Source organism: Clarias gariepinus, chromosome 6 (assembly GCF_024256425.1).
Source record: "Clarias gariepinus isolate MV-2021 ecotype Netherlands chromosome 6, CGAR_prim_01v2, whole genome shotgun sequence".
In the NCBI taxonomy this organism is placed as follows: domain Eukaryota; kingdom Metazoa; phylum Chordata; class Actinopteri; order Siluriformes; family Clariidae; genus Clarias; species Clarias gariepinus.
The window spans coordinates 23,967,551-24,521,315 of record NC_071105.1 but is presented as its reverse complement, the minus strand read 5'-3'; the positions used below and the strand labels follow the sequence as shown (position 1 = coordinate 24,521,315).

At 37.8% G+C, this 553,765-nt stretch overlaps 20 protein-coding genes across 35 annotated transcripts in view; 10 read left to right on the top strand and 10 right to left on the bottom strand.

Moving 5' to 3' along the window:
- Positions 1 to 4,177: 4,177 nt before the first annotated feature.
- On the bottom strand, positions 4,178 to 7,504 carry tnni1b (troponin I type 1b (skeletal, slow)). The gene is made up of 6 exons (XM_053498413.1): positions 7,448 to 7,504; positions 7,155 to 7,286; positions 6,906 to 6,995; positions 6,634 to 6,810; positions 6,427 to 6,535; positions 4,178 to 4,475 (listed from the first exon to the last, which is right to left on the bottom strand). The coding sequence occupies exons 1-5, from the start codon at positions 7,454 to 7,456 to the stop codon at positions 6,431 to 6,433; spliced, it is 513 nt and encodes a 170-aa protein (XP_053354388.1). The 5' UTR covers positions 7,457 to 7,504; the 3' UTR covers positions 4,178 to 4,475; positions 6,427 to 6,430.
- A 6,231-nt stretch (positions 7,505 to 13,735) lies between these two features.
- csrp1b (cysteine and glycine-rich protein 1b) lies at positions 13,736 to 17,095 on the bottom strand. The gene is made up of 6 exons (XM_053498412.1): positions 17,041 to 17,095; positions 16,528 to 16,637; positions 15,619 to 15,787; positions 15,354 to 15,483; positions 15,127 to 15,220; positions 13,736 to 14,466 (listed from the first exon to the last, which is right to left on the bottom strand). The coding sequence occupies exons 2-6, from the start codon at positions 16,634 to 16,636 to the stop codon at positions 14,390 to 14,392; spliced, it is 579 nt and encodes a 192-aa protein (XP_053354387.1). The 5' UTR covers position 16,637; positions 17,041 to 17,095; the 3' UTR covers positions 13,736 to 14,389.
- Positions 17,096 to 35,047: 17,952 nt separating this feature from the next.
- Positions 35,048 to 42,558, top strand: LOC128526428 (uncharacterized). The gene is made up of 4 exons (XM_053498253.1): positions 35,048 to 35,121; positions 40,580 to 41,284; positions 41,445 to 41,536; positions 42,347 to 42,558. The coding sequence occupies exons 2-4, from the start codon at positions 40,584 to 40,586 to the stop codon at positions 42,556 to 42,558; spliced, it is 1,005 nt and encodes a 334-aa protein (XP_053354228.1). The 5' UTR covers positions 35,048 to 35,121; positions 40,580 to 40,583.
- A 6,955-nt stretch (positions 42,559 to 49,513) lies between these two features.
- Positions 49,514 to 116,750, top strand: nav1b (neuron navigator 1b). Of its 3 annotated transcripts, XM_053498004.1 has the most exons (29): positions 49,514 to 50,534; positions 58,182 to 58,284; positions 59,943 to 60,302; positions 84,585 to 84,723; positions 89,486 to 89,792; positions 92,150 to 92,897; positions 93,211 to 93,618; positions 93,880 to 93,921; positions 94,211 to 94,365; positions 94,581 to 94,757; positions 96,146 to 96,198; positions 96,429 to 96,452; positions 96,758 to 96,835; positions 98,426 to 98,509; positions 100,298 to 100,409; positions 100,531 to 100,652; positions 104,727 to 104,896; positions 105,030 to 105,192; positions 105,319 to 105,496; positions 106,542 to 106,633; positions 106,740 to 106,835; positions 107,107 to 107,275; positions 109,344 to 109,579; positions 110,341 to 110,495; positions 110,580 to 110,651; positions 110,805 to 111,001; positions 111,676 to 111,794; positions 112,816 to 113,013; positions 113,267 to 116,750. In XM_053498004.1, the coding sequence occupies exons 1-29, from the start codon at positions 49,877 to 49,879 to the stop codon at positions 113,351 to 113,353; spliced, it is 5,502 nt and encodes a 1,833-aa protein (XP_053353979.1). In that variant the 5' UTR covers positions 49,514 to 49,876; the 3' UTR covers positions 113,354 to 116,750. The 3 variants fall into 3 exon arrangements, with proteins under 3 accessions (XP_053353979.1, XP_053353980.1, XP_053353981.1); XM_053498005.1 differs by lacking the exon at positions 96,429 to 96,452; XM_053498006.1 differs by lacking the exons at positions 49,514 to 50,534; positions 58,182 to 58,284; positions 59,943 to 60,302 and adding an exon at positions 77,478 to 77,665.
- Positions 116,751 to 117,477: 727 nt separating this feature from the next.
- On the top strand, positions 117,478 to 128,771 carry mybphb (myosin binding protein Hb). Of its 2 annotated transcripts, XM_053497722.1 has the most exons (13): positions 117,478 to 117,745; positions 119,825 to 119,887; positions 120,167 to 120,301; positions 121,756 to 121,923; positions 123,891 to 123,979; positions 124,092 to 124,287; positions 124,628 to 124,767; positions 125,049 to 125,208; positions 125,588 to 125,724; positions 126,195 to 126,381; positions 127,495 to 127,525; positions 128,312 to 128,342; positions 128,482 to 128,771. In XM_053497722.1, exons 1-11 carry the CDS (start codon positions 117,520 to 117,522, stop codon positions 127,518 to 127,520), a joined length of 1,527 nt encoding a protein of 508 aa, XP_053353697.1. In that variant the 5' UTR covers positions 117,478 to 117,519; the 3' UTR covers positions 127,521 to 127,525; positions 128,312 to 128,342; positions 128,482 to 128,771. The 2 variants fall into 2 exon arrangements, with proteins under 2 accessions (XP_053353697.1, XP_053353698.1); XM_053497723.1 differs by lacking the exon at positions 119,825 to 119,887.
- Positions 128,772 to 135,650: 6,879 nt separating this feature from the next.
- LOC128526544 (synaptotagmin-2) lies at positions 135,651 to 191,015 on the top strand. Of its 5 annotated transcripts, none has more exons than XM_053498509.1 (9): positions 135,651 to 136,013; positions 168,619 to 168,858; positions 170,890 to 171,050; positions 173,612 to 173,743; positions 174,753 to 174,920; positions 178,289 to 178,456; positions 178,732 to 178,849; positions 179,712 to 179,845; positions 187,108 to 191,015. In XM_053498509.1, the coding sequence occupies exons 2-9, from the start codon at positions 168,645 to 168,647 to the stop codon at positions 187,321 to 187,323; spliced, it is 1,311 nt and encodes a 436-aa protein (XP_053354484.1). In that variant the 5' UTR covers positions 135,651 to 136,013; positions 168,619 to 168,644; the 3' UTR covers positions 187,324 to 191,015. The 5 variants fall into 5 exon arrangements, with proteins under 5 accessions (XP_053354484.1, XP_053354488.1, XP_053354483.1 ...); XM_053498513.1 differs by lacking the exon at positions 135,651 to 136,013 and adding an exon at positions 157,848 to 158,267 and having other exon boundaries at positions 173,621 to 173,743; XM_053498508.1 differs by lacking the exon at positions 135,651 to 136,013 and adding an exon at positions 157,849 to 158,267.
- Positions 191,016 to 201,768: 10,753 nt separating this feature from the next.
- On the top strand, positions 201,769 to 205,056 carry manbal (mannosidase beta like). The gene is made up of 3 exons (XM_053497768.1): positions 201,769 to 201,937; positions 202,208 to 202,372; positions 204,627 to 205,056. The coding sequence occupies exons 2-3, from the start codon at positions 202,223 to 202,225 to the stop codon at positions 204,738 to 204,740; spliced, it is 264 nt and encodes an 87-aa protein (XP_053353743.1). The 5' UTR covers positions 201,769 to 201,937; positions 202,208 to 202,222; the 3' UTR covers positions 204,741 to 205,056.
- A 1,787-nt stretch (positions 205,057 to 206,843) lies between these two features.
- LOC128526890 (nuclear factor of activated T-cells, cytoplasmic 2) lies at positions 206,844 to 218,317 on the bottom strand. 2 transcript variants are annotated; one of them, XM_053499094.1, is made up of 10 exons: positions 218,000 to 218,317; positions 216,574 to 217,480; positions 216,158 to 216,326; positions 214,205 to 214,407; positions 213,737 to 213,909; positions 213,225 to 213,365; positions 212,013 to 212,068; positions 211,793 to 211,925; positions 209,451 to 210,031; positions 206,844 to 208,659 (listed from the first exon to the last, which is right to left on the bottom strand). In XM_053499094.1, exons 1-10 carry the CDS (start codon positions 218,124 to 218,126, stop codon positions 208,657 to 208,659), a joined length of 2,493 nt encoding a protein of 830 aa, XP_053355069.1. In that variant the 5' UTR covers positions 218,127 to 218,317; the 3' UTR covers positions 206,844 to 208,656. The 2 variants fall into 2 exon arrangements, with proteins under 2 accessions (XP_053355069.1, XP_053355068.1); XM_053499093.1 differs by having other exon boundaries at positions 209,468 to 210,031.
- A 7,267-nt stretch (positions 218,318 to 225,584) lies between these two features.
- On the top strand, positions 225,585 to 236,681 carry LOC128526877 (E3 ubiquitin-protein ligase RNF182). Of its 3 annotated transcripts, XM_053499076.1 has the most exons (4): positions 225,585 to 225,806; positions 230,803 to 230,849; positions 234,504 to 234,761; positions 235,342 to 236,681. In XM_053499076.1, the coding sequence occupies exon 4, from the start codon at positions 235,343 to 235,345 to the stop codon at positions 236,102 to 236,104; it is 762 nt and encodes a 253-aa protein (XP_053355051.1). In that variant the 5' UTR covers positions 225,585 to 225,806; positions 230,803 to 230,849; positions 234,504 to 234,761; position 235,342; the 3' UTR covers positions 236,105 to 236,681. The 3 variants fall into 3 exon arrangements, with proteins under 3 accessions (XP_053355051.1, XP_053355049.1, XP_053355050.1); XM_053499074.1 differs by having other exon boundaries at positions 234,504 to 236,681; XM_053499075.1 differs by lacking the exon at positions 230,803 to 230,849 and having other exon boundaries at positions 234,504 to 236,681.
- A 3,947-nt stretch (positions 236,682 to 240,628) lies between these two features.
- Positions 240,629 to 242,693, top strand: zgc:109913 (regulator of G-protein signaling 9-binding protein). Its single transcript, XM_053497625.1, has 2 exons — positions 240,629 to 240,830; positions 242,149 to 242,693. The coding sequence occupies exons 1-2, from the start codon at positions 240,629 to 240,631 to the stop codon at positions 242,661 to 242,663; spliced, it is 717 nt and encodes a 238-aa protein (XP_053353600.1). The 3' UTR covers positions 242,664 to 242,693.
- Positions 242,694 to 243,291: 598 nt separating this feature from the next.
- Positions 243,292 to 246,584, bottom strand: ube2c (ubiquitin-conjugating enzyme E2C). Its single transcript, XM_053498917.1, has 7 exons — positions 246,512 to 246,584; positions 245,628 to 245,747; positions 244,238 to 244,265; positions 244,061 to 244,147; positions 243,759 to 243,963; positions 243,574 to 243,633; positions 243,292 to 243,478 (listed from the first exon to the last, which is right to left on the bottom strand). Exons 2-7 carry the CDS (start codon positions 245,729 to 245,731, stop codon positions 243,441 to 243,443), a joined length of 522 nt encoding a protein of 173 aa, XP_053354892.1. The 5' UTR covers positions 245,732 to 245,747; positions 246,512 to 246,584; the 3' UTR covers positions 243,292 to 243,440.
- Positions 246,585 to 246,868: 284 nt separating this feature from the next.
- Positions 246,869 to 261,146, bottom strand: LOC128526648 (deoxynucleotidyltransferase terminal-interacting protein 1). The gene is made up of 13 exons (XM_053498727.1): positions 260,764 to 261,146; positions 258,979 to 259,049; positions 258,731 to 258,827; positions 258,553 to 258,651; positions 258,399 to 258,464; positions 253,550 to 253,606; positions 253,323 to 253,384; positions 253,196 to 253,241; positions 253,048 to 253,106; positions 252,049 to 252,109; positions 251,885 to 251,956; positions 251,732 to 251,787; positions 246,869 to 247,821 (listed from the first exon to the last, which is right to left on the bottom strand). The coding sequence occupies exons 1-13, from the start codon at positions 260,845 to 260,847 to the stop codon at positions 247,713 to 247,715; spliced, it is 939 nt and encodes a 312-aa protein (XP_053354702.1). The 5' UTR covers positions 260,848 to 261,146; the 3' UTR covers positions 246,869 to 247,712.
- Positions 261,147 to 263,597: 2,451 nt separating this feature from the next.
- Positions 263,598 to 277,030, bottom strand: pcif1 (phosphorylated CTD interacting factor 1). Its single transcript, XM_053498721.1, has 16 exons — positions 276,939 to 277,030; positions 274,629 to 274,771; positions 274,067 to 274,191; positions 273,712 to 273,849; positions 273,372 to 273,517; positions 271,965 to 272,119; positions 271,150 to 271,297; positions 270,964 to 271,047; positions 270,768 to 270,867; positions 270,512 to 270,674; positions 267,736 to 267,911; positions 267,181 to 267,267; positions 266,900 to 267,084; positions 266,706 to 266,799; positions 266,426 to 266,601; positions 263,598 to 265,239 (listed from the first exon to the last, which is right to left on the bottom strand). Exons 2-16 carry the CDS (start codon positions 274,750 to 274,752, stop codon positions 264,951 to 264,953), a joined length of 2,190 nt encoding a protein of 729 aa, XP_053354696.1. The 5' UTR covers positions 274,753 to 274,771; positions 276,939 to 277,030; the 3' UTR covers positions 263,598 to 264,950.
- pltp (phospholipid transfer protein) lies at positions 276,477 to 292,353 on the top strand. 2 transcript variants are annotated; one of them, XM_053498724.1, is made up of 17 exons: positions 276,477 to 277,307; positions 277,871 to 278,526; positions 282,944 to 283,070; positions 283,181 to 283,280; positions 284,158 to 284,283; positions 284,490 to 284,645; positions 285,528 to 285,591; positions 285,677 to 285,740; positions 285,864 to 285,955; positions 286,090 to 286,266; positions 286,342 to 286,401; positions 286,605 to 286,769; positions 287,010 to 287,077; positions 290,294 to 290,336; positions 290,450 to 290,513; positions 291,507 to 291,583; positions 291,673 to 292,353. In XM_053498724.1, the coding sequence occupies exons 3-17, from the start codon at positions 282,959 to 282,961 to the stop codon at positions 291,745 to 291,747; spliced, it is 1,443 nt and encodes a 480-aa protein (XP_053354699.1). In that variant the 5' UTR covers positions 276,477 to 277,307; positions 277,871 to 278,526; positions 282,944 to 282,958; the 3' UTR covers positions 291,748 to 292,353. The 2 variants fall into 2 exon arrangements, with proteins under 2 accessions (XP_053354699.1, XP_053354701.1); XM_053498726.1 differs by lacking the exons at positions 276,477 to 277,307; positions 277,871 to 278,526 and adding an exon at positions 282,261 to 282,494.
- Positions 292,354 to 292,796: 443 nt separating this feature from the next.
- On the bottom strand, positions 292,797 to 300,427 carry ctsa (cathepsin A). Of its 2 annotated transcripts, none has more exons than XM_053498723.1 (15): positions 300,277 to 300,427; positions 299,904 to 300,064; positions 299,632 to 299,743; positions 299,347 to 299,397; positions 298,272 to 298,358; positions 297,875 to 298,030; positions 297,664 to 297,755; positions 297,155 to 297,239; positions 296,968 to 297,059; positions 296,452 to 296,530; positions 295,596 to 295,744; positions 295,420 to 295,495; positions 293,800 to 293,889; positions 293,613 to 293,714; positions 292,797 to 293,421 (listed from the first exon to the last, which is right to left on the bottom strand). In XM_053498723.1, exons 1-15 carry the CDS (start codon positions 300,340 to 300,342, stop codon positions 293,338 to 293,340), a joined length of 1,482 nt encoding a protein of 493 aa, XP_053354698.1. In that variant the 5' UTR covers positions 300,343 to 300,427; the 3' UTR covers positions 292,797 to 293,337. The 2 variants fall into 2 exon arrangements, with proteins under 2 accessions (XP_053354698.1, XP_053354697.1); XM_053498722.1 differs by having other exon boundaries at positions 299,904 to 300,121; positions 300,277 to 300,333.
- Positions 300,428 to 303,693: 3,266 nt separating this feature from the next.
- Positions 303,694 to 316,019, top strand: ncoa5 (nuclear receptor coactivator 5). 2 transcript variants are annotated; one of them, XM_053498292.1, is made up of 11 exons: positions 303,694 to 303,829; positions 307,189 to 307,491; positions 307,712 to 307,819; positions 309,494 to 309,548; positions 310,590 to 310,793; positions 312,494 to 312,606; positions 312,706 to 312,835; positions 313,034 to 313,233; positions 314,205 to 314,409; positions 314,561 to 314,652; positions 315,071 to 316,019. In XM_053498292.1, the coding sequence occupies exons 2-11, from the start codon at positions 307,329 to 307,331 to the stop codon at positions 315,757 to 315,759; spliced, it is 1,959 nt and encodes a 652-aa protein (XP_053354267.1). In that variant the 5' UTR covers positions 303,694 to 303,829; positions 307,189 to 307,328; the 3' UTR covers positions 315,760 to 316,019. The 2 variants fall into 2 exon arrangements, with proteins under 2 accessions (XP_053354267.1, XP_053354270.1); XM_053498295.1 differs by lacking the exons at positions 307,189 to 307,491; positions 307,712 to 307,819.
- A 7,501-nt stretch (positions 316,020 to 323,520) lies between these two features.
- Positions 323,521 to 492,035, bottom strand: slc12a5a (solute carrier family 12 member 5a). Of its 2 annotated transcripts, none has more exons than XM_053498296.1 (26): positions 491,733 to 492,035; positions 371,176 to 371,270; positions 370,463 to 370,594; positions 357,973 to 358,119; positions 349,729 to 349,783; positions 349,193 to 349,323; positions 341,175 to 341,422; positions 340,622 to 340,833; positions 340,296 to 340,463; positions 339,154 to 339,252; positions 338,738 to 338,795; positions 338,399 to 338,573; positions 337,439 to 337,557; positions 336,912 to 337,010; positions 336,535 to 336,654; positions 336,166 to 336,270; positions 335,141 to 335,309; positions 334,626 to 334,821; positions 330,455 to 330,624; positions 330,133 to 330,264; positions 329,837 to 329,944; positions 327,452 to 327,577; positions 326,122 to 326,312; positions 325,765 to 325,779; positions 325,487 to 325,620; positions 323,521 to 324,082 (listed from the first exon to the last, which is right to left on the bottom strand). In XM_053498296.1, the coding sequence occupies exons 1-26, from the start codon at positions 491,863 to 491,865 to the stop codon at positions 323,991 to 323,993; spliced, it is 3,429 nt and encodes a 1,142-aa protein (XP_053354271.1). In that variant the 5' UTR covers positions 491,866 to 492,035; the 3' UTR covers positions 323,521 to 323,990. The 2 variants fall into 2 exon arrangements, with proteins under 2 accessions (XP_053354271.1, XP_053354272.1); XM_053498297.1 differs by lacking the exon at positions 491,733 to 492,035 and adding an exon at positions 424,439 to 424,630.
- A 12,141-nt stretch (positions 492,036 to 504,176) lies between these two features.
- nat8l2 (N-acetyltransferase 8-like 2) lies at positions 504,177 to 508,347 on the top strand. Its single transcript, XM_053499101.1, has 2 exons — positions 504,177 to 504,267; positions 506,183 to 508,347. Coding segments are annotated over exons 1-2 (687 nt in total). The 5' UTR covers positions 504,177 to 504,266; the 3' UTR covers positions 506,869 to 508,347.
- Positions 508,348 to 515,937: 7,590 nt separating this feature from the next.
- LOC128526820 (1,25-dihydroxyvitamin D(3) 24-hydroxylase, mitochondrial) lies at positions 515,938 to 520,908 on the bottom strand. The gene is made up of 11 exons (XM_053498982.1): positions 520,593 to 520,908; positions 520,168 to 520,358; positions 519,957 to 520,050; positions 519,750 to 519,843; positions 519,478 to 519,569; positions 518,960 to 519,071; positions 518,431 to 518,576; positions 517,875 to 518,041; positions 517,171 to 517,249; positions 516,780 to 516,977; positions 515,938 to 516,691 (listed from the first exon to the last, which is right to left on the bottom strand). Exons 1-11 carry the CDS (start codon positions 520,833 to 520,835, stop codon positions 516,581 to 516,583), a joined length of 1,527 nt encoding a protein of 508 aa, XP_053354957.1. The 5' UTR covers positions 520,836 to 520,908; the 3' UTR covers positions 515,938 to 516,580.
- An 18,895-nt stretch (positions 520,909 to 539,803) lies between these two features.
- eya2 (EYA transcriptional coactivator and phosphatase 2) overlaps positions 539,804 to 553,765 on the bottom strand; it is a 19,357-nt gene continuing 5,395 nt past the window's right edge. The window contains exons 2-16 of one of the 2 annotated variants that reach the window (XM_053499081.1): positions 550,045 to 550,107; positions 549,894 to 549,928; positions 549,665 to 549,790; positions 549,185 to 549,301; positions 547,737 to 547,813; positions 547,316 to 547,502; positions 547,064 to 547,203; positions 546,625 to 546,708; positions 544,974 to 545,063; positions 542,932 to 542,990; positions 542,133 to 542,293; positions 541,905 to 542,019; positions 541,547 to 541,668; positions 541,351 to 541,451; positions 539,804 to 541,095 (exon numbers count right to left, since the gene is read on the bottom strand). In XM_053499081.1, the coding sequence (XP_053355056.1) occupies positions 541,015 to 541,095; positions 541,351 to 541,451; positions 541,547 to 541,668; positions 541,905 to 542,019; positions 542,133 to 542,293; positions 542,932 to 542,990; positions 544,974 to 545,063; positions 546,625 to 546,708; positions 547,064 to 547,203; positions 547,316 to 547,502; positions 547,737 to 547,813; positions 549,185 to 549,301; positions 549,665 to 549,767 (1,437 nt within the window). In that variant the 5' untranslated portion in view covers positions 549,768 to 549,790; positions 549,894 to 549,928; positions 550,045 to 550,107 and the 3' untranslated portion in view covers positions 539,804 to 541,014. The remainder of the gene's footprint in view (positions 541,096 to 541,350; positions 541,452 to 541,546; positions 541,669 to 541,904; positions 542,020 to 542,132; positions 542,294 to 542,931; positions 542,991 to 544,973; positions 545,064 to 546,624; positions 546,709 to 547,063; positions 547,204 to 547,315; positions 547,503 to 547,736; positions 547,814 to 549,184; positions 549,302 to 549,664; positions 549,791 to 549,893; positions 549,929 to 550,044; positions 550,108 to 553,765) is intronic. The other variant, XM_053499082.1, reaches the window with a different exon arrangement.

Genomic DNA, 553,765 nt, shown 5'->3' with positions numbered 1-553,765 from the left:
ACACAGCAGCAGCAGAAAGCATTTGGAGCAAGCCCACATTAAAATGCATGTTTTACCAGAGACTCAATAAGTCATTAAATAATAAAGACATCCTGATTCCCATTTACAAGTCAATTTGTTCAGGGAGCCACTTCCTTAGAAAAGCAAATATTTTTAATTAACTTGGAACACATATAATGTTTTCCTGTACAAGGTAATAAGCATATAATAGAGTGAAATGAATGTCAATTACCATTTTGTAAATTATTAGGACGATAGAAGTATCGCTGCATGCTACATGGGCTGGTTAATGCTCCCTTTGTACTCTAGGTATTTGTCTATAAAGGGGGTACGAGAATTTTTTTTTTTATGTTTTTGGGTTTTTTACATTGACAATATTTTAATAATGTAGTAATATATATACTTTTATTGGTCACCTATACTTTACAGCACAGTGAAATTCTTCACATATCTCAGCTTGTAAGAAAGCTAGGGTCAGAGTGCAAGGTCAGCCATGATACCAAACTCAACTGGAGTTTCTCACGTGCAATATCCATTTAGGCCTTGAGCAAATTTCTACAAAGAACACAGTGACGGCCGTGCTCCCAACAAATAAATGACATTCACTGTCTGATTTCTGGTTTTCTTATATGTTAGATTAGCCATTCAGATTTTTTCTTTGCATTTGTTACCTTACCTGTTTACTAGTATTTCCTATTACTATTTTGGATTTCTTCCTGGGGTTTGTTTATTTGGGGGATTTGATTATGTTTGCTTCTACTGTGTTTGACCTTGCACTGTTTTGGATTTGATTCAGAATTTTGACAATTTCTGACAATTGCATAAACAAACTGCACATGGATCTCACAAATGTGCAATGCAAGTGTTACAGAAGGCATAAAATGGATGCAATAATGAAAGTATGAACATGAGTAAAAGTTGGCCCGTGTGGTTCAGAAAATTTTGGAAAACGAGAAGAGCAACCGCCTGCTAGAACACATATTCAAAACCAGTCACTGAAGCACTTTCAACAGCACTTTGTCTCATTAGTAACTGCTTCTAAGTCATTCTGAAATACCTTTAAGCTGCTGGTGTTGTGTTTCGATCATTCATTACTGATAGTTACCGTGACCAGTGTGTTCATGTTCATGACTCACCTTACCGAAGCAAAACAAACTAGGGTGGAAAGCAAACCAGCTTCTAACACAGGGCTAGAGTGTGTGGAACAAGAGACTATACATCGCAACCTATCTTTTTTTATGTGAGGCTATGCTCAAGTCAACTAAGTAGAGACATACCTATATATATATTTTTTCTAGCTAAAGTACAAGAATTTAAAACTACTTTCACTCCTGGGTATAAAGCACCCATATCTATGGTAAAACATTGCACTAATGGATTTTATTTGTACTAAATTATATATTTTTTATATAGATTGTTACTTAAGCCTACTACTTTGCATGCAAATATTATTAATTACTGTACAGTATTTCTATCATTTTAGATGAATGTTTATGGTTAGGTTTTTTTTCAAGGTGTTATGCTAATACTGCAAAGAAGTAATGATAAAAGGTACATTTCGTACCTTTTAGTGCTGTGCTTTACTCTGATTATTACGTAATCTGTGGGGGAAAAAAGGAAGTTACAACAATGGTGATTAATGGGCAATTTATCTTTTAAAAGTAAGTAGCCTACTCTGTCATGTCATTGCGTGTTAAGTAATTAGATAAAAAAAGTCTTCTCTTTCCTTTGGCTGTTTAGACAAAGGCAATCAGACCCCACCACAACTGCTTAAGTGCTCAATGACTGAGCCACAAGAAAGGAATGCATTTCAAATGCAGCAACTAAAAAATGAATTTTAAGTAGTAAGTCATATGATCTTAGAGGGGGAAAAAAATGAAATTTTTCAGTTTTCCCTTTTGGTTTTCCCAGTTTTTTCGTCTGGGGAAAACTTTAACCCTTTAACCCTTTAATAATGCTCTAGGGTAGGATTTTTCTTTTGCAAATGGTTCGTTTAGATTGTCAGTACCATTATCTATACAAATATCTCTTGTGGAGAGGATCTTTTATCCTGCGAATGCGTCATGTTTAATGTATGCTAAATGTTTAGCCATCATGACAAGCAAAATAACTGTAGGCTGTATGTAAGGTTGAAGGAATGCTGATCGTGATATCCCCACTCTAAGACATACTAAACATTAACTTGACTAGATGCTTCAGGTGTCTTCAAACAGGAAAATCATGAAACTATAATGCATTCAACTATGTAAATTATTATATGTTTTATATATTCAAATAAAAAATGCTTTACAATCATGCAAAACATGATGCTAAATGGATGTTGGATTTTTTATTAACATGATTATGCATATTATTACATTCAACCATGTATAAGGTTTATATGTAAAATGTTCGTTAACATTTTTTAAAGGTTTTTAAAGGTGCGTCATATTTCTTCTTCTTCCCTCTACTACTACTACTACTACTACTAGGTAAGCCATTACTATGTAAAACAAGAAACAAATTAAAAATTTATTGTATGGTTAAATATTAGCTTTGCAGATTTTTGTAGTAATAAATCACTAATTGTATAACACTGTTTCTGTTAGGATCATATAGGTGAATGTTGATTAAAACAATGACAACAACAACAACAATAACAACAACAACAACAACAATAATAATAATAATAATAATAATAAAGTGCAGGCATAGCAAATTCTTTTTTTAAAAGATGAAAAATTCCCATGCTCTGATTTTTCAACGTCTTCAGATGGAACAATTCAAAATCCTCACCATAATTATTCACTAAGGTAATTGCCATACCTTTCAAACTGCCTTTCAAAACACCTTTCGAACAACTATTGTAAGTTACATTGTGACAAGGGCGTGTCTCCTGCATTTCATCAGATTGTTGAGCGTGAATGTTTGTCTCCAGTGCCACCTAGCATTATACAGTAGAAGCAGCATGTGAGCTCAACATTTCTCCCAGTTCTAGCAAGTCTGATCAATTGCTTTGGATGCGTGAGGCGAAAACTGTAAACAACATGTACAGGCTTGTGAGGATTCATTGGCTGATAATGTCTTGGCTTAATCTCTTTGCTTAAACATGTAATTAAAGTGGTAGTGCAAGCACAGGGCTATAGTTATTTTAATGAGCTTCAGTAACCGCTTTCTCCTGGTCAGGATGAGAATACACCATTGTAACACACAATGCACATAGACATTTACACCTGGGGGCAGGGTAGAGTAGCCAATCCACATACCGGTATGGCCTTGGAAGGTCAGAGGAAAGCAGAGAACCTTGTACACACGGTAACCTGAGATCAGAATCAAACCAAGGACCCTGGATGCAACCCTACCTCCTGCACCACCATGCTGTCTGGGCTGGGCATTTATTCAGCTAGCTTTAACCTTATTAATTTTTTCAGATTTTCAGATTTTTCAGTGAGCAATATTTAAAAATACACATAATGCATGGTATAATATGTAAAAATAAGATTCAAACACTATTGATAGATGACAGGTATCATGATAAAGTTTTCAATATTTTCTTAATTACTTTTATGCAGTGAGGCAGAACAGATTTAAAATGACCATGCGTCTGACATTTATTCACAAACTTAAAAAAAAGGGGGGAGGGGGGGGTAAAAAATATTATGCCATAATGAATTTCCATTTCCAGATACAGTCCTAAATAAACATAAGATTAGGCTTATTCTATAAATGTTGTTTTAGTAGCACGCTTTGAATCACATGTTTAGTTTGTTGCTTGTCATATGTCAAACATTTCCTAGAAAGTAATTGTTAGAACATAATGCCTTACGTGTAGTGTTGTAATGTGCTTTTGATGTAATGGTAAATGTGTTACCCATTTTCTTGGTTTGCTGTTCCCGCTGATGTTTTTGAAAGCTTTTGGTCATAAATATATGCATATCATAACCACAATGCAATTTCGAAATGAATAAGCTGTGAGGTGCTACATTATTTCTTACCCACCAGACGCAATATGAAACAAGCATGAACCTGTTTATTTACCCTATAAAATAGCTCTCATTTGGTTTAAATAATCTTTGGAGCCTCACCAACCATTTTAATCATGACTTTTAACTTGATCATTGAGCACATGAAAAAGGGGGAGTTATTGAATGTAGAGTATAGAGTGCACACACCACAAAAAAAAAAAAAACACATGAAGGATGTTTATAGAAATGTAATATAATTTTGAGAATGTCACTATTAAAACATCACATTCTTATGATTTGACAATTGCTGTTGTGGTCAACTCTGACCAAAACAGATTGTTTTCTGACACATAATCTAATCACACTTTATGTTACTTAGGCATTGAGAACACATAAACATCCAATTAGACAAGTAACATGCAATAAATGTATAACAGTAACATATAATGAAGATTGTAATATTATTAAAATTTAATTCAATAAAGCAAATGTCAGCATTGCCACATCAATACTCTGAATTGATTCCATATCCTGTGTAAAAGAAAAAAAAAACATTGTGTGGATTACTAAATGAGGAAGTCCAAAAACAACAAAAGTCATTAATAAAGTCAGTAATATAAAAACTGATTTGAAATTTAATTAAGAAACAAAGAGAAGTGGTATCAAATAGTCAGTAAAATTAACAATATTAGTTTAGTTATTTTATTCTTTCATTCATTATTTACTGTCCTTTTTTATTTTTCACCTTCCCACTTTTCCCATTTCATTGACTCCAGCACATGTTTCATCTTGTATCCATGTAATGTTGTACTCACCCAACATTTATAAACTCTTTTCTTCTTATATGACAATAAGAGGGCGTGTCCAAAAAATCTCTATGTGTTAAACTGGTCCCGGTATTTTGGGCTTAATATCAGTGCATAATGCAAGAGTGATCAAGATGTGACTGAAGTGTAGATTTTTAGCTTTAATTCAAGGAGTTTTATGAAAATATTGCATTACTTTATTTATAAATCACATACGTTTATATTCTCTTCATTTCCACAGGCTAATTATGAATAAAAGAACATTTTAATACTTTTTACTGGAATGACTGTCTGAAATCTGGAACCTATTAATGCAAACTTTTAATGCGTCTTTCTTCGGTTGCCACCAGCCCGTGACTCTTTCTGCCTTACATTTTGTCTACAATAAGGGAAAAACTGTTCAAGTGGGTTGAAGTCAGTTGACTGATTGGCTATTTAAGAACAGTCAACTTCTTTGCCTTAAGACGCTCTTGGCTTGTGTTCACATTGTTTTGCGTCCATCTATACTCTGAAGTTCCTTCATAATAGTTTGCAGCACTTTAATCAACCTGAGCAGAAAGATTTCTACACACATCAGAGTTCATTCTGCTATTTCTATCAGCAGTCACATCATCAATAAATACCAGTGACCTAGTTCCACTGGCAGACACACTTGCTCATAATTTTGCGTTCTGACATGTTTACAGATAATATGGTATAATTTGCACCATAAACTCTTCTTTTCCTTTCCCACAGCCCTTTGTCTCCCCATCATTCTGGCAGAAGTTAAAATTGATTTCATCTGTCCAAGGAATCATAAAACATTTTAAGATGTTTTTTAAGCAAGGTCTAATCTGTTTTTTTTTGTTGTTTTTTTTCAGTGTTGCAGTCTTTGCATCTTTAATGAAGTCTTTGTATTTATTTTCATGATGGATTTGTCTTAGGAATGAATTCTGAGATCACCAATTTTGGATGTTTTCCAAAGCCTTCCAGACCTTTTGGTGTTGCTAAGCTCACCGGTAAAGAATGTAATAAATTGTTGATTTGGCCACTCCTATGGTAGCAGTTTATGTTTAATTCTATCAGAAACCAGAGGGCTAGCCTTTAATTTCCCAAATTTGTAATTAAATGAAAAGACCACAATTAGTCATCAAACTGCTTATCAGTCAAATTTCCAATTAGTTTTGAGCTTTTGCAAATAGGGTGAATTTATATACAAGACTTTTGGTAATATTTTTAGTTAAAATGAAATGTCTACACATTTAAGTATTACTATCCAAATATTTATTGGCTCAACTGCACATTTGCATTGCACTAATTTTAAGTATTAAAAAAATGTACTTGTTCTTGTTAAATATTTTTTTTTATTTGTAGTGATTTTAAAAATATATATTTATAGTTAATTCTTTAGTTAAGACTGTAACGATTTAGTATTTATAATGTGCTTCATGGTGAACACTTAATTTTGACCTTTAATATTTGACCTTTAACAATTATTTCTTATTATTATGTCTACAGTTTGCAATACCGTATTTGCTTTCTGTGATTCATTAGCTTGTGTTCTTTTCATTTGGGTCTAGTGAGTTGCTGCTTTTGTAAGCCTACATCTGATCAGTACAGTATGTCATGTGTTTTATTCATGGTACAATTATCTTGTGGTGTCTATTAGAAAGTCACAAGGCTGGGTTATCACTCACTTGATCACTGCACAGGCCCTTTGGCAGCATCGAACATTTTCTTGCGGCCTTCCATTCCAGACATGGCCTCTACGTTTTTCCTCCAGTCACTAACCTCTACTGTTTTTTCCTGCAGGATAAATATACACATGGATATCAGTTTGCTACTCTTAGTTTTTATACAATTTTTGTTAAAGATGCACAGAAGGCCTTAGATTACTGCCCCACCTTCTCTGTGTCCTCTTTCTTGACGGATTTGAGGTTTGCTCTCAGATCTAATGACACCTTGTGTTTGGAGCCCAAGAGTGAACGCAGGATGGCATCTGCTGACACTCTCACTCTTCTCAGATTGGGCCTCTTAAACTTCCCTCTCAAGTCTAAGACCTTAATGTTTAGATCTTTTATCTGCATAAATAAGGCCATTGTGAGTTTCAGCCAGGATCATGCAAACAGTCTTTTGCTCATTTTCTCTTAAAACATGCATGCAGAAGAGTTTTAACCTCTCTGTTGTTATGCAGCACTTTGGCTTCGATATCGTAACGTTCCTCATCCACCACGTCTATCTTGGCATGGAGTTCTTGACACAATTCCTGTCCGTGGTGGGGAAAATGCAACGCGTACTTATTAGCTTTACAATGCATGCTTCTGGAATTCTCAGAAGCAGTAATTGGCGTAATATAGTGGATCTAATTATATGGATTCGGCTGTTTAAATCCATTTGTTTGTTGTGTGGATGTGTAAAGGCCTACCTGAAGCTCTGCAAGAGACATTCCACCAGTCTGAAGAGGAGGGGCTTTCTCTGCCAGATACAGCTCCTTCTCCTCCTCTATATCCAGCGCCTCCTGGTCTAGCATCTCTTTAGCTTTAGCAACCATCATGCTCTGCACCCAAAGACATACATGGACAACACAACAGAGTCCATATTTTTCACATTGAATAAGTCTTGGAGATAGTGATTTAATACATCTGTAATCATCTCCAGATTGCTACTCATTTACCAGTTCATGATTATGTTTCTCTGAAGTCTAATGCGCATACATACCTTTAGCATTAGCTTCCGTGAGGCTGAAATCTTTGACTTTTTCTGTGGATTATTAAACAAATTGCAGTTGTGGGATAAAACCAAATCTCAGAGCTGGTTCAATCAAATTAGTTCAAAAATATGTGCAAGAATATTGTACCATGCTATGTTAACGCAACTAAGTGATTTAATTGTGGAAAAATTTACATGTGGAGAAAAATCTGTTGTTATTTTTCAACATTATATTGCTATTTAATTTTTAAAGCAGTGTCTATTTCATTTTTTGCTTACAAACACCTGTTTGTACAAAAACACAAATAATGTAAATCACTTACCTCTTGCCTGCAAAGTGGGGGAAAAAATCATTAAATAGTGTTTAATGTAAATTAAAAATATTTTATTTTTTATTTTTTTACAAATAAAATACTAATCTTAAATCAGTTTTCTGCGATATAAAAAAAAGTTTTTATTTTCAGTTTTAACAATTATTTAAAACAGTTCGAGGAACTTATTTAAACTAAAATAGACACAAGAAGATAGGATGGAAAGTAAAAAAGGAACACAACTCACTCAGGCATCTTTATAATGTGGATTCAACCTAGAGGACAAAAATAAAAGCTTTTGTTACTAAAGCTCAGCACCATGGGGAGAATTAAGTGCTTTAGCCACTGAGACCAGGGGGGAAGAGGTCAGGTTGCAGCATCGAGGTTTCATTCATTACTAAGGCAACACAGACTAACAAGCACTGTCTGAAAGATTGGTTTGAATTTAAACAAATGATCTTTAATAAATTTGATTAGCACCCAAATACAACTGGAGGAATACTAAAAAAAATATTTTTAAAAAACGGATTTATTCTGGTATATTCTGTGAAAGCACTACTTTGAATATTAAAATATTTCATTAGAAAAAGCCTGTAACTTTGTGAAATGATCATACATTTTTTACCTAAAACTCAACACATGTTTATGTAATTTTAACATAATTATTAAATATCAGATCATCAAAGATTTAAACTGCTATACACTTTTAGCTCAGCATGGACCTAATTAGATCACTTTGCAATTCTGCAACTGTGGTATGATAACTTTGGCCACACACACACACACTCTCTAAAAAGAAAGTGTTGGCTGACACACACAGTGTACGGGGATAATGGCATGCCAACTATTTCAGATAACAATCCAGCTTTCTCCTGCTGATTTCCACCAGCGCTATGCCGTAAATAGACCTGCATAAAGCCTTTTAAAGACTTTATGTCTTCTGTGGCTTTTACAGAAACGAACATTTTGAACAAATGGCACTAACATGCTAATTATACTCTTGTATATAATCAATTTTGTGAATTTGTAATGTGTATTTTAAAGGTGGCTGGTGTGTCAGTTTAAGTGCTTGTCCAGCCTTCCTGTACTTTGAAAAATATTATTATTCTAATTTTAGCAAATTAAATATTTCATTTTCATAAGCTAGACTACTATTAAACAAGGCTGCTTGATTCCAAATTTTTATCACACAGCAGACAAGTTGACAGTGAAAAATACAACTTTTTATATTAACATTATTTTGAATTATACACAAATTATTAATTATTTTTCAGGTTTTCAGGTTTATTTTTATTCATTTAATCTTTTTTAAATATAAACAGCTAAAGTAACGGTATAGTCTTACCTTAAACACGGAGAAGGATGAAGGCATGCGCCACAAAATGATGCTCAGGAACAATGTCTCCTTCTTTTAAGCCAACCTCTTATTGTTCTTGCCTTGCTTCTTACTGGGAGATATTAATAGAAACACACACACACACACACACACACATATACACCTCTTATCCACCACTTGTGCTTCTAACTCTGCTTCTGGAGTTGGTCAACGATGACCAGCACCTACACTATCACTCTGTATGTGTGTACACTATCACTCTGTATGTGTGTACACTATCACTCTGTATGTGTGTACACTATCACCCTGTATGTGTGTACACTATCACCCTGTATGTGTGTACACTATCACTCTGTATGTGTGTACACCATCACTCTGTCTATGACTGACTTCGGCTCAGTCTCAACTAACAATAATTTACTTAAATCAGAGGAACAAGAACAAAAGCTATATGCAGATCAACATATCAGCATATATATCAGTCTCTAAAGCAATTTCCCTCTGGGATTAATAAAGTTCTTTGAATCTCGAATATGTATATCAGCATTTATTTTGTATTTTAATAAAAGTCTACTCACATCAATCAGCGTGGTACTAAATTAAAAGATTACTTCCTTCAGTATACATCAGTCTTATATTTAGTCTTTGGCACTAAATGCATACAGGATGCTGCAAAATAACCAGATATGAAAACTGAATGCCTTATTGAAACTAGCTTTAAATTTTTATATAATAAGTTAGGAAGGGAATTTCAGTAAGAGTCGTTTAATTGTTTTGGACTTCTTTTTTTTAAATTAAGGATTATGAACATGATCATAGTTTAATTAATAAATTATGCGAGCTTGCTTTCATAAAGGTCATGTTTGCACAGATATTGGGTTGTTATGCTAGCAATATAGCCATCTTACTGCACCATCTTACTGACATTTACGGTTCATTTAAAACAGTTGTTGTAGTGGCATTTCAGGGCTTTCAGAAGATTAATAGACATACAAGTGCCAAATTAAATACAATTTTAAAAAATGGACGAACATATGTTGATGCCTATCCTTCAGTCCACAAATGCCTTTTGAAAGCCCATTTAGAAACTATGGGCTATACTATCGTCCACTTTTCTGCATTGCCAGCCTCCACTCTTCTTGGAAGGCCTTTCACTAGATTTTGTAGCATGACCGTGGAGATTTGCTACTTTAACCACAAGAGAATTAATGAGGTCAGACCTGGTTCACAATTGGCATTCCAGTTCATCCAAAAAGTAGTGTCAGTTCAAGCTCCTTGCATTTCATTTGAACAGGACAGACAGAACCAACAAACATGTCTTTATGGACCTTGATTTACACATAGGGGTATTGTCACACCAGAACAGGTTTGGGCCAAACCCCTGGGCTCCACTAAAGGGAAATCTTAATGATAGCATGTATAAAGCTACCTTACATAATTGTGTAATTTCAGTTTCATGGCAACAGTTTGGGGAATTAGCAAATATGCAAATAGTATTGGAATGTCATGTTGTCACATTGTCACTTTGTCGCTCTTGTTTGCAAATTTGCACATGCACTTTTTGTTGTCTTCTTTGTATAAAAATGTAGATAGTTTTCTGTTTTCTGACTTAAAATGTAATCTGTCTTGTCTTAGCTAGCCAGCTAATTAGGTCTCTAAGTTGGCTAGTTAGGCTTATTTATATTGTTAGTTTATGTTGTCTTGTCTCAATTTGTCTTGTCTCAGCTAGCCAGCTTATTAGGTTTCTTAGGTACTGTAGCTAGTTAGTTTTTGTTAATTTATGTTGTATGTTGCACCTTAATCCTGGAGAAATGTTATTTCGTTTCACTGTGTACTAAACTGTATATAGTTGAAGTGACAATAAAAGCCTATTTGACTTGACTTGACTTGACTTGGAAAGATCCACAATAAAAATCTAATGATCAGGTGTCCACAAACTTTGCCATATCGGTGTATAATGTTTTTACAAACACTAAATGGTGGAGGGGAATCAAATCAGTTACGTATGCAATATTTTTGTGCCAATTTATGTATCGCCCCACTTTCTCACTTTTTTTTAATATGCATATAAATGTTTATGCTTATATATGTTTATGTTACAGTGTTGCCATTCCTCTCTAATTATACAGGTGATACACTTTAAACTACAGTATTCATATACTTGCAGGCAGCACAGCATCCCATGTGTTAGGAGTGAAATATTTGCTAATTATGTTTACAATTGTACTTACATCTGCAAACATTTTATATCTAATATCAAATAAAATCATGATGCTTAGGTATCAAGATAATATTGTATTGTTTAATGATTACAATTTCTACTTGGGCCCTAATCATATATATATATATATATATATATATATATATATATATATATATATATATATTTTTTTTTTTTTTTTTAAAGGTAAGGAACATTTTTGCCAATTATTACAAAGGTTTTAATAACTTTTTCATCCTGGATCTGCAAGAACATACAGCATATGTATGGGGACTTTTACCCTGTAGAAAAATCAGTATGTGCTTGCAGATGCACAATTCCATTACACAAAAATGTATGGAGAGAAGTCTCCATGTAGATTTGCAATGAAGTAGTTTTGTAGGGGATTATTTGTAAAGTTGCATAATACTAAATAATAATTCTAAATAATAATAATAATAATAATAATAATAATAATAATAATACATTTCCTCATGTATGGAGACTTTTGTAACACCCTCTATAACCCCTTGTTGGATTCGGTGGGTAAAATGGTTAGAAATCCCATCAGCACAGCTCCCCCTTCCCAACTAGTGTAACCAACTAAATGCAATCATGCATAGCATTTGCCCCATGCTCCTAATAGCTAAAAAGCTGGATAATACTCATTTAAATCACTCTATGCTCAGAACAGCTAAAAAAACAAAGGTTACAAATACCATATCTAGGAGTTGAGCATGGCTTGGCTTATTGTGTCTTCAAAGCCATAGGTTTCACCGAGAGGCTTAATGACCATCATTAGAGATGAGCTTCATCTTTGTGTGTCTCCCCATCCCAACCCACTGTCCCATAACATTGCTTTTGATTAAAATATTAACTGCAGACAGCTCAAATGTCTGTATCTTGATGACAGGAATGTAATACTGTTCATACAACGATGTGGCTAAACATAGTGCAGCATACCAGCTGATGCTGCCACTCGTGTCTGTGTGGATAATATGTGTATGCTAGGAGACCTATGAATGTTTAACTTTGATTGATGTCAATCACTGAACTCAACTTACCCTCTACCCCATAGAATATGTCATATCTAGAATGACTATTTGTTTGTAACAGGTTTCTGTTGTCACGATACTCGGATATCTGTGCCCTTGTTAACAAGCCTCTCTAGTAGCGGGGTAGCAGTGTAGGCTTTGTGTTTCCTCTATGATAAACCTACAAAGATTATCTAGAAGATTGTCAGTTCATATAACATCACTTTTGGCCACTGCACCCGGCAATTAATCTTTCAGAGGGTAATGGAAGCTCAGGAGACTCCAGAAACACTCAGCTGTGTTAAACACCTGTTAGGTTTCCTGACAAGGTCTTATCTATTGCATGTTGTTGGCAATACACCTTTTGGCCTAGATGTTACCCTGGATATTTTTCATGACAGTTGGGTTGTTTTTCATCATACCACAGTCCTTGTGTGCTAATAAGTCTGGTAATACAAAGTCTCATAACTGACTGCTGAAGTTATTTACAGGGTTATTAAACAAACTTTGCATTTTGAGTGATATATCTTTTTATTGCATGACAAGCCATTCCTCTCTAATGCTTCTTGTAAATTTCAGGCCTCCAGACATTCAGTTTGCGTGTGTATATGGATGTTCACACACACTGTCTTGTACCTGATCCAGCCAGCTAACTCTCCCTGGTAAATCCCAAATGGAAACAGTTGTGCTTTGGCGTGCCTTTATTTCTAAAGGGTAAAATGCATTTATTTTTAGCTTGAAACCTCTCATTATAGTTTAGCAAGGTCACAGAACAGTTAATAAGCACTTAGAATAAACAGAATGCTAATCATTCTTTTGGGTTGTTCATATGAGGACACTTTGATTTGAAAATGTTAATTCCCCTTCCCGTAACCTCCCAACCCCCTCCCCAAATTAAACATTAGATAGAGTTTTGTTTGTCATAAACAAAAGCTTTTCATTTTTCAGGGAACAAAAACTACTTTATAGATGCTGTCTGTGATGTGTAGATACAGACATGAATGTAAATCTGCCTTATAAGTCCTTGTAAAATTGCATGATATTGTGGCTGTATAAACTAACACCACCACACCAGATACTGAATTGATTTAGTTTATGTATTTAAATGCCAGCCAGAAGTATTATGATCACTGAGCTGTACCTATAACAACCCCCTCTAGTGGCAAAGCACTCTCTACTTTTTTCCTCATTCAAATCTGTGATGTTTTTGCTTTTACAAAAAAAAAAAAAAAAAAGCAAAATTGCTAATGAGGTACATATTTTTACTGAGGTCCTGTATTTCTGCTGACTTTTGCTAAAGTTTTGAAAATTTGTCACTTATCATCTCTCAGTCATGCATTCCATAATTCACTCAGCCAGCTGTGTATCTGTGGTTTCATGGCAGGGTGCAGACAGGCTCAGAGACATAATCCCCTATTGTTCATTAACAACACTCGCTGCTTTTTAATGTGTCAATGATGTCAGAAGTAAACAATCAGGTCATCTGCACATGTTTAACATGTCATCTTGTGTAGGAAGATTATAACAGTCTATAGACATCATTTTAGTATAATCATAACCGTTATTACTTACTTTACTATTAGGGATGTATTATGTTTCAGTTAGTTTCACATATAAAGAACAAAAATAATTTCCAATTTTATAATGTATATTGTGTTTTAATGCATAATATGGCACAGTGCGTTAATATGTTTTAAAGCACTAATGTGGCTCACTGCTGACTTGGTGGAACAAGCAAGCAATATTTATTTAAAATCCTTAATAAATTAGCTTTTTTGAAGCAGTTTTAAAAGATCATTTACCTCCCATGATTTTTATGATTCACTACGAACAGTAGAAATAAAACAGTATGAAAATTTCATCTGTTTTATAAATCCATCATTGAAATATATATTTCCATGCTGCTTTTGGAATTTAGTCCATGGAAAAATAATGTTCTTTTAATGAATAGTTAAATATTTAAAAGCATTTCCATGTGCAAATTGCAAGCACGTGTGACGGGTAGATGAAGTATGCAGAACTCAAAGCAGAGAGCTGGAGCAGATCCTCTTGTTCTTGCGTACTGCTTTCCTACTGGGCATGGGCTAGAGCTCCTGCACCCTGGCCGAACCCAAAACCCTTCGGACCAAAGTTTTTAGCATAGCAACCTGTAAATCCAAATCAATGACAAAGTTATACAAGTAAAATCCTCAGAATAATCCCTGACCTGTCAACCCCAAAGAGGAACAATGCATAGTCCTGCCAGGCTGGGGATGCGAGCAGTTGGGTAGTCACTAGGGATGTTAACTATGTATGTGTGTAAGGTTAGCTAAGTCACAGATACACTGAGATATATTTGTATTTACATTGACAGCAAGTAAAGCGGCTTCTTTCAAGTGAGAAATTTGATTTGAGATACCTCCCCATTCCAAATAACGGAGATGGGGAGGTGTTCATATAATAACCTCACTAACTGGGCAACTGACCATAATTCCAAATTGATATATAGAGTGAACAGGCTACTGTTTTTATCATCAAGAAAGATTGATATATTTTAAAGTGACAACACATAGCAGCGTTCTCCAGTGTCATAGAACCTACACAAAATACTTGGTATCAGTACAGAAATATCAAAATACTGTAAATGCTAATGTTCTTCCTGTTCTAACACGTCTATGCTATGTAAACGGCATGGTTATTAACAAACATATTCAGAGTCGTAGAGCTGTATTGTAACCACTAATGTACTCCAAGGGTAAGACTATGAAATGCTGGAATATTTGATATACTAATGTATTATAATGACTAATAGGTTACTGAATTCTCACCTTTGCAGTAGATTTCTCCATCCTTGTCTGCTAGTGTTGTGGACTCAAGGCTCTTTCCACATTTTGCACACCTGAAGCAGGTCTTATGCCATGACTAAAAGCAAAAGAAAAATCCTTACTTTGGATAATTTGCCAAATATTAATTCTTGTCCACTGAATGGTTGTAACATGGTATACTATTAACATATGTTAATACACACACAGGATACAGGAGAGAAGTCACTTACATTTCCAGCTCCCACCACTTTCTCTGCTGCATAAACAGCTTTGCCACAGCGAGGGCACACATCCGAGCTGCCAAATTTCTGTGCAAACTTAGAGGCATTGGGGTTGTTGGTAGGTTGATGTGGTGCTTGTCTGGGTGAGAAATATGTATCTTTTAGTAAGTATTTAAACCAAATTGATTCTGTCATGTTAATATAAAAACATGTATGTTCATTTAAAAACCACTTTTAACTAAATGAACTTTCACTATGACGATCTTCCACTTACTCCACAGGTTTGATTCCCAGTCCTTCACCAGTGTCCATACTCAAGGTTCCAGCACCGCCACCAAAACCATAGCCTTTTGGCCCATATTTTTTGCCGTAGCACGATTTGCAGTAGATCTCATCCACGTGTACAGCCACTGTGGTGCTGTCCAAATTCTTCCTGCACGCCACTGGATGGAAACAAAACGAAGAAGAAAGACAGCTGCTGAATTGCACAATGTAATGTGCTTTATTGGGATGTTAAAGTCTAGAAGGTATTTATCTACTATTTTAAAATTAGTTTCAAGCAGTGGGTATGTGGCTAGGGTCGTGTAAATTTCCATAACCTGCTCATTAGTAAAGACAGCAGCCAGGTTTTTACAAGTTCCAGAGTAAGCATTGTACTGAGGGTATTTAATGAAAAGCATGCTTTTAGCCTCGTTCAGACTTCAGACTTGCCCTAGACTTCAGACTTGAATAACACAGCATGTGATACAGTATGTGTCTCACAGTCAAGCATTCCTTTGTCTCCAGTGTGTGTAAATTATTTTCATTAGCAAAAAAAATTCTGAACTTCAGGCAACAAGTGACATCAGCGTTTTTGGCCCAAGGTTAGTTCAGCAACACTTTGTTTATATAGCTGATGCACTGCTACAGTTTTGTGAAAGACGCAGACATAGTATTGAGGAGGAGCACACTCTGGAGTCCCATATAAGGCATCCGCCACCAGAATGACGTTCATTTTTTTGACTTCCTAATATGGACACGTGTTAAAGTAGAGATGTTAGTCTTCATCACATGCAACCTAAGAATTCAAGGCATGCCATCTATCAGCATGGATATCTCAGAGGTCCTGAAATAGATTAGACAATATTAAGGAGATAGAAAGCCTTGCCTTTTCAAATCAACATTCTAGAAGCTGGTGACTTACTACAGAGAAAGCAGGACTTGTGGAAGTACTTCCCTTCACACTGGACTTCCTCTGCAAAGTACACAGTCTTCTGGCAACAGCCACACCTGTTTCCCCCTCCGAGGGGCATCCTGAACACACACACACACACACACACACACACACACACACACACGCACACACACACACACACACACACACAGAGTAAAATATCTAGAACAGGAAATCAACAAACAATTGGAGCAGGATGGAAATACGTAGTGCTACTCTAAATAACCTTGCATGGAACACCGTGGCTTCTTTTATTAATTCAGCCTTAGCTCAGCTACTGGTTTCACAGCTCACTTACAGGTTAGTCTAAATCTTTACAGACACATGGTATTTTTGCATCTTTTAAAGGTGGCATCACATACGAAAAAAATGTCAAAAAGTAGCCTGTAGCATCTTGACATAAAAACACTCTGGAAGAATGCAATACCATTGGATAACCTTATATCGGATAGCCTTATATCATCGAGCATCATTGTCACTTACCTGCAGTCTGTGTAGTGTTAGTGCTGTGGGTGGATGCAGCTGAAAAGGAATTGTGAAAACTTTACTGTTGTTCATGGCAATATCAGAGCGACAGGGTGGGAGAGAGGGAGAAAGTGGGCAGGACATGAGAGAAATGGGAGAGAGAGAGAGAGAGAGAGAGAGAGAGGCAGCACCCTAGCTGGAATGACGCAAAATTTTCTCATTCCACTCTTCATCTGGTTCCGTTCTCAGTTATTTTTTTGTTTTGTTTTAGCACAGCTATACTGCTATACCTTCTTAAACTCCTTACAGATGCTAAAGCTAATCCCTGGTGGTATTTGTTTATTTTGACCTGTTTATACATTAAGAGTTATTATTCCTTTAAATGGTTGGAATAAACAACCACTTGAACTTTCACCAGTGATTGATACAGTAGGTACTGATCCGTGAGCAAGGATTGCTTTCTAGTAGTTTTGCGCCCGAATGAGCTGGTCATAGCTGATAACATATTAGAATCCAGGTTGATCAGTGGATGTCCTGCTGTGTTGGTGTAGTCAGTGCTAGAGGTTCGCCTGTATTTCCATACAAGGTGTTTGTTATGTGATCCCGACTCTGCATGAATCCATCACACACTCATCCACTTACTCACTCTTTCCACAGGACACCACACAGATATGCTTATCTGCACCGGTCACACAAAAGATAACCATTCCAGCTACTATATTTTTTTCCTACTATAGATTTTCACAGAATGCAACCTTGTTGGTTTTTAGACTGGCTGAAGGTGTTTCAGCTTCCAGACAGTTCACACTCTTGGGAAAGTAAGAACAAGGTACAGGAAAGGTTTTTTATATTAAAAGGTAAATCACTATAGGGACACTCACTAAAAATAATAACATACTATTACAATTATTATTATTATTATTATTATTATTATTATTATTATTATTATAACAATATCTTTGGTTGAAGGGTTTTTTTTAGAGGGAGATAAACACAGCACCAATAGGAAATGATATTCATATTCATGCCAGAATTGAATTAAAAGCATGTCAGAACATTTAGTCCAGATTCTAAGCATGATTTATGCTCTGATGACAAAACAAATTCTTGGATGCAGACATTGTTCATTTAAAATGAAAAAAGACTTTAAACTGGCTGCAGATGGAGAGAGAGAGAGAGAGAGAATGCCACACACACACACACACACACATACACACATGATTATTATTTTTAATAATAAAGTTGAGGTTAAAAAGCAGCTGAGGCGAAACGTTTGCAAAATTTCCCCACAAGGTCAGAAATATCAGATTTTTCTATTCTTATGAAATTTTTTGTCAGCAACAAAATAAAGAACATAATATGTAAATAATATTTTTGCCCCTTAGCAAAAAAGGGGCTGTAACATAAAAAATACTTTTCCTTATGGAGACCAGTACCATGTCTAAACAAGGCCTAGTTTATCTTATGTTCCCTATATGGCGGCATGTGGTCTAAAGAGCTCGGTAAATGTTTACACACGAGTAAAGTGCATCGGGGGCTTGGTGGCTCAGTGGATAGCAATTTTGACTCATACTTCAAGGGTTTGAGGTTAAAATCTCACCTCTGGTCTGTATATTGGGAGTTTGCAGGTTCTTCTTGTGATTTGTGGATTTGTGAAACCTACAGTCCAAAGACATGCGTTGTAGGCTGATTGGTGTTTTTAAATGTCTAAATTGCCAACAGTAATTACTGATTTGATTGGTAATTATTTCCCCACTAATGTTAATGTGAACAAGGATCAGTGGCATAAAAAGACAATGAGGCTTATGTTTAAATGCATGACTTTTACTTTAGATGATGAGGCTGAGACTGACTTGGGTGACCGAAATGCTTACTCATTCACAGGATAGGTTTCACTTCTGGCTGAGAGACACACAAAAGGAAAACTGCCTATTAAACTACTCCTGATTTGAAACTAATAGCTCTCCATCTGATTAGCCCAGTAATGAGCTATAGAGCATGCTCAAGGACTACCCTACAAACTGCCTGACATTGTTGGCATGGTCCTCAACCTCCAGCTTTTCCAGTGTCTGTCCTCTACCAGCTGTTTGTGCCATACTCTCCTGTGCCCCCAATCCTCTTCTCCTTAGACACAGCAAGATCCAGCAGGTCTGTTTGATGGTCTGTAAGTAATGTCTGTAAGTGATGTCTGGGTCATGTGAGGTGGAAACCTTTACGTCAAGTGTTAACATCCAGGTAAGCAGAGACAGGGATAAGCAGACCAACAGGACAGTGTTTCTACTTCTTATTGGCTTCATTCCGTTACATGTATGCTGATTTCTTGGTTAACAGATAGACCTGCCTGCAGTTTTGTTGATCCACTTCCTGGTTGTCCCAGTAATGGTCTTAAGGACTTGGTCTTGGTGAAGTGCCCATGGACAGAATGTTTTGCAGGGTCTTTTACATTCCCTCCTGTACAAGAAGGTGTTTCTCCATTCTCCTTCCCACTCATGGTGACATCACAGATTCCTATCCTATTTTCTAGATAAACCCTCCTTCCACAAATCTTCCTTTAAGGATTTGGTGCTGCAGGCTCTGCCTGAAATATTGCATCCTTCAACATCCTCCCAGTCATCATTATGATGCCTGTGCTTGCCACACTGGGGTCACTTGATACAGTGCTCTGTAGATGTTCTCATCATCTGTGTCACAATTAACAAATGATAAAGAGCTTCAGTTTTTTTTTATGTTTCCATACAGCGTGGTGATGTTCAGGCTGCGATGCAATCTCTGCCACTTGTGGAGCTGACTTTTGACTTTTTTGTAAAGACCGCCACCACTTATATTTTAACGGCCCCAGGTAGATAAGGAACCGCTCTCCTGATAGATCCAGACCTTGAATTTCAGTGGAAACCAGATTTGTACAGATTCTTTCATCTGCACCTCTGCCACATATGTTAGCCAAATCTAGCCACAGCATGGTGAACTCTCCCTGCCATTTGTTGCTTCCCTGTGGAGCTATTTGACCACACCTACCTGTTCCAATCAACCCAGGACCCCTGGCATACCTCCCTTCTGCACTTATGTGTTAATATACAGTAGCTTTCACTCAGTACAAAGTTGGAGGGTTGCTCTGCAATATTGAAGAAGAATATATGTATTTGAATGTCAGAATTTGACCATGTGAAAGGTTTTAGCAGGTCACCATACATATTAAATCTAGCTATGTTGTTTCCCATGTCATTGTCATTTGCATGTGCTTGTGTATTAGTCACAGTTCGCATTACAAAGGAGAGAGCAGTAGGAAGAGAATACATTAATGTACAGTGGAATTCTGTTTCATATATTACATCAAGTAAATATACCACAAGTAATTGTAAAAAATAAAAATAAAAATAAAAACTATGCTCATATAATAAAGTCATATTTGCACATTTCTGCTCGTTTATTTTTGTATCTTTAGCCATCTTTAAGAATGACAGGGCATACCTGATATACGCTGGATATTTGATCCTTCAATCGAAAAGAGACAGAGGGCCTGAAACTCATCTTCAGTGGAGAGACACTGTGTGTGTGTGTGTGTGTGTGTGTGTGTGTGTGTGTGTGTGAGAGAGAGAGAGAGAGAGAGAGAGAGAGACAGAGAGAGAGACAGAGAGAGAGGGAGACTATTTCTAGTGCCCACTGGTCAACACACAACACAGTAGCCATTGTTGTGCTTGCTGCTGACCGGTGTGTTGATTCTGTGATAGAGGAGGGAGCAGAGCTTATTTTCTGCTTTATGAGGTATGCATAATTATTGGATTTCATTTTAAAAGAACAATAGTTTTGCCAGGATATGACCTCATTATATTGCTGTAAGTTAAATAATTTGCCTGAGTGTAATTCGGCTGTTACTGTAATAATGAAACTCTGTAGTGACCATTATATCTGAGTAGTTTATGACATTTGGTTTGTTTTCATCTTCACTAATCTGCTGATTTAATAGTATTATCATTGGGGGTATTTGGTGGAAACCTAATTATTTATTCAACTTAACCAATTACTTGTTGTGGTACGTTGGGGCCACTTACACGTCAGCCAATCAGCACTTGTCTTCCGGGTTTAAGGAGGATTTTTTTTTTATTGGCATACAGGAAATAAAATTCATTTTTGGGTTTGATTTCCATTTTAATTTTAAGAGAAAATGTATGGTTAGTACTGTAGTATGTTAGTACTACCTCCAAGGTGAAGGTTCAATTCCTGCTTCGTGTCTGGGGTTTGCATGTTCTCCCCATGCTTGCTTAGTGGGTTTCTCCAGATACTCCAGTTTGTGTATGTAAATGAGCATGTGAGTGTGTTTATGTGTGTATGTGCCCTGTGATGGATTGGCACCCAATCCAATCCATAGTTTATTATGTAGTATATATAGTATATATTTTCTATATCAGTAGAAGGATGCTGAGGTTTGAACTGCCAGGCTGGAGGTCTAGAGGAACACCAAATAGGAGATTTATGGATGCAGTGAGAGAGGACATGAAGTTAGTTGGGGTGAGAGAAGAGGATGCGGAGGATAGGGTTAAATGGAGGCAGATGATTCGCTGTGGCGACCCCTGAAAGGAAACAGCCGAAAGACAAAGAAGAAGATATATAGTATATATTTTTTTATAATTCTTTTAACATCAGACAATGTCGCAAGGCAGCTTTAAAAAAATTTAATTTCTGCATATAAAACTTTTTAAAAAAAATTACAAACAGGGCGGCACGGTGGTGTAGTGGTTAGCACTGTAGCACTGTCAATTCCGGTCTCTGTGTGCATGGAGTTTGCATTTTCTCCCTGTGCTTGGTGCGTTTCCTCCAGGTACTCTGGTTTCCTTCCACAGTCTAAAGATATGTAGATTGGATTAATTGGCCTTCCCAATTTGACCGTAGTGTGTGTGTGCCCTGCGATGAATTGGCCCCCCCAGGGTGTACTCTGCCTCGTGCCCTAAGCCTCCAGGGATAGGCTCCAGGTCCCCGAGACCCTGAATACTGAAAAAAGGGTTGTAAAAGGTTAGAGAGTGAGTGTATGCCAGAGTCCTGTTGCAGCACTACATTGCCCAGAATCCCAAAGAGATTTTCCGCCAATCAGGACTATCGCTATTACCATGGTATATGACTAACGACATCCTGTGGGATTGGTCCACTATTTCCTTGTTGAAATGTTAACTGTTGTCACTGAATTCAAGCAGGAATATTTAGACCCATTGCCAAGTCAGTTATAAATAAAAAATATCAAAATAAGAATAACGTTAAAATTAAAATATTGTCAGCAGAATTTCTGAATTAGGCGGGGAAAAACGAGTTAATGACGTCAATCGCAGCGCATTATGGGAAAAGTAGTTCTTCTCTGGCGTAAAGCCGTATACGCACTCTTAGACCTTTATTTTCTATTTGCTTTAAAACAATGCTCCTTATTATATATCTACGTCATTAATCTCGTAGATATTTGCCTTGGTTCGACACTTTGAAAGATTTTTTTGAAAAGGCTTCCATAACCAGTTCTGCCTAAAAGTGGGCGGTGAATCGGAAGTGAGTAGAGGCACGTGACTATAACGCTCTCTTTTATAAGCTAGAGGTCAAGTACATCGTGAACAGACATCCGGATAGCCGTTTTTAACGTGCCTCAAACCTCATTCTCGTGCCTTAAACCTTATCGCCTCTATTATAAACCTTTATTATCAAAATATTGAAGCAGGCCCAAGTGTGGTGTGCTGCGTTTTACATATGTATATTTTTATATGTAATTTAGCGGCCATCCCTACTGCTGCTGCAATGGTGTATTGTTGTTTCACAGAATGCCCAGAAGGAGGCGCCCTTACTCACTTATTAGATGATCTGCCTTTAACAAGACACACCCAACTTTTTTTTTTTAAAGGCTTTCAGTGACCATTCCCAACAATTCCTATCCCTCCTTTCCCCCCCAGACATAACATTCGTCTAATTACTTCTGTGTTTACTTGTCAGATGATTACATTCTTTATCCTACTGCATTTTCTCTCTAATGTTAAATCAGATTAGGCCCTGGCATGCATCATTACGTTGTATTATGTCCAATCTCGTTCATTTGAGCTTCCATTTTTGTCCTACAAGACAGCTATGCTTCACACATGCTCACATTTGGCTCTACTTGAAAACCTACCAGAATGAATTTGACAAAAAGGTTCATTCCTCTGTAATGGACTGGCACCCATCCAGGGTGTACCCCACTTTGTGCCCTAAGTCTCCTGAGATAGACTCCAAGCCCATCGCAACCCTGTCTACAGGATAAAGCAGTATGGAAGCTAAGTGAGTGAGATGAGTGAGTGAGTAAGGTTAATTTCTTTATTCTCAGATTAGTTTCAGACAAACAATGGCAATCTGAACTCTGCATGTTATCTCTATATTGTTCTGCACAATTCATGCATTTATCGCTATACCAAAATAGGGGCGTGCAGCATGATGGTGCAGCGGGTGCTGTTGCCGTCTCACTGCTCCATGATCCACACTTTGATCCTAATCTTCGATTTTGCTCTGTGTCGTTGTTCACACACTCTCAATATCATATTTGGTTTCTTTTGGGTTCTTCGGTTTCCTTCCACCTTTCAAAAACATGCAGATGGATTGGCTTTGCCAAATTTCTATCTTGGTGTAACTTAACGTTCACATTTAGCGTTCTTTGCATTGACTGAGGAGCCACATGACTCTGAACAGAATAAAATCATTTACTGAAGATTTAGTAGTTTTATTACAATTGCTGTGTACTTAATAATGTATAGATTTTAAATGTATAAAAAGGTTTGTTAGGGTATGCAGATATTTGTACAATATGTCTATTTACTATAATTGTGAGATGCACTGCAAACATTTTCTCTCAGCTGGGTGAGGTGGGTGGCAGACAGGCAGTGACTTTTTTTATTTTCTTTTAAAGTGAGTAATAGGTGCCATCTCTCAGGATCCACTCAACCTGTTACCATTAACACCACTTCAGTTGGAGAGAGACAGAAGTAGGTGTAAATAAGTATCACAGGGACTGTAATTAAAATCTTACAATTTTTCACCTAATGTGTGGAAGGTATGGACAATAGAGAGCAAAACCTTAATATTGAGTCAGCCAAAGAAATGTATACACACTTAAACAGTTGTCATTTATGCCCTCGAATTGAATAATTATAGCAGCATATATTTTTCATGTTGAAGTGTGTATACATTTATATGGCTGTCTCTATATACACATACTGTATATACTGTTTGTTTATATATATGATATGTATGTATCTCCCCATTTAAACTGGTGCATCTGACTTATGTATGAGATGATGCATGTTTAAAACATTTGCAGTTTTTGCAGCTTCGGATTGTCCTTTTAATTTATGTATTTGGAATCTCCTTGTCTTTTTACAGCACAATGTAATGTAATGGACCTTCGTCAGCATACGCTTCAGCTTCAGGCCCAGGTAAAAATATCCATCCGAGTTGGAAGTCAGCCAATGAGTCCATTTCCCGGCTAAGAAAATCAGTATTTCAATGCAGGCAGCGGTGTCGGCACAGTAGGAGCATTTTTAAAGAAGCCAGTTGCTTTTCCTCAGGCGCAGGGAAGGATGTAGAAGATTTTTCTTTTTAACAGTTGAAGCCCAGCAAACTGCTAATGTTGAAATATGTTTTAAATAGGGTGAAGACTGGACTCTGATAAGACACGGCATTTTTCATTTCAGCAGATCAATTGGGTTTATCGCGGCTGTACTGTCTGCTGAAGTCAGGAACCTGTGACTCCTTTGCGTGTGTCAGCATTTTACGTGGCATTGTAGCTGCTCCTCCCTTCTCAGTGAGTATATAACGACTCATACCAAAAGCAGATCACTCACAGCAAATGCTTTTTGTGTCCAAGTAAACCATCAGCTAATATATACATTTCTTTTATCTGTTTATATAGTAACCATACTTACTTAATACTAAAAAATGACTTTAAATGATTTCAATGTGAATGTACAATATAAAATGTGGGCTGTTTGGCTTATTCTACAAATTTCTTTTCTCTCCATGTTCATCTAATAATTTTTCTGCGCAGCTGAATTTTAACCATCATGTCCGGCCACACTGTTTATGTGGTTTTAAATGTACCTAAACCTACTAAACTAAAATAGAAATTTGGAGTCTTAAAGATTCTAGACTCAAAATCATTTTCATACAGTATGTTTATCAGTTCTTCCCTCCTAAGGGCATACTGTAGAAATAGAGACAAATTCATTAATTCATCTACCGAAATTTTTTTTTATCATGGTCAGGATTACAGTAGATCCAGAACTATTCTGAGAACTCTGTTTACAAAGGAGGAAAACACACTGTGTGATCCAGTAATCCATCACAGCACATTGCTGTGCATATATTCACACATTCTTTCATAAGTAAGAGCAATTTAGTGTCGCCAGTCCACCTACCTGCATGTTTTTGGAAGGTGTAACGAAACCACAAAACCTACCCACATAGAAAACACCGCGCAAACATATGAGGCCCTGAGCTCAGGGCTGAGCCCTTGTCCTGTGATGTGGTAAGATGTCCACTGCTTCGACCTGTTGAACCAAAAGAGAAACTGCTAATCAGAATTATTGGTATAATGGTTTATAATTTGCCACAAGGCTTATTTGTGCCAGCCCTAATACAGGGTAAAAAAAAATCCAGAAATACGTTGTATTGTGTTCGATTTGTGATGAAACTTCTTGTAGAAGAAGACTTTAAACACAGTATGATGATGAGACCCCTGGATGCCGTAATACATTTGAATGGTGCAAACATTTTAAAGGAGTCCGCACATTTGTGAATGACGATCACGGCCGAGGTGGCGCTGAGATTAGTCATTCTCGTGAACATTCACTGTGTAGAACACCTGACCCTCTTATGCAAAAGAAACATCTGTCTGGGGGAACTGTACACGCAGTCATTTTCTAACACCACTTGCACATTACAGGAACTAGGCTAGGAGTTATTGCCACATCCCCCGTACACTCTGGACCTTGTTCCAAGGCTTTTCCACATGTTTGGGACTTTAAAGGAGTTTCTGGGAGGTGATGTGAAGCAGGCAGTCTGATCAAGATTCAAAAACTTTCTACATTGACTTTCTACATTTAACTTTCTACGAGCATTAGTGATATGTCTATAACTGATGTAAGTGCATTAGTGTAGCAGGGGATTATATTGAGAAGTAAACTAAATAAGGTACTTTTACTCTCATAACAGTGTTCTGTTATTCTGCAGAATCAAAAGTCTTGATTGCCTTGAACGCTTTTTGTAGAACGCAAGCAGTCATGTGCATCCTTGTTGGTTGTCACAAGGCTGCGGTGTGAGTCCTGAGGGCTGATGCTGTTCTGGAAGCAGCCATAAACAATGTGCATTTGTCTCAATTGTCACTACTAACAACACAGGCTTCTGTACTGATTTTGAGGCTGTAGCACATACACATATTTCAGTATTGGAGCTAATGTCGTTATTACATATATATTTAACTTAATTTTGCTGAATAAAGTTTATTCAGTATATTTTGTGCTTAAAGATTTCCATGCAGTGGTATCAACTAAGACAAAATGTGAGAACGGAATCGCACAGCTGTTTCCCTTGAGGAAGTAGAACGAATCAGATTTCAGAGATTGCAATTTATTGTGAAACTGTCTTATTTGTTTCCCACAGACTAAACTGCAATCTGCCGTGTGACTGCAAAAAACCCTCAGAGCTAATAATGCTATAGCAACTGAGAAGCATGTGGTAATCAAGATTTACTTAGATATGAGCAGAACAAGAAATTTGTGCTAGAAAACCATTAGAAGCCCTTTCCCCTGAGAGCTACATGCACAGCATATGATTCACTGTCTGTGAATCATCAGTCAGCGCTCGAGCATTTGTGCTAGACAATCTGCTTTTTTGACACGCTGTTGTGTCCCAAGACAAACGATATCCTATGCTTGTGTGGAAAGTTGCCAGGAGACACACTTTGCCATAGAGATATTAGGAGGTATATGCTGAGGTCATGTCAAACGTAAAGAGACAATATACAGCGGGATGGGGGGATGTTATGTTTTGTTAAGAAAATATTTTAGGTACAGCGTCTGGTCCTGAACTATACATTATATATACCTACTGCAATATCTAGCATGCAAATCGGAAAATGGATTGAGGGTGAGTAAGAAAGGGCATTCATTATTGAATTCCTGAGCATTCCTGGAATCATATAAGAGATCACCTCATTAAAAAATCCTTTAAGTGTACCATCTAATATCTTTTTTTACTTAAGATTCTATTGTGTAAGCATATTTATGTAAATATGTTATTATCTGGATCAATTAAAATTTAACATTTATAAAGTCCTAAACGTAGAGCTGTTGTTATAGCCATACAGTCTTTCTTTCTTGGTTACCCTGTAATGAGTAATGCCCTTCCCTAGACACTCTGTCTCCTCTCTAATATTGACGCCATCAGGGATATTTACTGGCCCTCCCTTTTTTTGGGAACTTGCTACATAGTCAAGAATGATATTTTATGTACAGTCTTTGCTGTTTTACAAAAAAACTGAACTTAGGTTCTGAACATAGGTGGCACAGTGGCATAGTGGTTAGCGCTGTGGCCTTACACCTTCAGGGTCAAGGGTTCTGTATGTGTTTTGTGGAGTTTTTATGTTCTCCCCATGATTGGTGATAGTTTCCATCCACAGTCCAAACACTGGCAGATTAGGCTAAATGTCGTTTCCAGATTGCTCAGAGTGTATGAGGGTGTGTGCTTGTGCCCTGCAATGGATTAGGCTCCAGGCCCCCCATGACCCTGTACAGGATAAACAGTATAGAGACAGAGTGAGTAAGTGAAAAACCATATCTACTTTACAAAAATTTGTATCTTTGTACTTTTTTCAATAAATGCTTTATCTTGGCTAGGGTCATGGTGGAGCGAAAGCCTATGCTGGGAACACAGGGTGAGGGGTGGGAGTACTCCCTAGAGGCGATGCTGTAGTCCACTACAGTGACTAATATCCGAAAAACAAAAAATCACAAAAATCTCTTTTTATCAGCATGACTTTCAGCAGGCTACAAAACAGAAAAAATATAAATATGATATAAATATAATACTTTTTATATTATTTTTAAATATTTTAGAAGCTTGTTTTAATAAAAAAAAAATCTGGTTGCCAAGTGGCTTTTAAATACTTGACTATATTTGAAATACTATACATTTCAGGCTTAAACATCCGTCCTCAGTATTTATTTATTATAGCTTTTAATCTAAATTTAAGAAGGTTCAGCATTTCTTTACACTGTTTAATCTCTGCATACTACATATGCTGAGTTGCCAATTGGTCATATACATTTATCATCTGATTCTTTAAGACAGTGTGCAATGTGGTGCTCTCTTTTTGTACTATTGACCTAATTCTTCTCCTACGTACAGTAGCCTCTGAATAGAAGCCACCCACACAGCTAATTTCAGGGTTATTCTCTTTCTGTTTCACATTTAAACTGTGTCACTTGCATAAACACAATGATTATAAGGTTCCTCAGAATTTTCAGGGTAGCGACTGACTACAGTTTTCATTTTGGGTCTTGTAATATTGTTACTCTACCAGTGTGTAAATGTAGCGTGAAAGTGTGACGTTTACTTGTCCAACCATGACAAATGTCCTTAAAGACCACCTGGGGTTACTGTTAACACGAGTCGCCAGGATTATGGTTCTTGTAATATTAGAAATGTTTGTATAGATAAAATCTGATTTATGACTAAATTTATTATTTATATTATTTGGAACTCAAATCCTGCTTTTCCTCATCATTCTACACATAATAGTCCACAGGCACACCTTTCTTTTGGAAAATTCCTTCATTGTTCTTGCCAGAATCATTCAAGCTCAACCAGGATGGATGGGCAGCATCGTTGCACAGCCATTTTCAGGTCTCTACTGAAATTCGGTGAATGGAGTTAGGCACAGGTGGACTCTAGTCATGTTGTAGAAGCATCTCAAGGACCACTGATAGAAGTAGAATGCACCAGACCTCAAGTTTCATAACAAAGAGAGTCTGGATACTTATGTTACTGGGATATTTTATTCTTTATAATTATAAAAAAGACAGACAGACAGACAGACAGACAGACAGACAGATAGATAGATAGATAGATAGATAGATAGATAGATAGATAGATAGATAGAAAATTTAAAAAACTAGTATTTATGATAGTAACACAATGACAGGTTTGTAGGTATGATTGCACACTGTTGAGCTTACGTATAGTCAGTAGATACAACATAAATGTGAGAGACGACCAAAGTTACTAGTGCAATGATAAACCACAATAATATGTATAAGCGTATATAAGTCATCAGGAATATATTTTAAAAGATAAAAAAATAAAAGACAAAAGCAATACACTAATATAATACAAACTGAAATGCAGTAAGTTTATTTATATTGGCATAATTTGTAAACTTAATTTTAAGTGAGCATAAACTGAAGTTATGGAGGAAAGAGTTATGCGGGTAGCGCCGTGATGTAAATAGCAGATGAGCCTTAAGCCTAGACCCCCGGTCCACATGACCCTGTAGAGAGGTGTTGAAAACCCAAAGAGCTCCCGGGACAAAGGATTTCCTGAGTCTGTCAGTTGAGCGGCTTTGCAACAGAAGTCTTCCACTGAACATACTCTTCTGTTTGACAAAAGTGAGCAGTGGGTGGTCGGGTTGGCCATGATGGTCAGCACCTTGTTTAATTTCCTCCTCTCCAGTACTGCCTCATAAGAGTTCACCTCCAAAGCAGTTTCCCTGACCACCTTGTCTAAGTATGTGGCATCCCTGCTTTTGAGGCTACCTCCCCAGCGCACTACTACTAACATTTGCTGGCGCTTTTTGCAGATGTTTAAAGAACACAGTCCCCTCAGGAAAAACAACTGACACTGATTGTTCTTGTATAGATAGTCTGCATCGGGTACTTGTATGACTTCACCATTTTGACATCCACTCCCTCAGTGGAGTTAGGTAGCAGAGCAGACATGGACTGTCAAAAGTCAATCACCATCTCGTTGGTCTTGGTAATGTTCAGTTGTAGCTGGTTTAGAATGCACCAGGCCACAAAGTCCCTAACCAGATTTCTGTGCTTCCCCTCTTGTTCATCCTTAATACATCCCACAATGGCAGTATCATCTGCGAACCTCTGCATGTGGCATGCCAACAAGTTATATGTAAAGTTAGAGGTGTACTGAGTGAAAAGGAAAGAGGCAAGGATACTATGCTGAGGTGCTCATGTGCTGCTAACTAAGGTCTCGGAGATGCAGTTCCTCACATACTGTGACCATCTGTGAGGTTGTCTGTGATCCAGATCACCAAATTTGAATCCACCTGTATGTCAGTCAGCTCGTTCCTCAAAAAGAGGTGCTGGATTGTGTTGAAAGAAGGTGCTGGAGAGGTGAAAGAACATAATTCTCACAGCACCATTCCCCTTATTAGGGTGGATGGGGGTCTGATACAGCAGGTAGGGGATGGCACTGTCAACACCAACCTTCTGCTTATAGGCAAACTGCATCTATTTTATGAGTGATCTGAGGCCTGATGACATGGAGAAACAATTGTTCAAAAGACCTCATGATGTAAGACATCAGCGCCACAGGCCTGTAATCTTTGCGATTTTAGGCCTGCTCTTCTTCGGAACTTTGAAGGGTTGAAAATATACTAGAATGGCTCACTTAGTTCTTTGACACAGGCTCTCATCATTCTTAGACTTTTCCTATCCGAGCCACCAGCCCTGTTGCGGCGAAGACTCCTCGTTTCTCTTCTGACCTGTTGTACAGTGATGGTGGGGGACACTTTATGTAATTTGGTTTAAGACAGTAGTTGAGGGGGAGGGGAGTGGACATCATAACAGACCAGGAAGTAGTCAGTGAAGGCGAGAGGCTGATTGAAAACTGGTTGAACTCACTGGCCCTTACCACATCCCTATCTACAGTATAACATTGCCTCCCTTATGTTGTTGTCATGTTGTCAAGCCTTCTTTAGAGAAGATGCTTGACTTCGCTGGTAATGACTTGTTTTTAGGGGAGCAGCACACAGTTCTAACAGGCACTATTATTATTATTATTATTATTATTATTATTGTTGTTGTTGTTGTTGTTAACAAAACACCCCAAATACCGGTTTTTACTTTGTCATTTTGGAGCAGTGTAAAAAGTATTTAAATCTATTTTAAATTGAGTGTGAAACATACAAAATAAGGTAAACTTGAAAGGGGTAAAAACTTTCAACCGCCACTGTGTACAGACCTGGCAGAGGATCAGAGGACCTTATTGCATTGCTACTGCAACATGGTTGTAGTTGAAATATTATTTAAATAAATGTGTTAAGTACTGAAGCAGCAAAAGGAAGCAACCCTCCTTTTTTTAGTCATAATTTTTTTTATTATACTCAGTAAAGGGTAAAGTGGACGGGCGTACTGCTGTTCAGATGACTGTTAACGTAGCAACATTACTGTCTTACACGCATTGCTGGTGGTAACAAATGAAATATAAATTATTCACCAAATGAAAAAAAAATATATTCTTTTTAAATGGTACAACTGGGCTATACGAAGCTTAGATCCTGCACATAGATAGTAATTCAGAACCACAGCTAAAAGGAGAGCTAACCAGACTTTCCATCATTTAACTAGCATATTTAGCAAAGGTCTTCTTAAATGAAATGATTGGTTTAATTTAAACATTTAACTAGACTCTTTTGTTAGAACTAATGACATTTTCAAATTTATTTATGATTTCTCTTTGAAAGGAAAGGAGTTTAAACATAATCCTGACTGCAAAATTGCTGCAGCCATTTTAAGCTAATATATTGTTGCCAATATGTACTGTAATTCTGTAAGGATATATTATTCTTCTATTAAAATATACAGTCAACATTCCATAAATGTTGCTCTTTAATTATAAAAATATTAAAGAGCAAAATAATTGTAATGTTTATTACGGTACTCTACAGTAACTTGTGCTCAAACCTAGATTACAGGGTTACAGAATGTTTTACTTCTGTAAATCTGCAGGACTGCGGCTCTCTAGGACCGAACCTGCCTACTTGGGCATGTAGACATGATGATGTCAGATTTTCCAGCCATGTGTTCGTCTGTGTGCAATGTATCAAGAACAAATGGTTGAATATTTTAAAATGTATATCAAACTGTCATTTTAGCTACCTAATAAACTAATTACATTACAAAGTTTAGAAATAGTTCTCCTTCCTGAAGTATACTATTTTAAGGATATTCTGTTTTGTTGGCAGAACCATCTGCGTCAATGCTGTGGACGTCAAGGTTTACGTTTTTTGTTGTTTGTTTCAAAAGCCCCAACATTTTCCTGGTGTAGGTGTCTAATGGATGCACGCTACAGTGAATTTAAAGGCTGAAAACACATACAGTTTTACATGTCTGGTCTTAACCAGCTTAATAAAGGTTTAACATTCCCAGTCTGAAGATAGCTTATCCAAACATCTGCTACTGCAGCTGACCCTAGCTGCTTAAGCTAATCATAGGATTAATCAATTTGGCGCTAAAAAGAATAAAGAACATCTGAACATTAAGAAGTAGGATTTCTTTAACTGACTGATTAGTGTCTAATTCCTAACAGTAAATGAATAGCAGAGTTTTCTATGAAAAAAGGGCAGTACTTGCATGGTCAAGCTACTGTAGACAGTTACATTTATGATGCCAAAGCAAGGCATACTAACTTGAAGAATTTTGTGTTGCTTATATAATAAGTATGTTCAGACTGTTCTGTAGATGTCATACCCCAGATTTTTTCTGAACTCTTGCAAGTGTGGGAAGCATATAATTGTCTAGAATATCTTGTGTGCTATTGCATTATAATGTACCTTAGAGGTTTAAAGTTTACAAACCTAGACATTTTCCAGTATGACAATGCCCCGTGCCCGAAGTGACATCCATTAGGCACTTTGTGTCAAGGGTAAAGTAGAAGAACCCAATTGATCTGCATAGAATCCTGACCTCAACCTGAACTTCAGTCCTCCTGACATCAGTCCCTGACCTTATTAATGATTTTTTGGCTGAATAAGCACAAGAATGGAAAGCCATTCTAGAAGAAGCCCCAGTTGAAGGACAGTTAAAGGAGCAAAATGAATATGAATTCCATATAATTGCTATCCCTTTGGAAAGGCATGTTCATAAGCCTACAAGTGTAATGTTTAAACATAGCTACAGTTTAATTGTTCTGCTAAATTGTCCTTTCTATCTCTGTTCCTGTTCATGATTTCCTGGATTCCAAATTAAAAGATAATAATAAGAGGAAAAGGTTAATTTTTTTAAGATGGCTAAATGGCACTTGTTGAACTCAACCTTGTACAAACCAGTTTAATCATCTTTATCTAACTGTATAAATAATACAGATATTGATTGTCTAAACACCCATTAAACACCCATCAGCAAGCTGGGAATAAATTTTACTTCACTCTTGTGTAACTGTATGGCGGTGATAAATAACTTCATACTTACATCTCTAGTCTGCAGTTTACATAAAATTAATCTGCCTTTTTTTTCAGCCTGATGTTAAATATTCTCCTCTGTGCATTGTTCTTATATGTATAATGGAATCAGTCTCTAAGATTCCTCTGGAAAAGATAGACAGTGCGTTTTTAATTGTATTAGCTACATGACAAAGTGAGGGTGAAGCCTCCTTGGCTGTCAAGTGAATTGAGGGGCAATTGAATTAGGGACGTCTGGCTCTGGGAAGAGATACAGAGAAAGACATGCTAAAACCATGTCTCAGTTGTTTAAGGTTTACTGATGATGTCATACTTTACTTATGAGGTTTGGACCAAACTAATCTATACAGATTACCAACAAAAGTTATTGACTGTGAAGTTTTCCTCAGTTATTTGTATGTTGTTATTGGTTTTGGTCAAATGTTTTAGTTTATTGAATTCTGTTTGGACAATGGCAACACAGTAGGTTTGCTGATCAGTGCTACAGCATTATTCCAGTGTTTCTCCCACTTCCCCCCAAAAAAATAAGAAAGTGCAATGTTTGTGTATATAAATGAATGGATGATTGTCAAGGAATTAAGTAGTTGGCAGATTTCAATATTTGCAATTTGATGTATCATTCCTTATCTCTCTCTTTTCTCTCTCTCTACGTCTCCTGTTGTCTCTTCATTTCTTGTACTAAACTCCCTTTGAGCAAGAAGGATTTTGCCCAGTCTGTCATGCTCACTCTCAGGTCTGTTCCTTTCTATATTACCACATTATTTGTCTACATCTTTTAGTGACTAAACTGAATTGGACACAAAGAACTTGGGGGGGGGTAGTTCGTGTAGCATGATGTAGTTGTAAATTTTAATAAACAATACTCTAAAAACAATGACCCCTATTAATTTGAAGTGTTATTGTACACACACTAAGTGCGTCAGTGAAAGTTGTTTTAAAATTCCTATTATAGGTCTTTACTGACCTTTACTTAATATGGTTCCTATATAGCAGTATCCTTTATCTTGTTTAACTTCTCCTAAGGTTAAATATGATTGTATTCATGTGCTATTGTGATTGTACCTCCTTCAGGCATTGAAGGACCAGTGTGCATTTTTTCGGCTTATTCGAAACATTAGAAGTGATACGTCTCAAGGACAAGCTGTTTGATGATGAGGGGGTGACTCAAACTGAAGAGTGGTCGGAAGCTGAGAAGGAAATGACCCAGAGGGTTTTGGCATGATGTCATTACTACAAGAAATATGAGTCACTGGTAGGCACATGTGAGTGTAGTGGCAGCTATAGCTGAGTTTATGTCTAGTGTATGTGTGTAAGAGCACGTCTCTGTGTCACTTGCTGAGTTTAAAGGACGGATACAGAGAGCACAACTGAGAGAGGAAGAGGGAGAGAGAGAGAGCGCGAAATAAAGAGAGATCCCCACAGTCCAGATGTCTCTGCTCCCCTCCCGCACACATGGAGATAGCGGCACGTGGCTCTTCAAGGCTTTGTTAGGCAGCAATAAAGGTTTATTTCACCACTATGGATAAGAGTTGGCACAGCAACACAGGCATGCACCATTGTAAATTGGACTGCTACAGGACCTTACTGACATCTTAACCACAAAGGCATAAAAAGGATTACAGAGATTCCAGGTGAGAGTGCATTTTAAATAGATTTACTTTTAATTGTTTATTGTGAAATAATGTATCTCTCACAGTCTCTCTTTCTCCCTCTTTCTTTTTCTTTCTCTCTGCCTTTTTCTCCCGCTCATATATAAACCACTTAGTCACTGTTCAGAACTGTCTTGTCATAAGAAGCCAGTAGGGCACCTGTCTGGCCCTTGAGTGTATTTATACTACCTAGGATTGTCAGGTTATTGATTAATAAGAGACTTTTGCTTTTTAATTAATTTTGCTAAATAAATCATCTGCAATAATAATAATAATAATAATAATAATAATAATAATAATCTGGTTGTTGAAATTCCTTTTATGAACTGTCTGAGTCATTTATTTTATTTATAATTTTGTTATGATTTAAAATATTTTAGTAGTTTAGATAAAAAAATTATAAAGACAGAAATCTCATTTATTTATGATGTTTATTAATAAGTTGACTACATAATAGACACAGTAACTGAAAACGTGAAACATGACAGCCGTCAGAGTTAACTCAGCCCTCAGGGATTCCTCATTTAACAATCCCAAAAAGCTTTCTGTTCTAGTCATCTGCGGTAATGGAGAGTTTTTCGCCTAAAGATCTTTTTTGTACGTTTTTTGACTGGGTTCAAATGTCCAAATGAGAAAGTTGGGTGTCAGGTTAGTAATCCAGCCACATAAATGAAAAAAAACATTGCTATAGAAATGACCGAGACCAAGGTGCAAAAGGAACAATATTTTACTCAAAACATATAGTTATACTAAACTTCTTAAGGAAGTTTAAACCCTAAGATTAAGATTTGAATAACCTAATTTGTTATTGCCTCTCTCTAGCTTTAATATTACCCTTGACCATGTCCGATCACTTAGAGGTATAACTATGATTATGCACAAATACATTTATTTTTCTTCCATGAACATAGAGTAAATCAAATGACCTTAAATACAGTTGGCTGCACAAATCATTTAATGGAAAAATACATACTGTGCATGATTTTAAAAATATAGAGCTATAAAAAAAGGTTTAATAGATGTGGAACAGTTAAAAAACTGCCAGGAACAGGTTATGTGCGTTTACCGATAGAGTGGTAATTTTAGGCTTTTTGCATTTTTCTTTTTTTTCTTTTTTTTTTGCATTAGTGAGGCTATAATTACAGTACTGGCTCAAAAGAAAAAAACCAAAAATAATAAAAGGGGGGTAACATTTGGATTTAAATAGAAACATTTTTTTAAATAATTACTTCAGGGATTAATATGTTACTGCTGGCAACAAATACTTTATCACTAACTGATATAGTGTATAGCTTTACATTTTTACACAACCTTGTCTGCAGATGTATCTCATGGTTGTGGAAAAGACTTTTTAATGATAAAGGTGGAAAATATTGACCTGAATCAAGGAAAGAAAACAACTAAGAAAAAAATTACATGTATTTGGTTAAGAACTGCCCAATGCATTAATAAACTGACAACTTTCCTGGAAGTTGTAATGTGGTCAAAAAAACAAGTCCTTAATGACTGTGATTGGAGATTAGTTGAAAATTTAGTAAAATTGCATTCTGGGAAAAAAAAATTCAATAGAAATCTTAACTATGTTTACAAGTGAAAGTAAGACCATTTATAAACAGCTGTGTGGCCATGAGAAAACCACTTGTTAGTGAGGACAATCAGACAAAAAGCCTTCAGTTTGTTAGGGGGCATGATTGGACTTTGGAGCAATGTGAAAACAGTATATACTGAATTACCAGATTATCCCATTAATGCATTTTTTCTTTTCAGGTGGCACAGGCATATTCGAGTATGACAATCCAAAGATTCTTGAGGCTTAAATTGTGAAAGACTGGTTCTGGGAGGAATCACTTTTATACCTGAAGTTGCCTTAGCAGAGTCTTAAGCTTAACCCTATTTGAAAGTCTTTGGTGCATCCTGGAGACAAGATGCCGGTCTTAAGCAATCCTAGGAATTCTGTAAATTTAAGGTGCACTTAAAAATAATGGCATGATAAGCATTAAAGTAGTGACTGTGTTAAAAAGCAAACAGTAGAACAATTTATGAAGGACATTTGCTAGAATTGTGAGAATCTAGTGAAATGTATGTGCACTGGCGTGTATTTAAATAACAATATAACAGTCTGGGTTGATTCACACAACAATTTGGTTAACCAGAGCCATCTAATGTAGGTATAGTAATGGCTTAGCATAGGCATAGTTTTTTCCAGGGAAACAGGATGTTTAAGACAAATGTCTTTTATTAGATTAATATACACAAGTGTCAATGAGCCTTATGCACAGCTTCTATAACATTTTAAAGGATGAATTAAAAACACATTTCTTCCAAAAGATCAGATGTCAATTAGTTCATAAATTCCTTTATGTTAATCATAATCAAACCAATCCGTAAGCACATGTTTCAGGATGTGCAGATTGTCACTCTGAAAGAGACACATCAAAAAAATAAAAACAGGTCATTACAGAAGGGACAGCTGGTGTTATTGTTGTTTTATTCTTTACCATTATTATTGGTCAAGCCCAGGTGTCTGTTATTGAAGTTTAAATCTGTGTGTATTCTGTTTTATCTGTTTCATCTGTTGGACTGTTTAATTCTCAGTCTCTTCTCCTAATTAGGAACATGAAAAAAACAAAATCAGCCTGACCAAAAAGGCTGTTGCTTACAAGTTGGCTCGACTTTACTGAAGTAGGTAGGGACTAGAATGAAATAATCAAAAACAGCATTAAATTGAAAATGTATTTATAATATTGAAAAATATCAATGATAACATAACAACCTTAAACTCCACTAAATGGCCAGACATTTGTGGGCACCTAAATGTCATAACCATGTGCTTCTTGAATATTCCATTTCAGATGTAGTCTTTGCTTTTTGGAAAGGCTTTGCACTAGATTTTGGACCGTGGCTTAAGGGATTTGCCTCTTTAGCTACAACAGCATTAGTGACATCTGACACTGATGTAGGTGAGGAGGCCTGGGGAGGCTCCAATTTATCCCAAAAGCATAATGGTGTTGAGGTTAGGGATATTGTTCTGCTGGAACATGTTTGAGCCAGACCCCTTAAAATTTAAAGATACAGCATATTAAGACATTCTATCCGATGTGTACTTCCAACTTTGTGGTGACATATGAACATAATGGTCAGGCGTCGACAAACATTTGGCAATGTAATGTAGTTGTGTAAAATTTTGATAGATTTGGTTGAGGGCTGAGCAATACCACATGTCCACACTCACATTCACCCCAAGAAGCAGTGAATCCTAATGAGGCCCAAAACAAAAAGCCTGTGCTCCAGTGAGTGTTTAACTTTTCCCCCCTTAGGATAAGTTGTACTCGAATCTTTCATGAAAGCCCAAAAAAACCTTCAGAGAAAAGTTTCACACTGTCACCCAAGTGTGACACTGCTGTGAAATATCTGGTCACTTAAATCGCTAAAATGTTGAATTTCACCAAGAGTAAAAAATGATATAGACATATTGGTAAGAGTTGTTGCATTTTTGGAGAGGCCAGGCTTCCGACATCTAAAACTATCTCTTACCTTCAGGTAAGGTGACTGTGAAAATGAATAAATAGGAAAACTGGAAGGTAAATAACTCCATAGACAGCCTCTGTAATATACAGAGAAACCCTAGCAAGACTTTGTAAACATAAACTTCTAAAACAGAGCACACATGCACTGCATCTAATGAGGAACAGTTTGCACTAATGACGAGGTGGGGCTGGTAATTAGTAGACTGCTCAGGAGAAACGTCAGTAGAAAGAATGTTTTGTAAGATTGTCTGTGCACCTTACAGGCCTTTGCATTTGGGTACCTTTCATGAAAAAAAATAGAAATAAATAAAGAACAATGATGCAATACCAAAAAAGTAAATAAACAGCCAAACGAAATTCAATTCAGAATTTACTGAGCCTCCTTCTGAAATGCCTAACAAGATTGGATACACATGAAGAGGAGCGCTGATCTGCTCATTTTCCAACTGCATGTGGACTGCACTCTAAAAATGTCACTGAGATGGTCTTTTCAACAATTAATTACTGTGTTGATTTGGATTCATGCCTCGTTCATGAACTTGTGACTTGACCAACTCTTTAGTTTTAGACAAAGACAACTAGGATTAACAGTGAAAAATGTCCTGGTATTTTGGAGAACATATGATGCCATCAATCACCAGAACCTCTAGACCACTAGCTCCAAAAAAAGGTCCCAAAAGCATCAGTGATCTATCATCATATATTACATATAGGTATTTGGTTTGTCCACATGGTGACAAATCACAGATTTGACATATGAGCCTCCTTACATTATTGTATATACTTTACCCCAAATAAATAGGAGAGAGTCAAATGTAACTACTGTACAACATTTCTGTGAACTGAAGGCCCATAAAAAACTCTTTAAGGAGTTCATCTTAAAATATTCCTTATTTAAGATGACTTATATATAATTGCACTGTATTCATTATGGTAATAAGTGGAAAAACATTGTTAAACATTGTTATATATATATATATATATATATATATATATATATATATATATATATATATATATATATATATATATCTTTTATTATTATTATTATTATTATTATTTTCACCTGTTGGTGTAAAGTTTGATTAAGCCGTTGTGTTCAAGCTCTTTATCCATCCACCAACTGGATTTAAATATTTATCCATTTAAACAGCTTTAGTGTTTTTCAGCATAAGTATCTTCATCCAATCTTTCCAATTACTATTCTACTATTCAATATTTCAGATTTCTATTTTAGATTTCTTTTAGATTTATAAGTAAACATTCAATTCAATTCAATTTTATTTATATAGCACTTTTAACAATGGTCATTGTCTCAAAGCAGCTTCACAAAAAATTAAAGAATTTTTTTTTTTCTAGAAAAGAAAAGAAAAGAAAATATTTGGAAGTGTGTAAACATGCACACACCCACTTGAATATGCTGTTTCAAAGCAACAAGCAAAGCTTAACAGGACATTTTACTAATCCAACTACTGAGCCATAGCAAACTATACAGAATACCCTGACTAAAACAAACAGACAGGTTTGTGATAGTGCTTGACAGTTTTACATCAATTTCTTTCGGCATACTGATGATGTGAAAAATATAGACTATTAAATTTAAGAAAGTGTTATACAAAATGTACCTCTTAATAACTTTCCACAACCATCCATCCCTAAACTTCTCCTATTGTTTAAAATGTAGCTTTAAGGTAGCTCAAGCTACTTTTTTTGGAAGAGATTATTTCTCTAAGCCCCCTTTTTGTAATTTAAGCTCTCTTGTAATTTAAACCCTGATCCAATCCGTGTAAAAGAATTCTTCTGTAGTCCATCATAGTGCATGACAGTGTGTCTCCTTTTGACAGCTACACATGTATCAGTGTGATTCTTTGAGTAGAATAAAGCATTGTTGAATCTTGTCTTTGTCTTGTCAGCACCATGAGTACTAGAATAAAACCACTGTCTCAGGATCATAGTGGCTCTGGGATCCCTCTGCCCCGGACCATGAGCACCTTCTCCAAGCAGAACCCCAAGTTCTCAAGCGGCAACTTCCTGAGTTCACCTGCACAATATCAACCAGGTGGACGAACAGCTTCCTTATCGCCCTCCACGTCTAGCATTGGTAATTCTAAAGAGCTGCTAAAGGAAGCTTCATCAAGGATTCAGTACCAACTGCAGAGATCGGCTCCGCTCAAGACCTCATTTAACCACATGACCGGATCTCGCTCTGCCTACAGTAGTCCACGGGTTCCTAAAAGGGATACGCTACGCTCTAAAGACACGCTTGACCTCCGTAGAGTCCACGCAACCCAGGACAGGTTTGGAGACTTGACAAAGAATGGCAACAAAAACTGGAAAACTAATCAGGTACAGTTCAAGAGTCTGGACAATGCAGATGCTTCTTCATCTTCTCGTATAATAATGCAGGGCAGGCAGATGGGGAATGCTCGCCTCAGAACAACCAATGGGAATTTGATTTGGGGATCCTCTTCTGGTAATCGACCAGACTTTAACAAGCAAAGAATCAAATTTAAAAATGGAAGCACTGAGAGAGACCTGAACTCTTGCAAAAGCACGCCACAGAAAACTGCAGTAAGGGAATCGCCTCGTATGGCTGCAGTAGCACCTTTCAGATTCAGGTAAGGTGACTGAGTTAATGGCCACATTTGATTTATTTAATGCCCATGTATCTTATGCCAAGGAAAACATGCTTACATGATATCACTTACATTATTTTGTAAAATAAAAATACAAAATTGTGGTTTTTATTATTGCCATGTCCATGTCTCTGATCCCCAGGCTTCAGGTTCAGGAGGATGCAGACATGTCCTCTTTGGAGGATGTCAGCGACTGCTCCTCAGATTCCATGGAAGTGTGCTGTGAAGATTTGAGTAAGCCTTTCCTAAATTATCCAGAGTTCATGACCAGAATCTTACACTTGCTCTGTGACCTATTATTAAATGCCTTTGACTTTGAATGTGGACATAATGTCAGGCTGGCAAAATTAGATGTAATTACTGCCTGTGCAATTGCTAGGTGCAATGAGAGCATGCTATTTTGTCTCTATTTCCACATTTGGAGCCCTGCACAAGTCGGATGCACTACTTAAAGCTCGTTATACCTTTTATATGATACATTGTCCATGATTGTCAGTTACTGATAATATATTAACAGGAACATTAATAAGAACATTTGTACATATACATTCATATAATTATCTATTCGACATACTATATGAGAGCAGTATTAAATTATGCAGATACAGGCCAAGAACTTTAGTAACCATAGATTTTTTTTGTCTCCTCGTTCTGTCACTAACAACTGTGTCTAGAATGTCCTTTTCTTTTTCCAACCATGTACTGGCCAGTTTCAATGAGCCTGTGGCTACTCTATGCTCAAATTCCTGTTTTTGCCCAACAGGAGAGGAACATAATATGGTCTTCTGCCGTTGTAGCCCTTCCACTACAACATTCATGATATTGTGTATTCTAGGATGCTTTTTTGCTCACCACGTCTGTAAAGAGTGGTTATTTGAGTGAGTGTACCCTTCCTGTCATCTTAAACTAGTCTGGAAGTTCTCCACTGATCTCTCTTATCAAACGGCAGTTTCTGAAATACGCAAACCAGATCATCTGGAGATAGCAGCATTGCTCTGGTTCCTGAGATCACGTTTCCCCCATTCTGGTCTTTCTTGTGAACAGTGCCTCCATTGGCTGCCAGGGTAAATGCAGTTGTTCCTATATCAGTTAAAAGGATCATTAAAGTCAAATTCAGCCTTGTGATGAAGTTCGTCATGAATGAAGATGTAAACCCTTTTGACATTTACAGAAGATTTCAGATACAGTATGGTGCTGAGACACTTAGCCATTTTAAAGAAGCCTGTATGTCCATGAATGATGGTCTCTATCCCTGAACATTCAGTGAGTGTACACTCCTAGGAAAGATGGACTGGTATGATCACCAAAGATGTGTTATTTTTTGCAGGACAGTGCACGCCCTCATACTGCTCCCATCACACCACTTGCACATTACAGAAACTGATTACAGATCTAAGCATAAGTGAAACATTGGGATGAGTGTGTTAGGGTAGCAGGGGATTATATACTCAGCAAAAAAAGAAACGTCCTCTGACTTTCAACTGTTTTTACTTTCAGTAAACTTAATGTGTAAATATTTGTTTGAACACTAAAAGAGTCAACACCCTAAGACATAAACTAAAAATGTTTCACAATGTGTCCCTGAATGAAGGGAGGCTCAAAATCAAAAGTACCAGTCAGTATGTGGTGTGGCCACCAGCTGCCTGAAGTACTGCAGTGCATCTCCTCCTCATGGACTGCCTATTGCGGACAGTCTGAGCACTGATGGAGGGATTGTGTGTTCCTGATGTGACTCGGGCAGTTGTTGTGGCCATCCTGTACCTGTCACGCAGGTGTGATATTCGGATGTACCGATCCTGTGCAGGTGTTGTTACACGTGGTCTTCCACTGCGAGGATGATCAGCTGTCCTTCATGTCTCCCTGTAGCGCCGTCTTAGGCGTCTCACAGTGCGGATATGGCAAGTTATTGCCCTAGCCACATCAGCAGTCCTCATGCCTCCCTGCAGCATGCCTAATGCACGTTCACGCAGATGAGCAGGGACCCTGGGCATCTTTCTTTGGGTGTTTTTCACAGTCGGTAGACAAGTCTCTTAAGTGTCCTGCGTTTTTAGAACTGTGACCTTAAATGCCGACTTTCTGTAAGCTGTTAAGGTCTTAACGACCATTTCACAGGTGCATGTTAATTAATTGATTATGGTTAATTGAACATGCATGGAAAACATTGTTTAAACCCTTTGCAATAAAGGTATTTGAATTTTTACAACAATATTGTTGAAATACACAGTCCTGAAAAAGGGGCGTTCCTTTTTTTGCTGAGTATATATAAAATAAGCTCATAACTGTGTTCTGTTATTCTGCGAAATCAAACGTCCCAGTTTGACTTGAACATGTATATCACATATTTATTATATATATATATATATACAAATAAAATAACATGTATGCTAACAATGTTTCTTTATAACTAGCTTCCAGATGTTGGATTCCTTTTAGGTCATACTTTAATACTAATCTGATCTTAGTAATAAATAGTTCTAGCCGTGTAAATTACAGATCGGGGAAATGATAAAAACAGGTCATGTTTAACTTCTTTAAATTATTTGTCCAAGTTATTATTATTGCTTCTAGATAAATTGCCATTAAAAATACTTCATTTTACCTTTCCCCATTCAAAGCTCACCAAAGTATCTGCAGGTGTCGAGGTCTGTGTAAATCTGCACTCATGAGTAATGTTACTTTTTAAACATTACATAGACTTCTACAGGAAGATTGAAAGGTGGTTTCTGTAAAGCATCATTGCACACACACACACACACACACAACAACAACACCAAAAAAAAAAAAAAAAAAAAAGTCTTCCATTTTGTTTGGGTGTGTTAGTCCAAGTTGATCCTAGAGCAGATACTCACTCTGGTATTCTAAAGCAAAACTATGGATGAAATATGGATGTTGTCTCATTTTCTCATTTTCATTGTGCCAGGCCAGACTCCTTTATTCAGAGTAATTTGCAAGAACACATTCTTTCTTATCTGTTATCTCACTTGAATACTGACAGATAATTCTGTCCAGATACCTTACTTATCTTCCTTTTCCTATTAGTGTCTCTAACAGATTAAATGGATGTAAGTCTAAATGGATGTAAAATATTGTATTTGTTTAAGGGTAATTTTGCCAAATACGAATGTTTTGTTTCAGTTCAATATGTCTATTGATCGAGCAGGAAAGTTAAAAAAATATTATTCATTCCAGCATTGTGCTCGGTTTAGCCCTTGTAAAAATTATCGCTATAAATTAGCTTTATGTCTTTGCATCTGCAAGCTGCATCTGCATCTTTTCCCTTTTCTGATATTATATCCATGCTTTTTTCCGAAAGTGTAATAGCTCCCTGGATCATTAGGCTACAGATACAAGTTTATATTTATTTCTGGGTTTAAATGGAGTCACTCAGTCCAGTGGAACTTTAAGCTTTCCAGCACTTACTTGTGGGAATGCCTTCTTTTAAAAACATTGCATTACTTTAGTTAGAAATGTAGTTCTTAAAATAAGCTTAGGCAGGTCTAGGCTTTGACTTGGACATTTAGTAGTGGATTACTGCTGAATGTACTGCTTTACATTATGTAAATATAGTAATGGTAAAGACATTGGGCTGGAACATCAAGGCCACTTTCTTATTAATACAAATACATGGTTTGCGGCAATTTCCAAGCTTTGACAACATGGGAAAACAAACTCTAAACTCCTTATTGTCTACTCCTACTTTCCCAGAGTTTCAACATCCGTTGTGTAGCTTTGGAATATGATTAATCATCCCCAGTGCCAGAAAATTACTCCCTGCTTTTTCTTCACTGTTTTTCTAGGCCATCACTAACTGTGTTGCAAGAGGATGTAAATTTCATATGCAAGTTTCAGGCTCATCTGTCTGAAAGAGAATGTGAGTTTTAAAGAAAAAATGCATTTCGAAATATATAGGACATAATTTCCCATGGCTAACTTTTCCCTTAGACACTTATTTTGTGTTGGCCAGCATGAAAATGGGACGCAGGGCAATTACGGTTTCATACTAATATAGTTTAAATAATCAATGAAATGACTTAAGTAATGCCAAAGGTGACTCTTTAATATAATATCCACTGACAGATGTGTTTTAAAAGACTCTGGCGTATGGTTGTATATCACGCAATCCTAGATGATGGTAGCAAAGCATTGATCTTTAGTAATTATTCAAAGGGAGGCAGCTGTGAAGGTTTTAAAATGGTTGCAGGGTCAGACATGACATATGCCATCCTTTAAATCAGTAGACGAGATCTATGGATCCAATTTCACCCACTGCTACTTGGTCCGCGATTTGATGCCCCTCAGGGTTTGGGTCTTGGATTAAAAAAAAAAAACAGTTCTTTATGGTGAGGCTGTTGTTTACCCGTTTTCTTTTACATCACTGGGTTTTGCGCGAAAGCTTATTTTAAAAGAAAATCAAATGGTCCGTTGAAACGAAGCACACTGAGAATAAATATTATAATAGTAGTATTTTTTATTTCATTGCTATTTTAGATATACAACACTATTTATTTCTGCTTTAAAAAAAACAAGATGAAGGATATCTGTGCTTTTACCTGAGAAACAAATGTAGTGTACTAAGTTTTCAAAGAAAATGCACGAAAGTGTACATAAGAAAACTTATGTAGTGTTAAATGCAAATTATATTTTATGTTTTTATTAGTTGTTCTGCTGTATAATACTCAATACATTTTATTTTAATTATAAGAAATTTTCCAGTTCAGTGTTTTTAAATGTGCCAAAACTTTTGCACAGAACTATACACTTTATGTACAGATGTACAGTAAATAATATTCTTGTTTTTTTTTAGAATGAGTCTGTTTATATATACATATAGGTTTTCTGGCAACAGCCACACCTGTTTCCCCCTCCGAGGGGCATCCTGAACACACACACACACACACACATACGTACGTCAAACATGTCAAACACACCATACTAAAATCAATCAAGAGGCCAACTTTTTTGCCATTTTTGTCAGGTTTTGTCGTTTATTTCCATGGTGTAATGGCACAAACAGAGCAGTCATAGCCTTGGGGATGCTCACGTGTCTACTGACAGCTGTGCTGTTGGCCGGCTGTAGCCTTTCAATGGGCTACAGATGTGGGGGAAGCCTCTCCTGAGAAAGGGTGGTCACATCAGCCAGTGTCTAAAACTGTCTTAAATAGCATACTTTTGCACTATTGCAGACTTGTACAGAAGTGTACATTCCTGGAACTCATACCCTTCCCCAGCGCTACATACAGACAGCTCAAAAAGTCATTAACACTGGAAGCAAAATGGAGGCACAAAACCAAATGAGTGGAAAAAAAGCTGTTCCATTCACTTTGCACACATGTTAAATTAAGTCTCCAAACAACAACGTGGCACATGCAAACGAGGCACAGAGACACACAAACACACACGCACAAAATGAGAAACAGACTAGACTGGAGTGACATCCACATCTGGACCTCCTGGAACCTGAAACAGACTCCTCAAAACTAACACAAACACATACAGATGCACTCCCATCAGAAGAGTTAACGCAGCATGGAAGTGTTCACAGACAACCCAACCTCCCTTTCTCATTTCCTCACTTACTTACTCACTCACTCACTTTTAGCAACTGCTAGACTCCAAAATGGTTGCAAAGTGAATAGCAGTGCCAGGGCCTAATTCCCGATGGTGCTGTAACATAATTGGTGCTTGACTTCTCAGAGAAGTTGCAAACTGGGTGGTCAACAGCACAAGCATCCACTTGGAGTATAGCACTTGCACCAGTGCAGTTAGCATCCACATCAAGCTTAATTGGTTTTTCCAAAGTCTACAAATTACAGGGGAGGTGTATAATTAACGATGAATGACCGAATTACTTTCCTATAATATTATGTCCTAATGCATTTAATTTCTCTTATTCTACAGCAGTTTGCTGAAGATTACAAGTTTTATTGCATTAATGAACAACACGTTACGCTTTTTAACCCTTAGAGTCAGATATAATGTTATGGAAAAGTTGTAAGACAGCTTAGTGTTATTACTTATAGTACCTATAGGTATATAGCAGATAGAAAAAGTCTTTCCCTCATCAGCTTCTCTTTAATCTTTAATAAAATATTTTAAATATTTTAAATAAATACTGCATGCCAGGTCACGGAGATACTAGAAAGTCCCCTGTTGTAAAAAGGAACTTACTGACAAAGCCCAGACAACCTTGAGAATCCTTCCATAAATGTTATTTACCATAAACCTTTTAGGAAAAAAAAATTAACCCTAAAATATTATAAATATTGAATATCAACATATCGTTTGGTTTTGCGCACTGGTGGCTCAGTGGCCATCAGAAAGGTCTGGTTTCAATTTCCAGCCAGTTCCCAAAACCTCAGCCACTGGATGCAGAGCCAGTCCCAAGCCCAGATAAAATGTGAGGGTTGCGTCAGGAAGGGCATCGGATGGTCCACCGTGGCGACTCCTTGATGGGAGCAGCCGAAAGACCAACAACAACAACTTATCATTTGGCTTTGATTTACTACCAGCACTGTCAAAGGAAATTGATCACTTAAAACACTTTCTGATCAGCGGGATTTAATAGATTTAATAGAATTTAATATAATCAACAAAAACTGTGTCATCCCAGTTAAATGTATATATCTTCTAATAAAATCAATGTGTATGATTGGAGACATATTTCATCACAAGAACTTTATCAACATTTCTCTTTGTAGAACTTACTATGATAATTATTTTTTGCAGATATTATAGCGACTGTACAGTCAATATTTCTCTTGTTTTAAAATAAGCTTTTATACTTAATATCCTAAAGGAACTCCCTAGTATTGCTTCCTGTGGTGATCTCTACAGGAAGTTTGCTGTGCGCTCAGTGATGTCATCAGATGTAGCCAGTCACACAAGCAGCCTTCTGGTCGTAAAGAAAGACAATAGAGACTATTCTTTTAACTTCCTTTTAGCCCAAAGTAACATCAAATGGTTTGTGTGACTTTAGAATTACCCCCACAATCAGCATGGGGTTGACAAAGTATCTATATCTCAGTGGGAGAGCTTTAAGGCTTTCCTTTACACATAGTGCTAACCAGGTCAGTTGCCCCAGGCATTTTGCGAAGTACTCATTCTCGGTCATGCATGCTATGAATGATGAGAAACAAGGGCATTTGGAAAAGAAAAAAAGATGGAGGAGCTAATATCTACATTCGAAACCCTTTGTCGCCATTTTCACGGTGCATCATGGAGTGCTGGGGATCTACAAGCCTAATGCCTGTTGTGATGTCGGAAGCATGGTTGCTATGGAGACGGCTTTCCAGCAGAGCATTGTGGAGTACTCCACAGAGATATGTACACGGGCTGCCATGAACGATGCTCTTAGGGATCATCTCAAAATACCTCAGCTATAGCATGCATGTATAGGTCCTGCAAGAGGCTGAATGTCAAATGTTATACAAGAATGGCTGTTTTTTTTTTGTTGTTTTTTTGTAATAGAAATTGATAGATTCATTTTTTCTTGCTGAAGCTGAATTTGATTAAGCAACATTATGATTTTCTGCAGGATTTGAGGTCCATATTTAGATTGTTTAATGCAGGTTCAGCCTCTTTTTGCTTTGAGATTTTGCATAGCATTTCACAAAAGTGATAATGAAAATTCTGACTTGATTGGATTGATTAAACTATGTCCTACAAGCAGAACTGTCCAGTCATGTAGAAAATGAGATAAGATTTAAAATCCTTCTTTCCTTATTATTTAAATTTTAGTTTACTTTTCGCTCATATTTTATGGAATATTTAAATGCATGACACATTAGGGATGTGAATAAAACATGTTACCAATGATAATCGATGATTCAATATAATATCTTAGTTTAAATGGTATGAGGAGTCTTTTTACTCATCTAATACAGTAACAGTGAATTTAATGACTGTGCATTTCCAGTGGGGGAGGGGATGAGAGAACAAAGGGCTTGTGATAAATGTTGCGGAAACGAAATTAACTGATGTTCTATATTAAAGCTAGCTAAAATCAAAGCATGTCCTTAATCATCGCCCCCGTCTTCTCACACTTTCTGCTGAGAACCAGCGAAACATTGGTAAATGTTACCTAGTAAGAGAGAGGGAAAGAGTGAGGGAGGGGGAGGATGGAAGAGAAGAAAAGGGGGAGGGATTGTTGTTGCGTCTGCCTCTGCTGCTACCCGGTTGCTGTGCATTTCAGCTGTAGTAGGGTCTGGAGAAGGGAGGAGAGAAATGAATGAGAAAGAAAGAGAGCAGAGAGACAGAAAGAAAGGGAGAGCGAGGGCAGCAGTGAGGCAGCAGGCAGGCAGGAAGGCGTAAGGAAGAAAAAGCAAAGGGAGAACAGAATTAGCATTTTCTTCCTGCCTTCTCGGAGAGGGAGGAGGAAAGAAAGAACAAGCTGCGCCTGTGGATTCTCCTTCTTTCTCCTTTCTTTTATCCTCTCCTCCTTGCTGAAGCTGCTCTAAATGCTCTCCCATAGAGGGAGAGCTTTGGGGGTAGCATAGAAAAGGAGGTTGGCTTGCATTCTAGAGCTAGCTGAAGGCACGTGAACATACATCCCGGGCAGAAGGCAAAGTTGCAGGCATGGCTGCCAAAAGGGGCAAGTCAGGAGTACCACAGAATGTGGCACGGAGCGAGCTAAAGGTCTACCGTACGGGTAGCACAGAGGGACGCATACCTGTGCCCACCAACCTGCGCAAGCAAAGGTCTCTGACCAACCTAGCTGTTCTAACGGATGCTGAGAAGAAGATGCAGCTCTACGAACCCAAGTGGTGCGATGACATGGGTAAAGCCAGCACTAGCCACCTGAGGACGGGCAAGCCTAAACCAACAGGCGGTGGAGGAGGAGGTGGTGGAGGAGTAGGCGGAGGGCCTGGTAGTGCCCAGCTATCACGGAACCTGTCCAAGTCAGAACATTCTCTGTTCCAGGCCAAGCCCAAACCTTTTACCCCGCTTGCTGCTCCTGGTGCCTTGGGAAAGAACCAGAGCCGCATACCCCGCGGCCCTTATGCGGAAGTAAAGCCTCTTAGTAAAGCTGCAGATGATGTAAAGTCAGACGATGACATCCTTTCTAGCAAGGCAAAGGCTGCAGGAAAGAAGACTGCAGCTGGGGGCCAGGGGGACTCTGAGGCCAAAGGCCAAGGTGAGGAAGGTGGTGATAAGCCCTTTTTGAAGGTGGATCCAGAGCTAGTTGTAACAGTTCTTGGAGATCTGGAGCAGCTACTCTTCAGTCAGGTGCTTGGTAAGTACCTCACAGTGTGTTTTAAAAACAGTTGTGGTGTCTGCAGGTCTCCAAGCTTCAGCCAAATCTGCTCTAACAACCTAACCCAACCCAATCCAACCTAACCTAAATACAACTGGGGGAAAAATGCCTTCTGTAAGGTTTGGTGCATGGTGTTGACCAAGTCCTGACATTGCAACCTCAGTTACGGTGTTTGCCTTTGGACATTTTATAATGTTGACAGCCTTAAATCATATACTGGGAGAGATACATGGAGAAACAGCTGTGCACTACAGGGCATTGTTCTCTGTGCGGTCACATTATCATAATCTGCTGGCTGTCTAGCATGCTTGTCTTTCTTATGGAAAAATCGTAGCTCATGATGATCCCTGTATTTCATTTCATGAATGTTTTAAGCAGCTTGATGGCGGCATTTGACACACTGATGCTTTCTGTTGTCTGCCCACTGCAGTGCCTGAGTGTGTGCATGTGGGTGTGTGTATGTGTATGCTGGTTTTCAGGACTGGTGTTGCTCCACTCTGAGCTGTAATGAGGTAATGGCTGATATCAGGCGAGGGCTGAAGAGACAAGAGTAAAATAAATCAGGCTATATCGAACTCATTTTCAAATTACACAGATGCTCATTGTTATTTTCCTCGAAGCCATGTTTCTACAGCCATTAATATGCTGTGCAACATTGTCTGTGAATAGCAAGTATTGTTAAGACATACCTAGTTGCTAATCACCAAATATTTTTGAGCAGCCATTAAGGAACATAATGCAGTCTATCAGTCGATTTTAATGCATTATATTATGTGTCTCAGGACAAAATCTTCATGCAGTTGTTAGTCCATTGTCAATTTGACCTGTTTGGTTGTATTATATTTATCATTTCCTATAAAGATGTTTTGTTAGGTTTGGCTCGAATGTTCTTTTTTTTACTCTTCTTCAACATGTAAAAAGTGCATATGTCAGAAATAATAGTTTATTCTACTAACTATATGGGCAAGACAGGCAAATATTCTGTTTAAGAAAGCCTTTAGTTTTTTTAAATGCATGACCACTGTTAACTGTTTCCACCCTCTAAGCTGTTTGAAGGTACTAACCACAAAAGTAGCCAATTTCCTTATCTTTTACTCCTGCAGAAAATATTTTTACCTTTGTTTTAAAACTGGGATGCACAATTCAGAAATCATCCTATCATATTTGTGACAGCCCTGCTTTAATAATTTAGCTCATCTGAAAAACCAGACCATGGTGAGCCCATATCAGTGACCTTTATCTGGACACACTGTCTTCATAACTATCAGGAACATTACTTATGTTCATACCTACCTAAATAAACCAAAGAGATTCTCAGGATAACTTCGAGCATACCTGACTGTTAGGGCCAATAAAAAAAAAAATTGTGAGGTACTGTATATGCATCAGCAAACATGCTTCTCATAGTTATTTCAACACAACAAACCTAACTACTCAATTTTGTATCAATATATATGGTACATATAATTATATAATTAGCTGCCTGCCTAGCTGGGAAATAAATCAAGTATTATTTGATTCAATGCATTTCACTGGTTATAGGCCTGGTTATGTAGGCAAGCCTAGTGCATTTGGTTATTCTATAATTATTTTTGTAAATGTATACATTTCAGACAGATCTAGGTACACTGAATCATAAAAGGTTGAAACAAATCCATTATAAGGGTATCACATTGCCTAAATAAGATGACAGCATCTACTGTACCAAATGAATGTTCTGCTTTCTATTCTATGACACAATCAAAGCTTCTACACGGTGTAGATTATGTACCTGCATGCTTGTTGGACAGAGTACTAAAAGACTTGCCTCAGAGCTGCCAATTGTAAAATTGGCATAGTAATATTCACCGGTATTGCAGGGATAATATCGTATTATTATTATAAAAATTAATTACATTTGTAACCATAATAAATCTGCAGTATATTTAACATTGCCACAATTGTCCTTTGATATTTGTGATGTTACTGCTATCTGAAATGGATATGATGCTGAGTGTGCATCTGGACTGACCACACTGTTATATAGCACTTCATATTGCATTTTAAAAAACAATGATTACTTTTGTTATCCCTACATTTCACATATGTAGACATGTTTTCACAGTTCATATTATTCTATCAATTTTAAATGGCAAAATGTCTTGTAATTTGACTTGCCTTTCTAAACAGTTCTGGGTGGAAAAATTGTCTTCCATGCATAAATTATTAACAATATATTCTTAAGACATATACAGTTTGGCGGCATGATGGCTTAGTGATTGGCAGGGTTGCCTTGTACCTCCAGGTTTGATTCCTGCATCGGGTCTGTGTGAGTGGAGTTTGCATGTCACCTCGTGCTTGGTGGGTTTCCTCTGGGTTCTCCAGTTTCCTCCCACAGTCTAAAAATATGCAGATTAGGCTAATTGGTGTGTCTAAATTTCCCGTAGTGTGTGAATGTGTATGTAAATGTTGACCAAATGTCCTACCACGGTCGTACAAATGGGAATAAATACAACGGTCAACCACGGTCCCTAGTTGGACTCCTAGAAGTTCCTAATGGATGATGGAGGGCATATATAGTTTACCTTTTTAAAATATCATTTATGTAAAAAATATATGGCTTGTCCCTGTGTAGGAGTATGTGCATTAGTATCATCACCAAATAAATAAGGCAAATATACAAATTATAGCAAAGTTGTGCATTTTAGGACTATTACATTAATCAGTTAATGCAAAAGATTAAAGAAATCCTATATTTTTAAATGCAAGGTTTTTAACACAATTTCTTTGATACTATACATATAAGGTGCATGTGTGGGTATGTGTATGCAGTTACCAGAGATGCTCCACTGAGAATAGCAAATAGTCTAGACAGCAACAGAACTCTTTATAGTGTTTTAATAGTCTGAAGTCATTTGTATGTAATTTACATTTTACAGTATATCTACAAGAAACAGATACAAGTGTGGACACTATGCATGGCAAGACTTAAACATTTGTCTTGGTTTTTTATTCTGGATCATTAAAGTTGTTTGCAGGTTTCATTGTCACAATCGGTCCTTATTTAAATGACTTGCTGGCTAATGACAGTAAACTTTGGCCTGCATTCAACATATTGACTCAGGCAAAATGGGGCCCCTCCAACACCAGTCTATAAAGGGCTATTGCACCGTCTAGTTCAAATTTCAAGAACAAAAAGGTATAGTGACGGACACTGATCCAAAGTGATGGGAACACCCAACAAATATAGTGAAATAAGTCAAAAGTAAAGAACAGAAAACTGATATGAGAGTAAAAACTACCTTTATTTTTTTATATAATCCCCTGCTACACTGATGCACTTATCCCAGTGTTGCACTAGTGCTTAGATACCATCACGTTAGAAGGTTTTCTCAGCCTGGAGTCATGATCAGACACAAGCTTCACATCTAAAACGCTGGCCTCCCAGGAACTCTGTTGGGGATTTAACAATAACTTCCAGCCAAGTTCCAGGATCATCATTCCAGGACGTAAAGCGTTCTATAAAATGTTTGCACCATTCAAATTTTTTACTATGGCTAAGATTCTCATCTTCTTACTGCTTAGTGCTTTGAGTATTCTGTAAATGTCAATCGGTTTTACTTCTTCATTTGCAAGAAATTTCATCATAGGTCGTGGTTTGACATAAACACCCCTGGTATGTCAAGAATACACCACAAAAACCTAAATATTCAAGGATTTCAAATGTATTGTTCATCTCCCCACTTCCATAATGTACAGTATGTGAGTCTTTATAGAGTATAATTTCAACTATGCATTTGAGGGTTCTGTGACACGCACTCCAGCATAATGGACTTCTTTATGGACTTCTTCACTTGTAATCTTTCTCAATCATGCCAACAGAAACAGCATACTTACTCTTCTGTGGCGACCATATTGGGATAGAGAATAAAACATTGGTTTTCTGTGTGCATGCAGCTGCTATGTTACAGCATAGTGCAGCTGGACTGGGCTCTAGGCCCATGCAGAAACCCTGAGTGAAATATCTGCAGAAGGACAATGAGTTGAATTGAGAAGCAGACAAGAGAGAGAAACTTAAGAGCCTGTGGATACATTTGGCTCCTTGTACTTGGCTGTGGTGCACTGTACACAACAGACTTCGGTTGAGTTGGCAGCGTAAAAACAGGATGGTAAAAAGGATGGTCAGAAAAAAGAATCATGTAGCCAAGTCTAAAAGGCACAATGTGTCTTTGGTATTGCATTTCTTACAAAAGGAGAAATTAACATGCTGAGCATAAAGATTGTGTTTTGGTAGAATACACAATGAGGAACCTCACCATGTTTCGTTTTGAAACGAGCTAGGACACTGCAGTAAAGGCAAAGGGATACAGTATGAGAATAAAACTGCAGCTACAATTTTGGAATGGTTACATAAATACAAAGCTAATTGGGAAGCAGAAAGGCACTGCAGTATTTTTCCTGTTTTACCCTGTCACTGTCTGTATGAGTGACCTACTTCTACCACCCAGGAAGTAAATGTGTCGCTCTGGACTCAGTGACCTTAAAATTTTATTTCTGCACCATATGTTTCATCACACTAAGCTGTATAGTAGCATACTGTGCAAGCAAGCTTTGTTACATACTTGTGGCTCTATTTTGTATTAAACCTATACTGAAATTTGAGTGTAGTGTAACAGTCTTTCAGTTTCTCATCTACTTTCACGCGCCATTTAGATTTGTTGGCCACTGATGAGTTACATAATACCGAACACATTTATATAATATTTGCTCTGATTTATTTACAGGTTGCTTGTACATTGGAACTAGCATGGAAGATCAATTACATGCTTGAAATATCTCTGCCGATCACTGTTTAATTGACAAACTAAACTGATCTTGTACATAATTTACTATTTATATAACTGCAGTCCCTTGAGTGACTCCTAATTAGGACACTTGTTAATTCCTTAGCTCCCATGGGAATGATGTATGATTGACAAGGGATATTCAGTTCTACCGTAACCCTTTTACTGTCTTGGAGTCTCGCTTTCTATAGCCATTGATAATGTCAGAGCAGGCATCATGCCTGACTGCACTATGGAGTTGATTGACCATGGCATGCTGATCACCCATATAGGCCAGGTGACCAACCTGCACACAGAAAGTGGTTCATATAGTATGAGATACAAGTTTAATTTATAAATTTTTTAAATGGAAATGATGCATTGATGTACACCCCACTGTCCACACACTTTTACAGGGTTCATGCTGAAAGGAGGATTTTTAAAAGAGGAGACATGATTGATTGACTGACAACAGTAAATTACTTTTTAATCTTCATATGGTTTTTAAAACAGGCGTTTACACAGCTCATTTCTTGAGTGTGCCTACTTTTAATCCTCTGCATTAATACATTAGCGTAGCATTATCCTGTATGGGGTGATGGTCTAATTATTTCGCTCCTTCAGCTCTTTTTATGTGGATGGATATCTGGGCAAGAAAGTGTTGTGGCTTTTGAATTTGTTGCTATGCCAGGACCAAAGCATGACATTTAGGAAATGTCTTGATAACATTTGAAACGCTGTGTGTGGGCATGTGTTATTTAGCAGTAGTACTGTAGGAACAATCACTGCAGTCAGGTTAGCACATTTGACTTTATCCAATTTTAGCAATCTAGCTAATGGAAATACATTTTTCTATGATTTCTATCCGTGTTATACTCATTTTGTCTAGTTCTTTTTAACTTATTGGTTGTTTTTTTTTAATGTGTTATACAGAGTTGGGTTTTGTATACGTCGTATGTAGTTAATGTCAAAATTGCACATGTGGGACCTCAGATGTAACTATACTGCAGATTTACAATTTAGGCTTTGCTAGTTTTGATTTCTGATATTAGAGCTTGTCTTAGCTATGTTTGATTTTGCTTTGTTGTATGTGATATTGACTCACGTAAGTAGTCCAGCTTAACCATGATACTGTATGTCAGTCAGAGGTTTATGTTAATTTAAGGTTTGTGCGGTAAATACACCAGAAATGTATGGAATGCCATTAAACAATATTAAACACATAATACAGTATTCAGTGCAGTGAAAAATTACTTGCCCCCTTCCTGAATTTTTTAATTTGCATACTGTATTTGTTACACTTGAATGATTAAATCATAAAAGATATTAGTAAAATATTACACAAAGATCACCAGAGTGAATACAAAATGCAGTTTTTAAATAACAAAAACTTTGGTGCTTGTCTGTTACTGCATTTCATTGTTGAGTACGTGTACTATGCAGTGGCAATAAAGTTGTACCTCCCTACCTAAAAAAACGGTCCCCATTAACCTATTAACTGGTCGTGCACCAACTGCAATCAAGCATTTAAGATAACTGGCAATGACTCTTTCACATCGCAAAAATCTGGTCTTTGCAGAATAGTTTTAAATCAACCACATTAAAGGGTTTTCAGGCATGACCGGCCTGTTTAAGGTCATCTCAATCGGACTTTGACTAGGCCACTCCAAAACCTTAAAAACTTTTTTTTTTCTTTTTTTTGAGACATTCAGAGGCAAAGTTGCTTGTGTGTTTCGGATCATTGTCCTACTACCCAACCCAAACGCGTTTAAGCTAGAGGTCACAGACTAATAGCGGGACATCCTGCAAGATTTTATGCAGAATTCATGATTTCAAAGACTCCAGGTTCTGAAGCTGCAAAGCAGCCCCAGATCATCACACTACCACCACCATATTTGACTTTGTATGATGTTATTTTTATAAGATGCTGTTAGTTTTACGCCCGATGTAATGGGATGCGCACCTTCTAAAAAGTTAAACTTTCGTCTCATCAGTCCACAGAATATTTGCCCAAAAGTTCCAACAAGCCTTTGTGGATTTTTTTTGGTAAGCAGTGGCTTTTGTCTTGGAACTCTCCCAAGGATGCAATTTTTGCCCAGGTTTTTTTTTCTATTGTTGAATCATGAACACTGACCTTAACTGAGGCAAATGAGGCCTGCAGTTCTTTAGATGTTGTTCTGGGTTCTTTTATAAGCTCCTGGATAAGTCGTTGTTGTGCTCTTGGAGTAATTTTGGTAGGCTTACCACTCCTGGGAAGGTTCACCACTGTTCCAAGTTTTCTCTATTTGTGGATAATGGCTCTCACAGTGGTTTGCTGGAGACACAAAGCCATCGAAATGCCTTGGAAACTCATTCCAGCCTGATACATGTCAATTACTCTTTTCTTTTTTGTTCTTGAATTGGCAGTGTTGCTTTTTTAGGTCTTTTAGCATGCTACACATTGGTTCTATTTAAGTGATTTCTTAATTCAGGAGGTCTAGCAGTAATCAGGCCTGGGTGTGGCAGTGAAATGAACTCTTTCAAAAAACTCTTTCTAGATTTTCAAAAATCACAGGTCATTCATGATTTAGCAAGCGGGGAGGGGGGATTACTTTTTCACATTGGATCAGGTAGGTTCGGACAGGCTTTTTCCCTTAATACATTTTGTATTAAGTCAAATCATCTTAGGTTTAATATTAAAAGATTTTGCTGATCTCAATCATTTAAGTGTAACAAACATTCAAAAAAATAGGGAGCAAATACTTTTTCATAGAACTGTAACTATTGATTAATTTCTTAATTCTTACAGAAGTCACTGTAACTGAATTGTCTGTGTGATTGGCAGATCGAGAGTCTCAGAGGAAGCGTACAGTTCAGAATGTCCTGGATCTCAGGCAGAACCTGGAAGACACCATGTCCAGCCTGCGAGGGACCCAACTCAGCCACGGGTAAGAGAAGCACACATGCAAAATTATATTTTCACACATATTTTATATTTACAGAGAAACGGTTTGCTTGTTTGGGAAAGTTGCCAATTTTGCTGTCTAAATACCTGGCTTCAGTCCTTCACAAAGGCAAAAATGCTTGTACAGCTTTCACTGTCAATGCATGCCAAGCTCCCTTTTAAACTAATGTACTCTCTGTTCACCTCACATCTCTGAAGCCTTTAAGAGGAGAAAGAGAGAGAGATAGTCCACAAAACTCAGTATTTATATGAAAGGAAAGGCCAAAATCAATTCTATTGTCCTGATCTAGTTGTATCTTCTTGTCTCCTGAAGCTATATTGGACATGCTGGGCTTAGCAATGTCTCTATCTGCTGTCTTTTGATCTTTTTAGCCGCCTTCACCCTGATCCTAAGAGAACACTTAATATTTTGCTATGCTGTAGCTACATATCATATCCCTGTATATCCATATCATGCCTGTATAGCATCTCTTTTAAAAATCCAGCTAAGGAGTATCTGTTGTTTTGTGTTTACTGAGGAACCAACATCCAAGAAACATTTTTATGTTGACCAAAAACCTCAGAATTTCAGAAAAACCTCCAGTCGTAATTATAATATATAATTATACATGGATAAAAGTTTTTTCATGCATTGTACTTTAACAGACATGAAAAATACAGATCCTTTTTAGCTTGTTTGTAGTCTTGACCTTTTGTCTGGCTTTGTCCAAAAATGCAAATATGTTACTAAAGGTTATAAGCTTATCTAGGAATGCTAAGTAACATGTACTGAAATGAAATGATTTATTATAAAAGAAAGCATAAATTTTTGTGTTTCAAAACTCCTTTTTAGCATTGTATCATCAAATACTTCATTTGAGTGGATAGGGCATAAGGTTTACAGTGCTATTGATTCCAAAGGTAATTAAGAGCATGTAGCTGAGTACTTCCCACTTCTGCAGCTCAATAATCTCCACTTAGTCATCTCAGGGCATGTAATGGAGTGCCCAGAATTTCTCCCCACCCATGTTTATCCAGATTTTCCAGATTTCTTTATTCACGTCCTGAATGAAGTTAAAGTAATTCATTCCAACTTTTCTTAGTCCTATTGTTGCAGTAGTGACAGAATGACATGCACTCACATGTAAATCACTCATAAAATGACACATTGGAACAAAGTTATTCTCTGAGCAAAATGGTGGTTTAATTTATTATAATAACATTTCTGAGCCACTTATATTGAGTGTCATATGAATTGTCAGACCAGTGTCCTCTTTTAACGTTCCTGATCCTGTGATTGACATTTTTCTAGTGGGATCTGAATAAAAACAGCTTTATTCAAAGCCCTAGAGGAAATTCTTATAATATTTATTTGGGCAGTCACATTAGGTTATCCAACCTCCAGTCAGAGTGGAAAAGCCTCAGCAAAGGTCAGGTTCTGTATGCACACATACAGTGCATGCTTGATTTTGGATGACTGTTGGCAACAGCTGCGCTTCATCTTTCTTCATTTTGTCTCACAGAACAGAGTTGGGACTAATACATATATTTTTTAAATCTTTCATGCCGTCCCTAGTTGAGCAATGGATATTTATGATAGATATTTGATGGTTATTAGCCTATTTTAAAATTCAAAAAATCCATCTTCTCATTTTCTCTCAGTTGCCTGGACAGTAGCATGTGCTACGACAGTGATGACAACAATGCCCGTAGTGTCTCCAGCCTCTCCAACCGCTCCTCTCCACTGTCCTGGCGTCATGGCCAGGCCAGCCCCCGCCTTCAGGCTGGCGATGCACCCTCTTCCACTGGTTACCACCTGGGTACAAAAGTTGCATCCCAATACACCTCTCATACCATGCCTGCTCGCTGCTCGAGCCGCCTCAGCAACACCTCCCACATTGAACTTATCGAGAACCTGGATACAGGAGATGGAGATCTCAAATCTGGCTACTTGAGCGATTCTGACCTAATGAGCAAGAGTCTGAATGAGGATGATGATGACGATGATAATCTTGCCAACGGGTAAGGTCTTACTCCTGTTCTACAAAGATAGTGAAAGATAGGGTCTTTGGATGGTTGGTGGATTAGGGGTATGTGTAGCTATGAACTGGAAAGTTTTTTTTTATGCTTAGAATTGAACCACCTGCCACAATTGGCAGGCCTGAAAGGAAGCTTTAATGTGAAAATAATACCTCCACAGAAGTTAGACTTCGGCCAAAATTAAAAATAGTATCACAGCAGTCTCCAAAGCAACAGACTGAGAAGGCCAGCGAATACTCAAAGACAAGGTGGTGGTTAGATTCTGTCTCAGTTGTTAAAGCAAAGAGGAGACACAGATTGATTTTACAGATAGCTCCTGCTATAAACCAAACACAATGTTGAAAACAGCCTAACTTCTGATCATCATTATGGCGTAGAGTGTATTACTCAAACAGCAGGAGGAACTTGTCAGATGCAAGATTTTTTTAAATGTATTTCTCAGTCAAGTGCAGCCGTATTTAAAACAGTGCAAGCTGACATACAGATAAATAGCTGCTTTGTTTCTCCCGTATATACAGGAAGCTTAAGAGTGCAAGATTAAATCATGGAGCACACAAATCGGATAGAAATATGTCTCAATGAACACAAGAGATAATATTGTCTGTGTCTTTTTGATATGTTGTTGCATTACAGTTGTCCATATTCACTTTGTTGTGCAGCCTGCCACATTTAGTACTTGCTACATTGTGTTTGGATCAACTGGTTGTGGAAAGTTCTTCTCAAAGTATGCTGTGAAAGTGGTGGGCAACGTGCTCAGCAAATTAGATACTGTTTTCTACTGTTTCTTGCATCACCACTTCCTGGGCTGACCCAAAGACAAAATCTCTTAATTACTTGCTTCTGGCCATTGTCTCTTTTTGTTGAACTAGATACTTGTTATATGGGATTAGGAGGGTTTCTTTTCAATCAGAAATTGACCAGCAGGTCTTTGGGCTTAGCCATCTGCACAGGGCTCCAGCCTCACACAAAGCCATTCGAAAAACTGTTAAACCAGATCCATATTGTGCCCTCCCAACAATATGTCCTCTACTCACCCAACAATACAGAATAATCAGAGAACTTCAAGGCAAGTCAAGGCAGGTTACTTTATTGTCATGTACCCTGATATACAACGAAGTTCTAACTTGCATGCCATTCCTCAAGACCAAACAAAACAATACAGAGATATTTGCAGCACAAAGACGATACAGCATCCGTCCAACATCTAACCACAAAACACAAAAACACATACAACAAACAAACGGGAAGCACATTATAAAAATAGGCAAAGTTTTTTAAAAATGTCCAACGTTAAGAGCAAATGACATGACACCAAGTTGTATTTGAAGTTAAAACGGTAAACAGGAAATGAGAAAGGACTGTTCTCTGGGGCCTTCCTTTGTTGCTCACTACCTTTTTCTACTTATAGTTCCTTTGCCTTAACAAATTGTTGTCTGCTGGCCAGGAAGTCTGTGATCCATGAGATGAGATCATAGGGACACACACCTGCATTTCATCCAGTTTCCTTCCTTGCTGGGTTGACTGGATTGTGTTGAAAGCACTAAAAAAAACAGTTGAGTCCAAATAAGAGTAAGCTGTCTGCAGGATGTAAATAACTACATAGCCAACATGGGGCTGATACACAAGTCAAACTGGGTTCCATGATTCAAAAACAATAGAGTCTTGAGTGGACCATCTTCATGGTATTAGATGTCAGGGTTAGTGGTTGATAATTGCTGCGTCCCTTAATCTGACTCTTTTTAGCTATGGAGACTATGTACAGTGTTTTCCATAACTGAAGGACAAACACAGTTGTTGCTGCTGCTGAATAGGCATCGCTAATCCTGCTGATGACTGCTAATGTGTACTCTGTGAGCTGTGAGGAAGTGGGTAGTTGAGAGGTTAAGTGTGACAACCAACTGGTGGCCATGGAGGTGGATGATGAATAGCTGATGGCAGATGGTCAATCTCCATTTCCATTATCCTATTAGACTTTCTGGTTGTTCATACAAACCCTTAGATTGCAGGTAACCCAGAGTTCGGAAAATTGTCTTGATTGGTAATGGTGTTTTTATACAGAACTACAGTCCTCAACATTATTAATACAGCTGTTTACAGGGCCTGTAAAGCAAATCTTCCAGAGCTTTAGTGGCTTCATGTAACCGTCATGTTACTGTCCTTATAATTACAAGCTACTGTTGAAAAAAAAAAAGGCTGTACAAAGACATAAACAGAACTTGAATGTGGTCTGATCTGCCACATGTCTGCTGAACGGTGAAGCTGTAAACGTACCTCATTTTAGCATGCAGCAAGTCTTACAGTATGTTTTAGTGTGTCTGGTTGAGCAGCTAGGAAATAGATGGAGTCTAGGTACATTGTTAGAAGAATTAATAAGATTGTAATCCGTTAATTTATCCATGAAAGCAGCAGTATGGTGCTTTGTTGGTACTTTATATATAACTTAGTATACTTTGATTTTATTTATCATTTCTTGTCTAGGTTTTACCAAGAACCTCGCTTTCCCTTTTATGAGCCAATATGAGGCTAATATGTCCCATTTAGTTCAACACCAACCCTATTTTCAGAGTGTCTCCATTTCAGTTGTTCAAGTCTTAGGCCCTTCTCATCTGGGATTCAGAGCTGGATGTGTTAGAGTTGCCGTCATGTGTTATTGCAAAATAACATCACACTTGCAATGATGTATAGCACTTGCCTTTGGCTCATGCCTCATGATGTTATTCTCACTCCAACTCTTGTGTTCTGTTGTCAAGTCAGCTTTACTGTCAAATGGAATCAGGATGGAGAGTACAGAAAATGAAGTTCTTGTGCCAGAGCTTCTACATAGAGCTCCTACAGTTATAATAATGGTAGTCGGCTAAGAAATATAAGTCAGTTTCATCTATTAATAAAGTTTTGTTTAAATACATAATTAACATGTAGCTATAAAATGCCACAGCACCGTATCACACTTGGAGTTTTTAGGTTTGGTTATGTTGGTTGATCTTTTATTAATTCATTATTTATCATTCTATCCATGCATTGAGTGATTTTTTGTGGTATACTGACAAAGGTCACCCAGAATTATTTTGACCCTGGAAAATATAATATATAAAAGAATAAACTAGGAAAATCATTCATCTTGAGTAAAATCTTTACCAAACATCCTCAAACCCTGAACCACCACAATTGATGGTATCAGTTGTTTTTCTTTCTATAAAGATTCTTGCCAAACATGCTCATAGGGCTCATGTCCAGGAATTACAATGCTAACTGTACTTCTAATGATGCTTGAAGAAGTTTCAGTGCTCAAATTTTGTGAGACGATCTTTGGAAGGCCTTCACATAGTTTATTATGGATGTGCATTTCATAACATTTCATTAACATCGCTGATGTTAAAACATCAGTTATCTAATTCTGAACAAAATATAAACGCAGTACAGCTGTGGGAGGCAGTGTTTCCGACATGAAGCGAGCAGTGTGTCTGACATGCTGAGAAATCTTTCTACCTTGATGGTGTCCAAGCACTAGTGAAACACTGGGATACGTGCATTAGTGTAGCAGGGGAATATGGAAAGAAATGAAGGTAGTTTTCACTCTCATACCTGTGTTCTGTTAGTCTGTACAATCAAAAGTCCTGGTTTGACTTGAACACCCATCATACAATACAGTGTGTATGCCTGACCAAATACACATCACCATTATTATTTTGCATCAAGCAAAGAAAGCATTTGGAGATTTAAAATTACTGCCCAATACACTATTAAAAACCTCAAAGAATACTGCTAAAACAGCTTCACTGAAGAAATATGGTCAGAAAAAGTTGTGAATGGAGATCACTTGAAGACTTGGTAAGGTTTTTTTTAATTTGACAGAAGAAATAACAGGTAAACTGTTTAATAATGAAAGTAAGAGCATTTCACTTTGCTAGGAAGCATAAAGTTTGGGTTTGGAGAAATGGAAAAAGGTTGTGTGGTCTGATGAGTCTATATTTACCCTATTCCAGAGCAATGGGTGTGTCAGGGTAAAAAAAAAAAAGTTATACGTTTTTTTCTTTTTAATGGCACCGTCAAATTCCAAGACTTGTGTGAAACTGTGTCAAGTAGGAGCATGAAGAATCATTTAAATACATGATTTGGCTACCACTTTAGCAGAGCGATGTATGCAATTGAAATATGCAAAATTGTTCTGCATCAGCTTAACTTGTAATATGCCTGTTTGCTAGATTTTATTATCATAGGTTTGACTTTCCAGCTGTTTTAGTACTGTCCATTACAGGCAGTACTAAGAGCATCGTAAATGGTTGGTAAGGGGGGGTGGGGGTTTGGTTCTGAATTATTTAGGGTGCTCTATACTAAACGGGGGTCTTGGAACATGTATGTTAAGTCAGACGTTAGAGTGTTGGGTTCCTGTGTAAACGACCTAGGATTTGTATGCTGCCTTATTCAAAGTGGCTTGGAAGCAGTATTTGGCAAGTTGTAATAATGTAATTTCCCCGCTTGACATTTAAGGAAAAAACTTGGACGTCTACACAAAAATGTGTCTTTTGTTTTATTCTGTCAGAGAATGTAAAGCACCATTAAACGTTACTTTTACAGTTACCGGCCTAGGCGGCTATTGCTACTGTTCTATATAGTGAACTTCAAACTTCCAAGCAACATTTTGGACTGAAATTGCAGTACAGCAGCAATTTGGTATGGTAGACTAGCAGCAAGCTAACCGGCTAATGTAGGTGGGGATGACTGTAATATTGGTGATTACGTCAAAACAGTGATTACTATGTCAATGTTATAGATTTAACCAAGTAGTGTGTCTGTATATTTACTGACCTTAAAAGGGCACTTTCACAATATGTGCAGCCTGGGTGACTTAACCTGGAGTCTACTGCAGTGTCTGCTTTCTTTTTAAATTGTCTAAGATATAAAAATTTTGATAGTGCCTGCACCCCAAAGACGTACAGCTCCTCATTAGCACCTACAAGGAATTCTCCTCAGTAGTTGGTAATGCAGTCTTCCACAAAATTTTATGGCCGAGGGTCACCCATGATTCAGTAGTTCTCACCTGCATACTAAGAACTGCTGCTGTGTTCATAAAGATTGTCTTGTGCTTATCTCACGATAGGTTCATTTTTTACTCTTTTACTCACTTTTAGTACTATTTGACTTTTACTATTCTACACCTAAATAGTGTAATAATTTAGAAACCCAATATCACCCTCTTAAATGTGTTTCCTATCGTTTTTTTTCAGCGTTTTTATGTCAGCCTGTAGCCACTGCCACATCTGTTTTGAGGTTCTGTTTAATGATTAATGTAAATACTAATAAGACTAAACTGAGCCACACCGCTTATTAATTTTCAGTAACATGAGCTGAAATTCAATGCATATTTTAAAATATGCTTTAAAGGGCTTTAAAAATACTGCATACAGTATTACCCCTAATAGTGGCACAGCAGGTAGCATTGTTGCCTTACAATTGCGGGCTCCCTTGTTGTCCCTGAGCTCCGGTTACTGTTTGTGTCGAGTTTTGCATGTCCTTTCGATGTCTGCATATAAGTTTACTTCAGATTCTCTAGCTTTCTTTCCCATACCAAAACACAAACCAATAGCTGGATTTCTTATAACTTGGCCCCAGGTGTGAATGAGTGCAGCCTATAGACCGACCTCAACCCTGATCAGGAAAACAGTTACTTTGACAATTATTGCCGTTCTCTACAGGAAAACAGTTACTTTGACAATTATTGCCATTCTCTACTCTTAATTACTACATACAGTACATCACTACATCCATTTATACATATACATATTTTCTTTCCTTGGTCTACAAAAAGATCTGCCATGACCCATGTCCAGTTTAGTGTATTTAAATAAAACACACACATTAAATCAAACTAGAAATAAGACGCTTGTGTTAATATAGGGTCTTTATAAACTCTGATGTTCCTCTCCTAATTGTCATCCTCCAAACCTCTTAAAATGTAGACTGCATTTCTCAGCTGTATTTTTTAAACAATCCTTCAACCTTGAGTAATAAGAGCAAGTTCTTTAAAAAGCTAAATCTAATTAAAATGTTATTTCTGTGGTTTCATCATTTCTGTTATACTTTATTTCAAAGCTGTAAAATAGGCAGTAATGACCCAACAGGGAGCCTGGAGATAAACTATATGTGAGTGTAAAACCTAACAGAATTTTGGTCTCATTGCAGCAGTGAGATATGCATTTGACAGTTTTCTCATGTTTTAACCTTCGCAATAGTAGTTTAGGATCAATAAAAAATGGATGGGAAAAAATAAGCCACAGGACAGATAAATAATGACTATTGATTTATGTGCTTGGTCAAGAAAAGATGTAGATGGTGTTATGCACAACTACACAACATATTTTGTTTAGTTTTTGCTTTTTTTTTGCAAATCATTTATAACTCGTCATTTTATGCAACCTGAGTATCAGGGTTATATTCAGAAAGGAATTTTCCACATAAAAGTGCAGGTGTATATGCTTTCAAACTGATTAAAATCAAACTCTAGCCAGTGGTTACACACATCTACATGCAATCATGTTTTCAAGCCACAATCAGAACATTTTTCTCCTAACACAATCTATTTACCAAATCATTTCAAATCATCAGTCGTGTATTTGTGAGGATTGAGATCTGGGAAAATTGAAAGCCAAATTAACACCTCAAATTCTTTGTGACTATCAAAAAATGATTAAAGTAGGTGGTCACTTAAGCGGTTGAGGCTCTAGGTTGCTGTTGAGAGGGTCGGGGGTTCAAGCCCCACCACCACTGAGTCACCACTGTTGGGTCCTTTGGCAAGATCATTAACCTGTAACCCTACTCCCCAAACAACGCAGTGAATGCAGTGCCAGACCCAAGGCCAGTTTAAAAAAAAAAAATACGAGGACTGGAAGGGCATCGAAATCAAATGGATCAAATGATGCAATGTGGCAACCCCTAGAATAAAAAGAACAAAGCTTAAGAAAAAAAGGTTTATAATTTAAAATTAAATGTGATTTACCAGACCAGGAGACGGTCTTCCATTTCCCCATGGTTTGATTCTGAGACTTACATGCCCATGGTAGGTGCTTTTGGAATAGAGAGGGGTCAGCACGTATACTCTGACCGGTCTGCATCTATGCAGCCCCATGCTGTCTGAAGGTTCTGGCACCTTTCTATTATAGCTATCATTAACTTTATTCAGCAATTTGTGCTACAGTAGCTCTTTTGTAGCACTGGACCAGACACGCCAGCCTTCGCTCCCCATGTGTATCAATAAGCCTTGTGTGCCCATGACCCCATCGCAGGTTCACTGGTTGTCCTTTCTTGGTGCACTTTTAGTAGGTAATTAATGGTGCATAACCAGGAACACCCCACAAGACCTGCTGTTTGGCCCCAGTTGTTCTGCCTGAAATAATGAACGCCCTTTTCTGTGTGTGTTTCTGTTCATGGTGATAATCAATCAACAATTTGATAATGGCTTTGATCACTGGATAAGCACTTAAAAAAAAAATAACAGTCTGTTAGCATGACTGACACAAGTGAATAAGATAAGAAATTTGAAGTCAGATCAAATTCACCACTGTCCTGGTGTAGTGATTTGTGATCATTGCTATTATAAATACCCAATTTGGACTTAAGTCTTTCAAGTATTTTTCATTGATTCTTAGCATTCAAACAGCTGCAGTGTGTTTCCTATTTGTCTGGAATAAAAACCTGCAGCAACACCAGCCCTCTGCAGACAAGATTTGCCAACCTTTCCGTTCACTCATTTTACATTGTTTCTTTTACACACACCCTGTCTTTGGACATACTAATATTGTGCGCTGTCAGTTGTGCTTAATGAAATTGGACACAAAAGACAGCAGATCTTAGGCATCTGGCCTGGTCAGATCCGCCAGCCATCCATCCTTCTCCTGCAGTGGAAAAAAGAGTGCTCTGTTTGGTGTTTTTTTTAGCATTTAATGGATGGAGTGAGCTAATGCTTAAGACAAAGCATGATAACAGCCCACGCAGAATCCTCTTTTCTTATCACGGCACAGTGTTTAACACGCATGCTTTGAGCAGAAGCTCAGAGCTAAATCAAATAAGTGATCTTAAATTCGGATTAATATAGAATTGACATATATTTTAAAATATCAATCTGTATGATATCGGTGAATCTTTGATTATAGTCACCTGTAAACTGCTAATAAATTGCTGCATAATCTAAAGGGTGGGGATGGACAGTGTGAAAGAAATGATCCACCCAGTCTCTCTGCCTTTCTCTTTTTCTTTTTTGCTCGCTGCCTCTTTTCCTGTCTCTTCTTCTCTCGCTGTGCTGCAGCAGCGTGCCTCAGAGCATGCGGCACATGGATCAGGACATGTTGCCATAGCAACCATAGTAACCCCCCATCTTCAGTGTGACCCGATGAAAAGCAGTGTGGGTGTGTCAGTGTGTTAATGCGTGGATGTGACTGGAATCCTAATATAGACAGAAATAATAGAATATTCATGTACAGTGCAATAAAGTGACTTGATATGTTACATTACATCGCTCTTGTTCAGCTTGGCCAAACGCAGGAGGATATGTGCTCTCCATCAGAAAGACACAGCTATGTGGAATTATTAAGGATCAATGTGGAAGTGCAATATTTTAAGATTATAAATGGCAAGTTATAAACTGAATAGTAAACCTGTGTTGTTAAGGTGTAGTGCCAGTACAGCTATCATACCATCAGCTAGACAGCTGAACGTCAGGGGATGAAAGCGATCCTAGGACCGTTTATGTCACTAACACCCAATACACTCTGTTGCATGTTGGGGCATGTCTGGGAAAGTTCATAGAGTGTAGGTCATGCATGTCAGCAAGGTCAAGCTGGAACATGACTTGACGGAGTCTTTCTGTACAATCATCAAAGATTATTTTGGTGCCCTAATCAATTTATTTTGCCCATAGACAATGATATAAAGGAAATTATCTGTCTATGGAGTAAGCGAAAATAATCATCATAAAGTTAACAATTGTTCTAAGTTATTCTCACACAGTTCATTACCTCTTGCCTTGTACTTTGTCTATTTTGTATGTGACAAAGTACAGAAGGCTGTTATGTTTTCTCCAAAAAAACTGACTTTGCCTGATGAAATCGTCTTGCAGCGATTTTCCAGCCTAGTGATTAAAGAGAGAGGCAAAGACTAAACGCAGAACATCAGTGAAGCGTACTGACAGAGAGCATCATCAGCATGAGTGCTGCACTCTTGCCGCCTAAGGTCTATCATTTCCCTGGCCTTCTGCCACTTCGTTTTTAAAGGAACACTGATTCTGCTCCCCTTTGAACGAATCTATGGTTCAGATAAATTTATTTATTACAACATAGGTGTTGAAGTCAAAGTCAAAGTATAGTATGGCAACTATTTAGGCCTGCTCTGTGTTTAGGCAATAACGGCACTAATTTGAGTTGTGTGCGTGCATGTGTGTGTGTCCACAGTGGAAACAGTTCACCTATTTAAATAAAAAGACACTGGTCTGGCTTTGTTGCCTTACAGTAAAAAGCAGATAGGAGACACACCCCAAAGCAAAATATTACCTCATGATCCTGAACACAGGGTCGTTAATAAACGATTTAGCGTCACAATTTGGACACACAAAGTTATAAAAACATCAAGAGGCTTGTAATGAAAGAGTATACACTGAAAATGTTTTTCTTGTTCACCAATAAGTTATAAGGTTTGATGTGAGGCTGGGTTGTGCAGTGCGCACTTCTTTAAAGTCATGTGTGGTTTTAATTCAACTGAAATTGTCTGACCCACTATGTGATTAAATAATATGGTTATCTTCGCTCTTAACACTATGTAAGAAGCAAAACACTCTTCCCTTGAATAGTAGTAACAGTTGAAATGTGATCTTATGGATGTGTTGTACTAACATTGTTGATGTGTGTTGATACTGCTGTAAATCTGTAAGTCATAGACAGTGCAGTGTTAGTGGTGTTGGGTTGCTGTTGATGGGAAACTTCATTACGTCATTCAGCAGCTTAGCTACATTGACATCATCTACGGTGTGGTTGTAGGCACACAAATGAACCAATCAGGGCATAAAACAAGGTAACACAAATCAGTCACAAGTCAATATAATACAGTAAGAAGGAAACAGAGTAATATTTTTTATTACTTTTTTTATTCTTACTGATTTGTGCTCATTGTGGAATTTATATTATTATTAAGTTGTTCAGCTAGAGTACGCATAGTGGTCAGGAGAAGAGGTTGTTCTGTATTCTGTATTGCAAACTAAAGTATATTAGGTGGAACCATGAGTACAATCCGGTACTGTATACCACTAAATATACGCAGTTAAGGAAAGAGGGGAGAGCAGCTCCCTGCCAAAACCCACATTAAAAAAACAGTCATGGAAGCACATCTGCTAACATTATGTCATCTTTAACAACACTATGTCTCCTTACTTATTTCTTGTAAAGTTTCTAGTCCTAAATAGCTGCTGAACTGACCATGCTGTGCTTTGATCTTTCATTACTGATAGTTAACATGAGCGTAAGTTTCCACCAGCGTGCTGACAGGTTTATGACTCACCTCACTGCTTTGTTCATGGCTAACACGAACTCCCAAGCTAAAAGGAGTCTTATAAAAGTCTGAATCCCAAATCCCACTCTAGTCTGTGACCACGTGCACTGATTGGTGTGCAGTGTTGGGGGAGGTTACTTTTTAAAGTAACTAATAAAACTACAAAATTACTGTTTTTTTAAAGTAATCAGTTACATTACAGCGTTACTTTTTGATAAAAGTAACTAGTTAGAGTACTTTTCCATTGCAGAAAATGAAACTCCTTTGTGATTCCTCATGCTGTTGTTTTAGTCAAGACCTTTATAATTATTCTACCATCATCACTCAGTGAATTTTGGCCCATAATCTGTTAACTACTAATAGTGTACCCTATCTCACCTCAGCGGTTCCGCGCGGTGGCCGTAAGTATGGGTCATCATAATTTACCGCGAGTTTTGCCGCTGTGATTAGGTTTCCATCTTTCTGCGCGTTGGTCCTCGCATAGTCAAATCGTATAGGTGAGATAGGGGTATAACAGCAGGAATAACAGAGGGGGACGGGTTATCAGGGGCGGGGCTTGTAGGACGACTTTCACACACACACACACACACAAACGGATTGGAAATGACTGCTGTCTGGCTCATGGATTACATAAATTGTATGAATAATGGATTACATTTTTGAAAAAATAACTAAATACTTAAATGGCGGACCTAATGTGTCAGATTACTCGTTACATCAAAAAAGAAATCCAAGTACTCTTAACGCGTTACACCCAACACTGTTGGTGTGTGGAACAAGAAATCTATACCCTACATAGCGCACCAACATTTTACATTATTTGAGATTCGACCCCAGAACAGTTAGTTAGTTGCTGAGTCATTAAGCAGAGACATAGAGAGAAACCTACAAGTTTTACAGGACCGTCTACCAGCTCAATGGTTCATTCTCCTCGCATTTTGGCTACATAGTACCGGCAAGAATACGTTCCCCCATGGTAGGAAGTAAATACACTGGGGACTTGAATCTGCTTATGTTTGTGTGTTTATTGCTCTGTGTGTTTATTGTGAGTATACAAATGCTTGTATACTCAGGCTATCATATACATTGATGTGTTCTGTAAAAAGTTAAACTCATATAATAATGAGGAAACAGAAGCATGCAATTCTGGAAAAATAAGAGACGACCGCATGTTCTTTTCAAATCAGCATCTCTACAAGTCTGGCAACCATCTCATTTCAGTGTCTGTTGAATTCCAACACAAGCACACATCATTCTGCTTTATGTGGTTCTAATAGGCTGATCAACAGGATTTGAAAGGAAAAATTCTAAATGATGAAAAGAAGGGTTTAATCCTAGCTTTACTGGCACATATATACAGCGAGCGCCAAAGGTGAATCTCTACTGACAGGGGCGACCAAAAACTTATTCGAATGTCACTCAACACCTGCAGCATAACATCTTTAGTTGACCGAGTGACCTTCAAACGCAGTCGCAAAATGAAGTGAATTGCATGGCAAGGTGGGTTTGAAACATGTTCCTAGAGGTTGGACTGAAGTCCAATGAGAAAAGTGAAAGAAGGCTGAGGTTTGCAAAAAAATAAAAATTAGAGAACTGAAAGAAGATTATCTTCTCTAAAGACTTTGGCCAAAACCTGGTCATATTTTGGTTAGATGGAGAGGTGATCTCACACCAGGTGTGAAATGCGAAGGGGTGCTTCAGCAAGGTTGGGTAGTTTTGTTTTTGTAAAGGGTGCATAAATTAAATCATGGACAAGGTCATCATGGATCAACATTTGCTTCCTTTTGCTTGGTTTATGTTCCTTAACTCTGAGAATTGTTTTTTCACATCGGATAATGCTCCATGCCACAAGACCAGGTTAATTCACGTGTGAAAGGAAGACCGAGACTGTCATGGCAAGCTCAAACTTCAGATCTGAACCCCACTGAAAACCTTTGGAATGTGATCAAGTGGAAAACGGATAGTCATTGTCATGCCATGTCAATTTTTGCACAAATAGTGGCAATGTGAAAGCGTGGAGAGCATGCCAAGACATATTACAGGTGTTATTGCAAATGTGACCAAGCATTTTGATTTACTGATTTTTAAACTTTCTTTAGTTAAATTTTTTTTAGCATATTGTTAAAAATATATACATTATCTCGTTTTCTTTACATTATTTAAGACCACTGCGTCTTTTTATCATTTTATTAAAATTTGATTTTTGATAAATATTGTCAGTGGTTTATAGGATAAAAACAATGCTGTTCATTTTACCAAAACACAAAACCTGAGAACCTGATCATTTTGCAGTAGTCTCGTGTTTTTCCACACATGCTTGGGCTAAACTAAGTCTAAACTGCAAATTACTGTACTGTACTGAGCAGTTGAGTACTGTCAGAGTCCCTCCAGGGTACTGTACTTATGATTTAGTCATACTATTTAGAGGACACTATGCAGTTTGGGGTATAGCCTAATTCTCCCTGAGTGTGTATTGACTTAGTACTCAGAGCTATGAGATTAATGTACTATGAATTGTTCTTCCGCAAATTGCTTACAACAGCATTTTCTACCTGTGAGAGCATAATTTCAAAATCGTACTTAACGTAGCTTTAAAAATGATACAGGTGTGGTGATAAGGAAGTGAATAACAATTGTGGCCTTGATGAAATATTTCTTTGAAGTTGTCACCATGGTTGCAAGGCTGTTAAGGACAAATAATTGGCTCCATTTATTATATAGACAGTGGAAATTCCAGTTATTTTTTTCTAGACTAAAAAATAGCTACAGCAAATTACTTAAAGCTAATGTTAGCCACTTTTATAACCATAGAATTGTTATGCTCTATCATTTTTCTGTAGTCTTCTGCATTTTGTATTTCTGTGACTTAAGGAACAAAACTGTTAGAAGCATATGGTGCGTGGCAGCCATGTTTCTCAGTAACAGCTGAATAGTGGGCGCAGTGAGTACATCTGATAAGAGGATTTAGTAGCTGCTACATGAAGTAAATCTGATAATGCACAATAAAATGAACAGTGTTGGTGGAGATAATCTACCCTACAGTCATTGCATGAAACCACACCTAAATAAAGCAAATGCATCTGTTCTGTAATTATAATTTTGATGATGATGCTGCTGAGGTTAATAATAAGAAAGATAAAAACTATTAGCCATTCTTTACCGATTATAATCACATTGTCAAATGCACCAACTGAAGATTAAGAAAGATGAAGATGATGATGACAGCACTGCTTTTTCTTTCACCTCACAAATATGAATAATATGAAGTGAATAGAAATGGCTGCACTTTAACTTGCAAAGTTAAATATAATGCAATGTTAGGTGAAAGGCAACATGGCTAGAGGCAGTAGAGGCATTATGTCAAAAAAAAAGTTAGTCAGATAATAATAATAATAATAATAGATTTTTTTCCCCTGAAAATGGGAAAAGTTCCTTGTTTGAACACTGGGTGTCGCTATCACGTTAAACAGGATTTAAAAGCTGATCAGATCCCAATCTCTCTTCCCTTTCCTTGATAATAAAATTCTTATCCAGTTTATTTTTAACCATGCTCTTAGGTTTATGCAAGCACCAAAGTGACTAAAGATTTAATGTTAATGCCAGAGTTTTTAATCATGCTAGCTGAATAATTATTTCTGATTACAGAGGAAAATGACTGTTTAATTACCCTAATCTTGGGCCGTAAAGAAAGACTGGGCTATATTTAGCATGTGACATCTGTAAAATCTTTATTAACTTAAATATCTTCATTCAAGCATACAGTTAATTGTGCTTAATATTTTGCATGCTAACCTGGTTGCTGACCCTTTGTCTGTCACATAGTTCTGTTATTTAATTATTTCTTGGCACTATTACAGATAAAGCCCATGGCACGTGACATAATATATACTGTATACGTTTCTCCATCCGGTGTCTAATAAGAACAGTTTGAAAAGCCTGTCTTAGACATTTCTGGGTCAGTGCCCTTGGTCAAGCTGCTCTGCCTGACTCTAAGGAGTGTTGTAATAGGCAGATGTGCCTGTGTTTATCTGAACACTAACAACACTAATAAACAGCTTAGATAACATCTGTGCATTCATGCATGTTGTTTTTGTTTTTTTAATCTTATGGATTTGTATTGATGACCTATAGATGTACTGTAAATACAGCTGATAGTTTTAGCGTGTTTTCACATATAGTTCTTTTTAAATAAACGATCATCAGTCCTAAGTAAAATTTACCTGTGCTGGTTGTATTGCTTGTTTACAATACAAGTGACTTGAAAAGAGAAGCGGTTAGCATTTTTAGACCATTTGTTGCTTACACCATGACTTCTTTAGAGCTCAGAACCAAATGTGTAACAGTGAACACAGGATAATATCAGTCAAATTGGATATTAGTCATGTTGCTAAAAATAGAGAGAGAGAGATGTGTGAATTAATCGAATTTGGATAAAATACCAGAACTGCCTGAAAAAAGAAAGCAATGAGGAGAATTTTTTTTTTTTTTTAAACCATCAAAAATAGCACAAGGCCTAGTGTGTTTCTGACTGTTAGAGAAGCATTTGGAATAGACAAAATCAATGCATCTCTACATAAGTTACAACAGTATTATGTTATTATCCAGTTGCTGACATTATTATTATTATTATTATTATTATTATTATTACCTAATAACTAAAGCTCAACATGGCTAATTGCTAGTGACATAATTCAATTCAATTTTATTTATATAGCGCTTTTAACAGTGGACATTGTCTCAAAGCAGCTTCACAAAATGAAAAGAAAATTAAAAAAAAATTTGGAAGTGTGTATGTGTGAGAAAAATGTGTCTAGATAATAATGAGATGAATGAATGAATGAAATATATAAACTAATGACTCCATTGCCTCTATTCAAGTTGCTACTTAACACTTGTTTTCTTGGTGATAGGTCCAAAAGAACAATCATGGATCCAATCCATTAAACAACTTTATTTCACTCGATATTTTTTTCTATTAGGAGGTGAAACAAACTGCAGCCTAGTGTAAACAGCAAGCCTCAATTTCTTTTTACCATAAAACATGTAGCATACGGGGACCACTTTGTTTACACAAGACACGAATCAAGCAAGCCACAAAATAAACCACAAACGAACTGTACTGGGACCATGTATAGAGGTGGTCTGTGCGAGGTTCACTTGTGGGCCATTTTAAAGGGGCTCATTTGTTGTGTTCTCATATGAGCAAAAAATGCTGAGTCATCATTTGAAGCTTTCTAGCACCACTTGGAATGCTAACCAAGTGTGAAAACACCTGTATTTATCCTTATTTTCAGGGTACATTTACATAAAGGCAAGTGATAAAAAATTTATGGTGCTTTCTGTCTACAGACAAAATGACCTTGGTGACTAGAGGCTATGCATTCTAGAGGCAGTCCTCATACTACTCCCAACATGTGCTTATTGTCCCTATTGAGATGCATACATCCAGGGTGTGAATCATCTGGCCCACACACAGAATGTGTATTTGTGTGTCAGACATGGTCATTGAAAAGCCACCAACACACCAGAAAGAAGGAAGGGGGAGAGCGAAACAGTTTGAAGCTCTGCTTTAAGTAACCATGAGTCCAAAGTGCACATCATGGGCCGACCGAACTCCTAAATCTGTCCATATGATCGAGGAACACTGTGGCTAACATTTCACATACTTTCCACTTCAAACATTCATCTACATTCCCCTCTTCGTCTGTCTCTTTCATGTGGAAATCACTGGGTCCGTATTCAGACTAAAAACCTCTTCCAGGTCTCCCTGTTGAAATCTCACAGACAGGGAGGAAACTCTCCCCTACAAAGATGCACAGTGATGAATGTGTGGAAAGCCTTGTTGCGTTCGACCAAGTCTAGTGTGAGCTGTCGTCTGGAAAAACCATTACGTCTCACTCTTTCTGGCCTAGTCTAAACATTTAATGTGATGACCAGGATTAAAGACCTCCCATGATCTCTGTACAGCTAGTATTGTTAAAAGAGTGAGTCTTTCGTTGATATGGGAGAGCAAAAGGGAAGTGTTTGTTTTGCTCCTTCATGTTCCTCATTCCAAAAAAATCTCACTTGTGCAGTTACAAAGGGGCACTGTGTTTCAGTCCACAAACATAGCTTGTTGCGAATAAAACTGACTGGCGCAGATGGGACCGGTTGTACTGGTTTGTGTGTATTACATGCTATCTCAGGACTATGGGTTCCCTGTTAAATAAACTTCCCATCTGTCCAGCTTGGCATGAGGAAGCCCTTTTGTGTTTCAGTAGGAGCATGCTTGAAAAAAAAAAAAAAAAAAAGCCTAGTCAGCGTTATGATAAACATTTCCCAGATCAATTTGGTTAGAGTGTAGATGCAGGAATGAACTTATTTCATAATTTTTATAAGATAAAAAATTGTTAACCATATCGTTCAAGTGGACCATGCAGGAAAACACTTCACGCCCCGGAGCCTGAATGATAGCACAATGGATTTGAACTCAGAGACAGCGTGTTAATGTATTGATCACTTTGGGGTTGGAGACTTGAGACTTGTTGGCTAAGCGGTGTGATACATCTGGGTACAATTAGAAGAGAAAGAGAGGTGGAGACCGACGTGGTGGACATGTCTGGGGGTGTCGCCCATACACACACACACACACACACTCCAACAGAGAGAGAGAGTAACAGAGAGCGGATACATTACTCTCTGACTGAGAACCGTTTGAATGGGAGCGATTTGAATTCAACTCCAACCGTCGGATTATTTAAATCTGTAAAGATGAGCGCACGCGCTGACGCCCGTCACTTGAGGCCGCGCGTGAACAGGGGCGCGTTACATTTCATGTGAGTTAAACGCTTCTTTTCATTCATCTTTTTCTCTCATAAACGCAGCGTACAGTCTTAAAGCGAGGCTAATTTCTACACCCTCGCCAGCTTTAACTGCACAGGTTTACATGCACGGTACGGTACAGTACCGCTGCGTTCTTTTTTTCCCTACTTATGTATTGTTAAATTAAATTATTATTATTATCTAAGTACAGTTTAACTAGATTTAGGACAGTGGGTGCATTATTATTATTTTTTTTTGCTGTTTCGTTATGCTCGTGGTTATGCTGCCCGGAGTTTGGAATTTATCCGTTTAAAAAAAAAATGTGTTTACAGCTTGTTTTTAAGACGTTATGATAATCACAACGGTCACACACTGTTTGCATGAAGTTAGAGATATAGTGTGCGGCTGCGCAGGCGAGTTTCACTTCTCCTTCCTGCACTCCTCTACTTTTATACCTGAAACAGAAAAAAAAACAAAACAATCTTATTCTTAGTATAACTCCTGTAGTCATTTGTTATGTTAAACCTGAATAAGTATTATATCAGTACATCTCTTTACCTCTAGTGACAAAAGCATTTGAGCTTCTGTATCACCATTGAGGGTAGATAGACATAACACATTAACACATAATATTTTAACAGCAATAAAGGATGCACCCAAATGTACCATGATCATACTACTGTTTGTCTTCCTATATTTTTTAGATTTGAATGTACCACTATATTTTTAAGCATATTTAGAGGGTCTGTGCCAGAGAAAAATAGCTAGGAAACTTTAAATACACCTTTTTACTGTTGGGTAGAAACAACCTAGGTTCTGGACTGCCAACAAAATGCTTTTGTATGGGCATAGTAAGTTCCTGTTATCACTTGTTAAAGCCGTTTTCTTACCAGTCTCTTTCTTTTATGTTTGTTTTAAGTTAATAAGACAAAGAAGACAGTTTGCAGTTATATTACAGAGAACCAGGAAAGCAACCCGAAAGTACTCTGTTATGAAGCTTCTTTCGTGGCAGAAAACATGCCTAGCGTTACAAAGCAGACACTCCTGACTCCTTCTGTAAATGTTAGATAAACACCTGATACCGTTTCAATCGTTACACACTTTTCTTTGTTATGATAACAGCTCATTTCCTTAATTTATTTGCTATTATACTCTGATTATGCTGGTTCGGGACTGCCAACAAAATGCTTTTGTATGGGCATAGGGTTAGGGGCCTTGCTTAAGGGCCCAACAGTGGCAACCTGGCGGTGAACTCCCTGACTATTTGATCAGCAACCCAGAGCACCACCGCCTAAGGCCCTAACAGAGTTATAGATCAGTTTAAAGAAAAGTTGAAAACATAAACAGAGTAAAAACCTGTGCTACCTGGTCCTTCTTAAAGATGTCTTCAAGCTGTTAGATCTGTTGAAAGCTGCCATGTCATTCTATATTTAGGCACGCTGTTGCTCTTAAAGCCACCTAAGGAAAGCGAAAAAAGTATTAATAGCTAAATGTTCATTGCAAAAAATATATTATAAAACTATAGTCTTTTTACTTTTTACGTTTCTTTTCCTGCATGTCTATGTAATGATGTCATTTTAGCCTTGGGTTTAAGTTTTGATGCTGTAAAATTTGATATATTGCCTGTCTTAGTGTTCTGTATTTTAACTTTAAAGCATTACCTTTTCAGTTCAGTGTGGTAACATACATAAAGAGAGAAACATAACAGGATACACTGTTAAAGGAAAATAATTTGAGGCTCGGTGGTTAATTTGTGGTGTGAGGCAAAATAATAATCCACTTTTTTTTTCATGTTATAAAATGCATCAAAGTGTTTTACTCCTTAGAGATACTCCTCCTAAGATTTTAAATGTATTAATGGATGACCTGTTAAGAACTTTAACAATCTGTAGTTATGTTGTTATATTGTTGGGGAACGGCGATGAGACAAGTACGTTCCTGTTATCACTTGTTAAAGCCGTTGTTTCCTTACCAGTCTCTTTTTTTATGTTTGTTTTAAGTTAATAAGACAAAGAAGACAGTTTGCAGTTATATTACAGAGAACCAGGAAAGCAACCCGAAAGTACTCTGTTATGAAGCTTCTCTCGTGGCAGAAAACATGCCTAGCGTTACAAAGCAGACACTCCTGACTCCTTCTGTAAATGTTAGATAAACACCTGATACCGTTTCAATCGTTACACACTTTTCTTTGTTATAATAACAGCTCATTTCCTTAATTTATTTGCTATTATACTCTGATTATGTGGCAAGTCCACTAATGAGCCAGTGTGAGCGAACTGTGACTGGAGAAATGATAATGAATTAAAACGTGCACGTTAAAATAAACGTGTTTCAAATTACAGCTGGCTTCTCGGTCACAGCTTCTGTTATACAGATTTGAGAATTAAGTAGCACTGTGGTTTAAGGGTTTGTAAACACAAATAGCCTCTTTATAAAATCAGGTGCTCCCTGTGGTTATGTTTTGTTGATAATTGAGATTTATTTGCTACCATTTCAGTAATGCTGTTGACACCCTGTAATTTAAAGTGTCTCTTTGTTAACCTCCTTGGCATCCCAAAGAGTTCTCATAAACTTCCACTACATTACTGCACTAATCATTGACGTTTAAGAACATGTTGAATAGACTTAGCAAGATATTTTACAGCATGGACTTCAGCTTACTTCAAAGAGGGAATTGCAGCAGTTTTGATCAGTTTGAGGAAAACCAGAAAGGAATACAATGTCTAGATACGTTTGTGTTTAAAATCTCTCAGGTCAGATGAAGGCCAGAGTTGGATGCACACTCCTAATTAGTGAAGTTCTAAACTTTTAGGAATGGGATTTTTAAAAAGAAGTTTAGTGCAGCATGTTTGTCAAAGGAGCGTGTAAACTGACTCACACTTGGCTTGAAGGATAAAAGGTGGGAGTTGTCCCAAAGCTCCTGGTGCTTTTGGCATGGAGATTGAACTTGGGAGGAGTACAACACACTATAATAATTACCCCCATCCTCTGGCCAATATTTCAAACCCAAACAGCCACCCCGCTCAGTTATTTCTCATTTTCTTAAGTCACAGAACAAGCATATAAAAAGAAAGAGCCCACTTGGATCCAGTCCAGTGAAAACAAGGACTAGATTTTCACCCCCTTTTTTAAGTCTGGGGTCAGTTACTGCTGACCAACTAACTTTACTTTTCTGTCTATCTTTGCTCCATCTTATAGCCATATATCTTGACAAGCTGAAAGCGAAAAATCTGAATTACTACCCCACACACCTCAAAAGCATGTTAAACATCCCCAGCCATCGTCATAAACTGTCCATCAAGCATTTTTCTGTAGGAGTTTGACTTTGTAGACCAACTAAGCTGAGTATTTTAGGCTTTCTGCATTAAGCAATCGTAGCTGAATAGTCAGGTATTTAAAAGAAGCCCCAGTTTTATAGAGAAATCTGATTCTTTCAAGTGATCCAAGTGTAAGACTATATACCGCTTTTGTCTGTTAACTTGGACCTTGCAGTGTTAGTATTGTGTTATAACAAACATACACTGTATTTTCAAAAAAGAGACCTAAACTCATTCTTGTTTGCAAAAGCTTGGGTGAAATAAATCAGGAAAGGCAATCCTATTTCTACTTAAAGCAACCTTAGATTAACTGTCGTTTTCTTTCTTATCTGATTCCCTTCAAAACCTATATGTGATGTTTTAGTGGTCCTGTGGCAAGCACTGGAAATCTGGCAGTGGTTTTCACAGCTGTGCAAGTGAGATCTATAGGATTGTCACAGAGTGTTGAGAAAACAGTGGGTATCATGGCATTGTGTATTTTATATTCTATCTCTATAAGTATAGTTAAGGTTTTTCTTTACCTATACTGTGTATAATTCATGGGATCATAAAGGCCCATATTAAGGACAGCAGGGGTTGCGAGGGTTTTCTCAGTGCTTCAGTGTTTCTTAGAATGAGTGGAGTGGGCTCCGAGCCACCTCACGCGAGATCTTCGTTCATTGACGTACAGACTTTTTAAGACGTTGGCACCATTTAAATGTTTTATCGGAGAGTTTCAACTTTGTACTGTGCTTAAAGTGTTCTGTAACCATAAATTGGTTTGACTTGAATGCCCCTCATGTAAAAGGTAAAATTCTTTTTAAAAGAAGCACAGCAAAGAACATGTTCCATAGACAATTGTTTTAGACAGGTTAGTAAATTATATTTTTGTGTCTTTGCCTTTGATATGACCCCTATCTTTTTTCTGCAAATGTATAGTGAATGTTGCTGACGCACAGTCTTATGGTGTGCATGTCTCCAAAGTGCCACTCTTGCATTTTCAGAGTGTGCAAATGGAAACCTCTGTGGAAAGCGAATAAGAATCGTTGGTTGTTCTTGTGCTGTGGCTTTTGGAGAGCCACACAGCTACAGAGCTGTCTAAGCATGCCCATTCTCTCCCCAGCACTCACAACCTGTGATTAACACTAACTGCCGGCTTCATAATGCTGCCTTCCAAGATTCACCAGGATGTTTTTGTCTCCCCCCAGCATTTTAGCACTTCTAATTCCCTTTTTCCATCGGTGAAGACCGTGCTTAGCTTGTAACCGCTGAGCAATTTAGGCTCTGCAGGGGGGCCTTTCAATGTCCATGAAATGCTGATTGCTGACTGAAAATGTCAAATACAAATGAGAGACATTTAAGGTAATAAATGAAAAATGTAATAAACAAAAAAAAAGGAGTTATGTTAGAATGCAGAATACTTCTAAACATTTCATGAACATGCAGATGAAACAGTTCACATTGAGGGTTGTTTCACGAAAGGCATAACCCGATGAAATATTAACCCACCTTCATGAATCTTCAAAGTTAAGATGTTGCAGGTGTTGTTCAAGAAAACTGTTTATTCTTTTTGTAGTGCTTTTTAATGCCTTGCCCAGGGCCAAATGTAGCTTGATTACATTGAAATATTGAGCAGTTAAAGTGACTCTTTTAAAATAACAATAATGTATGAATTTCAAAAAGCAAAAGAGAAAATACTGTTAAGAAATTTATTTTTAATAACTTTTATGTTGAAACGTTTGTGGACACCTGACCAACACATCCTTAGGTGTTGTTTGGAACTTATTGCACATTCAGTTTCCCGTAACGTTATAATAAAGCTCCACTCTTTTTGGAAACCTTTGGGAAGGCAGGAAAGGGAATTTTAGACTCTGGAAAAATCAAGATAGTGATTTTGGGGTGGGATTTTGGTTTAGCTGATGACCTGCAATTCAAAACAAGATGCTGAGATCTGTGCAAAAACTGGAAGGTGGTCTGAAGGCGGAAACATGAAGTGATCGGCAAAGTAATGATATAAAGCTGTTTGCAGCTATTATCTTTTTGAGAGAGTGGATATAAAGGAACGAAAAAGCACCCAAAACTAACCCTTGTGGGATGTCTGTAGAAAATCCGCACGGAACACCTCATAAAATTCATCCCTGGATGCCAGTTTACATGATGGTGGATATACCCACCTTGGTGTATATATACATAAGTTACTCATGTACTCTAGTTATCTGCATGGACATTGGCAACTAATCTTACTAGCTGCTAACATTGAAGCAGCATGTCATTAGATTATTAAATGGAGTTTTCAGTCAGGTGGCTTTGACAAAGAGGTTATTGCCAAACTCAACTTAAAAGTACTCTACTGTCATTTTGTTTGCCTTACATTTCCAATCAGAGGGAGCTGTTTGTAAAAAGGTTGAGTATGTCACATAAAAACCTTAAGTTAACATTAGGTTTTTCATAAATACCTTTTCTTTGGTTGTGTCCTAACGCTGATCACATTGGAAATAAGGGTTAAAAAACGAAACTGAATGTCAGCAGTGAGAGCTGGGTTAGAAGCCCGGGTACACAAACACAAACCTCTGGAGGAGTTTTGTTTGTAACTGGGAAGAAAACAATCAGGGTGAAGCAATCTTTTTATTGGTAGGGCTACCACCATCCTGGGACTCGATTGTGCTGTTTATTTTGATAATTTTAAAAAATAAGTGAAATTGGAAACTGACTCTCTGTTTTTATTGGGGGGAGAAATACCAGGACATGAAATAAGGACGTCTCCATAGTCTGATTCTATAACAAACTCAAATGTTAAGAATGTAAATGTACATAAATTATATTAGTTCTTTGTGTATTTATAGTTTATCACCAAAATAAAATTTAAGATTTTTTTATGCATTATACTGCTCTAAATACAGATATAAAAAAAAGAATCTCAATGTGAATGCTTATTCATGTGTAGGACTGGATAGTGAAGACAAAATAGCTTATTATATATTGTGTGGACTGTTCGGTTATACTGTACGTTACAGGTTTCTCTATTATTATTATTATTATTATTGTTGTTGTTGCACATAGACCAATGTTCACGTGCATTGTGCTGTTGCTGTGTCCGTGTGTGTGATTTTTGGGTATTATGCAGTGTGAATCATGCCACTTTCATGCAGGGCAGTGGAATAATTCTGCCTGTCTGATTAGCAACAGCCAGATTGTCCTCTTACAAACCACATGGACACCCCACTGGCTGCAAACCCAGACAGGCCAGTGGAGTAGCATTGCCTTTCACAGCCAATGATTTCCAACCATTTCAATGTCATGAAACCTCACTTACACATGTGATTATTCATGTTGCATGTACCTTGCTAATGAATTGGAAGGGCGTGCTGTCTTTAGTATCCTGTCTGCTGCACATGCCACTTCAGGAGCAGCTGGGTGCTCAGCATGACTGTCTTTCAGTCTGGTCATATAGTGAAGATGCTTGATTGTTTACGATCCCTGGAGATTTTTTACAAAGTAACGTTGATCCTCTGTTTGGCTTTGAAATCGATTTACTAGATATAGCAAATAATATTTCTTACTAAATCATAGACATTGACTATTTAAAAGTTCTTAATTAACTTTTTTTTTGCTTTTGCTTTTTCCTGTCTCTTTGCAGGTGGGATGAGAGCAGCTCTATCAGCAGCGGTTTGAGTGATGGGTCTGATAATCTGAGCTCAGAGGATCTGAATGCTAGCTCTTCACTGAACTCACTCCCCACCACGCCAGTCGGCTCCCGAAGGAACTCGTCTGTCATGGTAAGCTTTCTGTACACGCTTTGAAGAGTCCTGCTTCCACACCATTACTAAACAACTGCTTTGACTACATAATGACTTATTATATGTAAGAAATAACAGTTTGGTTATGATTAAAAATCTAATAATCAAGCGTTGGGTGAGGAAGAAGCACATTAGCAGCCCCATATTTTTTTTTAATGTTTTATTCTAGGGAATAATGATATGGTTGTTATGCAAGTGATCGGATTTGTGTTACGTTGGGTTATACTGATAATATCTTTGAGTTTGGGTGGGTGATGATAGCAGTGGCTATGAAGGACCTCCTGTACTGCTGTTTGCTGTTCTGTGGTTGAATCAGTCTGGAGCTAAAAGTTCCCCGCTGTGTAGTCATATGTTTATGCTGGGTGTGAGAGACTTAACGCTACTGTCATGTTACTAATATTGCGAAATGTTCCTGAAACAAGTTAGTTCCTGTTATCATTAAACCTTTTAGCTATAAACAGTTGTTTCCCTGAACAACCCATCAAAAAAAATAACTTTTTTAACCGACCTAAAATAAATAAGAAAAAAAGGCTGCTTTTCATGTTACTGAAAAACCACAAAGCTCTCAAGATTTTCCAGAAACAGCCTTAATAGGCACCATATCAAAAATAACATTTTTAATCTATTTTTGAGGAATGTCTGCCATACAAGTTCTAGTTATAGAAACAAGAACACATGAGAGAGTACATTAATATAAAACTGACTTGTCTTGCGGTTGCCATTATTGTGGGATTAAAATAAATTGAGATTACAGTAAATTGCCTTCTGACCAATCAGTATTGAGTATTTAACAGTAGCAACAGTGTTAAGACCATTGTGGCCATACTGTTTCGATTGTAGTTAAAAAAAATAATAATAATAACATAAGCTAAAGAAAAGGTTGCCATATTGTATGTGCCCAGGTTTTAGTTTACTTTCAGTATAATCAGATATGTGGTTTACACAGTATACCAGAAACACAGCATCTTTCAGTAACATGCAACAGAGTAACATGTAGTGTACCATCATTCTCAGTGTGTTGGACCTTCCCGTTAAATTTCTTCATGGATTCCATAACATTCTAGTCCATGGTGATATGATTGCCTTATACAGTACCTGATTTTTCAGCTGCACCTTCATGCTGCGGATCTCTATGGTTTTACCACATCCCAAAAGTTTTCTTTTGAATTCAGATCCAGTGACTGGGAAGGTCACTAAAGAACACTGAACTCATTGTCATGTTCATAATGCCAGTTTAGGACAACTTCTGCTTTGTGACATGATGCGTTATCATTCTGAAATTAGCCGTGCAAAGACTGTAAATAGTAGAAATGAAGGCATGGCTGCTTAAATAGGCTGTGATGATTGATTAGTATTAATAGGCCCAAAGTGTGCCAGGAAACTATTCCCCGTGTCATTACACCACCTCCACCAGCCTGGACTGTTGACATAAGGCGGGTTTAGGCCATGGATTTATGCTGTTTTTCGCCAAAGTTTGAATATTGTGAAGCACTTTGTGATTGCAGATCTAGAAAAGTGTTAAATAAATATATTTGTTGTTGTTGGTCTTTCGGCTGCTCCTGTCGAGGGGTCGCCACTGCGCACCACAACTTGGCACAGGTTTTATGCCGGATGCCCTTCCTGACACAAGCCTCCCATTTTTATCCGGGCGGGGACCGGCACTGCTTCCAGTGGCTGGGGTTTGGGCATTGGCTGGGAAACTAACCTGGGCCTTCTGCATGGCAGACGAGGGACCTACCACTGAGCCACCAATGCCCTTATTATACAAATATAGACTTACTAATTTAAAGGACTTATGGGTGAGTCTGTGCCGACTGCAGCCTCATCTTTCCATTCCTAGCTGATAGAAGTGGAACCATAAAGTAATGTAAGGTTTGACGTGTTGAAATGCTTTTCCGTTCACCACATTTGCACAAAGTGGCCCCATGAGTAACTGCAGCCTTCATGTCAGCTCATTCTCAGGGCAGTCTCTGTTGACCTTTTTCCTTAAGAAGGTGTTTCTGTCTGTAGAACCTGATGTTTTAAGCATCCTATTCTGAGTAAACTGTGGAGACATTTCGTAGAGCAGTGTAAAATTTCAGGAGATCAGCAGTTATAGAAATACTCGCTACCAACAATCATACCATAGTCAAAAACACTGAGATTGCATTTTGTCCCCATGTTCTAAAAATGGCTTGAATGTAATGTGATGTATTGCACTGCTGCCATATGATTGGCTAAATTAGATAATTGCATGAATGAGAAAGGTTACAAGTGTTTTTTTTAATAAAGTGTTTAATGAGCATGTACCGCAGCCATGGTTTAGTACAATAAGGTGTGTTTAAATATGTTCTACTAATTACAAGAAAAAATAACTTTTGAAAAAAATGTTCTAAGTTGCATTTATTTTTGGTTATAAGTCCCAGCATTGATTGCTTTAATGTCATGCCATATGATTTATATGTGCAGTAATAAATTACGTATTGGAGCATTTATTACATAACTTTCCGGTGACGACTCAGGTGACGGTTATTTATAGACCGATTTATGATTTCCACCCCAAAATGACCCAAGTTCCCACATTCTCAGCAGAGCCACTGATGTAAAATTATTAGAAGCACATTTAAATGACTACTTTGCGCACTGACACTAGATTTTATGGGTCAGATTGTGGCCTTATTTATTTATGTATATTTACTGTTTGTGGATAGACACACTTATTTGTGTTAGGTTATGGGTCATATACCCGAATGCTCATGTTTCACTCATTTGTACAGTTCTGACCTCACAACACCCTGAAAATAATCATAAAAACCATGCAACACAGACATCAGAACCATGTGAGAGTCAGAATTAGGAGCATCTGCATAATTTTGCACATTGTTTTTCTTCCTGGGCCGAAATACATGCTAAACAGTGTTTACTGAAATCTTTGCTCAATAAGACTTAAAATTAAATAACAAGTGCAGAAATTCAGGCTCAGCAGGACCGAGGAGAAATAAAATCCCATTAATAGACTTGCAGGGTGGGTTGCTATGGCAATGTAGCCTACTCGAGATATGATAGATACATACAAGCTTTTATAACAGATTATTAAAGAGAGACAGGTTTTGGCATTAATCTTGATCTTTGTGGTACCATTTGATGTTAAGATTTGTCTGCATTTTTCAACCACTTCAGTCGTTCAGCAGTGCTGACAGGTTCATAAATGCCAATCACGCATCTTTCAGACCCATAGATAGCATGTATTGTATGGTTTCGTTTGCTTTAAGAGCTTTGAGCATTCCTAGCTGGCTTTTCCACGAAAGGAAAGATTACTTGTCAAGTGAACTTGCACATGGCTGAGCCATTTATATATTTCAAAGTATATTATTATCTTCAAGTCATTATGGTTGAATAGTCACCTAATTTATTTGACTGCTGTATTTCTCGTTTTCCATTACAGCCTACTTGAAAATGCAGTATCTTGCCATGTTTCATCATTATCATACCACAGACAGCACATGGCTAAGCAATAGAGTTACTTTATGAGCAAGCCATGTCTGAGATGTGGCATTTTCCACATATTAGTGAATATCATTGATTCTTGCGATTTTACTGGTATGTTAATTTAGGCGCATCTTCTGGGCTTTTTCTGTCTTAAATTCAGGCATAACGTTACAAAATTTTTAATGTTAGTCTGTAGACAGTCCAACTACGGCATGGTTGGTTATGCATATACCTATAGTAGCAGATGATAATAGTGATTATTATTTTCTACAAGAATACCGCTTAAGCAAGTCCAAACTGAAAAAAGACAGAAGACGATGGGCTGAATGGTATTTAGTATGGAGAGCTCCCTTAGTGTTTAGCTGTATTATCACACAGAGGAGCACATTACAATTACGATGATGGTTAACACTTCAGCAAGACAGGAAAAAGGATGCTCTATTAACAATGTTAATGTTTGTAAATATGGTTAATAATCCCCGCTTGTTGCAAAAATTAATGTATCAATTTTCCAAGCCCTAATATTATACATGGTTAGGATGCAGTGCCCCTCCTGCTTCTGCGCGAACTCCAACTATGGTTTCAGGGTAGTGCTTATAGATTGCACATTCGCTTTTATGTAAAAGAATTTCTGTGTAATTGTGCAATTCCATGCATCATCTTTGTGCATGTAATTTTGCAAAATGCATGAAATACGTGCACATTATTATATATGAACAGATTTTTAGTCATGCTGGCCACCATAAGACGTGTACCTAATGCAGACTGTATTAGAAGTGATCTCAGAATGCCGAAACCCACCTTTATACTTTATACTGACGCCTGCGCGCATAAACGGAAACACTTATCTGTTGGGATTTATTTTTACTTAAGTGCAGGTTAATTTTTTTCATTTTCACTTTTACTTATATTTTGTATTAATTATTTTTATGTATTTATTTTTTTGGGTTGCGAAGCGATTAATTTTAGTTTCCATTATTTCTTATGGGAAAATTTTTTTTTGGTTTATGAGCTTACTTCCAGGACGAATTATGCTGGTAATTCAAGGTTCCACTGTATATACCTATAAGGTTTTAACTAACTGCTGTGCAAAAGTCATGCATAGAAAGTGTTGAATGTGCCTGATTTAAAAAAAAAACAAAGCATTTGTTATTTATAAATTTAAGAGCCAGAGTACAATTTAGGTATTTATTATATAAAAATATTTTATTAAGGGTTCCAAGCAGCACAGTTGGATTTACTGAATGAATGATTTGTGTGTGTGTCTTGTCAGCTGCGTACAGATGCAGAGAAGCGCTCTCTGGTGGAAAGCGGTCTTGCTTGGTACAGCGAAGACAGCAAGGCCTTGCAGAAAGCAGACAGTGGAGCCTATGATACAGGCAGCCTGAAGACAGAGTCCTCCAACAAATACAGAAAGAGCAGACCATCAGAGGGCTCCGGGCAGGAGAAGACAGCAAGGCGAGAGCTTAAAAAGCCACAGAGCCTCGGACAGCCGGGGAGCTTCAAAAAGGGCCAAAATCCACCAGTGGGCATCACATCTCCAATCACACACACATCGCAAAGTGTGCTGAAAGTGGCAGGTGAGGAAGATGCATGCATTTCATCTTACTGGAGTTACATTTGTTGCAGTTACATGCAGTTACACATATATATGATCTATAAAAGCCATAAAAGATGAGACATTCTGATTAAGTCTTAATTTACAGCAAGTGTATAATAATAGAGACATACTGTACACACATATACACACCTGCAGCATTGTTGCATTCCTGCTCCACATCAAAGCATTTTTCTCATGACTTGATTATTGAGATAGGGTTTCTTCTGCATGATCTAGAGTATGCATATCAGCTAACATACAGACAGGAAAACGCCACGGCTTATCTGTGTTATTTTACCATATCTTCATTGCTCAGATCTTATCCAAATCATAAAACCTTTTTTGCTGTTTAAATGCACTGGCTCATTCCAAAAACGATAAGTATTAATAGGTGATATTATGACTTTTTTTCCCTCCGCTAGCCACTGCTGTCAAACATAAGCGCTCAAAATGAAGACCAGATGTAGTGTTGAACTCAGAATAATGTCTCTTCAGCAAATATCACTGTGCTATCACAGGAGGTGGAGGGAATCGCTCTGTAGTGGATGCCAGAATTTGATTAGCGCAAAGCCTTCGGGAGGATGGGAAGAGATCTTAATCCAGCACTCCTTACTCTATGTAGTGTCTTTACGTCTAGACAGCAGCTTTGCCTAATAAAGAAACCCGAACAATTGCTATGAATTAGGTGGTTATTGCATGTAGTTCTTATTTTACCTGTGAATAAGATGTCGTGTGACCAATTAATGGGAGATCTTTGACGTTTAATAAAAGCCAGAGACAGAGCACATTTAATTGATAGACAGTTGTGGTGCCTCACATCATTTTTAACATTTTATGAGTTAGTGTGTGGTCAGGTTTCGGTGTTGACACTAGGACATCGGCAGCTGTTGAGTCTCTCACTGGAAATTAGAAATGACAAAAAAAAAAAATTGTCTGTTTCATATTTTTTTTTATCAATTTGATTTCACTTTCCATTCACTTTCCAGTGGTCAGAGTGAATCCAGAGCCTCAGGAACACTGAGAGGCAGGAATACACCCTGTATGAGACGGCAGTCAATCGTAGTTGAACTAATTAATTTTGTTGAGTTATTTAATCACTTTCATTTAAAGACAATAAGTCTTGTTAATATAGATCATATAAAGTGTTTATTTATAGAGATATTTATATATATAATCCAAAATTGATACAACTGATAGACTGCAAATAAAGATATTACACTCATTAAGTACAGTACATTCAGAAAGTCTCAGCAGCGGTTTACGTGGAGTAGTAGTTGTGCGTCGACACGCTCTTGTTTAGCACCACTAGTCTGTTGTTTGTTCTTTGCTTAATGTCAGACGTGTATTTTTGTGTGAAAATGTTAAACATTAAAGAATGTTCTTCTAGTTAAACACATTTTTAAAGATTTAGTCCGTGGAAAATTTCAAGCGCCTTTTCCGGAGATAAGAATACTGCATTGCGATACTGTGCAAGATTTAATAAATAAATCCATGGGTGAGAATAATAACCGGTTTCATTAAATGGATATTTAGCCATAAACTACCCTCTCTATCCACTGCGGATGGACTTTTTGCTTTTTGAACACATGGTACGTGTTGTATTATTGGCACAGAAAACTAGAAACATTTATTGAAATTGTAGAACTCATATATATGAATACAGGCTAAGCAAGTGATGAACTTGTCTAGCATAACTCGAGTTTTTTTAGGCACATGCATTACTTGTACTTTTACTAGCAGCACGCACTTTACCTCAACCACTTAGGAACCATTCAACAAGCTTCCTAAAACAAGCTGACTGATTTCGGGTTAAGTCATACCCTGCCTGTAGCTGTTATACGAGTAAAATACAGCTGAATTTACTTCTGCCATGTTATTGTCATAGGCGATGCACAGCAACCATACAGCTGTTTTTTGGGGGTTTTTTGTGAAGTACTTAGGCTTCATGTTTTTTATGAGCTATTTGGGTTAGGTGTTGTCCTCTGTGACATTTCAGATGCTATCTGATTGTACTATGCCGTAAGTAAATACAGATGGGTTTGTGCTTACTTTTCTTTTCTGTCTACATGCTTCGACTTATAATAAGTAGATACAGATGCAAATGAGCTAATCTTTACCATGCTGGACACATAACCCAAACTAAGATAAGTGAAGTATTCTGAGATTGTTTGTCATTCAGTGGTGTACTTACGATACGTTTTTAGGTTCTTATTTTGCACAAAAAAAAAAAAAAATGAATGTGAGTTTTATGGAAAATCTCATTGATTAGCCAGGAAGTGTACTTTTTCAAAATCTTAAGTGATCTCAAATGTTTTATTTAATTTTTTTTTCTTTTAGCAACACCTAAAGGAGATGCTAAGGTCATGGATAAGCAGAAGTTGTCCCTGAAAACATCAGGCCTGCAACGTTCCCGCTCTGATGCAGGTCGGGACAGCGTAGAGCATCGCAAACCTCCCTCAGGCCTCGTCAAACCCACTGCAGGCAGCTTCGGCTACAGGAAAACCCCGACCACCGGCACGGCCACAGTAATGACAGCAGGAGGTACCACCATTTCCAGTGGGTCAGCCACAGTGGGCAAAACTCCTAAGTCCTCAGGCATCCCCACCAAGCCCGTGCCTGGAGGAGGGAGCCGAAAGAACAGCCTGGATGCCAGCAACGGTGAAAACGGCTTCTTAGCACCAAACGCTCGCGGCAGCATTCAGTATCGAAGTCTCCCTCGTCCTGCCAAGTCCAGTGCTATGAGTTTAACAGGACGAGCCACCTGTCGTCCTGTTAGCAGCAGCATTGATGCCAGTCTCCTTAGCCTCAAGCCCATGCCTACTTTACCTGCTACCATGCCGACTAGAGGGAAGGACGGAGGAAGCTTGAAGGCAGGCAGCCGCATAAGCAACATAGGGCCGGTTAACCAGACAGACAGGGAGAAGGAGAAGGAGAGGGCCAAGGCCAAAGCGGACCTGGAGAACAATTCTCTAAAGAGCGAGAACCAGAGAGAAAGCTGTGGAGACAATACAGAGCAGATCCACAGGACACGCAGGACCAGCACAAGCAAATACCCAGAACTGAGTTCTCCAACTACCACACCAAGGTAAGACACTCTTAATTAAAACAAGACAAGATAAGCAATCAGTAAGTAAATGGCAATTCTTCTGCCATTCAGCATTTTATAACCTGGTTGCAAAAATTTAAACATTTTATATTTACATAGTGGAAAACTATGCAGAGACATACATTTTCGTATCAGTTTAAGTGAATGATAAAATACTTTATCTTTAGGTTTGCTACTCAATTACTTAAGTCACAATACAGTACACAATATCTTCTGTTTTCATTGAGTTGCACTGATGGTATAATAAAGACTGTGTTTTATTAAAATGTGTAAATCTTTGTTAATGTAACAGAATACTGGCTAAGTCTCTTGCCCATCCTTCGAGCCTGGCACATCTGGACAAGGTGAACTCCAATAGCTTAGACTCATGTGTGACTATCGAAGACCTTCCCCCAAAGATTCCTCCCTACTCCAAGCTGCAGGATCTGGTGGGTTCGCGCGTGCCCAGCCGCCTTACACCCAGCCCAGCTCCAGTGCTCAACATCGACTCGCCGAGCTGCTTCTCCGGTCAGCCGCTTTCACTGAGCAGCTCCCCCCTCCTATACCCCAAGATGTCTGATGTCCACCGCAGCATGGAGTCCCTGTCTCTGCACATGAGCCTGCCACCCAGTGTGGAACTTAGAGACCAGAACGAGGCCACAACCAGGACTATGGGCACTTGGGGGGCAGGCACTCGTACATCAGTCACTTTAAATGACAGGTGGGATGAGTTGTAAGTGTTACAAGCAGAAACGGGGTATAGCGTAGGGGGGAGGTTTTACAGACCAGATTCTAAATACAGTTCATGCTTGTAAATAGCACCCTCTGTTGGTACAAGCACAAAATTGCTGTTAAATCCTACATTTTTTGAACATATTTAACATTGTAATTTAGTTAAGTGTAGTAAAATGTCTATTTATATGATGTATAACTTATGCTATAAGATGAGGTATTTATTTGTTTTTTTCTCTCCATGTGTTAGTTTACAAACTGACAGGAACACCTTACCCAAGCAAGGACTAAGGTACTCATACTTTAACTTTACATCTTTGCAATTAATGCTAGAGATTTACTTTATAAATACTATATAGATTTAAGCGATCAGATTCATGAAAGAATATAACATATTTTTTACACTTGCCTTTTTTTTCCCTTTAAAAATAAATGTCGCAAGGACATGAGTGATTTCATAGCTAGTTGGTTTGACCTTTTAAAGATTTTTCAGTATCAAGTTCATGGAGAAAATGAATAGGCAGTTTGCTTCTAGAACCGAATCTGTTCAGTGAATTCATGTTTGCATCGTGCTCCTGCAGTCGCTATAGCAGTAGCCAATCAGAAGTAGACGGGGAGAAGCGTCGCCACTCCCACACGATAATGAGCATGACCGAGTCCGAGAGCCCACCTCAGCTTCCATCACCCACTCACATGAGCCAGTCCTTTACTGGCAAAACACCACCAACCAATGTGGGTGAGTACGAGTATATCAACTGGCACAGCTTTTAAAATCAAGCAGTTTTCGTGGAAGGATTTAACATGACATTTATCTAAATTTTTAGATTTAAGCCTTTACATTTACATTTATGCTTTTGATCTCTTTTTTCTAATGTGCGCTGCAGTGCTGTCTAAGCCTACTATGTAGAGATGTGTGTATTAATCCATGTGTATTTTGTCTGTCTGTTGTAGTGGCTCCCATTACAGCCTCGAACACCACCCCTCGCATCACTCGTTCTAACAGCATCCCAGCCAACGAGGGCAGCTATGACCTGTATGCAAGTTCCCCATTAGGAAGCTCAATGTCACTGGCTGACAGGCCCAAGAGTATGATGCGCTCTGGATCCTTCCGGGAGCCGGGGGAGGATGGTAAGTCTTTCTATAAATGTTTTGTAGATCAGGAAGCTTTGATCTGCTAGCGTTATAATTATCGGTTAGTATTAAGATTTTAATTGCTTTTAATCCTTCACAGTATTGGTCATGGGTCTTGATAACTTTGTGATATAAGTAAAACCAAAATATATACAAAAATGGCATATATCTTATTTTTATCAAAACCTGTGCTTCGTTTGTGCAAGTCTATGTGTTTTGTTGTTGTGTGGCTTCCAGGAAAAATCCTAAGTTTCAGTTGGTGTAACTCAGTGGTACTAATCATCCAATTAACGTTTTTTTCGAAGTGGGTAGAGCAAGGAAAACACTAAAATGTACAAGGCAGAGGCCCTCCAGCCCTCCACTGGACCAACTGACCAAATCATATTATAGAAACTTATATGTATCGCACTGTGGCAAAACCTAATAAATAAAACTAAAACTTTCAGATAAATAAAATGTAGTTGTCTGCAGTTGTCATCAGGGTAAGGTGCCTCCAATGATTTTCAGGTGGTTCCTCTCTCTCTCTCTCTCTCTCTCTGTTACTCAACACTCAGAAAATGGCTCATTTTTCAAATATTTATTCTCCTGCTCTTTTCCGGTAGATTTGTTATATGTTAACACATAAATCACAATCATTTTTTCGTTCATTAGTCTCAGTAGATAATACAAACCAGACAAAGTTCCCAGTATGTTTATCAATACTAGGAGAATGAATTGTCAGGGACCACCTTTACGATATTATCACAATACCACCCAGGTCTGGATTCTATTTGAATTGAGATTTTGTAAGTATCATGATTTTATAAATATCCCAGTGCAGTATTTAAAAACATTTTTTTTAGAATTCCAAATGAACTTTATAATAATAAAAATGATAGGAAATGATAATTATTCTAAATTACTGTAGGATTATAAAGAAATATCAAAATTTTACCATCGCTAATTAAAAATACAGTATATTAAAAATAAATCGATTTAGGAATAAATGTGGCAGTGCAGGAATTGCCACACAAAAGAATCGCAATACGAAAGTAATGGAAGCTATGGTAAGTAAATCGATTTTCCCCCAATTTCTAGCAAATGTACATGAATTTCTGGTTGCTCTCCGGTAGCTATTTTATTTTCAGGTTTGTACTGACTTTTGTATATGCTGAGTATTTTTACTGAGTATGTCTATGCACATACTGTACCTGGTCATGCATCACATGTAATCATAAGATATGACAATACCTTATTTTTGTTGTTCTTTAAGTAATGTCCTTGACATTGATTTTCGTATTAGCTTATGAACGTAGTACAATTGTAGTTGCATCTTATATGGTCTTTTTAATGCCCCCCCTGATATCTTAATAATGCAGAGTATTTTGCTGTATATTCTTTTTCAGTCCATGGTTCTGTTCTATCCCTCGCCTCCAATGCTTCGTCCAACTACTCATCAGTAAGTACGAAGTGTCAAGAAGATAAAACAATGGCGAAATAGCTCCATTTTGTTACAATATTTCCAGGCTTTTATATCAATTATAAAATATGTGAACAGTACACATAATAAAGTTTAGTTAAATATATAAGGACAATGGCTCGAAATCTTTCTGTGCTGCTCTCGATCCTGAGCTTTTTCATTTTTTTCTTACTGCTCCCACCTCTATTTCTTGCATCTTGCGTTCTCAGACAGAGGAAAGAATGCAGGGAGAGGTAAGTCTGTCCTTTCAGCACTTTTCCCCTTTTCATGTTTATGTCTTTAATGCTTTATTCTTCACTTCATTAATTGGATTCTACTGTAAGAATATTATCTAGTCTAGTCCTGTTAGGACTTCTTTGTAAAAAAACTAACTGTTTAAATCAGACAATGTGTCTCAATCCTACTTGAATTTTATATAATAAGCTCACATTATTTTTGATCATATACTGTATATAAATATATAAAAAAATCCTCATCAGGCTCTGCTTTGGAAGTGGAGACTGAAGAACTAACAGCTGAAACTTCTCTTTCTTCACAGCAAATCCGAAAACTACGGCGTGAACTTGAAGTGTCTCAAGATAAAGTGGCAAACCTGACAAATCAGCTGTCTGCGAACGTATGTACTGAAACGTTCCAAACACTAGCAGCACAACTCATTTCCTGAAGCAGCTGCTTTCACTGAGACGTGCCTTGTTATGCTGTAACTTTTTATTTATTTGTTTTGGATGTGGTCTTGTCTGTGGTCTGTGCGAATGGCCTTTTGCTATTTTGTAAACATGTTTTCATGCACCATCATTCCTACAATTCAAAATTCATTAGCTTTAGGTTCTTCGATATAAAAACCTGTCTCCCGTTATTAGATGTAACATCAGGAGTGGTGCATCGGATAGCCATGTGCCAGGGAGACTTTGTCTTTGCTTTCTGGTTGGGAGGGATGGCGTATGTTTGGGCTGGTGTATGCCAACACGGGTAGATTGTACTTGCCGTATTCCTTGTGATGCAGCTATTCGAAAAGATGCAGTGGTTTTCAAGGATGTATGTGTTAAAGCTATCTGCCTGGTTGATTATTATTACACTATAGACCGAAGCTAGCTACTGAGCTACTTTATACCTAACAGTATAAAAAGTTTATTTTACAAATATTTTGTCATGTCATGAAATTAATCACTGTAAAGATTGTTGATGCATAGAGTTTCAATTTTCACTGATAACGTTCACTAACCTACATCAAGCAGCTCTCCCCTTCAAAGCTTTTTTTATTTTTATTTTTTGCCTACAGAACTGGGTTCAGGAAACATCAAGCAGTAGTATATTCCGGCACCTCTAGTGCACTGTTGCATCTTAGCAATATTTTAGGATTCTACTATCATGTTACTGATGATCTCAATCTGATCCCAGTACTGTCTTTACATGTGGGCGTGTGTATATGTGTGTGTGGGTGTGTGCGGAAACATGAGTAAGCAGTATAACCCTGACCCTAACACCACTGTCCCTCTCTCCTTGGCTGATGTCCTCTTCTGGCTGCGGGCTGGTTTGCGGGTCCTCGGGGGCTGCTCGCTCTAGCAGGCAGGCCAGGTTTGTTGGACTGTCATTTCCAGCCTGTCCCTTGTTGCTGTTGCATGACTTTAACCTCGCTCCCTTGCAGGCCCCCCCACCCCCAGCCCGGTGCTGGTTGATGATGTCGAGTGGAGCTCATTATCAGGTGTCATCTGGACGTTAGCTAAATGCTGATGATGTCATAGTTTTGTTAACAAGTACAATGTTTGTGGAAGGATAGCTCACGAGCAGTTGAGCCATACACACACATGCATAAGAGCTCCAAAATTGACTGTTATAATAATTAAGTGATTTATTACTTAAAACAATTCCAAATGTGCTAGGAAATGATAGGATGCACAGTGCTACTACACTCATTTTGTGGTGTTCCTTTAGTACAACATGCTAAATGCTGTGTGTGTTTGTGTGGAAAAATGCCAGACATTGTGGATTTATCCTTCCATCATCAAGTTCAGTTTCTATTCACCTCATCATGTCACCCCCTTCATGTTCCGCAGCCTTTTTGCATTGTCTTCTCCCATCCTCTCCAGCTTGGATAGAGAAGCATATACACACTTCACACACGTGTGTGTGTGTGTGTGTAAGGTGTATTCAGTATTGTTATGTGTGTCAATATCTGTCAAATACTAATGCTAGGATTTTATTGCAGGCAAACCTGGTGGCAGCTTTCGAACAGAGCCTAACGCTTATGACCGCTCGCCTACAGAGCCTGTCTGTCACCTCTGAGCAGAAGGTAAGTCTGTGTGTGTGTGTATGTGTGTGTGTGTGGGTGGGTGATGCGTTATTGCTCAATGTGCTAAGTATTTATCCTGTAGAGCAGACATTTAAATTTTTTACCCCGAGGCCCACTTTCCTGAGAACTTGCACATCTACAACTGACAACAAAAACATCTCGTCTGTACTCGGACTGCTGCAGCATATAATTAGAAAAACAGGCCAAGTTATCCTATTTGCCCAGTGCTTTCATTGTCCATGATTAAATGGCTAATAAAATGATCAAGAACAACATGAATCTAATAATACAGTAGAGCAGACAACTCTGAAGAATAATAATGCCTAGTCCCACACGATTGATCTGTAAAGTGCTTGACCGTGTCTGAGTGCTGACCGGTGCAGAAGAGCAAAGCAGACAAACTGCATTTATAATATCTATTCAGTTACCATCACCATTAGCACTACTTGTATTAACTTGTCTCTTTATATGCCTATTTTCTTTTTTTTTTTACGTAAGGAGAGGGTTTAAAGTTCAGCCTTGGTTAAAAAATTAGATTTTGCCTATTTTCTATGATTTTAAAGATTCTCCATTTACCTTTATGGGAATGTCGGGGTTTGACTAGGCAAATATCTATCGAAACACCTCCTTTTTTACTATAAAAAAGACATCTCTTGGCACAATAAAAAAAAATTATTCCAGCATGTGTCAGTGCAATGCTCCGAGGCAAAAATGTGTGAAGATTTGTAATGATCATTTTAAATATTTATTTTAGGTATTTTCCATCTTACCCCTATAAACTGAGCACCTCTGCTTGGGGGGGGCTAATAAATATTAGGGCAAAGATATTTAGACATTTCCCCACTATGAGCTCTACTTTTACATTTTTTGAGAACACACAAACTACATGAATTTAGAACATATAAAAAACTTATAATATAGCATAGGCCTTAAAAAACAATATTAATTGTTGCAAAGGTAGTTAAATACAGACAACAAATAATGGCACCATAAAAATGTTAAAGTGAGCATCCAGTTATGTGTTTGTTTCTAATTAAAATGTCTTATCTGAGTCATAAAGTTGGATGAACAACCCAGAAATAAAAATAAAAATGCCCCCTGGCTGGGACAGTGTGAACCAGTTAATGGATAGATAAAGATCTTCATACAATCCAATACCATCAAGGACACATTTACCCGGGGGTATATCTTGAGCCAGCTCTGAGTTACCCAGCAATTTGCATGTTGATTGTCATTCAGGATTTTTGTGAAATTCTGCTTGTGTCTTGATTTAGTTATTCTATTAAAAATAACTTTCATATGTGTTTAACGTTATGCTAGTCCTTGTCATGAATTAAAAGATGCTTTTAGCACTCGTGTTGGCTGCCTGCTTGAAGAGGATTGTTAAAGATTGTTTGTCTGCTTTCTGTTTCTGCTCTCTTTGAAAAACTGGTGGCCTGATTCAAATAGCAGTATCATGTTTTAAGTGTTCTGCTTTATAAACCACTTACACTGCTCCACTAATGAGCCCATGCTTTCTGGAGGCACTTAGTATTATCTCTCAAGGCACTAAGAGTGAAATTTAGGCCGTTTCTCCATTAGCCCATTGTAGAATTAGTATGGATGGGGAAGATAAAAGGTGAGAAAGAGAGAATGTGAAAGCTAGGCAGAGGGGAGCAGGGGGTTTAAACTAAAAGCCTGCAGCCCTAACTTTTGTAACTTTTGTCCCAGCGAATACAATGTTTAAAGTGTTATTTAATATATATGCATGTTAGTAATACCTGGATCTCATGTTTTCCTTCCTTTTAGGATGTTCAACTACAGGACCTGAGAGAGACGATTGATGATTTGAAATCCAAGAACACAGATACTCAGTCTATCATACATGGAGCACTCAACAACTCTGACTCTACGCCCAAAGGTCTGCGGCTTTTAATAGATACAGTGGAAATGACCTGAAGTTGATCAGTTTAAGTACTGATACTGGTACCGAAAACAATAGACTCATTGTCTGCCCCTTGTCACTGCCTGTCTCTCTCCAGAACTACAGATGAACAGACAGAACTCATCTGAGAGCATTGCCAGCATGAACAGTATCACCAGTCATTCCAGCTTGGGTAGCCTGAAGGAACAAGATGCCAAGAAAAAGAAGAAGAAAAGCTGGGTAAGATGATGGCTTATTTATTTATTTATTTATTGTACTTTTGGCCAAAGGACAGTCTGGCCATATTTTCCCCTGCAAGTTTTCTTGCCCATAATTACGATAATCTGGGCACACTAAAGTTAAATGCTCTTTATACTTCTCTGTAGGTTTGTCTGTTCCCATATTTCAATTTCTGTGCATGTGTTTTTCCCCCCTAGACATGCTGTTATGCATATGCAAGTCTGTTTAAATCACCTGTTTATTTATGATCACTTGACCATTACTGCAGACTTTCAGGTGGTTTATACAGGGACATAAATCTGTCTGTCACATACAGGTTTTAGTTGCCTTAAGCAAAAATGTAAGTTAGTTACAAAATGACAGGGCTGACAAAATACTGTCATGTTCTTTGCTTAATTACGAATGAGATACATGCATACATCACTGAATGAATTATTGACTCCAATTTGGAATTTTAGAAATGAATCGATTTCTTATCAGGTGACAAAGGAAACTGCAAAGTGTTAGGGTGTCATGAGCTAGCAGAAGTGCTACGGTGGTCCATGTTCTTCTTCCAAATTAAAGTTCTTCATTTGGTGTTTTGAAATGTAGTGACTGCAGTTATTAGCATATCCAAAAAAATATTTTTATTGTTTTTTCAACTCTAATAGAAACAAATAGCAGTTAAATAAGCAAAATAACAGAACCTCTAGTTTTTCCTTAAAAATTAAAACGTGTGATTCTTTTTTATCTAGTTTGTGATGATTAAAACACAGATAATTCAAAATGCTTCAACCTGTCACATTCAAGTTATCAATTATATTTTTATTATTTTTATCAGGTTCAGGTTCTTTCTCTCTTTCTTGCTTTCTCTATACAGGAATTATTGTGTGCTTTTTGCATTATGCATTAACAACATTAAGTATGAGTCTGATTTTTTTTTCCTGTGCCTTCCCTTTCTCTCCTTTAAGGTGTATGAGGTGAGTGATTTTTCCCAAATCCCACCATTCCCACCTAATCAGAAAAAAATCTATTTTCTTTCTGACCCTCCGTTTTCTGAGTGCTTTCACACTACTGACTCAGGCAAGGATCTCTGTACACTTTACCCCATAGTCCAGTACATGTGCCTAACACTCTCTATTGTGTCGGACACACATCTTGATACTGCACTGGAGTCCACTTGTAAAGCTGGTCTTGAGCATGGTACTGTGTACTCAAGCATGGTTTAAATTAAAAATGAAAGCCAGCTATATTTAAACCTGGAAGTGGCCCTTTGTTATGAACATGACATCATCAGTGCTGTCTGTCTCCTCCCATATCTGTGTGCATGTAGCATGCACTGATCTCTTTTTCTTTAACTACACAACCATTGCTGACCAAAATAGGAAAGAGTGTCATTCCAAGGTATCAATACTTGTACTCTCCTCTGCTTTATGTTTATTGCCGGTAAACAACCCGTTTAGGTGTATATTGCCACCTGCTGTATTGGAGAGGGTAAATACACAAGTTAACTCTGGTACGGAACATTATTACATAGCCTATGTGAAAGCTGGGTAGAGGAGAAGGGGTGCATTCATAATTGGGCACAATTTTGCCTAGTGTGAAAGCACCCTCAGATGAGTTCTTACCATTTAACGCTAATACCTCTTTATCTAATAGCATTTACAAAAGCAGGTTTACACTGTGTGCCCATATAAGGTGACACCATTTTGTAAGGGGATTACTGAAATCACTGGAATTGGGTTAAGCAACATTCCACTTTTTTATTAAAATAATATGATAAAATGATATTGCTGGACCACTCACTGAAGAAATGTGGTTGGGCAAAAATCATGATAGACCACAATCAGATATTACTTAAAAGCTTGGTGAAATTGCATCATTATCAGTAGAAATCACAGCTATGTTTAATAGTGAAAATAAGAGCATTTGTATACAGTCAGAGAAATTACAGCAGTGGGATGAAACAGCTACAGTGAGGCAAAAAAGTATTTAGTCAGCCACCAATTGTGCAAGTTCTCCCACTTAAAAAGATGAGAGAGGCCTGTGATTTTCATCATACGTAAACCTCAACTATGAGACACAAAATAAGAAAAAAAATCCAGATTACATTGTAGGATTTTTAAATAATTTATTTGTGGCTAGGCCACTCCAGGACCTTGAAATGCTTCTTACGAAGCCACTCCTTTGTTGCCTGGGCGATGTGTTTGGGATCATTGTCGTGCTGAAAGACCCAGCCATGTTTCATCTTTAATGCCCTTGCTGTTGGAAGGAGGTTTTCACTTAAAATCTCATGATACATGGACCCATTCATTCTTTCCTTTACACGGATCGTTTGTTTTGGTCCCTTTGCAGAAATACTGCCCCAAAGCATGATGTTTCCATCCCCATGCTTCACAGTGGGTATGGTGTTCTTTGGATGGAACTCAGCATTCTTTCTTCTCCAAACACGACTGAGAAGAGTTGAGTTTTTACCAAAAAGCTCTATTGGGGTTTTATCTGACCATATGATATTCTCCCAATCCTCTTTTGGATCATCCAAATGCTCTCTAGCAAACCTCAGACGGGCCTGGACATGTACTGGCTTAAGCAGGGGGACACGTCTGGCACTGCAGTATTTGAGCCCCTGGAGGCGCAGTGTGTTACTGATGGTAGCCTTTGTTACTTTGGTCCCAGCTCTCTGCAGGTCATTGACTAGGTCCCGTCGTGTGGTTCTGAGATTTTTACTCACAGTTTTGTGATCATTTTGAACCCACGGAGTGAGATCTTGCGTGTAGCCTCAGATCAGTGGTCCTGTATGTCTTCCATTTTCTAATAATTGCTCCCACAGTTAATTTCTTCACTGCAAGATTCTTACCTATTGCAGGTGAGGTGTCTTTTATATTGATAACAGATGCCATTAATACAGGTAACGCGTGGAGGACAGTGGAGCCTCTTAAAGGAGAAGTTACAGGTCTATGAGAGCCAGAAATCTAGCTTGTTTGTAGGTGACCAAATACTTATTTACGAATTAACTCAGTAAAAATCCTCCAATGTGGTTTTCCTGATTTTTTTTCTTATTTTGTCTCTCATAATTGAGGTATACCTATGATGAAAATTACAGGCCTCTCTCATCTTTTTAAGTGGGAGATCTTGCAAAATTGGTGGCTGACTAAATACATTTTTGCCCCACTGTATATGGCCATAGGGAAACCACTTTTCAGTGAGACTAATAGGAAACAAAAAAGCTGCAATTAGCTAGGGAACAAAAGATTGGCTTTTGGAGCAGTGGAATAAGGTCATGTGGTCTGATGAGACCAGATTGACCCTATTCCAGAGCAATGGGCACATCAGAGTAAGAATTAATGCACCCGTTATGCAGAGTGCCCACTGCACAAGCCCCTGGAGGCAGTGTTATGACATGCGGTTGCTTCAGTTGATCAGGTCTAAACTCAATGTTATGTGCCAATGTAGTGAAGTCCAAAGGCAACCAAGCAAAAATAGTAGTGTGCGTGACTTTGGTTTTGGCCAGGCAGTGTATTTTTTTATATACATAAAATCTGTTAAGACCAATAAAATTAAGGCTTAAATATGTTAAGACTGTAGGTTCCCTGGGTTATTTAGATCATACTTTCACAGTAACTGAAACAGATGTTTAACATTGTTTATTACGTGAGTTTGTGGTGAATTTGTTTACTTTTTGTTCTCATTTTATATCAATGTTATATTAGTAATTAAATTATGTAAACAGAATATTAGATGATCAGTGACTGTCAACATTTACAGTTTACAACAGCTTCTGTAGTTGGATTCTGCTTTGTGAGGACATGCTTATGAAGTCTTCCTGTTTACTTAAGATATTTTGATCTTTTTATCTGAAAAACTTCACGTCTTTTACTGTATGTCTTTATAGATAAGAGATGTATCTCATCACAATAAGCGGACATGCTCACTCATTCCATGAGCTTTTTGTGGTTCATCATTTGCTTTGTGTGTCTTCATTTACTTTCTCTTGTATTTTTTTTGTGCTATATTTTTTTTTTATGAGCAACTACACTGTATAGGAGTCACATTTTAATATACATCTATATGTTGTTCTCCTTTTTGTTTCTGTAGTTGAGAAGTTCCTTTAACAGGGCTTTCTATAAAAAGGGCTCAAAGTCGTATTCGGATATTGAGGAAATTGCTACTCCAGAGTCCTCAACTCCTTCCTCCCCTAAAATCCATCACGATGTGGAAAAAACACAATTCTCTCTAGATGCCTCGACTCCTGTCGCCTCCGCTGAGTAAGTGATAATTTCTTTACTGGATGTCATTTAGTTTTTACCAAGCGGAAAAATTTTAGCAGGCCTCATTTAGCAATGTTGCCTAAATGTACAAACTCCAACCAAGTTTAAGGAAAATGTGTTTTCATCTCAGGCTGGGTGACAGCAGTGAGGGCACAGACCCAGATGATAAGATGGTTTCCGAGCTGCGCTCTGAACTCTGGGAAAAGGAACGCAAACTTACAGATATCAGGCTGGAGGCCCTTGGTTCTGCTCACCAGCTGGAGCAGCTACAGGAAGCCATGAGCAAGATGCAGGTGTGTGAAGAAAATCAGAGTGCACACATGCACAACTTGCATGCAATACATTAGAAAATAAAGAACAGCAATAGCTCTTGGATAACATTAGAAATTTTATATTTGTGTAAATGTCTTCTCATACAGATGACTATAGAAAATTTAAAGGCAGAAAACGACCAGTTGAAGACTGGTGTCTCCAGACCTCCAAGCTCAACCTCCCAGTCTTCCGGTCTGGGTTCACTGGGCACCTTGTCACCACGGCAATCTGTGGCATCTCTTAGCAAAACCTTTAGCACGGGAGCACCTGAAAGCTTAAACACAGGTGAGGTGGAACCTATGTGCATACAGAACGCTTATCCTGTACGCAGGGGGTCGGAAGCCTATCCCAGGAGACTTAGGGCAAAAGGCGGGGCACACCTTGGAGAGGGTGCCAGTCATAACTCAAAAGTTGTATACCTTGGCTTTATTCATCAGCTTTATAACTATTTCTTATAACATTTGTTTTCTCACATAAAAAACAAAAGTGGCATTTACTTACTTGAACAAAAGTTTTAACATTTACATTTTTTTACTGATTAGTACATGTCTTTATGTCATCAGCTATAATTTATATTTCTAAACAAACTTAGCAAATTATTCAGCCCTACCACTCAAGATGCCAGTGTGTAAATAGTTTAGTGCGTACCACCTGGAGGATTATAAAGAAACAGTGATGTTTTACCGCCTTACATACCTCCATACTTTCAAAGCTCTACTTGACAATGAGCTGTGTTGAGCAGTTGTGAGTACACATGCATGTGGCTTCTAAAACAAGTGTGTCTCAAGACTAATTTGTGCCTGCTTTGTTTTGACACTGGTGTGTGTAATGAGTGGGTTTATAATGCAAGCGTCTATTAAATAATGTAACACTATAAAAATGTGTCTGTTGCACCACTTGGAAACGTGCACTTGGCACAGAATCAGTTATATCCAAGACTGATCACTAGTCATGATCAATTTCACTCACTTGTGAATTTATATCATACAAGTAGTTACCGATTTACGAATAAGTTCCGGAGCACATTTGTAAGTCTAATTTGTGTAAGTGAGTCTTATATGCCTTTGGCACAAATTTGTAATATAAAGAATACCAATCTACTTGACTAAATCTGTCCCCTTTCCCCATACTGCCATCATGTGGACAAAAAGCCTAAGGAAATTAATCTCACATTGAAATGTAAATGTCTTTGTGTCTTTAAATCGTGACGGGAGTCCCGAATGTCATTTTGTCTCAAAGCTGTTTTCCACTGTATTGGACTGTGAACTCTGTTTTGTTAAGGTTTTTTTAATTATTCACCATCAGGAAACTAATGACTTTTTCTTGGCAGATGTATTTCAAAGTCCTACCTCGACCCTGCAGAAGGATGAGAGCATTGTCAGAGTGCTAGTGCGCATAACCAACCAGCAAGTCTTAAATGAGGTATATTTCGCTACAACAGTCGAATTCTCAACAACTTTTTAGTTGTTTATATTCTTTTTGAGTAATATTTCTGTGCATAGCTCACAGCGCTTACCTTTTCACACAGGAGGCTAAACAGCTGGAATTCTTCATTGGCCTGGTCAAACTCAGTGGGCAGACTGATTGGGGCACGCTTGACTCTGCCATCTGCCAAGCTTTTAAAGTAAGTTGCAGGGCTGCAATCTGACACTACTGTAAAGTATTCATTATTCTCAGTATACAGTTTGGTTAATATATTGGTTGCAGTCTAACACTAATGTAAAGTATTCATTATTCTTGGTATACAACTTGGTTAACATACTGGTTAACACTAACATATAAAAATATACACATACTTATCAAAATTAGAATAATAGGAAAATTATAAAAACAATAGGATTTTTTTATGTTTGAAAAAGACGGTAATCATTAACTCATTTTTTATGTTCATTCAGGACTACTTGTCAGTGGTGGATCCGAGCTCCAGCCTGGGCCTGTCTCAGGACTCCATTTACAGCTACAGCCTCAGTCATCTGAAGAGGGTGCTAGGGTCTCAGCCCCCTGAAACTCAACCTGTACGCTGCCTTAGCAAGAGTTCCACCTGCATAAACATATCTCTCAAAGGTTAGTGGATCATATCAGGTTAGGCAAGTCACAATTATTCATGGGGGAAAAAATTACTGATATCTGTCACCCGAGATTTTGGCCATATTCTAAGGTTGCTTTCATGACTAGTAATCTGGTTCCTAATAACAATAATAATAATAATAATGCATTTTATTTATATAGGCGCCTTTCTACTCACCCAAGGTCACAATGGGTTCCTGAGTCCAAATCAAAGTAAAATCTTTTATTTTGGTTTGGTTGCTTTTTGTTTTGATTTGTTTTCTCACCGAAAACAATTAAACGACCTAAAAAGCAATTGAAAGAACAGGAAAAATGTAAACAAACCTCTGCAAATTAAGTGTAAAATCTTCAAAATCCCAGGAACACTGCACCACGGATTTGCATTCAGTATGTTACTAGGTAATTATATAAATGACTAGTATACACGGATGGAAAATTAACAAACTTTAAAATATCGACAAACAAAAACATCAAGAAATGTATCTTGCTATATATATTGTCTCCTTTAACCAGCAGCTTTATATGTTTGCAATTAAGGTTACCGAATATAAGTGATAAGTGATATAAGTGCAATTACTGCTATCTGTAAGTTTTATCGGCATCTGTAATTTCTGTTTTGAGTAAGCGTGTCTTTGATCAAGTCTGAATTTATGAGAAGAACTACAGCGTCTCAGTGGAGAGCATCATGAGCAACAGTGCTTTCTGTGCCACAAGCTATTTTGTTAATTGAAAAAAAAATGGGTTTCTTTTTAAGAAATGCTTCTGGGAACTCCTGTCACTGTTTATTTTAAGAAAAGGTTAAGAAGTTCTTCTTTAATTAAATGTGTGCTTAAAGGCCTTACAACAAAGTTTCATGTCGGAGTTTTCTGTTATTGTAAAATTTTAAATTTTTACTGGAAATGCATATTGGGTTCAGATATCAGTTATCAGTCTCTTTTATTACTAATTATTACTAAAACATATCGGTTGACCACTGGTCTTAATACCACAAACATACGGATAATATACAACCTTTACACTTGTGGGGAAAAATGAAGGAATTAATAAAAAATCTGCACTAATTGATCAAAACACTACCTCCAGAGGTTTGTACGTGTCCACTATGCATGATGGGTACATTGCTTCTTAGCCTGATGTCGGGTCAATCTTGTCTCATCAGACCACATTAACTTTTTTTCATTGCTCCGAAATCCAATCGTTATGCTCCCTAGCAAGGTTTTTCTGGTTAGACACTCTAACATGATTTTCTCATGGTTTGCAGCTGTTTAGTCCTAATCCTGTGAGTTATTACATTGTGTGTGTAGAAATGCTCTTACTTTCACTATTAAACATAACTTTAATTTCCTGCACCAAGCGTGCAAGTGATCTCTGATCATGCTCTTTCCTAATATTTTTCCCCTGTGTAGTTTATCGGTGTCTGCCTGCATATTCTTAACATTCTTATAAGCTTTGTGCTCATTCTGTTTGCCTGTTTTTGCATAAAATGTCAGTGTAAATCAGGGCGAGCACAGGGATGGAAACAAAAAAAAGGTTAATCCTGATTGGCTGTTTCAGATAATACACAAAAATTTATTTAGGTAGGAAAATTAATCATGTCTGTTTAATCTGATATTTTCAGAGGAGGAAATATCTCTTTTCAACCTTTTAAATGCTGTAGTAAAGATATATATATATATATATATATATATATATATTGATCAGACTCTTTCAAGGTTAAGTTTGCACTCTGCACTCATGGCAGTTTATAGAAGCAATGTGAGGTCGCTGTTGAAATAAACATCAGAAGGCTAAACTCATCCACTCCTTCTGTGGCCACTCAGCTCTCAGGGCCACCTGTTTCTTTCTATTGTTAGTGTTTCAATATTCTCGGTGAATTCCTTTCTTGCCACAACCTTAGACCCAACTAGAATTGTACTAATAAATTAATGATATGCTGTTCATTGATCAGGCTGATTTAATTATTTAGAGGCCAAAGACCTACATGATCTTTCTCTAGTTAGCACTTTGTGTGTCATAAAAGCACAGAGCCTTAATTCGTGACTGTATCTCTACTGTACTTCTGCAGGACTGAAGGAGAAATGTGTAGACAATGTAGTGTTTGAGACGCTTGTCCCAAAGCCTATGATACAGCACTACATAAGCCTGCTGCTGAAGCATAGACGCTTGATCCTGTCAGGGCCGAGCGGCACTGGGAAGTCTTACCTCTCCTCGCGTCTCGCTGAGTACCTGGTGGAGCGCAGTGCCCGAGAGATTACCCCTGGCATCGCAGTCTCCTTCAACATGCACCGTCAAACCTGCAAGGTACACCACACTGATCACATAGACTGAGCTTTCGATTCCCAAACATGTTTATTTTAAGGATGATGGAAATTTTTTTTTAAGCTTATGTAATTTTAAACACAGCATGAATTTTTTGGTTCTTTGTTCAAGGTTATTAAACATGACACCGCTATAGGCATCCTATGCCTTCGGAAAAAGCTGAAAACACAGACACTGAAAACACAGACAAAGAGATGCATATATATATATATACAAAGAAAATTATATTTTTTTGGTTGTAACAGATAAGAGGATAAATAAGGTTGCTGCTTAGGCTGTCCTTAAACAACCTATTTTTTATATTCTCTTACTTTGTCGGCTATTAATGTACAGTGCTGAAATCAAATCAAGTCTAAAATCAATTAACTTTTAATTAAAATATTATATGTCATATATATTTTATAATGGAAATGTCAGTATAACTGTTATAAAGTAATAATACAACGTTAAGGTTAAATTATGTTTTTATTTTTTTCCTGTTTTGTTGTTTGTTATTTTGCTGTTTTGTTGTTTGCAAACTGGATACCATGGAAGTGTATAGTTCTTCTAAATAGTCTCCATTTGATTAAATGCAAATGTTTTAGTGCTTAACTTGTATTTGAATTCCTCCAGAAAAGAAATTATATAATTATTTTATTTATATCACACTTTTATTTTACATAAAGAATTGTATATACTTTAATTTCAATTTAAACATTGGGTCTGCTTGTTATTTTTAACAAGAGTTTTTTGCTTATCTCCAGGACCTCCAACTTTACCTGTCTAATCTGGCAAATCAGATTGACCGGGAGACCAGTACAGCTGAAATCCCATTAGTTATCGTGCTAGATGACGTTCATGATGCTGCATCCATCAGTGAATTAGTGAATGGTGCTTTAACATGTAAATATCACAAATGGTGAGTCAATGCTCTAGTTTACTCCATCTTTCTCCATTCAAAAACACACAGCTTTATTAACATTTATAATATCTATTTTTTTAGTCCATACATTATAGGGACCACAAACCAGCCAGTGAAGATGACCCCCAACCACAGCCTGCACCTTAGCTTCAGGTGGGTGTCAATGCTGCATCATATCTAATCTAATATATAAAAGCACAGATTATGTAAGTGTGACTCCTGATTTTTGTGTTCAACAAACCTCATCTTGCATTAGCGATTGGCCACAGTCATTCCCTAAAGTCCCTGTTCCTTTTGACTTTGAAGGATGGTTATGTTCTCCAATAACGTGGAGCCAGCCAATGGCTTTCTGGTGCGCTACCTGCACAGGAAACTAATGGAATCTGAGGATCCCAGAAGCTTGACAAATGAGGATCTCCTGCGAGTGCTAGACTGGGTGCCCAAGCTCTGGTACCACCTCCACACCTTCCTGGAGAAGCACAGCACCTCTGATTTTCTTATCGGTAAGACCTTTTATCAATTTTGTTTACTGCTATAAAAATAAATGCACCAAAATCACAATACTGGGATTTTTTTTTTAATCATGCAGTCTTTATTCAAAAAAAGCAGTGAACAGCTTTTAAAAAAATCAGGACATTGGTTTTAAACACTGCTAAAGAATTGTAGAACTTAAGTTTATACTTATGCTAATACACTGGAAGTCACTGTTGTGACTTATTTTAGTTAAAGACAGTTCAGAAGTTTAAAGGTGGTTAATAGACTACGTACAAGAAACGCATTTAAATACTATGTAGAAAATGCTGACAGAGTCAACAGGAAATGCTTTAGGTTGATTTGATTTTATATACACTTATTTTGCAGCTGAGAGAAAGTGATCTGTAGAGAGTTTGTGGTTTTCTGCTATTTATAGAAGACACACAAGTCTGATTATCTGATTCATTAAAATTTTGTAATAGGTAGTCAGTAACTGTGTTTGTGACACACACACATGGTCATTATTCAAAGCTTCCAGTACACAACAAAAATCAATTTAATAATGGAATTAAAACTTTGCTTGTTGGCTTTGCTTGTCCTATTTTAGACAGTGACACTTATCATTCTGCTGTATAATACTGTATTATTTATGCAATTATTTTCGTTTTATATACATTATTTTGTCCCTGTGTTTGGGCTATAGGTCCATGCTTTTTCCTGTCCTGTCCGGTGACAGTTGAGGAGTTTCGCTGTTGGTTTATTGACCTGTGGAACCACTCAATCATTCCTTACCTGCAGGAGGGGGCCAAAGATGGTATCAAGGTGCATAATTTTCATCAGATTATAGTATAGTTTTATTAGAGTATTAAATCATATAGAACATGAACTATGAATCATTCAGGTATAAAAACATCTAACGCATGTGAACAAGTGAGAAACAGGTGCAGGTGATGACAGATGATCAGGTCGGTGATTAGTATACTGGTGATGATGAATGCTGATTGTTTGTAACAGATAAGAGGGTAAACGAGGTTGCTGTCACTTAAACAACCAATTTTTTAAATTATGTATTTAGGCACTGTGCAGCACTTTGCATTAAAACATTTCTACCCAATTCTTTAATTTAATCTACATAATTTAATTTCATTTAATATGAGGAAATGATGGGTGGCTTAGTGACATTTGCAAAGTAATGTATAATCTCTATCTTATCAAATATAATGTCAGTAGCATCACTCTGATTAAGGCTTCCTTAAGTTTAGAATTTTATGTTTTAAGTTTTTATTGTCATGTGCGTGAAGAGTGCTGTAAGCATTTGTATACAGGGTGGCAAAGAATTCTGGATCCAGGAAACAATCAAATGCTGTCAAAAAGCAACTTCTCTATGTGAAGAATCCTGTCTTACTTACAGCAAAACGAATTCTATTTGATGTTCTGTTTTTTTTTAAAGGCAAAGATGAATCTTTTGAAACCCTGTACAATGAAATAATTGTGCTACAGTAGCACACTTCTAGAGACTGGTACAAAAATATACAGACCGTAAACAATAAACAAAAATTATAATGTGTGCTCTAAACTCAAATAATAACCAACTAAACCAACTGCCAAAAAGTGACACCAGCAGAGATACTGCACATAGAAAGAAACAATCATACAAATGTTTGCGATACATAAGGAAATATGAAAGCATGAAGTATCTGAACTCTGATGTTTCTAGTTGTTCACTGCTCTCAGAGGTTTTTTTGAGCTAATCAAAACAAGTCAATCTGGGTCCACTCTATAACATTTTCTCTCTTCTTTAATCGTTGCATATATATGTAATCAGAGTGTTCTCTTGGCACAGGCACATGGTCAGAAGGCAGTGTGGGAGGACCCAGTGGAGTGGGTGCGGGACTCTCTCCCTTGGCCCTCTGCCCAGCAGGACCAGGCCAAGCTCTTCCATCTGCCTCCACCCAGCTCGGGGCCAGCCAGCCCTAGTCAAGCCGGAGATGAGCGGCCCCACAAAGAAACCCCTCCCAGCTCCATGGAGTCGGACCCATTGGTTAGTTATACCAATTTTTGTACAAACAAAACATTTTCAAAACATGTTTCGGTAGTGCGATATTTATATTAAAACTCTAGATAGACTGCATTACAAACGTTATGTAGAGTAGATGCTGTGCTAAATATCAATGTGCTTTCATTTAGATGGATAGTGAGCTACTTTCTTTACTGAAACACAATAGTGCTGTGACTTTATGTATAATATACCTTTTTAATCCTTCTCTCCCTGCTGTCTTTTATTTTTATTGCAGATGGCAATGCTGCTAAAACTGCAGGAGGCAGCCAATTATATTGAATCGCCAGAAAAAGAGGCAGACCCCAAACTGCCCACGCTATGAACACAAATATAGACTGAGCCTTCACTAATCTCTTTCATCTCTCCAGTGGTTCTGACAAAACTCAGCGGTCCTAATGCAAACTCCTGAAATATGTTCATTTCATAAATTACTAAAATGTCTGTATTCTTCTAACAGAGAACATACGTTTTTTTTCTTGGTTGGCTCACCTTGTTTTTGCTTTCCTGTTTATATAATAATGTATGTACATTGCAAGAATATTTGTTATAAAACGTGTCATAAAAGCCAATAGATACTTTTAGTCACAAGCAAATAGGTACTTTTGTTACAAACAGAAATATATAAGGCTTGTACCTGCAGATCATATACACTAAACAGTTTACATAAGGCATAATATGTTGTTCTTTTCATGAGCATTTACTGTTCCACTGCTGCCCACAGTACAACTCAAGGAAGCAGGCATTAACTGCTAATTGCTAGCATGCACAAAATGCGTTCACCTCACAGCTACTCCGTAAAGGAAAACAGCGTATCCAATTAAGCGCCATTTCTACGTGCAGACTTTTGCAGTGATGAGTGTGCAGTGTTGCTGCTGATCAAGCATGTCTGCCTGGCCATGTATTTCAGTGATTGTTTACCCAAAATGTAAACTGCATCCTAAAGGTTATGATTGTTTTGAACCACTAAACACCCTGGACTTTTTTTTTTTAAATAATTTCATTATTTCTGCCAGAAAATCATTTCGACAAACATAACTGCCATGAAAAAAAGGCAAAGTCTTGCAACATGTGCGCACCTGTCCCCTGTAGAGGGCAGTGTTCATTTTAAAATCTGCATTGCCACACTACTGGCAATGTCAGAGAAGTCACCATGAGCACTTCAACCATACATAGCGAAGAGCAGAGAGAGCTTTCATACAGATTGCAGTAGCTGAATGCTATTTCTGTAAGCTCTCTAAACAACATAACGTTTTTGTATTTTTACGTAATAGTACTGTGGTTAGATTTTATTCGGCTTTGAAACTAATCTCAGCTCAGGGGGTGGGTAATCTCAGGCATTCAGATATTATTATTTAAATAGTGTTGTACTCTTGGTTAAAGGCTCTCTTGTAGCATATGGTGCAAATATCTCAAAATGCAAAAAAACCAAATACTAAAGCATTCAGACCTGCTCAGTACCAGCCATGTGTTCGGAGTAGGAGATAAACTGCCCCTTCAGATGTGCATTAAGAGCTGCAAAAAGAGAATTCTAGAAAAGCATAGGATTTTGTTTTGATTTATTTGGTGCTATCCGACATCACCCACCTCGAGGAAAATGACTATTTTTCCATGCAGTGGTCTTATATTACCAGTATAGGTGCTTTATCTCAGTAAAATAGCCTTATGGTCTTACAGCTTACAATAACATTTTCATGAAGTAACTACCAGACACTAACTCTTCATCCAATAACTTTCTCTGCCTGTTTATGCACTCCTTTCTACTTCAAATGGCTGTTGCATGTCTTGGCATTATCCTTCATCTGATGTTGCCATCGACACTTATCATAAGCATATCATGATGGTATGTTACTGGTAATGATATTAAAGGTGTGGGCTGCTTTATCAGAAGATCTGACATTTATGCCCTGTAGTAAAAATATAAGGAATGAATACGCTTGGCTAGAGAATGTACTGCATAAACAAGAGAATGTGCAAATGCTCAAAATAAGCAGCAGTGGTGGACCAGTAATTTCCCTTACCTTTACCAGAAAACATAAAGCATATCAATGTATGCATGTTTACAGGCAAAACTGATTCGAGTGAATCAGTTGTAAAATTTGCATCATTCCAAATGGTTTCTGCATTGATATTTTAATTTTTGCCTTAAACACTGTATTCTTTCTTTGTTCATCAGTGTAAATATGTTACTGAGAGAAAAAGGAATTTTAAGGGTCTTAAAATGGTCATATAGGGTTTGTTGTCTAGATCAGTAAAAAGTGCCACAGAATCCTTTAGATAGGTATTACTTATATTCACATACAGTAAGATTGTCTATTTCTAAAGTTTTTTTGCGCTGCTATTCCCAACCTGCTGTGAAAGATGTCCATTTAATTACATCCCTTAAGACTTAGGATTGCTTGTCAGGGCTTTATTTGCCAAGCCCATGAAGTGGCTTCCTTTTCTTAAATCAGACTGGAGCACTTATGGCCCCATTTTCTAATCGTTAAAAAAATGCTACAAAGATGGTTTGGTCTTTATAATGTAACAGTATTATTGGTAATTTACCATAAAATTAAAATACAATTGAAAAAATATGGCTTAACTCAATTTCAAAATTTATTCTTCATGTATTTTATCTTGCATCATTGTATTTTATATGATGCAACTGATGAGAAGAAAATGAGTATTGCCAGCAAAGCCATCAGTTATACCTGTGCCTCATATTTGCCCCGTATAAAAAAGGATGTTGGTAACAGAAGCCATTGTGCTCTGTCTGCATCATGTCTCTGGTTCATGTGCCTGTAATTGTGATGGCTGTGTTGTGTTGTGCTGTGTCTCCCCAACAGGACTATTCAACAACTTACTGTTGACTTTGATTGTCAAAGAGGGAGTATGATAGTGACGCTTTTTTTCTGTTTGTTCTCTCTCTTTCTTTCTCTCAGCCGCACTTGCAGATTTTCTCAACCGCAGTACATCTAAGCTAGCTAAACTACCACATAAACTACAACCTGCCAGAGCAGTGATTATTATCCGTCATTTTATTGGAGAATTCTGAGATAATTACATTTGTACAAGGTAGTCGAATTGGGGGTCAGGAAACAAACAAAAAGTTAATTGTTTCTATGTTTGACCAAAGTTATTCTACAAAAATCATTTGATGCATCAGATCTGATCTAATTACATATCGCAGTGTACTAGATTTTTGTAAAATCTAGTTGGCTATAATGTTAGCCGTAGGTCAAAAGTTGTTGAACAGTCCACAAATTTCCATGCGATGCTTGTTATTAATTCAAAATTAAAATAGTCTACTATCAAAGATATGGTATCTAATGTAACTTGCAACGTGCAATAGATGTGCAATGGGTTTCTAAATGTTGTAAAAGCATGTCACCTTTGTGTGAAAATGAATTTGGAAATGGTCTACCTAATGTTTGGCCATTATAATAGGATATAGCCTTCTTGTTTGTAATTTACCCCAGATTATTGTTTAAACTGGTTAATTTTTAAATTTTTTTGTACATAATGTCATAATTGTATACATTGTAAATAGCCAAGTCATTTGCGACAACAATCATTTAGAATCAGAAACCTAGTAGAGGAATGTGGTTTGTAAAGGAGAGCCGGTGTGTTTGGAGTGGCCCTGTAAACTTGTGGGGAACTGGCATGCTATCAGAGGTCTCTGCATAACCACAATTCCAGCGTTATTCATCTGTCATAATAAAACCACACCATGTTCTTTACCCTTCGTTTATGCTTGTCTTATTTTATAATCTAGCCTACTCTATATATACTCTATATACATACATACTGTATATTCTTTTTTAAGTAACTTCTGTACTGAAGAAGCACTTTGTGATTTTTAGCACTGATGTATAAAACTATGAATTGAAATATGAAAACTAAAGAATTTGTGTGAGAAGTAACACATACAATTAATGGAATAAAACGATACAAGAAATGGAATAAGATGTGGGATATTATCAAATAAATATCAGTGTTATTGGACTTTTTATTGCAGTGGGAAAAATATTTAACTGTTAATCTGGTAAATTGCTTGGGGAAAGAAAGTGTTCTTGTGCCCGGCTGTTCCTCGTGTCCTGGTGGTGGGACAGATGGCAAAAATAATTAATAAATTAACTAATTAATTCGTGAATTAATATAAATTAATCAATTGATCGTTAAAATCATGTTATATCTTACTACATAATCGTACTCTATTGACATTTGTTCCTTTGTAATCATTGCATAGTATACAAAATATGCAGTAACCAGTAGCGCATGTTTTGATTACTATTTATTTGTATTTATTTATTGCGGGATAACCGTTGCTCTCCTGGCGCGTGAGATTCCAAGCACGTGCAAGACTCTGCGCGCCTCCTCACTGCCTCATGACGTAAATTAGTGGGCGGAGCCCTTAGCACCACGCGCACTATATATATACGTCCGCCTCGCTTCCGAGACGCAGTCGAAGGTGTGAACTTAGCAAGAGGTATCTTTCCTGCGGACAAAATGCCGGCCAAGCCAGCACCCATAAAGAAAGGGCTCAAGGCGGCGGTGAAGAAAGAGGCGCCAGCGAAGCCCGAACCTAAACCTGAGGCACCTCCAGCTGCAGCTCCACCCGCCGAAGCGCCTCCAGCTGAAGCTCCACCCGCCGAGGCTCCTCCAGCTGAAGCCCCACCTGCCGAGGCCCCTGCACCCGCGCCGGAAGCTCCACCAGCGGAGGTGCCCAAAGACGGTACTGCTCAGGGTCCTGACACCAACAACCCCAAACTCACTCTTCCTTTTTCCCAGGGCTCTAAAAACATTCTTTTTATTTTTTATTTATTTTTAATACTTTAGTGGCAAAGTGGAAAATAGTCCTTATTGAGCATGTTGTAAAGCACTAACACGCTAAGGAGAGTTCACTGACAGTATAAAACATTCAGTGTTAATTGGCATGATATAAGCGACTTAAAAGATCCACAGCTGTTTCCTGGAATTCTTTTGAACACCTCTGCAGTAGTCTATAAAACTTCTTATTAGGAAACAGAAGCCCATTTTTCTATTTTTACTCTACTTTAAGAAGCACTGTGAGAAATTTTTGCACCATTCTGTTGGACATATTCGGCATTTCTGGCTAGCACAAAACAGCTGAACGGTTATGTTGGAATGTTTTAGGGATCAGCTTTACTTAGCTGAAATCTGGAAGCTCTCGGTATTGCCAATATTTCTTTTGTTATGCCAGGGCATCAGTTTTATTAAGGAAAATGCACACATATATGTATATATATATATATATATATATATATATATATATATATATACACACACACACACACACACAAAATTTTAATTATTTAACAATAATGACACTTTTTGCACTAGTTTGTTTCAAGGTTTTAATCTTTCTTAAACTGTATCTTTAAGTACATCTGGTCTTAAATGAGACATTGTAAATATGAATTCAGCACTCCAGCTCTTTATTTAGCCCCCTGGTGATTCTAAGCCTAGGTGTAAATCTAAACCCTGATTAGATCTGTACCCTCTGGTTTATCTGTGCCATAAATACCCTTCTTCATCTTAAGTATCAATATCTCTCTGCATTTAAAACAGTCTATAACATTACAAATAAATTATTTTTATTAGGATGCGTAATGTACTCACGCAGTAAACTAGATTCGATTCATTTAATGTATTTTTCTTTAGCACGTGAATCCAATATTAAGATTAACTACATTTTTAGGATGTACGGGATCTGGTTAAAGTGCTGTTATAATGTAGAAACTTTTTAAGTAATATTTCATATTTAACAATAAACTGCCTCTGAGGGTAAAAAAAAAACATTACCTTATTTTTTTTCTCTCTTTGCAAGAATTACATTTTTTTTTTTCAGGCTAGATGTTATCAACTTCCCTGTTCTGAAAAGCTTCTAACTTTTACATTTCCTTTATATCTTACTGAGCTCATAAATGGATAGATGAACATGGGTTTCTTGCTATACTCAGGACTGGAGTTCACAACACCTGGTCTAGGCTTGTGTTTCACAGTCCAGTCTTTGAGAGATTACAGTTATAGTAAGCTATTCTTTTTGCACCATTTCAGCTCCCAACATAGATGAACCAAGTATTTAGTGTTAAAACTTGTATGGTTCACATGTGTGCATCCCATAAAGACTGGATCGGGTAAAAATTTTATTATTGTTGCCCATTTTTAAGTAAAGCGTTTTTCTTTGTATCATAATTTTTGTGCTTTAATGTCTGTCTGCAATTAGCCGATGCTGGTCGTGGCTAGGAAGACGCTGCACCCGCCTGCTGATGATTACTTGCTAGATTAGCACTGTGACTGATTTTCACACTGTGTAATAAGATAAGATACAACTTAAATGCCAAAGTCTTAAAAGCCAGATTATTCATAATACTAGGATTTTGTATGGATTTATTCAGAATGTAAAAAAAACTAATTTACCTAAGGATTCTATTGGGGACAGTGTTTACCTGATTAGCATTTTTTACTCCAGCATACCTGATTTAATTAAACAGTAATATTTGCAATATATTTGCTTGGCATGTTTGCAATTTGGATATTACAAAATTGTACTGTGTCCTGGACATCTTCTAGATTATGGAAATTTACTGGCATGTTTTTACTCCATTCTGCATCTCAAAGCATCTAAAAGTCAGCAATCTGAAAACTTCTGTTGCCTGCTGTAGGTGTGCTAGGAGCAAAAGTGGCCATCATTTAAGAAGTCTTTAATCTCTCATGCACTGCCTCATTCTATAGGAAGTTATGCTTGCTATCTGCTGCTTTCAATAAAGCTTTGCTTATTTAATAACAGCCCCTGCTGCAGAAGCTCCACCAGCTGAGGAGATCAAAGCTCCTACACCCCCTCCTCCTGCAGGTAAATGTGCTTCTTTTTGCTTCTCCACCTTAATGTTCATCAGCTTGGGTCATCCATGTGAATTTCCTGTGCAATGGCTCTGTTTAGTTGTCACGGTGTGTGTATGTGTGTGGGTGGATGGGTGTATGTGTTGCCTTTGGATCTTTGGATGGTTTTACGTTCCATTTTTTTGAAGCTTAATATTCCTGGGATAGGCATATCACAACGAAGCAGCTACTGAAAGAGAAATAAAGTACTTTTTTTTTTATTTTATTTTTTACATGTTGCTTGTTCTCCCAGAGCCTACCAGCGAGCCTCTGGAGTTGGTAATAGAGGATGTCAACGATGTTTCTGTCACTATCCAGTGGATACCTCCTGCTAACATTGGGAATGCTGGCTTGAATGGATACATTGTGGAATGCTGCAAGGAAGGAAGTAAGTCACTTTCATACTATGGGAAGGTCTGAGTGCTTGAAGCACCCTGTATCACCACACATTTCTCCACTCCAGTAAAGAGAAAATTATAACATGCAGGTTCATTGGTTGGTCAGACGTCTCAGTTGCACCTGTCCCCAAAATGTCATCAGTAGATTTATACCCACACCTATCTGATTGCCCTATAAGGACTGAGCACTGCCTTGGGAATGTTTTGCAGAGTACATCCTTATAGTAGTAACAGGTTCCAGTTTGAAAGCAAAAAAATAGTAAATATTAAATGAATTAAATTGAAAATATTACATTCTTTTTGATTTTATATCTCAATGTTTTCAAAGAGGTATGCAAATAATGGTGCAAGTACGTAGTGCAGGACAAAGCAGAGTATTCATTCTAGAAATAATATTCAGGGTTGTTAAGTTTTCTTATTCATGCTAAGGTCAAACCACTGACCGGTGAGGGGCATGGCATCTGTCAAGGAGTAAGATGCATTCAGCAGCAAGTGAACAGTCAGTTCTTAAAGTAATTATGTTGAAAGCAGGAAAATGGGCAAGTATAAGGATCTGAGTAACTTTCACAAGAACCAAATTGTGATAGCTAGACGTCTGGGTCAGGGCAGCTTCAAAACAGAAGGAACTTTCTGGGTGTTTATGGTATACAGTTGTTAGTGCCTATGAACAGTAGTCCAAGAAAGGACAACAGTGAATTAACACTAGGTCAAGGCTGGCCTGACTGCTCTGATGCCACAGTGGACCTACTGTAGCACAAATTGCTAAAAACCCTAATGCTGGCTATAGAACATGGACCACTGTGACACAGTGAACACTGTGCAGCTGCAGAACAGTAAGGTTGCCCTTACTGACCCCTGTCTATTAGAACATGGAGCATGGAGTCCTGGCATTCATGTTGATATTACTTTGACAAGTGCCACCCACCTAAACATTGTTGCAGATCAAGTATGCCCCACATAATCCACCCTGTCACACTGCTAAATGGTTTGAGGAACATGAGAGAGATCAAAGTATAGACTTGGCCTCAAAATTCACCAGATTTCAATCCAGTCAAGCATCTGCTAGACAAATAAGAGATCCATTCAGAGAACTAGTGAAGTCCATGCCTTGAGAGTGTGTTTTGTTATCACAAGGTGGACCCACATTAATATTAGGCAGGTGGTTTTAAAGTTATGACTGATCTGTCTATAATTTGAATTTGCTACAGTATTTTAGAATGCTTCATACCAAATTAAGTGACAAATATGAATTGTTTTTATATACAATGTCTGTCTTCCAAGCATTGTCTTCAAATTGTGTTTAGTTCTCAGCGAATAAAGTGTTTCTTGGCCAGTTCTGCCCTAAGCAAATTATGCACTGGGGTCTGAAGAACCAGTCTTTTTATTATGTATAATTAAAAAAAAAATTTTTTATCTTGTGCTTTGTACTTGTGTTTTGTTATAGCTAGTGATTGGAAAGCTGTTAATGATGAGCTCACCGTTTCCTGCCGCTACATCATTAAGAACCTGACCACTGGTGACCGTCTCAACATTAGGGTGGTAGCTGTGAATTCTGCTGGCCGCAGCAATCCTGCAACTTTACCTGATGCCATCCTGGTCAGAGAAGTTGTTGGTAAGTGCAGGTTTCCTGGCCAAGAAATTATACCTCTCTGCCACTTAATAATCTTGAACAATCACGTTTGATTAATATACCTAAGATAAGAATAGCTGAATTATGTTTATAAATTTATGGGAAAGAGGTGTGTGGAATTTATTTTTGAGTGTAAGTAGGCTCTGGCTGCTATACCGTTGAAACTCCTTGGCATAAGGGTACATCTTACTGACATGCTTGGCTCAGACTGACTGATGGGGTTGTCTTACAGATTTGAATATGTTACATCTAGTATGTTGTTAATCACACTGTGCTGGCATGAACACTACCAGAAGTCAGTTTGGAGCCAAAAAATATTTGATTGTACATAAGTTTTTTTCCTCCCATGTACAAAACAGTTGCTCAGGAGAATAATATACACTTAGAAAGAAAGCGCACACAGAATGGAAAGTCGGACTATATTTGATGGTAACTTGATTCCAATCTACGCACTAGTGGCAAGGTCTTTTCTAGCACAATGGCGATAGGTATTTTATGAATTAGATCTAAAAAATGAAGGATAACAATCACAAATCACAATTACAAATCAAGGGAAAATTGCTGGGAAGTGCTTTTCATTAACACGGATTACATGTGGAAGGTTTAACATGGCTTGAACAGACTGCATTCTGGAGCGGTGTCAAGCTACTTACCCCAAGAGCGATGGTGACAAATGTGAGCAGTTCATGTGTAGGGGGTGGGTGACATTCCCATGTGTTCTCACTCTGTGTCACAGCTGAAGGCATGTCGAGGTAGTATTTGCCAGAGACACTGGATTTATCTGGATACAGTCCATAGATTTGGAAAAACGGACCACAGGAAAAGCCACAATACAGGTGCTCAGATAGTGGGTGATGTTTAGGGAAGGTTTTAAAATAATATATTAATGTAATTACAGATACACGTGAACAGTATAACTTGCTGGCGGCAAGTTGATAACAAACGCCAGTGACTCCAGTGCAGATCAGTTTACACTAAGAATTTATGGCTGCATGTATGGTCTTGTATGCAAGTTAAGTGCTAAGGTAAAATAAGAGCACTCTCACTGAGATGACTTTTATACAACACCAAGCATAAGAAACTAGAAATATCAGTGGAGGGGGTTTGCCTTGATTTGTGAAACAATTTTGTAAATTCATGACAGAAACCCTTTTCTCCTGCATTTGCTCCTGGAGCTTAGTGTTTTGGTTACACAACGTAACTCAAGCTCTCCATCATACATCATAAGAGGGTCGGATGTGTCAGACTGGCCTATTTACAGCTGTGATGAGACAAACAGGCCTGTGGTCAGCATGTCCAATGGCCCAAAGTAGATTTGCAGTACAGTCTTGAGATAAGTTTATGATTCATATGGCAGAGAACAGGATTCATGATGTCATAAATGTTTGCTTCATTTTACAATTGTAATTGGAGAAATAATATCATTAATAATAATGACTCAGATTTTCAGCTTTTTCCTCTACCCAGATCATCAGATCATCATAAAGGTATTCAGCAGCAGATTCAGCTGGATTTAAGCCTGTAAGGATGTGTTGCTCTTAAAAGTTGAAGGCTAGCAGGCTAATTTTAACTCTGTAGGTCATGCAGTTAAAGGTTACCTTTAAAAACTGCTTATCTATCTATCTATCGATCTGTATATGGATTAATTTTAATATTTGATGAATATATTACAAATAGATAAACACCATAATAGAATGTCAATTTTTTTAAGTTCGACTGTGATGGACTACCTGGGTTACTTTGTGTGTTTGTGTGTAAATAAATGTGTATGTGTGAGAATCAGCTGATGTGATAGACTGCTTTGTTGTGTCCTCGTATCACTCCCAGTTCTTTGGGGATAGGCTCCAGATCCACTGCAACCCTGACAAAGCTAATGTTTCAATAAAGATGAATGAATTAATGAATGTATTTTGTAATCTGTGTGTAATTTTGGTTCTTATCTTCTATAGATCGCCCCAAGATTCGCCTGCCACGTTTCCTGAGGCAGCGTTATGTGGTGAAAGTTGGAGAGAAAGTCAACCTTGTCATCCCCTTCACTGTATGTGAGCCTTAAATAGCAGGTTCAGAAACTCCATAAGTGTACAACAGTTAATGCTTATGACTTTAAATTTAAATTGCAATAAATTTGATATACTGGTTCTCCTTTAAAGGGCAAACCCCAGCCTGTTGTGACCTGGACAAAGGATGGACAGCCCATTGACACCAAGAGAGTGAACATCCGCAATACTGACAGGGACAGCATCTTTTTTATCCGTGCATCTGAGCGAGCTGACTCTGGTGTCTATGAGATGTGTGTAAAAGTGGACAATCTTGAAGACAAAGTCCAGTGGACCCTGCAGATTATTGGTGAGCGTAGAGTTTGTGGCATAACATCATGATTTAAGGTCCTTGTCATTTTTTTTTTAAATAGGATTCATAGTCAGAGAGCTGCTCTTTACCTTGATTATACCCATACCTATATCTCAGTAAGAAACTTCTTTCTAACATTTGGCGAGAGACTTGTATTAAATCACAAGAAACACTGCAAAAGCCAAGTCAACATCCTTACTCTAATGTTGACACTCATTCATTCCTGTTCAAATGACCTTAACTTATAATGCCTCATAATGTCCCTAAGCAGCAGTTTGGTTCTGCTAAGGTGTCCCCAGGAAATTCTGACATTTTCAACATGATACTATTTCCACAGAACTGCCAGGTCCACCTGCAAGCATAAAGATTGTAGATAGCTGGGGGTTCAATGTTGCTTTGGAATGGACCGAGCCAAGGGATAATGGAAACACAGCTATCACTGGATATACAGTGCAGAAGGCTGACAAAAAGACTGGGGTAAGAGCTGATACTTATGTTATTAAATAATATAGTCACTGCAATCTACTGGATTTGATAGAAATCTTTTTCTGCTGTTTTAGATTTTTCAATAAAAAAATATACACATTCATTAATGTATTAAAATGTAAATTGTCTGCTTTGAGTTTATTTTATTAATTTGACACTCTAAATTACAAGTTAATTACAGTTATTTTAGTCCTGCTAGAACTTTATCCATATATTTTTTTTACCTGTACTGTAATTTTTACTCATCCAGTGTTGTTGTTTCCTTTCCACAGGAGTGGTTCACAGTGCTGGAACATTATCACAGGCTGAATGCCACTGTCTCTGACCTGATCATGGGAAATACTTATACTTTTAGGGTCTTCTCTGAGAACAAGTGTGGAATCAGCCAGGATGCCACTGTTACAAAAACCTCTGCCACCATCCAGAAGACAAGTAAAACTAAATGCCACTGGGTCTGGACCACTGAGCCATGTTGATCATGCCGATGCGACCCAGTCATAAACATGTTTTTACTGTTTGAAAAGTTGGTTTGATCAATATGGCTCGGTGTTCTCTGGTTTGGTGATTTGTACTTAGATTTGCCCTACTTTTTGTTTTATATTAAGTTTCACTTCTTGCACATTTACATTACTGTTAACATCTCAAAATTATACTACAATTATTGGTTTCAATTTACTATCATAACAAAAAAAAATTAACATGTATTTTAAGCATCTTTGAAATTATAAGTTAACACAAAAAGATTATTAGAATGTCCAGTGGAGCAGTGTTGCTATGGGGACATGTCTGACGTTCATGTTATTTTTATCAGGTATTGACTATAAACCACCAGACTACAAGGAACATATCTTCACTGAGGCTCCCAAGTTTACTACTAACATGCCAGACCGCTGCACCACTGTGGGCTACACAACCAAACTGTTGTGCTCTGTCAGGGGATCCCCTAAGGCATGTTAATTCACTTCAATTTTACTAGAATAGACTAAATCTAGTAAAAAAATATATAATTTAGGTAATAGGTATGTATATTATTGATTGTGATATACAGGCAGCAGCAACTCACCACTGTGTGGCTGTAATGGTCAAATTCGACTGGCGACTGAAAGCTGGCAGCTAGCTTATCTTAGTCTACAGCCAAATCCCTTAATAAAGTAATTACATAAAGTGAGTGGCATTGTTTCCTGTAGTTAAGACAGGCCTCTGACAGTGATCCGGCTATATATTACCTAAGGTATACCACAAGTGAGTATAACAATAATGCATAGTTGTGCTGCTGATTAATGTAACTTTAATTTATCCATCAACAAGCAATCAACAAATCATACATTTCAAAAACATATTTTAAGCAGTTGTATGTAGTTAGGAAGTATTGATAATATAATTACATTTCCTTTAATCCCATATTTTTCTCTCTGTAGCCCAAGATTCAGTGGATGAAGAACCAAATGATCATTGGTGATGACCCCAAGTTCAGGCAATTAAACAACCAGGGCATCTGCTCTCTGGAGATCCGCAAGCCCGGTAACTTTGATGGCGGTGTTTATACCTGCAGGGCCATCAATGAACATGGTGAGGCAGCCGTCACCTGCAAGCTGGAGGTCAAACGTAAGTCAACCAAGGCATAATAAGTGTAACAGTTGTAAATAAACAATACATGGTTTGATTTTAGCATAGCGTCTGAGGTAAATTAATGAATGTATGTAATGAACGTAAGAAATTTATTTACAGCTGATACAAATGGGGACCACACTCACACTAATGCTTATTTTATCATCAAATAAATGCGGGATTAGTCAGATTTGGGGATCCCGTTAAATTATAATATCAAATAAACCAATATCAATTCTCATGTTAAGCACCATATTATGATTGTTAAAAATGGCTAAATTCCACAATACTGTTAAATTCTTGAATTCGAACTGCGTGGATCTGAAAGTATTTCCGGATAGAATTCAGATTTATTATAGAATTCTGATTATGGGGTTATGTTAAATAAATAACAGATAAAAAAAGACATAAACAGATTTAAAGCATGGAGGGGGGAGAAGGATTTCTGCAGAGGGAAAGTCTTCAGGACAGAGCTCTGCACATTCTAGTTTCTTGGTAATATGACAAGCTAAATCCTTATAAATGCTACAACATAAGTAATCCATTTATAAATGCTACAACATAAGTAATATAACTAAGTTGTGTTGTGGAACATCCTCAAAACTAAGCAGTTGAAAAGCACAGAGTTGTGTTTGTTAATAAATGTTAAAATCACGTTGTGATTATTTTGACAGATTTCTATTGCAATTTATATTTAACTGCAAGCTATAGTTATTTTTAACCATTTACTTATTTAACTATTTACTTTACCATTTTGTATTTATTTGTATTTATCTATTATTGCAGCAAATAGCAAGGATGTTTGCTAAATATTTAGCACCTTAAAAGTATTGTAAAAAAAAATAAACAGGTACATAAATTATTGACAAATCCTGGATAAAATCCTTACTGTGCGTATATTACTGCAATCTTTTGTGATTAAGTAATAGCACAAGTTTATATCACATATTTTAGGTGATTTGGTAATTATCATGTGAAATTCTTTTTTTATAGTGTGTGTTGATGTCTGTCTGTTGTTGCACTTGTTCAGCATTTTAAACATGCTTTGATTGAATAACCTTCCACTCAGTTGTACTTGGGCTAACATGGAATGTTTTTCCTCCCATACAGAACCTGTGAATCCTGATGCTAAGTAAATAAGGTAAAAAGCTATGCCCACGTTGGTCAGTGTTTGTGGTGTGGTTCAGTTCAGACATTATATCTAAAATAAAGTATTAGATATACTAATATATTAATACTTTATAGTTAAACTTTATAGTTAAATAGTGAATCCCAATCAATTAACATCCACTGTGAGAATTGCTATTGGTATATCAAGATGCACACTCAAGGGACTAATATTTGTCTGGCCATAATAGGCTGAGGTGTTCCAGATAAGCAATTTAGAGTCTCAAGTACTTTACATATTTGGGGTTGGACAACTGTCTCTCCCTTGACCCCATCCCCCATTTGCTGACCATATAAGGTGGGTACTAAATTTGGATAGCGCAGTCTCTGGCACTGCAAGGTTTGGAGTTCTACCGCTACGTAAATTAAGTCTGGTGTGGCTCCATATGTGTAGAACAGGAAAGGAAATCACATTTCCCTGACTCATCACCCAGCTCCCCATTAGGCCCCAAGGAGCCTGCCATCATTCTCTGCCAGGTCTTACACTAATAACCTCTTCTGCCTACCTTCACTGCATGAACATTAAAATTCCCTGTGGGGGAAATTACAATTATTTGTCACGCTCATGGGGTGAGTATTGCGTTGTAATAATGGTAATGTATATGAACTTGATAAAAAAATGTAGTAGTTTTTATAGGTTTCATTTATACCTGTTGAAAAAAAGAGATAAAAACACAACAATGTATGTTGTTTCAGCTGTTTTAATTATTGCTCTAGGTCATTTATACCTGTTTATTTTGTTTGTCTACATTTGTTCTAGGCCCAAATTAGGATGACAGTTTGCACAAAAGGTAAATACTGACGTATGTGCTCACTCTGTCTATAGAGCATTGTGTCAAATCTCATGCATGTGATATGATGGGTTGTTGTCAAATCTATAAAAAAAACTGATGTGAGGTTTTCTTTTCTTTCTTCTCTTATTTTTTTTAGGATTTTGAAGACACCGGTTGTTGATGCAAAGAGAAAATGAACTGTACATATAAAAGAAATAACTTTTTCTTATGTAACACTTTGACTCACAAATAGAGCACATGTATAGGTACATCATGGACTGCCTGTGGTTGAGACATCAGTTTATTTGTTTCTATTTATGTATGTATCTTATGATACCTGGCACTGTCCTTATGATAAAGACTGATCAAGTTTTTGCCTGTTAATGGGATCATCTGGAGAAAATGGGAAAGATTTCAGTGTTTGTTAAAAATAAATGAATGCCTTCAGTTTGTTCTCATTGTTTTTTTTTTTTTCATCAATTATAATTAAAGTGTTCATCTATATTTATTGTTAACATGAGACTGTACACTGGTATATTTTTGAGATGGCTACACTTTCTCTGTTATGTATAGCCAGGGGTCAGAGATTTTATCACTGTTTTTAATAACATCATCGTGTGAATTATCAAACTCCTCTTATTATTTATTTATTATGAGATTAAGTGACTGGCAATTTGATAGGCATGATTTAAAAACCATGTTTATCACAAATTATAGGACATTACATTTTTGCATAAACTTTTTAAACACGGTGAATTTGAAATAAAAAAATATCTAACAGAATTTTAAATAAATGTTCATGGGAGTTTCTGGGAGGCCAGCATTTCAGACCTGAAGCTGCCAATTCAATGAAAAATGCTATTATGCTAATAAATGTATCAAGTTTAATATCTGCTTTGGGGTCTGTGGGTTAAAAGTTCAGAAGTAAATGGTTACAAGGGGTCAAAAAATATTATGGTATAAACATCAATCAGCCATAATATTAAAACCACCTATCTAATATTATGTAGCTCTAACTTCTCATAGAAAGGATTCCACAAGTGTTGTGATGGTGTGCTGTGGTATCTAGCACCAAGACATTGGCAGCAGATTCAATATTTTGAGAGGTGGGGACTTTATGGATCGGACTTGTTTGTTCAGCACATCCCACAGATATTTGGATAGTATCTAAGAAATTTGGGGGTGGAAGTCTACATATTGAACTCTTAGTCATTTCCTCAAACCATTCCTAAAAAATTTTTGCAGCGTAGCAGGTGACATTATCCTGATAAAAAAAAAGACCACTACTATTACAGAATAACATGGCCATGAAGGGGTGTACTTGGCTTGCAACAGTGTTTATGCAGGTGGTATGTGTCAAAGTAATATTCACATGAATGCTATGATCCAGGGTTTCCCACCAGAACATGGCACAGAGCATCACACTGCCTCTGCTGACTTGCCTTCTTCCACTTCTCTTCCTCCACAACCACCCTGCCATCCACATCAGGCCACCTTCTTCCATTGCTCCATGGTCCAGTTCTGATGCTCAGCTATGCAGAACCCAGACACAGCAACCTCTGTATTGTATCTTTCTATCACATCAAGCATCAAATCTTTCAACAATTTGTGCCACAGTAACTCTTAAAGTATGTGGACCAGATTGGCACTATACTTCACTAGTTAGTAGGTTTACTAGTTGTCCTTCCTTATACAGTACCACCTTTGGTAGGCACTAATCACTGCGTACCAGGAACACCTCACAAGACCTGCTGTTTTAAAGATTTTCTGATTAGCCGTCACAATTTGCCAATGGTTAAAGTTGGTCAGATTCCAACACTTGCCCATTTTTCCTGCTCATAGCAGAACAGTTTTGAGACCTGACGGTTTGCTTGCTTCCTAATATGTCCATCCCCATGACAGGGGCATTTTTACCAAAATATTATTTTTGTTATTAAAGTTATTTTCTTTTCACCTTTCAGTGGTTTTAATGTTATGGCTAATCAGTATATTTGCCTCATTTGCTAATATTACAAAAGATAGATTAGCATCATTAAATATATCTGTGATTTTTTTTATATATAAAAGGTGTGCCTGGTTGCCAAAGGTTTGACTCCTCTGCCATAAATGACAGAACAAAAGAGCTTTCAAACATGCTACATAGCAAGGCCGTACCAGATAAAACCTACCATAGCACAAAAGCCTTTGTATCAAGCCACCTAAGCAGTGGGGTCATGTCTTTTTCTACACACAGACTTTGGACTAAGCAAAGCTATGAACAGAAATAGAGTATCTGGGCTACACTGCACATGAATGCAACTCATACAACCTTCACTGGTACTCATTGCCAATTGTAAAGGGCACCATGCATGACGTCCATTATCATAGCTTCTTAGAGAGTCAGGCATAGTGTTACAAGATGTTCGTCATGTACCAGGCTATGGATATCTTATAGAGTAAATAGGACATACACTGAATATTGCATTAGTGCCAGTAGTCAAGCAGCGCCACCACATTAAAGGGTTCTACTTTCGCTGCCAGTGAAGACATGGCTAATGCGGAAGGATCAAAATCAAAAGGATTGTAGTGTCAGGTTGTCAACTGATGGCATTATAACAATTACTGGCCTGAGAAAGGCATTACATTTCACAAATGAGGACAACATTAGTAAATGTGAAATGTTTCATATTTTAGATTCCCAGACAGTAATGAATTTTGCAGATGGGGCGTGGGGAAAAATTTGTTGTAAATGTGCAGCCTTTTGCCATAATGCTGTGATTTTGTCTCTTAATTGGTGGCTTTCAGATTAAAGATCTCAGTGTGATTATTTGTCGACTAAAGAATTTCATCCCAAAACCACATCAGCTTTATAAAGAGCAGTTGAAAGTGCAGTTGAACCATACCTTGATGGGACGCTATATAATATGAAGCTTACCTGTGCATGTTCTATGGTTGGTATGGCTGTTAAAATGTACTGTTAATTACCTAATGCCATGTGTTTATCCAAACTTTTGACTGGCACTGTATATTCTAGTAAAATGTGAATAGGTCACAGATTTTATCATTTTGCTCTCATGCATTAGTTAGATTTATATTTAATTGAGAGCTGAGTAGGGAAGACGAGTGTAGTCAACAGCAGCATGGTAGTGGGAACTAGATGAAGAGAAACTAAGAGTCATACTAAACTGAGATTAAATTCTACAAGTTGGCTAGTTTTGTCAAATTAGCTTTGTTTAGCCCACAGCGCTTTATGTTTTGTTTTTTTTCAACTCCAACTACATTAATATTTCTCACTTTGATCGCATCTCAACTCATTTTTTTTTTTTTTTTTTTTTTACACTTATTGTAAATTGCTTTTGACTTATCTATTGCTGTTATAGTACTGAAGGCCCTTTTGTGTTTGTGCTGCAGGCTGTGTTATCCTGCACAGCAGGTGGTGTTGCTATTACACTAGCACATTCGACTTCATGCAGCATGTTCCCTCAGTTACCAGTCCCAAATACCAGTGTGTCTCTGTCAGATTTTTCCCGCCTTTGATCAACATAGACTCATGTAAAGGGAGGTAAAGTGACTACATCAACACTCACTCACTCACTCATGCATTCTCTATAAAGCTTATTGTGTACAGGGTCAAAGGAGGACTAGAGCCCATCCCAATCCATCGCAGGGCACAAGCATGCATGCACATTTACAGTACTCATCAAAGTGGGCAAAATGGTCACGCCAATAAGAATAATCTGCATGTCTTTGGAGTGTGGGATGAAACCAGAGCACCCAGGGGAAACCCACCAAACACGAGGAGAACATGCAAACTCCTCTTACACAGACTTCAAGGCAGGACTCGAACCCTTCACCCTGGAGGTGTGAGGCCACAGTGCAAACCTCTACATCATGCTGGTCTACACCAACACATTTTTAAAATATTCAGCTTGACGTTCACACCTACATGTGAGGTTGGAAATGTATTAATCGCCTACATACAGTATATTAAGCATCTTAAAAGGAGACTACTGTTTAACTGTGTGCTTTTAGTGAGCTGACACCCGGATAAAAATGGAAATAAAAAAATGCTCATTGACATTTCCTCTGACAGTTTAAGCACAATTTAAATTAAGCAATTAAGCTCAGTTTAGTTTAATTTAAAGTAATTTAATAATTGTGACAGGAGATGAAAAATGTTACAGCTAGAGGAAACTGGAACTGAAAAAGTGAAGAGAGCTGATGGACTGAAGGTCCTGCTCAGTCTGACTGGGACTCCAGCTCCCTCTGCTGTGTGAACAGACAATGACAAGTAGATAGAAGAATTAAGGAGTTTGTGAACAACAAAATCAATAATAATAATAATAAATCTCACATTACAATAGGCCTATTACACTGTATGGCCAATTTTTTTGGACACCTGACCACCACACCCATATGTACTTATTCAACATCCCTTTCCATTTGTATCCCCATTTTCAGTTATAATAACCTCCATGCTTCTGGAAAGACTTTTCTCTAGATTTTGGAGCACTGCTGTGGCAATTTGTGCTCACTCAGCTTCAAGAACAATGAGGTCCGGCACTGATTTTGGGCGAAGAGGTCTGATGCTCAGATGGTGTTCAATTCATTCCTATTTTAAACCACATATACTGTATAGGGTCATGTGGGCTGGGAGCATAACAAAAGGCACTAAGCTAACCCTTCGCAGGGCCACATACACACAACAGGCACTTTGGGAATTCCATTTAACCTAATTGCCACACACTATGCCACTGTGCCGCCAACAGTGTTGCAATTCATCCTAAAGGTGATCAGTGGGGTTGAGCTCAAGACTATGTGAAGGCCATTCAAAGTTCTTTCCTTCCAACCTTGGGAGAACATGTCTCCATGGACCTGGATTAATGCACAGAAGCACTATCATGCTAGAACATGCTTGGTACTTATACAATTGTGTGCTACCAAATTTGTAACAACAGGAAGACCCACATGAGTGTAAAGACAATATAAAAGACAATAATAATTTTGTCTTTAAACCACATACAGTATATATTTTTTAAAGTGGCTTTCTGTTTTGACATAATGTTTTATATTCCAGTGGTACAATAGCTGGTTCAGTGATGTTCACTGTTTTCATGAAAAGTTTACAAGCACATGGATTCAGATTAGTTGATGCACAGGAGGGAAAAATAAGTAAAAATAAAACAAACCACCAAGCAAACAATCAGGGAATCGGGATGGCCCAGATTATTCAACCAATATAATACATTATTTGAAACTGTGTTTTCTTTAAAATATAATAATAATTTGACATCAGGGCAATTGTGAGGAATCATGAGATCATGAGTTTGTCCTGCTAATCTAGTTTATCAGCTAGACAATTATTTAACTTTCAAGCCATCTAAAAGATGGAACAAATGTGTAAGCAGGTGGGAGTTAAGGCCCGCATTGAAGGTGGGCCAGAGAAATCCCACATTATCCACAGCGGCATAATTCTAGCCAAACATGAGCACCCTTTCCTTCACTGAATCAGTCGTTTCCTGTTTTTAACCACCTGATGAGTTGCATCCGGAATATCCTCAATATAGTTGTAAAGAAAACCTGCATGCACTTGCCTTTGGCAGATAATACTGGACATCCCATGAGTAAACAGTCTGTCATGATCTTCAACATGCAGCAGTGGTGTGTAGCTAATGGAGTACAAACATCCCTAACCAGTTTCTCATTGTCATTCCATTAGCTGTTTAAATTGCTGTTATTGTTTGCATCAATTAGTTCATTGAGGAAGGATGAAATAGATCTGATCAGGTTTAGGGAACACTCACGGCTGTTGTGTTAAGCCAGCTGAGCAAATAAATGATGCTCTTTGTTACATACACCAGAAAGCAAGTACATGATCCAACGACTTACTGAGTAGATCAGTGCTTATGAATGCATTACATCGTGCATGAATTTCTCCTTTAATTTATTAGACATCTGTCAAAAACTAAACCCTGCAGTGCCAAGGATTTCTCCAGATGTAGCAGAACAACACCATTTGGATGTCTGCTACTCTCTAAAAGGTTTTGCTGCCGCCTCAGTCTCTGGTAAATCTAATCACGGTCACTTTTGGGTCCGCATGTCCATTTGGCATTCAGAGACACAAGCCGAACCCCAGATGTTATTAGAGCATTGATTTCCCAACAGAAGTCATACCATCAGTCACAAATACCGAAACGGCCGTTGAGTGTTACCCCCTTAAAAACCTTTCAAGGAAGAACATTACGATTGTGTTAATTCTTTAAAATCTAAAATCACCATGGAGCTTAGATTTTGTACGTATTAATTAGGTATGGGCTGTAGTTGACGCGTCACAGAATTTCTCCTTCATAAAATCATTTATAGCTTTGCCCAGGAAGGCTTGCCTTTATATGATTGATTTCAGATGCTGATTGAGTGCATTTCATTAAAGCTGAGGCACCATGCAGCAAACCAGAAGAAACGAGCCAAAAGAACATAACCGCTGGATTTTTGTAGTCGAACTAAGAGAAACTAAATGTACCAGAGCTTTATTGACATTTTTACATATTCCTCTGAGCAGACACATATACTGTACCCCCATGCTGAGGCCAGACTTTTAGTGTTGGTGTGCAGCGAGGCTGATGAAAGCAAGCAGAAAGCGCATTATGGTGCAGTGGCTGCGCTGTAGTGAGAGAGAGGCTGACAATGAGTAATGAGGTTGCTGATGAAGCCAATTGTTGGTGTTATTCTGGAGTTTCTGACTGCAAAGCCTTGAAGTCTAGCGGCTGTTCTTCTAGTTCACCACAGTGTTGAATAATTTACAGACAACACATTACCTACATGCTGCTCTCAACAAAAAGCACAGGCAGACTGGGCTAGTGGTACTGCAGAACTACTGAAAAACACCTTCTTCCTCTCCATCTCCCTCCCTCCTCTCTCTCACACACACACACACGGTGGGATGCTGAGTGAGCAGGGGAATCTGCGGACAGTCTCCCGGCTGCCCCCTCCCACACACTAACACACACAAACACACACTGCTCACTTCCAGCTAGAGTCTGAAATCACATTCACACGTCTCCAAAACCGCATACAAGCGTCCTAATTAGTGCGGCTAAACACTAAACACTGTTAAGTGTGTAAGTGTGCGTTCATGCGGTTTGGGACGGAACCTACATACGGACTAATGTAGTAGGCATATGAACTACTGTAAGAGCGCGAAGGGGTGGGGCCACTTCAGAACGCGTGCGGCGAAGAAAAAAAAAAAAAACCTCGACCAATCAGAGAGAGGAATAGTTTTCGTTGGCCAATCAGAGCGCGCTGCCGGGAAATACAGCAGCGAAACGCCGGAGGCTGCGATGCTGTGAGAGGATTGCGGTGTGTGTGAGAATGAAAATGTGTATATCTGCGCATCCGCCGGTCCCAGAACTGAACGCCGTGAGGAGGAGGAAGCCACTGCTTTCAGGACGGAGTGTGTGCGCTTGAATGGGCGTTGAACAGCGGGGAGCTTAAGAGAAAGGGGGGGAAAACTGCAACAAAAAAACAAGAGAGAGCTGTTTATTTATTTATTTATTATTTATTTATTTATTATTTATTTTTAAGGAGGAGGATACACCAAAAGTGTGCTGAGACATTTCAGCTTTCCTCTCTGCAGCGCGACTCAGAGTGTCCTGCGACATTTGGAGAAGTTTGCTCTGCGCTCTCTGTCGCAGTCCACCTCCTCAGCCCAAGGTAAAGCATCCTCCTCTCTTAGCAAGAGTGATTGTCCTTATTTATTTTTATTTATTTATTTATTTATTTACCTGATGCTATTCAGTTTATTCAGCCCTGAGCTTTTTCCTTTTTCTTTCTTTCTCTTTTCTCTTTAGAAGTTTGTTTGGTTATAGACAATGAGAATGCACTGTAGAGAGCTGGATTGGTGCATGGATGAGTGTAGAGGGAGGGAGGGAGGGGTGATGGGGTGGAGATGGGGGGAGGGGGGTGTGATGGAGGAGGCTGTGGGGGAGGAGGGGGTAGTGTGTGTGGGGGGGGTTCTTCTCTACAGTCCAACTTTGTGTCCCCGCCCAGGCAAAGTCTGCTCTCTGCAGTGTCTGATTACATAAGAGCGGCCGATGTGTGGAGAATACAGAATAAGGGTCGGACAGGGTGGAACTGCCCCAGAACTGCCAACCCGAGAGTTAGACATGATATGAGGTGAGGTGAAGAGCCGCACATGACAGAGAACAGTTTATTAATGTTCATCATTTCCCAGCATATATCATGACCACCGCAACTACCAGCCTTGCCTAAAATGTAAAGTTACCTTCTTAAACGTAAAGAAGTAGACTTGATCCATGATTTTATTTACTTTACAAGATTACTGTAAGATCAAAGTGTATGCAGTACATCAAAGAACTGTCCTGAGTTTGCTCTATCTATCTATCTATCTATCTATCTATCTATCTATCTATCTATCTATCTGGCATTTAAGCTAGGTCAGCTGCTTTTTGCTGAGACAGCTTTTCTCCAGAGCAGCACTCACGTAGATGAGCTCCAGTCCCATAAATCTTGTGTCGCTTCTTTCCTTTGTGAAAATGCTAGGATGTGGATGAACCAAATCAGTTTTATCTTCTCATCTATATTAGTTTCTCCCTATGATTTTATGTGTCTGTGTGTGTTGTGCGTTCAGTCCTCATAGAAGGGCGGTTAAATCAGACCGGTCTGAGGTGAACGATAAGCAAACGCTAGCATTGTGCGTCCGATTCAATCAATCTCTTGGTGCTGCCACATGTAGAAATTCCCTCCCGGCACAATAGGATCTGCAGTGGTGTGATGAAAAAGGCAAGCAATTCAGGAGGTAATCTCATCGATTGCAGGGGATCAGGGAGAACAGCCGGTGAGGTATCAGACTGGGAACTGGAGGGCTGCAATTTATGCGTATGTATGTATAGCTTTTGCGGGCCAGGCATAATGAAGGCACTTGCTGAGATATAAAGCAGAGCCCACTGAAGGAGGCATCTCTCATGCGCACACATGCATGCGCACGTACACATCATTTACTGGATTCTGAATAGCGCTGGCCAGATGGTATTCTGTGTGTGTGTGTGTTTGTGTGTGTGTGTGTGTCTTTGCACAGGGCACTGAGGGGAACAACTCATCCACAGTATGTCTTTAAAGTGAATATCTAGTTGATGGCTCATGAAATTGAATCGGGTTTCCCTGTAGTAATAATGCTGCAGTTTCACACTGTGTATCAAAGTCATTCATGTGTGTCACTCACAATTACCACAGAGGGAATAAATACTATTATATAAAAAAACAGAAGAAGATTAAGAATAGAGAACTAACAAAGATGGCACGTTGGCGCAGTGGGTTGTATTATCTCCTCACAGCTCCACATTTACCCGGATCGATCCTGAGCTCAGGTTACTGTCTGTGGGGCATTTCAGATGTTCTCTAGTGACCGCGTGGGTTTTCTTTGGGTTCTCCGGTTTCCTCCCACCTCGTATCTTGCATGCATGTCTGACTCATGCCAAGTGATCGCAGGATTTGGATCGGCTGTGACCCTGAACAGGGTAAAGAAAGGATGAAGACAAAAAGAAATGCAAACAACGTTGTTAAAAAAAGAGAGAGATTTTCTTAAATTTTTTTATTAAAAAATGATTTTATTAATGGCTTAAAACATCATGGGCTGAGCATTAGAACATAATGATGTAGTTACATCAAAAAGCCTATTAGTTAGATTTTAGATAGCTAACTTATATTAATGCAAATGATAAACAGATCTTCTGTGGTATATTTTGATATAAATTACAAAAAGTAGTAACTTCCCTTTAAGTCAGGTTGCATCACACCAGCCTGTCCTTTCATTTTTTTATTCCTCATTTACCACAGCAATGTCATCCAAAACTATACACTATGAACAGCATTTTTTGTAAACACTTTTTTACTTATTACAAAATTGGTAATAGTTTTGTTTAATGTTGTGAAATGTCCACAAAGCGCGTTAGTTTCTGCTATCAATTACAGTAGCAGCTATAAACAATGAAATAAATTAACCAGAAATCCTTCTGGAACACCTGGAAAACTTTATCTGTAACTTTACTGGAACAGCTTTATCACTAATGGTGCAAAGCTTCTTCACTACTTCACTGGAGTCTAATTCTATAAACTGAAAGCAATTTTTTGTACTACAAGTTAAATTTTGTGTACTACAAGTTCTTGTATAAATCATTATAATAGAAATCATTTTTATTTTGAACAAGTGTGTTAATATTATCCATGTAGCCAACAGTAGTATCTGTGACTTACCTTCTTGATTACGTAGACCATTACTGTAAGTGTAAAGACAGTCTGCAAAGAAAATCTCAATTGATTAGGGGAATTTAAATGTCTTACAAAATGTTTTAAACACTCAGCCAAAATGTTTCATACTTGATGTAAGTATTTCTTAATATTTATTCGAAAATATATTTTACCCATTAAGGGAAAGCATGGTATAATATCGCTCAGATATTTTGATCCTGTGATTTAACGTTTAACAACAACTATTTTTATTTATTGCAAATGACTAAATGAAAAAATATTTATTATTAAATTGATTGTCTTATTGAAATAATATCAATCTATAAATTTCTTAATGTCTGCGATGGAGTGGCACCCTGTTCAGGCTGTAACCCTACGTCGTGCCCTAAGACCTCAGGCTCCTGGCCCCCTGCTCCCCTTAATGCAGGATAAGCGGTGTAAAAGACACATGACGAATGACAAAAGCTACATAAATAACTCTGTCACGTACAGTAACTCGAAAAGGCTTTATCCCAGTGCCAAGTGACTCAACATCGTATTATCTTACGTTTTACGCTTATGTTTTAAACACACTGTGGTTAATGTTCTCTCTTTTTTATATCTTATCTATAATAGCTCATTGTCATTAAGTATGATACAATAATGTGTATATGCTATGTACACTGTTATGGTTTACAGATTCGTCATGATTTATTTATTTATTTATTTATTTATTTTTCCCCGATTTTCTCCCTAATTTAGTCGTGGCCAATTTCTCCCCGTCACCAGGGGGCTCCCACATTAAGGCTACTACTATCATTTACTGCTTGCTTACTCACCATTAGGGGCGGAGAACCAGCGATCTCCGGATGATAGGGCGAGAACTTTACCACTGCGCCACTCGGAGCCCCCCATCTGTCATAATTTTAATTCAATTTTTGTCCACATATGATATTAAAATGTTCAAGCACTGTAATTATTGATCAAAATAAGGAAATTGTCAACTATGTTACCCACTAGTATACATAATCATGTTTAAGCTTTGAAACTAGCAGATATGGTGCGCCAAAGAAATTTACTTAATGTTTGTTCTGTTAAGAAAGATTCTTTTTTGTACTTTTGTACTTATATGAAATGTCCCCATATACTGCAGACATCTTTTTGAGATAGACTTTAAGGACGTATGTGACATAAGAAGAACGTATTAAAATCATTCTCATGGGTGGATCGGGAAACTGACGCAAGTGTTAATTTCCCCTAGGTATAAAGGCTTTTGGGACATCCTGTACAACATAAAATGAAGCAGTTTGATTTTGTTCTCAGTAAAATGTGGTATAACCAAGTTTCCATTATATAGCGTTTCTTTCTAAATTTGGCAAACAATGCTTAGATAATAAAACACTGAACTGATTTTGACGCCTAATTGTTGTAGCTTTAAAGGCAGATAAAGATGATATTTATAGTAACCAGTTATCGGTATCACCATCCATTTTTTCCATTTTTTTCCTTCTGACTGGTGCCCTTTACTCAGCTGTGTTTCATTTTGCATGCTGATGCCGTCCACTGCCATTCCATGTAGGATGTTTAATTCATGTCCATTTTTAAAGTCACTCTGTTCTCCATGTGACAGCACTTTCATTTTTCCCCGTCTTTAGTTTTAACAATCAGCTCCTCATGTCACAGCGTCCTAAACTCAGTAGCTCAACAATGATGTTAGGTGCACACTCGTGCTCAAACACCATGCTGGAGTTCCAATATCTCTAATAACTGCACTAAAACACGACTAACTTTGAATTCAGAAATCCTTTTATAATATTCACTACATGGATACTTTTACTCATGACTGTCTTAATGATGAATTATCTTTAGACGTGAATAATGTGAAAGCTGTAACGAAGGCAGGGCTGTAGCACATGATGTACTAATGGTTCATTGCCTCTGGGCTAAAAGAATTTCTGCTGACCAACAGAAAATTGGTGTGTGTGTGTGTTTGTGTGTGTGTGTGTGTGCGTGTGTGTGTCAGTCAATCTATGTGTGCTCCTGAATTCATTGATGACTGTGGCCTGCAGCAGCTCAGTCTGGCACAGTTACATATGGTCTCTGGTGCAGTGTGTACCCACTGTGTAACACACACATACACGCTGCACTGGCAGAGCCTTCATACACTGCTGCCAGATGCCTCTGTGGAATCATACATTTAAATGACTGGTTTTGATTTATGCCACATTGCTGTGTGCGCATGTGTGTGTGTGTGTGTGTGTGTGAGAGAGAAAGAGAGAGAGAGAGAGATGCATGGCATGAAGAAAAGCACTGCAAATGTTGCCGTGTGGTGATTATAAACGAGGACGGGAGGAGAAATTAATCAATGCTGAAGAGAATGAGCTAAACCAGACTCAACGAGATGGGTCCAGTTACAGCCTGAAGCCCTTTCCCCCCCTCAAATCCTATTTCTTTCTGCTACCCTTGAATGAGGAGGTGTTAAAGGAGGTGACCATATGGTATAAAGATCATGGGTAATCAATAAAGCAATAATCAATGCAGATGCTTTAGTGCCTGGTGAAAAGCTGATTATACTAGTTCTTTTTCCATTAGTAGCTTAAAAAGTGCTGAGATAACAATAACCCCTACTGGTGACATGTACAAGGGATGATTTGCCACTATGGTTACATTTCTTTAAGCTACAGATTGATAAGCATGTTGTAACAGTAAGCCTTTTAACACAGAGTAATCAAAAAGAAAACAAACAGGCAAGATTGGAAGGAAGAAAGGAAGGAAGAAAGGAGGGAAGGAAACATTAGTCAGTGATTTGTCATGTGAAATCATGCATGAGAACTCTAATTGAGGGAGGGAAAATGGCGCAAAGCCATGGAGCTCCAGCTGATTTACATTTTCCAGTATGTAGTAGAGTAGGTCCCCGGTGTACGATCGTTCAAGTTATGAATCTTCACAGTTACTAATGGAACACGGATCTAAGAACATCTAAGATGTGAAAAAATCGATGATCGATCTGGAAAATCTACAAGGAGATAGTGTTCACAGTCCAATACAGCTTGAAGAAAATGGCGTTTGTTCAAGCACACAGTAAACACCATGTAGCGTTTAGTGTTGTCTTCCTCCCAACCTCTTTCTGTCTTTGCCTTTGAACGAGGTCAGCTGACCACGCTGCGCCATTGTGATTACCCTCGTGATTTGGAGGCACAGTCCATCAGAGTATAATGTGGAACACCAAACCTGCGTTGTTGTTTTTTTATGCTTTACACTGTATTTCACTTTATGGGACTTACAAACAAATCCAACTTACGAACATGCTTCCCAAACAAAATTTGTTCGTAAGTTCACTGACATACTACTACAGGACATCAGACTTATTCTTTAGGTATATTTTTCCTGGTGTGTTGTTAATGGAATCTTTTCTGCAGAGGAAACTTAGATTACAGTTTTAACCAATGCTGAATAAAAATATGAAAATGCAATAAGATTAAAGGCCAAAATTAAATACTGTGCTGTTGAAAGGGATGCACAATATTGGCTAAAATTACAGTCTTTATTGAAGGGTGGCAGTGTGGCATAGTGGTTAGCTCTGTGGCCAAGCACCTCCACAGTCGAAGGATTAATTCCTGCCAGGAGTTAATTAATTCGTGCATGAAGTTTGCATGTTTTCCCCTTGCTTGGTGGGTTTCCACGCACAGTCCAAAAACATGCAGATTATGTTAATTGGCACTCTCAAATTGACCGTAGTGTCCTGAGACACTGAGATGGATTGACACCCATATCAGTGTTAATCCTGTCTTTTTAATTATTATTTTTTTTAAATATATTGTAATTAATTAATTTATAACTTTATCCTGGTTAGGGATGCAATGGCTCCCAAACCTAGCCCACACTGTGTGCGAGTAAACTTAAGAGATGACAAAAAAAAGACAGTACATCTTTAGAATTATTTACCCCTAGGTGCAAATTATGCTTGTGATTGAGGTGGTATGTACAACGTACATGTTAATTATATGTTACCACCTCTACCAAATGATAAAAAGCCCTTAATGCCTGGTCACACTACGGGGAGGATCACAAAGTTCCCATCCAATCCAAAAAATATCAAAGAAAGCAGCATTTATCAAGTTTGTGCTTCTTCCTAGCTATGTCCCTTTAAGGTTCTTAATGTGTCTAACATATTATCCCTTTGTTCCTATCACACACTTGATGATGCGCACACCATGTCCAATGAGATCGAACCAAGTTATCACTATGTCCGATCACCACGCTCTTACCAGGCACTTATCACTACTACTACATTGTCATTGTGTTTGGTGGGTTGGTTTAAATACCGAGACACACACAGTCCTTTTGTTTTTATCATATGCAGGTGTTAGCTTCATTGTTAACTGGTCAATGCCATTATTACTATGTAATTACTAAATTCTTCCTCTATCTTACTTTTACCAATTTCTCCACAGTTTTCTTTTAAATAATTCATCAATCATGTAGAGTGTAGTCAAAATACATATATAAAAAAGTGTATATAAAAATAAAATAATTCAGTGTATATATAGGTGAATGAGGATGAATATCAGTGGATAGACTTGTGCAAATTAAGATGTACAAATGAGTTACAGCAATTGAAAATGACAGCAGTGCAAAAGTGAGTGGTGCAAGACTGAGATAGGGAAGCTCAATATAGATAAGGGTACTTGATGAGTAGATAAATAAATATGACTGTAACCGTGAGTCTGTTATGAAGGAGAGCTACATGTACAACTGAAGATGAGTTAAAGCAGCATATTGCGCTGGAAACAAAGGATTTCCTGAGTCTGTCTGTAGAGCAGCTCTGTGATAGACATCTGCCACTGAACATGCTCTTCTTCTTGGCAAAAGCTTTATACAGAGGGTGACTGGTGTTTGGACAGTATTTCGTTCAAAGCCCTCCTTTCCAGCACAAGCTCCTGCAAGTCCATCTTAAAGGCAACAACAGATTTTGCTCTCCTAACCACCTTGTTCTCAAACTCAAAGGTGTCCATGCATTTAAGATTCCCTTCCCAGCACACTACAGCATAGAAAGAATACTGGCCACATCTTATTTCCAATTATTTAAGTACAAAGTGAGAACTTGGCTTAGTGTGCATGAGGTGTAATTCAGAATTTCTACTCTGGAGCTATGGATGGTCGCCATAACTCCATGTTCTTTAAGAAGTGATGGCGATTCAAGATGGCTCCAAACAGCTTCAGCAGCATCTTTTTATGCTGTAAATAAATTTTTTTTTAGATCATTCAACATACAGACATATCAGCTTGTTAAATCTAAAACATTGGCTATTGAGTTCTACAATCAAAATACATGACCCATCATGACTAGTTGACTAAGTTGCTGCCAACAAAAACCTGAACACTGAGGCATCCAAGGTTTCACACAGAGGTCACAAGTGAAGTAATTATGAGCTCCCATCTACCACCTCCAAGGTAAGTTTATTGCAGCACAACAATCTGATCCTTTTGGGAAGTGAGAGCAAACCTGGCAACCCACTCAGAAATAAAGAGAACGTTCAAAACACCACACAGACAGTAACATGAGCTCTGGAGTTGTAAGATGCCTTCCTCGCACCAGTTATAGTAGTAATTAAATCATTTACATAATAAAGCATTATTTTGTTAAATTTTATAAACAAAAGTTGAAAAAAGACTTCACGTGAAGCCATTCTTAATCTCAGCAAAGATGGATGCATGGATGGATGGATGAATGCCATAACAGTATAAATCCATCCAAATTGAATCAATAATGATCAATAAGCCATGTCAATGCATTTCATTCAGCAGATTATGTTTAATTAATTGACTAAGCCAAAAATCTCTATATTCATTCTAATGTCATAACAAGAACCAAAAGAGCTTGCGTTTAAGTAGTTTTCTTAATGAGCCTAATTTAAGAAATGAATATCAATGTAGCAGAATTAGTGGAGTGCTTTCTCTACTCCAAGCAGCGCATGTAAATGCTGTAAGAAAGTTAAATAGCAAAGTTAACACACGTCAGGCTTAGAAGGTGAAGGTGGATGTAAATGCAAATCTTTATTTTACTGAAATACAAACAAAACATTAATCAGCAAGAAAATAATATTCTTATATTTCTCATATCTCAAATAATATTCTTAAATAATATTCTCTTTGGGTGAAGAAAAACTGAAACATGACAATGAATGACACGCACAACATAAGCTTGACAATGAAACACTAAAAACAGGATACTGCTGGTAAAAAGGACACAATGAGATACAGGTTAAAGTGATCAGTGATGTAATGAAGTTACATGATAAAAACCCTCAAATTACAAACCGCAATCAGTAAAGAGAACTGGACCGTCATTCAAGAGGTCTCCTCACTTGTGAGGTCTTTTAAGCCAATAATAAAGTATCTATTCTTTATACTGTAGCTAAGGCTTATGGTGACTTATAAGGTAACGCATGAGAACTGTGTAAAGTGAAGTTAAAAGCTAACATGATGCTAGTTGGGGAGCAAAGTTTAAGGCAGAGCCAGAGATGGAAAGGAAATACATGAAGCAAGTTGGGGATTAAAGCCATGGAGCCAGAGGGGGGAGCAAAATCTTCCATGATGCCAGAGGGGATAGACATTCTACATGAAGCAAGAAAGTAGCGTGACATTCACCACAAAGCACAGGTGAGGAAAGACTTCGTAAGTGGAACCCTTGAGGAAGAACAACCCCCCAAAGAGACATGGAGGAAATGATGTCTAAAGTGCAGCCCGGTGATGTCCAGAATGGGAGATGTCATCCAAGGTGAAGCTGTGAGCCTAATGGTTTCCTCAGTGGAGTTAAAGATTTCATCTCCAGAGTCACGGGTCAAGAAGGAGTGGGCACTGCAGATTTTTTTCTGTGGCTTACAAGACGTCCTCTTTGTCCTCCATTTTAGCCATTACTTGTGAACCTGCTTAGTCATTCTCTGGCTTGATTATGATTTGCGAGGCTGGGCTATTGACCCTTGGTTGAGTTGGAGAGCCCAATCCATCAGCTTCTGGCTTGGGCACAGCTGTAAAGCTCCGGTGTGCTAGCTCCCCAACACAAATGCTTTGCAGGAGCTCAGTCATGAGTTGTTCTAGTTTGACCCAGAGTCAATCAAGCCACCTTTGGTTCTGGTTCTATGTCTCCCACATTTTTGATCAAGCTTTCGTTCAGGTTTCAGAGGCTAAGGAGTATGCAAAAAAAAAAAATATATATATTATATTATATAAAATATTATATATATATTAGCAAAATATAAGGACAATTTTACAAACTTTGAACAAAACAGAAGCTTGACAATGAAATGCTTAAAACAGGAACTTATATGATATACAGATTAATTGATATGTCATGTGCATTGCCTGATGGGAAATTATTGCCTGAAATTTTAAATCCGGAATCCATAAAGATCACCAGAAACTGATTTTTTTTTCGGTGATGTTATTTTTTGCTACCACGACAACACAAAATTAGTTGAAATAGGTTTGGTAATTTTAGGACAGAAGACAAATGTATCCCATTACTTTATTTGTTCCCTTTTTTCCAGGTTCTTGTCAAGAACTAATGTATTATTCAGCAATAATCATTTTTATGATTATGCTAATGTTGTTTTGGCAGCCTGAAAGCCATATCCATAAATACACCACTACAATTTGTGTTACTGTTTAATGCAGATAATTTGAATATTTGTCTTTAGTTATAACTTTTGGCGTGTAGAAAAAAAATCAATGCAGGTTTTACCGTGCAATTCGCTCTCATATTAAATAATTAATTTGTTTATCTCCAAAGTACTAGACAAAAAAAAAAAAAAACACGTTCAATATGTATAAAATGCATTCTAAAAAAGATCTTTACTATCAACAGGACTCAACTAAATAATGTATAACTTATTCTATAAGATTCCCGTCGATATGCCAGTCCCCTTACCTCTGTAGGGAAGCATGGCTCTGCATTTTAATTCAGCCATTTGGCATTTGCTTCTGTTGTAGACTCATTAATGTGTGATTGATGATGCGTGCAAACACCATGATCAAATTACCAGCTCAAACCACGAGCCAATAAAGTCAGGAGACCAGCTGCAGGAATCTCCAAGTTGCTGCATAATGAGTTGTACAATCCTGCTGCCCTCTTCTGGTATTCCACTATTAAAGAGAAGCTAATTTTCAGAAACGCCCCCAGAATGCTTTCCCAATCTGCTGATTCTGGATTTTTGTTTTTAGCTCATCACTGTACATGTGAATAATTCCACAACCAAGGATAGCTATTATAAACATACAGTATATGAGAGCTTTGCAGTCCTCTGCATATTAAACATATGGTCGTTTATGTGTTTCTCAAAATACCAATGCATGCTAAATAGGTTTGATCTAGTCTTTCTGTGGGCTAAGCCTTTTACAGGGTGTTCAGTCAACCTGACCCAGATCTAGATACTCTAGACACTCTAACTCCAGGGTTGATAAAGTGTCTCTCACCTTCCTACCTACAGTATCCCCAGACCACCTGAGCATACTATTTTGGGTGCCTGAAAGGGTAACAAAGTAAGTGTGTGTGACGGTGCATGCGATTGTGTGTGTGTGTGTGTGTGTATGTGTGTGTGTCACAGAGCCACAAAGGGTGTTAGAAAGAGTACATGTGGGCCAGGGTGCCTGACTGGCCTAATTTGTTCGACCTTCGTGCAGAAGGAAAAAAAAATAAGAAACGCACTGCAGAGGAGAACGCAGCCTAATTTGTGATACACGCTTCTGCCACCAAAAGGCTACGACTCTTCCTAACAACTCCCTGGCCTCTACAGTCAGCTTGAGTCAAATTGATCTGCTCAGCTGCTCATGAAACAACAGAACTCCATCACACCTTAACTGCAGTGCGGGTATTGATTGGTGTTACTATTAACAATGGTGGGGGGATAGGCACTTTATTTTCAGGGGTTGATAAGTGCTTTCAAGGACCAGTAATGTCTCAGGCTTAGTCATTTCTGTTTTTCTGACACGACTAGGTCTGTTATTTTTATTTCACGTTTGCCGATCAAGTCACATATCACATGTCAACATTACGCATGCTTGCTGTATAAGCCTTACTGGTTTGGGGTTTGTTATTTCGTGGCAGAGTATTTTTTTATCCATCTTTTAATTTTTTTATACTGATCAGGGTCAAGTTTAATTATATCCTTTACACACACACATATACATATACACACACATATGAGCACAGTCATGCACACCTAAGGGGTAGTCTTATCATAGTTTTCTACCAGTCAGTATCCATTAAGCTTAGCTAAAGATGTTCTCAGTTACAGTGGAGCTGTGAATCACTAAACCGTCGTGCTGCCCATGTCAGATCATACAGTATGTAATTGTTTGCATTCAATGTTTGCCTGAAATTTGAAATCCGGAATCCATAAAGATCACCAGAGTTTTTTTTTTCCGACAATGTTATGCCAGGCCTTTACTGCAGCTGTCTTCAGTACCTGCTGCTTCTAGGGGCATTTTGTCTTCAGCAAGATATTCATTATTAAATTTTAACTCCAGTGTACTGTTAGACAGCTAAAATAACAATAACTGTGTCGATGTTAAATTATTTTTGGTGGTGACGTTGAGGCTCTAAATATCACTGGATTGTATTAATAAGTAGTGGAAAGTCTTTTCTACTGACACAATAGTGTGTTTAACAGCTCTGGGGAAAGTTATGCCCAGGGATCATTCACATTTCCATTTTTTGATCAAGAACCCAATTAAAAGAAACTAGATCAGGCGATGCCAGTGGCTTTCCTGTAAGAAAATCTTTTAACCTGACTACCCAACCTGCTGGAAACGTGCAATTTGTTTTACAAAATAATCAAATATGGCTGCTGTTACTATTTTAATGTGAAGTTTGATTACATTAAAACAAGCCACAGTGAAGTGAAGTGTACATGCTATTTTTTAGTTTTTTGTTAGTGCTACATTATTGTGGCAGTTTATCAATAAAAATGGAAACGTTTCTGTCTACCTCTGCGGTTTCCTTAGTGACATTCAGTGACTGAATAGAAGTCATCATTTATTTACTAAATTATACTAAACGTATATTGGTCCAGACATGTGGTTGTAGAACATGCATAAGGTCTATTTGGGGTCATTTGTCCAAAAAAGCGCAGGTCTGTCTGTGTGGAGCTTACATGTCCTTTTTATGCTTGGTAGTCCGGTATCCAAACATGCAAAATATTTCTATTCCTATTCCACTATAGTGTGTTAAAAAGTGTGTGACTGTGTGGTGTGTGTGTGTGTGTGTGCGTGCTAGCGTACCCTAGAATCCAATGGCACTAGTGTGTATATCACCTGTTGTGTCCCCTTGTGTCACCTGGTGCCTTGTGTCACCTGGAATAGTCTCCACACCTTCGAAAAAGGCTAAATTATTACTTTATAAATATGAGCTGTCAAATCATAACCAGACAAATAATTGATAAATTGTTTTTGTTTGTTTAATGTTAATTTAACCACTTATTGTTTGTGATGACATAATAACTGATTCGAGCTGGAATTCCAACCTTGTCTTGCATTTATAAGTCATAGAAGTAAAAAAATATTATGCAGGGAAAAAAAATAATTGTCTGCTTTAAACAAAATGCATCATGCATAAGCAATATATATATCTATGAGTACACTAATAATAAATGAGTTTCATTTAAGAAAAGGAAGTTAGAATTTTTATTAAACTACTAGGCACAAAACAGTCAAAGAAATCCAAAAAGGCCACGGGAAATGACAATTAAAGTGATACTTAAAGTTTCTATCATATCAGTAATTAATTTTTCTTAAATAATTGAAATGATAATTTAAAAAATAGACTGTCATAACAAACATGCAACTTCTTGCATAAACAATTTGCAAATTAAGCGCCTTAAACCAATGTATTGCATGATGTTAGCACCATAACCAGTGTTGTTTTTAAAGTAGAATAAATGTCTTATGGCATATCATATTTGAATATGACTTTAATTAAAGTGTAAAGTCACAGGAGGGACAGTGAATCTGGTTTGGTTTACAATCCTCAGGGTATATAAAAAATGTTTCAAAGCAAATTAATAAAAGCCAGCATTATTCGAATTAAACCTGTAAGCCGTATCCTCTGAGCTATGGTAATCGAGCATGATATGTTTATTTGGACCGTGTGTTGAAGTGTTTCGCTCACATCAGCATGAAAGCAAGCATATATTCTTTCAGCAGATAAATATTGGTGGTTTTGGATGGAAGGTCATAGTGAAATGTATCTGAAAAGAATGAACAGATTTGTGTTTACTCCATTACCGGGCTTTTAGATTGTTTTTACTAAAGGAAGTCAGGTCAGAAAATCTTATGAGAAACCAGGCCTCTTTAATGAAGATGCAAACAAAAAGCCTTCTAGTGTCAAATAAAAAGACTAGTAGTTTAAGCTTATGACATTATATTGTGAAAAAGTAGTGTTGGAAATACAGGTGTTTGTGTCTCTGGAACCTACCCTAGACAGCTGCTTTCTATCAACAACCTCACAAATGTGTTTCCTAAAAGGGTTCCCTGTCCACTTCCTCATTACTTCTGCATTACCCAGGACATATTATTCAGCTTTTTCCTATCGCTACAGTGAGTTACATTGTACCTGCTATCTCATCTACACTAAAGTCTACTTTATATGATTCTTCTGATCTTATCCTTATCTGATGCTCAGACCACTTCATTTTTTATATTTCCTAACCTCTCTTGCACTCCCTGCTTATTCCATCATTATACTCACTAACAGTCCAGAAACACAAATAGGACCAAATCTTCTAGATAAAACATTGCACATACTGTCTCGTACCATACAAACACTTGAGCCATGGCAACCATCCCTTCAGATACATTGTTCATATACAGAGTTCTGTAATGTCTTTATTTTTTCTTGGCCTTTGTCCATTTTATACTAGGCCATATCAGAACATTTCATCTGCAAGGTCTGTCCTGATGCCCTTGTTGCAACCCTCCCATTCCTAACTGGGCTTGGGACTGGCACAGCATGCAGTGACTGAGCATAGGGATAAGGGTCAACCCAGGTGAATTTCACAAGATGTTGAAATCATTCCTTTGAGATTCTGGCTCTAGTTGACATGTTGTTGATAAATTCCAGAGGATTTTTATGGTGCACATTTATGCTATGAATCTTGTTTTTGCCCACATCCAAAAGATGTGGACTGGTGACCACTTACACCAATAAAGAACACAGTTTAAGACTTAAGGCTTTTGTTTTGTGACTTAATGCTTAATGCTTTAATGCTTCATTATCATGCTTGAAGGAGCAATTAGAAGATGAGAAATTGTAGCCATGTAAACGTACACAAGGTCACTGGTCAAGACACAGTACTTAAATAGGCATTGTTTTTTTTTTTTCTTTCCTTTAACTCACTTTGATTTGACTCCACCATTGGGTTGCTTTTACAGGAGATGTACAGATTTTAAATTATTTTCATAATTTATTTCAGTATGTATTACACAGTGGATGGTTTGTTGGTAAGCATTGTCACAGATGAACCAACGTGGACAGCCCCCGAAATCTACACACCATGTGACTTACGCCAACACTGGTAAGGTATACAGGGAGGGGGTTTGGGTAGTTCTGGGTTTATGACAAAATCCAAAAGTAAAATTTAGTTCAAAACATGTCAGTACGGAATTGCCAATAGATTTGTGGTATGAGACAGAAAAAAAAATGGCAATGATCCCGATGTGTCGTTCATGCTATATTTATAATGCCAGTTCAAGAAATTTGTCTGCCCAAATATGCCTTAAAAACTTACTGTAAAAAGAACTACAGCTAGAGATGTGAAGAGATTGCAGGGGAAATACACTGTACTTCTCAGCAAAACTGCTGTCATTGCTTTTCAGCTGTAATTTTTTAAGTAAGAGGGTAAAAGGATGCACTTTAGTAAAGGCTTATCCATTCGTAGCTCACAGTTTCTCCGGATAAATAGTGCACTAAGAGCATGTTTTTTAAAAACAATCCGAATTTAATTACTTTCTGTTTTTGTCTGTAAATCAATCAGTGCTGGTGCTGAGTCATAAATGAAAATTAGAACTATACTGAATTCATTCTGATCAGTGCCTGTGGTTCGGCGGTTAGTGCTGTTGCCTCAGAGCTCCAGGATTCCCGATTGAGTGCTGAGATACTCACACTACGTTTTGTGCAGTGTGAATTTTAAATGTTTTCCGTCAGGTTTCCTCCTACCAAAAACCATGTACTGTAGTAGACTTGGCGATTCTACACTGTGTGTGTGTGTGTGTGTGTGTGGTGCCCTGTAATAGACCAGCATCCCATCCGGGATGTATTCCTGCTTTCACAGGGTCCTAGGATCCCAGTGTGGATTCATTGTTAAGAATAAAACAGTTAATGGAAAAAATTGATAAAAGAGAAGTTTATCAAGTCCTCAGCTGCCTGAGGCGAATCGCAAGTCCATATGAATGCATAGCATAAAGATGTGTGCAGTGTGTCTGCTTTGGCTTGGGGCAGGGCTTATTTTCAGGCTAGTGAATATAAAAAGAAGCTGGTGATGACTTTGGTTTAAAATGGCTGCTACTACAGTTTTTCTTCTTTTTTAAAGTGTCAGAAACCACAAGAGCCATTCTGGTTAAGCTTAGTTACTTTACGATGTAAGTGGTAATGAGTTATTGTCTACATTTGCCCTAAATCAAACATAAATTCAAAAATAAAAACACTAAATTTCTTGACTAATGAACTGTGTTAGTTTAAATTGTAAAAAAAAAATATAAAAAAATTATAGTGGTATACTGTAATAAAATAATACGTTTTTAATGCGTTACCTTTGACTGCAACCAATGCATTATCACATTAAACTCGATGTGCTATAAGGAGGGATGCATTGTTCGTGTCCTCTGTTTGTTGCGTCGGTGAGTGAGCACAAAAGAGAAAGTCCTGCCTGCGCCCTCTAGCTTCACATTTCCTTGTTAAACCCCTGCATTGCAGCAGTACTTGCAGAAGCAGAAGGCACACGATTGAGAGAGAGAGTGAGAGAGAGAGAGAGAGAGCAGCTTTTATCTCTCCTCCCCACACTGGGAGAGAAAATGAAGTGTGGCGCAAATAACATCCATGAGAGGCTCAGGACACAAATGGCCTTCACCATGGCAAATTCCAGTATATCCCTTTAACCTCCATGTTTGTTCTGCGGTTGTTTTACACTCAGTCAGACAACAGAAGGATTTTGTCGACTTACCACTTCATACTCATAATAAATAACCGAGCCATGGCATGGAATTTGCTCTTACAAATTGGGCTCTCAGAGATCTTGTGCGTCTGTGATTTAGAATTATAAATCATTTATTGACCTTTCTGATTCCGACCCCTTCCATATGACTAAACACTGAAACATTTTAAAGAATTTTTCCCACACTCTGTTATTTCAGGCGTCTCCTCCAGTCAATATGATCCGATTCTTCAAGATAATACGCAGAGTGTCATAACAGTTATTATAATTTTGACCTCTGAAATTTGATATCAATAAAGGGTTCAATGTGCTCAAAGAGAAACTGATGAAATCCACAATGTTATCAGTGATTTTAATTTATTACTATTATAGAACTGAAATTGGCTGTCATATGATTTTAGAAAAGCTAGGAGGAAAATCGTACATCTGCTTTATTTCATCTCTATTATGTTAGAATTTGCTTTGCCATTAGCCAGAGGCAGGAAAAAAAATCTTAGCTTGAAAGCAAAATGTCAACAGACCTTTAAAAAAGCAAGCAAATAAATTGCACAGATTGCAACAGAAAGGTGTGACATAGTGTACTACACATATAACAGAAAGAGCAAAATTGTATTACATATATTTGAGATGTACAGCATTTACAGCATTCACTATCCTTCAGCTTCCATTACACTATTATATATTACGATCATCTTAGTTTATTTTAACATTTAGAATGTGAGTGTACTGTATGTGCCAAGCATTTCCTGCTTTACTTCATTGTCACTGCTGAAATGCTGGCCTCCCAGGAGCTCCATAGATATCCCACACAGGTGGAACTGGCTTGGAGTAAGGTCAGGGTTATACAGGATGGGTATGACAATAACTCCTTAATTCCTTTAAAGTGCAAGTGGTGCAGGTATGAGATTGTGCATTGTCTTTCAAAAACAACGTTTTTAATGATTAAACCAACGATAAACCAACGAATGATTTTCCATTAAAAGAAACGCCCATTAAAGGAGTTCCTGGTAAGCCAGAATTTCAAACGTGTAGCAGGCAGTCCGATCACGGGTCTGGTGTACTGAGAAAACTTTTTACCTTGATGGTATCCGAGCACAAGAGGAACAATGGGATGAGTGCATTAGAGTTTTTACTAGCACAACTGCTGTTCTGCAAAAGTCCTGGTTTGACTTGAAGATCATATGTGCCGGCTGATAGATTGACTTTATTAAATTGTCTCTAGGAATAAGTAAGTGTGTTAATGTATGTTCACAGTGCTCTGTACAGTATGTGGGTGTAAACCTCATGGTTTCACAAAATACAGTTTTTAATTTATAATTTAACGATTCTGAATTGCTGAATCTGATATCACACAATTATACAGTATAGTATGTGACCAGTTTTATTAAGAATGTGGAGCTGGCCTACTGTAATTCATAAATATTGATAATGAAAATAATTTTTCATATTTATCATATTTACAGTCAAAATATGTGTTATACACAAAAGTTTTTTGCCCTTTTTTAATTTATAATTAAGTGTAATCTATGCAGTGATTTTGTTGCCTTCAATCACTTAAGTCATTGCTTTTAAAGATCAATGAATTGATGTGTGAATGTTATATTCCTAGTGCCCAACCCAAGCCTGGAGCCCCAATCCAAGGTGTGTTCCCTTCTCCAGTGTTCCTGTGACTGGCTGTAGATCCACCTCAACTTAGAGAAGACGAATGAGTGATTGGCATACTTGTCAGCTGGCTCACTCTGTCTTCTACAAGAGTTTCTTCTATAGGAACAGGTCATTTATATTCTCATCAGGGTGACAGATAATGCACGACAACAATCTAGTTTCTCGCCAGCTGTTTTTGTGCTAAAACAAAAAACATTTTTGGCAAAGCCAATGCTGCGATGGACCGCTGACTATTTTAAAAGCATACCCTATAGTGTATATGCATACATAACCGCCACACACCCACGCACACAAACAGACATATGCATACATCTTTCTAAACAAAGAAGGAACCCCGTTTTCTGTGGAATAAATCATATGCCAATCAATAGGGGAGTCTCAGTGCTGAGAGCATTGGGTCTGGTCATGATTGCGAAATGTGATTGTGTCAACGCTTCACAGCCAAGAATCAAATGACTTCTCACTGGGAGGATGGAATATGTCTGAACATATCGTGGAAGATAGAAGATATCATAATACAATTTCCTATAGACAGACAGACAAACAGATAGATAGATAGAATGGATAGATAGATAGAATTCTAAAATGAAATAATAGATCAGATAATAATATGCTCAATGTTAATTAATATATGAGTCTTTTAGTCAGAGATAAAGTGGCCATGCCGCATAATTTCTGACAATTATTTATTCATAAAGATGTCTTACTACCAGACTACTCACGTTAATCCTGTGCCAAAATTAGACCTGTTCACAGCGTTTTGGGTTAATTAGATGGAAGTGAGCACACACATTTATGCATTATACTCTATATAGGGCAAATGTGGATGTGGGTTATGTTATCGTGCTTTTAGCAGTGACTCAGAGATTAAAAGGATCGCACGTCACCTATTAAATATAATAAAATCATCACTATTCTTGACTTTCTGAACATTTTTTTTTTTTTACATTTACATGGCTGATGAATCATTGCATTATAGGTATAGGGTATGGGTATAGGTACAGGTATAGCAACTGTATAGGAATAAGTGTGGATCATGAGCTAAGAATTAACATTGTCACTTTTATTACTTTTGCCTTGTGTTCAGATTGGCTAATTAAATTGGGAGTGGCAAGCTCTATGTGGTGAAAGATGATCCAGCGGAGTTGGCACCTTGTGGCACAGTGCCAGCATAGCACTCTGCTTCTTTTCACCCTCCGACACACACACACACACACACACACTAAGATATCCCTTCAGCAGCACAGACCGATAAGGCTATTACATCAGCCTGTTTTTAAAGCGTGAATTAAAATCTGTATGCTGCACTGATGAATACAGCCATTGGCAAATCTAATTAGCGAAATATTATATTTAGTAAACAGCTTTAATGTATTCCATAGACTTTATTCATTCATATTCATATGGATTTAAATACTCTCTCTCTCACTCTTTTGTATAATGTTCCCCTGTATAACAGGTTACACACACACACACACACACACACACACACACACACAGTCATGCAGTCCCATCCCCCCCCCCCCCCCCCCCAAAAAAAGAATTTATATATATATATATATATATATATATATATATATATATATATGCTTACTCTTGAACCAACAAACTGTTCAAATGATTTATCCCTACTCTCAGTATTCATATTACTGTGTTTAAACTTTAAAAATTGCAGTGTCACCAGCACATTTTTCTACAAACGTCCTTAGATATGTTAAAAATATATCTGGGCCGACACAATGTGCTCAATAATCTAATGTTTCTTTTAAAGCATTTATTTTGATAAAAGTCAAATCACTATCACTGCTTTGACAAACCAGTCTGCTGGATTGACAGCCAGGCCTGCCTCTTACTTCTGCATTATTAACAGCTCTATATCTCGAAATGACTCTTTTGGTCACTATTAAGAATATTCTCTGCAATACATGGAAGGAAAAATCTCAATTGCAGCATGGTTGGCCTGAACTAATAAAATGTTGGGATTTTATGACATGCATAAATCTTGTTGTTTCACACGAATGACTGTGGCGGGGAGATAAATGGGCTTGGCGACCACTGTGTAGTTTCAATTCCTAATAATGTGGGGGTGTGCAGGGTTTTAAAATATGCACTGCAGATGGATTGTAACTCCTGTTTTAGATGGAAACCAAAGAAGGCACTTTGTGTTACTTTGTATGCTTGAGGCCTGCCTGAAACCCAATTTAGTTTGACAAGAGGATGCGGGTAAACTGCACCACCTGGACATTTTTATAACATCTGTCCCAAACTTTCAAATGTGATTCATAGGAGAAAGAACAACAGTTCAGCAGTACCACATGCTTGTCATCTTAAGCTAGAAAGAAAAAGAATGCTTGTCAATGCTTCTAATCTTATAGTCCTAGAACAGTTCACAAAGCCTTCATGTTTCATTTTACTCATAATATTAATTCAGACAGATCATTGTATGCAGAATGCCACTATCTGTATGTTTTTGATGTTTATTGTTTATATGAATGTGAATCTATCGTAAGCACAGGTTTACCCAAACTGGATAGTTGAAGACTGAACAAAGTCCAGTTCACCTGTCCAGTTTCGGTGATGTTGTGCTCACAATAGACTCACATTCCTGTTCGTAATTGACAGACGTGGACCCTGATATGGTCTTCGGCCATTGTAGCCTACTCAAGACTATAAGGATTTAATCTTTATGTGTTCTTAGATGCTTTTCTGCTCCCCATGTGTGTATAGCGTGGTTAGTTAATTACCCCACCATCCCACGTTTGTTCCCCTCCAACATCTTTTATCATCAAAGCTTTTCTGCCTGCAGAATTATCCCTACTGTTTTTATTTTGTGCACCATTCTGTGCAAACTTAAATGCTGTTGTACATGTTAATGTCTCATATCTATATATAAATTTTAAATCTCTATATAAAACATCTCTCGCTCTCTCCCTCTTGTATTCAGAGTTCATTGTGTAAAAGGGTTACATAAATAAAATGCAGCTAAACTAAAATGAAAATCCCCAGAAATAAGTAGTTTCTGAAATAGCAAAACCAGCCTGTTTGACACTAGCAACCAAGTCTCAGAGATCATGTGGATTCATCTTGGACTGTGCTGCAGCCACGTGATTGGCTGATTGGATAACTGCATGAATGGCCAGGTGTGCATGTGTTCCCGTTAAAGTGTCCAGTGAGTGTAAATTACTGCAATACCCCACGACTGACAGATTTGTAAAAGTCTTTATTATACTGCGTCGCCGAGCGAGTAGTATGTTATTTAGCCTCTACAGTTTTGTTGTGAGCACACTGTTTGTCCCAGCCGCCTCTTTTCGCTTGCTAAACCAGTACCGTCCCAAAGGGAGGAGGATTTTTACATATTTATCATTTAAGATTGTCCTCCTGTACGCGTTTGGGCGTAGCTTTCTGCATGCAGCAGTGTGTGAGCAGCATCCTAAATGAGAGGAGAGAGAGAGAGAGAGAGAGAGAGAGAAAGCAGAGACACGGGAAGTAAATGAGTATTAGAAAGGAATCAAGGGAGAGCATGTGTCTATGTCAGTGTGAGAGAGAGAATTGAGGAGAGGTAATGAGACGGAGAGAGAGAGAGAAAGAGAGATGTGTGTGATAAAGGGTATGGGTGGTGTGATAACAGTGAGCGGACTCGTGTGTGTGTGTGTGTGTGTGTGTGTGTGTGTGTGATGGGGGTTACTGTGTGTGTGTCAGCGAGCTCTGCTGCAGTAGAGGGAAGTGAGGGGCGCTGCAGTTTGCTCTGATGGAAGAGTCATTGGGGGATGTTACCTCACCACTGAGACATTAAGTCCACCACTCTTTTTGGATGGGTGGGCTCACACTGGAAGGATAGAACCATTTCCTGGTAAGGGATTTCCCTTTTTTTCTTTCCTTTACTCTCTGTTTTTTCAAACTCCAAAATTGTATGCCACTGTTCCTTTGCATACTTTATACAAGATTCGTTTAATTTTTCCCTAGTTCTACATCGTTGCGGACCAATACAGCAATCACTGTTTGTAAACTTAGGAATGATTTCATTTACTGTTTAAAGCTCAAGTGGAATTTAAGAGATAAAGCTGTCACAGCTGATGCAGTAACACTGACAAGGACTGTAATTAATTATGCAATTCGCTAACGTAGCCGCAGTGGCAGGTCTCTAATAAAGAGCACGATGCAAGTTAGGAGAATGTAGTGATCACAGTAAACTGTACTATACAGGCCGTGCAAAGGTTAGGTTTTTTAGACATATATCTAGCATATGAGCGCTTCACTGCAATATGAGATAAATTCATTCTGGTAATTTTGAACACCAAATGATATTAGAGAATGAGAAAAAATGTTTGTGAATGTTTTCTTTGGGTAATTAAAGGGTGCTGAAACACACCAATACCAAAATATTGTACCAAATTGTTTTGGTCATATCAGTATGATTTTTTTAATAATTTTGCAAACCCTTATAAATACACCTTCCAAAGTTTTGTCAAAAATTACAAGCATACACTTGTGTTTATGCTTGTGACTGTGCAGTTTAGTCTAACAAACAATATGCTGGTTTTATATACACTGACCGGCCGAAAAAAAAAAAAAGTAAATATTTAATTGGACCACCTTTGGCTTTGATTACGACACATTTGCCGTGGCGTCGTTTCAAAAAGCTTATGCAATGACACAACATTTATTTCCATCCAAAGTGACATCAATTTCTCTCCAATAACTTGTATTAATGATGGGAGAGTCACGAAAGAGTGGTTCAGCGAGCTTAAGACATGCTGTATGGATTAACCCCAAAGATTCTCAGTGGTGTTAGGGTCTGCACACTGTGCTGTTATGCAGCCTGAACCATTATTTCACAATTTAAGCCAATGAAACCTGACATCTTGGAATATGCCATAAGGGAAGAAAAAAAATCTATTGATGGAAAAATCTGGTTATTTAACTGGTTATTAACCCAGTTTGTTCAGGTCATCAGCTGATCATCCAATTTTTGGGCATGACCTTCTAAAGCACCCCCAGATCACAACACTGCACAAACCGGCTTGTACAACTTGGTCCTAGGCATGATGGGAGCATCACTTTATCTACCTCTCTTCTCACCCTGATGCACCCGTCCAATTATGATCATTAAAAAAATAATAATCTAGACCACATTTATTCCTTGTAGATGATGGTTCAGCTCTATCCTTTCAGGTTTGAATATGCATTGCACAGTTCTAAATTCAATTTCAGTAGTTTCAGCAATCTATTTTTCTTTTCCTTGATACAGGCCAATAATTTAACCCTCCTGAAATAGATCAACATCTTTGCTATGACCACAGGATATGTTTTCTAACATGGTTATTTAAGGAGTGAGAAGCTACTCACTGCATCAGTTAGAGTTAAATAACTTGTTCCCAGCTGAAACATATTAATCACTGCAGTAATTATCCAGTGGAAGCTTCTTATCTATTTGCTTAGTTAAATCCATGTGGTACGAAATTTTTGGGCGAGCAGTGTATATTATTATATATTAAGTTTTGTTGCACACAAAACAATTTTAATTACAACAGTTGTTCAAGTTAATGAATAACATTTAAAACAAAACAAAAGTTCAGTTTGCAATGCATCATCAGCCTCCTCCTCCACCGCTTCAGGAGATGATGACGGCACCTTATCATCAAAGTCCTTGACTGCAGTAATAACTGCAATGCCAGGTGCCAATCTAAAAACAGACAATAGTTGAACACATTTAGTCCATTCCCAGCAAATGGTTTTTAGGCTTGCTTTACTAATCAAGTGACAAATATGCATTTTGTCCAAAAAAGGTGTACGTTCCAAAGAAGGATATATTGCTATTTGCAATATATATATATATATATATATATATATATATATATATATATATACTATATATAATGTTAACATGTTACAGTTAGCATGCAGTAATTTCCTTCATATAAACCAGGGTTCTGTATTAGAGTCAGTAAAGTGTCTCTGAGCCTCAGTGTTTGACCCCATAACATTTCTTTTCCGTAGACAATTTGTTCCAATAGATTCTCTTCTTCTGTCAGTAAGGCAGTGCATTAGAGGAGACACATACAGTAATATATTTGGTTAACCTTAAAAACATATATTTTCAAAAGTAGAGTTGGTGCCCTGGGTTAAAGTACTGATTTTTACTGACTGCATCTTGTGTCAGACCAGGACAAGCAATCATACAGCATTTACTCCAAAAGTGATTTTTATTCTCAGGATAACACACTGTGCAAAAACAAAAACCTGCAGTTGCACCAGGAATAATCATTTCAACTGTTAAGAATAATTATTACAAAAAGCTAATTAATATTAGATATTACTCAACAAAAATATTATATTTTATGTTGTATTTGATAATTTTCTTTCATTTTACTGTGGTCATTTTTGCAGTATAATTAAACATAGTGCAGACCAGCAAAGAAACATTTCCACAAGCTCACAACAGCTACCGAAGTTGGCAGATGAAGGCTAGAAAGTGTTTTTTCCAATACTCATAAAAGGCAGCAGATGTGTCTTTTTGAACTGCTTCTCATGTAACAGGGAGAGAGGAAAGTCATCTTTCTGAACCAATTATGCTATCTTACACTCCAGGCCATGGTTGGCTGTGATATCATCAGGATTTGAACCTGCAATCTCTCCCACTGATCAAGCAAAAGCTTAGCAGTGCCATCCAACAATCTTTTGTTAGGTTTTCATCTTGGTTTACTCCTCTGATTGCAGATAAACATGTTCACTATGATTTATGTGCATTTAAGATTCGTTTTGCAATACTAGCACAATGCTTAAACATATAAAGAACCATCATACCTGTTTGAGACATGCCAGCTGGATTACATAGGAACACATAGAACATAGGTTACGAAGGTGTTATATCATTTTAGTAATTTAGTAGTTCTATGTGTCCCTATATACAAATCCATTTTTCCCCAAATCCTGAAATCTATTTTTCCCAAAATTCACTGCTCTCTTCCACCTCTTAATAAAAAAAAAAATCAGTGAATCTTCACTGTCCAGAGCCTGGTACATTTAGTCAATAAACATGGTCAAAGACAGGCTATTTCCACAGAAATAAGCAACTGACCATTCATGAAGCATGTCCCAAATCTCCCTGGGAAAAACACATTAAATGACATGAACAAAACTTTTATTATGTTCCATGACCTCTTTTTAGTTCAGTGACTATATTTTGTTCTGAACGACTCATTGTGTAGCTGTGTTCAGAATTCCCCCACTGTGTATCAGTGTTCTAAATTCTGGAAACAAACAAACGCAAGTGCAGAGATCCAGATTTCAATCTGTATAATTCTGAAGCTCATGGCCATAAATGTATGCAAAAGATATCAGGCATCAAGTAAGCACTAGACTGACACTGCTTTTTCAAAATGTAATGCTTGCAAAATCTGCCAATATTTATTCCCAATAGTAAAGCATAAATAAGGCTCAAGGGCAACTTTTATTTATAACCACACATCCTCTAAACAACCTGGGTGCTCGGGAACAAAATATTGTAACAACACAAGAAATTGATGAAAATTGGATAAATCACCAGCCTGATCATCTTCCATCATCAACACCTCACTGATTCATGCCATTGGTTTGTGGTTAAATGATTAGTACGTCATTGTGTGGCTCAACCAACAAAAAACATTTCTCTGAAACCGGTCAAGTACAGGGACTGGACTGAAAGTGAGAGCGAAAAACAAGATTCAGTAGGAAGCTTGGAGAATTATTCCTCGATATTACCTAGTAATACAAGACGTTCTGGCACTTTGGAAGTTAAATATATAGAGAAATGGGGTGTGGGGCTCAAGACTTTTGTACAGCACTCCATATAGACACCTGATCCTATTTGACTACTGAACATCCCATTTCAGAATTAGTCCACTGTTGGTGGTATAATAACCTTCAATAAGCCTAAACCCCCCTTAGAAAGCTTTCATTTAAATTTGTGGGATATGGCTGTGGTGATTTGTCCATTCAGGTCATTTGCCCTGTCAGCCAGAGGAGAATCATTACTGTTCATCCCAAATGTGTTCAGTGGTGTTCTGACTACTCAAGTTCTTCCTGTCCTACCTTGGTGGATTACTTCTTTATAGAGCTCACTTTGAGCACGGGGGCACTGTCATGCTGTAACATGTTTGGATCACTTGATTCCAGTGAAGGACAATTTTAATCTTCTGTCATACAAAGGCATCCTATACAATTATGTGCTTTGCAGCCAGAGTCTGAAACAAACACATAGGCTATGTAAGCCTGACTAGCAGGTGTCCAAACTTTTGGCAATATACTGTGGTGTTTGTTCTAGAGATTTTTTTTCATCAATAGATCAGAGGAACAGACTGAGGGGAAATCCTTCCTCTTCCAGATGGTCTCTGTGTTACAGGAACGTAGAACATCCAGAGTGCAATATGTTGTTTTCAAAACAGAATACATTATGCATTTTAATATCTTCTCATTATATGACATTTTCGTATGACCGCAAGTTTAAAAGAATGTCTACTGTATAGTGTAATATCAGTCAGGTTTTGACAGAAGAAGAGGCTAGAGCTAGATTAAACACATTTGACTTTGAATGACCACAGCATCGCTGCAAGCCAGGAAGGTAATTAGGTACAGTATGTCCTTTCTCTATTTGGTCTATGGTGGCCTTGTGTTTAAGAATTCTGTCTTGAAACCTGTCCTTATTTTATTGTTGCCAACTTTGGCTTCATACCCTCTGCTCATTTTTTTTCTTTCAGAGGAGAAAGGGACATCAGCACAATTGTGTTATGTACTTGTTTTCATTTTGGATAGGACAGTATTTCTCAATCAGAACTCCATGTCCCACACATTCCAGTTTTTTTTTTCCGACAGCCATTTTAAAAGAAGCATTCATCTGATTCCACTGAGTGATTTGAAGTTTTTCAATTAATTGATCCATGTACAGTATGTAGTGCTCAAGTACCCAAGACTGAGACTGACCAGTTGGCAGGGCATTTTATGAGTTTCCAAGTCTGTTCTTAAGTGGTTCCTAAGCAAGGTTTAGACATTCAGCTTCATTATAAAATGTTGTAGGTTGTATTCAATAATATGTTGTAGGCTTTAGATCTACAGTAGTTGTAATTTAGTTCTGCAAATTGTGCTGCAGGGAGGATGCAGTGTAGAGGTTCAGAAGACTCTACATATAGCTAACTACAGTTCGTTGTCTAATATAGTTTTCACATATTATAATTTACCCCTTGTGAAGCTTTTTTTTTTCTTTTGGCCGGCTGCCACTTTGCTCAATCAGCTGTTACTGCTTAAAGGCTTGATTAAAAAAGGTATTAGACATTTGAAAGTTGCACTGTGTGTACTATATCAACTAAGGAGATATTAAATATTCCAGTTGTTCTAACAGACCATACATCTTTGATAAAAAAAAAATGAACCTTTAGTTTAGTACATTATTCTGTATATAGTAAATAGAGCCATTAATTTTAGTTTAAATAATCAAATACTTTTCTATTTCAGATTGCTTGTACATGTTGATTGTCATAATTCAGACAAATATAAGGCAGTGAATGTGTATCTCCTATCTAGAGATGTCAGGGTTAACGCCAGTGAGTTTGGCAGCCACATGGATCGCTTCTTTCCAATTGTCTTGCTTGATCATTTATCCGTTGCTGCGAAATTGCCTGTCTCCTAAACTCAGACAAATCACTTCTTCATCTCCCTGTCTCTCTGAGGGAGATTGAGAAACCAAGTGAAAGCTACATATGCTGTACACAGATTGTTTAGAGTACAGATCCGAGCTCAGCTTTTCAGTATTTCTGGTGACAAGTTTAAGAGGAATGGTGCTTTTGTATCTGTTATGTATTAGGTTCTAGTGTGTTAGTTGGTGGGAAAGCACTTTTATTTTTGCATAGATATAGCATACCTGCCTACCATACATTTCCATCATTTTAGTCCATGCAAGGGCAATAGACAAAAGCCAAGGCCCTGGTCTGTCAGGAACACTTTAAAATACCAAGTCCAAGTCTAGTGGGAAGCATTCTAATAAGAGTCTGTAGTGGCTGATAGGTTGTAAGAGTGAAAAGGGCAGACTCATCATATTCCCTGTGCAGGCAGAATGGAAAAAAAAACGATAGGATGTTGTCAATCAATACTTCAGCTATAGTGAGCAAATGTCAGTCTAACATGGCAAATATGCTCTGGAACAGTGGAGAATAGGCAGTGGATAACAGTTAAGGGGTGGAGGATTAGCAGAATCCATATTCCTTAAGGATGCTTAAGGAACCAGCTTCCAGAATGCTTAGAATCCTCTTTTAGAATACAGAGAAATAAGCAGCCTCATAATTATGATAAATGACAATAGTTTTGTTGTTGCAATTTAAAAACAAGTTGCAATTTAAAATGGAAGCTTATGCACTGTGCACTTTGCATGTCCTGAGTAATGATCTCATGTTATTCCTCTTCTGGCTCAAGACCATATCAATAGTAATCATGCTGGATCAATAGTAGCCATTTAGAATGTAACACATACACTCTCTCAGAGGGCACTGTTTTTTTATTATCTTTCGTCAGCTTTATATAACACAGCAAAGTTCATTCTCTCACTCGCTACCTGGCATATCACGAGCTCGAGGGACAGTGTAGTGCAAAAGTCAGTAAAGTGTAGTAAAGAGAGTTTACCAAATACACCAACTGCTCCTGAAAAAAAGAAGAAATATACCTCTTTCACACTCCTAGTTTTTCATCTTGTTTTTTAACCTCCTTGTGGTTTTTATACTTAGTTGAGCTTCTTTGGTGACTGGTAATGTTCAATATCCTGTGTCCAGATCTGATTTGTACCGCTTCATATGCATCAGCCTCTCTTAAATTTTTACATAAATAAATTAAGCTTTTTAAAGATAAGTCTAACAAAGAGTGACTCATTAGTATTTAGCCCTTGGCAATGTAGTAATAACACACTTATTCAATTATGTCAGCCCGTAACATTGCAATTTGTTTAGTTTTTATAAACAAAGTTCTGTACAAAGTGTTTAGTATACTTTGCTTTATGTTAATATAAATGTATAAAGCTGTGTAAGAATCTGATGGAGGTATTGGGAAGGAGACTTTGCATCGTCAACTCACAATTTATAGTGTCTGGATGTCAGCTGATGCTTAAGATTCATGTTCAATTTATTTAATGGAACACTCTGCTCCTAGAACTCTCTGCTCAGCCGATGGCCAAGACTTGACAATACTTTTTTTTTAGGCTTGTTTTTTCCCCCAACATCTGACAAAATGTTTAATAATAACAAAAGATACACAAAATTGTAACTTAAAAAAAAAAAAAAAAAAAACCTATTTAGCACTACGATCATTAAAAAAAAAAAATATGAGGTAGACTGGTCCTAGTCTGACACATAGCTAATAAGTCTCTTCAGTACCCACCCAGGAAGCTGTTCCTTCGTTTCGGATGTCTATTGAAGACATCACTATAAACCTGAAATAATAACAGTACCAATTCTTTCTCTTTTTGATCAACCTGAATATGGTTATGAACCATATAAATAATAGAGTTGCAACTGAAAAATAGAAGCTAACAAGTGCATTTAACATTCACTAGCAGCTAAAATTAGCTAGCGTTTAGTGCATTGTTGCTAAGCATTATGCTAACATAACGTTACAAATCGTATAGAAATGCTAGCACAATTAGCGTAGTGTTGTTTTATGTTTTCGCTACAAGACAAAAATACACAAACAGCTTTTAAAATAAGTACTGAGATTAGTATTACAAGTAATATTATTTAAATATATATTTCTTTACGGGCTAATGGAAAGTTAAGAAGAATAACAGATAGATCTTTTACCGTCTATGGTAAAAAAAAATGGTATGCCTGCAGATGTTGTGATTAATAAATATAATTTTGTGAATAATATTGTAATTATTCACAATTGGAAATATTATTAAATTAATTAAAAAATTTGGCATTTATTAAATATACTCTTATCCTCACCCATGAGAAAATCACTGTGAAGCACTCTCACTCATGAGAAAATTATATTACAGCAGAACCTTGGTTCACGAACGCCCCCGAGTGTGACCAAATCGTTTGACGACCAGAAATTTACCTAAAAGTTCTCTATGTTTGCGAACTTCACCTCGGAACACGCCCCAAAACCGCCACCTCAAGCTGCCCCTATGAGCTAAACAAAGGGATAAGTGTGTCATGAGTGTATCCACTCTTGTGCACAGTGCAGGGACATCCAAGTCTTTGCTGAGAAGTATCATCCAAACAAAGCTGTGGCAAACACCTGAGTGCTACACCTTATAAACGATGATACGGTGTCTTTTTTGTGCAGTGCATAAAAAAGTTATCTTTCTGGATACATGTTTAGTGAAAACAGCTGCCCCATATGAACCAGAGGCCAAGAAACAAAAATGAGAGAAAACCCCTGAAGGAGAATTACCCCGTGTTATTCCTTCCATATACTAACCTCCTCCCCAACCATATTCCTCTCCTCCATTCCTTCACATCAGTGAGTCTCCCTAAGGAAGGTGCACAAACAATACATGTAAAAATGAAGTGTTTGCTCTCTCCTGTACTTTTTATAGTTATATTTAGTGCTGTATTATTTTTGTATCCTTGTAAGGCTTTTTTATACGTTGTTTTATATTTTGTGACATAAGCAAAATAATTAATAATGAAGTATAGTTCATAGTGACAGAGAACAGATTGATTCTATTTACATGTCACATCAGGTTACGAACAGAACTTAGGAACGATTTATGTTCGTGAACCGAGGTTTCCACTTTATATGCTTTGACCCGAGAACGTTTGTCTTTATCGAATATGCTTATGAAATACATTTCTGAACTTAATACGGTGAGTTTTGGTGTAGTTTCCCACATTTAAATCCATTCTTAATTGCTGTTTTTTTTAGGCAAGTTTTTTGTCATTAGACCATGTAGAGGGTTCGTGTTTAATATTTGTCCTCAAGTGGGGTGATAACGGGTGATAAAGCCCACTTGTACTGCCCTGAAGGCGGTCCCCCCCCCTTTTTTTTTTCTTAGAAAAAGAACATTTCGATTTGTGCAAAGAAGAGCTGTATTTATTGTCAGTTTGGGATTACTAGAGAACAGTTGCTTTCACAGCTGTGATTATATTTGTACTTTTTCTTTTGCCATTTAATCAAGGTAAGTGAATTCAGGTTCTGTGGTTTATTGATTGCAACTACCAAAAATAAATAATAATAAAAAAAATATATTTTACATTGTAGTATTTGTAGTAGTACACTTGAGACAACTCGAAACAGAAAATCAGTAATAGTAGCGGTACCAAACCCTCCTTGATATACTTACACTGGTTGTTGGTACATAATAATTATAATCTATATAAATAAAAAGTTTATGTCTGTACATTGTTTAGAAGTTGCTCTTTCAATGAGATCTTTACTTTTCATACATTGGTGGACCTGAAACCGTTCTCAGGAAATTTTCTGTCTGTCTGTCTGTCTGTCTGTAAATCTGTATGTCTGTCCAGCCAGACTTGTCACAGCATCACACAAAAATAAATAGAGAAGTATGTTTTCACCCAAATTAATCCATTCAACATCCTCTACGCATACGAAGCCTACGAAAGTTTAAGATATAAATCTGAAAAATGGAAAACACTACCTTCTACTTCAGTCTTTGACATTGTCATATGAATCTCTTCAGATCAGATTACTGGATGAAAATCTTCAATCTTGCAATAGTAAATTAATAATGCACAGCTACTAAACAAGACAAGCCCTTTTAAGACAAATGTCTCTTGCCATTTGTGGTTGGAAAGCCTGATCCTGTTATGCCTCTCTGTGGTTTTCCACAGCACCGCTTCGCTGTCGTTGGTCTTTCGTACCTGCTTTCACACACATAGTCCAAAACTCCTTAGCTGCACCTGTTTCTCTTATATTGTTGTTTACATGCAGGCTTCACATTTATTTGTTGTAACCTTAAAGCACCACTGTTGAAAGATCATAAAGGTATATATTTCTTTCTACATTCTTAGTAGTACTGATTTAAGTGTCTTACTATAAATCTAAACTGCCCCCCGGAAGTCGGCTTCCTACCTACAGCAGCAGGTAGAAGTGTTAATATACTATGTAGATTCTTACAAGTCAGCCATTTTTTGTACAGGAAAACATTGAGTCTTTTCTATCTCAGGGATAGAAAATCTTCTATCTTCTATCTTTAATGAGTTTGTGTTCTCTTACAGGAACACTGAGTGCCTAGCTGGGGATCATGAAGTGGAACCTCTTCAAGAAGAAACCAGAAGCCATGGTGGGTCCTGAGCCCACAGGTTTGGGAACAAACCCACCCAGCACCATGACCATGGCCCCTGGCCCTGCTCTATCCACTGCAGCAGATAACTCCACAAAGTCTGGAGGCTCTTCCGTGGATGAGCTATTTGAGACGATCAGGAACAAATTCCTTAATGAGATCGAGACAATCCCATGTAAGTTTATCAAGTGTTTTTGTTGCTTTTGTGCTGAGTTGTGCAACACCTTATCTTTCAATTAAGTGAACATGCTACCTGGATCCAATGTGCTGACCAAACTGGCTCTTATCCAAAATACAATCATATGAGATGAAATTTATCATCATCATCAACATCATCACATACTCAGTTTACATCTAGCTGTCCACTGTGAAAGCTGCAAGGTTGGGAAGGCATTGTAAGTAGGCGATACGTGGTGTTACATACTGCATATCCTTATTGCTCAGTGTTCTATAACTGAAGTATTTGCTTGTGTTCATATGATTAGCATGGGTTCTTTATTATTATATATAATAGTTCTATTTATACATACATTTACATCATTTGGAAGATGCCCTGATTCAGAGCAACTTCCAAAAGTACTTTGTAGTCTGTTTGAGATACAGTGGGTGAAATAAGTATTTGCTCCCCTACAGATTTTCTAAGTTTGCCCAATTACAAAGAAATGAAGGGTCTATAATTTTTATCTTAGGTTTATGGATTGAGACAGAATATCAACCAAAAATCCAGAAAAAGCACATGATACAAATGCTATGAATTAAGTCGCATTTCAATGAGGGAAAATAGGTATTTCATTCCTTACCAACCAACAATAATTCTGCCTCTCACAGACTGGTTATGTGCTCTTGTGGTACACATATTAATTTAAGAAGTTGCTCCTAACAACAATGTGGTATGTGTATAAAAGCCACCTGTCCACAAAATCTCTATCTTCTATTCAAACCTCACCACCATCAGCAAGGCCAAAGAGCTGTCAAAGCAAGTGAGTAACAAGATTTTAGACCTGCACAAGGCTGGAATGGGCTACAAGACCATCAGCTAGAAGCTTGGTGAGAAGGGGGCAACTGCTGGAGCGATTTTTTACAAATGGAAGAAATACAGAGTAACCATTAATGGCCCTATATGCAAGATTTCACCTCCTGGAGTAAGAATAATCATGAGAAAAATGAGGGACCAGTTGGGAGCACAGTCTCCGAACAAACCATTGGTAACACAATACGCCTGCATGGATTGAATATCAAAATTGGGATTAACTGCTGTGGTCAGATGAGACCAAAATTGAGCTCTTTGTCATCAACTTGACTTGTTTTTTTGGGGGGAATAAAAATGCTGACTATGACACTAAGAACACCACAGTCCCTACAGTCAAGCACGGAGGTGGAAACATTACGCTTTGGGGCTGTTTTCTCTGCTAAAGGTACAGATTGACTTTGCAGCATTGAGGGGCCAATGGATAAGGCCATGTGTTGTAAAATTTTGGATGAGAACGTCCTGAAGATGGGTCGTGGATGGGTTCCAGCATGAAAATGACCCAAAACATACTGCCAAGGCAACTGAGGAGTGGCTCAAGAATAAGCACATTAAGGTCATGAAGTGGTCTAGCCAGTCTTTAGACCTTAATCCAATAGAAAATTCACAGAGAGAGCTGTAACTTTGCGGTGCCAAGCAACAGGCAAGAAACCTTAAACATTTAGAGAAAATCTGTAAAGAATAGTGGATCAAAATGCATCCCAAGATGTGTGCAAATCTGGTAAACAACTACAAGAAACATCTTCCCACTGTGCTTTCCAGCAAGGGTTTCTCCACCAAGTACTAAGACATGTTTTGCTTGAGGATCGAATACTTATTTCCCTCATTAAAATGCAACTTAATTCATAACATTTGTATCATTCGCTTTTTCTGGATTTTTGGTTGATATTCTATCTCTATCCTGTACCATAAACCTATGATAAAAATTATAGATCCTTATTTCCCCCACTGTACATATCTTCATGCTAATACAAATAGGTCAGGATCTAAGAATACCAGCATCAAAAACATTACAAATTAAGGTTTCAGTTCTTATTTTTAAATTAGTGGTCATGTAATGCTTAGTGAAAAGGTTGTTGTATTTTTTTGTATTTTTTTATTTTGTAGTTTATGTATTAATCTATAACCATTAATCTCTCCCTCTCTCTCATGTTACTTTGGTGTGTTGTTGTGTTACAGTGCCTCCCTGGGCACTGATTGCAATCGCCGTAGTGGCGGCTCTTCTCATCGTCACCTGCTGCTTTTGCATCATCAAGAAGTGCTGCTGCAAGAAAAAGAAGAACAAGAAAGGAAAGAAGGGCAAGGATGGCTTCAACATGAAGAATATGCAGGGTGGAGATGTATGTAAAATGAAAGAAGTTTAATGGATCCAACCCCCAAACAGATCACAATAAGCCTGAAAATTCTGTATGATATGCTCTACAGGGAAAACTACTTATAAGTCCTGCTTTTTGTATTGCATTGATGTATTCTTAGTGTTTTACAGTTAATAGTACAAAAGTGGAGCAGTCTAGCACAGTGGTTCTGCCCGCATAAGAGCCTGATGTAAATGAAAAGGATTTAGAAGTAACGCTGAGCTCTATCTGGAAATAAGAACAGATGTGTGTGAAAAAAAAGACCATCCAGTCATGTTATTTTGCGAATTCATTTACTGTGTTTGTGAGTAATGTGTCGTATCTCATTGTGTTCTCTGATGAGAAAAGACACGCTGACAAAGCAGGAATACTTTGTGCTTTGTTGCCACGTTTTGTGTTATGAAAAGTTTTAATAAATGCTTTTCTTGATTTTTTTTTGTATAAGTGATAGCAATTCAACTGAGTCAAGTGCTCATCGTTAGGGATCGCAACCAGAGTTCCTTTTGCACTGTGTCTTTTCTCAGACTGGTGTTCTTGGTGTTGATGTGGCTCTTTCTGCTGTCTCTCATTCTCTTCCTGGTGTGTCTCTTGAGTTCATCCTCTTCCTCTCTCTCTTTGCTCCCTTCCCTCCCGCTTTGTGTCTTGTATGTGCGTGCCACTTTGCGTGGCGCTCATGGCTGGCGGCACTACGGTAGGTGAACGGACGAACGGCTCAGCTCTTTGGCCGCCGAGTGCTAGCATATGCCATGCTGGGCAGGGGCTGAATACCAAATGGCTCCCTGTTGGGCATTTAGTGCACTATATAAGGTGCAGAAGCCTGGCTGTGTACAAAACTTTATACTACATGGTTTTGGACATAGCAAATACTTTCTAAAACCTATGTAGTGTACTTTATTTCGAATAAGGAGCCAGGTGGGATTTGGTCAGGGTTTGGCAGAACAGACATTGTAAATTCCTTGTTTTTTTCTGTCACTACTTGACAAGAAAGGGGAAAAAAAAACACAGGAAAGTTACAATGCAAATGATTATATGAATTGAACAATAATGACCGGATTAAACATATGATATGCGAATGAAATGACTCACTAATACTGACAGGTTATGGATTCTCGAATCAGAGGCAACCCATAAGACTTACAATGAATGCATGTGTTAAAGGGCATAGCTATTTTACAGTATCAGAAAAATAAATCTAACCATAACAGTTGCAGAATAACAGGCTGATACGACTTCTTTTAATATCGGGGTAAGGGGGGTAGACAACATGCAACAACCATTACAGTATTTGAGAGATTTCAGCATGCTATGCCCTTTAATTTGCTGCTATAGGGAGATCATTAGGAATGGGCTTGAGACTTACAATTTTTTTGGTGGCACTCTGCTAGGAGCACTCATAAACAGCAACATGCAAACATAATTCTCTTCTTTTCAATTAACAGAGAATTCATATTTCCACAAACAAGATCAAACTAAAGGGAACATAGACGGTCCATAATGACATACATTTTTTTAGTTGTTTAAATATCATGTCATGGTGGCTTAGTGGTTAGAACAAGGTGGGGGGTTAGATTTTTAATTTCTGATGGCAGTCCATCCATTTAGTTGTGTGATAGATAGACATATTCTTTTAAAATAAATTAGTTAAATATTTAGTTTTTAATTTTCACTAATCATGTACAAATTTAAGATGCAGTGATTTATTTAAAAACATAAATGTTCCCCATTAAATTGGTCATGTTTTGTTTTTTTATCTGCGATTGGTTACAGTATGAACGATGGAAAAAGAAAGAAAGAGTCAGCAAATTAAGACCCAGAAATAGCACAATTGAATCTGTTTCACTATAAAGCATATTTCTGCTCACTGGTTATTCCTGTGAGTGTTACTGCATATCAGTGAATTAGATCATGCTCATGAGAAAATGGGCCAGGCAGGACTAAATTATACACAGCAAGTTTGAACAGCAATTTCTGGGACTATTATCTTTAATTTGGTCTTGAACACATAATGATCTTTAATAATGAACATGAACATATATAAATATTAACAACAACAACAAAAATCTTACAGCATGGTAAGTAGGATTGGATGGGTTTACCAATGATAAATGATAAAACAAACATTGTCTTATGTGATTCATTACATGGATTAAAGGCAGGTTTTAAAGTGCCAGTAATACAAATAAAATCTAAACACATCAACTGTGCTTATAACACACAAAAGCTCAGTGTCAATAGCTTCCACTCATAGTGAATTATTATTTTTGGGGGGTAAAGCGATAAACGTCTGTGTGATTTCTAAAAGTGTCACCAAAAGAAATTGTGAGCTTAAGTCACTTGCAACATCCAGCCCTGAATGACTGCACTGGTACGAGGCTGCTGTGACAGGCGTATTGTTAGGAGAGGCTGGTAGGAGCACACTTACACCCTACTGCACCGAGAGGCTAACAGGAACCCTGAGCTTGTGGCATGCTGCAGACAGGAAGCATAAACATATGTATCTGAAATTCTGCTCTGACATTTCCATTTTCATGCACTTCCTCCTGCAGAAACAACAGGATGATGACGATGAAGACGGAGAAACAGGTTTAACTGAGGAAGAGAAGGAAGAAGAGGAAAAAGAGCAGGAGAAACTGGGCAAGCTGCAGTATTCTTTGGATTACGACTTCCAGGATAACAAGGTGTGATTTCCTGTATCAATGCACTGATTCTGCGGCACTGCAAGAATACATAAGATCATGCGCATACTGGTCAAGAGATTCAGTGTTCTAGTCAAACATCAGAACAGACAAAAATCATCACTAATCCTCACAGTTTGTTTTAAGTTTATGTTTACTGTTCCCGATGATTCTTGTCCTTTGCTGATGAAAATAATGAGGTCTTACTGTATACTGTTATAGCTGATCTACCTTTTGCATTTTGGGATGATTTACTGCTGTTTATCAATGCAACCAATGGTTCACTTTTTAGACATTCAGATGGGTCTCCAGGGTTTGTGTACAAATAATATGACAAAAAAATCCATGCTTTTTGTACTTTCATTTTTGTATTAGCCAGGGCTTAAACAAGCCAATTATTTTTTTTCCCTGTTGTGACCCTGTATAAGAAGATACCCATCCCTGACTTATGATCAGCTCTGTGGTTCTCAGGTGGGGTTGTGGGTTTAGCAGGAGTCCTTTTACATACTGTAGACACTAAAATGGAGCATTTAGAAGAGGAGTGAGTTAAAGCAAGTTTGTTGTATGAAATACTTATTATCTCAGAGGTATTTCAGATGGAGCATTAACAGGAACATCTTTGGGGACCTCTGAGACCTATTTCTTTAAATTGCTAAAGAAATAGGAAAATATATAGGACCTTTGTATTTCCAGCCAGCTCAAAGCAGTCAGGCTGTCGCCCGTAGAGCATTGTCAAATTATGTAAAACATCCATATTTTCCCTATTTTGATATTTGACATGAACAGTAAATGAAGCTCTTTATGATCTGTACCTTTATGCTTTTATTTGTCATGCTACTGACACATGATTGGCTGTTTTGGCAACTGCATAAATGCCCAGAAGTAATGGTATTCCTAATAAAGTATTAATAGTATCAACATTATGTATTATGAGGAAACTTATCTGAGACTGTTCTTCAAACTTTATCTAACAGTCTCGTGCTTTCTTTCCTCTTACTGATTTATTTGCCAGTTGACAGTGGGGATCTTGCAATGTGCTGACCTGATTTCCATGGACTCTGGAGGAACCTCAGACCCTTACGTTAAAGTGTTTCTCCTGCCTGACAAAAAGAAAAAGTTTGACACCAAGGTGCACAAAAAGACGCTGAATCCTGTGTTCAACGAGACGTTTGTTTTCAAGGTATTGTTTTCTTCTGTATTGGTATGAATAATATTCTATACTGCATTTATGTTCCAAAATCATAACATATAGATGAAAAAGTCACTGCACATCTATATATTAATCACAACCTGTAATTCATAGGAAATCTAAGATGTGATTTTGCCGTATACGAGAGAGTAAGAAAAGATGTGCATGACTTCATGTCTATTATTGAACTGTGCTAATGCAGTGAATTTACCACCTGGGGAGCTTCCCAGGCTCCTGAGTGTCCTACAGTAGAGGAGAACAAAAGCCTTTATACTTACTATGTATAGTGTGGAGTGCTAAAATTAGATATGAATTTCCCAGAGCACCTTCTAATGAACATTCTACAGATATACAGTATGTGTGGCAGCATGGGATCACATGATCAAATTTTGACACTTTCCACTGTATTGCAGTTCTCGAAATATACAGTCTTTCCTGTAATAAAATGTTCCTTCTACATTTGTAGACTATGAGACTGAAACCTTAAGGTCTTCAAGGCCTTCAGCGCAGGTTTTATTTTTCTTAAAGTAATAATAATTCTTGTCACTTGAATTAGTGTATTAGAAGCATTGCTATTCCTCTGATGCATCTTCTGTCTCTTTAGGACCCTTGCCAGTCTTTTTTAATCTAGGCTTTGTGTGTTTCTTCTGAATGTGTGATTTTTCTTTGTTCACGTTTTCATTAGACTGTAATCAGAGAGATTGTTAGTGCTGTTTGTTAGTAGCCGAGCGCACCTTTGTCCTCATAACACGTACACAATTTTTCATTCCAATACCCCTTCCCTATTTTTATTAGTTAACATTGGCTAGCAGGGGAGATTTATTCTCAGGCAGCTTTAAAGGTTTAAAGGTGGAATTCTGTCTTACATGTTACTTAAAGCAACTGATGTTGTGAATCAATCAATACACCCTACATTTTACTACTCCAACTTAGACCATTCTGTTTGTTTGTTTATACTGTAGGTTCTCTTGCGTGCCATACACTTTACTGAAGACTGGGTTAATTACAATAATGTGTATGAATTTCAACTAGAGTATGCAGATATTCTTTGTCCTTACTTGGAGAAAAAAGGGGCAGAGTGTTGATTTAGTTCTCTGCAGCAGCCTCACATCTATAGATATAATGCATGATTGGGAAATACACAGTTAACTTGCATGGCATGACTTTGTTTGTAGAAAGCTCACTGCTGTGGAGCTCACTGAAGGTCCAAGTCTAAAAGACACACTTACTGGAAACTGAATCTACTCATAGAAAGTAACATTACAAAAATCAAGGTTAGAATTGAAAACATGTAAGTTACCATTTTATCAATATTACTTAAACAAGGCTGCTCACACACAGTCACAGGGAGCACTGACCTTCATAAGTCAATGTGCCAAAAGACATCGTCCTGAGTACATCAGGAGCTGTGCAGCTGGTGCTATTCTGACCACGTGCGTTATCACGTCTGCTATCGCGGAAGGTGCTTGACACATTTTGAAAAGGATATATTTCAGAAGTTGCAGGAACGCTGGGAGCGCTATATTGCTATGCAAAAGGTCTATTGTGAAGGTAATAGTGTGTAAACATAGATAAATAAAGTATTTTCTTATTAACAGAGATCTTAAAACTTTTGATACCACCCCGCATTATGGGGTGTTCTTTTTTTCTTAATCTGTAGCTGTGTTCAGATGTGTATCCTTACCACAATTACCCCAGAAATACTGGAAAACCCTAGGAAAAACGCTAGTGATATTTTTTTCCAGACCAGGACCAGGCAGTAATTAAGCATGGGCAAATAAGCTCTGTTAATGTACTGCATGTTAATTACCACAGACTCTCTCCTGCTCAGGTGATTTTATTGTGTCCCACAGGATCCCAGTCCCAATACACATATCTTACCCAAAGGCCGTGTAAACCTTTCTAAAAATAACATTGCACCTCCTATTCATATTTGTATCTCTTTGGAACACATTTTCTCCTCAATATGAATAATAAAATTACGTTATGTTACAGCCCTAATCCACATCAGTCTCTGTCTCATTGCCGGTGTCACTAACATGAGTCTCATTATCGTCTTTTTACTCAATTTGTGTTAGTGCTTACCTAGCAATGTTTTAAACAGCTTTATGCAAAGCTGACTGCAATTACCATTGCATAATAAATTGTCTCCTAAGATGACTTTTCCAGGCAGACATCCATTGCAAGGACAAAAAATATTAATAATAGTAATAAAATACCCTTCCCGTTATTTTGGTGGACAACAAAACAAACAAAAAGTAAAAAGTGTCAAAGTTTATTATAGACAGAATTATTACATTTTTGCCAACATGCATTTTTTAATGTATTGATAAATCAGCATGCAGAGTACCTACATTAAGGTGGTTATGCTATACAAGTATATGCATAATGTTAATGTTCAGTTAAAAAAAAAAGAATCCTGTTGGTAAAACAAATCCAAAAATACCATTGTGCCGATATAGTTCTCTGACTTTTTCATCGCTGCTGGCATTCGTCAATTTGGCTCAAAAGTGATGTTGCTGCCTATAGTCACTAATGAGCTACACAGGGAACAGAAGGGCCTCTGGTGGTCGGCCGCACGTCTCAAACTCACTGCCTTTCTTTGAGAAAAATGATATGCGATATGAGAAAAAAACAGCCCCTTCATCTTCTAAGCATTGTTGGGCAGTAAGAAAAGCTGAGTACATATAAAAAAAAACACATTCCAGCCTTGCATGTATTGATGAAAGACAGAAAGCAAGACAGAGAGGAAACACAAGTATGGCCTTGTGGTGCACCTGATGATAATGAGAAAATGTGACAGATAGAGACCTAGAAACCCGTGAAACCTGTTTTTCAGAACGATGTGTTGACATTTACAGATTTATTCTATGGTTATGACTTTACTTGGGAAATAATTGTGTACAATAGGATCAAGCATTGGCAAGTAATAGCATAATACTGCTGACCTGCTTATCTAACATACAAGGTGACAAGTGTCATGGACAGCTGAGGAAAAGCATTATACTTCATTTAAATCCTTTTGGCAATAGTAAAATTAATGGAAAGCATGGACAAGGCATTTTAATTTTTTTCATTTTGTACATCTTAACCTTAGACCTTAGAAAACAGATTTTTTCAAATAGTAAAACTGCATCTGTCTAATGCAGAAGTAAATGTTTATTATTTTATATAACTCATTGCCTGAAGTGTGACAGTTTGAAAATGAAATTACAATTTAAAAGTTCTTTTTTTTTTTTTGCTGTTAAGGTTAGGCAATGTGGTAAATGTTTTTTACACATTCTTGGGGAATTTGACATATATTACAATGATCCTGTAAGCCAGATGTTGTATTGTATCTTGCTGATTTTCCTCATTAGGTCCCCTACCAGGAGCTGGGCGGAAAGACTCTGGTTATGTCTGTTTATGACTACGATCGCTTCTCCAAGCACGACATCATTGGTGAAGTCAAGCTGCCTATGAACACAGTGGACTTGGGACAGCCAATTGAGGAATGGAGAGACCTGGAAAGTGCCGAGAAGGAAGAGGTGAACTTTCTGATTATATATCACTACGACCTTGTTTTGACATAAATTGAAATTTTTGCATTGAAATCGAAATAAAAGCCTAGCTATTACTTACGCTCTACTACTGCTTTTGGTGACTCAATTTCATTTAAATTTACCATTATAAATTTACATAGAAATGTAGTGATTATAATTATCCAACAGCCCAGAAAGATAAGGAGCCATCCAATAATCTCATCCTTTCTTAAGTGCTAGTGTGTGCAATATTCTCATTTCCTTTTCTTTGTTCTGTACAGCCAGAGAAGCTTGGTGATATCTGCATTTCACTGCGGTACGTCCCTACTGCTGGTAAGCTGACTGTCTGCATTCTGGAGGCCAAAAACCTGAAGAAAATGGATGTGGGTGGACTATCTGGTGAGAAATATTGCCTCATAATGAAAAATAATTCTAGTCTGAAGGACAGTACTTATGTTATGATTGGTGTTCAAGTCAAACCAGGACTTGCGATGAAATTTCTGGTCAGTGAAGGTGTACAACGATTTGCACATGTACAGAAATCTTAAAGCACTTAAGTAAATGTTGCACACATTTTAAAGAAGGCCGTATGTCCATAACGACAAACCGGCTAAAGATGTTTGGAGCCCACTGCATTCGTTCTCATGAACATTCAGCGAGTAGAACACATGATCCTTGAAAACAATGGATAACTTGCTGACTTGTGGAAGAGACGCATCTGTCTATGGGAACTGTACACGTAATCATTCACGAACACCACTTGCACACTATTAGAACTTGGCTGGGAGTTATTGCCGCACCCCTGTACAGTCCGACCTGGCTTAAAGAGATTTAATATTTTTTGGGCCATTATTGTATATAATAATGATGTGTTTTTATTATATAATTTATAGTTATATATATTTTCATAACTCTGTTCTGTGATTCTGCATAATCAAAATTCTCAGTTTGACTTGAGCACCTTTTATACATTTAGAGTTTGTTGTAGGAGCAGTTTGTAATAACAGTTGGGAAGGTTATTTAAAAATCTGTTAAAGTTTACTGATTAACCGGTGAAATTAATAATGAACCTTTATACTTTTAAATAAAATCAATCCATAATTGCTTTCCAATAAGACAGGTGTTTTTTTTTTTTTTTTTGCTTTTTTCCCTAACTGAACAAAACATTACTATATACAGTATTTTATATACAGTATTTTGCTTTGAGTTCTGAAAAATCTAATACATGTTATTAATAACTTCTGGATAAATCTCTGGTCAGATCCATATGTGAAGATCCAACTGCTACAGAATGGTAAGCGTCTAAAGAAGAAAAAGACCACAGTGAAGAAGAATACACTGAACCCATACTACAATGAGTCCTTCAGCTTTGAGATCCCACTGGAACAGATGCAGGTATGATCTTTACAGGCTTTGCAGAAGATGAGTGTTAATCTGCGGTATAAAATATTGTTTGCTGACAGAATTCCAGATTCCAGGTTTAATTATTTTCCTTCCACTAAATAATAATAATAATAATAATAATAATTAGAAGAGGAAAATCATATAGAGTCATTTTTAAGCTCGAGATGCTTTCCAACAGACCCCCATCCCCCTCGCTAAAAAATATATAGAGCCAGGAAAGATTTTAAAAGTATTATAAGAAAGGAAACAAAGCTGAGTCTAAATGATCTTGAATCCAGAAAGTCAGTTTACTTAAAGTATGGTTATACGACTGCTTATGTTAATTTTCCAGGTGCATCATTCAGATTATACAAATTACCTGCATGTAGTTCATGCCTGTGAAGTTTATTTTCATCAGTAGATGTGTCTGGGATTGTTTTTTTTCCTGTAATGTCTAGACCACAAGTATTTCCCTTTAAGCCAGAGAAATAAAATGAGGACTGAAAAAAGAAACAGTGGAAGAATTTTTTTTTTTTTTTTTGCTATCAAAGGTAATATGATGCAACATAAAAGCAAGAGACCATTTTAAAGTGGAATATATATATATGATGAAAAAATGTCTAATAGGAGTCTAGACTATTGCCAAAATATTGCAGCATGAATAGTCCTAATCATAATGATGACATAACTCTTATGCAGATTTTACAAAATGGCTTCCACACTTATTATTCATTATAAGATTTTTTTTTTGCAGTCCTGGTCAGATAGAGGTAATACGCTCAGAGACAGAATATAATAAGACACTAGAATCAGAGTGAATATATTGGGGGTAGGGATGGAGAGGTTGAGCATGTTGTGAACAGGAATTTCAAAAGGATGCTGGTTGAAACCAGTAGCCTATGTAATATTATTTAGTGTATTATAGGAGAGATGTAAGCAGATTTTGCTGTATGAATGTGTCAGCTGCTGAATGTTTGATGAAGGACACCAGAAATCACAGAATTGCAGTATTCAAAGCCAGTGATAATGAAATTATGTAGCATTTTAGCAAGCCCTCAAATGTCAAAACTAGGAGAGTTATTAAAGGTAATGCCCAGGTTTCACAATGTTGAAGGCAATGTCTGAATATTTGCACATTAAGGATTCGCAATTAAATTAAAGCTTCACTTTTATCAAAAGATTAGAAGATTGGCGTTTATCCAAAGGGGCAACCTGCACTTCTGAAAAACTTCGTAGACGTAAACGTAGACGTGCCAAAACATGCAGTTCCACCAATGACCACTTTTAGCTAGCTCCACAAGTGAGTCAAACCCCATAGACCAACATGTTAAATCCTCTCACAAAAAAAACACTTCATTTCTAGATTTCAAATTTATCACAAATGTACAGGGGTGATTTTTATTTAACTTATCATTCAAATTACATTAAGTTATATTGTAAACTATTCATAATTAGGGGGTCATGGCTGATTTGAGTGACAAGTGCATTGCAGTTGTCAGACCGCTGGCCTCCTGCTGTGCATCACTTTAGCCAGCCAAATGACTGGAATCGATGAACTTGACTTCTCAGCTGTGTAGACCTTGCAGAGCATTTTTATTCACGGGATGAAGTGTAGGGTATGTCTAACGGTGTTCAATATAATTGAAAGTAATGTTAGAATATAAATTAATGGTAGCCACCTTAGCATTTTAGCTAAGCTAGCTAGCTTGTGGTAACTGAGGTCAGTAGTCATGTTTTCAAGCAATAGCCAGACTTTGTTCGGTTTGCCCAATTTCCAGTTTATGGAGCCGGCTCCTGTCCAGATGGTGACAACCAGAGCTCCCACAGTCATATGTCAAAATTACTCTTCAGAAAACATATGGGTTATGTCATAGGTGGTTTGTACAGTTCTTTTTATACTGTCTATGATTCATCCATAGCTACAGTATGGAGGCTACAGACACGCAAGAAGTAAAGAGACACCCACAGATCTGTGATAGAAATGTATGCATCAAAATCTGTTACATTTTAAACAAGCAAGATTTAGCTATTAATAATTATTATAAAATTTCTAGATTTTTCTTAAGCAGCTTTAGGAGCAACAGCTTAAGTAAACATGGGAAGAGAGGGTTATTCCCAACAGCACAAGATTTTTCAGGTCATGTCCCCAGGACGGTCAGCCCAACCTCAGATTGATCAACAATCTTTCCACCTTTAGAAGAAACAATATTCATGACAACAAATTTTGGTGCAGACATTATCATACTTTATTATTATCATAATACAATGGGGGTCTTTTCACATCTTGCATGTCTGTGTAATGTATATATGAGGTATGATATACAGTATGGTATATGGATGTGACGGATAATGCTATGCTTGAGTATCATCAGCAAAAAACTGAAAACAGATTACAAGACTGTATAATGTCACCTAAGTATAACAAGTAAATAATGATGAGGAAAAAGCCAAAAACAGATCCCTGGGGACCACCATGAGCTACTGTAAAACTTACAGATTCATGAGTAACAAAAATATCCTTGTTAATAAAAGCAGACAAGTGCTAAGTCTATGACACGAACAGCTGAGAGATGGCAAATGAATGTCATTATGTAACGTATTGCAGCACAGAGGTCATAACGATCCAGAATACTGATGCAGAGTCAGAAAAAAAAGAAATAAGTCTCTGTACTGTGTGAAAGTCAGATTGAATAGTTTCAGAAAGATTATTATCATTTAGTGACCATAAGGCCACAACCATTTCCCACACTTCAACCAGGAAAGGTTGATTGGTAATGCATTGATTGCTTTCAAGTAAGGCAGGGTCAAGATGAGGTTTCTCGAGAATGGTTTCGACAATTGCGGTTTTAAGAGCAGTAGGGACATATCCTGAATAAAGTGACATGTTAATGAGATTATAGGGGTGTAGAGATGACAGTGACACTTCTTAAGGGAAGGAGTGGGTGCATGATTAAGCAGGCAGGAAGACGCATTAGGCTGAATGATAAAATCGGAGATGGTGTTTGGCTCGGTAATGGAAAAAATGCTGTTAAGAGTTTATCAGGGGTTTTTAAGCAGCATATCACTGGTTTTGTGTGAGGGGAAGATTCCATAGAGGCCCTGATAAAATTTGCTAATTCATTAAAGAAGGTGAGAAGAGTGTCACAGTGATTGAACTCAATTGAACTACAAACTGCATCTGGGGAAGGTTAATTTTTATTCTTTTTAAATAATAGCAAAAGGACCAAGATGTGCAGCCATTTCTTTTGATTACTGAGGCAGAATTCAGCCTGAAGAGCTCAGAAGCAAACTGTCATAATATTGCAGTAATAAATAGAAACTTTCTTGGTTGGCTTGCTAATAGGAAAATTAAAAAAAAAAAAAAAAGCAATGACTTTGTGATCCGAAATCTCAATTACAGAATCAGAGACAGAAACCAGTGAAGCATATAAAATGTGTGTGAATGTGAGCAGGGAAATTAGCAAGCCGGATCACATTAAAACATGAAAGGACATTTTTTAAATTGACAAGTACCAGTTTGTATTAACATGAAAGTTACATTCCTCTAGCACTTAGGGCAGTTGAATAATTTGCGCAAGATGTTTATGGAGTATTTATTTGGTATTAGGTTAACATCACAGCAGTAACAGTGATGAGAGGAAGGATTATAATAAAACATAAAGAGGCTGGTAAATGCAAACGAAGTTACAAAGTTGTAATAATAAAGCTGAACAAATCCAAAATCATAGACAGATTGTTGTTGTTGGTCTTATGGCTGCTCCTGGCCAGGGGTCGCCACAGCGGAATATCTGGTCCGCACAACAGCTTGGCACGGGTTTTACGCCGGGTGCCCTTCCTGACGCAACCCTTCTATTTTATCCAGGCTTGGGACAAACAATAGACAGAGATGTTCTCTAAAACAGGCAGAGGTTCAGTCGAATATCAGGGGCACGAAAATCAGAACAAAGTCTAAGAACCAGGGAAACAAACAATACAAAAGGATTGGTAATGTCAGATAAATGTTTACCGAGCAAGATCTTTGTTATGACTATGACTGTGTTTATACACTATTCAGCCATAACATTAGCAGCACTGACAATTAACCTAACAACACAGATTAGCATTTATACAACAACAAACTGAGTACCTGCTCACCCATGTCCATGGGAAGCAAAAGCTAGGACAGGCTAGCTTTGATCCCACAGAAAAGCTAATACAGCAACAGAACACCCCGGGCACAACAGCCCTCCATACCCAGGCATAAAGCCCAAGGACACTAACATGGCCTCCAAACTCCCCAGATCCCTATCTGATTGAACACCAATGTAATGCACTGGTCAAACAAATCTTATCCACGGAGGTTCCACCCCACAACCCACAGTGCCCAACATATCCACTGCCAGCGTCCCAGTACCAGACACCACAGCACACCCCAGAGGCCCTGTGGAGTCATGCCAATTAATCCCTAGGTAGTTTTAATATTATGGCTGATCAGGGTATAGTGCAATTAAACTTGATAACTTGAAAAAATGTGTGTGTGATCAGAACCACAGGGAGGGTGAACATGACCTTGAGGTGTTCTGGTTGTCGTTCATGGTGATCATGCTTAAGGCCACACAGTACTTCTCCACAGGAAGTGGAGATTGTGGCAAAAGATGAGAGGATTCATGAGTGATATTCAGTGACATTATTCAAGTACTTACGTGTCTGTTATCAAGGGCCCTATTATAAATTACAGTGAACCTTGCAAACCTTGTGAGGGAATTGGGATGTGTATAGTCCTCGATGTCTTAGTGATTAAAAAAAAGAGTCCAAGGTTTTCTTTATTGGAGTGGATTAAGCAAGATGCTTTTTGGATGATGTAGTACTTATCACTGTTGCCTTGCACCTCTATGGTTGAGGGTTCAAATCTTGCTTCTACATACTCTGAATTTCTCTTTCAGTCCTAAGGCATAAGGTGTAGGATAATTGATGTTTTCCAATTGCCTGTAGTTTATGCTTGGGTGTATGGGTGTATAAGTGTATGTGTGTGTTTGCTTGTCCCCTGTGATGGGTTGGCACCCCATCTAGAGTGTACACCACATTGTCCAAGTCAAGTCAAGTAGGCTTTTATTGTCATTCCAACCATATACAGTTAAGTACACAGTGAAACAAAACAACGTTCCTCCAGGACCAACATAAATTAACAACACAACATAAATTAACACCACACTTTATTGAAAACCTAGCTAACTAAGAGATCTAATTACCTGACTAGCTCAGATATTACAGATTTACATCAGATATAACAGATTTACATTTTTAAGTTAACTTAAACTATCTATATCTATACAAAAAAGGCAACAACAACAAAAAAAAAACACTTTTCTTGTGCCGGCACGTCACTGCACAAGAAAAGTGGTTATGATAATGCATAGATAATGATTATCTCAAATAATAACAAGTACAATCACAAAATTTAGTGTCTGACAACACTTGATGAGTATAGATTATAATTGTAGAATATTGTATAATTTTACTTGCATGTATGTAGCATTATTAGATTTTGACAAGTACAGTTAATTGTATGCAAAGAAAAAGAAGGAAAGAAAAAAAAGCACTGTTACACTAATACACCAGTGATATTTGGCATTATAATATAATTTTATTAACCAAATCCCTGTATAAGAAAAACACTGGACAACAATACTGATGTCCTCACACCTTGCAGCAAAACTGAGTGAAGGAGAGCCGGTAAACAACCACGCAACAATTTTTCATGGTGCTGTGGCAACTACCATTTATCAAAACATCTCACTTACTACAAATGTGGTTGAAACATTGCAGGGTGGTTATAAGAGGGCTTTGGCAGGTTGATATTAATAAAACCTCAGATATTATTTTGTAAAAATGTGAAAATATGCATCTGACTTAAATTTGTCAACAACACTTCTTTACTCAAAGTGCTGGAAATGAAATAGTATGATTGTTCAGCTTTGACAATGTGTATACGAAGCACCACATTAGTCAAACTTGGAGAAAAATGCTCCAAGTTTAATGTATTTAATTTGGAACTCTTTATTCGGGGACTTGTTAAATCATTAGCCTGTACTGCGAAGACATTGAATTAGCTCTGGAAGTTATTAGTGTTAAATACAAACAAGTCTGCAGCAAGGCTTATCTCACTTTGTTGAAGGTTGTTGCTGATCGTGCTATTCGGAGAAAGCACATTTTCAGGGTCAGACGAGAAATTTTTTTTTTCCCCTGACATCTCCACATGGCTTATCAGCAGAAGCCGATTCCAGAAACCAATACTGATAAATTTGTGCTATCAGCTGGGACGTAACCTGGAGAGGGAAACCATGCGCACAAATGCAATACCCGTGAAAGTCCTTTCAATTATTTTGGGCTACAGGCACATTTCATAGAGATGCTTTGGATATAGCAGGCATGTCATAACCATCACTGAGTAGGATTATACCTACAGTGTTGGACAGCATCATTTTTCTTGGCCCACACTTTATCCTCTTTCTCTACACCAATACACCTCCCAATAAGATCCCTGGCTCTCCCAGCATCAAATATATGATAGACACAAATATTCTAATCACCAAATGAATTCAGTTACATAAATCCCAGTGGTTTCATTTTTGTGAGATACAAAGAAACCCCTGCCCTGGCTCGTTGCCCAGCTCTGCATTTCTCTGGCTCTTAATTACATGGATATTACAGTGGCATGTTCAAAGAAGGAGTGAAAGAGAGATGTTTAAGGTATAAACACATTTCAGTGGGGTATTTCACTTCTCTGAGATGTATTTTAACTTGTTAAAGAAATAGTAAAATATAGGACCTTTAAAAGTTATGCCTTAACAAAATAAACTGTTAACTATTTGTTAACAATAGCAAATTGTTAACACATTTTAAGCTCTCTTTATTATATACAAGCTTCCAGTTGAAAGTACAAACCATTGTCTTTTGCATGCATAAATCTCACAAATGCTCATAATTGGTTAGTGTCACTGTGTTTGACAGGAGTGTGAGAGTAATGCAATTCCAGAGAGTACAGCCAGTTTTGCTCCCTTGGATCCTGGTGATTTTGAACTTTTGACGATAGGCCGAATGGTTTTCTATTAAACAGTTTGGAAGCCAGGGATCCCAATTTTAACTTTTGAAACTTTACAGTTTATTCATAAAAAGCACTTTTAAAAACTTTTCCAATACCATGTTGAAACCAAACATCTTTCCTTGTTTTAAACAAACTATAAAACTGTAGATTTTTAAATGAGTTTTAATGCCGTGTCTGTCTTGCTTCCCAGAAAATCCTTGTGGTGGTCACTGTCTTTGACTATGACAAGATTGGTAAGAACGATGCCATCGGAAAGATCTTTATCGGCAGCAAGGCCTCGGGCACAGAGCTGAAGCACTGGTCCGACATGCTGGCCAACCCACGCCGCCCCATCGCTCAGTGGCACACCCTGAAGGAGGAAGAGGACATAGACGGCGCACTGGCTGCCCTCCATGCCAAGAAGTAACTCCACCTCTCTACAAAGTCTACTAATCAACTAACCTCCCTCCTCAACCTATCCAACCCAGCCACCAATGCATGAAAGCGACCAACCACTGCCCATGCCTACTCCAAATAATGTTCAGAATAACGTACTTGAAAAGGTCAACATTGCTGAATGTGAAAACTTCATGTCTCCCTAAAAAGCAGTTCATCCTGTAGTGTTTACTGAGTGGAAGCAGCGTGGTTGAAGACGACATGTTTTGATGTCCCAAAGCGTTTTTTTTTTTCAAAATATCACCCCATGCTCCTGCAACAGAGGGATATTTGCACATGGAATCATATAGCTTACATGAAACAGACATATTTATCTTCTCTGGTCAGTTACCATCAAAATTATTTGATTTAATCAAATGATATCACTGCATGTATATAAGAGCGATACAAATAAAATCACACTACCTGATAAAATATATTAAAATAGTACAGGAATAAAATATATGAACTATATCATGATATATGTTTTTCACTTTGTATGTATCAACAATTATTATAAGTTAATAATTGATAACTGTAATTGATGGCTATCCAAGATTGTCACATTTAGTGACATGAATTAAAAATTTAAAGTATTTTACCGGCACTGAGATTTAAAGCAAAATTTAGAAACCACATAATTTAGCCATACACTGGTATACATTACCAGGACATTGCTTATGAACAGTAAATCAAGTCAATGTTAAGTATTTACTTTAAAAAACATTTGAAAGATATGTAAATCTTAAAGGCTGCTAGATGTGATTTTAGCTTTTAGAAATTTAAAGGTGACTGTGCTACTAACATGACATAAGAGTCAGGGCTGCAGGGTTTTTGGAGCGATTTATAGCTCTTTTGTTACCAAAAAAATAAAAAAAGTCCTACAGTACCTTTTGAAAAATAGTGTAATAAGATGAAAATAAATTTACTCTAATACACCATATCTAAACCCTTAAATCTGATCTCAGTGCTGCAGATGTGTATTTCTGTAGGGTTTTAAAGAAAAAGAGATTATCCTGGCGGTATTGCCTTAGTAAATACGGACTCAATTCATCCATCTTAACATATCATTTAAACTGACCGAGAATGCTTTGTGAGAACAAACCACCCGCCACCGATTAATATGGCTGTTAATTCACAGAAGCTTCGAACCCATTTTCCATCATCTTGTATAATGTATTATATACATTTGAAGCCTCTGGTTAGTTCACTGCCTCGTTTGTTTGAAAGAAGGTTTGCCTACAACCACAAACAAACCCATTAAACACCATTTAATCAGAAGACATTTGAAATGCCAAAGTAATAACGCAGGTTTAATGGGAAGGGACGCAGTTCACTGGAGATGCGACACGCGCTGTCTCATCTCCGTTCTTTTACGTTAGAAGGGACAAGACGAGACGATAGGGCATACTTAGTTCGGTCCGTTAATGGGCACTTCTTTCCCTCTGCTCTCCTCTAATTGTGCTGTACATATGCATTGATAAACTTTGTTAATACAGCATGTGTCTGTACCTTGATGTACATAGAAGCATGTTTTGAAGATAGAGCATATATTGTGTATGTGTGGCATTTGTCATTTTGATAATAAAACGTAGAGGAAAAATACAATGACTGCACACTTTATTAAATTCCCCGAAGCGGGTATAGGAATAAATGTAAATCTTTAGCTGAAGATTTTAAAGCCTTTCAGGTTCCTTTATTATCCTTGTGATCTGAGGAGCGCTATGTGACAATTTTGGTATTTTTTTATCAAATGTGCCATATTACTGTGGTTGAGTTTGTGATTTCTTTGTTTATTTATGAGCTTTTCATGCTTTTATTTCTTTCTTTTTTGCACATTTTATGTCCAGTGGATGTTTCTTTGTCAAATTATTTTGTATTTGTTCAGTCTTGCTGATAAGTTATGTTATGTTTGGTTTATGAATGTAATATTCCGTTGTTGTTGTTGTTGTTGTTGTTGTTGTTTTCCAGTCAAAGAAATCTGTGTGTATTTACAATAAGGAAAGCTAAGTCAGAAGCCATATATGTGTGGTCCCTTTTCCACAAAACCTTATAATAAATAGAAGAAGAACATGTACCTCAGTGACGAAAAAGAAAAAAAAATCACACTCTTTGTACATCCCTTTTATTCAAAAGATGTGAAAGGAAATCTAAGTTTTAGAAAAGTAGCTGTCTGTTGAAAGGCAGTGCAATGCTTTATTTCTTTTAATGAACAGATCAGAAGAAGGCAGGACTCAAATCATGCTAGAGCCAGTTCACGCACACACATTTGTTAGTCATAGAGTATTTGTATGTTAGTGGTAGCTATCTCTACATCAGTGATCAGTGTAATCCAAAAACTAATTGATTTAGTGTTTCACATTAATCAGTACACAAATGCTTGCAAAAGATATGATGAGTAGAACAAGTCCAGTTCTAGTGATCCACATGTAACAGTGGCATGATTTTATTATGCAATGTGTGTCTATGTTAGTGTATGCCTGCGTGTGAGTGTGTGTGTCAAATGTATTTACATTAATCAATCAAGGTTTGAATTTTTGCCAGATGGCTAGAACTCATTTATGAGTGTCTTATAATTGATGAGAAAAATATATATATATCTATATTATAGATTATTAAAACAAAAATGTTGTTGTAAAAGCCTGTAATTTAATGTGATGTGTGATCCTTTTTTGTTTAGTTTAGTTTTTGTTTTCTCTTTCCTGACATCCAATTTTTTTTATTTTTGAAAGATCCTGTGCATTAATTTATGTAGGAGTTACACTGGGCCTTTTTAAAAGTTTAAAATGGTGACAGTGAAATGTCTGTCATTGGGAGGAGCTGTGACTAGCCTACTGTAAACGAGCATTTTCTTTTCATTTTAACCTGTGTGTATGGAAGCAGTACGAAAACCCCAACAGGCCCTGTCTTTGGTACAGTGCTTACATCATGAAACGTCTAGCAATGGATCTATTCCCCCACCCCATCTTAAATGTCTTCTTTTCTAAATTTCCATCAAAGATGTATTTTTGTCTCTGGAACATTTGCTTTAAAGTGATGTGAGCTTTTTCAGTCATGTCCAGCTGCCATGGACTTCTGTGCTGCTGCTTAGGACGTTGCAATAGGACCAATGAAAAAAAAAAATCTTTATGTTTTTTTTTTTGTGTGTGTGTGACACCATGATTGAAAAGCTACAGGGGATCATTAAACCCCTGCCAAGCAGACAACAAAATCCCAGTCTTCCCTGGGACACTGGATGCCAGATGACTGGCCCCTTGCCCATGCTAAGACATTTAATTTCACCACCTGTCCAGGCCAATATTAATGGCAGTCACTTACACCTATGCCATAATGTCAACACATGCTTACTAACATGATCTAACATACTCGTTCTCTGTATTCATTTCATGGTGAAACCATGTAAAAACGTTTCCAAAGACCTGCTCGTCCATTGTGTCTCGTGTAGAGGTACCTGTGTCAGTGATTCCTTTTGTGGATGCTTTGGCATGCTTTTATCTCTTACAGAGCAAAACCATTTACCATCAGAAGATAAACCTTTACTACACCTGTAGGTTATTGTTATTCTGTAAACCAATAATGTTCGTACTTGAAGAGATACCAGCCACTAAAAAAAAAGGTCTACATGCACATTCATCCATTGGTTATCGACTAGCTAATCATACGAAATAAAGTCTTTTAAATATCTTTGCGTGGAGTAGTATGTCAGTTCTTAACTACATTTCTATAAATTCTAAATACATTCTCCTATCTAAATGCTTACAAAAATATAAATGCATTATATTCATTTTATTTAGTGTTTCTAAGGTAATAAAGATCAAAACAAACAGGAATATCACACTGTGTTCGAGCAATGCAGTTATAGATCACCTAGTCAACTTATTTATACATCAGTTATATAATATATAGACCCCTATAATAAGTGCATGATATCATGATGCAATAAGAGTCTTAGTAAGAATAATAAGGTTTTTATTATTAGCATTCTTAATTCTTATTATTAGCATTCTTAATAGCATTATTATATTAGACATTCAAGTCATTTTAGTTCACTCTCTCTGTCCCTGGAAATAATGTACCTTGATTTTATAGTTAAACTATAAATCTGATCTCTCATTTCAAATACTTTAAACATAGCATACATAGTATAAGATTTTCAAGTTATAAGATTTCAGGTTCTTTTTTCTATATTAGCAATCTCAAAAATTTTTGTTAAGCCATTCATGTACTGTACAGTTGCAAATTCATGCAGTTATCCAATCAGCCAATCACATAGCAACTGATGCTTTTCTGCTCACCATGGGTTGTAAATAATGTTCATTTGAATTAGACTTCTTGTCAGTTTATACCAATCTGGTCATTGTCCTTTGAAACACAACTTGTTTCAGCCTACAACCCCGCTACACACAGTATGTGTTTTTTGTTGTTGTTTTCTACATCATTCTGTGTAGACACTTAAGACTGTTATATGTAAAATTCCCAGGAGATCAACAGTTTCTGAAATTCCCAAACCTTTTGGAACCAACAACCATGCCATGATTAAAGTGACAAGATGACACTATTCCGCATTCTGATGTGCACATTAATTGAAGTTCTTGATGATTTTTTGAATCATGCTACTGCCACATGATCAGTTTTGTCAGACTCAGAAAGCTACAACTCCCAATGCCTGGTTTCCGAATCACCTGACAACTGCAAACTCTTACACACAAAAGCAAAACTTTTCATTCCAATTTGTTGCTAAGGATTATTATTGATACTGCCTTTCAGTGTTTCCAACGCGGTGTTGTTTGTCTTACCTCCTTAGCCCTTAGCCTAACCCAGTACCTGCCGGTCATAAATCACTTGAACCTCACCTAATATTGAGATTGGGTTTCCCTTTTCTGTTCTGATTGTTTGGATACCCTTCTTAATAAACCCTTTTAACTCATGTCTCTGGAACACAATCATGAAAGGGTGTTTGAAAAACTTCATAAATTAACACCTGTGCAGGTGTTCCTATTAAAATGGAAAGTGAGTGGCTTAAAACAGACCAAAAAAATGCTACCTTGTTACTTTTTCATTAAAAGATCAAAGCTCTCAGAAATTAATACTATAAATTAATGTTGGTTTTCGATCTAACAAAGTTTACAAAAAATAAAATAAATAAATAAAGATTTCCACACACAAAAATGCACACACAAAGATTTTAATATACATTTTTTAGTTGTGTATTTCACACAATACAACAAAAGCACCACCAATACTCATTTATATAACTCACTTACTCACTCATCTTCTATACCGGGGACCTGGAGCCTATCCCAGGAGACTTCAGGCACAAGGCAGGGTACACCCTGGACAGGGTTCCAATCCATCACAGGGCACACACACATACACTCATTCACACACTACAGGCAATTTGGGAATGCCAAATAGCCTAACCTGCTGCATATCTTTGGACTGTGGGAGGAAACCGGAGTACCTGGAGGAAACCCACCAAGCATGGGGAGAACATGCAAACTTCATGCACACAGAGACGGGAATCGAGTCGGCCCTGGAATCGAACGCAGACCCTGGAGGTGCAAGGCGACAGTGCTAACCACTACACCACCATGCTGCCATTTGTATAACAATATTCAAATATAATATAATAATACACCAAATGGTTGAAAAGCAAATCTTATTGCTAAGCAATAATTTCTATCTACTCCAGACTGTACATCCACACAGACTTTCACTTAGTCACATGTCAAGTGATTACATACAGTCAAACACTTCCCAGGTATTATGCGCATTTGAGCTCATTTATTTACACACGCTTCATTGACGCATACAGTACTGTGTAAAAGTATTGGGACACCCCTCATTTCTTCATATTAAATGAAATGTAATTATGTAAATCAAATTTAAAAAATTGGTTTCCTCCAGATTCTCTGGTTTCCTCCCACAGCCCAAAGACATGCAGAGTAGGATAATTGGCATTTCCAAATTGCCCATTGTGTGTGTGTGTGCCCTGTGATGGACTGGCACCACATGACCCTGTACAGGATAAGCACTATACAATATAAAACAGTGGGTGAGTGAAAGTATTCCTTAAACTCAGAACATTTTCAGGCGTTTTGGCGCATTACTATGTTTAATATACGGGTCATTATTGTGCAATATAGAGTGACATATCATTTTTTTTGGACAACCTAAGCAAGATGAAAGAAAAAAACAATTTGATTTAATTTGAGCCAACTATATAGCTACAAAAATGACTGAGCAAAAAAAATTAAAAAGAAATAGCACAGCACAAATACATGAAATTGCACAATTCAAATAAATAAATTAATAATATTAAAAATAAGAAGAAGAAGACGAAGAGCATTTGGTGAGTTAGTCCTATATTTCGGCAGAATTATTTTTAAATATATATTTAATTCCAGTAAAAATAATTATTTTGGTCCTGTAACGACGCAGGTCTCACAAAGGGCAGAACCGCGCGAAAATGCTTTGCACTGTTTGGAACGGGCCGATCCGCGGCAGCTAACCCGCGGAGTTCTGAACAGGCAGAGGCGCGGCCAGTTATACACGCGGTTGCCAGGCAACGCCGCAATCAGCCTGAACGAGCCGCACCTGGCGGCGTGTTTACTTAAGGGTCCTGATGACGCCGCCCTTCGTGAGATTATTTAGGTAGCAGCGGTAAGGTATCAAGGCCGAAGGGAGAAAGAAAGAAAGAAAGAAAGAAAGTCTCTGTCGCAGAAAGACGACAGAGACCCAGCCTCTGCCTCAGACGCCGGCAAGAGAGAGAAAGTGAGCGAGCGCGATACGCCTTAGTTTAGCGTCCGCTCTCAGGTTAAAGTGCACAAAACACAAATCTCTCTGTCTTTCTCTGTCTCTCCTGTAAATCCTCGGTAAAGACGGAGGCACTGAGAAGATCTTATACGTTTTATTTTTAGTTATCCGAGCCCCGTCCGTCCTCGCGTGGACTGCGGTGCTCTGTTTATTTTTGTTTTCGGGTTCCTTTTGAGTTTTCTAATTAATAATCCCACGCCATCTCCAAATGGAAGGATTTTTGTTCGTTCTTCTCCTGTTTCACTGACCTCCTCTAAAGCCCTGCGTTAGGACTCTTATAAACATCTAAATATCTCGTGGTGGAGCTCTCCATACCGCACCACATAGGTTCTGCCTGACATCCATCTAGAAACCGAAATAACAGTTGTTTATGGTTTTATTGTTCTTTAATTGTTCCAATTATAAGCTGCTGGAATTGATCCATGTCATCTGAGTTTTAGAAATGGGAACAAATATTTTACTATGACCGACTGAAAGTGGCAAAAAAAATATATATTTTTAACAATCTCTGCAGCAACCTCATTTCCCCTCTTGTCTGTTCTAAACGCTCAGCTTCAGCATCACCAGTATACTAATCACATCATCATCTGTACTGTTTCTCACTGGTTTATGCCTTAAGTTAGATGTTTTTATGCTTAAATGATTCCTAGGTCACTGAGTGGCTTAACACACATTATTCTGATACTGCTCACATGCAGGAACTAGACTGAAACCGAGAGCCAAAAACTTGCCAAAAGTGAGAGCAACAAAAAAAAAAGTCCTTCAGGAAGCATGGAGAACTATTCTTCAAAACTACATTAAAATACAAGACAGTCTGGCCCTTTGGAAGCAAAATATATATATAAAAAAGACGGGTGGCTTAAAATTTTGCATCCTACTGTTTATATCCACAGTGAAAGAAGATCTATTTCTTATAATATCTTATATACTGCACAGACATGCATTAGACATCCAGACACTTGTAAATATGAACCTCATTACATTATTATATCTGCACTTGTTATTTACTATAAATATATACCACTTGTGCACATCTGGTTAGATGCTAACTGCATTTCATTGGATTTGTACATGTTCCTTGCACAATGACAGTAAAAATCGAATCTAATCTAACCTAATTTAAATGCAACCGTGGGTGTAATGAACATGAAGGAGTGTAATGTACTTTCTTGCTCACTGATTTTAATGTCTGGAAACAGACTAAGCAAACATTGTCTTTTCAAAGCACAAATTACGCAAAGGTACAAACGACAACACCATATATTATATTGGTCTGAACTAAAGAGCTTTTCTATGAACACAAGCTGAAAAAAATTTCAATCACCCATTGAGTTGCCATGGCCATGCTTTCTTTCATTTCTCCCATCTCTGCCTAGGTAGTTTATGCAGAAGGATACGCAGTCAATAAAGCAAAAGAGGAAAATGGTTTTCAGGGATTTTATTACAATAGCTGTTTATCATGCAGACCATACACAGTAGAAGGTTCTAAAGCTTGCATGTCAATTTTTTAAGAGTTAAACTAAGCTACCCGTTTCAGATTCAAGAAGCAGAGAATTCTTGCATGCATTTAATCTGTGTCAGAAATGTTATGCCTGTTCATTAAACATCCTATTTAAATAAAGAATATGAATAATACGCTGAACATTATGTCTGTAATGAATTAGCCCATGAACAGAGGGCTATTTATCTTTCAGAGAGGCAGACACATGGACAGATAAACCCTATGGTTATTTTTGCTCATCGATTCTCCTTCACTAGGCCACAAAAAAACAATTTCATGCCTTCCTTCTGCATCATCGTGTTTTTTTTTCCCCAATAGTGGTTTTCTGTACAATTTTACTGATGCTGAAAATATATGATGCACTAACAGTACACAATGTGCCCTGGTGCTTTTTTTCTATTGTTTTCCAGGGACATATGTTAGTGTCAGAAAGGAAGCCAGCCATGTCAGGAGTTGCAGATATAATTGGCTGTGTGGGTGAAATCCACATTCCCATCAAAGCACCACAGGAAACCAAATACGATCGTGTAAATAAAAAGTTTTTACAGCATCGGTGTCCAAGTAATGACAAAGGTTTAGGTCAAATTTCCATCTCAGATATGAGTGTAGCCTTTTTCTTGTCATGAAAAACATTTATGATTTAAAGCCGGGCTCTGCAAATGAGTTGAGCTGGGTTTGTCCACCTCCTACATTTAAACCTGTGACTCTTAATTGAACACACATGTCTCAGGATCAGATTTTGGCAGATACCCACTTAGTCATTATAGATGCACAACACGAATAGTATTAACAGATGAAAACGGTTTTGAAAGTATTGAAAGTCATGTTGAAAGTTAATGTAATGGATGACATGGTGGCATGATCGTCTTAAACCTCCAGGATAGAGGGTTGATTCTAGCCACTGGTCTGTGTGAGTATGTAGAGTTTTTATGTTCTCCCTGTGATTGGTGGGTTTTTCTCTGGGTACTCCAGTTTCCTCCCACAATCCAGATATGCATTGTAGGCTGATTGGTGTTTCCAAATTGGCCGTGTGTGACTGTGTGTGTGTTACACTGATAAAAATGTGACAGGGTGTTATACATTCTACAAAACTCTACATAATTAATTATAATAACATTAAAAACAATTAACATTAAGTTTGCCACCAGGGCAGCTCTGGCCCCATGGGCGTGACTCCTAAGGGCTTCTAGGGGTGTGTTCAGAGCGTTAGCGGCAGATGCTTTAGGTGCAATGCACTGGGAGGCCTCTATGGGTTGGGCTTGTTTGTGCGGTGATTATTACAAATAAATCTTGTTTAAATATATTTACAGAGCTGATGCAAATAGTTGCCTCAATTTTTTTAATAGAGCTAGATTTTTAAATGCACAATAGATCCTAAGTGACATTTCTTCCCCTTACAACAATAACCACTTTTGACATCATAGATAACTGAAGCGACCCATCACAGAGCAATGAGTTCAATTTAAGATAGAAACAGTGATTAAAAGGAATTTAGATGTGAGTAACCTCAAAGAGAAGAAGGATCGAAGGATATCTTGCTCTTGTGGCTAATGCTCATTTTAAAATATGATAACTATATGATAATATTATAATTTATCTTTGGTGTTTTATGAGCAATATATACAGAATATAGCCTGTTTAGCCATATGCATATACAGCAGTGTGTGAACTAATATATATTAATGAGAGGTTTGAAACCGATCATCAAAACTGTTTTTTTTTTTCATGCAGTAATACTGTTACGAATCTAAAATATTCTTGGTTAGACTGAACATTTCTTATTTTTTAGGAATGTGCCAAGATACTGAACAACCATCTGGGGGCTTTTTAGGGGGTAGAATATAAGAGATTCCACCAAAGGGGAAGAGAAACAGCTGTCCTCGTTGGAGGCAACAACATTTTAAAATGACTCCAATCAATTATTCATTACCACTCTCATATTTTACACTCTAAATTTTTTTTACCTCTGCTCGTCTCTGGGTAATAAGCCCCTATACTGTAGTTCTCTGTAAAAGCAGAAAACAGGGCACTTATTTTAATCAATAATACAAAAGAATTACTGGATAAAATCTGAACAGGAACGTTTACTACCAGTAAAATCTTCAACTGCTCAATTGCATCCTGTCTCAAATTTAAGTCGATTTGAATACGAACAGCCAAATGATCAACCGTGTAAATGTAAAAAAAAAAAAAAAAAGTATGCAGAGATGTCTGGAATGGGTCTCATTTTTCATTAAATTTTCTAATGGAGCCATTTAATGAGCATCTGATCTTTTCTAATTTAAGAATTTTCTTCAACCAAAATGTATGTGAAGGGGTACTGAAAATTTTCACATAAGCAGCACCATTCATCTGGGTAGCAGAGTTGCAAACCTTATAAAGGGTGCCTGTAAACAGGAGAGTGGTACTGTGGATGGAGTAACACTGAACAATGCGAACATAACATTAGGTTAAAAAAAAACATGACAATGACCTAAAGATTTCGCCCAGTAATCGTAAGCCATGACAAGACCAAAATTTGTCTCGGTGCTTGCTGGTGCCCTGAGACACCTGTCACACATTGAATTCACATCTTAATAGCTCTCAGGGAGCCGAACCTTCAAAAGATGGGTACTGCGTACAATTTTATACTTTACCAGTCCAAGTTTTGCACAAAGATATGATTAATTAATTTTTTTTGAAGAGCATCATTTAAAAGTTCCTCTCATTTCCTAACCTGTTTCCCAGAGTGTCTTGATGGGACACAAGGAAACCAAACACTGAGATTGAATCTGACTATAAATATGTGGCATGGTCGGTTTAAGGGTAAGCCTGGAACAAGACAGGACATTGAGAGAATCTTTTACTAACAAAGCTGCAGATCTATAAATACCTTAAAAACAGTTTATTGGGGGGCAAATCAAATTTCTTAGATAACTGTTTTAAGTGATTTAATGCCTAAGTTTTACCAAACAGTAAAGATTCTATCCACCAGAGACAGAGGCATGACTTGCCATTATTGGGGCATATATAGAATATGTTTGACTACAAGAAGCATCTTCCATTTTAAGCCAGGTAGGGGGATTGATATGAGTCAGACTGTAGCCAAAACTGTATTATTCTAAAATTGGCAGCCCAAAAAGCAAAACCTCAGATTAGGGAGAGCTATTCCCTGTAGTGCCTTTTGTCTCTAGAAATTGATTGCATATCCTTGTTTTTTATTATTATTATTTTTTTTTTAGCAAATAAAGCCAAAAATAGTGGTATTGATTTTCTGAAGAAGAAAAAAAGTTAGGGGGAAGGAAGGTGGGGACACAATGAAAGAAATAAAAAAATTTACAAACAATGTTCATTTTGATGGTATTAATTTTGTCAAATATAAGTTCAACACTGAGCAACAATTAAAGTCCTCTTGTACGCTGATCAAAAGCGGGGTGAAATTATCATTGTAAAGGTCCCTACATTTGTAGTTACTTGAGGCCCTACAGGTAATAAAGCCAGGTTTTACAATCTTGATGGCAGGCTATGTTGTGGGGATTCATGTGCCGACTTACTCAGAGAAAGTAGTTTGCTTTTATTCAAACTCAGTTTAAAACTAGATTGGAGCACCAAATGATTAAAGGATAGAGAGAGCCACAGGGGCAAACAGTAAGAAATCGGCAAAGTATACATAAAAAGGTCACCCGCATACAGAAATACTTGCTGTTCCACTCTGCTGCTGAGGATGCTGTAATACTGAGGCTCTGACAAAGCGTGATGGAGAGGGGTTTAATGGCTAAGGTAAACAGAAGCGGGTTTAAGGTGACGGTCTGCCGAGTGGAGCAGTGAAGTGAATTGGCTGATTAAGTATTATTGGTCCTCACTGAGGGCAGGGGGAATGAATACTGTGGTTTCACCCATGAGAGAAAGTTCTTTCTGAAGCCAAATTTCTCTAAAGTGTGAAAGAGATACCCCACACAATCGAATGCCTTTTTGGAAGCTAGAAATATCACAGCTTGTGAGACAGAGGCCATAGGAAGATGGTTGATTGTTTAACAAAGTTGTTCCAAGTTAAAATTAAAAAAGGAAAGTGCCTGTTTCTGGGTAATTTAAAAGAAATTAAAAAGATAATTAGATAAAATCATTGGACATGTCTATCAAAACAGGAACTAATTCATCTTGTTACTGTAAAACAGAAAACCATTAGGTTTTAAAGAAGGCCATACATCCGTGAATGTCGATCCCAGTCGAGGTGGATCGGAGCCCACAGTAGTCATCCCTGTAAACATTTAGTGAGAGGAATGCCTGAACCTTGAAAATTGACAGATAACTTGCAGACGAGACACATTTGTCTGTGTAAATCGTTCAGGAACATAATTTTCACATTACAGGAACTCGGCTGGGACCAGTCCTGACCTCACTGACCAGCAATTTGCGTATGTTTGTGCCATTAAAGAAGTTTCTGGGAGGCCAGCATTTCAGGCAGGAAGCAAGCAGTTCGATCATGGCTCAGGTGTAATGAGAAAACTTACCTTGATGGTATCCAAGCATCAGAGAAACAATTGGATATGTGTGTTAGTGTAGCAGGGCATTATATAGAGAAATAAATGGAGTTTTTGCTCTCATAACTGTGTTCTGTTTTACATGACAGGAAAAGTCCAGGTTTGACTTGAACACCTCATAACAAAATTTGATTTCCTGCCTTTTTCAGGGGCTTTTGTGTGCAGGCTTGGCTCCAGTTAGTGAAATGCAGCTCTGTGTATTGATAGCTCTCTTGTGCAATATATCTAACGCAACACCACAGGCGGATAAATAACTACTGAACAGAGTAGTTATTTATCATGGTCACTGAAAAGGCATAAAACATGGAAAAAATGACCTGCCTCAGTCTCTAGCAGCCAAAAAGAAGACAGGCATTTAAATGTTTTTTTTGCCATTTACAGCTTAACTTTTTTTTTTTTTATGTTTCTAAACAGCACCCCACGATGTACCAGACACTTTTATTGCACCAGACACTTTTATTGCAAAAGACATAATTACTTTCATAACCACCTACATTTTTCTGTACAGAAATTATCAGACTGCAGTGCAGTTTAGAGCTAAGTGAGAATTAGATTTTCTGGTTTTTATTGTAATTTATGTTTTCTTGCACAACTTTAACATGTAATGACTTAACATGCAGTAGCAGTAACTAAAGTCTCATGTTTTGATTAAACTGTTCACCTAGAGATTAATTTTTATTGTCAGCCATGACAGATTTGCTTATGACACAAATAAAAAGTCTTTGCCTTCTCCTTGGAGTGAAGACTAACCCAAGCTTTCCAGTGGAGGACTTTTTTCTTGGTTGTTTGCAGCAATACATCTAATGTATACAGTCATTTTGGAAATGTCGACCACCCCAGAGTGAAAGATCAGGTTTATTACTTGAGATTGTGTAGGTGTAGTAGATCATTAACAATTTATCTTTTAAAATACAAAATTGCTATAAAGAATCTACAATTTCTAAAGGTTTTTAATATAATACTTTAATTATAAGGTGTATAATTCTACTACATCCTGTTGAGCTAATAAGTGTAATGCAGAGCTAAAAACAGGATTACATTAATATGGACCTGAATATATAAAGCTTTAAACTTAGTCGACAATTTTCCAGATCAGTTAGCAGTGTCGCCTTGAACCTCCAGTGTCTGTGTGCATAAAGCCGTGTAGAAAACAAATGTACACCAGGGGGCGGTGTGTCACTTTTATTTCGGAGACACGTGCAACTACAGAGCAAGAGTGAAACAAAAGACCGGTTTACCGAAAATAATTGACTCTGTTTATTTAATTAAACTGTGAACTGTAGGCTCAAAGGCTCACGTGCGGCACTAATTAATTATTAATATCTGACATGTCATGGGTAAAACCTCAAACGTTTAATGCTGTGTAATGGTGAAACGCTATTGTAGTTCGTTATCTTAACGTACAACAAAATACTTTATTCATTTGTACTGCATTTGGCTGAAAACAAATCGTTTAAAGCAAAACAAGTTGCCTTGTGGCTTTTATACTTATAATTTATTACTAGTTGCGCTATTTTACCAGATCGTCCTAGTTAACGTTACAAATCTCTTTCCATATTTTTAGAGAGAACTAAATGATATCGCGACATAAATAGATCTGCCATATATGATTCAGCAAGCTGAATTAAGCTTCCGTCTATGGCGCATGCGCTCGAGTTTGCGCATGCGTGTTTGCGTAAAAGTCAACATTCACAACGTCAACTATTTCTGTTACACCGGATGTTGAACCATAAATACGGAGTACGGAAGAATTTAGCTGCGTTTAGAGTGTAAGTAGTACAATGTGTGCGTGTTTTTATATATTAATGTGATATTAATGGTGAGTTACTACATGCTTGTGTGGAGCTTGTACTTTTAGTGACTTTATGACGGAACTGATAAAGCCATGAAGTGGGTCAGAGCCACAGTGGAGCAGTGTGTTAGATAGCTTTACAGGCTATTAGTTTGGCTCGTTGTTGTGGTACTCCATCGCCACACATCATAGCGGGGATCTGTGCGAGTTGTGTTTCTCTGTATATAAACATGTCGTTTTTGTTCAGGCACAGATCAGCGCCATGTCTGGGGATTTGGATCTGTCGCCGCCGGAGGTTCCTGAGCCCACTTTTTTTGAGAGTGTTTTACGCTATGGCCTGTTTCTGGGAGCAATTTTTCAACTCGTCTGCATTTTAGCCATAATCATACCCACCTCCAAGAGCCACGATCAGGTAACAGCTGCAGCACATTACACCTAACCTACAGACTAGCAGTGTAATGTCTTTGTCTCTGTCTGTTTACTGCTGTACATGTCTGTATCAAAGTGTTGGTAACGCAGTAAACTCTTTTTTACAGAAAAGTAACTAAAGCACGCTCATTCAGCCTTCTTAGGAAGAAATTCAATCAATCAGTTGTCACAAGACTAGATCTATCCCAATAATTTGAGTTGTATTGCAGTCTTATGGCCAGAGTGACCCACAATCAGCATCCTTCCACCTCGAGTCACAATGCCACAATACAGGGGTAGCTCAGTGGTTAAGGCATTGGACTATGGTTCGGAAGATCCCAGGTTCAAACCCCACAATCACCAAGTAGCCACTGTTGGGCCCTTGAGCAAGGCCCTTAACCCTCAACTGCTCAGATGTGTAATGAATCTCTTATTGCTTATCTCTTATTACACCTCTGGATAAGAGCGACTTACAAAATGCCTAAATGTATACTGCTGATACTGTACAGGGCTGTAGGGGGCCTGGAGCCTATCCCAGAAACTTAGATCATGAGGCAGGGTACACCCTGCCCAATCCATCACTGGGCACACATTACAGGCAATTTGGGAACACCTATTAGCCTAATCTGCATATCTTTGGATTGTGGAAACCAGAAAAAAACCAACCAAACACTGGGAGAACATGCAAACTCCACACACGAACCTTGTAGGTGCAAGGCCACATTATTAACCACTATGCTACCATGCTGCCAGAGTCACTAGAGGAAATTCATAACATAACATGATGCATGATGGATACATCGCTACATGTGCTTCCTTTCTTACCCTGATGCACCCATGGCTTTTGGAATAGGGTCAGTCTGATCTTATTAGACGACACTACCTTTCCAATGTTTAGACCTTTATCCCTAGCAAATGGGAGCCTTTTCCAAGATTTAAGATTCAAAGAACTTTTTTTTATCCCAGAGGAAAATTGCTTTGTCTTGGTCATACAGTTGCATTGATAAATAATAATAATAATAATAATACAAAAAACAGAGACAAAAAAAAATTCAATAAATAAAATTAAAAGAAAAATACAATAAATAGAAGCAAAAATAAAACTGAATATAGCACACAGTTACATATTGCACTGAAAAAAATAATTTGTATACTGATATTGCACTTGAAATGTAGTATAAGTGAATAGAAAAGAATATTGCACAAATGTACTGATAATCAGATATTGCACTTGGACTTGGAAATTATCTAGAGTTGTGGGAACAGTAGTGCCAGAAAGTATTATTTAACATAACACAAAACGACACTTGCCACAACAGATTCAAAGACATCTGAAGAATGGCATTGCAGATGTTAAAAGACCTGAGCCTTCTCAGGAAGTAAACCGGCCTTTGTCCTTTCTTGTAGAGTGCCAGTGTGTTAACTGACTAGTCCAGTTTGTTATCCAGATGCACTCCCAAATATTTATACTCAGAGACCATGTCCACTGTCTCTCCCTGGACAAATCTTTCTCAGCGAATCTTTCTCATAAGTATTTTTCCAATTCTTCTCATTAACAAATGGTTTACTTAGAGCGGTCCCAATCCTGTCAGTTCCTTTTGCCCTGTGTTTGGTGAAATGCTCTTATCACTATTAAACTTGGGTGTTTTTTTCCTTTAATACAACTTCAGTAAATGTTTAAGTGATCTCCAGTTATTTATTTATGTATTTTGCCTGACTGCATATCTTTCTTGAAGTTGGTGGTCTAGCACTATCCTTTCAGAATTTAGTAATTATAAATTCAAAATCTCAGTAGTTCTTTGCTTGTCAATAATTTTACCCTACTGAAATGTTATTTTTTATTTTTTATTTTGGGCCAGGCACGCTGCTGAGAACTACTGAGATTTTGAATTTAGAAGAACATTTACAACAAAGAAAAAGAAAAAATAATAAATTAAATTGCAGAGATGGCACAGTATAGTGATCGAATGTTGTAAATAAATGTCATGTCGGTTACAGGATGGTCACCATCCTCAGCTCAAAAAGTCATTAGATTTTTTGCTAAGCTGAAGTAAATTCAAAAAGTCTTTATGTTGGAAAGACTGGTCCCAAAACTTGGATTTTTGAATTAAATAAATCCACCTCTGTCCCTCCAAAAAACCCTGAAAAATAAAACATGAAAATACCAAGAGAGAAATAACAGAAATGTTGTTATAATCCATTACAGTATTATATAAAAGATAATTTAAGGCTGGTCTGGTTTTTGCGTTTGATTACAGGAAGAGACTTCAGAACCAGTTGAACCGAAAACCTCTGAGCCAAGCAGAAAGCCCAAAGCACCTGCGCAACAAATCCGGCAAAAACTGAAAAAGGAGAGCAAGAAGAAAAGATAAGGCTGCCTGTGTGTAAACACGTGTGTGAGAACATGACATTTCGGTTTTGTTTTATGACAGAAAATATAACACACAGACAAAACACTAAAGTAAGACACTTTCACATGGACCACCCAAACTAAACACTAAACCTGACCTGACCCTGCAGTAGATCTACAACAGTAATCATATTTACACTAATACATACTTCATTCATTCATTAGCTTACTGTTATAAGCCCGGTGGATAAAACCTTATTTTGTATTTGCATATTTTAAACAATCATTTTGTATGTATTTGTGTATCTGTATAATAAATTTGACTGTTTTGGACCATTCTGGTTATCCTCTTGTAATGTGATCATTGCATAAATCAACACAGAGAGGTCTGTTTTTTGTGTTACATTGTTGAGAATTAACCAATTAACATTATTTAATTTATTATATAGTTTTAGAAACAATTAGCTGGTTTAACTATTCACGTGAATTGAATCAGTTTAATACAACCTTTAATAACTCAACAAATAAGCATTTAAATACCATCATCTAAGCCTTTTTGTTCCATCAGTTGAAAGTTCAGGAACAAAAGAACCTAATAGTTGGTATAAGTTTATTGTGACTTACTTGCTCACTCCCCAGTTCACTGTCTTTTAAACGGGATCCAGATTTACTTCAGATAATAATTATTTATTATTTAACAGAAAAAGAAATTTATACCTAGGAAAACTATGATCAGTGACTAGTCTAATATTGCCTATAATTTCAGCATCAATATAGTATAGTATAATATCTCAATTACTTTACTAAGATTTATATTGGAATATTTGCTCCTTCGTTCTTAGAAAGTGTATATACTTAAGGAAGTTCTTTGTACGTTTAAAAAGAACTTTAGCAAAAGTAAAACTGAGAAAGGTGCGGTCAGTCAACTTAAAACCACTGAAAGGGGCAGAACAGCAGGGGAGATTCCTCTAAGTCAGATTTAGCTGGAAGATGATGCAGACAACATTTGTGGTAAGGGATTTTTTTTTTTTACTTTTTCTATTGGATTGAGATTGAGACTGTGGATGCAATTTTAGTGCAGTCAACTTACTGTTATGTTTAAAAAGCAAGTTTAAGATGATTTTAGCTTTGTGACATTATTATCCTGTATTTAAGTGATGGACAGGAACAGCTAGCAATACTCGGGTAGGATGTGGCATTTAATAGATGCTCAGTTAGTACTACGGTACCCAATGTGAGCCAAGAAAATATCTACACCGTTCACAGCACCTCAACAGCTTGAACTGTGTAGACAAGGCAGGATGGCTCCATGTTTTTTATGTTGTTTACACCAAATTCTGACTGTACCATCCGAATATCATGGCAGAAACCGAGACTCGTAGTTCATCCGATTTTCTGTTGTCCGATTTTGGTAAGCCCATGAGAATTGTAGCCACAGTTTCCTGTTCTTAGCTGACAGGAGTGCCATCCGGTGTGGTCTTCTGCTGCTGTAGCCCATCTGTTTCAAGGTTTGTCACAGGTTTGAGGTTTTGTGCATTCAGAGAATGCATAATTGACATACCTCTGATATCAACTAGGCATTTTTGTCCACATAACTGCTACTTACTGGATATTTCCTCCTTTTCAGACCATTTTTAAATCATATAGATTGGTGTGCATGAAAATCTCAGTGGCTCAGCAGTTTCATAAATACTCAGACCCGCCCATATGGCAGAAACAACAAAATCACTTCAATCACTATTCTGTTCCATTCTGATCTCCGCAAAGTGTGTGTTAATGCGGCAGCTGAAATACTCCTAACATGCATTTTTCATACCTCAAACACCTTTCTTTTACTTCTTTGATAAATGTGCCATTTTAGAGTCTATGTAAATGAGCTACTGCCAGATTTTGCATAATAGATCCCCTTTAAAGTGACACATTAAGTCATAGCCACAGTCTGCATGTGTGCCAAATCGTCTGAAGGGAAGTGTAGGTCGTCTGCAGATTTGATAATTAAAATGTGTTCTAAAGGCAGTTTTACTTGGAGGCAATTATTTTAACATACACTGCTATTGATATTGTTCATGAATTAGTTAATGCATTAATAACCAGATCCTTTTGATACAATACAGCAAATTTTATTTGTATTCAATATACAATCATAAATATATATTCATAAAATGGACAATCATCCTAACTGGTGAAATAAGATAGCAAGGTACAATTTTAACTCGCTGATATATCATAGTTCTACTTTCTTTTGGACGTTAGAAAGTCCCTAAACTTATTATTGTTTATTAAAACTGAATAACATAATCACAGAAACTCAGGAACTGCTAAATAAAAGAGCATTCTGGCATAAAACTGGTATTTAGCATATGGTTTGTAGTATTTCTGTCGCATGGTATTGCACCTCGATTTTGTTGACTTTTCTCAACTTTCATTCAACACACAGGATGCATTACACATACATGACATACAATCAACAGGAAATCTCAAGAGTTTCTGATCCTGACTGGTAGCTAGCTTTAATCGTAGAGTGTTTCTACCTCATACTGTTCATGTAATTTCAATACTAGCAGAAGGCCACATACCTGAAAACTAACTGTGCTGTTTTCCACAAATGTCTAAAAACTTTTGGGGGTAAAAAAATATGTTGTTAGCGGCCGTAGGAAACGATAACGTAGCAAGAAAGACTATGGATATTTACACATATAGGTGGCAAATACTTCAGCAGACTGAAAGACTGACCACCTTGCAAATTTCTCAAACTGCCAAATTCCACCTATTGCAGACAAAAAGGACAAGTTGTCAAATTTCTCCGCCTCAAACAAGTAAGATGTCCAACTGAGGTAAAATGATACTGAGTTTCAATCCAAAATAGATTATCCAATATAATTAATCTAATATTATATTATATCTAATATATTAATTAATTAATTATTATAATCACTTTGTCCATCTGTCAACCTATCCTATCCTATTCTCTCATTAAAAATGCTTTAGGCTGAGTTGCGAGCCGTGAATGCACTGCTGACTTTACTAATTAATAAGAAGTGAATCTTCATCCTTGTAGGATTGCTTTGAGGGGACCAAACTGGTCCTTTCTTCACCTTCCTTAGAGTATCGGTCCAAATTTTGTTTGCAGACATCCACACGCTTCTGTTTATGGTCTTCAGTAAGTTATTTCGGCACTAGATACACCCTCAGACAACAAAAAATTTATCATGGCATGCTGCTCTTCTTTTGTGCAAATCACAAGCGAGGCATCCATTTTTGCTCACACCGCAGTTACATATGAACTGATGTATAAAGCAGTGACAAGAAAGACAGTGCGGCCAACAGAGGTTTTAATATACCCAGTGTTGAAAATCTTTCGAATCATCCTTGTAGCTAGCTAACTTTACCGTATCTGCCCATTTTGCCATGTTGTACTTAGGCTAGCTAATGTCTGTTACATCTACAGTACCTGCTACAAACAAGTTTATTAACTGACACTTTATTTTGAGAAGGCCTTCATGGGTTCCTACGTCTAATCATGTTCTTCCCTTTAACAGTTCCTGTTTGAGTTAAAACTTCATCATGACCATGCACTATGTACATTAAATAAGCACTCTCTGGCTATGCAAATTTAAAACTTGTTGAAGATGCTAACTTTCGTGTGGGTCCTAAGACAACATAATTTTGTAAGCAGTAGTTTGAATTTAAAGTTAATATGCTTACCCTAATTGGCTTAATATTCATAATCAGAAATATGCATCAGAAACCATGAGTATAATTAATAATCATCACCACGCCTTTAAAAACACTTTGATATGGGAAAAAAAAGATGTTAAGACTGATGAGTTGTCCACATGTTATGACCATCCCTTGGAAAAAGACTTTGGCTGATTTTCTCAGATCTAGCCATCACTGATCACTGGGATGGACAGTAAGATCTTTTCTGATTACTTCATTCACTGTGAAAAGAGAAAAAAAACAACATGTTGATGTCTGGAAAATTCTAAATGTTATAATTCTGCATAGAACATGAGCTTTAAGGGGGGGAATCAGCTTTACTGTGATGCACAGATGTTAAAATTGATGATATTCTTTCTGCAGGGGGCAGCACTGGGTCACAGTCATGTTTGTCTCACTGCAACCACCCAAGGCCTTGTTTTCTGTTGCTTAACATAGATGATAGTGGGCTAAAATTGGAAACTTTTCTACCACTTCAGTTTAAAAATAGAACAAGAACTGGCTTAATCAGGTAGCACCGTGCATTAAAGAGAAGGCAAAGTGCTGACACTTTTACACTCCTACGACAGCTGGTACAAGTCATTGACTTCCTTACACAAAATATAAACTAAATATATAATACCAAGCATTACTAATGCTAGTTCGTAGCTTTTTCAGTTCATCTTTTCAAAATAAGCGAATAAACTTGGATATATTATTAATGTGCCTATTTGTCCAGGGTGAAAGTGTAAACCATAAGAAGGGGGGTGTACAATCAATAGTCTTTTCATGCCTGCTCTGATCATTACAATGACAGAACTCAATAGTGATCTAGCTTTAGCAGTAGCTGTTTAAAACACTGACCTACATGATGCTGGCTGATAAGAAGCCACATTTTACACTCTCATGTACATTAAGCTATAATTTATGGGTTAAACCAGATACCAAATTTGCCAAATAAATGTATTTACAATTGTGGCCTAGCAGTAACATTCTAAGAAATTTTTATTAATCAAATAAAATTGTAACTAACCAAATTACCCCCCTCACCATCATCCAGGTAGGCTTGGTCCAGATTCTCCTGCTTAACTCTTACAGGACTGTTAGTTCTCTGTTGCTCCACAGGCTGTCTCTGGTTGTAGCTCTGCACCGGAGTGACTGCTCTCTGCCCAAAGCTTCTTTGATTAGCCACATCCAGGCTAGAAAACACACCAGCCTGGTAGCTGTGCCCAGCTATAATGTGCTGGTAACTGCTGGGCTTGAGATGAGAACCTGGATTCTGCACTATGGCAGGTGCCTGAGCAGAGCAGATAGATTGCATTCCAGGTACAGTGTGATCCAGGGGAGACTGGTAGTGACCAGGGCTGCTGCTCAGGGCTTCCACCTGGCTCTGGTAGAGGGCTGAAGGCTGATGAAGCTGGTACTCTGAGGCTGGAGGGTACAGGGTAGGGCTGTTGGTCCTCTGGGAAACCTGGCATGGCATGGCACAGCAGCTGGTTGGCAGCTGGGCAGTGTGATGGCACAGCTGTGCAGAGACACCTAATACCTGGGAGACACTGGAGCCAAGCTGTCCATACTGATACTCATCCACCGGCTCTGCTTTTATCAGTAGGCCTGGAAAAAATGCAATACATTGACATGGCTTTACACTTAGGCTGGTAATTTAACCTTCACAAACTAGAGCTTGAGTAGTGATAAGTGATAGTTGGAAAAGTTTTATTGAATGTCGTTTAAAGTGTACTTGAAACAACTTTGAATAGGAAAAGTAGAAAAACACCAGGAGCTATGATTGGTGTGGGCACAAGTTGTTGTACAGTACAGGGATATTGTTAATTTAATCTAGCATAATGTACATTTAAGTCATATTCTCATTTAGTTGATAGTTTAGTGGCCAGAATGATCACACATACAGTACATTGACAGGAACAGGAGCATCAAAATGTGCCACAAAGTTCTGCCAACCTTAAACCACTACACAAACACAAGGGAGAACGATATTTTCTTATTGCCATATGAAGTTAAGAATTGCCCATTCTTTAAAAAATCTACTCGTTATTATAATAATTCTATTCATTATTTCCCTAGATAAATATAATATTCCCCTAAAAAAAAATGTTTGTATGTCTGACTGAATTAGTATTTTTGTTTCAAATATCAACTACAAACTCTAAACATGTGGCTACTGTATGTTAATGCAGAATTTAGGCTGGTAAATGATGCATGAATCATTTTTCATTTACTATAAATTCAGTAAAGCTCTACCCACATAACCTCCACATAACTGCATGAAAAAGATCACATTTGTTGTGTCAGCGGCAGCAAAGGGTGTTATTTACTCTATACCGCCAAAATCTGATTGAATCTTATCAGAAGAATAGTGCTGAGTTGAGCCAGCAGCACAATCGGATGAGCATTTCGGGTTTTTATTAAAATAGCACAACTAAGCTCACATCCTGGTAATGCTAATACCAAGACTAAATTTGATCCAAACAACCTTATCTAGAGTAAATACAGAAGTGGGGTGCAACCTCCATCAGGACATGGGTGCTTGTAGCCCAGTATAGTAGTTAAGACATTGGACTTCTAATCAAGGTCATAAGTTCTTGATGAGTCATGAGATCACAGCACTACCATTCTGCCTCTATTGGGCCCCTACATCAACCCTCAACTACTCTGCTGTATAAATTAAATAATTATAATTAGCTCTGGACAAGGGTGTCTGCCAAATGGCATGAATGAAAAATTTAAAAAATGTTCTAGCATTGTCATTTATAACTAGGGGTAATCAAGTCAAACTGAGACTGGTGTCAAAATAACAGAACACAGTTACTCTGAACTACAACCAAGGTAGAAAGTTTTCTCAGTAAGCAAAGCCATAATCGGACTTCACCTCTAAAATGTTGGCCTCCCATGAACTCTTTTAATGGCCTGAACATGTATAAATCTTTTAGAGTGAAGTCAGGACTGTGTGGGGGATGTAACAGTACTGAATGTTTACAGGAACAACTGTAGTGTGCTCGGAGCCACCTCGGCCAGAATCACCTTTTACAGACGTATGGCCTACATACGTTTACACTATTTAAATGTTTTACAGCACATGCGGCTAAGAATCAAATCAACGCAATGCGCTTGAAGTCTTCGGTAAATGTCAAATGGTTTTACCCCTACATTCATGGAAAATTTCATCACAAGTCCTGGTTCGACTTGAATGCCTCTCTTACATTTAAAAATACAGTACATAACAGTATGGATGGTTTACACCTGCCATAACTAATTCCATAATAACTGCATTCACTGTTTTCTTGAAACCTGGTGAATATTTTTCCTGAAGTTTCTGGGTTTTTTGTTATGTGCTGAAAAAAGAAAATCAGTAACCTGGGAGAGGCACGTAGGTGAAATGTTGTGGTTGACTACGCTTCCTCTTCCCGTTCAGTACATAAAAGTTGACTTTGGCTGGGTGGTAGATGTTGGGGTCACGGTATGGAGGAATACCCACATACAGCATGTTCTGTGAGAAACAAAATATCCATTTAGATTCACAGATGGTGATACAGTCATATAATCTGCCCAAATGCTACAATGGCTAAGTACTTACTGTTTGACTTTTTTCTCTGTTGACTGTAGCTTCCATCTCCCATACCTCCAATCCATCTGTAAGAAGAAATAATCAAAGGATTAGAAATTGCTTTGTAATTTAGAGCAACAGCATGTTTCCCGTACATGACTCACTAAACTGAATGCTTTATTGTTAATTTTCCATTGCTCCTTTGCCGGTACTAACCACATAACTTTTCTTGAACACCTTTCACACCGAGAAACGTTAAATGTTGTTTTTTTTTTTTTTGTTCAGCACCACAACAAACTCGACTCCCACTGCATCCTTTCCATGACTCTGATGCACAGGCAAGTAAGCAGCGAGTCCCTTTCAAGTTCAGTATGTGAAGCACACCTCCCCTCACACCTCTGCTGGGTTGCCTACGCACTTTGAGAAGAGGAAAGGAAAGAGAAGACTCTGCTTGTAGATCGTATCGCTGCAAAACTAAACCACATCCGTTCGCTCCACACTGCACACCTCAATGGAAAATATCTCTGCATTTACCAATAAGTTATAAACTTTGTGGTGTGTTTACAAGGGGCTCTTTACACTGTCTCACACTGTCTTTGTGGTCTAAAATATCAGCTGGCCTACTGTTTTGTAATTTGGTATACATTGCTATAATTTATAATATTTACTAAAGGGATTTAACCACCACTTTTTATATTATTCGTTAATAAATATTTTTTTTTATTAAAAAATAGTAGTTCACAATTTGTAAGAAATTTATACCAAAGTATCTCAGTAGAAACTAACAAAAAAGACAAAACCTAATATTAGTTAAAAACTGCAGATTTTAGGAAATACAAAATCTTGATATATACATCCATATATCGATTACAGTAAAGTGGTTAGGTTTGAAGGATCTAAATGCATGGATTAAACTACTGAGCTCAGGAATTGAACTTTCTCTATAAACAAGCAGACTTGTGGTGTGCATGTGCATGCTGCTGCTTTGCAAGCCTGTTATCTATTTCCCGTTCTTACTCTGATGCACCAGAACTATGCTGACCAGACCAGACAGTATACAATGCAAACTCACACTAGCTCCTCATATGCAAAACAAGTCAATACACCTCCAAAAGCAAATCACATGCTAATGTTGCCTGCCAGCAAAGTACACGGCCCTGGAGGCTGAAACATTTAAACAACATTGGTGTGACTAATGAGTTATGAGTAATGAAGATTTGTCTTGTTAACCAAATGACATGCCTTGGGTTTTCTCAGTAAACAGCACTCTGGACTCAGAGGTGAAATTCTGACCAGTCAGAATCATCTGCTGTCCACCCAGCACCGAGCAGCGGTCTAAATCCTGCCTCTCCACAGCTGGAGATTCGTGTGCAGATCTCTGAGCTAGAATGTTTAAGAAAGGAAAACAAAATGAACCAGGTAATGTTTACTTAACGTGAAACAATCTGTAATGGGTTTTATTTTCAACCTAAAACTGCATTGGTTCAGCATCCATAATAAATATTATAGATATGTACAATAACTCATTAAAAACATTACATTGAGACAATTAAAAGCATAAAGGCCACAATAAGCATAGGTTGTTTAGAGGGGAAAAATTTGACAATGTTTACATTGCTATTTTAATTTATCTCTCATACAACACAGAGCCCTTTAAGTTTCTTCAAGTCAAATAAATCGCAAGGAAAATCATGATTAAAAAAGTGAGCCCTGTTACTGTTCCTGCAGATATAACTATGGTTTTAAGAACTTACAGCACTCAATGGGATGCGAGGCCACTTGGAGAGAAAGCAACTGGCCTCCTGGCTGCGGCACATGGACACGAAAGACCAGCCGAACACGTGTGTTTTTCCGCCCCACATCTGTCTCACCTTTCCGCAGTTCAATATCAGCATTCTTCAGCTTCAGTATTCCAGCACAGTCCACACTGAGTGTGAAACCCATGTTACATATGCATACAATAAATACTGAGTAATAGAGCATCTTTAAAAAAGGTTAATTTTACTGCAAATTAAAATGAGAGAATTAGTTTATCAGACTAAAGTAATCTGGCATTCAAATAATATGCGTTTTAACAGTCAAGATTTAATTTAAATCCAAGCATAACAATTTCTCTCGGTACGATTTTTCCCCTTAGAAAACATAAAAAATGTAATTTTAAAAATATAGAAAAAAATACATTTTAACATCATAAATTTATTAAAATCAGTCGGTTTTCTTACACTGCCCGCATGTTGTCTTTAGGTTCCAGTGGCAGCTCCAGAACCTTGGTTCCATTTAACATTCTCTCATGGCTGTTGGTGGTGACGGTTTTGCCAGTGATGCGGTGGACCTGGTAAAAGGCATGGGGCCTTATAGCTCTCTCGTCAGCTGTTCCAATGAAGACCTGCAGTGCCAGAGCTTCTCTGCCACTGTACCCATGCAACTATGGCCAACAGATTTTGGATAAAGTTTAAACTTTGCAGTTCAGATAATTTATTGGTTGATAACAAAGCAGCTGTTAAGAAGTCAATTAAGAATTGTACAAACCAATGTATAAAATGTCTATGATTATTGATAAAAGTGAATTATTTAATTAAATGATTAATAAAAAATAATAAGTTATTTTATATATATAAAATATTTCATATGCTTTTTCCATTGCTTTTATTTATATACTGATTTATTTACTGCATCTGGTGATGAGAGGTGACTTGCTGTCAATCATTTCTCTGACTGACAGAAGCTGTCACTGCTCAAGGCTAGCAAAAGTTAAGTCTAGATAATAATAATAATAATAATAATAATAATTTCTAACTTGTCTCAGCCAGCTGTCTATTTGCGTTATTAATTTCCGTACTGTTTGGTCACACCCATTCTTAAGATCACTGTTGTTCTCTGCTGTGCCATCTTGCAAATAGCTATAATACTTGAATGAAAAGAAAAGAAGGAAACACGTGTGCCAAATTCTGCTTTGCAATGGCAGAACATAAAGTAAAGTTTGGAGTTATTTGATGTTATATTTTATGAGGTTTATATACCCAAGAAACCTTTCATTTAATTTAAAACTAGTGAAATGGCTTTCAATCATATACTTTGTTGTTTTTGGATAAGCACTTGGTAATAATTTGTGAATCTCTTGATATTTCATCCAAACAAATTATGTTTCCTGTCCATACCATCGGATCAAAGTATATGGCTTGTTCACGTTTGTGCTAGCTTGTGTAAATCTATTCTTCATTCTGATCTTTTCAGACAATGTATTTCTGAGCAGCTTAGACACTGTCATAGCTTTTAGGTTCTGTGTAATAATGGTATTGAAAATATAATTCTTTTGAGTTATGTACCTTAATTCAGCTATTACCAAAAACAACCACCATAACAAAATTTTAAAGGACTGAGTATGATTTTGGTCTATCCTCCTAGTACAGTTCATTCATAGTGGTAGATAAATGACAACATAACTGTTGATCATATTATTTATATTTATATGATCCTAAGTATATATTTATTGCAATTATTTGAATAAATTTTTTTATTCTATGTATAAATATCAATGTGTTGATTATTTAACTACAGCGTTATCTATTTATTAGTCAATGTTAAGATTTAAAATGAATAAATGTGTACACTTTATGAATATATGAGTATTTCCTATTAATCGGTTTTGTAGAAACACTCACATAAACAAAAATTTAATGAACTACACTAACTGAGAAACGTGACAACAGGGTATTTTGTTAATTCATAATTAATTAATGTTTAATATGTTAAAGTAATGTAATTAATTAATTAGTAAGAATCAGTGATTCCCATATGCATATATGATTTCCCTACAAACTACTGAAATGTAAAGTACATGATAATTTTATTAATAAATAACTCTGTGGATGAACTGATGGTGAACTGAGAGGAAGGCTATATGCGAAAGGGAACAGAGTTCTCTCTGTTATAGTACAGGAAAAAGTACCGCAAAATATCATTTGCATAAAAGCGAGCAGCACCAGGCAGATAATGCTCACTTTGCTGTCTAACTAACAAATGACATCATTTCATAAATCTCAATGTCTCTCTCATCCCTCAGTCTCACACTCTTATTTTCTCCAGAATTCATTTACTCCCACTCTAAACCCCCACGTGCACCTACGTATACAGGTCAAGCTAAGTCTCTCTCACAAAACACACTCTCACTGTACCTGAACCACAGGATGTCCCCCTGATACTGCTTTAACAGCTCCTCTGCTTCCTTCAGTCTCATAGTGGGCTCTGTGGTGCTGTCTGGGTTGAACCTCTATATTCAGCTCGTATTGGTCTGTGCTGCTGGGAAGTGTCCACTCCAGAGCAGGCAGTGATGTCAGTGACATGCTACGAACCAACACACCGAAACTGTCACATTTGTATATCTCAGCAATCATGCTATAGTAACAGGAAATAGCTCACTAACATTCTGCAGGTTTCAATTTTTCATTAGATAACCTGATTACATAATTTTGTGCAAGCCCAAAAAGTTCATATTTCTAGATAATTTTTACCTGCCCAGATCATGAGGGTTAATGGTAATGCTCCTTATAATCAGTAATGGTCTAACACAATCTGTAATTAATTAATTTACCTGCACATGGCTGTGGGCATCTGATTGGACCAACCAATGGATGGCAAGACAAAGAGTGGTTCCATTATAGGTTCCCTCTTCACTTCAGGAAAATGCTCTGTTTGGCTGTAGATCGGGTACTCCTGATTAGGCCGTCCAATCTTGGTGGGCACTGGTTTAGCCAGGGGCCTGTTGAGACTGTCTACAAATTCATCCAGGTTAGCTGTTGGTCTACAAGGTTCGACAAACTCCTCTCGCACTGCATGAGGGGAAGGGCTTCGGGAGCGTGGGACCACCAGGGCAGGGTGCTGGTATTGCTCATAAGTGCGTTTTCCCTGAGGAGAAGTGGACCGTGAACCTGGGCGCGAAGAGGATGAAGACGAAGGCCTGCAGTTCAGGAAAGTCTCCTCTGTGATGCTGGTGCGTGGCGATGTAGTCGGAGAAGTGCGGGGCGAACCGGATGCATGGATTGCCTGAAGCCTTGGGCACAAGTCAGCCACTGTCATTGCAGCTAAACATCCACCGCCTGAAGCACTAGGAGAAACACAAGGTGAGGGCTGGGGTGAATACACCTCCGAGTGCCAGCTGGAGGACGTGCTACTTGCCGGGCTCAGGTTCTCCCTGTAGAGCAGGTTCTGGTACGGTGGCACAGCTAGACGCCGACTGATATCCACTGGTGCCGTTTGTACGTGCTCGCGCTGCTGCTGGTGTAGCTCTGAGCAGGTGATTTCAATACGGGGGCTAGCCTGGGCTGAGAGAGAGTGACTGAGAAGATCTCGCAGATCAGGGTGATGACAGGTGAGGAGGTCTTCAGAAGGTGGATTATAGTCAGGTTGATGGACAGAAAGATCGTTGTATGGAGCGTGGGCCTGGTCGCTATTGGATGAGGTTGGATTAGCGTCAAGATTTGACAGAGCATCGAGGTCATCTGCAGAGGAAGAGGAGCAACATGGAAATAAAAAGGGTCACAGTGAGGTTGCCATGCAGAAAGAGAGAGAGAAAGAGAGGAGATTTTTATGAGGTGAAGATGTCAAACTTCGCTCGCGCCATTTTGAAGTGGAAACTGAGCACATGCTCTGTTCAGTTTTATGGCAAGGAAAATGCTAACTCTTCCTTACATCTGTCTATATTAAACAAATACATTTACATTTCCAAACAAGTTCAGTATATTCCAGCTGTGTATGGAGAAAATCGTAATTGATTAATACAATAAGTTCAAATGAAACCTAAACAGTTACTATAAAGATAATAGGACAAATACGGGGTAATAGAGTAACTTTATAATTCTGATAGAACAGAGTACAAATAAGCACAACACATTACATTGATGACAAACATAAATAGAGTGAATGTGAAATAACAAAACACAAAAACCCAATGATGCACACACTCTCTGGATGTAACACTCCAGCTTTTTGTATCTAATAGATGGAGAAGGTTTACACACCTGGGTCATCATGTGGAATGTCATTTCCAGTTTGTCCGTAAAGAAACAGAGGGAAAGCAAAGTCCAGTTCGTCCTGGCCGCCTCCAGCAGCGAAGCCGACAGCACCGTTTTCACAATTGCTACTCATTGGGGGAAGTTCTCGTCTTTTTTTAACTCGATAAACTAACTGAAATAAATTAAAAACCAATTAAAAACTATAGCGGAAATACCAAAAAATCAACGGTTCCAGAGTTGCCGATAGTATGACCTTTAGCAGGTGAAGTGAAGTGACTATCAGACACGGTGATGTGGAGATGTACCGCCGACGCGCTGATTGTGATTGAGAGCGCGCAAAGAGCGCGAGCTCTTCAAAGAGCCCGACGACTTCCTGTTTTAAAAGAAACTCCTCTAAAAACTTGCGGTGAAGTGTTTCTCAACCACTCACACACACTAAACACGCAGCTTTATCAGTATTCTCTAGTGTCATGTACAGCACCAGTTATGTTATGACACTACATGCTATATATAAATAGCTTGAGAACGTAATTTCGAAAAAAAGAAAAAACAAGAAAGTCAATTAAAACGGTCAACTTTTCAGGGGAACAAAACACAAAAACTAGTCAAGTGTGTTTAAAACAACCGTCCTCAAATTACCCTACAGTACACATAATTCAGCCGTAAGATGGCGACATTGCATTGTGCCGTGGTGGGATTTTCCGTACACAACAAAACGCTCGTGAATAATATACGTGTGTGTGTGTGTGTGAATGACAAAACAGGTGTAGATGACTCGTTCAGTTATTTGTTTTCATGATAACCCCTGTCATTTTCATCTGCTCCTCTGGCTAGTTTCCTCCACTTCAGGCTCACTATAGTCTACATCACCCTCACTACACCTTATTGTACCTGTGAAGTACTCCATTACTGGGCCGAACAACTGTGACGAGCACACAGGCTTTCAAGCTAGTCAAATAATGTTCTACAATCTACTGTATTTGGCTTGACGTTATTTTTTACAACTTTTTTTTATCAGTCAGCTTGTTTATTTATGGGATTGATATTAAGTAGGCGCTCCTTTTGCCACCTAAACACTATTGATCTATGTGTTCTGACACCTTTCTATTGGAACCAGCATTAACCTTTCTATAATTTGACAAACAGTAGCTCCTCTATTGGATCGGACTACATGGACCAGCCTTCACCCCCTATGTGCAGCAGTGAGGCTTGGCCACCCCTTATCCTGTTGACATTTCACTGGTTTTCCTTCCTTGGCTCACTTTTACTATGTCCTAAACACTGCAGTTTTGAAGGTTCTCTGACCCAGTTGTCTAGCCATTACTGTTTGGCTTTTCTTACAGTAGCTACTGTTTCGAAATCTTATTACAATGGCATCTGGAAATGGGTGGGTTATATTAGGCAGCAAGAGAATTTTTTTCTGAAGTCGATGTACATTGAAGCAGAAAAAATTGGCAGTCAAAAAGATTTGAGTGACTATGACAAAGGCCAAATTGTGCTGGCTATAAGACTGTGTCCACAACTGCAGGTCTTGTGGAATGTTCCTGGTCTGGAGTGGTCAGGACCTACTAAAAAGCAATCAGAGAAAGGAAACCGGTAAACCGGGTCATAGGTGTCCAAGGCTTGCTAATGCACATGGGGAGTAAAAGCTTGCCTGTGTATAGTCCGATCCAAAGGAAGCCCCAGTGTAGATCAAATTGATGATAAGGTTAGTGCTGGTTGTGATAGAAAGGTGCATTACTGTAATGGTGGCAAAAGGGAGGACTTACTCAATATTAGGCAGGTGGTCATAATGTTATGGCTGATCAGTGTATAAGTCCTGAATCTACTACCAAACTAGTTTTGGCTACAGTTTAATATGTGACTTTGCAATAGGTTTAATCAGTCACCTCACACCTCCAGGGTTGGGGGTTTGAGCCCCATCTTTGTTCCTGTGTGCATAGTGTTTGCATATTCTCCCTATGATTGTTGTGTTTACTCTAGCTGTACATATGGTGGCTGTGTCCTGAGATGGGTTTGCACCCCATTCGGGGTGTACCCTACCTCATGCCTTAAGTTCTCTGCGATAGGCTCCAAGCCCCCTATGACCCTTGCCTGCAAGGAATTTAACCCCTGCATCATGACTGACTGATCAAGCCACGAACAGTAGATTATAGAACAGTACAAACAGTTTTTGCATTTTCTCTCATTTAGATATGAAGCTGGGATATGAGAGAAAATAAAAATGCACTGTGCTCTATCGTATACATGACAAGTAAAGGCCTACTATTTTTAATAGCCTTACACAAAAAATGTTAACAACTGCTAAAATGCAAAAAATAAAATAACTTTTTTGTATTTTACACTGTAATAATAAATCTGCCTAGTTAGATTGTGATCTGGTAAATTTGGTCTCCACGGCATTGATGAACCTTGAGTGCTTATGATTCTGTCACCAGTTTACTGGCATATAACTGATAATCAACATTGTCCAATTCACCTCGCCATGGTGTCCGTGTTGTGGCTGAAAGTGTAAGTTTACGGCAAAATATGTGTGGTTTACTGTAAAATATCTAGTTACTGACATGTATAGGTAAGTTATACTTCTAATTCTTGTGGACTTTTAACCAGACTATAAATCAAAATTCAATCTTCAGTCGATAAGTGCTGGAATTCATTGCACCCTGGGGACATCTGATCATGTAGATGAAGGTCATAATTTTTCAACATCCTCAATGAGGTTAAGTAATGGTACATGTAGTTATTGCAATAATGTAAGAAAAATAATGACTACAAGTCTACATGATGGTAAAATGCCCAGTTGTCCTGCACAGTATACACTATCTTGTTCTCTTTTGAACGGATGATATTGAGATGTATCTTCTACTTAAGCTCTGTAAAGCCTTCATACCAGCTCATATCTGAGGTGCTGTTAATTGTGATTTCTGAGGATGGTAACTTCTCCTCTGCATCAGATGGGTTCTGCAAACACACTTGACAATACTGTTCTTGCAAGAATTATTCCAGAATAGCTGACCTTTGTGCCTTAAAATAACAACTGACTGTTGTTGTTACAGCACTTAATTACATAATTCTATATGTGTTATTTCAAAGTTTTTAAATCTCCAGGATTTTTTCTAGAATGTAGATATATATATTACAAAAAAAATTTAAAACAAACTAACAAACATTTGAATGAATTAAAAAACATTTTATTTTTTAAGGTGTGTTCAAACTTTTGACTGGTACTGTACATATTTATTTATTTATTTATTTATTTATTTTATTTATTTGCATGTTATTGCTTACTGGCATCCTATGTGTCCACCCCCTTGATTTACTGTCTCAAATCTCTCTGCTAGATATTGGATTGTAAATGTGGGGGTTTGCCTATTCTTCCATATAAGCATTCTCCTGGTGAAGACAAATCCTAATGTATCTTATTCAACTATTTGTGTTTTTGGGAGGATCCATATAACGGTGTGATGTCCAAGTGTCCACAAACTTTGGCCATATTGTGTATTTGTTACCCTCATCTGTTTATTCACATGAGTGAAAAAATAACATTTGCAAAAATATTATAAAGTAAGACACCCATACCTTAGCCAGTAGGAAGATTTATGTGCAAGACAAAGGCAGGAATTTCGAGAAAATGTGAACTCTACTGAAAATGTTTATTAATTTAGCCCTAGCAATGCTTAAGCGGCAGGAATGTGTTAAATCAGTTGTGTAAAGGTTAATGCAGCAATTTATTGTCTAACCTTAGATCATTAAATGTGAATGCAGCAGCATATGTTTTAATTCAACACTGTAGATGCTAATGCAGTCAAGTATAGGTTAATTTGGCTCTATACATGTTAATGCAGCAGAATATTTATTCATTTGCCTCTGTAAATGTTGACGCAGCAGTGTGTGTGTGTGTGTGTGTGCTTGGATGTGCATGTGTACTGAGCTTTGTAATTGTTAATGCAGCAGTGTGGTAACTTGGCTCTGTAAATTTGAATGCAGCAGGGCATGACTTAATTGAGATCATTCATTCATTCATTCATTCATTCATTTTTTATACTGCCTTTTCTGTGTAGGGTCAGGGTTTGCCTGGAGCCTGTTTCAGGAAGCTCATGGCACAGGGTGAAAAACATTAAAGATAAGTAAATGTTAATTAATCTGTGTATCTGTTACAAAAGCATTTTTAAAATATTATTATCTACCACACAACACAGTGAAGGCCACAATCAATGTACAGTATAGACATAATGGGGCACTACAGTGACACACCAAGTTTAGGACATCCCTCCATGGTTAATAAAAAGGCATGACAAAACATATCAGGCAGGCTGTAGAAATAAGGACCCACAACATGATAATATCTGGCAAGGACTCGTCACTCTTTACATGTGAGAACAATCTCTATAGTATTCTTCACATGTATTAGCTATGAGGTACTGTGACTAGATGAAAGCCCTTATCATGGAAAAAAAAACAAACGTGAATAACCCATCTAAGTCTACATAGATTTTTGACCATACGTAAAATCACCCCATAAGTGATGAAGTCATGAGCCTCCCCTCATTTCTTTCTATTTCACTTCCAAAAAGTCAGACTGTCTTGTATTTTTATTATAGTCATGAACAAAAGTCCTCCAGGCTTCCTCAAGGACTTTTTGGCTTTCATTTTGGCAGGTTTTTGGCTCCCATTTAAGTCCGGTTCCTGGACTGGACTAGGTCTGGAGAAGTGTTTTTGTTTGTTAAGCCACACAGTGACCTATGAATCATTCAAGCTTAAAAAAAACCCATCTTATTAAGGTATGAACAAGTTAGAAAAATGATGACAGATGATTGGGCCAGTGATTAGTTTAATGGTGATGCTGAATGCTGAGTGGTTAGAACAGATGAAAGGGGAAATGAGGTTGCTGCCGAGGTTGTTACATAAACAACCAAATTTTAAATTATATCTTTAGGGAGTTTGCAGCCTGTCACAGTAAAACATTTGTTCCTATTGTTCCTTTAATTTAATGTGAAGAAATGACGAGTTGCTCAAGGCTTTTGCACAGTACTGTACGTTTGACAGAAAAACAGAACCTTTTCATCTGGGATTGAGGCTAAAGGTAATTATAAAAACCACCAAACACCAAACTATCTTGTCATAAAATCTGTAAACAGTTGTTGGATAGCTAACGATACATTTTTTACCATCTACTATGAGAACATTCCAGATAACAAACCCAATTTCAAGCTTATAAATATACATTTGGAGAGTTGAGGTACAGTATGTGTTAACTGAGCTTTGTAAATGGTAACAGAGCAATGTTAAGTAGGATCTATAATTGTTAATGATGTAATGTGCACTGGTGGCTCAGTTGTAGGTGTCCCGTCTGCCTTGCGAAAGGTCGAGTTCGATTCTCAGTCTGTGCCCGAACCCCTGCCACTGGATGCAGTGCCGGTCCCCATGCCAGAAGCAGCCAAAGACTAACAACAACAACAGTTGTTAATAATGTAATGTATGTATTAAATTGGCCATTTATATGTAAATACAACAGTGTAAATGTAAATACAATATTTTAATAAAAGGCAATATAAAATGTTGATGAAACTGTGTGTTTTAGCTCCATAGTGTAAAGTACGTTCTATAAACAATATTGCAGCAATGAATATTTTTTTGTCTCTCTCTCTCTCTCTCTCTCTCTCTCTGTTTTAATTTACATGCTTATAGAGTATGGTGCTTCTTTTGGTGTTTTTGCAACTGATAAGACATACTGTAAGAAATAGTACTGGTGGTAAATAAATTGTGTGCTTTATTTTGCAATTTTACACTTTACACATCAGACACACTTTTTCCAAAAGTTTGGAAGATACCAGTTTCCCATACTCAGTCCTCATAAGTGAACACACTGACTAATTTATTCATTTGATATAGAACAATAAGTTGTCTTTTAGGGAGGCTAGGCAAAAGGCCAGTCTAACCTGAATATCAGCCAGCTAATTTGAAATGAGAAAATGTAGGTACACCAATCCTCCATACCAAACTACAGTATTGAACTCACTATAGTAGTAGGTGGATGTTGCTAGATGTAGCTGCAGTGGGCCATGGGTTGCTATACACTGATGAAGCTAGCTTTAACCTTGCCAGCAACATGGTGCAGTGGAAGGAACATCATCAGACACAGTGTCATGTCCCTGGACAGCATGATGACAGCATCACTATGTGTGCAGCTGTTAGCCAGAATTTTTTTTCTTTATTATCATGCCACTCTTGGCTCCTATAACACTGCCCACATCATCACATTCCTTAACACTGTTCACAACATTTCCAGTGACCAGGGGAGTAGACAGTTTAGTTATATTGTAGTCTGGGACAATGCAGATTCCCACCATGCTGCTGCTGTATACAGTTGGTTCATTGCCCTCCCACAGTATATGGTATTTACTTGCTACCATACTGCACATACTCGATCCTAATTAATGGGCTCTTTTTGGCAGAGCTTTGTAAAATCTATAATTGGCGACCCCACCCATACATACACCTTCGACAGGTGATGAAGGCCTGTGATGACAATATGTCACTCCAGACTGTACTTCACTTGCTGTATGGCCAGAGAAAACATTGCTTGTGAAGTCAATAAAACACTGTGACCAGATCCAAATAGGATTTTTTTCCCCTTTTATTTTACAATTACAGGCTTATTTCTGCTCTCTTTCTTTATAGGATAAACACAGAATGTGTTTTTTGTTACTGTTGATGAAAAAAAAATGCAACAAAAATTGAAAAAAACTATTGTATTTGTATTTTATATTGACCATACTGAATTTATTTTACATAGTTACAATTATATATAATTGGTCAAAATACATATACATATGAGTGCTATGACAAAATTCTCTTCACCCTGTAGAAAAAAATGCAATATTTTCCAGTTATTACATCAGTGTGGAGTTGGCATGTAGGGAATATTCAATTGATATTTGTGTGCTCTCCTGGTGCTCCGGTTTCCTCCCACAGTCCAAAAACATGCAGATTGGACAAGTTGGCATTTTCAAATTGCCCTTAGCATGTGAATGTGTGGGGGATTGTGTGTCCTGTGATGTTGGACTGGCACCCGATCCAGGGTTTTCCACGCAGGGGTTGCCTCGTGGCCTGGGTCTCCTAGAATAGGCTCCAGGGCCCTCGCCACCCTGTATATAGGATAAAGTGGTATAGACGTGGTATAGACAACGAATTAGTGAGTTTTGAAAGAAATGTGTGAGCATTTCTGCACCTTGGGTAATGCTTAAGTGTTTTTAAAAATGAACAATAGTTTAAGTAATTGAGGTAGCACTGGTTAAAAAAATAGGACACGTTAATTGTATGTGTGTGTGTGTGTGTGTGTGTGTGTGTGTGTGTGTGATTAATTCAGGTATGTAAATCTTAATGCAGCAATGTGTGTGTGTGAGAGAGTTAATGCAGCTGTCTGTATGAGTTAATTCAGGTATGTAAATGTTAATGCAGCAGAGAGAGAGAGAGAGTGAGAGAGATAGAGAGAGAGTGCGCGCGCGCGTGTGTTAATGCAGCAGTGTATGTGTTAATTATATGAACTCTCGTGCTCGCGCTCGGTAGGTCGCCGCTCTGGCCGCCGGCTCGTGCGTGTTGCCACAGTAACCGGTTTGTGAGTTGGAATGCTGTAGCGCTACCGCAGTGATCAGTGAGGGGGATGGAGCGATACCGCTCGGCCTCATCCGACAACGGCATCCTGATCGACATGGACCCTGACTCACCACGGCACACTGGACAGGGACGTGTTGCTCGCTCGAGCTCCTGATCCTCACCAGGCTTCTCCCATGCCCTGATCAGGGGCAGAGGGGTAAGTACACTAATCTTCCCCGAGCATAAACATGTCAGCTGACCTTAAAGCGGCTGAGAAGCGGAGAGTGCATTTGATGCAGATATTCCTGTCGTCGACGCCATTTGATTTTGCCCGTAGCTACAACACGGGGGACATGTGAATGCGGTGTGATCGGTCTGAGGCTCCGGAGTTGATCGAAGCAACAGGGACGCACCTTGTTTTCACGTAGGCTGATGGCAGCGACTGGATCAGTCTGCGGTGTTTTTTTTTTGTTGTTGTTGTTGTTTGTTTGTTTTAATCTTTTGCTTTTCCGTGTGTATTAGCCTGGATTGCGGTGTTGACGACTAGAGCAGGGCTATGAGGATTATTAAAGGCGGCGTGTTCAGGTCCATCGTTCTCTAGCCATGTCGTGGGGAAATGTGTCATGCAGTATAAACGGCATGTACCTGTTGGACCGGGGCAACACGTGAACCGAAATCGGAACTTTTCATCATTATGATCAGTCGAGGTTGTTAATTAATTGGACCGTCTTTTAAAGGAGTGAGCGGTGAGTGTAGGTTACTGACGTCACATAGGGGAACAAACAGGCAAAACACGAACGCCTTTAATCGACCCTTTAACTCCAGAGCCAAGCCTCAAGCCAGACAATTTATCCTGGGAGCTTTAATTAAGCTAGAAAATTGGACTAGGCCATAGGTTTTTGTTGTTGTTGTTGTTTTTTAACCTCTCTTATACCCTTATATATTTTAATCTTTTGCTGATTTGTTGAAAACCTAATTGAAATGTTATTAAATGCTGTTTGATGACAGTAGTTTTTTTCCCTACTTTGTGTGCATGTTCTGTTTTGAAACCCTTCTGAAAGGGAAAGGCAAGACAGCTAAATGACAAGTTAAAAACAAGTCTTATTATTATTATTATTATTATTATTAATTACTGATCAACAAATGTGACAGTCAAGTTTAAGGACAATATGGTTATTTTTATGTGGTCTCATTGCCCTCTCTTTGTAACAAAAAAACTTATTTGGATAGTTACCAGTTATTACATTTCTGAAGGTGGTCTGATATCAAACATAGCATCACCTTCTACTTAGACCTGTTAACAGTTTTTGAGTGCTTGATTGAACTTTTTTTCTATAAAATGTTTAGACACCTGTACAGTACACAGTTTGAATGATATATTCATTTAAATGTTGATCCAGCTGTAAATATAATAAACACCGAACATACAAATGACCCTGAATAAATAAATGAAATGGTAAGGATGAGAAGGTCAGGAACACATCTAAGGCGAGTGACACTGCACCTTAATTTATTTCTCACTCTTGCAGATTTTTTTAGAGACATGCATAGAGTATGAGCTAGTCTCTTACGGACATGGGCACCATTCAGTCTTATTAATAGACACACACTATAGGTTTGGACATAAAGACATGTTTCTTTTCTCTGAGCCCTCAAGTAGGGAGTGATATCAAAACTAGGCCACTCATGACCTTTCAGTCAGTTCGACAGCTCTGAGCTGACAGTGGGGTGGACAAGAGTGGATTTATCAGGCACTTCCTGTCCCATGTGAGAGTGCCACCAAGCTGTCCCATCAAATAACAATGCTAAGAGAGAGGAGTCAGCTCCTTACTGCAGGTTGTTCTTTAGAGAGACGGGAGATAAATATAGAATGTGGCTCACACCCAAAACTCTTGAGCAGACCTGCAAGACGACCTGTTATATTTGCCAATAGTAATTGTGTCTTGGTAAAAATAGTGTAAAAAACTCTTTGTTGTTCTTTGGATGTGTTAAATTATCCTGTGCGGTAGAAGGTTTTATGTGATGTTGAAATGGGCTTGTTTTGATTTGGCAATTGTTCCACTGCAGTAAATGCATGGCATACGCTTTCATTCAAAATAACTAACAAATGAGGAATATTCCATTACAAGCATGTAAACCTGCCTGTTTTGCGTTGAAAGTCCTGGGATTTGTGCTCAAGAACTTAGAATGTTAACTTTAACTTCAACAAACCATACTGTATTATATTATGACACTATGTTATTTTTCTACAATAATTTTAGAAGTATTAAATTGTATATATATATATATATATAAACTCATTTTGTATAAATTTGTATAATTCTGGGAACTCAGAAAAGAGGTTTGTCGAAAATGCAGACATTAGAGTTCTCCTGGGCAATATGAAGAGAGGGAGACAGTTCAAATTAAATGCCCCATTAAAATTAAACATTCCAGTGCTTCACTGATCAATTTTTCATGCAGCCCATCTTGCAGTTCGTCAAAGGTCCTAATAGCTGGATCACCCACTTTATTGCATGTTTATTTCCCTCCAAATTATAGTTGTTAATAATAATAATAATAATAATAATAATAATAATATTATTATAATTTTGTTGTTGTTGGTGTTGGTGTTGTTAATACTTCCACAAAAATATTGAGAGCAATTTGTTACCATTTATTGTATAAAATTCTAAAGACAGCTAAAAAAAAATGATTTGTTGACGATGCAATGTTTGTTTGAATTTGGCCAGACCCAAAATAATAGGGAAAATAAATGCCACTAGTAATTTGGAGGGAATTAAGTGTAAAGGTGGTGGCAGTGTGGCATAGTGGTTGGCACTACGTCATAAATGTGTGCGTGTGTGCATGTTTTTCCCATTTCCAATCACAATCCAAGGACATTCAGAGTAGCGTAATTGGTGCTCCCAAATTGCCTACAGTACGTGAATGAGTGTCTTTGTGCTCTGAGATGGATTGTCACCCTGTCCTGAGTGTACATCACCTGGTGCCTAAAGTCTCTTGGACTTCCAGTGACCCTGTACAGTATAAGCGGTATAGAGAATGAATGAAGGCAATCTAAAAGTTTCCCATCAGTCTTGCATACTGTGTTGACATCGTGACATGCCACAAAATCATCTCAATGTCCTTGCTCTTGGTTTCTTAGAATGTAGAGGGTAAACACTGGATCTATAAGTACACTACAATTACCCAGCCACAACACTACAACCACCACCAGGTGAATTGAATTAATTATATACCTCTAAGTGTTCTTCAGCTTGATTTATTAATATTCAATGTAGAATCCTTATATGTTGTATATAGAGCACTAGAACATGGTATCACTATCAGACAGGGTTCCAAGTCAAACTCCTTTAGATAAGTGTGGGTCAGTGTGTCATCCGAGGAACGCTTAAGATGTAACAAAAAAGTGTATAATTTCTTTGTGATGCAGGTTTTCACAGTTTTATTGATGTGGCTTCTTAAGGTTTCAAACTCATTCAGCAACTGGGACTAATTGAAACACATTAAATAACCACCTGGGACTGAATGGCTTATACTGCTGAATATTGAATATATGTTTCTTGGGATTTACAAGATTGCACACCAAGGGAATAACCTATCAAGTGTTGTAGATGTCCACTTAAGCACCCATCTCTTTTCTAGTTTATAGTCTATTATAATTTATTACAGTGTCTTCTTAATTGATGTCTCTGGGGGTTTATTGAATTGTCCAGGAATTTTTACCCTTTTTGTCTCCTTGATATAATGTTGAGTCAAATTGGTTTTAATGAAAATTTATGGTATCTTAGACACTAGATTTCTTTGATATAGGTTGTACGATTAATCTCAGCGCTGAGAGTGCCAAGTAAGCAACACATTCAGAGAGAATTCTGTTGCATCCCAATCTACATAAAGCGTACTAAATATCATGTCTAAATAATAGTGACACAATTTGGGAATGCCTGATTTTATAAGAGGTCTTTGTACTGTATGCTGTAGCACAACAATTTCTCTTTACTAGAGCTAAAAGGGCCAGCATGACAATGCCACTGTGCACAAAACAAGCTTGATGAAAAAATGATTTCAGGAAGAATTTTAGTCTCATGAACAGAGGATGAATTCAACCCCACTGAACGCCTTTAGGATGAACTGCACCAAGTGTCTACTCATAGGACTCGTGTGGCGGAATAAACAAAAATTCCACAATCACGTTCTAAATTCAATCCAGTGGAAAACCTACCTGTAGAATGGAAGTTACTATAACAGCAAAGAGAGACTAAATATTGAATAAGACGTTCAGCAAATGCATGTGGGTATGATGTCAGGTGTCCACAAACTTTTAGCCATAAGCAGTATAATTGTATGCTTTCCTCATTATTCTTTTCACAATATTACAAATATTTTAAGAATAATACAGGAATAATATTTTACAGTGTACATGAACATGACTGTCACATTTACTGAGCATTACAGTAGGTGAAATCTAAAAACCACAGAAGTCACCTGTGGGTTGGTATAAATGTGCATTTCAGTGACATAGCATTACAAAAAAGGTGGGATAATGATGTGAATTTACATGTTTTTTCTAATGCTCCTCACAGCTCCAAAGCTAATCCATGTAAACCTGGTTGCATCTATTCCACCTAGTCTGTTTTGTTTTCTGCAAGTATGTTGTTTTTCAGCCAGTAAAAATGGTTTAAACTACATCAGTTCTTTTTTCCGAGTATTATACAGTATTAAAATCTTTCACTTTTAGATGACCAGATCTTGAATATCACCATGGAGTTGAACTTCATTTTGGCCCATAGTTTGAGTGAAGTAAACTTCGATAGCATCCCAAAAACCCAGAAACAACTCTGCCTGTGAATAGCAGTCATCATATCAAATCATTTTTTTATTAATCAATTCATATGTAACAACATAATGCAGCTTTAAGTACATTTAAATGAGTTTAAAAAGCTGTTTTAGACTGATTAATAGAGAATAGAGTAACTATGTAGCTGACCTGATTTCGACTGCATTAACTAACACTGTAATAGATTAACTTTTCTGCTTTGTCAGTGTACAGTGTGGAGTTTTTAAGTAAACTTTAGCTACCAAAGCTGAAAGACACATGCATTTTCCAAGAAGTCAAAAGTATAATTCAGTACACAAATTGATTACATTTCATTAATGCTTCCAATTATTTCTGAAGTGCTTTAATAGTGAATTACTTCTTCTTCCTGTTTCAGCTACTGTTGTCTGGGGGTCAAATGAATCTGGACCCTGTGTGCGGCAGGTGAGGATTCTGTCACCAGTCTGAACCACAAATGACTTGAATTGTCAATTAAATAATTAATTAGAATATATATTTTGGGTTTGCAGCAGTGACTTTATATAGTCATGTTCAAAAGTTGATATTTTCTCTTTTATATTTATTTGTGTAAAAACATAAAGTAAATTATTTGATTGTAGAGGGTCTCAGTATTAGGCACATAAACCCACTTTTTCACTGTATAATTCACAAAAATGAAGCCAAAAAGAAAAAAAAAAAACATGTAGGGATACTAATTATCCCCTTACTGCTTTCACAGGAAAGGGAAAAAAGGCTTAGACATAAGTAAGTGTTGCTTGGCCAAAAAACAAACTTACCACCTCATACGCACTGCCAAGCACGGCGGTGAAGGGGTGATGATTCGGGCTTGGCTTGTAGCCACAGGACCTGGGCACCTTGCAGTTATTGAGTCGACCATGAACTCCTCCGTATACCAGAGTGTTGTAGAGGCAAATGTGAGGCCATCTGTCCAACAGCTAAAGCTTAGTCGAAATCACGTCATGCAACAGGACACTGATCTATAACACCCTAGATAATCTCCATCAGAATGAGTAAAAAATCAAGGTTGTGGTCACGACCAAGTCCAGACCTCAAACCAAATGAAATGCTGTGGTGAGACCTTAAGAGAGCTGTGAATAAACAAGTGACCAAAAACAATGCAGTGATGTTGAGGCAATGTTATAAAGAATGCTGTGAGAGACTGATGAAGTAATACAGGAAACGATTGCTGCTAAAGGTGGACCTACAAGCTATTGAATTATGGGGTATTTATTATTGCCCGCATGTTTTTTCTTTTTGGCTGAATTTTTATGAAATAAATAAAGGAACAGAGAAAAAAGGTATATATTGTTGTTCATCTGAGGTTGTATTTGCTTTTTTTTTTACACACACACAAGAACAGAATAAAAAAGGGGTACTATTTTTTAAACACGACTGTGAATATTGCAGTTTATTATTAGTCAGTGATGAGTTATCACACAGAAATGCAACAGTTGTTTGCATGAGACATAAAAACATAAACGTCTTCTACATGTAACTATTCTGTTACCAAAACCCTTGTAAAAATAGAAAACTACTGCAAACTACTGTACGGTACATGTTTGCATAAGAGAAAGGCAAATCATATAAGGGCATTTTGATTTATTATAATTTTTGAAAAATAAATTAAGGTTTTGTCTTGATATGTTGACATTGCTAAAAGCTTGTAATCTATTCTGGTTCTGTATCAACCTGCTGGACAAAGGCAATATGCTTGACACATTAGATTGTTCTTAACTGCAATATCCACTAACATTAGACATCTTAGAGTTTTTGTTATTTTTTGTCAAGCAGTGTATAAGCATGAAGCAATTATTAGTAAAATTAAACTTATATATACATATAAGTGGTAAAGTTGATCAAATATAAAAATGAGCAATTGATAAATAAGAGTACAGTACATTATATATTTTTTAACCTATACAAATTTGGGAAATTGCAAAAAAAAAAAAAAAAAAACACTCTGTCGTTATATTATATGTACATATGTATAAGTCTTTTGTTGTATTGGGGATTATTAAGGACTGTAGATAATAAAGGATTTGTGAAAATCACATATGATTTTTTAAAAGAAACATGCTCCCAAAAACAGTATGGATATTGGCACAGAATGGCTGGTTTGTGTAATTTTCGACCACAGGACAGGAACACAGATGGTGTTTGTTACGTTGTTGGCATCTCTACCTGTACATCTCTGCCATTCTTGCACATTAAAACACACTCAATGAGCATGCATAAAAAACATGAGCTCTTATGCAACATTTGGTCTTTCATAGATTTTGATGTTTCTAATCAAAAACTGTGATAATCATGATTATGATTTTATTATTATTTTTTTTTTGGTTGTTTGTTTTGTTTTTTTGGGACCGAGATTTCCGTATCAGCCTAAGCTCTCGGGAATGTCTTATTATAGACCTTTGAGCTGTGTGTCTGCTGGCTTGTGTTGCACAACAGGACGGAGGTCAGGCTAGGATGCTGAAGTCCTTGTAATTCCACTCGGGATAAAGCTCCTAAACAAAGACGGACATGTAAAATGGGGAAAAAATGAATGCGCACATACAGGTGTTTTCCTCAATAAACTAGCTTTTTTTAAATTTAAAATTTCAGTGTAAATTTCCGTACAGTGCAGTAAACATGTAGCGCTGAAAGAATCAGCTACATTGATTACTAAGCTAAATGTAGATGTGCCCTCAGGCATGTATTGGCTTGTTGCATTTTTAATAGTGAAATCAGCCTGCCGGGACTACGCCTTTTTATCCATGGCATCTCTACATTCTAGACATCAGGACAAAACCCATTGGCTTGTGTTCAGTAAATCCCATACTGCAATTTATGTAAGCTTTTTGCATCATGTCCCCTGGAGACAAGCTGCCATACAAAGTGACAGTCATAATTTCTGTCTCCTCTCTCCTTACGGGGTTGGATGTGTGCATGTTTGTGTGTTGTGTGAGACCAAGATGGAGTAGTATACTCTTTATCACAGTCATCAAGGGTATTTGGTGGTGCTGGTGGGGGGCTATGTGGTATATTAGGCTCACTGTGTTTCCTTCAGCATGGATTTGCTATTTATAGTTTAGCTCAAATTCTAACAACCTGCACTCGGAGATTGTGTGTGTGTGTGTGTGTGTGAGAGAGAGAGAAAGTGAGACAGAGAGACTCACACAGGGGGGCTACTTTGTGGTAAAGCAGATGTTTGTATAGTTGAGTTATAACCGTAGATGTGGGTTTCTGTAGTCCTGCCCATTTACACCACCATTTATCTGTGCAAGCTTCTCATCCTGGACCACATCATGCTACACCTGCTGCATCCATGGAATTTTGTCAGCACATTTGAGGAGCCTGTGCAGTTTTTCAGTCCTCTTGTTAAGTGGCATAAAATAACACCACTGCAATTCTGTCCGATTCTACGTATATCACAAATGACAATCAAAATGACACACACAATCCCAGTTATAAAGTAAGTGGCACATTTATATAGCTGAAAGTATGGGCTTGATAAAAGAGAAGGAAAGGAATAAACATGGTCTAGGCACAGTGTAAGGTGTTTTTTTTTACCCATGAAGGTCAAATCAAGGATTCCTCCTGTCTTAAGAATAAAAAGCTCACAGCTCACACTGGATGTGATCCTGGTCAGCCTGGTGCCTGTGCCATGAGATCAGGTTGTTTATATTGAGCTACAGCTGCCAAAAAATTGCTGGTGATTTGTTTGTTATCCTCAAAACTGCAAAAAAAAAGAAGATGTTTTTCATTTTTTCAAAATTTTTCAAATTATCTCATTTTGCTGTAAAATTGCTCATATGGTAATTTCAGTGTTAAAAAACTGATGTATCAGCGCATTAGAGTTAATAACACTGACCAAACGAAATAAAAAGAATAAATAGTTTACCTTTTCTCGATTTTTAGAGATTCACTCATGGGAATATCAGTAACATTTACTGTGAGAATATAATGACAGCAACATTGCTGTTAGTGAACCCTTTATTGAAACCGTTAGATACTATAATTATTTATGAATGTACTATATTTTTATTAGGATTGTTAATTATGCCTGTCGCTTTTTTGTCTGTGTTCTTGTTTCAGGACAAAGCAAACGTCTGCATCTTGTTGTCCTCTGAAGAGTCGCAGCTCCATATTCGATGGACTTAAAATGTGTTCTTTTCAATCCTCATTAACTCTTGACACGATCAAGACTCCAATCCATTTCCCCCAGTTTAAATATTACTCATGGATGTCCCGTCAGCAGCAGTTCTATCTCAGGATCGTGAACTAGAATGAATTGAAAACAGCAGCGGTTTATCAACGGCCTGGACCATTTCATTAGCACCTCTTCCATAACCAGTATTTAATTATTTGTCACATGTTCGTTACAGCACAGTGAATTTTTTTTCTTCTTTCGCATATCCCAATTAGGAAACTAGGGTCAGAGCACAGGGTCAGACAGCTTACAGCACCCCTGCAGCAGATAGGGTTAAGGGCGATGCTGGGGCTCGAACCCTCGACCTTCCGATCAGTAACCCAGTAAACCACAGCCTTAACCGACTGAGCCACCACTGCCTAATTTACTGCTTGTCATTATGTTCTTGTCTCCAAGGAAAACACCTCAGTATATATTTGTATAATGTAAAGTATATATGATGCACGAAAAAGTCTGTGTGCATGTATTACTGTGAAAATGTGTGATTATAATAATGTTTTCCAGGCCATCAGTGTTTAATTGATTTATAGTTTCCACTGTTTACAAGCTATTGTCCTGTATATGGCTGTCATCATCAGAGCATTATAAATGCTGTACTAAAAAATGAGGCCCGGCTGTTAATGCACAATCTGACAAAAAAGTCAGGAGAACATTTTCCTGGGCAGTTAAATACCGATCTGTTGTTACATTTCAAAATCCCCATTGCATTCCCTACATTCTCAGGATGAGTAACAAGTCAGACTCAGAAGGCATGGTCTACACGGTGGAAGAACTAGAATGCAAGATATGCTACAGCCGCTACGATGCCCGCGCTCGCAAGCCGAAGTTATTGGCGTGCCTGCACCGTGTCTGCGCTCGGTGCTTGAAGAAGATGGCTGAGATGGAATCATCACCTGGCACCGTCAGCTGCCCGTTCTGCCGCCATCAGACACATGTACCCGATGAGGAAATCTGGCTCCTGCAGGATGACAGTAACATCCTGGCCATCCTGTCCTACCAGGAGCGAGTGCGGAAGAGCGGCTCGATGCCTGTGGGTGAGGTTCTGCTCACCCCAAACAGTCTAAGTGGTGGAGAAATAGGAACAAGTGGAGAAGGAGGAGGAGGAGGAGAGCAGGCCCACAGTTCCTCTGACTGCCTGGTCATCACTATCATGGAGGTTCCAGGCGAGTCAACTTCACCCGACTCCACCGGAATGCTGAACATGGTGCGTCTGTATCGGCCGCCTAGCTTGGACTCGCTGCCATGCCACGTGCCTGTGCAGAAGTGGCGGGCGTGGACGTCGCGCTCTGTGCCGCGGTTTGTCATGGGCTTCCTTTGCCTGCTGTACTTCAGCTCGCTGCCCCTGGGCATCTACCTGCTCATGATTCAGCAACTCACACTGGGAGTGATCCTGGTCAGCCTGGTGCCCTCTACCCTCGTCCTCTGCGTGTTCTATGGCTTCTGTCAGTGCCTGTGCCATGAGATCATGGAGGCCATCGCTACATAGGTTGTGTGTGATTCATCAGTCTTTAAACAGTGTGTACCAAGCCAAAATCACAGATATGTCATTCTGCTCTGATAGCTCATCTACTGTTGCACTGGAATATACCAGCATTTAGAAGTGAACTTTCAACCATCTTCAGTTCATACAAAGGGCAATACATACTATACATTTGAATGAGCTGTTACATCCTGACATCCGGTGCAGGTTGTTTGTATTGAGCTACGGCTGCCAAAAAATTGCTGTTGATTTGTTTGTTTGTTTGTTTGTTTGTTGGTTTGTTTCTATTCTGTACCTGTTAGCTCAGGCTTAACATGACTGTGATCCTTTTACATAACACTAATAAGGGAATGAGAATCATATCTTTCATGGAAAACTATGGACTTTGTTCCATAACGTGAAATATGTCCTCCCTACTTTTGACAATCCATTTGTTGTGTAACTTTACAATATCGTCTCCATATACTTGTCAAAGTTCCTAGTTGCCTTTGTAAGGCATGCGAAGTCCCAAGCTATATTTTAATGTTGTATATATGAAATAATGTGTTTGTCATTGCTATGAGAATGAGCAAATGCCTTCAGATCATCCAAACTGTTAATGGATATTCAATAAAGATTGGAAATACAATCTAATGGATATTGGTTCATGACATTGTAAGTCGCAAATGGCAATACATGAACAGGATGCAGGCTTGGGGAAGTATTTAGTAAATATACTAAAAGTAGTTCAAAAGTACTACTAAAGTAAAAAGTAGTTCAGCTAGTCTAAATTTTAAAAATCTTCAGTTCCGCTATTGTAGAAGTCCTCTGTTGTAGTTCATCCAGTCACATACAGTATATATATTTTTTACTATTAAATTTAAATAAAATTGCTATTTTGGGCATGTTATTCTTTGACACACCAGGTTGTTTCTAACAAAAAAATTTTTTTGGAAAAATACTATATAACCTTTATATATTTTAGAAGCTTCAAACCTTTATGTTTTAGCAAAGCAAAATGCGCTGTGACAAGCCAGCACGGTCGCTTCTTCCTGTCATGTGATCAGTGAAGCTAGACTACTCCCTGTTCTACACATTGGCTAATGTGGGTGGTTTAAAGGTATTTAAAATGTTTATGGAAAATGTTGAAGCCATGAAATAACATTTATAATCTATCACTGCCTTTGCAGTCACTCCAGCAGTAATAGGAATGTGCAGGTGGACGTGCAGCACTTAATGTCCACAATATGTTCTGTAAAATAGGATGTTATGCAATTGGCATGTTGTTTGAACATGGTATATACTTAACAAAGCTCCATGGGTTGCATAATATACGCACTGTGGTAAAGCAGAGAATTAATTTTACAAAACGGTAAATGTGCATAAGTGTACAAGAGGTGTATAAGGAAAGGTGTTGGTTAAATGGAACTTGCCTGTACTATGATAGGGAGCAGTTCCTATGAAACTAGAACTAGTTACAGTTAAAATTATTGTGAATACAAAATATTTTTGTATTTTTTGCTTTTTAACACCATTGTGCAAGACACCATGCACAAAACTGCAATCAGTTTGCAATGCTTCTTGCCTTATTTAAAAAAAAAAATATATATATATATATATATATATATATATATATATATATTACCATTTCTCTCAAACATTGTTCACAAATCAGTCTAAATGTGTGATAGTGAGCACTTCTGCTTTGCTGAGATAATCCATCCCACCTCACAGGTGTGCCACATCAAGATGCTGATCTGACATCATGAGTAGTGCACAGGTGTACCTTATACTGCCCACAATAAAAGGCCACCCTGGAATGTGCAGTTTTTTGCTTTATTGGGGGTCTGGGGACTCAGAACCGGTCAGTATCTGGTGTGACCACCATTTGCCTCATGCAGTGCAACACATCTTATTCGCATAGAGTTTATCAGATTCTCAATTGTGGCCTGTGGAATGTTGGTCCACTCCTCTTCAATGGCTGTGTAAAGTTGTTGGATATTAGTGGGAACTGGTACACGCTGTCGTATACGCCGGTCAAGCTCATCCCAAACATGCTCAACGGGCGACATGTCCGGTGAGTATGCTGGCCATGCAAGAACTGGGACATTTTCAGCTTCCAAGAATTGTGTACAGATCCTTGCAACATGGGGCCGTGTATTATCTTGCTGAAACATGAGGTGATGTTCATGGATGTATGGCACAACAATGGGCCTCAGGATCTCATCACGGTATCTCTGTGCATTCAAAATGCCATCAATAAAATGTACCTGTGTTCTTCGTCCATAACAGATGCCTGCCCATACCATAACCCCACCACCACCATGGGCCACTCGAGCCACAACATTGACATCAGCAAAGCGCTCACCCACACGACGCCACACACACTGTCTGCCATCTGCCCTGAACAATGTAAACCGAGATTCATCCGTGAAGAGAACACCTCTCCAACGTGCCAGACGCCATCGAATGTGAGCATTTGCCCACTCAAGTCTGTTACGGCGACGAGCTGGAGTCAGGTCAAGTCCCCGATGAGGATGACGAGCATGCAGTTGAGCTTCCCTGAGACGGTTTCTGACAGTTTGTGCAGAAATTGTTTGGTTATGCAAACCAATTGTTTCAGCAGCTGTCTGAGTGGCTGGTCTCAGACGATCTTGGAGGTGAACCTGCTGGATGTGGAGGTCCTGGGCTGGTGTAGTTACACGTGGTCTGCGGTTGTGAGGCCGGTTGGATGTACTGCCATATTTTCTGAAACGCCTTTGGAGACGGCTTATGGTGGAGAAATGAACATTCAATGCACGAGCAACAGATCTGGTTGACATTCCTACTGTCAGCATGCCAATTGCACGCTCCCTCAATGCTTGTGGCATCTGTGGCATTTTGCTGTGAGACAAAACTGCACATTCCAGGGTGGCCTTTTATTGTGGGCAGTATAAGGTACACCTGTGCACTACTCATGATGTCAGATCAGCATCTTGATGTGGCACACCTGTGAGGTGGGATGGATTATCTCAGCAAAGCAGAAGTGCTCACTATCACACATTTAGACTGATTTGTGAACAATGTTTGAGAGAAATGGTAATACTGTGTATCTGGAATGAATTTTAGATCTTTAAGTCCATCTCATGATAAATCGGAGCAGAAACAAAAGTGTTGCGTTTATATTTTTGTTCAGTGTATATTCCCCTCAAAACTGCAAAAAAATGGAGTTATCTCATTTTGCTGTGAAATTGCTTATATGTTAATTTGAGTGTTAAAAAGCAGAGCATTTGAGTTAATAACACTGACCAAACGTTGTAATGTGAAGCAAAACATAAGCACATGGCCGGTTTTATTGCCATAATCTGAATCAGGCATTAACAGGTGACAGTTGTCACTATTCAGTCATGTTAGTTGCTCAATTAAGTGAGAGCGTAGGTTGTGTGGAATTGATTTATTAAATCTAAATTCCCAAAAAATAAAAACAACAGAAATGTAAAATCAATAATGTGATGTATGAAAACGAGTGCCTAATGTTAAGAAACAGCTTATTGCAGCTCTGATGTTTTGCTAACTGAATAAGCTAATACGAGGGAGGTTGCTGAGGATACTACACCTGCGGGATGGTGACAGTGTCAAGGGTCCTCCACATCCACTGCGTTCAAACAAGCCTGTAGAGCCACAGGGGGGTCATCAAAGGATCCCGGCCTGTTCCCTTGCAGTCCCACGCAGTTCTCCCAGATGGCAATTAAGTGTGCCTAAAGCACACACAGAAAACATAGCGACAATGGAAGCCAAACATGGATGTAACCTTGTTCAACATAGAGAGCACTCCTCTTTCCATGATTGTGGGTTTATTTTAAGAAGAGGTCTCCCTCAGACATGTGACGTTGCAGCCATTTGCTTTGGAGAGCATCAGCTGCACTGCTCGGGACTAATTGAAGAAAATCTCCCTGAAGACCAACAGCTTCCATGAAGCCATCGGAAAGGACGTGGAGTATAGGGTGATTACATAGTGTTTGCCAAGAGTCAGCTCAGAGACAGTGAAGCTGAGATGTGAGACTGACAACACAGTGCTGAGGATGAGAAGAAATTATGGCGTTCTAAATGAAACTAAGGTTAGAATATTTTTCAACTATGTGGGTTTACTTATTAATTATATTAGATTATAATTTAGGGGAAGCTTTATTCTATACAAGCTGTTACAACTGATGTTGATTTCTTACTGGTAGTGGATCATATTTATGCAATTTCATATAAGAATGGATCATGAAATGAATTGCCTAATGTATCTAATTATTATTTTAAATCCATATTCAAAAAAATTTGAAGAAATTAATATTATACTAAACTTTAATCTATAACGAATTTTTGGCATCCAGAAAACAAATTATACATTTTATAATCTGGTTTTGGTAAAATGTAGAAATAGGAATATTTACCATTTATGTAATACAGGAATAAACTTCGGCAAATATTGCACTTATTTTTGGAAGACGTTCCATCTGACGCTGTGCCCAAGAACCCAGTTCCAGATGTGCTAAAACTTTAACCAATTGTGGTCGGTGGAGCATGAATCGTTGGCGGAGGTCGGTGGGAGAGATCCAGGCCAGGAAGAGGAGAGTGAGTGAGTGCGAGCAGGCGCAGGCCGCCCTCAGCAAACTCACCGCCTGCTTCCAGCAAATGGCCACCTGTTTGGGGAGTAACACAGACAGCAGTCTTCTGAGAGACGAGCTGGAGGAAACCAGGGGACACGCGCATAAAATATGTATGGGTAAGAGAGCAGAGCCACCTTACAAGGCTTTTCTAACAGAAATACACAGTGAAAGGGATTGTCTGCTTGTAATTACAGGGCCATGCAGAAATTATTAATGTGCTTCAGATTACTAAAAGAAAAACACAGGCATGAATGTACTTAGTCTCGAATGTACTTAACACTAAAAGCAATCCAGTTTCAAGGTGTATGTCTTCTTACCCCACTGATAATGAGTCATTAAACTACAATTTTCTCATATGAGTATTTTTTCTTTTCTTAATATTTTCAACTTTCACACCTATGTTTATTAAAACATGAGTTGAATAAGATATACCGTATTTGTTTAAGCAAATTACAGCAAATTAAACTGTGCTGAACAGATGACTATTTTTGAAATGTAGTTTTGGTTTATATTATATACACTACCAGGCAAAAGTTTGGACACCATCTAATTCTCAGATCTTACCTGATTTTTTTTTCTTGCTATATTCTAAACGAATGCTGAAGGCATCCAAAATATGCAAGAATCATCTATTGATATTGAGATGTGTTTGCTCTTATGCCTTCATAACAGCTCTATTATGAGGTGTTGTTAATTGGTGATTTTTGAGCAGTGGCTGGTAACTCTACTTGAACTTCTCTGCAGCAGAGGTAAGTTTTGGTCTTTCCTTCCTGGGATGGTCTTCATGAGAGCCAGTTTCATCATGATGCTTGACGGGTTTGCGAATGCACTTGAGAATACTGCTCTTGCGAAGAACTGTTCCAGAACAGTGGACCTTCGTGTCTTGAAATAATGACTGACTGTTGCTGTTGTTACTTAATTACCTAATGCAATATATTATTTCACAGTTTGGAAAAAAAATCCAGTATTGTTCTAGAAAAAAATTAATCTAAATAAATCCAAACTTATGTCCAAACTTTTGACTGGTACTTCATAAAAATGTATATTTTATAGGCATACATAAACTTTCATTTATATTAACTCAAACAAGGGCGTTTATCAGTGGCAGCTTTAATTTTTCAGCATAATTACAGCAATACTGGTAATAATGTCCTGGCATGTTTTGTTCACCCTGAATTATAGTTATTAGCCAGCAGACAAACTGTATGGGCAAAAAAAGAAACTTAATCTTTGATAAATCCAAGAAAATGAAACATTATACTGATTAGACACCGTACTGTACCTGCAGTATTTCATCACACAAGCTAAAGATGTGCATAAACTTTATGGCTAGTTACTTAACTAACGATTTGAAAGGCAAAAGCTGATTAAATATTGAAGAAAGAAAGATGAGAGCAGTTTTGTTTGGCTTTGTTTATCATGCTCGTGTTACAGGGCTGCACGGGAGGTTGCTGGAGCTAATGGTTGAGACAGAGCAAAGCCAGGACAAGCATGTCGAGCGGCTCTGGGTGCTGCTCCTGTCTGCCTTGGAGAACTTCCAGCAGGAGCTCAAGAGGGTCACTGTGCTCCAGGAACTCTTTCCCATCGCTCAGCAGAAGGACAGACAGGCTCTGGTTAACACAGGTGCCCTTGCAGGAGGCACTGAGGTGGCAGGTCGCGCTGTCACCGTGCAGAGCCCCTGGGTGGCAACAGAGTGCAAGGAGAAGCCTGACCTGCAGGGCCACGTGTTGGAGGTTGAGACCCTGCTTCAGGAAATGCTGCAAAGGGTAAATGTGCCACTGTGGTCAGTGGAGCCAATGCAGAAAATCTGGTCTGAGGAAACACAGGAGGAGGATGATGACACCTTGGAGGAGATGATGGAGGTGGAAGTGGTGTCACAGGAGGGAAAATCAGGCTGCTGCAGTCATTTCAACTGTAAGCTAGGATGCATATTCTGTTTGCTCAACTAGTGCCATTTTGGACCATGTAGCTAATAAGAAATCAGTCTTCAGTCTCTAATTAATTTGGCATGTCTTGCTTTTTGTAACAAAATCACGATTAATCATGATCCATCTGGCAACTTCCATGCTCTCATTATATTCCATGATGCGCAGTAGGATGGCTGAATTTTCACACAAACGCTACAATACTGCCCACTATCTGTAAGTACTACAGACACAAATGGAACTGCAGATCACATTAAGAATGGGATTATGTTAAGGGGGGCAAAATAATCATGGCATAATTATCCCCAATTTATCAGAAACTTAACTAAATTGATTAAACTGCATCATAATCTTTCAGTGAGATCAATATGAATGCTTTAGCACAGATGTTCTTAAACAGCTCAGGGACACATTCCTGTAACTTTCCAGATTCTCTACAGCACATTTATTTCATAAATACTATAATCTGCACAATAAAACTTTGTCCATCTAATATTTCTATTCCCTGCAACATGATACATGAGGTTTATGGTTACATTATTTATTTAGCTTGCATGTTAAATAAGTTAAGGCTTAGATTAAATCCCCACTACTGCATTAAACTAATAGAGACAGTATTTGGGTCTAATAATAAAAGTCCAACTACTGAATATCATTTTATTGAGACAGGTTTATTTAACATACAAATATAATACAGAACACATTGAGAATTTAAATTTACATAGTCTTGGGCAAAAGGAAAGAAGTGAGGTCACATAGTGAGATAAAAAGCGAAGAGGCAGACATGCTCAGTTTCATCAGTCAATTCTTATAGGTTGCGTGCAAATGGGTTTTGAAGGCTGCAATAAGAAAACATAGAAAGTGATGACTTCCTCTCATGAAATGCCACAATAGTATATATACATTACTTGGTCTGAACAGCGTAACTACTTACCTTCTTGGTTATCCCATAATTCTGCAGCTGCAGAGTTCATAGGACTATCATTGTTGGGTTCTTTAAACAGAAGGGAGGTAGAGAGAGATAACAGACGAAGTTATTAGATTTTACTTCTACTTACAACAATAATAATAAAAATAAATGACAGTAAAGTGTGCCTCTTAAGGTTTAAGAAATATTACCTCCAAGTAAACTCTGAATGGACAGCAGAATAGATCGAACATCATAAAGAGCAGACCATTTCTCCTTCAAAATGTCTAAGCAAATAAACCCATTTTCGTCAACGTTCGGATGAAAACAAGATGTGATGAACTTCACCCGAGGAGCGTTGTACGGATATCCGCTAGGAAACTCCAAAGAGAGCTTATACCTCAAACCTTCATACACCTTAACAGAAAAAAAGAAGATAATTACAGTTTAAACTTGAATGTCTGCAACTTAAACTGTGCTTATGAGAGAATAAATATAAAAGCCTAAAGCTTACTGTTCCTTGAGCGCCATCTATTGTTCCAATCCATTTGAATAGATTGTCAGACTCTGGGAATGCTGAAATACCCTTGTCTCCTGACATCTGCAATGCATCAAATATTATTAATAATCAATTAATTAAATAATTTTTTTAACACAATGTGAAGAGTAAAAGGGCATTCTGTGAACTCACCATGAGCGTCATCAACTCTTGCTGAAGCCTGGAAGAAGCGGAAGACACGAACAACATTTAGGAATTTGCACATATTTAGTACCAAATATCCTAGACTAAAATAAAACACATTTAAAATAATCCTAAATGACAATATATCTATTAAATTTGACATATTGCAGTGCTTGTATTACCTGCATCACTTTTTCCAACCCCTATGGACTACACTACAACCATTCTACCCAGTTGTGTTCCATTTTATTAATAATAATTATATGTTTTGATAAAGTCACAAATGCGAAAAACCTGAAGTTACAGAAACATCATAACATTCGTCATCTACAATAATCAGTTTGGCACTGGATCCCTGTCAGTCCCGAGACACTGCACGTGAGGAAAATTGGTAGAGAAGCTTGCCACTAAGGATTTTGATTTAGTTGATTCTTTGGTTAACCCACACAGACAGAATAAAGTATAAAGGAGTGAACTCTGGAGATGTGAGAAAAGGACTGTCCAGGTTTTAATGGTGCATTATTCTGAAGTGTGTGGGTGTATGTACATACATGTATTAGAGATGGGGTGGATTCTCTTGTGTGGCAATTTTACATAGCCACAATGACTCCAAAATCATTATTTTTTTTACATTTATCATAAAGATGAACCAGTCGATTGGACAGTGACCAGAATTGTCTGGTTTTCAGATTGATCGTCTGTGTCCGGTGATTGGCTGATCAGCCTCAGATATAACCAATTCTGTACATAGGACAGAATGAATGAATCTCCAGAAACTTAAGTGGTGCAAAAGAAACATTTTTATGGTGGTTCACTGCACGTAGTAAAAGGCTCCAACCTTTATCTCCCACCAACATGCTCATTATCAAATATATATATATTTTTTTTTTACTTTGGAGGTGTTAGAAGGCAGTAAAACATCGCCGTTTGTTTGTAATCCTACAGGTGGCGCTCTCTGAACTATTTGCACTTTTTTTTCCATGAGAAAGGAGTGAATTATTTGCCAAGTCTCTTTAGAAATAATAATTATGCCGGATGACTTACATGATACTCAATAAAAATTTAGCTTTTTGCTTAATTGAATTTTAAGTTAAAAGTTGAACTCTTGTATTTAAGTTAGTTTGTATTGCTTTACCTCTGTGCTTGTTTTTTTTTAGGAACAGACTACATTTAACCATTAAACGTGATAAGGTTTAACATTCTGATAGAATCAGAAGAAAATGTATAGAGCCATAATACGGAATCGGCACCATGGTATCGTGATAATATCGTATCAAAAGGTGACTGGTGATTCCCATCCATAATATACACACACAACATGTTGAGCACTGAGTGTGTGTGCGCGCGTGCGTGGGTGTCTCCCAGCTGGTTTGATGGCGACCACTCGTCACTTACACACCTTTTAGTAACAGAGCCCTTGGACACATTTCCGGTGGTTTCGTTTCCCTTTAACGCGGCTGTAGAAGAAGCTGCAGCAGCAGGGTCCAGGTTCTGAGAGGCCATCGCGTAACACTAGAGTCTAAAAAAAAAAAAGCACAAACACCAGCTCACCCTTCAGTTATTCAACAAGTGTCCTAAACACAGATAGCTGCTTAACGTTTAAACCAGAAGCGGTTCGTTGGTTAGATGCGAAACAAAATCACCGCTGCTGAAGAATCTTACAGACGTTTAGTGCAGATGCTTGAAAACACTCACTCGCCTCTATAGACTGCTTTTAGACTGAGAGAACAGAGGATAATTCTACCTCGCCTGCGCTCTCTAATTCATTTCACATTTTAAAAAAAGCTTAGTCTGGCTAAATAAATGATTTACCTGAACGCACTTTTGATTTACTTCTTGATAGTCCGAGTCTAAGACAGATCCAAGTCTGAGAGAGGTGTGGAAGCTCAAACCGGCTTCGCTAGCATCGTCATTAAGACCTTAACGTTCGTTAGCATTTAGCTCAACGCAATCACAACACCCGGAAGTTAACGCCAAAGACAACTAATTAACCAAGTGAACAATTATTAATATTATTATATATATTTTTTTCAAAACACACATTTAGCGTATCTAAACCGAAATGTCATAACTATCAGCATAAGAATATTATTGACGTTACCCGGTGTAATGTTAGCTAACTCGGCTAACATTAATGTCTAGAACAAATCAGCTACATGGTTTAAAACAAATAACTCTAATTTAAACAAAATCTCTCCGATTACATGGTTAGCTTGTATTGGTGTATATTTAAATATCAGTCATGTAGTCGAACATTAAAGTTTATAATAAAACCCACATTACCAGCTAAATGCAGTCCTCTCGCTAACAGCACTGCTGGACGAGTTCACAATCAGATTTTAAAAATCATATCCCGCCCCCCCGTTTAAACTTACTTTCTCAAAACCGTAACCCCACCCCCAGCCAACTGCGTCCACCAATCACAGCAGAGTTTATAGAACAAACTTGGGCTGGCCTTAACGACCCGACATGACGCACGTTACAAAGCCTACAAACTGATTGGGCGACGCGTTCGCATGGGCGTGTCTATAACCGTTGCTGACCATGCAGCAGAACAGAAGAAACAGATTGCTTATGCTTACATTTGGTAAAACGTCTCATAAAGGGAAGAAGAAGGAGAAAAAACAAAAACAAACGGCGCAGAATATAAGGACTTTTATTTCGCACCACAAACCCCTCAATTTTCAATATAAAACATGTAACTAAGGCTAGGCATATCAAACACATTTTATTTCTCTAGAACCAGCAGACATCAGTCAAAAAATGTGCCACTTCTTATTACCATACTGCAGTAAAGCTACATCTGTTAAAGAAAAGTCTCCTTACCTAAAAGTAACCTAAATTCCCTTTTTTTTGTAAATCGCAAATACAGAAAAAACAAATCCCCACAGATTCTCTGGCATCATGTAAAACCTGTCACATCCCATCAGAAGGTATTTCAAGGTAACACAAACTTAAAGAAAAAAAAAAGGGCTCAATGACACTATCCGTAAATGCATACATGTGCAGACACATCATACAAAACCTATGTAAGAAAATACATATGTACACGTACTTATGGACATTTAAAGCTACTTTTGTGATTAAGGTGAAAAAAAGATTCTATTTGATATCATCTCTAATAATACTGAGTTGTTAAACCTTAACTGTTCACAATTTTTCACACAAAGGGAAAACTGTTAAGCTTGATTGTAAGATCAAGATCTATTGTGTAATAAGAAACCAAAAAATTAAAAGAAATTAAAATAATATAACCAAGACATCTTTTCCTCAACATGGCCTGGTCCCATAGTCTGCTATTGCTATGCCATTAGGTATTGTGTGGATCAAAGTAAGTCAGTCTCCGGAGCTGTGTTTCCTAACCGTTTATCAAGGAATATATTTATTATTCTTTAAAGTATTTTATACCATATGGACCGCGAGTTGATCGTAGATCAGAATTTGTACCCTTAAAAACTGTTTACGGTGCTAAGCTCCTAATTCTTTAATCCTTCTCAGATCTCTGAGCTTCCATGGTCTTCTGCATCTTCTCTACCATCCAAGTAGGCACAATGAAGGGCTTCAACTCATCCAATCTCAATTCTGGACAGTCTCTAGGGATTTAAAAGAGAGACAAATATTCATTAGGTATTTAACTATTTACAAAAAAGTTTAGCTAAATATCAATTAGTGTTAGGAAGCTTAATTAGCTAACAGTATTTTCCAAATGTCATAAAAACAAAATGTCCTGTAACACTGCAAAGGTTTCAGTGATAAAGCCAACCCAAGACTGGAAAAAATCAAATGCGCAAAAACACTATTTTACCCAGAATAAAAAAGATGATATCGTGATTTTATTGTCATCCAGATAAACCCTGTCAGCAATTCCCCCCTCTCCTTCCTGAGGAAACTACAGACCAAATTAGCTACTCTGTTTTTGACCAACTCTGGTGGGGTCTGATAATTTTAGTCTAGTCGAGGTAGTCCAGGTACAAACCACTGTGCTGGCAGATGCTGTGTCTTGCCTTAGGGGAAAACAGTGGCAACAATGTGCAACTTTTCTAGAAACAAAGGGATAAACAGTTGCAATTCCTTAATTATCTTTAGACGATTAGATGCTGTCATATAAATCAACAAACAAAACAATCAATAATAAAAGAAAAATTCTATACCCAAGGTGCTAATATTACCACACATTTAATAGCATATGTCTATGTGACAGAAACAGCCAAATGTGTAGGATGTGAGAAAACTCACAGTCTTGCTCGTCCAATGTTAATTCATTTGGTCCCACAGACCACTTTCACAATACACACAACAACAAGCTTTTAAAATAGTTACTTTAAACCTCACTGAACATCATCCGAACTAGAAATGGCATTAGGTTTTATGATTAGATCAGAAAGTGGCCATGAAATCTGTGGCTAGTCTTTCTGGGTGTTTTTTATGAAGACTATGAGGACGTTGTTGAATCCACTAATTGCTAGGATATTCTGGCCCAAAACCCAGGGTGTCATTTTTCTAGTATTGTAGTCCACCCAAACCGAGAACAAGACCACCCAAACCGAGAACAGAGTGTACCGAGGCTGAGACAAGGCCAAGGCAAGGCAAAACCATGTAAAACCAAGACCAGACAAGACTGGTATATCACACATTTACAATAAAATGTGGAACATACAAATCATAGGCACTAAAATCTGCCTGGAAAATCCATGTTCGCATTAAAACACCAACAGAAAACAAATAAATATGCCTATTTATTTCTCTACCATAAGAAATCTCTTGATAAAATAATCAAAAGAAATTTCAGACAAAATTTTTTTTTTTTTTTTTTGAGCACACAGATATAATTAAACTGTATCTAATTAACATTTCTATGTTTTACTTTCCAACTTAAACAATATATTTTTTGTGCAAGCATCATGAAATGAGATTTCTTTTTACTTTCCCTATTAATCCACATTAAATACACAAAAGTTTAAAATGAGAAATGAGTCAAGCTATTGATTGCAGTTAAATAAAGCAGTCAAAATTATGACATTAACAAATAAATCAGACAATTCAGAGACCATTTATTTATATAATTCTGTAGTTGTGGTCTTGTCTTAGTCTCAGACAAGGTAGACTCATAAAACTCATGCATAATGTCCACTGTATAAGCCTCTGAAGGCAGTGTTATGATCTGGAGTTGTTTCAGTCGGTCAAGTCTAGGATGAGCAGAATTACGTGGCAATAAAATTAGGTGAGATGATGCCATGAATATACTTAAAGACCATGTTATGACATCTATGTTTTTCCCCTGATGGCACAGGCACATATTCCAGGAAAGAGGGGTTCTGTAGAATTATGTTTAGAACTTTAAACATTCACTGGCGATCAGTAAAAGTCCTTGAGATGTGCTGGAGAACTTCCCTGTCATCCATACAAGATCTCAGACAACTCTAATATTGTTTAAACAATGCAATGGTGAATACCTGCACTTATCAACATAAGGTTTGTGACTAAATATGGATTGGAGTGATCTATGAGGGAAGGGTTGGCACATGCACCGTTGCTGATGGGCACACTGCATCAGTTTTCTTTCTAATTAAGTCTTGGCCAGTTCGCCCCTCTCATACAACAGCTACAAACCAGAGAGTGGCAAAAAAACAAAAACAAAAAAAAACTGCGAGTGCAAATTTGGACACATATGTAAATAAGATCAGTCCCAGTATGAGTCTTAGATACACATTTATAAAACTTGTTCTACATATGCTTTGATAAATGAGTCCTTTGGTTTCCTCTGCCAAAATTAAACACAAATTAACAAACATATTTAACATGAAAAAGCAATGACATGCGATGTCTTTGCCAGTCTCTAGATTTAAACTAAACTCAGCAAAAAAAGAAACGTCCCTTTTTCAGGACTGTGTATTTCAACAATAATGTTGTAAAAATCCAAATAACATCACAGATCTTTATTGTAAAGGGTTTAAACAATGTTTTCCATGCATGTTCAATTAACCATAATCAAGTTAAGACCTTAACAGCTTACAGAAAGTAGGCATTTAAGGTCACAGTTCTAAAAACGCAGGACATTAAAGAGACTTGTCTACCGACTGTGAAAAACACCCAAAGAAAGATGCCCAGGGCCCCTGCTCATCTGCGTGAACGTGCATTAGGCATGCTGCAGGGAGGCATGAGGACTGCTGATGTGACTAGAGCAATAAATCTCCATGTCCGCACTGTGAGACGCCTAAGACAGCGCTACAGGGAGACAGGAAGGACAGCTGATCATCCTCGCAGTGGAAGACCACGTGTAACAACACCTGCACAGGATCGGTACATCCGAATATCACACCTGCGTGACAGGTACAGGATGGCCACAACAACTGCCCGAGTCACACCAGGAACACACAATCCCTCCATCAGTGCTCAGACTGTCAGCAACAGGCTAAGAGAGGCTGGACTGCGGGCTTGTAGGCCTGTTGTAAGGCAGGTCCTTACCAGACATCACCAGCAACAACGCCGCCTATGGGCACAAACCCACCTTCGCTGGACCAGACAGGAGTGGCAAAAAGTTACACCGAGGCCTGTACCCTGGAGCGGGATCGATTTGAAAGTGGGGGGTCCGTCATGGTCTGGGGCGGTATTTTACATCGCCATCGGATTGAGCTTGTTGTCATCGCAGGCAATCTCAATGCCTTGCGGTACAGGGAAGACATTCTCCTTCCTCATGTGGTACCCTTTATGCATGCTTATCCGGATATGATCCTCCAGCAGGACAATGCCACCAGCCATACCCGTTCTGTGCGTGAGTTTCTGCATGACAGCAATGTCAGTGTTCTGCCATGGCCAGCAAAGAGCCCGGATCTCAATCCCATTGAGCACGTCTGGAACCTGTTGGATCGCAGGGTGAGGGCTAGGGCCATTCCCCCCAGAAATGTCCAGGAACTTGCAGGTGCCTTGGTGGAAGAGTGGGGTAACATCTCACAGCAAGAACTGATAAATCTGGTCCAGTCCATGAGGAGGAGATGCACCGCAGTACTTCAAGCAGTTGGTGGCCACACCAGATACTGACTGGTACTTTTGATTTTAAGCCTCTCTTCATTCAGGGACACATTGTGAAACATTTTTAGTTTATGTCTTATGGTGTTGACTCTAAGTGTACAAATATTTACACATTAAGTTTACTGAAGGTAGAAACAGTTGAAAGTCAGAGGACGTTTCTTTTTTTGCTGAGTTTATATTAAAAACCTGTGGTCATTAAAAGGAGAGGTCAACCTAGACAAAATTAATTTCTGATCATCTGGACAGATGCAGCTTTATCCTGGTCAGGGCCACAGTGGACTTGGGTGTCTTTCCCAGTCTTAGTTTACGCTGCAAATATCACTCTTTGCGTGTGTTATTCTTTTTGCTTATACCTTGAAGGGTACTAAAATAAGTATTAAATGCTTAGTTACTTAACCTACAGTCTTGTCGAACATTAACTAATGCTTTACACAAGATAGAGACACTATAGTGGGTTTTTTAGTATGAACTTACTTGTATTCTTCACTTAGAGCAAGGTCTTGAATGTCTTCTTCGATTAGTAGATATGCCTAAAATATTAAATGCATTAGGTTTTTTGAAAATTTCTAGAACAGTTTCTTTTCTTTTTTCTTTTTAATTATTCTGTCTTCATATAAAGATTCTTACCATCTTTCCACCCGTGGCTCTCATGTGTTGCCGTTCTGCAAGCCATTGCTTATCCTGAGCATCAGCAGCATACTGAAAAACACAGACATTGAGCAATTCTTCTTTTTTTAATCAACAATAACAGAAGAAATAAATCCCACTGTAAACACAGATTTTCTCAGTACCTTAAAAAGATCTGCATGTTTAATATAGATCCTTCCCCTGGTGCCTCCCATTCCCAGAGCCCTGAAATTAAAATTAGCATTAGTTTTATTTTCCACACAACCAAACAGAGCAGTATGTATTGTATGTATTCTATTATTTTACTATAGGACAGGTGTTCAAGGTAAAACGGAACTTATGATTGTGTGGAATAGGAGAATGCAGTTATGAGAGTTAAAACTCTTTATTTCTCCATATAATCTCCTCCTACACTAATACACTTATCTCAGCGTTTCACTAGTTCTTGGATACCATCAGAGCAGAAAGTTCTCTGGTGGCTTAAACATGTAAGAATGGCTTGGATAGGGTTATGACTGTACAGGGGATGTGTCAATAACTTCTAATGTGCAAGTAATCATCAATGATTGTGTGTATAGTTCCTATAGACTGTTGCATCTTTTACGCGAATTGGCAACAAGTTATCTGTCGATTTTCAAGGATCAGGCATTCCACTAACTGAATGTCCACAGGCACAACTTCAGTTGTTGTTGTTAGTGGTCTTTCGGCTGCTCCCGGCAAGGGGTCGCACAGCGGAATATCCGGTCGCACAACAACTTGGCACAGGTTTTACGCCGGACACAACCCTCCAATTTTATCTGGGCTTGGGACCGGCACTGCATCCAGTGGCTGGGGGGTTTGGGCACTGGCTGGGAATCGAACCCGGGCCTTCCGCATGGCAGGCGAAACACCTACCACTGAGCCACCAGTGCCCTCTACAGGCACAACTTCAGTGGACTTCAAAATTCCTGCGCCGAGATCATCATTCAGACATATCCTGGGCCGAGATCATCATTCACAGACATACGCCATTTTTTTAAAAGTTGGCAACATCCAAACGGTTTACTGCGGATAAGAGTCTGTGCTTCAAGTCCAGGTTTGGCTTAAACGCTTCATTACTTTCTCAAACTCTTCATATTACAGTAACCATTGCATAATGTTAATGATAATAAACAAACCCTTACTTGTTTGCCCTGGATCCTAAAACAAATGTGCTTTTATCAGACAGCCTGGCGGGGTCCCACTGCAAAAGTAAGTAGCAAATTTTAAAGGTTTCTATTGTCTGACTATACATAGCCTATTACTACACAATCACACATCACATCTTTTTACCTTAGGTCCTTCTCGCTTTATTGGCTCAGCTATTTTAGGCTTAATCCTACAGAAAATAAAATAACATTTCTGAGAATAAAAAAAAACTACACTTTTTACCACTTGTAAGATCATAATTAATACTTACGGTGCACTATATGGTATAGTCCTGTCATAAGCTAGAGTCGGCAGTGGGGGGCGTCCCTTCCGCTTAAACAGAACCAAAAGTGAAAGTAAATATTCAAACAATTTAATAAAGACACAGATTTTGTAAACCAACATGTGAGTGAACAAATCAACCTGCCATTACATTTGACCTTTTTATTTCCTGATACTGAAGTAGTTTATGACCAAAGATGACTTTATTAAATGTACCTTTTTAGGGATCGGGCTTCCTCTTTGGCTGGAATCATCATCCATCTGTCGTGAGCGCTGAAGAATGAAAACTTTTAGTGAAACCAAAGAAGTTTACATTCCATACTAAATAATTATGACTAACAAATTAATCTTATTATATAATCAGTTCACTTGATGAACTTGATGGCAACCCATCGACAGTGGGACTTAAACCCAGAATCTCAGATCCGAAAATCAACAACCTAGAGTCTTAGCTGCCTGAGCCACCACTGCCACGTCTTACATTTAATGTATTAATGTATTCTGGTAAAAATAGTTCACCGTGAAGGTAGCTTTTTCGTCTTATCTAAACTTCAACCTAAAAGCTCTTTTTTTTTTTTTTATATAATGAAACTTGCTGTTCAGCACACCTGGTAATATTTACTCAGTTATCCTATTCTCCATGCTAAACGTACCATTATCCCGTGAAATGGTGGAGCTGAAGTCATTCGACAAGGAACAACTGTGACACATTCAGAGTATGACATCACACATCAGAACAGCAAGAAGCTGATTTTAAAAGGACAGAGGAAAGACGTAATGTGAGGCTTAAGAAAATTAACGAGCTAGGGCAAACTAAACTTTGGAAAAGATATGGACAAGCCGAGCTGTCAGCTACTATATCTGCGGCAGAGACAGCTTGTGAACGCGCCATCACCATGTCTGTCAATACCCTCGGCTATAGTATGCAACTGGAACTCTTGATGAGACTGGTGAAAGCGGCAACCTCTTCCCAAGTCTCTGGAAGAGCAGAGTAAGAGAGTCATGCATGCAAGCTGAAAGAGTTTAGCAATGAGTGTGAAGCAAGAAAAATTCAATTTGCACATACTCAAAGGATTACAGAGAATGCACGAGCATCAGAAACCAATGTGAAAAATCAGATGGATGTGATAGCATCTGCAGCGCAGATTATGCCAGTAGTAAAAATTAAACCTACAAGTTTACCTACGTTTAGTGGTAATAAGAGGGACTTCTACTGCTGGAAGAGAGACTGGAAAAACCTCTAAAGACAAGGGGAACCCACAGGGTTGACTGAAGTTAAAAAGATTCAACAAGTGGACAGCATTGACAACAAGACTGCCAAAAAGCTCAGGCTTTCCTCCTACAACACAGCTGCCGACATCTTCAGTGTGTTGGAGAACCACTATGGAAACAGAACCACAATCGTCGTGAAAATTGTTTAGAAGCTAGAAAGGATTCCTGGTGTGACAGAGAATCAGCCGAGGAGGGCTATAGAGTTAATCCAAATGATAGAAAAAGCACTGGCAGATTTCATGGACCTTGGAAATATCAGCGCAATCAAGAATCTGCATGTGAAAAAGTCCATTGAGAGCAAGTTACCCGAGTTTCTGAAAAGACAATGATTGGTCTACATGACGGATCCTAAAATGGCATCACACCAGAGAAACACTTCAATGCACTACTAAAATTCCTAAGAAAGAAGAAGAAATTCTTGAAAGGCTTGAGCAGCTCAAAATCTCAGAAAAAGCAGAAAGGCCAGAAAAGAAGTCTGAAAAGTAACAACGAAATTTTCTACAAAAAGTGGATGCGTCGTATGTGGAGAAGAGAAGCATAGAGACAAAATCTTCTTCTGCAAAAAGTTCAAAGAACTAAAACTAGCACAGAAGAATTCCATTGTAAAGGAACTGGGTGCGTGTAAAAAGTGCTGGGGATGTCACAAGGATGGTGACAGGTGCGACGACAACTATCTTTGCAGTAACAAAGACTGTAAAATGGGAGCCTCGTCAGACCACCATAACCTCCTTTGTCCAAAAGGGGAAACTCAAGGACATGGGTGGGGGAGGAGCCATCACCAGAGACCCCAGGAAAGGAAGCAGATTTACAGATGAGCAGAAGGAGCTTCTGGCTGACCTCTCACCAGAACGACCAGAAAAGTTCAAAGCATTCACCATCAAAGCTAAGATGGTAGACTGCTCTGAGAGAGACAAAATGGAACTTTAAGTCGAGTCAAAACTCACGAGGGGACCGTAAATGCCCTTCAGTTGATCTGTTATGGGTTAGAGGAGATCACCAAAGTCCACAGAAGTGTAACTCCAGAGCAACTTAAAAAATTCTTTCCAGGCACGAGCTCAAAGAATTGAAATAGCCGAAGAAGACTGAACTCCTTATCAGCCACTGAGAGGGGAACCTCGCGCCACAAAAAATTTAAGTGCTGGGAGATCTCGTTCTTTGAGACAGTCTGTTGGAAAAAAGACTGTCCCATAGATGTTTGAGAAGGTGGATATGACAGCAAAATGCATCTCAGACTCATGTGCTTGGTTCATGAGGGCAGCTGCAGTCAAGTATGAGGTAATCTTTGAAAAGGCTGAAGCTCCAAATATCCCCAAAGTAATCCAAAGACAGAAAAGTCATGTAACTAAAACAGAAACCTCACTGGCAAGTAACCAGAATTTTCTTGAGTGGTGGAAGTGGGACAGTATCGGAGCGGCCTGTGAACCAAAGTGTGGTGGGTGCCGTTGTGGTAACCGTCAGCCTGGAGGAAAAGAAATGACTATAGCAGAAGAGAAGGAACTTAAGATCATAAGAAAGGGTCTCACCTATGTTAAAATTCTCCACACTGGGATACAAAGTATCCATTGATTCAGGACCCATCCACCCTTCCATACAACAGAAACGGGGTGGAAAGTGCTTTTCTTAGAGAGCACCAGAATGGCAAGGTATTTCTACAGCTCAGGTCCACGATATGGTCAAAAGAGGAGCAGCGATGAAACTCACCAAAGAAGAGACTGAGAAGTGGAAGGGACGAGTTTGGTATGTCAGCCACTTAGTGGCACCAAACCCACACTCAACAACCACTCCGGTGTGGGTGGTCTAGAACAGTAGCCAAAAATTCAATGGACTGAGCATAAATTCTCTCTCTACCAGATGGACTCAACCCTATCAGAGCTGTCTTGCTTCGATTTAGAAAGAGAGTATTTGCTGCTCTTGGAGATTTTAAGATGATGGCTCGAAGAGCGTGAAGTGCATCTCCACAAGTTCCTTTGGAGAGATATGGAAGAAAAAGAAATAGGCAAGTATGCCATAACAAAGGTCGACATCAGAGATCGCACTACTGGATGCATCGCGCAATTAGCTATGCGTGAAACAGCGCGATTGGCAAAGTTTACTCATTTGAAAGAGAAGGGCAGAGTACTGCGGAGGATAGCTACGTTGATGACATCCTCACATCCCACAATGACCAGGAGAGACTGACCATGATAATAAATGGACTTGAAGAGATTCTGACAACTGAGTGCGCTGACAACTGATTTGCACTCAAGCCATGGGTTAGGTCAGGGCAAAATGGGAGGCAAGTGACTGGTGCACCAACTTAAAGTCAAGCGATTATACTGTACTTCCGAACCAGATGAAAAAAGAAGAAAATAAACCTTTAAGAACAGGGTACTTGGTAGATGAGGGCAAACTCTACATCATGACTTCTATTAACTTCCCAAAAAGGAAAAGGCCAGAACATTCTTAAAAGTGAAGAGAAACCGAAAACATCCAACCCATTGATCAGGAGACAGCTACTGTACTAAGTTGCTGGGCTCCATGACCCGATTGGTCTGATTGCCTGGTGCAATTCTTGTCAGAAAGGCATTTCAAGAGACAGGAAATGGGAGCTTAACTCGACAAACAGACCTTGAAGGTTCCAGATCTTCTTTGCAAACAGGGTTGGGGAAATCCAAAAGGCTGAGCCAGCGAGTGACTGGTGGTGAAACCCAAGAAAATGGCCCTGGAAAATCGATCCTGCAAGTTCTCGTTACAGGAATGGGGGAGCAGAGACTACTGTTCGCAATGGCTTTACCAGCAAGCACCACAAACAAAACAGAGAAGGTCATTAAGAAGTTGACAAACAAGATTGTCAAACAAAGTTGTCTTGGTTCCTACAGTAGAACTGGCAGAAGGAAAGTATGAACTACTTGGGTTCAAGAACCAGTAGTTTAAGTGGGAGGTGTAAAGCTAAAATAAGTGAAATGGTGGAGCTGAAGTCAAAGATACAGACTCAACATAAAAGCACCATCTGTGACAGAGAATCGCCACCTCACAGTCTCTACCGCTAAGTAACTATGATGTAACAGTATGGGGTCTGTGCATTAAAACCTGCGTGTAAGTCAAGAAACTGCAGTCAGTAACATGTGAGACAGGGAAGCGCATCGTTGCTGGTGATCTCAGGGACGCTGATGGTATGATAATACTGCTCTTGACTTATATGAAGGACTGATTATCACTTGAATCTGAGTCATTTGATATTTGATTTAATTAATATTGTGATCAATACAAGAGAGAAACAAGCAAAAATCATAACATAACATGGGTTACTAAGTGTAATTTTCATGTATTCACAATAAAATGCAATGTGATGTTTATTACATTATTGCTAAACAGTTCATGGATCAACATGTGTTAAGCTTGCTTAAATAATTTAGTTGTATTCGTTAAAATTTTATTTAACTAATATTTATTAGAAGTAGTAATTTTAGCTATTAATTATCAGAAATAGTGATGTACCTTTTTTGTGGTTTTTCATTTAAGGTTATCGACCACTTAATTAAATCCACTTTGAATGGTTGTTGTGTAACCTGCTAAGCTGTCAGACACAAGAATTAAAAGTGATTCCAGAGTTGATCCTCATGTTCCCTTGTAGTTGGCTACTGGGTTTTTTCAGGTTTGAAGCAGAAGTTGATGTGCAAATTTTCAGATAACTCGTCACATATGATTAATTTGCGTTTAGAAAAATAGTAATGCCTTAAAATGTCTAGATTAATCACGCGTTTACGCATTAATATTGACATCCTTACTTCAGACACAACTGACTGATTCTTACCTTTGTAGCAGGATCAAAAAGAGGTCTTTGAACAGTTTTCTCTGCCTCAGGAAAGAGCTGTTTGGCCTAGATGAAAAGATGTTCTTGTTCTTAACAAACACTCTTTCTTTATATATTTCCAAAAGAGTTAATTAAAGAAGTGTAGTTTACTTACATGCTCCAAGCAGTTTCGACATGCCTCTCTGATGAGTTGATCAGTCTGTACATCCTCCCCTATGTTCTCCTTCACGTTGCTCGCTGCTTTCTCAAAAAACTGCGCAAAGGAAGCACAACCGATGTCGCTGCCCATTCAATACTCAATTTCCTTGTCATGATACCCATAGAGCACTTACCTTCATATACTTTTTAAAGACTGCCAAAATGTCATCATTGAAGCTGGGCTGCAGCACAGTCCGCAAGAGGTCCATAGAAATGACAGGATCTGTATAACTAGCAGCCACACAGAGGCTGATTACTGTCAGTAACTGTCAGAAACCTGACATCATAGGCTTTGTACAATTTACAGCTAGACGTCAGGACGCCTTAAAATATCTGGAAGACATAACAATTAATGAACTGAAATAAGTATGTTCAGAGTTACCTTACAGCCATCTGTGAGCGTCTACCTCTGCGCTGAACCTGTCTGTGCTTGATCATGATGTTCCAGGGGTTCTAATGGACAAGAAAAAAATGTTTACAAATTTGGTGGATAAAGACAGAATACTTTAGTACTTTAGACTGCGCAAAAATCATAAGCAGTCATATCAAATATCTGTAGCCATAAAACTAGGCTACACGATCCTATTTTGGCATGTATTGTGGTTGCAATAAATGTCAATATGTCTAAATATAAAATACAATTATATCTATTAAATCAACTATGTTTAGACTAACAGAAAATGTCACAAATAATCACATTAAAAGGATGTTTGCCAATATGTATTTAGCACCACAAAGGTTATTTTAAACAATTAATTAATTCCCAAATGAATTATCTCTAATAAATTGTAGCCAATTAAATGATTGCACAGGTCCATATAGCAACACAAATTGCTTTAAACAACTTCCACAAATGTCCTGCAACTGACAGTTTAATTAATATTCCTTGCACACAAAAATATTCTGTCCATTTATTTATTTATTTATTTTTTTTTATTTCCCATTCCTTTCCACTGAGGGAAAAACATTGGGCCCAGTCATCTTATTTTCAGTTCTTGAGGTTTGGATAATCGTCATTTAATTTAAGAAAGCAGTCAAAGTGGCTAATAAATACAACAACTCAGTAACAATACAGCACCAGTCCGAAGTCTAAACACACATACTCATTTATTTATTTTACATAGAAGCGGTCAAAACTACGAAATAATATATGAAAATGTGAAAAAAAGGTGTTAATGCTTGTCTCCCACAGAGCCACACAGAGACCTAGGAATTATTCAAGCATTTAAAAAAAAAAAATCTAACGTAAGGCATGAACCAGTCAGAAACAGGTGCAGATGATGACAGATCATCAGATTAACATGCTAGTGATGCTGAATGCTGAGTGGATGGAACAGACGAGAGGGAAAATTAGGTTGCTGATGAGGTTGTTACGTAAACAACCTGTTTTAGAATCGGATATATGGGCACTTTGTCAAATGCGACAGACAAACATTGGACACACTTTCTAAATCCATGGTATTTCCTGACTTTTCTTTTTTCCTATAGTGTAAAACTATTCTGAAGGCATTGAAAGTAATAATAATATTAATTTCCTTTGAACAGAGATGTGTCTGCTACTCATGATCTTCATTAAAGCCTTCATAATGGCTTTAATCATTTTTTCAAATTCACTAGACAATACTGTTCTTACAAGAACTACCCCAGAACAGTTGACCTTCATGTCCTAAAATAACAGCTGACTGTTGTTACTGTTACTTAAATTACATACGTGTTATTTAATAGTTTTCAGAAAACAAATCCAAACTTTTGACAGGTACGGTGAATATACAGTACTTAATGCATAGCTGCTTTCTGCTTGAGGTAGGACACACACACACACACAGTATGCTGCAGCTCAGTCTGACACTGTTCAGGAAGTGACAGAGACACTTCTGCCAAACAACTTTATAAACTCTACTCACTGCCATACTAAACAGTACTAGTTATGGTTAACTAAAACCCTATGCTGCGTGCGGTATTTTAAATTCGCGTCCAATGGTGGTTTTAAAGACTAAATAACTGTAATAGGGTTGGTAAAATAATAATATTGGAAAAACATAATGACAGTCTTCTCTACAGCTCAATAAAAGGGGGGCAAGCGGGGTGAGAGTGTGCGAGAAAAAGAGAGAGGTAGAAAGAAAAAGAGAGAGAGCGCGCGCTTCCTCCCTCCGGCTGTGTGACTCACCACGGACTGAAGCTGTTGCTGCTGCTCGCCAGCCTCCTGCTGCTGGAGCCACTCTCTGCGCCCCTCACTCCTGTGCGCTCCCATTACTGCTGCACTCACTCCTTTACTCACTTAACAGCGTTTTATTTTTGTGATCGTGGGAGAGTTCTCAGCTCACAACTGCGTGTCTAGCTTGTTTAATACGAGCTGACAGCGAGCAAGAGCTAAATTCTCTTTTGGACTAACCGTTTAAAAATATTCCGCTGTGCACTTCAAACCAATCTGCCACATTGTTAAAATCTCCTAATTAAATCGATTTTAAACAAAAGATCAGAAACTTCTTTAAATCTAACGTGTTTCTATGTCAGCGAACGGAGCCCCAAAAAACCCTGCTGTCTACTAAAATGACTTCAATAATCAACTTCCGGTTACAAGGCAGTGTCTTTCAAAGTAAAAGCCTGCGCATGCGCGTCCATTTCCAGGCCGGGCTTAAACGATGAGGTTATTTGTACCGACTGTTCCGCCATTACAGTAGAGGCATTTAAACTACAGCGTTAGAGAACCTCAGATTGGGCAAGTCAAATATTCAGTAGAATAGAATTAAACCGAAAGTGAAATGGACTGTAACAATACACTGAAGAAGTAAAACAGGCTTGTGACTTTTTGAAACAACAAATAAGAGCCCTTCCATCATTGCAGTGGGTGACAGAGCAGGGGAAAAAACACAAAAATGTGCAGGGCAGGGGGTCCAGTAAGACCAGGGTTGAGAACAACTGCTATATGGTATAGGAACATGAAAAAGAATACCTGAAAGTTTAGTACGCACACAAGTTCTTCAAGCTTCCTAATCCTAATCCAAAGTCCAAAAACTATATTACTTATTACTACAGTTATTGGCAGCACAGTGGCATTGTGGTTAGCACTGGTTAGGACCTCCACGGTTAGGGTTCAATCTGTGTGCATGTTCTGCTTATGCTCGGTGGGTTTCCTCTGGGTGCTTCTGTTTCCTCCCCCAGTCCAATGACATGCAGACTATGCTAACTGGCATGCCTAAATTGCCAAGTGTGTGAATGTTGGATTGCAGTGATTTATATGCGAGCTAATAGAAATTCATTTAACCCTAACTGATGCAATAAGAAGCCTCTGATTTGTGAAACAACCATGTTGGACGATGTATCTCATGTTTGTGAAAAAGATATTACTGTATCAGAAGGGTAAAGTTTTGCCTGTATTAAGCAAAGAAAACAACTAAGGAGGTTGCTAAAATTACTGGAATTTGAGCTAAGAGCTGTTCAACACATTATTAAAACCTAAAATAAGAATAGTGGAGCATATGGAGAACTGTCAACTTCAAAATGAGGCTTCCATCATAAAGATCAATGTAAGCAGCGGAAAAGATCATGTGGTCTGATGAGTTCAGATGAGTTCTATTCCAGATTGATGGGTGTCAGGGGGAAGGGAAGTGCATCAAGCGATGCATTGTGCCTACTGTAAAAGCCAAGTGTTATAATCTGGGGCTGCTTCAGTTAGACAGGGCTAAAGCCAGTAATGTTATGTGGCGATAAAAGGAGTTCAGCTGACAACCTCAATATAAGGAATGACCAGTGCATTACTTTTACAGAGTTTTTTTTTTTTATCTCTGATAGCATAGGCATATTCCAAAACCACAATGCCAAGATTTATCAGGCTTAAATTGTGAGAGTGATTTAAGAAACATGAGGAATCACTTTCACACAAAATATTTGATCACCACAGGGTCTGAACCTTAACCTTTTTGAAATTTTTTGAGATTCTTTGAGAAAAATTTATAGAATGGTTAGACTCTTGTCACCTCTGCAGAGAAATAAATGCTTTGACATTACATAAAGTTGTCGAAACAATAGTAGCCAATGCTAAAAAGACAGTCCAATTAAATATTAGTTTGACTTTTAGTTCATGTTCATACGTAAAGACTGGTAATATCCAGTATATAAGTGGTTCTTAGCATTCAAAACAAAAACTTGATAGAGTAAAATCATTTAACATTTAGGAAAATCTGTAAACAGCATCAGTAAAAACACTTATGACAAAGCTTTTAAGCACTATACATTTAATTATCTCTTTTTTTTGATTGTGACAAATGGGATCAAGCAAAATAACAAACAAAAAAAGAACACATACAACAGTGAAATATAAAAATAACAAATTATTATTTTTTTTGCTGGTTACACTATGCAGTACTTTTCGTACATAGTTCTATTACATACAAGATAGATTTCTCCTCTTCAGTTATCACTTTGGTTTAGTTTAAAATGACTTCTATTTTATAAATTGTATAATTTTTAAACAGATTTGTTTAATTAAAAGAAATAAAAAGCATGGGGAGAAAGACATGTTGAATCTTTTTTTTTTTTTTTTTCAAAAAAGCCCACTCTACAACTGTAGCTGAAAAAAAAAAATCATACTTCATAACGCTTTTCTGTACAATATATACAGTTTTGCTGGTGATGGGGAAACACCCGAGGAATGAGAAAGCCAGATAAAGACTTCATAAAGGTGAGATACTACTTTCAGGAAGTCAGATCTTAGCAATGACGTTAGACAAAATTCTGTACTGCTATAATGGCAAGAGTGCATGAGCCATCCCTCAAGCATAAAGCAATTATGCTTTAAAAATAAGACGGGTATATACAGAGAGAAAGGTGAGGACAGACATCAGAGGAAATCAAGAGGCCATAGATATAATTATGCTTGGAATTTCAAATCACGTTACTAACTGCAAGAAAGCCGATTGCGACACAACATTTGATAAATTTAAGAATTTTGGAAGTAGAAAGAAGACTCAATCCTAGGTCTACTCCCCATTTTTTTTTGTGTGTGTGTGTTAATTTACATTCATTATGCTGCCCAGTGATCAGGTTTAATCTCATTTTGGAGTAAATACACAATTACAAACATATTTGTAACCACAGAAAGAAAAAAAGGCGTTTAGTAATGATATTTCTAAAACTCAAATTAAGACAGTGGGACCAATTCTATAGTATGGCAGGACAGAAGTATTGCTAAAATGCAATATCACATATACACATAACGTGTATGCTTTTAGCTTCACCTATTGCTTTCTCTGGTAATTTTTACTGAGACATTGGAAAGGACTGAATAATTAAGGATGGAAGTTATACTAACCACATGGAACTTTGAGAATTCAGACAAAAAAAATATTGTACTCAAATCACTATCATGTTTATCACAGTCAATGGTACTAAACCTTTCTGAAAGCACATACTGTACTGTTTTCCTATGGATAAGTAAACAGAAACAACTGGATTCATCTTCATCCTTTGTGCACATTTTAAGAACAAAAAAATAAAAGTGAAACTATAACACGTTGAACCCAGTTTAGAAGTATTTGACAAGTTTTGTCTGCGAAAAAAATGCTCAACTATCCTCTTTTTTTTTTTTTTTTTTGCCCTTATACTCCTTTGTATCCTGAACCCCAACTAAAAGGAACCACTTCGAACAAACTCCCAGGTGAGTTTTTGTCATCTTCAGTGCTTTGTTTCAGAAGAGGGACCACTAAGGCTGGTATGGGTACTTCAATGAGTCTCTCCAGCACAAAATAAATTGGCTCTAGCACAGCTAATCTGTATGTACAAGGCTTACTACTACTCTGTAATGTATGAGCATGTTAAGGGCTTAGGAACGTAGCTGCCCACTCACGGATTCATCATCTCCCGTCTGTTGCCATATAAGTAAAATGACTTGAAAAAAAAAAAAAAAAGCACAAGAGAGATACCATCGTCCATTTTTGCTTTCTTTACCTGACAGATAGACAACTCTGCCACGGAGCAAAGCACAAAGTTAAAAAGGCCAAAATAAAACAGGACCCAAGTAGAATAACCACATCTCAAATGACAACAGCAACAACAAAATGCATTTAGTGACCAAATAATCAGTTAAAAAAAACGAAAAAAAAAAAAACAACTCAATAACTATGACAACATTAATAATAAAACCCATAATATTTCTTTAAATATTAGAGACTGAGAAAAGTAAATTAATCTTTTCTCTTTAACTCTTTCTCTCCTCATTCTCTCTCAGGAACTGACGTAAATCATGCGGTCAGTCACTGTCCACCCAAACACACTCCCCTTCTCTCCCTCTCTCCCTCCCTCACACACGCACACACACACAAATATAGATATATATTTATATAGATATACACACACTTAAATGTTTGATGTTTCAGGTGCAGGGCTGCTACTTTCATGACCTCCAGGGGCTTCCTGGCTCGTGGAGCGCTCATAGCTCGGTTTGGAGTCTCTATCTCCACTACTGGAAGAGGAGGAGGAAGAAGAAGAAGAAGGTCCAGGGGAGGACAGTGAGCGTCCTGAAGTCTTATATGCCGCCAGCAGCTCCTGAATTCTCTCACTGGTTGGTTCCCATTTAGCAAAGCCGGCGTTGTTCTGCAGGAAGATGACTGCTGTTCCATGGACGGCTTTGTAGTACATCTCCTCTCTTAAAAAAGGAATTTAATCACATCAGTTACAATGGCAATGCTTCGAACTACATTAGAGGTCACTATAAAATAAAATAAATAGTCTTAGTAACAGCTGCTTAGGATAATCATTAGTTATAAAAGACAAGCATAGAACAACTAAGAAAAATACTTTTTAGAGCCGAGGTAATTTATTACAAGACGCATGTAGTGAAAGTTCTGCTTCATGCTTTTTTTTTTTAAATAAAATGCTAAAGCCTCACTACACCTTTTTCTAAACCTTTGCCTTGTTTAACTTAAGAGAAAGAGAAACACATTAGATTTTAAGGAGTTTATGATCTTTTGTTTAAAATCAATTTAATTAGGTGGTACCATAAACAAATTCTTTTGCGCGGAAATATTGAAAATGTAATCACTACGCTGCAAAATCGCAATGAACCATACTTATGGCTGTTAGACTCCTCGTAGGTGAGATAGGGATGTAGGACTCAGTCAGACTTACGAACAAATCCGACTTACGAACATGCTTCTGGAACTGAATTCGTTTGTAAGCCGGGTACTTACTGTACTTAAATTTAATTATTGATGTAAGCCTAGATGATATGCGTTTTTAAAATGTAAGCAAGTACAAATGCATTACATTTACAGTGGATTTGCTAGCATTAACTGTTGAAGACAAACGGTTTGTATCATGGTCTACAACTCTAGGCCCTTTACATAAGCAGTCTCATTTCGCCCCCTTCATTTCTTGATCCACATCTACAATGCTTTTGGTATATTTAATCATAGTTATTAAGAAATTAAGCAGTTGACAAGCAGAAAGAAAAGCACATGTAAAAAAAAAAAAAACCTTACTGAAGTTCTTTTCAATCAATTAATTTGTTCTAAGCAAATGCAAACTGCTCCACACAATTGAATGTGACCAGCAGGAAGAATTATTAAAATAAAAAAGGAAAAAAAAAAAAGTTATTCAGAATCTAGTGAAATCAATTTCTCTTAGCTGCATGCTTCATTTTGTTTCACAAATCCAATGCATTTACATAAAAGAAACACATTTTTAGTTTATCTAAGTAGGTGTAATGGTGTATTCTGGTATAAAGGATGTTACTAATTCATGAAAAAATTTTGGTTTATAGTGTTCTTCATTTGCATGCAATAAATCATCATCATCCTTAAAAACTGGCAGAGAGACTTAGGGAATCTGACCTTTTGCAGATATGCTGAGAGCCACTGCGGTATTCGTGCTCAAAGGCTGGCACTGACATCTGGTGCCTGCGGAAGCGACTCGTCTCCATCCGTGTCAGTGCTGGGGTCAGAGGATCACGCCATTCAGGAACAAAGATAATGAAAGACAGAGGCTCATTAGAGTTCTCTAGGAGGTCCTAGGAGAGAGAGATTGACAGCAAACACACAAATAAGATTCCAGGACACACTACATTGAAAAACAAAAAAAAACCTTAAATGAAATCCAAAATGTATCTCTTACTTCAAAGTGTGTGACCATGGCATCCATGAGCTCCTCACAGAATGGAGGATTGGCTTCAAATGAGCCACTGACCGGTGAAAAGCTTAGAAATGGCCTGAAAGTGCAAAGAAAAGGAGAGTTAAATTAAACTACACCAAGTATACATCTCTGCATGCTCAATTCTAAGATGTAGCAGAACAAGATTTAGCATTTACCCTCGAGAGCCAAAGAAACCATCAATGTCAGGAAAGGCTGAGCAGAACTGCTTAAAGTAGCAGTTAAGCGGCGAGGCAAAGCACTCGAAACTGACTCCGAACTGTTTGTTGAGCGCCTCGAACACTGGCACAGGAAGTGCTCCCTGTAGGCCACTCCCTTCGTTCACACCAGATCCAAACATCACCTACAAAAGAACACACAGTGAGATGATGTATGGATATATTATAGCATTCTCTAAACCATATATGATGAACTTTAATATTTAAACATATTTGTTCACCTGGTATCTCTTTATAAGGCACCACACACGTGACAGAAACTTCTCAAACCTAGGATCATCGATACAGCTGTACCGGTAAAGGAGCTCCTTTTTATGGAGTAGATTTTCGAAATAGAAAAGACATCTTTATGTTAGTGCAAAGTACCTACAGCACTCTTGTGTGTCATATATTTAACGTATTATTTTAATAATCACATTTGTGAACCATACCCTGACCAGACATAACATTAACACCACAAAAGATTAACATTGATGATCAATTATACACTGGTAGATTTGTGACAGCACACACGGCTCACTGATGCCAATGGAGACAAAATGCTAGCCCATTCAGACCAATCCCACAGAAAAGTCAATTCAGCACAAATCATCAAACAATGTCTATGCTGGCCTGACATGGAAATAACTTGGGGTCTCTCCCTGGACCTCAAGAAACACCCCAGAAGCAGAAGGGGAACTGGGTATAATGCTTTGCTTTGTAATGGTATGGCTGATTGGTTTATATTAAGTTTGGAATAGTGTTCCATAGATTGTATAAAATATTGTTGATCCTACCAGTTTATTAAAGTAGCTACGGTTGACTTTCACCATTTCTCCTTTGTAGCGCAGACAGGCGATGTCGTTCTCAAAGTGGAGCTCAACGCGGGGCTGCTGTGGCGACGGAATTGACAGTCGAACTGGGTAGCAATATACTAACCGGTCCTGCACTTCTGCTGTGTCTGCCCCATCCACTACAGCACAAGGACAAGCATCAGACAGTGATCAATCTTAATAAACTCAGTACTTCTTATACATGCAAGCAATAAAGCTAGCATGATAAAGTGCTGATTATTTTATTTGGGTGTTGTGATACAGTAACTACTTTACATCAGATTGCACCATTATGCCTCTGTAGACCACCACAATGTAACTAAACAGTGAAGATGTGACTAAAATGTAGGCTTTTATGTTTAATAAAGTAAAATACTCACTTAACTATGTATTTTAACTCCCACCATTTTCACAAGCTCAAAACTAATTGGACAACCAAACTCTAATTAGATCGATAGCAAGTTGTTGGTCTTTTATGACAACTGAAGGAGATAAAAGATCTGATTCCTTTTGCAAGTTCTGTATTTGCATTTGGAAGCTAATCACTGGAAGACTTAATGTGCAGAGCCAAAGGGGGTTAATGCAAGTGAAGGAAGTCATCATTAGACACAACAAAACAAAATTAGATCTACCAAAGAACAGCATTTAGGAACATTTCTGAAGCTTGGGAACACCAAGACAACTGAAATTGGGTGATGAATTCTTCCCTAGGTAAAAAATAAATAAATAAATCTTATACCGTCTGCTGGCCAAGTCAAGAACATTTTGGAGGGGCATTTTGTAAAAGTCTACAATCTAAAGAAACAATACAAAACACAGAGGGTCTACCTCAAAATGTGAAACATTGGTAACACTGTACAAAATATTGAAGAGATGAAAGCATATTAACTTGCAACACAGAAGAGCGATGTATGAGGAAGGAAAGTCTCAACCCATTGTGGTGAAGTACAGAAGAAGAAGAAGAAAAAATGCTTTTGTCAGAATAATTATGAACCTTGGCTGTTCTTTAAGGTTAAAAGACTATCGAAATGTATTCGCTTATCAAGTATTCAACATTGTTATGAAGATGAAAATACCATAGCACAATCCTTCGCCCCCTTTCAATTTACAGCGCATCCGGAAAGTATTCACAGCGCATCACTTTCTCCACATTTAGTTTTCACAGCCTTATTCCAAAATGGATAAAAAAAAAAATCCTCAGAATTCCACACACAACACCCCATAATGACAACATGAAAAAAGTTTACTTGAGATTTTTGCAAATTTATTAAAAATGAAAAATTGAGAAAGCGCATGTACATAAGGATTCACAGCCTTTGCCATGAAGCTCAAAACTGAGCTCAGGTGCATCCCGCTTTCCCTGATCATTCTTGAGATGTTTCTGCAGCGTAATTAAAGTCCACCTTTAAAGGTCCCAATGAGCACAGTGGCCTCCATCATCCGTAAGTGGAAGAAGTTCCACCAGGACTCTTCCTAAAGCTGGCCAGCCATCTAAACTGAGCGATTGGGGGAGAAGGGCCCTAGTCAGGGATGTGACTAAGAACCTGATGGTCACTCTGTCAGAGCTCCAGAGGTTCTCTGTGGAGAGAGAAGAACCTTCCAAAAGGACAACCATCTCTGCAGCAATCCACCAATCAGGCCTATATGGTAGAGTGGGCAGAGGGAAGCCACTCCTTAGTAAAAGGCACATCTGGAGTTTGCCAAAAGGCACCTGAAGGACTCTCAGACCATGAGAAACAAAATTCTTTGGTCTAATGAGACAAAGATTGAACTCTTTGGTGTGAATGCCAGACGTCACATTTGGAGGAAACCAGGCACCGCTTATCACCAGGCCAATACCTGTACCCAATATCACTACAGTGAAGCATGGTGGTGGCAGCATCATGTTGTGGAGATGTTTTTAGTGGCAGGAACTGGGAGGCTAGTCAGGATAAAGGGAAAGATGACTGCAGCAATGTACAGAGACATCCTAAATGAAAACCTGCTCCAGAGCGCTCTTGACTTCAGACTGGGACGACGGTTCATCTTTCAGCAGGACAACAACCCTAAGCACACAGCCAAGATATCAATGGAGTAGCTTCAGGACAACTTTGTGAATGTCCTTGAGTGGCCCAGCCAGAGCCCAGATTTGAATCCGAATGAACATCTCTGGAGAGATCTTAAAATGTCTGTGCACCGACACTTCCCATTCCACCTGATGAAGCTTGAGAGGTGCTGCAAAGAGGAATGGGCGAAACTGGCCAAGGATAGGTGTGCCAAGCTTGTGGCATCATATTCAAAAAGACTTAAGGCTGTAATTGCTGCCAAAGGTACGTCGACAAAGTATTGAGCAAAGGCTGTGAATACTTATGCACGTGTGTTTTTTTTTTTTACTTATAATAAATTTGCAAAAACCCGAAGTAATCTTTTTTCTCGTTGTCATTATGGGGTGTTGTGTGTAGATTTCTAAGGAAAAAAAATTATTTAATCCTTTTTGGAATAAGGCTGTAACATAAAATGTGGAAAAGATGATGCGCTGTGAATACTTTCCGGATGCACTGTATATGGTGTATATAAGGTAAAATATGTCTAGTAAAATATTAATTCTAGATTTATGAGTAGAATTTTTTAGAATTTATAAGTAGAATTTAGTTTGATACTGTTAACATGCACAAAAAAATTAACTGTTTGGCATAATCTAATGCACCATGCTGAGTAATAAATTGATCAGTGTCTAATTTTCCCCACATGCTGTTCTTACCTGTAATGTTACAATCCTTCAGCAGGTTCAGGTGCGCCTGGCGGATTCGGCGTACATACTCGGCTGAGATGTGGTAAATTTTAGTGCAAATCCCCTCCACGGAGTCCTTAGCTACAGCCGTCACATGAGGACCACACTGCTTCCGCAAGTGTTCTAGACGATCCTGAGAGGAGGCAAAGACAAAAACAGCAACTTATACAAACAGCAAGAAAAAAAAACAACAAAGGTGATATCAACACAAAGATCTGGAACGTACCATGTAGTCTTCTTTACTGGCAGAGTGATCTCTCCTGAGCCAGTTCATTGTATCTTCAACGTTCCACTTTACAACTTTTCTACTGTCTGGTGTGGCGTTTCTGTTAGCACATGGGTCTCGTGTGAGAGTCCATCATAACTAACATTGCAAATATTGTCGACTTTGCAGTAAATGTAGTACGATCAGGAGTGCTCACCTGGAATCGATCATTTTCTTGGCTGCCTCTGCATACTTGAATAACAGCTTCCTGGCCTCCTCCTTGTACTTAATGCGCGAGAGCCTAGAGATCCAGAATTAAAAATAAAACTTAGCGGATTATTCTTTCTTCAAGTACTGAAGTGAGCTTATCCATGTACGATTAAGTAAGGAAGCGAATTCAGACCTGATGGGGATGTCGTTCATGACCTCTCTGAACATGGAGGGTGAGATAACGGGTTCACACTCGCTGGGTAGCAGGGGGTCCACTCCTTTATCCAACACCTTCCTCTCCAACAGCCAGCGATTGAAAGACTCCCGCGGCGGCTCAATCCCTGCAACGTGTAAATCAACAGATCAGCGCACGCATGTGTATTTTAATCCCTTATAAAATAAGACTGTCTATAAGTGAGAAGATGATAAGGTCTCAGGGTAAATGAGAATTGTTTCTTCTCTTTTAACTATTACGTCCTTTTATACTACAAATACTAACACTACACCTAAAGAAATGCTCTGAGTTTGGGTTTTTTTTTTTGTTCCAATTTTCTCCCTAATTTACTCGTGGCCAATTCCTCCCCGTCACTAGGGGGCTCCCACATTAAGGCTACTACTACCACTCAGTCGGGAGGGCAAAGATTATCCCGTGTTTCCTTTCGAACCGCGTGACGTCAGCCGACCGCATCTTTTCGAACTGCTCGCTCACGCACCGTTAGGGGCGGAGTAACACACTCGGATGAAAGTGCTAGCCGCTCCTTCCGCGTGCGTGAGCTCACAGACGCCCCTGATTGGCTGTAGAGTCGTGATTAATGTGGGAGCGCAAGTACCTCTCAACCCTCCCCCCTGAGAGAGCTCGGCCAATCAGCTCTCTCTGTGCCTCCGGCTGTGAGAGGAGAACAGCATCACCCGGGGTTCGAACCAGCGATCTCCGGATGATAGAGCGAGCGCTTTACCACTGCGCCATTCAGAGGCGAGTTGTTTTTAATGGTGTCTGTGTGTATGCACCTTCACGCTGGTAACACAGCTCGTGGTAGTGCTGGCGGAGTTTCGTGGTCAGCTGGGCACGCTGCAGCTCAATCTCCGGATGAGGAGGGAGGTAGTTAAACGGAGCCCGCTCCTTAATTACTGCGTTGGTCTGGATGTCCAGATCCCAGTAAATTCTGAAATGAGCAAACAGGAAGACAAATATGACATGCAGTTTTCTTGTATTTAATGGAATTTGATAAAAATTCCAGAAGTTTTGGTGTGCTTCACATTTTGTTACACTTTTTTCGTACATTAGCCAATATAAACTGCACCTGCATCATGTATTGCCTTATTTGAACAAAAACACTGGTAAAGGTATTTGGATTTTTACAACATTGTTGAAATACACAGTCCTGACAAAGAGACGTTTCTTTTTTTGCTGAGTATATATTCTTCAAGTCAGAATGAAGAAAAAGTGTGATCTCTGTGACTTTAAGTGTGGCTCAGTTGTTGGTACCAAGTGGGCTGGCATGAGTATTTAAGAAACTGATAATCTCCTGAGGTTTTCACAAACAAGTCTCTAGAGTTTATACTAAATTATGCATGAAGTAAAAACATCCTGTGTGTGTGTGTCGGGTCTGCAGGCTGAAAACTAGCTTAAATCAGAGAAGATTGGCCTATTTGTGAACCTTTTTTTTACGGTGATTTTTTTACAAGATTCATTGTAATGTGCATCACAACAAGGTATCTGAAGACTAAAGGCTATTTTTGTCCTAGAGATTTTGGAGATTAAATTTAAACATTTACACTGAGGCATTTGGCAGACACCCTTGTCCAGAGTGATTTTAAAAAGTGCTTTGATGTTTTTGGACAGATCCTTACACTGATTATTGGGTTACTGAACATTCTTTAGTGGCATCAATATTTTATGTTTTGTCATATAAATCATGAAAACTGGTTTTAATCTCTAAAATGGTGCTGATAATTTTGTTGTATATATATATTTACAACAAAATATATATTTTATATATATTTTTTTATTATCATTTTTTTAATGAATTTCTTTTATTTTTGTAAAGCTGCTTTGAGACAATGACCATTGTTAAAAGCGCTATATAAATAAAATTGAATTGAAAATATATATATATATAAACTATACATTATATATTTTTTTGCTAATTCAGCAAAATTAGAAAAAATAAAAAATGTTTGTCACTAGTTGCCAACTGTTTACATTTCTTAACATTTTATATTATTCATCACCTCATTATCCAAAAGACACAAGAGAGAAAAATAAGCAGCGACATATTTAGAGAGAAACCATGTTTCTGTATGTTACTCTATTGATGATCCTACATGCTTATTTAATATTTATAGTATTATTATGAATAATAATACAACAGACCTGGTGAGGAAAAAGGAAATGTGTGATGTGGTGTCACTCACACAGAAGGCCGGTACGGGGCGGGGGCAGGAGCAGGGGTGCTAGGCTGGGCTGGTTTTTCATCTACAGTGGAGTTCCAGGGCTTTGCACCAGGGGTGCTTGGTGATATTGGAATTGTGGGAGTGGACGGAGTCACAGGAATCTCAACCTTCATATACCGGGGGAGAAAACTTATTTTTAAATGTTCATCAAACATGCTTTCTTTATATACTAATAATAACAACAACAAATATATGTCTGACAAAATCTTACCAGGTAGCAAAAGATCATTAGTTATATAATTTTAAATGAATGTATTTTAAATATGTACTCAATGCATCACTGCATAAAAAAGAAGAAGACCTTTGGCCTCTTAAAGCTGTTTGGAGCCCCCAAGGAGGTGTCCTCTGAGGGACGTCTCTTACGCTGTCCATTGCCCAGTCCGGCCTCACCTGCGCCATCACCTGAGGCAGGAGCTGCGTTGAGGCCGAGTGGATCAGACTGCAATATTAACATGGTCAAAATGATCAGTATGAGGTTAGTTTCATTGTGCATATCACAGCAGGTCATTTAACTCTCTGGTACAAATTTTATTTTATTTCAAGTTTATTTAAACAATCAAACAAAATAATTTTCCAAGAAAAAAACTCTCAAAAACATCTAGGTTTAGTCATAAGGATAACAGGACAACGGTGTTAAATTTGTTCTCTGTACATACGATGACATCATGCTGCCCCAGGACCGGCATCTCCCACAAAGACTGGTTGGTAAACCGGTTAAAATAGTATGGCCGATTCTCCCTCTTGCTCCAGCATTTTGCCCATCCAGCCTGAACCAGCTCCTCTACAATAAGAATCAGAAAGGCCTTGATTCTTAACTGGACATTACAGCATCCCCTCAATGTAAAATAATCATATGTGACACAATACAAGGAATAATAATGTGCTTACTGTGTGCATAAACTGTGGATATAAACTTTACTAAACTGAGAAATATAATGAGAATGTATTAAAAAACTACATCACATTACATTAAATCTTATCTACCCATTAGTCTTTTATCAGTGCTTATTAAATATAAAGATAAAATGTTTTTTTATGTATTTATCTCAGGTAAATGTGAATATTCTGTATATTTTTTTAAAGCCATATGCTTTTGTTTACACTATTGTTATCAAAACATCTTCTTAGTTATTACAGTTCTTGGCAAAAAGCGGACAGTAACAAGCTACTATACACGTAAACACACACCCACACAAACACAGACAGACACACACACACCTGGCAAGTCCTGGATGGCTTTGCTGGTGGTGGGCGTGAGAGGTGGTGCTTGGGCTGAGGACCCAGTCGGGGACATGATCATGCCCGAGTCTCCCTTTATGGTACTATGGTTTTCACTCGTCATAGCTCCTCATTTGTCCTGTCTTCATAAAAACAACACACTACTTTAATACATATATTATGATGAAATGGGGAAATTTTGCAAGCTCAGCAAATGTCTGTAATACGCGGAGATGGGAAAAAAAAACATTAATTTATGGATATATAAAATATATATACTTTACATTTATAATAGAGATGACCCGGGCGATCGACTGGTGACCAGAATGGAACCGGTGATCAGTTTTACATATAACTGATTTTGTACTAAGAGCTAAAGATTTTAAATGGTGCAACAAAAACACATTTGTGTTGTTACATTATTAGAAATCTTGCATGTTAAAAGTGTTTGATCGGCCTTTATCTTCAAATTCTCTTAGTGAAATAATCCCAAACCCACTTAGCACACACTCTTATACAAGTCTCAAAACACTGCGAGTTTAAATTATTTAAAAACTGCATGTGTTTAAAGCCTTGTGTGCCTGCATGCTCACAGTTACTCAACCGGTGTGCTCAATTTTAAGTGGAATTTGCTGATTTTTAAGGCATTAAAGGTAATAATTAAAGGTAAAGGTGGTAAAATATCGCAGTTTCCATACAATCCTACAGGTGTTACACTCTACACTATTCCCAGGCTGGCATCCCCTGTGGTCGCAGTGAATTATTTGCCAAGTTTGTTTAGAAAGAATCATTATGACAGATACGTGCTGCTCAGAAAAAAAACAACCTTTTTTTGGTTAAATGTTAAATTTATGTATTTGAAGCTAGTTTGTATGCTTTTTAAGTGAGAAAACTAATGTCATAAGAAACAGGCGATAATCATTAAACTTTTTAACAGGTTAACACTGTAACAAAATCTGGGAAAAATACAGCATCTGGGCAATTGGGATATTTATAAAATGTAAAGTATATTTATTTATATATATACTTTACAATCGCAATTTTAATCTAATTGACACCTGGGTATTGTAATAATATCGTATCTGGAGGTGACTCGAGATTCCTGTCCCTAATAATTCGAAGATCTAAATATGAAAAACAGACAAGATGAGTAAATACCTCGACAGATTATGTATATAAACGTTTCGAAGCAGATCAGACTACTGTAGCTGTTCTAACAGGGACACGCGCACTTCAGCTCCTCATTGATGCAGCGCGCGAGCGCCTGATGCCTGAGAGGGGAATCTCTGTGTTTACGTCACAGCGCTGAGGAGCTGGAGCTACTGTCCCTACTGTAAAACTCTAAACGCTGCTTAAGTCAGCTCCCGTCACTTAACTGGGAGAGAAATGAATACGCGGTTATTAACCCGTGGATGATGAGACGGGTAAAGCTCATATCAGAAGTCGGGAGAATACAGTGTAAGTGGATTACAGCGCCAAAAACATGGAGGGGGCGCGTCACCAAAACAACCACTCGTGCTGCACTGTTTACACTATTTCTTCTTTTAGCTGCTGAGTCTCGGTTAATGACAAACGCGTTAATGATAATACCCGGGTATAACACTAATACATGGATTTGTATAGAAACTGAATTAAAAACAACTCCGTGATTAGCTTGCTAGCCCGTTAGCAAAGAATGATTCCATTCCTTTTTTTTATTATGTTAAAATCATCATTATAATTATGATATGAATCGTGTTGTCATCTAATATAAGTGATTTATGCGCACTATTTTAAAAAGGCAGTTAAGTGCTCAAATAATCGCTGGTAGGGGCACGCATGCGCCTGCTACACCGCCCACCCCGGACCGAGCCGCCCGAAAACAAACACGGAGGAGGAGGAGGGGAAACGCCGGCCATCCGCGCGCTGCACAACAAAGACAACAGCAGCACCGAGTAACTCGGCCGGAGGATGCGTGCAGAAAAGAGGTAAAATACGGAGCAAGACCGCGCCAATCGGCACACGGTGTACATCAAACGCAAGAGGGTAGACACAGGAATCCGTACGTGTGCTTAAAATGGCAAAGTGTGACATTTAAGCCACGCGGAACTCCGTCAATGACAACCGAAATTTTAGGCGCGCACTTTGGATCAAGGGAAACGCAAGACAAGATGGCGCGCGCGTTTCTGCGCGAGCCGCCGCACAGTATCGCTTATTTATTCCGTGCATTAATGCACAGACGCGAGGTTTTTTGTAAACCTTCGCATGCCCGGGATATTCCGCCACACGTCTGTCGCTGCAATGTCCTTTTTAAATCGCTAAATCCCTTACCTTTGAGAGATTTTCTAGGAGTCCTGTAAAGGCTTTGCTCTATTCGATCCGGACCCGCCTCCGCCTCTCCCTCCCCACCGACTCCGCCATCTTGTATCGGCCACTCGGACCTGGGTAGTGCGCATGCGCGAGTTCAGTCGTCTCGCAGTCCGCCACATGTCAGCAGTGCGGAGCCATTTGCAGAAGGGCAGCGGAGGAGCTCTGCGCGAAATTCATTTGATTTCATGTATTTGTGAAGAACAAATGTTGTTTTTGATGTTAGGTATTGATTCTAGGTAGTTTCCGGATACTTAAGGAAACATGTTGTGTTTTATGAGTTAACTCAGACCAAGGGAATGTCCTTTACGACAGCAATTACAAACTGCCAAGGTAGGCTAAAGAGATGAATTTGTTAATATGTACATGTATGTAAATAAACTAAATGTTCAACTGTATACTTTTACACAACATATTAACCAATTGTTTTAAACATTTGTCTAAATGTATGTATTTTAATAAAGCATTCAAAAGTTAATGCGCAGTTTATGTCTATAAGCTGGTGCCACCTTGTATTAAAAAAATGCACAGTTACAGCAGGTAAATTTATGTAAGGTGGGTAAAATATTCAAATATCTGGTTATGTTTCCATGTTCACCTTATTATTGCTGACCTGATCAGAATGCAGGTCTAAAAATTTCTACATTCAGTACTTTTTTCTATTTGAGCGGAATTTGTAAGTCAGTATATGAAAATGTTCTTTCTTTTTTTTATCATTCTGAAGCAAAGGGACGAATAATATTTATGTAAGCAGGAGTAGGCTTAACACAAGCCATTTCTGTAGTAGAGAAATCGGTTAGAAAATATCAAAAACCAACAATGTAATTACTAGCTACTTTTAAGAAAAAGAAAACAATTTGTGGAAGCCTGTAATTTTCTTTGCTTGATCTTTACAGATGCAAGTCAAAATGCACCACCTATCAGTGGTTAAAAAAAGGTTGGTCCTTCCAAGAACTCATGGAACAGATTAAAGGGTCAGTTCCATGATTAAAGGACAGTTAAAAGGAAAATTGTCACTATTTTTTGAAAAAGTAAAGGGTAAACATGACAACCGGATATTATCCAGATAGACGTAGATAAATAAATAAAGAGAGGTCGAAAGTCGTACAGCAGCTGTACAAGCAAATAGCTCCAGTAGCTGTAGGAAACCAGGGTAACTATCTGTAAGTTTACATGCAACATTTTTTTAAAGACAAAAATTAATTCATTGTGATTTAACCACAAAAAAAATATTAGGCCATCCACACTTAATGCTCTCTTGAAAATTCCATTTTAAGTAAATGTTAATGCACCCCATGTGGGTTTTTTAAAAATTACTGTCATTATTGCAACCACAAAGTCATACGACATCAGGCAAGCGTGGGACCACCCTTTTCCCTGAACCACCCCATATAAACTGTCCTGGCATGAAAGGGTCAACAGAAGGAGGAAAGATTCGGAAGGAGAGAATCGGGATTAGAAAGCACTTGACAAGCTGCTGAGGAATTCTTGAGTGAAGAGGAATACAAAAAGCTTCTTTATCCAGAAGGCCATACACCTTTCCTACCTTCCTGTAAGTATTGAACAGAATTGTGAATGCTTTAGGAAATATTGTAGGGAGAGCATTTATGCTTCATTATAATTCAGGAAAATTCTAATGATTTTTGTCTTGTGTTAGGGAGTTTTATCAACATTAGCTGTACAATTAGAGATGAGTCAGTGGTAGTTGCTGATTCATTTTAGTAATAGGGCTTTCATCAATTAGCAGAAAATATTAATTGAAATTTTTTATGTTGGTTTTCAACTAATAGTTTCGCTTAGTTATATTTAAATTAACCAAGTATTACTTAAATCCATAGGAAATTTATCCTTAATTTTTTTTTTAATGATCCATAAAAGCATCTAGAAAAGCATCACCCACTTGTACATGATGTATTTTATTTAAATGGAAGCAACATGATATTTACTACAATTAAAGTGCTTTTAATGCTTATTTTCTTTTACATATACAAAATAGTTTTTTACCTTTTGTTAATAATAAATCTTTTCTACAGATCCTTAACAGTTTTGTTTTATTAAGCATTGGTTTTTCTCAGGAATTTTCGCATCTTTAAAGAAAATGCTCCCCCAGAGCTTAAAGGGACTATTATGGGGCACTGACCCGAAAAACAGATCATTTGTTTGTGAAGAGCAGAACACCCTGCCACATCTGCTGCAAACACTTTTTTGTGTGTGTGTGTTAGCTTAGAGCAGCCTAGAATGGGAGCATTTTTGATGTAAACATTTAGTGGAATGAGGACATGGAGCACAATAACATGGCTGTTACAGAAAATGTGGGTAAAATGTAAGAACACTGGCAAACTTTAAATTTAATAAAGAAAGCTGATATATAACCTGGAACTTTGTTTTATTTAGGGCCCACGTTTATTTTAGCCCTGTTCTTGGCCACTATGGGAGTTGCGTAATGCATGCGACAAAAGTTGTTCTAGATTTCCAAGTAATTCTGGAGTCCTATGACGTCCTCTGCTGAAACCTCTAACAAAAAAATAGTAGAAAAAATCAGACCTTGAGGTCAGCAGTGTCATAAAACACTCTTCTAGACACTTTGTTTTGATTCAGGATATTCATCCGGATATTTTGAGTGGCAGAAGACAGCTACACACTCCACTACACACAATCATGGCAAAGAGTCAATTAAAATGTAGTTCAAATATAGCTGCATATAGGTCACAATGTAATTGGACAGAATTAGAGAAATTTTGCCAAATATAATAAGCACACACATCGTCTTGCAAAAATATTCAATGTCTTAAAAAAATAATCAGATTCATGTGGTTTACATAATACACTAGTTTACATAAGGCATTTACACAAATTCCACTAGCTGGTGTTTTACAAACCAAAAAAAACCCTAATTAAAATAATACTGCTAGCTTATGTGTTCAACCTTTTTGATAAAAAACCAAAAAACAGCTTTAGGTCTCATTCTTCTTGCCCATTCATCCTGTCAGATTTGCTCCAGGTCCTTCATGCTGGTTGGATGTTTGGTGACTGCAATTTTTAAACAGTGCCACAGAGTCGTAAAAGATTCAGATCTGGACATTGACTTGACTTTAATGTAGAATATTTTTATCTATTTATATATATTTTTATCGCCTCCTGCATTCCTTGGCCTTTGGATGCTGGATTTGCTCTATATTCCTTGGTTGTTTAAATCTTGTTTGTTAGATGAAATTTGCAAACAGAGCCACAAATTCTCTGGACATTGACTTAACCCCTGTAGAACATTCACCACGCCTACACTGCCTTGGCCTTGTGGTTGGGACATTTGTCCTACAGGAAGGTGGTTCCTTCCAAGCCTATATATTTACTTATTTATTTACTGTTTATTCTATAGCAGACTGAACCTTTTTTTTTTTATATATATATCCCCATGTATTTTGCTTCACCCATATTTCACTGTGGGCATGGTGTTAACCAGAGCATGTGTTAGGACTACACCCAACTTACCCCTTTGAAACTCTCAATCCTGGTCTCATTACACAAGGAAAAAAAAACTGCTCACATGTTTTTTCTTGAGCAGTGGTTTCTTTCTCGCTAAAGCATCCATAAGATCTTTAATTATACAGAGTTCTTGAATTGGTTGTCTGGTGCACCTTCACTGTTCTCTCTTGGCCACCATACTGGTCTGTCTGTCTTGTTTGTGAGTTGAGTTTTGAGAGACAGGTTTGTTGACAGTAGGTGATGGCTTTGCCTGCATGGTGTGAAGCAACTTACACATCTACACTATTATTACAACAGTTCTTATTACGATGTGCATCTTCTAAGATATAATTATGCGCCCCCTCCAGAATGATAAAATTTTATTAACCTATCTTTAACTTGCTTCGAATGCCTATTAGCTTGTCATTTTCACTCTTTCCTTTAATTTGACTTAAGCTTTCCTTTTTTCAGAAACTGCTTTTTTAAACATTTTATCTAAAGTATGATATATTTTTATTTCTGTAAGTATATCTTTTATCTGGAGCTTCTTAAGAATTTGAATAAATTGATTTCTTTTAATACATATAATAAACTTTGAAATTGGTAATTTTTACTTTACTGTAAGAGAATTTGCAATAAAATATTGTCAGGAAGAGTCCCTAATTTTGAATACATATTTAACTTCAAATTCATCATTTCAGAAGGGTCAAATTATTCAGCTGCATCAAGTGAAGCTGCAACTTGAAATGATTTAAAAACTGTCCAACGCATTCTCACAACCTATAAGTACTGTGATGAATGTACAACTTTGTGGAAGAAATATGGTCAGAAAATTTTATAAATTGAGATCACTGAAAAATAAAAAGAAACTTTGGAGCAATGGAAAAAGGTCAAATGGGTTGTTGAGTCTATTCCAGAGAGATGAAAGAATGATAGGGTAAGAATGGATGTGCATAAATTGATGTACCTATCATGCATAATGGCCAATGTACAAGCAGGGTTATGATATGTGGTTTCTTCAGTTGGTCAGGTCTAGGCTGACCAAAATTATGTGACAATAAACTGCGATGAGCTGAATGTATTGAATGACCAGTTTATTACACCTATGGACTTTCTTCTTCACTGATGGAACAGGCATATTCCAGGATTCAAACTTATGTATAATATCCCTTAAAGCTTGCAGATAAAACTGGTTATTGACCCAGGGGTTGAATACCTATGTACCAAACAAATGTAATTTCGGTTTAATTAATATTTCTATTACAAAGAAAATGTTGTGCTCTCACAAATCATTATTGAATTTAGTCATTCTTTCAATCACTCTTAAATCCACATCCAAATTTAATCATAGACATTAACCATAAACCGGGTCCACATAAAGCCATGCTTTTGGAATGTAGAAGAGAAAAAAGGAGTACTCAAAAGAAATATTTGCAAGCAAAGGACGATTATGCACCAAAAAATCCACAGAGGGCCAACAAGCTTAGGATCAAACCAGGGCTGCTACTCCCTGCACAGTGTACAATCAGGCTGAGAAGGATATGTAAAATACCACCTTTAATTTAGTCCAAAATGAAGAATTGCAATTATAATGTTTTTGAGATATATATAGATAGTAAAGTATGTTATATTTATAAAAATCCATATTTTTCTGTCTTTCATGGGAAATTAATATTTCCAAATATTCATCACAGCAATATTGTGCATATTAAATATTATGGTACCTTTTTAAAGCAGCAAGCTTTTCCCTCATGTTGCATAAGCAGATTCATGTGCATGCTCGCTCACTTAAAGACACACACACACACACAGACACACACATACATACACACATATTTATATGCAGCTACAGTGGAAGAGAGACACAGGCTTCAGCCATCAGATGCTCGACCTAAAGGCAGAAAAAAAATCCTTTTGTGAGCTGTGTCTTCCCTCTGGAAAGCACTTGTGCAGTGCAGTGTAAGAAAACTGCTGATTTGAAAAAGAAAAAAAGAGAAAGAAAGAGCTTTGACGTCATTGGAGTTAAATGCTGTGGTACTGTCAGTCCAGGAATCCGAGGTAGGAATGCTAAGCTTATATATGTGGGATATTAAGGATGCAGTATGATGGGGGTAAATTTTAGATAAATTATATGTCTTTTGGTAGAGATTTTTACATCAGAGTAGCCAGCACTGTTTTGATAAAGACTGTGGAATAAATATGTTACTAAACATCTGGAGCATCGGAATGAGCACACTCTGAACCATTCATGTTTTGGGAAGATGTTCAATTAGGATAAACAAACAGAACAAACTAAAAGACAAAAAGATAATGCTTTGTGATTGTATAAAGCAATGATTCTGTCCGGTTGTGACTATCCTGTAATCAGTGAAATGTTTACCGACATTAGGTCTATTGTGGTTGCTGTTTAGCTTTCCTCTTTCCGAGCACTTAAGAGAGACATTTTGTTATTCTTGTGTTTTGGTCTCACATTGCTTTGCCCCTATCTCTCATGTCTTGGTCTCCAGGTCCAATAAAGCAACATGGGGCTTTGGGGAATAGCTGTCCTCATCTTTCTCCTTCCACACATGGCACAGATGACAGAAATTTCTCCTGGTTTCAAAATCCGCATCACATCCAGAGGACTGGAGCTGTGTAAGACAAAAAGCGTTCGCATTCTTCAGCTAAACTAGAGAGTATGTTATATTTAGAGGTGATTAAAAAAAAATGATTTACACTAAAAAGCCTTGTTGTATTTTCTTTAGTAAAATATGAGACCCAGAAGTTCGTGGAGGAAGAGCTGGGAGGGATCACCATGCCAGAGATGCATGGCAAACGAGGAAATCTCCAATATTCCCTTACAGAGTTAGTTATGCCACTATTTAATCATTGAATCCTAATAACCTTATCTCCTGATTAGTGCCCAAGCACTATGATATTAGCACGATGACGATATGTTATCACCATACACACACATACATTTTTTGCCCCAATCATCCAACCCTTTTGGAGATCTTAAACCCATGATAATTAGCACATAGGTTGGAATCTGCTGACTGAGAGTCAAAGAAGACTTTGCAGCATAGGTCACACACACCTGCATGTATACATGTGAACATCAGTGCACTTCTAGATCTCATTTATCTGAACAATTTTCACCATGCAGGAGGTCAGATTTTAGGTTGTTTCCAAAATGCGCTAATGGATTTTGATCCATCCAATTTTTTTTAAAGCTGTCAGTTTCGGTATTTACAGAGTCACATATTAATCTTAAAACTCAAGCGACACAGATACATGTTGGCAACACTGCATCGGTCAATGACATTTAAACATTTTTAAATAAATTTTATATATATATATATATATATATATATATATATATATATAAATAATTTATTATGATACAAACAAAAACAACCATAAAAAACATGTGATCATGTGTATCTGTGCTAGTTCTGCTAAATATGTGACATACATGTCACACTTGTCCAGTTATGTGTACACAAATCCTGGCTCTTGTAGGAAAAAAAAATCCACATACCATTTAAAGTTTAAAGTATAACGCTTTTTTTTTTTAATGGACTAGGGTGTCTACATTTTGAATGATTTAGCTGTATTTACAGTAAATGTTCAACCAGTCCATGGTGGATAAATTACTTCTAAAGTGCAAGTCTATGACCTCGATCAGGAGGTTTTTGATCAGAGGTTAGCTTGTGGTCCTAACCCTGTCTTTATCCCCCAGTATTAAGGTGAAAGAGCTGAATCTGACTGCAGATATGAGTTTCCAGCCTGTAGACGGACTGCAGTTTGATGTGCAGAACTCATCTATCACCCTCAACTTCCAGAGACGTGTGATCTACTGGTTGTTGTAAGTTTGTACTGTAATGCTTGCTTTTGCTCAGGGTAAACCATTTGTCCTTGATGAAGTCTTTGCTTAATCAGAATACTTTACTAAAAATGAATTGGTCACTGATCAGTAATTAATGCTTTATTTCCCACCAATATTAAGCAGGAATTTGATTCTCAATAAATTGGCACAAATCTCAGCTGACGGACATCTCATGTCTTTATCAGTCAGGATGATGGTGCCATTAATGCCTCTGCAGATGGCGTATACATCAACACCACCCTCCATCTTGCCAAGGATGATGAGGGCCGTCTGAAGATCGCCAACGTCAGCTGTGACGCTTCTATCGCCAAGATGAAGGCCAAGTTTGGAGGGACTTTTGGGTACTAACTACAAATTATTACATTTCCTAGTTATAGTTTTACACCTTAGTCTGATTGCCAACTAATGCCCAGCCCTAGCCTAGGAATGCAGGGCCTCCTTAGTGCCTGTCCCAAACTCTGTGTCAAGTTGTATGTGTGGATCAAGCAGTCTGCTTCGGTGAACCTTTAATGAGAGCAGCTGAAAGTACAACTAAAATGTCTATTTTCATATCACAAGCTTGATATTCATGTTCAGCTGTCATAGAAAAATGGTTTTATGTTTCAGTACCAGCAAAAAGTGGATTATTTTCCTGTACCAGTCAAATAGATAAAGTATTGCATTTCTCTTATACCACAGCAATTTACCACTGTTGATTGTCCTATTAATTAATGTTATTCTAACAGTCCGTTGTACATTTTCTCAGTTGTATTAAAATAAATACAATTTCATTTAATGTTGGCTGCAAAGCAGTTCTGGAAGCTATTAAGATCTATCTTACCCGCCCCTCCCCTCACTTTCTCTAACTTCCTCTCCGTCTCCAGTCTCTCCTCTTCCCATGACAGAAACCTTACGGCTACAAAACACTGACATGCAAGACTCCATCTCCTAAAAAAATGTGTTTAAGAAAGCTTCATCATATCAACCATTATGTTTTTTAGTTAAATAAGAACAGATTTTTTTAATTATGAGACTTGGATTGTGTGTAGGTCCATGTGAATGAGCTGTTACTATAGACATGATAATGTATTAGAACAAGCATGTTAGTAGACATCTGTGATTCCTTTCAACTCGAAAAGCTGCTGCTTTTTTTTTTTTAATCGACTGCTGTAAAAAAAAGTCAGTTTGAGAATTTCAATATGCTTAAAGAATTTTGATTTCAATATTCATTTTTATGTTGACAGGAGGGTTTACGACTTCGTTGCCACTTTTCTGACCACAGGAATGCGCTTCATATTAAATCGGCAGGTTTGTTTGCATGCTTAAGATTTCTAGGCAGAATTTTTATAAGAAAAAATACTACATATTACCAAAATTTGTCTACTTATTTTAGATTTGCCCTGCTCTGAATCATGCTGGTCTAGTGTTGATCAACCAATTTTTGGAGACGATTCCAGGTCAGATTGCACTTTTGAGTGTTTTGTTTGTTCACTTGCTTGTTTCTTGCATGTGCGTGATCAGTGTAGAAACATACTGGAAAAGATTAGGAGTCCTAAGCATGAATGTTTGTGCTTGTGCAGTGCGTGCAGATGTGGATAGTTACATTGGCATTGATTACTCACTCTTGATTGACCCAGTGGTTACTGGCAGCAGTCTTGATATGGATTTCAGAGTAAGTGGTTTGCTACCAATGATGTTAATTGATCATGGACAGTAAGTCTCACTTTAGGAGCATGTCCTTGCTGAATGCTAGTCATTATCAAACAAAGTCATAGGATTTTTCTGAGTGAATCTTTCTCTCCATAGGGGATGTTCTATGAATTGAAGAACGAGAATGACACTCTGGAGAATTATTCTGCAAATCCAGTGTTGAATGAGTACAGCCGCATGATATATATGGCTCTCTCAGAGTACTTCTTTGACAGTGGACTCCACTCCTATTTCAAAGGAGGGGTGTTTCGGATGCACGTAGCAAATGAGCGAGTAAGATTACACACAGGATTCACTATTTTATATTTAGGACAATGATCTTGAGTTACCTTGTTGAATTACTTTCAGATGCCAAAAGACTTGGAGATGCTTCTCAGGACCTCCTACTTTGGAGCAATCATGCTTATGGTGAGGGCTTTTTGAATATGTAATAATAATAATAGTAATAATAGACGCAGCACAGTGGGTTAGGGGTTAGCACTGTTGCCTTGCACCTACAGGATCTGGGTTTGATTCCCGCCTTGAGGTCTGTGTGCTTGTTCTCCCTATGCTTGTTGTGTTTCCTCTAGGTGCTCCGTTTTTCTCTCACACTGTTTTTTGTTCTTCTTTAGAACCCTGCTCTGATGGATGCCCCGCTGTCGCTTGAGATGGAGGTAACATCAGCTCCTAAGTCTACCATCACAACAACGGGGGCTATGGTAGCCGTACATGCTGGTGTCAGGGTGCTGATCCTACCTCCAGGAAAGTCACCTGTTCAGCTCAGCAGTATGACCATGGTATGGACTTCTTATAATACGTATGAATCATAAAAACAAAGATCTTTTACACTTCCGACTATAGAAAGGATTTAATGTCAGTTAGTAAAGCAGTTGGAGGAAAATGTTAATATAGCTTGAGGCTGTGAATGCATTTCAGCATGCATGAATTCAACACATTAATAAGTGCCTGTGTTTCTAGGATAGAATCCTCTCAGTTTCTTACCATAATGTAATATAAATGTTTTGCTCTATGGACAGGAGTCCAAACTCAATGCCAAAGTGTACATGAAGGAAAAGAGACTGGCTATACAGCTGGACCTGAGAAGGTATATGAAGCCTTAACATTCTGCCATCTTCCTTGGGTTTGTATATATACACTATTTATACAGGAGAGTGTTTAGACCCCATTGGTTTTTGCACTTGGTTGTGATATAGATTAATTTTTAAATGGGTTAAATTAACTTTGATCTACCCCCAGTAATTCATGGGTTTTGGTTTTACACATTTTTGCAGTTAAAAAAAAAATTCAATTCTGAAACCTTTTATTTTGGCAAGTCTTCAGACCATTTATAAAAATTGACAGCAATTATAGCTTTGAGTATTGCATTTATCTTTATAAGCTTTAGAGAACTGTTTTTGGACTGTTTATCCTATTCTTCCTGTCAAATCCTATAAAGCTCAACCAACTGAATCAAGAGTGTATGTGAACTTTAATCTTCAGGCCTCTCTTATTGATTTGCTATGGATTATTCAAGGCCGCTCTCCAGAAGCCACCCTAATGTTGTCATGGCAGTGGGTTTCAGGTTGTTGTTGTGCTGGAATGTAAACTTTTGTCCAAGTCCAAAGTGTACACTCCAGATCAGGTTTTCTTCAAGGACCTCTCTGAATTTGGCTACATTTACCTTTTTAATCTTTGAGAAACTCAGTTTGCAGTACTGTAGGGATCTTATTAGCTAGTTATAATAAAATTCTATTTACAGATGGAACAGTAACTTTTTTTCCACAAAAATACCACCTTAGGGCACAGTTAAAAACATTTACTCAACATACCAGGGAATCTTTTTTCGCCTGCCATGCGGAAGGCCCAGGTTTGATTCCCAGCCAGTGCCCAAACCCCAGCTACTGGAGTACAGTTCCAGGCCCAAGCCCAGATGAAATGAGAGGGTTGCGTCAGGAAGGGCACCCGGTGTAAAACTTGTGCCAAGTTTGTCTGTGCGGACCAGATGATCTGCCGTGGCGACCCCTTGCCGGGAGCAGCCGAAAGACCAATAACAACAACAACCAGAGAATCTTACTTGCTCCCAGGCCCTTTAGTTACCTACTACAGTACATGCCTTTACTTGGCTTTTGTCTGATTGATAGAGTATTTATAATTGTTGTCTTTCTGGCAGGTATGCCATGCAGAGGATGCCTAAATGATCTTTAGTGTCTTGGTCACCTCCCAGCCCAAAGCCCTTTCATCCATTTACAGATTCCAGTTCGCACTATGCACCTGGGAACAATTAAAGCTTTAGGAATGGTTTTATACCCTTGCCCAGATCTATATCTCAACACAATTGAATCATGAATGTCTGCAGAGTTCCTTGGCCTTTTATAAGCATATGTTGAATGGTGGAACTCAAGTGGCTATAACAGAGTCTTGACCTCAACATCAAGAATCTCAACATTGAGAAGCTTTGGGATAAACTTGTACGCTCTGCCACATGACTCCCCACCCAACATCAGTGCCTGATCTCACTTATGCTCTTGTTACTGAATTGGCAAATTCCCACAGCCATGTTCCAACATCTAGTGGAATGCCTTCCCAAAAGAGTGGAGATGTTATAACAGCAGAGGAAGAAATAAATCTGGATTGTGATATTCAACAAGCACATTTTGGTTTGATAGTTGAATGAGGAAAGTAAGAGAGAAGACAGTAGGCGCTCATAAAAAGTTGAAGGATAACTTGAATGCAGCAGAAACAACAAAGAATAACAACAGGCAACAGACCGCACCACAGTCATCTAACGAATAAAAACCTTTGGAAGTCATTTAGATCACCATATTTGGAGAAAGAGTAGTTGCACATACGAGCCCAACAACATCATACCCACAGTAAAGAAGTTGGATGTTTTAGGAAGAAAATGATTCCAAAAATATAAAACAAATGAACATCAGCTGGTACGACCCAGACCTCATGAATGACCTCCAAGATCTCCAGATCTCACTCGCACACTGGAGCACTTGCAGGCACAGATTCAGGAGGTTCTCAGAAATATCCCAAACGACTTCCATCCCTGGCTGTTTAAGGAAACTGGTTGATGCCACTGGTTAAAGATTTTCCTTCATTTTCCTATGTAATAAAGTACATGTACAATTTGTTCCAATAAATTGCATAAATTTATATTGGAGGTATGCAGTGAAGTGAAGTACACTGACTTGTGACAAAAAAACCTGTATACACTAATAAATCATGAATCGCCTTTTAAGGGTTGTTCTTTTTCATCCAGATTTGCATAAATTTTTGGTCAGGATATTTGTATTGATGAGGGTAGAGTCAAACCTTCCTATAAAGTCTTCTCCAGCACATCCTGAAGACTTTTAATAAGGTTAAGGTCAGGACTCTGGGGTGACCAAGTCATGTGTGAGAATTATTCCTCATGCTTCTAGAACCACTCTTTCACAAATTGAACCTGATGAATCTTGGCATTTTCATGTGGGAATGTGTCCACGCCTTGGAATAAAAAAATCTACCCGGTCATCCAGTACATCCAGATCATCAGCTGACTTTATTTTATTGCCACATAACATTGCTAAGCCTAGACCTGACCCGATTATAACTCAGAGGCTTGTACAGTGGGCGCTATGCACGATGGGTGCATCGCTTCGTGCACTTCCCTTCTAACCTCGTCATGCCCAAGTCCGATCTTTAAGCTTCCTTGCAAATTAAAGCCTATTTTAATTACTCTCACCAACAAGTGGGTTTCTTATGCCCACACAGTTGTTTTATCCCAATCCTGAGTACTTGTTGCTGTGTGTGTGTGGAATTGCTCTTACTTTAACTATTAAATATAGCTGCGATTTCTACTGTCGATTTTTTTTATGATGCAACTTCACCAAGCATTTAAGTGATCTTCATTGTTATTACTAAAGTAATAAACCACATTAATGTAATATAAATCAGAAGCTTTTAATTTATTAATCCTATAAACATATTACATTTCCACTAACATAATAGCAACTGTGATTACATTTGTGAAATTATTACATGAAAAGTTGCAGATTTGTATGCCTTTTTTTTTTTGGGCTGTCATCACGTTAGCGTTTGTTACACAAATACCTTTCCTCCACAAAGGTGACAGTTCACCACTATCCTGTCAGATTTTATTTATGTATGGGAAAATTCTTAACCCAATTCCAGTAGTTTTTGATCTTATTAGTTTTTTTCTTTTGCTCGATTCAGGCCTATAATTTGTTTGAGCCAGGCAGTGCAGATTTTTAATGTAATAAACTGTTACAATCGTACAGTCCGAATGTTTGGATAACACATTTTCTGCTTTTAGGTTTAAAATCTTTTCTAACCAGTCTGCTTTGGAGTCATTAGCGGTAAGAGACGATTTAATGTTAAGTTTACTTTTTGTTTTAATTATTGCCTCATGAAGATTTTAAAATAAAAGCTTATATTTGCTGGTTTCTGTCTGAATCTACACTATTTACAGCTGATTCCTCTGCAAGCACCACTGAAGGCTCTGCTCCAAATGACCATTGTGCCACTTTTAAACAGTAAGGGATATACAATTATATTCCTAGTTTCCAGTGCATTATTGTGGAAAGCAACCCATGCTTTACATATTTACAAAAAAAAACACACACAATGCTGATATCTATATGTTTAATTGTTTTATCTAATTTCTGTTTGTAAATTTAGGTTAAATATTACAGTAGGCCTAAAGTACAAGTTAAAAAAATTTTTAACTCATAGACTCCTGTTATACTGAACTTCCAGTCTCGCACAGTATGATGCAGATCAATCCCTGCTATCCGTTTTCACCCAAATAAGGATGGGTTCCCTGTTGAGGTTCCTCTCAAGGTTTCTTCCTATTGCCATCTCCGGGAGTTTTTTCTTGCCACTGTCGTCCTCGGCTTGCGCATCAGGGACAATCTTATAACGTGATTCGTTCATGTTCACATCTCAGACAAACTTAATTCTTTTGAGTGTGTAAAGCTGCGTTGCAAAAAGGTCAATTGTTAAAAGTGCTATACAAATAAAATTTTATTGAATGCTCAAAATGGGTAGAGGTAGAAATGCCAATACCATCGGCATGATCTCAGAATTCCGGCTCTAATAGTTCAACATGTCTTGAGAGTGATCTCAACTGGGAACGCACCCAGAACTTTTATTTTAATCTCACTTTTGTAATTTTTGTTTATTAATCCTCTGAAATTTCCTGTTTGCTTGATTCTGTGTTCCATTACACAAACTAGTCAATCCATTAAGATCCCTAAACAGACAGTTATTGGGTACCTCTATATGTTAATAATTGTTGGTTTTTGTCATGTGAGGAACCCCTCATGCCCAAGCAAACTTTCTTTTTAATTTTGATGAAGCTTAACCATTATGGAAAGTTAACCAAAAAAAAAAGAAAAAACCCTTCAAACCAGAATACCATCTTTTGCATTGGACTAAATGTTTATTAAAAAAAATATATACAGCCAAGTATTGTAATGATAAAACATGGAAATTTTTTTTATTTTTTCTTTCACTTGCAATGGAAGATTACACTAAGAGAGGTGTACAGATCCCTCTGCCAGATGGAATCGACCTGGTAGAAGACGTGGTAGAATATCACAATGTAAGTTATGACGAATTCTGCCTTTTAATCCAAATTTCCCTGCACATTAACCTACTTTCATTATTAACCTTACCTCTGTGACCTTTCAGGGCTACATCACTATTGGAGCGAATCTCCATTTCCGCAGTGGTCTGAAGCAGCTGATTGAGAACACGTCATCTTAAAAGCCTGACAAATATTTAACTTTTTATCTGCTCGCATTTTGTGAATTTACTTTCACTTCATGTCATAGTCAACACCCAAATATTTTACAGTCTGCACTAAACGTTAACATAGATCATCTTAACAGATCTTGTGTTCTTGGTTGTAGCTACATTTAACATGCATGTTGTTTTGTAAGTATTAACTACTGGATCGCTAAGAAACCTGCATCTACTTCACCCTAGTTTAAATAACAGTATTACAATAACAAGAGGTTAGTAACCAAAAATGGACTTGTTTGGAGCCACTGGTGCTAGAAAAGCAGGTTTAAGTATTTTGCCCAAAAACATATGCAAGTGTTGCTTGATCATTTTAGCATTTTATTAAAAACAAATGAATGGGCAAAAACCATTTCATGTTCACACTTACCAAATCTGGATGATAATACTACTAGTCCCTGTCCTATAAGACGTGCACTATCTAGTGCACTTCTTACAGTTGTCCCACAGAAAAGACTCCACTACCCTACCCAAGAACCAATCAACTGTTTACTGAAATTAAATATAACTTTTTCCTGACTACTGGAGCCTGAATGTTAAACAGAAAGATATTAAAATCATTAAAAAAAACCTTTTGGTCTATGATTTTGTCTGTGCCTATAGGGCCTAGTCCACATGTACACAGGTTTTTTTTCTTAAACTTTGTAGTAGGATCAAAACTCCCTCAAAGCATTTATCCACAGGAAGATGCAAAAACACTGTCAAAACATGCCAAACCTGCACATTGTGATTAAACCCCAACTAAGGCAATGCTGGGAAATTCTGAAACTTTTATGTACTCTCCCCAAGTATGCCACACTGACAAACAAAGGAAATATAATGCATGCACGCTCTTGCAAGAAAAAAAAAAAGTTTTTCCTGTCCACAAAGAAAACTTGTAAAAATATCTTCACCCTCAAACGAGTTTTCCACAAATGTTTGTTTTCAGTGACCTAAAACGCAAAAACTTCATGTGAAAACGAAAGGACAAACAAATTGTGTGACCAAGGCCTAATTAAGTAAAAAAGTTAATGTGTTTTGTTAATTAAAATAATGTCAATTTATTTTCATAGAAAAATCAAGGACAAAGAAGGATGGAGAAAAAAAAAAAAAGTGATTGTAAAGGCACATAAACAGTTTCATTTAGAAATTTAAAGCAAATTAAAGCAACCCTGAGCAACTGGAGAAAACTAGTACTGGTTACTATATTCATTTTGGTCATGCATTTCTTCTTGTGACATTTAAGTACTAATGCCTTTTGCCTGATTTAAAATTTGAATGCAAAACCCGATCAGAAACAAAGAATCGTTTAAACAGTTGAACATTAAGAACCAGACTTGTCAGTCCAGAATTAGCAGCTACTACAGTTAAAACAGCTCATGTCAGGATTATGCAAGTCTGTTGAGGCAAAACGGTAGCACAGCAGTCTAGTGTTCACAATCCGTTTACGTTCAACCACAGTTAGCAGGGGAAGGTGAAAAAAAAAAAAAAAATGAGTGATTGCTCTACAAGACGGAGTGTTCCACAGTGATTCAGTGCAAATTCCATTCCAACAGTTCAGAACACGTATGAGCGTTAGTACGGCTGCTTTGTGATGAAACGGCTGAACATGGCATAAGCTGCTATGGGTTTATCAGTGGGGACCATATGACCGGAACCCTAAAAAAACCAAAACAAATAAAGCTTACAATGTAAAATACTGACGATTATAATGCATTTAGATTTAAAACCACCTTCTTTTTAATAAATTAGTAGAAATAATACATTTCTAAATGTACACATTGATACAACTTAAAGTGTCTGTTCTGTACATGGTTAAATCAGGGTAATTATCTTTTAACTATACTTACCTTGACAGTAAGGAAGGTCAGATTTGAGAATTCCTTAACAAAGCCACCAATCTGCTGCGTCTCACCATTGTTGTAAAGCCACGCCCTGCGCTGCACTTGGACCTGCCACAGAAATGCTCACATTTACTGGCTCTGTGGTACAACTGTGGGAAGTTTGGAGCGTAAAAATGTTAGGCAGAAAACTTACCTCCTGCTGAAGGGACTCGACAAACCATTCATCACCGAGGAAATTGCAGGCCATGTCCGTGTCCCCATTGTACACCAGCACACGGTATTTCTGTAAAGACGATAACGCGCCGTTACACTTACAGATTGTACATAATAGAAAGAATATCATGAAGCTCAATGAGTTTCACATTGTTAAAATACCAGAGCACTTAAAATGTAAATGCATATTTGGAAAATACTACTGTTGGCTGAAGTCACTTCTATGGAGGAGAATTCATACTACTGTAGATCGGCACTAATAACTTTTACAGATTTTTTTCAACCTGGAACAATTCGGACATGATGTGTAAAGTGGGTTGAACAGTTGCAACAGTTTTGGAAGTAATGCTGTGCCATAAACACTTCAAGTAATGACATGAATTAAGGATAGCTGCAGTTGTAATGGCACACACAGTAAATGTTATCGCTGAATTGTCAGGTATTTAGCAAAAGGAGATGGGTGCATTTAAAATGCATAGAACATTTAAGGATTGCTAAGAAGAAGCATGAATAAGCATGAGCCTGGTTCCTAGCTCCTCTCAAGGTTTCTTCCTTTTGCTACTTTCACCTTGCTTATTAAGGGCCATCTGATTATTTTAATTTATACCAATTTCCCTTTTTTTCTTTTTTAAATCTGATTCTTATGTTAATTGTTAAAAGCACTATATAAATAAAACTGAACAGTTTGTGTAATGGTGGCACGGTGACTTAGTACTTAGCACTGTCGCCTTGCACCACCAGGGTCCAGGTTTGATTCTTGGCCTTGGGTCTATGTGCATGTTTTCCCCGTGCTCAGCGTTTTTTTTTCTGGGTAGTCCGGTTTTCTTTCCACAGTTCAAAGACCTGCAGATTAGGCTAATTGGTGTTGCCAAATTGCCTGTAGTGTTTAGATGATCGTGTGTATGTACAGTATGTACCCTGTGATGGATTGGCACCCTGTCCAGGATAAAGCAGTATAAATGATGAGCCAGTTACATTTCCAGCAATGCCTTGGTTTATGCTGATCCGGCAACCCTGCTTTTTTTTTGGTCCCACATGTACTGTGGCTCACTCCCTCCTAGTCATGAGTATAACTGACTGAAGCCATAAAGACCACGAAAGCGAGTTACATCTGAATAACAGAGTAGTTGTTTTTTGGGGCTTGATGAAGCCTGAAATGTTACATACGACGTACCTCATGTACAGTATGAAAGGAGCTTTTGCATGTGAACGGCACCCAGGGATGGATGGATATAGCTTGCTGGGTGTATTCTCATCTCATTCCTACAAATAATGCCTGTGCATTTTTTTTTTTCTAAATAATACAAGATTATAAACGCACTATAGTAGTGGATTGAGTTAGAAGGACTATATTAGCTTCTGAGGTTTAAGAAATGTGGGAACAGAGAGTTTTCACTTCTGAAAATTCTTTGATTGCCATCATTAACCATGACATGCATAGACTGGTAGATGTGCCAGTTTTTGCGTTATCTGTTCCTTTAGAACAATATTACACTGATAGGCTTAAATTACATGGCAAAAACTGACATTAGGTATTTGTATCTGAACAATTTGATACCATGAGCATAGCATCAGACCAATGAATCATTAGACAACTCACCATTGCTCCAAGTATCTTCAAGTACTGCTTCTTCACATCCATGTAGAGACGGTTATAGTTCAAATTAACCTCGGCACTGTAAACACAACGTAAACATTAAGCTTTTATACACATTATATTCTCCAATTATCCAGTACTATCCTAATAAAACATTAACCATTATGTAGAACAACCACCTGCAGATCTCCCAGTCAAGTGCATTAGGAGAGATGTGGAGAGCCGACTTGACATAGGGGTTGTTCAAGTACATGGCAGACGAAGTGGAGTTAACGCATGGAGGATCAAGTTTTACTGATTTGATAACAGAACGCACTGTTCGCAGTTTCTGCAATAGAAAAATAGTTTGTCAGTGGCCTTTTAGAATCAGACCTATTAAAATAAACATATCTTGATTATTACCAAGAAGATATGTTACACAATATGTATATGAGAGACACAAGACAATGTTGAGATTTTAAAATAGTTTTCTAAAATCACAGACATTAATATCATTGCCGGAGCTCATGATCATACATTTCGGTGAGGCAAAATGACGGCCATTGCCACTCAACTTAATTTTGTTTGAGGCCTACACAAGCGACATGCTATTTTTCTTTGCTTCTTGCAGCCCAATGATTTGACCCTTCTGAAATGGCAACCTTTTTTCTTTTTTTTGTACGGCTAGATTTGAGGAAACCCGACCACGACACCAATAAGTACTTGCTAAACATCCTGTTCCAGATTTAGTCTCCCTTCCACTCTTTGGGGAAGTCTTTCAAATAGATTTTAAAGCATGTCTAAAGATTCGTGCTCATTCTGCCTCAAAAGTATCAGTTATGTTGTTTCATTATGCCTGAGGTCGCTCTGTGTTTCAATGCATCCCAAAGCTGTTTAAAAGGTTGATGTCAGGCCTCTAGTGCCACACATCAAATGCATTTTACAGATTTAAAAAAAACAAAACAAAAAAAAAAAACATGTAACACTACTGTTAGGGTAGCAAACTTGTACATTAAAAAGGTTTTAAATATTTCAAAGTACTGAGAGAACCCTTACCCGGTTCCATGCATGAGTCCACTTATGGTTAATGAAGTTATTGCCCAGATCATAAGTCACAAGCCGATCATTTTCAACCCTGATGAAAAAGGAGAGGGAAAAGGCCAGCAATTTAGTAATATGTCCCATGGCAGCACCATGCTGTGACAGCACCATCAGAAATTTAAGACAGTAAACTGCATAAACAAATATCAAAAGACAAAAACAGCCAACTCTATAGTAACAGGACTTCCAAAGCATAAAGAACTTTTAGTAAAAAAAATTTAGTGCAGTAACTTGAACCTAGCCACAACTGGAGAGATAAACAAGATATATTACCCCAATTGGTGTTTTGACGAGAGTAACAAAGAATGCTGATGCAAAACATGACAAAATCTCCCCTAATTATTTAACTGTGTCAAGATCTGGGAAGAGCGAAGGCCACACATCATTGAAGCATTCTGTAAACCCGCCGTGTGGATGAGGCATTTGCATCCTGGAAGTGAAGCATTACTCTTCATGTGGACAGTTTCTCACCTGGTACTGTAAGGTACTCCACCAGCACAATCAGCATACAGGTTATAAATATTAAGTCCAGAACTGTAGACAATTTGTTGTGTCTGTGATACCTACGATAGAAAGCAAAAAACGTATACACCAACACTAATGCAATAAAATATCAACAGAGAGAACTATAATACAGCAACATTACAAACATACTTACTGCATCAGAGCATGATGCATCAGGATTGTTGTAAAAATTACATGTTCCATTTTTGCAACAATATTTCTGCAGAGTTGCCCATAAACTGAGTGAAAAGAACAAGGCATTATTGACAGAGGTAAACAATAAGTCATAAATAAATAGCAAATCAACAAATGAGAATGTATAGTGTTTCATTATAGAAGTAGGCATTTAAAAAAAAAAAAAAAAAAAAAAAAAGCCGGGTGAAACCTAAAGAGTCATGACATTTTTTTGAGGGAGGAAAAACCCAACAGCCAAGGCATACTTCCTTTTCAGGCATCACTAAGCCTGTGGCCACCCGCGTGATTTACAATCATTTAGTCTGCATAGTCATAGTGACATTACTCAAAGCTGCAATCTTTTTTTAGTCTAGTGCTGCTTCATTCGTGTTTCAATCCACTGCTAATAAAATTTTAAATGAATTACTTGCTGGATCTGTTATCAGAACAATAATACAGAAGGGGGGGAGGAAAAAAAAAGAAAAGAACCTCTCTCCAAGCAGTCCATGGTAATATGCAAAATAGACAAGGGAATTGTCATTCAGCTCATAGCTGGATAAGCCATTTCCAACCGCTATGCCCTTAAAGATATCCACACACACACACAAAAGCATAGGTTAATGCATCAAGACTATGGCCTTAAAACACAATTTAAAATCCACTTAAGACCATTCTAGTTCTTTATCTGAAATGTACCAACCTGCAGGTTGAGGCTACTGTCCTCCAGAACTCTCTCAGCCAGTGTAGGGATGTAAATGCCTCCATAGCTCTCGCCTGTGAGAAAAAGCTCATTCTTGCTGTACTCTGGAAAAAGCCTAAAAAATTCCTTGAGGGCCAAGTAGTTGTTCATGGACACCTAAAGGACAAAATGGCAGACACACACACACACACAATACCATTGTTGGGGGAAGTTACTTTTTAAAGTAACTAACTACATTACAAGTAAGAGTACCAAGCCCGGGGAGAACATGCAAACTCTATGCACACAGAGATGGGAATCGATCCTGGCCGGGAATCGAACCCGGGAATTACTTGTTAAATTAAAAAAGTAATCCAAGTACTCGTTACACCCAACACTGCACAGTACACACACACACCTCAGAGTCATTGGTTGCATACTTCTTGTCATCAGCATATGAAAAACCGACACCTGCTGGTGACTCCAGGTATAGCACGTTCGCAATCTGCAAAATACAGTAAGAACAGCAGATTAGGTCATAATTTTTTTTTATTAATTACATAAAAATAAAAGTAAAACATATGAATAATGAGCACATTAAGAGGTGTAATGTTAATACATTTTATTATAAAAACATAAAATTAATTTCTATAAACCACATCATTTACAATGTCACTTGACAAAATGATTTACATTTTTAACTTTTTTGTATTATAGTAAAATTCTTACTTTTTGCATTAATATGGAAGTCATGCTAAAATTATATTAAACATTAAAGCAAATCCACTTAATTGCGGTGTTGCTTCATTGAAAAAAAAAATGCTAAGTGTTTAAACTTTATGGTTTCTGTATAGAGCTGCTACACATATTTATTATCTAGGTTTGTATAACAGCCGGTGTAGTCTTTGACATTTTCTACCATGGGGAAGAGCTTTGTGGTTTCTCTGAAACAGGACAAATCAGTGTACGTGCGTGTTAAATGTCTAAAGCGGGCGGGAAAAAGAGAACCTGATAAAGGATTAACTGGATACAGCTGCTAGAATACACTTTATGTGCAAACAGGAACCAACTTCTCTTGTGCACATTTCACAATATTGTAGTCATACAACCAGTAGTAGCTATGAACGTCATAAAAGTATGTCGTCATATGTTGTGTGCAGCGTAAGAGACAGAAAATATTGATGATCAATTCTGGTGTGGCAACAGTAGCTGAACTTTAGGTTGGGCCAAATGACAGCATAAAGACATTGATTATTTTGCTAGACCAGCATTCCCTGTTGTGTTTTATTCCTTACATATTCACTACGGTGCACTTTACACATTGTAGAACTCATTGATTATCTCAATTGTAGCCTTTTCCCCCACCCTAGTAAAAACATACTATAAGAAAAATAGACTGACAGTCTAACCAGAGCAAACCCAGCGCTTCCTGTTACGTACATCATTTTAAATAAATAAATAAATAAATAAATAAATAAATACACACTGCATACCATATTCCAAGAATATGGGTTGTACTGTAGGGTAGCACCATCATCTTGTATCTGGACGGGAAAAAAAATAGTAATTATAATATTAATAATAATAATAATAATAATAAAACCTACAACTACTGAATGCAGACATTTATCAGATTATGATATGAAGTTGTGATAAACTGGATCAGACATTCAGCAAATACAGGAAGTGGAGGCAGATTTAAGGAAGTCTCAACCAACACAAATTCGGTAAGGTCTAAAAAGTTTCCCTATTGAAATTCCCCAGTAATTCAGTCTGACCAGGAAAGGGCCGTGTTCAGTGAGCAGGCCGTCCAGGGAGCTGCAGCCTGGACCTCCATTCAGCCACAACACCACAGGGCTGCGCGCGGGGTCCTTCTGCGACTCCACAAACCTAACCAGAGTTCACAACCAGCAGTAGCATTATTATTATTATTATTATTATTATTATCCATAAATCAAACCGCATTGTCTTTAGACTAGGAACAAGCTTCGGCATGTTATGTGATAACACTGAACTTGGTGAAGAAACAGAAAGAGAAAAACAAACCCACCAGTAGTGGAGATGTTTGTTATCTGCCACGGTCAGGTATCCTGAATACTGTTTAAAGCTCGGCTGTTTGGAAAGTCCAGGGAGAGACTTAATCTCATCCGCAGCTGGTGCTCCCAGCACTCCCAGTGCTCCCAACAGTAAGACAAGTAACAGCGCATGCATCTGGAACAACAGCGTGTCCATGTTTATCCAGACAAAGCGAGCCGGGAGCAAACCGCACTAAATCATGTAACAATATCGGAATTGTAACTGAAACAGTTTAAAAGCTGTGCAGGTAACTAACACTTTTCGATTGAGGAAAAAATATATATATTGTCACTGGAATAGATTAAACGGGTGAAGCAGGGGGGGAAAAAAAACAAGACGTCTCTTACCTTTCCACCCAGTTGCAGTAAGTTCCGTGTGAGCTGCCGCATAAGTATCGTGTGATCACGTGACATTAGACTCGTGATCAAGTCACATTGCTGATAAAACTCATTTCATTCATAGATAAGAGCATGTATGACATAACATGGGTTTGAAGTCAATACAAAGGAAAACTAATTACACAAGCGGTTCGTATAGGACGGGGTCGAGCCCGTGTTTCTGGTGTTGATTTGTCCTGTCTTCTCAGTGTGCACCGTCCTGTGGACATGGCCTCAAGTGTTCCTTATGCATCTTACACTATTCTGTCTACCATGTGTCACGTGTTACAATATGACTTTGTCGTGAATTGACATTTCGTTGCAGTTAATACGAGTTACATGGAGGACTTGAAACAACACCACACTTAGCATAAGCACACTATTCTTACACTAAAATATTATTCTATTCATGCTGGCAAGCAGCAGTATGAACCTGGAAAAATTATGATAAATATTTTAGTTATTATTTTTAATAATTACAACATATATAACCTTTACTAAATCGTGCACTGCTGCTGAACTTTCGTTTAGATTATTATTATTCACTCGTTATACTGGCTTTTGTTTTGTTTCTGGTTGAACTCCAAATTATTCCGTTTTAGATATATAGTGCACTGCGTATGTGGTATAAATTACTTCCTATATAGTGACCCTGTGAAGCACATGCTAAATCATTTGGGATGTAACCACAATCCAGACAGACAGACAGACACACACTGTGCGCCGGGTTTGGCCTGTTACACTGCGCATGCGTGCATTATATTAACTCAAGCTACGAGTTGATGTGAAGCTCCGGGACAGACACCAGAATTAGCAACGCCTCATAATAAATGTCAACGCTGCTTTTTGTTTTCAGTCAGCTCAGCTGCATATGATGTGCATTATGCACAGGAGGTGTCAAGGCAGCGAAGCTGTACAAAATGGCGGACAATTTGCGGGAGACCTGAACCCAATCACTTATCTAAACTTACTGAGCGCGTTTGAGTAAGCTAGTGTGAACACTGCTTAGCGCACTCTTCTTATATATATACTGTACAGTATACATAAAACATTCTTGTTTATGCACTAACACGGTGTTTCCCAAACTTTTTTCCTAAGGAAATTAGTCATATTCATTAACATGATTGTTAATAATAATCATTTGTATTGCCATTTAAACATCACTTTATTACCTTGGATAGATAGTAAGCCAGCCATTTCTGAGATGGGTCATTATACAATTCAGGTAGCAAATGAGAGGCAGACTTTATAAAAATGCATTGCTATTCTTATAATTTTTGTTTAACGATCTCTTTATCTATTAAAACAGAAATTTAAGATAATTATTAGATTTTTATATAATTTTAACACTGGTGATACAACCACTTATTTCTATGGTGTTACCATAATTTTGAAGTAAAATTTTGGTTTATTGTAAAATGTGCATGGTTATGCAACTTTAGGTAATTAAAAAATAAAATATGTTAATGATTCAGTTTCATCGATTATTTATATTTAATTTTTTTAAAGAAATGTTTAATCACTAAGCCACTTCATGCACACCATACTGCACATAATTGCCTTTTTGCACAACATTCATTGCGGACATTCCCTATACATTTATACACAAGTAGACACACTCCCACAATCGTGTGTGTATGGGTATATACATGTATGCATATGTGTGTATGTGCATATGTAGATATATGTATGTATATATATAGACGTGTATATGTGTGTATATTCTGTATGTGTATATATGTATACTTGTACTCACTTTTTATTTATTTATTTTTTAATAATACTTGCACAATATTTATATTTACTACTGTATTATCTGTATTATCCATATGTATATTTATTCTTATAATTGTACACCACTAATGCTTGTGTAGCTTGCACATAAGAATTTCACTCACATGTACGGTACCAGTGTACCAGTAACGTGATGTGACAATAAAAGCGACTTGACTTGACAATTAGAAGTTTATTGAGCAATATGGTATGGTGGGAACATGCATATTAGTTACTAATGCAATCTCTCAAACTTAATTATATATGTATTGTAAAACAAAAATTTAACTATTAACAGTGCACAAATTGCGTTTACCCTACAGAATACAAAAATGCAAACATTTTATGGTTTATTGGTAGCTAAAGTTGATTTCAACTTTTCTAAAATAGAGGGACACCACTTGCCACCCAAATGAAGAATGACCAAGATTTAGCAACATGTGATGTTGAAAATATGGTCAATACCACAATAAATCTAGACCTTAAAATGATACCAAACAAATGCATTTATTAGCAGCGTTCACAGACTATATCTGGTTGTTTCTCACTCGAACTGCAGGTAGAATTATGACAGAAACCGTAACACTGGTAGAAAACTCCACAGTGTGACTGAAAGGTACTATAGACATTTATTGCGAAAGTGGTGATCCAAAGAAAATCCCCTGCGACTCACCTGTGGGAACCAAATGTACAATCATATAAATGTCCTACTTTAGGACAGAAATAAACTTTTGCATACTAATAACCTGAGCTATTGGAGTTTAGAAATTGTAAGAAATTGTGGTCAATCCTCAAAAGGCAGTTGGACTAAAAAAACTCACAAAGTCTGACAAACTCCATGCATTGATTATGTAAGAATGGGCTGCCATCAATCATGATGTGGCCCAGAAGCATTCCAGGGTGAATAGCAGAGGTCTTGAAAAAGAAGTGCCAACACTGCAAATATTGACACTTTGCATAAACTTAATGAAGCTGTCAATAAAAAGCATTTGACACCTATCAAATGCTTGTAATTTTACTTAGCAACAACTGATCAAAAACACTGAAGCAGCAGACTTGAAAATTAATTAAAGAAGGAAATTTTATTCGAAAAGGAATCGAACCCTCGACCCTGAAGGTGCGAGGCCACAGTACTGACTGATATGCCGCCTTGATTGTCTAAGATAAATTATACATTTGCGATGAATAAAACGTATTCATACATTAATATTATTATTTATTAAGATGGATCAGTGGTAGGGTTCATACCAGCCAGTGCCCAAACCCCAGCCACTGGATGCAGTGTACCCTTAGTGCTGTGTAAAACCTATGCCAAGTGGAAATGTGAGGATCAGATGATCTGCTGCAGGGGGAAGTTATTATCTTACACAGGATAATTACACCTGTTGGAACTTTGGGGGCTCCGTAGTTTCGTTTTGTCCCTAGTTAAACTACTCCATATTAGATACAGAATATACTATGTATGCTTTATAAATCACATCATATACTGTATAGTGACCTTATAAAAGTATTGCAGAATCCTTGGGGATTTATCCTCGACCGTCTCCGGCTGCTGTGTAATGCGCATGCGTGCATTACCTATACTCGCGTACAGTAGCGTTAGAATCCAAATCAGCCAATGTGACGCGCCGCCTGTAACGTCGTTAAATCGCCTGTGTGTTTGTAGGGATTTTGCTCAGAAAGGTGTGTAGTCAAACTTTGATTTCCTACTGCGCGGGGCGAGACGGTTTGACAACGCCTCATGATAAAGGTAAATGCTGTTTTCTTATTCAACCAATGTATTTAAAACGCATAAATTTGATGTAGTTTCCTCGACTAGCACGAGCTACGTATTCTACGTAAATACCGTTTATCTGTTAGCGAGTCTAAGTTGGAACGACGCCGAAGGGGCTATAACTGTCATATAACTATATGTAATATGTGTGCAGCATTTTTGCGTTAATAAACCATTATAACTAAAAAAAAAACAAGCAGTCGGCAGAAACCTTTTTGTTCCTGTAGTGCGGCTAAACAACATGGCGTCCTATTTGCATTTTGGTTCGACCGGCTCGGACGCTCGTGCACACCACGGATCTAAACCCACGGAAATTTCGTGCATTTCCCAAACCGGCTGCATTTTCAGCGGTTTCACCGACGCGCAGATTTTGGCTAGCTAAAGTTGTTATGTCGTGGATCAGGTCCAGGACGCGTCACAACAGCGATGCTGCTGTGATACAAAATGGCGGACCATTTGCGGGAGACCGGAGACCTAAAGCACCGTGAATGAATGAACGACGGACCTTTTGTTCCTGTCCTGTAACGCGTTTCTTCACGCAATTTGCGTTTTCGGGCTCATTTTTACGACACGGTTCTTCGGATTTCGCGTGAATTTTGAGATTTCATCCTGCGACAGCAAACAAAGTTGTCATTTTAAAATACTATACCGAGTTTAAACTGGAGCTGCCGGTGTTTTAACTTAAATTTTACCAGCTCGCCTTGTAAGGTTAATGGGCTTTATTCAGAATCACGCCAGAATTAACCACCACAGGCAGTAACTCTCTACGTGCACGCAATGATACATGTTTCTTCAGTGAAGAAATTAATTAGACCAATGGTTTCACAAATAGTTTCCTGTTAATCTTTTACATGCTCATTACAAACACTATTTGACTGAGAATTGACATTATACTTCATTAGTGGTTTATTTTCAGTTCCAGTCACCCCCTCAGGGCGCTTTCACATTAGGGCTACAGGATCATTTCTCCAGAACGCTTCACCCCATAGTCTGGTTCATTTTAATCAGTGAGAACACAATTTGTTCCATGCTCTGGAACCGTGCCTAAGCCTGCTGGAAAAGGTGGTCTCGAGATAGATAAAGTGTACTCGGTAACAGTTCGAATTAGATATGCAAACCAGTCATACCTGAGAATAGAAGAACTGCATATGTGCTTCCAAAGTGCATAGCCCAGTCCACTTGGGCTTGCACGTTTAGACACAATGCCATCGGGGCCGTCTGTTTCTCCTGAAATACGTGGTCATAGCTGTTACAGTAGGAAGGCACACGAGGGTTGCTTTTGACATTTTCTTCCCTGAAACATCAATACCATTAGGCATAGCGCGAAAGTTACCATTCTTATTCTTTTCCTCTTTTTTTTATTAATGGCAGCTCTCAAGCTAAGTAGCTGTGTACTGCCACATGCTATATCAAAGAGTGTAAACATGCAAGGGTACCCTAGAATGAAGAACAAAAATAATTTAAGCGCTTTTTGGGTGAGGAATCATGCCTAATGTGAAAACGCCCTCAGTGAACCTGTAGTCAGGCCATGAATGCTGATGAAGCGTCAGGAACTATACTCAGGATGAGACACATGCGAAGTACCAGGTGTTGCCCTGAGCTCAATATTTAATCCAGGGACATTGGACTTGTGCGGTGGATGTTTTAACAATGTTTTAAATAAACAATTAAATATTCTGTCTCAGATGACACTTAAAACCAAATAGGCCTTTCCTCATATTTAGTTTATATACAACTCTGGAAAAAAAGAATAAGAGACCACTGCAAAATAATCAGTTTTTTTCTTACAGGTGCGTGTATTGGTGAGAGAAACATATTTTTATTGTGAACTGCTGACAATATTTCTTCTAAATTCAAAATATTACTACTGTATTGTTACTTAGAGTGTATATTTAAAGGACATGACATCACATAAAAATAACGCAAGGTCATACAGTATTTGCAGAGCCTTAATAATGCAAATTATTATTCCATATAAATATTCCATTTTTTTTTTTTCCAAAGGAAACCGTTTTGTTTGATGGTTTGTGACCATCCATCTTCTTCTCGATGACATTCCAGAAGTTTTGTGGAGTAAATTGCAATGGTCTATTTTTTTTTTCCCCAGAGTTGTGTGTGTGTTTGCACACGCATGTATATCACTTAAGAAGTCGCAGCACAGAAATCAGTGGCTTGCGTCAGCCTAGATTTTTGAGAATTTTACCATAAATCACACAGATTTCAGGTCACACTGGTTTCAGGACACTCTGATGTCATTGGTTACAGCATATCAGTGAAGCACTAAAATTGAGCTAAGCCAGAATACACACATGCTACATAAAGGCAAGGAAAAGCTGATGATTTGGTACTGTAAGGACAAGGAAAATGACGATTATTTAATAAATAGTTATAAAATAGTTATTCAGTTCAAGGGTCTAAAGATCTATACAGAACTATCTAAACCTGTAATAAGTAATGAAGTGCTATGGATGGTATTAATGTAACTTACATGATTTGGGATTTGTGAACGCATAGATCCCTAGCAAGAATTTCTCTGACCGGTGTAAAATATTTCTAATCATTTCCAGGCAAGCTGCCTGTTGTTGGAGCGTCATGGCGGTTGTGACATTACATCTCCTGAGCGTTACTGGTGTAAACAATTTTTTCAGTCATCGGCTCATGGTAAAAAAAAAAAGACACTTGGAATGTTTGGGGAGCATTTTCGAATTTTCCCTTTATTGTCATTTTCTGCATTGCATTTTGGACTATACCTGCCTTTGATCTTAGCGACTGCCAATGTTTAGGCTCGTGGATGCTGGGCTGTGATTGCTGCGTTTCATATATATATATTTGGATTTTTCTATTGCCAGCCAACCGCATCTTTTCCAACTGCCCGCTCACACACCGTTGGCTGTGGCGCCGTAATTAATGTGAGAGCACTAAGTACCTCCCCTTTAGACCTTCGGCTGCGAGAGTTTACAGCATCACCCGGGGATCGAACTCCAGATAAGCACTTTATCACTTCGCCACTCGAAGGCCTACGTTCCATAATTTGCATTTAAACTAAATTTGTCTCAGAAAATAATAAAACTTTTACCTGTCTTAAGGTTGATGTTGGAGAACCACAGAATTTAGAGGAACTATGAATAATGCAGTAAAAATTTGGGCCTATGAATGTGAAAAATCTTAACTGCTGCAGTTATTCAGTTAAAATAGCATTTCAACTTTTATATTTTACATTTATTTGTTTTGTTTAATTTCTCCCTAAATGTTGCAGTGTACGTCACTGTTTTCCAGACATTTTATCTGTGGAATTTCTCTTTTCTTCTCCTATGTTGATGCCCTGGCGTTTTCAGGACCTGGGGTGAATATTAATTGTTAAAAGAAAGAAAACAAAACCAAAACATTTTTTTAAATTGTATACGCTCTTGTATACAACGTCAACTGCAAATTCATCTTGGCCAATTGTCCACTTGGAGCCGAAGCTAATCGCATCATGTCGCACAGAAGAAGCCGAAGTGGTTCTCCACCGTCTTACGGCACAAACAGCAATGATCCCCGTGACCTGGAGAGGAGGATTTTTGTCGGCAATTTGCCCACTGCAAATATGGACAAGAAGGATATGGAATACCTGTTCAGGCCATATGGGAAAATACAGGGTTAGTACCCAAAGTATATATCCAAAATCATAATTAGCTGAACTGAAGAATAGTTTGGTATTTAAAATAGAATCTTCTAATGAAAGTGGACGTCTGAAATGTCATTTAAAAATTATAGTTGGAGTTTAACATCAAAACAAAATTTGGACTGAAGACCATTTTTCCTCCCAAAAATCATCCAGAATCATATTTTCCTGCGTAAAACTGTTCCTTTTTGCAGCCTTGTCCCTGTTTCGTGGGTATGGATTTGTGCAGTTTGAAAAGACGGAAGACGCAGAGGCAGCTAAAGCAGGACATAATGGTCGGATTTATAGAGGTTATAAACTAGGTAAGGCTTTATACCATGGTGCACTTGCCATATGTTGCATTTTACTAACTGACCTCTAATTAGCCGTACTCGACGGCATGCAGTTCATGGTACATGTAAGGCCAGATTTGTTGCACAGTTTAAAGGTGCAGTTTGTTAGGTTTTTAAGTGTTTTATGTCCACAGGGTGCTAGTCCACCGGTCAAGTAAGATAATCTGTTTGCCCAGGTGAAAGTTTTTGTTGCCTGGGAGGTGAAAAGGCTGAAAGCTAACCAAGCTAGGAAAATGGATTAATACAAATTAAGGCTTTTTGTGATGCGCAGGGAAAATGTAGGTCCTTGTGTGTAGGTGGGAATGTGTGTGTGTGTGTGGGGGGGGGGGGGGTGTCTAGATGCAAACATTAGAGATATAAATTTAAATAATTTTAAATAAAATTAAATATATAAATAAAGATTTTCTGGCCCAGAAAATTAACCTACTACTGTATGACAGTATAAGATTTTCAAAATTACAAACTGCACCTTTAAATGCACTGTTACCAGTCACCAAATCCGATCACTTTTTGTACAGTATAACAATGAAGTCTGTAATTGTGAAAGGATTTGGTTTAGCTTTGTGGTAATATTAAAGCTTTAATCACCTTAAACTACTTAGATTATACACTGCCGAGGCCAAAAAAAAAAAAAGAGTACCACTCACTAATATTGAATTTGAACGCTTGGATTACAGCCAAGTCCACCTCTTTCACAATTGGAGTCCAGGGATATGGCCGTGCCATCAGGGAAGAAGAAATCTATTAATGGTATACCCTGGTCGTTAAATACGTTCAGGTCATCAGCTGAGTTTATTTTATCGCTATTTAACTTTGCTGAGGCCTGACCAACTGAAGAAACCCGAGATCATAACACTGCCTCCAGTGACTTGTCCACTATGGATGATCCTGTATCACTTCATGTGCTGCCCTTTTTGCCATGAGACGACAATCACACGAATAGGCTCAATCAGGATTCATCAAACCACCATGACCATTTCCAGTGTTCCAAAGGCCAACAGGTGGTTTTGTTATGGCCACATACCTGTTTAGTTGTAAATCTTGTAAGTTCCTATCACACTTTGTGTGGAAATATTTTATTAAACTCTGTTAAACCCTATTAAACTTGATTTCTGCTTCTTCTGTTCAAGCAATTTCTTATTACAGTTGTTCATGATATTTATTTATTTCCAACCACTAGCCAAGTTGACAGTTCATGAATATAGTCCTAGGTTTTAATAACTTGTTGGCTGGTACTTAACCCAGTTCGGGTAACTTTAATATTTTCTTTCCTTGATGCCCTTATGGCCAATGAATGGATAGAGTAATATTTTTTTTGGCCAGGCAGTGTATCTTGCCTGCAGCAATTATAGCGGGTCACAAATATTAAAAATGTTACAACCACATTTGTTGCTCATTTAATTGTAATCTTTACAAGTCGTGAAGTTACAATTGTACATTTAGACTTGCCTTGTCATCTTTTGTTATTGTTGCATATAGATTTTTGATTTATTCTTTTTTTGCTCTGTTTTTTTTTTTAAATCTGTATAATTTTAAAAAAGTTCTTTTTTTGTTGTTCTCAAGACCCTTTAACAGTGAGACGTCTCATATCTTTGGTCTTTTCTCGAAAAATGATGATGAACCTTCGGATTGGTTTGTTTTCAGATGTAAATATGGCTGCGGAGAGACGACAGAAACCCAGGTCAAGTCCTCCACGCAGGTAAAGTATTGTCAGGAGTCTACTACGAAGGTTTAGGTCACAGGTTTCCAGTAAACTTGTTTTGTCCCTCTGCATCAAACGCATTTGCATTTTTGGACAACAGCAGCAGGAATCGGTACAGGCAACTGAAAATATGGCAAATTTTTGGTCTTCCTCTTCAAAATGTGTCCTTTTGTTTTTTACGGGTTTTTAGGTGTTTGTTGAAATAAAGCTGAAAGGCCAACCTAAGACTATTTTTCTTGGTGTCCTTGTGTCTTAACAGTGTTGTTTATTTTGTTCAGATTGCATTTTTAAAATTGTCTATAACTTTCAGTAACAATGTCTTCATATATTTGTTCATTAATTCCTGCATCATGTCCTTTTGATGATGTAAAAATAAAAACGTGATTTCTTTAGCTCTGCAATCAGTTTTAAGATCCTGTTTAATCTGTATATTTAGGAATGTTGGCTACATAATAATTATGCCAAGACCTCTGGTTGGGTTTTGCCTGAAATAAAATAAATTTCTGTCACACATTTTTCAAGCAGTTTGATCATCACATTTATTCGTGTTACCAATTTTGATGGATTATGCGGTTTTCTTTGCATTTGTCATGGGAATATGCTAACTTTCTGATCAATTAAATCTTGTAAAACGAGTACTGTAAAATTAGAAAATCTGACATTTAACTAAAAAACCTAGGGGAAATACCGAAAAATTATTTCCTTTGTCTTTGGATGCTGCATTAGACATCTTAGTTTAAGGATTTTTCCTTTTGCACTTTTTTTTTGCTCTGCACACTGACTGGTTTCGAAGAAAACCTTCTGGAAGATTCGGCTACATCACCAACTCGTAATGCACCTGGATCTGGTTTTATTAAAGCAGTCATTTTTCATCCATAATATGTATGCCTCAATAATGGGTAAATCTTGTTCATTATTAAACATTTCAAGGCATCCGTGTGAGTCACTGATTTTGAGTATAGCATTAATTCTGTAAAGAGCACAGCTCATTTCATAAAAACACAGCCATGTTTCTGACTGCTTATCTTGTTTGCTTAGGCCTGGTGCTTATGGGGATGGCAGGGAGCCCCGCCCCCGCTCTCGATCCCCAGTGCAGGGTCGAGACTCACGAGACAGCAGGGATGGCAGAGACATGAGGGAACATAGTCGTGAACCTCGGCCTGGACCACCACGTGACCATGAAGATGAGCGCTACAGAGGCGGAGAAGGAAGAGAGAAAGACTCAAGAGATGCTCATTACAGGTATAGTCGTGGTCCAGTGTTTACATTCACTTATCATGAACATAAATGACTTAACTAAATAATTAATAATTATAATTTTTTTTTTTACTGCTTGTTCGTTGGAACAGATCGATTTTATCAGATGCATCTGTAATAAAAGAAAACACCAATAATTTGGTGCACAAGTTTTAATACTTATTTTCTAAAATCAACACGGGTTCAAAATGTATGCAACCAGCACACCTAGTATTTGGTTAAAGGATTTTACATTTAACAGATGCAATTGATAACAATATTTATTTAAAAAAAAAAAACTGAAAATGCACTGTTCCAAATTATTATGCACAACAGAGTTGAAACATTTTATAGGCTGTAAAGAACTGAAAATGACACAGAGTTATTCTTTGCAGCATTAGATGGTGTATTGTCGTGCATGAATATGATTTTGTTACGGAAGGCACGGTTCTTCTTTTAGGAAGAAAGTGGTCAGTCAATATACTTTGCAGAGGTCATTTTCACACCTTCAGGGACCCTACAGGGGCCTACCAGCTCTCTTCCCATGATTCCGGCCCAAAACATGACTCTGGCACCTCCTTGCTGATGTCGCAGCCTTGTTGGGACATGGTGGCCAGCCACCAACCATCCACTACTCCAACCATCTGGACCATCCAGGGTTGCACGACACTCATCAGTAACCAAGACTGTTTAAAAATTAGTCTTCATGTATGCCTGGGCCCACTGCAACCGTTTATGCTTGTGAGCATTGGTTAGGGGTTGCTGAATAGTAGGTTTATGCACAACTGCAAGCCTCTGAAGGATCCTACACCTTGAGTTTCATGGGACTCCAGAGGCACCAGTAGCTTTAAATACCTGTTTGATGCTTTGTAATGGCATTTAAGCAGCTGCTCTCTTAATCCGATGAATTTGTCTGGCAGAAACCTTCCTCATTCTGCCTTTATCTGCACAAACCTGTCTGTACACTGAATCAGCCACAAATGTCTTCACAGTATGATGATCATGCTTAAGTTTTCTTGAAATATCTAATGTTTTCATACCTTGTCCAAAACATTGCACTATTTGACGCTTTTCGGCAGCATAGAGATCCTCTTTCTTTCCCATATTGCTTGAAACCTGTGGCCTGCTTAATAATGTGGAATAACCTTCTTCAGTACTTTTCCTTTGATTGGGTTTATCTGGCAAACTAATTATCACACGTGTCTGAGATTTATCTCAGTGATCCAAAAAACCCAGAGACACAACACCATCCATGAGTTTAATATAAAAACTAAACATTTAATGTTTGACACTTACATTCAATTTGCATAATAATTCGGAACACAGTGTAATAGCCATCAATAAACTTAATGTAGAATCCTTGTTAGAATTTTTATTCAGATATTTGTTGGCTTACTCACACAGACCCAAGACTACTAAAGCCTAAATTTTGGCAACCAGCATTTATGTTTCAGGCATTGTCACCCCTTTAGTCCGATTTCAACCATCTTAACTGCTGATTTAATTTTCCTGTCCCTAGTTGATGGCCTATGGTGCCTACGTCATGTCAGTTAATGTGATGCATGCTAGACCACTCTATTGAGTATCTTGAGTATCTTGAGTACTCTATTTACATGGTCAAGTATTGCTTTTAATTTTTCAGTTGTTTTATTTTATGCTTACAAAAGTTAGCAGTATTGACGTGGAAGAAATCTTCTTTGCCACAGAAATGAAGGTTATGACCGCTTTTACCGTGGCGAATATGACCAGTACCGTAAGAAAGATGAGCCTTACCCTGAACGCTACAGGGAGAACTGGAGTGGCAGGAGAGAACCAGAAGGTTGGTCTACTTAAAGCTTCCTTTAAAATTTTATGTAGTCAGATACAGTATGGTTCATTTGTAAAGAAATCTTCCTACATCTTATGAATGTGGATGTAGATGAGCGAATGCAGCCCGAGGAACGCAGGAGGAATGAGTTGTACCGACAGTACTATGAAGAGCTGCAGAGACGTTATGATGCCGAGAGACCTGTAGACTGTTCTGTCATCGTGGTCAACAAGCAGCAGAAGTGAGTCCTGTGGTCCCATGTTCTCTTCTTGGTTATCAGTAGACCTCGGGGTCAGTTGATGAAATATGTTTGCTTTTTGCTATTATCAATTCATTTTTCATAAAACATGACAGTAGAATAAATTGATTTTATTTTTTACTATTTTTATGGAACTCATTTAATAATGGAAATTTGTTCTTTTGGTTTGACGTTCTGTAGGGAGTATGCGGAAATGGTGGGGAGGAAGGTACGAGATCTGGGCATGGTGGTGGACCTAATCTTCCTCAACACAGAGGTCTCCTTGACTCAGGCTCTGGAGGACGTAAGCCGTGCTCGCACGCCCTTTGCCATCATCATCACTCAGCAGCACGAATTGCATCGCTCTTGCACAGTCAACATTCTCTTCGGCACACCACAGGGTACAAGACCTTATTCCTAATGCCTTGTTCAGACTGCAGGCAAATCCGGTTTGTTTCACATATGTGGTTTTTAGGCCTGACTGTCCACACTTTATGAAAGTAATCAAAACGGATTTGGCTCTGTTCAGACTGGCAGCCCAAATCCAACACATTGTCGAACTATCTGTATTGGTTGCTGTGGTAATGAGTCCGAAGGTGAGGATGCACGGTAGCACGCGTGTTCAAATGCTGGAGAGTTAAAAAAAAGACAGATAAAACGTCACTTAAGAATAGACTTAAGAAAAGGACATCTCCTCCAAAGTGACTCAAACATTGCACTTTGTTTTCTGTCCAGGGACTATTGTTCTCCATTTCTTCCATTGTCTTAAGACAGTGAGACAAGGGAAGAAATGGAGAACGTCATTCATCTGCAATCGTAAGGATTTGAACTTCTGCATCATGTTGTAAGTGATATAATGGACAGTTTTGAATTTGATTTGATTCAGTTTTTAATTCAAAACTGGTTTGACTACCGATCTACTTAATCTAAATCTCACAATATGCAAATCTAATTCCCACAACCTGACAGCCTCAGAGCAGACAAAGGCTTGTACCACCCTGGTCTCCAGGTTGGGAACTACAAAGATGGAGCATTAAACTTCAGATGCAACTTTTTCTTAAATCTGAATTTAAGCTATCTCTGGATGTGGTTCAAATTGGACAGAAATCAGATTTGTCGTTTTATTTTTCTGTTCAACTACATGAAAGCAATCTGATTTTAAACTGATTCCACTCTGCATTTGCCAAAAAACAAAACAAAAAAAAAACAGATTTGGGCTTGCAGCCTGAACAGTCTGAGACATTAAAATAAACCCTTTCTTTTCACTTTCTTTGTGTCTTTGAAAGAAAAAAAATATTTTTGAACAAATCTGTCAGCCTTTTATTAACTACTTAAGGTAATATACAAATTCCTTTATTTTTTTTTGTCCAAGAACACAGAAACATGCCCATGCAGGATGCCATGCTTTTAGTGGCTCACAACTATGACACCTTTAAAGTTGAGAACCGTGCCAAGGAGCGAGATGAGATCTCAAGAAAAGCTGCAAAGATGGCAGATGAGGTGTTGATGAGAGAGCATGACCGACAAAGCCACCCGGTCTCAGTACTCACTGCTATCACACTACTGTTTGAGGGCAGGTATGGTCACACACATGCACTTAGAATTTATACCAGGAAATATTGACAGACTGCGATGGAAGTAGGCATTTTGTAATTTTTGGTTACTTTTGGATTTATACATGAAAATGTTATTTATAACTTGTGTTTCCTTGTATTTTTATCTTACCAGGTTCTTGACACCTCAAGAGTTAACATCACTCATTAACTATCTGCAGGATAAGCGTGATCGTCTAGTCCGAAGCAGTGTAGACCCTCTCCTTGGTAAGCTAGTTCTCTGTGGTTTACATAGACACATTCCCCATCAACGTTATTGGCTATGTCTAAACATTCATACAGTTATCTAATCAGCCATGAGTTACAACAGCAGGCCACATTGGGTTTCACTGCAATGCACTTCAATTTTTGCATGGTGGTTGTGCATTGTAAGCATTTGTGCATATAAAACAAACAGCTATGAGAAACACAGTAAAGGTGGCAATGGTACAATAAGACAGAGTGTCGAACTCTTACTGAAAAGTCCTTTTTCAGGGATACATGCTGTGTGTTTATTTTATGCTGTTGATTTTTAGTCATTGTTCCACAATAACAGGATTTTATAATGGACCACATTAGAGCAGAGTGTTGAGTGTTTGTTTGATTTTCAATTAAAATTATTATTTTTATGTATCTGTGTGTGCAGGGGCGCATCAGTCCTCCGTAGCTGTCACGCATGAGACCCCACAGTCCACCCAGGCTCTTGCTCCTGTTTCCCACCAGACACACCCATCCACACACTCCTCCCACCTTCCTGCTGCCTCTGTCACCACCTCCAGCCAGCAGCAAGAATTACAGGCTAAAATCCTGAGCCTTTTCAACAGTGGCTCAGGCTCCGTGTCTCAGGGCCAGACAGCAGCGTCACAGCCTCAAGGCTATGTATCCGCGCAGAGCTCCAACCTCTCCACCTCCAATCTGTCTAACTTGACCATGTCTGCTCATGACTCTCAAGACACAATGAGTCCTGGTGTGGGCATTAGGCCTCCTGCTAACCGTGTAGCAGCACCTCAGGGGCTTCAGAGAGCTGGAACTGGAATTAACTTTGATAACCCTAGTGTGCAGAAAGCCCTTGACACACTTATCCAGAGCGGACCTACTATTAACCAGCTGGTCAATTCAGGAAGCCTAACAGGCAGATCAGGACAGGGGGTGAGCCAGAACCAAGGATTAAGCCAGGGACATGGGCAAAACATGAGTCAAGGTTATGGCCAGGGAGTGGGACAAGGGGTAAGCCAAGGACTGGGACAGGGGCTAAGTCATGGAATGCGACAGGGAATGAACCAAGGTATGGCACACGGGATGGGACAAGGGGCTCACTACCAACATCATTACTAAAAAAAAAAAATCTTTTGCATCTGCATTTATAAGCAGTTCTGTTAAATTACGTTTATATCATATTTTGTGATTGTTGTAGTGGCTGTTTGGACATCTGGACGTTCATAAATTTTCCTTTTGTATCAGTAAGATAGGATGGATGTAAACCATTCATGAAAAATTTGTTGACCTGACCAGATTTAAATATTTCCCTTGTTATTTTATATAAAGTGTCATTTGTACATAATTAATTGAAATTCAATAAATGATTGTTGACACAATATTTGTTTCTTGGTTCAATATTAAAAGCATAAGTGCATTTAAAAGAAGACTTTGTACAAATCAGTAATAAAATGTTATTGGTTTATTGCATTTTGTGCTGACGAGTCTATAAAATGGAATGGGAAACTGCCAGAAGCCACAGAGAGAAAGCATTTGAAATGTAAAACTACATTTGCGTTTTTTTTCTTTTGTACCATGAAACACAATATATAATATTTATTTCTTTAAAATATTGAAGTTACACTTACACAAAAAATAAACACTTCAACACTAATCATATGATTATTTACAGAAACCCCTTCCACCCTGGCCCATGGTCCCTAATGCTTTTAGTGCATATGTATGTCTGCACACATGCATACACGCGCACATACATGAGGAACAGTGGAACACAGTTTGTCATAACTGTTACCAAAGGAAAAAAAAACAACTGTAAAACATCTACATACTTGTGTATTTTTTTTTTGTATATCCATTCTCTTCCAAACATTTACACAAAATGGTTTGCACATCATTCATGAATTAAAAAACAAGCTTGAAGAACCTGGTCTGCTCATATTGTGGGTCCTGTTTCATTCTTTTTACAGACTTTTGACTCACACTTAACCACTTGGCTAGAGGGTCAAGGATGAGTCCAGGCCAAACTGTTAAAAAAGATCTTTTATAATTCAAAGAATATTGCCTTAGTCATTTAGACAGCTAAGAGTTTGTTTGTATGCATGATGTAGAAATTTTAACCTTGGTTAGTGGTTACAGTATGAGCATTAGTTTTTGACCAGTGGGTAGGACAAACTTGTGTTTCAACAGATCTAATTCTGGGCCGTTAGATGGATTTTATTTGTATTTATTTGTTACAGTGAACAGGTGTCAGTCATTTGAAAAAGATTAAAAAGGCATCTGGCCTAACATTTGACATAACATTTCTACATTTCCAACCTGAGCTTTCCAGCAATGCATCATACACATCACACACCATATGTGTATTTCGGGGCTCAGTTGATTTATAGCTGCCAATTGGTGTTTCTGTTTAAGGCATAAGTAGAAATGTTTAGAACTAACTTGGTCTGACCTGTGGCATAATTGGACCATCAAGCTTCTTTTTAATTCAATACCAAATAATAAATAGATATATTTATATAGATATATGTCTAAATTAACATAAATACTTTGGTAATCAGTTTTCTTTTCTGCTGATAAATTATCTCTGTATTTATAGCAACAAAGTAAAAATAACTAGCTATATTGAAACTATAATAAAAATAGACTCAGTTAACTAATACACTCATTCACTCTACATAGCCTACTGATATACCCAAATAAAGCATTTGTATACAATATTTTACACCACATAACTTGTAAAAATAACAGATAGGCAATTGAACAAATCAAAATTAGTTGAGTGAATGTAATACTGAGAACCACAAAACATTTAAATATATATTGAGCTATATTAACTTGTTCAGGATAATGTGCATGCGTTGAGTAAGACAACGAAGCTGGGCTCTGGCGCTGTTAGAATAACCATGGCTGGACATTATAACATTTGTAGCAATAAAATCTAACCAGTGCAGGTTGAAATTTGCTAATAGGTTTAGGGAACCTATCCCTTGGGACCAGATTGCAAAGCCTCCTTATTTGAGATAGATTTGTTTGTTTATTATGGAGGATTCATGTATCATCACTGACTTCAAAATCATTTTTTGAAATTTTACATTTAATTCACGGTTCAATTTGAGGTGGTAAAATATTACCGTTTATCTATAATCGTAAAGATGGCACGCTAAAATATTCACACTTTGGCAGGCAGCACAACATTCTGTGTGGTAGACACAAATCATTTGCTAAGTTTGTTTAAAATTAAGAAAAGGTTTAAATCCAGATTTGCATTAGAATTACAACATAAAGCCGACAAGATATTGTGATAATATTGTACCTGTTGGTCCTGGGGATTCCCATCCCTACTACTTCTTATAAACTAAGATAAAAGACTAAAGTATATATATATACATATAGGGCTATACAGTATTTTCCTACATATAATGCCTGCATTATGTACAAAACCATTGAATATTTTCACACATAACTTATAATTATAATGAATATGAATGATAAATGAACAAAAAAATAACATTACAGAAGAACACTTGCATGCCTGTAACAAAATCAACACATTGCATGACAGATTATTTTTCAGATGGAAAATTTGTTGAAAATTTGCTAATGTAGGTCTTAGGTTTTGCATAAAAATAAAAAGGAGCAAGTGTGACAAAATTACTTATAAAACTGCACAAATATAGATGATTATTTCTGATTATTTCAAGCAAAAAGTTTTCACACCACATATTGGCTTTTTTTTTTAGCTTATGTAATTTTTTACTAAATTAGCTGTTAAATGATTTTGTACATAATAATGCAGACATGATAAACATATATGAAAAAACTGCCCCAAGATAGTATGGTGCCTAAGATTTCACAGTACTGTATACACTGCTGGCCAAAGAAAAGTCACACAATCTGATATTTTACTGAACTGCCTTTGATTAAAGCTGTGGCATCATTTAGATCAGCTTATAGAATAGCTTTAACTTCTCTTCAAGGTCTTGTATTGATGATGGGAGAGTCAGTAAAGTGTGTCAAGTCTTTTTCATCACTGCCCAAAGATTCTCAATAGAGTTAAGGTCTGGACCTTAGTGTATTAGCGGTCACTCCATGTGTAAAAATGATGTCTTATGCTCCCTGAACTACTCTTTCACAAGCGGATCCTGATTCATTTTGGCATTGTCATCTTGGAATATTGCCTGTGCCATCAGTGAAGGAAAAATCCATTTAAAAAAATCATTCAATATATTTAGGTAGTCAACTGATCTAATTACTGGTCTAACAGTAGCGTTATTGAACCTAGATCTGACCAACAGAAGCAACCCCATATCACTTCTACAGTAGGCACTAGGCATGGTGGGTTAATTGCTCTCTTCTTACCTTAATGCATCCATCACTTTGGAACAGGGTAAATCTGCACTCATCTGCACAGACCACATGATGTTTTTTCAATGCTCCATAGTCTAGTCTGCATTCCCCAGCAAAGCTGTTTTTCTGATAATCCTCACTGATAAGTGGATTTCGTAATGCTACGCAGCTGCTTAGTCCCAATCCCTTGAGTTCTCTCAAACATAACTGAGTTCTACTGTTAATTTTTTGAAAAACTCACTAAGTCTTAGTGTATCTATATTTGGTCACAAATATCTGTTTAAGTAACTGGTACGTATTATGTAGACAATTCAGTCAGATGTTCTCTCGGTTAATTAAACCAATATATTTTTCACTTATGTCACCAAATGTTGTTATGCTCCTGCCCACAAGTCATACTGACATGACTAAAAAGTACACTGATCATGTCATCAGTTTTTGCTTATCCCAGGACAATGCCAGGATAAAAAATGTTTTTGCAAAGATGTCTGAACATTGTCAAACTTCAATACCAAATATGGATTTGTTAGCTGGAGCCCTTTATATTAATAGGATGAAAAAAATCTCTTGAAAGCTCCCTGTGAAGATCAGCATCGCTCTCCATACAATTCATGGAATGTTCGATTCATTACTTGCTACATATTAGCAAGTTTTCTCTTTAAAGTCCTTTGATAAATAGAAAGATTGATGGAGAGGTGGAGAAGAAGGATGTTTGTTGCCCACTGTTCATTTTAACAGAGCCAGGCCCAGTAGTGGAAGCGCTTGTTTATAGTCTTTGATCAATAATCATATGTCTACTGTGATCACATTTCAATATAGTGCTGGGGTTAGAATGGCAGGTGATAAGGGAGGTATGTGTATGTGTGTGTGTGTGTGTGTGTGAGAGAGAGAGAGAGAGAGAGAGATTGGGGGACTGTTGGGCAGGGCAGCAGGTAAAGCTTGGAAAAGAGTTTTATACTGTGAAGAATCAAAACAAAATAATTATCCATTTGGGAAAAGTGTGAAATTAAATATACACCTAGGTTCATGCAGCAAAGTGAAAATTGTCTACATCAGGTAGTATGTAACTGCAGAGAATATGTTCGGTCCGAATAACCGTCGCTTCCTCATGACTGCACTACACACTCTTGCCACTAGAGGAAGCTAAAACTCTAAAAGGATCCAGCGTGCTCAGACAGCAAAGGTGCCCTGAATGACATCATCATCATCATCATCATCGCTGGAAAGAACGTCAACCCTGTATAAAGTGCATTTCTGTCTCAGCCACCATAGAACAGATGTGACGTACACTCCTCTAGCATACCGAGGGTGCTGATGAACGCCGTGGCTTATAGGACCATGAATAAAGCAGACGTAAGAAACAACTCGCACATGCATATGGACATCAACCCCCCAAGAGAACCAGTATTGCACATAACCTTGTGAAAAGAAGCAAATGAATCTATAACCACTGGTTTGTACTAGAAGAATAGTAATACACAAGGTCAAAAGGACAACATTCATACCATACTCCAAGTCTTCTGCTAAACTTAGTATACTGTATGAATATCAAAACACGGCAGTACAGTATAATTGCCTCCAAAGATACCGCCAACCATGATCGCATGGGGACATGGTCGCTTTGGCATGCTGCCTTCGAGCACTGCGGGATGATCTGCAAAAACAGCCATTAGCAACATGAACTCGAGCAGATCCCTTCCAGTTTTCTTCTTTCTACCACCTACATACGATACACAATATAAACCACTGAAACAAATATTTATACATGGACCATGCAGACAGCAGTAAAAATTATCATCAGGATCAAATCGAAAGTTAAAATGAGCTTCTTGAACAAGCTCGTGATCATCTTTTTTTTTTGGGAATCGTGTTGAAGGCAAGGCTCAGTCTATGCAGGCAACAATTAAGCAAATATTGACTCATATACATAGGGACCCAAAAATGTATATGCACTTCTTAAGTTATTGTATATGTCCTTTTTTAAAACCCCAACTGAATTATGGCAGTGTGTGTATTATTGTATTAATGTGTATTATTATTACATTCCCTCTGAAGATGTCAGTGGATGCACCATCGTTGATGCTATCATGTAACCATTATTTTTTGTGCATATATTTTAATTTTGAAGCATACTTTATGTTGAGTGTATACAATTTTTGGGCCACGCTATATATAAATACTGTATATAGTATGGTTAATACTGAAAGCAAATATGAACCCATGTGTTAGCTCAGAGTGAAATCTTCCTTTGATGTTAGATCAGAAAGCAGCCATGTTCCTACATGCTTCTCTGTATGTTTTAATATTATATCTAGTGCTGCATAATTAATTGCATGGAAATCGAAATTGCAGTATGGACCTGTGCAATCACAAAAGGTTGGGATGTACCCCAGGTATAATAATTCATTTAATTCATTAAATATATCTTTGTTATCAATTGTCCAATTATTTGCTGTTAGTCTAGATAAATTCATTTGAATACAAAATGGGACATTTAATAGTTAAACATCAAAATAACTACAATGTGATTTTTTTTGTTGTTGCTTAAATCATGCAGTGATAAATATACAGTATGATAAAGGTTTAGTTTCAGCTTTAAGATTGACACAGAAAGGCTGGCTGGTGTTTAAAGTCTGAAAACCCATTGAACTGTTTAAATTCAGTAAACACCAGTACTGATATGTATTTTTGTATGTCTACCCCTCCTTACTATTCTGGTGTAATATTTTTAAATCTGTTTAAAACTTTAATTCTATGTATATATGCACACAATAAATATCTATTCATACACTAGCAGCATTCGCGATGTATGGGATATTTTTAACCCTTTGAAACATTAAATACTGTCATATATCTATACCATTTTATATATATATATATATATATATATATATATATATATATATATGCCATTAGTGAAGTGCAAGCATCATTTATAGATTTTCCTCTGAGCAGAAATAAAACATTGATCTACTATGACCGCTTTTGTGAAAACACCACAAAAGTAAACCGACATATATAAGAAATCTGCATACAAAAATAAATAATGCAATGATTATGTGACTTTTCCAGTTTCAGCTATTGCACAACCGGTTCGTAATGCACTTTCAGACCTTACTCATCTCTAACATTCATTTCATTTTTCATCAGAAAAACTCCCACAGCTTTTCCGAATAGACCGCAACTCATATACGCTTGGCACTGCATCTTCACTGCATGGAGTTTCTGGTATTAAGGACAGATTTCCTTTCTGTCTACTGATGCTTTGTTTTGTTTTTTCCTATGTACGTTTAAATTAGGTTAAACTAATAGTTTGTAAACTGATATGTATTGTCAGTCATATGGCACAATCAACATCTGTATCATATAGTTCTCTACTTTTTAAATATATATAAAGATATTTTGGTGTGGTCCAATACAGATTATATCTAACACTGGGTAAATATACTTTAAATAGATCTTTTTTTCCTAAATGTAACAAACATATATATATGTATATATATGATTTCCTGTTTGTAAAAAGCGAAAAAATCTTCAAGTTCCCACAGATGAATTATACGAACAAGCACACATCACGTACACACATCCACACACGGGAGTGTGTGCGCGCACACACACATACACACATACATTTAATGAATCTACAGACTCATTAAATCACTTGTTACACAGTGGCTGCCAGTGCAGGTTGAGTGCTCGTGAAGGGGGCTACAGTACAGTACGGTACACTTCCCAATGCCACAGTGACAAACCTAAAGCCATCCTGAAGACTCTTAGAGTCAACCCTGTGACATGAGGTCACTTCCTCGCCAGTTAATCGCCGAGAACCTATATTCCCCAGTGCCTCAGAGATCATACACTGTTATAACATTAATCCATTCCTCCTTCAGTATTCTGCTTGTTACATGTTTCCTTTCACTTATAACACTCTACTAATTAAGATTGTTTGTTTTTTCCTTTTTTTTTTCTTGCCAGTTTTAAACAGCAAATCACAGATCTTCCCAATATTGTTTTGGCACATATTGTGGTTGGCAGGGAACAGCTATCCACATCCAACCAGGAGAAGTGAAAATGTCAGGGTATTCACAGAGGATAACAATTAGACACACAAACACAAATAAAACAGCAGAACGCTGCCAAAGCAAACAGAGCACAGATGCATGTTTCCTAGTGCAATCTGGGGGATCTAAGTGTTTCCACCTCAAATTTCTCCCAGCGCATTAGGTGGGCGGTAAAAGCGGCCACATCAAACTGAAACAACACAGCATAAGAGTTTCTTTCCGTGACTGTCAGTCCTACTCATGACACATGACTTCTGGGAAATCAGCCCACAATGTGGCAAAAATAGTGCTGTGCCACCGTCTCTGTCAGATCCTCGGTTCGGAGTCCATCAGAAAACTCATCGCTTCATCACAGTGATGTAACGACCGACAGATCCTCAGCTCGTCTGGCTTATGTTGTCTTCCTGGCAAGTCCTTATTTTTTAAATAAATAAATGAAAAAAAAAAAGGAGATAAATAAAGCCTTACAGGAAGCAGATTTCTCCTAATACCGTGCCCGTTCTATTTCTGCGACTCTCAATCATCTCCTGATTGGATGGGGAAAAAATGGGGATTTGAGAAAATATCAGGAATGCAGCAGAAACGTACTGACATCAATAGTTTTTCCTCGTATCATATGCGGCACTGAACTTGGCAGGCAAATCAAGGGTCACTGGATTACATACGACAAAGTATGGGTGTAGGCCAAGTACATGCAGTGGCCAATAAGAGAACTTATGACAAATGAGTAAAAGGAGATTTTCTGAGGGCTCATTAAAGAGGGATAAAGAGCAATAAGAGGAGCTGTGGTGGTTCCATTTTAGCGTGGGGGTAGAATAAGCTTAGGGTATGCCAGGATATTGCTTGGGTAGTTGAGGGGAATGTTGTGGGATAGGCTATGTCAATGAGAAATTTGTTGGGATTCAGGCTAGTGGCGGGTGTGGGCTGATGCAAGCTCTTCATTCAAGAATAGATGGTGATGACCTCACGACCACCACCACGCACAAGGAGGACGCGGTTGAGCCCCTCGGTTAGAACCTCAAGGAACTCCATGTCTGGGAAAGAGGTTCCTGTTAAGGAAAGATGGCATATATGATGTACACACACACACACACACACAACTCAATGGGCGATATAGATAATTATCAGCTGTAACATAGGGGTAATAATACGTAGTAATATGATGTAAATAATACCGATTTTTTTGTTAAAATGACATCTGTCAAGGGGTGGGATCTATTAGGCAGTAAGGAAAGATGATATAAGTAGGAAATTTGAGCGACAGAGTAACAAAGGGCAAATGATAGTGACAGGGCAACTCCAAAATGGTAGGTATCGAGAGGTGTTCCCAGTTCTGGTTAGTACCTACCTAAAGTGGTACAACTGCACAGACAACTGGTGAACCCAGTGAAAGGGTCATGCTTGACCATTGGTTTGAGCATGAGGAAAAGGCCAAGGACACCTGGTCCAAGCTGAAACGTGTCAGAACACATAGTTGACCCCTCTCCATTACCAAAAACACCCACAGTGGACATGTAAGCATTACAACTGGGGCATGGAGAAAAGTTGGTGTGGTCTGATGAATCAGGTTTCCTTTTACATTATATTGACGGTGTGTCACTTTCATGGGGACGAACTAGCAGCAGGATGCATCACACTATCTCCGCGGAGACAGTGTGATGCTATGAACAATGTTCTGCTGGGAAACCTTGGGTCCTGGCATTCATGTGGATATTACTTTGACACATTCCACTTATCTAAACAATGTTGCAGACCAAGTACCTTCATGCCAACATGGCCTCCAAGTTCCCCAGATCTCAATCTGATCTAGCATCTGTGGGATACGCTGGACAAACAAGACCAATCCAGTGGGACTTAAAATATCTGCTGCTTATGTCCCGGTGCCAGATACCACAGCTTCCCTTCAAAGGTCTTGTGAAGTCTATATCTGGATGAGTCAGACCTGGTTCAAGGGTTGTTTTAATGTTATGGCTGATCTGTTAAATATGTAGAGACCTCACTTAATGAAATCCAGACTTAACCACATTCAAAGTTTTCCTGCTTTACACCCGGTGTTCCAGACAGATGAATTCCAGACTGTATATCACTCTGGGCAGAGTAATGTTTTTGCTAAAACTCACTCACTCATCATCTATACCACTTTATCCTGTATTTAGGGTTGCGGGGGGCCTGGAGCCTGGATCCATCGGAGGGCACACTCATTACGGACAATTTGGGAACGCCCTTTAGCCGAACCTGCAGGTTTTGGACTGTGGGAGGAAACGGGAGTACCCACCAACCGGGAAGAACATGCGAATTCCATGCACACAGAGACAGGAATCAAACACGGACCCTGAAGGTGCAAGACGACAGTGCTAACCACTACACCAGCGTGCCAACCTTTTGCTAAAACAAAATAAGAAAACAATGATAATACACTAAGTGCAATCAAAGGATACAGTTCTCATCTCCAGTCCTGTTCCTGGGTGGGCCAGGCATGTTGAGCAGGACCAACTTGGCCTCCCCAGATTTCTTCACAATTTCACCATTGAGTCTGAGAGCAGTGTGCATGCGTCTGACATTGGACTGGTTTCTATGAAGAGAATGTAAAGAATGTGAAATAATGTCTTTAATGAAGACTGCAGCAATAAATCTTTGTAACTTGTTAGATGCACCTAATAAGTTGTGTGTCTGTGTTTGTATGTGCGTGTAAACGTGACATGTGAGATGTACTCACAGATTCTCCCACTCTCTGTTGCATGATAAATAGAAAAAAAAAAAAACATAGCATATCATTAACATAGTGTGATTACCCAGTGAGATCTTGTCAAATCCTTTTAAAACACCTTCAAAGTTGAGTGCTTTGATTCTTTTATCCAGAAGATGGCACTGTAGTGCTGAGCTAATGAATGTTCAACATGCCTTATGACTACGGGGACAAGAGGCCATTTTCTACGCACTAAATATACACATACCTTCTATTGATCATATTTTACACTAAATGCACCATTTTATGTGATCCTTTATTGCTCCTTGGACATAATCTCTTACATGATACATGATATGTAGAAGCAACATGGATGTTGACACTCACGGTTTCATACTGAATAGGTCTTTGATGGCCCCGGGTGTGCTAGCTCCTGAGGGTTTGGGCTGCTCTCCGTCACATTTGGTCTCAGTCCAGGTCATCTGGACAGTAGTGCCGGGAGTCACAGCCTCAGTGGCAGGGGACTGTGGGGTGGCAGGTGTTGGTGGGTTGGTGCTCTTATCATGGATGAGCTGCTCCTGTGGAGGTTGGGAAGGAGGTACAGTGACAGACTGTAGAGGCAGGGCAAGGTACAACATGTATGCATGGACAGTGTGAGGGCAAAGGAGGAAGAAGTAAAGAGATAACTGTTATATCTAAGGAAGAGTGAGAGAGATGTAAGGGTACAGTATCAGTATTTACAGTGCCACAAAGTTATCAAAGACTAGACCAAAATACACAATTATTTAGTAAAAAAAATTACCCACACACAATTAGTATATGTTATATATAAAATGATTAAAATGTCACTTTACTAAGGTTAACTGTTTTAACAAGATTGAAAAACGTTTTACTGTATATCATACTGTGTATGACTGTGTATGTGACAAATAAAATTCGGATTTGAATTTTAAGATATGTTGTTGTGTAATACGAGGAGTGTTCAAGTCAAACCGGGACTTGTGATGTAATTCCTGGTGAATAAAGGTGTAAAACCAATAGAAATTTCCAGAAGACTTTCAAGGATTCCACACATACGCGAATGACGATGCCGACCGGGGTGGGTCTGAGCCCAGTGCAGTTATTACCGCTAACATTTAGCGATCCTTTAAAATAGACGGATAATTAGTTGCCAGCTTTTGGACGGGACGCTTCTGACTGTTGGAATTGTACATGTAATTGTTCAAGAACACCGCTTGCACATTACAGGAACTTGGCTAAGAGTTACATCCCCTGTACAGTCCTGACCTTGCACTTCCTGGGAGGCAAATGTTTCAGACATTCAAATTCAAATTTTATTTGTCACATTCACAGTCATACACAGTAGGATATGCAGTGAAATGCTAAAAAAACCTAAGACTATCAATAAGAAATTAATTATAGAACAAAATAAGAAATAAAATATAGGAAAGCTTTAGCTATAGAAAATATATCTATAGAAGATAAGAACAAAATATAAAATATAAAAAAAACTTAGCTGTACAAATATAGAAAATATAGAAAACTTTATTTGTTTGAAAAATAAAATAGAAATGTCCTGGGTGTGTGCAAATGTGCATGAAGCAGGCAGTCCTATTATGGTTTTGGTGTAGTGAGAACTCTGTTCACCTTGTCACCAAGTCCCGGTTTGACTTGAACACCGGTTTGACTTGTACCTACTGGGTGATCTAATGTTTACCTCTTCCTCCGGTTTATCCTCCTTGCTGCTGGATGCTGCTTCTCCAGTAACAGTCAGATGAGTGTTGACTGTTCCTGGATTCTTGCGACGAATCGAGCCACGCGAACTATCAGTGATGCTTTGGATCTGTAAAATAAAGCAAGCGTTCAACCCAGCTAGAAGAGATGTAAGAGAAGCAGGGGTGGATAATATAAATGGGCTGTTTCTAAAAAGACATCACTACAAGGCTTCATCTTTGGCAACAAATATGATACAGTTTATTTTTTAGGACTTTTGTGGAACCAGGTGCAGTAGCAGCACCAAAAGTGCAGAGGTACATAGACTAATCACACACTGTCTAATTAGAGTAGAAATTATCTGAAAGGACAGGTGACAGAATCATAAATTTAGGGTTGTCTGTTATTTGATGTAGAGCCCAATGAAGCATTAAAGATGTGAAAGCCCGTCTGCTGTGATTGTTTGCAACATATAATTCTTATCAAGCCAGAGATGAGACCTTGTGATAGAATGCACTGCTTAACCATGATAATGTAATTATTACATTATCCACAGATATATTTTGATGAGATATTTCAGTGCTCCAATCTATCATCACATCTGTCATTACTAAGCAGAATTATTCCTGACCTCACATTAAACAAAAATGCTGGCTCTAAAACCCAACCAAGAATGTCAGTTTGCAAACTATGGTTGGGGTCATTAGGGACCTCATTTTGGGTTATAGAATGATATTTTTAAAATCCAGTGGTGATATTAGACATATAGACCACATACCATTGTAATTGTGTTTAAAGTGATATGAGTAACTGAAATGAACAATGATAATGGATAATTACGTGTGAAACATAATGAATTCAATTCTGAATATATTAATATTATATTAATATTAATTCAATATTAATATATATTCATAAATAATATTGCATAGCTGTTGAGAGATAGTACACTGCCAGGCCAATAAAAAAGCCGCCTTTAACTTTGATTACAGCACACAACGTGGTGGCCAGCGCATGTTTGTTGATTCCAATCGTTATACTCCCTAGCAAAATAAAGCTATTTTTTTCTGATTAGTCTCATTAACAAATGGTTTTCTTACAGCTGCTAGTCTCAATCCTATGAGTTCCCATCACGTTCTGTTCATATAGAAATACCATTACGTTTACCACTAAACATAGCTATGAGCTTTGCCATGCAACATTACCAAATGTTTAAGTGATCTCCATTCATATTTCTTTCCCCAACCATATTTAATTCACAAAGTTTAGATTGTTAGAAAGCACTATCCTTTCAGGTTATGATACCATGTTGAAGAGTTTTTAACCCAGTTTCAGTAATTTCAAAATCTCCTTAGTTGTTTTCTTTCCTTGATGCAGCCCAATAACTTGACCCTTCTGAAATGGCAACTACTTTAGCCAGCCAGTGTAATTATTGGTAATGGAAATTACTAATGATATTCCCAGTATGATATTCTATTGATATGATAGTTTTGCGATTCTGTTAGAATCACAATTTTAGAAATATCCAACGCTATATAAAATTTTCTACCACATAGGATGCCTGATAAGGCGTGAATAGTTTAGAGTGAACCACCTGTAGGATCATAGAGAACATGCAACATGTAAGCAGTGTAGTGAAGCAATAGATGAATTGCCAAACAACAGAATTGCGATATGTAACTGAACTGATTCTTTTCCCCATCTCTAGTAATTGTCCAAACTTCAAGTATCACTGACTCACTCACTCTCACTCACTCATCATCTATACCAGTTTATCCTGTATTCAGGGACATGGGGGGCCTGGAGCCTATCCCAGGAGGCTTAGAGCATGTGGTGGGGTACCCCCTGGACAAGGTGCCAATTCATCGCAGGGCACACACACATACACAAACACTATGGAAAATTTGGGAATGGCAATTAGGCTAATCTGCAGGTCTTTGGACTGTAGGACCGGGAATCAAACCCGATCCTGGAGGACGACAGCGCTAACCACTACACCACTGTGCTGCCCTGTTAAGTATCACCTAAATAAATATTTGATATGATGAGTAATGAAAAAGCCAGTTCAGTTGTCTAATTTTTGGGCCCAGCATATTAAAAAAGCAAAATGATCAAACAGCGCAGTGCTCAGCAACTCCTGTATGTAGATGGGAAATGCTGCTCAGGGCTGGAGTAGATAAGTAGTGATTTGCAAATTCTACAAAACCGTAACACAGTTATATTTTTGTTTGTTTTATTTACATTATGCTTAAAGCAATGTAAAAACTGCTAACAGTAGACCTCTCCTCAGGGAAAGAATAGCCTAGAAAGTAAATTCATTTAGCTCAGACTGATGAACATATCCGCTTCAAAAATATGTGTGTGTTTTAAGACGTGTGTGTAGGCTTGCCTCTCGCTCACGCTCTGTCTTGGTGAGATTGATCTGCTTGAGGATCTGAGAGCGCTGTTCCATCATCAGGGTCTTCTCATAGGTGTAGGCTGAGATGTCGCTGTCATGCTGCAGTGAAGAACAAAAGAGAAGCGCTCAGAATTTGACGACAAGACAAAAAGTGAAAAAACTAGATAACAGCGAAAAAAGAGACAAACTCCAAAGGCATTTCAATTGTAGAAGAAAAAGGAAAGAAGAAGAAGGAGAAGAAGAAGAAAAAGAGTGAAGGAGAAAGAGAGAGAGAGAGAAAGGCTCACCATCTCCACAACTTCCACCTGGGCGGTTATGCGCAAGTGGTACAGAAAGGTGGACAAGTCCTTCTTCATTTGAATAGAGTTATCATCCATCTGAGCCACAGTGAAGATGCGCATCTTGCACTTCCTCCACACCTTCACACACACACACACGCACACGGACACACACACACACACACCGTGATGTACTATATAGTACACAGTCAATTCTACCTTATTACATGCTCACTTGTATAGCACCAAGCCTGAAAACTGCATAAATATAGTCCCTGTATTGTAACATATAATAAAGTAATAGAGTTTGTACAGGAGTCGGGATGCTAACCTTGTGCTGGCGCAGGAGGAAGGGCAGTAGCATGAGCATGCCGCCATCATGGACAATCCACCACACATCGATGTAACCCTCAGCAAAGCGCTCACCATTTGATGGAAACGCTGCAATGTTCTTAGCCACCAGCAGGGCTTTACTTGCAGCTGTGGTCTCTCTGACCAACTCTACAAAATACAAGAGAGCCTCTGTAATATGACAAATGCTACCTCTATGCAGAGGTGGGTAGAGTAGCCAAAAAAATTACTTAATTAAGAGTAGCTGTACTTCAATATAATATTACTCAAGTAGAAGTAAAAGGTAGTCATCCAGAATATTACTCAAGTAAAAGTAAAAAAGTATTCGGTGAAAAGATACTCAAGTACTGAGTAACTGGAAAATTATGTAAGCAGTCAGACGAAATGATAAAATAATGTACAAATTGCGACATTTCTAAATAATAAAATAAAGGAAATTTATAATTATAAATTAATGTAATAAAATCAATTAACAAAACTAAATATCTTTACAAAATAGCAAATTAAGGAATAAGAAACACAAATTTCCTAATCTTCCTTTTTTTTTTTTTTTTTTTACAATATAAAGCTTTTGAAATACTGTAAATACCTACTGTTGGTAATATATGTATGTTTGGACAGTGTAAACTATTTCCTGTGTAAGATATACTGTATCTTCAGTTGCCCTGCAAATGGCGCAGCAGATAGAAAATAGCATAAGAACATTTACAAGAGGTCTTACTTTACCATAAACTGTATCCAGCAGAACAAATGTAAGAAACCTATATTTGTTCTATCCTTTAGTTAATTTGCTAATTATATATGTTAAGATTGCAACATTAAATAAAACAGCTAAACTAACCGCCACATGTTTGCTTCACTGTCTACCACTGCTGTAGACAAACCTCCCCGCCACTAGTGATGAGTCGTTCCTGAACGATTTGCTCTTTTTGAACGAATCTTTAGCGTGACTCAGAAGAACGAGTAGTCTCAGAGAGTGATTCGTTTATTTTCTACCGGGCGCGCATGTGCAAAGCATCACAAAACTTTTGAGTCTTTTCAGTCCGAATCGTTCGGTTTTTTGTCACGTGACTCCCATAGACGCTATGCAGTGCAATACATTCAAAAGAACGAACGACTCAGCCTAGAAGATACAAGAGATCTGTTTATTATAATATGTCCTTAACTGCATTGTAATATTTCATTACTGGGATTATAACCAAAATATGTGTATATAGACGTATTGGGGGTCTGTTTATTGAAAATGTAACATTTTATTTTATTTCTGATCAAAAGAACAAAATGAACTAATCGACTAAAAAAAAAAGATTTGTTCATTTTGATGAATGAGATTGAAAGAACCGAGTCACTAAAATGATTTAAATTTCCCATTACAACCTCCCCTTCTGTGTGGTCATTTGACTCCATGCGGTTATAGGTTTTGCGGCTGATTAGTCAAACAGAGTCATGTAATTACTGTTGCTACATCTGATTGGTAAAACAGTAAAGTGGTAGATCCACCGGCTGAATTTCTCTGACAAAAACAAAGTATATAAAGTGTAGAATAAATGATTAGAAAAGTAACGAGTCGAGTGTAGCCAAATGTAGCGGAGTAAGAGTAGTGTTTTCTCTTTACAAATCTACTCAAGTAAAAGTAAAAAGTATGTAACTTCTCATAAAAGTATGTGATTAGTCATAGAAGTATTTTTTTTCAAAGAGCTACTTAAATAAACATAATGGAGTAATGCTTTTATGTTGCAGTTTGTGATGCGTTTTGCTAATTATAATAGTACTGTACACAGGAACAGATAAAACCTCCCTAGTGCTGATAAACCTCCTCAATGATCAATAATTTCTTTAGAATCAATGCTGGTAATACATGCAATTACATTTTAGGAGCACATAGTATAGTTTAAATGCAGTATTTAATAAAAAAACCCACACAACATTTAATTAGTTTATACACTTATTCACATATTATTCTTAAGAAAATGTTTTCATAACTGAGAAAAAAAGAATCCTGTGTCATTGTTTAAAGGGTTGTGATGCCATGCTGTTTATCTAGTAGACGATAATGCACAGCCAGCCAGTTTGTAATGAATAAAACATGCAACTGTAAAAGGAGAATAATTAATACTAGGGTGAACAATCAACAAAGCAGAGTTACTGTTATTGTATTGAAGCTTATTAGTTTACCAGAAAAGCATTATTCTATTCCATACAACTCCAATTTGCAAATTAGTACAAATATTATTTGTTTAACAAATTACACACATACTTATCATTTTTCACAGTTATAGTTTATGTTGTAAAATGCCTGTGCAATAAGTTAGTTTCTGTTATGACTTTTCACAAGACAGCTATAAACAGGAATAGCTTAATCACTGACCACTGACCAGATGTAAAACACTGACAGTGGAGTCTCCTTCCATGAATAATAAGCAGACATTTCCCAAATAAAAGCTTTACAATTTCAATTTATAGATAAGATTTAATTCTTTAAATAACAAAATGCTTATTATAAGGTTAAGATTATTTGGATTCCCTGTAAAATATTATGAAAATAATAAATTATTAGTAAAAATGCAGTAATATAACCCTGTAGATTTGAACCAGAATAACTAGGTGGGTGGTTTTCTTGCAAAGTTTATTCTTCATAACCTTGTTTATTAAAACTTTTAAAAAATATATAAATAGTGCATTACAAACCCTCTCTCTATATAGATTTAAGCTCTGTATTACCATGAATTTATAAACTGGAACAGTAGGCTCACAGCCAGCGCTCCATCTGCTAACTTCTTGCCCAACCAAAAGAAAGTGCACACAGCGTGACTTCAGCACCCTGAACAGCTCCACTATATTTACAGAAGGGGCATGGCGGTGTAACTCACTCAGTCTTATTATCATCTCATTGACTGTTATCGCTAGACAAAAAGATATCTCCACTATCTGCATTACTAAAGTCAAAAGCAGAGCAGTGTTTCACTAATCATAGAAGGGTATAGACAAAACTATGGTTAGAACTCCTAACCATAACTCCTTGTAGACTGATTGCTTCCAAGCCACTGAAAAGATTGAATGTTGCTATGTCGATAAATTGTGAAGGTGCTGACAACTTACAGTAAATCTATAGATGTCCTCTTATTTTGTCTTTGGAAGAAATAATCATCTGAGCTTTTAATAATTGTAAACCTTTAAACAATGATATACATAGAAACTATGACGACCTGCCTAATATTGAGTAGCTTCCCCTGCCACCATAACAGTGATGCACAACCAGCATGAACCTTTTCATAATTTGATCTACACTAGCACTTCTATTGGAACAAACTACATGGGCCAGCCTTTGTTCCCCATGTACATCAGTAAGACTTGCCCACTCATGACCCTGTCGACAGTGCACTGGTTTTCAATCCTTGGATTACTTCTGGCATGTACTGACCAATGCATACCAGAAACATCCCACAAAGTTTGGGGTTTCCCTGACCCAGTCCTCTAGCCATCACAATTTGGCCCTTGTCAATGTCACTCATGCTTGTAGATTTGCTTCCAACACATCAAATTTAGGAAAAAAGGTTCACCTGCAGCCTAATATATCACACCCACTTCCAACCACTATTGTAACGAGATCTTGAAAATGTAAGTATTATGAGAAGGGACGAATTACGATGAATAGACAACTGGATCAGAGCAACTCCAAAACTGCAGCTCTTGTGGTATGTTTCCAGGCATTGCAGAGGTCAGAACATATCTAAAGGGACCCAAGGAAGGAAAACTGGTGAACTGGCAAAAGGGTCAGGGGTGGCCAAGGCCTACTGATGCACATGGAGAGAGAAGGCTGACTCCTGTAGTCCAACACAATAGAAGAGCTACTGTAGGTTAAATTGAGGAAAAGGTGTCAGAAAACATGGGTGATTACTGTTCTGGTGGCAAAGGGGGGACTTAGTTAATAGAGGCAGGTGGTCATAATGTTATGGCTGATTAGAGTGTTTGCATCATAATCCCAAGTATGTTTTAACATTATTTATGATGAGCATTTATGCAGTTATGAGAGTCCAGTCTAAATATTTAAGCCATTATCTATTATACATAGAACTTCAGCTGTGTTTCTATCAAACCCACAATATCTGTCATTCGTTCATGTGAAACAGAACTGGGCTGCACCGACTCACCAATGAAGTTCCTCCAGAGCTGATGGTCTTCAGCCTGTTTCCAGTTACGTGGCCAGCTGAGGAGCACGGTGTTGTGTTGGAGGCCCCCAAGCCCACTGACCTGCACCAGGTGTGAGGTGGCATCACGGATGTTGGATGAAACCACTACCTGGCAGAAGCCCTTAACCTTCTCTGTTTCCATTAGCTTTTTCAGGGACTGTGAGGAGAAGAAGTATTATTTTAATTTCTTTCTACATGGTAAAACAATGGTTTAAGGCATCCAAAATTTGAAAGAATCTCCCTTAAACAGCTTACACTAAGATCCAAATAAAATCTAAAATTTAAATTAGTCAATATTGGTCAGTGTTACATTTTATAATTTTCTATTTATTTAATTCTTATATATTTTGTGACATTTCTATGTTCACACCCCTCTGCCCCTTTTTTAAACAGCAAGATGGGGTTAGGATTTGTGTATAGGTCCATATGGATGAACAGGAGGTCCATGTATAACTGTGTGTGTGTGTGTTAGTTACCTGCTCGGCTTGTTGGGCAAGAGGGTGATCATCTAGGAAGGTTCCAGTTAGTGCAGTGCCTACAATGGTGAGTCCTTTTCCTGCTTTCAGTTGACTGGTCAGGGACAGCAGGCGAGGCTGTTCAACATTCTGCTCTGCATCCACACTGACCAACACCAAGATCTGAGGTCTGGATGGAGATAAAGACAGAGAGAGAGAGAGAGAGAGAGAGAGAGAGAGAGAGAGAGAGATATCAGACAGGAGAACGTTTGATTGATTATCTTTGCAGTTTTTGAATTTTAGAGCATTTTTACATTAGGCACGATTGATTTGTGCCGTGCTCTGGAACGATTGATCCTCCCTCCCAAGTCCCTCTCTGGTTAGTGTTCACATTGTTAATTTTCTCTGTTCTCAGGTACATTTGTGTAATTTCACCCGCTGATATAGCATGTTTTTTTGGATGCCTTCCTTCTTTATCATCTATGGCTGTCTAGGTCGAGGATGAGATTGGGAGGAGACAGGCGGCATTGGTGACATCACATCCACAACCTGTGTGTTCAGGCACAATTCTGAAATCACATATCTGGTTACCCGTACCGTGAATGAGACCACCTTTTCCAGCAGACTTGAACACATTTTACAAGCGTAGAATGCTTGTGTTCTCCCCACTCAAAATTAACCAGACTTTGAGGTGAAGTGTTCTCAGAAATGATCCCAGGGCCCTAATGCGAAAACTCCTTCGAGACAGGGAGAGAGAGGATTCAGCGAACAAAAAATTATTTGTGTGATGGTTGTCCTTATGACATATTACTTTTATATTTACAGCATGTAGCAGATGCTCTTATTTAAAGTGACTTACAGAAACGCATTTAACTGTCTTTTGAGAAACACATCCTCAGTATAATACAAATAGGCTAAGTTAATCTAATCTGTCTGCCTATCTATCTATCGGTCTGTCTGTTAAGATTAAGCACAGGGATCTTCAGTTTTCAAATGAGAACAGCAAAAACATCACAGTATCATGAATGTTGCTTTCCAACCCTCACCTCCAGTTCTTGGTGTGCGGTGGCCCCTCCTCCAGCCTCATAAGTGCATAGCGTGCTGCGCTAAGGGACAGTCCCCGTATTCCATCACCCCACTCTTTCTCCGCCCTGTCAACAACCGAGTGTAACCCAAATTAGCACTACACACACTTCGATACACAGAGACACACAAAATGCTGTAATCATCTCAGGTCTTCCTCATTTATGGATCCCCAGTCATCGAGTCATGGAGCAGCTTGACCTTTGACACTAAATAAATCAAATCCTGGATTAAGTTCTGGCTGGGAGGATTAGACTGGAGCAGAATCCCTGCCACATCAAGTGCCAAAAAAACTGCTCTTCCCCACTCCATCATGGTCACATTCTACTCACCCCCGGAATTCGATATACTTGTAGATACAGCCGGCGATTGCCATGGCAACGATGGCATAGTACCAAGAGCAGATGAACATGAGCGAGAGACACAGGCTCATGCCCAGGAATGACAGAGCCCTGCAGAGACAGAGGAAGAAAAATATTTAATGTTTGTCTAAAGAGTCAAGATTTGTAATAGGGACTTAATTTACAAAGAATAATGGGTTTAGTTTGTGTAATCGTGAAAGAAGAAATCCTGCATTAGCTATTTATTTTACTTTCTAAAAGGAAATGAGCAGCTTTAAAATATGCCTCTATTAATGAAGACTTCTATATACTATTTCTATAAATGTACCCTTTTGTACACCCTTTGTGTATTAATGTGTTATACCCACCAGTGGTAGTATTTGAAGCGAGGTCTCCAATTGGGGGTCCGTAGAAGAGTCTGGACAGCGCAGGCCAGGTTCACAAACATATAGCACATCAAGAAGAACCTGCAGAAAACAAAACCAATACCTAAATAAACAACAATAATGTAGAGTGCGTGTGGTATTGTCAAGAGGAGGATAAGAAACACCCAACCCAAAAAATACAGATGAGCTGAGGACTGCTATCAAAGCAACCTGGTCGTTAAGTACGCCTCAGCTGTGCTGATCACCTCCATGCCATTGATTATTAATGCATTAATTTCTATATGGTAAATCCCACTTTTGTTGATCATAAAATATAATCAAGCTGTAAGCCATAATCCTTAAAACTAAAATGAGAAAATGCTTGAAATATTTTACTTTATATGCAATGAGCCCAGAAAACATGAGATTTGACATTTTTTGAATTAAATTACAAGAAGATACATTGTAATTATTACAACCATGCAACTACAGTACTACTGAAGTGTGAGTCTCAAATGAGTGGGGATTACATTGAGAGGATCGGAGCGACTGAGTCCAGAGAAGCGATAAGGATTCCACTCTCACAGATGCAGGCTGTAAGAAGCAGAGCCCAGGTTGGTTCCCCATTTGCTTTACCATGGCCGAATACCTGTAACACACAACACACACACATAGGGTGTTCTATGGTATTATTTTTAAATTACCACATAAAGATTATATGCCTGGGTATAAATTACAAAGCTCTGTGTTGCACTTTTCTATCCCAGTGCTGTTCATTATTATTATTATTATTATTATTTATTTATTTATTATTATATTACGGTTAAGATCTATAAAGTATTCACTTGTTTTACTATTAACTTATAAATCTTTTTTAGAACTTTTATAATATTTATTCAAGAAACATTAAACATAAGATCACAAATATTTTTTTTACTGTCCTTTTAAAATATTAGGATTTTAAATAAAATCCTAATATTTACTTCAACATTATTACACCCTCAACATATTTTAACATTTTGTCTCTAACCATAAAAGGTACAATAGTTCCACAACTTTCATTTATCAGCAGACAAAATTTATAATCAATTATGAATGCTGGGTATGATTGGGGAACACACCCTGCATAGGATACCAGTGCATTGCCAGGAATCACACACACACACACACACACACACACACACACACACACACGCACACACACACACACACACGCACACACACACACACACACATTCACAAACTCATTCACACCTTAGAGTCACAAATCTACCTACTGGAATGTTGTTAGTAGGTGATAAAACACTTTAAAACGCAATGGAAATCCATGTGCACAGGGAAAACATGCCAAACTCCACACAGATTGTAACCAGAGCTCAGGAAATCAAACCTGGAGTTGTGAAGTGGCGACACAAACACTGTACCAGCATGCCTTTTTAAATAATAAAAAAATCGATAGAAACAAAACAAAAAGTACATATGTGACTCACTCTAAGAAACGGCACTATCCCGTCCCTGGCTATGGCCTGAAGAAGACGTGGTGCACCAGTCAAACTCTGAAGCCCCGCCCCACAAGTGGAGAAGAAAGAGCCAAAGACGATGACCCAGGGGGACGGCCATGCCAACGTACCTATCACCAGATTCCCTCCTACTGCCTCACCAAATCTGTCAAACACACACACACACACACACACACACAAAAGTGTCAAAAAGGATGCATAGGGTAATTCTACATGAAACATACTTTCACGTTTTTAACTAATTACAAACTAACTAACCAGTAAAAAAAAAAAAAAAACGAACTAAAAAAGACATTATTAAAAACATACTTGTCCCTTAGGACTATTCCCTCGATGCAGGAGCCAAACAGCAAAACAGAGGACATGTCTGGGAGGTTGAGTTAGAGGAAAGAAAAACCCCTGCTTGCTTATTTATTTAACCAAACCTCTGTGAGGAAGACAGCTGATCCGTTAACATTAACAGTTAAACTTGACATCCATCGATGACTAAATGTATGACGAGGAAGGAGGATCACTGAAAGCTTCTTAGTTACATCTAAGATAAACCTCATACTTAAGCGTTAATTATATCAGCTGTGTTTTGACTAGAGACATTGCACAGTTCCCCTTTAATAAGTAAAACATTTATGTTGTATTGTTGGTCTACCAGAACAAGCTGTGTGTGTGTGTGTGTGTGTGTGTGTGTCTATACATGTGCATGGAATCTGGTGCATGTGTAAGGATACATATGAAGGAGGTGGTAGTGATGGCCATAATAGTGCCAATGGGGATGGACTTCTGAGCATCCCGCAGATCACCAGAGCGGTTCGAACCAGCCATGATGCCTGTGATACAGAAACAGACAAACACATTTATGTTTTTGTGACTGCTACAGAGATTTTTATAACATGTTTTACGTTCTTATATGTTTAGATACAAATGGGAAATCGCGAGTCATCACAGTGAGCATCGATGAGGATGGTACCATCCTCAGACATCATATCATGCTGATTTAAAAAAAAAAATGTATTTACTTACTTAAGATATGCGCATAATATATATGTCTCAAATGTACACTTCACTGGTTACAATATGTTTTGTGAACCTGATTTTAAAGACCTTCCTGGGTGTTTGATGTAACACCAGCCAATACACTCAAATAAAAAAATAAAAGATTGAATTATTTAATAGTCTGTTAATAATTTCAAAACAACTAGGCAAATAATCAATATTAACTTGGATATAATGTATGATTTCAGTGTAACCACATTTAGAACCAGTCATGGAAAGACATTTAGAAACAAAACACATCCGAAATTGTTATCTCATCTTAAACAACACTTTGTTGTCTTAGTAATTCTGTTTGAATCGGATTTAAACTTTCTGTTTTTATTATTAATAGCTAACACAAGCCACAAAGCTAACTAGCTTCTAACACAAGGCTGAATCCCTAAACCCTTTCTAATCCCTGATCAAGGGCACTACTTGGTTTGTGTAACAAGGGCTTGTACACCTTACAAAGTGCCCCTGATGTTCTAAAGAGGCATAAGTGGAAATATAAAAATATACAAAGTTTCTCAGGACTGTCTACCACCTGCATGGTTTATTCTCCACACCATTTAGCTACATACTACCCCTGTACTACTCTCCCTGTTAATTACATTATGTAATTAACTGTCTGTCCTTCAGTCGTGGTTAGTTTGTTCCACCAGTCGGGGAAGCAAACAAAAATAGCTGGTAACGAAAACATAATAATCAATATCACACTCAAGGTTGTGCTGATATTCGGCACAACAGAACTCCCTCTTGTGCCATCAATAAATCCTTAATAGCTTTTTCTGACCATTAGTATGTCTGTGTGACAAGATTCAGTACCGTAATGACTGACCTGTAACTGAAGGGAAGTAGATCCCCACCAGCAGTGTGAAAAAAGTGGTGATGTCAGATAGCACATAGTTTTTAGTGTTAGTTGGCAGAGCGTCTGGCTCCTCCATAGAAGAAATGCCGCCCTTCTCTAGATAAACACCCTTCTCCATGTAATTCCCAAACAAGTTCTCTGAAAGAGAGGAAGTAGAAAAAAGATAAAGATATTAGTATTATCAATGACATATTACACAAAGGGAGGGCAGAGGAACAGATAGACTTTCGGTTTAATCTATGTAAATCCAGAATATTATATAACTGGATATCTGATTTAACTGTGTGTATGTATACCTTTAAGAATGCCACTGGTGATGCCCGGAATGCCCTGCAACTCTGTTAAATTGTTGTTGGCAAAGTAGCTGTCGCAGGTGGCGTTGAGGAACTCTGAGTCACAGAAGAGACTCCAGAGTTTGGTAGTGATTGTATAATTGTCTTTCTCAATCACTTTAGCACACACATCAAAGCCTTTCCACACTAGAGTCCGGTTTCCTAGAATGCACACCCTGGAAGAAAAAAACATATATGAGTCTGTAGTGAGTTAATTACTGTATATACTGTATACAGTACATTCAGGCTAAAAAAATGCTATGAGTATTGCCAGTGAAGACAGTAAACTGGGTCTGGTAAAAGATTTGCCTAGAGGTGGTATTGTAAAAAAAAAAAAAAACTATAAAAGACCTTACAGAATACGATTAGATCTCAGTTTGTATATAACTGTAATCTAGTTCTCAGACAGCATTTCACAGTTGTATTGCTGTCTGATAACTAGATTCCAGTTATATACAAACTGAGATCTAATCTAGATGATTAGTGTACTACTACGCAGTCAAAACAAGGTACTTACGGTAACACAGGTGGTTCAAAGGCAGTCTTGATGACTCCAGCATACACAGCCAATATGGAGCAAATTACACAGGCCAGAAAAACCAGTGCCAGCTTATTGACGTACTTCACACCCACGAACACCACCACTGCCATGAAGGTCAGCACCAAGGTGCCATACACTCGCATGTTGTTTAACATGGCTGCCTCTGCCTCTGAGCCGTCCAAATCTTCCATCTTAAAGATGGCTGCCTGGGGCAAAATATAGATCTAACAGAGGAATCAAGAGCAGAAGAGAGTGTCAGAGAGACTATAGATATAAAAAATGGTAAGACCCAAAAATAAATGAAATAGCAAAATGTATGGTATATGGTTTCAGGTAACATCAAGAGTTGTTGTGGGTCTTTTGGCTGTTCCCATCGAGGGGTAGGCGCCATCTGATCCACACAACACCTCGGCTCAGGTTGAGTAAACACAATATTTAGGGGTTTACACATTAGGTGACGAAACAAATTTACACAGGAACAGTCTTTACTTTTATTCATTGGGTTTATGGCTGAGGAAAGGGCACTGATTGGCATTTTATACAAAGTAAAGCATCAATTAGGATTACCGGCTTTGAATCTTGCTTACATTTGACCACAACACTGTCTGTTCCTGGATCTAACACTGTCGATTATTGGCTCTGAACCTCCCTCACGCGCCTACATGTGATGGAGACCCTAACACCTGCCATTATTACACTTCTCTCCGGTAGGGCAAGAGAATGGGAAACAGCCATGTGGAACGCTCAGGCACCCTGCTGCCTCACTAATAAGACCTTCACTGATGAAATGAGAAGGGTATTTGATCGCTCATCCACTGGGCATCTGGTGGCAGGCCAGATATTAGCTCTTCACCAAAGGGCCCGGTCTATTCATGACTATGCCATAGAGTTTTGTACTTTGGCAGCTTTATGTGGTTGGGATGGTCAAGCTCTCTTTGACGCATTTCTCCATGGATTCTCAGACAGTTAAAGACAAGCTGTCGGCGTGCGAACCACCATCCAACCTCCAAGACCTCATTGATCTAGCAGCACGTATCAACGCTCATTTGAGCGCTGTCTGAACTTCTGGTCACAGCCTCCCTTAGCCTCCACCAGCTCCCTGGAGAACCCTCCTGAACCAATGCAGGTGGGCCAGACGCGTATCTCACCTGAGGAACGCCAAAGGAGATGGGATAAGGGGGCATGCTTCTACTGTGGTCAGTTGGGTCATTTCTCACATAACTGCCCATTAAAAAGCAAGCCTCCTTGGTAATTTTAGGTGTGCCGGGGTGGGGGTGGGGATGGGCCCAGATCTTCCTGTTTCCCAGGACCTCTGTCTGCCGTCTCCTGAAAGTTTTTAGCAAATCTTGTGCAGTCCCACATGTCTTCACATTTGTCTACCTCGATGAGATTTAGATTTTCTCCTGCACCCTAAAAAGAACACCGATCCCATGTCCGTCAGGTTTTACAAAGGCTCATGGAGAACAAGCTCTACGTCAAGGCTGAGAAATGCGAATTTCATCGTGACTCCACCTACTTCCTTGGGCTCGTCATATCACCATTGGGTGTTCGGATGGACCCAGCTAAGGTAAAGGCAGTCACAGATTGGCTGGTCCCATCTTCAAAGGCAGGAACTTGGCCACGATTTTTGGATTTTGCCAACTTTTACAGATATTTCATCCAGAACTATAGCGCTATTGCAGCACTTCTCACTGCCCTCACACCCACAAAATCGCTGTTTCAGTGGAATTCACTGGCGGACAAGGCCTTAAGAAACTCAAATGTCATTTCACCTCTGTCCCATTTTCATCGTCCCTGACCCGTCCCTCCAGTTTGTGGTCGAAGTGAAAGCATCGGAAACAGGTGTTGGGGCCATTCTCTCCCAAAGGTTCTCCAAGGATAATAAACTTCACCCCTGTTCCTTTCTCTCTCCCTGACTCTCTCCATCTGAATGCAATTATGGGATCGGAGACCGTGGCTGTAGGCCGTCAAGTTTGAACTTGAGGAGTGGAGCCCAGAGCTCCACAGACTAGGCCCACAGCTCTAAGTTGGCTTGCCATCCTGGGGTAGCCTGCACTCTTTCTTTTTATTGAGCAACGTTTCTGGTGGCCATCCGTTATGGAGGATGTTAAAGGTTTTGTATCTTTATGCGATATTTGTTCTAGGAATAAGGTCACGAATCACTTGCTGGAGGGCCTTCTCAGACTGCTTCCTATCCCTCATCGCCCATGGTCGCATATCTCTCTTCATTTTGTCACGGAATTGCCACCCTCAGACAACAACACTTGCATTATGAGTGCAATGTGGTGGATCGATTCTCTAAGTCTGCTTACTTTATCCCGCTCCCCAAACTCCCTTCGGCTAAAGAAACAGCTGAACTCTTGGTGTCTCATGTTTTCCGGCTCCATGGTCTCCCATCAGATATTGTCTCAGGCTCATTGGTGCCACATCCAACCTGTCCCCTGGCTTCCACCACCAGAGCAATTACGGACAGACGGAACCGTTTAACCAGGAACTAGAGAAGTCTCAAATATGTATGGTATCACGGGACGCAGCCTCATGGAATAAATTTCTCCCTTGGATAGAATCCGCCCACAACTCGTCCCCATGTCTTCCACTGGAATGTCACCCTTCCAATACTGTCTGGGAAACCAACTGCCTCTGTTTCCTGCTCAAGAGGAAGAAGTTGCGGTCCCGTCGGGCCAAGCTTTAGTCCGTCACTGCAAGAGGACTTGGCAACAGGCCTGCTCTCAACTGCTGTGCTCGGTAAACATTTTCCGACACAAGGCCAATCGCCACCGCCCCCAGATAACGCGTAGGTCAAAGAGTGATGCTGTCCACACGCAACATACCCCTAAAGACCATGTCAAGGAAATTGTCTCCCAGGTATATTGGACAGTTCAACCCTGTCAAGCGTCATCAATCCTTGCACCGTCAAGCCCACCTTCCATGTGTCCCAGATCCGACAACTGGTCTCCTGTCGATTGTCCCCTTCGCCTCAACCCCTAACTAATGCCCCCCCCCTCGTCGGGCGAAGCATTCACGGTCTGTAAGCTCCTTAGATCCCGCCGCTGGGGACGCGGATAACAAAACCTAGTGGAGGGGAAGGGTATGGACCTGAAGAAAGAACCTGGATACCTGCCAGGTTTATTCTCGACAAATCCCTGATTACACTGGCACAACCGCGAGGCCCCTTCTAGAATGCCCACTAGCGTTCGTAGGGGCGGAGGGTACTGTCACAACATGCTAAATCTCGCCCACAAAATAAGCTCCTCGGTAAGCAATCTAAAGCACTCCCGTTCCAGCTCCGTGCCGCCTCTTGTTTTTCGCTGTCTCAGTCATGACTCGGGCTAACCTGTTGCTGCTTTGGATTAATTAGCCCTGTGTATTTAAGGTGCTGCAAGACACTCACTTGTCGGCAGATTATTGTGCCATTTATGCCTATTCTCGCGTTTGTTTTGCTACAGTTTATCGATTACGACCTCGTTTGGTTTATTTTTGTCCTCATGCTACAGATCTTACACTTGATTTGGATTACCGGCTTTGAACACTGCTTACATTTGACCACGACACTGTCTGTTCCTGGATTTAACACTGTTGGATTATTGGCTTTGAACCTCGCTCACGTTTTGACCACGAGACTGCCTGCTTCTGGATTTAACTCTAACGGGTTATCAGCTTTAAACTTCGCTCACGTCTGACCACTGTTTCTGGATGTGTACTCACAATTGGATTTACTGGTTTTGAACTCTGCTTTTGTTTTCAATTACGAGATTCAATTACTGAATTTACACAGTCATTGGACTCACAAACGTGGAGATTTGTGCAGCCTCCTTACAATGACACTTCCTGGTTCACCCAGACCGAGACGCCCTCTGCTGACCGTAAGTATACCTTTCCTGATCTCTCTTTCTCTGCAACTGGATCTACGTGTCCCCCGCCCCCTTCCCCTCCAGTGACGTCTGTGACAAGGTGTTGTAACTAATCAGAAAACAGTAGGTGGGATTTATTAGGAAAAGATGGGAAACCTAACCTAAAAAGACTTCATCTATTATACTGTATTTCCTGCAAATTGAATAAAATTTCACAGCGGGCAGAATTACTACGCTCTTATCAAAAAAGTTATATTCTGATTAAATTCTTTGTGCAAGTGAACACACATATTATATGCTAAGTGTCCATGCAAAGTTAACCTCTAATCAGAATGATTTCAACCTGACTGAAAAATGTAAACTGGGTTGTTTTCTACAGTGGCCGTGAAGTGCAAAACAAATTAACAAAACTGAAAACAAAAAAACAAATTCAAAACCAAATTTACAAAACGGAAAACAAAATAACTAATATGTGACTGGCCGAAAAGTGCAATACAAATTAACAAAACGGAAAACGAATTAAAAACCAAATAACAAAACCTAAAACTATTTTTTTTGGAGGTGGGGAGTTTTGTTGTTTTGTTTTTGGTTTTGTTATTTTGTTTTCCGTTTTTGTTAATTTGTATTGCACTTCTCGGCGAGTCAGATACAAACCGGAAAAGGTAGGTATAGTTTGCGAATTAAATGCTTACCGCTGATTGGACAAGACATCTGTCACTCAAGATATACAGGAAGTAGAAACTTGTTTCTTTATCTTTGTTTCTTGTGTGTTCTGCTTCACTTTAAACTATGATGTGCAAAAAACTTAGCAAAACTGACTTCAAGACCACCGTAAGAACGCCATAGTTGAAACCACAATAATGTTTGCACATTCATACACACACAAATCTACCGCTACTACAGTACTCCCTGTATATCTTGAGTGACAGATGTCTCGTCCAATTAGCGGTAAGCATTTTATTCGCAAACTATACCTACCTTTTCCAAAATTAACAAAACGGAAAAAAATTTAACAAATTCAAAACCAAATTAACAAATCCGGAAAAACTAAATAACAAAACCAAAAACAAAACAACAAAACTCCCCCCCTCCAAAAAAAAATAGTTTTGGGTTTTGTTATTTGTTTTTTAATTTGTTTTCCGTTTTGTTAATTTGTATTGCACTTCTCGGCCAGTCAGATATTAGTTATTTTGTTTTCCGTTTTGTTAATTTGGTTTTGAATTTGTTATTTTGTTTTGGGTTTTGTTATTTTGTTTTCAGTTTTGTTAATTTGTTTTGCACTTCAGGGCCACCGTAGGTGTCTGATATTTGGAGGAATGTCTTGGACTGTACTCCATGTACAGCAGAAAAGTAAATAGTCAACTTTGACTCAGCTTAAATTTTTAATGTTTTAATAAATTTTAGATCAGCATGAAAAAAAATGTCTTTAACCCCAGAAGATTGTAGCCAAATCAAATTAAAACAGCCATAATTTATCAATCTCTTATTTTTAGTAAAAGTTTTTCCAAAAAGTTTTTAAATAAAATAAATATATGAATGAATGAAAACTCACTCATAAATGAACAAGCATGTACACGGCAAATTTTAATTTATTGTTTTAAAACCTAACCAAACATAGAGCCATTTTCTTACAAAAAGTCTGTATTTAAGCCCAATTTTCACTTGGTTGTATGGGCAGTATCAGTTTACTTTTTTTGTTTTTGTTTTTTAAGGTCTCTTCAGAGATGCAGAGTTTTTCCTGAAGCCACCCTGTGTTTACTTGGTGGTTTAATTCAGGTTGTTGTCTTGTTGAAATTGTCCCAGCCTAAGATCCTGAGCACTCTGAAAAACATTTTCACTCAGGATAGCTCTTCATTTTTCTGTATCCATTTTCCCCTCTGTGCCGTCAGGTCTCCAAGTCCCTTTTGCAGAAAAACATCCCCACAGCATGATGCTGCCACCACTGCATTTGGCTGTAGGGATGGTTTTAATAAGGTAGTGTGCAGTGCATGACCATTCGCCACACGGAGAAAGTGAGTCATCAGACTAGAGGAATTTTGTTTGCATTTGTCTGAGAGTCCTTCAGGTGCATTTTCAAACTCCCAGCAGGCTGTTTTTTGCCATTTAGTCAGAAATGGCATCTGTATGGCCACTCTACCATAGAGGCCTGAGTGGTGGAGTGCTGCAGTGATGGTTGTGCTTCCGTAAGACTCCCCCATCTCCACCAAGGAACTCAGGATTTCATTTATATAGACCCTTGAGTTTTTGTTATCTCTATAATCAACGCCCTTCATCCCTGATTACTCAGTTTGGCTCAGCAGTTAGATATGGGAAGACTGGTTGTTCCAAATCTCTTCAATTTGAGAATGATGGAGGTTACGGTGCTATTTGGCCTTTTTAATGCTGCAGAAATTTTATTGTATCCTTCTGTACATCTATGTCTTGACACAATCCTGTCTCACAGTTGGAAAGATAATGATTTTTACCTTATGGTTTATTTTTTACTCCAACCAACATAATTTATGGTGACAATTATACACACAAAGGGTCTGAATAATAGGGCATTTTAGTCTTATTTAGACTTTTAATAAAATGACAAAACAATCCAAACACACTTCTTGTGAAGTATTGAAAAAGAAGAATTTGAATCCATGTTAAGATGTGAACTGTAACCAAATGTAAAAACGCAGGTAAAAACGGTGTCCTAAAAGTGACTGAAACTGAAGGCCATATTTTTGAATAATGTGATCAATTTGGTGTACATAGATAAAGAAGAACACTGCTGGACCAAGACAAATACTGGATCAAATTATCCAAAAATATAGCTTTCACTTTTAGAACATTAAGGATCCTCTGACATGTATATGATTTACTCCTGTTCTTGATAATCATAATCTTATACCAGTAAAACAGTCTGAACAGTTGCTCAGAATGTAATAATCTGTCAAATCCAGTCAGACTAACAAGGAAGACAGAAATTTTCTCTGTTGGCAGCTATTAAAAGATTGACACCCTGAGCAGTGCTGTCCGTGGCTTTAAAACTAGATTGAACTGGTCATGTGTTCTGGCTTCTTGCTCAGAAAGCAGAGATTGAAAACCGGTCGGAAATTAGTGAGGTGTTCCGGATCCTGCTTCTTTAAAATTGGAATCACTGAAGCTACTTTTAGCTCAATTGGCACAGATCCATTAGATCAGGTGAAGAACAGGCTTGGGATTTGTCATGGGGTTGGATGAATTTGTTCTTAGTTTTTAAGAGGGCCTCGGAATGAAAACTTCTATTAAGTTCTGCGTCATTGGTGATAATTGAACCTAATGAGCATGGAATTAAACAGGCCGAACTTGATGGCCTCCTAATTCTTTTGGCAGTAAGCTTTGAATATTGCACAGCTGGTTAAGCGCATTAATTCTAAAGGCATCAGAACTTTGATGGAAATGAATTACTGGAAAAGGAATATTTTTTTATTATTCAGTGAGTACACACACACACACACACACACACACACAGATGTGTGTGGACAGTTAGTTGTCATGGTGACCTATTCATTATATCAGATCTCCAGGGTTGCAATTCAAGTATACTCTAGAAGCGTTCCATATCTTTGTTTTTTAAATAGCTTTTTTTTGTCTTTTATTTCTACAGCTGGATAAAACTGTTATACAAGTCAGTCTTCCATAAACCCCATCTCATATTACAATAGAGCAGAAATCATTTAATTGAATGAACACCAGTGGTTTCTAAAAGGATGTAGACACGTGTCCAAAAATGTGTGTGCATGTGTGTGTGTGTGTTCTCAATCAGAAACCATGGTACAGCTGAAAACGACCTGACATTCAAACTGCATTAAAACAAAATCCACATAATTAATCTTTTAGAAAAAGAATGACATAAGTAGGAGAGAAGGAGAGAGAGTGAGATACAATAACACAAATTAGAGAGGGAGAGATGGCAAATAATATGTAAAAAGGCAACTGAGGAAACTAAGTAATAAATAGGATGGAATAGAACTAGAGCTCACATGGATGAGAAATAAACAACAAGAGAAGGAGGGATGGTTGAAGTCAAATGCATAGAGCAGAAGGGAACATACAGGATGTAAAGAATTTTGTGTTAGTAGAAGAAAACTGATGGACGTAACACATACAATAGCGATAGTGATATCTTACCAATAAGATCTCAATACAGCCCAGAATATACATGGCGCCTGCATAGGTGGTCCCCAGGTAGAAACAAATCCCCACTGCTCCACCAAACTCAGGGCCGAGGGAACGAGAGATCATGTAGTAGGAGCCTCCGGCTGTTAAAATAATACCGATCAATTGCAATGTTCCTTACTACAAGCTAATAAAAATATTACATGGGACCATCAGAAAGTGGAAAAGTCCCAGTTACAACTTTAATTCCTGGTGTATAAATTGAATGAATTACAACACCATTGACAACATGAATGTAAAGACTATGGCAGTAATAGCAACCACTAGTGAATGACACTGAGAAAAGCCAGCAATTTCAGCAATTTGCCCTTACTCTTGCTCATCTCCAATCAGGAGGTAAGACAGAGGCTGTTATTAGAATATAGGGCTTAATTATAGGATAATGGACATAGCTTTGGAGACACTGAGCTCTAAACATTGTATTTCTACCAAGCACTATTGCTATAGAGACAGTGACAGACTGTAAGTAAAAACAGGCCTTCTCTTACCTGGTACTACTCCATTGGTGGCAATGGCACTCATCGAAATTGCAGTTAACATGGTCTGGGGAAAAAAACAAAACAGAACAACAACAACAAAAAATTGTTAGAAAATATTGTCTGTATCTACAGTATAAAGTTGTTTATATGTGTATCTGTCTAGGTGTAAGTTTCGTTATGCAGTTTATTGACCCCCCTTTGCCTCATCCATCAGTGCAAAGGGACCACTACTGATAGGAGTTTATGAGGTTTACGATGTTTCCTCCCTTTGTAACCACTGACTCTCCTTTTTCATAGGCACAACTGTCTTGTATGACTTGTATTCACAGAGGTACATAGAAACGAAAACTTAAGGGCTCCTAAAAGTTTTTGCAGTCAGTGACATCTTTACTGTCAAATAAATTCCACTGACCATTTCAACGTAGATTATTTTGATATTAATCGGCACGATGGTGCAGTGTTTAGCACCGTCGCCTTGCACCTCCAGGGTCCGGATTCAATTCCTAAGTGTGTGAGTGAGTATGTGTGTGTGCCTTGTGATGGATTGGCACCCTGTCCAGGGTGTACCCTGTGCTTTAACGCTCCTTGGATAGGCTTCAGGCTACAGTGGGGGAAATAAGTATTTGATCCCCCGCAGATTTTCTAAGTTTGCCCGCTTACAAAGAAATTAAGGGTTTATAATTTTTATGATAGGTTTATGGTACAGGATAGAGACAGAATATTCTGCAGTGGATCAAATACTTATTTCTCCAACTGTACCCTGGAGGTGTGTTGGGAAACAAACGATGGTCCCACTTAGATGCTCCGGCAGTGCTTTGCTATGTTAGCCATACTGGTTATGTGTGTACTCAATTTTTACTAAGTGACCAACAGTGTCACCAGCAAAGCATTCCAACACCATCACACCTCCTTATCCATGCTTCACAGTGGTAACCACACATTCAGGAACTGTCAGTTCACCCTTTCTACATCTAACAAAAACATGGCAGTTACAAACAAAAATCTCAAATTCGGACTCATCATTTTGTAATGTTGATTGCTTATGGTTCTTGACTCGGGCAAGTCTCCTTGCTTGTTGTTCTTTCAATGTACTGTAGTGGTTTCTTTGCCGCAATTAGATAATGAAGGCCTGACTCATGCAATCTCTTCTAAACAGTGGATGTTAAAAGGGTTTTGGCGACCGCACTTGGGGATACTTTTCAAATTTCTTATGATTTTTAGGCCTGACAGAACGACCCTTATTTCTTAAAGTAACTTTTTCTTGAAGTGTTTTTTTACTTAACTAAAGTGAATGTTTCTTGCCATAATATGGATTTTAGTATGGTATTTTTAGCAGTACTAATTGACTACTTGTGCTATCGACTCTGTACCCACCCATCCTCTGCACAAGACAACTGATGGTTTAAAGCTTATTAAAAGGCAGGGAATGGCAACCCAACAATATAGAGGAGCTGAAGGCTGCCAACAAAGCAACCTGGTCTTCAATAATGTCACAGCAGCACCACAGGCTAATCACTTTCACGCCATGCCGCATTAATAGAGTAATTCATGCTAAAGGAGCCGAGACCAAGTACATCATTTTTGAGAATTCACTACATTTTTCATGATGCAGTATATCCAGATTTGATTTTAGTAAATATTCTAATATTTTGAGATACCTGAGTTTTAATTTTCATGAACTATAAGCAATAATCAACAAAATTAGAACAAAATGGCTTAAAATATTAAATTTCACATGTAATGAATTCTAGAATTAGTTTTACTTTATGAATTAATATACCCTCAAAAATTTATATTATTTTATACCGGAAGAGAGCTAGAGACAACTGAATGCACACAATCTTTAACTTATCCATAATCTTTCTGTATAAGAATTAAAACATTGATGGATGGTTTGTGACCTGCCTTCTGTTTATCTCCATGTGTGTGTTTTAACTAGGGTCATGTGTGTGCTGTGCTAAGTGGCGAGAGGTCGGCGTGTTAGATTGTAATCAGGCTTAATAAGCACCCTCACTCTAATCATTAAAATGGCAGACCAATATTACACCTTCTATACCTAATACACAATCTCAAACCCACTATAAAACATGTGACCATACATAATATCACTGCATTAACCCATATGCTGATTACACGGCAAATATATCCTGTGATTGGCTGAGTAATTGGGGTTTTTAGCAGCTGCAAGCTAAAAGCTGGCAATCATAGCACCTGTCTCTGTCTGAAAGTCAGTAATATTTTAGCAGGCACACTGACTCATGAAATGACATACAAAAAACTACACATATTTGCAATTTATTCCTGTACTTTGAATATGTTCTGCTCTTTGTTACTGCAGTGTGCTTTCTGGCTTGTGTACCAGGCAGTTCCCTAATAAAATATCTGCATACTAATAGACTAAGCACAAGGGTATGAAATACATAATTGATGTTGTGAAACACATCCAACAGCGTAAATAGGAATAAAACAATAGGCTTTGCATGAAAGTAGAGTCAGAGTTAGTAATGCCTGCATCCAAAAAAAAAACACAAAAAAACCCCACAGTAGCTTGTGTTTGCATTCTCTGGTAAGGAGTCTCTTCAAGGTGTGTGTTGCTTGGCTGTTACTTAGCAACAGAGCATCAGGCACATTTATTCCACTGTGAACACATGTTTACACAATCGTATGACAAAATTGCAACCCTTTTGAATATCATTATGGTGCCACGAAAAAGGTACAGAGACAATAAAGTCATTTTTGCTTATTAATTGAAAGACCCAAGTGGCTAGACGAATGAAATGTTAAGTAGATCACCACACCACAGAACATACACAGCTTCATACATTTAGACCTTATCGGTTACCACAAAGAGTACAAGTACATGGACATGATTTTTGCACTTTTACATCCTCTCTGTTCATATATGTATTAAATTACTTTGCACACTTGTCCCCAATAATTGTTTGTGCTATTAAAAATGTTTCAGAATGACTCAGCATGTCGATTCTGCCTGAATGCTGTTCGACTTTGTCTATAAAAGGATCACTGGCCTCGCCGTCTTTCTGTTGCTATGAGAGCCATGCGACAGTGAGAACACACCTCAGCCGCCTGACAGTGTGCTCTCCACATGACACAAACAGGGTCTGGCTTCGTCTAACACACAGACTTATACTGAACACACGTGCATTTCATGTGTTCACAGGAGCACAGGATGCTAAAACAGACAATAAATGACCAAAAAAAAAATCTAAGATACAATAAGATATCAAAAAAGTGTATATGAGAGAGAGAGAGAGAGAGAGAGAGAGAGATTGTTTTGTGTGTGAGGTGAGAGTGACTGGCATAAACATATTCTACAGACTGAAACCAGACATTATTGAATGTGGCCACACTGTGCTCCTTCAGGTAGCAGGCCATTTCGTAAATGCCTTAAATGCCTCGAACAGCAGGTATTGGGCATCTGGAGAAAAGAGTCTCAAAAACACAGTCAGACTCTTAAACAGCCTCTTAAAGCCTGACAAAACACACACACCAGCAATCTCTCCAGGTGTCAGACCTAAGAGGGGGAAAAAAATCCATAAACACTGGCCATGGTCAAATACAACTGTATTACAACTGTATTGTGTAAGATTTTTTTTCTCTCTAATTCCTTTTCTCCATTGTAGATGTTGGCTTTCTTCATATAATAGAGTCCTTTAATATAATAAAGTCCTTTTTTAAATAGGTTGAATTGAATTTTTTTAATGAAATGTTAAATTATTGACCAGTGGTATTCTTTTTTTTTTTTGCCTACAACATGCTGTGTTAGGAGTAACAAGCTCGCCATATCATCCAGAGATCGCAAGTTTGAACCCTGGGTGATGCTGTTGCCTACCGCAGCTGGGGGCCTGGAGAGAGCTGATTGGCTGAGCTCTCACAGAGGGATTTGATAGGAGGCACTATAGCTCTCTTACATCAATCACAGGCACACACATGAGGAAGTAACGGATAAAGCCGCCCTCCAAGTTTGTTACGCCGCTCCAATGGTGCTTGAGTGAACCATTCGAAAAGATGCGGTTGGCTGGTGTCACATGGCTCGGAGGAAACGTGTTAGTCTTCAGCCCTTCCTGATTGGAGGTTGTAGCCATGATGGAGAAGTGCACTACTGTAATAACCACAGGGAATTGGCTGCAACCAAATTAGGGAGAAAATTAAGATGAATCCCCACCCCAAAAACTGAATGAATAAATAAAATTTTTTGTTTATCAAAAACAGGAATGTGTACAATTTAATGTTTATAGAAAATATATAAATAAAACATTATAAAATAATATCATATCCACAAGGTAAATCTTGAAATCTATTAACATTTGTTTTAATGATTTGGAAACTTTTATTTTTTGTTGCTGCTTTCTGCTTTGCTCCACTCAAGGCCATGTGCGCACACACACACACACACACACACACACACTAATCTCAAATTCCATAAATTCAGAGCCCCATGCTATGCATGCTGTTTTGAATTAGACAAGAATTTGGTGGTTTTAGTAGCATACTTCTCTAGGGCTGCTTTAACACTAGACACAAACTCTTTGTACCGTGTAGGGCTGCACGATATATTGAAAAATTATCTTTATCGTGATAATGGTATACGCGATATCTGTATCGCAAAGAGTTGCAATAAATGAAATGTAATTTATGTGCCAAGCATTTGTGTCCAAATTTGACCAATCAGATGGGCCCTTACTATCTTTATACCTGCTTATATCTTTATACTTATATCTTTATACTTATATCCAAATGGTTATATCCGGAAGTATAAGAGGAGTAAACAAGTCGCTTATGTCATTCATAGCCTGAATTTACTTACAGATATTTACAGACTTACAGTAGATTTAATTACATCAGACGAATATCTATTACCTGTTAATTTTAGTATGATCATAAATGAAAAAAAAATTGGCAATAATAATAATAATAAAAAATGCATTTCTCTAGGGAAATGATATATAGCAAGAAATATCGTTATCACAATATGCAACAACAATATTGCATATTGCATATTTTCCTAATATCGTGCAGCCCTAGTACCGTGTGATCAGTACAATTGCTCCCCCTAAAGGATAAAGCCGGATGTCGACTCCACTGCAGGCTAGCTTTTACATTTCTATAATTGTGCCGTACACGAGTACACGTGTACATCTACACTTTTGGATACTGTAGGTGGCAGTAGAAGAAGAGTACAAGGATATAGACCTTTGGGTTACCGAATATTATTGATATTTTTAGTGAGCCTCTTGCCTGCCTTCCTACTTTATCAGCTATGACCATGCAGTTCAGAAGATAAGGGCATGGCTGCATGGCTGATGAAATATTTCCATTCTAAACAGTAGTCACCGTCAGTGTTTAGGCAAGGTTGGCTTATTTAATTTGAACCATGCACGAGAACACTGATCTGTGCTTGATACATTTACATTAAGCATTTGTCAGAGTGAATTACAAAATTTTTGTTATTGGATAAATCCTTAAACTGGTTACTAGGTTACTAACTAAGTACCATCAGTCAAACACTGTTGGGAAGAAGTTTTTGTTTTTAAACCAAAATATTCAAGACACAGTTAGGCCAAGATTGCCAGTGACTCAGCTGTATAGAAGAAGTTAATTTCAACACCCAGGTGCCAGAGTAGAAAACGGTCTATGCATGTCTTCCTCGAGCTCTGAAAGATGCTTGGACCAGCAGAGCAGTGTTCACTCAAACGTTTCTAAATTTGGGGTAAAGTACACTCAGGTCCTCAGGTGACAAAGCAGTTAATATTATGCTAACTACAAAAAAGAGAGCTATAGCTATTCCACATGCTAATAGAAACCTGGGGTGACTTATTTAACACATGTTCACCCTGACACACTCCCTGATGTCTGAAAAAATGTGGCTAAATAGATAAAAGGGCTAAAGTGGGTTAATTATAAAAAAGAAACTTCATTTTTTAAGCGAGTCACATACTCAATTTAAATGTGGCCTAATCTCAAATTCTATAAATTCAGAGCCCTGTACCCTGTGCACTAGCCCCAAGACTGAGATTGTGAGCCACTGGCCAGCAAATATGAAAAAATGCATAACAGTTTTTCATCCAACTCATGCCGGATGACAGTATAAATTGCAGGGTAAAAAAAGAAACGAAGCAGTGGCTTCTAAGGTTGAAATAATATCTCCTGTTTGAGAGCAGACAGATCCTCTGCCTAAAATGGCTCATTTGACTAAAAATTCTCCTCAAATTGCACTGATCTCAGCTGTGCTCAGGCACCCCATTGTTGGTGTCTGACAGGTATTCAGCCCAGTCTTTGAGGAACCGGAGATGTGTCTCAGCGGCTGGCAAGTGAGCACTGGTGGGATGTCAGTGGAGGAGGAGAACACCCAAATAGCTCCTTTAATGTTTTTTTCTTAATTTCAAACCAGAGTAAATGGTTTATTAATGCTATATTTTAGAGAATACCATTAAATACTGAGAAAGATAAAATTTCTTGAAAAAAAGAATTCTTGCATATACAATGGTGAGTCAAAAATGATCCTCACTCTTGTTGTACCGCACCTGCGTCGACGTCTTACAGTCACTGCCATGCTGGTGTGAATGTGTTACATGTTAATGGATGCCGCACTTGTGATTTGCAGGGGAAAAGAGCAGTGTGCAGTGATTCAGGTGTTTTTTTTTGTGGTTTGAGTGTCAGGTCCATAAATATTTGAACACAAGCAAGGTTTTTATTAAGGTCACCCAGCGCATCACCAAAGCACAGCATCTAAAGTGTATGGGTTCTAGACTTCAGGCAGTGAGAGACTGCGAAAAGTTACCCCCAAGTTTAATTCATGATGATGTTGGTGTCAAAAACACTTTTTTAAACTGATTTACCCATGTACCTTGTGCCGGTTATCCATACAACTAGTTAAAGTTAGCCAAACAGATATTTCTAGGGAAAGAAAAGGGGTAAATTTGTACTAAACACATTATAACTTTGAAAGCTACCAACTCAATTGACCTGACCGCAGAAGCTCCACATAAGTCTCAGCTGCACGTTGAAATGCATTTTTGCATAGAATGTGCGAGTTTTTGATGCTTATTACTCATTTAAGACAAATTTTGAAAAAAAAAAAAGTATCCCTTTAAAGTCTGCACTTTGAACTCATATTCATCATTTCAACTTCAATATTCTGTTATACAGTAAGGTTCCAACATACAAATAAGTTCCATTCTGAAAGCTCGTTCGTAAGTCTAACAAACATTGTTTAGGTACTAAGATCCACAGTGGGCTATACACAGTATAAAATTAATGTTTTCGCGATCTTGTCCTCATTTTTTAAGAATTGTGTTAAAAGAACAAGTAACGTCTGCCATCTTTTCACCTCTCTCCATTCCCTCAATTATTTTTACTTTTGTGTCCATAGTTATTGCTTACATGTGCTTACATTGTACATGTGCTGGCACATGTTCGTATCTTCGAAAGTAATAATTAATTTTTTACACTTGCTTCCAAACTTTCTGGGGTGTACACTGCACGCACATGACAATGTATGCCGGACATGTGACATGTGACTTCTGTGATTGTACAGTACATGTGCGGGCACATGTTCGTATCTTCGAAAGTTTGTGTGTTGAATGTTCGTGAGTAGGGACACAACTTAAATAACAAATACTGTTGTCAATGTCCAAATGTTTTAGGGCATGACAGAATATTTCAATGCAAATAATTGATAATTTGGCGTATCTGGACTTCCCCAGTTTTAAATGAAGGTATTGAGAGTCCGTGGTTAATCTTATTAAGCAGCAGAAAATTATACACCTTACAAATTCATGTGGATGTTAAGAAGGCAAATTGTAAACAGTTACATAATGGATATTTCAGAGTGGAAGGAAGAACTCGGAAACAGCAAACAAGCTTTTTCTTTCAGCCTCAAGTCTATCCAATTATAATACAGATTTAAATTAAAATGCTAATTTATTTATTTTTTACTTAATTCCAGTGAATGATAAGTGAAACATTATACTGGGTGTTATTTCCAGGGTAAGCTATAAACATGAAATTGCATTTAAAAAAAATATTTGAGTCTGCGTCAGTTCTTAAGTGCAGAACTGCATATATTGTTCAGTTCTGCATTTGGGCCTCACTGTGCTAAAAAAATACCAATGAGAACACCATAAACTGCAAAGTAAATCATGGCCTTTGAGAGCTATTCTATTTTTACGAGGGAACATTAAAAGATGATAGTATTAGTAGGTAGAGAATAAGAGATCATGACTAGCTTACAGTGGAGCAGCACATAAGGACAATGATGAAGGCCTCGATGACTCCTCCAATTCCCACCATCCAGGTCATCCTCAAAAACAGGATTACTCCTAGAATATTCTGCATACAGGGAAAGTATACTCCCATCAAAGTGCCCATCTGTGGTGCCTGTAAATACACACACAAACATACACACATGCACTGAGACAAACTTCAAAACTGAATATGTGAATATAAGAAATAATAAATTGGCTTGGAGTAAGAGTAAAACAGAAATGGAGAGTTTGCAATAGAAGCTTTTAATCAGGTCTGATGAAGTGACTATGAATTTGATGCATTAACATTGCAAGGCCAAAGCAGACACAAATGCATAACTAAAACTACAACCTAACAGCTGTTTTCTTATAAAACTGTACAAATCTGTGTCTAAAACACCTGATTTTAAGCAATGAGTTTTTTTACTCCAAATATTGACTGTTTCTTTTATTACATTTTATTACTCTTTATATAAGTTTCTTTTATGCAGAAATGTTTTCAAAAGCATCTTTTGCGTATGCCATATTTTTGTATGTGCCCAAGACTTTTGCACAGTACTATAAGTAAAACAGCTGTTCGGTTTTACTGAGCTTGCTGGAGAATATGAGTTCTTCTGGTAACTTTGTCACACTCGCTTATTTCTATTTTTATGCAATTCCCAGGAGCGTACATTAGGTTTTTGTTTTTATCTGAAAACTGGTCTGTCTTGTACTATATATTTTTTCTTTACAGCCATGCATATATTCTCCTGTAATGTTAATTGTTTATTAATTTTAAGTTATATATGAAAATACTGAATGATTTTGTACATACTTAACATGCAGACATGATAAACATATATAACAAATATGGTGCCTAAGACTTTTTCACAGTACTGTGTATAACACAGATATACACATGTTAGAATTTCTGCTATTTCTTTTTTGTAGCTTAGTTAAGTTTTGAAATTAAATGGCACTTGTTTCATATTAAATATAAAATTTTGTCCTAGACCACACCATTATTTTGTTATAAATGCAGGATACATATACAGAAGAGAGAAGATTGAAAGAAGAGAGTATGTTTAAATATGTGTGTGTGTGTGTGTGTGTGTGTGTGTGTGTGTGTGTGTGTGTGTGTGTGTGTGCACATGATTGCGTGTATGCACACCAGGGAAGAACGGTTGATAATTAATAACACATTGTAAGCATCAGGAATGAAGGTCAGTTTAAAGGAGCTTATCATACTGGCGAATAAATAAATTGATTTTTCTTCTTTTCAATAAAACTGAATTCCCAAAGACAAGGACGAATTCCATTTGTGAAATATAGTGCTGGAAAAGGCTGCCTCTCTTAACTCCGAGCCTTGATAACAGGCTGAGATTGAGACATTTCACACTGGTTAAGTCTTTATTTACGTACACACACATCCACATAGATAAGCCTCGAAGTGAACGAAGCAGATGGCAAAACAAGAAACAAGATTTTTAATGTAATTATCCTGAAGCGAATCTGGACTTCATAATGCCTCTTATTTGAAGGTAATTTATGCTAAGACAGAAAGCCATATGGCAAGATTGTTTCTGGCTATAAATGTAACCCTAATGCAGAAATCGTGTCCAGACAGACATAAAGTAATGAAAAGATTGTTTATTAGGTGACATAATAGGGCAGTTGTACAAATTGAGACGCTGTAAAACAGGGACTCATATATGCACCTGTCATTATGAAAACATATATATATATATAAAATATTTTTCACTTTATCTTGTAAAGCTTCTCAGGGACTGCAGTCAACAAGCCAATATCCTGTCTAGAAAAGCTTTCACACATATATGCTTGCTCACACATAACATTATTTAGTTTGTGTGTTTATTCGCATTATACAGTTCAGGTCAAGAGCTATACATCACCTAGACTATAACTGCTCAGTTTCAGGGAGCATGTGCCCACCGTAGAGTACTGCTGGCTGACGTAATATATCGTACCTTATATTGTGCTGGGGTAGCCCTTGATTACATGTAAGGGATAACATGTTATGCATTCTGAGATGTTTTTGTGGTGGTTATTTAACATACTAAAGCCTTCCACTATATTGCCAAAAGTATTTGCTTGCCTGCCTTCACATGCATATGAACTTGAGTAACATCCAATTCTTAATCCATAGGGTTTAATAAGATGTTGGCCCAGCCTTTGCAGCTATAACACCTTCAACTCTTCTGGGAAGGCTTTCCACCAGAAATTCCAAAACAAGCCAGCTTTTTCCCCGCTTTGTAATGTTTGATTAGAACATTATCTGAAGCTCTTGTCATGTGTCTACATTGTGCTGCTTCCACATTACTGGCTGTTTGGATACTTGCATGAATCTGCAGGTTTATGGATGTTTCTAAAAATGGGTCAGTGAGTACATAAATGGTCATTTAATAAATCAATGCATTTTTTAAATCTTACTGAACTTATTAAGATGATTTTTAGTAAGGCAATACGTAATTTTCACAACAAAATGTTTGCTACCTGATTCTGAACCAAATCCTCGTTTCATTTTGTACTGAAAATCCGAGCACCGCCTTCTCTGAGGCTCTGCATAGCAACAACATAGAGAAATGTCCTCTATCTTTGTCCGCCTTCTCTGTATGCTAATATCTTGCGCTGCTTGCCTGTTGACTGATATATGCTAATTAAATTTAGCATCTGTGTCCTTCAGTGTATAGGACGAGGGTGTTAATACACAACAATTTCTTTTTTATCCAACCGTCCAAGATACAAGGTGCTCTTACGGGGTATAAAAATAAACAGAAAAGCTTTTATTTGCATTCTTATTAATGGAGCATCAGTATTATGTTTACACGCAAGCAGCGCTAACTTACCTCTCGTGTACAAGTCCTTTATTTAAAATTCTTGTCAAATTCTTGCTTTTATTTTTTATCAGAATGGGGATGTTTATGGAAGCAATTAAAAGGAATTTATTAATAAATAAGCAAACGGCCACAACTGTTATTGCTTAAATGTAACAATTTGCATAAAGACAGTAGTAACTCATTTGTCATACCAATCCAATAACTGTGTGCCTATTATAATCTAGAACATTGGATAATTAGAAAAAGACATCCAGTGAACCACAACATTGCAGTCATTTTTACGGTGACCTTCTAAGTATGAACATACTTACCTGCTGACATCCTATTACAACTTCTGAAGTGAAAGGTTGTGGGAAATTATTCAAATGGATTAGATGTTTCTACTATATACTACGAATGCCACTGAGGTAACTATTAACGACGTCTCGTATGTGTGCCCTGATCCTTTACTTTGCCTGCCTAGGAAGAACGGGTTCCTCAAATATTCCTAGGCAGTTAATGGTTCTAGCTTTTTAAAACAATTGAATTCTTTTATAATGGCAGCAAGATGGCTAGGTGATTAGCACTGTCGCTTTGCACCTCAAGGGTTCCGGGTTCGATTCATGCTTGGGTCTGTGTGCATGGAGTTTGCATGTTCTCTCAGTGCTTTGTGGATTTCCTCCGGCTTTTCTGGTTTCCTCCCAAGACATGCAGACTAGGCTAACTGGCGTTCCCAAATTGCCTGTAGTGTTTTAATGAGTGCATTTATGTGTGTGGGCCCTGCGATGGCTTGGCCATAAAGTAGTAGTATAAAGTAGTATAAAGACAATGTGTGATAATAAACCTTTTATGAAGGAAACGTCATATCTTATACATAAAGCAGTGCTATACAGTTAGTTCAGAATAGGTTTTTAATTAAAAAACAATCTCAGTTTGGTTAAGAAACTAAAACACCTAGTTCTTTCAGCTGATGTATTTTAATTACATTTGTACGTGCTAAGAAATGACAATAATTTCCCAGACTTTTATCACAACTGCCGGTTCCTAATTAGCTTTCCACTAATGACCCAGACATTCAGTTGTAACTTTGGTTATCGTCTGCAAAGTCTCACACTTAGAATTCCACCAGTGACGTTACATAGCCTTTTGTTTTCATGTCTGCATTGCCGGTATCGACCCTGTCTGTTCCGTTTATTGAATTCCGTATAGCCTACTTAAATCTGTCAGCTGATTGTCCAATACTTTGCCTGTCTATTGACTTTGAATATTGGTTTGCCCTTTGGATTTGTCTGCTTCATTCAATAAAAGCATTTGCAACTTCTACAGCTTACTTTACGTACAGTACCGGTCAAAAGTTTGAACACACCTAATTCCATGTTTTTTTTTTCTTAAGTAATTAGTTAAGTTATTAATTAATGTTCTACATCCCAGTACAATTTTGGATATGTCAAAACTATGAAATAACATGAAATTATTAATAATTAATGATTTAATTCAATTCATTTTAATTAGAGCACTTATGAAGGCTTTACAGAACAAACAAGCTGACACATCTCAATAACAACTGTTCAAAAGAGATTAGTGCATATTTAAAAATTAGAAAACACCACTGGAATTAAAAGGTGTGTCCAAACTTTTGATTGGTAGTGTGTAGTAAATCATTGTATTCATATAAATTTGGTTATTTGGTTCAAAGTATTCATTCTCAAAGGTTAAAATTATGTCTCGTTATAAAAAGAAAAGCCTTTTCTGAGCACTATAAATGGAAGATACAACTAATTAATTGTGTCATATTTATGTATTTATTATTCTCCTTGAATGCATCCTATTATTTTTACACTCACTGTTTTTCATATACATTTAAATGCTTGTTAGCACAAATATCTAATCAGCCAATCACATTCCAGCAACACAATTCATTTAGGCATGTAGGGAGGATCAAGATAATCTTCCGAAACCAATCATCAGAATTTAAGTGACTTTGAACATGGACTGGTTGTTGGTGATGATGTGGTTTTGTGGGTGATATTTCCTTGGCACACTTTGGGCTGTTTGGTACTAATCAAGCACTGGTTAGTGTTGTTGTCCATACTTTTATGACCAAAGCTAAAATCATTTCAAACTGGTTTCTTAAACATGATGCAGTCTGTAGTCAAATTCATAAATCAATCAAAAATAGAGGATCTCTGGAATGTGTTGGAACAGAAGAGTCACAACATGGATGTGCAGAGAGGCTGTATGAACCTGAACACAAAAAAAGGTTTTATCCATCTTGCATTCCTTTAATCAGTTGTACAGTTTAATCAAGTTATCTTAAAGACCCACGGATCTCTACTATCCAAAGGAGAAGAATAGGATTCTTGTAGCCTTTTCATCCAGAATCCCTCTAGCAACATTTCTCTATTTGGCACCATTATGGGCTCAGCTAGCCGAAAGCTGTGCTTTGTCACCACCACGCTGGCTGAAATGACTTCTCATTATCAAACAGGTGGTGTATCAGGCAGGTGAGAATGTCTGAATCAACAGCGCTTGGCAGGGGTCACTCTTTTTTTCTGAGCGTGTCAGGGAAATAGCCACCACCGTAGCCAGCTCACATTCAATGTACTTTTCTAGTAGATGTGTCGCAGGTGTGTAATCAAACCTTTCTGTGTGTGATGGGCTTTTTGTGTTTGTGTGTGAGTATAAACTCAGGCATGTGTGATTATATTTTCTCCATGGGGTTGCTCCTGAGCTGCAAGAAACTCAGGTAATGCAGTAATAGAGAGCAACACCAGATGCCCAGCGGCCCCCTGGGATAATTGTCGACGGACCCTGGCTGTGAGGACTCAGGTGCCATCGGCGCTTTGCTACCAGCGCCAGCTGCTCTGCCTCTTAATCCCTTACGCCCTTCTGCTGCGCCACCCTGCCACTGATACCATGTCACCCAGGGTGCCTGGCTCCACCTGCCCAGCTGTGGGGTCCAGATGTGCGAGATATAGTTCACACTGGACTTTTCTAAACAGTGACACTACAATTTACCCTTTTGCAAATTCATTAAGGTGAAATACAAGACCTAGTTCAGTTTATAAATAGCCTGAATATCACCCACTTATTATTTTTAGATTATAGTTGGTTGATACTCAATATTTTAGAAGAAAGAAAGTCAGTTGTAGAAATCTACATTTTTTATAAGGCTAACATAGGATTCTATAAATAAATGAATCATACAATTTTATAGGTATTATTACTATACTATTACTTTTTTTACACTTTGTCATAGAATCCAAATATTTGGATTTAATTACTGATGCTAATTTAATTAGTAATGCTAATGTAATGAGTAAATTAGTGATGCTAATTATGGTGGACAGTGGTGGCTTAGTTAGCTAAGGCTCTAGGTTGCTGATTTGGGGACCTGAGGGTCCAGGTTCGAACCCTGTCATCGTTTGGTTCCCACACCTCATGCTACCCAGCCACTACATGCAGTGCCGGTCCCTAGCCTGGATAAAATGACAGTTGGGTCAGGAAGGTTGTCCAGCATAAAACCTGCGCCAAAGTTGTGTGTGGGGTCGGATGGTTTGCTGTGATAACCCCTTGAAGGGAGCAGCTGGAATAAAGGTATTGTTTTTGCTAATTATTTTGCTGATAATTGGAGAGTATTAAGAAAACCAATTTGTCAACAGAAGTGTCTACCTTCAATTTCTTTGATGAGCAACGGTGCAGGTTGAAAGCTAAAAGACACCAATCTGCCCTGGACTGCAATAACAGCATTGGCTGATCAAAGAAACCCAGAAACAGAAACACATGCATGCAGTGGCTTATTTTTAAATGCCAACAAGACACATTTTAATTCACTTTAAATTAAACAACCAAAATATCTAAATGTCACTTTGTTGACTGCCAGGTGCTGCAGCATATTTCAATTTGGTCATTAGGAGTATTGCACTTACTTGCATGAACATAATAATTCCAAATGCCATAATTAAGTTGAAGTAGTGGAACATTAGACGTATGATTACTGGCAGTGCTTTAACTGGTCTAGTTTGTCTGTCTGAGAGGGCAATCCAGACATTTCTACTCAATCCAGATAAACATAGTAGTACATTTTATTAAAATGAACAAGGGGTTGCCAAACAACTTTGGGGGAAAACAGAAAAACAAGCTTTTTAATTAGCATATATTAGAGCAGTACATTCTTCTGGCTACAGTACCCCCTCTTTCAATGATCTTTTAAACCAGGTACACCTGTCCTGGACCACAAATACCAAGGAAAAACATATTTAATAATATATATATATTAAAAAAAAAGTTAACCCTATACTGCAAATTACTATATTCTAAATACATTGTGTAATGCTAGACAGTAAGATATAAGTTACATGGAAATGTCATTCCTTATACAGTATATTCACCCCAATACTTTTTTTCTGATTGAAATTGACACTTTTAACTTAGATATTCCAGGACTCAAATTGTGAAAGAGTGGTTCTGGGAGCATTTTGAGCATCATTTTCACGCATTAACTGTCCACCACATTGTGTGCTCTAATCAAAGCTAAAGGTGAATAAATTCAATTTTAAAGTGTGCAATTAAAAAAATAATAATTCTTGGCCAGGCAGTGTACTGTAGCTTTTTATGACATGCACAAAGTGTCTCTGTTCACTCCGAAATATTTAAGCATTTAATCTGTTAGACATATAACAGAAGATTTTTTTTCTGTAACTTTCATTTTCGTTTGGCTTCCCATCTTTTTCAATAAATCTTGCCTTTTGCTTTTTGATTGGTTATAAGAATTCAGTTGATTTTGGTAATTGGTTACAAGCTTTACTATTACATATGACATGGTGAGCCAATCAGTGATTCTTTTTTAGCCAGAGACCCAGTACTGTAACTGGCAGTAGACACAGATGAAAGAGAGTTAAGTTTATGGATCAGGAATGAAAGCAAAACATTCCCCCTGGAAACTCGTCAAAGTACCTAATGTTACCGCATGAGGGTCAAACATTCAACATTCTTATTTAATGACTTATCAAAGGATTACACCACCCCTCTTATTGCTATTCAAAATTCATCCCAAAACAAGCTGTCAGACCTTTCCATGCATTTAATTTTTAATTTTTTGCATTTTTTGTATTATGATTATTAGTGGAATATTAGGGTCTGTGTAAATGCATCTAGTATGTATTATGCTATTTTACAGTTGTACTTTTTAGAACAGAGTTACTTTATGAACATTAGTTAAAATGATCACACATAGACAGGAACACATCCTGCTAATCCACAAGGAAGACATTTATCTAATTGGCTTGTGTAAGCCCTGGCCAATACAAAATGGAAAGAGGTCTAATGAAGCAGGAAATGTTGGTTTTATGATGAATTTTGTCTGTACTTGCACACTGAAGACCCATCTGAATGGCTTAAAATAACTCAAAAGTAAATTTTGCATAGTAGGTGCCCTTTATCTTTCCTACTTTTCACTTATCACATTGAACCGACTCTAATTCTACAAGGTCAAACTGAACAACTCATTAGAGATACTGGCATAACAAGACAAAATCCCTTATGACAAACATGTGGTTCTCACACTCAATACATGGTCTACAGAAATGCCATTGTACTCCACCATGCCAGTGAGTAAAGGTCCTTCTCTTTTATCGGTTTGAAGCGCCTCATTAAAATGCAGCCCTTGGGTTTTGATTAATGTCATGTCATGTTGCATTGCTTAGGCTCCACGCTTGATTGCATTAATAATTGTTCTAAGCGGAAATTTCACAGTAATATTTATAGGGAGTGATGAAGATGAAGGTCTGAACTGTAAAAAAGACAATGCATACTAAATCCATGAGACTGTGTGTGTGTGTGTGTGTGTGTGTGTGTGTGTGTGTGTGTGTGTGTTTTTAACAGCAGATGTCATGTTATTTTGCACTTGGAGATGGTATATTTTTTCTGACCATATGCCCCTTAATGGAGTGACATCTTAGTGTGATAAGGCTCAACGTTACTGATCTGAAGGTCCCGGTTCGAGCCTCATCTCCACTAAGTTGCCGCTGTTAGGTTCTTGAGCAAGGCCCTTACTTCTATCCGCTCCAGGGCTACCGGATAATGGCTAATCCCCCCGCGCTCTGACCCTAACCGCCTAAGAAGCCGGGATATGTGAAGAATAAATAATTTTACTGTGCATTTAATGTAATGTGACGAATAAAGGCTTAACTTAACTAACTTAACTCTCTGGATCAATGGCTAAAATATATACTATAGAAGCACAATATTAGCTTATGCTATATACACAATGCTAGCTCATTCAGGGGTATGCAGGCTATATATAGCTGTTCTATAGCATGTATACTAGAGAAGCGCAATGCTAGCTTGTGCTATTTACCCCTCTGCATGCATGGTTTATGGCTTTTTCTTCATTCATTTAAAGCATTTGATATAAGATGTGTTCCAGCACACCCTCTCAAAATGGAGGCTGATTGGAGTGCAGCTGTTTTGCTGGTGTGATAATTACATTTAAGACATGCTTTGAAACTTAGGGAAGATTAAACTTCTCCCATCAATCGCTCTGAGAGTACAAACTCTCTCTCTCTTCCATCTTTAAAATCATAGACGATAAACCTTAAAAGCCATCACATGTTTAATTTACTAGCAGTCCATAAACTACCACTGACTAGTAAAGAAATTGCACCTTGGTGTTACTTTCTTAAAGATTAAAACAGTCGTAAAATTAGGTCTTCCCGTCTTTTCCAATAAATCCTGTGTTATGATTGGTGGCAGCGATTCAGTCTAATTTGTGAGGGCTGAGATTTGTAAGCTGGTGGGATTTGTAAGAAACCAATCCGTTTTTCAATAAGAAAAACATCTGATAATGTTAAGTCATCCTAAACAACACCAAGTAACTGCTTTTAAGTCATTCTGATGGCGACAGTGCCAACCAGACACTGAATCTAATACAACAACTGAATCTCAAATGCCTCTGTCTGAGACCAAAGCACTGATTGGTTCTCCATTTTATGCACAACAACGAACCAAATCAGTGCTTCTTCTTCAGACAGAGACCAAGTGGATTTTAGGTGGATTAATTAAATCTTGTTTTTCATTCATTATAACCTTATAATAGAAAATACTAGATATAAGGACTATGTTCAAGATACATAAATGACTATATTTAATAAAATTTCATTTGGTAAGATGTCAGTATTTGCAGTGGAGCACATGGTTAGTCTATACCTTCAGCTGGTATATCAAACCTAACATAGAATTGAATGAATAAATGAAGTTCACCCCAGCACTGCCATGTTGCTACTGTTGGCTCCTCGACAAGATCCTTAATCCTCAGTTGTATCCTGTATTAAGTTTAAGACACTCATAGAAGCATCAGCCAAATATTTAAATTGAGGAACAGCGATTCACTTTTTCAGATTATTTACAGTATGTACAGTGGCTCCAGAAAGTATCCCGGCGCCAGTGATTATTTCTCTTTTTGCTTTATTTTTATGTCAAATTTAAGCACTGTTATATAACAATTACTTCCGACCAAGTAACCTCAATTGACAAGAGGCTTTTTATGAATGAAGATAATAGACACTAACAGCACTGTAACTGTTAATTACACTAAATGTCGTTCGCAGCATGGGTAAAAGTAGGACGGTAAGGCCTTCCGATGGCTACAACACTAACTAGCTTCTAACACAACACTGAATCTCAAACTGAATCCCTCCCTAGACCTAATCAAGGGCCCTACTTGGTGTGTTGAACAAGGCTTTGTACACCCTACTACACTAACTTTCCATTAAACGCTGTTTGGGAGTTAACCCTAGAACACAGTAGTTAACATAGCTGATATTGTAAAATGGAAAAACTGGAAATATAAAGAAAAATGAGATTTACAGGACTGTCGACCACCTTCATGGTTTATTATTTTCACCTCTTGGCTACATAATAAGTATGAATTTAAAATTACAGTACTTTCGGCCCTGGTAATTACACAAAATGTCGGTTTCCAACTTTGTCAGTCACCGTTAGTTTTTCCAGCCACACAAGCACGTGTGTTGGAGGAGCAAAATAACTGGTTAAATAAAGAAACAAATCATAATCTGTTGATGGTTAATGGTGTTTGAGGGACTGTTTTATAAGAACAATATCACACTAGAGGTTGTACTGTTGTAGTTCTATTTTTCCTAGTTTAATTTAATTTTTAAAAATATTTATTTCTTTTATTCATATTTATTTCTTATTATAATCTGTGGTGTCTCTGAGCTCGCGCACGTGGAAGAAGCGGCTAGCGCTTTCCTCTGAGTGTGTTACTCCGCCCCCAAACAGTCCGTGAACAAGCAGTTCGAAAAGATGCGGTCGGCTGGCGTCACGCAGTTCGGAGGAAACACGTGATAGTCTTCGTGAAAATCGAAAAAAAAATCCCCCCCCAAAAAAAAGGTTTGCAATTTTTTTTTTCATTCATCCATTTTCTCTAGTTCTAAGACAGCAGTATTCAGGCCATGCCACTGATTTGAGTCTAGGTTCAGATTTAAGTTTGGGTTTTAAGTCCCCGTTCCAAAACACTATTTATTTATTTATTTATTACAAGCCAATCCTTTGTAGTTTTTGCCCAGTGCTCCAAATGCAGATGTCTGACTCACTAAAAGAGGTTTAATTTGCTTCTTTCCGACTTGTCCTGTTGTCCAATTCCTCCTTCTAAAAAGAAAATTTTAAAAAGTCCCCCAACATAATTTTTTTTTGCACCAATCATTATGTTTTGCACCAATCATTATGTTTTTTCCAACAGCTTCCAGATTTTCTTATGTCCTTTCTGGGAAGTGGCTTTCTTCTGGCCACTCACCCGCAGAAGCTACATCTGTGCACAGGTGATGCTGTTGTTGTGGACTACACAGGATCTGGTCATACTGTAGCTAGACTTTTAGACACTTCTCTGATCTTTACCCTTCTTGCATGAGCAGTCAGGTTTGATAGTGCATGGATTGTGTCATACTTTGTCCATAGCTAACATTTTGTGTTTTAATTTGCTTACTTGCTTACTACAGTATGTTTCTATCTATGAAGGAAGCTGCATAGGCAGTGCTTGTGCACAATATTTGTTGTGCAAACATAAAATGATTGGACATGGATAGAATTAATATTAACACAGATTTAACCTGTTTAACATAAGGTAAGTGCTCCAGAAAAAAAAACTATTAGTCTTAACGTAGATTGCTAAAAGAGATGGAATTGAATAGTTATCAATTATGCACTATTTAGCCTTAATTTCATTATTTTCTAAAGACACTGTATCTCAGACAATATCCTTAATGAGTGCCTCTTTGGAGCCCATAAAAAATTGCTTGTACTATAGTTACCTTAAACTATAGTACATAACATAATATATCAAACTATTGCAATGGGGCTTCAGTCACAGGACTTTATAGAGTACCATTATAGATACAATGGACCTTCACTGAGCACCAAGTACTACATATGGTGTGTATGCAATTCTTTGGCAAATATCATGGTAGTTATTGGTTGCCACAGTGGCTACAAATGTGGCGCTGGTTTAAAAGGTCTGAAAAAGATGTTGTCTCAATGTATTTACTGCAAATAATGAAAATAAGGAATGAAAAGGAAATGGAGTGAAAGAGGGTTAACTTTATACAGGCTGGTGTGTGTACAGGGTCAGATGTGAGTATACCTTACCTTGACAGGTTTCTTGCGGGAACCTTCGTTGTTCTCAGCTTCCTCGTGTTCCTTGCTGCCCTGAGGCAGATTGGAATAGCTGGCAAGGTTACTGAGCAGAGACGATACCATGGGACTAGTGTCCATCTCCTCCTACAGTGCGTAAACACACACACTCCTCATTACTATTATAGAACCAATAAGTCAGGTATATAACTATACAGGTATAAAATTGCAGAGTTGAGGCTTTATAAACAGTTTTATTCTGTAAACATTCCTATAAAATTCTTCATGATAACCAATCATAAGAAAGATGTGTCTCTTTTAAATATCACACAGAAAACAACATCAACTGCTTGTCGCTAGCTAGCTCTTTTGTTTAAACCAAGGAACACACTAATTCCTTTTTGTTATTTTTCCATTAGAATGATTTCTACTCTGAAGGGATGATGTGTGCTTAGTCAATTTACTTCTAGTATCTCTCCCAAAGGCATTTTTTTTAAAAAAGAAAGAAAATAACAAACAAACAAAAACAATGCCAAGAATGTAATCCACCTACTTCATCTTTATTACCCCGCTATTGTAATTCGTAAGCTCCTTTGTCACTGCTGATTACATGTTATGAATGTAATAGTGAAGTGAGATTAAATTAAATAAATTAGCCCCAGTGGACAGTTAATTCTAGGAAGCATCTTACAGTGGGATGTCTATAATGCATGTACATGTATGCATACCTCAAACAGTGCCATGTTTTTGCCATCATACTGCTGGCCCTTCTCTGGATCACTGCTGTTGATGAAAGGACTGCTCTCCTTGGGATTCCCATCACCTGAAAATGACCGAAAGCATTACATATTAGAAGAAAACCATATGAAACCAATATACGTAGGATATCATCATACACCCAAAACACAGATTTAAATACATTAAGTTAATAAATAATTGCAATAACTTGTAGCTGGCACATTCATCCAATCATCTTAGCTCTGTTATGAGAACAGAAAGAAATAACATGCTCTTTAAGTATTTATCATATTTCATATTTATCTTCTTGGTTTACGTGCATCAAAATATTAAAAGTGATAAAAACTAGGAATCTTTGAGGTGTCGCTTAGAAGCTGTTGACATAAAGTGACGGCTGATCTATGCTATCAAAGAATTGGTGATGAGCTTCTGCTGGAATGCTTCCACTAAAATCTAGCTATGCTTCTGTTAATATGCTTCTTCCCCTGTGCTTTTAGCAAACCTCTTGGAGTTGGGATTTGCTCCAGGGCTATTTATAGAGCTGGCTGAGAGGCCTATTCTGGTGACAGAGACTTCTCCACACACTCACACCGCGGGCGAGGAACAAGGCTACTACAGTCTTAGACCCAACAACATAGGAGTCTTTCTATAATTTGGGGTACGTTCCATAGCCTTTCATGATAAGGATATTTATATATATATATTTATATATATATATATATATATATATATATATATATATATATATATATATATATTTTTTTTTTTTTTTTTAATATCATGTTTTAAATACTAAGGGAAAGCATGTTACAATATCACACAATTGTTATGTGCATATTCTTCACTTTGTTTAAAAATGGTCATAATATTGCCAAACTGACCATTTTTGCCACGTCTGCTTTCGTAATTGAGGTTTTCATGGTTAATAAAATAATGAATAGAACAATTAGTGTTAATAACAAGTATTTTTTAATGGATTTTCTTATTAAATTTCATATATAGTGGAACCTTGAATTGCAAGTAACTTGGTCTGCGAGTATTTTTGCAAGATGAGCAAAAATTTTAATTTTAACTCAGTAAGGAGATTTTAAGTGAAGGATTGTGGGTAATTGTCTCTGATGCTCGGTCTCAGTGCACGTGCATCACTCGTATAGTCAACATCCGTGATAGACTGAGACCATATGTGTGTGCGCAAAGCATTTTTTATTTTTTGTTTGTATGTGTGCCTGTACTCACAGGTGCTTTTGTGAGTATGAGTCTCTGTCAGCTAACTGGTGCGTGTGCGTGTATGTGTGAAAGTCGTGCTACACAGTAGCCCCTTTTTCTTCTCTCCTCTCTCTGGTCTCAATCACTACAAGTATGATTTTTAAAGATAAAGTACAGGTTAATTTGTATTTGTATTTTATTTTATATTTTGTATTAATTATTTTTATATGAATATTTTTGGGTTATGGAACAAATCATTGAAGTTTTCATTATTTGTTATGGGGAAATTTAAAGCAAGCATGCTTCCGGAATAAATCATGCTCGCAATCCAAGGTTTAACTGTATATTTATTTATTTATTAATGTCTGCAAAAGTTTCTAACAGATCTCCATCCTGCAACTCAAAAATGATTTGTTTCCACGTAATCTTATTCTTTCTGTGACAAACTGTGGTAAATGCTCTCTCTTTTTAAATTTTTTTTTTAATCTATAATAACTTATTGTCATGAAATATATTAATTGACCAGCAACTATGCTACTCCACTATTATGGTTTACAGATTGTTTTTGATTTTAATAAAACTATTTGTTCAAATATGATGTTGAACTGTTCATAAAAATGAGAAGTGGGCATCCAGGTGAGTCCTTACACTAATTATTGGTCAAAATAAGGAGATTGTCAGCTACTGTACAGTATGTTACCCAGTAGTGTACATAGTGTACAACTAGCAAATATGTTACACTAAAGGAATTTACTAACTTAAACCACTATTTGTTCTATTAAAAAATAACATTGTTTTTGTATGTTGAGCTCATGTAAAATGTACCCCAAATTATACAATCATATGCTTACTGTATGCATATATGCATACAGTAAGCATATGAACATATATGTATATAGAGCTGCCAACTTTTAACATACTGTAATCCAAGACCCAATCTATCTCTAAGACTGTGTCACCAGCAGCAGATGAGCACTCCTGACCCAATCGGAGGAACCATTATTCATGCAACATATTACCACCTCTATTTGAGGGATCTGAAAGACTAAGATTATGCTCATGAGTGTCAGAGAATATTAATTACTGCATTTAAACATTCAATCATCATATTTGTAAAAATATTGTTTAATGATAAAAATAGAACACAAATATACTGCATTAACATAATACAAACAATTTATTACCTACTGTACATACACATGACCAAAAAAAACTATACCAGACTTGTATTACCTAGGGATAGTCGGGTTGATTATACTGTATACAAACAAAACAGCTCATGTACTGCAGAATGTGCCAACATTTTTTTTGTGGCAGACTGTTTAATGGCACAGTGTATTTAATATATGTAATGCTTTGGATGATTTGGATTATGTATGAGTCTTAAATGAATTATGTTACTTGCATGGTTTACAAAAAATAATAATAATAAATTGAGTCAAAAAAGTCAATGATTGTGACATCATCTCATCTGGGGAGCATGACTTATTAATTCGTATGGTGTCAAGACACGTTGTTGTGCTATGAATGTGAGAAACAACAGGCTCATTTATTTTAAGATAGTGATAGATAAACATAAAAAAGGAAAAAAAATATCAGGTCTCGTAATTAAACAGTCAAGTCAGATAAGGGGTTCACACAGTTTATACAGAGAAAACGGATGGAGGGATGGATGATAGATAGATGATAGATATACAGGATATATGTAAAGAATGAGATGAATATGTGCAAATATGGGCAATGGGGATGAATTCAGTGTACAGGATAGTGGAAATTGAGTTGTGCAACTGAATGACATGGTACAGATTTTAAAATTGTCTTAAAACATATCTTGATATCCAAGCTTAATATCCAAAACTGTTTAAGTCCAGCACATTTAAGTCCAGCACGAAGTAATGAACATTAACCAACGGAGCTGGAGCTTCTTGTTAGTTTGCAGGTCAAGCTTTTCAAATTACATTTACTCATTCATTCAATTCACATTGTCTAGGAAATCATTCATTTAATGGAGCATTATTTCTGTCCTTCCACTCGATGAGTCAGTTAATATATGCAAATTGTCTGTATTGGACTGTCGGATTTCCATAAACCTGCATTATGACAATACGCATTCAAATTCAATTTATTAGCCTAACAAAATAAGCTGAGTGTGTGATGCTGTAAATAGTGTGGCTGGCTGTTGACGCAGACAGTGTTCAAAATGGTGTTCAGCAGCACCTCTGTGTTTAAACACCATCTGGATTGGACACTGCAGTGGCTTTTTAAAGTGTTTTAGGTGTTGAGGTGTTTCATTTGCGGTGTGTTGGGACGTGTTGTATAGAGAAATTTAGCACAGATCACATGTAATTGATGATTCCTAGTGAAAAGTGCACAAATTAGGGTTCTAACCAAGTAAGCCAATAGCTTCTAGCTTTAGCCACTGCATATTTACCACAAGCAAATAAGCATCCATTACGGGCAAATAATGATTATTTGCTAATTGAGCATTTAACCCTGGGGCACTAAACACTAAACACCTGACTGTGACAACATACTGTAGGCAAAGACTTCTTCCTAGTAGACCCTTTTAAACATCTAGAAATGCTTACCAATCTCATTTGACTAGTCAGTTTCATACAATCAACACTGGCCATTTTAATAGAAACATATCTACTTAGTCATTCATTTAATTATTATGCAGGATGCAACTACACATCGAGTGTTTCAATGTTTACTTCAGACGTCAGAATGGGAAAAATGAGATAATTCGGCATATTTGTCAGTGTCAGACATAGCAGGATGAGCATTTTAGAAACTGCTGATATCCTATTTATTTTAAGAGGAGATTTTACAGAACGGTGCAAAAACCAAAAAAACACAACAAATGCATTCAGTGAGCAAATGTTCTGCGCACCATGGTGAGTGTTCAGATAAGAATGTCCAGACTTGTTTGACTTACAGGAGATGCATGTCGTTTCACATTTATCTGCATTGCTCTGCCGCAACAAGATGGCTTACTGGACAGTTGTAAATGATCATGGGTAGCTCAGTGGTTAGGGTTTAGGACTACGGTTAAGAAGATTCCAGGTTCAAATCCCATGACCAGCAAGTTATACCTGTGGGGCCCTTAATCAAGGCTATTTACCCTTAACTGCTCAGATGTACAGTATATATTATGAGATGAAATAGTAAGTTGCTCTGGATAAGGATGTCTGCTAAATGCCTAAATGTGTTGGTGTACAACTGTTCCTAATAAAGTGGTAATAATTAATTGGTGAGTGTATATTTAACAGTTCTAATACACTAAACATAACAAGTCAATCATGGAAGCATTTGTTTTTGCTAAAATGTAAGGAAAGACCAACAAAACTCTTAAGGCAAAATTTACTTACAAGAGGGAGACAAAGAAATTCAGTTCAAGCAGTCTGTTTGTATTACATGAAATTAGGCATCTAGTCTCTCATCCGTACAAACATTCACTTTCCAAATTATTTCAGGGTATTATATATACACTCATCTGTTCGGTTTTATATCTGGGCATAAAGCAGCAGAAACACATTTGCTTGACATAACTTCAATATCCCTAAGGTCTCTAAAGTGTAGTTTTTCCACTCTGCCTAACTGGCACATAGAGCCTGCAAGGCTGACCTTAAATTAGTAAATGACATAATTAATCATTGTGTAATCATTTTTCTTTCCCTGACTAGATGTGTTGATCATGAAGCCACATAAAATAACAGATGGTGATACTGTAGCTTGGCATGATGGTCAGTTATCTGTGTTTGGATTGAGGAACGTCAATGACAATCAGTGTTTAACTGACTGCTGGTTTTGTGGATTAATTGATGCTGGACAGTCTGGGTTATTTTCTTCTTCTTTTTCTTTTTTTATACACAGTGGGAGAAATAAGTATTTGATTCCCTACTGATTCTCTAAGTTTGCCTGCTTACAAAGAAATGAAGGGTCTATAATTTTTATCATAGGTTTCTGGTAAAGGATTGAGACAGAATATCAACCAAACATCCAGAAAAAGCACATGATACAAATGTTATAAATCGATTTGCATTTTAGTGAGGGAAATAAGTATTTGATCCCCAAGCAACCAACAATACTTCTGGCTCCCACAGACTGGTTATGTGCTTATATGGTACACATATTAATTTAAGAAGGAGCTTTTAACAACAACACGTAATGTGTATAAAAGCCACCTGTCCACAAAATCTCTGTCTTCCATTCAAATCTCATCACTATCGGCAAGACCAAACAGGTGTCAAAGGAAGTCAGGGACAAGACTGTAGACCTGCACAAGGCTGGAATCAAGACCATGAGCTAGAAGCTTGGTGAGAAGGAGACATCAGTTGGAGTGATTGTTTGCAAATGGAAGAAATACAAAATAACCATCAATTGCCCTCAGTCTGGAGCTTCATGCAAGATTTCACCTCATTGAGTAAGAATAATCATGAGAAAAATGAGGGATCAATGCAGGACTACAAGGGAGGAGCTTGTGAATGATCTCAAGGCAGTTGGGAGCACAGTCACCAAACAAACCATTGGTAACATGATATGCCGCCAAGGATTGAAATCAGTGCAGCAAGGTCCCCCTACCCAAGAATGCACATGTATAGGCCCATCTGAAGTTTGCCAATGAACAGAAGGATTGAGAATGTGCTCAAACAAAATTGAGTTCTTTGGCATCAACTTGACACTGTTTTGGGAGGAAAAAAAATGCTGACTATGACCCCAAGAACACCATCCCTACAGTCAAGCACGGAGGTGAAAACATCGTGCTTTAGGGCTGGTTTCATGCTAAAGGTACAGACTGACTTTGCTGCATTGAGGGTTAATGAACGGGCCATTGGATGAGAACCTCCTGAAGATGGGTCGTGGATGGGTCTTCCAGCATGACAATGACCCAAACATACTGCCAAGGCAACACAGGAGTGGCTCAAGAATAGGCACATTAAGGTATAATAGTGTGGACTAGCCTTCTTCAGACCATAATCCTATAGAAAGTTTATGAAGAGAGCTGTAACTTTGAGTTGCCAGCCGGCAAGCAGGAAATCTTAAAAAGTAAGAGAAAATCTGTAAAGAATAGTGGATTAAAATGCGTCCTGAGATGTGTGCAAACCTGGTAAACAACTACAAGTAAAGTCTTACCTCTGTGCTTGCAAACAAGTGTTTCTCCAGCACGTACTAAGTCATGTTTCATTTGAGGATCAAATACTAATTTCCCTCACTGAAATGCAAATCGATTTATAACATTTGCATTGTGTGCTTTTTCTGGATTTTTCCTCGATATTCTGTCTCTATCCTGTACCATAAACCTTTGATAAAAATTATAAACCCTTCATTTCTTTGTAAGCGGGCAAACTTAAAAAATCTGAAGGGGATTAAATACTTATTTCCCCCACTGTACTGTGTGAAATTAAAGCTGCACGATGGTTTAGTGGTTAGCACCTAGGTTCCCATGGCCTACACCGGATGAATGGCACCAATTGGCTGAGTGATTTAAGAAAAACTGAGATAAAATGGGCCAGAATATTAAATCAAACCCGGACCCTGGAGGTACAAGGCGACCACTAAGCCACCATGCTACTTAGGCTTTGCACTAATATATTATTTGAAAGCCTTAAACTTTGACTTTGCAGCAAAAGTGGTGGCCAATTCATGCTCCCAAAACCACTCTTGCATACTTTGAGTCCTGGAATATGCCTGTGCCATCAAAAAAGGGAAGAAAAAAACATTGATAATATAACCTAGTCATTCGGTACATTTAGGTCATCAGCTGACTTCATTTAATTGCCACATAACTTTGCTGAGTCAAGTTTTGACCAACTGACGCAACTCCAGATCATAACTGCCTCCAGATGCATATACAGTTGGCATTATGCATGATTCATGTTTTTGACCAACTTTCTTCCAGGAAAAAAATTAAAAGATAGAAAGTGTGTGTTACATGGTTACTGACGTGATGTGGGAGCTGACTGGTGGGTAGGAATTGGCCAATAAACAAAGTAGAAAAAAAGAAGACCTAACAAACCGACAAAATCATTATACTCTCTAAAAGAAGTGAATGATTGCATTTATTCCTAAAAGATTCATAGTTAGAGCTCAAGGAATTTATTTTTCATCCTTACTGTAGTCTTTTTCAACCCATGAACATAAAATAGCTTGACAGAACAGATTGAATCTTTATCTCAATTTCTGTGGTTCTGGTTGTTGTTTAAAGGATTTACTCATGAGATACAGTACAGTATCTAATAAAAATCTGATTCCAGCTTGTAAATCAAGGTAATGAAATGAATATTTAAAATGTAAGAAAGCATGACTATGTCCTTTTAAACATACTGTTAGGATACATAACAGACTGCATGATGTGGATGGTTGCATCTGATTGACAGAGCTGCCTCAGGAGTGTTTCATCAATTCCTGTCAGTCTGTCGCAGTGCACTGGGCCGAAAAAGAAAAAATACGCCACTCGATTGAGCTCATCAGGATTTTTTCGCTTGCATTGAGCTTCTGGGAAAATTAAGTTCATCCATGCCGGCCTGGCAGAGGTCACTGCCGCCATGCAACTCATCGGAGCTTATTAACACATCTATTTTTCTTATGTTGCAAACAAAGCTTTTCATTTTACTAGTTCTTTTGATGGATATTGCAGAGCTCTGTGCTTTGATCAAATGGTCTGAAACTTACTGCAAATCATTCTCCACTCTCTAAAGTATTGGGCTTTGCCTACCTGTGTAGTGGGATTCACATTTATGTCACGCTTCAATCTTCCGCCATTCAATTACATACTGACTAATAGTCAGCCCTGGAAAATATCCCTGAGGTGAAATTCAGAGCTTTAATAAATTTAAGGCATTATTTCCAAAATGCATACAATTATGTAGAAATAAGATTTAAGACGTTACAGATTTTTAGCTTTTTGAACTTTTTCCCTAAGGTCCACTTATAACTACAGTCATTAATTTTGCATGAACATTTTTCAACATTTCTTGCCACAGGATTAAACTGGCTTTTTTGTTACTATGTTTTTTTAAGACAGCGTTGTGCAATTGACCTCTGTTCTGATTGGATGCTCAGCGCATACTACTGTATGTTAGTATTACTATCCTCAATTTCATTTAATTAATGTCAAGATTCATAAATGCAATAGTTTGTGTTCTTTCTCTTTTTGGGATCTTTGTGAAACTTAAAAACACAAATGCTGTACCAAAGGTAATGCAAAAATGGGGCATGGCTTTTTATTAAATGACATACTGTAGGTCGTTCAACTTTGGACCCTGTCTTGCACACTTTAGTGTTTTCTCAGATTCTAATTTAACTAATCAACAAATTAACATCACTTTCTGAATTGAGGTGGGGTGGTACACTAGTGGTCCTCCAGGACCAGGGTTGAGAACCACTGCTCTACAGTATACAAAGGTACTCAACCCTGCTCCTGGAGGACCACTGTCTTGCAAATTTTCAAAGAGGATTCAATGGTTGGGTTCAGTGATGCATTGCTTGTGATGGAAACTATGGTGAGTAGTATGTTTGTGCAGACATGCAGTTTACTAAAAAAAGTTATGCACACTTTTGCATTACTTTCGATACAGCTCTCTTAACAGGGAGACGCACTGCGCTATATTACCCATCAGCCCCAGCATGACACATGCCACTGATCACTGTTATCTTTGTCTCATTATGTCCTGTTTGGCTCCAGTTTTTATGTCTTGTTGTCAAGCCTGATGTTGGTTGTTTAGCTCATAGTCTGTATGTTTTTGCCTTGAATTACTGTGAGCGTTCAGGAGTACTGTATTCTCATAGTTGAATGTTTGTTTGTATTCCACAAAATAAAGGGGCTAACCTATTAAATGGCTATATTTAAATATCCTTCTATTTAAGACTTTGTCGAAACAAGAAACTCAAACTGTTTCTGCAGCCTAGTTTCCTTAAATCCATATAAAATTACAGACCTCGGGAAGATTTTAAAAATGAACAATTTTCCAAACTATATTAAACTCTTTCATTTAAGTGAACTGAGGAAAATGTAGTTATCTGTGATAGGGATCATTTAAATTGATATCATATTTCGCATTTCTGGAGGCTTGGGGTTCGCTGCAGTCCTCTGAAACTTGATGCTCAAAGCGCTTCCTAAACTTGTAGGCGATTTAACAGACCATTGGGCTGTCAAACTGACAAGAGAAAATCTGAACCCTGGAGAGGTAAAGCTGCTAAGGTAAAGTAATTTGGGAGATGAGCCATGGAAAACATTCACTTGAACACTGAAAAAAAAATGTGCTATAGACGTTGGTCAGGCTGTAAAGTTAAAATCCAGTTTTTAAGATTTTTTTTTTCTTTAGCTTAACCCAAAGAAGAGCAGAGGGGGAAAAATAGACTGGGGATAGAAGGAGACACAGCAAGGGCCTTTTGCATTCCCATTTGGCTGCTTTGACTTGTCTTGATGAATGGGAACATTACATAATGTGTACTGTGTTTTGGGAGAGTGTGTGTCAACTTTAATTTGATTTCCCCTTACACTCTACTAAGCTCCACAGCTGGGCTCCCTGACAGCATATTATTTGTGGAAATCCAATAAATAAATAGGAGTCAGTAAGGCCACCACTTTTCATTTGCTCCTGTCCACCCCCATGCCATTTCCGAACGGTTTAATGATCTTGAACACTGTCTCCAGACTGACACTTGAACAAGGACGAGAACTGAATTGGTGCTAAATTAGACCAATATCGGCTTCTTATTACCTGCACAATCCTGCTGCAACGCTGACCCTCTGAAGTGTACGTGTTTTGTAGTTGCCTGGTCTGAATGCTTGGAATGTGTTTTGAAAAAGCCTTAATTGACTTAATCGGTATACGTATTAGTAAAAAATATTTGTTTGCTAAATATTAGTAAAATATACTGTAAAATATTAGTAAAATATCAACACATTATCATGTATTTGTATGGATGTTTGCTTCTTGTTGTTGTCTTTCGGCTGCTCCCTTTAAGGGGTCACCACAGAGGACCAACTGATCCGCACAACAACTTTATGTTCACGTTTTCCATTAATGCATAGGTTTTTTTAAGCATGGAAAGCAGAGATACCCACCCAGACACCAGACAGAAACCCATAGCCAGGGCTTAGGCTTATTATTTTTTTTTATTCTGTCAAAGAAATAGAAGCTATATACTGCCAGTGACTTGGCTAAGGGGTATTCAGAACTACAATGAATGTAATGTACAGTAATAATTGGCTTTTTATTGTGGTGGAGTGAGATTTAAATATCTGAGACGAGGAAATAGAAAATGTGTCCTTTGTGTGCTGGATAATTAGGCTGTCAACCAGTATGAGACTAGTTAATATAAATATTTAAAGTGAAACTTTAAAGAGATTGGGACTGGGAGTTCCACCCACATAACGACAAAATAAATAAAACTTTTTTAATCACATGTTCAAATCAAACTGGGACTTTTGCGCAGAATAACAACAAAGAATAAAGAACAGAATCTTTATGTAATCGAAGGCTTTTATAGACACCAGAGCTATGTTCGGACCGCCTGTCTTAAATTCTGGCCTCCCATGAACTCCTTTAATGGCCCAAACAAAATTAAATCACTTGGACGGAGGTCAAGACTGTATGGGGATGTTGCAATAACACCCATCCGAGTTCCTGTAATGTGCATGTGGTGGTCATGATTGGTGGTATGTACAATTCCCACAGACAGATGCGTCTGTTCCTTAAATTGGCAACAAGTTATCTAAAGATTTTCACAGGAACAAGAAATTTAATCGAGTCCCCATTTGATTTGAACACCCCTTGATCTGTCACTTCTGTGACCGCTATGGCAGTAAATTCTTTGCATAAAGCCCTTTTGCCAGAAAGACATCCAGAATACAGTGTGGTCCTGTTGTGCTCTGGTTCTATCCTCTGGCACTCATCTTGCTGTCTTGCACATGTTAAAAAAATTACATCGGCAATCCATTATACATAACATATTCAGTTTGCCTGCAGCTAGGTCGTATCATGGTGCAATCATACTGTCATAGCAATCAAACTGCAATAGGGTTTGCATAGAAACAGCTGCTTTGAAACACACAAGTGAGATTGCTGTGAAACCACCCCAAAGGAATCGCACCATGGGGTAGAAGCACAAGGGTTTGATTGAAACTAAACAGGATATATTTTAAATGAAAAGCCAACTTGTGACACTAGGCATGTTTCAAACATCTGTATATATATACAGTTCTTGGATCTACATGTTGTCGTGCATGAACCTCTCCTTTTCCATACATCATAGTTTATATAAATGCCTATAGTATAGGTGGGTGCAATGGAGAATCTGAACATTTCATGAGCATTAACTAATATGAATTTGTATAGGGAAATGTCCACAAGCACGTAGCCAAAAAAAATAATCAAAGTCCATATTTGATGTGAGTTTTTACACAGAATTAATTCTGTTGCTGCATGGTGGCATAGAGGTTACCACTGTGGCTTTGCACCTCCATTGTCGAGAGTTTAAGTGCTGATGCTCTGGGTTCTCCTGTTTTGTCCTGCAATCAGAAGATATAGGCAATTTGGCATTGCTAAATTGCTCACAGTGTGAGTGTGTGTGTGCTTGTGGCCCTCCATGAATTGGCACCCTGTTCTAGGTGTTCCCCTGCCTGGGTCCCCTGGGAGAGGCTCCAGGCCCAGCAGGATCTTCAGTTTCAGTCCTGGAGGTCCACTGTCCAACATAGTTTGGTGATTTTTTTGCTATATATTTATTATTTTATTTCAATATTGTGATATTTATACAGTAGCAGCAACAGGTATCCAAGGTGCTTATGTTATGTTAGTTAAGGTGCTTAGTCCTTATGTACAGTTAGTTGCCGTGGCTACTGTGGAAAATTAACACTAAAATATTGAGTATATATTGAAATTTACCATTACCATTTACCATTGCTTATTGGTACACTATTAGAACGTATGTAGCTTATAAATAAATGTGATTTGATTGATTTTCATAATGGATCCTGCCATTCCTGAAGAGATTATGCAGATTAATAGCCTATGTAATATTAACAAATTATTGATTGCAATGTATGTAGATTACTTAAAAATACTATTAATATAAGGAAACATTATTATAAGATTGTCCTTGATAACATTAAATAGTGCAAGAAATTAATGTCAGGCCTCATGCAAGCTCCATGTTATTTTGCAGTCCAGCGAGGCACTGTGATTGATGGGTAATTTTTTACTGGCAAAGTTCTTATGGTTTGGAATCTTTCTTAAGATGGCTGAATACCCTGTGCTGTTCACTTCGCAGGGAACTACTAGGCGGTCAGAACACAGCAAATGACTTTTTCTCACTCCCTGTCCAGCCAACCCCTGCATCCTCTACCTCAGATGCCATCGATACAAAGACCGAGTCAGTGAGTGACTCAGTGCCCCCAAGACTCCAGTTTAATTTTCATTGGCTACATGAGTTCAGTTTGTTATGTTATAAAGAGGGGTTAAATTTGGTTTTGATTTGGATTTCCGAATTACCTACGACTGGGCATGTATGCTTTTGCCTTGCAACAGGATGGCACCCCATCTATGGTGTACACAACCTTGTGCTTCAGGCCACCTGGTATAAGTAATAAACTGTAGGTAATGAATGAATGAATAAATGAGACATTCTGCTATTCCTCATTATTCTTAATCATACGATTGGATCCACTGAAAGACTTTTCTGGGACTGCAACCGAACTGCAGTCAGGCAGTTGATTCCCCTTATCTTAGATAGCTTAGATAGAAGCTATAGTTTCCAGAACAGAAAGACTAGATCTGTTTGGAGTGATGGAAAGGTCTTTGATTTCCTGTTAGAGTGTGTCTAATAAGAGAAGACAGCTTTCCTCAGCTATACATGATGTAACTGGACAGTCACAGGGTGGCCTGTGGGTGAACACACACACTCGCACTGCTTTAAGATTTACTTAAACTTCAAGAAAAGCATTCTATTTTTATTTTTTTGGCCTGGCTCCACCAAGGATGATACCAAATGTAACCACATGGTCAGTAACTACGACTGAAATACTGAAATCTATTCCCAAGTCCGAGAGTTCTACTAACTTCTCCTGCAATTTATACAGACTCACAATTGTTGTATGTAAATTTCCGTCATCATTCTAGTGATGTACTCATCTTTACAATCTCCATTGCGTATTAGGAACCATAAAGCAACTAGAAGGCCAATGCAGTAATTTCAGCTCATATACAGTAGGAAATCATGGTAAACATTTATTGTGCACTGAGGTACGCATCTTTTATTCTTTAAATGCAATCTTATACAATACATGCTTGTATTAGTGTGTTTTCTTCTCCCAACCTTAACCATCCCATATTTAAAAACCTATACATGCCATTGTACTACTTCTATTTGACACTTCTTTCCTAATAATTTACTATTGGATAAGATTTGGATGCCACTGTCCACCATCTCCATCTGCTTTTTTTAGATCCTTAACCCTTAGAACATGTGTCTCTGCTGAAGTATCATACACATAAAAAAGAAGTGCTCATCATTAGTTGGTTTATTATAATTCACGACTACTGTAGTTAAAGATTTATGCCATCATGAATCTTTAACTAGTGATGTAAATCAACACAATTACACTCACTTACGCCCAAATGATTTCAGAGCCCTTGTTTTTGTCCTTGAAAGTCTGTTTGACTGAAAAAAGCATGTTTTTTTGCTGGTTTTTTTTGCTTGTCAATTTGGATTTATCAATCCATTTCAAGAAAGCCTACCTGCACTTGTAACTGTCTATGTGGCTTGACAGTTAGAACATTTAGTTTTAACAAGATGGATAGAGGCTGCTTTTCTCTATTATATCAGTACATAAGAGCAGTTTATATTGCAACCAGGTTTTTAAGACTATATCTTACATTAACTTGCAGCAGAACAGCATATTATTTTAAAGGAAAGACAGTGGGGAAAATAATTATTGAATCCCCTATACTGTAGATTGACCTCTTTTCCTGCTAGCACTCGCACCTCACCAATAACCTCCCTTCTCTCTTTCAGATAAAGCAAGTCCTCTTGAAAGGGAAAAAGACTGAACGTGTTGAAATACAGTAGCAAAAAATAGAAAAGGATGAAACATGGAAAAACAAGAATGTGAAAGTGTAAAATTAGCCATAAACGGCAAAGGTGGAAAGGAGACTGAATGCGTATGTAGGTGTAAGAAATGGTATTCGGTAGATTTAATAGATGTAAGTCTGCTTGATATTTGATTTTTACATGGCCCGTTCATTGGGCCAATGGACAGGGCCATCTATTGTACAATCCCAACCAGATCCCTCAGCCTGAACACTGAAGATGAGTCATGGATGGGTCTTCCAGCATGACAGTGACCAAAAACATACTGCCTAGGCAACAAAGGAGTGGCTCAAGAAGAAGTGCATTAAGGTCAGGGAGTTATGGATGCCTTTTGGATGGAGCAGAAACGTTGAGTTGTCAATCAATAGGCAAGAAACCTTCATTTTATGCAAACTCATTTAACCTGCAGGGGACCAAATAATTCGTTTCCACTCTAAAATATGGTGAACTTTGGCAAAGAAGAGTAATATAAGCTCCATGGTCCAAATTGTCAAATCCCATAACAGGCAACCTGGTATACCCTAGAAGAGGTGCTAATCTATCATATGACACAAACACACTCGCACTATGGGCAAATTGGGAAACACAATCAACATATTGTGCATGTCTTTGGACTGTGGGATGAAGCTCACCAAGCACAGGGAGAACAAGTAAACTCCACATACACAGGAACAGAGAAAGGATTTAACCCTTCGACACTGAAGGTGCGAGGTGACAGTGATTTAAAAAAACAAAACATTTTACATTAGTTAACATGGTTGTATTTCTTGCCCACTAAAAAGTTACCCAAAATTATCTGTTGAAATGCCACCATTTTATTTGACCAGTGGTTTCATCTAGCACCAATTTGCTGTTTAATACTCACCTTCTTGTTTAATGTATGACAAAGGCTTGACTATTGTTTCTAAAAAAGACCAATAATGCGCCAAACTTTCTGAAGTTTATTTTGCTCCGGTCTCAGAAGCGTGTCTGACAAAGTAGGAAAGCGAGCAGCAGCTCCCTTAGGTGTGACTGGTGTGAGGAGGAAAAGGTATTGACCTGCCACGTCTGGACCTGCCATATCTGACAGAACCCTGCAGGTGTGAAAAGCTGTGCAAATTAACTGCACACATACTATATAAGCCTTTGTGTAGAACACACACACACACACATACAAATCTCTCCCGTGCTCTTTCTCAGACCTCTCTTCAGTATGACCTCCTCTCCTGCTAGCACTCCCACCTCACCAATAACCTCCCTTCTCTCTGTCAGATAATGCAAGTCCTCTTAAAAGGAAAAAAGAATGAAAGTGTAGAAGGAGCAAAAAATAGAAACATTATGTATGAAACATTGTGGAAAAACAAGGATGAGAAAGTGTAAAATTAGGCATAAATGGCAAAGGTGGAAGAAACTGAAAGTGTATGTAGGTGTAAGAAATGGTATTTGGTACACAAAGGTATTTACTTATATTTGTTCATGCACATACTGACAACATCAACTCCACATACACATTTTTAGTCAGCATGGTACAAAGTTCATACATGTGTTTCTATAAAAATAGTTTGTGTAGTGGTTAGCACTGTCGTCTTACACCTCCAAGTTTTGGGTTGGATTCCCACCTTCAAAGTGTGTGTGCATGAAGTTTGCATGAGTTTTTCTCAGGGTACTCTGGTTTCCTTCCACAGTGCAATGACCTGCAAGTGTTGCCAATTTCCCCTTAGTGTGTATGTGTGTGGGCCCTATGATGGATTTGCACCACGTCCAGACTGTGCTCTGGGATAGGCTCCAGGCCCCCTGCCACCCTGTATACAAGATAAAGCAGTATAGACGATGAGTGGGTATTTTTCTACTCACATTACTGGCTTGTATCAGGTTTTTTTCCCCTTGTCTGGGTTTAGAGTGAGAGCTGCCTTATCATTAACCTTCAACAAGCAGTCATCAGTCTGACACGTTTTCTAATATGACAACCACTTCAAAAGGAACATTTGAACCCCCAAGACAGGTATCTATTATCGGTTTCCTGTTACCTCCTGTTTCTTCTTTCAAGGTGAATAGACGGCACATAGGTAATGGATGTAACCAGATACAGTTAATATGAGAAACCTGGTGTGTGTTGAAGAAACTGTAATTCAACCAACAGATCTTGTGTGTCGGATGTATCATCAACAAACCCATCACGTTCGGAATTCAGCAGGAGCGTTGAGACATCAACACTACCTGCTGTGCCACTCCTACATATTTGCATTGATTCCAGAAGCTCTCTGTGTGTTTTGGTGTTGCTCAGTAAAGACAAAAAAATATTTACATACAGTCATGTAGATCGAAAATGTAATCATTGACAGTTTTGAGCTGAGATGCATTTCATTAATATAAAAATAGGCTTTGTCAAAAATAAATAAGCTGACAAGTACTGGAATAAATGTCACAACTCCGTTTGAGTAAAGTGACAATGCACCAATTGTGGAGGAGCTATTAAGCCTGACAGCTTATGCCAGCAATTCTTTGGATCCCAGTCAATGCATTTTAAAGTAATCTTTTTCTGCATGAGGCAGACGGCGAAGAGAAATAATGAGACTGTATTATCTTGGACAGCTGATGGGCCATGGTTTGCTCTATTAGCCATCATTATGAGCCCTCTATAACCTTACAAGTACACCACTGGGAAGAAGAGAGTGATAAAGAAGAAGAGAAAGTAGTATGCTGTTGTCTCTGAATAGGATAGATAAGGTAGAAAGTGCCAAGTGTTATCAGTTGTTCAATAGGTGTTGTTTAAATTGTAGCAGCTTTCAGTTTTCCGAGCATGTTTCTAAGCCTCAAGGCCATACAAGAAAAAAACGTTCCCCGATCATGTTTTACTTCCTGACTGTCATTCCAGTGACAAATTGTTTTTTAAAGCATTTTTTTAAAAAAACAAAATCCCTTTCAAACTGCAACATGCCCCTTCATGCATCATGCCTTTCAGCTTGTGTCAACTGCATACAAGACAGGTTAATGGGGAACCAATGATGATTTGATTGATACATCATCTGTCCAACCCAGAGTACCCTAAACTCAATCCGAGGAAAGACCATTCTTTGTTATTTGACCTTAAAGCCAGAGTGACATCTGAAGGACAACATCTTTAAGCATTTAATCTAGTAGATTTACCCTAGGTCACCTACTGTACAAGATGAGATTTGAGAGCATGAGATCATCATTTTGCATTCACATTCCCCATTGGGTAAAGAGTTCAACTGGCAACACAACTTACTGTAGTAACAGCACAAAAACACAACCCTAAATGGTTTTGAATTTTTAATAGGGATGTAACGGTACCGCAATAACTAATTTTTTCGATAATACCGTGGTCACATGACTCGATAAAACGATAGGTCTTCTGAGAAAAGTTTGCTCAGGCGAATGAAGCGAATGGGAGGTAGCGAGAACTACAATTCCCATCAGCCCAGACGTGGCCATCATCATTTGCGGTCTGCTGTCGCTTCAGATCCAGTAATGCACATATCCGATTTAAAACCCGTAATGATTAATTACTCTTTCCATCTCTTTTCCTTTGCCGTAATAGCAGCACCCGCTATTTCCGCATTACTGGATCTGGACAACAGACCGAACCTCCCGTTCGCTCCATTCGCCTGAGCAAACTTTTTTTCAGAAGACCTGTGGTTTTATCAAATCATTTCGCTTTCTCTTTAAAAAGAAACGAGAAAGGGGGGAAACATTTCATGTTGACTGATTCTCAATTGATTCAAGTCCCCTGCACTAGATGCTGTTTGTAGTCTTGTATGTGATATGCATGTATGTGAGATACATAAAAAAATTATTTCCACAAAAGTGTAAAAGGGAACCATCATTAATATGAAAAAAAATTATTAGTGCACTTTAAGTGTATTTAGAAAAAAAAAATTGTACTGTATGCAGGTAAACATATGAGGTATACTGGTTTAATCCAAGTCTGTGTGATGTGGACAGACAAAATGCAGTTATAGCCACTAACCCAAAGCCAAATTAAAGCCACCATGGTAACTCTGTAGGGCCTCTGGGCATGTACTGTAGTGTCTGGCACGAGCATGTTTACAGTGGATCCTTTGGATGCTGTTGGTTGTGGGGTGGGGCCTCCGTAGATCAGATCTGTGTGTCTGCAGATGGTCCATCTATTGGGGGATGCTTAATTGAACTGGGGTGTGGGGAATATGAAGGGTCTTTGCCTTTGGTCCCCGCAGGCATGTGTAAGCCTTGAGTGCCCAGAATATCCTATGGCCGCACTATTGCCTTGCACCTCCAGGGCCCGGGTTTGAATCCTGCCTCGGGTCTGTGTGCATGGAGTTTGGATGTTCTCCCCCTGTTTGGTGGTTTCTTCCCAGAGTCCAAAGGCATGCAGATTGTGCTAATTACCTTAATGAGTATATCTGTGTGCCCTGCGATGGAGTGGCACCCGCGATAGCCTGGTATAGACGATGACTGAGTGGGTGAGAGAAATATGCTGAAGTGCTTTATTCATCTATCCATGTTTTTAATTCCTCCACTTATTCATAACCACACTAATTAACCAGTGATTTCAAATTTGTTAATTAATTAAATTATGCTATATGGTACCTTTAAGTTAATCTTGTGAAATGTTGTTGAATTAAGTAACTTCCAGTTATTAGTTGTGCTATATCTATGGAAAATTGGTTCCTCACTAATCTTATTTTTTCTTTCTGTTGCAGTTAATGAGACAAAATGTAGCATGTCATGTTACTGAGGCTTAGAGAAAGTGCTTGGTCCTGAAGGCTGAAAGCCTACTGCATCTTACAAAGCACTGATTCGGAACACTTCCTCTATGAATATTACATAAACTTTGCCTTACAGAAAGTTTTAATTTTATTTAATGACAGCATCATTTTTGTCTATTATAAGGTTTGGATTATGTGCACTGTTCATTATACCAGTTCTGGTGAATAAGATACTACAGAAACAATAATTTATATGTGATTTTAATAAAGATAACATCTACTTTCTGTCATACTGTACACATTTTTTCCTTTTGTTTTCTGTGTTGGACAAATCAGGCCATGTTAAGCATACACTTTTAGTTTTTTTCCCTCCATTGACGTAGGATGAAATGCAGACTGTCAAGTAATGCCTTCTCTGGAAAGTCAAGGGAACAACAGAAATTCAGCCTCAGAATAAACCAGACACACAGAAGGTGGTAATGAAGCTGTCTGGGCTTTTAAATCGCTGAATCTCTTTAAAGGCTTTAACTGAAGGAAGTGTGTTACTTATAAAAAGGGCAAGGCTGTTTGGTGGCTGCAGAACTTGGATCAGTAGCCAATGGTCCAGGCTAAATTAGACTGGGGTTGAATTCGGCATCAAGTGAGCAGCGGGGTCTGTTTGACCTGGTCTGATTGCACTTTAATAGCCTCCTGCCTCCCTGTCTGGCTTTGTTGCGCGAGTTCTCTGCCTTCTTTTAATGAATGCAAGTGTTGTGGCTCTGTTTTGACTGACTTCACAGTAGAGCTTCAGAAGAGACTTCTACATACTTACTGCACATGCACAAACAAACAAGACTTATTGAAATCATACACACAGACATGTGACATGGTTGTAAATTAAATCACAGAACACAAAAAATAATACACACCCTATAGGGGTACAACGATTAATCGATATTGTCAAATCAATAAATTTGTTGCCAAGAAATGTAATTGTCGATTAGTTGACGTCGTCATGCTTGATTCTCGCGCAAACTGTGAACGCTCTGACATGTAGGTGTGAGGCTTACTGGAGTGAAGTGAGTAATAGCGCAATGGCAAACACCTTCACGAGCAAAAAATCTCCCAAGTGTGGGAAACATTTCACTTTAATCCTGAGCAAAACAGCCGCTAGAATCAGGGGGAACTACTGGGGTTGTGGCCGCTTTGTGAAGGACGCTAGAGTCAGGTAAGTGGGAAAGGATTCACACCTGAAGAGAATGTGGATAATCACTGACTGTGTGTTGCTGTGAGTCAGGTTTTTATTTCCAGTTTTCCTCAATTAGTGGGAAATGGAAATTCACAAACACACTTTGCACCTCATTGCTGGTTTTCTCTCTTTCCACTTTTTTCGGCTCACAGCAACACACGCACACACACCCTAATTAGACATATTCACCCCCTTTTCCCACTTACTAAACTCTCGGGCCCTTAATGCTTCACTTTGCTTGACCCCGCCCCCACCAGTTGACCATACCCTGTAACTTCCAAAATTACCATCTGCCATCTTTACGCGTTAATTAAGAGTCATAATGTTTTGCTGCTATTTTGCTTTACCTTGGTTTTTATTTTATTTTCTTACCAGGAAAGTTCAGTAAAAGATATATTTTAGGGCATACTCATGCCCTACTGTAAGTCTCCTGGGATAGGATAAAGCATACAGAATAAAGCGTTATAGACAATAGTAAGTTTACTTTATTATCCTTATAGTTAGTTACCACATGCACAAACCTGTCTTAAGCTAAATTCAAAAGCCGAATAAGAGCGACTGAGTAATTGTGCCATTTGTAGTCCGATTACTTGATTAATCGGTTCAGTAATTGTTAGATTAATCGATTCGACAAAACAGTTGTTAGTTGCAGCCCTAACACACACAAACCTCACGCAAAACGAACATAAAAAAATGAGAAAAACGAACATAAAAAAATCTAACGAAAAACGAACATAAAAAAAACGAACATAAAAAAATCTAACTTTAAAACAGAAAGAACAGACACACATTCAGATAAATCAAGGTAAAGAAAAGACATGGAAACAAACATTCATACCTTAATTATTATTATTAATTATTATTATTATTTTCTACAAAAAAAGTAGATCTGGGTTATGTAAAAAAATCTTGACTGTGTGTAAATTGAATAAGCGTGCCTTCACACGCTTGTCACATGCTCCTGTTTCACACTCGTGAAGGCGTAATTAAGGCGCCTTTGCATTCAAGTGCAAATCCGCTAGCCTGATCTATTTTGGGATCTTCCCACATTTTCCCCTACTGTACGAATGTACACAATGCACAGTGGTGGAGAGGGCAATGCTCGCTCGGTGAATAAGACATACAAGACATACGACATGGACATAAGATAGCAGAAAAAAAAAGACAAGCTGTCTTGGAGAAGAATCAAGGATTACCAAACATCTGCCACTTCTGCCATGATGGAGGATTACATGTCGATACCTGACGAGTCAGGAACTCCTAAAAACGTTTCCTAAGAAATCTGAGTGTAACATTTGTACTGAAAACTCTTCCTTATAACAGTTCTGATATGACATTAAATCGTCCCAAATGATCAATGAGGATTTAGTGGGGTAACCCAGGTGTGGCAGAGTGGAGAAAGCACAAACATTTCATGTTGACATACTGTATGGAAACGGCTTGTTTTGCTCTCAGAGGTATTAGAAGAAAGTTCCTCTTCTACAGATAAATGACAATATTTGCGCCTTTGCATGTGTGTGCATGTTGTGTCTGTACAGTACATATTGACTGCAAGCATTTGAACAAAGCAGACACAGAGATCACGACCATGCATTTTCATCCTCTTAAAAGACCTTGCTCTGTCTCACAGACACACGCACACACACACACACACACACACACACGTTTGCATTTATTACTGCTATTTAACATATGCTTTGAATATGTACACTATAATAGTCAAACAGTTAATTGAGCTAAGGCACAAATCTCATCAACAGCTCTCCATCACTTTTCTCCTATTCTCTCTTTCTCACTCGCGCTCTCGCTCTCTCTCTCTCTCTCTCGCTCATATCCCAGTGGAAGCTAATAACAAAGGGACCTTGTCTTCTCAAACAATGAACAATATCTCCACACTGCTGCTTCTCCCCGACACTGTTTACAAGCTTAGGCATGCCCACTCTCTGTACACTTGAAACGATGAGATCTGAATATGAAAACTTCTGTACACACACATTTTCATAAGCCTTGTAATTTGGGATGAATTATAAAAATAATAATAATAATTATTATGTCCAAAGCTGGTATTATCAGCATATTAAAAAAAACGACAACATGGTACAGTATTTTCCACAAACCATATTATATAATTTTTACCAAGCTTACACTGAGCACACATGCAAACTGTATGCATATGTATCTATATATGTTGCATATATATATATATATATATAGTTGAAAGCAATTGGATAAACGCTTACAGTACGTTAAAAACAAATGTTGTAAGCGATGTTTGGACAAAACATAGTGTAATACATAGAACTCAGACACCAGACACATGATAGCTTTGTTAATGTCTGTACTGTATGTTAAGTCGATTTTGAAGATATGTCCAAAAGTTCGTGGACATCTTACCAACACACTTATGTGGATCTGTCTCAAATTGTTGCCACGAACTTTGAAGCACACAGTTACCCAGAATGCCTTTGTATGTTGTTCCCTTAAGCTTTCTTCATTACTAGAACTAAAATCCTCACACCATAACCCTTTTCCATGTTCACAAAGTGAGCAGCCATGGTACACCAATGCTGGCATGAAAGATCGCAAGTTTCCTGAACAAATCTCTGACCTCACCTTACTGCTCTCAGGGCTTTTTCATTCAATGTCACACTAGGTGTCTGACCACACTAAGGCTCAAGTTCCCACAAATACTGTGTTCTAGTAAAAAGCCTTACCTGAAGAATTTGTGGTTACTATAGCAAGCACTCACTCTTTCTTTATACCGCTTATCCTGTACAGGGTTTAAAGGAGGCCTGCAGCCTATCCCAGGGGACTCATGGGACTAGTGGGGTACACCCTGGATGGGGTGCCAATCCAACACAGGGCACAAGCACACTCACACTCACATTCTGGAAACACTAATAACTGTAGTCCAATCTGCATGTTTTTGGACTGTAGGAGGAAACTGGAGAACCTGGAGGAAACCCACTAAAAACAGGTAGAACATGCAAACTCCATGAACAGTGCTTTTCATCAGGAATGGAAATGTTTAATAATGGGTAGGATGGTCAGGTGTCCACAAACCCATATATTGAAACTTAAATAAAGAATAAGTTTTGTAATATTATGAGGTTATCTGTAACAAATACAAGACCATTACACATATTTCTACATAATGTCACTAATTGAAATTGTCTTATTTTATTGGCAGATAATGTCATGGTTTTTCTAGAAAAAAACAAACACTTGAAATAAGCAACATTATCTTAAAATGACACAATGCAACCCTTTAGATGAGTAAACTTATTTAAAAATATGCTAGGTCATTTTAGATTTGTTTAAAAGATGTTAGAAAAAGACAAAATAACTGTATTAAATATTATATTATTAGACAAATTTGCCTCCCCAAAGGTAATTTATTATCTTAATTAGATGATTAGATTATTAGATTATTTTTAATAAGCAACTTTTGCTAAATACTAAATTTTTCACTTAATATTATTTGTTTCTCCCATAAAATGTTTTTAATTTCATAAATCAGAAGCAGTGTTTCTGTAAATGCATTCAGCAGGCTTCTGGGTGAAGCTTTTTCATGAAGCTGTTTGTAAAATTGCAAAATGAGCATCCTGTTGAGAATGTAAATGATAAAAATATATGTAGTTTTGTTTTGTTTAACAGCTTTCTTTGTCAATGGCAAAAACATTTTGTGTTGCTTTATAATGTTACTGTCTCCATTATTATGTCAAAGTTGTATAAGGCTGTACAATGAAAATATTTGCAGAATACATTTTTTTAAAAAACATTTTTTCTTTTTCTGCCAGCATGTACATGGTGAAGGAAAAACTAAAACGGCAAAAACACAAATGTTTGCATAAAAACTGCATTTTTTTTCGTTGCAATCCAGATCGGTGATGTCCGCCAGCATGAAAGTGTTGGCACAGAAAGTGTTAATGATGAATTAGTGCTTGACTGTCACAAACACACTGACTGTTATGTAAGCTGTTCTCTAGCCATAGTTTAGAGCAGTTTTTTATAACCCTAACTGTAATCCCTTACTGGCGGTTCCTACTGGACTTCACTCAATGGACTAGCATTATGCACAAAACACAAGCATTATGCACAAAACACACTTCAAATGATAACAGCTTACCGAGGAAAAATATCTTCACTGCAAAAAATGACATCGTAGCAAGTGAAATATTGTTGAATTTAGCCAAACATATCTATATTTCCTTAAAACAAGTTTGCAGCAAACCAAATATTAGACTATTAACCATATTTCATGTCGAATGATATTGAGATGGCAAGAAAAAATTTGTCTTGTTAGATAATAGACAATAGTCTTGTTCTATTGGCAGATAATTTTGCTAGTTTTTTTAGAAATTTATTTCTTGAAAAAAGCAAAATCAAATCCTTTTTTTCACAGTTTTAATAACATTTGACTAAAAATAAAAACAATATTTCACTTTCTAAGATTAAATTTTTAGAATGATAGTAAAGTTTAAGGCATTATATAGTTTTGTTTATTTTAATGTAAAGAAGTAAAATGATTTGCCAAAAGAATACAAATAAATAAAGAAAAGCCTGGAAAGTGTCCAAGCATATTAAAACAGGATGCCAAACCTCTTTCTCTGTCTCTCTCTCTCTCTCTCTATCTCTCTCTCTCTCTCTCTCTCTATATATATATATATATATATATATATATATATATTAAAAGCTCTATTACGTGCTGGTCTCTTTCAAAGTGTTGTCTTTTGGCAGTCAACCTTATATATATATATATATATATATATATATATATATATATATATATATAGGTTTGGCAGCCTATCAAAGACATTTTTACATGAAGAAGTATACAATCTGAGGCAAATAAGGTCAAGACAGCAATCAAAAAGGCAAGGTGAAAAACCAAGCAAGGATCACTGCAATCAGCAAATATCCTAAACAAGGCTAAGGAAAAAAATCTGAGAGGAGAACAGGAGCAGGATCAAAAACAAGGAATCAAATGCGAGTAATACAGAGGGCTCTGTGACATCAAAAGACCCAACACTTTGAAAGAGACAAGCACATAAGAGAGTTGTAGATACATTGAAAAAATCAAAGGGGAAACTAAAAACACCTGTGAATGATTACAGCATGTGAAGAAGAAAACCAGTGACAATTCAGGAATGAAGACAGGACAGGAAGAACCAATGGATATGGCAAAAAAAAAAAAAAAAAACAATAATGGAATGCAGAATTCTTAAGTGCAACAAGTGTTGAGGTCTACAGCAAGCAGTGCTCAGAGAACATATTAATAATAATAATAATAATAATAATAATAATGAGGAAGCTGAAGTACAAGAAGGAGAATGAACAATGACATTGAGTGGGATGACATTATAAGTAATGACATTAAGTGGGAGATTATTACATTACATTGAATTATTCAGTGCACTATACACATTGGTTGTTTAAATACACTCACTTAAAGAAATCGCTGATAATTTTTGAGTGATATTATAATTGGGAAGATACATTCATTTGTTAAAATGTCATTTTATCAGCATGGCCTGGGTTATCACTCTATAAAAATAATATGATAATTTAAATACTGGTGAGAAAAAAAAGGAAGGTAATTTAGGCTTTTATGTTCTTTTAGAGGATTCAATTGAAAGAGGTGGCATAAATAAGATAAAAAAAACGGCTCAATACACTGAACACCCAAGGGTTCTATCCAAGGAACCCATTCGTTTTCCTGCTCTATTGTGAGAAAATTCATCAGCCCCTTTAAAGCAGACTACAGTGCTTTCATCTTCATTATATTAAAATGCCTTCAAAAATACATAAAAAAGGCCATAAAAACTACCTGTGAAGAGCAATGAATGTCTGCGAAGAAACAAATGCTTGGCTGTAGAAAGTCAGAAGCGTGATTATTAAAAATGATGATGCCTGATGTGGCATCTGGTGTCAGTCATTACTTTTTGATGTCTTCAAAGCTCAGCTGGGACTTTAAACATCATGCGGTCCAGTCAAACCCTAATTAAACATTGCAAATTTAATGAACTTAATAAATAAATAAAAGGCAGAGGTTCAGAGGCTTGATATTGGGTGGTTATATGCACAAGTACAATGCAGCTCATCGATCAGAGGAGATAAATGTATTTTTCCAGGGTAATATATGATATACTGATATATTCTTATGTAATTGCTGCAAAGGGTAAAGCAGATTGTACTTTTTTAATAAATACAACAGTTTTTTAAACTTATCCATTAGAAAAAGCATTTAAATACCATGTGTGACACCAGTGTCATTATATGATCTGTCAGCATCACATTACATTGTCGTATGGAGACGTAAACTGGTGTGAAACTATGCAGTGACAGAGAGAACATCCTGTTAATAACCATTTTTTTCTTTGCATAATTGATTGTCTTCTATGTCCAAAATGTTTTTAAAAAAAGGTCTCTCTTTCTTCATGATCTTGAGTTTTGACCTGAAATCTGGCACTCATGCAAAACGACATGGTAACATACAGCACAGTATGAGGGCCAAGGAAATGCTTCTTTTTTTACTTCATGTTATTTATAGATACTTTAGCCATCTAGCATTTTTGTTTGCTGTTGCAATTAACATTTTTTACCCAGGCTGGTTAGCAATACTGAAATTTCTCTTTTCATTACTGATTGGCCTTCGTTCTGTATATGGATTTTCAGTTTAACCTTTCGATTCTGTATGATTTTTTTTTAAAATATATAGTTTAGGGCAAAAAATGAATAATAATGCAAGAATGTACTGTTTTTCTGTTTTCCACATAATATTTATAATATAATATAAAGAAATACAGTTTTCATATTTTATTGACTTTTGAAGACCTTTCTGTAAAATGTAACTACTCATCTGTATGCCAACCTGAATCCATACAGTACTCTACCCTCAGCCAACCCTGCAGCCTACAAACATGACTCCCAGCAACAACGCTTTTCAGCACATTCTCAGTTACCTGATTTCTAATCCCACCCACCTGTTCATGATTACCACTTGCAGTGTAGAAGAATTGCTCTGTCTTATCTACTTTGAGAAGTAAACACTCAGTGCACTTTTACCTGACTTTACTTTGCCTGCCTTTGATATTACCTTTATTCCTATTGTTAATGTGTGTAGATGCCTTTCTTTAGCGCTATGCATCTTTAACACGGTCTGGATTTGTCTGCTGCATCCCTTATTAAGACCCTAATATGCATCTGCATCTTCGCGAATCTCTTGTTTTTGACAGCCAACATAATGGATGCAGCAGATCTAAACTGGTGGGAGGTTGTTGCAGCTCACCATCGACTAATAGGAGACCACAGCATTTGACAGAAATAGATGCTCAGGTCAATGCTATGTCAAAAACTCTGCCCACTGATCTAGCAGGATATTAAGTCTAAAAGCACCCTAGCAACAGCCTCAAGCTCATGCATAGGTGTCACCTGGTTGAATGCTGAGAAGAGAGAAAGACATTGCAGGGAAAGGCTGTGCTTTTACTGAGGCAACCCAGACCACATCGTTGACCAATATCCTGCAAAGTCACAGTTCTCAGCTCAGCCAGAAAACAGGGACGGCACACACATTTTCCTTACACCTTCACTTGATGGGGTCCATTTTATTGTCTCTCTGCCATGATTGGACACTATGCTTGATTTCTATCTTTTCAGTGTTGGTTGACTTGGGGGTCAACCTCAATTCGACTCACTAGGCCATTGTAGAAGAGATAAATTTGTTATACAACCACTGCCTTAGTCCCTGAGTATTCATGGTATCAATGAGGGATCCATTGTGAATGAAAAAAATCAAATTGTGCACCCAACCCCTTTCCCTCCAAGCCAACACTTTGCACTAACAACAAATCGCCTTTACATTCACATGAGCTTACATGACCAACAGATCTCCTGGGTCATTTTTAAATGTGAATTTAAAAAAAAATGTCACACACTAGTCATCCTTATGCCGACAACCTTAATTGATGTTACCCTTGAGTGCCAAACATCGAGATATCTCCAGGGAATACCAGGGCCTCATTAAAGTTTTCAGTAAAACCAAGGTTACTGGTACACCACTATATTGAATGTATCCTGCCTTGTACAGCTCCACCTCATAATCACATTTACCCAAGAGGCATGAATGACTACATGAAAGAAGTAATCCAGCAAAGATATATCTGTCCTTTCATACGCTTTAAACTGACAGGCTAATGTTTTTGTTGATAAAAAAATAGGGTGGCCTCAGAGCCTTTATTGATTCCTGAGGACCTAATCACCAGTCTTCTCAGCACTGAAATAACTTTTAACCACCAAGATCTTTACAAAGAAGTGCATACTGTATTATAATTTGATCCGAGTCAGAGAGAAAAATGAGTGGAAAACATTTTACGCCAGACATGTTCTCTTGCACCAGTGACTGATCACTGTCACATACAAATGCCATTTTTATATACTCATAATGTAACAGAATCGGACTGACACAGGAGGGTAAGTCGTTCGAGAAAGAGATGTTTATTAATTCTGAAAACACGGTTGGGTCAAGGTTGAGCGGATAGGAGGTTGAGAGAGTAATAACTGGGAATTATCGGCAGACACGGTACATGGGGGGGAAGCTGGTCGACGTGGAGATTCGGGGAAGGCACGGTCGGAGCGGAGGGCACTCGGAGACCCCGGTGCGGGAGATGTGCGCACGCCACACACACGGAGCCACGGAGACGGGAAAACAAACAGGAGAACACACTTCTGAGGAGAAACAAGGAGAACAGGTAAGTAATTTTAAGACACTTATTCGAGTCTTACTCGTCTGGAGATTCGGTCCACTTTCGTCTTACGAGTCCGGACGTTGAATGTTGTGTGGCGTGCGCTTTTGAGGGTTCGCCCCTATTGTGATCAGGTGGCGGTGATTAGTACTCTGGAGATGGGGGGCGTGGTGTTTGACTTGCTTCGGAGCCTGGCCCGATTGTGACACATAACATCCTGTCTTATTAAATTCATATTCACCAAGTCTATCGAGCACTACAGAGGCACTTGGAAAAACAGCCAAAAAAAAAAAGTGAGAAATGTTTCCACATGCCACAGATTTCTTTCCTGGGGTATATTATCAGCTCAGAGGGAATGGTAATAAATTAATACAAAGTCTCAGCAGTGACAACATGGCGCACTACCAAGACTGTGACATTTCCTACGTTTGGCAAATTTCTACAGGAGATCCATTCAAGGATTCAGCTCAGTCACGCACTTGCTCATGTCCTTGTTAAAGAAGAGGTTTAAGTGCCTTGCATGGAATGACTCAGCTGAAGAAGCTTTTCAAAGGCTCAAAGAGGCATTCACCTCCGTACCAATCCTTAAACATCTAGATCTATCTAAGCCTTTCATGGTTGAAGTGCATGCCTTCGAAATGGGAATGGGAGCCATCCACTTTGCCCTAGGTTCCCTTTGTATAGTCCTAACAAATCATAGGATAATAATGGTAGGAATACAGTCTCATATGATTGGTTAAATTTTCACCAATTTTGCACCAGCAATGCATGCTGTTTCACTTATAGTAACGATACTCAGTGAAAAAAAAGGAAAATATGGCAGTAGTAACAACACAGAGAAGTTTATAGCTGAAACAAAACTATTGAACAAAGTGTTTTCATTAAAATGTCAAGTGCAGTCGGAAAAAAAAAACAAGAACATAAAAAACAGGGAAGCCCGGCTTCCACCAATGCTATATACAGTACAGTATTTAGCAGCAAGTGAACAATTGTTCTTAAAGGATGTGTTGAAAGAAGAAAAAGTGGGCAAGTGTAAGGACCTAAACAACTTTAACCAGGGATAAATTGTGATGGCAAGATGACTGGGTAAGAGCATATACACAAAGACAGGTTGAGATAATGGTAGAAAAGATACAAATGCGTCAGAACACACAGTGCATTGCAACTTGCTGTATAGGGCTGTGTGTAGGCCAGAGTGTCCATGCTTACCTACAATGGGCATGTGAGCGTCAGAACTGGACCATGGAGCAGCAATGAAAGAAGGTAGCCTGGGCTGATTAATTAAATGTTTTACATCATGTGGATGATCAATTGTGTGTGTTGGTTTATTTGGGAACAGGTGGCACTGGAATGCACCGTGAGAATAAGGAAAGCCAGCAGAGGCAGTGTGATGCTCTGGACAGGGTTCTGCTGGGGACAACATTGTTCTCAGGATAATCAATCATCTGTGGGACGTGCTAGACAAACAAGACCAGAATCCAACTTGCAAGTTACAGGACCTAAAGTATCTGCTGCTAAGCTCTTGGCACCAGATACCATGGTACATCAGGTCAGAGGTCTCTTGGCAACAAAATGAGGACCTACACATTGGGCAGGTGGCAGGAATTACCTTCAGGCTGGTAAAACCTCAAGCTCGGTATTGGCCTTGCTGGTGAAGGATAGATTAACTCATAGCTAGTGATAGCTGAATGAGACATTTCTGCTCATGATACTTCAAATGGATCAATCTGTTCTTTCTGTCTAAATAAGTTACTGTGATAATGTAACCAACTTATTTGGCTTCAAAAGCTGTTAGTAATTAGAAAGGAGTGTTTCTCATTAAATCCATCTGAAATAGGGTGTAATGGGTCAAGACCAAGGTGGAAAGTAATTTCAAGTTAAAAAGACCAGCATTTGATACCTGTAGTTTATTTTCCCTGCTCTGCGTGGTCTCCTCTTTTACAACATTGATCAAGCCTGCTCATCGCTTTCCTTTTATCAAATATTTCTTATGAAATATTTTCCTAGCATATTATATTTCAGATGATATTACCACTGCATGGATAGTTTATCAAAGTGGGAATAAGCAGACCAAACCAATATATCAGTTTACTGTATGTTATTACATTTAAGGCTACAATTCAAATAGTAAAAAATTACCATGATTTCTTTTACTATTAGTTTATTTCTACCAAATCAAATCTAGGAAGGAATCTTTGAATTTGATATGGTGTTCTCATTGCATTTATAAGGATGTTTGTTTTTTATTTTAATACATGGTATACCCTAGCTGATTGGGTCTGAATTCCCAAAGAAAAAATATGCCTAATGCGTGCAGTTTCGGTAGACAGATTTGTCTTATTACTACAATATGATGCAACAGGATGGCGCTGAGCACAGGCTAAAAAAATTCCATTTGGATAATATAAAAGGCTTAGAGGGAGATTATTGCATTCGCTGACCATTACAGAATTTATTTTAGTGATTCACAGCAATGTTCTGTCACTTTTATCACTAAATAGTACTTAAAAACACAGAAATTAGAGATAATTAGATCAATGATATTGGAAAGCCTAATCACAATCCTGATCAGAGGTTCAACCACGGTTGCGAAAATGAGATTAAATACAATGGTCACCATTGGACTCCACAGTCCCTAGTTGGACTACAGAGGTTCCTAGATGGACGGATGGATAGTGATATTTAGATTCACAAACCCTTCCAAGATCTTGAGTAAAATAAATAAATAAATAAATCTGTTTCATAATTTAGTAGTGTACTGAACTCAAACAAAAATAGGGGTGGGTGGGAATGAAGAAACAGCAAGTCCAAGAAAAGCTTGATGTTTTAAAATCCGTCTAAATATATTCCATACCCAGGTTTTGTGCTGGCATAGCTGAGCTACAGCAGCAATGTTAAATAATGCAGAAAACACTGTTTAAAATTTAGTCTCATTCTCTCTCATCCTCTTTTTTTTTTTTAAACTGGAGCATGTTGTGAAGCCTGAGGAATTTCAGTGGTAGCTTATGCCACCCTTTTCTCATTCTCCTCCTCTTCCAACTCCTCATCATCCTACTTTTCATTCTGGCAATGAAAAGGGCAGATGACAGTGGCCCATCTGTGAGTGTGAAAATTATATTAGCTGAGGCTGCGAGTAATAAATGGCATGTCAACTGAAGGAAAAACTGCTTTTTAAGCAAGGCAATAAAGGGGCGCTTATCACTACAACCGGCAATAAACAGGCCAGTAAGAAATCTGCTCGGGCTCAATGGGGAGGCAGAAAACCTTCCCTGTGCAATATAGCTACCGTACATACAATCTTGTAAAGAGGAAAATTTCTATAATTTAACATTCAGACTTTCAGACCTCGGCACAACACTGTTTAGGAACTCGATTTCGATATCAGTTGCATTATGTACTTACTATGTTAATAACTTGTTCTCTTTATTTCATACAACCAAAATATTATAATATTAGCAATATTTAATTTTGCAATAGTAATTGCTAATAAAACTGTTAAACATGTTTGGGCTTAAATACTGTAAGATTGTACATACTCTTGTTTCTTGTGTTGATTGTACAACACATAACCCACTACATTTGCTCTATTTCTTGATTGGGGGTACAACTGAGCTGAAGGGTCTTGCTGAAGGGCCCAATCAATGGAGTTTGGTGGTGTTTGATTAATATTAACATGATTAACATTCTTGATTCTTTGAGTCACATGTCAGAAGTGTGTGTTACCAAATTACTTGCACTGTATATACAGTAGAAAAAAATGCCATACTATAGTACATTGTATAGTATCTTATACTAAGGATCTTGGTCATGATTCATCGGCTTACCGTTACAATCCATTAATGTTGTTTCCTCTATAGCCAGAATAAAGGAAAGATACAGAACAAGTTGTGCGTATATACAGTAATAAGATTTTATAACTTCTAGAACAGATTACTTTCGTGCACTAGTTAGTTTGACACTCTGCCACACACATAAACAAGATCTACTGGTCTAAAATACTGTAAGAATGATGATGCCTGAATTTGTGTGGTCTATACTTTCTACCTGTTATATAACATTTTATTTTATTATTATGTCTTAAAATTTTCTCATTTTTAAACAAAGCTGTAAACAGTATCTGTGTAACCTCATGATCTTTTTCATAATTTACTCTGCTGTCTATGACCCTGAAATGTAGGCAAAACCAAAAATAATAAAAATTGCACAGTAGTCCTTTTTGATTCCTATCTTTGTAAAGGGTTTAGGACCGGGGGGGAAATAAAAAGTCAAATTACTTAGAAGGAAACCAATGTTTCTATCCACAAGTATATAATTTGATTGTGTACCTATATATAGTCCTGAAATAGCAAATTAGCTGGTAATTTCAAATTTATTCCAAGTACATTGTTACTAGGTGACACAGTGGCTTAGTGGTTAGTACTAACATCTTGCACCTACCGGGTTTTGGGTTCGATTACCACTTCAGTCCAGAGACCTGCAGATTGGGATAAATGGCGTTCATAAATTGCCTGTAGTGTGTGTATGAGCGTGTGTGTGTGTGTGCGCACTGCCACCCCGTCCAGGACGCTTTGTGTCCTAAGTGTGTCCTGTGTCCTGGGATAGGCTCCAGGCCCCCCACGACCCTGTCTACAGGATAAAATGGTATAGACGATAAGTGAGTTAGTACATTGTTACTCATTGTCCGTAGACACTGAGAATTTCGTCCAACTGAAAGTGATAACATCTGGGTTTTCAGGCAACTTCTTGGTAGACTAGCTAGCATTAGTGTAAGTAAATATGTAAGCTAGCATTAGTTGCATGAAATGACATTATAGTTAGGTACTTAGCTAAAATGATACAGATAATGTGAAGATGTGGCTCCTCAAAACAATTCCATCTCAGCTGTCTGTTAATATTTGGGGAAAGGTGTCAGTCTTTTTTTCCTCTTGCATACTTTAACATGAGTTACATTTACCGTTTCCTTCCTTACTGAAGAGGTGTACAATTATAGCCTGTGCTGCACAATAAGTGTAATATGATGCATTGAATAAAATTATGCGAGATGAGGTGATGACCTAACAACATTTGTGAAGCGTTAGAAGGCAGGGAATAATAAGCAAGGGCTTACACTAATGATAAAGTAATTTAATAACTGGTAACACTCACTCAACTGCTCACTCACTTATCTTCGGTACAGCTTTATTATGTACATTGGGTCGCTTTGGTCCTGGAGCCTATCCCAGGAGACTTACTGTACATAGGGCATGTGAAGCGGGGTACACTCTGGACAGGTTGCCAATTCAATGGAGGGCACAACTGGTTCAATTTTATGAATCTGTTCCACAATATTATTGCTAGTTAAGCTTGTTTCGTTTTCCCTTGCAAAAGTCTATTTCTAGTTCAATTTCACAAACTTTTCTTGAGCCCAGATAGAAATTACTTATGAATAGAAATAACTATTGCCACTCTGTTCATATTCATTCTGGGAGTTTTTGACAGTTGAATATTCCGTGGTTGCTGCATTATTCCAGACAGTGTAAGAACTACACTACCAGCTCCTGCTCCTGCTTCTGAGGTATCCATGCTCCTGCAGTTATCTAGATACTAAGTCTGCTGTTCAAAATTGCCTTTCGCTGTTCAAATCCGCTCCTGTTATCCTCGGTCCTAAAATGTCCTGCTCCATCTTCCTTGCCTCACTGCTGGCTATCAGCAACCTGTCTCTTTTCATTATATTCCAGTGAATGCAAGTTCATCCTCATGACTACCATTCATAAAAACAATATATAACTATATTCTGTATCCTATTTTATAGTAGCTGACAACCGAGTACCCACTTAGAAAAGCAAATCCACACACACACACACACACACACACCATAATCTTTTCCCATAGCACAGTGCCTCACCATGGAGCCCGCTGCCTGACCTACTTAGGGTGGTGACGTTTTTTGTCGGTCCACAGATTTGGCAACCATGCAGCTTTTTTGCTTTTTCCTTCTTGTCTTCTTTCATTCTCTCCATCTCTCTCTCTCTCTCTCTCTCTCTCTCTCTCATTATTAATCCACTAATCTCTATCTCAATCCCTCTCAGTATGTAAAGCTACCAAAGCTTCCCAACATACACCACATCCTCCATACTCCAGTTATGCTCGACCATTTACAGCTCATCCAGGCTTTAATATTCAACGCATAGTCTATATCTCTTTGTCAAACACACACACACGATATATAGATCCAGACAAACCAAGCTATATTTAAGATGTCATGAGCGTCTCTCAGGGGAAGACAGAGACTTGCTAAGCTGCCATATTATTGAGTGTTTCTGAGCATGTCGGAGCAGTAATAGTTATAGTTCAAATATCCTGATTTAAATGAATGATTTATAATATTTTGCATAGATTCCCTAAGACTATATTTGAATATACAGTATTTGTCTTAACCTATTTATAAGAACACAGTGCGAGCTGAAATTGCGTTCGGAACGGTAAATGTTCACTTCAATTTAGAACATCTGTATAATTACAGTTACCTGCACCACATAAAGCAACGCTTAAGGGAGACGCAAGGTAATGGCCAAGCAATAAAGTCACTGTAAGTTAATATAAGTAGTTGTGTAGTGTTGGCCGTTGTTTTATCCATGGTTTCTGGCTACAATAACTCTGCTTTGTACACAAGTTTAGAAAAACTAGAAAATAAATGGCTGAGTTCTACAATAAAGCTTTGCTTACAATCCCAGTGATCACAGCGGGATTTTCACCCCAGGCCAAGACTCAGTACTTCTGTCTGTTTGAGATAACCTAACTACAACTGCATGTACCGTGAGTACACCTCATTATGCACACGCAGAATAAACATGATTATCATAAACAGTATGTGCATATATGATTGGTTATGTTCTAACCGGAGTACATTGATGTTCTCTGGAACAGGAATGCTTATCCTACTCTAATAACTGTTCTTGGCTGAAGTAACCGAAACCCAGTGGAGCTATTGTAGGCCATCTGTTTAAAAGTGTAATGTCTTGTGCATTCTGAGACTCTTTTCAAACGTCCACAGTTATCTAAGCCATCATGTCCCAACAGGTAGCACCATTCTGCCCATTCTACCTTGATCTCTCTCATCAACAAGTGGAATACAGTGAAACCTTGGATTGCGAGTAACACGGTTTGCGAGCGTCCCGCAAGACGAGCGAAGATAAAAAAAAATTTATTTGGAAAACGAACAAATCTTGGTTTATGAGTACCGAGTATCATGTATTACACATGTGCTTCTTGTTTTGACGCCGGGCGTCACGTGGGCCCAACTGAGCCAACGTTTTTTCTTTCTCTTGTGCTGCGGAATTCTGGTTAATCGTCTCCCCTGGTGGGTCTTAGTGTGCATCTCTTACTGGTATAATCAACATCTGTGCACGCGTGTACTGTTTACTACTGTATAACACTGTGACCATGTGTGTGTGCGTAAAACATATTATATTTTGTGTCTGTATGTGTGTGTGTACAGCGCGCATGTAAGCAAAAGCAAGTCTTATTAGAGAGGTTAAAAATCCATTTTCTCTCTCTGCTCAAGGCTCAGTCTGCTGTTTGTGTATGTGTGTGCGCATCCAAGGTTCAATGTACGTGGAATAAGTGTTGCATGTGCATTTTATGTTGTCCCTTTTGTAAAAAAAAGTTTAACTTAAAATGTCAATCTGTCCCAGCTAGCTCCCATTAGGTCCCATTAGGTCTCTAAGTTAGCTAGCTAGTTTTTTGTTAATTTATGTTGTTAATTTATGTTAACATGTATATCTGTCTTGTCTCAGCTAATTAGGTTTCTTAGTTAACTAGTTAGTTTCTGGTAATTTATGTTGTTAATTTATGTTGCATGTAGCACTTTGGTCCTGGGGGAACGTTGTTTCATTTCACTGTGTACTAAACTGTACGTGGTTGAAGTGACAATAAACTTAACTTGATTTGAATGTTTTTCATGCCTTCTGGATCGATCTGCTAATGTAGTGAAACTGTTGTGTGTAAAAATCTTAAGTGACCAACCAATAACCATGCCATAGTCATGGGCAGGTGTAGCTCAGTGGTTACTGATCAGAAGGTCCCTTATCAGGTGTCTAACCCATCCCACCTGTTTCTTTTTGTTGCAGAGGAGAAGCGGGACTACTCCACTAAGAGCTTCCTTTGGATTTCCAAACTTGTACTTGTGGACAGCCTCTATAAAAGGAGTTTATTGTACATTGTCTTTTTTAAACGTTCTAAAAGGGCAGTCAGAGCAGCCTTTGGAGCAGTCACCTTTGAAGCATTTAAACTACTGTGCATATCTTCCATCTTACTACTGGGATTCTCTACAAAGGACACCACAGATGGCCAACAGCACCATCCAAAACACCTCGGGGTCATACGTGATCATTAAGAGGTGAAAGAATTCAGTGTCTTTAGCAGCAGGGGAAGAGCTAGAATGCTAACTAGGCTGTTTAAGGAGCTTTAAAGTCCTCACTGGAACTTTTAAGTCCCTCCCAGCATGAGAGAAGGAAGATTCTTGATCACAGTCCATGCATGAGTAAACGTACTGTATATTGAAAATCTTGAATGTGCATAAACACATAGAATGTTGCTAATAAGATGTGCTATTGCTGCTGCACAGCATATCTTATGTGTACTTAGAATTGATGGAGAGAGAGAGAGAGAGAGAGAGAGAGAGAGAGAACTCCCAGTGTGAATTGATAAAAACAGCAGGTGAAAAGGAATTCAGTGTCACATCACCATGGTAACTGACTGTGTAGGAAGACAAGAAGACAAAGACTATATCACCACTGCCCAGGCAAGCAACACTCGCATTTGCAAAGGGTGAGGTCATGGTGACTTTCCTCTCAACAGCTCAGGGTTAAATACAACTTCTGTCTTTTTGTTAAGTTGAGGGAGCTGCTAACATTTTCTTCTAATTACATTCCAGGACACCTCTGCTCACCAGGTGAGAAATTTTGAGGGGAGAAATAGGGGGTGTTACTTATTATGCACACTTGCATATGCCACGACACTATTTTGCTTTGTTTTTCTAACGTGCACAAGAAGGTATCCTGGTTTTAGGACACTATCAGGTATTTGGGATTAACAGAAACCCACAGCCATGATGTTTGAAGCTGATCAGTACAATGTGATGTACAATATGAGCGAATTAACATGTGGAGCTGTCTTAAAACTGCCTCTTCATCCTGTAAAGGAAATGTCCCTGGGCAGACCCCTTTCTTTAAAAAAGTCTTAAATGATAGAGTCTGAGACAAGGACATGTTTTATGATTTTTAAAAACCCTATAAAGAATTAGCAATAAGGCTAGTGTCATCAGTCCTAACCTCTACCATACATACTGTAGCAGCCTGGTTGGATCTGATTGGGAGGCTTAAGTATGTGTATCTGCCACACGTTCGGGTCACAGGGAGGTTAGGATTGTCAAAGCTCCATAAATTATGTGACCTGCTTACTGTGTCATATATCACTATGTGACTTTTTCAAAGGTCTCGGTATGCATGCATGTGAACACGGAATTTACCATGGATAGGACGACAAATGTCCACCGCAGCCTTAAAATGCTTTATTAGACTTTTGGGAAATCATAGGGTTATCCAGGGTGTGGAGTCCATAAGCCTGTGGCTGAACAAGACAATTATGTAATCTTTTAGCACACACCATCTGTGTCCATAGCACTTACAGTAGTTTCCTGCCTCTACATATATACAGTAAAGTCTTCATTTTATAAGAGGCGCTTTAAACAAGAGACACAGGAAATCATTTAATACTGAGGGTGCTGGAATGTTAAACAGTATACACTATACAGTTGTTTTATGCATAATAATAATAATAATAATAATAATAATAATAATAATAATAAAAATACTAATAAACCAATTGTAGTTAAAGAGAATCCTGAATGTTTAAAAGCAGTAGCCTGTCTAATTTTGGCATTCTTCAAAGAGCTGTACATTATATAAGCTGTATTACATCAACGTGGCAGACATCACTTCCTCCATGTGTTACCCAGGTGACGTGAACACTTCAGATACGAGTTGCTGCTACTGCGAAAATTTCCTTTTTATTCATTCATTTCTTTATCTTCTATACCGCTTATCTGGTACAGGGTGGAGGGGATCTGGAGCCTACTGTATGCTAGGAGACATTGGGCATGAGGAGGGAGATCCATCCAGTTGATTGCAGGACACACACACACACACACACACACACACACACTATGGACAATTTGGGAACGCCAATCTGCATGTCTTGGGACTGTGAAAGGAAACTGGAGTATCTGGAGGAAACCCACTAAGTACAGGGAGATCATCCAAACTCTACACACACACACACACACACACACAGATCCAAGGCAGGGAAACGCACACAAACCCCCTATCCTGGGTGTGCGAGGCCACAGTGCTAACTGTGGAAATTTCACACTACAGAAATAAAATATTAAATATACAGCACAGTTTTAAGTCACCCGTCAGTGCTTTATATTAAATTATATTTAATTATGTAAATAAAATTTTAATGTTTTGCCGTTACAAGCTGCAATTCTGCCTAAATTCACAATAAAAAAAATTGTTTGTATATGTAACAACCCCAGCAGCAACCTCATTTCCCCTCTTGTCTGTTCCAACTACTCAGCGTTCAGCATCGCCAGGGTACTAGTTACTGGGCTGGTTCATTTGTCATCATCGAGGCCACACTGCAAGCCACTACATCACTGTGCTTCCAGGGACAAACTGATAATGCTTAAAAATGAACATATTTTTATATATATTTATGTAGAAACATGAAAGATTTTTTACAGCTTTAGACGATTTAAAATGAGGGTTAGACAAAGTGTTCTCTTGGGGGACAAATTCTATATTTCTGACTGGTTAAATCAGGTAAGATTGTATAGGGACATGTGAAAGCTAACCTGGCAAGCATGTGCTTAGTCACATAGCACTGAGAGAAAGGAGAGGGATTAGCCAGTGTTTGTGTAATCTCTGATCAGAGAGAGACGGGTGACTTGGTGAAGCGAGGGATCGAGTGACCTTGCAGAACTAAAGGGATTAGAGCACAGTGGGGGGCTAGAATGGTTTGATGTTGACACCTCTCTCGCTCTCGCGCTTACTCTTACACGCACACAGACATACACACACACAGTAACAGGGAGGGAGAATCATCAGGGGTGCTTTGTCTGGTACAATATGGCACTTTAAGTGTCAATAGGCCTTTTTTTTCTCTGTCTGTTATAGACAGCAGGGAACATGTCATCAGGCCTGGGACTCTTATGACATCAGAGTGAGCATCTTTGTGATATCGGGGACCATGCTGGTCTGAGTCAGTGGCTACTCTATGTTGCTCATGTACCAGATCTAAGGAGGGTATGGTGGGTAGGGTTGCTGGTTTAAAAATAAATCTCAGGTCTGTGAGGGTTTCCTTCAGGTTCTCTGGTTTTCTGTCACCAAAAGGTATTCCAAATTGCCTCAAATGAAGGTACTGTACAGCATTACCTCATGTACCAAATTTTCCACATGTCAACTACACTATATGGAGAAAGGTACTGTATGTGGTCACCCGACTGTAACACCAGGGTCTTCCTTCAACTGTTGGCACAATGTTGGAGGCACACATCTGCACAGAATTTCCTTTAATACTGTAGCATTATAATTACTCATTATGTCAGAACTTCTCTCGCCAAATCTGTTCTCGGATAAGAATGCCCTTGTATGAAATGCAAACTCCATGAAGATATGGTTCGCCATGGTTGGAATAGAAGAACTCAAGTGGGCTACACAGAGCCGGTACCCAAACCCCATTGAAACACTTTTCCACCAGGACACCTGACATCAGTCTCTGACTTCACTCATTTTCATGGAGGTAAATGAGCATAAATTCCAGAGTCACATCAGTAGCAAAAATGTGTAGATATTTGTCTTGAAAGTATGGAAAGTGAAAAGTCTTCCCAGAAGAACAAGTTCAGGTGCCTATAGAATAGCCAGATAGTATGGTAACTCATGAAACAGAATAGAATGATGACAGAATTGTAATCACAATCTGACAGAATAAAAAATATGATCAGTTAAACTCTGAGCAAACACAACGCTTAAATAAGCTTGAACCCGCTCTGCAAAGTAGTCTGAGAAAGATGCTAACTGTTTTTGTAATAGAGTTGAGTGTTGATGGGGGCAGTAAAGTGTAGAGAGAGAGAGAGAGAGTATGCATGCATACAAAGGATTGCTTTTAATATGATAGATTTCACATATAATGTAAAATAATGTATTTGCTCCTTTCTGATTTTATTTATTTATTTATTTATTTATTCATTTATATTTCTTACACTTAAATGATTCAGATCATAAAACCAATTTTAATATTACACGAACATAACCCAAGTAAATACAAAATGCACTTGATGTTCAAGAAAAATGTGCATTTTATATCTACTCAAGTAAACTTGAAAAAGTAATTGCCCATAAACCCAATAACTGGTTGTGCCAGCCTTGGCAGCAACAACTGCAATCAAGCATTTGCGATAGCTGGTAATGAGTCTTTCACTTTACTGGAGAAGAATTTTGGCCCACTCGTCTTTGCAGAATTGTGTTAATTCAGCCATATTGGAGGGTTTTCAAGCATGAACAGCCTGTTTCAGGTCATGCCACAGCATCTCAATTGAATTTAAGGCCTTACTTTGACTAGGCCATTTCAAAACTTTAATTTTTTAAAATAAAAATTTGCTTGATAATCTCACATATTTAAATGTGACAAATATTTAAACAAGATGGGACGAATAGATTTCACAACACGTTAAAACAAATAACACATTTAAACACACCAAACACATCTAAAGTTTCTACACATCTCTAGTTAGCCAACTATTAGTATGCATGCACTAAAACCATGCCGAGATGTGGGGACAGAAAAATTCGATCCCAGAAAAAAACAAACAGAAATCCTCATCCAACCATCTCTAACAGACAGTTTGTCTTTTCATCTCTGAGACTCTCTGCACAATGCCTAATGTATACTTTCATACAGCTATCTTTAGTAATCCCTCATTTGCATTAGCATCAGCACTAGTTCCGTAATTAGAAAACTGATGCTCCAGAATGGAGGTGTATGTCTGTGCGTTCCTGTGTGTATGTGGTTTGATAGAATTTTTTGGCAGGGAATGCAGGCAGCCCAGACTTTGATCTCTTCAGTCCTGCTCAATTCTTCCTCTACCTGTTTTATTCTGCCCCAGTTTTCTGCTCCTCTCGTTTGACACACATCATATAGCAAATGAGACGATCTAGAAATAAGCAATGGACAGGCACACACATACACACATGCATGCACACACACACACTAATGTGTTTTGAGCACTGCAGTAGAAAAAAAGGTCTGTGCTTATTTAATCAAGCACTTGAGTGTGTAGGTTGGATGCACTTGGTTATACACACCAGAGAAATCAGCAGTGTTTTTCTAGCAGATTGCCTGTCTGCACAAAGACTTACACACAAACTACTGATGCAGGACTTTGCTCCAAGGGACCTCTACACACACCTATCGTTCATCACATATATGGCTCGTGGCCTTTTGCCAGAATGTAGGCAGTGTAGGTGAACAAGTAGTCGATGACAAAACAGCGAACATCGGTCAACTCATTGTGTCATGTCAGTATACACCATAACACAACGGCAAATATTTCAATGGTGTCATCTCTATGACTTTATGATTCGGCTGTTTCTTCAAATAAGCAGAGGAGATATGAGGAGGTGTGTGTGTGTGATGAGGTTACCATCTAGGTCCCTGCTAGCACAGGGTAACCATGGCAATGCATATTGTCTATTTCTGCATTTGAGGGAAGACAAACAGTTCGCACAAACATGTCTATAGGTTTTGTGTTATGATCCAGAGACATGGATCATATCGTGTAAGCATGCCATAAATGATAATTTTTTATATATATATATATTGATGATTTATGCACTGTACTAGTTATTGATCATGCATTCATCATGCTCTCTCACTCTCAGCTCTAATTTTTTGTATTTCAGATAATGAATTCTTAAAAGCAAGGGCGGTCAAGCTTGCTGAAGCCAGAAACCTGTTTAACTCAACAATAAATTCCTCAGACCTCTTAGTACAGATATATATCATAATAATCTGTGCAAATTTGTCTATTTACTGAATCCTGAACTTTCCACCAACAGAAAAATTTCATTATTTATATGCAGACATGCTCTTACTTAATACTCAACAGAGGTGGGTAGAGAAGCCAAAAAATGTACTTACTGTAAGTAAGAGCTGTAGCTGTATATATATTTATATATATATATATATATATATATATATATATATATATATATATATATATATATATATATATGCTAAAGTGTGTTTGTTTTGGCAGATAGAGGAGACAGTGCAGTATGAAGCTGTTCTTTTGTAAGCGAAATGTGCTTTGTATATGATGCCAGGGATGCATTATATTTTTTGTGATTCATAAAAATGTACAACATGTGTGTTTGCGATTAATTCTGTACTGAAATTTACTTATATACTCATAGACTATATAAGTAATATTACAGTAACATTATATGTACAATTAAAGTTAACATATAATCACGCAAACATAAAAAAAGCATTCAATAGTCACTGCAGGATTGTACTAGTAGCAGCATGGATTTTTGGGCTTTACTTAAAATCAGAGAAAGATGCGGAAACTTTTGTTTGCGCATGCACAGTGAGTTTATGTAGGACGGATTCACAGAGGATAAATTTATAGAACACCGGCTGAAGACCTGATTGGTCAAATAGAGTCATGTGATCATTGTTTCTGCATCTGATTGGTGAAACAGTCAAGCACTAGATCCACCAGCTGCATGTGTAGAATAAATGGGTGGAAAAGTCGAGTGTAACCGAATGTAGTGGAGTAAGAGCAGCGTTTCTTCTTCAAAAAGCTACTCAAGTAAATAAAAAAAGTATGGTACAGTAAAACTACTCATAGAAGTAATTTTTTTTCAAAACGTTACTCAAGTAAATGTAATGGAGTAAATGTAACTCATTACTACCCACCTCTGATACTCAATAATAATAATAATAATAATAATAATAATAATAAGCAGAATGTTAGCTCTGTGGCTTTGCACCTTCAGTGTCATGGGTTCGAATCCCACCGTCTGAACTGTGTGTGTAAAGTTTGCATGTCCCATGTTCGGCGGTTACTCTGGTTCCCAGGTTGGTCGAATTTGCATGTTTAGTGTGCCTGTAGTGTGAGTAAATGAGTGAGTGAGTGTGTGAATGGGTAAATGAGTGAATAAATTAGTAAGTAAATGAGTGAGTGGGTGTGCTTGTGCCCTGTGTTGGATTGGCACCCCTCCATGGTGTACCCTGCCTAGTACCCCAGGACAGGCTCTAGGCCTCCTGTGACACTGTACAGGATAAGCAGTATAAAGAATGAGTGAGTGAGTGTGTGAGGGAGTGAATACAGAGTGAGTGAGTGAACAGAGAGAAGTGCTCACTCATTAAAATTTCCAAGCTGTGTTACAAGCATCCTGCACACCCATTATGAGCTCAGTATCAGCTCCAGGCTCGTGAATAATGAGCTACTTAATGCATGAGTTGAGTGACAGCACAATGCAAATTTATACAAGAGAAAAAAGAAAGTAAGTCTTTTTATAGAAATATGTTAATTAACTTTTATTTGTTTGTGATTTGATTATCCAGGTATGTAGAATTTCTATAATAATAACAGATTTAGGTCTGAGGGCTCAGATATGGCCCCAAATAATAATAAAATATATAATCTTATTTTTGAACCTTTATCTGCATAAAAATAATACAGGGACAGTTACGGCATAAGGACAGAGACTGGTAGAAAGATAGATAGGAAGACAGACAGCTAAATAGAGATAAATACATCTGACAGGTAGAAAGGTATTGTGCAAGGAAAAGAGAAAAAAGGGAAGAGAGAAAGACGTGGGTGTTCTCTGTGTAACCATCAAAAAGCAGCTCACTGCTGCATAATTACACTACATGCTGTCTCTATGTTACACAACTGTGCTGTGGAACTCCTTATTCCTCTCTTCTAATGATAGAGTGAACATGATCATAAGACTGATGAACAGATAAGGTTAGTGAATTTTCTGAGCAGACAGAAACTCAGGTTTAAACCATGGTGCACTGTTGCTTCCTCGAAAATGTTCAAAACCCAGGAATGTCAAAATTCGCTTTGAATAAAAGTGTCTTTTAAAAGATTACATAGAAAAATAGAGATTTACGAAGGTATCTTGCACTTCACTGTTGCTACAGAATCCACCACATTTAGGGCAGTTATTGTATACACCAATCAGCCATCACATTAAAACCACCTACCTAATATCATGTAGGTCCTACTTTTGCTACCAAAACAGCTTTAACCCATAAAGGAACGATCCCCATAGAATGTACCCGTTGTAAATAACTTTGGCAATGAAACAGAACCATATCCATATCATTGCCAGCATTAACTTCTTCTTTTTTATTTATTTTGTAGCAATTTTTGCTGCACTTTTATTGAAATCGGACCAGACGGGATAGCCTTTGTTCCTCGCACACATCAATGACCCTGTCACCAGATCACTGTGTACTCCAAACACCCCATAAGACCTGCTGTTTCGGAGATGCTATACCTTATGTTGTCCACCCATCATGTCTTCTAAGAGGATCATTAATGTTATTCATGCTGTCTGTCAGGGGTTGTAATGCTATTGTTGATGGTTTATGGCAGATCTTATGTTTGATAGAAACTAGTTTCCCACGATGGCTGAATTTCAGCCAAAGTTAGTCTACCACCAATAAAACCCACAGAAATCCCCCTCATCGTGAAGTATCAATTAAAAAACTAAAGGTAGTCTTTTACATACTGAGTCCCTTCTCTGTTTACACAGTGATTTCAAATCAGCATGGCCACACACACTGTGAAGAATATAAAGTGCCCATTCACTAATTATAGATTACTTTGTATCAGTTTTGGCTTCAGATCAATCAACACACTGGCGCAGTACCTGATTAAATCTGTAATCTACAGTAATGACTGTTTTAAGATGGTAAGGTGTTCAAAAAAAATTTTAGTTATCACTAATACTAGTCAGCTTGCTTGTAGCTAAGTTACATGCTATTGCCTACCGTTGTTGCGGGGTTTCAACTTTGATTTACAGGGAGACCATGCAAACTTCAAACAAAAAAAACGAAGGTGCTAACCACTACACCACTGTGCCACCATAAATACAATTATTAGTAAACTTAATAATTTCAAATTAAGATATTATATATTAAAGGCTGTACTTTGGCTTAATAGTTAGCACTGTCGCCTTGCACAGACAAAAAAAAGTGTCAAAAGTGCCAAATAGCACAAAGAGTCTAGAACGCTAATTAATCAGCCTAGCAAATCACCATCCTGATCGCACCTCAGCTGTAGATTTGGAGGTATCATTACAGGTGTGTCACACTAATGGCAGACATGTTTATGACCACGTCAGTCACTTCCTGTCTCCCCAAACTGTTGTCAGTCTCACTGAAGTATCCATCAGTCGTTTTTTCCCTCTTTCTCTATCCACCTCTTACTAGCCTCCTCCACCTACACACACATTTTACAGTGGCTGCTTCCCTGCGACAGCAGTCTCTGTGGTGATAGTATTTTGTCACACAGTCTCTCTCTCTCTCTCTCTCTCTCTCTCTCTCTCTCACACACACACACACACATTCCCACCTTCAAAACTATGCAGTTTGTTAACTATTAACAAACACTTACTGTAAGGACTGATCCAACTAGAGAACATTCACATGTGACATTACTTCCAAACCTGAATCTGATCTATTTATGCAACTGGGTGATAATAAAAGGGATCTTTTTCTGACCACACTCATGGTCAGATTCAGTGACAGACGTGTACAGAAAGTGCAGTCATCCAAAACAAGTGTCATTTTAGTAATTACAGCCCTTCTCCACCGAGCCACTTCAGACGGAGACATGTGTGGAAACAGGCCTTTTGTTCTTTATGATGAAAGATTGGCATAATTAACCTTGAAAATAGTGTTCATGTACTGTATACACTGATCAGCCATAACATTAAAATGCAAAACATTACGCCCAGTATTGTGTCGATTCCCCTTATGCTGCTGGGCAGCTCTGACACCATTGGGATTGACTCCACAAGACCTCTGGGGGTGTTCTACAGTGTCGGCACTGGGAAGTTAGTGGCGGGTCTTTTGGGTGCTCTGGGTTGCTGGGTGGGGGCTTGATTGTCCAGCACATTCCATTAATGCTCAGTCGGATTGAAATCCAGAGAATTTGGAGGCCAGATCAACAACCTTGTATTCTTTGCCTTCTCAGTGTCATATTTGGATGAATGATACCTTTTATACCTTTCTATCATGCAACTTTCTTTTCAGCATTAACATTTTTTTTTTACAATGGCTTTCCTATGGGGTCGGAGATGATTCCCCTCAATATAGAAACTATGATCTAATTATTTAATTAAAGTAATCCATTTTTTCTTGATGTCTCACCAATTAACTTGTACTATAATTGAATGTGTTCATACGTGTGTGTGTGTGTGTGTGTGTGTGTGTGTGTGTGTGTGTGTGTGTGTGTGTGTGTGTGTAAAAGATGCTAATGCAGACCAGAGCACTGAAAGAATTCAAACAGACGCAGCAGTGTTACCATTTGAGATTCTCAGATCTCATTAATCACTGTTACACTCTGCCAGCCTGGGTGTATGTGAGGTTGTGCATTTGTGTGTGAAACAGGTGTCCTGTTCCTCTATGGCTAACCCTGGGTGACCAATTCATTATTTATTTAGACCAATTTTCATGCCGCTCTATTAGACAAAGTGCCACATGGATTCAAATCTAGGTCATTTAAACAGGTGTTAAATCAATCTATAATCTAATCTTTTTTTTTCTTTTGTTCATAGAAAATGATTCAAATAAACTTCTGCATGGCATTACAGGAGCGATAGCGCTAACATTTACATTTAGGCATTTAGCAGACGCTCTTATCCAGAGCGACTTACATTTTTACCTTATTATATCTGAGCAGTTGGGGGTTAAGGGCCTTGCTCAAGGGCCCAACAGGGGCAACGTGGTGGTTGTGGGGTTTGAACCTGGGATCTTCCGAACCGTAGTCCAATGCCTTAACCACTAAGCTACCCCTGGCCCCACAAACCTAAACTTCGTTTTCATGTAGTATACTGACACATAAAGTGCTTTAATATCGGAAATAAAATGAAATTGACTCCCAATAGGGCATTTAAGTGTGCACTCGGGCAAAACTACATACATCATTACTAATGACTGTCTACAGCAAACTGGTAGGGGAGAGAGAGAAAAAGAGAGAAAGAGAGCGAGAGAGAGCACATGGCAGAGCGTGATACAGTAGAGAAGTTCTTCTTACAGAAAAAACGACTGGACTTGTTCATTTGAAATATTTTGCTACTATTTCAGTTAGCTGCTGCAGGCTGAATCTCTTCGGATCTGGGGCAGTGGTGGCTAGTGTGTTAAGCCTCTGAGTTACAGATCGGAAGATCAGCGGTTTGAGCCCCAGCTCCGCCAGGTTGCCGCTGTGGGGCCTTGAGCAAGGTCCTTAACCCTGTCTGCTCCAGGGGCGCTGTAGAAATGGCTGACCCTGCGCTCTGACCTCTGCCTACCAAGAAGCTGGGATATGCAAAGAATTAAGCATTTCACTGCATATCGTACTGTGTATGACTGTGTATGTGACAAATAAAAAAAAAAACAAAATTTCCCAGCATCTCCATCTATGATGCTGATTGGAGAAGATCAAGGAGGCCCAAGCCAGAGCCGCACTCTTCTGGACTTATTGTACAGAGGTCACTTCTTCAGACAAAAACACAGATGTGCTATGGGTTTTCTTGTGTGACCCATTGTTGCCAACATGTAGATGGAAGATGTAGATAAGAAAAGGTCTCCTTCTTGGGGACGCCACCATCCCATTGAATTATCAACAAAGCTGAGACCATGGGTAAAAACTATGGGATTCTACACCCTACATAGTGCACTAGCTTTTGATTTTATGTTGTATGGGATACAACCCCTGTTACTTAGCTGAGGATGTTCTACGGACTAAGTGTAGACATTAAAGAAACTTACAAGATTTACAGAATTGTCTACCACCTCCATGGATTATTCTCCTTTTAGCTACATAGTATCAGTAAAACATAAAACTGAGAGTCCAAAGTCAAAAGAAGAACCTTGTCATTACTTACATGGTGGGTGTATCTGAAAAGCTCTAGAGGATGTTTGAATGCCCTTTTATTTTAAACCCACAAACACCCTGAGACAGAGACTGGTCCATTCAAGAGACTGTATACTAAAACACGAGAAGAGCAACATAGTGCATGCAGTCCAGTCCAATGAGGACATTGGAGTGTATATTGGAGAATATTTAAAACAGCCTTTGCACAAGAGGATGGATCAGCAAAGAGGGAACAATACTTCAGGACCTCAATCAGCAACCTACCTGGAATTAAAATATAGATAGACATTTGAGGACAACAATGTGCACATTTGGGACAGAGAGGCTAGATGGCTTCGACAGTAAAGTAAACCATCTATACAAAAATGGAAAATCCTTCCCTCAACAGGAACTGTCGTACATTTCTCATGCTGGCCTCTCATCCATTTCCAGGCGGGTAAAGAACATTTTATATATACCGGATGGAGGCCAGAAACTAACAAATCTCCTCGTGAGGTCATAAGGGAGTATGGGTGACCATCACTTCTTAAAGACTTCTTCTCATTCTAACCATCTCAAATTGTCCATCAATGAGCCTTCCAAATGAAAAATTGCCCAAGCAGGATATACTGTATTTAGTGTCTCTAATCAACCTCCTCACAATGATGAGTAGTAAAAGGGATGAGTAGTGAAATGTTTTAAACTAACAAAAAAAAAAACAACCCGTTGACATGACTTAATTTCCAGAAAAGGTTCATGACTGTACCTGTAACACAGCTTTAATGGAACATTATGTTCAAAACAAAAACATACTATGAACACAGATTGTATGACAGGGCATACTAATATTTAGCAGGCTCAAAAAGATGCCTCTTACTAATTCTTACTTTCGTTTAGAGTTAGGTCCAAAAGTATTTTAAGAGTAACTTAACTGCCTCTGTACACCACCAAATGGTATCTGAAATGAAGCAATCAAGACATTATAAAAGTGTAGACCTTGAGCTGTAATGCAAGGGGTTTAACAAAAATATTGCATGAGATTTTGAAAAAAACATATTTTTACATAATCCCCCTGTTTTCACAGGCTTAAAAGTAATTGGACATTTGACCAATATGCAGTTTGATGCTCAAGCACAAGTCTTTTTCCTTATTATTTCATGACAAAATAAGAAGATAAAAGGTATGAAGTTTGCTCCAAGTTTTAAATTTGCATTTGGCCATGGCAACTCTTAATGTGTTGGTTAAAGAGGTGTCACTACAAGTAAAGGAGTTTATCATCAGGCAGAATAACAAAACAGACTTACTATCGAGATAGCCAAAACTATTGGAGTGACCAAATCAACGTCAAATTTGTTACGTTCTTAAAAAGAAGAAATGCATGAGTTAGCTGAGCAAAAGGCCTATACAACCATTAAAAAAATCAAAATTGGATAACCACAGAAAAATAATAAAAGCAAGCTAGAGACACTTTAAAAAATATGACTACAGATATGTGACTGCAAATAGTCTAAAGCAGAAATATTAACCAATATTTCAGGTACTGAAGACAAAATAGAAGGCAGAGAGCCTCACAAACAAGCTGCAACTGGAGGTAGCTGTAATAAGGGCCTGGCAAAGCATCTCTAGAGAGGAAGCTCAGCATTTGGTGATTATCATGGGTTTTAGTCGCCATGTTAGTTTGTCCAATTATACTGTAAAATAAATGACCTATTAAAGTGTATACAATAATTTCTACCTTAAACTTTAACAAAATATCTGTAAATAGCTGGTCAGGTAAAGGGCTGAGCAAAATGACAGAATTAATATATATATATATATATATATATATATATATATATATATATATATAAGTTATAAATATAAAAAACAATACACTGCCCAGCAAAAAAAGGCGCACACTGTAATATTCAATTGGATCACCTTTTGCTTTTACGGCGTTTACGGCTGTCACAACATTTCGATAAACTTATGCAATCACAGATTATTTACTTCCACCCGGAGTTATATTAATTTCTCTTCAAGATATTGTAATGTTGATGAGAGAGTGGAAGCTCTCCTAGGGGTGAGCCTGATGAATTTTGGCATTGTCATCATAAAAAGGGAAGGGGAAAAAATGGATGGGAAAATCCTGGTCGTATTGGTCGGTATATTAAGGTTGTCATTTTTTTTAGCAGAATGTTGCTGAACCTTGACCTAAACTACAGATGCAACCCCACATTATATCACATATATAATCCTTTAAGTTTTCCTAGCATTGTATGTGTGGAAATTCTTTTCTTATTAAACTTAGCTATGGGTTCCACATTTATTTTTTTTTTATTTAATTTAATTTCAATTTAGGATATTTTTTTTCGATTACATTTCTTCCCTGAAGAGAATGGGTCACCACTATAACTCTAGGTTTTAATAACATATTTTTCAGTCAAGTAAAGCGAACAACCAGGAGATTGTTGAAACTACTAACAGTTTTACTACTACTACTAAACCTTTACTAGAGTTTACTACCAGCGGGGAAGGTTTCGTCTCATAGTTTGTGAAAAATCCCACACATACAGTATACAAATATTCTACTGACTACATTAGGTAGAAAAAAAATTATTTAGCAATACAAGCCAAAAAGAGAATAATTAATAAAAGGTGTGACAAACACCTAAACAGTAATTTTAAATTTGACCACCTCATACTGTATGTACCTCTACATAGTATGTCTCCTCATCATAATAATATTAATAATAATAATAAAAGAGCATTTTTAAATCAGACCACTTGAATCAAAGGCTTCTTATTTTTTCCCCCTGTTGAGTGAACAGCTGACTCTTCTCTCGATAATGAATAAAATGGTATAATCAGATGGCAGCTCATGAATACGCTAACACAGAGGATGCTGAATGCATCTGGAGACGAACGACTTTCATTGTGTCCGGGCGAGATAGAAAGACTCTCGCACAAATCTCCTGATAAAGCCACTTAGGCTGTTACTCGGTGTGTAATGAAGAGGACAAATCAGTACCATGGACAGAGGCATACTTTTATAGCAAAGAGAGAGGCAGGAAGTACACAGAAATAAATGCAGCTCTTGGGTTGTAGTTTGTTCATGTATAATGAGGAGAAAAAAAAGTTAAACTACCAAATCAGAAGAGGGGAAAAATAATGCGGAAAATGATTGTGGTAAAGGGAAAAAAATTTATATATTTTGTGTCACCCTGCTTTGTAGTCATACTTAGAGACAAGGTCTGCCACACAGGCAACACATATACACTTGAACAGATTGAACAAAGCAGCCTTATTCTTGCATTAACAGGAATTTTAACTCTATATAGAGAATTTGATTTGTTTCACATAAAAGGCGGTGTGATTAATGGATGTGAGACAGCTTCAGTATCGCATGCTTTACCACAGCACATGATCCAATAAAACATGCTGTAATTAAGAGAAAACCTAACACTTATGAACATTGAAGCATATTCCATATCATTAAAATTTTGCCAGTACAAGTAAGCTAAGAAAGTGATGGGACTGTTTTTGTTCTTCATTAGCTTAGGGTCAATGCTATTAATGTTACTGTACTACTCTGCCTGAGTTATTTGTGAAGCACTACTCTTTGGGAATAGGATTTTATAAAAGGTTGAGGGATAGCACTACTTGTGCAGCTTAGGTACACACAGGGCTCGTGCGCTACTTTTACGGATGTGACTTTGGGAAGCATGGTGCTGTCCATGGTGGCTCTGTGAAGTATGTCATGAGTGATGCACCAGGGCATCACGCATAAACAAAAGACCCGATTACTATTCTAGGCACGGCACACATGCAGTAAAAGCGGAGAGAGAATCCAATGCAGGCAACAACACCAGAACACACCCCTCCTACTATTACGCTTTCTATCATTCTCTCTCTCTCTCTCTCTCTCTGCCTCGTCTCCTCCTGCTCGTCCCTCCATTTCTGTGTATGATCTGCCCATAAAAAAATCACGTCGTGGCTGAATGTGTGCATAGCATGTGCGTGTCTGCTTGTATAGCGTATTTACCTGCATGCAATGTTTTCTGGACTGTATGTAAATAGTCGTGCATGTGTGTGTGTGTGTGTGAGAGAGAGAGAGATTCCACCACTCACCCTGGCTGTTTGCTCCCCCCTCTCCCTCCTCATACTCGGTGAGGTTGTTGAGCATCGTGGCTCTCAGCTTCTCCTCGTTTTCCTGGTCCCTAGAGTTCCCTCCAAACTGTCCCCAAAAAAATCACACACTTCCACCCGAACACAGGGACAGAAGAGAGAAAAAGATGGACAGAGTCACCTCCTGTCCTCCTTTCTTTCCCTGCTGGGGATGCGAGGAAGAGAAGTGAGCTGTAAAAAATAAAGAGAGAGCTTTTTCTCTCTACGCTGTTTCTCTTCTTGCTGTAGTCCCCATTCTCCCTCTCTCTCTCTCTCTCTCTCTCAGTGGTTTCTCTCTCAATCTCTTTTTCTCTCTCACTCACTCTCTCTCTCTTTTTTCAGGAGGAGGAGGATATCGTAGAGAGCAAGAGCTACAGGAGTTGGATGATGGAACGCTCTTGCTTACTCCCTCACACATACAATGCAGAGCATACGCATGCTCTTTCACATTCATCAAGACTAGGATCAATGATCACCATGATCAGTCGTCCTGAAACTTAACATGATTACTCCATGCGCGGAGTGTTTACTCTCCCCAGTACCTGAACAACGGAGAGACAGAAGAGAGAGAGAGAGAGAGGATGGTGATTGGAGCATAAAAGAGGGAGGAGAAAGATCTGGAGAGGTTCGGTAGACAGGTTCTTCATCTCTTCTCATCTGATGTTTGTCAGAAGATGATGATATGCATAGAACCTCCTACTCTCTCTCTCTCTCTCTCTCTCTCCGTCTGTTGACAGTCTAGATAGCTGGTTGGTATCCTTCCCTTGCACATACTGCTTTTTTATTTTGTATTTGCAGGTTTAAAATTTAAGAAAACGAGACATGATCATTAGTTATATTATGTAGGAGAATTATGTAGTCATTTTCATACAATAAGGCATTATGTTCTGCAGCAGCTAAAAGATCTCTCATTTATAAATGTCTGTGTCTATGGCTTCAAATAAGGATGCCTGTGCGTGCGCGCGCGTGTGTGTGTAGGTTACATAATTTTATATCTTGGTGGAAATTAAATATTTTAACACAGGTTGAACATCGCGGTGATATTTGGCCAATTTTTATTGTTTTTGAATTAAATATGGGTGTTATAAACATGTATTTGTGTAAAAAAGAAAGATAGAGAGAAAGTGGTATAAGGTTTTGAGATCGAGGCCATACTGTAATAATACAAACCGCTGTGTTAATCTTGTGAAACCAGCAGTGTCATCAGTGCTGTCGTGGCAACCAGATTCATTAATCTGTGGTGCTCAGAAACTGACAGATTTCCATATAAAGAATATCCAACCAGAAATCAACCAATATTGCATCTTTTCATAAGCAAAAAGTTTTCTTGGCTATTTAAGTAAGTGTTTCTGTGCCACACACTAGATAGCATATTGTCATTAAAAAATACACAATGAACTAAATTAAGTATAGTTTGATAAGTGACCTGTGAAAGACAAAAATATTTTTTTTTTGGTAGGTTAAAATTTAGGACCTAAGCCTTTGTTCAAAAAGTGGAGACCTGGACATTTCATTAGGGTGAGTTCAGTAGCAGTATTTAGGTATGCTTCATTTAGTAAGATTAGTCAGTAGGGTTAGTTCAGTTGGTTTAGTACAGTGCAGCACTGTTACTGGTTACTGACCAGAAGCAGATCCTAGGATTAGTTTAAGTTTTAGATCAGTATGGTATTATTGTTTTTATTTAATGGGGTTACAGTAAGTTCCGTTCAATAAAGTTTAGTAAAGGTAGTTTAGTAGAGTTAATCCAGTAGGGTTACTTACTAGGGCTTGATTCACTAGGCTTACATTAGCATTGGTCCTTTAGTAGCGTACTGGTATTACTGGTATTTAGTAGCGTTAATTCTGTAATGTTGGATCAAAAGGTTTCAGTAAGATTAGTTTAGTAGCTTTACATTAGTAGAGTTAGTTCAATAGCTTAAGTTAAGGAGGGCTGTATCAATTAAATAGCTTTATTTCTTTCAGCTTGGTAAAGTCAGGGTGGTTCAGTATGGTTAGTTCAGTAGGGCTGTTTAAATAGTTTAATTAAATAGGGTTAGTTGTTTCAGGAGTTTTAGTTCAGAAGGGGGTAAGTATGGTTAGTTTAGTAGGGAAGGGCTAGTTCTTTATGGTTGGTTTAGTAGTATTAATTCAGTAGTGTTAGTTCATTTACAGCAGGTTGCTTCAATATGATTAGTTTAGTAGGGCTGGTTAAATAGAATATGATTATTCTACACATACACATATTTGAGTAGTGTTGATTCAGTAGATTTAGTTTAGTAGGACTGGACCCGTTTATTTATTTCTGTAGCTTTAAGTCTGTATGGTTGGTTGTTTAGAGGGGATGGTTCAATAGGGTTAATCTGTACCTACAATAGTTCTGGAGGTTTAGTTCAGTAGCATTGTTTTAGGAGAGTTTCTTTAGTAGCAGAGGTTCAATTAGGTTGATTTAGTGAGGTTGGTTCTATAGAGTTAGTTTATATAGGGTTGGTTTTGTTGACACTTACACATATAAACTCATAGTATTTACAAAGTACAAAGTATTTATTCTATTCGATAACCATCATTGTTGCCCAAAGCTGGTTGGCCAGGACACGAGTCTTTAAAATACGGAAATCAGACTACCTGGTGGACGACTATAAACGGCACAAAAAAAACTTATGGTTAAAGTTATGTGTATAGTTAGCATTAAATTTAGAGTACAGGCATCACTTTTATTATTATTATTATTATTATTATTATATAATATTGTTATTGTTATTGAAGATGTACTAGATGTTACATGTACTGCTTTGATTGGCTGACTGAATAATGAACTGGATTGTGTCTGGTCATATGATGTGACTGATTTAGCTGTTTTGTGCTAAAATGAGACTGGACTTTGATCAGCATCCCATGTGACCTATTTAGCAGACTCCACACTAATCTCTGTAGATTTAGTAGTTTACATGAGGACACTGTATATAAGGCTTGAAATTTCATAGGGGAGTCCAGCAATACACAGTATATCGTATATACGTTTTTTATGTTGTTTAATAAATACTACATTTTTGTAAGAAGTGTTAGTAAAATACTTAAATGAGTGTACAATTCTACAATTCTGCATTTTGCTATTATTATTGATATTGGTTGTTGCATTCTATTTTTTTTTACTTTATTTATTTATTTATTTACATTTATTTATTTATTTGCTTGCATATTTTATTACACTGTTTGTTCTTAGAGCAGTCAATGGCACATGAATTTCCTCCCTGATTAATAAAGTTTTATCTTAACTTATATTATCTTAATAAAAAATAAATAAATAAATAATAATAATAATAATAATTAAACTTTATGTATTGAACAAATGAGGTTACTATTGAAATGTTCAACACAGATCCTGCATTCCATAACAGTACTAAATTAACAGGAACTGCACAATAGGGTCACAGTAACATTGGTTTGATGGCTGTAGCTATTAAACACATGGCTGCTGTCATGCCCTTGAGAGAAGCTTTTAACCCCACACTGTTCCAGAAATGCTGCTTCCCCTACGGTTTTCCCTAACACTCCAGCAAACAGGAAATGAAATACATCGGAAGACACTGACTTTAGTTATTTAAAGGTAAATAAAAGAGTTGGATGGAAGGATACAGTAGGAACGGTCTGGGTTATGATGGTCAAGACAATAGGGAATTTAACTTCAGCTTGTTTTGACACAATTACATGTGAACTGCTCCAAGCAATGAAAGGAGCCTGTCAGATGGAGGATGTCAGACTTTTAAATCATTCACTGAGTCAGTGTTTTTCCTCTGTGTACAGTGCAATCCCATCCACTTGCAAGCACAACGGACGATACAACATTCAATAGCATCACCTCAGTGCCAATATGCTTAACTAATGATTATTGTCTATAAGCTGACATGATGAATAAAATAACATTTCTAGCCAAGTCGTATCATTCAGCAGCTGACAATGTACATTAGATCTGAAAGAACGAATCGATTTGTATTCTTTCACATACACCGTAACACAGAAACTGCTGTAAACGAGACTCTGACAGTGATGTGGAAGACCAGCCAGTCCAAACAGCAGACATACAGTATTGACCTGCTCAAGAATATGCCTTAATGAGAAATTCTCCCTGACAGGCAGTTGGAATACTTTATTAATAAGGGAAATGGATTTACACTGATCAGGGATGGTGCAGTATGACCTCTTAATACATGGGGGTGCATTGTACAGTATACAGGGCAGTGATTTCTTAGAATCATGTTTAAATTTTTATAACAGTAACGCAAACTGTAATGATGGCTCCAATTCAAATTAGAGATTATTAATACTAATACTTATATCTGTGTTTTTTATAGGACGTCTCACGACAAAGGGACTTGTATGGTGCAAGTGCCACAATTCTTGTTTGATAACCAGATTAACAATGTATTGCTGCTTAATTAGAAATTAAAACAGAAATAATAATAATAATAATAATAATAATAATAATAATAATAATAATACAATCAAACTGTTGATTTAGTTAAGCTGTCATTTTTATCCTTGTGAAACAGTCGCAGTTTCTTAATAACAAATGTTTTTTTAATCATTTCTTTATAGAGAAAAAGTAAACCGTTTATAGTTTAAACATTTAAATAGTTAGAAAATTGCTGATACAACAGGAAAAAAGCACCCCAGGATGTCCTGTCACTAGAAAACCCATTTATATGTGTACAGTACAGCCTGAAGTTTGGACACAAGTTTGAACTATTTTCCTAGAATATCGATCCTTTTTTTTTTTCAAAACTGTGAAATAAAATATGGCATTAGGTAATAAATTAACAACAGCAACAACAATAGGCAGTGTTATTTTAAAAGACAAAGGTTATTCATTTATGCATTGTTTTTTAGACTCTCTCTCTCTTTTATATATATATATATATATATATTTATATATATATATATATATATATATATATATAAAACAATGCATAATAAAATCTGAGTATTGTACCTTAGCAACTCTCAATCGCATCTATCTATAAAGGAGTATGTGGCAGCAGTTAAATGTCCTGTCAGTTAGATTTCTTAACTGCCTTTATGTCACTGTCAAACTGGGAATTTACATATTTTTTAATGACACCGGATGCCAAAACACATAATTAACCCACTTAATTATAAGTAAACTTCATGTTTGTACATACACATTGGGACATAAACTCTTTTTTTTCTTTTCTTTTTTTTTTAAATGCATTAAATAAAATTCATGGAACTGAACATACATAAGCGTATAGCACTGGATTTATGAGTTACATGCTGAGGATTAGTTTATTACAAACTCACACACACACACACACACACACATACAGTATATCTTACAATCCTTAAAAATACCTTAAATTTACAATTATTAAAGAAGCTAATTATTGCTATACTACACATTCATTATTTATAAAGTCCAAAGTATCAGAACAGCAGGGCCATTTTTTTTTCTATAGACTGAAGATATTTTAAGAAATCAGAAAAAGGCTATGAAATGTTAGATCGGAATTTGAGATTCTGTTTTGAGATTTCTGTGTTTGTTTGCGGTATTTAGATGTGTTTAACAAGAACATGACACCTTTTGTTTAAATGTACCCTTTTTTCATGTGACTAACAGGTGTTTCTTGTTGCTCAAGTTGTTTTTAATTGCAATGAATGTCTACTCTTGGTTTTTGCGTTTGGATTCACCTGTGAAGACTGTATTTGTTGTTCCAAAGGATAAACCAGCAAGCAAGAGGCTGATGGATACAATGAGTTGTAAGAACAAACACTGTAAGAGCTGTGTCAATATCCCCGACCCCCTACACCCAAACCCCCCACCACACCCCCACACCCCACCTCCACGGTCGCCAAAAATAAAAATCATCAATATCTTCTTTTTACAAACTGCAAGATGTAAAGCACTTTATTAGCATTAAGAATGAAAAGGCCAGATTGGATTTCAAGCGCATACAGATAAAAAATACAGATGACCTGGAAGTGAGATTTATCTCCATCAAAGGACAAAGTGTGAAGAAAGAAACGATCTGTTGATGACCCAAAACATACAAGTTCGTTGATGAAGCACAGTGGAGGTTGTGTCGTGGATTGGGTTTGCATTGCTTCCTCCGGAACGGGTTCATTATTCTCTACAGATGTTGTACTCATGATGATGGCAGCAGAACTCATTTAGAAATCTCTCTGCCAAGTTACTGAATCTAATTTATTTGACAGAAGCTTCATTTTGCAGCTAGAAAATGACTAAAAACACACTGTCAACACAACAAGTGATTGCCTTAGGGGAAACAAACTGGGAAGTTTTATAGCATAGCACTGGCCATGTCAACAACCAGACTTTAGCCCAATTGGGCATGGCTTTTACCTCCTGAACACCAGACTAAAAGGAGAACCTCCCCAACACAAGCCAAAGAAGCTACAGTACAAAAATTGGGAAAGTATTTATAACAAAACAATGCAAATGTTTGGTGATGTCAGTGGGTAAAAAACAGACTCTCTTCCAATACAATTGCTCACCTAAAAGAGGTGGTTTATCACCAGAGGCCTCCACTTTTCTCTCCTAAAACAGTTCAAGCAGGCAAAGCATTGAAAGCAACAGCTGTTCAGTAGCTTTTGCAGTTATTATTGGGATAACAAGCAAGTATCAAAGGGAAAAATGATCTGGGGAAAAAACATCAAATAATGGCACTTAGTGGGAAAACCACATGGTCTCAGACAGAAGCAAGTGCAGTAGAACAGAACTTTGAATGTAATCTACAGTAAAGAAAGATCAAGATAAAAAACAACTACTCAATCGAACAGTTTTAAAAAACTGCACACACCGCCACAGAAAGAGAGAGAGAGAGAGAGAGAGAGGGCCATCAAGATCCATAAAACTCTTCTGAGCATGTTTAGAGAAGAAAGGATGGGAGATATTGGCAGAACTCACATCTTAAATGGTGTTCTTGACAGAACTATTGAAATACAGGCTGAAATATTTTTTTTTTATTTTGTTTCAGAAAACCTTTAGGAGCATAAGGATTAAGACATGGCAAGAAACTGCATCATAGTGTATTTTTAGCCCTCAAAATATGACATAGATTGGAGTAACTGTGCGTTTCTGAAGAGCAGATTTAAAAAGCTGCAGCTGGCAGTGGACTCTAAGTCCATACTTATAAGTGACATTTATTAATCTAAGTTTCTTGTTGAGAATGACACTTTTGTAAAAGCTAGGTTTTTACATTTCGAGAGAGTGTATCAAGACCTATACACGGAAAGGACATAACAAGGTGACCCACTTTTCTCCTAGCAGAAAAAAACAACACTAAAAATGTGAAAACACCCCAAATAGCTCAAAATCTCAATATTTAACAGAGGGACAGACAGACAGACACTGGTCACCTATACCATTACAGCACATGACATTATGCCCAGTATTGTGTAGGGTTCCGCCTCTGGGTGTATGCTGTGGTATCTGGCACTATGGCGTTGGCAGTGAATCCTTTAGGTGCGGAATTTGACGGCCGGATTCACAGCCTTGAGCACCTGCCGACCATGCTATGGCTGATCAGTGTAGTTCATGTATAATGCAAAGTAACTATTTGGATCTGTGTTGAGTTTTGAACCAGATATATGTATTTAGATTAGACTGGAGTTTATTTATTTATTTAGTATTTAAAGTGTACTACTACTACTATGCCCCCGGAACACCTGGAATAAATTAGGCAAGTAATTTTTTAGTAATAATTTAAACAAATAATAATTGGTTACAACCATTTTAGTGACAATGATAGATGCCTTATAAAATTTTTGTTGCTTTACAGTTTTATAACTGTTTTTTCTTTTTTTGTATTCCAGGAAGACATTTTATTTTAATGAAATATGATTATCTAGAAAAAAATCCTTATCAATAAACTAGTAAAACGTTCATTTACAAACTGCAAAACCACATGATAATATTCCATTACTTCATTCATCTTAACCACTTTATCATGGGCTGAATTTTAATCAATCTGGAGCAAATCCCAGGAACAATGGGGGAAAGACAGGACAATTGACCCCAAGCAATGGCCTTGCACTTTCAGGGTTGAGGGTTCGATTTCAGCTGTGGGTCTCTGTGTGTGTGGAGTTATCATGTTCTCCCAATGCTTGGTGGTTTTTTTTTTTTTCCAGGTACTGGAAACCTGCATCCTACCTACAGTCCTAAGACATGCACGGGCTAATCTGTGTATCCAAATTGCCCATAGTGTGTAAATATGTGTTTACACACTATGGTTTGTGTTTGGGTCCAATGCAATGGATGGGCACTCCGTCCAGGGTGTACCTCGCCTAGTGTCCCGTGGGATAGGCCCTAGGCCTCCGTGACACGGGACATGATAAGCAGTATATACTGTAGAATGAACGAGTGTGAGAGAGTGCTTGCACAAACTTTTGTTAATCTTTCAAGTCTAATTTCTCCATTCAGTTGCAATGTTTTTTATCTGAAACATGACAGGTAATCTAAATACATTTAATATTTAGGTCTGGTTCACTGCATGTTATTTATTGTTTAAAAGGTGTTGGTCATGGTTTACTAGCATCTTTGTCCAGGCCTGCTCATTTGCCCTAACCATGAACATAATTTCATTACATTTTATCTTTAGTGACATTTTTTTTTTTTTTAATATAACATTCACTACTTAGGGTAGAAAAAAACACTACCATTATAACAGGAAATTAGCCTCATTTACAGTATGTTGCTCAACGAAACACATTTGGGCAATTTCACTATAGCAGTCCACTGTGCCAGTGGAGGAGTTGCAGAGCTGTACTGTTGTTGTCGCAAAGGCATATTGGAGACTGAAATTACCTCACTGAAATTGTTTGTTTCGAAAAGAGCGGGGTAACCAGTGAAAAGGTGACTATCAGATTGTAGCAATTTTCCCAAACCATTTGATCCCAAAACGCAAAGAAACATTTACACAAATGGGTCACGGCAGACAATGTTGGACAACTAGAACAAAGCTGAGCAGAAACTAATTTCACGGAGAAAAATAATGAATGAGCTGGAAGACAAACAGAACAGACAAGCCATGGTGTCTAATCAGTCCTGTGTGTTTGGCAGGAGAGAAAGAAACAAAAAGTAAATACAGAAAAAAAAAAGAGATTGGAATAGACGAAGGCTCAAAATGAATGTTTCTGTGTACTTAGACTTGGAAGAGGATCTCCGAAAAGTAAGAAGAGAGAAAAACAAGTTCTTGGCTTTAAAACATTAGATCATTTCAATTTATTTCTCTGTGATGTGTAAGTGAATAAATAATCCACTATGCAGCCTGAAAGCAAATCCTTACATTGAAGAAGATAAATGTCATTTGTTGTCAGATAATCTTGTGTTGTGATGTGGATACTATAAATCATTCAAATGTTGATATTCATTTTACCTTTGAAAAAGTAAGAAGGCTACCTGATTTTTAAAAGTGCTTTTTATGTTCAATTAATAACCTTTGCTCAAGCAATGTTGACTTATATTTGTAGTACACTAAACATGTGTTTTGTCAAAATGAAAATCTGAATAAAATTACTTTAACAATTTCAATGATGTATACAGTACCAATGGATGAATGTTGGCTGCTCCAGTCCGGTGCTGCGTACTACTAAAAGATTCAGTGGCAGTACACAGTACTGGAAAGAGGAAAGAGAAGAGAGCAGCTGGCTGCCATAACCTACATTCATGGTAGCACTTTCAGCAAAAAAACATACCTGATAACATTATATCACCTTAAAGAACACTTTGTCCCCTTAGAAATTGCTTCTAAGTCATTTTGATTGTCAGTATTCTGTATTGATCTTTTTGTATTGTATCTTAATACATTTAATATTTAGGTCTGGTTCACTGAATTTAGTTCAATGTTTTGTTGCCGTTAGTTAACGTGAGCGCTAGCTTTCACCCACACACAGACAGGTTAACGACTCACCTCATCACTCTGTTCATGGACAACACAAACCAAAATAAACTAGCTAACTTCCAACACGAGGCTGAATCCCAAAACCCTCTCAAATCCCTGTCCCCTACATACTAAAGAGTTCCGGCCTAAGAGCTTGTTCGTAAGTCCATTTTGTTCTTAAGTCCAACAAGCATTGTCTAGGTACCAGGATACTAACACAACTGGCTATACACAGTATATTACAGTACAGTGTTCTTTACAAGTGTGCAGATGGTTGAATAATTCATGTTAAAAGAATGAGCAATGTCTGCCATCTTTTCATCTTGCTCCATTTATCGCCTCTAATTTTACGCTTGCTTACAGGCATCCTAGGCTTGTACTGCACTTGCAGAGGATGACCACTGCATGCCCGTGACAATGTACGCTGGACATGTGATCTAACTTTGTATCTTTGAAAGTTCGTAACTTGAATGTTCGTATGTAGAAGACTTGGTGTGTGGAACAAGGAATTCTTCACCCTACATAACAACCTAGCTTTCATTTTTATTCTATTTGGGAATAACAATCAGTAAAATAATAAGTGGTGACAGAAATAGAAACCTAGGAGGTTAACAGCACTGGTCGATTTTCATATAAATTTATCACCTCCATGATTTATTCTCTTCTTTTCGACCTTTTGTCTATATTGTACTGGCAAGAATTTAAAACAGCTTTCACACTTGTGTATATTTTAGTATATTATGTCCCCAAGTACTACAGAATTCTCTCTAATCTATGCAACAGGAAACACATTATAACATACAAATACTCATCTTTACAACCCTTTACAAAAACAAAAGCAACCAACAGCACCTTCTCTAAATCAAAACAAAAGTCCTTAACAAAAAATCACAATCAGTAAAAGGATTCTGGACCCCAATTAGCCATAACAAATCAAAACCACAAGAGCAATATTCACAGCTTAACTCTAGAAATCTCATTGCACCCAATCATTGATTCTGAACACTAAATAACTCCTGCTAGCCATCTGTTATCTGTGAGCAGAGGAAAATCACCCACATCACATAGAGGCGCATTGATCGGCACCTGCACTAGTCATCAGCAGTAACAGTCTGCTCAGTGGATAATTCTGAGATAATCTGAGTAGGCTGGACCTTCCACACTCTTGCTTATGGGCTGCAGATAATGAGATTAAAGTCTCTCAAATTGCTTGATTAAATTGTGCGGAAGCAGAAAGGGTACCAGACAAATTTGTGTTCAAATAGTGATAATGAAGGCCTCTGTCCATCATTTGGTGTCACTTCAGTTTAAAAATGGGTTTTAGCAATTTAGGCAATTCATTTGTCAACTTAAGAGTAACTTGAAAGAAAAATATATAAATTTAAATCCAGTTAATCACAGTCATAATTGTGATTAATCATAATTTTAAAATGATCAAAGTTACTTGCATTATAAACGTGCAAAGTTGTTATAAACAAAAGCATGATGAACTGGCTAAAGGAAACAGATTATGCAGTTTTATAATATCTCAAACATTGATATTTGACCAATGTTAAATTAAAATCTCTTGAATGGCATCGGCACTGCATGCAGTAGCTGGGTAGTACGGGGTGTGGCAACCCATCTACAGGAAGGCTCGAACCCGCATCCTCTCAGATCCAAAACTTAACAACCTAGAGCTCTAGCTGCCTGTACCACCACTACCATGTCTTACATGTAATGCGTTCTTGTAAAAATAGTTCCCCTTGAAGGTAGCTCAAGCACTCAACTTTGGTTTTATACAAACTTCCATCTAGAAGCTTTTTATAATGAAACTTGCAGGTCAGCACACCTGATGATGTTTCCTCAGTCATCTTATTATTCAATTTACCATCATCACCCAGCTTGGTTGCTGCAGTGCGATTATGGGAAGCCATTAGGGTCAAACTTGGTCACATGATTACTTTGCATTACAAATCATAGAAATGCTCTAAAGTTTCTAGAATTAATTAACTAATAAGCGTTAATGTGTTAATATTGACATCCTTACTTAAAAGTCACTCTGTGTAATGCTGAGAAAACATTTAATATTGCTAATAAGTAATATTAAATAATAATAATTACTATTTTTATTTTATTTGTATTTGTATGAGCATCAAATAATCTGCTTCATGAATTTTGACACATTCATTACGAAGCAGCATTGTGCATATTAAAAATTTAAGAGGCTACTAAGCGAAAGATAAAACTGTATTGTAAAAATTATTTCCTAGTTATAATACCTACTGCATAGACTAAATCAGTGAGACTTACTAACATAGGTTTAACAGTTTAATACACTTTAAATAATTGATGTTTTTATAAAGGCCAAGACTAAATGTATGCTAAATGTAATAAAACATGCTTAGGCAGATTATTAGGATATATTTAACTATGCATGAAAATATTTTGTAATGGAGATAAGAAATCATCAAGTTACAGTAAGCAGTTAGTTGCAAACTTACCCAACCATTAATCTTGGTGAACGATTGGTTGGTGGTAGCACGTGAGAGCAGGTGCATAGTCAAGCAATAAATTAAAAGAAGGCAGGTGGAACAAGCAGGTGATATGTAATGATTCTCACCTGTGACTTATTACCATGAGTTTCCTCATTTGTGTCTCTTTGTGGGAGAAAGTCTGATACTGTTTGGAAAAGCTTGTGAGACACCCAAACTTGAACCTGGCAGAGCAAAAACAGCAGCTGCAGAGGAACTTTGTTACTTGTTGTTCTACTGTTTTTATGTATTGAATTTAGTTTGACATCTTGCCGCCAAAGTCTTCCTCCACACTTGCACACACTTAGGTTTTACAGCCACCTTTTCATTGTACCTAAGTCCTAAATAAGATTAGAGCTGTACTTAATTGCTTTTAAAACACTGCTCTTAAAATTCTATTATTGTTTCAGAACGGTTTTTTTTTTGCCAATTCTGTCATTCAAAAAAGTGTTGTGATGGTACCATGGGCGCATTGCCTCCTTACAACTCCAGGGTCCCCAGTTCAACCCTGATCTTTATAGTGTGGGTTTCCTCTGGGCTCTCCGATATCCTTCCAACTCCAAAAATCATGCCAGTGAATTGATAATTCTAATCTACCACTGGGTGTTAATAAGCATGTGTATGGTTCCAACCCAGAGCTGCATAAAGCAGTTATGAGAATGTACAAGTGCTATAAAGATTAAATATCATATTTTATATATTATATTTATATTATATTTTTATACCAATATTCACCAGTGCAGTTTTCCCAAAACTGTCCTACTTCATAGGGGTGGTACTGTATATGAAAAGAGACAGTGAGTTTTCTCCCTAAAACCTAACTGTAACCTTTGCTTTTTGTCAGTATCTATATGACAGTAAAAGCTAAGATGCCAATTGTAGTAATCAGATTAAAAGAAGAAATTAAAGGGATGCATTCAAGCCGCTGATTTATGCCTTTTGACTTCACAATAAAGCACATGAATGCCTTTGTCTAAGCAGTGTCTAATAAGGACAGTACTTCATGCCCCCATAACTGCAGTCTTATTTTCATCTTTGAATGATTTACAAAGCAGATCCCTGCAAGACTAACAGATGTGATGGTAAATAAAAGACTCCGGCTAACAAAAACAAGCTTGACACTAATTATTCTGTCCATCTGAAAACAAGGAACATATGAAAAATTCATATTAACTCCAGTTACTGTTGGTGAACGCATGCAGTGACTTGAGTAATTTACATGTTAAAATTTCCATAAAGCATTGGCATGAACGACATGAATAATCTACGGCTGCAGCTGTGTCAAGCTTTGAGCAGAACAGCACTTCAGGTAGATTATTTTTTCTTAACATCTAGGCAGGCAGCGTTGCAATTACAGATATTTGTCAGGGTCGAGTCATGAAGCAAACGTGTCCATAAATCTAATACGGCTCACTGGCATGCTCCTGCAACAATTATAAATCCTAAATAGCAAATGAATTGCCAGAAAATAAATAGAAGTACTATATCAAACTGAGTGAGCTTTATAGAGAAAGGCTCTTGTAACTGCCAAAAATCAACAAAACAATAGTTTTATGCAGCAGGATTCCTTGGAGTTTTACATGCATTTCATTTCCTTCATATGAAAAAACATCTTCTGGAATAATCTAAGAAAAAAAAACAACACAGGAAAAAAACAGAGTTTGATAGTGTAAAAATGTTTTTGTCTGAAAAGTGTACATTTACAGGCAGAGCAAATTCACATAAGCACAACATTTTTGAGAGTCAGTACAGTTTTTTGCATGAGCAGGATTGATATGAAAGTCTTGCTTTGTCAGAGCAAAAAATACTGTGGTTATAATGGTTGCAAAGGGACAAGTAAACTCTTTTGGGCAAATAATATTGTTAGCCAAATGATGCAGCAAATAATAAGGAACAAGGCTTTAAAGAATTTACTTGCTGATTAAACATGGGACTAACAGAATTGACCTACTACTGTCATTTTAAATGAGCCTTTTAAAAAAACATACATACGTTACCCGATACCATACATCTTAACAAAGAAAAATATTTGGAATAGTCAAATTTAATACAAATTTAATATAGATACTACACTTATTTTACAGTTGAATTTGTCTCTTTTTTTTTGCTTATTTTAAGCTTTTTTTTGTGGACAAATGCTCAATTTTTTTGCCAATAGAATAAGCAGCTTGAGATTCTTAAAAAATGTTTAAAAATAAATATTGTAATTTGAAATAAGACATTTCTTAAACAAATAAAATTTTAGATAGTTTTATTATATTTAAAATATATTTACTTTAAAATTGCTTTTCATCTTCTTTTATCTTCGTTTGATTGCTTTGTTTATTGATTTATTTTTTTATAATGTAGATAGATAGATAGATAGATAGATAGATAGATAGATAGATAGATTTCTCTAAATCATCCCGACCTTTCAAGCCTCAAGCCACTTACTAAAATGTACCTTCATTTTCATTTCAAGGTTGTCATTATAAAAGTAAAAAAAGGAATATATATATATATATATATATTATATATTATTATTATTATTATTATTTGTTTTAATAACAAACACAAGAGAAAACGGGTCACTGGCATTACATGGAAACAAGGAATGACTACCGTTTCATCCATTAACTGCAAAGAAAGAAAGAAGGAAAGAAGGAAAGAAAAACAGATACTGTGTGCAAAAAAAAAAAGTCTGAGAATGTGCCCCTGGGATGCTGTAATTACTTATGTATTAATATATTCTGTGTCATTTATAATAATAATAATAGTAATAATAATGGAGACACTTATTATTATTATTATTATTATTATATGAACTTGGCAAAACTACAAATTTTTCACTCTCTCTTTAATTCTCTCTCTTGTCACTAATCCTTTGGCATCATGCTCTAGAATCGACAGTTTTCTCACTTATACAACTGTAGTTTTAAATAGCCTTAAGGAAAGATATTACATTCAGATAGTATGAGATCATAACCAAATAAGCAGTCTACACTGGAGAACAGGAAAATTAAGTAAGTGAGTATGCACATTTAAGGAAACCTAAAATGTCATGATGCCTCTTTGAAAATCCACATTTGAAGTGTTAAAAAATGTATTTCTTCCAAAGCCATTTTAGTATATGGCAGAAGCTGAAGATGAAAATGCCAGAGAGGAAGTCAATAAACTGTGCTTTCACACAGCAGACACTTTCAGGTATACAATGTAGATATACAATTACCGACCACTACCCATGTCCTGCTACTGTATATCCATCCATCCATCCATCCCATCACATATTTTTTTATGTGACTTATCTTATGCAGGGTCACAGGGGTGCCTGGAGGCACATGGGCCACAAGGCAGAGTCTGTGCTGGTATAAGAAACTGTTAACTAAATAATAAAGGATCAGCTACGATTTTGGTGGTCCTCACAGAAGGCCGCAGACCCTGCAGAACCTTGAGGAATGTCTCACTGTGAGTCAACCCGCTTAGAAGAGACAGGGGTGTTATACACCTTATAATAATATACAATGTTAATGCACACACACTATACAGGCAATTTTGGTAACACCAGTTAGCCTAATCTGCATGAAACTTGAATACCCGGTTTCAAGCACAGAGAGAACATGTAAACTTCATGCACACAGACCTGAGGTGGGAATCAAACCCTTAACCCTGGGGGTGTTATGCCACAGTGCTAACCATTTTGGTCCACCAAGGTGCAGTGGCTAATTCCAGCAGCCTCTACTTGCAGCAAAGTGATAAACCGTTCATTGTTCACTTGTTCCCTGCACTACTCACTGCTGATTACCTATCAGGTGTGTTCAGTCAGTCAGAAGCTGGAAGATACAAATTCGCTTTGCCTCGACACACTCCACCCTTATTTAAAATGTTGTCTTCCAGCTTCTGCTCGGCTGAACACACCTGGGACATGTAGCAGCAAATAATGGCACAAATACTAATGTTTTAATAGCTAGAAAGTGGTTTAAAATGTAACAAATGATTAAATTATTGAAGAACTCTACATAAATTCCTGACTATACATACATAATCTATAACAAATTGCAGCCAGTTGTGATTAAATAATTGCCCTGGTGATTATTGCAGCTCTAGTGGGTGGGTATTAACATATGCCCATAACCATCTGCGTGTGCCAGGATGCTGTGCATGTAAAGGGTAAGCATGGGCAACATAAATGAAAAGGATTACACTTTTATCACAAAGCAGCATTAGACTCCTCTAGTTATAGGAGCTGCTGAGAATCATTTTCTGACTCTTCAGACCAGACCTGTTGGCTACAGTGACATAAACAGCCAAGCCTAACAAATGGAAACTGATGCAAGCATCGTTCATGCTTGAAAGAGCTGGACCCTGGTTCAGTGCCATGGTTTCATGACAAATAACCAGTCCTGCTAGGAATTAGAATAAAGTAAGCAGAGGAGCATCAACTGGAAAAGTTTATTTTTCAGACTGCTGTGGCAATAACTAACAATACAAATTCTCATTATTATTGTTTGTCTTCATTAAAAAAATCAATTCAGAGATGCTGGAGATTCAGCAAATTCCATTTTGCCTCAGTGTATCATATTTGCTTTTTATTTTTAATAAGGTTGAATTCATACCCAGCTAATTAATTTCAACTCTTGTTGTTCCTATCTGTAAATAATCTGTACTGGGGCTGCACAATTCCAAATTAAGGAGGAATCCCATTTACTTTGCATCTCACAATCTTTAACCCACCAAAGAATGCAACCATACAGTAGTAACTAAAATTCTCCCCATGTCTACATGGATTTCCTCTGGCTCCTCCCGATTTCCTCCAGATGACAAATAGGCCACTAGCTGAATTACCTACATTAAATTGCCTCTAGCCGTTAATAAGTATGTAAATGAGGGTTTGGGAATAATTGTGGTGCCCTATTATGGATTGCTACAACATTCTGTGTATGCCACGCAACCTGGAACAGGATAAAGTAATTACTAAAGATAAACAACAAAATAAATAACAGAATAATAATGAAAATGATCATTTCTAGATGTTTCAGGTATAAATCTATGGTAAATTTACTACAGTATATAAAAAAAGACAAAGATTATAAATCATTAATAAGACGGGACATTCAGCAGGCAACCATACTGTACAGTATATTCCCAGACAAGCTCAAAACAATGTTTCACAGTTTTGTTTTGAATAACGAGTCTTGTTTATTTCTCCATTCTTAAGTATTCATTAAATTTTTTAAACAAAATTTAATTAGCATTTTGGAGTAAACCTTGTGATACATTGGTGTAATACATTTACATTTACATTACATTTAGGCATTTGGCAGACGCTCTTATCCAGAGCGACTTACAAAAAGTGCTTTAATGTTTACATAATTGGATACATACATACTTTTCGGGGGGGGGGGGGGGGGGGTGTTGCGGGGGGCGGTTAGTCCAAGTACTGGAGAAACAGATGAGTCTTGAGTCGTCGTTTAAAGATAGTCAAAGTCTGAGATATTTCTGTAACGGTCAGTTTTTGACCAGACACCGCGGCTGGCTTTTGTACTTTATGTCTCAGATGAACACTGAAATGGCATTCATATGTTTCAGGATCGAACTTTGTATAATAAGCCTAATGGGGCATTTTGACTGAACTTCTTACCTGATAGAAAGTTGTCTGGACAAGTGTAACTCATGCTTCTGCATACTGTATGCATCACAGATGAGACTCAGCCTATGGTGAGTCCTTACCATAGGCTACATTAATGGGCTGTGGTTATGTGAGCATTTAGACTTGTGTACTGGCGAGTCTGTGTTGTCTGCAATTACACCTTCAAACCACTGGTTGGCAATGTGGTTTCTATGCCAAAGGTTTTTCATCGCTCTCCGATGATTTTTTTTTTTTCGTGTACTACAAACAATTGCAAATAAAACTGAACAGATGTTGTTGGAGCTAATCGTAGTTACATTTACTGAAATTAATGCAACGCAGAAAGAAAATAATACCATAGGAGAAGAGATGAGTCTAGTTATTTTACAGGAAATGCATTGCTACAGTACTAGGCAGACCAATCACAGTTGTTGTGGTCTGCGTTAGCAGCATGTACAGTAGTTACATTTCAGTAAAGGTGCACTTAATGCACAAACATAAACCAGTCTATAAAGTTATAAAGGGTTGAAGCAGGACATAAGTGTAGACATATATTTTATTAACCTACAAACAAAAACATGGGTCATACACTAACACACTGAGAATTAACGAAGAAAAGCAACACCAACACAAACGCCAACATGAACAGATGCATGAAAATAATGCCAAGAACCTAGGAGCTTAAATAAAGAACATAATCATAAGTTAACCCTATGATGCACGAGTGATATGACCCTACACTCTTCCATAAATGGGTCATTTTTGACCCACCTATAAAAGTCAATGTGTTTTATGCTATTTTTGTCATTTTGGTTGTGATTAATGAATTGTAACATAATCTGTATTACATTTTAGACCACACAAAAATGATTTTATGTTTGAAATTGTATTATTTTTCACTTAATTACAGATTTTGAACATTTTAATAATTAAAAAACGAATATTATACAGAACAGCAATAGAACAATGTCAACATACATTATGTGTATGTGTGTAAATGTCTGGTCGTTGACAGTTCCTTAATCTTTTTTATTCTCTGTTTGCTAAAGCGTTTGATGTGATAGTCCCTGTTTTGCCTTCTTGTCTCCTCACTGCATGCAGTTGTGACAGACTACCTGTTTCTGGCTGTGATCATTGCACACAGGCACATTGCACTTCCCACACCTATTGCTGAATTTGCGATCTTTGTTACTTGGGCAGATCTGACACCTCTTTCTCTTCAATTGGCCCTGTCTGCTTCTGTCCTTTGGCTGGGTTGTGGGTTTTGTCACTCCACACCTTCCCATTGCTTCAATGATCAGGGTTTGCAGTTGTGGGCAGCCTTCCAGTCGACTCCTCATGTGTGGTGTGACAAGCTCCTTTGAGAGCTCTTTGAGGAAGAGTCGTTGTGCATTGGTGATACCTCTGTTGAATATAGGGTGTTGAGTCGTGAAAAAGGTATAGGGGCCAGGGGTAGCTCAGTGGTTAAGGCATTGGACTACGGTTCGGAAGATCCCAGGTTCAAACCCCACAACCACCAAGTTGCCACTGTTGGGCCCTTGAGCAAGGCCCTTAACCCTCAACTGCTCAGATGTATAATGAGATAAAAATGTAAGTCGCTCTGGATAAGAGCGTCTGCCAAATGCCTAAATGTAAATGTAAATGTATAGGCATTTAGGGTGGCGATGTCAAGGATGTGTACAGTACCACAGCACCATGGGCCACCTCTGTGTTTGTCGCTTGCAGGTGTAGGTGACAACCATCTGGTCCATGGTGTCAACACCTCCTTTGGTCTTGTTATAAAATGTGATCACTTATAGTTTTTTCTTTCTGGTGTTTTCATCCACCATTTTATTGTGGTGCCTCGTGCTCAGTAGGACAACAGCCATTCCTTTCTCTCTGACGTAGCTGGCCATAGTAATGCTGCCATTGAATCCAAACTCTGTGCTGTAAACCTCCCTGGACTTGGAAGCCTTCATCTGGGGAGGAATATCTGGCTTGTTCTGCAGTAGAGTCCCCACAATAGTGAGATCCATTTCCAGGAGATGCTGCACAAGAGGCACGTTGGTGAAAAAATTATCTGTGGCGATGTTGCGACCTGTGTTTCTAAATCTACTGCACAACTGCCGGAACAATGTTCTCCCCAAGATTCTTCTGAACTTCTTTCCCTGGTTGTCTACCTGTGTAAACCATCTATACAACCATCGTAGGGAGCCTAAAAATTGTAGAGCGGACTTAAATTTAGGGTTAGGGGTGTGTAGACAAGTCAAGTGTACGCGCTATTACTAATTTCATGTGTGCCATTGTTACATTTAGAATGTAATAATAGTTATTGTCAGATTGTTAGATGAGGCTGATGGTTGTATGGAATACATTTTACTACATGTTGTACATGTATAACTATGTATGCGACAATAAACTTTGACTTGACTTGACTTGAGGTTCCCATGAAATTGTATGGGAAATGCATGTGGGTCATTTTTGACCCACTTATGGAAACTTGGGGTAGTAATACAAATATTATAATTTCTTAAAAAGTATAAGAGGTAACTTAAACATTTTAATGGAATAATATCAAAAACATGTTATTTGAGGAATACCTGGAATATGAAAAGATAACAACTTTTCATTACAAAGATATTGCAAGAAAATGACCTCTCCGGGTCATTTTTGACCCACTTGTGCATCCTAGGGTTAAGTAAGGACACCTGAAAGCAATACAGAACAAAAATCACAAAGCAACAAACAATAAAAACCAGTGTCAGCATAAAAGTCCTTTATCACAAGGACTCCAAACACAAAAAGTCCAAAGGGACGTGCCTGCAGTAGTTCCTCGCTAGGGGGTAACCTCGATAATAAGCGTTAACCAGTAAAGCAAAGAAATATGGTACAAAAACTTATAGTTCCTTAATAATGGGATCATATACAAACAGACCAATTTTCAAATACTTAGATTTTATTTGCATCAGATTTATCAGGGAATAAAAATGTCACAAATTTTACCGTACATGGTACCATGTATAGAGTAAAGCTGGTTATAATTTCAAACTAATTCTGCTAAAAAATAGAAAGCAAATATGATACACTGAGAAAAATGTTGGCATACAGTATACAACTAACATATGCATTAGTTTGTTTACAAAAAGGGACAAGTTGGAATGAAACAAATCAACAAAATTTTCCAAACTGTCAAGGATCGCAGTTATCAGTGTCGTCTGTGTCCTTCCTGTAATTCAATAATTCACAGTCCTTGTTGCATCATACATCATCGTCTCATAAGTTTAAACCCTGCTGGCAATGAGCATCCAAGATGGCGACCAACATCATGCCAGCCTTCAGCATCGCAATTGCCCTTAAATCCTGTGAGTGTGTGAGGTAGGTAATCACTGCCTTTTTTTTTTGCATATTCCATCACTAGAGGCTTTAGAAAGTTTAAACCAGCATTTCTTCAAGTTTTTTCATACTTTCTATTCGTCTTTAGGGGTTTGGATAATTGGGGTCGTTAGACACTTTAGATTCTTCAGGAGCAATCAAGCATGACGTTAAGCAAAAATTGTTTTACTTTAAAAATACTTTTAAATTATAGGATTCTTTTGCTGCTTTGTATATTTTTATGCATTAGTTTCACCTACCTGTCCCTGCTGTACTGTACTGTATATGCATGCACTGAAGGCAAGAAGAGAATGCAAATTTAGCACAGATATTTGGATTCAATACAGGTCCGTTGGCAGTCATGTTTGTGTATCGTGCTGTGGTACACTGTAAATTGTAATGCACTTTTAACAGTGCACTTGTTATAGGTAGGCATGAATGAATAAACAGTAGACAGAATGTCACACAAACTAATATCAGACAGTGAGGGTGAACGAGAGCAAGAAACCAAAAAGTGGAATTAATAGAGGACAGGGTGTAGATAAGAGGGTGAATCTAATGGTCACTGTCCCTTTCTCTTCACCTTCTTAGGGTAAGCTCAAGGTGATGTAACCTGCTGGTGCTGCTAAAGGCCTCAGCATTCTCCATGTGATAATGAGGTTCACAAAAAGAACATGCTCCCAGGCGCAATTGAATTGAGATCTGGGGACTATAATGTTTAAGAAAACAGTTTAGGATGATTTTAGCTTTGTGATATGACATGTTTTCTTGTGGTCTTAAAGGGATGGACACGATCAGCAGCAAGAATTAGGTAGATTGTGGCATTTAAGCAATGCTTAATTGGTACAAAGGGCCCCAAAGAATGGCAAGTGTGACGGCGGGCGTAGAGCCAGCGCCTCTTACTATCTACCACCCTCACACTCAACCAAGCAGAGGAAAACCCAGCATAGTTCCAGCACCATTGTTTGCTCCACCTCACGCACACAAGAGGCGGGACACCTCAACTTCTTGTGGCCAAAGGCAGCAAAGGACCTACCATCCTGGTGTCAGGCGAGTGAGTGGGTACATACTGGATGCAAGACTCACATGCCTTGTTTTCTCCTTTCACTCCTACAGAGCCAAGAAAGCCCACAAGCCGGGATAACTCACCAAGAAGGAGACTGCATCTCAACCTTGCTGCCTCCTCCTGCCCAGCCGTCTGATGTGTAAGACTGGCTGCAGCTATTCTAGGAGGTATCCAAGCTACCCTCTCAATTGCTCTTCAGGAAGCAACTTCCCTAACTGTTGCAATTTTCCTGTGTGTTGTAAATAAAAGAACTCTTCTTTTCCTAATCTGGTGTTTCCTGTGTTCTGGCCTGCCCTGCTAAATGCTTTACATTGGTGGAAAATGCGGCACCCAACGCAGAACCCAACCCACCCTAGGGCAACTTATCCACCACCTCCTGGAATCCAGCACCAAGCAGTAGGCGGTGCTACAGCAGCTGACCCAAGGCCTGCAACCAACGGTAGCTGAGCTTAGCCGACTCAAGCAGTACACAGGGGTTAACGTTTCCCAACCAGACTTCCGCAGGAAGGCCCAACACCTTTTCAGCAAGCTTAGACCCCATGATGATCTGGAATCTTTCTTGAAGACCTTCGAGAGGACAGCGGAGCAGGAAGGTTGGCCGAAGCGGGAGTGGAGCACTACACTTATCCCACTCCTCACTGGGGAGGCAAAGCGACCCTAATTCTCCCTGATAAGTGATGAAGCAGCCAGCCACGACCCGCTGAAGTGCTGGCCCACGTCATATTTGTCATCCATGGAGGTCTCCTATACTATTACAAAATGAGAAATGGAGAACCGTGCAACCTCCTAGTGGTCCCACAAGGAAAAGTTAACATTGTAATGCACCTGGCCCACTCTCACCGTCTCGGCGGCCACCAGGAAGTGAAGAACACAATGAAGAAGTGTCACGCTCTCAGCGCACCGCGCTGATCAAAGACCACTTCTGTCTGTTGACATTACCTTTCCCACGCTGTCATCTCACCTTACACGCCCCTGGACCGCCCTGCCGGCACACCGGTTTCTCATTCAACGCTGATTTTTTCCGCTTTATAAGGAGGCGCAGTGCGCGATCTCGCCGCTGGATTATTGCCAGATTTAACGGCTTTGAACTTTTGCTTTCGTTTCTCGACTACGGCTCTGCTTCATGTTTGTTTTGGCTCAACGCCCTCACTGACGGATTACACGGCTTTGAACTCCTCCTTTCGTCCTTCAACTACGGCTCTGCTTCTCATCCCTTCTCATCACACAGCTTGCCTGACGCTTCATGAAACCACCTGCTTCTCTGCACCTGGATCCATCTCTCTGCCTGTTCGTTTCGTCTCTTCTGACAGAATAATCCAGCCATGTTATAGATCCAGCAGAGTACGACAAGATGAGAGTGGCCCTGGAGAGAGCCAGGGCGCTCTTCTCGGGAAGCAGCAGCAAATGCTCCTCACCACCAGGCAAACTCTCGCCAGCGTCACCACAGAGTTGCAACAACTCCGGTCATACTCAGCACGATTCACTAGGCCTGAAACCCCGCGTGAACCACGCTCGCCAGCTCCGCCCATCTATGGAGGGGAGCCAGGTACATGCAGATCCTTTCTCGCCCAGTGCTCACTGATTTTAAAGCTACAAGCCTACAGAACGGTCGCGGGTGGCCTACGTCATCACCCTCCTTACAGGCAGAGCCGGGAGTGGGGCACGGCTTCCTGGGAGCTTGCGATCCATGTTGTTATGACCTTGATGCCTTCTCCAAGGAGATGAAGAGGGTCTTTGACTGTTTTCATGTCAGCAGGGAGGCTGGGAGCAGGCTGTTGAAGTTCCACCAAGGATCACGCTCCGCTTATGATTACGCCATAAAATTTTGGCTTTGCCACTGCCGGTTCATTCAAGGGTACATCTCTGTCGCCGCCCCATTAACCTCTCTGACTTCCTCCAAGATGCGCTTCTGTTAGAACGAGAAGGCAGAGAGATCCTTCGCTAAGCTCAAGAAAAGGTTCACCTCAACTCCTATACTAATCATTCCCGACCCTTCTTACCAGTTCATAGTAGAGCTGGATGCATCCAACACCGGCGCCGGAGGGATCCTGTCTCAAAGGTTGCCACAGGATAACAAGCTGTACCTCTGTTCTTTTTTTTCCCGTCGTCTGTTCCCGCTTATAGAAACTACGATGTGATCGATCGAGAGCTACTAGCCATCAAGCTAGCGCTAGAGGAGTGGAGGCACTGGCTAGAGGGAACCGAGCTCCTATTTCTAGTATGGACTGATCACAGGAACCTCGAATACCTGCATAAGGCCAAGAGGCTCAATGCCCGACTCGCTGGTCCCTATTCTTCTCCCGGTTCAACTTTGTCCTGTCCTACCGGCCAGGCTCCAAAAACACCAAACCTGACGCTATCACAACAGTTCTTATTTCCCCATGACTCTACGCTGTGTGACACCATCCTGCCCTCACGTTGTCTGGTATTAGGCGTGGAACTGGACATTGAGGCGATAGTTAAGCAGGCATTGACTCAGGAACCAGGCCCAAGCAATCCCAAGTCTTTCCGGATCGTCTCTTTGTTCCCCTCTGTCTACGCTCACAGGTCCTGGAATGGCTGGCCTCCTCAGACCTTTACCCATACCTCACCGTGGTGCACATCTCGCTGGATTTCGTAACAGGCCTACCCTCGTCCGATGGGAACACCTGTATCATGACCATTGTTGACCGTTTTTCCAAATCCGTCCACCTGGTTCCACTCCCCAAGCTTCCCTCCACCAAGGAAACTGCTGAGCAGTTAATCCCTCATGTTTTTCGTCTCCACAGCCTCCCCACTGACATAGTATCAGATCGTGGCCCTCAGTTCACCTCATGCTTCTGGAAGGCCTTTTGTAAACTCATCGGGGCCACACCCACCCCCTCTGGCTTTCACCCCCAGTCCAACGGTCAAACAGAACAAAAGAACCAAGCTATGGAAATCATGATCACCCAGGATGTTACTACCTGGAGCAAGTTCCTCCCGTGGATCGAGTACGCTCACAACTCTCTGCCGTCTGCCGCCACAGGCCTCTTTCCATTTCAGTGTGTTTGGGCTACCAACCACCGCTGTTTCCAACTCAAGAGGAGGAGTTAGAGGTTCCCTTGGCACAACATTTTGTCCGCCGCTGCAAACGGACATGGGTACGAGCCAGACGATCCCTACTAAAAGCGTCCAGGTCATACAAGAGACAGGCGGACCGCCATCGCTTCAAGACCCCCAGGTATCATGTAGGAGAGTCATGCTCCATTGAAACCATATAAGGCTGCGTCATACAGCGTCCAGAAGGCGGTGAAAGAGGCGAAGCAGCGCTACGGGAGAAAACTAGAGTCACAACTCCAACAGAGTGACTCTAGGAGCCTGTGGCAGGGATTAAGGACAATAACGGACTATAAAGCACCAACATCCGGTATGACGAACGCAGACGTGACTCTGGCAGATGAGCTGAACACTTTCTATGCTCGCTTCGAGGCTGCAGCTAAAGACGCTAGCGATGCTAATGCTAGCGGCGCTAACGGCTGCAGACAGGAAGTCACTGCCAGCACCGGAAGCGCGTTCATCATCACAGAGCATGACGTGAGGAGAGCCTTCAAGAGAGTGAACACTAGGAAAGCAGCAGGACCAGACGGCATCTCAGGCCGCATTCTCAGAGCCTGCGCAGACCAGCTAGCACCTGTGTTCACTGAGATATTCAACATCTCTTTATCTCAGTCCGTGATCCCCACATGCTTCAAAGAGTCCATCATTGTTCCTGTCCCAAAGAAACCACATCCTGCTTCACTCAATGACTATCGCCCTGTAGCTCTCACCTCAGTAGTGATGATTTGATGAATTATGTTAAAATGCTCTTCATCGACTACAGCTCTGCATTCAATACCATAATTCCCTACACACTCACCACCAAGCTGGAGCACCTGGGACTCAGCTCATCTATGTGTCAGTGGATCTCCAACTTCCTAACTGGCAGACCACAGGCAGTAAGGATGGGCAGACATGTCTCAGCCTCCATCACTCTCAGCACTGGAGCCCCCCAGGGGTGTGTTCTGATCCCCCTGCTGTACTCTTTGTACACATATGACTGTGTGGCCACTACCAGCTCCACCACCATCATTAAGTTTGCTGACGACACCGTCGTGGTGGGCCTGATCTCTTATAACAACGAGACGGCCTACCTGAAGGAGATTAGGAATCTGCCAGAGGAACAACCTCCTTCTGAACGTCAGTAAGACAAAGGAGCTGATAGTGGACTTCAGCACTAAGCAGGGGAGGAACTACCAGACCCATGTCATCAACGAGAGCCCAGTGGAGAGAGTGGACAGTTTCAAATACCTCGGTGTTCACATCACGCAGGATCTGTCATGGTCCTGTCACATCAACACCGTGGTGAAAAAGGCCCGGCAGCGTCTCTACCACCTCAGACGCTTGAGAGACTTCCGACTGCCCTCCAAGGTGCTCAGGAACTTTTACTCCTGCACCATAGAGAGCATCCTGACGGGAAACATTTCAACCTGGTTCGGGAACAGCACCATGCAGGACAGACGAGCTCTACAGAGGGTGGTGCGATCAGCTGAGCGCATCATCCGCACCGAGCTCCCTGACCTGCACTCAATCTACAGCAGGCGGTGCTGGACCAAGGCCAGGTAGATTGTGAAGGACCTCAGCCATCCCAACAATGGACTGTTCTCTCTGTTGAGGTCAGGAAAGCGATTCCGCTCCCTGAAGGCCAACACAGAGAGACTGAGGAGGAGCTTCTTCCCACAGGCGATAAGGTCTCTCAATCACACCACCACACAGTACTGACACACATATGGTCTTTACACACATACACTGGACATTCTGGACATTCGTTTACACTAGTGGCTACTGCACAACTACACCACAAGTCACAAGTCACAAGTCACTTTACATAAATCACTTTTTAAGCATTTTTTACACGGCACTAGTCACTTTAAATATGTGAATTGCACAACAGTGGACATTACATTACCATTACAACTACCATTCCATACAAAAATTACATAAATATACCTGCCCGTTCAGCTGCTCTTATTGTTTTATATTTCATTATACATTCTTCAAATATTTTCTACATTGTGTATTTTGTTGTACAGTTATTTATTTATTTTATTTTATTTTATTATTTATTTTATTATTTATTATTTATTTTTTTAACTTTAGTTTTTATATTTTATTTTATTCTTTTCTAGTTTTATTTACCCTATATTTTATTTCTCAAGTTAGTCTTTATTTTAGGTCATGAGCAGTTGCCTAAGCATTTCACTGCATATCGTACTGTGTATGACTGTGTATGTGACAAATAAAATTTGAATTTGAATTTGATTTGCTCGCCACCAGGGACATCCCCCTTCATTAGTCCATTTACAATAACCAAGGTAATCAATCCGTGCGCCGTCTGACTTTTACTTCCCTCGTCCATGCGACGTATTCATCCCACCTTCCACATGTCCCAGCTAGTAAACTGTCCTCTAAATCTTTTAAAGATGTGGATTGAACCATTGCCAATTGTTTCAGCTCTTGCCTCTCTCTCTCTCCCGAAGCACAGGGTCGTGAGTTGGTGCAGCATGGGGAAGACCTTTCACCACCACAGCAACAAGAGCTGAATGAGCTTATAGAACAGTTTCAAGACAAGAGAACCGGGGCTCACCCACTTCATAAACCACGACATCAAAACCCCTCCAGGTATAATTGTCCGCTTACGTCCCTACAGAGCCCCGGAGGCCCGCCGCTGTGTCATCAACGCTGAAGTCGCTAAATTGCTCCGTGATGGCATCATAGAGGAGTCCACTAGCCTCTGGTCCAGCCCCATTGTTGCTGTGCCAAAGCCCAATGGATCGATCAGGATATGCAACGACCTTAGGCGCCTGAACCAAATCTCTGAGTTCGACGCATACATGTTGCTCAATGAGTGGATGACCTCATTGAGCGGCTGGGAACAGCACGATTCATATCCAAACTGGACCTAACCAAGGGGTACTGGCAAGTGGCCCTCACAGCTGATGCTAAGGAAAAGACTGCCTTTAGTACTGGACAGGGACACTGGCAGTACAGGGTCCCCCCCTTTGGCTTGCATGGTGCACCAGCCACTGTCCAGCTTTAAATGGATATTGTACTCCGTCGGCATCGACAATATCCCTCAGCCTATCTAGACGACGTTATTATCCACTCGAGCAACTGGGAGGACCACCTTTACCACGTGCAAAAGATCCTTGAAGAACTCAGAAGGGCTGGGCTGACGGCAAATCCAAAAAAGTGCCACCTGGGGCTGACCGTAGCACAGTACTGGGTTACTGTATTGGCCGTGATCTGCTGAAACCGCAAGAGAAAAAAGTTGAAGCGGTCTGCACTACCACCGATGACAAAAAACAGGTACGTGCTTTTCTGGGGCTAGCAGGATACTATAGACCTGGGGTCACCAACTGGCGGGACTCCGGTCCAAATCCGGACTGCGAGATGCATCCATCCGGACCACAAAGCCTTTTGACTTAAAAGAGTTGTTAAGGGAGGAACACCCAATCCTATATGTGAGTAGAAAACTCACCCCGGCGGAACAGAAGTACACAGCTATTGAGCGAGATGCCCTAGCCATCAAGTGGGAAATAGACGAACTAAAGTATTACCTGTCAGAACAACACTTTACACTAATTACTGACCATGCTTCTCTGCCATGGATGGCAAGAGCTAAGGATACTAACCCTCGCATCACCCGTTGGTTTCTCTCACTACAGGATTATTCATTCTCGATCCTGCACAGAGCTGGAACACAACGCAGACAGTCTCTCAAGGCGCCATGCTATGTTTTCATCACTTGGTATGAGCATGAAGTTGGGGGAGTTGCAGTGCTGTGATGGCGGGCCTAGATAAATGCAAGACTCAAATGCCTTATTTTCTCCTTTCTTTCTTACAGAGCCAAGAAAGCCCATGATCTGGGACAACTCACCAAGAAGGGGACTGCATCACAGCCTTGCTGCCTCCTCCTGCCCAGCCCGTTTGATGTGTAAGACCGGCTGCACCTTTTCCAGGAGGTCTCCAAGCTACCCTCTCAATTGCTCTTCAGGAACCAACTTCCCTAACTGTTGCAATTTTCCTGTGTGTTGTAAATCAAAGAGCTCTTATTTTCCTAATCTGGTGTTTCCTGTGTCTGTGTTCTGGCCTGCCCTGCTGAACGCTTTATACAAGCAAATATCCACCACACCATTACACCACCACCAGGAGGCTAAACCGTTGATACAAGGCAGAATGGATCCATGCATTCAAATTCTTACCATACTGTACCTTTTCCGAATATTACAGCACAAATTGAGTCTCATCAGACCAGGCAACATCCCAATCTTCTATTGTCTAATTCTGGTGAGCCCATGCAAACTGTAGCTGCAGTTTCCTGTTCATATCATTCAGGAGTGTAACCCCATGTGGTCTCCATCTGCTTGATGGGTTGACATGTTGTCCATTCAGATATGCTTTTCACATTTTGGACATTTTGGATGTGATAATTTACAGTTGCCTTTCTATCACCTCAATCAGTCTGGCTGTTCTTCTCTGACCTCTGGCAACAACTAAGCACTTTTGCCCATGGAAGTGCCACACAATGAAAGTGTTCTCTTTTTTCTGACCATTCTCTGTAAACCCAAGAGATGGTTGTACATAAAAATCTCAGATGATCAGAGTTAGGGAAATATGCAGACCAACTTGTCTGGCACCAACAAGCATGCCATGTTTAAAGTCATTTAAATCACGTATTTCTGCATTCTGATACTCAGTTTGTGCCTAAATTCACTGAGTTGCTGCAATGTGATTGGATGATTAGATATTTGCATTAATAAGCAGTTGAACAGGTGTACTAATGAAGTGGCTGGTGTGTGTACATAGGTGGATTGGTGGAAAGTCACTTATGGTTTCTTTATTCCTCAATGCTTCAACATGCAGTATATGTACTGTACATCATATACTATATCTGTAAATTCACATTTCTACTATCACCAGTTTTTTTTAAACCATGTGGTCTAAATTCCAATGATGTGATGAAATACACAAAGTCACATTTCAACAGTCACACAGTGGGTGTTAATTATGGCTGAAACATTTCTTTAGTAATTACATCTATGAGCTTCCCTGGTGCAGCTATTAGGATTGCAATCAACTACTCAGTTTTGATTATGGACAGTTTGAAGAGTTGCATGAGATTAAGCTATGAGCCCACCTGGTCAAGAGCTCATTTCACACAAATCACATACTTGGGTAAAAAAGAAAAGCTGAGCAAACATCACCTTTAAAGGGGGCTAAGGATGTGTAATAAGGAATCTTTAATAAACCTTAGTTTAAACCTTAGTCCCAAACATCATGAAAATATTCCACTGAAAAGGAAATGGCTCAGAATAAATATTAACAGGTTAGTAAAAACACAGTACAGAAAAAAAGAATAATGTACTATATAGTATACAGTAATGCTCTTCATGACTGTTCTGTACAAATTAAAGTTACAGTGGGGCAAAAATAAGTATTTAGTCAGCCACCAATTGTGCAAGTTCTCCCACTTAAAAAGACAAGAGAGGCCTGTAATTTTCATCATAGGTATACCTCAACTATGAGAGATTTTTAAAGAATTTATTGGCAAATTATGGTGGAAAATAAGTATTTGGTCACGTATAAACAAGTTAGATTTCTGTCTCTCACAGACCTGAAACCGCTTTTTTAAGAGGCTCCTCTGTCCTCCCCTTGTTACCTGTATTAATAACATCTGTTATCAGTATACAAGACACCTGTCCACAACCTCAAACAGTCTTACTCCAAACTCCACTATGGCCAAGACCAAAGAGCTGTCAAAGGACACCAGATACAAAATTGTAGATGTGCATCAGGCTGGGAAGACTGAATCTGCAATAGGTAAGCAGCTTGGTATGAAGAAATCAACTGTGGGAGCAGGTATTGGAAAATAGAAGATGTAAAAGACCACTGACAATCTCCCTCGATCTGGGGCTCCACGCAAGATCTCACCCTGTGCGGTCAAAAAGATCACAAGAACCATGAGCAAAAATCCCAGAACCACACGGGGGACCTATTAAATGACCTGCAGAGAGCTGGGACCAAAGAAACAAAGGTTACCTTTAGTAACACACTGCGCCGCCAGGGACTCAAATCCTGCAGTGCCAGACGTGTCCCCCTGCTTATGTCCAGGTCTGTCTGAAGTTTGCTAGAGAGCATTTGGATGATCCAGAGGAGGATTGAGTGAATGTCATATGGTCAGATGAAACCAAAATAGAACTTCGTTTTTGGAGGAGAAAGAATGCTAAGTTGCATCCAAAGAACACCATACTACTGTGAAGCATGGGGGTGGAAATATCAGGCATTGGGGATGTTTTTCTGCAAATGGAATAGGATGACTGATCTGTGTGAAGGAATGAATTGTGAGATTTTGAGTAAAAACCTCCTTTCATCAGCAAGAGCATTGAAGATGAAACGTGGCTGGGTCTTTTATCATGACAATGATCGCAAACACATTGCCCAGGCAATGAAGAAGTGGCTTCGTAAGAAGCATTTCAAGGTCCTGGAGTGGCCCAGCCGGTTTCCAGATCTCAACCCCATAGAAAATCTTTAGAGGGAGCTGAAAGTCCATGTTGCCCAACGACAGCTCCAAAAAAATCATAATGCTTTAGAGGAGATCTGCATGGAGAAATGGGCCAAAATACCAGAAACAGTGTGTAAAAACCTTGTGAAGACTTACAGGAAATGTTTGACTTCTGTCACTGCCAGCAAAGAGTATGTTTTGTTATTGAAATTTTGTTATTGACCAAATACTTATTCTTCACCATAATTTGCAAATAAATTCTTTAAAAATCCTACAATGTGATTTTCTGGATTTTTTTTATTTTTATTATTATGTTGTCTCTCATAGTTGAGGTATACCTATGATGAAAATTACAGGCCTGTCTTATCTTTTTAAGTGGGAGAACTTGCACATTTGGTGGCTGACTGAATACTTTTTTTTTTACCCCACTGTACATAGATTTAAAAAAAATCCAACATGCATTTCAGTCTTGTTTACAGCTCCAACTGTGAATCAATGCATCTAAACACAGATGCATAAATATGTACACAGGTTCATGCACAGATTGCTCTTTAGATTTTCACAAACATCAAGACTCTCTCTTACTCACACTCAGGCATAGACACACACACACACACACACACTGGGATGCTCACGTCCAGACTAATATAAATATAATCCTAGTTTCTGCACACTGCAATATGCAATCTGATTCGCATCTCAAATATAAGCACAGCATGCCACTAGCAAGCAGTTCTACAGATTATTAAACTGCATCTCATTCCCATCTCTCTTGTCCTGATGGTATAACCCATGAGCATCTTTAAATGTACTTTTATTTATCTGTGAATCCCTTCCTCAGGGCATGTATGTGGATTTCCACATAATGTGGATTTCCACAAATGGTTTCCACACAAATCAGTAATAAGATGGAAACTGGAAACTGGAAAACAGCAAGACCAGGACCCTTCCTTTGTATCTTATTAAAAATCTGTCTATATCACCTCCTGATCTCAAGAATTGTGATCAGAAAAAAAGAAATCACTAAAAGATAAAATGACAGCACTATATGTAGACTTCTGTATATGTGTCATTCGATGGATCTCGAGAAGAACAAGCACACACTGATAAAAGAAGATTGGATGAGCTCCCTGAGGGTTTTGTAGATTGTACAAAAGGGGCAGGCAGTACCATTGAGAGAGGGATAGTGCTGATACGCATGAAGTATTAGGTGACCCCAGATGAGTGCAGAACATCAAATCCTCCGCAGCTATTCCACTGGAGCGCTGCTCCAAATACCAATCGTGGGTCCTGCTGGTTGCCCCGGCAACAGCACTCCTCTCTAATATAGCAAGCAGCAGGCAAGCAGAGAGAAGGTTCGCTTTTTTTCTCTTTTGCCCCCCTCCCCCTCCTCTTCAGTCTCTTTGGGTCAGTGTCTTTCCTGTTCACTCCTATCTTTTATCATCCACCCCCCCCTGCTTTCTTTATCGCTCTGCATCTGTAACTTGTATCACATCCTTTCTGCATGGTTTTCCTCTGCAGTTATCTTACTGGACCTCTTTCAGTCATCTCACTGGACTTCTGACTCCCTCACACACACACCTACTGCTAAAGGAAGGAGCGTTAATAAATTAAAGCTGACAGCAGTGGAGGTGGATAAACTCAGTGACTCCTGCTGAATAATTTGGGTCTGCAACAACAACAAGATCCATGTCTCCGTGCCGTCCCGTAATGTCCGATCTCTTAGTTCACCTGTTTTGGTGGACTGTTAAACGGTTGCGCCACTATGCTAGAGTTTTTTGTAATGAGAAACCAGTGATTTCAGCTGATGGGGCGGGGGCCCGACTGACAGAGCGAATTCCAGAGTGAAAATAGATCACATCCAGACATCTTGGGAGACCGACAGTAGCAGAATCAAAATGACAAATATTCAAAGAAAAGGATAAAACCTCATTTACTGTATCGTCATGAGAATAACATCTGATGTTGTAGGTCTTCCAAGAAAGCTGCTAGTCTAGGGATGATATGATTTTTGAAAATTATTATTTATTTATTTAATCAACAATGCTATAAATAACAAATTGGGTTTCCATTAATGTGGCTTTAAAGCACAATATCAATTCATTTTCTTCTTCTTTCTGCCGTGTTCAGCTCCCTCTGTCTCCTTGTCCATTCTGAGGAACAGCATGTTGTCTTTTTACACACTGTTGGGTTTAGCACTGCCAGACTGGCCTTTTCCAGCCCAGTGACGCTTGTTCTTATCTGCGTGCACACACACACACACACACACACACACACACAGACACATAATCCACCAGCCACAAAAGCTGAAATTAAATGATCATTTTACTGATTAAAACGATTGGCATAAATTATGAATCAGATAACCCACAGCACTAGTAGTGAGAATGCTGGAACAGAACCGTCGCAGGTTCAGAAAACCCACATTCACACCGGCCGATAAAGGAGAGCTGGATTTGTCTGCAGTGCCCTCTGTTGTCTACTGCAATCTTGGTAAAAATATGATTAAGGTGCTGCAACCCATTCAGTAACAATAAAAAACCTTTATTACCTTATTAGGCATAAATAAAACAGTGTGTCACAGAATGAGCCAGAACATCCCTGAATCAAACAGTAAGAAACAAAATGCAAGTTTGTATAGTACTGAATTGAGACAGTACTCGCTCATGGTACTAGATAAGTTTGATGGTATTCTAATACCCATACCTACAGTACTAACAAAAGCCTGAGAATATGATTTTTAATATAGACTACAAAGAAAAAGCTGCCAGACAGACGATGTATAAGACTATATCAATGAAATACTGTGAAGAATATGAAACTATTTCTGAAATGCTTATTATGCCATATCCAGTAATTCTTGCAATACAGCAAGAGCCTTGCAATCCTCCCAGCAGAATCAACCTTTTTTTTTCAGAAATTATTTGGTCCACAGATCTGCGGGGAACATAATTCCATCCTCACCCCGGACCATTTTCGTTATCCCTTAACACCATACAGTATGACTCTGGGGGTGTGCTGTGGTATCTGGCACCAGGACATTATCAGCAGAACCTTGTGGTATTGTGTGGTTTGCGGCTTGCTTAAAGTTGTTTGTGTGGCAAATCCCATGGGTGCTCAGTCGGATTGGGATCTGGGGAGTTTGTAGGCCAGCTCGGTAGCCTCGGGCCCTTTGCCTGCTGGGCCTCATGCAGAAAATAGTTTTTAATGACATTGGCTGTATGTTTGAGGTTGTCCCAAGGCTGAATATCTTTGGTGGCAATAAGACACTTCTTTTATGGTATTGCATTTTGGATAAGTATTGGCCTATATTTCTTAGCACTGAGGACACCAATAATCCTGAACAAATCTCTCACTCCGGTTGCAGAAATGCAGCCTTGCAAGGAATCCACACCATGCTTTACTGTTGCATTACCTTGTTTTCATGTCAGAGTTATGGATTTTGGGTCAAAATTCCTCAATGAAGACCACTTATGGCCAAACTTCTCTAGATAACATATGGGTTTACCTGAGTCTCAGAGTTTCCGCCAGTTTTTTGCTGTTTACACTGCTGGACATCTTTCGATGTTAAAGGTAATGAGCATAATTTGTCTTTCATCTGCTGCAGCAAGTTCCTTGGCTAACTACTGCATCTAAGGAACTCAAGGTTCCTTTGTGCTTTTTCAAAATAGCGTGAACAGCAAATATTAAAACTCAAGTGTGCTTTGTATTTGTTTCCTGGGAGAGAACCTGGTGATCCATGTGTCATCTTGGCATGGTGTGACGTGTTCCACAACTTCACCTTAGTAGCAGAGTTTGGCTGTTTCTCACCCAGTTTAAATCCTTTACACAGCTGTTTCTGTTTCAGTTAATGACTGTATTTCAACCTACATATGAAATTGATGATCATCACCTATATAACTGATTAATCATAAACCTGACTTTTATCCTCAAATTTAACCTGGTTTGAAGCCAAAGAGTTGTTACACCATAAATTGATTTGATTGCAATTCCTTTTTTATAAAAAAGAAGAAATAAAATCAGGAAGTGGGCAAATACTTTTTCTTGTCTGTGTATAATATAAGGAAATTTTTCCTCTAGGTGGGTTGTTTTATGAATTTACCATAACTTTAAGCACTAAGTATTTATCTAATTCCAAGAAGTAAGATTTTTGTCTTTTTAATCATCACCATCAAATGAGTTCCCAAAGTAAAAGATGCAGACTTGAACAAGTTTTACATTCAAGGAAATAAGTCCAACTTAATAAAACCAATACCAACATGATCAGGTCATGCAAGCCCTCCAACCAATGCATAAGCTTCTAAAAAAATCCTAGTGTGGCATGATTGCAATATTGGTACCGGACCAGGGTTTGATCCTGAGCTTGAGTTATTCTTTGTGCAGAGCTGCATGACCATGTTATTGTTGTACAGCTTTGTTCCAAATTCTCCAGTTACCTCCTACTGCCAAGAAAAACACACCAGTAGGTGGACTGGTTGCTCTAATTTTCTACTTAGGTGTGAATGAATGTGTGAATATGTGTGCATGGTGTGAAACATTGAACTGGCTTTCCGTTTAGTGTGTGTTTTATCTGCTTCTCTTTGATACACCAAATCAATTTCAGTTAAAACTCAATACTCCCAACATCGAACAAGGAAAGGAGAGGTATTGGCAAGAATTACTAAGAAGTGTTTGTAAAAACGAGTTAAAATGTCATGAAAAATGTCATCAGGTATGCAAGAAATCTTTAATTTCATTAAACCTGTATCCACCACTGAGACACTAATATTGCCTGCTCGATGTGTGTGTGTGTGTGTGTGTGTGTGTGTAGTGCAAGTTGCTTTACACCAAGCAGTGGCAAAGAGTTTATTTGCTCCACATACTGTACAGTATTGAGTACTTTGAATCACTGGGACCCTAAAAATGGTTATTAAAAAAGGTTATGAATTATTTTTTGTCGTTGTAAATTATCTAAGCTCTTCTTGTGTTTTGCTAAAGATTGTGTGATTTTGCTAAAAGAATTTTTTTTTTTACGAATAAATCAAATGTACTTATATTACTGGGTCAATATTTTCTCATCTATGCAATGTCAGAATAAGTACAAGTACTACACTACATATTTTTGGTGGATTTTTCTTTAACAAGGCTGTTAATTAGTCTCTCAAACCCACCAACCATTTTTTTTTTCTGAAAGCAAATTTTCACCAAGTAACAAATCTTAAACTGTGATCTCTATTGAAGGCCGGACGTAGATCAGAGGGAAATCATTTATTTCCTGCATCCCTTCAATGATCCTCAATGTGAGGGTATGAATGACTGACAATGTGTGGGACTGCAGCTCAGACATTATCCTATCACACCTCTGGATTCTCCCCACGCAGACAGCGCTATTGATATTTGCAACCTGTTAGGCCTGAGGGAGTGTGATAGAGAGGGAGAGAGAGAGAGAGAGAGAAAGAGAGAGATACAGATAATCTGTGGAAATGTACTAAACACAATCACCTACACATACAACTCAATAAACGTAACTGTTGCTTCAATTGGTCTGGGACAATTCAATTACACATGAGTGCTAATAGGTTTGCCAATTGTGTGCTGGTGTGATTCTAAATGATACCCCTGGACACGCATCCTCTGACTCTATTTGTTATTTCTTCTTTCAGTGAGGAAGGATAGAATCTTTTTTCCCCAGAGCGCATCTATTTGCAAGTAAAATCTGATCATTTGAGACAGCAATAAGTGTTGCATGGCCACACAATGCCGACATTTGGCTGAAAAAACAGGAGAGGCAAAAAAAACCCCAAGAGATAGAGAATGACAAAGAGGAGATAAAAGTGAGAATGAGACTAATGCAGGAGTTGGAAGACCCAGGGACAGGGACGATACGAGCAAGAAAGACAGAAAGTGCATACTTAAATCTATTTGGTAATGTTGAGAAGAGGCCAGTGTGTGAGCCCCCTGACTCAGTAAGCGGCACAAAGTACATTCCCATTCCTGTAGAATATTATAGATATCAATCTGACCTCAGCCATGAGGCACTATTACAAAAAATCTAGAAGCGGCACGCAACTCATCCGGCATCTGTTTGTCTATCTGTTATATCTGCTTCCTTTTGTCACACGCCAAATCAATTTCAATTAAAGTGTAATGCTCCCTTTACTGGCCAAGCGCTGCCTTGAAGCCAATCAGCCCAGCCTTGAATAGCATAAGACAGACCAAGATTTGCTACAGTGCTTTCTGTTGCTTTACTGCACAACATTGTCAAAAATAAGGCTTCTTATCAGTAGCCCTTAAGGCTCAGAGCATTATAGTCATTATTTGTTTTGCTGTTGTTTTTTTCTTAACAAACATACTGTATATAGGGATCAGGATTGTGCAGTATAGAGTGTCATATTATAATTTTAATGAACTGAATTTTTATTCAGTTAAAAAATGTAAAAATGGGGCAAAAGAAAAACGGCAAAGTTACAAATAATCATAATCATAATGTTTTTCGGGTTGTTTCATTTGTTTCTATTATGAAAAACAATAATAATATGTTCATTTTTAAAGGTTTTACATTTTTACAACATCATTCCTACATTCCCAAAAGTTATAAAAGTAATGATAACTTTTGTTGTACTTGATATATCTGACAACCCAAATGCACAATATGATTAAATGAATATTGTACATGGAAAAAATTGATTTTTTTCTGAAGTGTGCGTGAAAAAAAAAACTGATTAAGTAGGTCCCTTGTGAGTGTTATTTAATTATACTGTAAATAGCCACTTCATTTAGTTTTCCCCGACCACATTCTTACCAATTTGTATTTAATTGGCTAACAAAACCAAAGCTGGTGAATGTACATGTCAGAGTTCACCTAGATAAAACTGATGTGAAGCTGAGGCTTATCAGTGTGCCTGTTTCCAATATTTCACATGTTGCATCCTTTTCCCCTTTGGTGAATTTGTAGGAGGGTGAATTTGTCTGCTGTGAATTTGGTCCCTGTATCACTGAACAGTAAAACCAGTAAATGTTGGCACCTTTGCTAGTGTGGATATACAGTATGAATAATTTCCCAGTAGCACATTATCACAAGAAAGGGTAGCAGTCATGTTCAATATTATGCCTGCAAAAGGAAGGAAAAGATGTGTGGGGGTGGAAGAAAGAAAGGAATTTTAGAAAACAGCTAGCAAATTATGATAGATACAAGACACATTTGCTACAGGGTTGAATTCTTATTGCCTACACCATTAAACACCATAATCCAGACTAATGATATCTGTTGTAAATTAGAAGGCCCAGAGAGAAGAAGCTTCAAACTCATTAGAGCTGAGCTCTGTGGAAAAGATGTAAAATGTCTTAGCTTTGGCATTGTCATCATTTCTATACTGCAAGCAATCACTTACACCAAAAACCTACAAATAACACACAATACTCTCAAAGATGTGTGTAGTGACATAAAGAGTACTACAACAACTGCTCATTTTTATATATGGTATGTTATTTATCCATCTGCAAATAACCTCTATTGACATTATTGAGAAAGTTTCATTGTACGGAGGTAAACATTTTGGGTTACACGACAGCTTGTTGATTTCAGTCTACCAAATCTGGAATTTGAAATTGATATAAAATTTACTATTAGCTAATATATCAGCCTAGCAGACATAGACAAATGTTGAAGACACTTCAATACAGACATTTTATTCATTTATTTCCGTGCATATTTTTTTGCATTGGTACATTGAACTGAATGCTAAGGCCAAGTGAATGCCAATAATAAATTGTAATAAACTATGTACTGTACATATGCATAAAGGAAATCACCAAATCTTCCAAAACGACTGGGTTCCAAGCATCTGTGTCCTTACATTAGCAATTTAAAATGATAGATGGCTGTGTAGTTGGAGGGAGGAAATAAAGTCTACTTGTACAACATAACTATATATATGGGCAAGGGTGGCTCAAATAGTCAAGGCTATGGGTTACTAATCAGAAGATTGGAGGGTCAAGCTCCAGCACCACAAAGTTGTTACTATTAAACCCTTGAGCAAGGCCTGCTCCAGGGATGCTGTAAAGTTGTGTGTAAGTGATCGGCAACAAAAAAGTCCCCTCCATTAAAAAAATGGAGATTTTCTTTATATTTATGTCAAAAATGCAAATATTTTGTAAACTAAGTGTATTAGTTCTTTGGCTAAATAACATTAAGAAGTCAGTTTTTGGTGAAATAACCCTACAGCTTTCATGCATTTTGGCGTGCTTTCCACCAGTTTTTCACATTGCTGTTGGGTAACTTTATGCTCCTTATGCTAAAAAAAAAAAAAAAAGCAAACATGTCAGCTTTGCTTGTTGGTTTGTGACCATCCATCTTCCGCTTGATGAGTAAAATCTTTTTTTTTTTCAGTGCTGTATACACACACTTGCATGCTTATTCACAGGCAATTTGGGAACACTAATTAGTCTCATCTGCATTTCTTTGAAATGTGGGAGGAAACCGGAGAGCCCTGAAGAAATCCACCCAGCATAGGGAGAACATGCAAACTCCATGCACACAGACCTGAGGTAAGAATCGAACCCGGATCCTTGAAGTGCAAGGCAGTGCTAAGCCATTGAGCCACTGTGCTGCCCAGAACAGAAACTACAAATGAATTGCACCACTATTTATCAGCATAGAGAGTACAGTCCCAGCACCTGAAAAGACCAAAATATGAAAAGAAATCAAGACTCCTTTCTAAAGCAGTCTTGGAAAGGCAGGACACCTATCCCTAATATTTGAGGACATTGCAGCATTTCTCTAAAAAGTAAGTTTAGATTTCAAACTAAATAAATATGCCAATCATTAAAATAGACCTTGCTATGTAAATTAAACAGATGTGTAAAATTCTTGTTTATGCCAGAAACATTTGCAATACAGATGCATGATAAGGCAATAAAACATGACAACCATATCCTTACCCTGGTTTTTGTATAGGGCTGGAGCAGGAAAGCGCTCTGATGCATTCAGGAATATGACAGACTAAATGAGGGGGATATAAGGTTGATTATATGTTGAGACATACAAAATTGGTTATTTATCTCCTTGAAACAATCCAGTAGTGGAAAAATGTAACACTGAAAACTTACACAGAAATGTCATAGAATATTCATGACAGCTGAATTAGTGCTTTTTCTGATGCATAGCATTAAGGATGACATGTAAAACTGAACTGACTCAAAAAAAGCTTAAATTTTCTGGAAAAAAATCATACTGGTTTCTAAATAGCTGTTCCCATATAAATTCTCCCAGTAATATCATCCCTGACATTTGCTCCCACTTGGCTTATTTCTACCATATGCACAACTCACCCTCCATTTATACGGCAATTTAAGTTAATGAAACGACTAGTTGTTTTTATTTCTCTTAAAAGCATTTGGTTTGGCTTGGTTTTATGTTTTTTTATTGAATATTTCCTTAATGTCATTAATATGAAATGACATTAAAATATTACATTGGAGTTTGTTATTAAAATAAACAAGCTATTTAAACATAACAGCACAATCTATATTAAAATGCATTAATGGTTTTGCAAATAATATGATCTGAAGTTGATTAATAATCGGTTTACATATAATTTATTGCATAAATTTACTCACATTTAGAAGCATGAGCAGGATATGAATGTTTTTTTTCCGGGGGATTTTTATGAATACCAAATTTCTTGTGCAAACACTTATTTAAGCAATGAACAAAAAAAAGGGTTTACAGATGTTTTTTTTTTATTATTATTTAGTGCATATTTCAGAGCAATTTGTCTTTTATACACCAACAGTAGCATTCTGTTCGTAAATACATAGCACTTTTGTTATCCATATGAAAAGATGAGACATGAAACACAAAAGACATTATATAAGACAAGCACAGAATATGTAATCTGAGGAAATACCTCAGATTTTCAAGTGTGGGTGAACAGCTCGAAAGCAGCATAGATTATGTTCTAGTGTTGTTGGCAGTGAAGCAGCATTTGCTCTACACCTACAAGTGAAGAGAATTTCTGAATGCTTAAACCTCTACCTGACTCCCCAGTGATCTAGTGATGCATCAACAGCTGTTTCACTCCTTTTGCTCTGATTGAACACTGCTGGAATTCTAGCATATTAAAAAAAAAGTAATTCTGTGCCAAAATACAATAATATAATTTACATACTGTAAATTGGTTATTTTATTTGTCCAAGAGAAAAAACAACAACAATATTGTCCTGAGAAAAAAAAATTCAGCATTTAAATTGTCATTGAATTGGAGAGAAGGAGATTCTATACCCTACTCTCTATACTACCCTATACTCTACTCTATACCCAGGCTGCTCAAAGATCAGACATACGGCAGGTCACTCCGGACTCAGCCCACATCTCAAATTAGGAATTCACTGATACAATGTAATAACACAATGTAATTGCACTATAGCCACATCCTTTATTGCATCGTCTCTTTTAATAGTATTGGCTGGTTATATATATATAATGCATGCATTATATGCATGTGTAAATAGAAGCAGTATTTTCATATTCATATAACTTGACAGCAGTTCTACCTCTTTAATGCACCTTAAATTGTAAACCGTGTTTTTTTTTTACTTTCCCATTTTCCCAACTGTAATTCTTGCTAGTTGTTTACTTGTTATATAATATGTGAACTGGATAAATAAAGTACTCTATCTATCTATAAAGTCTATATGTCCTACTTTTAAATAAAAATATAAAAATATACTTATTAATAAATTGTTAGTTTTGGAGTCTATCTAGAGAACACTATTGCAGCCCTCCCCTCCCCGGACATTAAGGCTAGACGTAATCGTTTCCCTGTTTGACATCGTTGTTTTGGCAAAGTTGGCAGCCTGTGAATGTATGACAGAGTTCAAGGGTCGACTAACAGGCGCCTGTTCAAAAACTGTTTAAAACAATTAAGTTTGAGAACCTCTGGTCTTTACCATTAAACACTGTAGCTCATTTACACTGATCAGCCATAAATATGAAACCTGAAGCATGAAGCCCAATATTGTGTGAGTTTACTGGGAGTGTGGCACTGGGAAGTTATTGGTGGATCCTTTGGGTGCTGTGGGTTGTGGGATGATGGATCAGAATTATTTCTTCAGCATATTCCATGGATGCTTGGGGAATTAGGAGGCTGCATCAACAACCTTAATTTCTTTGCCTGCTGAGCCTCATGCATGGCAGGCTGTGATGCATCGTGTGTTCTAATACCATTTTACCATAACCAGCACTGCCTTTTTTTTTTTTTTTTTTTTTTTTAGCAATTTGTACTACTGTGGGATACGCCTCAAAATCAGTGGCTGTCAGTTTAAGCACTTGCTGCCATTTATACTTTAAAAAAAAACCCTAAGGATCTAGACTTGTGGCCAACCTGGATATTAGTGGAATATTGTATATAAAGGCTGTCTATAAAGAAAAGAATAAAACAAGGGAAAAAAGTCTTTACCTCTTTTATTTCCCTCAGCTCTTTCTCAGTCTGGTAAAAAATATTCACCCTACTTCAGTGCTGTGTTTTAACATGGCCTGGTGCATTTGTATTCAATATGTCCCCTATGGGAAATCCCTACCGCCATCTTAAGGGTCAATCCACTACTTTATCAGCTTTAGCGAATGGTACCTGATGAGCCCCTAGAGAGCCAAAGCAGTGAAACAATAAAATCTAAAGACGAGAGTTTGCCCAGAAGACACTGTAATCTGATGCAATTTTCTTTTTAGAACGGCAGTTTATAAATGTATAGTGGAGCAGCAACATTTTATTTGTTTTGTTTAGTAAAAGATATCTACAAAACACACCATGTATGCACACACATATAAAAACACACAAATTTTTACAAGTGTTAGTAAGTCAGGACCCTAATGTTTAGAGGGGAATTCTAGTGTAATTACTTTAAGTAGGGAACATAAAGTTTTTGATTTATCCACTAGCTATTATCATGTTTTTTGTTGAAAGCCACAAAAAATTGCATGGCAAGACCATTTCCTTCATTATTAAGTACAAAGCCATAGAATCATACAATTTAACTCAAAGTATCTGGCCAATGCTGATCCTTGTTGAAATCCTAATATCATAATTTATCAAATTATTTAAAGGAATCAAAATTGTAACAACCCTGCAATGCCATTAACCAGCATCACATTCCAACTTAATACAGTATTAAAAATCTCATCCTCAAAAACAGTGAGTGTCTGCTGTTATTAAAAAATATAATAATTTATATCATATACATACATATATAATTATTATATATATATATATATATATATTCTTTTTGAATCTGGGACTCTTGGTTGGTGGCAGAGCAAATCATCATTGCCAAGCAACCTATTAATATGTTTTGTTCAGTGTGAGGAAAATTTAAATCCTAAAGGAATCACATGTGGACAAGTGGACAGAAGATGCAAAACTCCAGATACACAGTAAACCAAGCTCTGGATCAAACTGTGATGATAACGCAACCCACTGTACCAACATGCCACCTGAGAAATACGCGGGCTGTATCGAAAGTAATGCAAAAGTGAGTATATATTTTATATTAACTGCCATAGTTAAAAATTGTTTAAATTGTTGGTGGAATAACTCTTCCTCTATACCAGACATCAGTAAGTGGCTGACCAAGTAACAGTGCTATCGGGACCATGATGCTTTTCTGATAAACAAGAACAATCAATGTAACAATAATATAGGGCTGTTTCCCTTGAGGTGCCGTGCCGTGTGAGTCAATAGAGCCAATCAACGCGATAGTTTACAGCGTATAAACAAAGCGAGCAGAAGAAACAGAAAAGAAAGAGCGGCAGAGCATAGAAGTAAAGTAGACTATGAAAATTTAAACTTCAAATATGAGTGGACAGATCAATATATTTTTATTCTTCTTGTGAAAAAAGTGTTAGTTCATAGCCATGTTTGTTTCATATGTTCTAAAATCGTAACAAAAAAATGGGTCGTTTGAGCAAACATCTGGAGATGTCAGAGGTGAGGGAGGTGAACTGACATAAAGACTGATAGACTGATAGTTGTTTGTATCCCATACAAATAAAAGGAAATATACAAGGCGATCAAAGTTCAGACTGTCCACATGTTTAACGCAGTGCTGAAAACTGCCAATAAATATTACTAAAATGCTAACTGCTCACAAACACCAAATGAATACCTCGGCTTGAAGAAAATTCTATTAAGTTTTTAAAAACTTAATTGACCAGACTTAAATTTTAATTCAGGACCCCTGCTCTATACAAAGGTACTACTCAGCATGGTCTCCGACTATGTGATTTATCATCAGTGCTGTTTTTTCTCTTCTTTAAAGTTGTCATCCATTTATGCACATTTTTCTTGCCAATGGAATGCAGCAGTGGGACATTCGAAAGTTGGGATCAACGTTGGGGCAAATGCATTGCTTGTGATACTATGTTGAGTAGAACATTTTCATAGAGGAAGAGTTATTCTACCAACATGTGTCAGTGTTTGAACCACCTGTGTCAGTTTTTATGCAGAATTTATGCTCACTTTTGCATTATTTTTAGTATGGTCCATGTATAATGTGTAGCTCAAGAGGTCTTTTATTATTGTTATTATTATTATTATTATTATTATTATTATTTATTTATTTATTTATTTATTTATCTTTTTTTCTGAGAAATATTCAATTTTAATGGGCAAACAAACAACTTAGGTGCAGAGCAACAAAATGTATTTCTGAAACTGATGTGACTCATATGCAAATAAGGATGAGAATGAAAATATTAAAGTCGCTCCTGCTTTTCCGCCTTCAAGAATATGTGAAAGCTTTTTGTTATGCAAATTTACTGGCGATGCAGGTTCATCCTGGTAGCTTTGTAGTTAACCTGCGCAGGGGCAGGGAAGCAGTCGAAGAGAGATATGCCGTACCAAAGCCTTTGTGTCTGCAAAATTGTGAAGGAGAGAGAAAGAGAGAGACAGCAGGGAATACAATCCATCTCTTCTCCATCTGTGGACTGGCAGGTGTAAGAGGGTTTAGGTTCCCAACGTTCCAATCATTTACGTTTGTGCATTTCACGCTCAAAGTCTTTCAATTAAAAGAAACGATCATTACCCCTGCAGAACAACCAAATAAACAGCATGCTATTCTGCTCTCTCTTTAGACGTCATGCAAACCCATATTTCACTTACCTCTGTTACAGAAGTGAACAACTGTTTTAGTGATTTTATTATAATACAAATAAAAAAAATAACAAATTACAGTGCTAAAGTTATTATATAATGATGCATTAATTAAACAAAGATAAGAATGTGTTAGATATACATAAAAATTCACTGGCCTATCTCTATTATTCATAAATTAAATTAACCATTAGCACTCTTAACGTTTGCCACGTGACTCCTTAAATAGAGGCAAGAGACAATAGAACTACGCAACACAAAATTATCATATCAAGGCGCCAACACCATATTATCATATTAGAGAAAGGAACTTCCTCTGGCTGATGATGCATTCGGGTTCATTCACTCCGCAGACTTTCCTCCATATGTGTAAACGTGGCTTTGACGCTTTAGTTATGGATCTACTGGAAACAGGACATGCCAGAAAGATCCATCAAAGACAGCAGCCTTCTGTAACTGAGCTGAAAGCCAACTGTGTCATCTTGTTGCTGAGACAAGGCATGTGTGCAAGAAAACCAAGCACAACATGAATGTTCTTCATCGCAGTACTTGATAGCTACACGTTTAATAATCTATAGCCTGAATAAAGAGAAAGGGGAGTACAGTTTCACTACAATAATTTGTATTACACTAATTCACCATCATAGTGCACTTATCAAATTTCGTTCTTAAAGACAAGTGCCGATGGAATGGTCTTTTGTAATATTAAACAGGCACATGGGAGAGGTTGTCCTGTTCTCTGTGTGTATTAAATGTGGATAAAAGAGACCTTTAGCTGACAGATGTGACCTTTAAGCTGGGGATATGACAGATAAGAAAAGACAGTAGTGGGAGCTCACAGCTAACCTGTTCAGGGAGATTAATGCACTATGTATCTTCTAACACACACAGAAACACATCTCCAGAGGCTAAGGCAGTGTGTCAGTTGGCCAAAAAACAGTTAAAAATGAAAAAGCCAAGGGTACAAAGTGTTTTAGTGCTAACTTGGTAAGTGCACCACTTTGTCATAATAGGTTATCTTTCACTGTGTTTGAAGCACCAGTTATAACTTACATCAACCCCAGCCACTCAGGGTTTGTGCAGACATTCTGGATAAACAGAATAACAGAGCTTACGGTATTTTTCTTTCTGCATGCAGAATGTTTACAACTTGCTTTTTCATCGATGAACTCAAGCCTAGCACTTCTAGTGATGGTTCATGAACGATTCGTTCTTTTTGAACGAGTCTTTAATGTGACTCAGAAGAACGAGTAGTCTCAGATAGTAATTCGTTCATTCACTGAATGAACGAATTACTTTTGCATGCGCAAAGCATCGCAAGACCTCTGTAAGTTATATACAGGAAACAGAAATGAGTAGTTACCTTTGAGTCCTTTGGTCCTAATCTTTCGTTTTTTGTCACGTGACTCCCATAGACGCTATGCAGTGCAATAGATTAAAAATAACAAATGACTCAGATTAGAAGACTCTTGGGAAGAACCTTCAATTCTGTTTCCTGTGTAATGCACTGCATAGCCTCTATGGGAGTCACAGGAGGAAAGAATAAACAATTCGGACCAGAAGATATGAGAGGTGAGCTGCTCATTCTTTTCATCGTAATATGTCCTTAGCTGCATTGTAATATTTTCATTACTGGAACAATAGCCAAAATTGGTGTATGTAGACGTGCTGTGGGTTCGTTTATTGAACAAGTTTACATTTAGTTTTATTTTATTTCTGATCAAAACAATGAAATGAACTTAATGATTAAAAAAAATATTCCTTCATTTTGATAAACGAGATTTAAAAAAATCTTGTTCATCTAAAGTGATTCAGATTTCCCATGACTAGTCATTTCATCCCACCTTTAATTTGTACTACTAATATTCCTGACCTGATAATAAATAATAATTTATTAATCTGCCACAGTGTCATGACTGATAACATGCAAGAGCCTAATTACTTCCATTTTATGTGCAACCTGGCAGTTTGGCATGCGGGCACCAAGACCTGTAGTCACCTTTGCCACTGCGCAGCTGGTAAACTGTTGGAGATGTACAGTATGATCTCCTACAATGGTAATGACAATTATTTTATTGTTCTCTTGGTTCTATTGCACTTTAAGATGGAAAAACATAACTGTTAGCGTTTTCTGTTATTTTCCCACCCTTGTCTCTCACTCTCAATGAGCTCTTCCTCATATGGACATGACAAGTATATACCTTGTATTCAATCAAAAAATGGTGCAGGACTTCTATACGTCTTGTTGCTGTGAATAAACCAAAAAAGATTCAGACAATCCATCCCAATCGACATAGGATCGGAGAGCATGTCGAAGCACAACGAGCAAATCTCAAATCACTTATCAATTTTGGAACTTAACAATAACCGAGTCTGATGTAACTTGATTTCTGCTGTGCCATAAAGATGTTTGGGTCACACAAATCTCCGGGTCAGAATGTGTAAATCACAGTATGAATTCACAGGCCAGTCTGGCATATGTCAACAGTTCAAACTGGTGGTGATGGTGTAATGGTGTGGGGAAAGTTGTTTTCTCAGCAAACATTGGGCCAACCAATAGAAAGCAAGCATATACATACAGTACTGTATAGCAGCAGCACGTATCCTTTAGTTCATGTTCATAAATCCAGCACAGAATATTTTTCCCCCACTGCACACTTTACATTTACATTCACTTCACCGCTATTCCATTTTCACTAAAAGCCTGAAGGCACAGGCAATGACACAAGAATAGACAGTGAGTAGGGAAAAGGAGAGAGAGAAAGAGAGAGAGAGGAGGCAGGCAACGACAGAAAAAAATAGCTACTTGTTTAAAACTGCAAGCTGACTTAACAAGGTCATGTTGGATGTTGGTATTGTGGTAATGGCATGATTTGCAAAAAATAAATCAACAGTATCCCACCTCCAGGTCTTCTTAAAGTTCATAGACTGCAATGTTAAGCCACTGGCGTCTAATCCTTAGACTAAGGATGCAACCCTCCTTTTGTCTTTAAGCATTATATACAACTAAATGCTTTCATATCATCTGCTGTCATGAAATACTGTATATCTCACCTGTGCTATTGTGGGGAATTAAAAATGCTGCCACTAAGCCTTGATTCCAGCTGCTGTAGGTTAAACAACACCATCTGGATCCAATCCCATTCTACTGAAGATCTAGAGCTGATCGGTTGCTGTCATGTGTTACAAGAGCAGTGTTACAGTACAATCATGGAACATGTGTTTTGGTGCAAAAACTAAAATTGACAATGGGAGATTGACAGAAGAATAGTTAGAGCTTGCAAAACAGCTTCAGAAAAAAGGGATGCAGAGCAATGGTTCTTGGGATCTCTGATAACCCGTGGCCAGAAATTATGATGAAACCAAAAGTAATATCTATACTAAAAAAAAGGACATAATCGTAGAGGAAGACACCTTTAAACAGCATAAAGCAAAATAAAAAAAAATAAAAAAAAATAAATGCAGATTGATTATGCTTAATTTTCTGACCTGGGTTCGAAATGGCTGTTTTTGCCAAAATAAATGAGGGAAATCAAATCTAACACTTTTTAATATAATTACATATAAAATGATAATTAAATAAAACATGGAATGCAGAAATGCTCACTTGTTATCTAATACCTACAACATAGTTGCACCACTGGTTAAAATAAACCATTTACAGTATATCAAATACATTTGGCAGAAATGTGCAAATTTACCCCTTTTTTCTTGATTTCCATGCCAGTGCTTCCTACCCTGCTCTTCTCTCTTTACACAGACACTGCATTACGTAACAAGCTTACTTGATGCTGATGGTATTCCTTCCCCCTCGCCTTACCAGAGAAAAGAAAGTGAAGGAAAGACAGAGAAATGCTTTAATGTTTTTCCCAATGGCATTCAAAGACCACTTAGTTCTGCAGTACACAACTGCCCCCTGCTGTTTTAAAATGATTAAATAGTGCTTAAAAGTCTGATATCGTCAAACTGCACTTCAACCTTCACACAATATCAAATACAATTAATGTAAACGATATATAATAGATGTTTGTAGTTAAGGTATATAAGACAAGGATGTATGCTATGTAGTGTAAAGACTATGGATGAGGAAAAGGTTTTTTTTTTATGATGAATTTTAAGCTATATAGATTGTGTTCTCAAAAATTGATTGCATGAAATAAAAGCTATTATCATAACGATGCCATGTGAGACAAGGTTTCGAGGAAAGCATTATTAGAATAAAATCAGAACAGTATCAGTGAATGGGGTCAGGTATTCTTGCAGTGCATTGTCAAGGAGTAAATCATAATTGCTGGTATGCTCCCTAGTGGTAGATTAACATCACTGCGTGTAGCATGCAAATAATAGTCAGCTGCCTAATATACTGTAGTAAGTGTATGCATGATGTGTTTCATTTTTAGCTCAAAGCAGTCACCGTGGCTGAATGATGTTTTTTTGGTCATGGCAACAGCAGCAAAAAAATAAATAAATTATAAAACAACTACTGCATATACCTGTACTCTGACTTTCTCTGCATGAAAACAGTCAGTAAGAAGGGCATGAACTCTAGTAAATTAGTTTAATATTTACAATCAGACAAATAGGCTGATTTCTGCGAGAATGAGTTTTTTTATAAGTAAATTATTGTGACAAGTTAAATAAAGGCAAGTGCCTGCTTTATTTAACTTACCAATACATTATAGAGATAATCTAATTGAATTAATAGTTAATATAAACTGCACATATATTTGTTTTTGTTCTCAACTAGCAACAAAATAAATTTTTTGTTCCTCTTTAATTTGTTCTTCTAAAAAAAGAACAAAGTATATTACAAAGTATTTCTTGTTCTTCTATAATTTGTTATTACAATAGTGACTGAATTAATATCACCGATCCCTTGAAAAAACGGAAATGTAGTGACAATTTTGGGGGGAATTTATGACTCACAATTTAACGGTGCAGTATCACAAGATTATAATGGGAAACCAAAACACCAAACCTGTGTGTTTGGTTCTTTTATGCTTTACATTGTATATCTGTGTCAAAGGTGTATATGTCTCGCTTTGTCAGACTTACAAACAAATTCGACTTATGAACATGCTCCCGGAAATGAACTTGTTAGTAAGCTGGGGACTTTCTTTCTAACTTATTAATACAAAGAAATGTAAGGTTGAGTATCTTATGTCTTGTTTACACTAGGTTGTACAATAAGTCCCCAGCTAACGAACGAGTTCAGTTCCGGGAGCATGTTCATGAGTCGGATTCATTCATTAGTCCAAAAAAGTGAGCCTTATACACCTTTGACACAGATATACAATGTAAAGCATACGAGTAGTACAATGGGTCAACATCAGGTACTTACGCTAATAATGAGATAATGAGATGCTCTGGATAAGGGTGTGTGCCAAATGTAGTAAATGTACAACTACAACCATTTTTATAGCTATGTTTGTTTAAAGTAATACATTGATTATTTTTAATGCTTGGATGCAAAAGGTTGCTACCTTCAGTTTGGAATTCATGGACATCAGTACACACTGAATGTCCTCCTTGAGCTTTTTTTGCTAGGCCTTTACTTCAGCTACGTTCTGTTGCTGCTTGTTTGTGGGTCTTCCTGTATTCAGTTAAAAAAAAAAACAGCTCAACAGCATGTAACTGCCTCTGCCATTTTAATAACATTGCACTTCTTTGTCTTTGAAAGCCCTGAGGTTGCATTTATGGTATGTTTTGGATCACTATTAATATGTATTGTGAAGCAAAATCCTATTGGTTTAGATGCATTTGACAGAATCTAGAGCACTTTATGTAGAGCAGAAAGGAGAGCACTATACACTCCTGAATTCATCCTGCTACATTTATCACCATCATCAATAATCACCAGTGACAACTTTCCATTGGCAACCACACATAAATCTTATCCCAGAACTTTGCAGGCTTTTTTTTTTTTCATTCTTTCTTTTCTTCCTTTCTTTCTAGATAAATCTAACCTGAACTGTCATCAAGACTAAAACATTTATAATTTAAAAGGCATCTCTTGTTTATAAGCTTTGACAGTGTAGGCCTTAACAACACCTTCCTCTTCGAACGTGTCCTTGACTTCCCTTGATGTTGATGGTCTCTAGATGCTAGATATAAAAAAAAAGTTGTAATTACTAATTAATTGATGCTTTATTTCTCCTGGAACTAAACCTGATTAAAGTTTAAACTGAATTCAATATTTTAAAGTTTAAACTTTAAAATATTGAATGAATGAGATCTTTAACATTTATTGCAGGATTGCACATTTATTGCACTTAAATGGATAAAATTTTCTCTATTATAAGTTAAATAAAATGTCTGATTAATTACTATTCTATAACATGCCATTGCATTTTATTTTCTACTTTTAAAAATTCCATTACTTTAGCAGACATTCAGTATAAGTTACACTAGGGACATGCTAAATCATAAGGATATAAAAGGATAAAAAATTATCTATTTATTAAATTAAAACTTCTATCTACAGTAAGTGACTTCCGTTTAAGGCTACTGTTACATTTATAGCCGCGGTGTGAGAAAAAAATAGATGCCCCATTTGTGATTTCCATGGAAGAAGGGCAGCGTGCAGTGATTAGTTTTTTGTGGTCTGAGGGTGTCCCTTTAACAATGCGGTTCTTGCAAGTGGCAGAACTGTGGGAAAACATCCTGCACTGTTTAGAACTGGCAGATCCGCAGGTGTCTACCCCACAGAGTTCTAACAGGCACAGCTGCAGCTACCTAGTTTCCAGGCGACGGTGCTACAATAAGTGCGATCATTAGGTAGCATCGGTAAGGTGTCAGGGCCAAAGATAAATACAAGACAAAGCACACAGCAAGCCAAAGATCAAAGAGCAAGACAAAGACAAAGGCAAAAGCTCCAGCCGAAGTCTTCTAAAACAGCTGGCGTGATTAAGAAACAGAGAGCGGCACAGCATCAGTCAAGCATGTGTTCTCAGTCTCAGGTTAAGGTGTAAAAAGCACATAGTAAGGGTTGACCTGTCCAGAGAGCACAGGAAAGTTTAGTTTTATTTTTCATAGCCACGTTCGGTCTCGAGGAGATGGTGGTCATAACGGCACACTATCTCTTAATGGGCAGGTCTTCCTGTGCATGTGCCAAACTCCTATTTCGTTGACCCCCTCAGAAGCCGTCCACAAGGGTTTGTATAAATATTATTACATCCCGTGGTGCGGCTCTCTAACCCACACCATCTACAGTGCTGGGTCCTGTTATTTTCCCGAGAATATTAAGAGAATCATTACCGGTTCTTTACTACGATCCTGAGAGTAATAGTAACATCCTTAATCACCAACCAAGAGAAAGTCAACCATCAGCTGGAAAATTTACGCTTACAGTTTACTGGGATTCTTAAAGTACAGAGTGTATTGAAACGCAAGGAGATTATGTCAATGATGTACAGTATTTGTCTTTTCTAAAAGTAGATTTTTTTGAAAATGCTGCTACAGCTACAAAGTGAAAAAAATCGGAAAATATGGTTCAGCATCATGGCAACATTTGCAGAATGATTTTGTATAGAACATTTGCATTTCACTTTTTTCATGTCGCCTTGTGGATCAATGAGGTACTAAGCTGAAAGGAATATATATTATGATATTATAATATGTATGGTTGATTTATTTTTGCCCATTGTGAAAGTTTGATTAGTTTTGCATGTCTCCTACTATATAGAAATGAAAAAATTGTCAAAGCATATATAAGATTACAACACAAGACTCTACTCCCAGTATTGTGTAGGTTCTCCTTGTGACACTGAGATGGCTATAAGGCCTGTAAGGATGTGGCTCCACAAAAAATCTGGTGGTGTGCTGTGGTGTTTGAGACCATGGCGTTGGCAGCAGATCCTTTGGGTGATGTAAATTGTAGAGTTGATATGTCTGCCGCATCCCATGTGTGATCAGATTGGGCTCTAGGGAGTTTAGAGGTTGGGGGAGCAGCCTTGAGCTCCTTGTCTGCCGGGTGAGCTCTGGTGCACAAGGTGTTCTGGTGCCTTTATATCATGACCATCATTGACTTATTCAGCGGGTTGTAGTGCATTGGCTTTAGGAAATGATCATAACATTTGCAACTATATATATAATATAGTTAAAATTTTATGGTTATTTATTTTTGTTCCAGTTTTCTGAATAAAATGTTACAGCAAAGTCTTTTCTTTTTTTTCTATTGGTGGAGCGCTGTATCGGGAGTACGCCTAGGGCGACATACAAACTAGAACTGCCACTTACTATAATTAGGTAATACAATGCACACACAAATTTATCCCACATAGAAGTATGATCACAGTACAATAATAAAATTGTGGCATTTGAAAATGTACGTAGTACAAGACATTGTACCAGCTGTAACAGTCAATTAAATGGCTAATTTAATGAGGCTGCAGGCAAGCCCTTTGGTTTGCAACACAATGTAGATGATGTAATTAATCAATTTGCTGGCATTGCCCAAAACATAGTTACACTCATGGAAAGACCTCAAATTAAAAGCTTGTTAAAATGTTTGTAGTGGCAATGTGACTGTACTTTTAACTACATGAGGGTCTTGTTGAACATGCTTTTTTAGTAATGTGTCAACTTAAAGTCCAGCCATGACTCGCTTGTCTTCATTTATACTGTGAGTTATCGAAAATGCAATATTTAGTATGAAAGCAATTTCAGCCATATTTCACACTTTTGTTTCCTAGAGATTCTCAGCACTTGATCTAGGCATGTGGCCATGTGTCTGTGGTTATTCACTCACTCACTCATCTTCTATACCGCTTTATCCTCAATTCAGGGCCGCAGGGACCTGCAGCCTATCACAGGGGGCTTAGGGCACGAGGTAGGGTACACCCTGGACAGGGTGCCAACCCATCGCAGGGCACACACACACACACACACACACACACACACACACACAAACTCACACACACACATACTCACACTACAGGCAATTTGGGAACGTCAATTAGCCTAACCTGCATATCTTTGGAATGTGGGAAGAAACCAGAGTTCCCAGAGGAAACCCACCAAGCATAGGGAGTATGCAAACTCCATGTACACAGAGACAGGACTTTGTGTGCATGGAGTCTGGCAGGGAATCAAACCTTGACCCTGGAGGTAGCCTCTGTGGTTATTGTACTATTGCATTATTATTGCACAGAGTAAATAACAGAAATAGTGTTTTAGATTTTTCGAAATGTGTACATGATTGCAAATGTTACAGAATCAAAACTATTCCCTAATTGATATGTCAAAAACATCATTTTTGATGTTCTTAAAGTTATACTGAATCAGCGTCAAAAGACCTAATAAATATAAAAGAACTGAACAAAATGACTAAACTAAAATTCAATAAACATAACTTAACAAAATGAATATATGCATATGACTTAAAATAGACTTTTGACATTCAACATTCTTTCATTTTCCTGATCATTGTTTTTTCAATTTTACTGTTCAGATTTTTCGTTTTGCTGATGAGTTTAGATGGGGAGTTACGCGGGTCTTACAATGCTTCTTCCTTATTGGCCAGCTCCTTTGTGCGGATATTACACAATTTATTAAAATTTTATTATTTTATTCCAGTTTTCTCAACAATGGATACATTTGAGTACTTAAAGATGCAAATGTTTCTGCATTGTTATGCTGCAACAAGACAGCTTACTGGATAATTGTAAAGGATTAGGAATAGCTCAATGGTTAACTATGGTTGAAAAGGTTTCTGGTTCAAATCCCACAACTGCCAAGTTGCTCCTGTTGGGCCCTTTAGCAAAGCCCTTAACCATCAACTGCTTACATGTATAATGAAATACAAATGTTAGTCAATCTGGATATCTGGTGTCTTCCTAAATGTAAATTATTTCAATATTTGTTATGGGGATATAGACAGAAGAAGGCATTTCCACTTCTTGCACTTTTCCTATACAATACATTATATGACAGAAAAACCTTTTTCTGGGTTAACCCAGAAGAATGTGAGTTCTAACAAATCCTTTAAGTTTCCACTACCAAGGACGCAGTAATGTAATCCTAATGCTGATACACTAATCTTGAGCATCTAGCAGCGATTATAGCCTAATAAGATTCTAAGCAACTATAGGTCAAATTTTTGTATTACTTGTAGATAATAAACCCTTTAATATATATATATAAAGCCTCATTGAAATCAGTTGAGAAGTTTTTTTTTTATATATATATATATATATATATATATATTTCTGACTTGTCTGGGGGATCCCTTAAACTGTATAAAAATAATTGGACAAACCCTCTGTGGGTCCCATAGGTTTTAAAGTGTGAACTATATGAGTGTTGGTCATTACCATCTTGGTAGGAGTTGACTTTCTAAACCCCCGTTAATCCATAAATGGGCATACAGGTGAAGTAGACAGTGGCATTTGTTGAATGTCATATTAAAAATTATACCAGATTAATAAACCAGTTAAAGATTCACATTCCCTTTATGGAACTGTAAACAAAATCACTAAACATTATTATCTGGCTTTTAGAGTTGAAAGAAAATGCAATACAGCATTAATGTTTTAAAAATAAAATCAGAACACATAGATTGAAGCTCATCTGAACAAATGGGAATTTACATATGAAATCAACAGCCATTGTGCGACATGAACTGAAATCTGCTGTGTAAAAAAAACTGAATGCAAATTACAGGCTCTTAGTAATTAAAAAAATAAAGAGTGGGATGAAGTGTGATAAAGGAAGTGAGACTATTCTCAGCACTACCTCAATCCAACAGAACAACTTGAAATTACTCCTCTGAAATATGCAGATAAAGTACCATACAATAGCCTGTTAACCTCACATCTCAATCACCTGTCAACCATTTTGACATTATTAATATTATTGTCATTATACAGCTGCACCAGCTATATATTACAATAATACATTTATATACAAACAAAGAATAAAAAAATACAATTTACCAAATACAATTGACACTAGATTTCTTTTCAGATTTTTAGTAAAGGTGCTTAACCACTATGGTATTTGTCTCAAAATTTAAAAATGAGAAATTACTATTTCTCCAAGATTAATGCAGCAACAGAAGATAACTGGCACCAGGAAGGCTGTTAATAAAAACATCAACAGCATCTAGTCAAAACTGGCATACTGACCAACACCCTCTCGTAAGCTTTCATCTCTGCATGGACATCAGTTGTAGTTCTTCCCCTCTAGTTTCTTCTCCCAACAAGCACTCAACTGAGACATCATTATACGAAGGCTTTCTAGTTCAGTGATTTTACCTACCTCGAGAGAGTCTTTAACCAACAGAAAATACCTTTATTCCTTAAGCTACACTTGGGAAAAGTGCTGCTTTGGGCTACCACTGTCTGGATCCAGGGTGATAAAACTTTAACTTTCTATGCCAACTAATTGATTTGTTCACAAGTGTTTTGACCATTCTCCTGAGGGCAAAGAGATGAGAGAACAGCTGCTCTGAAAAACACTGCCAAGTGGAATCAGCCGACGCTTTAAGCTGGCTTTTGCCTGGAAGTGCTTGTGGAACTGGCATGCTACTATGACGAGTCAACTCTACACTCACTGACTGTCATGGCCATTCCCCTGCATTATCCTATTCACAACTACCAAGTTCACAAAAGGGTTGGTGAGCTCAGTTCCTGACACAGGTAAAATTCTGTCGAGCAACAAAAATTAAAAAAGAGGAAGCTGTACTGTAAGTCTAGTCTGGCCAGTCTAACCTGTGGCACAGTCCACTTGTCCACAGTGCACTATGAAAAAGGGAACACTAGTACCCCCCACAATAATTCTTTGACTCTAGCAGATCAAAACTCTGATGCTGATGCAATGGCAGGTCGGTAAAATGGTATAAAGGATTTGGTAGAATGGTTTAACTGTTTAGATGGATCTGCATACTTCTTTATGATCTTTAATTACCATAGGAATCTGGAATTCTTGAGAACTGCCCAAACTCATTTGTAGGGGCAGTGTTATTTTTCATGCACTCTCAAATCATACTTTCTTACTAACCAAAGGGCACTAAAAGTCCCATAACTCCAAAAAGTCCCGTTTCTTAATAACGTAGGATTTGCTACAATGATTTTTTTAGTTTAAAACTACATTTTAAAATTCACACCACAGATAAAAAATTTTGGCCAGCTAGGATTCTTCCCAAAATTAGATACACCATGCTGAACTTCCAGATAAGCTCCATATGATTTGCTATGATCTGAAGAATTTGCCAGTTTAGGATCGACTATGGGAAAAGCCCCTTACAAAGAATCGAACCTACTATACCTTACTATTTGCTATGAATTGTCAAAAATGATCAAAAACGGCTATGACTGTTGTTTCGGATAACAACAGAAACAGGAACCACCTAGAATATCCATTTTTTTGTTACTTATTAATACAGAAGGTAGAAATCTGCACTGCCATAATAGACATCACTATATGCAGTGTAGTATATTTTGAAGCACATCATTTGGTAGTTTCGTGCTCAATGTTTGAATGTGTAAAAATGGTAGTTAAGTGTTTAGCACTGTCACCTCATATCTCTAGGGGCGCAGATTTAGATTTTGCCTCTGGTCCTGTGTGTGCGGAGTTGATATGTTTTAATGTGGTTAGTTTCCTCCAGGCACTCTGGTTTCCTCTAACAGTCCAAAGACATGCACAGCAGCTTAGCAGGTCACATTGAGTGTCTTCTTGTCTTATTGAGGAGCTGAGGAAGTGAATACAAGATGCTGAGCACAGACCTCTAATAATTCAATCTTGTTATTGTTAGTCCTGAAATCTGAAAGTTCATGGTACATTAAATGTAGAAAATAAATACAAACTTGTGTCCAGGGTGGCATAGTGGTGTGTTGCTTTACACCTCCTGGGTCAGGGTTCGAGTCCCACCTCTGTGTGCTGGGAATTTGCATGTTCTCCCCGTGCTTCGTGGGTTTCCTCCCACAGTGTGTAAGTGTGTATGTGTGTGTGCCCTGTGATGAATTGACACCCTGTCTAGGGTGTACCCTGTCTTGTACCCTAAGTCTCCTGGGATAGGCTCCAGACCATTCATGACTCTAAATACAGAATTGAGTGGTATAGACAAAGAGTGAGTGAGTGAGAACTTGTGTCCAAATGTCTGCCTTGTAGTGTACATTTATTTGGCTCGTGCTTTAATCCAAAGTGACATTCTAGTGACAAAAATATATGAAGCCCATATGCAGAACTCACAAAGTATAGAAAAGAAAGCTTTATTACATTGATAAGTCAGTAACAAAAACTCCACTGCACCTAAAGAAGAAAGTGCTCACTGCCTTGTACCACAGATTAAAAGAGCTGCACCAATGGGACTAGAGCAATCATAGTTAAAAGAAATGCAAGAATGTATTGAAGTACAGAGCTTTAGCAAGCCAAATACAGTTGCCTTGCATAAAGAGGCAACCCTAAAATGCTATCAGTTTCTTTTACATAGCGTACAGGTAGCTTTATATTGATATATGAAAACTGATATTAAGGCTGCCTTGGCATCACTGAAGTTTAATCCGCCATCCAGTATAGTTAGATTAGGTTGTACAGTAACTGGACCAGTCTTTGGTTTACATGCCCAGGAAATACTAAATAATCACCTTCTTCTGTCTGTACAAGCAAAAATGTGCCACAACAGATTTCACTTGGTGCTGATCTAAGCACATTATTACAGCATAGTTGAGCTGTAAAGACTAAAACAGAGGATTCAGTGACCTATGTAGGATGCAGTGTGGACCACATCTGTGCTGCCAGGTGGTTTTGTGCCAGAACAATCTGTGATTAAAACCTTTAAGGCATGATTCACGGCAGATTTCCTTTAGGATAGCTTTTCTGGCTGCTTGCTGTGTGGACATATCTCAATAGTAAGTGATGAGTGAAAGTGACAAGAATTAGTCAGTCGAGCGTTCTCCTTCAAGGTCCTTTAATGTTTTCCTTGCAAAGAGGGACACAGTTACTCGGAAAAACTTTGTTGGGAGTGTGATCTTTGGTTAGTTTAATTAATTCTCTAGTAAGATTCTGAGACATTAGTATCTCAATAGATTTCACAGGATTAGATAACATACCCCTTAAATCACTGGTTCTCAACCCTGGTCCTGTAGGACCCCCTGTCCTTCACATTTTAGTGTTTTCTCAGCTTCCAGCATGCCTGTTTTACATAATTAACTAATTAACTACCCATTTTTAAACAGAGGTAGGTGTGGTAGAGCAAAGAAACAGGAAAAATGATCAGGGCAACCAGTGTGAATCACTGCCTTCAAGTCATTCTTTTGCTCAGTAGGACATATTATTAACAGTTTAAGTTATATCCAGTTTTAACAGGCTCATGAGACTGAGCACTGTCATCATATAATATCACATTTTCTCCCAACTGCATTGTCTGTAAATCCTTGTATCCGCATTCAAGTACCACTGGGTATTAGTCCTTTACTGAACTTCTTCCTGTTTGCAGACATTGATCAAGTTTGATAATTATCAGGTGATAATAATTAGGAACGGGGAAAGAAGAAATGACAGTGGAAATTTAGAATAGGCAGCACGGTAGAGTAGTGGTTAGCACTGTCGCCTTGCACCTACAGGGCCCGAGTTCAATTCCTTCCTGGGGAGTCTGCATGTTCTCCCTGTGCTTGGTGTCCAAAGCCATGCAGATTAGGTTGTGCGAACTGGTGTTACCAAATTGCCTGTAGTGTGTGAGTGTGCCCTGTGATGAATTGGCACCATGTCCAGTTGTGCCCAAAGTATAGAAGAAGACTTCTGAATGAAAAATAAACAGCATCAGAGTTTGGGATGCAGGAGAATAAAGTATGATACAGTATTTGTCCCAGTTATTGGTGGCATTTGGTATTGTGCAGCAAGGTATAAGCTTGTTACGAACCCTTCTGTAGCAACATGATACACAGCCTCCGCATTCAAAATGAATGGAAATATGTATCACGGGCCACTCCAGTTGGACAAAAACAGCCAGAGGCTGAGCAGTAGCCTTTTATCGGCTGCATGTGTGAGGCTACAGTTACAAGGTGATGAATTTGCTATTAGTACTAGTAATAAAATTTGTATTAGTAATTAAATGAGAAATGAGTAAAACTTGACTACTTTCAAAAGAAACTGCAATGATGGTTCTTGACTCATAGAACCACACTTACAAAGTACATAACATTCCACCATTCCACTAAACTTGGCAAAATAAGCTTGTTGTCAGGAACAGTCACTTACACAACAATGCCCAAAAGATTATTTCTATTATTTATATCTACCAGTCCTAACAATGATAAAAAATGTGATTATTAATACAAATTGAAAGCTGCTTAAAGTAAGATTTTTAAGAAAGATATTGGGGAAAAGTGGTATTTAGACATCAAAAAATGTGCTTTAATGTGATCTGGTTTGCACCTTGTCAACAAGCTTTATTAAAAATTACATAGCAGACATCACATGGGTGCAACAAAAATGCAGACAACCTGGTTTCCTTTTATTTATATTCCTTTCAGTTATATTCTGTTCTTTTTCATTCCTTTAATTTCCTTTTTAGCCTTGCACAACGCACCCTTACACACACACACACACACACACACACACACACACATACTGTACACACACAAATGATGCAGTGGAGCCGGTAAAGATTAAAAAGAGACAATAGATCTTCTTAGATATATGTGGCTTACCTCATTGTTATTACATAAGTTAACAAAATACAAGTTTAAAAAGAATTGTACCGTTGTATGCGAAAGAAAAGTAATATCTGCACACCTGGGACTAAAACAAATCAGTCTCAGTAAACTGCAGCCCCTCAGGGTTGGTTTGCCAGACATACACAATGCCTGTGTCTGAAGAGCGAGCCTTCTGTAAGAAAACTTAAGACATATGCATGTGCTAATTTTATTTCTAATAAACAATACACTTGGCTTAGGCCAGTAAACATAAGTGTTGTGTAATGTGTAATCATATTATACAAATGACACATAGTCAATTTATTAGTTCAGAGCAAAAAAGCGGGAAAAAATATCTTATGGACTGCAGCTATACAAGACCACTTTATTTCAAGGAAATCCTCACATACAGGGAAACTCCACTTTTTTATACTACACTCTTCATCTCCAGCGTTGTTATGTACTCATATCACATAATCTACACCCACTCGATTCATGAGTCATTCTATAATTTGTGTTAAATTTCACATAAGTAAAAAGGTACAAACACAATGATCTTTCTCAGTAGAACAAATAGTGGTTCAAGTTAGTAAATTCCTTCAGTGCAGCAAACCTACTAATTGCAAAGCAATATTTTTTTCTTTTTTTTTGTATTAACTGTATTATTTATGTACACTGCTAAATATTACAGTTAACAGTTCCCTTTTTTTGACCCTTGATTTTAGTATACTCGCCTGTCTGAACAATTCTCATTTTTATGAACAGCTTAACATTAAGATCATTAATATATTAATATACTCAATGACAATGAGCTATTATAGATAAAATATAAAAGAGAAACGAGAGAACATTCACTAATGTGGGTTTAAAATGTGAGCCAATGAGAAGTATGACATGTAATGGGGCACTTGGCACTGGGAGAAAATAATGCTTGACCTGCAGGATCTTAGTTAGTCTTAGCTGTCCAAACTTTTGCAGAAATAAATAAATTGATATTTTCTAATATCATGAATTTTTTTTGTTGTTTAACGCTACTGACCAAAAATAGTCAATTTGGCAACATTATGATAATCTTTAAGCAATGTGAAGCATAAGGTTTGTGTGAAATTATAACATGCTTTCCCTTAAAAGGTAAATGTGATTTATTAATACCTTCTAAAGCGTTAGATATCATAGCCCTTAAATCAGTGAATCTTAACCCTGGTCCTGTACAAACCCCTGTCATTCACAATTTACATGGAATGTACCCCAGATTATAGAATGACTCTCATATACTGTCTGTAAACTGTAATAACATAGTGAGTAATTTAATATACACAGATCCCATATGGGATATTAGAAATATTAGGAATATTCTTTTGGGCCTAAGTACTAGTATAGCATCAGATAGAAAGACCATTGGTTCACTGAGGGTACTGAGGGTAATATAAGGGGAAAAAAATCTTGCACAAATCTGGGCAAAAAAACATTTTAGCTTCTGACATTACCTGAACATTCTGCCACACGGTTCTTAATAATGTTAATAGAGCTTTTCTGCTTTTCTGCTGGATGCCAATAAACTCCACGATGCTCTTTGCCAGCAGGCCCACTCAAATTATTAACCAGAGTGTACAGACAGTCACCATGCATCAATAACCAAATTATCAGCACATTATGCAACTAAAAATAACACTCACAATTAGGGGTCCAAACCCTGTTTGCAACTGTTAGGATTGTGAGGTATTTAAGCACAACGCTTGTTGGTTTTGTTTGTAATTTTTCTTCCTCATTGTGCACATTGTTCAGTTCCGATTCTTTAGTCAGATTAGATTTACATGTAACATAACAGTTCGCATTATAATTGCAAGTGACTTTTTCTGACTATGGATGTGTCTAGTATCTAAAACAACATGTCTTTGCTTGTGTTTTGCCTCCTAATGCTCTTTAGTTTTCCCTGGCACTGCAGCTGTGTTTATTGATGGCCATGGTTTGTCATTTCCTTTGAAATGATCTCAAACACTGCTTAACTTCTGTAGGTTCTCCCCAGTTTTGCTTGGACAGACTCATTGCCCCAAATTTTTACTAAATCACCAATTTCACTTTCCCACTACTATCTTCCTTGTTTAAATGAAATCCCTTTGCTTCCAGGGCTGACTGATGACATCAGCGCCCTACGCATGCGCATAAATACTCATTCGAGACACATGATGGGTTTCCGATATATGACAGGGTATCAAAAAGTTTCAAGATTAGCACGTCTCATATCCAGTTGCTTTCATCATACGTGTCATCCCTCAGATGCCTTAAAACCTGCCAGCAGAAGGCCTATTGATGGTCTGGCACCTGAGGATAAATTCTCTATGAATAATGCCGTGAATGTTGGAAACGATGACGAGCATATGCACTTGGTCGAAATGCAGACCTGTCCGTCTTATTCAGTCATTGCTATGATAAGCTCTTCCACTGTGAAGATTGTTGCTTCATCTTAGGGTCGTACCATACACCCAAGTTTCATCACCGGTAATAAGCCTTGACATAAAGGACGGGTCATCCACAGCATGCTGATGGCGTTCTTGGCAGATGCCCAAGAAGACAAGATGCCCTGTCTACTCCTGGGTCACAGCAGCCTGGGATGAAATTGGCAGCAACATGGCATATGTTCAAATCTCACGTGAGGATTGCCTGAACTGTTCAGACACCAACAATGGCAGCAACAGGATATACGGCATTGCTGTGATAATCTCCACTTGGATTTCCTAGGATGATTTTATTAATTGAAAGCCTTATCACATCAGCCAATCAGCTTTGAGGCTGCATTTAACAGGTTAAACATTAAGCTAGTGTCACAAAAAATTATGTCTTGAATATTACTGACTGTCTCAGTCACAGCATGTGAGTAATGAAGAACACCCTTAGTTTGCTACATTGTTGTAGGAAAAGATTCATTGGTGGCATTTGTTGAGGTTCTGATTATTCGAGCTTTGTGACATGGTGCATTATCCTTGGAAGTAGCCATCAGAGGATGGGTACATGGTGGTCATAAAGGGATGGACATGGTTAGAAACAATGCTCAGGTAGCCCATGGCATTTAAACGATGCCTAATTGGCACTAAAGGGCCTAAAGTGTGCCAAGAAAACATCCCCCACACCATTACACCACCACCACCAGCCTGCACAGTGGTAACAAGGCATGATGGATCCATGTTCTCATTATGTTTACACCAAATTCTGACTCTACCATTTGAATGTCTCAACAGAAATCGAGACTCATCACACCAGGCAACATTTTTCCAGTCTTCAACTGTCCAATTTTGGTGAGCTTGTGCAAATTGTAGCCTCTATTCTATATTTGTAGTGGAGATGAGTGGTACCCAGTGGGGTCTTCTGCTGTTGTAGCCCATCTGCCTCAAGGTTGTGCGTGTTGTGGCACAAATGCTTTGCTGCATACCTCGGTTGTAACGAGTAGTCAAAGTTGCTCTTCTATCAGTTTGAATCAGTCGGCCCATTCTCCTCTGACTTCTAGCATCAACAAGGCATATATATATATATATATATATATATATATATATATATATATATATATATTTTTTTTTTTTTTTGTGTATGCCTAATCTAAAAATCTTATGCCGCTCTTTTTCATGAATGTTGCTTGCAGCAGTATTTAACGTTATGCTATACATGGTAACATTAATTAGAAGGAACCTACTGTCATTGTATTTATTCATATGTTTAGGCCAAGACTAAGCTGCAACAATGTATGTAAAAAGCAAAGTGAAAATAGCAGTAGACAATGCACTTTAGCTCCCTCTATCTGTGTGGCTTTAAAAAATACAGCGATCTCGCTTCCTGTACACAATATAAACAAGATCATCTATAGTGTAAAAAAAAAACAAGGGAAAAAAACGGTTGCCTTGATGCTTTTCTGCAAGGGATCACCATTTCTACATGTATGACTGTGTTGAATAAACAAAGCTTTCTGCTCTCTCTTTTCTGCACAGTCAGGCACCGAATTGCAGGCATCTTACGAGGAACCCCACTGTGTCTATTTATTTTACAATAAACCTTAGGAATAATAATCATATGCGACTTGTTTAAAAAAAGACGATTATTCTAAGCAAAGCCATTTCTGCTGTATTATCATCTTCTTACACCAGACCAAGCATGCCACCAATCGCAGAACAAATGGCAACTGTTACCATGGAAACGTTGTCAGAGATTGAACCGAAGACAAGTGCTTCACCAAGGCTATACGCAGTATCTAGGTGACTACACGTGCACACCTTGTAAAAGTCTTTCTCATTTGTACAGACACAAATCTGCTGTTATGCCAACACACGTGCCGAGGAGGCTTCCGGCACGCTAGTGTTATAAAACAGACTGAAACTACAGTATATAGGGCTCTCTGTATAATGAGGAAATGTCTGACAGTCTGAAAGGAAATTGTGACCATATGTCATTTCAGTCAATCAAACTGATTTCTAATGAAATATAATATTCAAATGTAACACATTTCAGTGGCTCACGTGACTGCAAACATATATCAGATTTCTTTATTGAAAGGTATGTTTTGGTTAATATGCACACACATAAAATGCTATAATAAGGCAAACCTTTGCCACAATAAAATAGTGGATTTTATATTTGAATGTTGCATCTGCACAACTTTGTACCGTACCTGTCAGTTGAAACAGTTCTGAACTAGAGAAAGTCCTGTCTATTGAGGCATCTGGGGCAATTATGACAAGTGAAATAATCCACATAATGGAAGATATTACATTGTGATTCACTACATAAATGGCCCATACAATGAAATTCACCACACTCGCTTGAAGAGCACAGGTTGCACTGTATTAAAACCGAGATTCACCAGGCAAGGTTACTTAGGCTGTCAGAGATACAGTATTATATCTCCATGCATAGCATAAGCTTAAAGCATCCACCCCTGTCACCTTTTTTACATGTCCATATGTCTGAAATCCATCATCATCGCCACAAACTAATATGGAACAAAATGTGCTTCTTTTTTTTTTTTTTTTTTTGCATTTTTTTATTATGATTAGCTAAGATTAAACAATTCTAGCAACAGAACTGCTGAGATTATTGCAGGTATTATTGTAGGTGCATGACAACATCATTGTATAGTCATGTATTAAATAGATTAGAGATCTTTATTAGTAGATCATTTCTAAGAAAAGACTTGAGTAGACACATATGTACTGCACTCACAATGGAAAGTGTTGTGCATTAATAAAGTGAGAAATATTTAGAAGGAAATGATGATGATGATGATGATGATATTTTACATGAGCCAAGACTTTTTTTTATTATTATTATTTTAATATAGTGCAGCATGAGATGAGTCTGGGAGGACCTGTAGATGTAGAAATGCAGTCACTGTGTGTCACTTGGAATTCTGCACACGTATCTCACAAACACACACACACACACACACAGAGATAACGGTACAGTGCATGAAGGCGGCTTCGCTTTGCGCGCTCACAGGTGTGATATAACACTCCACATCCTACCTTTAGCCAGGTCATCTGCGCATTCTTTGTCCGAGGAGCTCGGGTTGGGTTCGTCCCCTTCGAACAGCTGGTTGATTTCTCCCAGCTCGCCGTCACTCCGGGATGAAGCACTGACTGTGAACCTCTGGCTCATGGTGCTCAGGCGATGCTCGGTGCTGGAATTCGCTGCGGTGCAGATGTTACCGATCGGCCACCCACAGCGACACCCACACCGAGAGCCTTAACCTCGGACTTACTCTAGACGCGGAGGGAGATGACTATTCACTGGAATAAACAAATCGATTAGATATATTTTTTTCCCCGTCTGCGGCTCTCGGGCTCGGTATGGTTCGTTGCATGAGATCTTGAATGAGTTGCAAGCTGCTCATCAACCGGTGTCTTGGACCGCCTGCGTATCGAGGTCCTAGCGCCGGCAGGAGCGCGCGCGCACACACACACACACACGCGCGTAGACAGACAGACTGACAGGGCTACAAGACTGACAAGCGCGTCATTACCCCACAGTCACAGCCTGAACTCAGATACACCAGGCACAGTTGAATTTCCAAAATGTCTTTGCTTTGCTTTCCTAAAAACAATCAATTAAAAAAAAAAAACATCAATTAAAACATTTCTATCAGATGTTAGCACTGAGGCCTCGCACCCACAGGGTTAGGGGTTCGATTCCCTCCACAGGTCTGTGTGCGTTGAGGTAAATGTTTTCCCTGTGCTTGGTGGGTTTTCACCCACAGTCCGAAGATATGCAAGTTAGGCCAAAATGTGTGTGTGTGTGTGTGCCAATTGGGATGGATTGGGACCCTGTTCTTGCAGTCACAGAATATCACAGGACTAAAACAAAAACATGATAAATCTCTAAAATTATACGAATACATAAAACATGATTTTATTTAATTTTAATTGCATGTGCAACAAAAAATATAATAATAATAATAATAATAATAATAATCATCTCTTGCCTCTGTATGGAGTTTGCATGTTCTCCTCGTGCTTGGTGGGTTTTCTCACCTCTGGTTACCTCATACAGTCCAAATACCTCCCCTATCCAGACCCCCTGAGACCCTGTATGGGATAAGCAGTGAAGAAGATGAATGAATGAATCCAAGTGTTCACGAAGTAATTATGCTACCATATACCAAAAACATGCCTGTTATGGCTTGTTAAAACTAACTGGGAAAAAAATACAATTTGAATCACATTTTGGTTGTTTTAGGTTTTAAACTCTTAACGAGACCTACCTTAACTCAACAATACATTCTTATTTGACATCTACACATGTCGTTCCTGAGCTGCCAGTGATCCAGACTCCCTCTGCCCTCCAGACCTGTTTGACCCATGCTGATGCTCCGTTTCTGGTTGGAGATCTCGTCACATGGATGCCCCGTGTGTCTCTTTGGGATGCGTCTGGTGTCTGTGGATGGTTTCACTCTACCATAAGGACAGTACTGACCTCGACTGGTGTTGACAGCTGTTTCTCTGAAGACTTGACTTGGCTGCAGTTGCTCGATAGTTTAGGACTGGAATTTCATACAAGTCTACCTGAGTCTCCAATAACTACCTGGACTTCATATTAACATCAATTAACATCAACTATTATGGCTGAACTGGCTGCCTCCTAACAGACAGTATGAATGCAGATAAATTCCTGCTTTATGTTTCACCCAAATAAGGATGGGTTCCCTGTTGAATCTGGTTCCTCTCAAGGTTTCTTCCTATTACCATCTCAGGGGGGTTTTCCTTGCCACTGTCGTCCTCGGCGTGCTCACCAGGGACAATCTGATCATTTTGATTCATACACATTCACATTCCATAGAAACTTAAATAATTATTTTGATTGTGTAAAGCTGCTTTGCGACAATGACAATTGTTAATAGCGCTATACAAATAAAATTTAATTTAATTTAATTCTGTGATCTTGCTGATAATTTTCAACCTGCATTATGTTGCTGTGCAACAGCACAGACAAGGTGAACTACTACTGCAGCCAACTGAGCATCTTTTAACCCTACCACTCTTACTCACTTATTCTCATTTATCATCTATACCGCTATATTCTGTGTACAGGGTCGCGGGGGCCTGGAGCCTATCCCAGGAGACTTAGGGCACGAGGTGAGGTACACACGGGGGGGATTGCCAGGGTAGTTCCATACTATTTGGAAACGCCAGCAGGCCTAATCTGCAGGTCTTTAGACTGTGGAAGGAAACTGGAGCACCTGGAAAAAAACCACCAAGCACGGCATAACATGCAAAATCCATGCACAACACATCCAAAGTGGGAATCGAACACTGCAAGGCTGCAGTCTTAACCACTAAGCCACCGTACCCCCCATTCGTTTAATCTTACTCTATTATATTTCTGCTGAATTGCTACTGGTAATTTTGTGGCAGTTATTTTGTTAAAGTTTTAGTAGTTTTCAAGTTGATGGAATAGCTGTGTCATGCGGTGAGTGTGTGCCTTATACAATCTCTGGCTCATCATCAGGATCAACTTTTTTCATGACGTCTTCATATAGTAATGTTTGGAATAAAAGACTGGCATACATTTTCTGTAAGATTGTGAAAGTATTGGCCAAACTTTATACTGATATGTGATTTTAAAACAAAGTCCTAAATGTTAGTCTGAATAACACTCTGTAATTAATTCCCTAAATTAAGAGAACCAGGAATAGGGTTTAGCTTTAGTGTTTTCCAAACCAGTCATACAATTCTAAAAGTAAAGATCACAGTAGAAAAATACCAATAAAAGAAAGAAAGTTTTTTTGAGTACTCTGGTTACCTTGAACAGCCCGAAACATGCTCTGTGGGCTAACTGGCAGTTTCAAACTGCCTATACTGTATGATCGGGTGTTAATTTCTGTGCACATATCAGAATCAGAATCAGTAAGAGTTTTATTGCCAAGTACGCTTGCACGTACAAGGAATTTGTTTTAGTGACAGAGCTTCCAAAACAAAAAACAAATGAAAGGCAAAACAGCATTAAAAAAAAAGTTGACATCAAATGGAGTATGGTGTAACACACTTTTAGATCAGTTACATAAATTTCTGAAATCTGTGGTATTATACAGTATATTGCACAGTGGTGCTGTACACAATATTGCACATATATTTATTGACAGTTAGAATGATGTTTAATTGTTCATGAGGTAGATTACCTGGGTAAAAAACAGTTTTTGTGCCTGGCTGTCCTGGTGTTTGGTGCTCTATAGCGTCGGGCCGACGACAAAAGTTCAAATAGAAGGTGGCTTGGGTGTGAGGGGTCCAAAGTGATATTCAGAGCCCTTTTCTTCACTCTGGATGTATACGGTTCTTGCAGCGTGGGAAGGGGAGTGCCAATAATTTTTTCAGCAGTCCAAACCATCCTTTGTAGTCTTTTGATGTCTGCTTTCGTAGCTGAGCAAAACCAGACAGTTATTGAAGTGCACAGGATGGATTCAGTGATGGCTAAGTAGAACTGTGTGAGCAGCTCCTGTGGCAGGTTGAATTTCTTCAGCTGGTGAAGGAAATACAACCTCTGGTGGGCCTTTAACAATGGAGTTAATATGAATGTCCCACTTCAGGTCCTGAGAGATGGTCGTGCCCAGGAACTGGAAAGACTCAACTGCTGTCACAGTGCTGTACATGATGGTGAGTGGGGAAAGTGCAGGTGGGTTTCTCCTAAAGTCCACGATCATCTCCACTGTTTTAAGCGTGTTCAGCTCCAGGTTGTTGTGACTGCACCAGACAGCCAGACTCGTCACCATCCTGGATGAGGCCGATGATTGTAGTGTCATCTGCAAATTTCAGGAGCTTGACAGTGGGGTCTGTAGAGGTGCAGTCATTGGTGTAGAGGGAGAAGAGCAGTGGGGAGAGAATGCATCCCTGAGGGGCTCCAGTATTGGTGGTGTGGCTGTTGGACATGAATTTCCCCAGTCTCACTAGCTGCTGCCTGTCTGTCAGAAAGCTGGTGATCCAGTGACAGATAGAGCTAGGAACAGAGAGCTGGTTTAGTTTGGTCTGAAGCAGTGCTGGGATGATCGTATTAAAAGCTGATGGAAAGTCTATAAAAAAGACACTTACATAAGCCCCTGGTTTGTCCAGATGTTGAAGGATGAAGTGCAGTCCCATGTTGACTGCATCATCAACAGACCTGTTTGCTCTATAAGCAAACTGCAGGGGGTCCAGTAAGGGTCCTGTGATGTCCCTTAGATAGGCCAACACCAGTCTTTCAAATGACTTCATGACCACAGATGTTAGGCCGACTGGTCTGTAGTTATTAAGTTATTTTTTTGGAATGGGGATGATTGTGGAACGTTTAAAGCAGGTAGACACTTCACATTGTTTAGTGATCTGTTGAAGGTCTGTGTGAAGATGGGAGCCAGCTGGTCAGCACAGGATTTCAGACAGGCTGGTATCATGCCGTCTGGGCCTGGAGCTTTCCTTTTCTTTTGTTTCAGAAAGATCTGACAAACATCCTTTTCACAGACCTGGGGCCTCATGTACAAAGACTTGCGTTGAATTCATACTAAAACATTGCGTACGGACAAAGCTGTAAATGTGCGCACTAAGTAAAAAAATGTGATGTATAAAACACTGCGTACGCGGAATCCCACGCATATTCTCTTTGTACATCCGAATTACCATGAAATTGAGCGCACATGCACGAGCGCAAAACCCCGCATTTCCAGCACTCCCTCCAGTGCTGAAGCCCGTCCGTCAGGCCGCGTCTTGACGCATGCTGTTCTGGAGTCACAACAGCAAATTGTTAGAGCCATCGGAGAAATTAACAGTCACCTGAAAAATATAACTGATGCACTCACAGACATAAGCCAGTCATTAAAGGAATTGGTCCAAAAATAAACTTTGTCTCTCTGGTCCTATCGTGCACCCTGCCACCTTGGAGCCTCATCCCAACCATGCTGTTTGTGGGGATGAATAAATCATGGGTTGACCCAGGCCACCTTGCCACAATATTTGTTAGGCGCATTTGAGCATCACATATTATTTGCACATTTATTGAATGGAAATGTTTCCAATTCACATATGCAAATTCGTCTTCAGATGGCGCCTTTATAGCAATGTGCGTGCAGTCGATCGCTCCGATTACATTAGGAAAACCGGTGATCGCTGCAAATTGCGCTTTAATGTTTGTCTGGTCAACTGCATGGTATGGAACCTTATATACCTGCTAGACATGCGGATGATCCCGTCCCATACAGCTGGCATTGCACGGCTCAAAGACGACTGGCTTAACCCCGAGCGGTCTGCCAGTTCCCTTTGGAAAGAACCAGTTGCCAGGAAACCAAGCGTTGTCAGCACCTGTAAGGGAACAGGTAATGCCTGGCTCCTCGCTGTCTCTCTTTCCAAATTTGGACCCAACTCAGCACAGAGTTCCAAGAGGATAGCTCTTGGAAATCTGAAACGGATATTAAGCCAGTCATCATCATGGGCCAGAAAATCACTGTGATCCCTAAAAACACGTTTACTTCGGATTCAGCCATTGACAATGTCCTCTAATAAGGCCAACACTGCCATTGACATAGACTAAGGGTTGTATACATTTGCAAATGCTTTTATATGTTCTAAATTACATAATTGGTGGAAAAATATTGTGTCAATTAACCCACTTTATCAATTATAAATTAATAGCAATGTTTTTCACCTGTGTTGGTGCGATTTTTTGTAGTGTGCAATTTAACATTGCACACTACAAAGTTGCCAACGCAAATAAAACAAACACACACAAGAACGCCAGACATGAAGTTGGAGTGGAAGAACGCACATTCTCACGTTAATTTCACTGTTAGTAAATCCGACCGTGAGCGTGAAAACTGGCGTAAGCTAAGTTTTTGTGCGTATGCAGCGTTGATAAATGGGTGGTTGTCAGGAGTGATAATGGTGGTGTAGAAAGAGGGTCAGTGTGGTGTGGTGTGAGACTGGAAGTTTTAAATCTACAATAGAACTCATTCAGGTCGTCAACCAGTTTTAATTTCCCACAGAGTTGGGGGATGGCGTCTTTAGTGATGGCTTTCAGGCCTTTCCACACTGAAGCAGGGTTGTTTACAGAAAACTGATTTTCCAGTTTTTCAGAGTAGCTTCTCATAGCCGCTCTGATGGCCCTTGTTAGTGTGTTCCTGGCCTGGTTGTACAAGATCCTGTCTCCACTCCTGTAGGCATTCTCTTTGGCCTGACGAAGCTGTCTGAGTTTTGCTGTAAACCATGGTTTGTCATTGTTATTTGTTAAAAATGTCCTGGTAGGGATGCACATGTCCTTACAGAAACTGATGTAGGATGTTACAGAATCTGTGAGCTCGTCCAGATTGGTGGCAGCAGCTTCAAAAACACTCCAATCAGTGCAATCAAAACAGGCCTGTAATTCCTGCTCTGCTTCCCTGGTCCATCTCTTTACTGTCCTTACTACAGGCTTAGCAGATTTAAGTTTTTGCCTATAGGTCGGGAAAAGATGAACCAGGCAGTGGTCAGAAAGTCCTAAAGCTGCTCTGAGGACAGAGCGATATGCAACGATTATTGTGGTGTAGCAGTGATCCAAAGTATTTTTGTCTCTGGTGGGGCATGAAATGTGCTGTTTCTATTTAGGCAGTTCATGTTTGAGGTTTGCTTTGTTATGACCTGCAGAGGGTTGGATTTCTTCTGAAATTGTACAAGTAATATAAAAGAGACACAAATGTTAAAACCTTCTGCTTTTATTTATTTTAACATGCATTTTTGCATTGTCTAAGTGCTGCAAGTTTATTAGCTACACCTACACTCCCTGGCCATTTTATCAGTTAGTCTACAATTACTGTCTAGACTGTCTGTTGCTTTTCACAGTTTGTTCCTGCTGATTTAAGAATAGTCCACCAGCCAGAATTTTTTTTCAGCCAACAGTCTAATAGGCCCAGAAGGTAAGTAACACAGCATTTTATTTGATAGGATGTAAAGATGAGATGCATTCTTTAATTTTACAGATCTACAGTATGCAGTACCAAAAATGGAGATGAGCTGGCATTAAATTTACTCAGTGTCTATTAAAATCTTAAGAAGGATGATTTTACTTGATACACTCTATCAGTGTCACTGTTGTGCTGAGGATGCACCAGTATTGTTTAAAATGTCAATGAATATGCATACCAGTGAGCTACATATAGACAATAAATTGCAAGATTATATATTGTATATCTTGAATTTTCTAAATATATATGGAATATATACTTGTAAAAAGTTTTTGTTTATTTGAAATTGTAAGTAATAAAATTGTATTTATGGTTAAAGATGTATACAACAGTTACATACTGTAGGTACGCAATGGTTTGAGACTGTATAGAGTCACTGAGACTACCCCACCCCCACCCCTCATTGTGGTGCTTGATGTGAACATTACCTGAAGCCCTTGACCTGTATCTGCATTGTCCTGCTGCTCGAGGATTACCTGATTGGATAATTGCATGAATGAGTAGGTCGACACGAGCTTCTAATAAAATGGACTATGCTTCAAAAAAAAAAGAAAGGAAAGAAAAACATCAGTAATCGCCGGTATAATTTGTGCAGTTTTATAAGAATACTTACAGGTAAATTTTGCTGAGCATCTACCAGAGTTCTGGAGACTCTGGCTGTCATACTGTATTTGGTTTTTTTTGTTTGTTTTTTTTTTTTTTTTTTTTATTTAGCGAGACCCTAAGAGCTTTCTTTGTGTATAAATACACACAAGGGCTACAAATTATGTTAAAAAAAAATTCATTAAAGATGAATAAAAATGGTATCAAAGTAGGCTGAAATTTGTCTTTGCTGACAACTTCATTGAGTTCCTTTGTCTTCTTCTTATTTATTATCACCTGATCTACTGGTAAACACTAAGGCGAGATTTAAAATCAATTAAAGAATAAATAGGTCAAGTCCTCTATATTGCTTATATACATTGGAATAGAATGTCTTCTTTTCAGGAACATTTTACATTACATAAAACTATGGTATGATATGGTATGGTATGGTATGGCATGGTATAGTCCAGTACAGTGCAGTACAGTACAGTAAAATGGTTCACAATCTTATTCCTAGAGGATATTGCCCTGCCCTGCATATTTTAGTGCTTTCCTCGCTACCATTCCCACTTGAATTAACAAAAGGCAGTTAATTAGTTCATAAGTTAAATCAAATGTCCTGGGAGCTGAGAAAGCACTAAAATGTGCAGGGCAGTGGTTCTCCAGGACCGGAGCTAAAAACCACTGTATAGTATAGTATAGTAAGTATATTATATTATATTATATTATATTATATTATATTATATTTTATTATAGCATAGCATAGTATAGTATAGCATAGTATAGTATAGTATTCCTAATGAGTTTTGTGCTTTTTCACACAACTGATTTTCCTCTCAACCCACAGAGGTATGCCTTGTTAACCATAGACTAAAATAAATGTAATTTTTTTATGACTCTTGGACTCATATAACTCTTGGACTTGGAATCAGTCAACCATTACTTGTTGGTGACACACATTCGGCACACATTAAATGGTTGTGCATAAGGGTGAAAGTATAATCTAAGGTATGATTTACAAAGCAGACTTGTTAAGTACATTACAATTTAAAAATTGAGGGATTTGGTTTATCCAGTACACATTTGAACTGTGGAATGCAGGGTTAACCCAGACAACGTATTCCTTCTGTTAGCAAAATCTTAGATGTTTTCTGTAATTGTGTAATGTATTCTTCGCAATTATCCACCAGCTATAGACAGAATCTGCTAACCATTAAACAAGCATAAAAAAGCCAAAACATTATGCTCACTCTAATTTCAACCCAGCTTCTACAGTAGGTACAGTAAGTGCACATTTATGCTTCACAAGTCAAAAGTACCTTGTGGCTTAAACAGTTAGTTATCATGGGAAAGCAGCTTTTCATTGTGATGCAGTATAACATATGTATATCAGGATTATATAAATTAAAATAAAGAATACAGTCATGTTCAAAAGTTTGTACCCCTCTTTTATTTCTATGTTTTTTGTATAAAAACATAATAAAATAATGTCAGTACTCAGTATTAGGAAAATACAACCTCAGACAAACAACCAAATATACATTGTATTTTTAAAACATATTTTCTAAACATAATTTTCTAAACTATAGTTTTTGTTAGGTATGTTTATTATATTGTTTTGCAGGCAATTACAGAACAAGTGTTTTTTCTTTTTTTTCTTTTTTTTTTTACGAGTGCCTTTTGCTTGGCAGCATGGTTTAGGGGTTATATGTGCACCCTCTTGTTTGGTGGACAGGATGACAGATGAGGTAAGACAGAAGTCTTCATGGACTATGATGTTTGATGATGACATTGTGCTTTGTAGTGAAAGCAAGAAACTGGTAGTGGAAAATGTAAAGAGGTCGAGGTATCTTCTGATAAGCAGAGGAATGGTTAGCTGCAGCAGGACAAAATACATGTGTGGGATTGAAAAGTAGAATGGTGAGGCTACAGGAAACAGAGGAAAAGAAGGTGCAGGACATTAAGTACTAAGGGGCAACATTCCAGAGCAATGGAGAGTGTGGAAAGGAGGTGAAGAGGTGTGTGCAGTCAGGTTGGAATGGATGGAAAAAAGTGTCAGGTGTATTGTGTGATGAAAGAGTATCAGCGTGAATGAAAAGAAAGGTGTTCAAGACAGTGGTGAGACCAGTGTTTCTCTCAAGCATAGAGAAATAGAGAGTGAAAGTGAAGAAAATGCAAATGTTTAGGTCTTTCGGAATGATAAGGATGGATGGGATCAAGAATGAGTCTATCAGAGGTACAACCCATTTTATATTTTTGGAAATAAAGTTAGAAAGCCCAGATTGAGGTGGTGTGAACATGAATATATTGGTGGAAGGAAGCTGTGGTTGGAACTGCCGGGCAAGAGGTCTAGAGGAAGACCATAGTGGAGAGTTATGGATGTGGTGAGAAATGACATAAAATAACGTGGTGTGAGAGAAAATGATACAGAGGATAAGGTTAGATGAAGGCAGATGACTTGCTTTGGCGACCCCTGAAAGGGAACAGCTGAAAGACAAAGAAGAAGACTTGATGCAGAGCAATAATTTGACCCATTAAAGTGATGATTTTGTTGGCCAGGCATGGTATATATTGTAATGTTATGGTTATCAGTCAGTTAGAAAATGCGTATACTGGAGAGGAAGTGTCTCTACAGGAATAATGTGTAGACACTATAAATGTTTCCACTAGACATGAAATATCTTCACTTGGTTAATGTCACCACCAGACAAGAAATGTCATCATCTTAAGATTTTTCCAGAAAAAGGCTCCACTGGGTAAGAAATGCTTTCACTGAATTCATGTTTCCATTGGATTAACATCTACACTAGAGAGGAAATGTCTCCACTGGATGGTGATAACAAGTCTGGATGAAACTAATCCAAGTGAAGGTCAAAAGAAATACATTAAGCCTTCAAGGGAGAATTTACTTTTGGTATGTTTTAATGTCTAAAAGTTCCGTGGACTGTACAGGTTATTCAGCCATTTAGAGTGATATTTCAAACCATAGAGAGAACAACTGCTCAGTCCAAATGGTACTGTTAACAGTGTAAAGGAGAACCGAACAATAGTTTATCTCATCATAGAAAGTGAAACAATATTACTCTAACTTATGCACTTATCTGAGCATTTCACTAGTGTTTGGATACCATGAAATTAGAAAGTTTTCTCAGTATTAGGGAGCTGTGTTCGGACTGCCTGCTTCACATCTGAAAAGCAACAACCCCCCAACCTGGAAATCTTTTAATGGCCCAAAAAGAGAAAATCAATTGGAGTGTCTCTTCTGCAAAATAGGGACAAGTTATCAAGTTATCTGTAGATTTTAACAATGATTTGGCATTCTTAAAATTCACATGAACAACTGCATTGTGCAAGCCACCTTGGCCAGGATCGTCATTCAGGGACGTATGGCTATCTTTAAAATGTTTGCACCATTAAAAATTTTTTGATGTGGCTAAGAGTTTCATCACTGTACTGTACAACTTTAAGCTTTCATTAACAAGAGATATCATCACAAGTCATGATTTGACTAGAACAACCTGGTATAATAGTCTAAATCAAATATGTTACTATCTCCAGGGAAATAAACAATTGTTGACTTTATTACAAAGTTTATTCAGTGCCACAGCCAAAATGAACATTTGTTCACAGGGAGGTGGAAGGCAGCCAAGGGTGTTTGGGAGTAAGTTATTTGCAGTGACATAATCTTGTGTTTTTAATTCTGAGTAAGTGCTATACAATTTTAACGTGGTGTTAACCTTAATTAATAGGCTTGCAAGGAAAAGTCTCAGTCTTACTGACCCCAAAGAAATGGAAAAATCTTAGAAAGAAATATAAGGTGGGATTTACAGTACATCTCAATAAATTTGAATATAGTGGAAAAGGATTTTTTTTTCACAACTGAATTCAAAAAGTGAAACGCTTGTATATATTCTACATTCATTACATTTAGCTGAAAAGCCTTTATCAGTTTCCCGATTCTGGCTTACAGGTCAAAGTGAACTCGAAAGAAAGACTAAATAATGAACATTCTAAAATCAAGTATGTCAAAATATTAGAATATTTTACTTCAAGGGTGAGTAAATTACTATTTATACAACCTCGATCTACTTCAGTACACGCAACTACAATTAAGGGGAACAATGTGTTATTAAAGAATGAGTAGTCTCAGAGAGTGATTTGTTAATTTTCTACTGAGCGCGCATGTGCAAAGCATCACAAAACCTCCGTAGGTTATGTACAAAAAACGGAAATGAGCGGTTCATCTTATGTACCTTCTAGTCCAAGTCGTTTGTTCTTATGTGACGTTACTCCCGTAAACGTCATGCAATGCATTACACAGGAAACAAAACTTAGTCTACTAATCCAAGTCGTTCGTTCATCATTTCATTGCATAGTGTCTATGGTCACGTGACAAAAGAACAAATGACTCGGATCAGAAGATATAAGGGATGAGCTGCTTATTCTATTTATCATATGTCCTTAGCTGCATTTTAATATTTTCATTACTGGAACTATAATGGAAATATAATCCAAAATTTTGTGGATGTAGACTGGAACCACATTTAAAATTTGGGGTATGTAGATGTGTTGGGGGTCTGTTTATTGAAATTGTAACATTTGATTACTGATTAAAATAATTGAAATTAATTAAATGACTTTAAAAAAAGGTTCATTTAATGAACCTTTAAACCTTAGTTTGTTCCACACAATAAAATTTAATGATCATTTTGATTAACGAGATTCAAAAATGAGTTATTAAAATAATCCATACTTTCCATCACTAACAGTTGTGCAGAAGACAATCATCAATACCCACAAGTAGGGTAAGCCACACACAAATATGTAGTGTTCATAATTGTTCATTTGCCAACCAAGATGGTGCTGTTACGGGAACGCCCCGTGCGTAGTGACGTCATATGCCTGCTACGTAAACCTTACTGGCTTGGTGGTACTGATAATCTCTGCTGTCTTTGCTCTTCGCACTTTCGACTGTTCGAATCTGCACCGCGATAACAAGGAAACGTAAGAAAAGTACACCAAAAGTAAGTTTCGGTGTTGTTAAACTTATTATATGCAAAAATAGAAAGTTTTCTTACAACCAAACTGTCCGTACTTTTTCTTGTCACTGAGGTTCTTCTATCAATTTTTTCTTCTTTTTTGTATCCTTACTGTGGATTTTTTTTTAAATAACTTTATAGCTTTATTACCACTAAATACACAAATGACATAACACATTACCCTTGATACTACCACTTCACCAATACATGTAGAGCTATGTATGTGTCTATGTTTCTGAGAGTTTAGTTGTATAGGATTTTATGCATTACATCATGTATTTATATATTTCTGTAGATCATGTTGCAGGTTTGTGTTACTGTGTATAATCCTAATACACAGCAAATTCCCTATTATAAAACATAGCGTGTTGATTTAACACCCATCAGTGTTTATATGAGTCTAGTTCTGACTCATATAAGTTCTGAAAGTTTGACATTAACACTTGGAATAAATTAAACTGTGTAAATGTAGCCTTAGTTTTGATATATTTTAACCATCTTTAAATGTTTAAGACATTTACTAATTTAAATTAATACATGCATTATACCTGTTCATGTGGGACAGCAGTACACGACTTCACTCTTGTACTACATTAAAAGAGAACTCCATCCTGAAACACATTAAATACATGTGTGTTGCATGTTTATACTGACAAATTTAATAATTAGTGTTTTGGATGCTAAGTTATTATTTGGTGTTCCCATATCTGCCTCCCACAGTCCGAAGATTTGCAGATTAAGCTAATTTAGGTTCCCAAATTGCCTGTAGTGTGTGCCAGGTGATGGATTAGTACCCTATCAAAGTATTCATACATCCTGAACTTTTTAACATTTTGTAACGTTACAAGTGCAAACCAAACGGTATTTTATTTGGACTTTATATGATAGCCCAACACAAAGTTGCACATAATTGTAAAGTAGAATTGAAATGCTTTTTAAATAAATATCTAATGTGTGTATTTGTATTCAGCTCCCTTTACTCTAAGACCACTAGCTAAAATCAATTGCCTTCAGAAGTCACCTAATTAGTAATTAGAGTCCACCTGTGTGTAATTTACTCTCAGCATAGATACAGCTGTTCTTTGAAGCCCTCAGAGGTTTGTTAGAGAACCTTAGTAAAAAAAAAACAGCATTTTGACAGCCAAGAAACACACCAGAGAGGTCAGGGATAAAGTTGTGGAAAAATTTAAAGTAGGGTTAGGTTATGAAAAATATCCCCAGCTTGGAACATTTCACAGCATACTGTGTTTCATTCCAAATGGAAAGAGTATAGCACAACCGCATCCATCATCCCAAAATAAAAAGAGTATGGCACAAGTGCAAACCTACCAAGACATGGCCGTCGACCTAAACTGACAGGCCGGGGAGCTTTGACAGGCCAAAGCCTATTCATGTGATAGAAAGGCTCAGTCAAAGTCCAGACCTGAATCCAATTGAGAATCTGTGGCAAGACTTGCTGTTCACAGACGCTCTTCATCCAATCTTACTGAGCTTGAGCTATTTTGCAAAGAAGAATGTGCAAAAATTTCACTCTCTATATGTGCAGAGCTGGTAGAGAGACAACTCAAAAGTAGTTCTACAAAACTATTTACTCAGGGGGACTAAATACAATTTTTAAAACAATTACAATTACAAACGCTACACTTTTCAAATGTTCAAAGAAAATAAGGGATTTTTAAAAACTTTAATCATTTTCCTTTCACGTTAGAATTATGTGTCACTTTGTGTTGTCTATCACATTGGTGTAACGTAACAAAACATGGAAAAGTACACTGTACATGTTAATTATCAAAATTGATATGTTGTATTGATATTGTATAAACAATGCAGCTATAAAAAACAATTTGACATTTGTGTTTATTTTCTTCTTCTTCTTTTTTTACATATGCTGATATCGCAGTGCATGTTGTAATTAGAAAATTCCGGCTCTCAGACTTTGAAGCAGTGAAAGCAATATTTCGAGATGGAATCCAGGAGCACATTTTTCCTGCATTTATTCATGCCATTTCCCAGCCAGTCCACATTTCTCTGACTCTCTGCTTCTGTATTGCTGGCTATATACTAAGTGGAGGATCAGCTGGTGTGGCTCTGCTGGCTGGAGCATCCTGGATTGGCGTGTTGTTCTGCTGCTGCTATGAGTTCTATGCTGGATATGTCCGACTGAAGCTGCGCACAGACATGCAGGACATTACAGGTTACTACCTTAAAAATCCAAACAACTGCTTCTGGGTTGCAGAAGCTGAGGTAAATGGGCGACCCCTAGTGGTGGGAATGGTGGCTGTAGAGGCTAAAAAAAATCCAAATGACAATGCGCGAAAGTATGGTGAACTTTTCCGCATGAATGTGTCTTCTAAGTGCCGACACGTTGGTGTCGGGTCACGCCTGGGTAAAGTAGCTGTGGACTTTTGTAAGGAACGAGGGTTCTCAAAGGTTGTGCTTGAAACTAGTTCTCATCAGAGGGCAGCTATCTCCCTTTACATTAGGATGGGCTTTACACTCGTAGAATCCCACACAAGGAGTACAGCAGTTTGGTGGATGGCCAGGCTGATCAGAGTTACGATTTTGAAAATGGAGAAAGTCCTTTAATCTTTAATCCATTTACTCATTCATACACACTATATGGCCAAAAGATTGTGTGCCCCAAATGATCACATCTACAGTTACTTTTTGAACATCCCAAACCTTCTTGAAGTTGACAATCTCATTTTTATGTAGCTACCATCTTATTTATAAAACAACTACTTACAAACAAATAACACTGAAATTTAAAATAATATTGATAAATGAATTATAATTAGCATGTTTTAATTTGTATGTCCAGATATGTATTTTAGCTACATGTGAAAATGTATTCATTAAAATGCACATCTAATCAGAGTACAATCCAGATACAAGACAGAGAAAATGACCAGATGGAAGCTGGCTGTTTGCTTTGTGTTTCGGCCTTTTGGTGCTGGCAAGGTGTGCCATGCTCTCTTTTCATTCTGTGCCACCACTCCCTCTATTCATGAGCTGTGACAGAGCCAATCACTTTAGTGTTTCTGTGCCCACTGTGTTTGATGCTTCATGTGACTATCTGAGACTACTGAGTATTCATTGTTACACATTAGTCTCATACATTCCTCTATATTGGCCCTTACTGTACAGTCATTTGTCTCAGCCTAATTTTGTCCCCATATGCAATCACTACAACACTAGTATGGGAAGTGGGGACAGTTGTAATGCCAATAATCTACCTACCTTATTTCAGCTATCCCATCTCATCAGGTGCTATTAAATGTGATCAGCAACTGAACTATTTTTATACTGATATTAAAGTTCAGAGACAAAAAATTAATAGGTAGTTTCTTTGTTTGTTTTTACCTGAATTATTTTTACTTTGAGTACACTGTATTCATACATTTCTGGCTCTATGTGTTAAGACAATAAAAAAACATATAAAATGGTCAAAGTTTAAATTGTTGTAGTTAAAGTTTAACTGGCTTAGACATGAGCTTAAATATTTTCTTGTGACTATTAGTGCTGTTAGTGACAACATTAACACTATCATGCAACAAATGCTCTTAAGACAAAACAGCAGTAGTTTGAAGGACTATTATGTAAGTAACAAAATATTAACTAATCAACATAATAAAGTGACGTGACATTTCAAAAGGATTTATTTTACTCCTTAAATATTATCAACTTTATAGCAAAATCTTCATTTAAGGATTTAATTAATTTAATTATATTGATCATTATTGATCTTAGCCCTTAAAACAATATGCTATGCAGATGTTATGTTTACACACATTTAATACAGTTTCCCAGAGTGAAAGGGAACGTATCCGTGAATACCAAAAAATGGCTTTAATAGAAATGCTCTAAAAAGTTATAACAATTAAAGTATATTCAGTGTATATTACATGTATTACAGTATATCTAGTATATAGTGTTAGTATATAAATTTGAATTCCTAAGCTATGTGGCCAATATACACAATATAACAAAAGATTTAAAGTAGTGCCAGATTCAGTTTATGTATATTTTTTTGATTGTGTAAAGTTGCTTTGCAACAAAGACAATTGGTAAAAACGCTATACAAATAAAATTGAATTGAATATTTTTAAAGTGTAAATGTATCTATTATACTTTCAGATGCATAAATGTTTATAATCATGTTAGAAGACAGTAGTAAAGATGTGCATTTTCCTCTGCATCATCATATTAGAGCAGAGAGCCCAAGTGAAGTCCTCCGAAATTTTCCTAGATGTCTCCATATAAAGTGTCTTGGGTCTCTCTTTAGAGATCACTCTAATAATAAAAATGCTGAATCGTCTGTCATGACTTTTTCACAGATTTGCTGGAGGCCTCATGATCTACTCAGATTATTTTTAGGTTGATAGCACTGACTTTTTGCCATTTGTCATTGTTAGTGATCAGTCTTGAGAACCAAGTATTATCTTCAGCATATCTGACAAATGTTGGTGCTATATTTTGAAGCACAATTATTCATGTAGAGAAAGGCACTCTGAATACATAGAGTGCCTTAGGTTGAAGCTCTCACCACAGTTAGTCTGCCTGTCTGGAGGTTAATAATCTAGCAAAGTCACATGTTTTACCTTGAGTATTATTTCTATGGTGTTACAGACCAAGCAAAATGGATAAAAAGCAAGTAGAACGTAGATGATTGTCTCGCAGGCGGCCTGGAACCTATCCCAGGGAACTTGGGGCACGAGGTGGGGTACACCCTGGACATGTTGCCAGTCCATCGCAGGGCATGCAAACACACACGGGCAATTTGGGAATGCCAACCAGCCTAATCTGCATGTCTTTGGACTATGGGAGTAAACTGGAGTACCCGGAGAAAACCCACCGAGCACATGGAACATGCAAACTCCATGCACACAGGTCACGAGTCAGGAATCGAACCGAACCCTGGAGGTGCAAGGTGACAGTGCTAATGAAACACCACCATGCTGCTGCATGTGGAAACACCAACACCAGAGTTTAAAATTTGGTTATAATCAGCGAAAATTTATAATGAATATCATATTTAGTTTAACAGCAGTCATTCATTTAATGGGATATAAAACATTTTCCTGTATACTGTAAAATTAAAAGTATGTAAAATATTTTTTATGCTCTGCCTTGCTTAATGCAACTATTCGAGCATGTCATGTACTAAAAAATAAAATTACTGTAAATCCCCAATCTTCCACTACCATGCAGCAGCTTTTCCATGCCACTAAATAATATATGATTTTTCACTGTCTCATTATGAAACTCATGAGTGGAGTAGGCAAATATGGCAGAAATAAAACACAAATACAGAAATTCAGGAACTAAAATTTGACAAACAAAAACAAATATTTCGCCAATGCTGGAAATAAATCTGATCTTAAGGACAGAAATGACAAATATATTTTATCTGTAACGACGCGGGGCAGAGCCGCGCAAAAATAGCCTATTCTGCACTGCTCGGAACGGGCAGATCTGCGGGCTGCTGCCCCGCTGGGTTCTGAACAGGCAGGGGCGCGGCCACGTAGACACGTGGTTGCCAGGCAACGCTACCGCATGACAATCAGCTTGGATACGCCGCACCTGGTCTATTTAAGGGTCCTGATACTTCGGCACTTCGTGTGATCATTTAGGAAGCACCGGTAATGTATCAGGGCAAAATAAAAGCGCATAAAATACAAAAGAGAAAGGCAAAGACCCAGGTTCTGTCTCCCTAAGACGCTAGCGCGAGACAAAGCGCGCGCGACACGCCTCAGTTCGGCGTGCGCTCTTAGTTTAAATTCTTAGTGCGAACCACAAATAAAGAAAGTCTCTCTCATAAATCCTCGGTATAGGCGAAAGCCCCGAGAGGATATAGTTTTTTAATTTCAATTTTCCACAGACCCATCCGGTCTCGTGCAGAGCTCTGTTTTTTGTGTTTTCAATTTTCTTTTGTTTCCTTTGGAGTTCATTAATAACCCCACGCTATCTCCAAACCGGAAGGTCTTCCCGTGCGTATCATAAGCACTCTCACAACTTCCTGCTACTAAGTACTTTTACATCCCGCACCATGTAACACTATTAAAAAGGTTTGCAGTATTATTTTCATCAGTTTCTCCTTAAACTAACTCATGAAATCTGATATTACCTTGGTATTGCTTTGCATGGCAGATTTGTGTAGGCTAATTTTTAGATAATAGCTTTTTGGTCATGCAGTTGTCGCTTTCTAATCTGTTAGAAAAAACTGCACATGCATTTCCTCAGCTGGAACTCAGAACTGCCCTTACAGTTTACACCACTTCATTTAAGCATCTGCCTCAATAACTGCTAAGTGCATGAAGGCAACATGCAAGACATGGGCCTTGGTTATACTTTAGTCACTATATCACCAAAAGTATTCACTCACCCATCCAAATCATTGAATTAAGGTGTTTCAATCACTTCCATGCTTTACAGGTGCATACAATCAAGCACCTAGACATGCAGAACGCTTCTACAAACATTTGTGAAAGAATGTCACTTATGACCTTGGTGAATTCCACTGTGGTACCGTGATAAGATGGCACTGTGCAATAAGTCAAATCTTGAAATTTCCTCACTCATAATTAGTGCACAGTCAATTGTTTTTATTATAACAAAGTGGAAGTGATTGAGAACGATAGCAACTCGGCCACAAAAAAATCACAGAACGAATCACAGCGATATGGCATTTCTTTTCTTTGCCAGCAGAGGTCAGGCAAACTCTTTTTTTTTTCAGGTCTTCACTCGTTGGTACACTATCCATGGACATTGACAAATGTTTATTAACAAAGTGATTTAATATTGGGTAGTTAGAGAGTTACAGAGTCACCATCCAAAACCTAGACAAAGGTCTCTCTCACCATGAATACTGGTTTCCTTCATAGCAAGCTGATAACTGATAAGCAAGTCATCTTATGAATAATACTGCATGAGTAGCTTAATTATTTTGTCATTTACAAAATCTTTATGTAATCCTCCTTGGGGTTTAAGCATGTCATCCAGTTCACAAGTTAAAGTTTGAACAGCATTGATACATTTATACATAATGTTTAAACTGTAGCGATCCACAACCTGCAAATGCTGCCAAAAGACCTCAAACTAATAAAATAAATAAATAAATAAATAAATAAAATTGGGTTGCATTCATTCATATTGTTATAGGGCTAGTCAATTAGTGATGTAATATTTATATGACAAAGTTTTTATCATGTTAAATTTTTCTCTCATTGAAATGCATGTTGGATTGTTTAATAATTCTTTTGAATTGTTAAAAGCGCTATACAAATAAAATTAAATTGGTTATTTTTTGATACTTTATTCCTTTTATACTGTTCTTTAACCATATGTATGTATGTATGTACGTATGTATGTATAATATTTTATTTTGTTTTATTTTATTAATTAATTTATTTAGCTGGTACATCATGGTCCACCTTACCATGATCACATAATTCATAGTTGTTGTTTTTTAAACACTGTCATGGTGCAAAACCAGTTGAAAGCCCTTCTGTTTAAAAATGTCCTGTGTCTACATGTTTTATTGCACTTTAATTTGTAAAGGTGTTCCTTTAAATTAAAAACAACTCATTTGAAATTTATATCCCCTTCTCCTTTTTGCACTATACAGGAAAGATCAAAATCCCTCCTCTCTGTTAAAAATACAACTATGTAACTTTTACTTTAAGTAAATTTTAAATGAGCTACTTTTTACTTTACCTTTCTAAAATTGAGATTGAGAATTTTACTTTTACTTAAATAAATTTCACCAAAGTCATAGTAAATTTACTTGAGTAGAATATTTTAGTACACTTTCAACCTAAAATTTTAATAATTTTTTTGGCAACCAATATTTTTGACTGTGGCAATTCATATGTCAAAATGAATCCTCATGCAGCCATACTCATTTTTTCACAATTTAATTTCAAATAAATCTTGGTATTTAGATTATAGAATATGTCATCAGGGGAAAAAATCTATTGGTGGGCAAGGGGTAGCTCAGTGGTTAAGGCATTGGACTATGGTTCGGAAGATCCCAGGTTCAAACCCCACAACCACCAAGTTGCCACTGTTGGGCCCTTGAGCAAGGCCCTTAACCCTCAACTGCTCAGATGTATAATGAGATAAAAATGTAAGTCGCTCTGGATAAGAGCGTCTGCCAAATGCCCAAATGTAAATGTTACACAAACAATGTTGCTAAGCCTAGACCCAATGAAGGATGGGTTCATCACTTTATGTACTTCCCTTCTTATGCTGACACACCCATCGCACTGCAGTGGCGGGAAATCAGGACTAATCAGACCACAGGAATCTTGCATGGTTCCATAGGCCAAAATTTATGATCCCTTTAAAGTGATCTGAGTGGTCTTACACAAAAGTGTTTTTTTTTTTTGTGGCCACACAGCTGTTTTATCCCAATCCTGGTTTTCTTGTTTGCACATAGCAATTTACTGCTATTCAAATGGTTGAGTAATATTCATGCTTGAATATGTATGTTACTAATATTACTGTGTTGCTGCATAACACTCACCCAATAGGCTGCTCAGTTTTTTTTAAGGCTTGGTTGTAAAGGACCACTGTGTCAGAGAGTGCATGTGCCATTTGAGTCCTGCTGTGAAACCAGTTTTACTAGTAAAAAAAAATAAATCGAATGCAATAATATTTAAAACATTACATTATGTGGTTTATTTAGTGCATATGAAAGTGACTACCTTACAATTACTAATGAACCTACTGACATTTTAAATGAGTATAATAATATTGGTATTAATCTAAAGATATTGTTTACTTATTAAACAGACAAAACTGCAATGCTTTAATTGCGGCAAAATCAAATAACAATATTGTATGATAGTTATAATATGTAGTAAATAGTAATTTGACTTTCATTGCATTGGAAGCCACTGTTTACTTATTGCAGATTGTTTTGACTTAGAATACACACATTTCTAAGGTGAATGACACGCGTGTGTGTGTCCAAGGCAAAGAAATGTTGAGAAACTAGGGCCAAAGTTACTGTAGCTAATGTTATATCATTGGCAATGTTTTTGTGTATTTTTCTCTCAAAGCAACGGGTTCAAACGTTGTGAAATACCAGAACATCATGACATTGAATTGTCAGCTGATAGCCCTCCCTCCTCCCGTAAGTGAAGAGCACATATTTGAGAAAGCGTCTGCACACACATTGTCCTTGAACTCCAGTGTGTTTTTACAAATAAACAGCTTATCCTTGTATGTTTTTGGTGTTATTTATTGAGGAATGACAAATTTGCCCAATGAGAGAATAAGTGTAAATTCTCAATTTTGTTGCTCTGAATTATTAAACATTTGTATGCCTCCATTGGCTGTCAACTGTTGATGCAAATCTATTTAGTCAGCTTTTTTATTAGTTATGTGTCCCAAAGTGAAATATGAAAACAATGTCAATACCGATGTAAGACTAAATTATGAATTACAGCCTTTTAAAACGATTTAAGAATTACCCAATCTTAATTTATTATATTTTCACATAACTAGATGCCCTATCTAGACTTTCTTTAATAAAGCACATAGGGAGAAAGTCAAGACAGTATAACTGCACATCACCCTGTGCTTTCTTAAAAGATTTTTCTCTTCGTTTCTCATTGTGTCACTGTGGCACAGTGTTCAGAACTGTGACTAGAATGAAAATGATTATTTTGTGGACACTTCCTGTTACCCTTGTCAACATTTAAAATGTTTAATAATTACCCTTGAGACCTCAAATTTGACAGGTTGTGCCTATTGTTAAAAATTCCAAATCAAAACCAACCTCACCAGAAATCTAATTTCTTGTCTTGTCTTTTGCAACCACACAGTATTCTGCATCAGTATACTAATTAGCAGCGTGATCATCTGTGATCATCTGTGATCATCTGCACTGATTTCTCACTGTTTCATGCCTTAAATTGTTTGTTTATGCTTTAATGATTCATACATTACTGTGTGATTTAAAAACATCCCTCTGAAATTGGTTAGATACAGGGACTAGATTGAAAATGAGAGACATTTAAGTGTTTAAAATACATGAATGTCTGGCTCTTTGACAATAAAATATAGAAATGAGCACTTGCTCAAGACTTTTGCAGAAGTACTGTACATTGAAACCTTTTCTAAAAGCTTGGTGGGATGCTTTGACCAAATAGACTCAGTGTACTGTCCTTTTATAAGAGATTTTTTAATGGTTATAGGAGCTGGCTGGTTTGGGAATGCTGCATTTTCTTGTTTTCTTTTTAGTCATGAGCCATAATAGTTTGTCAGTCAGATCCTGGCCAAATTGCAGGTCCCAGCAATCATAAAGTCACACTGTTTACTCTCTATACAATATTGCCTTCCAGGTTGAGGTATGTTGTTAATAGCCTACAATGTTTTTCTGGTGTATAACTTTAAACATGGGTCTCAGGGGACCTAAAAGCAACAGGCTTTCTTTTTCCAGGGACCCTTTTACTGTTCATTGATGCTTTGATCTGGCCTGTAATATCATGAGACCTGAATGCAATGACATGAAACCATGTACATTTTCTAAAGGAACTTTTTTGAAAGTAAGAACATGTCTCCAAATTTTTTGATATGTCTCTTTAGCGCTGATTTATTTATCCTATTCCTTATTATTACAAACTGCTTCAGGCGCAAGTTAGGTATGGGGGTAGCTCAGTGGTTAAGGCCTTGGTCTACAGTTTTGAAAGTCCCAGGTTCAAACCTACGACCACAAAGTTGGCCCTGTTGGGCCCTTGAGCGCACTGCTCAGATGTATAATGAGATAAAAATGTAAGTTGCTTTGAATAAGGGTGTCTGCAAATGCCTAAATGTGAATGTTTTAGTAGCAGTCACAGTCCCATTAGTAGAGCGGGGCAGTTGCTATCCATGGTCCTGAAGATCAACATCTTCCACGGCCATGATGTCATGAAGAGTGTGGAGGGTGAGAATATTTTTGTTAAAGCTAACACATATTTGCTAAGGCTAACATTTTGTTTTTCTGTTGTAGGAGGGCAAAAATCATCATTGAAAACGTTTATAGCCAACTCCAAAAGTGTGTCTATTTCTCATAATTACTGTAAGTTTGCTGCTATTCAGAAATTGCTCCAGTGTGGCAGGAACACAATAAGAAGGTGCCAGGAAGTTATGATTTATACAGATTAGTATGTCATATGGTCTTTGTGGATTGTTGAAGGACTCACAAACATAAGAAGGTACATAGGCACTTCTATTGTCCTCTGTGTTTATCTTCTGTTTATAGATACATCTTCTATGTTAAAATGCTCACTATCTTCATGGACAGAACTCTTGTCCTTAATACTCACCATTTTCTTTTCACATTTCTTAGCAAATGTATTTTAAAGTTAATTTTACTATGTGCATTATACTATAATATCATTCCATGCTAAATAGATTAGTAACATATCTCATTCTGTGTGCTACAGAGTAATACGTACGCATGTAACTATATTATAGGAAGTTGGAGTAGGAGTGTGTGTGCATGAGTGTGTGTTTGGGATTGCACTGTGCTCTAGTTTATTCTGGCTTGAAATGTACATTGTAGCATTCTGGGTCAGCTGGTCAACTCTCTCTTTTTTATGTTTGCAAAATGTAAATTATATACTCACCACTTGTCAGAACAATTTTTATATATAATGATTCATTTATTAATTTGTTTTCCAAAAGATGCATACAGATACATTAAAAAAATATATTGTTAGCATTGTAATTGCTATATAGAAATAGTAGGACTATATACAACATATACAGTATAAGACCATTATTTGCAGACTCTCCAAGTTTTACATAGTTTACACAATTTTATACATACTCTAGTGGTACACTACATTCATACATATAATACAAATAATATGGTATTTTAAATATCAGCTTACAAAATAATTCATTTAAACGTAAAATATCATCAGCATTATGATTTGTAATGACTCAATTCAGCCATCTAAAGTGAAACTATTATACTAGAGTACAATATAACATGGAATATATTATATACTGTATGTACATTCATGTATATCCTAATCAGTTACAATGTAAACTAAAAAAAATCATTATTTGAGGTATATCTTAAATAATAATAATCAGATTAGCAGCAGAGTAGCAGCAAAACTAAGCCTTGTGAATATTTCTCACCAAAGGCCATGGAGTTTTTTGTTCCTACATGATTTTGAAAAAGTAAAAACACATAATGTTAAATGCATAAAAGATTTTGCCTGATTATACATTTTCAAAATAATGCAAGTATATCTATATTTCTTCTAGGAATATAGTTCTGTCAATGGATAAATCCTTATCGACGAATAAAAGCCACAGGAAGTTCTCGGTTTGGCACCAGTGTTCCTGTATGTATGGCCTCCACTGGATTATTATCCGTTGCTGCAATCTCATAATCACGAATTAACTGTAAAAAGAAATAAAGTAAATGTTAGCACATTAAAATTTTTAAATGTTTTAAAAATATATCTAAATTTGCAACAGTGTGATCTTACCCAGCATAGTGCGAGCTGTATCTGTAGCTCAGCCAGGCGACGACCAATGCACATTCTCTTGCCGATGCCAAAAGGTATATGGGCAAATGGGTTGATGGAGTTTTTATTCTCGAGCCACCGTTCTGGCATGAACTGCTTCCCATTGTCAAAATACTCCTCATTAGACCCCAGTGCCTGGCTATTAATCATCAGAACAGTCTGCAATTGAACCAAATACTTTAATATGACAAATGTCCCAAAGGGGTTTGATTAAATATTTATAGATATATTGTATTAAACTAAAATAAACACGTTCCTATGAGCCATAACAAAGAAATGACGGGTAACTGTAATGATAGAAATCAGTCTGTAGATGGCAGTGCAAAACTAACATTAGCAATAAGGCTCTTACCCCTTTAGGGAGACTGTATTCCCCAAGCACAGTATCTCTGTCCAAAGTTCGGCTTGTAAAGGGGATGGAGGGTGAAACTCTGTTCATATGGAACAAAAAAAAAACCATACATAAGTATATCATAAGTACATCAAAGCATGTCAATCCCACAAAATGCCAACATTCCTAGAGCCTTGTGGAAGTATTATCCTTGCTTAATGTATTAGAACATTTGTTTTGTCTCATGACTTGATTGTCAAAGCATTATGCTGGTGGGATTAGTTTTACCATTAAAACTTTCAGGTAAATCTGACATCAAAGTTTTTTCCCTCTGGCTTTTGATCTTGCCCGTTATTAGACTGTAATCTAAAATTTTTAGCTAAACAGTTGGGACCATAGCAGCCAACCATGCAAACAAATGGCAGAATTTGTTGGGTTTAAAAATAATGTTGACATACATTGAAGATCTAGTTAAGCTTTATATAATGAATCATATAGGACAAAATTACAATAAAGATTTTTTCTTTCTTAACAAAAACCATTAGATACATTTTCCCTGTTTTCTTATTGCCATTATTTTACTTTTCTTGCCATACATTTTTTTATACTACCCCAAACTACAGACAAGTATTTCCACACTGATTAAAACTTTGCAGATAATTTGTTTAGTATAAAAGTCCTAGCATTGTGTTATGAGGATGATAGTAATAAAAAGCATGTTCTACCTCATAGACTCCTTCAGACATGCCTTGAGATATGGCATGTTTTTTATATGCTCAGCACATGGAACCTGTCCAGGGGGCACTACTTCTCTGATCTCCTTCAGTAGTTTGTCCTGGGCATGGGGGTTCCGTGAGAGGTTAAAAATAGCCCATAATGCACTGTTGGCAGTCTGCATAGACAAAAGAAAATAGATTGTCATTATAAACGATGTAGTCAGTGTCATTTATGCAACAAAGTGCATAAACTGCTCAAAACATATACATTTATTGGACTTAGGTGAATAATAATAAGCAGACAAAACTTAAACGGGTCTATCAGATTATTTGGCCAATTATAATCTTTTGTATGTTTAATAAATTACAAATCTTATAAATTTATGAGCCAATAAAATATGGGTGAGAAAACCTCCATATAAAAGTTTAGCTTAAATTTATTTAAATATTTATGTTTTAAATTAAATAAACATTTTATTGAAGGTCAACCCTTTTAGAGAATTATATTAATTTATCAAAATTTCAGCAAGAGCCATAACATAAGTCTTATAATACTCATACTCACTGTCTCTACACCCCCAATTTGGAGCTCAGTTATTGCTGCATACAGCTCCTTTCTGGTGAGGGGACAGTTATGGTAGATATCACTAAGGAAGCCATCAGTTTCTCCACTTGAGTGTCTCTTCAACTTCTTGTCAATGTAGATTTTTGCTAAAAAAAAAAAAATTGTCAGTCTAACTGTATCAATTGATAAATCAAATTTACCATGAAGTACAACAATAATCACTGCCAAAAATAGGCCATGTTAAAATTATATGCATAATTAATTCAGCCCAGCAGCAGTACTATGGTTATACAAGTTTAGTATTCCCTCACCGTCTCCCTGGCCTGCTCCCTACTCCCACTACTACAAATATTTGCTGCATTCCCACTCCACTTAGGTCATGCAGTTTACTACAACTGACTCTGTCCCCTCCCACTCACAAGCTCTAAAACTAGAACAAAGTGTGAACTAATATGGTCAACAAGCAAAGTACTAAGTTTATATCTTATCATCGGGCAGGAAATGTGCTGTATTAATAATGAATTTGTACCTATATTAAAAATACGGTCCCAAGCAGCTGTGTGTTCTTGCCATGTCTTTGTGTTCAGGCTTTTGTGCAGACTGACCGGAGTTACCATCATTCTGCCAAACATGTTCATCATCTGTAAAGCAAGGAACATTGCACAGGTTAAACATTTGCACAAGTGAAAATGAAATTGGGTAACCATGTTATGACAGGAATTCTGGCACAGATCAAGTATAATCCCGGATTATTTTAATGGACAGTCACATCACACATACTGTAGACACTAAGCTATGACACCCATAACCAAGAAACCAATAGGGGTGTCGAACAGAGAAGATAAACTGCGTCTGAGTCATGTTACAGATCCCATAAACACAAAATGTGACGTAACACCCACTTATGTAATGCAACCCTACTGAACTGAGTAACTGACTGGCAAACTACACACATGACAAACAAGCGTTGGGAAAAGGTTATCCCAGTGTTTGTGTTACTGAAATGTACAGATAAACTACATTGTACTTATGAGATAACCGGCATACCGTTTTTATCGCGGTGATAAAGTCAGTCGCCTCCTCATTGGCGTGTTCTTGCAAAATCCCAAATCGTTTGTCATAGAGAACGTAACAAATAGCTAGAACAGGGGGAAGGCTTAATATTAATATATATGTATTCATGTAATTAATAATAACATCATTTTGACATGTAATTGATAATTAAAACGTATTAGTTAAAACAAACAAGCATGCAGTGGATGATGAGCTGCAAATATGTCACAAATATTTTTGTTAAATATGAAATATTAAAAACTTACTTTCAAAGGACCACTTGTTGAGTTCAAAATACAAGTCATTGATCTTCCCGTTCACATTAACATCTCCAATCCTATTAACGAAATCAGCCAAAACCTTTAAAGAATAAAACAAATATATTAATAATTGATGAACGGTTTAAAATTGATTAAAGTTTAAAATGTTGACCACGGATATCTTTTCCGCGCATATACTGTACATCTACCAACCTCATTAATTTTCCCATCGAGTTTCACAACCTCGGTTGGTTTCATGAGTTTCTGTTGAAATGTGCTTCGGACTCTCTGCCAGTCCTTTCCTTCTCTGCAGATAGATTTCATAATAATTACTCAAATTGCTTCGTTAATTTTATTATCAGTTCAACAATCATATCAGTTGGTGGGATGGGGGATTAGAATACTGAGGGAAAAAAATATTTACAAGATGAGAAGTCCATAAGCCTCATCCCGCAGGTCTCTGTATGCCTTCCATGGTTTAATTTCCAGTCTCTGCGGATAACTTCCCTCCTTCCTGTACAAGGCTTCCAGCAAGCAAGGCGCGCCAATGTTCACTGATTCAAACGAGCCTATTTTCATCTTAAAGATTTTGCCAAATTTCTTATGGTAATCCATCTAAAGTAGTTAAAGAAATAACAACACATATTTTATTTTTATTTATTAAAACGACTATATATCCTAAACATGTATAAAAAAAAATACAAAATAAAAAAAATAATAAAAGTTATTTAAAACTCTAATGTAAAACATTTATCATAATAATAATTATTATTATAATAATTTAAATATTTAAATTTATATAAAAATATGAATACATTAAAATAATACTATTAAAATTATAATAGGTACCAGTGTCTGGTGTTGTTTTTGTAAGCCTCCTCTGCGCAGGATGTCAACGAGGTTCCCCAGCAGGGGCCAGTTGGTTGGGCCTGGGATGGACTGGAAAGTGTGTTCTGTGCAATGCGCAGCAGCATCCTTCGCGTCCAGCACACACACCGAGGATGTTGGCTTGCAGTGTTGCAGCCCGACCGACTTCTTCTTCTTCAGCACCTCGAGGATCTGCGCTGGGGCCTTTTGAATCTGTGCTCTCATCTCTGCTTTCCCTCCTTTACTTTATTTCGTGCGTAAAGCTCTTCTTGAGCTGCTTTTGTCTTAAATTCGTGGCTCGGGTTACAATCTATATATACTAGTAGTATTTGTTAGTGATAGGCTGGGGACCAATCAGGAACAGGGCATGGACAAAAAAAAAAAAAAAAAAAAGAGGTAGAGAGAGATCACGAGCCAACTACTCATATAAGGTTTTACGTTGCGGGCACCGAATGACCCCGCATGGACTGAGGAAGTGCCCTTGCCCTCTGTTATATAAATAAACACACGGAAGGTGACGCGGTTCGCTTGATGCGCTTTGGCTCCTGCGATTAGCGCAACCTTATCTCCTCGCTATGTAAATACGCAACCATCGGTTTGCGCAAATATTTGTCATAGTCTACTCTGTGCCCCTGTGTAATCACCTGTCCATGTATGTGTGTATGTGAGTGTTATTGTACACATAAATGTAGAGTTTAATTTGCATCCTATCCTAATTAACCATCGCAAATGAACTGTCCCAAACTAGGGTGCACATAACAGGAGTCTGAACCTCTTAACCAACTTAACCCTTATTGACCAACATAATATATACCTGCCATTACTTATTTTACGTGCGTGTGTATGTGTAAGAGAGAGAGAGAATTCCTATATTTTGGTGCGGAATTTCCAGAATCTCTCTAGTCATTAATAAAACATATATACAATTTCTGGAAGTTTCAAAATTGAAACTGAAAAGTATCCTATCCTAATCTCAAGAAGCATGTCTTATCATTTTGTCAAAAGAGACGAAGAACCTTTTTTGAAATGACATATTCAGTTATTTTTCTTAGTTTCGATCTTTGTTTTCGTATTCGTAGCATTAATATCTGTGTGTACCCGAATTATCGTATCGCAAATGAAAATTAATAATAAAAAAAAAGTCTGTAAAAAAGTACTTGCCAAAAGAAGTAACAAGAGCAAGAAACCAAAAAAATGAGAGTAGGCGATATAATGAGAACAGGCTGGTCATCAAAAAAGTTTAAGACCATAGCCCAAATATACCCACAACAGTGCGAGTGTGAGTACTTGAAATATTTTCCCTGGTCTTAAGATTTTGTTCAGAGTGTATGCTTAAATCATAGTATATTTTAAGGGCTTATAAGTGAACATTTATTTTTCACTGATGTATTAATGAATGAATAAAAACCAAGATTGACATTAGATCTTGCAATGATCTTGATCCTTGATCAATACCAAAATCTAATCAGTGCTGATAACCAAATGAATTCTAAACGCTACAAACATTTAGCCTCTTGTTGTTCAACTTTTTTGCTGATGATATCATATTGAATAGTGTACATACTAATAGTCTACATAATAGTGTGTACTATAGGTGTCTATGATACCTTCTTTACTAATTAAGCCTTGCATCAGAATGATTGACTTCCATACCCCAGGTTTTTTTTTTTAAACAAAAGTATTGCTTTTGTGAGGATAAGTCCAGGTAACATAAAGGCTTGTGAGATATAATTCTTATTAGTGCAGCTAAACCAGCCAATCATATGACCGCAGAGCATTGCTGGATGCAGACAAGAGCTTTAGTTAAAGTTCAAATCAATTAGCAGAATTAAGAAAAAGTATTATGGCATGGTTGTTGGTTCAGAACTGCTGATCTCATTTCATCCACAACAGTCTAATATTTGTATAGTAAAGTTGCAAACTAGTTACCTCTTAGAAGGTTTAAGTATTAGAGCTTCAGGGGCTTTTAGCCTGCGATAAAGTAAATGAGTGCATGCACAAGAGTACTGAACCATGACGCAAGTTTGCTGTTGCTGATTGACACAGGGTCACTAAGTATAGGTATCAATTATATGTATGTATGGATACACACTACCATGTATGAACATGTTAAACAGAGAATGTCTGATATATAAATATAAATACAAATTTTATATTATAGTCATCTAAGAACATTAACTGAATTAATTTTTTTACAAATAGCCAAGATAAAATAATAATGACATAACTTCATTGTTTTATACCTAACTACAAACCTATAAAAAATTATATATTTGGAGCAGTTTATGCTATTTTACTTAAAAAGGCTATGAAGCAAACACATTAATCTAAAAGACAAATAATGATGCATGCAAGCAATCTACCTCTCACTTTTAACTTTACATTATAAAGATTTATGTATAATATACACTGACGATTCATGTCAAAATCATTAACATTAAAACCATCTTGGTTGTGGGTTCTTATTGTGCCACCAGGGCGGCTCTGGCCCCAGCACGCTGCAAGCCTCTGGGGTGTGCTATGGTGTCTGGCTTCAGAACATTGATTGCAGATTATTAGAATGCTATAGGTTATGGGTTGGGTCCTCCGTGGATTGGATTTGTTTGTCTGGCGCATCTCGTGGGTGCTCTATTGGATTGGGATCTGAGGAGCTTGGAGGCCAGGTCGGAGGCCTGCAATCTTTTCACTGCAGTTCCCTATGCTCTGTGGGCTGTTGTGCACTGGGTGTTTTAGTGTCTTTCTATCATATATATAGCACTGTGCAAAATCCTTAGGCACCATATTATATGCTGTACCAATTTTGTTAAATATGTTTATCATGTCTGCATAATTATGTACAAAATCATTCAGTATACAAACCAGTTTTCAGATGGAAACAAAAAACCTAATGTACGCTCCTGGGATTTGCATAAAAATAGAAAGGAGCGAGTGCGACAAAGTTACCAGAAGGACTCATATTCTCCAGCATGCTCAGTAAAACCTAACAGCTTTTTGTCTTATAAAACTGCACAAATCTGTGTCTAAAACTCCTGATTTTAAGCAATGAGTTTTCACTCCAAATATTGACTATTTATTTTATTACTTTTTATTGCTCTTTATAGAAGGTCCTTTAATGCAGAAATGTTTTCAAAAGCATTATTTGCTTATGCCATATTTTTGTAAATAGTTGTTAGGTTTTACTGAGCTTGCTGGAGAATGAGTTCTTCTGGTAACTAGCTCCTTTCTATTTTTATGAAAACCCAAGAGCGTACATTAGTTTTTTTTGTTTCCATCTGAAAACTGGTCTGTTTTGTACCATTTTTTTTCTTTACAGCCATGCGTATATTCTCCTGAAATGTTATTTATTTATAAATGTTTAAGTTATATATGAAAATACTGAAGGATTTTGTACATACTGTTACTATGCAGACATGATAAACATACATAACAAAATTAGTACAGCATATAATATGGTGCATAAGACTTTTACACAGTACTGTATATTTTCTTTTGACCGGGTAAAGCTAACAAGCATTCTAAATGAAAAACAAGCCCAGTGTTTTATCAAAGCTAAGGTATGATGTAAACTATATTGGACTGTTGATAAAAATCAAAGCAATCTAAAGACTTTAAATTTTGGGTTTTATTTGGTAATAAATTATTTTTAAAAATAAATATTTAAAGTCGTGCTTGGGTTTGGTAAAATTTGTACAGTTCAATATATTTGATAATTGTCTGGTTTTTTTTTGCTTTGCTTTTTGTAGTTTTTTATTGGAGCTAAAACCTTCCTATTAAAATATCCTAATGTTGCTCTTCATATTAAAGAGTTTTATTTTTAGTTTTTTTACCTTCAATGTTTAAAAGCAACCTTTGCCCATACCATAAGGTTACCATTGTGATTTACCCTTTTTGAAGGTTCAAACTGGAAAAGTGAACGAGTGCATGCACCAGAATGCTGAACCATGTTTGATGACTCAAGCTTGCTGTTGCTGATTGACAGAGTCACTGAGTTCACTGTCAAACTGACATGCAAACGTATACATATTACCTTTAAACATATTAGACACTTATGAACATAGATCCTATGAACATTAGATTCTAAATAAAAGGTTGTAGTTAAACATCTGAAACACTGACCAAATTAATTGTTTAAAAAAATGTACCGATTTACATTAACAGATAAATTACATCATTCTATAATGTGATACCTAAATTTTATTCTATTAAGAATTGTACTGGTTTTTTAAAACTTTATAAAATTTGAGAACAACCATTGGCACATTCTGTACAGTTACTCAGAAAATGCACATTATGAGATAATGTATTGCAGGTATTAAAAAAAAACATACTTAAATTAAGGGCAGAATTTCCACTTAAGTAAAATAAGTAATTTGAGAATAAATAAACAGTGGTAAAGAACAGTAAAAAAAAAAAAAAAAGGTAAATTAATCAAATAAACACTTAAATAGTACATACTTTATTTTAGTAAAATTTATATAATATAAAAATTCATAAAATAAACACTTACATATTACATACTAAATTTTAGTAAAATTGATATATCAAAATGAAAAAAGCTACATGAGGCTACATTTTCTTTTTGAGAATACCAGTTTTTTATTTTAAAATCATTATGCTTTGGAAAATCCACTGTAGAATCCTACAACAAGGCATATCCCTATCAGGAGGAAACCATGCAAAATTTTTATTTTTGAAGAAGCTAAGAACCAATTATTTAACTTAACCTTAAAGGAACCTGAAATAACCCTGTTTTTAAGAGTTTATCACAAAAATAGATTGCCTCAAAAATACATTTGTTGTTTTTCATGACACATGTGGGATGTCCAGGTGATGTTATTGATTTTGAAACTGCAAGGAAGCCGGTTACACCAAAAGTAGATATAAGTTATGAACAAAAACATGTATAAACCATCCTAAGCAGAAAAAAAAAAAATACAATTATACAATTCAAATGACATATATACAGTAGCACAAGGATATATGATAAATATAACTGTATTTATGCAAACGCACTGTTAAATCCACTATTTATTACATCACAATCAGGATCATTCTAGCAACTAGTGCTTCCTGTAAAAAATATGTAAAAATAGATGTGTGCATATTTAAATACAAGCCAATAAGTTTAATATTTGAAAGTGAAAGTTTAATCAATATATGTTAATGGTTTCAATATTATGGGTGATCATTGTATATATTAAATATGTGTGTGTGTGTGTGTGTGTGTGTGTGTGTGTGTGTGTGTGTGTGTGTGTGTGTGTATACACTGTCTGCCCCACTGTCTTTTTGCTATGTCACAGCATCCCAAAAGTTCTCAATGGGGTTAAGGTCTGGACTCTGTGGTGGCCAATCCATGTGTAAAAATTATGACTCAAGCTCAATGAAGCATCCTCCGTCAGATGAGTCCTGCCATCTACATCTTGGATTATGCCTGTGCCATCAGGGGGAAAAATAGACATGGAATAACATGTTTATTCAGTACATTCAGGTAACATTAGGCATGTTGGGTGCACTTCCTCCACCTTTTTTTTTTTACCCTGATGCTCCCATTACTCTGGAACAGGGGAAATCTGTACTCATCAGACATGATCTTCTTAAAATGATCCAAAATCTATTCTTTATACTCCCTAGCTATTTAAAGCCCCTTTTCCTGAACAGCTTTAACCGTAAGTGTTTTTCTTAAGACTACGCAGCCATTTAGTCCCACTCCCTTGAGTTCTTTTTTTATACATGAGTGAAAGTTTCAGGTCTGGAGACATACTGTACTTGGCCACTGACAAACACATGAGCATGATGAATAGGACATGTGACTTTGCATGACATGGTTCAAGATGTACAGCTGTTATCACTTAGGATGTACTCCCTTTTTTTATTTTCATAAGACATTAAATCTATATAAGCTGCACATACTCTAACATATATCCAAGTTTCATTCCTATAGTATTGTCCTTTGAGAAGATATACAAAAATGTGTGCTGAAATTAGAGGCGTGTACTCACTTTTGAGTGTGTGTGTGTGTGTGTGTGTGTGTGTGTGTGTGTGTGTGTGTGTGTGTGTGTGTGTATATATATATAGGTGGCTAGATACATCACCCTGAGCAATCTGTCTATGGAATTCTGTTGCCTTTTAAGCCTGTTTAGTGAAGGAATTGCTTATAACTGGCCCTTTCCTTTTCCTCATCAACCCAATAATTGATCTGTCTGAATTTGCAGATTTGCAGTAAGCAATAATGATTGAGACAAACACATACTTAAGTGTACACATACGTAAAATAACGTCAGAAGGTCTGGATTACTGAGAGTACATATCTTACATGCACACATACACATACATTCCGCAAGATAATAGGACAATGGCTGCTAGGTTCTCCAAACTTTTTTTTAGCTCACCTACAGATACACTTACAGGCTGTAATAAATTAATTTTAGTGCATTATATGTCAGCCATTTATGTAATACACAGGCTATAAATCACATATCAAATCTTGAAAAATAATAGAAAAATACTCCAGGTTATCGTTCCCTTTGCATCTTGCTTGAATAGTGCACAGGAAAAACTTTAAAGAGCTCTTTTATGAGTTTCAATCCTACATTTCAGTATATTTTAAATTATGATAATTTCTTTTTATTTTTTTGTGTTTTGTTGATTTCCCTCATTCTCTTATGTTGATTGTGTATTAGGGAATCACCAATAAATATTTGCAGTGTGGTAAACTTGGCCAGATCATGTCAGAAGCATGTGCAGTACTAACTGCATATTCATTAATGTAGCTTCTATGTTCTACTTTTAAATTTATACACTACACTACTCTACATTACAATATATAAAAATAAACTGCACTATTCTATAGCTTGTATTCATACTTGTCACTTTTAAAAATCAGTCTGCCTTGTCAAACCTGAAAATCAATCACACATTTAAAAAAAAAAAAAAAAAGAAGAAGCGAATTTTAGTTAAAATCTTAAAAAAATACTAATCAACTGTGCAAAGAATGCATTGTAATGTTATTGTAATATATATATTTTTTAATGTGGGTAATGTTTGTCAAATTTTTCTGTAAAGATTACAGAAATTGTTTTGGTCATACAAGTCATTATTTAAAATTTAAAATATATTGCATGTATTGTCTGTAGAGAGTGTTTTGTTGGGAACTTAAAAGAGTGACAGGTTCAGAAAACCTTGATGCACTCTATAACCCTGGGTCAGGCCGGTCTGCTGCATACAACTTAGGAGGGGGGGAATAATCTGAAGATTCCCTGGTTATTACACTCTTGTATATACAAGCATCCTAACTACTATCTGCTAAAGCATAAAACAGGCTTTGCTTTTGCCTATTAGTCTGGTTGTGAAAGTGATATTATCATGTTAATTTAACAACCTTTGAGCTAGATGTGGATGAACTCATAAACCTACACTTTACCACATAGTTTGGTAAGAGGTTTAAATGAACTAAGCCAATAGTTCAACGAGTGCAATCAATAGCAGCATGACAAATCAGCTACTTTTCTTCTTCTCTGCTTGGCATTCTGATGAGGAGCTGTATCTGAGGTTACTGTTTCAACATTAGGACATTTACCAAAACACAGCAGAAAACTAAAATGTGTCACTAAGGACAACTAGTACACTCAGACATGTGACTTCATGCACAACTCTTTGCCAAAGCTGGTTTAATGCCTTGTCTCTTATACATTGCATTCTTCACAATATAAAAGCTAAATTGGGAAGCAGTGCATTTTAAAAATTATTGGATTACACTTTTAGTCAACATTAAAATCTGATCATACCATGTGACTGCTGTGCAAACAAATATTCTGACAAGGGTATACTGGACATCTGGTCAACAGAGTACATGGCCCTAACACTATGTTCTGAGCATGATGATCTTCACCTAGTTAATTTTTTGCCAAAAGAAATTTATAAGGTTTGCAAGGTACTTGAAAATACAGTGTAGGCTAAACGTATTAAAACAACATGTTCAATGTATTAGTTCTTCTTGTCCACAAAACAGGTGATTTCACTAATTAGTTGTATACCTATCTGGCTGACATACATGTATCTGGCTGTGTAACAAAGATGTTCTGTTCCTGGAGCCACGGCCTGCGTCATCTCCATAAATGAATAAATGACTTCCTTCTACATATTAATTGCTGTATAATATTTTCACTGCATAAAACAATAAATTACTCTTATGTTGATTTGTCATTATATTAGAAACATTAAATTTCACCTTTGTCTTAATACTTCTGTATACTTTTTATTACTAATATATTAATCAGTGTCCCAGTTTAATTTAGTTTATATATTTGTGACTAATCACATGAAATCAGGTATTAAGTCATAGTTTGGGGGATTTGAGTTATGTATATTTTTTAGATTCCTGGTTCAGCAAGGTCAATTTTCAGTCACTCTATACTGCTTTATACTGTACAGGGTTGCAGGAGACTTATCCCAGAGGACTCAAGACAGTAGGCGGAGTACGTCCTAGACAGGGGGCCAATCTATTGCAGGGCACAAGTACACACACACACTCACTCTCGTACTAAAGGAAACTAGCCCAATCTGCATGTCTTTGGAATGTGGGAAGAAACCGGAGTGCTCAGAGGAAACCCACCAAACATGGGGAGAACAAACTCTGAACGCACGCAGACCTGAGGCGGGAATCAAACCCTTGACCCTGGAGGTGCACTATACAATATCATTCTCATACTATGCAATCTGTATGCTTTGGCACTAACTGAAAATCAATCCAATCAATCAAAAATTTTCAAAAAAAAACTATTTTAATTTTAAAACCTTAAAAATTACTATATCACTTTTCAATCAAAGAATGCATCATAATGTCATTGTAACGAATTGTTTATTTGTAATGTGTGAAATGTTTGTCAAAATTGTCCTGTAAAAAATGCAGCAATTGTTTTCAGTTGTGGGGAAAATATACAAGTAATTATTTATTGTAAAAATGTAAAATATCTGGTATTAAAAAGTCATGATGAAATGTCATGATGATTGCTTTTTATTTTGTGTGTTTTGTTGATAACTTAATGATGACATGGGAAAAGAGTAAAGGGTTCAGGAAACCTCTGTGCACTCTGTAACCCTGGGTCAGGCGAGTTTGTCGCATACAACTTAATAATCTGAAGATTCCCTGGCTATTACACTCTTGTACATACAAGCATCCTAACTATTATCAGCTAAAGTATAAAACAAGCTCTGCTTTTGCCTATTAGTCTGATTGTGAAAGTGGTATTATGAAAATTTAACAACCTTTGAGATAGATGTTAATAACTCTACACTCTACCATATAATTTGGTGAGAGGTTTTAAATGAACAGTTGTAAGCTAATAATTTAACGGGTGCAAATAATTATAATAAAAAAATAATCCAATTGATTTATCTTAGTTTATTAAGTTGATTTCTGGAATTATTCATTTCAATAATAAATATTAAATTGTAATTAATTATTACACTTGTTTATATTTTTACATTGTGTTAATAAATTGTTGTTTAATTATTAGCATAATTAAAACACATTTAAAAGACAATTGCATCAATTTATCCTTTTAACAGGTTAAATTGCAGTCTGATATAAGAAAAGGGAAAATTGGCTTTAATACTATACGAGTAATTTGTTGTGAGTGTTAAATTCTTATCTGATCTTATCTTTCATGTAATTACTTCCTGTCACAAATGCAGAGGATGATGGAGGTGCAGGTCAACAGGGTTTAATTATACTTGTCGAGCAGTACACAAACATAATTCAAACTCATAGACAGTATTCATGCAAAGGTCATGTAATCAACAAACAGCATTGACTCAACAGGAAAAGAAGAAAGGAGAAACAGAACATAACCAAGTAAAAAAAAATATGGCTTGATAATGTTTTGTCTGAAAAACATTTTTCAGCAATAATCTGATATTCTGAGTCCTTTTCCTTCCCTGGAAATAGCTGCACAGCTAAGCAGAACCAGCCATGTGACCAGCTAACCACTAAACAAGTGTTGTGGAATTTAGCAAGGGTTGTGGATTATTTACATTGTACTCGCATTCTGGGTGACAAATTTCCCGGTCAGTGTGCAGAGCAGGAAAATGTATAATGACCAAGATCTACCAGAATGTACTTATATGTACCTCAATTTTGATTTAAAACTAATAATATTCCTCTATGGTTTCCTCTGGGTACTCCGGTTTCCTGCCACAGTCCAAAGACATGTAATTGGACTTCCCAAATTGCCCGTAGTGTGTGAATGAGCGTGTGAGTGTGTGTATGTGTGTGTGCCGTGCGATGGATTGGCACCCTGTCCAGGGTGCCACAAGCTTCCTGGGATAGGCTCCAGGTCCCTGTGACTCTCAATACAGGATAAAGTGGTATAGACGATGAGTGAGTAAGTGAGTGAGTGAGAGATTCCTCCACATCTAGCTCAAAGGAAACATAGAAACTTTCCAGGGCAATATACAAAGCTATATTAAGGGGAATTCCTTTGAAACACCCTTTCATCCAGTAGCAGTATGTTTTGGTGTGCAATGGAAAAAGTTTCCTGTGAGTTTTTTTATTAAGCAGAAGAATTTGTGGTTGCACAATCTGCTCGTAAATACACACGTCAAAAGCTTGAGCAATCTGAGGCCTCACTGGTAAAGAAAACAGAGACTGGGGCAAAACAAGTGCTTCCACAAGCAGGTCCAAACAGGTAAAGAGCCATCTCTGTGATCTCCAGTGTTGGCCGAAATGTTCCAATCAACAAATAAATGTCTGGCAAAGTCTGTACACTGTTGGATGGCTTCCATTGTAAGCTGTTTGCAAATCCAAGCTCAATATTGGCATATAAAAGGCAGCATTACAACATCTGTCTGCTTGTGGTGCCTTTGACTGTGCCAAGGTTGTATTGATATGGCAAGGAGGTCAGTGTGCTTGAACATTTGGACACAACAGGTTGCTACACTCATGAGGTCCTGGATGTTGCAGAGGTAGACACTCAGTTTAGGACTGCACATGTTTGTGATTGTTGCACATCATACATGTGGTATGAATATGGTTAAAAGAAAACTTTATAAATAGGTTACTAATTGTTATTGGCACCTTTGTTCGGACTTTTATGCTTTTATTACACTATTTGAAGGTCCCTGAATTTATCTCTCACACAGGTACTGTATGAAATGAGAGATAACGTGTGTGTGTGTGTGTGTGTGTGTGTGTGTGTGTGTGTGTGTGTGTGTGTGTGTGTGAGAGAGAGAGATGGTTTAAGCTATGTGTTTTAAGAGGCCAACATTAGGGACTATGGGGAGTTTTTTTTCTGGATAAGGACCAAAAGTCAGGTTCAAAGAGACATTATGTGTTATGAACTCTGATCCCCAGCATCCCACTCCTACACAACCACAGTGAATAATCACAGGACAAAAACATGCACTGTATAACCTCTGACAAACAAATACCCGTACCACCCCCTCCCTCCATACAAAACCTCTCTATCTGTCTCTCTACCTCACTCTCTGGTCACTTTTCAATGTTCTCAGCTGTTTTTGTTTGTTTTCAATTAAGATTTTTAACAGTAAACCACATGTACATATGATCATCTTTATTGTTCTCCTTTTATTACTTTACTCACCTTGTTGACCCGGACTAGTTACTCTGTTCACATTACACATGTCCACCTTTGATGACATGCTAGTAGCCCAAGCCAAACAGAAAGCCCAGGGAGATATGAGGTGTGATTCATGAAACTGAAATCTTATTGGTTCTACAAAGTGGGTGTTTTATTCACCTTTTCAGTCTAGAAGGAAAGACAGTAATGTAAGCAGGTCTACATTGCATTTAATTAATTTTCAGGGTAATTTCAATCAATTATTTCTACACATTGACTAGACTTGACATGAGAAACAAAAGGCAAAATATACAACAGAGAGAAGAAAAAAATATGTGCATGCATATATATCTAACCTTCTGGAGTAGGTCTATTGTCCACGGTGATAACATTTGAGAACAGCATTTTCCACTTTTTACTCTTCTTGAGTTTTCAACAATTATCCACAGTTATTGATAATTTGAGCTTAGCGCTAGGGTCTTTGGTAAGGCCTCCACTGTAATAGGTGGGGGAATGTTATATGACATGTAGTGGAACCTGGACCACTTGGGCAGAACATTTCAAGCTCATTTATATTTAGTTATTGTTGCATGCAGACCAACTGCTTCAGTTCAAAATAAAAGTTTTTTTTTCAATTGGGTTCAAACCTGGAAACTGAATTGTCAATATGTAGAATTTGTGTCTCACAACAATTTCAGTGTTGAATTATACTTTGGGGATCATTATCATATCACAGCTTGGCAAGTAAAAAAAAATACAAACAAAAACAAAACAAAAAAATTAAGTAATTACTATTAAACATACAGTGGGGCAAAAAAGTATTTAGTCAGCCACCAATTGTTCTCCCACTCCCAGGTCTGTAATTTTCATCATAGTTATACCTCAACTATGAGAGACAAAATAAGGAAAAAAAAACCCAGAAAGTCACATTGTACGATTTTTAAAGAATTTTTTTGCAAATTATGGTAGAAAATAAATAAGTATTTAACAACAATAACAAAATTTCATCTAAGTACTTACAGGGGTCACGGAGTGCCGCACTGTAGCTGTGATTTCTACTATTCATTTTTTTTAATGAAGTGACTTTACCAAGCACTTCTTCCATGCTTGAATAATGTGTGCATAGAACAGTGAACAGTGCCTTATGGAACATTCTACCTGCATATTTCAGATTCATGGAGTGCAGCGAGGGCACTGAAGTGAGTGAACTCCGAAGTATTACATGTTAATGGCGTGTTCATGGCTGATGTGCAGCGTCAGCGCTGGGTGCCCAAGGCCATGCTCCCTTTGACCTCTTTAGTGGGTTGTGTGCGGGTTCATGACCTGGCTAAAGTCTAGAACTTTGAAGTTTGTAGCCATAAACCCACTGTAGAGTCAGCAATGGTAAATTGTGTATTTAAAATTTCTTATAATTTGATCACTGGTTGGTGAACAAAAGACGTATATATATATATGAATTGGTATAAAATGAGGAGAATTAGTTGCATCACCAAACAATTAAAAAAAAATCAAAGATTTCTTGTAAAAAAAAATTTTTAATGAAAAATCTAAATTATACTAAAATTCATGTAAGTTTAGTATACTGTATGTTTTTCCAGTTGTAAAAGTCTGGTTTTAATATTTCTGGTCATGGTTTAGACAGCGCGGTGGTGCAGCAAGAAGCAGAAGTAGCATTGGGCCTCCTTTAGATTCTGATCTTGGGAGACCTTTCACATTTATTTTTGTAAATTTTGAAGGTTTGTAGGTTGTTTGGTTTTCTTCTGTTGTTTGGTTTCCTTCTCATGTCCTAAAATCATGCCAGTGGGTGGACTACAATGCCTGCATATTCTTGAGTGGTTGATTAAGAGTAAAGTAAATGTAACGAACTTTATTTCTCTATATAATCCCCTGCTACACTAATGCATTCCTCCCAGCATTTCACTTTTGCTTGGATACCATCAAGATACAGAACCTTTTACTTTATGTTTTTGATTATTAAATATTATTTTTTGCTCCCTTTTCAAATGCATTTAAAAGTGTGATTTTGACCATCTTATATGCTTTGTGCAGATTTTCCTCATGTGTAATCTTTTTTAAATGCCCCGATTACCCTATAATGGATTTGAGCCAAAAACAGATCATAAGCTTTTTGCACACATGTGTGGAGTGCATGCCAGCTCAACTGCAAAAAAAAATCACCAAATTCATGTGAATATTTTAAAGACTAAACTTTTTTCTTAGGTTGTTTTAATACATAATGTAATTTGTGATTACAATTATTGTATTTAATTTGAAAAGAAGTATGAATTATTTAGAATTATTAAAATTATTATGATCTCAAAACGGGGAAGAAAAACCAAGCAGACATGGGAGAACCTGTAGAAACCACTGAGTGTTGCCCACAAAAATTGTTTTTAACTCTGAGTTGCTTTAGAAAACCTCAGGTGTTGCACCACACGTATTAAAATATCTAATAAAGCCTACAAAGCAAATTGAAAAAAAAGTGTTGAAATAATACTTGGAGTGTTAAATTAACACCCCACAGTGTTTTTATGAGTCCAGTTGGAATCAAACTGTTAACTTATCACTGGGGATTATAATGTGTATATTCTGACTGGCATACTTGTATCCTACAGTGTATATTAACCAGCACCCACAACAATACCATTCCTCTATTTTGAGAGGTTTGTAAACCAGATATGGGACCAACTGTGTGTGTGCACATAAAGCAAAAGCAAGTGTCATTAGAGCGGTTTCTTATTAAAGATTCAGTTTCCAGAGTCCCTCGCTGTTAGAAAGCAGTGTTTGTGTGAGTTTGTGTGGCACGCGTGTATGTGTGTTTCATTTATTCTATTTATTTAATATTTCTCATTGCTAATTGCATCAGTTTTAAAGAAAAAAAATATGGTAAGAGTTGAATTCCAAAGACATTTCCTTGCTATAAAAATCATGTATTAACATTAGATGAACTGTAGATGTTTCTTATACAGCAACTATATAAGTCACTGTTTGCCTAATACTCTTTGACATCTTCGTACGAGCATGTGGATTTTTTTATGATGAAGATAAGTGCGTCTACCAAACGCTGTAAATATGCAAAACAAACCTCTGGAAGTTAAGTTTGCGTTTTCATCATTCTGTATTAACATCTACACTTGCCAAGATTCATATGTGCGAGGGGTGCTCAAGGCAAATTGGTCTTTGAATTCTGCAGACACAATCATTGTGCAGATTGTGCCATTATACCAGAACACAGTTATGAGAGTTCGGCAATAATTCCCAGCTAAGTTCCTGTAATCCTGTACACCTTTTGACACATATCAAAGATAGAAAACATGATAGTATTTACGAGGGTGTGTATGAGATTGTTTGTGAATTTGTGGTCATGTTGCCAAGAGCAGCAGAGTTAGTAAACGAATAGTTACGCATCTCATAAAATTGTTACATAACACATAAAGCATAACAAATGTGCTTACATAACGCATAGTCTACAGTACATGAACTTGTTGTCTTAGGGCGGCCATACCTAAAAAATTATGACTGGATACCATAGTACTCGCTTTTGTTTAATGGCTGTTAAAGCCTACAGATAATTCTTTGCGGTGTACTTGGTACATAAAATGCTTCTGGTAGTTGTTTATTTTTTGCAATTTTAGGTAGAATTTTTTTTGGATTGTGGTTTTAGGTTAAATTGCAACATTTTAGTATGTTAGTAGCAAATTACTAGAAACTACACTCACTGGCTGCTTCATTAGGTACAAATGTTCAACAACTCATTTAGGCATGTAGACATGGTCTAGACAATCTGCTGAAGTTCCACGATCCTCGCACAACCATCTGTATAGTTTATAGAGACTGGTCTAAAAAAGTTAACATAGTGAGTGAGTGGCAGTTCTCTGGGCAAAAATGCCTTGTGGAGAATGGAGAGACTGATTCATACTGATTAGAACTCCCTTTCATTTCATTACAACTGAGGTATGCTGGAGAACAGTTCAAAGCAGATGGGCTACAGCAGCAAAAGACCACACTAGGTGCCACTCCTGTCAGCTTAGAACAGGAAATTGAGTCTACAGTTCACACAGGTCCTACAAAATTGGACAATAGATAACTGGAAAATGCCTGGTCTGACAAGTCTCAAATTCTGCTGCGACAATGAGATGGAAGGGTCAGAAGTTGCCATAAAAAAACAGGAAAAAAAGATCATCCTGCCTTGCATCAACTGTTCAGACTGCTGTATGGGGGGATATTTTCCTAGCATAATTTGAAGTATTTTTGCTGGCCATGATCATTTTGTTGATTTAAAAACCTACAGCAGGATACCATGCCCAATCTCATGACCTACTTGAACATGACAATGAGTTTACTCTCGCGTCTTCACAGTCACTAGACCATTGGAATGTGGTGGAACATTCCACCACATCCAAGTTTGCATCATGGATGTGTCACCAGCAAATCTGCAGCAGGAAACTGTGTTATCCTATTACAATATGTCAATTTTAAACAAAATCTCTAAGAAATGTTTCCAGCACCTTGTTAAATTTATGTCATAAGACATATATTAAGGCAGTTTTTAAGGCAAAAGGGTGTCAAACTCAGTACTATCAAGATAATATAATGTACATAATGATCTCTCACTGATGCTCTCTACATGGTGGGTGAAAAGTAACTAGGCATTAAAAATTTGTAATAAAATCCATATTTCCAATACAAATTTATTGAAACAAATTGTACATGTACTTTATTACATAGGAAAAAGAAAGCAAATTTGGGATATTGCTGAGAACTTCCTGAATCTGTGCCTCCAAGTCCTCCAGTGGGCTTTGTCCTGCACACCTCCTCCTTCACTTAGCCTCACAGGAAAAACTCACATGGAGTGAGAACTGGACTTCTTGAAGGCCATTTATACGGTCTGCGTCATCCCAGCCAACATCCTGTAAAATGCTGATTTAACCATCCATGCACAGCAAGAGCAAAATGGGGAGAGACTATTTTTAAATCAAGACTCCAGTGATAAAACAAGTTCTATAGCCATTAAATATTGCCTGGTTAATTTTCAAACACTCTGTATACACACTTAAATACTGTAAAAAGGCACCTAATTAACCTAATCTTCATAATCGTCTTTGGACTGTGGGAGGAAACCAAAGTATTTGGAGGAAACCCACAAAACACGAAAAAACATGCAAACTACATGCACACAGACCCAAGGCGGGAATTGAACTTGAAACCTGGAGGTGTAAGGAGACAGTGCTAACCACTAAGCCACTATGTTAACTATTATTTGTCACAGTGGTGGTAAAGGTATGTTACCAGAGGTGTTGCTTTTATGAATGAGTTTTAACAGACATTATGGTTTGACTGGCTACTTGCATGTGATAGGGATTAATTAAAACTCTGCAAACAAAAATTATAAGAAAAAAGTTTGAGTGGAATACAGTGCTTTGTGGTCTCAAAAAAGATAACCAGAAAATGTTTACACACTTATGCAATTAGACTTATATTTGAAGATTGTGTCTTAAAATAAATATGTACTCAGTGGATCCATAAAATGTATTAGGTCTATTTATTTTTCTTTTCATGGTGCAATCATCAGTAGAGACACTTTAAAAAATTATTTTGCCCACCTTCTGTCAGTAGCACAGTAGGTCATGTGATCTGATTTTGACTCAGTGACTCCACAGTTAAACCATTAACCCTTGACTTTCATGGGCATTTACAGGATAACAACTGAGCCACTCACTAGAGGGCGCTATTGATCATTAAAATAATGGCAGTTATTCAAGTTATTTTGTCTACTGCATGCTGATGGACAATGAATAAGTGAATAGAATGCTGCAAAGGTTTATCTTCAGTCACTCAGTCTGCACATTTAGCATACTGTAGAATTACAGCAACTTAATCACCCAGATTTAAGATAAATTTAATCAACTTAGATTGATTGATTTTTTTTTTCTTTGTTTGTTTTTATCAATCAAAAAATGATCATTGTTAATTTGACTGTTAGTTACCTGGAATATTCAATTTGATTCAATTCAATAACATTTTATTTGTATTGTGCTTTTACCAATAGTCATTGTTGCAAAGCAGCTTTACAGAATCAAAATAAAATTATGGACATTTATATAAAATGTGGAAGAAAATATATATGAATCAGAATGATCAGATTCTCTCTAATGAAAATGCAGAGGGACATGGTGGCAAGGAAAAACTCCCTAAGATGACAATAAGAAGCGAGCAACAGGTTGTTTTAGGTGAAGCTCAACGACATAGCTCTGAGCAATCTGGACATGAGGATGGGAAATTACATTTAAAAAAAAAGGTGTTAACTACAGCTTAGGTTTTAACATGATTCCTTCTATATTCACCATCATGCTGGAAGACCTGGAACTCTACCCATGTATGTTTAAGTGGATCTTCAATTTTGTCTCTGGCAGACCACAAGCAGTATGGATGGGTTTGAGCGAACACCCTCAACCCTGGAGCCACCTAGGTTTGTCCTGAACCATCTGCTGTGCACCTATGACTTTATGGGCACTTTCAACTCTACTTCCATCATCAGGTTTGTTCTGAGGACACTGTTGTGTTACATACATTTCACCTATTTACACATACCACAGACATGAACACACTGTACTTTATGTTATGACAAACTGCCGCCACCCATCCTTATGTAGTGCTTTGAGATCTTACCTATGGACTGAAAAAAAAACTTTGGATTATATATTTGAATAATATATTGTACATTATAGTTATATTAATATAATATAAATGTTTTACTAAATTCTTAAATCAAGTATGACTTAACCATTCTGTCTGAGCAGTATATTGGAAAGAAAAATCAGATGTGTTCACCCACTTCGAGTAATTATTGCGGCTTAGTGGTTTGCACTCGCACTTTTATAGTCAGGGGTTTGAATATACTGTGTACTTCAGAGTTCTTCAGGACCTGTATGTCCTCACTGTGATTGGTGGGTTTCTTCCAACAGAACAAAGACATATATTGTAGGCTTATTAATGTTTGCAAATTACCCATAGTGTGTGTGTGTGTGTCTGTGTGTGTGTGCACACTTGTGCCATGCAATAAGTTGGCACCCCATTCACGGTGGACCCTGCCTTATGTCCTTAGTTTCCTTGGATCGGCTCCAGACTCCCTCAGACGCTTGTGAGCCTCAGTTGCTATTCTAATTTTTGACCAGAAGATTTTGTCACAAAATAGGTTCAAAAAGTGAGCTTTGTAGGAATTAGATTAAAAAAAATTTCAGGCAATAACAAAATGCTTCCCCGTGCTCGGGATGCACTAACTAAAAAAGGTTCACACAGGTTCAGCTTTAACTACAGAAAATTCCATTGTACTGTATAAACCTACCCTTGATTCAGTGCATAATCTAACCTGGATACTGCAGACTTGTATCTAAACCCAGCCTCTGTAATAAGATACTGTATTGTACTCATTCAATCCTTTCAACAACCCTAGTAGTGCCTGTGTTTCTAGTACACAGTTCTAGGAAAGTAATGATTCGATGATTTTAAACAAAGAAACTTTAACATCCATTTTGTGAACAATTAAAAATAATCCTCTACCCACTGTCTCACTTGTACTGATCTGTAATTGCATTAAACAGCATGCCACTCAACTGATGCAATTTATTAATTTATTGTTTTTTATTGTTCTATCATATTGGCCCAAAACAAATAATCAATAAAACCATATATACAAATAAAAGTGAGGAGGACAGGCAGTGTAAAAAGGACATGCAATTCAAAAGACAACCATTGAGATTCCATACAGGATAGAAACACACATATAAACTTAAGTAACGTTAATAGAAAGAAACATGAAATCAAATGTACATCCATAACAAATATTACAGATCATTGTGGTCCAGGCATATCAAAAGTAATGGAGGAGAAATTTTCTAGTGCTTGAGAAATCACCTCACAAAAATATTCATAAGTTACGTAAATGACTGTTGCCTTTATCAATAAATTTGGCTTTATACCTTGGCTACTTTTGGGATTAGTTATAGATATGTAGTTATTTTGCACTGGCTTTTTAAAAAAAAGTGTGTTATTAAATAGTATACAGTACTTTAGAGGCAGAAATTAAATTTAATGGAATATTACACATTTTCACACATTTATTTAATTATTTTTGCCTAAAGGATGGTTTACCTAAAAGAATGGATCAGTATATGAATCAGTAATATAATCAATTATTGCATTATTGATAGAAATTATCAGAAAACAAACTAAAATTGGTTTATCTACATATTTCCCAACTGATTTTCAGTCATATAATTCCCCTAATTGTGCTTTATCTTTTAAAAATAGTTTTACTGAAATTCACAGTTGTAAAAAAAAAAAAAAAAAAGCTGATATTTTAATAGGATTTAGATTGAAAATACAGAACACATTTTTTCCCTAATAAAGGTTTGATGCTAAATAAATCTCTAAATGAGTTATGGATAAGTCTCATCTATAACAGACAGCAGCAGCTGCTTGTGAATTCATAGAAAACAATTATTTTCACACCCAAAAACTAATCACAATGATACACACAAATATGTCCTGAAGTCATGTTGTCTCAATAATAACCACACATTTTATGTGGTTATTTAAAGCACTCTGGTCTTAAACGGATTTTTGTCTCCAGTGCAATGCGCCATCATATAAACCTGCTCTTACCGACAGAAGAAAAAAGGGATAAGAATTTTTTTTTATTATTGATTAGGGACAAACATATTTCCCATATGTTAGTCCATTCTGGCTGATTGGTCCTGCAGTTCTTGACTTGGCCATGTGGTTATAGTTGACCAGTTCAAATGAGAAACTGTTTGAGATTCTGCCCCCTAGAGGTAGTCCAGCTCTAGTGCATGACTCAGTGCCTCCAGGTCTGCTCGACATGTTACCCTCCAGAATGGCATGTTTTTCTGTGGAAATATTAAATCACAATATAGCCATCAACTAAACTAGTTGAACTAAACTAATGATAACAACTATACTATATAAACTGTTTAAAAGCTCTATACTACTAACTATAATTGACTTTCGACTTTAATGAAAAGGCCAAATTAATTACTTGTTTTATAAGGAGGATACGGAATCTTCAAATATCTTAGTTAGGATTACATGATGCACATATATATATATATATATATAGTCATACCAGGCTTGTTAAATCTTACCTTTTTTGCCACAGTTTCTTCTTCCACGCCATCTCCGATTACCACATACACAGCTCGCCTCCCGAACCTCTGAGTCACTCTCTCAAAACAGCTCTCTTTACCTGAAGAAAATTATACACAATACAAACGCACATTACCATCAGAATTCATGTTTATCCAAATTTGCTTCCTGTTCATGGAGCATTAGGGCGCATACCAGTTTTGGTGGCACTGTAAATGTTCTCAATGGGAAAAGCTCCCCCTAGACCATACAGCAGCACTTTGGAAAGAGCTGGGATCAGCTGTGTAGTGGTGACCATCACATTCACACAGTTTGGTCTGAGGGAGGGAGCAGAGCCAGTGTTCATTATTTTAGCAATCATACATCTTCTGAATTTAAAGAGATTAGAAAGAAATTCAGTGTCAAGTTTTGTTTAAACAGAAGTCATTCAAAATCAAATTAAATGCGAAGTCGTTTAACTTAAATTAACGAATATTCTCACAATTCACACAAAAAAAAGAGTGCTTCAAAATGCTGGCTTGGTATATTTATTTGCCCTGTGCGTGCTTCTCACCTAGAATTAATAAGAGCGAGAGCCTTTAAAGCCTGCGTAAGCCACAGATCAGTCAGAACCTCCATTTCTCGCCTCAGCTGAAGCCATTCCTCTCGCTTTGGACTCCCCAGCAAACCTGCCAATCAAAACCCAGAACAAAAAAAAATCTAAATCTAAAATTGTCTGGCACGTACAATGAGTTGTAATGTTGTTGACCACTGAAATCTATTAATTCTTTTGTTTGCCCACCTCCTACATTGTTCTTGAAAGTGTTGTAGATCTCTTTTACTCGCCGGTAGCGGAAGGCCAGCTTCCTCATCCAGTCGACGCCACCATGGACTCCCGAGCCCAAACACAAAGCACCACCTCCAGCTGGACTCTGGAAGCCATCTGTTCCAAAGTTATATGTGCTACAGACACACACACACAAAAAAAAAAACAGACAAGTGAAAGGTTTGCCAGATCCGGTGCAACTTAAGATTCTAACTAAAAGTTCACTTTGTGGTTTTAGACCAACAGCGTGGTTATTCTGCTACTTGATTTACTATCGAGGTTAAATACAATGGTTGGAAACCCGTTCACATTTCAAAAGAAAGAAAAAAAATTGTGAATTTGAGAAAGTTAAGGAAGTTGCTAAGGGATCTGGTAGCTTGTTTTGTCTAAAATAAATTGAATAAAAATTTAAACAAACAGAAATGGAGAAACAAATACTTAAAAAGTCAATGTGTTGTATTCATCTCTTGGCCTGTTATGTTCTGAATAATGTGATTAGAAATAGGAGGATAATAATAACAATAACAAGAAGAAGAAGTCTTTTGGTGACATAATAAAAACGCATATCTTAAACATAAGAAATGGAAAACAGGCATCACTTCCAAAGTATGTTAAAAAACAATAGGTATAATTCCGTATATGGCGATGGTATGCGGCATGAAAAAGTGCTGGCCATTTTTATGAGGTATATCATTCATTTTATTGGAGATCTTAATACACTCCACAGCAGTCTCCCTGTGAGACTATACCAGCACTATGATAGGAACCACTTTACCTCAAGTCCTGTCCGTTGTCATCTGAGGCCACATCATCGATATGAACTTGGTCACATTCCTGAAAAATTTAAGAAAAGTGGATATTATAACGTGGTAAATGTGTTTCAGGTGAGCAGCGATGTACTGTGTATGGACAGGTCTGCCCTTTATAGAGCCTTGGGGAAATGATGGATTAAGTAGAAATATTTTAAAAAAGACAACAAAAAGGTGGAAATAAGCTACTAAGACCCAAGACATTCAGGCGCCTCAAACACCTGGAAAAGGGGAAATCAATTTCGAACAATTCCTAAAAAGGACAGCAACAAACCTGACAGTCTAAATCAACAATGTACAGTATATTAGGCATACTCTTGAGTAGCACTGCATTGCCAAAAGCAAAAAAAAAGACTCCTCTCTCTTTTTCTTCGGCACACACACAGACACACTCTTTTTCTTGCTTCTTGCTTTGCAGCTGTTCTCATATTTCAGTTGGTCTGAGAGCCGACACTACTTCATATTGCTCTTATATCTCTACGTGCCTCTTCAAACACTGCACATAGACACACACCTCAAAAAACTGGTTTTACCCAAAAATGTATTAAGACATATTCATTAGTATTCTATAAAACTTAAAGTAAAAGTAAGGGTTAAATATTTCTACAGAAAAGACATATTTCAAGCCATAAACAAAAGAGCCAAGACATCAATCAGTACATTTTCCCCTGTCATTGCTTTCTTTCTTCCCAGGCTGACAGAGGTGACTGGAGATAAGATAAATCATCTAGGTGTGTCTGAACAGTGAAAAATTGCTATGACTAGAAGTGAGTACCCTTTCAATGACCATCCCCCAAAAAGGGCACAGGGGTGTCATTAAAAGCTGTCGACGAAATAATTGTATATGCGCTCTCTCTCTCTCTCTCTCTCTCCCACCCTGGTCCGCTCTAATCTGTTGCTCCTCCCCAGGACAAATTTTTCCTTTCAGAGTTGGCCACACACCCATAATTAACACCTCAAAGTTTGTGCTCCTCCTCTGAAGCAGAATTTAATCCCCTTCTTTGTCTTTTGCCAAAGCAGAGGAATGCTTCAAAACAGATAAAAAAAGACAAAAACCTAATAAGTTCTTTCAAGGACTCTGGCAATGCCCTCACTTAATGTTATTCTATATTTAAAACAGGAACTTCACTTCGGTAAATAATTCACAGAAATCTTCACATAAAGCAAATTTCCAGGGTTTTATAAATATGGGATGTTTTCCTAAATGTACTTTCTACTCTTCTAAAAACATTATGTATAACTGACAGCAAAAGATTGTACATTTTTAGGAAAGAATGGGGGGAAGACAAAGCAATTTATTTAAACGAACAGAATCTTTGGTATGATTTAAATGTTCCTTCATTATTTTAGGTTAAAGTATATTAAAATATTTAAAGTTTGTAGCTTAAACCTATTTTGCGTCCTCCGAGCAGCTTTCAAATGATCTCAGTTTTCTTTAATATGATTGTGCCAGACGGTGGTGTAGTGGTTAGCACTGTCGGCTTGCACCTCCAGGGTCCGGGTTCGATTCCCGGCCAGCCTCAATTCCTGTCTCTGTGTGCGTGGAGTTTGCATGTTTTCCCTGTGCTTGGTGGGTTTCCTCCAGGTACTCCGGTTTCCTCCCACAGTCCAAAGATATGCAGGTTAGGCTAATTGGTGTTCTCAAATTGCCCGTAGTTTGTGAATGAGTGTGTGTGTGTGTGCCCTGCAATGGATTGGCACCCTGTCCAGGGTGTACCCTGCCTTGTGCCCTAAGCCTCCTGGGATAAGCTTCATGTCTCCGCAACCCTGAATACAGGATGAAGCGTTATAGAAGATGTGAGATTGTGCCAGAATTAAAATAAAATATATATTTTATATTTATGTAAATAAAAAGACATTTTAAAATGTCTTTTTCATAAAGTTCTTTACCTCCCACCCATTTCCCCCCAGCAACAATGGAAGATGTAAGCTTATGCACTTAATTGCACTCCATGTAATAATATATGCTACACTAACTGCCATACAAAGGTTTGGGGTTTTTCCTCACCTCCAGGTCATTGAAGAAGAGTCTTGAGTCTGCCAAGTTGAAGATCATCTCCTCCATCCACAGCCCCAGAGACACAGCTTTAGCTGAGTCCTAAGACATGACAACTCATTATAATTATACTGCTCAAAATGTCAAAAATAGATCATTTGCAGCCTAAAACGACAGTTTGAACTGTGTTCTGTGTTTATACAGAACTATCAGGAGCATGGCAGAACAGGTTTCATTATTTCTTTGCACCAGTTTGGCTGCATTCATCTCAATCACTCAGAAATGTCATGTTTTAGTCAGTATGTCCTCTGTCACTCACACACACACACACACACACACGCACACACACACTCACACACACTCACACTCACACACACACACACACACACACACACACACACACACACACACACACACACCTACACACCTACACACACCTACACACACACACACAGCACATTATGTGCAGATGCTAATATTAACTTCACAGTTTAGATCAGGGTGCATGCTCACACTAGCTGAGCAATTATGTAGCTTGGTGCCAGGCCAAGACAGGTAGTTAACTGGTGCTTTAGATTTGGCAGTTAATCAAGCTGCAGGTGTCAGCCAGAGGTAAGTGTCAGATTAACTCGAGGGAAGAAAGACAGGATCCAACCCTTCCTCCCCACCCACACAAAGTTCAAGCAAGGGGCTGTGTGTGACAGGCTCTCGAGTTAGGGGTATTGAGAAGGCAATGCTTCCTTTAATTAGAATATTCATCTATTTTTAAAATCAAATGACATGCCACATGGTTTTATTGAATGTTTTTTAAACATACACTGCTTTATAATTATTGTAATGAAAGAAAGGAAGCAAAAGCTACTTTTTTTTCAGATTCAGTTATCGAGAAAAAGAAAAAAAAAAAGCTTGGCATCGACAAAAGTGTTCGGGTTGAAAGACCATATATGGTGCTTGATGATAAATGAGATGCCAAAATGCCTCTAATGAGAAAGTTAAAATCCTGCTGTGCTCTACAGTTCACCTCAAAAAACGCATTAAAATGAGGTTCTTTCAACACATAGACTAGCTTTCTGCCCTGCAGCTCTGCCCATACCACAGGCCAAACGCAGGCCAAACACTTGTTTACTGTGACAGCTTTTATAGCGTTAAATTTTCAGATAAATTCTATACTTTTCATGATAAGAACAACATTCAGTTCCTTTCAGAGGCATAATATAAATAAGAATTTTCTAATTAGACATTTTAAACCTGTTCCTTTACAGTATTTAATTTTTACTTAGGCATTTTTTGTAGCTGATTATATCTTTACTATACCCTTTTTCATATTTTTTTTGTTGTATAAAATCTTGCTTCCTTAGTCATGTACATTTAGTCAACTTTCAAAATGGCAGATTCTTCAGCACCCCTGATGTTATATATCGACAAAACAATTAATAAACAGAAAAAAACCTGCAGATTTTTACACAGGTTGATTATTAATAAAGCTGCACCAGATTAGTGTGTCAGTTTTAAAAGTATTCCACACACATGATTATTGTGAGCTGAATGACCATGTAGTACAATAAGTCCTCTTGTGCAATACAACAAAACAACTAATTACTGTCAAAGAGCTGAGGAGAGACATTCCATTAGTCGGAGCTAAAGTAATAGAACAGGTTTGTACCTTGCCGAAGCGTGTGGAAAAAGAACCGGTGAGGAGTGAATGGAAAATGATGATGGTTTCATCCAGGTCCCAAATAAACACTCTCTGTGGGCATGGGTGCGCAAACATACAGTACACACACACACACACACACACACACACACACACACACACATACAAAACAAATTTATTTAAAAATGCAAAAAAAAAAACATCTGTGGGCTGACTGTGTGATTATGGCAAAACAAAAGTTTTCATCTTGTTTTACAGACACCAAAAATATTAGTCAACGCATTTCACTTCTTATCGCAAGTGATCCTTGAAGTAAATTTTCCCTGAGCACTACAAAGTAGTGTTTTATATGTTTTATATGATGAAAACCAGTTGTGGCTTGTTTATTAGTCGGATATATCATGATAGCTTGACTAGTGTGAGAGAGGCCACAGAGCAGCATGTGTACCTCGATTTCTGAGTCCAGTGGGGGTACAGGGTCATTGGCCCTCTTCCTTCCCCGCAGCTTTCCATCCGAGCTGCGTCTGGCTGAACCTCCTTCCTGCTCCTTTCCTGGGGTTGGGGGGCTAGGGGGGGCATGATACTCCCCTGTTTCACAAAACGCACACAGCACATGTTTTTACTAAGAAGATCTCATTCTTACATAATGCAATATAATTAAAATGAACAAACTGGTGATTTCCTTGATGATTGCCTTTACCTGGGTGGGACTCTGGGCTATGACTGGTTGTTACAGCAGGATGTTCTGGATGCTGATAGGGCAGTGTTGTGCCAATGGCTGATGGGCTGATATTACTGCTTGTGAGGTAGGAGTTGTTGTAGTGTGTATTGTGTGTATAGTATGGTGAGTACTGGCTTTGGCCATAGCTGGAATATGCTGTGAAATCCTAATGAAAACAAAGGAACACAAAGACTCAAATATTAAATAGACACATGCAATATAACAGTTGCTGTTATTACATTAGTAATGCGTACATATTTTTATTTTTTTATTTTTATTATTTGTTTAAATTATTTCTGTACAGTAGTTAGTATAGTTTATAGGTCACTAGTTGCAGTAAAATGATGAATATATAAGTTAGAAAAAGTAAGTCCTGTGCTTCCTTACTTAAGCCACTCACCTGCTGTGTGGGACTAAATGGCGTAGAGCCTGTGATGGCATTAGTTCCTTGGAAAATTCCAGATGAAATACTGCCACCTGGAAAAGGAGCACATAGCCAGCCTTTAAGACACCATTCAAAACTGACTGTGGTATGAAATGCATATGAAATTTATTCTACTTTCACTCCGGCTCCTGGCTCCAAAAACTAAAAGTGATGCACCAGAAATGCACCAGAATGGCTTCACAAGAAATACTACAACAAAGACTTTTATGAAACGCATACATCCATGAGAAACCATGATTGAATTATGACTGAAAAATCTAAACAGATTAGAAAAAGGAGATTTGACTGAGAGTAATCATCACCAGTACCAGTAGAGAGTTAATGTTGTTATACAGTATACCGCCCTCCACTCATTCCCCTTTTTTAGACTTTCTTCAGATTAATGTTCATGCCAAAGCTAGAAGAAATCTTATAAGAAGCCAACAAAAAGCTTCAAAAAGGGAAAGGTAGGGGACTATAAGCCATGTTTCTGATTTTCCTGCAGTTAAATGCAAGGGATCTTTGACATGCACACATGGGTGATTTACTTTAAGCTATATCAGGTCTTGTGTTAAGATTTTTTTTTTTCTACACACCATGCTACCATGACCAGGTCTATTAGAAACATATCCATTAAATAAGATACTAGTGCATTGTAGTGAACCAGACCCTCTAAAAACTGTAAACAACACACAGCAGAACAAGATCAACTAAACAATACTTATTTTTTAATCACCTTTCAAACTGAGACCTGTAGATGCCTTCTATTTTGCCTTCGCTGTCTTAAATTATGAAAACATCCTAATACCACTTCAACCCTCACCTTAGTGGAGAGAGGCCAATTTCATGGTGTAATGGCAGTCATAAAATTTGCTGGGTTGAGACAGGCAATGGTTGCCCGTGGACTTAAAGGACAAAGGATATTGGGGTGTCGGGGTTGAGCTGGTGGCCTGTGCCACTCACATCCATGCAAACACTCCACCAACGGGGTGTGTGTTGTGATGGGGAGCAGCAGAAGGGCTTGACCCCAACAGAGGAGAGAGACGGCTGACGCCAGGGCCCCAGACCGCAGCTAATGGAGAACAGGTGTGGTGAGGGGCAGAGAGAGAAAGGGAGAGAGAGGGAGAGAGAATAGCAGACACACAAACAGAGAGAGGGGCCAGGATGGGCCATAGCCAGCACCTGGAAAAGTGTGTGTGGGGGTGGGCTCGGAATTCACAAACCACCTATCAAACAGCTTTTATCAGCCAAGAAATACAGTGTGGGCGAATACATGCATATGTGTGTGTGTGTGTGTGTGTGTGTGTGGTGTGTGTGTGTGGGGGTCACTAGAGGTCTTATTAATTATCCCGGAGCAAAACGTGGCGGTCAGACACACGCTCACACACATAGTTGAGAAAATAAGCGTCTACTGGACGACTGACCGTGTGTGGAGTAACTGTAAAGAGCTTGGCTTGGAGGTGTTCCACTGAAGTTGGATGTGTAGCCAAGCAGACTGCTCTGTCCTGGTGAATGACTCAAGCCATCTTCTGTTTTAATATCTATACAAAGACAAAGAAAGAGAGGAAAACACTTATTTTTTTAAAAATACAAAGAGAGTCGTGTACCTCAAAGCCAACAACGACTAAATTCTAATTGTTTCACATAATTCACAAAACAGCCCTGCCTGCTTAAAAAAGATCCATTGCTCTCTTTAAGTTTTTGTTAAGAATATTCCCATGATAAATATTTTTCAGTCATACAGTATTTTCAAGTTTCTGGCAGTAGCAAGCATGGGCCATAATATTCAGTTAAATTTAACTTCCTATATTTATTTTATTGGCTTCATCAGGTCTTCACAACCTTGGTAACGCTACAGTAGAATAGGGTCCAGTTCAAACTAATCATTTATGAAGAGCACTCACTGTATGGTGGCACACTGTAGCCCTGGGTGTGATGTGTGTAGGGTGTGTATGGGCCTGCAGGCTGGATGGCAGGGCTGTACTGTGTCTGTCCGTACGCAGCCATCACTTACCCTTGGGACAGCTGTACTAGAAAAAGATAACAATCTCAATGTACTTCACAAACTTATAATAATTTAATTTAGTTGTCATTAAATCTCATAAAACTGCAGATGAAATATGAAATACGTACATGCTGGAATAAGTGAAAGCTGATATAACAAGCCCCTGCCAAAAAAATGTATAGAACGAAAAATAAATAATACATTTCAAGAACATTTGCAGACAATAAAGAGCAAATTTATGGGAAATATGGGAGATACATGTACAGCAGTAAATCTAACCTGTCGGTAAGGGCGAGCAGAAGTTTTTTCTCTTTTTCGCCTTTCCTTTTAGCTCCTTGCCATCTGAAACAATACAGACATAAACGACAGGCTCATCAAAAAGCAGCACTCAAGGCAAAGTGACAATAAATCGTGGCACATTCATTTTTTCAATATCTGTGTATACTAATTGAATGGTCTGTGACCTTATTTGCCTGTTATGAAGAATTACAGTTGGCAATATGCTAACAGACAGTGTTGTCTGAGGCACCGGAGTTTTACATGATGATTATTCTGTCACGCAGACAACACTGCGATGGTTGTTTGCATGAACCTGCCTGGTAAGATTATATTACTGAGAAGAGAACAATGTGTCACGTTGCTTTCCTAACACAGCATAAACTGGCAGGAAACCACAGGCATCACGATATGTCAGCAGCCTGATGAGTAAAGACAGAACAAGAACAAGTCAATACATTGCAGTTCTTGTATTTTTGTGTTGTGTACAACTAGATGTGGGTGGTTTGGATGGTCTGTGACTTGGCAAAATGTCAATAAAATATGTAATAGGGGGATGGTGCTGTAAAGTGCTAACATCTCTTTACATGTCTTCCTTTCACCTATTGCTTATCTTACATTATAATAAGCAACTAAGGTTTTATTGAACAGCCAAAGACGTGAGTCAAATTCAAACAGAACATTCAGAACAAAGTGTTTTCTGAAGTTTGCTTTAAAGAAGCACAAGGCTCTCTCTCAGGGCTAACCAATCTGACCTGGTAGAGACACTGTCCTCTGATCAAACTGAGTTTGAGACCAAGTCTCAGAGACCTAAGCAATGTTTACAACAGCATTTCCAAAGCTGAAGAGAAGCTTATATATTTATTATGCCTTTGTTTCACTCTTTACCTAATCTAGTCTTTCTCTTTCATACTAAACTCTAAAAAAAAACTAAACAAAAAATGTAAATGTAGGGTGTACAAGAGTGAGCAAAGGTATCATCATCTGTGTCATTAAGTGAGCTAGGCCGGATCATATCCATTTCAGGGATTCAGCCTTTTTTAATAGAAATCATGGAAATTAGGAATATAATAAGCTATACTTATGTAAGGCTGCACAGAAAGACCTTTTTGTACTGTAAAAAAAATAATACATTTTAATGTCATGTGTGATTCATCTTCAATTGATATTTTTTTCTGTACTAAATCACAGCACAGAAACAACGCCCGTAGTGCAGAATCAGTAATATGACAGCTTCAGCAAGCTTGAGCGAAACACAGAAAAATAAAATATGTTAATTATTGTAATTGAGCAATAGAATAGTTTGAGTGACATTATCTATTAATAAAAGGTTACATGTATAGTTCCTTCCTAAAAAAAACAACTAGCCCAGTGCTCAGCTTATACACAAAAACCGCTAACCTGTTTATTTTAGAGCAAAGTTCTATACTTGAAATTCTGTGGGATACTAAAAAAAAAAAAAAATCCCAAAGACACACATTTCATCATAAGCACAAGCTGCTTGAAATTCCTGGTTATTAACACAGACTCATCTTCTCTTGGCGCAAGGATGCAGGGGGTTCAAACTCTGACCCTTTTAGAACAACAAAACACCTGCTGACTCACCAGAGAGAAAGTCAGAGAGGTGGGAAGGGCCTCCTGAGACAGTCAAAAACAGTAAACAAAGAGAAGAAGTGTCAGCATATATGGAAAAATGATGTCAGGGACATTCAGTGGAATCCTGATTTCCTCGCAAAGTTCTCGCACTGCGCAGCGTGTTTCCTGGTACACGCCTGTCCCGGAGAGACAGGGCATGAGAAAGATCAGGCCAGCCGCTCTGTACGGGGGTAAGCTGAGCTAAAACAAACCCTGCATGGGGCAAGGCCAGTGCAAAGCGCTTCACCTGGCTTTAGCCCTGTTCTGCCAGAGCAGCCTTTTTTCACGGGTATCACCTTCCATACAGTCTTCCTCTGTATATCACTGTGACTGGTCATATTCATATCTCTTCTTTTTAGTTAATGGTTTAGTTCTCTTTCTTTTTAGTTAATTGTATCTGAATATATATATATATATATATATATATATAATTTGTACAATACGTATGTCTATACCTAGTCGATAGATCACGCAAATTAAGAAGTCACTATGACAGTTTCTCTCAAACAGTGGTGCGCCATGGTTAAAAGGGCAAGCTGGGTAACTATGAGGTGAATCAAAAGCCATGACTTTACCATATGGTGCATGAAAGATCTTCCTTTATGCACTTATCTAGGACCATCTCTCTGTATCTAAAACCTCAATCTGAACTTTCTTTTTTGTTTTTTAATGGTACATATGGCACTGTGGCGATTAAATGTCTGTCCCACGTCCTAACGGGTTACAGAGAGGGATTCAGTGACCCCTGTTGCACAATGCCAAAGTGCTGTGGCCCTCACACAAACATACACACAAGTCAGATCAGACATCTGGTATTAATGCAGAGAATTAGGTTCATACTTGATGATAATGCATGCTTTCACTGAACCCTTATGTGCGGAAAAGGTACAGTCGTTTGGTTCCTAACAAGAGAAGAGTCCTTTATGAATATTTTTATAAACTTAGTTGTCTCAAATATAAGATTGTAAACAACACATCAATTTCTCAATAAACAGTTCTAATTTTCTCTGTTTACTTCTCATTATGTGAACATATTCTTAATTTTCCACAATATTACTCTTCGGTCTTTAAATTTACAACTGAACACCACACGTTAAATTATTAATTATAAACTATAATTAATGCACTTAATATTATATTTAAATTCACACTTACACCCATGACTTCACTGTCTATGTTTTTTGTGTATGTTTCTTTCTGCATATATTGCTTTTTCTGTATTTCATAACGCTTACTGTTGCTCTGCCACATAATGTCATTGCAGTTATGTTTACACTGTAGGAAAAAAATATCAGATTTACTGACCAAATCAATTTTTTTTCGCAGTTCATTTAATGTAGTCTGTATCTGACATCTGAACAGTCTGAACAGATCAAGTGCAAAGGCACTATGTATGTTTGCTGCAAAAAGGACACCTTATTTTGCATTTCTTTGGTTCAGATCCTTAGTTTCTTAAAATTTAGCTTTTGAAAACAAACTCAGTGCATGTGCCTTATAATGTTGCCATTACAAAATGTCTGTTATTTCACCAGTCTGCCACTGATATTCTTATTAAAATTAAAATTTTGATATTTTTACGAATAGAATTGATGTAAAATTGTTGTATGAAATCCATTTAGACTGTACACACTACTCAGTTACCAAAAAAGAAAAGACCTGTATCTGATTTAAAAACACAAATGTACGTGGCCTAAATCTGAATTTTTTGGGGAAAAAAAAACACATTTTGGGGATTTTTAATTAATCTTATTCACTACAAATATTAAACAAAGCATGAATTTTATTACAACAAATAAATGTTGGCAATTTTTGGTCCCTATCTCACGCCATGCATCAGAGCCTACCATGTAGAAACACACACACACACACACACACACACACACACACACACACACACACGACTTGTCTATGGCTGCCTGGCTGAACAGCGCCTCTGGGCTTTTGCTCGTCTGCAGCCTTTGAACCTCGACTCTCATAAATAAAGACTCCAGGCTGCACACGTCCGCTCTTTAGGCAGCTAATGGGAGCAGATGTGGGGGGTGATAACGGCCCAGTAATGGCCTCCTGAGATGACTTATACACCGCGTTT

Excerpts from the sequence above, each read along its gene's own strand:
- tnni1b (XM_053498413.1), bottom strand. Across the intron at positions 6,811-6,905 it reads TGCTGCATAACAACAGAGAG|ATAAAAGATCTAAACATTAA; the intron begins GTTAAAACTCTT and ends TTATTTATGCAG. Across the intron at positions 6,536-6,633 it reads AGAAAGAGGACACAGAGAAG|GAAAAAACAGTAGAGGTTAG; the intron begins GTGGGGCAGTAA and ends TTTATCCTGCAG.
- csrp1b (XM_053498412.1), bottom strand. The coding sequence starts at position 16,636 with ATGCCCCTCGGAGGGGGAAACAGGTGTGGCTGTTGCCAGAAGACTGTG. Across the intron at positions 15,221-15,353 it reads AAGTGGTGGGAGCTGGAAAT|TCATGGCATAAGACCTGCTT; the intron begins GTAAGTGACTTC and ends TTTTGCTTTTAG. Across the intron at positions 14,467-15,126 it reads TGGAGAAATCTACTGCAAAG|GTTGCTATGCTAAAAACTTT; the intron begins GTGAGAATTCAG and ends TTGGATTTACAG.
- LOC128526428 (XM_053498253.1), top strand. The coding sequence starts at position 40,584 with ATGAGTACTAGAATAAAACCACTGTCTCAGGATCATAGTGGCTCTGGG. Across the intron at positions 41,285-41,444 it reads GTAGCACCTTTCAGATTCAG|GCTTCAGGTTCAGGAGGATG; the intron begins GTAAGGTGACTG and ends TCTGATCCCCAG. Across the intron at positions 41,537-42,346 it reads AGTGTGCTGTGAAGATTTGA|TGCCTCCATTGGCTGCCAGG; the intron begins GTAAGCCTTTCC and ends TCTTGTGAACAG.
- nav1b (XM_053498004.1), top strand. The coding sequence starts at position 49,877 with ATGGCTGCCAAAAGGGGCAAGTCAGGAGTACCACAGAATGTGGCACGG. Across the intron at positions 100,410-100,530 it reads CTCTGACTCTACGCCCAAAG|AACTACAGATGAACAGACAG; the intron begins GTCTGCGGCTTT and ends GTCTCTCTCCAG. Across the intron at positions 105,497-106,541 it reads ACCTGAAAGCTTAAACACAG|ATGTATTTCAAAGTCCTACC; the intron begins GTGAGGTGGAAC and ends TTTTCTTGGCAG.
- mybphb (XM_053497722.1), top strand. The coding sequence starts at position 117,520 with ATGCCGGCCAAGCCAGCACCCATAAAGAAAGGGCTCAAGGCGGCGGTG. Across the intron at positions 117,746-119,824 it reads AGCGGAGGTGCCCAAAGACG|CCCCTGCTGCAGAAGCTCCA; the intron begins GTACTGCTCAGG and ends ATTTAATAACAG. Across the intron at positions 126,382-127,494 it reads CTGCAAGCTGGAGGTCAAAC|AACCTGTGAATCCTGATGCT; the intron begins GTAAGTCAACCA and ends CCTCCCATACAG.
- LOC128526544 (XM_053498509.1), top strand. The coding sequence starts at position 168,645 with ATGAAGTGGAACCTCTTCAAGAAGAAACCAGAAGCCATGGTGGGTCCT. Across the intron at positions 171,051-173,611 it reads AGAATATGCAGGGTGGAGAT|AAACAACAGGATGATGACGA; the intron begins GTATGTAAAATG and ends TTCCTCCTGCAG. Across the intron at positions 178,850-179,711 it reads GGATGTGGGTGGACTATCTG|ATCCATATGTGAAGATCCAA; the intron begins GTGAGAAATATT and ends ATCTCTGGTCAG.
- manbal (XM_053497768.1), top strand. The coding sequence starts at position 202,223 with ATGTCTGGGGATTTGGATCTGTCGCCGCCGGAGGTTCCTGAGCCCACT. Across the intron at positions 202,373-204,626 it reads CCTCCAAGAGCCACGATCAG|GAAGAGACTTCAGAACCAGT; the intron begins GTAACAGCTGCA and ends GTTTGATTACAG.
- LOC128526890 (XM_053499093.1), bottom strand. The coding sequence starts at position 218,126 with ATGAGTAGCAATTGTGAAAACGGTGCTGTCGGCTTCGCTGCTGGAGGC. Across the intron at positions 216,327-216,573 it reads ATGCCCACAGCCATGTGCAG|CATGTCACTGACATCACTGC; the intron begins GTAAATTAATTA and ends GTTGGTTCGTAG. Across the intron at positions 213,366-213,736 it reads CTCGCATCCCATTGAGTGCT|CTCAGAGATCTGCACACGAA; the intron begins GTAAGTTCTTAA and ends TAAACATTCTAG.
- LOC128526877 (XM_053499075.1), top strand. The coding sequence starts at position 235,343 with ATGAGTAACAAGTCAGACTCAGAAGGCATGGTCTACACGGTGGAAGAA.
- zgc:109913 (XM_053497625.1), top strand. The coding sequence starts at position 240,629 with ATGAATCGTTGGCGGAGGTCGGTGGGAGAGATCCAGGCCAGGAAGAGG. Across the intron at positions 240,831-242,148 it reads CGCGCATAAAATATGTATGG|GGCTGCACGGGAGGTTGCTG; the intron begins GTAAGAGAGCAG and ends CTCGTGTTACAG.
- ube2c (XM_053498917.1), bottom strand. The coding sequence starts at position 245,731 with ATGGCCTCTCAGAACCTGGACCCTGCTGCTGCAGCTTCTTCTACAGCC. Across the intron at positions 243,634-243,758 it reads CATTCAGAGTTTACTTGGAG|AACCCAACAATGATAGTCCT; the intron begins GTAATATTTCTT and ends TTCTGTTTAAAG. Across the intron at positions 243,479-243,573 it reads ATTATGGGATAACCAAGAAG|CCTTCAAAACCCATTTGCAC; the intron begins GTAAGTAGTTAC and ends TTCTTATTGCAG.
- LOC128526648 (XM_053498727.1), bottom strand. The coding sequence starts at position 260,847 with ATGGGAGCGCACAGGAGTGAGGGGCGCAGAGAGTGGCTCCAGCAGCAG. Across the intron at positions 258,652-258,730 it reads TCTTTAAAAAGTATATGAAG|TTTTTTGAGAAAGCAGCGAG; the intron begins GTAAGTGCTCTA and ends TCCTTTGCGCAG. Across the intron at positions 251,788-251,884 it reads GAGCCACGGGTGGAAAGATG|GCATATCTACTAATCGAAGA; the intron begins GTAAGAATCTTT and ends TTAATATTTTAG.
- pcif1 (XM_053498721.1), bottom strand. The coding sequence starts at position 274,752 with ATGACGAGTGAAAACCATAGTACCATAAAGGGAGACTCGGGCATGATC. Across the intron at positions 274,192-274,628 it reads AGCCATCCAGGACTTGCCAG|AGGAGCTGGTTCAGGCTGGA; the intron begins GTGTGTGTGTGT and ends TTCTTATTGTAG. Across the intron at positions 266,602-266,705 it reads CCATGGTCACACACTTTGAA|GACCTCCTAGAGAACTCTAA; the intron begins GTAAGAGATACA and ends TCTCTCTCCTAG.
- pltp (XM_053498724.1), top strand. The coding sequence starts at position 282,959 with ATGGGGCTTTGGGGAATAGCTGTCCTCATCTTTCTCCTTCCACACATG. Across the intron at positions 285,956-286,089 it reads GTCTTGATATGGATTTCAGA|GGGATGTTCTATGAATTGAA; the intron begins GTAAGTGGTTTG and ends TTCTCTCCATAG. Across the intron at positions 286,402-286,604 it reads TTGGAGCAATCATGCTTATG|AACCCTGCTCTGATGGATGC; the intron begins GTGAGGGCTTTT and ends GTTCTTCTTTAG.
- ctsa (XM_053498722.1), bottom strand. The coding sequence starts at position 300,318 with ATGCGGCAGCTCACACGGAACTTACTGCAACTGGGTGGAAAG. Across the intron at positions 296,531-296,967 it reads GGAGTACCTTACAGTACCAG|GGTTGAAAATGATCGGCTTG; the intron begins GTGAGAAACTGT and ends CTTTTTCATCAG. Across the intron at positions 293,890-295,419 it reads TGAAGATACTTGGAGCAATG|AAATACCGTGTGCTGGTGTA; the intron begins GTGAGTTGTCTA and ends TCGTCTTTACAG.
- ncoa5 (XM_053498292.1), top strand. The coding sequence starts at position 307,329 with ATGTCGCACAGAAGAAGCCGAAGTGGTTCTCCACCGTCTTACGGCACA. Across the intron at positions 313,234-314,204 it reads TCTCTTCGGCACACCACAGG|AACACAGAAACATGCCCATG; the intron begins GTACAAGACCTT and ends TTTTTGTCCAAG. Across the intron at positions 314,410-314,560 it reads ACACTACTGTTTGAGGGCAG|GTTCTTGACACCTCAAGAGT; the intron begins GTATGGTCACAC and ends TTATCTTACCAG.
- slc12a5a (XM_053498296.1), bottom strand. The coding sequence starts at position 491,865 with ATGAGCCAGAGGTTCACAGTCAGTGCTTCATCCCGGAGTGACGGCGAG. Across the intron at positions 371,271-491,732 it reads CGCAGATGACCTGGCTAAAG|GTGATGGGAATCCCAAGGAG; the intron begins GTAGGATGTGGA and ends GGTCATTTTCAG. Across the intron at positions 337,558-338,398 it reads GGATAGTGCCGTTTCTTAGA|GTATTCGGCCATGGTAAAGC; the intron begins GTGAGTCACATA and ends TGTGTGTTACAG.
- LOC128526820 (XM_053498982.1), bottom strand. The coding sequence starts at position 520,835 with ATGAGAGCACAGATTCAAAAGGCCCCAGCGCAGATCCTCGAGGTGCTG. Across the intron at positions 519,844-519,956 it reads TCGATGGGAAAATTAATGAG|GTTTTGGCTGATTTCGTTAA; the intron begins GTTGGTAGATGT and ends TATTCTTTAAAG. Across the intron at positions 517,250-517,874 it reads TGTCTGAAGGAGTCTATGAG|AGTTTCACCCTCCATCCCCT; the intron begins GTAGAACATGCT and ends CCATATGAACAG.